Genomic DNA, 576,716 nt, shown 5'->3' with positions numbered 1-576,716 from the left:
GACTGGAATGATCGGAGAATTACATACATTGGAGTCAGTTTCTACAACTACTCCTTGAGCCATAAGCTCGTCAATAATTTTGGATAAGGCTGCTACAGCCTCAGGTGGCAATCTGTACTGTTTGATTCGTGGTAACACTACACCTGATTTGAGAGTCACACGATGGGGTGTGATTTGCATAAAACCAACATCAGTTGGACCTTGTGCCCATAGATGCTGGGGGACATTCAATAATCTGGGATCAAAATCTCGTAAAACATAGTGACCCTTGAAGTCACGTAAAAACAAACGTATTCCCTCTGGGGAACAACAAATAACTGCACCTAATTCTTTCAGTGTCTTAATGCCTAACAAATTTTCTGGACATGACTTAGTAAGTAACAGATCAGTAGTTCGGGACAATGGACCTACTTCTAGAGTGACTGGTTTTGATATCTCGTTTACAATAGGCTTTCCTGAAAATCCAAGGGAAACATTTCTTGAGCCTGAGAGCGGAGCCCCTGGAACCTCGTCGTGACTAATAGTCGTCCTACTTGCCCCTGTATCAATCAGAAACTTTCTGTCTTTCCCTAATACTTGACTGTGAACATAGGGACCTTCTTGATCTACAGGTATCTCGATGAGAGGCAAGCCTACCTCCCTCTCTAGGCTGTTTCATGAATACTGCTGGTACTCTGGATACTCGGACTGTGCATACTGGTACATTTGTTGTGTAACATGCTGTGTTGCAGCAATAGGCTGCGGTGCTGGAACTGTCTGTTGTGCATTCTGTGGTGACTGAGATGTCTGTGAAACTTGTTCTTGTCTAGGCGGGCGTGGTCTTTCTTTAGTTTTACCAGTGGCTATATTGTGTTTCAGAACTGCACACTCGTTTATAAAATGACCTGGCTGTTTACAATAATTGCAGGTCCCTTTAACGGGAGCTGCAGGATGACTGGCTTGATTCGGACCCCTCTTCTGACTGTCTTGGGGAACAGATTGTGCAACTAGTACTTTCATTTTCGTGTCTTTCATACGTTTCCTTTCATGATCTTGCTCTTCTCTGATTCTATTCTGGTGATACTGGAGCATCTGTAACATTTGGGACGGAGTATTAGCTTGCCAGGTACTTTCGACTTTCAAAACTCTATTCTTAACTTGTGGACTCGAATTCTCGACTAGTTTAGTAACAAAAAGATGAGGGTATGACTCGCTACTCGCCTTGAGACCACTGTTAATGCTAAAGCATTTCTCGAATCTAGAATAAAAATCACTAGTATCTTCGTCTGGTTTCTGTTTACAGGCTGAGATTGCATCCCAGTCTTCCTTTTTAGTGGCTAATAATCTTGGCAAGACTTGTATTAATAATTCTGGTAATTCTTTACATTTACCTCCTAGACCGGTACCTGGTACACGTGTATTTTCTTCAGCTTCTAGAGCTGTCCAATCTATCTTTTTCTCTCCCACCTCCCAATCTTTTTCCTTGAGTTTTTCGTATATGCCCGCAGGCAACAGGACTTTTAGCATTTTAATAATATCTGGATACGTGTATTCTCCCATACGGAGCATGTCTTTTAATTCTCGGTGGAACCCTGCTGGATCTTTGTCGTGACAGGGAATTAACTTCTTCATTTCTAAGAGTGCCATCTTGGTAACTGGGGTGTAAACAAATACTCGTTGCATTGCACCACCCGCTGTCCTAACTGGATGTACTTCTCATAGCGGATGCTGTCTGTCTATATAAAATGGTTTACTTTCTGGAGGTGAGACATGAACAAAATGCGGGTTCAGAAACGTTCTATATTTATGGCGTTGTTCTAGAATGACACTAATTAAATCGGTACCTAAACCTTTCCATCTATACTGGAGTAACTCGTTCAGGATATCATGTAACGGACCTGGATCGGAATGCTGACCCTCATACAGAGTAATGAGGTGCTGGATCATATACATACCCACCAGTCGCTGCTCGGCTGGGGGCAGTTTCAGAAACATTTGTGCCACTATTTCGTCTGGAAAAGTGGTAGAATCAGTAATCCATCGGACTGCTGATCGGGCTAGTTCTTGTTCATGCATAGTACTTAACTCACTATAACCGATTCGTGATTTCAGAATTTGATCGGTAGCTTGGAATACTTGTTCTAGAGAACCTTGTTCTGGTGCTGGATGATGAAAGACTCTCTTGTGTTCTAGGCGTAAATGTCGGTCTGGAAATCTAGATTTACCTACATACGCTATTCTGGCGGTATTTTCGTCCTCTACCTCTTCAGTAGAAGAGTCATTTTCTTTCTCGCTTACTTGTGCTTCTCTGCGTTGTTCGTGTAACCTTATTATTTCTTTACGAATTTTCTTGTACATACTCTCTATACTATTGAGTGTCTTGTGTTTACCCTCGGCTATATTATCACTCCACCTTGTCAGAACTTTCATTTCGACCGGATCTTTAGTCGGGGAATCTTGTTTCCGTATTAAACAATTGATCAGAAACTTTAATAACATCAACTGGATCTCAGCTTTTCTGAGAGACATGACTTCACCAATACTTTCTGGATCTTGTCCTGTACGAATGAAACGATACATTCTGTCTAAATCTTCTTTCATATTCGGTAGGGTGACCAAATACTCGGACACCTGTCTTATACGCACGGAGTATAGAACCATACTATCCTCGCCTGGGACTGGATTATAACAGCATTCAGTAAGAACTCGTCTGATTTCTGCAATGGACTTATATTTGGGCGTACGCTATAACGCACGTTCATGTAACTCGACTGTTCCTAGACGCCTACTTGGCGGCGGGGTACCAGGAGGACCTCCTCCTGCGGCCCCTATACTGGAATCATCGACTGATACTCTTCGTGCTGGCAGAGTGGCTGATGTGGCGGGAATTTGTACTACGGGCTGGACCGGGGGTACCGTAACAGGTACTGCAATAGGTGCCCCGGTGGCTGGAAGACCATGAATTACATTATTTACAGGAGCTGGTGGAACAGGATTTGCATATTCCGGGACTGTGTCGTCCAAATAGGACGAGAGAAAAATATCAGCTGCGGTCGGTTTGTGACGTAGCTTGGTCGGAACTAACGGTGGCGGAAAATTACTGGATGCCTCCGGGGTTGCTTTTGACAAGCCCTCGGCAAGAAGAGGATACATACCCTTAATGAGGGCATTTCTCTGTCTGTCTGACTGTCGTTCACCTATCTCGATTAGTTCCCTTTCCTGGGCTCTTTCTGTGGATTCTCTACTTAATTCTGACTTTCTGACTTCTTTTTCGGTTCTTTTATGAGATTCTTTGCGCCATAACTCGATGGCATCTTTCTGTGACTGTCTGGCTTTCTTTTTCCATAATACTTCTTCTACTCGCATGATGCACTCGGCATCCCACGTACCTGATACGGGCCATCTATACTTTTCCTCTAATTCCTTGGTGTACTCCACCCATAAATCTAGATATAATATGGCGCTTATGCCATGCTTTTGATACATAAAGTGACCTGGACTGTCCCTAGGCGGGACAGGAACTGCTTCTTCTAACAGACCTTTTCTAGTTCTTAACTGACGTAATTTGGAAAACAAAGGCATGACTGGGCTGGAGCCTAGACACAATACAATACACAATGAACACAATAATTACACCACTTTCATACCACGACATTGAAATACATGAATGACATTTAAAATAACAGTTCGGACAAAATACCACCTGGAATACTGAAAACAGAATACATGAATTTCTCGAGAACAGAACGGACTAGAACAGAAACTAGATGTACTGCTAAAACAGTACGAAACTTACCGGTCTCATAAAGAGACACGTCAGGACCCGCATCCACCTAAGTGGACACTTCGTGTTGGATCTGTGTACCCCAAACCCACGGACCAGAGACAATGCAATTGACCCTGTCTAGATACTACCCCAGCAACGGTACTCAGCGGGCAGCAAGAACGGAAGGCCTCGGACTGGGCTGGACTGCTACGACGACGGACGGACGAACTTCGGACTTCAGTTACAGGTGGGCCTCCGGATACCTCGGACCTTGGACTCTCGGCTTGGGCTCTGGTCGGGACTCGCCGCGTTCCTCCACCGCCTCGTCTGGATGCTGGACCGCAACCTCTGTCTCCTCCGTGGGCCTGAGGGATACTTGAAGCAGAAATATCTGCCACTGCGCAGGATGGTTCCGTCACGACTGCAGAGGATCAGGGGGCTTGCGTGGCTTCTCCGGCGCGTGGGGAAAGGGCAAGTCCCTATTCGGGCGCCATTATGTGGTAAATAAATAAATAATACCTCTATTTTTGACTAGATATATAATAACAGATAGCTCAATAAATAAGAGTCAAGATTCGAGGTAGTAGGAGTTTGCAGGTTTAATACAGCATAAAGGACAGGAACAGGACAACCTGCACGGGCAAGATCTGGGATGGCTAGCAACTTTTAATAACAGTACACAAGTATATATACTAAAACAATTGCATTACAGTTCATACAGTAGGCGTGGCAGTGGGTGGGGTTCGTAGCAGTCGCGAAAGATAAGGGTGAAAGTAGGTGTAACAGGAGGCGTGAATAGGGCGTATACATAGACATGTGATGTAAACGTAACAGAATATGTCATAAATGGGGCGGAAACGTGGAGGGGGCTACCTAAGGAGCCGGGACCTCTAACCTAGTGGTGCGCGCAAGCTGGCAATGACGTGTGACTAGGGAGAAACTGGGGGCTATGACTTCTGCGCTAGGAGCAGAGACTGAAGTCTGAAGAGTCAGAGCGACATGTACCTAACCACTATCTAGTATCTGATGTTTAGAGAACATGTTGATAGAATCCAAAAGTTATCAGGGTAAAGGCTAACAGATTCTAAGACTGGTGCATGCATTATTCTGCATGTAGTGCGTGTTGAGGAATATTAAATGACCATTAATACAGTATTTCTCTTACATGGAGACGTAAAGGCTAGACCATGACGGAAACTATTGATGCGATTCAGTAGCTTAGGAATGCAGGGAAGGAGGGCTGGACTGATAACTAGAATCATAACATACTCTTGGCAGACTGGAGGCAGAGCCAGGCCGAGCCGGGCACTGTGAGGCAGGAAGTAAGTGAAGGGTCAGGGATACAGGTGGGGGCTGTATCGCTCCTCAGCGAGGGTTCAGGAGACAGGAGCTGAATCTGGTGTCCGGGCCCTTTTGAGGCCTAGAAACGGGGACTTTACAATGAAATAACGTGCACACTGTGAAACGTGGCAACGTGACTTTACATAGGCCTGATATTCGTTGTATTCACGAAAACTGGGAACTGGCATACTGGAGTTGGACACAACTGTAATTGCGTCTTTAATCGATCATGGGAATACATATGCATATTAATCATGCACATATAACATAAGATGGGGAACACGTAGGGACACAGAACATGGCAAAATTTACTTTTCCACAGAATGATAGGCAAGTTCAAGCTTTCTAATGTTAGCAAGTAAAGAAGAGGACTTGGCTTCGTTGGCCCATTTCTTACGGGAGACAAAATTAATAATAAAACCTCTAGAGGCCGCCTTATGAGAATCCCAAACCATAACGTAAGAGGAGGTAGGAGTGTGGTTAAGCGAAAAGAACTCAGTGGTAAAGTCAGAAAACTCTTTACAGAAAGTAGAGTCAAGAAGAAGAGAATTATTAAACCTCCATCTACCAGAATGGGGAGAAAAAGGGAGGAGATTGATGTCAACGAGTACCGGGGCGTGGTCAGAGATTAGAATAGAACCGATGTCAGAGTGAATAGCATGTTGTGTGAGAGGTTTACTGAGAAAGAGATAGTCAATGCGTGATTGAGAGTTATGAACAGGAGAGTAAAAACGGTATTCTCGAAGATCTGGATTGCGCAATCTCCAAATGTCTACTAAAGCATTGTTGTGTATAGTATTGGTAAACTGGGAGTGCATTTTAGAGGGTGAAAACCTAGCTTTAGAGTGGCGGTCTAGGATAGGGTCAAAAATTAAATTACAATCTCCACCAAAAACAATATAATCCTCAGTTAGAGTGGAGAGTTTGGCAGAAATAGAGGGCCAGAATAATTTATCAACACCAGTAGGGGCGTAAACATTAAATAACACAATCGGTATCTTATCTATAAGTAAACTAACTAATACCCAACGACCCTGATCATCACATTCTTGAGCAACAACAGAAACTTTTAACTTTTTATGAAGCAAAATCAAGGTCCCACCCTTCTTAACGTCAGTGGGAGAAAAGAAAACATGTCCCACCCAACAACGTTTAACTTTTAAGGCCTCGGCCTCAGAAATATGAGATTCTTGAATAAAAGCCACATCAGCTTTTAGTCTAGCTAAATGCGACAGTACTCGTTGTCTCTTGATAGGGTTGTTTAAACCCTTAACATTCCAAGTAATGACACGGAATGAAGAACATTGAGAAATATATAAAGCAATACAAAATTCTGCTTACTAAATCAATAAAAAGAGAAAAGTTAGAAAAAGGAAAACGTGATACCTGAGAAAGAAGATAAAGAAATCGGAGAGAAAGAGGAGGAGGGAGGAAACATAGCAAGAGAGATAGAAAAGGAGGGAGAAGGAGGAGGAGGAAAGGATAGGGAGAAGAAGACAGTACAAGTCCAAACAGACGACTGAAAAACATACTTACAAGACAAACGCAAAACAGGGGATGACGGCGCCAGAGATAGCGAAGACACACGGCGAAACAAACCGCAGCTGGACCTCCGCCTGCAACGTGACATAAGCGAGAAAACACAGCATGAGAAGCTAACAAAAGGAAACGGGAGGATGATGTGCTCGGGAATGAACCTATAGGAAAGGGATAAAAACAAAGGTTAATATAAAAGGATAAAAAACAATAGGAAATAGATGGAGCACAAATTTGAAACAAGGATCACAGGACTAAGACCAATCAAGGATATTTAAGACCAATCAGGTTACTCTGGACGTGTCCATAGCAGTTGCTCCCTGGCGGCGGAGAAAGTCTTGCAATGCAGCAGGATCTTCAAAAGTAGTCGTCTTCTCCTTATAAGTGACCTTGAAGAGGCAGGGATGTAGGAGGCCATATCTAGCATTGAGAGCTCTCAGTTGAGGACGCATATCCAGGAAACGTTTCCGACGATCAGCTGTGACCTTAGCAACATCTTGTGATAGGTAGAGACGATGGCCCTCCCATATAATTTGTTTTTTGACCTTGGCAGCAGAAAGCACTTGCAGAAGATCCGTATACTGTAGGAATAACATGATGACACCGCGAGGTTTAGAAGACACTCTAGGACCCAAGTGATGAGCTCGTTGTATATTATTGGAAGATAGTGCAGGAGTGTCCAGAATTTTCGGAAGGAAGGATTGGAAGAACGCTGTAGGATTAGACCCCTCTGAAAGTTCAGGAAGACCGTAAAGGCGGAGGTTGTTCCTACGGTTCCTATTTTCTAAATCCTCTGTCTGTCTTTTAAGCTGAATGATCTCAGCCTCCATGGAAGGAATCCGTGAACAAGAGCTTTGTACAGATTCAGATGATTGTTCAAGAAGCAAGACTCGAGAGACCAAGGTTACCCATTTATCCTGCATGCTTTGCAATGTTTGGGACGTTGTTTCCATAAAGGGTTGTAAAGCTCGCAACTCTTCCAGGATGAGATCCAGGGAAGAAGGAGAAGAATTGGAGTCTAGGGACGGAGGATCCTTTTTGAGGCGTTTTGAAGAGGATAGCGTGGTCGGAAGTTTACTGCCATTGTGAGATTTGGAGATGGCCCCCAGATTAGAACCAGGTTTAGACATTGCTCCTTCCTCCATATCTTGCGGGGGGGAATCAGAGTCAGAGTTGGCAGATCCCTTGGTCGTGGCAGCCAATTTCAAGTTACGAAGCCTCCCCATGTATGGACAGCAGAAAGATGGAAACTAAAAATCGTTGGCCGCACAAGGACAAAGGTGCTGAAGAGTCAGTGAAGCATAAGGCCCAGAGGTCAAGACCCGAGAATAAAGTTCATTTAATTGACCAGGACGCAACAGAGAAGACACAGTAGGCGAGATCCCTATAAGATGCGAAGAAGGCGTATCCAAATCATAACCACACCACAGATGGCATTGAGGGCGTGAAACTCAAAGGATCAAATGCCAATTGAAGGATCCTTAAACTGCGCCTAAAAAGAACAGCCAGATAAGTCCTGCAAGGCTATAGCTACAGCTACAATGGGGACGATATATTTCCCCTCCAAGGTGAGGAAGCACTTAATAGCCTCATAGTATCGAAAGCATGCAGTTAATGAAAAAGCCAGGGGCATGAGGTGCTGAATGAAGCCAAATATCAGACCATAAAGGATGCCACCACGAAGGCTGCAAAGTCACATCCAGTCTAGGAACAGAAAAACAGCAAAACGAGCTGTAGCCCAAAGAAAAACGGGATTGGAAACTCCTCCATGAAGGTAGGCAGCAAAAAACGTTATGAGGCACAAAATGGCGGTCGGAGCACAAGATCGGCGTCTCGACCCGTGAGTAATCAATGAAAATGCCCACCGAGCGGCAAATGCCGAGAAATGGCCTCACCTGGTGTTTATAATGTGGAAGGACATTTCAAATATTGCAGGGAATAGTCCGCAAAGGCTGGGGCACAGTCCATGAAAAAGCGAGGTCCGCCGCCTCAGGAACAGGAAATGGCGGCCGGAGCCGCCGGAGCCGCGTCAGATGGTGCAGCGCTCAGAGAAGGCAGAAAACGCGTCGGAGGTGAGAGCGCAAGGGCTCACCAGGATCACCTCATGCTGTGCCAGGGAAAGGGAGCATTTCTTGACCGAAATGTCTCCCAAAGATACAGGAAAGTGGCGCAGAGCGGAGGTCGCTATGGGAGCTCTGCAGTCAGCCCGCCATCTCGGCTGACGCCCCCTCATGGGCTAGTTTAATCGGGCTTACAACAAATCTGTCCCGCTTCTTATTACTTCAAGTTCACAGACACTTCTAATCAAGCTGGCTTAAAGCTGTCATTAGAAAACCTCTGCCAATTTTCAGATAATCCTGCCCCACCCCTCTCAAGACTATCTCGGCTACACTCATCCTTACATTCCTTCTCCACAATTGCTTTTAAGACTATATCTTCTACACTCATCCTTCTCCAAAATTGCTCCTTCGAATGTCTGATTTATATTTGCTCCTAACCAGACATCATCTTCCTCCCAACTCTGGTCTTGCATCGGTAATGTGAACAAACAATTCACATTTACAATGCGTGGAACATACTTTAACTTGTGTATTGTCAGGACCAGGTCCTACAAATCAAAACTCTGAAGATGCCCTCCTTCTGGCAGCACCAATTTTAAGTTTTATATTTTAGGAGTTCATTCCCAATGTGTCTCTGGTGCTATGGTTGGTTGATCTCCCTTCAACAACAACTAGTGCAGACCAAAATGTGCCCCAAAACTCGCCACATTACTTGAGTGCTGCTTTTCCCCTCAATTCGCAGGAATAATTTCTGTTTGATCGTCAAAAAGCTCTACCTCATCCAAACGGCTGAAGATGGTGAGCGGGCACTGAAAGCACAAAGTTAGCTCAATGTCAGGAAACATGTGCCGCCTTCATCTATAGGAAGACCAAAACAGCTCTCTGAAGTCAAGAAAACCTCTTGGTTGTTTGACTTCTCATTGTGGCAGCTCCGTTCAAAACCAAAAATGAATAGCAAGCGCAGCTGAAAAGATACAACCTCTTTAAATAGAGGTGCCATCTCAGATGGCGGTGTCCTCAAGTATGTTCCAGAACTAGCGCCTGCTGCCAAAGAGAAATGACAATGGAGTCAGCACAAGCACATGAGACATCTGGGGCAGCAGGTCATTTGAGCATGTTCCAAAACTCACACCTGCTGCCAAAGGGCAGCAACACATGAGTCAGAGTCAGCACAAACAAATGAGTCGCACAGTGAAGTCCCTTAGCCCGTTGATCGCGGTGGGAATTCCGCAGCGGTGCGTGTGATTTATGACTGGGCGTGGTTCCTCCGCACACGCCCACCGTGACGTCGGACAGCCGGGGGAAGTCTGACGCACGCAAAGGGATAATGGCATGCGTGTGAAAGCACACAAAACAATAACAATAAAGACATTACAGTAATACAACATATCCTGTTTACGCATTGAAACATTATTGGTATAAACATGCTGATAAGATGGGCTTTTAATACTTGTTTTAATCCTTGTGGCAAGGAGTTTGTGACATCACTCTCCTCTCTCCTAAAAGTCCATCAATAAAAGGTAAACAGAGACTCTCACTGGCGGTGGCGAGCATGGAAGTGACGTAACAGGAGGGGAGCATGAATGCCAGTTGTGAGCTCAAAAGAGTCATCCTCTGGACCATACACCTAACAGCCAACAAGATACCATGAGTGACCTTGGTGCATTTGTATGTCCTTGATAGCACTAACTACATACTTCCAGTGTTTATTTACTAACACTGGGGGGTGGTTCAGAGCAAGATTTGGACACAGCTGGCAGGGCTGAACTGGGAACCAAAACCGGCCTTGGCAAAGTGCTCACTACCCCACCCCCCCACCCCCCCCCCGGGGTTTGGGGGTGCCGCCGAGCTCTTTGCCCGTGCCGGTTTTCGGCCGATTTTGTTACAGGGCCGCATGCTGCAAAAAAGGCCCTGTAACAAAATCGGCCATCAGGGGCCCAAAACCGGCCTCCACCCGTGCGGCGCACCAGGGGATTGCCCGTGCCCGCTACGACCAGTCCAGCCCTGACAACTGGTTTTAACAAGGACATTTGAAAAATAGGATGAATCTTCATAGAGCGGGCAGTTTAAGCTTAAAGGTAACTGGATTATTCTGAGAGTTTGCTTCAGATGGCCCAATGAAACATGGAAAGAAAACGATGAAGGTGTTTGAAGGTTACATTTTTTGCAGAGAGTCGCACTTTGTCTCCTGGCGAATAAATAGGACCAGGCTGTTGACGACGGCCAGGAACCTGTTTGCACTGAGTCTTGGCCTTCATGGCATTGCGGCACATTGTTCTACATGTGCCGTGTGTTTGAGGTGCAAAGCAAGACTAGGAATGGAACTGTGATGTAACGGCTATCAGAAAGGCGCCTAAGATGATAGCGATAGTTTGCATAGAATGGTGACGTGCGAAGGGCTGTATAGTACAAGTTTTTGTACGCAAACTCAGATTTTAACAATAACTCCTACCCTTGAGGAATTAGACCTGAGGGTGAAGCATCAAAAGTATTTCTTCAATTCTTGGTTAACCACTCAGTTTGTCCATCTGTTTCTGGATTGAAACACATGGAAAAATTATGTTAAACAAGGAATATATGGAAGTAAAAGAGGTGTGCACATTAAACTTTGCTTTGATATTTGATATAACTGTCCCACCTGCGCGTAGCACCCATTGAAAAGACTAAACGGAGTATTTAGTATGAAGGACACCAGCACACACGTGAAATGCACATCTAAGGACTAAAAGAAACTTGGGAGTGGATATCTGGTTTTAAATATTTCATGGACATTTTTGAACTGCTTAGAATATTCCTTTTACTGTTACATTTCTTTAAATGACATACATGTAATGCAGTAGCTGCACTGAAATTTGACATGGTGAACTTTATCAACGTAGTTTAAGCGCAATAGGTGACATCGTCAGGGAGGGCGGGGCGTAGAATTGTAGGACCTGAGGAACGGTACAAATGAAACTGTAGCACAGTAAAGATCAACAAGAAGCACGGGGGACACTAGGTCTCAGTCGAAGGGAATTATGGGAAGTGTAGGCACGAGTGTTAACAAGCAGGGTAATTGAAAGGTTGGGATAGGTTAAGTTTTAGAGGCGGGGCAGTTTCGCAGGTGTTTTACTAGTAGTAACACGAGGCGTATTGTGAGAGGGACTTGTTAGTGAAAGCAACAACGAGAGAAACACTTGATCAGGTACAAGAGAAATTTTGATGTAACCTGAGTAGCGGATAATTGTTAGACCGAAGACAGAGGGCATTGTATAATAGTGTCAAAGACTGGGGATGATACAGATTGTAAAGGAAGGTTAAAAACATATTGAATAGGTTGATAAAGGTTCCGGTAGGCTTAATAACGGGGCACTTAGTTCCATGTTTAGAGGGAAAGCGCTGTTTAGAAGTTGAGCCTAAAACAAAGCACGGATTTGTTGAAATGTAAATGTAAAGAGCAAATGTTAGTGATTTGAAATCAGATGGTAATAGCAATGTCTTTTATTTTTGTAGTGGACCCCTGACGAAGGATTTTGAATAATCCGAAATGCATTGGGCAATATAAGATCTTACAACCAAGGATGTTTAATGTTGTTAAACTTGCACGGACAAAGGCCTGGATGGGCATATCCTCGGCATGAGAAGTTATTAACACAGGAGCAAATCAGGTGTGAAAAGAGTTTGGAAAAATAAAACTTAAAGATTAATAATTTGGGAGTATGAGTAGTAATTACCGAATAAGGTGCAAAGTTACTAAATACGACTAACGCTGTGCGCCTGGGTTGGAGTGCAGTTCCACTCCATTACTAATGCCATATACGTCAACGTGAAAAGGGACGGATCACGTATCCCACGGCGCACGCATTCAACGGAAAAATGATGTTAAACAAGGAATATATGGAATTAAAAGAGGTGTGCAGGGCAAACTTCTGCTTTGCCATTTAATGGCCAGGCACTCTTTCTCAGTGGTGGGGTACCGGGTTTCCCTTGGGAGCAGTTTCCGACTGAGGTATACTAACGGGTGCAAGGCCTCCTCACGTCCAGGCTGGGAGAGATCAGCTCCAAGACCACTGTCCGAGGCGTCTGTCTGGAGAACGAACTGTTAGGAAAAGTCAGGACAGGCCAATACTGGTTCTTCACACAGGGCTTTCTTCAAGCTATCAAAGCTCTCTTGGTGTACAGGCAGCCACTCCTGCATATGCTTTGGATGTTTTCTTGCTAGGAGTTCGGTTAAGGGGGTCACCGATTCCGAGAAGTGGGGTATGAAATGCCAATAGTATTCAATTAGTCCCAGGAAGGACCTGACCGCTTTCTTGGTCACGGGAGGTGGCAGTTCTTTGATCGTCTTTACCTTGTCCACCTGAGGCCAAAGGCGGCTTTCTTGTATGTGATACCCCAGGAATCAGATTGAGTTGGTGGCCAACAGACATTTCTCGGGATTTACCGCCAGGCCGGTCTGTCAGAGGATAAGCAACACCGCCTCCAGGTGTTGTAAGTGGAGCTCCCAGGATGAACTGAAGACCACTATGTCATCCAGGCAAGCTGCTGCATATGCCTGATGTTTTCTGGGTATCAGATCCATCAAGCGTTGAAAGGTGGCAGGTGCTCCATGTAACCCAACCGGGAGTACTCAGAACTGATACAGTCCGGTTGGGGTTGAAAAGGCGGTTTTCTCTTTTGCGGAGGGTGCAAGAGGGATGTGCCAATAGCCCTTAGTGAGGTCCCATGTGGTCGTATAGGAAGTAGAACCCAGGTTCTTGATCATCTTTTCGATTCTGGGCATTGGATACGTGTCGAATTGTGACACTTCGTGTAATCTGCGGAAATCAATACAGAAGTGAATAGACCCATTGGGTTTGAGAACGAGCACCACCGGAAAGGACCAAGGACTGCAGGACAGTTCTATGATACACCCCTCCAACATGGCCCCTACCTCTTGTCTTACAACTTGTCTCCGTGCTTCTGGTATGTGATATGGATGGAGACCTATGGGGTTTTCTCCCTCTGTTCTGATGTCTTGGTGTATGATGTAGGTTTTCCCTGGTTGTGCGCAGAGAATACATCGCTATACTTGTGTGTCAAGGTATATAGTGATCGACGTTGTGTCTCTGACAGATCAGAACCCGTTGGGATATTCCCCGCCCCATTTTTGGAGTGTTTGTTCGGGACAGAAATGTCTAGGGGTTAAGAATCAGTTATGTACAGCATTAGGGTTTCCCCGTCCACCCACTTCTTCAGGAGATTAATGTGGGATATCTGTCCATGACCCCGTCTCTGTGGTGTGGTGTGTCTAGTCTGTATGGGACAGGCGTGACCTTATCCGTGACTTTATAGGGGCCCTGCCACTTGGCTAATAGCTTATTGTATGATGGGGAAGAAGCACTAACACCTTATCTCCCATCGCTAACTCTCTCAACCGGGTATTGACGTAAAACGTGTTTTTCTGTATCTGTTGTGCCGTTTCAAAGTTCGCGTGGGCATCTTCCCATAGGGTTTCCACCTTTTGTTTCAGTTTGGAGGCATAATCAAGGAGGTCAACCCCTTCATCTTCCTGGTCCTCCCACCTCTCAGCAGCCATGTCCAAAGGGGCAAAACCCTGGGTTCGTGCAACCGGAGGACGAGGTGACTACGGAGGGCAGCGTACGCCGGAAACCTTACAAATGGACCTTACCATGGTCATAAACGAATATTAATACAATTGAATCAGGAGGAACATTCCCTGGGTCTCTTAATATTGGAATCTTTATCCTACGGTTGCGACATTCTATTAATAATATACAGCTCCATCAGTGCAGATATTATCTTAAAACTGACGAGAACATTTGTCATAACATTACAATCAAGCCCTGAAGAAGTCCCAAGAGGGATGAAACGCTTTGGTGGCAAGCAATTCTGTAATGTTTTAAAGAATTTTGAACAATAACGAATTAAGTAATCTTCAATCAAGTTTCTGAAATTGCTTATTTTTGGGAAGCTATTCACTGCTACATCGTGTTGTCCGTTGAGATCTACTAAACAAGTATATTGATATATATCATATGTATGTACTCTGGTGCTGGGTCATTTGTTGGTTTCTAAAACCCTGTGGAGGATTGGACATGGGTACGTATGACAAACAGGACCAAGGGTAACTGTCTGTCCCAGTCCTTACCAATTGCAGTGACCACTTTCTTCAGGTGGGACTTGATGGTGCGGTTATACCGCTCGACCAGCCCATCTGTCTGTGGGGGTACACTGAAGTACGTACTTGCTTTATCCCCAGTATGTTATAGACCTGGGACATCAGCCTGGACTTGAAGGGGGTTTCCTGATCCATCAGGACCTCATTGGGGAAACTCACCCTACCTAAGAACCAGACTATAGCCTGGGCCACAGCAGAGGTGGTCATGCTTGTCAGAGGACTGGCCTCGGGGTATCTTGTGGCATAATCATCAAGAACAAAGATATATTAATAACCTCTTGTGGAGGCCACCATGCGCCCCACCAAATCCATACCCACACGGGAAAAGGGAGTTTCGGTTATAGGGAGGAGCTGTAATGGTGCCCTTGGGATATGGGGAGGATTCACCCTCTGACCTCTTTCACAGGCAGCACAAAAAATGCGTATGTCTGAGTATACCCCTGGCCAGTAGAATCTTCGTAACAGATATTGCTCGGTCTTATCCCTCCCGAAGTGGCCTCCCCCTGTCTGCCCCTGGGCTAGGTGTACCACTTGGTTCCTGAAAGTTAGTGGGGTGCTGTGAAACCGGTTTATCTGGGTGTCGTACTCTCCTATACAACAAGCCCTTGTGAGACACAAAAATAGGGTCCTACCTGTCATCCTTTATTGTCGACGGCTCGAACCCAAGCCGTTCCAGTATGGGGTCTTCTCTCTGCGTGCCCTAAAGCTGCGGGTCGTTACCAGTGCCTCGTCTGTGGAAGAGGAAGAAGAAGTGGAGGGTATATCAGAATCACCAGCAAGGACATATCGTCGGTTATGTGCTCGTTTTTCTCAGTGGGCCATTTGAGCCTTATACCTACCACCTGTTAATTCCTCCCGGGAAAAGGCGCCTCTTCCCACCATATAGCTTCCTGCTTCTCTTTTACGGCCTTTGTTAGCAACATCGGGAACTCATCATAGTCTGTCCCTAGAATCATGTCTTCCACCAGATCAGGGATACCCGCCACCCGCAGTGAGATATGTTGCCCGTCATGGTTCAAGCTTATCCTGGCTAGGGAATATTGCTTACTGTCCCCATGAACACATGTGATCCAGGCAGTCTCCCCTCGTAACCACTGTCCTGGACCCACCAGTTCCGCCTTTGTCACAGAATGAGGACATCCGGAGTCAAGTAAGACCTTTCTGGGTTTATCATTGATGCCCATCACGTAGTGATATTTTGCTTCCCCTTGACCTGTCCATAACACATGCCCTTGTAGGTACCCCACCTCCATGGGCTCCGTGGTTGTTATCTTCTGCGGACAATTCCTGACTATGTGTCCCCATTCCCCACAATAGAATCACTGGGGTCCCGTTACAGTGTCTCGAAAGGGTTGTCTGGGTACCGGCCTGATGTCTGAAACATGTCTTGGTGTACCCATGGGTGGTGTGAATCTCCATTTGAGGGCCACAGGAGTGGGTATTCTGGGCATGGAGGATCTTGGTCCCAGGGGTCGGGTTGGGAAGGACGGGAGTCAGTTGCCCTGTGATAGGCACATGCTAGTTCTATGGCTGTGTGGATGGTAACGTAAGGGTACTGCTTCACCCAGGCTCTTGTGGGATTAGGCAGGGCACCCAGGTATTGTTCCAGGAAGACTTTATCAAGCCCCTCCTCTAAGCTGGATGTGGTTGGTTATAGCCAACGGTTGCCCAGATCCTGTATCCAATAGTAAAGGCCACAAGGGTTATTGGGTTATTATGGGTATTCCACTTCCATCTGCGGAATTTGGAACGGTAATACTCATCGTAATATCCAAGAGGCCCCAGGATGGTTCTTTTGATCTCTGGGTACGGGGTTATGCCAGCAGGATTTACGGCCTGATAGGCGGCCTGTAATTCGCCGGCCAAAGGAAGAGCTATGTACTGTCCTTATCTTTCCGGCAGCCAGGAGGCTGTTGTGGCTATGCGCTCAAAATTGGTGAAGAAATAGTCCAGGCCTTCACCGGGTTGGAACTTCTGGAGCTAAGGACATTGAGGTGTACCCTGGTGTTAGCGATAGTGTCTGTCAACCTCTGTATGGCGGTGTTCTGGATAACTTGGGTATTTGAGATGACCCCAGCCTGGGCCTGTAAAGCTTCCTGTAGGAATTCATGGTCTTTTTGTGCAGCGGTTGCTTGGCCTTCAACGACCAGCTGCAGGTGTCTCTGGCCCTCTGCCAGTTGTTTGACCGTGCCGGTCATGGTTAGAGGTTGGGTCATCTCCTTGTCCTATCAGAAAGGGGGAATCCCACTTCTGACACCACTGTGATAGAACAAGAAGGACGCTTGGTCACTTAGTTGAGTATGAAGGGGTTCTTCTTCACTCGTCTGGTTGTTCCAGTATCTTTCCTCCTCTTCTCCCCATCTTTCTTCTTTCTCCTTGGTGGTCTTGCCCTCAGGAGAAATAGACAGGCCCGTGGATGATAGATATCACACCCCCGGTAATGAGGAGCCCTGCACCAAGCACCACTGTGACAAAACAATTCAACCAGGTCGGTGGGGTTATGCTTCTTGTGGCAACGCCAGGATATACTTTTCAGTTCTCTACTTCACCTTTCCCCTGTGTTGCCTCTAGTACCCTACCTAGCACCCACAAGCAAAAACCCAACCTATTCAGGGTTTCTCCCTGTGTTAACACTTGCCTTGAGCCGTGACTTCGGACTGGAGTCATGGTCACGGCCGCCCCGTCCGTCTCGCCTCACTCTTTAGGCTCCTCCCGGCATCTTCTCCGTCCTCCTTTCGGCTCCTGTACTCATCTCCCGCACTGCTTACTATGCTCGTCTTTTCCGCTGTTCCCGCATCCACGTCTCATCCTTCTCCGGCTTTCTCTCGTCTCTCTCCTTCCCGCGATGGTCCGTCCTCTTCACTCGTCCCTATGGTAACTACTTCCGGGTTGAAACGGTGCGGACTGCTAGAGCGCGTCCCTCCGGTGCCCCCGGGGCGCCTCTCACCCTTATCCGCGTCGCTCCTGCCACAGGTAGTTTGTTGCAAATTTCGCAAGATGAATCTTGAAATTTCCAGATTATTAATTTTTTTATAGTCATGTATTTTTTGATTTGGTCAAGAAAATTCTCTGTTAGTTACTCCTAATATTCTGATCTTTAGTAATCATGGGTGGTGGTTGATGGATAGTTTCTGTCTCCTCAAAGTAGTAATTGGATAAGCCGTCCACATTTTGGTTATCACTTCCAGGGTGAAAGATGATCTAACTCTGCAAAGAACAAGGTCTACCTTAATAGTCTGGGCGACAGTCCTCGGGCACACCTGAGGATCTGGATGTTAGGGTGGTCGATAAAAACTGTAGCAGGAAATTTGGTCCCAAGCAAATGTCTCCATTTCTTGGAAGTCTCAAATAGCCAGCAATTCTTTTTCAGCTATGGTGTAGTTTGTTTCAGCTGGTAACAACTTTTTGGATAGATAAGTAACAGGATGTAATTTACCATTCTCAGACTCCCACTAAGGATAAATTGCTCCAATTACTCCATCAGAGGCATCAGCGTCGACTGTAAATGGTTTAGACAAGTCTGGATGATACAGAATTGGGGTGCTGGGGAAGACCTTTTTTCCTTGGTCATACTCTTGAGTCCAAGCGAATGGTAATCTCTTTTTTAAGCAGTTTAGTAATGGAGGTGACTTTCGAAGAAAAATGATTACTGAACCTCCTATGAAAATTCACAAACCCTTAAAACCGTTGGCCATCTGTTGTGTGGGTTCAGAAAAGGAGTGTAGACTGGGTCTGGGTATATATGGTTTTATTTTCGTCAATGTTTTTTTATATCGGGTTGCAAGTCTCTCTCTTTGAAAGTCCCTGTGATCCGTGATGGCGTTGGGGTGTGATCTTGCTCTGTTCGAGACAGGTTCCCCACAGGTAGCCATTCTTGGCCAGCTTTCCTCTTCTGGTGGAGGACTTCTTCTCGGTCTCCGCCGGTAGGGAGAAAAGAAACCATGGCAACCGGTCAGTACTGGGGCCTCGTGGTCTATGTTTCCCTATGGGAACCCGGGGGAAGTGAAGGGCACCAGTGCTCAAGTGACACAATCCGGTATTTGCAGTGACTCGAGGTGCGGGACGTGAGAAGGGCTATTTACACTGGGGGGGGCAGAGGCTAGGGGTTTAATGGACAGGCACTAGATAGCGGAAGAACCCTGTCTTCCAATCCAACCCGCCAAACGCCTCCGTACCTGATGCAGACACACTCCTCCCTTGGGAGTGTGGCACGGCGACTCGTGAAACCGTTGGCCTCCTGGCTTACTTCTTCCGTACTCTTCTTCTCTGGCTCTCGCTCCCGGTCCCGCGTCTCCTCGGCTCTCCAACCTCCTCCGGTGACATCACACGCCAATACCTCTTCTTCCTGGTATTTACCCAATGGCGGTCCGCCTTCGTCATCGGTGGGCGGAGTCGCGTTCTCTCGGCTTTGCCAGTTAAAGCTGTAGTCATCTGCCTTTTCGTCCGCTTCCTTACACGGTCTATCCTCTTCGGAGTTCCAATCAGGATGGGAATGGAGACGAGAGGGAGGGGACATCAATTCCACATGCCACCAGTCGGACTTTAGTGATTCTTTGCCTCCCGTCCCTGGCCACGTCTTACATTCCTCCCCCGCTGGTTTCTGCCGTTCGGGAAGAAGAGAGTGTCTGGATAGATAATCTGCATTGCTATTCTCATGGCCTTTTCGGTGCTTGATGGAAAAGGAGAAGGGCTGTAGAGAAAGGAACCATCTGAGCATCCGAGGATTGTGAGCTTTGGTCCTATTCATCCACTGAAGTGGGGCATGATCTGTGTAAAGCACAAAGGGTCTGCCTTCAAGGTAATATTGCAATTTGTCCACGGCCCACTTTATTGCGAGGCATTCTCTTTCTATCGTGGGATATTTGCACTCTCGTGGATGTAACTTCCTACTCACATAAAGGATGGGATGTTCTAGTCCGTCAGAGCCTATTTGGGAGAGTACCGCCCCTAATTCGGTGTTGGATGCATCAGTGGCTAACGTAAATGGTTTGGTAAAATCTGGTGGACTCAGCACTGGACTCGTGGTAATGGCAACTTTAAGGTCATGAAAGGCCTATTTTGCCTTCTCAGAAGGAGTCAATATGGCAGATGGTTTAACTTCCTTTTTTAGAAGATCTGTGAGGGGTCCTGCCCTGACTGCGAAGTTGTCTATGAATCTCCTGGATGTATGACGTTACAACGCATACTTTTACAACGACTACCTTTACCACGCATTTTTACAACGCAGGATCCATTACAACGAAGTACCATTACAACGCATGTATTTACAACGCAGATACCTTTACAACGCATACCATTACAACGTAAGTATTAGTAAGTATATAATATTTTTTGAAATATAAATTAATTAAAATTAATTTAATTTAATTTAATTAATTTAATTTAATTGTTTTTAATTAATTTAATTTAATGTGATTTATTTAATTTAATTAATTTAATGTAATGTAATTTAATATAATTAATTTATTTTAATTTAATTTAATTAATTTAATGTAATTTAATGTAATTTAATGTAATTTATTTAATTTATTTAATTTAATTAATTTAATTTAATTTAATGTAATTTAATTAAATTAATTTAATTTAATTTAATTTATTCTAATTAATTTAATTTAATTAATTTAATTTATTCTAATTTAATTTAATTATTTATTTTAATTTAATCTAATTAATTTTAATGTAATTGAATGTAATTTAATTAAATTATTAATTTAATTTATTTTATTCTAATTTAATTTATTTAATTTAATTTACTTTAATTAATTTTAATTTAATTATTTAATTTAATTTAATTTAATCATTTTTTTATTTAATTTAATTTAATTATTTAATTTAATTTAATTTATCCTGTACACCTTTACCCCAAAAACCCAAAACTGACCCTGAACCCTAAAAATACCCCTTTACCCAAAAACCCAAAACTGACCCTGAACCCTAAAAATACCCCTTTACCCAAAAACCCCAAACTGACCCTGAACCCTAAAAATACCCCTTTACCCAAAAACCTAAAACTAACCCTGAACCCTAAAAATACCCCTTTACCCAAAAACTGAAAACTGACCCTGAACCCTAAAAATACCCTTTTACCCAAAAACTGAAAACTGACCCTCAACCCTAGAAATACCCCTTTACCCAAAAACTGAAAACTGACCCTGAACCCTAAAAATACCCTTTTACCCAAAAACTGAAAACTGGTCTGAACCCTAAAAATACCCCTTTACCCAAAAACTGAAAACTGACCCTGAACCCTAAAAATACCCCTTTACCTAAAAACTGAAAACTGACCCTGAACCCTAAAAATACCCCTTAACAAAACCCAAACATATAACATTTTAAATATAATTATATACTTACCAATACTTACGTTGTAATGGTATGCGTTGTAAAGGTCCCTGCGTTGTAAAAACATGCGTTGTAAATACATGCGTTGTAATAGTTTTTGCGTTGTAAAAGTTTAGTTGTAATGGTACTGCGTTGTAAAAGTTGCGTTGTAAAGGTTGTTTCCCGAATCTCCTATAGTATCCTATAAGCCCTAGGAAGGCTCTTATGTCTTTCTTTGTTTTGGGAAATGGAGTGTTCATAATGGCCTTTATCTTGTCCTCTTGAGGGGCTATGACACCTTCCCCCAACATGTACCCTAGGTATTTTACTTTGGTACATCCCGCTCTGGACTTTTTGGCATTTACAAGCAATCCTGCTTCCCTTAAAGCTCTCAGAATCGTAGTAAGATGGTTTAGGTGGTCAGCCCAGGTTTTACTAAAAATAACAATGTCGTCAAGATAGACGGAACAGAAGGACGAGAAGGGATGGAGGATGTTATTCATTAGTCTTTGGAACGTGGCAGGTGCCCCAGGAAGGCCAAAGGGAAGGACATTGAATACAAATAAACCATCTTCGGTAGAGAAGGCGGTTTTACATTTGTCCTCTTCCCTAAGGGGTACCTGCCAGTACCCTTTTGTGAGGTCTAGCGTGGTTATGAACTTGGCTTCCCCTATCCTCTCTATCAAATCATCCACTCGGGGAATAGGGTAGGCATCAAAGGTGGAAATATTGTTTAAGGCTCTGAAGTCCATACAGAATCTGGTTGTCCCGCCTGGTTTAGGAATCATAACTATGGGGGAGGACCAGTTACTTCTAGATGGTCGTATAACCCCCAAGTTTAACATGTCTTGCACCTCCCTTTTTACATCTTGTTTTTTTTAGGCTGGTATTCTGTATGGTCTCTGTTTGATGCATTTCCCGGGTTCCGTCTCAATTTTATGTTCTATCAGATGAGTTCGGCCCGGAAGGTCCGAAAACATTTGAGAGAAGGTCTTTAGGCTTTCCTGCAACTCCGTTTTCTGGGAGGGTGTTAGTTCCTCGTTAACCTGTAGCTGATCTAGGGTGCTCTGACCTGACCCTGTAGGAAGGCTGAAATGAGCGGCCTTGGGCACAGGGCCTATCCATTTTTTTAACAGATTAATATGAAATGTCTGTCTCCTTGTAGGGGACATCTGCACTTTGTAGGTAGATCGCCCAACTGTATCGACGATGGGATATGGGCCCATCCATTCACTACGGAATTTATTAGTGGAGGAAGGCAACAGGACTAAGACCCATTCGCCTTTGTACAGAGTTCTCCATTTCTTCCCTTTGTCGTAGTATCTCTTTTGCCGGATCTGACTGTTTTCTAGGTTAGAATAGGCCAGGTCTCTCAGTTTATTGAGCTTGGCTTTCAATTGTTGGGTATACTCTAGCAAAGATCTCTGCTCTAGGTGTTTCTCCTGTTCCCAAGCATCTTTGGTGATTTCTAAGAGGGACCGCGGCTGTCGGCCATATAACAATTCAAAGGGTGAAAGGCCCAGGCTACTTTGTACTTGGGCTCTTAGTACATAAAGGGCCAAGGGAAGTACCTGATCCCAGTCTTTATGTTCCACGGAGAGCATTTTTTTTAGGGTGGTTTTTAGAGTGCAGTTATACCTTTCTACCAGCCCATCCATATGCGGATGGTATGCTGAGGTTTTGATGTGTCTCAAATCTACTAGCTTACACACTTCCCTCATCAATCTGGCTACAAACGGGGTCCACTGGTCCGTCAAAATTTCCTTGGAAAACCCCACCCTGGTAAATAATTCAAGCACTTTTTCTGCTATGTTTTTAGCATTAGGGACCCGCAATGGAAATGCCTCGTGAAATCGGGTTGCATAGTCTACTATGACTAGTGCATAGGTATGACCTTTAGCAGTACGAGGAAGAGGCCCTATTATGTCCATGCCGACCCTTTCAAACGGAAGCCCTATTATGGGGAGGGGTTGTAGGGGGACCGCAGGTGGCTTATACATGTTCCTTTTTTGGCATATCTCACATTGTTTACAATACTCTTCTGCTTCTTTGTATATGCCGGGCCAATAAAACAGTCTTAACAAGTTTTGTGTTGTTTTCTCGGCTCCGGAGTGTCCAGCCGTTAGGTGAGGGTGGGCATAAAAAATGATCTGCTCTCTGAATTCCCGGGATCCAATAATTGCGGGGCTTCTGTGGCCTTACCCACCCTATAGAGTAATTCATTTTGGATTATAAACTTAGGAAAGGTGGTGCTAGGGATGGACTGTTCCACATGCGCCATTTCCCAGGCATTGAAAAGGGAGGCATTGTTGGCCTGAGCGAAGGGAAAACTGCGGTCTAGAAGCCACGGCTCCATAGTCAAGAGGGCCTGGTAGGGCATAGGCTTCTTTACGTTATGCTCTCTAATTTCTCTCCTAAATAAGGCAAGGAAATCTGGGTTATCCACCACTATAATGAGGTCCTCAGGAAGCGAATCCACTGTTCCTACTCTTACTGTACAGGGGGCTCTCCCCTTGGGGTTGATGGTAATGTGAGCTAAGGGATACGGTTTTACGTCCCCATGTACACACCTAATGTGGACTACGGAGTTGGGGAGTATCTGTTGGGGAAGCACTAGTTTCTTTTGAATGACCGACTGTCTACACCCTGAGTCCAACAGAGCCCTTATTTGACGATGGTTAACGGTTACCCTTACATAGAACGAAGGTCCCATCTCCGCGGTGTACATCACGCTTTAGGAATATACCCCACCTCCATAGATTCTTCTGGGGGTTTCTTTCTAGGACAAAGCCGGGCTATGTGGCCCCATTCGCCACACTCGAAACATTGTGGGCCCTTGAAGGGAGGTTCCATTCTAACCGGTTTCACTTTTGGAGGTTCAGGCCCGCTCTTGAACTTCTTTTCTGGTTTTGAGGCTCCCGATGCCTTATTAGATTTTTCTTGGTCCCAGAGCATAGTCCTAGGCTGAGCCCTGGTATAATTGGTCGCTATCTCTACTGCTTGTTGGGCGGTTTGTCCAGAATGTTGTTTTAACCAGCGTTGAGTTCCATATGGTAAAGCCTCGAGAAATTGTTCTAAGTAGATACTGGTCATTATTTCTTCTTTGGACCTGCTTTCCGGCTTCATCCACTTATCGGCGGCCATTTTGAGCCTGAGAAATAAGGTTTTTGGGTTTTTTCCTTGTATCCCTTTTTCTCTCCGGAACCGTACGCGGTATGCCTCGGCATCCAACCCGAGATGGTCCAAAATGATTTCCTTTATTTCCGTGTAGGGTGTATTCCCTGTGGCATTGGCCACCTGGTAGGTGGCCTGGGCCTCGCCTGTTAGCAAGGGAGCTAGAAAGAAGAGCCATTTGTCCTCCGGCCAATCGCAGGCTCTAGCAGCCCGTTCAAAATTTGTCATAAAGGCATCAGGGTCTTCCCCTGGGGTATATTTCTGCAGGGATACTCCCGATGGATGTGTCGGGAGACCTCTTCTTTCCCCACTATGTAGGGGGCTGGGGGTTTGTACAGCTTTGGTTAGACCTTCCAATTGAGCCGTGATGGAATTTTTGAATACCTCTCTGTCCGCTTGAGCTAAGGTCAACTGGCTCTCCACTGCCCACTCTAGCTTTTCTTGCCCCTTTATGAGGTGCTCTATTACTTGATCCATCTTCTTTTGCGGGATGGTTGTCTTGGATCCCACTTCTGACACCAGTTGTTGCGTGGGTTCAGAAAAGGAGCGTAGACTGGGTCTGGGTATATATGGTTTTATTTTCGTCAATGTTTTTTTATATCGGGTTGTAAGTCTCTCTCTTTGAAAGTCCCTGTGATCCGTGATGGCGTTGGGGTGTGATCTTGCTCTGTTCGAGACAGGTTCCCCACAGATAGCTGTTCTTGGCCAGTTTTCCTCTTCTGGTGGAGGACTTCTTCTCGGTCTCCGCCGGTAGGGAGAAAAGAAACAATGGCAACCGGTCAGTACTGGGGCCTCGTGGTCTATGTTTCCCTTTGGGAACCCGGAGGAAGTGAAGGGCACCAGTGCACAAGTGACACAATCCGGTATTTGCGTTGACTCGAGGTGCAGGACGTGAGAAGGGCTATTTACACGGGGGGCAGAGGCTAGGGGTTTAACAGACAGGCACTAGATAGCCGAAGAACCCCGTCTTCCAATCCAACCCGCCAAACGCCTCCGTACCTGATGCAGCCACACTCCTCCCTCGGGAGTGTGGCACGGCGACTCGTGAAACCGTTGGCCTCCTGGCTTACTTCTTCCGTACTCTTCTTCTCCGGCTCTCGCTCCTGGTCCCGAATCTCCGCGCGTCTCCTCGGTTCTCCAACCTCCTTCGGTGGCATCACACGCCAATACCTCTTCTTCCTGGTATGTACCCAATGGCGGTCCGCCTTAGTCATCGGTGGGCGGAGTCGCGTTCTCTCAGCTTTGCCAGTTAAAGCTGTAGTCATCTGCCTTTTCGTCCGCTTCCTTACACGGTCTATCCTCTTCGGAGTTCCAATCAGGATGGGAATGGAGACGAGAGGGAGGGGACATCAATTCCACATGCCACCAGTCGGACTTTAGTGATTCTTTGCCTCCCGTCCCTGGCCGTCTTACACCATTTTTAATATTTTGAGGTGGTGGTCAATCAGTAATGGCCTCAATATTATGTTAAGACATGGAGATGCCTTGAGGAGTTAGAACGAATCTTAAGAATTCTACCTTGGTGGTGTGAAACTCACATTTGGCGAGTTTACAATAAAGGCCATGTTTTATTAAAGTTGTTAGGATAGATTTCACATGACTGATGTGCTCATTTTTGGACTGTGAATAGATAAGAATGTAGTTGATCTATATGATAACATGTTTATCTAGAAATTTGAATAGTACATCATTGACAAAAACACTGAAACGCCGTAGGAGCATTACATAGTCCAAACAGCATCACACAAACAGCACGCAACTGGTCCAAAAAGCTGTCTTCCATTCGTCTCTGGGCCTGATCTGGACAAAATGGTATACCCTCCTTTGATCTAGTTTAGTATAGAAGTGAGTATCGTTAACTTTATCCAAAAGGACTGGAACGAGTGGAAGGGAGTACCGTCTTTATACAGTGATTTTATTGAGATTCCTGCAATCAGTGCATGGTTGATGCTCCCCACTGCTTTTAGAGACAAAGAATCGGGGTGAGCTGGGCGAGACTGGCAGGGACTTTTATAGTCATTTAAATCCATTCTAGAGATACTTATTGAAGTGATGCTCTGTGAGGGCATAGTCCGACTGCACTGTATTTTAGTGGCGGGAACAAGATCATTTTGGCAATCATATACCTAATGAGGAGGTAAAGTTTCTGCTCGACTTTCCCTGAAGAGGTAATGAAAGTATTCATATCCCGTGGGCAAATATCTTGCTCAGCAGCTTATGAGATGAAATGTGTGATAACTGGAACCCTGATTGTCAAAGGTACAATTTTTTACAGGGTTTTAGACAATATTGGCAACACTAATTTGATGGAAAAGTCATGCTCCTTTTAACCCAGTCTATGCTGGGATTATGAACTGTTAACCATGGCATTCCTAAAAAATTATTCCAAATTGTGGTGTGTCAACTAATGTAAAACTTAGTTCTTCCTCATGATTTTGAGAGTCGTAGCTACAGGTCATGTGAACCAGTTTCTTCTGACGGGTGATTGGACCGGAAGTGAACAAAGAACCATCAATGGCCCGGACTGATTCGGGGGTCTTTTTCTTTATGGTAGGGAACCCTCATTTTGAGCAGTAGGTAGTAGATTTGGCACTGAGCTCCGTATAGTGCTAGCTGCTGATTGATACGGACGTTTTTCAGTCAAGCTCGAATGGACTTCCTGCTTATCCTTCAAGCTGATTAGTTTTTCCGCCTCTTTAGGCATAGTGGTGCTGAAATTCTGATTCTAGTTTGGCAGAACACCCCAGAACAAAGTGACTTTTCTTTCCAGTATACAGACAATAGCTGGTCTTAATTTGTAAATCTTTTCCTTCCACAGTAAGAGGACCACGGACACCCCCTATTTTCATAGGTTCCGTATTTTAGTTATTAGAAACATCAGTTACCCTGTTCCTTGAGCGAAGAAAGACTTGAGTTTCAGGCTGCCTCCTCTGACCTTCCCAAATGGTTAGCGGGCATCAGGCGTTTTCCCGCTGGTCTGGAAGGATGGAGAACGTTTTTTGACCCATGAGGGCCGATTTCGTTACAAAAGGTCGCTTTTGCAGCACTGCTTCAATATCGGCCCCCTGTAACAAATGCGGCAGCAGTGCTTGACACTAGCATCCTCCTTGTCGCCCTTTCCCCGGGCCGGTGCTTCTCAGTAACCCCTGCACCAGGGGAAAGAGAGGCCTGCAACCCCCCCGGACCGGTTGAGCAGAATTGTGAGGGCTGGTTTCTATTCCCAGTCTTCACATTATGGATAGCCTATGGTCTATGCGTAGGGCAAAGCCAACCAAATCACTACAATTATGATGTAGAGGAGCAGTTTGATGTCTTTTAGCTCATCTCTAAGTCCGTGATGGAACACAGCGGCTCTTTTATCTACCAGACAGTTGATTTCACCAATCAGTTAAACTGTACAATATATGCCATCCGTTCCTTACCTCCTTGTCTTACATCTAACAACTCTCTATCTGCTGATCCTGTGGCAATACATCAAGCAAACATTTTCTTGAATGACCTTTATAAAATCTCCCCAGTTGTAAAGAAGAGGGGCTTCAGAATTTACCAGGGTACAGCCCAAGCAGCTGCATCCCCGCTCAGGTACGAGATCATACAGGCTATATGTGACTATGCATCTGGAAAGGTGTTGGTCGAACCATAAATTGAGTTGTATCTGGGTAAGGAAGGTCGGGGTTTGAATCGGGTCCCCTGAAAACCTGTCTGGTGGAGCCAAAGGTACCACAGCAGGAACGGTAATTGAGACTGTCTGGGGAGTTGATGCAGCAGTTACTGAAATGGGAGCTACTGGGGAGGCTCTAGCTGGACTCAAATGACCATGGATTTGAGCCACTTGAGTTGCAGGAGCTGAAGCTTATGCATGGGCCACCACCAGTTCTTTGTGCATGTGTGCAAGTATTCTACACAAGTCCTTCATGTATGACATCTTGAAACACCTGCTCAGGAGGAACACATATTGTTGGGCTTGCTATTTTGTCAGGCCCGGTTCCTTGGAACTGATGCTTTCAAGATGTCCTTCATCTGGCAGCTCTGACTGAGTTTTATATTTAATCAGAGTATCGATGTGGCCAAATGGGGGGGTGGGGGAGCACGAGAGGGGTGAAGGGTACAGCAGGGAAGGAGACCTGAAAGGAAAAAGTTAAGTCAACAATTCTTAGTTCTGCTTTCCCAAAGAATTGTTTTTACATTTCACACAAGTAAACACTGGTTGTTTCCAGTAAGAGAGCAAAGTCCAAAATTACAGTTCCCTATGTTAAATAACACAAAGTTCCTGATATTCCTAAATCAAAAGCTGTAACAGTTCTTTTCAAGGTTCATTGCAAGTTATGAAAATGCTGCCAAAGGGAAACATCGAATGATTCATCAGTCAGCACAAATGAGTCACAAATTGAAGCCCATAACTGGCATGAGTGTTGAAGCACACAAAACAATAACCAAGAAATTCCTGTAATACAACATATCTCGTTGTTTAAGCATTAGAACCGCTTGTTGCAGGGTTTGGTAAATACCAAATTATTTGAAAACGGAGTGAACAGACCACGGTTTAAATATATAAAACTACAGCATATTCATTTGCCATCCAGAGAAGTGGGTAAATGCTGTGATCCTGTTTCACAATGCATTGGTAAAGCCATACATATCAGATTATTTCCTAATTGTAGGGGGAGATCCAATAGCGTGGGCAGTGGCGTAATGGAATTTGAGGCCCCCTCCCTCCTGAACCCAGTCAGGAGCTCTCAAGCCAGGGCCCTACCGCCTGTGCATAGTGCTGGAAGGGTCCTCCTGAAGCTTGGGACCCAACATACCTTGCCACACACGTCCCTTATCCGAATAACCAATGCCAATCACATGGCCCATCCTCATCCCAGAAAAAAACGCTGTCACAATGAAGTTCTTCAATTCAGGGCCCAATCGGACCCTGCCCATCATGTCTACTCCAGAAGACTGCAACCCATTAGTGCCACACTCATTGTGAATGCTTCCACATCTTCCGCAACCTTCCCAGAAGCTTGTCCTCCCATTGTTGCAGAAACTCTCTGCTGACCCTTCAACGCTTGCCAACTACAGACACATTTTTTTGCTACCATCTCGGCCAAGGTCTTAGAGAAAATCAACAATAGAGACCTTGATGAATACCTCAGCAACCATCAACTCTTCAACACCACTTAGTCTGCTTTCAGACCCAACCACACCATAGAATCTGCCCTCATCCCCACTACGGATGACATCCTCAGGACTCTGGACAGAGGAGACTTGGTGTCCTTCATCCTCCTCGACCTCTCTGCAGCATTTGATACAGCCTCCCACCCTCATCTAACGTGTACACGACGTCTGAACCTAAGAATATACCCTTGTATGTATCTGCTCCTTCCCGACTTTAAGGACCCAGTAAGTCAGCCAGACACGAACACCTCAGATGCCTATGACCGTATCTGCGGAGATCCACAAGGATCCTCACTGAGCCCCCCCTTCAACGCATACATGATCCCTCTAGCCAGCAGCAGCCGCTCTCATGATAGCAACGTCCTCTTCCACACTGATGACATGCAACTCATTCTCTCCCTAATGGGCAAGACACCCAGTCCCTGGATCAAGCTCAATGTCTCCATGACTGAAATCACCCACTGAATCAAGGCCAACTGTCTAAAGCTGAAGATGATCTTCAAATGGCTCCCAATCAGCACCTGGAAAACGGTCATGCACGCCCTGGTCACAAGCAAGCTATACTATGGGAACACTCTCTGTGCCGGGATCAACAACAAACTTACCAAAAGGCTGCAGACCATTTAGACCTCAACAGCCAGAATCACCCTCAACCTCCCCCGCCGCTCTTGCATACCACCACACCGGAAGGTGCTCTACTGCTTCCCCATTGACCAACAAACACAATTCAAACGCCTTACACACACTTTCAAGGCACTACATAACACTGGCCTAGTATACCTCAACAATTGCACCTGCTTTCACAAGTCTTCCAGACACCCCCGCTGACCCTGACTCCTACTTGCACAAATACCACACATACGTAAAACCAGACCCGGCAGTCGAGCTTTCTCCTACATCACTCAAAGCATGGAACAACCTGATGCATGACATAGGAGCCTCCTCCTCACTTTTATTCCACAAGAAGCTGAAGACCTGGCTATTCAAGTAGTCCCTCTAGGCCCTAGTTGTGCCTGGACTCATACCTGCTCAGCTGCAGGATACCCTTCCAGGTGACAGAGCGGGCTGCAAATCTGCATAACATAACAGAGGGACCCAGAAGAGTGACAAAAAGATACACCATGACCTCCTTAATGGCCTCCAACTTCTGCAACCTCGCATATGGCCAGAGAAATCTGGGTCATAGCAGGACTAGTTGTAGAATCGGCTCCTTGATCAGAGATTACGAGTGAGATCACCTGGCACCTTAACTTCCTCCTGACTTTTCTTTGGACAGAGTCGTGGGATGGCTTAGAGCCCTACTTTGGCTTCTTATGCTGCTTCTTAGTTTTTCATTTTGATCTAGACTTTCCAGACAACCTCAACCAAGAGGAAGACCTGTTGTGGGAACAGCCTGGAGATCAGGAATGGGTTCCACCCTCAACTTGGAGCAAGACTTGTGCGAGGTCCGTGACTTCTTTTGTTGGTTGGCAATCTACAGCTTTGCTTCACGGTCCTGGATCCCCTCCGGGTGCATAAGAGCAAATTATTTTTCACACCTCAGAATCATGCCCCATCCCCAAACACTGGAGGCTAACCTCACGCGTATCGTTCACGAACATCTGTTTGTGACAGTCACAGCAGAGTATGAACCCTGTAGTCTTCGGTGTGGACATTGTTCTGTTGTACACTGGCAAAAGAGAATATTAAAGAATTTGCAAACCGATGAAAAAATGGAGCGCAGCTTTGGATTTGCGCCTGAAGGTGTGGAAAAAAAAGAATGGACGTCAGCGCACAGGGGTGGCATCTATATACGTTGCTGCTACATCACTTCCTGGGAGGAACATGGCCAAGGTGGAGCTCCACGACACCACCGGGCAGCATGCAGAAATACTGCCTGAAAATCTCCAGATCCAATCTGGTACCTGCAAAATATTCTAAAGGTGAGGAATCTGTGGTTAGAAGAATCCATCAGAAAAAAAATTACTTAGTATTACCTGTGCTTTCTGCCCTGGTCGTCTTTGGCCTACACCTTTTTGCAGTCCCCTGAGGCAATCACAGCTGGATTGGACTCACTAGGTTCCAAATCAGCTGTTTACTGTTCCTGGCCTCTTTCACCCTCAATAAAATAAAGCGGTTGGAGGCTGGTACAGTTGTCACAGCACACTATCTGCAACAGCAAACACAGCTGTGGAGAACAAAGTTTGGCTCACAGACTATTGGGCTGAACAGTCACTTTTACCTGACACCAATAACTTGCCACAAGTTATTTTGAGTACAAAAAAATCCATACTTCACTCTTCATGAACAACAAGCAAAACACATCAATAGGCTTGGTGTGAGTGTATACCACTTCCAGGAAGTCTTAATTGTAATGGTGTATCACATAAAACATACAAGTCACAAATAAGTTTGGGTTTAAAATAAAAATTCCAATAAATTTTGCAAAAATTAAATAAAGCACACAGATAAAATAAAGTGTGGGCAAAGCCTATGCTAATCATATTTCCCTATGCAGCATTCTATGATAGTGGCCTTATCTTACTGCAGAAATTATGTATTAGAGAACATTATGTGTTATAGAACATATCTGCTTCTTAGTTTTCGATTACTTCGACATTTCTTTTTGCTATACTTTATTTTTGCTGGCAGATGTGGATGTAGTGAACGAATAAGTGAATAAATAAAGATAAAAAAGAAACATCATTGCAGTATGCATTTGCTTCCAAAAGATACTCCAAAACACAAGGCAGTAAATGAGGACAAAAAAAACTTCAGCATGCTACCTAACGAGACGTCCGCCAACAACTGTTTGAACCAGTCTCAATGTCAAGGGCTAGCGTGAATAGCACCACCCCTTGACATTGGTTTCCATTTGTAAAACAGAGATATTATTGCCACTGGTACATGGAGGTAGACATCAGGAACTTTGGCTGAGCACAACCAGAAGTTGTGGAGAGCTCATGAGCCTAAATTAGCATACTGACCTCCTCATGCCAGGGGGAGAAATTGGCTTAAGATAGACCAAGCCAGTCTGTTTCCTCTGAGAAGATGCATTTCACCTTTTTCCTAAGCAGAATCCTTTCAGCTCCATTGAGATGAGGATCAAGGCAGTCCAAGGTTGTCCATCCAAAATAAGAGGGATCCTGATTCCATTTGATAACTTTATTTCGGCCAAAAGACCATAAAAGTGCAATAAAATATATACAGGCACAACAGTAAAATCACAAATACAGTTGAATTAAAAAAAGTATTAAACAATGAGTTATCAAAGGATAAATGTATGGGTAAATATGAGACATTGTTTTCATGCTAAAAAATAACTTCTTCTCCGCCACATGCAATATAAAAAACGGGAAACAGCAAAAACAATGGGAGGGGCAGTATCATAGGTTAGAACTCTTAAAGCTTGAGCACATTGTCTAAAACCCAGATTTTTACACAGTGGAAGGATCCAGCATTTCCGAGTTCCGCTGTATGCGGGGCAGAAGAAAAATATATGTACAATGTCTTCCCTCCAATGATTGCAAGCAGGGCAATTGGCCTCCATCGAGTGTGACCATCTGGATGTTAGTGCCCCTATCGGTAGGGAACCATGCCTCAGTTTAACATACAGTTTTCTTGCGAATGGGGGCTGTACCATGTCCAAAAACACCTCCGTCCTAGGGCTAACTGTCGTCAATAAAAACTCTGTAGACAGCCTTCCCAAGGAGGTCGAGCAGTGTAGGGTTTTTAGGTTGTATGACCTTACAGCCGCCACTATTTGGGACCTTTGCGTCCTCACGCAGCTGTCTTCAGGTGCGTCCCAAAGTTGTGACATGCCAATTTGATGTAAAAAAGCCTTAACATGGGCCAGCCAAGGTATGTTCTTAAGCTGTAGCTGACCCCAGATTGCGATGAACTCTGCCCTAAAGGATACAAGCTCCGGCGCAGACCAAAGCCTTCTCCAATAGAGCAGAGGCTGTGCAGCTACCAGCTCATCGATGGGTTCCAAGCCCAGGTCTAGGCGTAGTGGTATGAGGGGAGTACTTTGTGGAAGAGCAACCAGGTGGCGCATGAAGGAATGTTCAACCTTCGATAGCTCATGTACTTTCATGTGTCCCCAAAATTCTGCGGCATACAAAGCTGCTGGCCTGACCTGTATTTTGTAAATCTCAAGGGCAGGAGTGACGGGTTTAAAAGTCGTAGCACTATGGAATCTACCTATGCCTCCCATAATCTGGGCCAGTCTCAGGGAAGATTTAGAAAGTTGGTGATCTCAAGTGAAATGTTCAGTCAATGTGACCCCCAGGTATACAAAAGTCTTTACACGCTCCAGGGAGGTTCCATTCAGCGTAGGATTTGGGCGGGTGTGTCTCGGGGGATTGAAGATCATAAACTTAGTCTTCTCCAAGTTGATCTCCAGCCCCCGTGAGGCACAGAAAGACACAAACCCGTCCAGAACCCGCTGGATGCCCATTGATGTCCGTGATAACAATAGGGTGTCATCCGTGAACATCAAAGCGGGCACCCTACCAGTGGCCAGGCGAGGAGCATCGTTGTCCCTGACTCCAGAAAGTATATCTATCAGACCATTGACATATAGGCTAAAGAGGGTGGGGACCAGTACGCAGCCCTGGCGTACACCCCGGGTGACGGGGAAGCGAGCTGATAGTTCCCCGTTCCTTCCACATCTCACCTGTGCATAATTCCCTGTATGGAATCTGATGAGGGCTTTCAACAAATAGGGAGGGAGACCAAGCTCCTCCAAGACCGTCCAGAGCCTCTCCTTGGGAACCAGATCAAATGCGGCCCGCAGGTCCACAAAAACAAGGGAGAGGCTGCCACCCTCTATTCTTGCAGTTTTCCAGTATAGGACCTGGAGTCGGAAGATCTGGTCCATGGTCGAGACCCCTGATCTAAATCCGGCCTGGAGGGTGGTTAGGACTTTATTCTCCTCCATCCAACCCAATAATCTATCGAGTAGGATTCGCCCCATCAGCTTCTGGGTAGTGTCAATTAAGCCAATTGGCCTATAGTTAGATGGAGCAAGTGGACATCCCTTTTTAAAAATTGGAACAATCTCAGCTCCAAGCCAGGTCTCAGGCAATGCCAAACCTTGTAGGACCGCATTGAACAAGACTATCGGGTATGGGGCCCAGATTTTAGGTTGGGAACGAAAAAGATCTCCTGGGAGCCTATCGAGACCGGGAGCTTTGTTTGGGGGTAACCTCACAATTGCCGACTCCACTTCTTTGAGGGAAATAGAATCAAAATTAGGTATGGTAATCCTCTCTAGGACACCCACTTGTCCCATCCTATCGCCAGGGCCCGAGACCCCCGGCAGTCTATACTCATGCGGGGAGTCTGCGGCCACGGAAGCCACAAGGTCTGGCTGGTTGTCCTTTCTCTTACAAATTGGATCCCTGGGACCCAAGATCCCCGGCAGTCGATGCTCGTGCGGGGGGTCTGGGGTCGTAGAAGTCCCAAAAACCAGGGTAGTGTCTAAATTTTTACAGGGGGGAGCCCCGAAAGCCCAGACCCCCGGCAGTCTACGCTCGTGCGGGCGGTCTGGGGCCGTAGGTGCCACAGGGACCAACATATTGTCCTGGTTATTACAGAGGGAAATCCCGTGCACCCAGGCCCCCGACATTCCATGCTCATGCAGGGGGACCATGGCCATACAAATCTGGGGGGGTAAAATCGCTCTAGACAAGTTTTCCCGCCCTTGGCAATCAGGTATCCCTGATTCAGGACTAGTATAAAGTGACCTGAAATGCGACTCCCAGACTATGGGAGCGATGTTCGAGACCCCACTATCTCGCTCACCACCCGCCGAGGAGGTAGCAATGGCCCAAAAGTTCTTAGAATCTTTTAAGAGAAGTGACTGTCTCATTTCAGCCCATCTAGCTTCCTCCCACTCACTCTTGGCCCTGTTAAGTTCCTTCTTATAAAGTAATCTTGTGGCTTTAATATTAGTGGTATCCTTGGATTTAATCGCCATGAGGAGGTCTTTCTTAGATTTCTTACAGGCGTGGTCATGCCAAGGGTGTGTTTTAGTCCTGCGCGATTTCATCTTGCTGACAGGATAAAATACATCCCCTAGGCTCACAACCAGCTTCCTGTGAGACTCAATAATTTGCCCATGGGAAGTAGCACTCCCCATATCGCTTATAAGTGGGGTGGCGATCTGATAGATTTCGGCAAGTCGGCTTGGTGAGTCCACACACGAAGGCCATTTAACCCTTCTCCTATTGTTGGATATAATATAGGGAGGCACTACCATATTATTGCTAGGAACGGGATTGGTTAGGCCAAAAGATCCAGGCTTAAGCGTCAGGACCAACGCATTGTGGTCACTGTCGTGCCTTCGGATGACCTTAAAATCTTTAAGCCTGTCCCAATGTTTGGCTTCTAGCAAAAGATAATCAATGGTGGAAGTACGGTTGGTCCGGTTGTATGTGAACAAATCCGAACTATCGTTATTGGTCCTTCCATTGCATGCCCGCAAAGACGTTGCAAGGGTCAAAGATTTAATTTGCAATACTAGCGGGGTCCAAGCCCTTACCGGAGCGATCATTGGGGCAGGAATATGGCAAACCAAATCAACCTCATCCTCATCGCATAGCTCGGGTCCACCCAGAGGCTCGAACTGGCAATTAAAATCGTCACCAAGGATTATCGAAGTTACCGGGTCAAGTGTTTGGAGGAAATGGGCGAGAGCTTTAATAGTGCTCGATTCCTTCCCATTCGCGGTGGGCCTTGAGTAAATATTTATAATAGCCACGCGAGATTTATCAATGGTCTTTAGTACGACACATTGTATATCAGGTGATTTGGTATCCACACGGGTGACCTGCACACCGAGGTGTGCGCCCACCCATATGGATAGGCCGCCAGAAGGACGGCCTTTCCCCCCAGATACTGCATGGATGTCATAGGTGGCAAAACCGGGACTAGCACCACTCTCCTCTAAGGACCAGGTTTCTTGCATCATGCAAATATCGCAAGTGGCCATGAAAGAAAGCCACCCTGGGTCAGGTAGCTTGCTCTTTATACCGGCCACGTTCCATGAAAGGATTCTTATACTTCCTTCCGTGGCCTCTTTTGTACATTGCGCACCCCCTTGTTCCAATAAGAACTCCAGGCCCGATCTCTGCTCTGCACTTGGCCCCTCCCTTATCGCTACATTGGGAGAAGAATTCTCACCAATAATCATTGGTAAGGTCTTCTCCTTGGTTCCTATCTCCTCCTCTAGATTGGTGCTGTTAAATTGCATTGAAGTGGTGCCTGTTGAGGTCAGTCAATCAACTTCCTCAAGGACACTAAACCTATTCCAGTGAGCTAGCAGTGGGTAGGTGGGAGTTGTTAGAGGAATATCCTCCCCGAATGACTGCCAGTGGTTAATCCTATTAGGAGGCGGGTGGCAGTTTCTAATCAGTTGGGGTCTCCTGTGAGAGGTCAATTTGCGGTTAGGGGTAGGGTAAAAATAGGATAAGTGTAGAGGAAAAATTTGGGTTTCTCTATAGGAAGGGGTTTTACAGATATAGTCCACAGCAGTAGAGTCCCTAAAGTTGATAGTAACGACATCCCCTGCCACTGTTTTAGGGCCCCTTCCAATCCAGTCAATTCTTCTCACTGCTAATATTTCCCCCGAGACGTTTGGAGGCAGAGGTCTATTTAAATCCAACCACTGTACACACTTGTTATATAAATCTGCCTCGTATTCTCTTTTCCTCCCACTAAGGACTGGGACACCCACTAGGGCAACTACATATGGTTGTGCTTCCGGGGGTAGATTTATTGATGGCAATTGCCTAGGTGCTGCCTTTAACACGGGAGGTCTTGGTAGTTTTGCTGTATTATTGTTTCCTACATTTTTGCCCTCTTTATTGTGGCATCTAGATTTCCCATCAGGGTCCCCTACAGGAGGAATAGTTTGTCCTAGTGTATTTGTCGTCGGCGGGGGGGGGGGTGCAGGGTTTACGGATTTTACGATGGTTAGTGCAGGCCCTGAGTTTTGATTCAATGCAACTGGGGCAGTGGGTTTGACTACTACAGGGCAGGGTGACTTTATAGAAGCTACAGTGGGTGCTGGAGGTGTCAGTTTACCTTCGGAATTTACTAGCTTCGTTGCCCCTAGCATTTTATTATTTAGAATGGAAGTTAATCTGTCCAGTTTGGAAGCTAGAGATCCTGATTCATGTCTTTGAAGTGTGAAACCAATTTTGTGGTGAGCCTGCCAGCCTTGATAGTGCTAATGTATTCCTTTTTTTTTTTAAATAAATATTTTTATTAAACAAAAGGAAATAACAATAAAACATCATGTGGCTTTAGCTTTCATTACAGTTACATTATTCCACCTCCACACATTCAAGATAATAGATACACGATACATGCAGTGGGTCAAGGGGACACATGCGTTTCCACCTCATCTGGGCACGCCGGGGGGGCACATATATCTCCTCGGTAATGATTCATAGCCTCCCAGACCTTCCCCCATTTGCGGGGACACCCCCTTGCCTTATACACCGACCTTTCCCTGAACATGAACCAACCTAGGTCCTCTGCCCATTTATCAATCTAGTGCGGTTGGCTGGCGCCCCACAGCTGGGCAATATTACGGTTGGCTATCATACACGCTAATGTAGCCCATTGTTTCATGTAACTGTTCAGGTCTGTAGGTTCTCAAATATTCAGGATACACCTACGTGCCTCCGGCTGCATCTCCACTCCCAAGACCTCTCGTAGAGCCTCATGGACCCTTCCCCAATATGACTGTACCCAGGTGCAGTGCCAAAGTATATGCATAAACGTACCAATCTCCCCACATCCCCTCCTACATTTTCCGCTCTTTGAATGACCATGCGAACCAGACAAGGCCCAGTGACATATGATCTGTGAAGAATCTTTAATTGCAAAAGCCTGAGTCTCATCTGTATGGCTGCAACTCGTGGTGAGGAAACCGCCTCGTGCCAGTCTTCATCGTCAATTTCCAACCCATCCTCCACCCATTGTGTTCTAAGAGGGACAAGTGGATCCTCCGTATGATTAATAAGCTTCTTGTAGATCAAGGAGATGATCCTCTCAGGGAGATGGCCGTCCAATACCCGATCCTCAAGAGGGGAGGTGTCAGGAAGTAACGCGTCCTTGGGGATGTTCGAGAGTAGGGCATGCCTAATCTGTAGATACCGGAAGTGTTCAAGGCCGTGAAGGTGATATTGTTCCTTAAGGGAACTGAACGGAAGTACCGTGCCATGATCACAAATATCCTTGACTAATGTATTCCTTAATGTGTTTCTCCACCTTTCTTGTCGCATGTCAAATGTAAAATAAATCACAAGGGCATTAGAGTCTGTAAATTACAGATATGGGATTGCAATTTGTAGTGTTTTCTGGAACCAAGTATGGCCATCCTTTAGAGGGGCACGTTTTGTTGTTCTGGTCCCTGAGCCAGCTCTCCTTGTTGCTCTCCTCACCAGTAGCACCTCGCAAGCCTGCTACTTCTCCAGCCTCGTTCCCATTTTTCCTTCCTCCTAACGTGCTCCTATTACTTTGTTTTCCAGGCTCCCCCTTAATTGGCTTTGTTTTTCAGGCTCCCTCTTAACTTACTTTGTTTTCAGGCTTCTCTAGAGTCCTTTACCTTCCTTTTTCCTTCCTCTTAACCTGCTTGTTTTTAAGGTTTTACCCCCTCCTCTTAACTCGGTTGCTTTTCAGCTCCCTCTAACCTGTTTTTCCTTCCTTCCAACTTCTGCCTGTCTGCACCCATCTGCGTCTAGACCACACCCAGAGCTAGGACCCCTGACCCCCTTCCCACACATAGTTACACCAGCGCAGAATGTCTAGCCCTCCACTCCGGACGACCCAACAATGACTGCAACCATGCCTCTCCTTGATCAACAGCAGGACCTTTTTGCTTCTGCCTTCTCTACTACACAGAACCCTCCACTCTGAAACTACCGCCTACTGCCACAGGTGCATTAGGTCAACTCCAAAGCATGCTCATCAACTCCAGATCTCCCTCAAGCACCTGGCGAGATCTGGGGCACCACCTCCCCTCTCGCGGGATATTATCTTTCTCACCGAATTATGGCTCAACCCAGCATCAGCTCGCGACCACGCCACATCAAATGGATACAAGATAATTCACTGCCCCAACAAACACCGTGGCGGAATAGCCATCATACACAAAGAATCCCCAAACTGCATAGCCACCACAGACTGTAAAACAACAATCAAAAGCACCCTCGCCTACAGACCGCCTGGATCACGCCCGCCTTCTGAGAGGCCATCTCGGATTTCATCACCCCACTGGCCACAAACTGTAAAGACTTCCTCTTCCTGGGTGATCTCAACTTTTACCTAGAAGACCTCGATGACAAGAACACTACCAACCTACTCGAAAGCATGAAAGTCCTTTGCCTCCTTCAACTGGTCAAGGACCCCACACACATCACTGGACACACCCTGTACCCCATATTTACAGCCAGCAAGAGAATAAGATACAGCCACATAATCGAGATCACTTGGTCAGATCACTCAATTGTCCACCTCTACATCACAACCTCCCAACCAGCTGCAACACCTCTTACAGAAGCTGGAGCAAGGAAACAGAAGACCTCTGGACCCACTCCCTTCCCACCTCACCCCCACAGACCTCGAGGGGGAAGTTGGAAAATTCAACACTTGGATCAACAAATGCGCCAATAAATTTGCACCTCTTAAGACCTCCAAATCAAGCAGTTCCTTCTAACATTACAGCTGGTACACCCCTGGAGCTCAAATCCCTCAGGCACACCTACAAGCAACTTGAGAGGATCTGTCACTCCAAAAAAACTATCAGTGACCGCTCCAACTTTAAATCATCTCTCACGAGAACCAAAAACAACTCAAAGTAGCCAGGAAGAACTCCCTGACCTCCTACATCGATGCTAGCTTCAACCACCGTAAGGAACTATTTTGCATCATCAAAGAATTCTCCAGCCCCGGAGTGGTGGCCGCGCCTTCCCCTATCTGGCAGTCAAATTCTGGAACAGCCTCCCCCTCCTCCTCTGCACAGCCCCCCTTCCTTGCAGGAATTGAGGAGAAGCCTTAAAACCTGGCATTTCAACCAGACCATCTCAGCAGCAAAAAAAAAAACCTCCTCCCAGTGCCTGGATACCTTCACAGGTGATAAGTCACACTCTAAAGATCCTATTTGATTGACTGGTTCATTTATGTAAATTAACTGTAGATTGACAGATGTGGTTATTAGCCCCCTCTAGTCCATGAACTGAATGTGCAAGCTGATCTTTTAGGTTCACTATGGCACTGTGTAATATTAATGCTATGTACTTGTGGCTCCTACAACCTAGCGTGGAAAAATATTTTTTGCCACTTGACAACACCAACAGGGGCCTTTCTTTCAATGGTTTCTATTTTGTGGCTACAATTATGGGTTGCTTAATTATATCACCTGTACTTTTTGACATTATGTGGTGGTAAAAGAAGTGGAGAGCTCTTAAAGGTTTTTACGCAGTAAGCGGGTTGTTGGAAAGGTAGTATAGCTCCCAGTCATCCGCACATGTTCATATATGCAGTATGGATATGAATTAATGATAATTGAGATTCTATGTTAACAGGTGGCCATTTACCAATGAGTACCTTGTCTGCAGGTAGGCTTTCATTACTGTGGTCAGATGGTAACTATAAAACGTTTATTTGCTGCCAAGGGGCTCTCGGCTGAGATGTGTTTTGACACCATCTCTGCTATTTTGATTTTATGCAGATTTGCCGTTTATCGTGGATTACTGAATGGTCCTCTTGCTGTGAAAAAATGACAACAGGGAATAAGGCAATGAAACATGTTGGCAAGGCGTAACTAACAGGTGGTGACTTGCATCTTACGTTAGTTTGTGTATTTGTAATGCACAGCATCTCCCGCGAGGGGATCCTGGCGCCAAGCAGGTGTGTGACCCTAGCCTTGCCTGTGGAAGGCTGGTCAATCGAAATGCTGTCTCTTCAGCTTCTTGCAGAATTCAAGAACAGAGAAGGGAGCTCTGATAAGGAATGGGAGCTTGTTCCAGGTTTTAAGAGCAATGCAAGACAATGCCCGCCCTCCTGAGCTGATGCTATATATGCTGGGATTTGAGTGAGTAAGAGTCCTGAGGAGTGGAGGGGTCTGGGTGGTTGGCGGCGGAGATGCAGCTGTTCAGTTAGTTGGGGCTTGAGCTGCATTGTGCCCTGAGTGTGTGTGAGGAGTCTGAAATAAGTGTATTTGTGTTTTAGGAGCCAGTGCAGTTCTTGAAGGTGTGGTATCATGTGATATGGGTTCTTTGTGGGAGGTTGAGTCCTGCTTCTATTATAAATCAGTTTTGTTATCAGTCGCAGTGTACTGTATTATGTGATATGTCTTGTGTAGTTTTATCTCTTATACTGTTTTTTATTATTAGAATCTTCAAGTGGTTCTCCAGAAGAAGGCGTGTGATACGCTGAAACGCGCGTAGAGATCACCATCTAACCCACTTGGTCTTAAAAACCTAATTTTGTATTGAATTTTATTGTATGTGTATTCAAATGTTATTATTACATGCCCTATATCATTGGGCATATATTGTTATTCACTATATATGTGATAATTAATTTGTTTTTTTACTTGTATTTTGTATGTATGTTTTTTATAATAAATGAACAATATATTTTTTAACTCATTTTGTCATTATTAGTTCAGTACACTGTAGCACTTGTCACCTTCTGTGTTGTTGCACCTCCCATCCTATAGGACCCTTAAGTTGCCTAGGAATTTGTTATTCTTGAAATATTGTTGCCCTGTATTAGGAACTTTTCACTAGTTACAGGGGGTCTCCTTCTTTTATATTAAAAAAGGTTGAGTCCTGCTGCCATGCTCTGGATGGTTTGTACTCTTCGAATGAGGTATTTGGTGATCCCAGCATAGAGGATGTTCCCATAGTCCAACTTACTGGTGACTAGGGCATGGGTGACAGTTTTTCTAGTGTTGCTTGGGGGGTTTTGACGATCTTCCTCAGCATCTTTAGGGTAAGGAAGCATGATGCAGTGGCGGTATGGACTGTGCGGTCATGTCCAGTTTGCTGTCCTTTATTCGGAGGTTCATAGATTTGGTTTTGGGTGGAAGTCCAAGTTCGTCCTGCCACCAGTTTGAGTCCCATGGTGAGGTGTTCTTGCAGAAGATCACCTCTTTTGTCTTGTTTTCTTATTCTGAGTTTTATATAACGCGAACTTGACCCGAATCGGGTATCAGAGCGCTTTATATAGCACCAGTTGCATTACATGAAGACACACATTCATTTATTTGTTAGGCACGGGGAGATTAAGTGATTTGCCCAGAATCACAGGATGTTCAGCATCATTGCAGAGACTCAAACCCAGTTCCCCAGATTCGAGGTCGACCGCCCCAGCCGTTAGGCCAGTTGTTGGTGTTGAACTTGAGGCTATCTAGAACCACGATCTCGGTTCGTTACATGAGGTCTCCTACTTTTACAGCATAGTATCCACCACTGTTTGCTGTTAAAGAATGCACCCGGACTACAATCTACTGAACCAGACAGTGGCTGGTCTGATACCCTTGTGATTTGGGATAACAGATACAGGGTTTGCAACTACAGCATGCTTAGGAACAGGGGTACAAGATTTGGATGCACATCGTCCTCCTCTCATAAAGAAAAGGCAAAATACTATCCATGCCTCTTTTCTGAGGACAGAGCTAACTTGATTGCTCTGAAAAGGCTGAGACTACCTCTTGCAGACATTCTTGAGATGCCAGCTAGGGTAGAGGTGGACTGGAAGGAAGTGGTCCTGGAAGCTTTAGGATATATCCATTCTTTACCACTGAAAGGATCTATGTGGACCTCTGTATTGATTGGTTGCCCAATGGTGATAGCAGACTGAAAACCTTTCAATGAAGAGGAGTGGGTTCCCTTGAGATGGTGCAAAGGAGGATGGCAACACTGGGACGTCTTGGCCTCTGTTTCAGCTGGGTGGGCCTGCTTTTTTCCTCTGTAATGCACCTCCTTTGTGACTCCTGCTTTTCCAATTCACAAGAAGACTCCAGGCATGGGCCTAGAGCCAAAGGGACTTTCAGCTTGTAAGACCGGAAGGCTTTCCCAGACTTGAGAGGGAAGATAGACGTGGTAGTCCTGCTATGATGACACTCAGCCGAAACGCGACCGCTGACAAGGTACCAAACAGATTTATCTTGTGTCCTTGTTCATGGCGGAGAACATTGCTTTACTCTTCTAGTACGCCTCCATCACCAGTGCAGATTTAGTTTAGATATTCCCAAACACAAAACACTTGACACTTCTTTAAGGCTTGATAATTGTAATCTATTTTATTTAATGGCAGGCTTGGAGAAAACTCCAATGTTGAAGGGCTTGCAGCTTTACGGCAATGCCTGCTTTGATATGGAGCATAGTGGGTACACAGATGACCTCTTTTTCTGGCAAAGAAAGCACCTTGAAAATCCTAGCCATGCCTGCATGGTAGCACCAGGCTAGATACAGGGTCCAGCTGTCTTCAGAACAGTGTCCAGATGGGTGACTGGCTCTCAACTGATCTCTCTGGCAAGAAGGTGGTATGGGAGACAAATGCATGGATGGAATTGTATATCCAGAATCACCTAGTTAAAACATCTGGAAAAGAGGTTAGTTGATCAGAAGTGGCAATGCCTTTTGGGAAAGGGGACTGTGGCTCTGAGTTGATCCGTTGCGTTATGAGATTCACATGCGTCTCCATAAATCGCACCAGGATGTGACGCGGGGGTGCCAGGGTGGCATCTCAATTTTGTGATCCGATCATCCAGGAAGGAGTCTGGTCTGAGTAGCAGGGAAAGCATGGAGGCAAAGCATGGAGGCAAACCTTGTAGTTGCAGCAACAGAGAGAGGAGGACTTTGACAACCTGTGGTTTGGATGAATCTGATCTGTCTGCCTTGAAGTCTACAAATGCTAAACCTCTGGTTAATGAGCCCTACACAGACTTATAACCAGTACAAATAGATGCTCTTCTCTCCAGATATCACTATTCTTGCAGTCTATGGATTTTACTTCTGGAGGGAATGACTTCAGCCTCAGAAAGTTATTAGTCACAATTACAGAAGCACCCATGTGTCTTTTCATAGCTGTTGACAGCCCTGCAGGCACCTCCTGCTCGTAGAGAGTAACAGTCGCAGACAGTGTGGTATCAAGTCCTTTGTGGGGCTGTTGCAGTGAGGAATTCAGTCAGTACATCCGATCACCGGGTGATCCTAATGCTGCTCAGCAGACCTGTAACAAGGGCATGAATTAAAAGAGCCAATCTCTGATGAACAGATAACACTGGTAATCCTAAAATGTAATTTACATTTAGTACAAACTCTTTGATGAAAATTCATCTTTTCCTCCTCCACCCCCTGATATACTTAGTTGGTGTTGTGCTAGATGGGTCACTTATCTTAACATTTAGCCGTATTAGTTAAGAGGGTGCTTAGGTACTGAAGAAATACAGGCGATAATGGATAAATAAGATGCAACTATAAATAAATCTATTGAGCAACTCCTGCTTCGGATATAGGTGCCCTCTGGTAAGATTTATTAAAAGCAACAAAAAGCGGATGTGTTTTTGGAAAAGGACGTTCTATGATCGTCCTTTTAACATCTAATGTCTGTAGGTCTCTCCGCTACTGTGTCTGGGTTAGGAAAGAACACTGGTAGCTCTATGGACTGACTTGTATGAAAGGCTGAGACGACTCTATGTAGAAAGTTTGGATTAGTCCGTAGAACTAATTTGTTTGGGAACATTTTAAAGACTAGTTCTTGCCGAGTAAAGGCCTGTAATTCACCTATCTTTCTGAGAGAAGCGATTGCCACTAGAAAGGGAACCTTTTAATGTTAGAAATTCAAGTTGACATGAATAAAGCGTTTCGAATGGTGACCCCATAAGCCTGGTAAGGACAATCCTTAGGTTCCAGGCTGGGGCTGGTGGAGTGGAAGGAAGGATAACTCTTTTGAGTCCTTCCATGAATGCTTTGATTACTGATATTTTTAACAGGGTCATATATTGCCTGTTATGCATGTATGCAACTAGTGCTGCCAAGTGTAATCTGATAGATGTGTAAGCAAGCATTGTTTGCTGCAGATCGAAAAGATAGCCTATAACGACTTGTACTGTAGGTGCTAAAGGTTGAATCTGTTTACTTGTACAGTAATGTACAAACCATTTCCATTTTGCAGCATAACATGCTCTAGTTGTAGGCCTACGAGCTTGTTTAACGACGTCCATACATTCTTGCGGTAATTTTAGATGCCTAAACTCTAGGATTTCAGGAATCAAATCACTAGATTTAGCTGCTTGAGATTGGGATGCATTACTCTTCCCTTGATCATGAGTTAGTAGATGTGGTCAAAGAGGTAGTGTCTCATGTGACACTAAACATAGTTAATATGTTATATGGCTTTTTAAAGCACAAGCAAATACCCATAGGTGTCTAGGCGCTGCGGCATAGGGAGCATGTAATAGGTCCAGGAATTAAGGCTAAGAGGGTATCTAAAATAGATAGTAGGTCAGTAGGTCGGGCTGACGGTAATTAAGGGAGGATGGAGAAAAGCGCTATAAAGGATAAAGCCATGTCTTTAGGCTTTTTCTGAACACAAATTGATTTGGGATTGATCTAATAGAGTAAGGAAGGGCATTCCAAACTGAGATTTTGTATATGACCATGGGGTTCCTCCCAGTCTTCCCCCCCCGCCGCCTCCAGACCTATTTCTCCTGTTGACAAGCTCCCCCCCTTCTTCCTCATCATAGGGTGGGAGATACTCTTTTGCCATTTGCCTGTTATAATTGTCTCCTCTCGGTCTTCCCCCCCCCCCACCCCCTTCTGCTACGAAAGCCCCAGCCCTCCTCCTCATCACACACTGGCAAATTGTTAGCGATCATATGGCCATTGTGGTGGTTGTCCCACCGACCTCTCCTATTTGACCCCCACTCCCCCCTCCTCTCTTGATGGAACCCCCATCTCTGGTTGTCTGCTACATAGGCACTCGATGGGTAGAAAAATGAAAGAGGTAAGGGCTGAATGAGGCTATCCTGGTCGTGGGAAGACCAGCTGCATATATAAGCAGCTGTCTTTGTATCTCTAAACGTAACTAGGATACAATCCCCTGCAATTGTTTTCCTATGATTACCTACCCAAGTAGCTCTCCGCACCATAAGAATATCGGCTGGTATGCTAGGTAGGAGAGGTCTATATTTGGACAACCAATCGATGGCCTTATTTTTAAGGGAGGAGGCTGCCTCTGAGGTATTGGGTTTTAACTCAGGTACCCCAGCTAGTATTATTGTATAAGGGGATGCCTCAGGTGGAAGATTCACAGTTTTAGTTGGGAGGATATTTTTTTGTGTATTAGCTGGTGGTGGCTGGTCTTTCTGTGGTTGACTAGGGGTGGTATTATTAGCTTTAGAGTGTGTATTTGGAACGGGGAGGGTGGCTGGCAATGATTGGTGATTATTAGGCGCAACAGTGGTTTTCCCGTTCGGTTGTTGGGGAGTTTTATTTTGGTTTGTTTTATGTTGGGCATTTTGTGTGAAACCTATAACTTTCTCCTTTAGTGTCGTTACTAGCTGAGGGGTCTTATCAGCTGGTGGTTCCAAACCCCCTTTATTGCCCTTCCTTTCTGATTTTATAGAATCAGCCAGCTGGACTGTGGATTTTTCTATGTTGATCAGCCTAGCTTCTATTTTTATTAGGCGAGCTTCTAAGGGACTTAGGAGGGACCTAATAAGTGCGCCTATGTCCGCCAATGTGATATCCTCACTAGAAGGATCCAGTATAGAATTATTAGACAAGGGTACTGGATCCGGTACTACCCTTTCGGCGGGTGGAGCCGCGTCTCCTTTCACCGGCAAGACACTCATGGTGTTTTCCCCCCTCAGAGGAGTTTTTTTTACAGTGTTGGACTTAGGAGTTTTTGGTTTCTTCCCCCCCTTGGTCGCCCCACCTCTCCCTCTTTTTGGGATGGCACCTTCCTTTGCCCCCCTTGTACGACGGAGATGTTCTCACTTGGGATATCTGATGTTGTGTCTTGAGGGGGGTTAGAGATGACTATATGTGGTGTCTGTGTATTAGGAAGGGTCAGTAGGCTCATGTCGTCAAGATCGGAGTTAGTGAGAGACTGGTTTGCCCCTGTCACCCCCGCAGTGTGGTCGGTAAAGGTTCCCCCCCTCTCCGGTGTTTTAGCTAGGGCAAGCGGACCCATTGAGGACCTCCGCACCCAGTCGATTTCCTGGGAGATCCGTCGTTCAAGTACTTCGATGTCTTCTATCAAGAGTGCGCCGGCCTTTACAAAATAATTGTCAATTGTACCTTGGGCTGCTCCTGCCGCAGCCATAGATGATTTGCTTCTAGTTTCCCGCGTAGACATTCCCAGTTTCAGGAAACCCAATGGTCTGCTCTAGCAAATCGGGTGTGGTTGTCCGGGCAGGGGGGGTGGCCCGTCCTCCCTCGTCCTCGAACGGCCTCAAACGGCCCGCTCTTTGCCCGGTCTTCGTCTGCGCTTCCGTCCGCGCGCGTCCCGCGATCGCGTCAGGGGGCTGGGTTAAGTAGGAGGAGGGGGGCGGGAAGAGGCACCAGGTGCGCGCGATGTCCTGGCGCAAGCACCTCTGGTCCTCGCAGTCCCGCTCCCGGTGTCAGAGGCGTAGGCTCTCCCCACAGCAGCACCCAGCAAAGTTGGTAACCGAGCACACGGGCTCCCAGTTTACAGGTCAAAGTTCCACCGGACAATGGCAGGTCAGAGCAGGGAAGTCTCTGGAACGCGTATTTAGTCCACGACTACGAGCGGCACCCCATTCCATTCTTTAGCAGTGGAATTCACAAAACTTCTTCCTCCCCAATTTAATTGTTTGAATCTGTTCACAACTACTTTACGAGTACCCATGGATCTTAAGTCCCTTCCAGGAGTATACCATTTAAAGGCCTGTTTGAGAAACTCTGGGATGTGTCCATGGAGGGCCTTATGGGCGAGGCAAAGAACCTTAAATCTGATGCGCTGTATAACAGGTAACCAGTGAAGACGTTTGATGGCCTGTGTGACTGACTGATGTTTGGGGGGGTCCTGCAGCCTATTCAAAAGTTGCTGCTCCTTGTGTAGATGTAGTCCATTTCAGTAGTTAACTTTGGTAAGTATGAGAGCCGTATTACTGTTTTTTGGGCGTGGTTTGGGATAACAGGGAAAACCTTTTTTTAACATCCTTAGGACATGAAATGTTGATGACGTGACATACCTATTATCATTATCTACTATTACTCCAAGATTTTTGGCTTTACACAGTGGTTCGGGGGTGACCCTAGTTCTCTTGGCCAGCAGGCTGATGTTCATTTGGAGGGGGAGTTTCTAAACATGATAACCTCCGTTTTTTCGGCATTTAATTTCAAGCAGTTCATAGCCATCCAGTCTCCAACTGCAGACATGCAGTCATGGAAAGTGGATGCTCCCTGGTGATTTGATTCATAAAGGGGGTGGTGATGGACAGAGTATCTGAATTAAGCAGAACACTCCTACCCAGTCAAAAGATCAGGGCTTGATCCATCACCGTTTTTTAGCTCACTGCACCATCCCAGCTCAGAACCTGGCTACATGCAAATTAGTCTGACCCTGGCCCAGTGCATCATGGGAACAGGGCAGACCAAACTACCAAGCCAATTCTTTACTGGAAAGGAAACAAGCTTCCGGAGACCGGTTTCTGGCATTACAGCCGTCTTCGGCCCGGCTTGCTTGAATCCTGATGCTGCAGTGAGCAAGGGACTCACATCTGAGCATACCCTTCCACACTTGTGGTGGCCAAAACGATTCATAAAGGGGGTGGTGATGGACAGAGTATCTGAATTAAGCAGAACACTCCTACCCAGTCAAAAGATCAGGGCTTGATCCATCACCGTTTTTTAGCTCACTGCACCATCCCAGCTCAGAACCTGGCTACATGCAAATTAGTCTGACCCTGGCCCAGTGCATCATGGGAACAGGGCAGACCAAACTACCAAGCCAATTCTTTACTGGAAAGGAAACAAGCTTCCGGGGACCGGTTTCTGGCATTACAGCCGTCTTCGGCCCGGCTTGCTTGAATCCTGATGGTGCAGTGAGCAAGGGACTCACATCTGAGCATACCCTTCCACACTTGTGGTGGCCAAAACGATTCATAAAGGGGGTGGTGATGGACAGAGTATCTGAATTAAGCAGAACACTCCTACCCAGTCAATAGATCAGGGCTTGATCCATCACCGTTTTTTAGCTCACTGCACCATCCCAGCTCAGAACCTGGCTACATGCAAATTAGTCTGACCCTGGCCCAGTGCATCATGGGAACAGGGCAGACCAAACTACCAAGCCAATTCTTTACTGGAAAGGAAAAAAGCTTCCGGGGACCGGTTTCTGGCATTACAGCCGTCTTCGGCCCGGCTTGCTTGAATCCTGATGGTGCAGTGAGCAAGGGACTCACATCTGAGCATACCCTTCCACACTTGTGGTGGCCAAAACGATTCATAAAGGGGGTGGTGATGGACAGAGTATCTGAATTAAGCAGAACACTCCTACCCAGTCAAAAGATCAGGGCTTGATCCATCACCGTTTTTTAGCTCACTGCACCATCCCAGCTCAGAACCTGGCTACATGCAAATTAGTCTGACCCTGGCCCAGTGCATCATGGGAACAGGGCAGACCAAACTACCAAGCCAATTCTTTACTGGAAAGGAAACAAGCTTCCGGGGACCGGTTTCTGGCATTACAGCCGTCTTCGGCCCGGCTTGCTTGAATCCTGATGGTGCAGTGAGCAAGGGACTCACATCTGAGCATACCCTTCCACACTTGTGGTGGCCAAAACGATTAATAAAGGGGGTGGTGATGGACAGAGTATCTGAATTAAGCAGAACACTCCTACCCAGTCAAAAGATCAGGGCTTGATCCATCACCGTTTTTTAGCTCACTGCACCATCCCAGCTCAGAACCTGGCTACATGCAAATTAGTCTGACCCTGGCCCAGTGCATCATGGGAACAGGGCAGACCAAACTACCAAGCCAATTCTTTACTGGAAAGGAAACAAGCTTCCGGGGACCGGTTTCTGGCATTACAGCCGTCTTCGGCCCGGCTTGCTTGAATCCTGATGGTGCAGTGAGCAAGGGACTCACATCTGAGCATACCCTTCCACACTTGTGGTGGCCAAAACGATTCATAAAGGGGGTGGTGATGGACAGAGTATCTGAATTAAGCAGAACACTCCTACCCAGTCAAAAGATCAGGGCTTGATCCATCACCGTTTTTTAGCTCACTGCACCATCCCAGCTCAGAACCTGGCTACATGCAAATTAGTCTGACCCTGGCCCAGTGCATCATGGGAACAGGGCAGACCAAACTACCAAGCCAATTCTTTACTGGAAAGGAAACAAGCTTCCGGGGACCGGTTTCTGGCATTACAGCCGTCTTCGGCCCGGCTTGCTTGAATCCTGATGGTGCAGTGAGCAAGGGACTCACATCTGAGCATACCCTTCCACACTTGTGGTGGCCAAAACGATTCATAAAGGGGGTGGTGATGGACAGAGTATCTGAATTAAGCAGAACACTCCTACCCAGTCAAAAGATCAGGGCTTGATCCATCACCGTTTTTTAGCTCACTGCACCATCCCAGCTCAGAACCTGGCTACATGCAAATTAGTCTGACCCTGGCCCAGTGCATCATGGGAACAGGGCAGACCAAACTACCAAGCCAATTCTTTACTGGAAAGGAAACAAGCTTCCGGGGACCGGTTTCTGGCATTACAGCCGTCTTCGGCCCGGCTTGCTTGAATCCTGATGGTGCAGTGAGCAAGGGACTCACATCTGAGCATACCCTTCCACACTTGTGGTGGCCAAAACGATTCATAAAGGGGGTGGTGATGGACAGAGTATCTGAATTAAGCAGAACACTCCTACCCAGTCAATAGATCAGGGCTTGATCCATCACCGTTTTTTAGCTCACTGCACCATCCCAGCTCAGAACCTGGCTACATGCAAATTAGTCTGACCCTGGCCCAGTGCATCATGGGAACAGGGCAGACCAAACTACCAAGCCAATTCTTTACTGGAAAGGAAACAAGCTTCCGGGGACCGGTTTCTGGCATTACAGCCGTCTTCGGCCCGGCTTGCTTGAATCCTGATGGTGCAGTGAGCAAGGGACTCACATCTGAGCATACCCTTCCACACTTGTGGTGGCCAAAACGATTCATAAAGGGGGTGGTGATGGACAGAGTATCTGAATTAAGCAGAACACTCCTACCCAGTCAAAAGATCAGGGCTTGATCCATCACCGTTTTTTAGCTCACTGCACCATCCCAGCTCAGAACCTGGCTACATGCAAATTAGTCTGACCCTGGCCCAGTGCATCATGGGAACAGGGCAGACCAAACTACCAAGCCAATTCTTTACTGGAAAGGAAACAAGCTTCCGGGGACCGGTTTCTGGCATTACAGCCGTCTTCGGCCCGGCTTGCTTGAATCCTGATGGTGCAGTGAGCAAGGGACTCACATCTGAGCATACCCTTCCACACTTGTGGTGGCCAAAACGATTCATAAAGGGGGTGGGGATGGACAGAGTATCTGAATTAAGCAGAACACTCCTACCCAGTCAAAAGATCAGGGCTTGATCCATCACCGTTTTTTAGCTCACTGCACCATCCCAGCTCAGAACCTGGCTACATGCAAATTAGTCTGACCCTGGCCCAGTGCATCATGGGAACAGGGCAGACCAAACTACCAAGCCAATTCTTTACTGGAAAGGAAACAAGCTTCCGGGGACCGGTTTCTGGCATTACAGCCGTCTTCGGCCCGGCTTGCTTGAATCCTGATGGTGCAGTGAGCAAGGGACTCACATCTGAGCATACCCTTCCACACTTGTGGTGGCCAAAACGATTCATAAAGGGGGTGGTGATGGACAGAGTATCTGAATTAAGCAGAACACTCCTACCCAGTCAAAAGATCAGGGCTTGATCCATCACCGTTTTTTAGCTCACTGCACCATCCCAGCTCAGAACCTGGCTACATACAAATTAGTCTGACCCTGGCCCAGTGCATCATGGGAACAGGGCAGACCAAACTACCAAGCCAATTCTTTACTGGAGAGGAAACAAGCTTCCGGGGACCGGTTTCTGGCATTACAGCCGTCTTCGGCCCGGCTTGCTTGAATCCTGATGGTGCAGTGAGCAAGGGACTCACATCTGAGCATACCCTTCCACACTTGTGGTGGCCAAAACGATTCATAAAGGGGGTGGTGATGGACAGAGTATCTGAATTAAGCAGAACACTCCTACCCAGTCAAAAGATCAGGGTTTGATCCATCACCGTTTTTTAGCTCACTGCACCATCCCAGCTCAGAACCTGGCTACATGCAAATTAGTCTGACCCTGGCCCAGTGCATCATGGGAACAGGGCAGACCAAACTACCAAGCCAATTCTTTACTGGAAAGGAAACAAGCTTCCGGGGACCGGTTTCTGGCATTACAGCCGTCTTCGGCCCGGCTTGCTTGAATCCTGATGGTGCAGTGAGCAAGGGACTCACATCTGAGCATACCCTTCCACACTTGTGGTGGCCAAAACGATTCATAAAGGGGGTGGTGATGGACAGAGTATCTGAATTAAGCAGAACACTCCTACCCAGTCAAAAGATCAGGGCTTGATCCATCACCGTTTTTTAGCTCACTGCACCATCCCAGCTCAGAACCTGGCTACATGCAAATTAGTCTGACCCTGGCCCAGTGCATCATGGGAACAGGGCAGACCAAACTACCAAGCCAATTCTTTACTGGAAAGGAAACAAGCTTCCGGGGACAGGTTTCTGGCATTACAGCCGTCTTCGGCCCCGCTTGCTTGAATCCTGATGGTGCAGTGAGCAAGGGACTCACATCTGAGCATACCCTTCCACACTTGTGGTGGCCAAAACGATTCATAAAAGGGGTGGTGATGGACAGAGTATCTGAATTAAGCAGAACACTCCTACCCAGTCAAAAGATCAGGGCTTGATCCATCACCGTTTTTTAACTCACTGCACCATCCCAGCTCAGAACCTGGCTACATGCAAATTAGTCTGACCCTGGCCCAGTGCATCATGGGAACAGGGCAGACCAAACTACCAAGCCAATTCTTTACTGGAAAGGAAACAAGCTTCCGGGGACCGGTTTCTGGCATTACAGCCGTCTTCGGCCCGGCTTGCTTGAATCCTGATGGTGCAGTGAGCAAGGGACTCACATCTGAGCATACCCTTCCACACTTGTGGTGGCCAAAACGATTCATAAAGGGGGTGGTGATGGACAGAGTATCTGATTTGAAGCAGATAAGGCTACCACGGTTTGTGTATCGTCCACATACGGCACACTCCAGCCCAAATGACTTGATAAGAGAGGCCAAAGGTTTAACGTAGATGTCAAGTAACGTGGGGCTGAGTGCAGACCACTGAGGTATCCCATACAGGAGTGAAAAAGGTTTGGACACAAAGAGGTAAAGTGCTACTACTTGAGATCTCCTGGACAGAAAAGATGTTAGCAATTTAAATGCTGACGCTTCGATCCAGACAGCACTGAGATGCACGACCAACACCTTGTGGTCAACCGTATCAAAGGCTGCAGACAGGTCGAGGAGCATTAGTGCAGGATTCACACCTCCACCTACTATGGATCTCATCTCCTCAGTTGTTTTGATTAAGGCTGTTTCGGGAGGGCTGTCAACCATGCCTGCCTTGCCCATGTTGGGGCTATTAAGATTGGTGTTAGAGACGTTTGTGTTAACTTCTGAACTACATATGGAATCAATTTGAGAGGAGGACGAGCGTAGGCAAATACTACTGACCAATTCATCCATATGGCATTGCCCCTGGATTGAGGGTGGAGGAACCTGGAGGCAAAGCTTTGCCATTTGGTGGAGAAGTGAGTGGCAAAAAAGTGCATGTCCAGTGTTCCCTATCTTTCGAAATAAGAGTGAACTAGTGGTAAGTTGATCTCCCACTCATGTATCTGCTGATGTGTCCTGCTGAGCAGATCTGCGGAGTCGTTGTCCACCACAGCTAGGTATTCTGCTAGGAGGTGGATTTTGTGATAGATTGCCCAGTGCCAGATGCACTCTGTAGGAGTGTCCCCCCCCTGTTTTTTAATATAATGCATTGCAGTCATATTGTCTGTTTGTATTTGTACTAGTTTCTGGTGTAGGTGATTGAGAAAAGCTTTGACAGCTAGCTGAATTGCCAGCAGCTCTAGATGATGGATATGCAGGTGTGTGCAAGTTATTGTCCCTGGACTGTGAACTGTGAGATCCTGCATATGTGTTACCCAACCCTGAAGGGATGCATCTGTGGTAATGGTGACTTGCATAATTGGGGCTTTGAAGGGCTGGCCATGCAACAAGTTGTTGCTTTTCCACCACTGCAGAGAGCGATGAGTTGCTGGCCCCACAAACACTAGATCATGTAGACGCCCCTCCACTTGAGACCATTGAGATTGCAGAGTGAGTTGAAGGGGACGCATATGTAGACGAGCGTGTGGTACTATGGAAATGAAGGAAGACATTGTGCTTAAAAGCCCCATCACTATGTTTACTGTGAATTGAACTTGTGATTGAAAAAGAGGTCATGTTTCTGTGAACTGTTGCACTCTTTTTGGACTAGGATATGCTTCGGCTGTAACTAAATTTAGAGTTGCATCTAAGTAAGGCTGTATTTGCAATGGTTCTAGATGAGACCTTTGTATGTTGAGGGTAAACCCTAATTTGTGCAGAAGATTGATAACCTGCTGTGTCTTGAAGACATTGTTGGTAGCTTGGGCTTTTGAAGAGCCAATCGTCTAGATAGGGGAAACATGTATTCCTTCCTTTCTGAGACGAGCCGCCATTATTGGCAGGCATTTGGTGCAAACCCTTGAAGCCGTAGTGACCCCGAAGGGTAGCACCTTAAACTGGTAGTGTTGCCCGTTGAGTGGAAAAAGTAGATAACAGCGGTGTGCTGGATGAATGGGAATATGGAAGCATGCATCCTTGAGGACTAATGCGGTCATGAAATCTCCTTGCTGTAGCAGTGGTATGATCTCTTACAGTGTGAAAGTGGTCTGAAGAGATGTAACATTTGAGTGTGCTGAGATCTAGGATCAGCCTTAAGGATTAACCCTTTTTCGGAATTAAAAAATAAAGGGAGTATACTCCGTGTCCCTGATGTTGTGCGGGTACAATTTCTGTTGCCCCTTTTTGGAGGCGCGAACCACATCCTGTAAAAGGATAAGATGTTGTGGCATATTTTGTGTTCTTTGTGGAATTATGGGTGGTGTTTATTGGAGTTCTAGACAACACCCATTTTCAATTATGGATAGTACTGATTGGTCTTTGGTGACGTCCTAACAGTGTGGATAGAAATTTTGTAACCTTCCCCCGACTGGTCTTTTATGTGGTTGGGGGAGGTGTAGGTGGTCACTGTTTTGTAGGCGTGGGAGTTTTGGTAGTGGTTGCACGTCCCCTACCTCTATAATTTGTTTTGTAGCAAGATCCCTTGGTAAATTGACTCTGATAGGAGCCCTGTTTATGGCCAGTGCTGCAGTCAGTGAAGGCATTCCCCTCTGTATGCACCTCTGTATTGACCCCTATGAAAGAAACCATGGTGTTGATATGTTTGTATCCCCATTGCTTTAGTGGGTTCAGTGTCTTTTTTTGTTTGTTTATAAACACATTTTATTGAAATTTTGAGTGCATCCAGGCCTGAAAGGCCTACACATTGCAATATCATTAACAGAGCAGACCTCAATGGACCCGAAGAACTATGCCCGCTCAACATGTATGACATGGACACCACTCCCCCAGACCCTAGACCCTAGACTACAACACCCATGTTGTGACCCCTGCCACGATGTTAGACAATTACCCTCATCCCGAACCATATGTCTGTATCTCTATGCATAAGGTTGCATCTGCGGATTGAGCCGGGAGCAGCGGGAGACCTCGAAAGTCTGCCCATCGCTTCCAAATTTTCCCTGGGCTTCTGTGGGCACCCCCTTACCTGTTAAACCGTTACCCTCATCCCCATGCACCTATCCATGGCTGCACTCAATTTGTTTACAGATGGTGAGGATTCTGCTTTCCAATGTCAGGCGATGTCCTGCTTGACCAATACTAGTCCCAAAAACAAGAGATGCTGCTTATATTAGTTCCCCCAGATCTACTCTGTACTGTGGAGAAAAACCAGTTTGGGTTCCAAAGGGATTTCCCAGGACTTGGGCCAAGTTCGAGGTCACCCCATGACAAAACTGCCGCAGTGCTGTGCAGCTCCACACGGTATGTATAAAGGTACCCTACTCAGCCTTGCAACGAAGGCACACAGGGGATGATAACACTCTCATCTGCCACAGACGGTGTCTAGTGCAGTATGCTCTGTGTAAGTATTTGAATTGGCTGAGGAGACAGCGTAATGAAATTGCAGCACCCTGGGTGATGTAAATTGGCAGCAATCGGGGTTAGCATTTAGCTGAGGCCATCTTGTTTTCGGCAGCCATCTTGTCTGCCATGTGCTACCATGTGCTCACCATGTGCTCTGTCCTTCCTTACTGTTGTTTGCACTTGTATTCTGCCTGGGAACAAACTATATTTAGCTTCTTCTACTCTGCACATGCTCAGTTGAGCTTGCAGCTGTCCATGTGGCTGTCTTTAGTCTGTAACTGTCAGGATGTGTTTGCTAGAATTAGCAACTGTTAGCTCCTCCCTCTTGTTGACTGTGCATTTCCTGTATGACCTTATATGTACAAAAAACCTTCTTTTTGTACTTGTACCGCCTTCTTTTGAGCCCGTGAGGGTATAAAAGGACCATGCTCCTTCTGTTCAGTGTGCTACTTCATACACTACCGAAGGGTGTTGTGTGAATGTAGTTCCATCTCATGAGATTAATAAAAGATTGTTTTTATATTCCAGTTTCCGTGCCAACTTCTATCCTATTGGTCAGAGGACTTTGTGCAGAGAAGGGCGAACCCCTAGCACTGGTAGGCCTAGCTGAGGCCCAACCTGACAAATTGGCGCCCAACCAGTGGGGCTCATCGGCGACTCGGATGCCCGAAGGAGTGGTTGAAACGAAGGATTGGAATCTCGCTGCAGACGATCGCTGCCCAAGGAGACCCGCGTCTTGGCAACCACGGCGTTATTCCTCTCTTTCTGATCTGACCCTCCAGATGGTACCATTCCTCGACTGAGATCTCTTCTGTTGATTCGCCGTGCAGTGACCGTCTGGTCGATTCAAGAACTTGGCAGTTGGAATCTGGACACCAAGGGATTGGTAAGGGTCGTTTTGATGCAACACTTGCTGTTGGTTTGATACCAGGGATTGGTAAGATCGGTTATGCGGCTTACTGTTGGTTTTGGAATTTGTATTGGCCAATTTTGGGAATCTGTGATTGTTAATATATAAATTGCAATTTATATAGGCAGGTAATGAGGAGAACTTTCTCTACTTTGAATAGGATTTGAACGGCACACCGTACAAGTGCTACTTTGTGTATAATACTGCATATTTTGCACTATTTTCGGCATGCCTCTTTCTAGCACACTTCGTAGAATGTGTTGCTTTTGTATTGGTACCAGTTTGAGACTCGATGAAGCACAGCCGGCCCCCCCGAAGAGGACACCTAATAGGGACATGTATATTAAGTATGGTATTACTTCTATAATGTACAGCACGTTATTGAATAAATATACTAGTAAGGATACGGAGTTGTGTTGGCCTATGCATGGGTCATTTACAAAAGATTCAGTATGTGGAACAATGTATGTTTAAGCAAAAAAATATGTTTGACTGTGTACGAATGTGGGAGAAAGAAGTGCGTGAACGAATGAAGCATGAGCAAGCCTTGGTCAAAAAGGAACAACGAAAGAATATTTATGCTAAAGCATTAGAGTTGAAAAATAAAGAAATAAAAGAACTAAAAGAGAGAGAGGATAGGGAGCGTCATTTGCAGATAACTGGCCAATACGCTGTTCGGCGACCCCTCTATCCTATCCTTAATAAACCGCAGGATGATTTCTTATTGTTAGATCCGTCTCCACCTCCGTATACTCTTCCTTCTGCTCCTCATGAGTCAGATGAAATATCTTCTATAGAGCAGGAGAAAGCACGGGAAACTCTTTCTATGTTGTCTGCTGAGCGTGCGTCTGAGCTTAGATCTGCTGCTCGTAAAGCCGTTCGTAGTACTGCCCCTGCTTCTGAACTAATAGATAACATGAAAAGTTGGCACGAAAGGGAGCAAATATATTTTACCGAGGTATTTGCCGCAGAAGTCCTTGAGCGGTTTAGGAAACATTCTGAGGAGTTGGAGCCCAATGATGTATCAAATGACTGTAAGCAAATGAGTGATGGTCTTTTTGTCTTTTCTCAGGTGGGTGACTCAATCAAGCGTTTGGTTAAACTATGCACTGAAGCAGTCCGTTTGCGAGAAGAGAAAAAGGCAGCTGGCGCAGCTGCACAAACATCCTTGACCAGCGTGACACAGGCTTCTGCTTCTGGAACAGATAAGACTATGATAGCTCATACGAAACCTATGAGGAGGCAGCACCTTTGTATGTTCCTCCTAGAGGTGAGGGAACAAGTGATTGTAGGAGAGTAGGGTCCGCTTTCTATGGTCACCCCCACTTTTTGCAGTGATTTTCTGGTTTTTCAACTTTAGACTGGCTGTGCCCTGCTAATCAGGAACAGAGCTGTTCTCTCTCTAAATTGATACCATGTACTTTAGGTACATACCAGATTGGGTATTGGGTCACCTTTGTGAGTCCCTGTATAGTGTACCATAGGTACCCAGGGCATAGGTACATCCAAGGCCTACCAGGGGCTGCAGCACGAATTATATTTATACACACGGATACCTCTGAATACCATAAATCCCAAATATTCTTCTTTGGCCTCAAATAGTCCTTTTTATTGACTTTGGGCAGACATTTTTCTTATTGATTACTCCAAAACCTTTTTTTGTTGTTTGACGTTTCATACAACCAAAAATCTTTCTTTTTTTTTCAGTACATATGAACAGTTATATACAAATACACTTATATGTACAACATATACATCCTTATTACATTTAAACATGCACCACAGGTGATTAAAAAAAAGTGTATCTTTACACCAATTACCAAAACTTCCTCAACATTTACAATTAGCAACCAGTCTTTTGACGCAGATTAGGTTTAAATTTTAGAGTCGTATACTTTTCAATGATCTTTGCTGGGACCAAAGCTCTCTGGGTCCTCAAAGTATCCTAGTTTGGAGGTCCTGTATAGGGTCGGAGTTTTAATTATGCAGTATGTTATAGAGGAACATAAACGTTTCCACTCCGCTACCCTGATAGGGTCAGTTTTTATTTTTCTTAGCTTGTTCCAAGCCTCTTTCTATTAGCTGCCGACGCGTTTAGGCCTACTTTCTATTCCAGACGTGGTTCTTATACCACTATTTTAGTACATGGTTTGTGAGGCCCCTAGGGCAAAACGTATACTGTGCAACTTATCGTATGCTAATTGAGTAACTTGTAATGTACTTTTACCTGTGACCTCATAAAGAGTGCAGAGGGGTTGTGTTTAGAATAAATACATATATATTTGATATATACATTGTGTGGTGTCCTTTCATTTGGTATTCAAGGGATTATAATTGGTAAAACAACTAGCTTCACATGCTCTCTCTATTGACTGCTGGTCCATGCTACCACTAGGATAGCTTTCTATAAGGTTAACTTTACAACCACCATCAATAAGGGTCGATTAGACTGGTGCAAGGTGCCCACTTGAACTAGTGGACATCATATGCCAGGCTAACTTCTCACATTGGTGTGCAGCGGATGGACTAAGAGCTTGCTTATGTTTTACCAAATAATCTTGAGATATGATTTGAAAAATCACATTAAGATACCTGTAGGTACATATAAATCACGTTCTTATAATACATAGATTCTACTGAATTTAGCAGTTGTAGGTGGTAAGGGCTTAGCACACCCGGACTACAACTCCTAAAGAGGTTCTAGACGGACACAAGTAGTGTAGGTAGGTGCACACACCACACCTCACTAGCAATGTCTTTGGGAGCAGGGACCAGTGTGCCCCAGGAGGTGGACAGCCCTAGGCTGCCTACTAAGTAGGACTCATTCACTTTTCAGAACTGAGAAGCTTGTGTGTAGCCAGAAAGCTCAGACAAGGACAGAGTCCAACCTTTCAGCACCTGGTAGATATCTTAGTGATAGTGTTGAGAAAGCATCAACCCAGATAACCAGGAAGGTGGAGGGGGGGGGCAACCTTCTACTGAAGAGGATCCTAATGGGCCAGACCCCTTGAACCCTGAAGAAGAGGAGTTGAACCAAGTAGAGGTTAATGAACTGAACCTGGGAAACATGGGACTACCTGGGACTGGAGGAAGGAAGGATCCACTCCAGGCCCTCAAGTAGGCCTAATGGTGAGCCCCGAAGACCAATATCCCTTTCCAGTGGGTCTGACTATTCTGACTCATCAGTAGGGTCCAATGCCTCTGCTCTAAGGAGAATGCCTTCACCTCAGGGAAGGGAGCATAGCGATAGGATGAGAGAAGCCAAGCTTAGGATCAAGAGGCAAGAAGTTGCCCTTGCAAAAGAGACCCTATCTCTTGAAAGAGAGAAGAACTTGAGTGGACTAGAGCCCACTGGTGGCAGCAACAACCCTAGTGGTAGGGAAATGTCTCATGGCCATAGAAATCTGAACAAAATTGTGTCCCCCTATCAGATAGGGGATGACATCCACAAGTAGATCACTGCTTTGGAGAGGGCCTGCAAAGTACAGCAGGTACCCCAGAGTCAGTGGGCAGCAATGCTATGGCTCTCCATTGCAGACAAAGGCAGAGATAAGCTCCTAACAGTTAATGAACAGGATGCTGACAACTGCACTGTCCTGAAGAGTACTCTGATAGATGGGTTTGGCTTAACCACTGAGCAGTATAGGTTGCTGTTCTGAGACACCCAGAAGAGACAGACTCAGGACTGGACTGACTTTGTAGATTGTGCTACTAAGGCTCTGGACGGCTTTAACTCACTCCGGGAATCCTGGATATTAGACTCTGGAGAGGTGTTAACGGAGGGAGCTTGGAAGGGTGTCCTAGAACACCCTAGAAAGGTGTCTCGGAACGTTACGTTTAAGTTCATACAAGCTATGGTGTTGCACAGGGCATATCTTACCCCCCACAGAATACATAAAATGTTTCCAGACTCCCCTCACTGCTGCCCTAGGTGCGGGGCTGACGAGGCTGGCCTTCTCCATATGCTGTGGGTGTGCCCACGTCTGCGGGGATACTGGGAGGGGATATGCCAGGCCCTTAGTACAATCACGGCCCTCCCGGTCCCGGAAGAGGCACTGCCGTGCCTGATAGGGCACCGGAAACGCCCTAAACACCACAAGGCCCAGGTGAAGTTCCTAGACTTATCACTGTTGTTGGCGATCAGGGTACTATCCATGAGGTGGAAATCGGCTAGGACTCCCGACCTAGAGGTGTGGCGAACTGACTTACTCAGATGGGGCAGGGCAGAGGGAATGGCTCTGCGTAGGGAGGAAGAGGGAGGACAACGGAAATACCCGATTGCGCAGGAATGGGAGCAGATGATCCTGGAGGTAGAGGAAATGGAGGGAGAGCAGGAGCTGATTCAGGCAGACGACCCTTAGGAGTGGCGGGGCAGGGAGCAAGGTGGGGTGGCTGTGAACAGACCCAGCTAGGATAGAGTACAGGTTGGGCAGCAGGGCAGGACTACACCACTTGAGAAATGTTGATTGCGGCCATGGACGATAAACCAGGTACTTGAACGGACCAGGAGGCGTACGGAAAGGGGAGGTGGGAGGGGGGAGGGTGAGGAAAGACCAGATCGAAAAGAGCGTGGGAGATTGTTACAAGTTTACGCCGAACGCACAGTGCTATCAGCGGCACTGTAACGGAGAGGCATGATGTATATTGTATTAGGATTTAAGAATGTGCACGAATTTTATTATATGTTGGTAATAAGCACGTACACATGTAAGCTGTAGGTCTGGAATTACTAGTTGCGGGAGTTAACAGAAAAGACTGCTTGCTGATAACATGTAATGTTGTAAACTGTGAGGTTATGCAGTTGCTAATAAAGAGTTTAAATAAAAAAAAAAAAAGGCTCTGGACGGCTGGTTACTGGGCAGTAAAGTAAGTATAACTTTCTAATGAGAGAACAGATTCTTAATAATTGTCAGAACCAGTTATTGAATCAGCACTTGTTTGACTCTGATTTGACCTCTCCCCAAGAATTGGGTAAGAAGGCAGACAAATGGGTCAGAACCAGGGTGAAGCAGAAGGCACAGAACCAAGGTGGTGATCAGAAGAAGCAAGACCAAAAGGGTGGGGAGAAAGCAAAATTCCAGAAGTCTTCTCAAGGTCCCCAAAAAGCTTCTAATGGTAGGGGTTCCCAACAATCCAAAAAGAAAGAAGGTCCTAAGAAAACGTGGTGCAAGATTTGTAAAGTAAATACTCACTGGACAAGTGATTGCGCCAAGGAGGAGGCAGCTCCAGCCACCATTGCCCCTAAGGCAACTGTTCCCCCTAGTTCAGCTAATAGTGGTGGTTCTCAACAGAAGGGTGTAGTAGGGTTAACCCTGGGAACTGAGATGGATTCTGGCCTAGTCAGAATACCAACTCAAACTGTTCTAGTCTGTGATGTGGACATGGCTATGTCCTCTACTGTGAGCCCCAGTAACTTGGGCAAATACGGACAGACTCCTTTGATTAATAATAAAATGGCTCAGGCCTACAGGGACACATGTGCTAGTGTCACAATGGTGACACCCAGCTTTGTGAACTCTGGACAGATCATACTAGGTGAAAATTACCTAGTGACCAATGCTAGCAATGTCACTACCACACACAGTATGGCAGTTGTTAACTTTCTCCTGGGTAGGGGTAACTGGCCTAAAGAAGGTTGTTGTTAGCTCAGACCTCCCTGTAGAATGTTTGCTTGGCAATGACCTGGAATCTTCAGCCTGGTCTGAAGTGGAGTATAGGACACATGCAGAAATGTTAGGCATCTCAGCACATGTGCTAGCTGTGACCAGGTCACTGGTCAAAAATTGCAACACTGAACATGCACTGGATTCTGGAATAATGGACCAGTTGCCTACCAGGAGGAGAAGCTGTTGGGTTTAGGCAGTGCCTTCCCCCTTGCCTCAGGATGAGAATCAGCCTTCTGAGGAAGCTGATTGTGCGACCCAAGAAGGAACTGTCCTAGAAGAGCTTGAGCCTGATCAGGTTGAGTTTCTTGGGACTGGGGGGCCTTCCAGGGCAGATCTGAGGCAGGCGCAGTTGGACTGCCCTTCTCTTGAACCCCTCAGACAGCAAGCTGCTGCTGAGGCTGCAGGGAATGCTAGTGGAACCCATAAAGTCTATTGGGATGAGGGGCTTCTGTATTCAAAGGCTAGAGACCCCAAGCCTGGTGCTTCCAGGAGGTTGGTCATACCTTTGCATTCAGGGGCTTCCTTTTGACACTAGCCATGATATTCCCCTTGCAGGACATCTTGGCCAGAACAAGACTTGGGACATGCTTGTCCCTCACTTTCACTGGCCTCACTTGTCAAAAGACACAAAGGAGTTTTGTCGCTCCTGTGTCACCTGCCAAGCCAGTGACAAATCAGGTGGCACTACAAAGGCCCCCCTTACACCACTAACTGTGGTGGGGGTACCCTTTGAACGAGTAGGGATTGACATTGTTGGACCAATGGATCCCCAAACAGCATCTGGGCACAGGTTTATTCTGGTGGTAGTGGATCATGCCACCAGATACCCAGAAGCCATCCCACTTAGGACCACAACAGCACCTGTTGTGGCAAGAGCCCTTTTGGGAGTTTTCTCGAGTGGGCTTCCCTAAGGAGGTTGTATGAGACAGAGGCGCAAACTTCATGTCTAGTTACTTGACTGCAATGTGGAAGGAGTGTGGAGTGAACTACAAGTTCACCACACCCGATCATCCACAATGCAATGGTCTAGTTGAGAGTTTCAACAAGACCTTAAAGGGCTTGATCAAGGGTCTCTCTGAAAAGCTCAGGCGGAGATGGGATATCCTACTGCCCTGCCTTTTGTTTGCTTATAGAGAGGTCCCACAAAAGGGGGTTGGCTACAGCCCTTTTGAACTTTTGTTTGGGCATCCTGTAAGAGGGCCCCTTTGTCTGGTGAAGGAAGGATGGAAGTTACCTCTCAAACATCCCAAACAAGACATTGTGGACTATGTACTTGGTCTCCACTCCGGGATGGCTGGGTACATGAAAAAGGCATCCAAAAACCTTGAGGCCAGTCAGGAATTACAAAAAGCCTGGAATGACCAAAAGGCTGTGCTGACTGTTTACCAGCCAGGGCAGAAAGTGTGGGTGTTGGAGCCAGTGGCCCCAGCAGCTCCCCAAGACAAGTGGAGTGGAACCCACACTATTGTTGAACAGAAGGGAGAGGTAACCTATTTGGTTGATCTTGGAACTCCCAGGAGCCCCCACAGGGAGCTTCATGTCAATAGACTGAAACCATACGTTACATAGTGTGTCCTCATGTAACGTAACTGGTGCTATGTAACGCGCTCTGATACCTGACTCGTTTCGGGTCTAGTTCGCGCTATATAAAACTCTACAAAAAAATATATATATATGTTGACAGGGCTGACGTGGGCTTGCTCATGGCTACAGATGAGGGACAGGAGGAGGAGAATGACCCTCTCCCAGACCTGCTCTCTCAGAACCCTGATGATGGGTCAGTTGATGGTGTAGCCTTGGCAGGCAACCTCACTGATCAGCAGCAGAGGGATGACAGACAGGTTCTGCATGCCTACAGACATATGTTTTCACTGACTCCAAGTCAGACTACCTGGTGCATTCATGAAGTGGACACTGGGGACAGTCTGCCTGTTAAAAGTAAGATTTACAGGCAACCTGATCATGTCAGGGACTGTATCAGGACAGAAGTCCAAAAGATGTTGGAATTGGTAGTCATTGAGCCCTCAGAGAGCCCTTGAGCCAGTACAGTAGTCCTGGTGCCTAAACCTCACACCTAAGATGGTAAGGGAGAGATGAGGTTTTGCGTGGATTACAGACGTCTCAATGCTGTCACTAGGACAGATTCCCATCCAATACCCAGAGCAGATGAGCTCATAGACAGATTGGCATCGGCCAAGTTTTTGAGCACATTTGACCTGAGAGCTGGCTGCTGGCAGATCAGACTAGCTGATGATGCAAAAGCCAAGACAGCATTTTCAATCCCAGGAGGACATTATCAATTTGTGGTAATGCCCTTTGTTCTGAAAAATGCACCTGCCACATTTCAAAGGTTGGTGAACCAAGTCCTCTCAGGCCTGGATGACTACTGTACAGCTTGTTTTATTGATATTGCTGTCTTTAGCTCCACTTGGGAAGATCATCTGATCCACCTGAAAAATGTTTTGGAGGCCCTGCAAAAGGCAGGCCTAACTATCAAGGCTACCAAGTGCCAGATAGGGCAGAGTCAGGTTGTATACCTGGGCCACCTTGTAGGTAGAGGTCAGGTTCAACCATTGGAGAGCAAGATCCAGACCATACAGGACTGGACTGCTCCCACCACCCAGACACAGGTCAGAGCTTTCTTGGGTCTGACTGGGTATTACAGGAAATTTGGCAAGGGGTATGGTTCCATAGTGATACCCCTTAATGACTTAACTTCCAAGAAAATGCCAAAGAAAGTTCAGTGGACAGTAAGCTGTCAAAAGGCATTTGATGACCTGAGGCAGGCCATGTGCACTGCACCTATTCTGCAAAGTCCAGACTACTCCAAGGAATTCATTGTTCAAACAGATGCTTCTGAGTTGGGAGTGGGGGCTGTGCTTTCACAATTGAATAAAGATGGTCAAGACCAGCCAGTAGCTTTTATTAGCAGAAGGCTGACCCCTAGAGAGAAACGTTGGTCAGCTATTGAGAGGGAGGCCTTTGCTGTGGTTTGGGCCCTGAAGAAGTTGAGACCATACTTGTTTGGCACTCACTTCAAGATGCAGACAGATCATAAGCCCCTCTTGTGGCTAAATCAGATGAAGGGTGAACATCCCAAACTGCTTAGGTGGTCCATTTCCCTACAGGGGATGGTCTTTACAGTGGAACATAGACCTGGGACTGTCCATGCCAATGCAGATGGACTCTCCAGATATTTCCACTTAGAACATGAAGACTCAACTGGTCACAGTTAGTTTAATGTCCCTGCATTGGGGGAGGGGTGTGTGTGTAGGAGAATAGGGTCTGCTACCTATGGTCACCCCCATTTTTTGCTGTGATTTTCTGGTTTTTCGATTTTAGACTGGCTGTGGTACTGCTAATCAGGCCCACAGCCTAGTCGTTCTCTCTCTAAATTGATACCAAGTACTTTAGGTACATACCAGATTGGGTATTAGGTCACCTTTGTCCCTGTATAGTGTACCATAGGTACCCAGGGCATAGGTGCATCCAAGGCCTACCAGGGGCTGCAGCATGTATTATGCCACCCCTGGCCGGCCCTCCAAACTGACACCACAGGTCTGTTCACACAGCCTGGGTAAGGTGGAGTAATCACCCCCTACTTAGATATAGTATATCTATATCTACCATATACATAGACACATAGTAACCTATAAGTCACTCCTATGGCAGGCCTTAACAATCCTGGCGGCAGAGTGCTTGATTTTAAGGGAGAGGGTGCCCTAGCATGAGCTGAGCCCCTCTGCAGCTTTCGGAACCATCTCCTTATAGCTGTTATAGCAATACCATATACTCTTAAGTGCATTATAATCTTTGCGGTTAATGCTAACTTTGGTTTGGCTTAATCAAAACATGTCGTGTAAGGTGTCAAACACTTTGGAATACTACCCCCCCCCCCCTACCAGTCCTGGCGGCAGGGGTAGCATTCCACCCTTCTAGAGGGAGAAGACATGTAGTTACTGGTTTACCCGGTTAAAGTTAAACAGAGCTTCAGCATCACAAAATGGATGCTGCTGCCACAGGCACGATTCTGATGATTCTGATCTCCTGCTGCTGGACAAAACTCCGGCAGGGGAGGCCTGGACAATAGGTTTCCTGTCCAGGGAGGTGCCACCTCCCCAGACAGGGTTTTGTGTATTGGGGCAGGGAGGGCTAGTGAGCCCCCGGAGGACTCCCTCTTGAATCTAACTTGCTTTCCTGGTTGCTCCAGGCTTGCTCCAGCTTCCCTGCAAAGGAGAAGCGCAACAGACCTTGCTGGTTTGCACCATAGCCAATCTTCATCTCCTGCGTGGATTGCGTTTGCCAAGGCTTGTTTGGTCCAATCCGGATACCGACACTGCAGTCAACTAGATCCTTCGTGGGACAGCTCGAATCCAGCTCCTGGTCATCGATACCTCCTGGTCCTCGTGGCTGCAGAGACAAGCTTCACCTCTTCACCTGAGCTCAACGCGACATCGCCTGGCTCCTTCCTGGTCACTGGCTAGTGACCCAGACTCTGTCCCCTCTGCTTTCAGGTTCTTCAGATTTTCGATCCACCTGGACACTTTTTCTCTGGTCGCCTGCAGCACTTCTTTGCAGATCTCTATAGAAAACGACGACGAAACCCGACACCAAAAGGTACCTATGCACCTGGCTTCCCCGGTTGAGGTAACACGAGTACTCCGGTGCTCCCGTGGGTCTTGACTCTCGAAGTGTCCTAGTCTAAAGGGGTTTTGTCGTAGTCCATCCGGAAGTGCCCTAAAACAGTAACTTTGTAACTTCTTTGTTTCCCATAGAAAGTCAACAGTAACTCGCGGCTGTGTTTAGACACTGCACGCATCTCCCCTGGGTCTCCTACTTCCTAACCTTTGGTTGTTTAGTGTAGCCCCAGCAATTCCCTAGGCCCTAGGCCTACTTTCTATTCCAGACATGGTTCTTATAACACTATTTTAGTATATGGTTTGTGAGGCCCCTAGGGCAAAACGTATACTGTGCAACTTATCGTATGCTAATTGAGTAACTTGGAATGAACTTTTACCTCTGACCTCATAAAGAGTGCAGAGGGGTTGTGTTTAGAATAAATACATATATATTTGATATATACCTTGTGTGGTGTCCTTTCATTTGGTATTAAAGGGAATATATTTGGTAAAACACCTAGCTTCACATGCTCTCTGAAGTCTTAGCCTATTGACTGCTGGTCCATGCTACCACTAGGATAGCTTTCTATAAGGTTGACTTTACAACCACCATCAATAAGGGTCGATTAGACTGGTGCAAGGTGCCCACTAGAACTAGTGGACATCATATGTCAGGCTAACTTCTCACAGTGATGATAAGGATTCCACTGATGCAAAGGATTATTTTATTTATAATTGGGTTTATACTCCTTGGAATAGAGCGGATGTTATGGCTCTTAAAGCTGCATTGCCTGATCCACGAAAAAATCCAGCCGCTTTTTATGAAGAAGTTGAGGGAGCCGTTAGCTCTTGTACCATGACTCTGCCTGATATTGATATGTTTTTCGGATTGATATTACCCCCTGACATGTGGAGAACTGTTCGTAAAGTTGATGATTGTGTGACTTTTGGGGCATTATGGAAAGACATAGAACAAATGGACGTAGAAAGGAAACCCGCACAGAAACCATGTTGGTTAATTTTAGATCTTCCCACCGCTATATTAGTTAAGTTAAAGACGATTATTCCCCCCTAAAAAGATAGACTGGTTAGCATCCTGTAAGCAGATGAATCGGTTTCTGACTTCTTTACACACTTTGAGGAGGAATTCCACGATTTTAGTGGCCAGTCATTGACGGATGACACGGGCAGGCATCTGTTTGTCGATAAATATGTCGCCAACCTGTTGCCAGGAATAGCTAGTCGCCTAAAGGCCAGTGAGAGTTCATGGACTACCTCTTCTCCGGTTTCTCTTTTGACTATAGCTCAGTATTACGAACACCAGGAGTTAGAAGCACAGAGCAATGAGAATAAGAAGACTAAAGAGTTGAAAACGAAGGTTATGTTAGCTCAGTCTTATGGTACGCCTTCTAGAGGTAATGATAGAGTTGGACGTGGGTCTTATGGTCTGTCTTCTTCTCCTTATACTCGTTCGGCTTTTCTGCTGCCCATTTGTGCTTACTGCAGGAAATTTGGACATTGGGCTGCCGATAGTCCAGCATTGCATGCTCAGCAGTATCCACGTGGACGGGGACAAATGAGAAATCGTTCAGGATATTCAGGGCCTAATAAATGATTATTAGAGGAAGCACGGATGTTCGTGCTAGGTTTGATGCTAATACACGAGGACAGGATGGGTTTAATGCTTTTGATAGATGGAATCAATATCAAATGTCCGATTATCGCCGTCTGATTTGAAAGATTCTGCTTATGCATAGGACTGCCTAGGATGGGGTAAGGAATCAGTTGAAGTTCCAGTAGATCAGAAGGGTCTCTATGTTACAGCGCATGTTTTGGGTTCTACTGATCAGTTTCTGGTTGATACAGGAGCTACTCGTAGCGCCTTGTCTAAACAATTGGTTCCAAGGGCTCCCCTGTCTGGCTTAACCATTACATCGATAGGTTTTGATGGAACACCTTCCCTTAGCCCACTGTCACAACCACTTGCATTTCATGTTGACAAATTTACTGCTCCATGTCCATTTTTGCTTTCTCCGAACACATCGGACAATATTGTGGGTCTTGATATGCTCAAGTATTTCAGGGCTACGATACGATGTTCTCCAGAAGGTGTACGTGTTATTTTGAATGACAACTACCCAGTGTTTGACAGATCTTGTCTTGTTAAAGAGGACATTGCAATAGCTTTACTCCCTATTGCTTTGTGGGCTACTTCAGACACCGATGTGGGGCAAATGGTTATTCCACCAGTACATAATAGTGTCAAGGAGGGCGCTTCATTGCCACGCTTGCCTCAATACAACATTTCTCAAGAAGGTGAAGAAGCACTTCTACGCATTTTCCATGATTTAATTAAAGTGGGGGTTGTGGAAGAAGTTCCTTATAACATTTGCAACAGTCCTATTCTTCCTATTTTGAAAAAAGACACTGACACTAGGATTTACAGATTCATTATTGATTTAAGAGAAGTTAACAAGATTGTAGTACCACAATACCCTGGTTTCCGATATCACAACACTTCTTACCTTAGTTCCTCCAACAGCAACTACATTTACTATGATCAACCTTAAAAACGCTTTCTTTTCGATTCCCATTCATCCCGATAGCCGATATTTGTTCGGCTTCGCTTTGAATAATCGATCGTACAGATTTTGTAGATTTCCTCAAGGGTACACTGAGAGTCCTAGTATTTACAGCCAAGCATTGAAAAGACAACTCGATTCTTTCATTTTGCCTTAAGGAGTGGCTCTCATACAATATGTCGATGACATCTTGTTGGCAGCCGATACGCCTGAACAGTGTAAAAAATTTACTTTGTCTTTCCTTTCCTTTCTTTTCTTGCTTCACATCATCACAAAGTGTCACGGAAGAAATTGCAATATTGTAGACCGAAGGTTACCTATTTAGGTCACCTTCTGTCTAAGGAGGGACGTGCACTTAAATCAGATCGTATTCAAGCAATTTTAGACACATCAGTACCTTCTACTCAGAAAGATGTGCGTGCATTCATTGGTCTTACTTCTTTTTGCAGGCAATGGATATTAGGTTTTTCACACATTGTTAAACCCCTGCTAGTTGCTTTTGACCAAAGACACTCCAATGCCCCTTCCATGGACGACTGAATGCCATAATGCTTTTCGTCAGTTACGTCAAGTTCTTTGCTCTGCTCCAGTATTAGGCACTCCAGATTACACAAAGGCTTTTACACTCTATATAAACAAGAAAGATGGGTGTGCATTGTCAGTTTTAGTGCAGACCCACGGCGACAAGCAGCGTCCCTGTGCATATTTTTCAGCGGTTCTTGATCCTGTTGCTCATGCATTGCCTGGGTGCTTCCGTTCAGTTGCAGCAGCAGCTGTGTCCATACGTCAGAGTGAAGGGATAGTTTTGTCACAAACTGTTGGTGCTAGTACCCCATGCGGTCGATGCCCTTTTGAATCAGACCAAAACGCAACACTTGACTAGTGCTTGTTTGACAGGATATGAATTGTCACTGTTGGCCTCTCACATTACCTTGAAGAGGTGTGCGACTCTGAACCCAGCTACTTTGTAACCATATCCAGCGACTCAGCCTCAGTCACAGGAGTCTCATGATTGAGGAACAGACTCGTAGTCATTACTGAGGAACAGACAAAGGGTCGCGTTGATTTGCAAGATACGCCCCTTTCGGATGTAGATGGAGAACTATGGGTTGATAGGTCTTGTTTGAAGTTACCAGATGGCACGACTTCAGCTGCATATGCAATTACGACACTTCAGACAGTAGTGGAGACAGCTCGTATACCACAGAAGTCGGCTCAAGCAGCTGAGCTAATAGCTTTGACACGAGCGTGTGAACTTAGCACTGACTTGCGTGTGAACATTTATACAGACAGCCGCTATGCTTTTGGAGTGGCCCATGATTTTGGCCTACTTTGGAAGGAAAAAGACTTTCTTACGTCCCACGGGATGCAGATAATGCACGGAGAACTAGTGCATAACCTTCTGACTGCACTGACATATCCAAAGAAAATAGCTATTGTTAAGTGCAGCGCACACAAGAAAGTGACTGATAAGACAGGACAAGGCAATACCTTTGCAGATCGCATAGCTCGTGAGACTGCGATGCAGCGAAGCACTACATCAATGTACGTAGTGAAGTCACAAGCTGAACGGTGGCATGATGCTAGACAAGAAGTACTAGACATACAGAGGTCTGCTTCTGTGGAAGAACTTGAGCAATGGTCTAAAGAGGGAATGTTGGATGATGAGGGCTGTTGGCGAAACAAAGAGATGGATAAGTGGAAACTGCCTATAGCCTATTACCAGCCCATGGTTCAAATGGCACATGGGCCAGCACATGTTGGAGCTTCAGCAATAACAAAATTGCTTACCCAAGTTTGGGAGCATCAAGAAATTGCCAGAACAGCTAAAAGAATAGTACTGTCTTATTTGATCTGTTGGCAGTACAATCCTGGAAAAGGGACACGGACTCCTACAGGAGGGTTTGCTACACCAACTGCACCTTTTGAAGTTTTGCATATGGATTATATCCAACTTGAACGTTGCAATCACTTGAAGTATGTTCTAGTGGTGGTGTGTGCCTTCAGTAAATGGATAGAGGCATACCCTACAAAGGATAATACAGCTCTCACCACAGCGAAGGTGCTTGTAAAGGAATTTTCCCCCAGATTTGGTGTTTGTAAACTTTTGTGGAGTGACAACGGACCTCATTTTATTGGGCAAGTTGTTGAGTATGTCCTGAAAGGATTAGGGATCAAACAAAAGTTTCATGCAGTCTTCCACCCACAATAAGCAGGATTAGTGGAGAGATATTACACTACCTTGAAATTGAAATTAGCAAAAAACTGGCTTCCACGTCTGTGAAATGGCCTGATCCGCTACCCTTGGCATTGTTGTCCATTAGATCGGTGCCACATTCACGATCTGGGCTTACACCATATGAGGTGGTACTTGGGAGACCGATGAACATTTGGGGAGTTTCTAAACCACGCCCCATACGATGTACCTTGTGTTCTGATGAATTACTATTTAGCACATTTAACTGACAGTTTGATCTCTATTCATCAACAGGTTCGAGAAGCTCTTCCTGACAGATCTACTGGTGATTCAGAAAAGGGGGTGGTGATGAACAGAGTGCCTGAATTAAGCAGACCACTCTTACCCAGTCCAAAGATCAGGGCTTGATCCATCACCGTTTTTTAGCTCACTGCACCATCCCAGCTCAGAACTTGGCTATATGCAAATTAGTCTGTTCCTGTCTCAGTGCATGATGGGAACAGGGCAAACCAAACTACCAAGCCAATTCTTGTACTGGGAAGGAAACAAGCTTCCGGGGACCAGTTTCTGCCATTTCAGGCATCGTCGGCCCGGCTTGCTTGAATCCTGATGGTGCAATGAGCAAGGGACTCACATCTGAGTATACCCTTCCACGCTTATGGTGGACAAAATGATTCAGAAAAGGGGGTGGTGATGAACAGAGTGCCTGAATTAAGCAGACCACTCTTACCCAGTCCAAAGATCAGGGCTTGATCCATCACCGTTTTTTAGCTCACTGCACCATCCCAGCTCAGAACTTGGCTATATGCAAATTAGTCTGTTCCTGTCCCAGTGCATGATGGGAACAGGTCAAACCAAACTACCAAGCCAATTCTTGTACTGGGAAGGAAACAAGCTTCCGGGGACCGGTTTCTGCCATTTCAGGCGTCGTCGGCCTGGCTTGCTTGAATCCTGATGGTGCAATGAGCAAGGGACTCACATCTGAGTATACCCTTCCACGCTTATGGTGGACAAAATGATTCAGAAAAGGGGGTGGTGATGAACAGAGTGCCTGAATTAAGCAGACCACTCTTACCCAGTCCAAAGATCAGGGCTTGATCCATCACCGTTTTTTAGCTCACTGCACCATCCCAGCTCAGAACTTGGCTATATGCAAATTAGTCTGTTCCTGTCCCAGTGCATGATGGGAACAGGGCAAACCAAACTACCAAGCCAATTCTTGTACTGGGAAGGAAACAAGCTTCCGGGGACCGGTTTCTGCCATTTCAGGCGTCGTCGGCCCGGCTTGCTTGAATCCTGATGGTGCAATGAGCAAGGGACTCACATCTGAGTATACCCTTCCACGCTTATGGTGGACAAAATGATTCAGAAAAGGGGGTGGTGATGAACAGAGTGCCTGAATTAAGCAGACCACTCTTACCCAGTCCAAAGATCAGGGCTTGATCCATCACCGTTTTTTAGCTCACCAGAAAAGGGGGTGGTGATGAACAGAGTGCCTGAATTAAGCAGACCACTCTTACCCAGTCCAAAGATCAGGGCTTGATCCATCCCCGTTTTTTAGCTCACACTGGGCCAGGGACAGACTAATTTGCATATAGCCAGGTTCTGAGCTGGGATGGGGCAGTGAGCTAAATAACGGTGATGGATCAAGCCCTGATCTTTGGACTGGGTAAGAGTGGTCTGCTTAATTCAGACACTCCCTTTTCTGAATCAGATCTACTGGTGAGGCCCACGAACTCCGACCCGGTGACCATGTGATGGTCAAAGTTTTTGAGAGGTCGAACAGCTTGGAGTCAAGGTGGAGAGGACCGGAGCAAGTGCTCCTAACTACGAGGACAGCGGTTTGAGTGACAAACAGAAAGAATTGGATCCATAGCACTCACTGCAAACGAGTGCTGCCTACCTTGGTGGAACCTGCTGTGCTGACTGACCATCAAGAGATTCTGGAAACGGAGAAAAGCCACGCTATCTCACCTGACGAATCTGAGGAAGTCTTCCCAGACCACACGATCGCTGGAGTATCCCGGTACCAGCTGAGACCGAGGAAAGAACCTGCATTGTTGAAAAAGACTGGTTGAGCTACCGTCCTGGGTTTGTGAAACGGAGTGCTGATTTGGCAAGGGGGGGGATCAGTCCTACATAGTGATACCCGTCTTGACCCTCGGTGAAGAAACCAACGGCTGCCCAGGACATTATTCAACGACGAAGTGATCATGTCTGCAAGGAGATCAACTGTTGCTAAGATCTATAATAAGAAGATCATTTGTGCTGTGGGATTTGTTGTTACTATGGTGTCTGTAGCAGCGACAACCTGGTTTGTTGAGAAAGGCTCCTGCTCGACAGCTTTTGATCGCCACTACTCCAGTACCAGTTGAGCATCATTACTTTACGCTACCATACTATGAGCAAAAGCATGATTGAAGGGCCATGAGCAGGTGCGTCCCTAGTTAGGGCATGCATGTTTTAAAGAACTCACAAGGGAACCCATTGGGTCCTGGTGCACGGCCCGGATGGAGACTCGCCAAAGCCCCGGACAGCTCCGCCACAGTGATCAGCTCCTCTAGTTACTTGCGCGTCGCATCCGATACTGGTATGGGGGGGCATAGCACATATGACGTCTTCTACTTGATAATGGGTGGTAAGCCTCCATGAGTTCCACCAGGCCAAAAGACAATGCCAGTAGGCATAGCTTTGAGTCACCTCTGGGCTGGACCGGGCCATTTGTGCGCCATCTATCCTCCTCTGGTGCCATCTTTCCTCCTCTGGCACCATCACATTGTCTCCCTCACCCATCACAGATGGTCCTGCCGCAAACTCCACCGCCCCCAGAGCTGTGTGATTAGTTCTACAAATGTTGAGCTAAGGGGAGGAGGTGCATATAATCCACCTAATGTAAGACCCCATGCAGTGTCCCCGCTACTATAGTGTATATCCCACCTGGGTCTTTTCACACCTTCGTAGGTCTGAAGGGCACCCTGCGGTGCATGATTACTGCTGTGCCCCGGGAGCCTCAAACGAATCCGGAGTAAAAGGTTTGCTCGAACCCAAAGCGTGCCAAGCATGGCACCTTCGAGCCCATCATGTGGTTTTTTTTGAGCAGCAATATATCCATTTCTAACATTTTAGCCTGCTTTAAGACCGCACCTTGTTTGAATTCATCAAGGAGGACCGCATGTTCCAGGTCATGACCCAGACCCCCGCTACCTCACCATGTGTGTGTGCAGCCATGTGAACTTGGAGTAGAAACTGAGTGGCGGCAGGGTATCTACAGGTTGTGGCGTGTCCGTGTCCAGGGAAACAAACTAAACTACCCAAATGAAAACATGCCCCCTCCCCAAAACCTCGCTAAACAGGAAGGATCTGTCACGACGGGGGGCCCCCCAGTACCCAAACAGGGGCCTGGAGGTGCCCCAAACCTAGACCTCCCCTAAACACAAGTCTCTGGAAGTCTGAGATACCCTCTTCTAGTGGGGGGGGGGGGCAGATAGGGCACAGAAAAGAAACACCCTTGCCTTGTAGCAAAAGCATGCTCAAGTTGAGGCCCATTCGCTGGCCTAACTTCAGACCACAGTGTCAGTCCAATCCGCTGCGGCCTCATCCAGTGTGCACCTTATCCTTGTCGTTGGGACCACCAGCTGGACCGAGAGCGATGCCCCCGTTTCGACATTGATTTCTTTGGACGACTGTTGCGATCTCCTTGGAAAGAGTCTGATTCCAGTGGGGGCATCGTGTGGCTGCGGGCGCACTGTTTCATCCGTCCACTGGAAGACCACTTCGGGAGTGTCAAAGAATGAGGACTTGGATTTGAATATGACCCTCATTCGCACCGGGTACAGTAGCATGTATTGAATGTTCCATTCACACAACCTCTTCTTCGACGCAATGAAGGATTGACGCTGCTAGTATTATACTAGCCAGGTGTAGTCTGGGAAGATCATGATTGTATGTGACTTGTATGTCAATTTCTCTTGGCCCCTGGCATGTCTGAGGATAGCTGTGCAATCCAGGTAGTTCAGTAATTTGGCGATCACCGGCCACGGCCTGGCATGGAGGGGTCTCTTCACCAAAGCTCAATGGGTTTGCTCCACCACGAAGCATAAGGACATCGATTCTTTGGGCATGATGGAGCACAACCATTGTGATAGAAAATCCTCCATTGAGGCACCCTTACAGTCCTCGGGGAACCTCACGAATCACAGGTTATTTTCAGTGTCCTTTTTTTCTTGAAACATTTCTAGCATTTCATCCACCTGTGGCCCAAACAGATTTTGCTCATTAAATGGTAAATTGAGCAGTTGGTGGTGTACATCCGGTTTGAAGCTGGAGACTTACAGCAACGTGTGGCGTTTGAGAAGGACACTGGTGTTAACTTTAAGGGCGCTTGTGTCTGCGGAGTCTAGGGCACATGGTATTGCTCATGGAGGTGTTGCAGTAATTCTTTCATTTCATCCCAAGTGGCACGAATACATTTGGAGAGTAGTCCCACAAAACTTGAAATACACATGTGGTTGGCTGCTTGTGCTGCAATGCGTTTACCTGTGGTAACATATCTCCTATTCTCTTTATTTGTAGGCGGCACATCCCCTGTGCCTTGTGAATTTGCTTTTTTCTTGGCTGTGTGTACCACTAATGAATCTGGTGTGATTGGGCCCTTAACATAGCCAGGGTCAATGGACATGCTTTATATTTTTTCAATGAGGGGGGGACGACCCAAAATTTAACTGGCTGTTTACATATGTTGTGTGTAGAAAACAAAGTACATACGCATAGGGAGCGATTGGGCTGTCTTTTGTGATCTATTAAGTGCTCCAACCAGGAAATACTTCTCTTGTGGGACAGTGTGTAGGGTTACTTTGTGGTATGCAGCAGCCCTACTTATAGGATCATGGTAAGATGTTGTGTTATACGGCGATGAGGGTTTGGATGGGTAGATGTTAGGATCTGTACCATCCAGTGGATAGGGATCATAAATATCCCATGGGTCAGGGGCAGTATTGTGATCTCCCTGTGGGTCTGTGAAATAAGGGATATTGTATTCCTCAGGTTGACCATCACCAGTGGGTGATGTCTCTGGTTTAAAAAGGGATTGCTCGAAAGGTAAGTGTTCTGATGGTTATCTGCACTGGCCTCAGTGGTGGTGAAGATAGAGCAGGTAAAGATGGAATTGAAGGTGAAGAATTAGGAAGAGGAGGAGAAGGAGGGAAACAAATAGGGCTTCTGCTTCGGTCCCCCATCTTTGGTTGATGTGTTGGTTCCGGCCCAGCAATGTGCTTCTCAAATGTGTTCTTCCTTTTGGGAAGCATAAGGGAAACAGGAGCTGGTAGTTTGATGCCTCGTTTCCCAGTGTCCGGTTGTGCAAAAAGTTTTTTGTCCCTGATCTAGTTTGTTTTGCAAGCACTCAAGAAGGGGCAGCAACTGTTTTTGTCATGGCTCTGTGCTACTTTTGGTGTTTCTTGGCTTTGAAGATGTGGAAGACGTTGAAATTCCTTTTGGGCCGGTTTCAGTTTTTGCAGATGTGCTTTTGATGCAGACAACTTAGGTGCCCGTTTTGATGCAGAGAACTTTGAGGATGAACCATCTTTCGGTTCCAAGGATTTTTTTTGGGATCTGATGTGTTCTGCTTCAGCTCAAAAGCCTTGCCTGGCTTCGGTATGCCGATGTGGTCTGTCTTGAGCTGGCGTCGAAACAAACTTTAATGCTTTATATTTTTTTACGCTAGTTGGAGGCTTCCCAGGCAGAGTGGATTTGTGTTTGGGTATCTGTTGATTGAGACCTCCATGGCCCGAAGGCAGTGGGGCTTCCAAAGTCAGTTTGGGTGGTTTAGTAAGGTTTTGGGTGGCTTTCACCAAGGCACTCACGTGCCCATGAGCGGAATCCGGGTCGGGGTCTGAACTGTCCCCCCTGAGTGGAATCTGGGTTGGGGTCTGAGCTGTCCCCGCTAGCTCGCAGTATCTGCACATCTGGTGGCGCCGTCTGTGCCTCTATGTCTTCTGCTTCTTGTTCTGGGTCTGGCGACTGTTCCTCGAAGATGCCCGGTGCATCTTCCTTGCGTTGCTACATGGTGGTGTGGGCCCAACGACGCTCCATTTGCTGCTGAAGGGCTTTCTTCGACCGGAACGCCAAGTACGTCTCACATGAAGTCTCCTCGTGTTCTGGTCACAAATAGATGCACACTTCATATTGATCTTGCCGGGAGTACTTTGCCTGGCAACTGGGGCAAAAGCTGACGGGCATGTTTTCCATCCCTCGTGGATGTTGTCCCACAGAATGGAGGCAAAAAAGTTCTAGAAAGCTGGGCCAATGGCGGGCGCTATAAAATGTGATCAATCAACACCAGCTGATGTTTGGATGGGACATCTGTTGGACTGGAGAGAAAAAACTGTAGGAAAGTAGGATCTGCTTTTATGGTTACTCCCACTTTTTACCTGGAACTATGCTGTTTCTGACTAGTCTGACTGGGGTCCAGCTAATCAGGACCCTAGTCTCTGCTTTCTTCCCTAAATTGGTATGGTAAGTACTTTGGTACATCACAGATTGGACACTGGTGTACCCTTATCAGTCCCTAGTATATGGTACTGAGGTACCCAGGGCATAGGTATACCAGGAGTCCCCCATGGGCTGAAACCTGCATTATGCCACCCATGGGGGAATCACACAAACTGTAACTACAGGCCTACCATTGCAGCCTGTGTAAGCTGGTGCTAGAACCACTTATGACAGCTATAGGTTTCCCTATATCTGCGGTCATTACACAAATCTTTATGTCACCCCTAAAGCAGGACTTTCAATCCTCAAGGTAGGGTGCTTGGTTCTAAGTGTGTGGGTGTCCCTACATGAGCAGGACACCCCTACAACCTTCAGAGTCCATTCTCCCAGATTGTAAGTGCATCAGCCAGTGCAATACATAGAGTGGCCATGCGTCATTACGCAATGACCATCTCTAAACTGGCTGTAACGAACCATATCATGTTTGGTATCAAACATGATGGAATCATAGCCCCCCTCACACCGTAAGTGGTGCGGGAGGTGTGATTCCAAGCACTGTAAAGCCCTCCAGGAGGCCCTCAGTGCTCCTGGTACCAGTCTTCTAGACCCAGACAGCAACAACATGGCTGCTGCCGACCAGAGACATGATTCTGACCTCCTGCAGCTGAGCCAAGCACAAGCAGGGGAAGGCACAACAATAGGTATCCTATCACAGGGAGGTGTGACCACCTCCCAGACAGAGTTTAGTGTAGTAGAGCCAGGTGGGAGCCCTTCCCAGCGCCACTCAGTCTGCTTGAAGGGCACATTTGGTGCCCTCCTTGCATAGTCCACTTCAAACCAGCTCAGGGAGCCGTTGGCTTTCGCTCTGGCACGAAACTGGACAAAGTATATGGAGTATCCTTCCCACTATCAGACCCCTCCCCTGGGAGGGAACCCTGAATCGTACCAACCCTTTCCTTAGGGTACTTAAGAGCTTACCTGTAGATGGGTCCCTAGATTCATCGTGGGACGATATTTATTTCAAGACACCACTCCTATTTTGACCGTCTGGGCACTCTGGAATTTGCTCTGGGTAACAAGACTGCAACTGGGAAGACTCCTGCTCCTCCTGGTCTCGTCGCCCTGCTCGTCTGCTGCAACGCCCGTGACTGTGCTCCATACATGAACCTTCCAAGGCCTGTAGACATCCAAGATACCAGAAAGAACAAGACACCAGGAGGAATCTCCCTTTAAGGGAAGGAGTCACTTCCCTTCATCTGCAGGCACCACAACTAAGCCAACCAGTCTGCTGATCCCAAGTTCCCAGGGACCCTGAAAGGCTCAGCAACACAGGTGGTGGTTCTTTACATCCCTCGAGGCCTGCCCTGTTCTCTCATCAAGAGTGAGGCCAGTATCCCTAGTCAGAGCCGCAGGAAGCAAACCCTTGTGCACTGTCGACTTGCAGTTGCAAAGGCTTGTTGGCTTCCTTCCTCCAAGATCTTCAGGCTCCAGGTGGCCCCAACCTCAATCATCTCCAGTGACAAAAATCTTAGTCCTCACCACAACACTTGCATCGTGGGCCTGCATCTTTGTGAGCTGCTCGAGGTCCTCTTGCGACTCTAGTGCCTCTGGCCTGTGGGTCCTCTTGAGAGTCTTCTTTGATTTCTGCCGGCTCCTCTGATTGCTCGGGGCCTGCCCTGACTCCCCTGCTTGTGGTGAGTCACCTGGACCTTGCTGGTCCAGAAACTGCACCGGATTCGCTTGCCACATTGTTTGCAGCTGCCAAGGCTTGTTGGTGCTTCCTACGGACACTGACCCCTCAACTCGCGACATCCAACGTGGGACAGCTCGTGAACGTATCCAGGTCTTCCACAGCGTCCCTTGGTCCTCACAGCAGCAGCTCCAAGGTCACTGTCACCTCTTCTGCAACACTCAACTTTGGTGTGCACTTGTCTTCCGTGCCACCTGGTCACTCCTGAGCGGCTTAGTCTTTGTCCCCTCTGCCTGCAAATAGTTCTCACCTTGAATCCACCTTTGGGTTCCACCGGACACTTTCACCTTCTCCAGCAGCTGCATCTCCCCGAAGTCTCCCAGTTTCAGATGCCACTTCGCACCTATGCACCCTGCTTCCCTGGTGTAGGTATCCCGATTCCTAGAATATCCATGGGTGGGGTGGCTCCTCAACCTACTGTCTTCCACAGAGCTTCTTCAGGGACCACTAGGAAGGGTCCTTCTTTAAAACTGCAACTGCAACTTACCCAATGACTTGTATTGAGCCCGCAGTGGGTTTCCACTCTGCACATGGCCTTCCTGGTTACTTACCTCGGGTAGTTCCTTGGGTCCCTGGCACTTCATCTGGGTATAGTCCTGACTAGAGTCGTGCTTCGCATACCACTATTTTAGTATATGGTTTGGTCACCCCACGGCGACCAATGTGTATTCGTGCTACTTACCTGTTTCTATTGAAAAGTATTGTGTGTATATCTCCGTTTAGGAGATATATGTGAGTGTCTTATAATAAATACCTATTTTCATAAATACGCTGCATGGTTCTTTTTCAATTAATCTAAACCAATAACATTATTTACAGGTAAAACAAGCTGCTTTTCACTCCTTCTGGACTAAACCTGAAGGCTGCCCTCCACAGCTACCAATTAGAGAGCTTTCTAAGGCTGTCTAAGACCACTAAAATCACCATAAGGGTTATTTCTGGAATGGTGCAGGGTGCCCACTTACATAAGTGTGCATCATATACCAAGCCAGCTTCTCACAAAAACCCAGCGCCGCAAGGGTCTTGTAAGGAATTGAGCTTTGGTTCTGGAGCTGCGATATCACGAAAAAAAAACAACCTAACAAAGGAGTCAAGCAACATGCGCAATGTACACCGGAGGAGAAGTCCCTGTACCTCGTGACTCAAAGACTTCTTTGAAGAAATACACTTTTAATCATCCGAGCCACACAATAGATGGCAGGATAATGCTAATCATATGTATTTACAGCAAACACATGCTACAAAGATAAGAAATATTTGAAGTCAACAAAAAAAGGTTGTATGTGCAGTGTTTCTATCTCATCCACAGTGCCCCAATAAAATGGGCACATTCAAAAGATGTATTTTATAAATTACATGTGTAGCTCTCAAACAGTAAGAAATATTATTCAAGAAACAAGATTTCAGACTTGTGTGGAAATTTTATACGCATATAGTCTTTGAAAATGTTTTTTCCAAAATGAGAATTTTAAATTAATCGGTGCAAATCAACATTACAGGGTACGTTATTTATATCAACAATACATTTTTAAATGCAAGAAGTGCAGTGGTATATGAAAAGTACACTGTGAATAAATAGACGTACACAGAAAAATATCCTATGCTGATTTTTAGCGCCAGAACGCCTGGGACCTTACAGTCAGATAATAATCTTTTGCTATTTAAGGTTGCAATAGCTGTTAGCATACTCTTTGAATTGTTAGCTTTAAAAATAAATTATTAGCATTCAAAATTAAGAAAAGCCATTCTCTTGGACTAGAAAAGATATATTATGTGCAGTCTTTAAGATAAACGTCCTGTAGGTGAAGCAATTCATTTTTCATAGATATCAGCAAAGGTCCAGTGATAGAGAACATGTTCACGGTGGGGGCAGTGAGGCACACAAGTTTAACGAAGGTGAGAGTGATGGACTACATGTAATGGCCTGAAATAATAAGGTACTGGAGGAAAAACAAACTTTACTGGGTAGAATAATGGGGAGTAAGGCTTTGCTGGCAGGGACCAGAGTAGGGATCACCTGTACTGTGATAGGAAAAGGCGGATGGGCCTTCATTTGTGTGGAGGAAGACTCGGTCTTCACAGGGGGTCAGCGGGCGACTGGGTATTAGTAGATTGTTGTAAACCAACGACTAAGCTTACTGTGGGGTGACGCATTGGAATTTACAGGATGAAGTAAAGCAGGACAGAAACTATGGGTGCTCTGTGTTACATGTCACGGACGAGAACAAGTTTTGTAATGAGGATACGGTTCTGCCTGCACACATTGCTAGGTTAGCATAAGTATGTTAGTTGCTCAAACGCTATTTTGCCGCATTTGCACACAACACTAAATGTCTCAGTTTTGTAAAGACAAACTGCTTGCTTTCCTTCACATGAGAACAGTCAGTTTTTCACATCTCCTGACTCACACTGTGACCGCAAGTCTGCACAAAGTGTTCAAGATTAAATAACAATGTACTGTTGATGCAGGGTGATCGGCCCACGCTCTAGACACAACATTCACACAGCTGCTCATTTTCTGAAACTCAGATGCTTTTAATATTGCACTGCATGCATTAGAGAGGCATCTTTTGGAGAACATCTTCCCATCGACGAAGAGCAGTGCTGATCTGGGATGTGATTCACTTCACCTGATGTTGGAGGTATGGGGTTCCCCGTTTTAGCCTAGAGATCCTCTATTATTATAATACATAGCTTCTAGCAAGGGAGGGTGGTACACAAGGCACTATACACCTGATTCCACTATCATTATAATATGATTTCTCCTTTTGTATTTTATGGAATTGTAACAATGCTGATCGTAATGATTTTATGCATCTTTTTACTTATGTAAGCAAAGAGACTGCATCTTAGAGCACATAGTTGAAATGAACATTTTAAACTATGCCCTGTCTCGGATTACTCACTTTGTGGACCTTTTTGAGAATAAAAACGAAAGAGTGTTCTTGATTCCCACTATTCCTGAAAGTTTCCTACGTCGCTTGTTCTGGGTTGTGTAATCATTAGTAGCTTCGGTGTAGTACGGAAAACGAATGAGACACTGATGCTAATCGAATTGGGGTTCTGGGCACTGAGGTGGGTTTTTAGTACACCACAATACACTGAGGTTCTGGTTTCCTGCGCATAGTTCTGTGCATGAGCAGAATCTCTGCAACATGGCGCACCTAACGTTTGGTCTTATATTGGAGGCACTAGATTAGTGCTTATATCTGTCCACAATGCCCTCACTACTGTTTCCGGATAACAGGCGTGACAGATTAACCTACCTATATGAAAGTGTTATAGGTTCATTCAAGCTTGAGATTTCATAAAAAGGTTCACATTTTGAGTTATAACCCTTTTTGTGCTACAATTTATATGAATTGTTTTTCCTCTGTGTCCTTATAGGTGATATTAATATAGCTCATCATACCTGCGCAGCGCTCCGGCATCATCTGACGCAATTTGGAGTGCTCTTGGGTTATGTTTCCTGCGGTTAATGCAGATGATGATACATTCTATACATATACTCCCACTGCGATACCTGCAAACTATACTCCATGTAGGACACAAGAGATTCGGATATCGGCATGGCAGCATCATATTTGGTTTAATGGCGCCCTCCCCCATACTGTAACTCCGATTCGGTTAGGTCCCTTGTATATTCCTGGGGCCACTTGGCCAATCTTGGCCAGGTTCACACCACATGCACGTTATCTTATTGTCCTGGTTGACGATTTGCGTCAACTTTATACCTCCTTGGTTGGGGTACATACAATTTAGTACAATACGTTTCTCGCAACATCCCGGTGGGGGCACCTAGAGTTGCGGCGCAACCAATTGGACCGGCCGGGATGACAATCCTGTCATGGTTAATTCGGTAATGGGCGAGTGCCCCCCAAACTAAGGACGATATGCCTTATTGGATTGCGAAGAAATTTTACCAACTGGAAGCAGTATTTCCTAATACAACACCTGTAGAGAAACACAGCATCCTCACAATTAGTTTGCAGAAAGAGTTAGTGCCAGAGGTAACAGATTGTGAGAATTGGGGTAAGGTATTTGCAGCAGTATATGCCAAGTGCTTCGGCACACCGTCTATGACTGTCCTGCACTCCGTGTTCAAGATAAACACAGTCCGGAGGCGGCTGTCGAGTTGGGAATGAGACTTGTTGGAGTGTTTGACGTAGTTGCTGATCTCATCCTTGCGAATGTAAAGGGAGATGTGGTTAACTTTCAGGTGTCGAACGCTCTGCGCCTTGTCGACGATGCTGAAAACCCCCGAGCGTTACCGAAAATTATTGCGGAGGCTTATAAGACCATTGGCCGCAATAGTTTGGGTGTTAAGCCTTTTGCTAAATCAGCAGCTCAACTGCAAACTCAGACGGCGAAGTCTACTAAAGACGACCGTCCATATTTTCCAAAACAGAATTGGAAGAATAAAAAACAGGGGAAGTTGCAACAGAAACAAGAGTCGCGTCCTGCGTCACCAATACCGATGTCTACTGAGCGCACTTATGATTTGCACGACAGAGCGAGAATTAGATCTCCTGATAATTTCAGGTTCCTGATCAATGTTCTCCTTGTTCTTCACAGGAAACATCGGGCACACAAGCCATTGGCGAAGAATGCGGCAGAGGTCGGGGTGCCCCACAAGCAGCACCGCCCGACTGATGGTAAAGGCAAGCAGGACTACTTTCCACGTCAACGCCCTCAGTTTCAGAAAGGTGCTGCATTAATCACAAGGTATGCCACAGATAGTGGGAACACAACTTTGGAACCTGACATGGGCATTAACACAACAGCGCAGCGGAGTTTACAATAGTGCGGCAAGCAAGGCGTCCATATCTGAAGGGAACAGCACCTGACACTTTCATCACAGTTGAAACTGCTGACACTTGAGTGGCTCCCCCTGACAGACTATATGATATAGTTCTTGTAATAGAAGGTGACATACAACATGTAATAAAAGGGATTTTTTGGGAAAATCTGACCTCTACATATGACATTCTGTTAGCTGAGGCAGACTGGCCACAGCCTTTCGTTTTAGCAGCTCCGAGAGGTGAGGAGGTGATCCTCCCTAGTTTTTCGCACACAGTGCACAAGGAGCAGCAGCAGAACTTTGCAGAAGAGTGGGCTCTGGTGCTTGCACCGGCGGTATACCATACTCAGGTCGGGTGGGATAAACTTTCTCCTAGACACAAGATACCATTGCGGTCTATGCAACAGCCACAACCCCAATATCCCACGCGGCGTGCGGCAAAAGCTCCTGTTGCGGAAATCCTTTAACAATTAGAATATCAAGGTGTGATTGAGACATGTGTGTCACCCATGAATAATCCTATCTTCATTGTAACCAAACCTGATGGGTCGTACCGCCTGCTTTTGGATTATCGACATTTAAACTCTCATTGTCGTACTTGTGCATTACAGAACACCCACAGTTCCACTCTCATAGACAGTCTGGTGCGTAAAAGATTTAAAAGCCACACTAGACATTTTGAATGGCTTTTTTAGTCATAACCTGTCCTCTATTAGTAGTCAATGGACAGCGTTCACTTGTAGCGGCAAACAAAAATAATTTAAAAGATTGGCCATGGGCTATAAAAACAGCCCAGTCGTCTTTGTGTCATCTCTTTGTTAGATGGCATTGACCCTGAGGCGTACTCATACGTTGAGGATATTTATCTCACGGACGATGAATTATGGCCGCATCTCTGTCACGTGGACCGCATCATAGTTGTTTGCGGACTTCGGATACAAATTCAACTTTGCAAATCACACATTGCAGAGTACACAGTGTTGTTTCTGGGGTATGAGCTCAACAATGAAGGTTGAGGTCCTGCATCTCACTTCCTGGAGAAATGCGAACGTTTGCTATCTCCTACGACTGAAAAAACGACAATCTTTGCTGGGATTTTTGAATTACGTACTTACATTTCCGATTATGCCCATATCAAGCCGCTATATGCCTTGATACAACCAAGTCATGCTGGCTGCTTGAACATTCAGCTATTCTGCAACCCTTTCAGCCTGATCTTCTTGAATCTAAGTACTTATTGATTTGTGACAACCACACTAACCTGGTGATAAGAATTGTTCCAGGTACCCTGGGTTTCACGTACTTGACGTTTAATGAAGGAGACACAGTACCTATTGCTTACAAGTCACACTTGTACACTTCGGCTGAAATGTGATTTTCTTCTGTCGAAAAGGTTTTGACAGCTGTACAGATGGCGATTCTAAAAGAGAGAGCGCGGTCTCAGGGAAAACGCACGTTGGTTGTTACACCTTATCCTGCTCTTGAAGCAGCGATGAAAGCCAGTGTACCAAATTCTAAAGCTTGATATCCTTGTTGGATACAATGGGCCACGTCGCTGATGTCTCCGGTTGTCACATTTGTCTTTGAGCCCTCTTTGCAAACACACGAGTTTTTACAGTATGAGTTTGTTCATCCTGCTCCTTTGTCTATGCGCCCGCTTTAGGATTACCATTATATCTGTCGCGTCCCACGGAGGAGGGCAGTCTCGAACACTGCCTTGAGACATGTACTGTGTATTGTACAAACTACATATCCCATGATTCCAGGTACGCGTGCGACGCCTCTGGCTGATGACGTCACACGCGGAAATCAACAAGAATGAGCAGGGACGGAGAATCCTCGCCGTTGATTCTGTTCCTGAGAGAAGACACGGTAGGATTGTAATTCCTCGTATCCAGTGTATCCTTTTTTGTTGTTCTCCTTTGTTTTGGGCTTCCTTGCGTGAGCATGGGTCGAGCCTTCTGAAATTGGTCACGGAGCTCATTTGAGCTCGGGGAGTCCTCGGCTGAGGCTCCAGTTCTTTGTCTTCACTGAGGCTGCAAGCGGAGACTGTTTTCCTTTTTAGCGGTTGTACTACACTCCCGCAGTGAGTGCTGACATTATTGGAGGGGGATACAGCCTGGATTTAAAGCAAGACTTGGTTCATGCACATAGTGATATCTTCTCTGATTCCTTGAGACTGTGTCGCATCTGCCCATTCAGTAAAGGGCCTTGACAGCTGGATTCTGTTGTTGAGAGACACATCTCGTTATAGTTTTGTATTGCGGAACCTTGGAGCAAGGGTTCCTCATTGTTTGGATTAAGGTGTTCTGCGAATTCAGCAGTCCTCACTTATAAGGCTAATGTACTATTCCAGATCCGGTATTCTGGTGAAGATAACCAGAAGTATACTGCTGACAACGGAAGAATAACTACTGTTTTCTATGTTTTCTTTGTGACATTACAACAGGGGGTTTATGAGCTTCGCCTGGCTGGCTAAATACCATTTGCCCTCTGTTGAAGCCTTAACAGCCAGATCATTGGGTACGTGTATATCCTATTATTGTTTATTATGTGAATGTTCTTTGGGTTCAAGGTTGTAACTTCCAGATCCTTGTGTTATAGATCTGAGATACATTCTACACTACTGATGGCCAGGCAAAGCCACATCTTCCCTCTTTCCAGGTAATAGGACATTCATAGGAAACATAATTGTTTGTTCCTTGGTTGCCTTGCTTGTTTGTATTCCGGTTAGTTCTGTGCTTGACTCATAATTGCCTTGTTCTCATTTCAGCTTCCTCTCCCCGCTGCTCCCTTCCTACCCCTCCTTTTATCCCTCGCTTGACCACTTCTGTGAGTCTGTTCTCAATCAGACCCAGGGGCTGTCGAGAGGTGGAACCCTTATTGCATCGCTCGATCCTGAGGACCTTGGGACCGGACAATATCATTTACACAGACGGTTCGGCACAACCGGCGATAGGATCTAAGCATTCTTATTCAGCGGCCTGCGCAATTGTGGCTGGTACCATTGTCAATGGAGAATTCAAGTCCGATGTTGTGCACACACAAACTTTGGGGGACTGTGATGCCCAACTGGCAGAGCTACGTGCTCTAGTGCTTGCACTAGTTTGCTGACTCTCGTGTGACTACTTTGATTGTGAGTGACTCTTACTACTGTGTCCAGACTTTTAATGACAATTGATTCTTTTGGACTCAAAATGACTATTGTGATTCCAAAGGTGGCACAATTAAGCACAAAATGCTATGAGTTCGAGTAGCAGAACTTAAGGACCGTCTGCCTCTCATAAATGTAATTCATACTCTTGGTCACCAGCACGTAGGAGTACATGCTGTTGGCAACAGTCTTGCTGACGAAGCAGAGAAGACAGCAGTAGCAGTAGTAGCAACAGTTACACGGGCCAAAAGAAAGATTGATGATGACATCTTGGCAGCTATTACTCCTACAGAGAAGGGTGATAATTATTCTAGAGGGTTCTCTTCTAAATACTCTTATCATTTAAGTCCTGATAAAGTTCCCTATGTGAGAATTAACGACGCTGGTGACAGGCTGATTCCCAACGTGGACCGCAGGCTATCCTTGATAACAGCTGCTCATGAGGGAATGACATCAGCTCATGCCGGCATTTCAGCGACTGTTTCTATCTTACAGCAGCGTTATTGGTGGCGTGGATTGTATAAACCAACTCGTAAATATGTCCTTTCTTGTGATGTATGTCAGCAGATTAAACCTTGGACTGCTGCAAGGCCGCCACAAACTCAGCTGTACATATCTAATAGACCACTTGGTTGTGTGTATTTAGATCACTGCAGTCCTTTTTCTTCAGATACTGCGTGTAAGTATATCTTAGTTGCAGTGGATTTGTGAAACCGTTTTCCATGGGTTTGGCCACAAAGGAGTGCTGATGCTCGAACTGTCGTCAGGGATTTGCATGTCTTTGTGGGAATTTTTGCATGTGGCACCTTCCATTCTGACCAGGGTCCAGCAATCGTCTCGAAGGCGTACATGGAAGCCAATGGGGTCTTTGGGGGTGCAGGTCAAATTTTCGTCTCCATACCTGCCTGAGGGCAATTCTGTTGTGGAGCGAATGAACCGTGACTTAAAGCAATCCTTGACAGCTAGGGTTTTAGGTACTGACAGGAACTGGTTCGCTCATTTGGATAGCATACAACATGCACTTAATAATCTCCCTAGAAGATCTCTGGGTGGGCGGACCCCATACAAAATGCTCTTTGGCATAAAAATGTTTGTCCCAGACCTTGATGGTCTAGACATGGCGGCGACAGCCATACCATCCTGACGTAGATAATCATTCTGCTGTGTTACAGAACCTACAAGAGACTCGAGACAGTCTTGCAAAGGAACACTTGCCCTCCACATCTGGAGCTGAAGATGCTGTACAGATTCCGGTAGTTGGCTGGCTACCCGAGTTGGTGACCTGGTCTGTGAGAAAGTGGAGAACAAGAAGGAGTTTGGCCCCTCTTATCGTGCACCAGTTCCAGTGTTTGGTGTGCAGGGCACAAGAACAGTAATTTTACCACCACTTCCTGGTCGCAAGGAAAACCGGTACATCTCCATTGACAATGTCAAACTACAGCGAGTCGCCGATTCTTCTTAGTATGACTCCTGCGGTCCCTTGTCCAGCAATGCTGAGAAATTCTGTTTTGGCCTCAGCTAACACCAACAGGCCTGGCATTGCCATAGAGATGTTCACAGTTACTAATCCGTTATTAAATCCGCCGTCTGGCAATCCAAATCAAAATACTGAGTATACCTATCCCACAGATGTGTCTTTACCCGGTGTGCTGCCAAGTCCAGTTGATCAGTCAAGTTTTTCATTTGACTAACTCCATAACATCGAGTGTACCATCGAGGTTTTCTGTTTTTGTTACTTGCTTTAAAAGAAATTTTTTAGTTCCACCTTGGACTTATCTCCATTTTTTTGTTCATGTCGATTAGATTTGTGATTGAAATTTTTTCGTCCAGTAAATGGACACTATATAACTGAAAAATCAGGTTAATGACTCCAATCAAGTTGGAGGAATTGACTGGAGCCCTCAACACACTACATCCTGGTCGCGCCCCGGGCCCCAATGGGTTTCTTATGGAAATTCTTCGGCCCCATATGCATCTCTTGGGACCCCATTTAATGGCGACTATCCAGGAGGCCACAGACCTAACCTGTCTGCCGGAAGACTAGCGTCACACTGAAATTGTGCTCTTTTTTTAAACCTGGCCGACCTCCAGATGACCCCTCTTCATATCGCCCCATCTACCGCATTAATTTTGAACTTAAATTGCTAGGGAAAGTCCTGGTAGATTGCCTTCGGGGATGTGTTGCGCTGCCCTACTCTTAGCTGATATCGATAAAGCCTTTGACTCTCTGAGCTGGGTGTATTTTTTCAGCTGCTCGATGCGGTCAATGTTGGACCCCGCTTCCTAAAATATATACGCCTGTTATATACTGACTTGACGGCAACGGTTCGTATAGCGGGACAGCGCTCCTGTTCTTACCCAATCCAGAGGGGGTACCCGACAGGGATGCCCTTTGTCCCCTTTGCTGTTCGCCCTCGAGCCTCTGGCGGCCTGGGTCAGAAGCGACCCAGTGCTATGGGGATTAGAGTGGTCCCGATCAAGGTCGGATCATATAGCGTTATATGCCGATGACGTTCTTTTCTTTATGACAGGCCCTTGGTACTCTGGGCCCTGTATAATGGAAATTCTTAGGGTATTTAGAGGCACCACGGGCCTGAACGCTAATCCTGCCAAATCCATCTTATTCCCAGTGTGTGGACATCAGGGCCGTGAGTCATGGGCCTCACAACTCTCCCGAGCTACATATGGTTTCAAACACCTTGGCATTTACATCTCCCGATGCCCCAAAGTTTCTTGGACACACAATATTACACCATTGTTAACTGGCCTTAAGAATGAAACGGCGATATGGTCCTCTCTTCCTCTCTCCCTATTTGGGTGTTCGACTATCTTCAAGATGGTCTCTTTACCTTGAATCCTGTACCGCCTCCAAAATTTCCCGTATCCTCTTCCGCGCGCATGGTTTGCGCAAGTGAATGCCATACAGAACAAATTCCTCTGGGGCGGCGGAGCGGTTTGTGTGGCACTCCGCACGTGTGCAGAGTCCACATACTGTGGGAGGATTGCGGCGGCTGATATTTACTCTTGTTGCGTCTCACATCCTAGTCATAAACGAATGGTGGTATAACTCCCCCACAGATCCGTCATACGCCATAGAGCACGCCGCAATGGAGGAAGTCCCTCTTCTTCATTTATTGTATAGCTCCACAAGTCTAGAGCATTTACCGCCGGCAGGCAGAGTGGTAATACAGCTGTGGAGGGCCAAGACCAGACAAATGGGGTGGCAGGGGAAACTCTCTCAACAGAACCCACTGTGGCAGGGTACACACGTCCAATCAGCGACCACATTGGAAGTGTTCGGGGATGGGACCTGGTGGGGATTTCGACCCTCGGGATGTAGTACGGGGCAGCACAATAAAATCGTTCTAACAACTACAGACTGATTTTGGCCTCCATAAGTCGCAATTCTACAAATTCTTACAGCTCAGTCACGCACTCACACCTCAGATCCGCAACTTAGAGACCCTCCCAGAGTTCCAGCCCCTGGAGGGCCGCTTGCTGATGGGTGACCTTGGTTTACACAAGATTAGACACATATATCAAACACTGATGATGCACACACCCACCACCCTCGACAAGACCGGACTTGCCTGGCAGGCTGACATTCAAGAATTAACTGATAACGACTAGGCCGAAGCGATCGCCAGCCCGAGAGGTGCGGCGGTCTCCACACGCTACCGGCTTATCCAGTTCAAATATTTGCATAGAGTGTACTACACTAGGGTGCGGCTCTGGCAAATGGGCGTCATCTAGTCCCCTACATGTTTGAGATGTGTTCGGGAGGAGGGGTCGTTCCTGCATACAGTTTGGAGCTGCAGAGCTCTGCAGTCCTTTTGGAACAGGGTTCGGTCATGTCTTAACGAAGTGCTGGAATGGGTACTCCCACTTGACCCACGGCTCTTCCTACTGCATTCCACTGACGATAATGGGGGGAACCGATATAAACAGCACCTGCTATTCCTGTCCCTTACTATCTCCAAAAAGGATATAGCGCAAAGGTGGAAGACTACATCTCCTCCGACCACAGGCAAATGGAAGAATGAGTTAGATAACTGTATGAGGGCCGAGATTGCGGTCTTTGAAGCATCGTAAGATTTGCACACGGTGGGCGACGTACCGAGGAATTGACCTGCCCCACTGCCCGAGATTGATCCATGAGTGGCACCCTCTGATCCCCAATGTGCATCACTTTGTGCTATATCATTGTGTAATGTTGCTGCTCCGATATGGTGTCTACCTTGAATCTGGTGTATCATGTGCTTTACTATGGAGATCGAAAACTGTCTGCATGTTTGTATTGTTCTTATGCCTGCTAGTTCAGCAGGCTCTGTTACTAAGCATGAAAATGGTTACTGATGCAACTATTATCCATATATATATATATATATATATATATATATATATATATATATATATATATATATATATATTGGACACTGTGAGCGGTGGCCCATCTGTGGGCTTGAAAAGGACAGAACATTAGTGCACCATCAGTGGTTGGATTTGCCGGGACCACAAGTTCCATGATGCCGTGGGACATTTGACCCACCCATCCTGGGCGTGAAATAGGCATGTTGGAACAGGAACCAGAGCACACCTGCAACCACGATTGCCTCTGAGGAAGAGGGATACACCCTTGAAACGCGTCAGGCTAGGTCGCGTTTGTGGCTGTCAGATCGAAACTGCTTGCAGCGTTCCACTTGTACTCCGAAATAAAGGCTTGCCACCTTGGTCCTGTGTTCGGGTACTTTTTTGGTGTCAGGCAAAGATATATATATATATATATATATATATATATATATATATATATATATATATATATATATATATATATATATATATATATATATCACAAGCAAACGTCCCTTTGTTTAGGAGGAGCGGCCAGTCAGCTGGTGCAGGCGACGAGTCAAGGACAAGACTCGTGATTTATTCTCAAGCAATTGAATAAAGACACCGCACTCTTCTCGGATGATTAAAGCAGTTTAATCCAGCTCAGAAAAAACTTCCTTCACCTACGCGTTTCGAACAGTAAATGTTCCTGATCACGGTAGTTACAAGTCCGTTTTCGCTTTCTGTTATTTATACCCTCCTTCCCACTGTGTCAATTAGGAGGCATTGTGGGAGTGGTAGTTCATACTAGGCTTAAATTAAGCCATTATCGAATTCCCTTCGTACATTTTAAGCCACATGTTTGTATGTATTTGGCAGTTGTATTAAAAAAAAAATTGTTTCGGCTTTACATGGTTGTCGGCTAAGTGCCCTTTGACTAGAGGAACCATATTGTTCCTCTAGTCAAAGGGCACTTAGCCGACAACCATGTAAAGCCGAAACAGGCTTTGCACCGTGCATGTCTAATCCCGGCCCATACGTTTTTGAATAGTACGATTTCACAAACAAGTCTTGGTCTGGCTACTTCAAAACACATGAACACACCTAAAATTCCTAATTTGTATGCATACCCTAACTGGGACAACCATACCGGTATGTCCCTTGATGAATTACAATCATTAATTTCAAACTCCTCCTTTAACATTTCGTCCCTAGATCCTGAGAACTGGCTAGTGTGGCCAACTAGTTCCGATTCTTGTCAACGTCGCTTTCTGGATTTAGCCCCTGGCGTCACACAGGACAGAACTGACCCCCGTTTCGCCAATTCCCATTAAGTTACCACCTATTCTGTGGGGAAATTATGTCAAAATTGGCAGAAAAATTCCACCCTGCAAAAGCAGCATAATATTTCAAATCAGAAAATAGAGCTTCAATGGCTTGGACATCCCAATCATCATTTATCTTTGTTAAACGACGAAGTTGACTTGACTTCCCAATCATCATTTATCTTTGTTAAACAACGAAGTTGACTTGACTGATTTTGTTAAGGGTCCTGTGGGTGGCAGATCTAAAAGCTATATATATGCAATTTACAATGAAGTTTGGAAGCTGTCACAAGTTGAGGCTGCTTCCCGTTTAAGAGCGATAATCAAGCAAATTTGGAAAAAGTGCTTGCTGTAGTTGATAATAGCATTAACACACTCTCCACCAGGATTTACACCTTACATAATATTGTTCGATCTGTAGTGGATATTGTGCAAGATGATGTTTCTGTTTGTTCCATGGTCAAAATGAATTGAGGTCTATAATGCAGTTTGCATGGACCTTACAGACTTTAAAATCTGAGAAAGTGCCTTGGCACTTCATGAATATTTCTTCAGTGTTTTTGCTGTTTCATTTGACAGAAAAACAATTCATGCCTATGAAGGATGAAACATATTCTTTATTGCATATTGAAAAGTTAGAACCGTTACCATTCTCTGTAGCCGAATCTAATTCAGCTGTGTGGCTCATCCACGGTTTAATAATGTTGCCTTTTCCTCTGTTTAAGTTTAGTTCATGTATGAAACACTATCCCTGGGTAGATATGAACAACTTGGTACTACTTTTCTCCATGAAGTTTAGTCTCTGCCCTTCTCATACAGATGTCTGAGGGATGGCAAGGCGGTTTACTTCAATGGGGAAGAGTGTACTTCAACACTATCATTCACTCGTATGCAAGAATGCTCAATTGCATGGCGCGTGTAACATACAGGCTCCGAATTTGGGTTGCATTTTAAAAGGAATTCCAGTGCCAGCTATCATACCGACATTCATACTATTAGTGAACGGTAGCTATTTCCTTTTAAATAATGAAGCTTGCTACGGGATGCTGACTGGAATTCCGTACATTGTCACTGTTTCACAGCGAGTAGTTTGCTGTAAAAATTTGCTTTTCCCGCCTCCACATGGGAGGCTTGATATCTCTATTTGGCCTTCCAATCCAACCCTGAAAGCAGAGTTCAACAAGTTAAACAGATTAAGGGCTTTATTATCCCAAAAAGAAGTCCCTCTTACTTCTTCTCGTGAAACATTTGTCCTTCACGTTGCTAACACACGTACAGAAGTACACGCTCTTTTAAATACGGATCTCCCGCTTCATTTTGGCGCTTTGATCCATACTATCTTTAATGCCTCGCGCACTATGGGCCTGGCACACCTTTTTAAAATGGTTAGCTCCGGCCTTGTGACCTCATTCCAAACTATATTTGGTGTGATACCAGCATTTTTTCATTCTATTTTTTCCTGCATCTTTGGCGGTTTCCCTCTAATTCTTGCCTTGGCTGCCGGTGTGCTACTGTTGCTTTGCTTGCTGCGAAATGGCTGCACTGTCTGTGTTAAGAGACAACCGACCCTGGCTGATCCAGCTTCGTGATCGAATGCTTGAACACTATTGAGTAACGCCATTGGCCACTTTGAGCGTGGCATACGGATTATCATATTTTACTTGCGTACAGCCCAATTCCTGGATTGCCCTTTTGAATCGGCATTAGAACTCTGTCTCCCAAATACGGTGGCTCCTGCTCCAGATTTCGCTCATCTGATGAGTCCCTTAGTGGCTCATGAGTTGGCCTGTTCTGGCTCCGGGATTATGGCCTGCGCAGGGGCCCACAGAGTTTTGGCAAATTGGGACATATGGGCGGCAGCGCATGACTTCCTGCCACAAAGTTATCTTGAGGAAAACGCAAGTTGTCCTCTGATCGTGCTAGAGGCTCCTGCTATTGAAGAACATGTATGTTGATTTCCGTTACTAACTGAGATGGTGGAACTGTTTGCGGACAATAACAATGACTTCCTTTTGAAGGCTGTTGCGACATACTGTGCATACACGCTTATGGATTGAATTGGCAGCGGTCCAATAGGCGATGCTTGCATCACTCAAGTTATTTTTTTCTTCTCCCCATGGTGAATTTTTTTCGTTTGCATTTTTTGTTTTTTATAGACATTCTATTCTTTTTATCCCTCCCATCTCATGAACCCTAAGGACAAAACTGAACTTATTTCGGTCTCCCACGAACTTGAACTCTGTATTCTTATTATGTTTCCTTTCGTGCGTTGGCCCGATCAAGGGAGGGTGTAGTGAGGATTTGGTTCTGCCTGCACACATTGCTATGTTAGCATAAGTACGTTAGTTCCTCAAACGCCATTTTGCCACTTTTGCACACAACACTAAATGTCTCAGTTTTGTAAAGACAAACTGCTTGCTTTTCCTCACATGAGAATGGTCTGTTTTTCACATCTCTAGACTCACACTGACCTCAAGTCTGCACAAAGTGTTTTAGGTTGAATAACAATGTATGCTGTTGATGCAGGGTGATCAGCCCATGCTCTAGACACAACATTCTCACAGCTGCTCATTTTCTGAAACTCGGATGCTTTTAATATTGCACTGCATGCATTAGAGAAGCATCTTTTGGAGAACATCTTCCCATCGATGAAGAGCTGTGCTGATCTGGGATGTGATTCACTTCACCTGATCTTGGAGGTATGGGGTTCCCCGTTTTAGCCTAGAGATATTCTGTTATTATAATATATAGCTCCTAGAGATATTCTATTATTATAATACATAGCTCCTAGCAAAGGAGGGTGGTACACAAGGCACTATAGACCTGGTTCCACTATCATTAAAATATGATTTCTCCTTTTGTATTTTATGGAACTGTAACAATGCTGATTGTATTGAGTTTATGCATCTTTTTACTTATGTTAGCAAAGTTACTGCAACTTAGAGCACGTAGTTGAAATAAACATTTTAAACTATACTGTGTCTCTGACACGTTGTGGACTTTATGAGAATAAAAAAAGTAAGTGTTCTTGATTCCCACTATTCCTGAGAGGTTCCTAAGTCGCTTCTTTTGGGTTGTCTAATCATTGGTAGCTTCGCTGTAGTACGGAGAACGAATGAGACACTGATGCTAGTCGGATTGGGGTTCTGGGCACTGAGGTGGGTTTTTGGTACACCACAATATACCGATGTCCTGGTTTCCTGCGCATAGTTCTGAGCATGAGCAGAATACCCGCAACAGTTACCCGCAACAGTTTCAGCTTCACTCTGCTTAACTCGGATATTAATTGGTCTGCTTCCTCACCTCCATTTTCAACATCTCTTCGATTTTCGTCCACTTGGTCTACCCCCACATTGCACCTCATGCCTCATTTGCTTTCTACGCTGAAACCTGAATTATTTTACAGGGTATACATTTAAAAGTCTGCAAAGTGATCTTTGGCCCAACACATCATAGGCGGTGAAAAATGTAGAAATCCCATACTTAAAAGAAGTCATATAACTGTATTTAAGTAGTATTTTGTATATGTGCCTCACCAATTGAAAAATAATTTTGCTCATGGGCAGTCGGTTATTTATCAATATTCTTAAGACATAATTGTTGTGGCTCTATTCTATTTAACTAAAGATTTTGATGAGGAATTTGCTATGGCGGCCAATTACTTTTGTGGCTATCATGTTTGGCGACAGCTAGATTTCAGTGTTGTAGCCTAATAGGGTTTTAAGTGACTGGAAGAAAATGAACACACAAGGTTTAGGGATTCTTTTACTCGAGAACCCCAGATCTGTGAAAAATACAATACTTTGTCGAAGGAAAGGAGACAAACTGTACTTAAATAAGGGTGACTGAAGTAGGATGAGCATTTGTCAAAGGACGTCACTATCTTTGGTTTAAGATGTTTCAAATTACAAAGAAAAGCAAATAAAATGCTATTGCTTCCTCTTTGAACCACTCACGCGCACACAGTATTCAATTAATGCAGTGATGTAAAAGATATCACAACTGCTTGATAATCTAAAGAAACTTGGATATAGAGGGAAAAAAGTATTGTAAAGAGATTATCTAGAATGAGACCACAGCATATGAAACAAATCACACCATCATCCAAACCCAAAAATAAAAGCCATGTTTATTTGGTGAAATCTGTTTATTTTGTGATACACGGTTGTGTTCATACAGTAAATATTCATATTAATATTCACATTTACTTGGCTAACAGCTAAAGGGAACAGCAGAATTGGGGTCAGACACTCAATATTTGACACGTCCAAAGAGTATTCAGTGTAAAGTAAGTTTCATTCACTATTTTTTTTACCAATATTTTTGTTATTTTGTTTGAAAGAACCAGTGATTTAATGAACAGTACAACAGATGGTCCTAGGGCACATGTTCCAGTGAGGGGAGAGTGGAGACTGCTTTACTGTATACAAAGACACACTGACGTAACTTGAGGTTCCACTTACTGTGGAGCATGTGCAAGAGACAAAGTAAAAGCTCTTGCAGTAGAAAACAAGTGAGGCCTGCGAATGAGGGCATTGCTTGAACAATTTTTCTAGCCCTACATCCAATGCTTTAGATTTATGAGTGGAACAGGGGGCTAATATGTTGATAATTTAGATAAAATAACGCTAGCGTTAAATGACCACAATGCAATTCCGCTTTCAGCTCACAATTATTTTGGAATATCCATGGAGATATTGGTGGTGCATGCTACCTTTAAAGGCAAACTTTGAGAGGTATAAGACTGAAGAACAAAACAAAATAGTGTGTAGGGAAATACAAAAGGCCTGAATAAACATCCACCTCTAACACCAAGCACATGTACAACAAGCAAACCTCTCCACATTAAAGGGTGGCAGCAAGGAATCGGAATTCACAGGATTGGAAAGATTCAACAAAGATGTGGCTTGTGCATTCACTCTCACAAAGGTCACTGGTGGTTTCCAGACATTGTGTTGTAATGGGCATTGTATTCTCCCCGTTAGGAACAGAACTGCCACATCATGATTTCACGCTATTTCTTTGGGTCTTCTTGCCACATCTGCTTACGCAGCAAATATTGATAATTCAACAACTTACTCACAGCGAAACCTTACCACATGCTGCAGCAAGAAAGGACGTGTACACAAAAATGCAATTTAAGACAGATGTTTGGTTTAAATGTTTGCTTGGCTGTGCTGGACATGTTACGGAGACTACGACTAAGTGGACGTTGCCTTCACAGCACTATAGGGGTGTTAGAAGAGTGTGTGCTCATTTCATAAATAAGGTCCTTAACTTTCGAAACAGAGTCATAGAGGTGGCAATGGTTGCACGCGGTCAGTTGAATCCATGGTTTCCTTTGGTAAACAAGACATAACAAGTCCTATTTTTCAAGGTGGATCAAGGGACAGGATTGATAGGCTTTGCTCTCCCATCACAGTAGCCAAGGGATGGAGGCTCCATTGGCGATGACAGACACTCCTGCGTAACTAACCTTTGACTGAATTAATTAAGCCAAGCATGACATACGATTCATAAATAACCCATCAAGATACTATTCAAACATTTAAGATCTCTCAAAGTCACTGTGTCCAACTTTCACTTGAGCAAATAAACTATTTACTTTTAGCTCTACATGTATCCAGGGTAAAGGATGGCGAAACGGGTAGGAGAAAAGGAAGCTAAGTTGGTAAAGGTAAGTATTTGTGTAATAATTCAGTTTTTGAGTAAAAAATACATAGAACCAAGTGCAAATAACCAGATTTAACAGGAAGATGCAGTTTAAACGTAAAGAGTCAGAAAGATATCTTGTCAACAAAACGCACATGGAAAGGGGGCCATGGTCCAGGATCTGCTGTAGTAAAGCACCCAGTGAAGCCTTAAAATAAAGTGTCAAACTTGTGCAACCCTTTTGTTTCCACCCGGCCACCCCCAGCCCTGCACTTTAAGAGGAATGTCAGTGCTGGGTAGAGATCTAGAAACTTAACGCATTATCTTAGAAATTTCTAAAGGAATGCCATAGATTTATTACCAACACTATAGACAAAAACAATAAAATCAAATCAAACCTAAGACAAACCCCTGGGTTTCAAAGCGTAGGGAACAGAAAATAAAATGCTTTCGGCATCATAGCAGCTTTCTGGTACACTCACAAAAAACCCAAAGTAATGAATGGTACAAGTCTCTGCACATACTTTCAAACTTTGTAACATTGACAGAGTTGTGGCACGGTTGTGTGCCCAAAGTGCAATAAATTAAAACTATACATACAAATCTCACTCTGCAATCTTAAGGACTATACCATGCAGTTGGAATAGATGAAACCAGACATTTTACACCTGGTATTTCTCCCCCACAAGGATACTGCATCCACAGACTTATTTATAAGATATATGTAGAATTTTCAATATTTTCTATTCTTGGAATTGGTTATTCAGCCCACGAAGAGTCGTTTCTCTTTCCTGGCCAGTGATAGTGGTGCTCTCGGTTGGAACTTGGCCATCGGGGAAGGCATCGCAGAGAATGCTTTGCAGATTAACAAGAGCAGCCGCTCTCGGTTACTGGTTCTTCAGGCGGCTTTTCTAGTTTTATATCAATCACTGGAAGATTAAAGTTAAAGAAAAGCACTGCAAAGCCATGGAACATTGCAAATGAAGCATAGGAGTAGGATCTCAAACCACATGCAGGTAATAATGTGAGCAAAGATACATGAGCGCCACCTTAGTGGTGAACCACAGAAAGGATCTCCTGTTACAAGCCAACCTTCGGGTGTGGTAAAGGAAAGAAAAGATGCTTACCCATAATCATGGTTCTCATTCAAGGACATTTTATTTCAATTCTGAAACTGAATATTTCAATAGTATTTTATTGCTTTTGAATGTTACAAGGCACTGGCGGGCATTCTCACCATAAAGGAAAAACAATGACAAGAACATAAAATGTTTAACAGTGGGATGTTTCTACGAGCCATTCTATAAAATACCTCATTTCAATTGCGCTTGTTCGGTACCCCTAGTCCACCCTGTTGGGGTTTATCCTACAAATGTTTATGAAGCCTCGGTTTCTTCCTCTCCAAGATGAAGCCATCAGCCTGCAGCTTGGTTAAGGAATATGCTACTTACCAGTATGCATCTGTTCTTGGCATGTAGGGCTGCTGACATTCATATCTATGCATAGATCGCCGCCTAGTGTTGGGTCCGGATGATTGCACATTGTTGTCCTGGAAGAGTCTTCGAAGTATCACGAGATAGGTGGCTCCTCCCTTGGACTACAGTGCGCATGGGCATCCACTCCATGCTCAGATTGTTTTTCGCCATTGTGGCAGAGATGGAGTGTGATATAGTAAGTGATGACCATGCATGAGAGTAAGTACGTGAAGTGTGAACGCTACAGCTGCGACAGGCACCGGGGAGGAGGGCAGGCGATATGAATGTCAGCAGCCCTACATGCCAAGAACAGATGCATACTGGTAAGTAGCATATTCCGTTCGAGGCATGTGGGCTGCTGAATTCATATCTATGCATAGAATACATAGCAGTACCCTCCCTAGCGGCGGTTGCCCGAGCCAGCTGCAGCAGTCTGAAAAAGTGTTTTGAGAACAGCTTGACCTACAGCAGCTTGCTGTTTTCAGTGTACATCCACGCAGTAGTGTTTGGTGAATGTGTGTATGGTGGTCCATGTGGCTGCTCTACAGATGTCCTCTAGAGGGATGTTGCCTAGGAAAGCCATGGATGCCCCCAATTTGCGAGTGGAATGCGCTTTGGGGGGGAACTGTCAGCGTGCGTTTAGCCTTTTGATAACAGATTTGGATGCATTTAACGATCCATCTGGTTATGCCTGATTTTGAAATTGGGTTGCCCTTGTGCTGCGGAGAGAAGGCAACAAACAGCTGTTTAGTCTTCCTGAAGTCTTTGGTCCTGTCAATGTAATACAAGAGGGCCCTCTTGACATCTAGTGTGTGCAGCGCCCTGTCTGCCACGGAGTCAGGATTTGGGAAGAAAACAGGCAGGCAGTTCAATAGTTTGGTTGATGTTGAACTGTGATACTACCTTGGGCATGAATTTGGGGTTGGTGCGCAGCACAACCCTATTAGCATGTATCTGTATGAAGGGCTCCTGAATAGTGAGCGCTTGCAGCTCGCTAATCCGTCTGAGCGACGTAATAGCCACCAAAAAAGCCACTTTCTATGTGTGAAACTGTATCTTGCAAGAGTGAAGAGGCTCAAATGGCGGGCCCATGAGCCTGGTGAGGACTATGTTGAGGTTCCACACAGGCGAAGGCGGGTGTCTTGGAGGGATGAACCTTTTGAGGCCTTCCATAAAGGCTTTGATGGCTGGCACCCTGAAAAGGGACAGGCGCTGTCTATTTTGAAGGTAGGCCGCCATGGCCGCCAAATGTATCCTGATGGAACTGTACGCCAAATTACTTTTGTACAGGTGCAGCAAGTAAGCTATGATGTTTTGGGTGGAAGCATCCAGCGGAGATATGTTATTGTTGGAACAATAGATAACAAAACGCTTCCATTTGGCTGCGTAGCAGGCACGTGTGGTAGGACGCCTAGCCTCCTTTATGATGTCCATGCAGGCAGGGGGTAGGTTTAGGTAACCGAACTCTATGACTTCAGGAGCCATATTGCAAGGCTCAATTGTTGCGGATCTGGGTGCTGAATGTCACCACGGCTCTGAGTGAGGAGACTAGGCGTGAGTCTGAGGCGTTCGTGGGGCACCACGGAAAGCTCTAGGAACGTGGTGTACCACGCCTGCCTCGCCCACGTTGGAGCAACCAGGATCAGCGTCATGGAGTGTTGCCTCAGTTTGCGTGCCACTAGCGGTATGAGTGGAGCTGGAGGAAAAGCGTACGCAAATTTGTTCGACCAGTCCATCCATATCACATTGCCCTGAGACTGCGGGTGTAGGAACCTGGCGGCGAAGGCGTGGCATTTTGCGTTTTCGTGTGTGTCAAAGAGGTCTATTTGTGGATGACCCCACCGCTGGAAGTATGGTTGGAGCACTGATGGGTGCTATTCCCACTCGTGCATTTGCTGACTGTGTCTGCTGAGCAGGTCCGCCATCTGGTTGTCCCTGTCCGGGAGGTGTTCCGCCATGAGGAAGATGTTCCTCTGAATGGCCCACTTCCACATGCACTGTGCTAGGTGTGACAGTTGTGGAGAGTGTGTGCCCCCCTGTTTCTGAATGTAATACATTGCAGTCATGTTGTCCGTCCGGATCAGCACGACTTTGTTGCAGAGATGCAACCTGAATGCCTTCATTGCTAGAAAGATTGCCATCAGTTCCAGTAGGTTGATGTGCAACCTCTGCTGCTGCGGTGTCCATAGGCCCTGCACTGTGTAATGGAGGACATGCGCTCCCCAACCCTGGAGAGATGCGTCCGCTGTCAGCACCAGCTGTGGCACAGGCTCCTGGAACGGTCGTCCCTTGCAAAGGTTGTGTGGGTTCCACCAATGCAGAGAGCTGAATGCACGACCGGTCACCAACACTAGGTCTTTGAGATGTCCTTGAGCCTGGTTCCACTGGCGGGCCAAGCATTCCTGAAGCGGACGCATGTGCAGCCTTGCGTGAGGGACTATAAAGATGCATGAGGCCATCATGCCGATGAGCTGCATAAACACCTGTGCTGGGAGTGAATGCTGCGGCCTGAATCTTTGAATCAGAGTTTGCATACTGGCGACTCTCGCTAAGCTGGGTTGCGCCGTGGCAGTCAGCGTGTTGATCTCTGCGCATAGGTACTGACGTACGTGGGCAGGCTGCAGATGAGACTTTGGGTAATTCAGAGAAAAACCTAGACTGTGTAGAAGGTGTATTGTACGGACATGCGGTTGGCACACTGCTGGGCCGACCGCGCCTGGACGAGCCAGTCGTCTAGGTACGGATAGACGTGGACGTTTTGCCTCCGAAGATGCGCGGTCACTGTCGCCAAACACTTTGTGAACACTCTGGGGGCAGTAGTGACCCCGAAAGGCAAGACCTTGAACTGGTAATGCTGGTCGTTGATGGTGAACCTTAGATACTTCCTGTGACTTTTGTGAACGGGAATGTGGAAGTATGCATCCTTCAGATCTAAGGTTGCCAAGAAATCTCCTTGCCGGAGCAACGGTAGAACTTGCTGTAATGTGAGCATGTGAAAATGTTCTGAGAGTATATATTGGTTTAGGGGCCTGAGGTCCAAGATGGGCCTGAGGGATCCGTCTTTTTTTGGTATGAGAAAGTACAGAGAGTACACCCCTGTTCCCGGCTGTTCCACAGGCACGAGTTCTATGGCCCCTTTTTGTAGCATGGAGACCACCTCCTGCTGCAAGAAGTGCATGTGCTCTGCGGACAGAGGACGTTGCCTTGGTGGTATGTTGGGTGGAGTGGAAGTGAGCTCCAGACAATAGCCGTGTTGTATAATTTGTCTCACCCACCTGTCTGTAGTTATGCTTTCCCAGACTGGCAGGAACTGCTGGAGCCTTCCCCCGACCGGGGTGGTATGGTCAAGGGGCAGTGACAAGACGTCACTGCTTGGTAGCGGCAGAGGATCTGGCATTATTGTTTCCACGACCTCTGCCCTTTGCGCTGTTTCCACGGTATCCACCTCTATTGTTCTTGGCATAGGTGGATTGTGAGCCCCCTTTGTTGTATTGGGCCTGTTGTGACGCCTGCCCCCTTGAGGCTCCCCTGTTACCGGAGCGACGAAAGGAACCACCCCTGAACTGCTGAGACTGCAGAGCCCCCATGGATTTGGCAGTGTCAGTGTCCTTCTGAAATTTCTCAAGTGTGGTGTCTACTTCTGGACCGAAAAGGAAGTGAGGGTTGACAGGCTGGTTAGTCTGGATTTCTGCCTTAAATCCAGAGATGCGCAGCCAGGCATGTCTCCGGAGCATAACGCTAGTGTTAATAGCCCTAGCTGCCGTGTCGGCCGCATCCAACGCGCACTTAAAGGACGCGTTGGAAATTAACTTTCCCTCTTGTATAAGCATTTCTGCTCCCTCCTTATATGTATCTGGAAGGTGTTGGAGGAGTTGTTCTAAAATGTCATAATGTGCCCTGTCGTATCGTGCCAGCAGGGCTTGTGTATTGGAGATTCTCCAAATATTGGCCGCTTGAGCAGCCACACGTTTTCCAGAGGCTTCAAATATTTTTGATTCCTTGTCCGGAGGAGGAGCATCACCCATTGTTTGGGAGTTAGCTCTCTTGCGAGCATTAGCCACCACTAAGGAGTCCAGTGGGAGTTGGCCCTTGATGTACGTGGGATCCACGGGCGCAGGCCGATACTTGCGCTCAATTCTTGGGTTGACCACCCGTGCCTTGGTGGGCTCCGTAAAAATGTCACTGGCATGCTTGAGCACACCTTTGAGCATAGGCAGAGTTTTAACTGAACGTTCAGATGTGGAGAATGTATCAAAAAGGAAGTCCTCCTCCACTGGGTCAGCGTGCACATCTACGTTGTGGTTATGCGCCGCCCGTTCAATGAGTGCGTTAAACGCAGCAGTGTCCTCAGCAGGGGAAGTCTTGACCGCATATGACTGAGTGTCAGGGGTGGTGTGAGGGTCATCAGGGTCAACAGTGTCAGCCCATGGCTGGGACTCATCCTGATCCTGGTCCACAGGGTAGTTGAACTGCTCCTCATTGTCACCCTCATCGATGTCTTCAGTAGCTGCAGTGGGTGAATCGGGATACCCCTGCCTATAAGAGGGTATAGGCTCAAAGAGAACAGGAGAGGTGGTGGAGTCCCTTTTCTTCTTGAGCGGAATTTTGTATGCCTCCATAGGTGTTTCAGGCCTGATTTTCCGCTTGTAGACGGTGAGCCTGCCTGAATCAGAGTCGATGAACAACTTAGATTGTTCGTCGTAGTTTGGAGGCTGAAAATGAACAACATCGGTCCGAGGGTGTTCAGTTGTGGCTGCGGGCGCCGACTTGGAAGAGGCAGCCGAAGGAAGGGGCACAGCCTTAGGCCTTGCAGTTGGGGGGAGGCCGAACTTGATTGGAGCCGAAGCCATCGGCGACTGACCAATGAGCGTCGAAGACTTTGCTTTGGATCCGACAGACTCCGAGTGGTCCTTGTGCTTCTTCGTCGACTCGAGGAGTGGCATCGGAGCGGGGACGCTGGCGCCGGTGTCGGAGACTTGTCCCTTTGAGGCGGTTGCGGTCTTCGACTCGAAGGATTTGAGCAGATGCGGCTTCTGTACCTTCGGCCTTCTTGGCCTTGAGCGCCTTGGAATGGTCGCCATCTTTGGAAGCGGCCCTTGACGTCGATTCCGACGTGAGCGTGACGTGTTTAACGGCAGACCCCGTTTTTGCCGCTCCGATCTTGGGGTCGACACCCCCTTTCGGCTCCGAGGGGTGGAGCACCTTCAGTGACTTGGACGGCCCCGAAGTCATCGATCCGATGGCTGTCTCCGACAGTTTCGGTTTCGATTTTGGCCCACTGGGCTTAGGTTTCGTTTCTCCACTAATGGCGGTCCGTGGACCAATGGCTCGCTTGAACTGTCCTTAGTCCAGCCTTGAAGCGGGACTATAGAACAGGGTCGTAGATCTTGGCTAAGGCCTTCCGGCGATGCCTCGACCTGAGCCGTGGAAGAGTCTGAATGAGGCCCCGCTACTGCGGTTGGGCCGTGTTCCTCGCTGGAGTCGTCGTCGACGGCCCCGAGGGGTAGTGCGTCGTCTCTTACCTCGATGGAGTCTTCATCTTGGACGTCGACCTGTTCGTCGTCCACGTAGTAGCTGGAGTCATGTTCTGACGCGGGGTCCGAAAGGTCCGGGTCGTCTCCCTGCACATCTGCGCTGTCGTCATCCCCGAAGATGTTCTCGGGTTCCGGCGCCGATTCACGTGACGATTGTCTGGCAGCGCGTCGAAGGCGGAGAGTCTTCTTCGACCTGAACTTCGAACAGGCCATACAACTGGCCTCGTCGTGGTCCGGCGAGAGACACTTGTTGCACACCGGGTGCACGTCGATATGTGGATATTTGGAGTTACAGACGGGGCATAGCTTGAACGGGCTCCGTTCCATCTTCAATCTGCGACGGGCCTGTGGCGTTGAAGACCAGAAGTCTTCTGAATTCGAGATAAAAGTACGGAAAGCTGAGAGCACCGAGCGAAAAGACAATACCGACGCCCCTAAGGCCTTTTGGCCTCGAAGAAAGAGTAACTATAAGAGATTCCGTACAAGAGTCAAGAAGTACATCCGAACCCAATGGCGGAAAAAAACAATCTGAGCATGGAGTGAATGCCCATGCGCACTGTAGTCCAAGGGAGGAGCCACCTATCTCGTGATACTTCGAAGACTCTTCCAGGACAACAATGTGCAATCATCCGGACCCAACACTAGGCAGCGATCTATGCATAGATATGAATTCAGCAGCCCACATGCCTCGAACTTCTTGGTTTCTAAGTGTAAGCAATAGACTTTGAGACACCAAGGATTTTAGGAAGGATACTCCTTTTAAAAGGAGGCAATTCCACTTAAGCTAGAGGGAGCATGTGTGCGCCATGTCATCATTTGAGATTTAATAGTTTTTATAAAGGAATTTTAAGTTACTCCTGGCACGTTCATAAGGGTTAGGTGTGATATGAGTTCCCAGGTAAGCCCCATGGGGTACAAATGGAAATAGGTATCTTTCAGTAGAAGGTCAGTCGGGCGTTTCCCACCTGAATACACAAGGCACACAGATATGGTTAGATTTCATTTTGAGCCCTGCAACCAAGTGGCATTCATCTAGCAATTCCTTAAGTTCTTGTAGGGAGTGCTGAGGTGATGTGAGCAAGAGCAAAATGTCATCGGTGAAGGCCGAAACTTTGCAAGTGGTGCCTCTAAATAGCATATCCTGAATTGCCTGAGATTGTCGGCTCTTTTGAAACAAAGCCTCTATATATAGGGCAAAGAGAAGGGGAGATAAGGTGCAGCCCTGTCGTGTGCTTCTTTGTATTGCTATGCTATGCTTTCTCCAACCCTTAATCTGCACTCTGACACGGTGCTGTAAACAGTCATAAACAATGAATGCATGTTGTTTCTGTTGATCCACCAACTCTACACTGATGTCAATGGAATCTTACAAGGTCAAAAAAGGCATTCCTTATAGGATGCACTGGCTCTCACCTGCCAAATTGGTATGCTTTAATGCTTCGACATCAGGCTGGGTGGGACCTCCTCAGACCATGGCAGAAGGTATGTGAATTTGCGATGGTTCTCCTGGATCTCGTTTATCTGAGAAAACAATTGGTTGATCAACAGAATGGCATATCTTAATTGTTTATGACTAGTCAATGTGGGGAAGATGTGTGCTGAACCGCCCAATTTCCTCTATCCCCTCCTGCATTTGTGGATCTATTTAACGCGTTTTCCTAACTGCAGAAGAGACCTCCTTAACATGTCCAACAAATCGTTTCCCTCAACACGTCCCAGTCCACCATGTTGAATGCTTTCCCAGCATCTCTGTGTAGCGATATTGTTCAGATGGAAAGCACGTTTAGGGTTAACAGTGGTGGAGCGCGCTGGTATAAATCCCACTTGATCTGCTTGTATCAAGCAAAGCAGCACAGTCTCCATACGGTTTGCCAAGATCTTCTCGAAGATCAATGTTCAGTAAGGAGATTGTCAGTACAATGAACACTTAAAGAGGTCTTTAACTGGTTTTAGGATTACTGCAACAGAAGACTCATACATTTCTTGAGATGTTTACCGCAAGGGGGAGAAGGTGTTGTAGGGGCGTATAACACTGGTGCTAGTGTTAGAAGCGTTTGTAGAATTAATCAGTCTAGCATTTGAGGCCCATAGATTTCCTCAGACTAAGATGTTTAATTACAATAAGATCTTTAGCTACCGAAATGGGTATGTCTAGAGTTTGGTTCCCCAAGTGTGTGAAAGTGGGGAGAGAGACCATGTGGTGGTAAGTTGGTGTCAGTTGCTGGGTCCATGTGAGTGCTTATACACTGGGATTCATAGAAGGCAATGAAGGCCTATTTTTTCACTTCTTCAGACGTCTGAATAGTTCCAGAGTAGTCTTTAATTTATGCTGTTACCTGCTCTGTTCCCCCTCATTTTTTCAGCGAGTAGCGTACCTGCTTTATTCCACAATATCCACCCCCAGTTTGTGCAAGAATGTAGTTCACCTTTTCGTACTCCAATGTGCACACCTGGTCTCCTACAGTGTGGTGTGGCTCACATGCATTCTCCAATTTAGATCAGACTCTTTAAGTTGACATCTGTTAACGCTCAAATGTGCTGTATGTGTGATAGGCACAGGCACCCTACAATCGGTACAGTTAGTTTCAGGGTAGCACATGTAGAACACAATGTCACTGCTTTCTTTTCGTGCTCGCATTGAGACACTTTTGCTGGATGAAACCGAACAAGCTGCCCGGCGCCTCGGCTACAGTTGATTAGAACAACATTTTATTATATAAACAGCTTTCGTGCGAAGGCTATTTGAGAGGAGCTTTCCATGCTGGGAATTATCATGTTGCCGCTGCTGGCTGTGACTGAGATGCAGGCTTGCGTACTACGACCTCCATTCTGCTAAGGGAGAGAACCGATGCACTGAGACCGGCTTCCTGAAACCTAAGAACAAGGTATGGGGGTTAGGCTATCCAAATTGATCTGGCAGAATAATGCTATCGCTCTGCTCTCTTAGTATAGCGTAGGTACAGATAGGAGTAAGTAGGCAAACATTAGCAACAATTAACATGGCTGAATTGCTCACCCGGTTTACCACTCTAACAATGCTGATTACAGTAACATGTCTCCTCTTTCTAATAATTGCAGCTCATACTTTTTTGCAAGATTAAGATCTTTTAAATAAATGTTTGAAAATGCATGGTCGTAGATCTCTTGTGTTTACCTTGGGTGTTCAAGACTCACAAACAAAAGGGTTAGATCTGTTTTTGCGGATTACTTGGGAATCAGTGTCATGTTCAAGGTTACCCTGTTTGGTTTGAAGGTTAGATGTGGTACTTTGAGCTGGTTGGAAAACCTACCAACACTCACTGATGGTATATGTGGAATAAGTCTCTATGCTATGAAGTTCATGTCCGTTTAATACACAGCCCTGCTATATTTGTAGAACTGTATAACACAGATGCCAGCTGTCTACCTAGTTGATTGGATGGGTGAGCTTTCTGTTGTCGTTTCAAAGAGAGCAGTTCAAAAGGCAGGCTTAGAAGGGGTACTTCCCTCAGGTATCCCAAACGGCAGGCATCCTGGATAAATCTTCCTCAGAGGGCCATTTTTACAGCATTCTGAATTGTTTGTGGGTCAACCTTTCACTTATTGTTAAGGTGCAGGTATGTGTCGATGGACTACCTAATTTCATGAATTACCACCTGGTCCCTCAGTGAGGAGTCACTCCCTCTTCAGGTCTTAGGTGGGTACCTCCGACTCCGAAAGCCAAGCAAGCTCTAATAAAACTGGCCCAAGATCAGAAATTATCTGGGGAAGTTGTTCTACCTCCTGCACAGGAGGTCAGCTGATGGTCTAACAGGGTGTAGTCAATTTTTGTGTACATCTGGTGGGTGGAAGAAAACAGGAGTATTCTACTAAAAGTGAAGGTTTGTGGCGCCATCTACCAAATCTAGGTCATGGAAAAGAGATTGTGATGTGGGAGCGAGTGCAGGTGTGCCCCGACCGCTGATTTGATTTATCTAATGTGTGGTGCATCACACAGTTCAAGTCTGCCCCTATTATTACAGGAGATTCAGAGAGTCTGACTAGATGTTGTATAGTAGGCGTAATTAATTTATCCTGGGCAACGTTTTGAGTGTAGATAGATGCTATAGTGATCGGGGCTCTGTTGCCAGTGCCTGCCACCATTATCCATCTGCCCGGTTTATTGGCTGTCACCTTAAGCTTGCTGAATCAGAGAACATCTCTTATCTAGACTGCCACACCAGCCATCTTACTAAGGGCTGAAGCAGGATATTGGACCAGGAAGAATGGAGACTGCAGGTAGTTCTGCTCTAACAGGTGTCTTCTGTAGAAGGAAAAGATCAGTCATGGAGCGCTGCAGCTTCTGCTAGCAGACCAAAGCATTTGGTAGGGTTATACAGACCCTGAACATCACACATGAGGAATTTAAGTGTCGAATGAGGTGCCATTTTGTGAGAGAAAGTGTGGAAGGGCCACAAGCAGAGATCACAGTGTGACTCAAGTGCATGTCCTGTAAGACTGTGTGACCTGTTACTCAGTAAAACCTTAAACACCACAACAATAAACAAGGAACATCAAATAACTAGGAACTAAGAGAGTACTATACAGCAGTGACCCCAAAGCCCCATGGGTGAGGGGTATCCATCCCACTGTGGTGGCCCCGTCGTCGCGGTATCAACACAGGCAATAGAGAACAAAAAGGAACAAGAATTTGCAATGCAATAGGTCTCGCATTTGCACGAGTTTGAGATATTGGCATTGTAAATGACAATGCCTGTTATTTATGTTTTGTTTTTGTTTTTAAAACAAATAAAAGGCATTGTCATTTACAATGCTAATAGCTTAAACTCTCACAAAAGCGAGACCTATTGCATTGCAAATGCTTGTTTAAATTGCATTGTATTTATTTTCTTAGTGCCTCTCCTGTGATTCTAGGTGATGAGCGATGTGAATCTGTGCCGCTCGGTTGATGAAAAATTGTTGTCCTTTTATAATGGGGAAATGTCACCATTTTTTGTATTTAAAACCTGGCTACCCTAAGGAAGGGGCTGCAAGTATTGCATTTCGGAAAAAAGACACTTAGTTCTAAGTGTTAAGAGCAAAAGAGTGGTGTAGCAGTTCTACTTTAAGATCTAGAGGTCGAGGAGGTATTAATTCAGCGAAGGTGTGCTGAAATAATGTGTTGCTAGCTTTAAAGTGCTTTGTGATGCTAAGTACCATAAATGCGTTGATCTACGGTCAGCCGAGCTCACGTGCCCAGCGAAACTGGTGGTGTCATGGAAACTTCGGCGAGACGCCAAGCTCTACTGGAGCGGGGCATGACAGAAAAAGTGGTATTTATGCCTGCCTCGAGACACAACGTTATTCAGAATGTAATTAGAGCCTCGCACATGAGGCTGTTCCAAAACAAAGGAACTGCAACTTGGTGGGGGAAAAACTAGAGCCACTGAGTCGTGTCTTTAATAAAAACGCCTTGAACTCTGTATGAGGCGTGGTGCATACATCAAATCTCCATCCACAACACATATGAACTACATTATCGCCGCTTTAATGTAGGACAGTGCTAAAATGGTTATATTAAAATAACGAGTCCACAGCTATACAGTCGCAATAGAATGAAGCCAGTAAGTCATGTTTTTCTAAAGAGAGCCAGGCGCCTGCTGGGACCCAAATGTTCCTTCCCCATTAGATGGCCAAGCAAGACGGGTGGTGTTAACTACAAAAAACAGAACTAGTCTTAAATCCCCAGTTTAACATGTAATAGCTGATAGCTGTGCTGCGCGATGCCCCGCCTCCCCGGCCCGTGGTGCTGACCTCGCTCAGCAGCTGCACCTCTCCGTGCTGGATTTCGTAGATCTGTAGTACGCCGGTGCCCCGCAGGTAGTTCTCCAAACAAACAAAACGGGTGCTGCGCGGCAGCCACTTGCAATCAAAGACTAGTTAAGCGACTTCTGGATGTGGCAGATGATCTGCGGCTTCTCCAGAGGGCTGCACATGGTGGCAGCTATGGCAGTCGGGACTATGCCTCAGCTCTTAACAACAATACACGAGCAACGCTCCGCCCACAGCTTTGGACACAGAGGAACGACTTGCTGAACAAGGTGCGCTATCTCTACCAGCAACAAGAAAACCAGAGTACAAGGAGCAGTTCTATTGCTTTCCACGCCAATTCAAGCCATATTGAAAGCATTCCCATCTCCAATAGTACACGAGACCTAAAAAGCGGCATTGAAACCGATCGCAAGCAAAGAAGCCCGGGGGTGGTGCGCGAGCCACATGGTTTCAATTATCGCGCCCGTGTCTGGGCGCGATAATTGGAAACATATGCTGCTGCTGCGCGTAACAGACACCAATAGGCCATGGGTGGAGCAATGCTCCCGCCTTTGGCCTATTGCATGCTATCTTTTCAAAACACACGCACGCAAAGGCCAATAGTGTGGGGCAAAATGAAAAGCACATGCCCAAGTGTGTGAGATTCCTAGGTCAGTTTCTGAAACCCCTACAAAATGTCTCATGCTGCGCACTGCAACGCTAGGCGTGAGACCTAAAAAGGGGGTGGAGGAGAAAATGAAATTGTCTACGTCCCAACCAGTGAGTGTGGAAGAAGTTGGATGGCTTTTTCACAGGCAAGCCGAGACTGGAAGATTATGTACAACTAACAAAATCATGTATGTATGTTCCGGTGACTGAGCCTCCCTACCCCACTATAGCTTGTCGGAGAGGAGTCTGGGAACCCTCTCTTTTGTGTATATTTCTTCAGTAGTTTCTCTAGTAGGTGACCTAGGTCCAAAATCCTCTGTTCCCGTTTTCTCTTGGCAGGTTGTGACGTCAGTTCAGAGTCAGCAGCTGAGAACCACTATTTTTCGTGCTTCTTCTAATGACACCAGGGAGAGCAGCAGACCCTCGCACTTTAAAAACAGAAGTCTGAACAGGTGGCCCCATCTTCAGTGTAGGTCTTTGGAGCATAGATAGTCAAGGACTGGCTTGAAAAATTTACGTTTAGCCAAAATAACTAGGGATAGAACTTGAAAAAAGTTAGTCAAGACGTTACAGGAGATGGGACCTCCAATACGTGGCCCACGTCATCACAGTTTCTTTGTCCTCAATAAAATGGACACTGGTTAGAACATCCGGAGGGGCATCCTGAGGGGTACGCTGCTGGAAGACTCCGTGCAGTCTGTCGAGGCGCATCAGGGGGTTCGCTGTGGTTTCCAGCACAGCCTCACATACACTTTCCAAAACACATTTAAATATGTAATATTTCGGTTTTTGAAAATATAGTTTAGTAAATAATGTAGGAGGATACAGACTGTCTTTTTACACCAGTATTATTATAAACAAACATAAAACAGCCATCATAAAATGCATTTAATTGAACCACTATACCAAACAAAAGGTTATCTGGGTGTAGGGCCATTAACCCAGGGATTGGCTATGCTATATAGGTGTAGAGGTAAATCCTTGTTCCTGTAATGTCTTCTTTGGGAATGCTATTCATAATTGTATTGGTGGTTTTTAAAACTTTTTTTTTATATTTGTTTTTATCTATTTCTTAAATAACATTTATTGTAACATTTTGATGTCTGCTTTTTAACTGGTGTGCATATGTAATGATTTGTTGCACTTTTATGGTTTTTATTTCTGAAGCCAAATAAAGTTTATATTGATTGATTCATTGGCTATGCAAAGGGTCCCCCTGCTATTCACCGTCTGTCTGTCATCTAGAATTTTCTGCAGGATTTGATTAAAATAAAGAACCCCCCTCACTAACCAACTTAAGTGACTTGCTTTATTGTCATGTTGTCTCAGTCATCCAATTTGTTAGGGGGCCGATGGGCTTCCAGGATTGCTTTTAGCGGAAGAGCATTTGTCTTGATGGGTTTTGAGAGGAGGGATCCCGAAAAAAGGATTACAAGTCTTTTTTGATCAACTGGTGATTGCTTTTTATTGAGGAATACTAAAAGTAGAAAGAAAGTGGGGATATTGGGGCTAAATGATGTTCATATCCCGCTCGTCGACATGCTTCAGCCGAAGGATTTGGCCCCCTGAGGGAAGATCAGGTCCCCTAATTCTAATTACTGAAGCCATTCATGCAAATATGCACATTCATGCATAGTGCATGTAATACTCGCTGTATTAGTTGAGGTTCTCTGGGGAGTTCCTCGCTGGCATTAACTCGTAGGCTTCATGAAGGATGCGGCACCAGTAGTCCTTTGTAGTGATACAGTCAAGGGGAAAGGCCCTCAGTAGACCTACGATATGTGTTATTGAAACACACCATTCCAAAAGCATTACAAAACAGAAAGAACAAAAAAGTGCAGAATGGTGCTCCTCTGCAAAAGCCTCAACACAAGAGAACTTCTGATACTGTAAGGATTCAAGATGATGCACGGGCCCAGAGGATCACTTGAACAAGTTAAGACCCTTCAGTAAGGCCGCAGATTACTCACCGTGTGAATATCCTCAGGCGCCAGACTGGTACGGAACAAAATGTCAGCATAACACATATATGCTAGAAGGTGGAGTCGTGAGGCTTCATATCGACTCCACTCTGCCTCGGAAGTGACGACTGGAGGTAAATAAGGGCACCACCCTTGTGTGCTGATGTCAATTTCTTTCTAAATATTGTCAGCGACCTTGGACGCGGCGCCCAGTAGTAATCAATTAGACCAGTGTGTAGATCTCTAATATCTGGGCCCTTTTCGATGGAAAAGTATTCATTCCACAAAACAGGGAAGTGGGATGGTGATGAGGAATCTGCGGTTAGATAGAGTATCCACCAGAAAGAGTCATTCTCAAGGTAATGAATATGCTACTTACCAGTATGCATCTGTTCTTGGCATGTAGGGCTGCTAACATTCATATCTTAGCATTAGATCGCCGCCTAGTGTTGGGTCCGGATGATCGCACATTGTTGTCCTGGAAGAGTCTTCGAAGTATCCTGAGATAGGTGGCTCCTCCCCTGGACTACAGTGCGCATGGGCATCGGCTCCATCCCCAGATTGTTTTTCGCCATTGTGGCAGAAGATGGAGTGAAAAGTGTAAAGGATGTCCATGCTAATGATTGAATACAATAGTATATCTGCAGCTGCGACAGGCACCGGGGAGGAGGGTGGGCGATATGAATGTTAGCAGCCCTACATGCCAAGAACAGATGCATACTGGTAAGTAGCATATTCAGTTCGAGGCATGTGGGCTGCTAAATTCATATCTTAGCATAGAATACATAGCAGTCCCTCCATCAGCGGCGGTTGCCCGTGCCAGCTGCAGAAACCTGAAAAAGTGTTTTGAGAACAGCCTGTCCTACAGCAGCTTGCTGCTTGGAATGTACATCAACACAGTAGTGTTTTGTAAAGGTATGTGGTGTAACCCACGTGGCTGCTCTGCAAATATCCTCTAAAGGAATGTTCCCTAGGAAAGCCATGGATGCCCCCAATTTGCGTGTGGAGTGCGCCCTTGGGGGTATCGTTAAAGTGCGCTTGGCTTTTTGATAACATATCTGGATGCACTTAACAATCCACCTGGCTATTCCTGCTTTGGAAATAGGGTTGCCTTTGTGTTGTGGTGCGAAGGCAACAAAAAGTTGTTTTGTCTTTCTAAAGGGTTGTGTCCTGTCTATGTAGTACATCAACGCCCTCCGTACATCTAAGGTATGGAGCATTCTTTCCGCCACCGTTTGTGGGTTTAGAAAGAATGCCGGCAAGTCAATCGTTTGGTTGAGATGAAACTGTGACACCACCTTCGGAAGGAATTTGGGGTTAGTGCGTAGCACTACCCTATTTGGATGAATCTGAATGAATGGCTCTTGGATTGTGAGCGCTTGTAGCTCACTAACACGCCTCAGTGACGTAATAGCTATTAGGAAAGCCACTTTCCACGTTAGGAACTGGAGTTCACACGAGTGCAGTGGCTCAAAAGGTGGTCCCATCAGTCTGGTGAGGACCACGTTGAGGTTCCACACCGGAGCTGGTGGTGTTCTCGGGGGAATGACTCGTTTCAGGCCTTCAAGAAAGGCTTTAATGGCAGGCACTCCGAAGACCGAGAGATGCTGCCTGTTCTGAAGATAAGCCGCTATGGCGGATAGATGTATCCGAATGGAAGTGTACGCTAGATTGCACTTGTAAAGATGCAACAGATAGCAAATGATGTCAGGGATAGATGCATCTAGCGGGTTGATGTCATTGGCTGTACAGTAAATGACAAAACGCTTCCATTTCGCAACATAGCATGCTCTGGTAGTTGGCTTCCTTGCCTCCTTGATGATATCCATGCATTCCGGAGGTAGGTTAAGGTATCCAAACTCTAGGACTTCAGGAGCCAGATCGCCAGGTTGAGCTGTTGCGGATCTGGATGCTGAATTTCTCCATGGTCCTGCGTCAAAAGTCTGGGCGTGAGGCGCAGTCTTTGATGCGGTACCACTGAGAGTTCGAGGAACGTGGTGTACCATGCTTGGCGTGCCCACGTTGGAGCAACTAGGATGAGAGTCATCGCGTGCTGCCTTAGCTTTCTTGCCACCAGCGGTATCAGAGGGGCTGGCGGAAAAGCGTACGCAAATTTGCCTGACCAGTTCATCCATATCGCATTCCCCTGCGACTGTGGGTGAGGGAACCTGGCGGCAAAGTGTTGGCATTTTGCGTTTTCTTTTGTGGCAAACAGGTCTATCTCCGGATGACCCCACTGCTGGAAGTACGGGTGGAGGACAGATGGGTGTATCTCCCACTCGTGCATTTGATGGCTGTACCTGCTGAGCAGATCCGCCATCTGATTGTCCTTTCCTGGGAGGTGTTCTGCCATGAGGAAAATGTTCCTCTGAATGGCCCACTTCCACATGCTCTGAGCCAGATGAGACAGCTGTGGCGAGTGGGTGCCTCCCTGCTTTTGAATGTAGTACATCGCGGTCATGTTGTCCGTCCGGACTAACACTACCTTGTTGCACAGATGTACAATGAAGGACTTGATCGCCATGAAGATTGCCATCAGTTCCAGATAGTTGATGTGCATCTTTTGTTGCTGCGTCGTCCATAGTCCCTGCACTGTGTAAGTGAGCAGATGAGCTCCCCATCCCTGGAGAGATGCGTCCGTTGTCAGGATAACCTGTGGCACTGGCTCTTGGAACAGTCGGCCCTTGCAAAGGTTGTGTGGAGTCCACCAATGCAGAGAGTCGTATGCCCGACTGGTAACCAACACTAGGTCTGTCAATTGTCCCTGAGCCTGTGTCCACTGATTCGCTAAGCACTCCTGGAGCGGGCGCATATGTAACCGTGCGTGAGGGACTATGAAGATGCAGGAGGCCATCATGCCTATCAACTGCATGAACACTCTCGCTGGAAGCGAGTGTTGTGGTCTGAACTTCCGGATTAGAGACTGCATGCTGTCTATCCTGACTTGGTTTGGTTGAGCCATGGCCGTCAGGGTATTGATCGTCGCACCTAGAAACTGCCGGACATGTGCCGGCTGAAGATGCGACTTTGGGTAGTTCAACGAGAAACCTAGATTGTGAAGGAGGTGAATGGTGGTCGACATGTCCGCGGCGCACTGTTGTTCCGACTTGGCTTGAACGAGCCAGTCGTCCAGGTAGGGGTAGACATGGATGTTCTGCCTCCTGAGGTGCGCTGCTACTGTCGCCAGACATTTGGTAAACACCCTTGGGGCTGTGGTGACTCCGAAGGGTAGGACCTTGAACTGGTAATGCCTGCCTTGAATAGTTAACCTGAGGTATTTCCTGTGGGACGGGTGTAGTGGAATGTGGAAATAAGCATCCTTGAGATCTAAGGTTGCTAAGAAGTCCCCTTGGTTTAACAAGGGAAGAATCTGTTGCAGTGTGAGCATATGGAAATGTTCTGACAGTATATACAGGTTGAGGGGACGTAGATCTAGAATGGGTCTGAGAGATCCGTCCTTCTTTGGAATAAGGAAGTACAGGGAGTACACCCCTGTGCCTTCCTCCTCCACCGGCACGAGCTCGATTGCGCCTTTTTGCAGCATCACCAGTACCTCCTGCTGCAATAAGTGCAAGTGCTCTGCGGACATAGGCCGTTGCCTTGGTGGAATGTTGGGTGGAGTGGATTTTAACTCCAGACAATAACCGTACTGTACAAGTTGTCGCACCCACCTGTCTGTGGTGATGTTTCTCCAGACGGGCAGGAACTGCTGTAGTCTCCCCCCGACAGGTGTTAAGTGGTCGGGGGGCAGTGACAGAGAGTCACTGTTTGCTTGGGGTAGAGGAGCGGGAGTTGTTGTTTCCTTTGCCGCGACCTCTGTTGCTGTTATTTCTGTAACCTCCCTTGTTCTGTTTTGTGAACGAGGATTGTGCTCCACCTCTTGAGAATTGCGATTGTTGACCCATTTGTCCTCTGGTGACTCCACGTGCACCTGAGCGACGAAAATTATTGCCACGAAACTGTTGTGACTGTAGGGCCCCCATGGACTTAGCAGTTTCTGTGTCCTTTTTTATCTTTTCGAGGGTGGTGTCAACATCTGGACCAAACAGTCGATCAGGATTGACTGGCTGATTAAGGATGGTTGTTTGAATATCAGGTTTAAACCCAGATATGCGGAGCCAAGCTTGTCGTCTCAGCATGACGCTAGTGTTGATCGCCCTAGCTGCTGTGTCTGCGGCGTCAAGTGCACACTTGATGGCTGCGTTGGAGATTAATTTGCCTTCCTCTATAAGCAGTTTTGTGCCCTCTTGAAACTGTGGAGGCAGGTGTTGTACAATCTGCTCTAGGGTGTCATAATGCGCCCTATCGTAACGTGCTAAGAGTGCTTGTGTATTAGAAATACGCCAAAAGTTAGCAGCCTGTGCAGCTACTCTTTTGCCCCCTGCCTCTAGCACTTTGGACTCCTTATCCGGGGGAGGAGCTTCACCCGTTGTTTGGGAGTTGGCCCTTTTGCGGGCATTGGCGACCACCAGGGAGTCTAGCGGCAACTGTCCCCGAATGTATGCAGGGTCTGCAGGTGCTGGTCTGTACTTTTTTTCAATACGTGGATTGACCACTCTCGCCCTGGTAGGTTCTTTAAAGATGTCCGCAGCATGTTTGAGGACTCCCTTGAGCATAGGCAGTGTCTTTACAGTCCTCTCAGAGACTGAAAAGGTGTCAAAGAGAAAGTCTTCTTCAACTGGGTCAGCATGCATGTCCACATCATGATTAGCAGCTGCCCTCTCAATTAGTGCATGAAATCCTGCAGAATCCTCTGTTGGGGATGCACGTGCACTGAAAGGTTGTGGGTCTTGCCCCACACTCTGGGTGCCTTGGTCACCAGTGTCATCATATGCATCTGGATGTGCATCTGGTTCATTGATGGGGAAGGTGTACTGGTCCTCTTCACCATATCCCTCACCCTCAGATTGTTCTGGTGAGGGAGTAGGGCTTCTTCTAGGAGGAGGCTGGATAGGCTCTATGAGGTTAGAAGCGTCCTGAGGAACCCTTTTTTTCTTTAGTGGGATGACATAGGAGTCCAGAGGCTCTGAAGTGATCCTCCTTTTGTATAGGGTTAATTTGCCTGTGTTGGCGTCGATGAAGTGCTCAGAATCGTCCTCTGATTCGAGTTCTCGACCTGAAGGTGCAATTGCCGTAGAAGAATCCGACTTCTTTGGCGTCGATTTAGTGGAAAAGGCCTTCGGAGCCTCTTTCGGCGGCAGAAGGAAGAGAAGCTTACTGTTAGGCTTTGCCGGAGCGTCCTTCGGCGTCTGAGGCGACGGCAACGGAGCCGACATAGCAGCGGCCTTGTCCCTGATTCTCTGTAGCGAAGCGGCGATGGGGGACGCTTCACTCACAGTGGCTTTTGGCGCCGACAAGGATGTCTTGACCTTCCCCTCGGATCCGACGTCATGGTGGCCTTTCTTAGGTTTGGACGCCGATGCTGTTGTCGCTGACCCAGAGTCCTTGGATCGATGCGCAGATGTGCCAGCTGTCGATCCGTGCGCCTGCGTCGGTTCCGTGTCCACTACGCGACCGACTAACGGAGTCCCAGGCGTAGCCGGAGCCGTGCCGCTGGCCATGGCGTGCTTAGACGGTGGCGCTGCGGTTGATCCGTGCCGACCACCTTTTGTAGAGGATCCCTCCTCTTGCGCCGTTTTTGACCCTTTGGAATCGACCGACTTCTTCGACTTCTGCGGACCGGAGGTCGACGGAGCCGATGCGGCGGGTGCAGTAGTTTTCTGTGGGCCGGCCGCCATTTTAGGGACGCTCGAGTCCATAAGTTTCGGTTTCGTTTTCGGGTCGGCCATTTTAGGTGTAGTCGACACCGTAGGTCTCGATTTCGGTTTCGATGTGGCCTGCTCAGCAAGTACGTCCGTGGCCGGGCCTGATGGCGGGGCCGTGGCTTGCGGCACGGGGTCTTGGGTAAGGCCGACTGGCGATCCCGTGACCCGATCGTGATCCTCGAAACCGTCGGGGCATAGCTCGTCCCCTGAGCTATCTGCCGCGGCCCCATAAATCTCTTCGACGTCCCCTACCTCGTCGACGTATTCAAGGCCTTGATCCGCGACTCCGTCGTCGTCCACCGGATCCGCCTCGGCCTCCGTTTCGGGTGGGGATATCTGGAGATGATGACCCTGTTCATCTTCTTCTTGGTCGCCGAAGATGTTTTCTGGATCCGGGGCCGCTTGTCTGGCCTCCAGGCGCACCGCGCGCCGGAGCTTAAGAGTCTTCTTAGACCGGAACTGAGCGCAAGCCTTGCACTTGCCGTCGTCATGGTCCGGTGAAAGGCACTTGTTACAGACCGGGTGCAGGTCTATATGTGGGTACTTAGACCCACAGAGCGGACAGTACTTAAACGGACTCCGCTCCATGCTGGAAAGTTGCGGTCGTGTCGCGATGAGAAGGCCTCGATGTCCGAAGAGTGAAAAAACTCCGCTGAATCCGACTCCAAGAGACGGAAGAACTCGAGACCGTGCGCAAACAATACCGACGCTATGAATACAAGGCCTTTTGGCCTTAAAAAGTTAGTTTTACTCGGTTTCGACAGAGAGAAGTCGAGACCGCATCCGAACCCAATGGCGGAAAAAAACAATCTGGGGATGGAGCCGATGCCCATGCGCACTGTAGTCCAGGGGAGGAGCCACCTATCTCAGGATACTTCGAAGACTCTTCCAGGACAACAATGTGCGATCATCCGGACCCAACTCTAGGCGGCGATCTAATGCTAAGATATGAATTTAGCAGCCCACATGCCTCGAACGTATCATTTTCTTCTGATGGATACTTCTAGAACTAGATGCCTCACCTTGTGAATAGATACCAAAGAAAGTACTTATCAATGTGGTGCGTCTGTGTAATGGCTCAGACCGAAATGTCTTGCACTACCAAACAGCCAAAATCCCCTCTTATACTTGGCTGTCCAGGCAGTGGTGCTTGGTGAACGTGTGCACTGATGCCCACATGGCTGCCGGAGAGATGTCCAGTTCAAGTACTCCTTGTGCCAGCCTGTTGGTAGCAGCCTTGGCACTGGTGGACTGGGCCCTCAACCCCTTCAGAAGCTGCTTCAATGCCATCGCTTAGCAGATTTCAATACAGAGGATAATCCATCTGGATGAGGTCACTCGCATCTGTATTTTTTCCACTGAAGAGGTTGATGGCATTGCACTTTCCTGGAGAGTGATGAATAGGTGCACCAGGAAGTGGGATGATGCAGTGCTTGATCGTCTTGGAAAGCGTCCTGCATGCCTCTTTGCTGCTAAAAGTCGTCACCCCATTTCATGCTGACCATAGCATCTCTCTGCTTTCTTTTTTCACACCGCCTCAGTCTTCCGAGGAAGAGGAAAGACTCCATCACCTGGACCCAAAGAGGATTCTTTCAGGAAATGAGTCACAAGAGGTAACTGGAACAGGGAAGGTTGGTCCAGCAACCGGAGTAAAGCTGAAATGGCTGACCAGTAACCATTTACAGTGCCCATGGCAAGGCTTTTCTGGGCTAAAGATAAAACAAACAACAGCATCCCTGATAGAGGTGCCGGAAGGTGGTCCACATGGTATGAGGAGCCAGACCACAAACTTGTCTCCACAGCAGGTGTATACAGTTTTGTTGGAGGGGTGACTAACTGTCAAGGTGACATCCTAGACCTCAGGAGGGACACTGAAGACTTGGCTGCCACAACTCAATCTCCATGCATGAAAATGGAGCGTGCGCAGGTTCCTGCCTGGTTACTGTCACAGGAGATCCTCCCGAAGGGGCAGCCTTATGACTTAGGACCGTTTAGGAAACCATACTTTTCGTGCCAAATTCGGAGCCACTAGGACGACTTGGACAAGGTTGTCTGATTTTCTTGAAAACTCAGGGCAGGAGAGGTATAGGCGGAAAGGCGTCCTGCATTCCATTCTAAATGAAATATGTATCTGAGCAAGAGCCACTTTGGAAACTCCAAAAATCAGAAGTGTTGACATTGGCATTCTCGTGGTGCCAAGCAGATCAAGCCAAGGTTCTCTCCATTCGTGGAAGAGACCTTGCGCCACCATCGGGTGCAGCTGCCATTCGGATCCACAAGACATCTACAGAAGAGTACGTCAGCCCTAGCATTCAAAGATCCTGCTAGGTGTAGTAGTACCAGGAAAATGTCCTGGTGCTCCAGACAAGTCCTGAAGCACAGTGCCTCCTTGCAGAGGGCCCACAAACTCTTTGATGGATGGAAGGAAGGAAAGCTTTCAAAGGCAAGCAAATCGTACACAGTTACAAAAAAATTGAGAGAACTCTTATCTCCATCTCTACCAGGTGTCCGCCCCAACCCATAAGCGATGAATCAGTCACCACAGTTAGCTCTGGGTGGAGAAGGTGGCCTGCTGCAGATCCAATCATGATTCATCAGCCACGACTACATATCTTTTGTAAATGGTAGACCATTGGGGTAGGTGGTGCCTGATACTGCCAAAAACGGGATGGCTGTGTTGGAGAGAGGGTATAGTAAAGGAGCTTAGAGGCTCAGCTCCCGAAAGGGTCAGGGACTAGACCACTCGCTGGGCCTGGCTCCAGCATCCTTTATGGGAACCCCTGCACTGTCCACAAAAGGACTGGGCAGGTTGTTGTACCAGCAGGTATGGCTGGTAGAGCAGACACCCATAGGTGCCAAGGCAAAATGACTGCTACTGAGACCAGGCATAAGGAAAGTCCAAGACATACTTTCTCTGTAAAGCACCTGAGTGCAGTATCAGCCTAATCACCAAATAGGCGTGAACCGTTGAAGAGCATGTCAATGAGTGAAGCATGGACATCCCTCGAAAACCCGGTGCACCGCAACCAGACATGGCAACGCAGTGCCAATGTGGAGGCCAAGGCTCTGCCCAGGGAGTAAGTAGCGTCCAAGCCGCACCTAGTGGCGAACTCTGTTGCATCCCGCCCATCCCAGAGGGTTTGGTTGAGGATGGCGCGACCCTCCTTGGGAAGCAACTGTGCTACCGAGTCCCAGAAGGTGTGGGAGTAATGGCTTTAAGAGGCATGCAGTGTTCACCAAGTACAAGGCTAGGCTGGTGGAAGAAAAGATGTGCTTACCAAAGGTGTGCAGCCTCTTGTAATCCCTGTCTGGTGAAGTAAATGGGAGCACATTTGGGTTGACCGTGGATGTCAAGGCCTCTACCTCCAGGTTCTCAGTGGAGGGGTGCTGGGAGAGGAGGGCTGGGCCCTTTGGGGTGGGTCGATGAGGTCAGCAAAATAATGTAGTGTACAGGTGAAATTATGCAAGGTTTCACGCAGGCTCCCGGGAGAATGTCAGAGGAGGGCTTCATTTAAAGGGAGTAAGGGCTCCGTCGTTTCGGCTCCTGGGTGAAGCCCTCAGTCGGCAACTGCAGGTTAAGGACTTCAGCTGCCCTGCGCATCACAGTGGTGAAGGATGCCCCATCCTCCAAACCCTGGCCTGCAAGGCAAATCATTCCAAAGTCTGGGGAAGTGCCCAGCTCACTGGCATCACCCAACTCCATACATGTAGCTGGATCAGTGTCATCCTCCATAGGACCAAACCCTTCCTCCTCATCTCCCCAGCCAGGAGTAAAGGGTTATCAAGTGCCAGGAAGTCCAGGTATTTGTTTGGCCTGAAAGGTGCTGACTGACTTGGTCCCAGCCCAACCGACCCATCTGCAGATTTTAGAGATCCTGTGCCAACGACCTCCAGACCCTGGGAGGACTGACTGCTTTCAACAAAGACCGGATTTCCTGTGAACAGCAGCTCTGTTTAAAAGAAACTCTGAACCTGCTGAGGACAAAGGAACCAGACTGGTGAGTGCTTAATTCCTTTTCAAGGTGTTTAACTTCCCTTCCCCCCTCTATTTATTTTACTAGGTGAACTTTCTTCTCACCTTAGTTTATTTTAACCCCACAGCTTTGGGACACAAGCCTATCCCCCAGATTCATCATTGTCCTCTTTTGCAAGTCCTTAATAGCGATTATTAAGGAATCGCTATTAAAGACTCGCAAAACGGGATTCATGTAGAAATCGCAATATTATTTGCGATTTCTACAGCCTCCTTATTTGCGATTAGCAATTTGCTAATCGCAAATAAGGATGCGATTTCAAGGGTGCCAGGGGTGTCCAAAGGACACCCTGTAGCACCCCTGAAATGTAAATGGAGACTGATGTTGCGCACACACGCGTGTAACATACAACTTAGAAAAATGCACTAAAGTGCATTTTTCTACGTTTTCGCTATTTACCACGAAGTCAGACTTCGCGGTAAATAGCGGCCAGAAATAGCGATTTCGCAATTCTAAAATGGTTCATGAATTGCATTTAAGGAATCTTAAATAGAGATTCCTTAAATGCAATTCCTCGCAATTTAGCGATTTCGCAATTTTTGCATTTGGGGTGATGAACCCCAAATGCAAAAATTGCGCTTGCAAAGGGCCAGATTCTCAGAATCTGGCCCTTTGCGAGCCGATTTTCGGTTGATGAATCTGGCTGTATGTCCCTTCTACATCCATGAGGTTGGAATATTACGATCTACATACCTAGGTGAGCCCTACATTTTTGATGACCACTAAATTACATATTACATAGGATTATTACATATGAAACACACTAGCCTGATATTAAAATTGTTTACTCACTAGGCTGTCTACCACACTTGGTCCTGAGGAAGACCCATCGTGGCTCATTTAATCTGCGCAAACCATAGGGTCAAAACATTGACAGTTATCACTGCTCATGCCCCACAACACATTGAGCCTTATGAAATAAAGAATCAGAAAGGACTGAGCGAACTTGTAAAAATTGTTTAAGGGCAGATCCTTCATTGTTAATCCTGTATTCTGTATATTATCTGTATACTTTATGTAATATATCACATGGTCATCGATATCACTTTGTTCACGCACTTCACCTTAATTATAGGTCACCTTTTTGAACATTTTGAACGGTTTCTTTTTGACAGCCAGTAAATGAATCAGTAAATATTTAGCAGTATAATAACTCTTGCTTTTGTGTTCCTTTTTCTAAAAAGTCTTAAAAGCATTTAATAGACTTCTATCTTGCTGGCCATTGCCTTACATAAGTCAAAGGAATTTGGTGTTGTTCCCCGACAACTCCAGTGTTATATCTAGACATATCATACAGAGTAGAAAAAGTAACTTAAGTAATCTGAAAAGGAATTCCAATTGTTTTACAAACAAATGACTTACCTATAACCAATCCAATTGAATTCAACTGCACTCAAACTGGATTTAACTGCATTATTCCTGTACAGTGTTACTATACTTACCTGTATCAGGCCTGGCTTTGTTCTAGAAAATAAAATACAACTAAATATTTTTATACAAACAAATTAGTTTGAGTTCAGTCTTTGATGTGTGACATCATTTCTTGCCTGAGTGTGTACCATAAATGCTTAACACTACCGTCTCATAAAGCCTTACCGCTCGCAAACACTACCACAAATAGAAAGTACGGTATTATCTACTTTTACCTCTGCCTACCTTTGGGGTTCCACTGTGCCCAGTAAACCTTACTTTGGTATGGTATATATAGAGCCAGCTTCCTACAACTGTGATAAGGTAATACAACAGAATGTTTTTAAGGAAGAGTCGACGGAGTATTACTGGCGAGATGAAATATAAAAAAGGCTACTAACCAGATACTGTTTACAATTGTGGAAACAAGGTGTAGTGTCCAAAGGGCTTCAATTTGAGAAAAATGAAATAAAACCTAAAAGGAAATGCTAGAAAAGGAAACAAATACAAACATCTGTATGTTTCAGTACACTCAGTCAAGGCTTGGCTAGCCAGCAGAACAAGTGAATACAGGATGTAAGAGATGCCAACACTTTATATCACACTAATAACAAAGATACAAGAGAGTCTACAGCTAGGACGTTTTTAACACTCTGAAACCTACGGGGACTTGAATACGAGAAAATGAATTGCAGATATGAAATGGAAAGTGTTGTCAGGATGACTCGTATAGAATAATGTAATGAAGGATACTGTCTTCTTTGCTCTTCTCTGGAGTGCTGTCCATCCCAGGTAAGGCAGCAGCCACACGGCGGAATAGCTGGAATGTTAGAAGAAATTCAGTGAAGCACAATTAGCAATAGCAAATTGATGACTCAAATGGAAAACCTTTATTTGCACTGCAGTGCAGTTTATAGAGGGCTTTCTAAAACTGAACGCTTTTAAAGTGAAATAAAATATCTTATTTGCAAGTCCATTTTCGTAGCAGGTTGGTTCATCATATTTCAGAATTGCAGAAACCTAGTCCATCGTGAGCATGCAGTCTGACAGTCATTGTGACATAAGAAATGAGGAGGTGCTGAGGTACAGTTGAAAACGTTACTTACCTTTGGTATGGTATTTCTGGTGGATACTCTACCTGCAGGTGACACTTCATTATTCTTCCAAGGTGCCACATGGGGCCTGCAAACTTGAACTAGCAGTTCCTCAGCAGAAACTGCTCTATCTCAATGCAGGTTTATCTTCTGGAAATGACATCATAAAGCAATACAAGATGTCGCCTGGAATACCAACATCAGTTGCCATTTTATCCAAGACTTGTGGAGAGAGAACAGATGAATAAACACAACAAGGCATACAACAAAATCAGTCATACCCAAATAACTAGATAGCAACCACACCTCAGAGTTGGGAGGGGATAGTAGGAATCTACAGGTAGACAAATTACACACCAGAAAGATTGCAACCAAACATAAGCAGCTTTTTTTTGATGGATACTTCATTCCACAGATTCCTCCCCCAATGAATTAATACTAAAGTAGTACCCCACCGCAGCAGGTCTGAGGGGGAGTGAAGACAAATCGTCCCACAGGACAGGTCAGATACTGCGCAATCTCCATTGAGAGGCGGAGTATGCCTAAAACACAAAGGCCAAGCCAGAGGCTAGCTAAACTAAAACAATGCAAAGGGCCTTACCAGCAAACCATCTAATCCACCTCTAGACAGAAGCACTACACTGGATGCAACAGGACCGAGAGGGTCAGATGCCATCGTAGCTGAAGGCAGGGAGGGTGTGAAACAAGGAAATTAAAAGAGGTGCCACAAAGTGCTGCCACGCGAAAACAGAACAGACACATTGCTGCTTCCAAAAAACAAGGTAAATAGCTACAATCACAGGGTTACAAAAGCAATGCCAAAATCCCCACTGCGGAAGACGAAGCTACAGAGCAAAGCAGGAACTAGCTGTCTAGAACTACATAAGCGAAGCAAAAATAAATCTAAAGGAAGCGTTAAAAGGCGAGCCTAGCAGTCCATCTCATGTGTACCTAACATGAGACATCCCAACAGCCCACAAATAGAATCAGAGAAGAGCCTCTCAACCAACGGATATCCAACTTCGGAAGGAAAACAGACATAAGAAATAACAAAAAAGCCCAGTGGAAGAGAGTACCAGGGTCCAGCAATAATGTAAGACAACTCCCAACAAGGGATATTAATTGTGGAGCCCAACTAGCAACACACAGAAAAAGAGAAACCACACCTCTTCCACACAGCACACCGACTAGGAGAAATCAAGACCCCTGTAGGAAAGGTACCAAAAACCTTGGACATATCGCTGTTCAGGAGAAGATGGAAAGGAGTGGGGACAAGGAGGACTCGCCTCAAATGCAAGACCAGCCAAGCGTCAGTGAGGTACAGGGCTCCAGGAGATCCAACAAGGAAGACCTCGCCCAAACAGCAGTGTTTACCGGATGATCCTGAACTAAACTAAACCTGCCCCACGCATCAGTGCCCTCTGGTGGGCCTGGACCTCAAGGAATCATCCTAAACCTGGTTTGCTCCAGCAGTCATCATGCAGGAGGGATTGCTCCCCCACAATGGCTGACAGCGCCTCCTGAATCAAATGAGAAGGAAGAAACAGCCTTGCACTAAAGTGATGGGAACCAATTAAGCACAAATCCAATAGGGCAGCCTGAAACTCACTGGGTGGTAATAGCGGCACATATGGTAAATGTTTTGCAGGGATACAGAGAAACCCATGGATTCTGTGACACAACCAGGCTGGGGAAGAGGTCTGGCAGCACCACACATCACACACACCGTCTGCAAACAGGCAGCATACATGATCTGTCAGGAGTGGAACCACAATCTTGACCATATCCCTTATTACAAGAACAGAGGGTAAGGTGCCCTCCTCCCTCCACGCCAAGACACATTCCTTTCCCAATGCATTAACATGCTGACACTCCTCAGGCAGAATGCGGAGGAAGCGGTAGAGAAAGTGCTGCCGGCCCTGTCAACCGAAGAGGGAGATCATGCTAAGTCATCAATTAGACTGTCCAATCCGCAGCTAGGTGATACCAGTGTGCGATCCGAGCACTTACAGCCGAGTCCAAGGCGCAAACCAGCCAAGAAGGGAACCCGAGTGCCTCAAGGAAGAGCAACAAGGGTTAACATGAGGAGGAGCAAAGCTGTAGGAATTTGTTCAACAAGTCAGTCTTTATCTACACCATAGACAGGGTAATTGAAAGACTGAAGCCACATTCCTCAAGGTACACTGGAAAGAGAGGATATCCTGTGAAAGGAGGTTTGAAGACCAATCTAGGTTAAACTCGGTCACCAAACTTCTAGCAGAACGGAAAGCCAAATCAAACCCTTTCACAGAGTCAGAAGAAGAACACTGGTGCCAGTATGCTACACCATGAAGGGTAGGTAATGCCTTGAAGCCGGTACTCTCTTCTACAGAACACCTAAAGTCCTGGAATGTGGCAGCAGCTCTAAAGAGCTAAGCTGGGTCTGGTGGGTCAGTGAAGCACAAGTTACTACTTGTGTAACGATATATCTGTAAGAGACATTAGTTAGTGATAGATTCCTTACCTTAGAATATCCCCAGGGGTCAGACTAGATCCAGAAATTTTTTGCGTAGCAGTACCCTTGCGCGTCTGTAGGCATCGTCTGTGGCTCCGTGTCCATCGTCGGCGTCGTGGGCGCCGTGATGACGTCGTCGGAGTACTTAGACGCCGCCTCCGCGTGCTGACGTCAGTTCTTAGACACAGCTTTTCTGCGCCAGAAACGCAAAGCCATGTTAAAAACCAACACTGGTGCCATTGAAACTAGGGCCCTGAAGGGGATGACCTTAACCCTAGATATTGGTTCGCAGAACGGAGAGGATGGGTGGGTCGGTAAGGAATTTATCACTAACTAATGTCTCTTACAGATATATTGTTACACAATTAGTAACTTGTGCATCTGAAAGAGACACGTTACTGATAGATTCCTTACCTTAGAATAGATACCCCAGCAATACCAACCCCGGTGGTGGGTCTGCGAACCAATAATCACACCAGAAAGTCCTGGAGGACAGAACGGCCAAGGAAGCCATCCCTTCGGTCTTGACTGTCCAGGCAATAGTGTCTTGCAAACGTGTGGAGCGAGGCCCACGTAGCCGCCTGGCAAATGTCCTGCAAGGGCACTCCCCGGCCCAGGGCAGTCGTAGTCGCCGTGGCCCAAGTGGAATGAGCCCTCAATCCAACAGGGGGCTCCTTTTTAGCCAAGGAGTAACATGCCTGGATACACAAGATGATCCACCGAGAGATGGTCCGCTTGTGCACCGCCTTTCCCTTCTTAGCGCCCACGTAACCAACAAAGAGTTGCTCATCCACCTGGAACTGGCATGTGCGATCCAGATAGTAAGAGAGCGCACGTTTTGGGTCCAGACGGTGGAGCCTCTCTTCCTCTTTCGAGGGATGCGGAGGCGGAAAGAAGGTGGGCAAGGTAATGGACTGCCCGATGTGGAAGGCCGTGACAACCTTGGGCAGGAAAGAGGGTCTTGTCCGCAACACAACCTTGTCCGGATGGACAGAGAGGAAAGGAGGTGTGTAAGAAAGAGCCTGGAGCTCACTCACCCTCCTGGCAGAGGTGATGGCAACCAGGAAGGCAGTCTTCAAAGTAAGAAGACCGAGAGGACAGTTATGGAGCGGCTCAAAGGGAGCACACATAAGGTAAGTAAGTACAAGGTTTAAGTCCCACTGAGGCATCACGAATGGAACAGGAGAGAACATGCGTGTGATGCCCTTTAAAAACCTGTTTACAATTGGGGACTTGAACAAAGATGGCTGATCAGGTAGCCTCAAGAAGGCGGAAAGGGCAGAAAGGTAGCCCTTAATAGTGCCCAGAGCAGAACCCTGCTGGGCAAGAGAAAGAAGGAAGAGAAGAACCTCAGAAAGAGGGGCAGAAAGTGGAACCACAGCCTTTGCTGTGCACCATGCCACAAACTTATTCCACCTGCAGGCGTATACCGATTTTGTGGAGGGACGCCTGGCTGACAGAATGACATTACAGACTTCAGGAGGCAAGTCAAATGGCCTCAACTGTCGCCGCTCAATCTCCAAGCATGGAGGTGGAGACTGGACAGGTTCGGGTGGAGGACCGTCCCCTGCTGCTGCGACAGAAGGTCCTCCTGAAGAGGCAGACGAACCGGGGGATTGACTCACATACCGAGTAGCTCGGGATACCAGTACCTTCGTGCCCAGTCCGGAGCCACAAGGATGACTTGGGCCCGGTCGCGCCTGATCTTCTTCAGCACTCTGGGCAGAAGTGGTATAGGCGGAAAGGCGTACAACAGAGAGCAACTCTACTCGCGACGAAAAGCGTCTCCGAGCGAGTGCCGCCTTGGAAATTCCAACGCGCAGAACTGATGACATTGCGCGTTCTCTTCGGTGGCGAATAATTCTAACCAAGGCTCTCCCCACTGCTGAAAGAGGCCTTGCGCCACGTCCGAGTTCAGACGCCATTCGTGAGCCATCATGCACCGACGGCTGAGTTTGCCCGCCCTGGCGTTCAGAGAACCTGCCAGGTGTTGAACCACCAGGGTCACGCCCTGATGTTCCAGCCACTGCCAGAGGCGCTGAGCATCCTGGCAAAGGGTCCACGACCCCACCCCGCCCTGTTTGTTGCAGTACCACATGGCGGTGGTGTTGTCCGTAAACACCTGCACTACACTCCCCTGGACAGAGGGGAGGAATGCCTTCAGTGCTAGACGAATCGCCCGCAGCTCCAAAAGGTTGATATGGAGCCGGGACTCCGCCGGAGACCAGATGCCTCTGATCTCCGCCTCTCCCATGTGGCCTTCCCAGCCCTGGAGGGACGCGTCCGTCACAACTACATGCTCCGGTTGGGGAAGGGAGATGGATCTGCCGCTGACCCAATCGCGGTCCGTGAGCCACCACTGCAGCGGTCTCGCAGTGCCCTCCGAGATCAGGACATGGTCGGACAGGTTGCCCTGATGTTGGGCCCACTGAAACTTCAGGTCCCATGCAGAGCCCGCATCCGCCACCGGGCGTGAAGCACCAGAAGGATGCAGGAGGCCATCAGCCCCAGAAGCCCCAACCTGACCGAGACCCGGGATAAAGGCTGAAAGAGTGGAATCGGAGCCTGAATATACCGAACCCGCTGTTCAGGTGGATAAACCCGAAACTGCGCCGAGTCGAGAACCACTCCGATGAAGAGGAGCTTCTGAGAGGGGCACAGGTGTGACTTCGGCACATTGATGGAGAACCCCAACAGGTGCAGGAGGTCTGCCGCCGTCTGGAGGTGGCTGACAACTGTCTGGGGCGAGCCCGCCTTCAACAACCAGTCGTCGAGGTAGGGGAAGACTGAAACCCCTAACCTGCGCAGATGAGCTGCGACCACCGCCATCACCTTTGTGAACACCCGTGGGGCGCTGGTAAGGCCGAAGGGGAGCGCGGTAAACTGAAAGCGCTCGTGGCTAACCGTGAACTGCAGGTAGCGCCGGTGGGCCGGCAGGACGGGGATGTGGAAATAAGCGTCCTGCAAGTCCAACGCTACCATCCAGTCTTCTGGGTCCAGGACAGCTAGGACCTGAGCTAGTGTCAGCATTTTGAACTTCTCCTTCCGGAGGAAGCCGTTGACGTTCCGTTGGTCCAAGATAGGGCGTAGGCCCTCTTTGCCCTTCTTGGGTACCAGAAAGTAGTGGGAGTAGCAACCACACCCTACTTCTGGCCCAGGAACGCGCTCGATGGCCCCCTTGGCCAAGAGGGCCGTAACTTCCTCCTGCAGAAGTCGCAAATGATCCCCCGATATGCGGTGGTATTGCGGTGGCATGGCTCAAGGAGTCGCCTCGAAGGGGAAGGAGTAGCCCCTTCGGACGATTTGCAGCACCTACCTGTCCGATGTGACAGTGCGCCAGTGGAGGAGGTGATGGCGAACCCTGCCCCCCACTGGCGTCACATGGGCCTGAAAGCACAGACTAGGAGGGTTTTGAGGCGGATGCTGCGGGGGAGGGTGTGGACTGGCCTCGCCGTTGTCCCCGACCGCCTCCACGGCGGTTTCCACAGCCGCCACTGCGTTGGACGGTAGTCTGCGGTGCGTGGCTGGCAGCACGTGTAGGGGCGCCCCTTCCTTGGCCACAAAAGGAGCGAAAGGCACCCGTTTGCTGGCGCGGGGCCGAGAGGCCCAAGGACCTGGCCGGAGCCCTTAAGTCCTTAAAGCGCTCAAGCGCATGGTCTGCCTTGTCGCCAAAAAGGCGACGGCCATCAAACGGCATGTCCATGAGTGTATTCTGGACATCGGCCGAGAAGTTGGCTGACCTCAACCAGGCGTGGCGACGAATCGCCACCGTCGTAACCATCGCTCTGCCCAGTGAGCCGGTGGTATCCAGCCCACACCGGATAGAATACCGCGCTGCATCTCGGCCCTCCACAAGGGCTTGGAAGAGTTTAGCCCGTACCTCCAACGGGCATTCTGGCAGCACGTCCGCGACCGTATCCCACAGAGAGTGGGTGTAGCGGCCCAAGAGGCATGCGTTGTTGGAAGACCGCAGTCCCAGACTCAGGGAGGAGAATACCTTTTTGCCGTATTGCTCATACCTCTTGGATTCCCTGTCAGGCGGAGCCGACGAGAATGTGGTCTGGGAATTGGAGGCCTGGATCACCAGGCTCTCAGGGGTGGGGTGGGTGGACAGGAAACAAGGGTCGCCCGGGGCCGGGCGGTGGCGTCTGGCCATGTTCCTAACTATAGGCGACCCTGTAGCGGGCCTGGACCAAGTGCCCAAAAGAACGTCGGTCAAGGCCTCATTAAACGGCAGTAGAGGCTCAGCCGAGCTTGACTGCGGTTTAAGGACTTCAGTGAGGAGGTTAGTCCTCACGGCCCCGACGGGGAGTTCAAGGCCCAAGGCCTTGGCCGCCCGCGTCAGCACCACACTGTAGGTTGCCCCCTCCTCCGTAGCCACGGTAGGAGGTGAGACAAAACCAGTGTCTGGCGAGGTGTCCAGACCACTGGCATCCCCAAGTCCACCTGTCCAGTCCTCCTGGGACTGACACTCCCGTGTCAGAGGGTCCTCAGACCCCTCCCAATACTCCTCATCACCCATCTCCTGGTACTCAGAGGTGTCAAATGATGGGGCCGGCTCATTGAAGTAGAACTCTCCAAACGGTGTCGAGAGCGGCGCCCAGCGGCGTCGCTCCGGCGGCGGAACCGGATCGAGGGAGGCATCGGGTGTGCGCCGCCCGAAGACGGCGCCAGAGGTGACACCTGAGGGACCGGCGCCGGTGAGGTCGTTAGGTCAACCGGCGACGACCCGGATCCAGAAGCGGATCCAGTGGGGCCCTGCGGCACCGGGCCCGAAGGCGCCCGCGGCTTCGGGACCGAAGCCCCCGACCCGCTAGGGCCCCCAGACGGGTCCGCTGGGCCCGAAGGCGCCGCGGAGCCCGCCGGAGTGAGGGACCTCATGGCCTCCGGCGTCGCGTGTGGCCCAGGGACCGGAGGGAGTGGGGCCGGACTCGACGCCCGCGACTCCGATGGAGCTGCGTGGGCGGTGTCACCCGAACCCCCGGCCACGTCGCGAGGAGCTTCAACTTCTTGTGCTTACCTGACTACTTCGACCGTGAGGAGTGATGTCGTCTCCCGGAGCTATGGTGGCTCCGCTCCCGTGACCGGTCCCTCGACCTCCGTCCGGACCGGGACCTCTCACGGCGAGGGGCCGACTGCCGGAGCTCGAGTAGCGTGCGGGAACGACTATGGTATCACTTTTTCCGGATCTGCGCTGCTGGCGCGGAAAAAAGAAGAACTGACGTCAGCACGCAGAGGCGGCGTCTAAGTACTCCGACGACGTCATCACGGCGCCCACGACGGACGCGGAGCCGCAGACGACGCCTACCGACGCGCAAGGGTACTGCTACGCAAACATTTCCGGATCCAGTCTGACGCCTGGGGATATTCTAAGGTAAGGAATCTATCACTAACGTGTCTCTTTCAGATCTAGTGCGTCCAAACCAGGGATCTGTCTGACCTTTCTCATGGACACAGGTTTGGATCCCAGCATGTTCACGCTGCCTTTCATCCTTCCGGAGTTGATAAAATGAGCATCACTGAGTTGGAAATCAATAAACGTCTGTTACCACAATACCTTCCAAGATGGATGTGTGCTTTACAAATACAATTGTTATGTTAGAGGTGGCTCATCATCCACACGGTCTCCTGGCTTGAGAAATGGGGTGAAAATGAAGTGGAGTCAGGGGTGGCGCCATCCCCAGCACCAATGTAGTTGTTGAAGCCAAAGAAACTGATAAGGCTTTCAAAGCAGAACCGGAATAATGGAGATCAAACTGTTGGTTACAAGAAGCGAGGCTACTCAAGGGTGGGGTATGAGCTGTGGGTTGAAGCTCAGAACTTCACAAAAGGGGGCCTGAAGGAGGGTGAAATATAGTCAGCAAAGCCTTTGGATAATGCCAAGTCTGAACTCAACGAACGTAGGTAGGGTGGGAAGTTTGTGGAGCTATCTCCTCAGAGTCACTCTGGGAGTGATACCTGATATGAGGTCTAACTGAATGACAGCCCCACTGACCAGCACAGTCCCTCAGATGTACAACTGCTCAATAGGGGACGATGAGGACAAGAAGAGGTGAAGTAGGCAATTCACATCAAGAAAAGGTGCAAACAGATGTGAAGACGTCAGAATGTGGCTATATAGGATGTCGTTCTGCAATCACATTTATTTTGGGACAAGATAATGGATTTTATGGGCAAGTGTTTACCTATTCTGATCACGCTGGATCATTACTATGTTATGTTAAGGAATCTTTTAGGCGTGAGAATACCCAGAGGTGTCATGGCGCTAGCTCTGTTCAGCAGGCTGAAGTTGGTCAGTGTCTAGCCACGTCCTTTAAATCCTTTCTGAAGGACATCAGGTTAGACATAGCTCTGATGTGACAGGGTAACTCGTTCCAAACTTTTGCTGTGCTTATCACAAAACTGCTACTCCCCCAGTTGGTCCGACTGAACCGTTTGGACAAGTTGCTTAGCACCAGAGGAAATCAGATTTCTGTCAGGGTCATACCACTAGAAACAATGTTTCAAGTATTCTGGACCCATGTCATGAAGGGCTGTGCGAGCTAAACAAAAGGCTTTGCATCAAATTCGCTGCCTGATGGGAAGCCAGTGTAACTTAACAATAGCGTGTACAGCAGATTTATACTCGGGAATACCAGCCAGCAGTCTGGCAGCTGCATTCTGCAGAACCTGTAACCTATTCAGATGTTGCTGTTGCATATTGAAATACAAGCTGTTGCAATAGTCTATCTTTGATGGAACCAAAGCGGTTATCACTGTTTTTTGTGCTCCAGGAGAATTTGTTTTTTTTCTAGAATCATCCTCAAGGTGTAGAAGGATGAAGAAATAAATTCATTCACCTGCTGGTCAACAGGAAGTTTATTGCCCATTGCAACCCCAAGATTACAAGCCGTGGTCACTGGGGATGGCAGAGTTCTTAATTCCTCAGGCCACCAGGATGGCGACCAGAGGAAAGGATTATTCCAGATAAGGATAACCTTTCTTACTGAGCTGTTGGAGCTACTGCTGTCTCTGCTGTTGTCGATGTGGTGGCAGTCCACTGTCCTCTCAGTAGCAGTATCAGTTCCAATGCAATGACCTGTAATGCATGAAGAGTAGGAGGGCACCCAACTTAAAAGGACCAGGGCAGGAGTGCAAATAGAAAATCTTTGGCATCTTCTGATAGCTTATTCCCAGGACTCGCATTCTCCTTTCCTCAACTGACCAAGCCTCACCGCAGCTGTGCCGCATGAACCTTTCTCCGGGGTTCCCCATAGCTAGTCAAGGAATGCCCTGTGGAGGGGTGTCTCTGGAAAGTTGTGGAGGACGGCAGTGTGTCTGAAGTCCCTGGTTGGTTCGGTGGTGTAAGCAGCTGACTGCAGTAATCACACAAAAGGAAGAGAGCCTCCCCCGACTACTGACCCATTGTAAACATTGTTTTTTTTTAAAACCATGACATCTAAGAAACTCCGCTTTGGTAGGTTGGTCTATGTAAGACCTTGTAAGAAACCAAAATATAACCCCTTGAGAAATAAATCTTTTCATGTGATTTCACTGAAGGGCTTTAATACAATTTCAACGTATTTACATAAATTGGAAGTTGGAGATTGAGGAGTGGTTTCTGAGGTTTACGGCCCAGAAACTTCAGTCTCACAAATTCTACAGAAGGTGGGTGTGCAGATATGTATGCTGAGACTCATGAGATCAAGGTTAAAGCTCCTTTTAATGAAGACTTTACCCTCCTAGATATTGATATTGACAATAAGTTACCCCATCAAGTGCCAACTGTCCTCTGCCTTTCTGGGTGGCCACTCCCGTAGGTGGGTAACACCCAGAAATCCAGGATGCAGCGTTCCAACAGTACCCGAGTGAGAAACTCTTAATTTCCAAAATGTCTGCTACGCCACAGCTGGAGTTAAATGTAAATCTAAATTCATCATGTAATCTCCCAGGGAGTTATGCTCTGTATTCATAATCATTGCAGTGTTTGGAGACAATTCTGTCCTTTATTTTGTCTCGCTTGGAAACATCAATTAATAATTCGGACCATATCCTGGACACTTTTGACTGGGCTCAGAAAATGGGGAAAATATCTGATAGGTCTGCATCATCTCAATTATCCTCAGAAGGGGTGGGGGCGAGACAGTGTGCTGCTTCCCGTCCCACATTGGGCAGCTCAGCAAGGTGATTCAACAGGGAGGTCCATGTTTAAAGTGAGATACACAGATTTTGGTACACAAGCAAGCCACCAGCATTGTTGGAAAACTATGGAAGAAGCTGCCAATTCGAACGAGACTGAGCAGATCTTGTCTCTAGCAAATGTATTCGATTCTTTGCTAACTGATTCATTAATCACAGTTGCTTCTTTTCCAGGAAAATAATCTCTTTGCAATTTTCCTGAATAATGTTGCATCTCCAAAGGCGAAGGGCAAGAAAGATCCGAAAGACAAAGGGATTCATAAAAAAAGTATTCATAGAAAGAAAAAACATAGAATTAGTTAAAAAAACGCACAAAAAATGTGTTTTGTTATAATGGAAGATCCTGCAGGGGAAAGGAGGAAGAGGAGATTGTTCCATTCTCAAAGCAGGCTGGAGATGCCAGCACACAACAGTGAGTCTGAGATCCTTCGCCTCCACGGGCTAGGAAGATTATGGATTATCCAGGAGGGGCTCTCCATTAGTCAATTTCTCCACCCCCTCAATCATTCAGGATTTATAAAGCGAGGTTATCACCTGGTGGGGTATCCAGGCGCTTACAGGTCCCAGAGGATTTTTTTGAACAGCCAGGTCTTGAAGGCCATTCAGAAATCTGAAAGTGAGGTGATGGTTCGGAGTTGCGTGGGAGGCTGTTCCAGGTCTCTGCCGTGATGTGGGAGAAGGAGCGTCCTCCACTTCTGCAGATGCGGGGAGTATGGGCAAGTGAGAGGGAGGCAGAGCGTAGTCTTCTCAATGGTTGGTGTAAGATAAGGCGGTGGTTAATATAGGCAGGTCCTCGGTTGTGTAGTGCCATGTGGGAGTGGGTCAGCAGCTTGAATTGGAATCGCTTCTGTAAGGAGAGCTAGTGGAGTTGCCTTAGGTGGTGTGATGTGTTTCGTCGGGGAAGGCCACATAGGAGTCTGGCCGTCGCATTCTGTATGGTCTGTAATCTCTGTAGGAGGTGTGCGACATTTCTTATGTAGAGGGCGTTGCCGTAGTACAGTTGGTTGGTGATGAGTGCCTGTGTCATAGCGCCTCTCATAAGGGTAGCCCCTTGAAGATCTTACACAGCATGCACAGAGTGAGGAAGCAGGCAGAGGCGACTGCATTGATCTGTGGTTTCATATTGATCTTGTTGTCTATGATGATTTCCGATGTTTCTGACATGGTCGGAGGGAGTGGATGTGGGTCCTAGGTCGGGTGGCCACCAGGAGTCCTGACCATGAGTTGCTGCTGTTGCCAAAGACCGGCAGTGCTAAATTGATCGCCTTTCAGATAAGTGAATGCAATGTGGCCCAGTTGTTCCATGTCATGTGCAACATGTCTGCTCTTTTTTACCTATATCATACTTTCTTTCAGAACTTGTAGTTTTATTTTTTCCCTGTTTGTAAATGTGGAATCCACACATCACCATGCAAAGTGCTATTTGCTTGCAAGCCAGAACCGGATACACGTCAAGCACATGACATTGGGCCAACAAAGCGGACTGCTGAGTACCTTACTGCCCATCAGATATACCATCCATTCAAAGGCAGGTTAGGGGAAGGTAGAACTAAAGGTCATGAAATAGACATTATGACCCAGACAAGTCAAACAAATACTGTCTAAATTAACACAAGGATTACTAAAATTAAGATTGACTGTATCTACATTTTCAAGGTTCCGCCAATTGTGATTCCATAGACCTGCTTGGGTCTCTGGGGACACGGGCAAGACAGAGGAACAAAGGGGAAGGTAGCACATCCTTTATATACCTCACAACAGTGGTTAATCAATCTGGAGATCCACTGCTGTAACGTCACTGCAGTGATTAATTAAACATTGATGAAGTTATTCACAATAAAGACTTCATGGAAGCTATATACAGCAATAGGAAAGACCTGGTCCTAGTCAGAATACCACCCACTTTGTTAAATAGAAAGATGTACAAGTGGTCTAAATTCACCTGTGCCTACTCCAGCACTACAATTCTAGGACATACTTTATGAGGACTAACCTGTGAGAAGCATTAAGATATGCACACTTCTGTAGTACTACATTACTACTAGTACTACCATGGTAGTACTACTACTACTACTACTACTACTAGTATTACCAAGGCACTAACTGAAAAAAGGAGGGGAAACTAGTTTTAGTGTCCCAGTAGAAGGATAAAACCAAAGAAAAAAACTGCAAACATCAGTTTTCTTAGCGTCAAGGAGACATTCAGAACTATGGCAAGGAAGTGCTTACACCAATATGAATTCTTCACCAAGCCTCTATTCTAGTTAACTTAACATAACCAGAGGTGTAACAGGGTGGGGAGCTATAAGGTACACTTGCTTGAATCTACTTCAAGAATCTAATTGTCCTGGGGACTTACAATTCCAGGGAATCTTAAATTGATGCCAGCTTTGGAAATGAAGGGCGAGAGGTTATTATAGAGACTAAAAGCTCTGTAGTGATATTATGGAGACAATTCAAGCTGTGAAAACACTGAGCCTTGAGAGAAACCTTTGTAAAGAGGACATTAGCAGAATGATGAAAACAAACATGCATATAAAAAGTAAGTCTACACAAATCTGATAACAAATAGATAAGGAGCAACATATAATGTTGGGTCTACCTGTTTGACATTGTATCCCGTCTTGGCACTGGTCTCAATAAACATCACACTCAGCTCTTTGGCTCTCTGTTCACCTTCCTCCGTGGTGATTTGTCTGGATAGAGAGGGGCAATCAGGCACACAAAAACACCACAACAGAGAGAAAGACAGAGATAGAAAAGGCAGGAGTTAAATTTTCATGACAGCCAAGAACAAGGGATTTTAGGCTAAGGGAAGGAGAGACTGGCCAGGTTAAAAACAGTTGATGTACAACAGGCCTGCTCCTTTAGGCCTCAAAGAGAGAGAGCGAGAGAGCGAGAGAGCGCGAGAGAGCGCGAGCGAGCGCGAGAGAGAGAGACAGATAGAGAGACAGAGAGAGAGACAGAGAGGCAGACAGAGAGACAGAGAGAGACAGAGAGAAAGCTTTCAACACTTTAGTGGAGTTCCATAGGCCACATTCACACTGTTAACTGTGATATTAAAACTTGAATGAATTGTGATTCAAAAAGATAACATAATACACTGCTCACAGCTTGAGAAAGTAGGTTTAATGTATTCAGCAGGTATGGATTTACAGGTTAAGGGCCTTCCTTCCGACCAGGATGCATTAAAGTATCCCCTTTGTGCCATTTACATAATTATTTTACTCAACTGGTGTAGTCATATTTTCTTTTTACACATGGTGTTGGACATGGAGAGAAATTACAGTTATATATCATTTTAGAAACTTTTGGTATAATTAAAACCAATAAGACACCCGTTGTACAGTGGTAGTCTCGTGCTGTCCTTGTACGTGCCGAGCGACTGAAGGCAAAACCTCTGAGTAAGAGGTGGTCTATGGCTGGCATTTGAATATCCAGCAGCCCTCACAGCACGTTATCGGAGCTCCAGAGCCAAGACACTGTGGCCAGCAGAGTGGTGTCCGGGCCAGAGCAGAAGAACAGGCCAAAAGAAGCCTCGCACGAAGCCTCGCCTTTAACAATCACTACTTAGAGGTCCTGGAGCCTGTGGGGCACACCACACGTTTCATATGGGTGGCAGAGGATTACTGTCCATACCCTAGGTGTAGCAAACAAACAGGAGGCAGCTTCCCATGTTTCAGAGGTCAACAGTGAGGACAGATTTATTTTATCTGTGACAAAGGGTTTGTGGCCTACTGGTTCACTTGGGTATCACTATTATTGGTATGCCCCTAAACTTGCGCTACACAAACAACATGGGGTGACCCAGTATTGCTGGGAACCTGGGTGTCTAAACTGGTATACATATTCAATGGTCCCCTCGGATTAACAAAGCAAGAAACACTTTGCTTGTACAAAAAACTAAGCAGAGATTAACATTGTATTTCATCCTTGAGCTAATCCAGAACATTTCAAGGAGATGATATATCGCAATCAATTATTAAGTTTTGTTTTTTTCAATAAACCGTGAAGGAAAATGTTTGAGTGGGTGCTCCATGTGACGGCGCAGTGCTGGTGATTAGCGACAGGCCTGGAAAGGTGCACAGCTGAAGTGTGACAAAGAAAACTGTGGGTTGTGAATACAACGACACACCAACTACTATATTCAGTTTGGGTATGAAATATAGTACATTAAAAGCCCAACAAATACGTTTTGATAGACTGTCGACGTTTCAACCCTTACAGATTAAAAACAAATAAATGACAGCATCCTCAAAGAAGATAAGCATTGAGTCAGAGCAACTGTGCAGTAAATAATCAAACGCATGAGTCCATGATACATTAGAATCGTCCAGTTTCATAAGGGATCGACACTGCCTCACAACTTGAACAGATGCAACTCTGCCACAGTTTATTGATGAAAAACAAATCTAATAACTGATTGCAGTATAACATCTCCTTGAAATGCATTACATGGGCTCAGGAGTGGAATACTTGATTAAATCTTTACGCCTCCTTAGCTTTTCACACACAGTACACCTTGCATTGATAATCCAAGGGAACCATTGTATATGTATACCAAAACCATGCGCGGGCATCCTGTGTATGTTGAGTGTATATGTGTGTGTTATGCATGTAACACAATTGTGGCAAGACCCTCCCGTGTGGATCAGTGGATCCTCCTCGGATTTGATATCAAACAAAAAATAATTAAAATAAAATAAATTTATTTATTTATTTCAAAGTTTTATATAGCGCGAACAAGATCTTCACAGATATCAGAGCGCTTTACATAGAGGGGTACATGAGGGAACATATTCAAACAATAAATCACTAGATCATACAGTACAAATAGGTGGCTACAGAGCCCATCACGAGAGTAATAAGACAGCTCATACAAATCAGTGAATGGGTCAAACATGTAGTACAGATCGGTGCAGGGTGTTAACAGAGTTCGAGATAGTAGATCAAGTGTATTTAGCCATGAGGATAGCTTTTACTTCCTTTTTAAATAGTGTAGTGGAGGAGATAAGCCTGGTTTCGGGAGGGAGTGAGTTCCAAATCCTAGGCGCCAATCCTGAGAAGGAGCGCTTGTATGTTTTTTCCTTCCTGAATCTTCGAGGTTTCAGCAGAAGATTCTTTGTGCCTCTAGTGTTTCTGATACCCCCAGAGATTGTCAGTTTCTGAGCGAGGTAGCCGGGTGAGTTTAGGTGTACCGCCTTGTGTGTCATGCAGGCGATTTTCAGATGTATTCTGGCTTCAAAAGGCAGCCAGTTCAGGGATTTCAAGTCGGGGGTGATATGGGAGTGCTTTTTTGACCCAGTGATGAGTCTCGCTGCAGCATTCAGAGAAGCTCTTAGTGGTGCGGTAGTAGTTAGGGGGAGTCCGCAGAGGGCGGTGCTGCCGTATTCAATACGTGGGATGACTAGCGCTTGTACTGCTGTTTGGAAGTCTTTGGCTGGGAGGTAGGGTTTAAGTTTCCTCAGAGTATTGATCTGGAAGTTCGCTCCCTTTGTTGCCTTGCTGATATGTTGCTGCATGTTGAGGTTGGTGTCAAGTGTTATGCCTAAGGATTTTGCTGAATCCACTATGGTCGGTTGGACATTGAGTGCTGTTAGGTGCTTAAGCCATGTTTGTGTGGTAGATATTTTCGTGGGAGGTGAGATCAGAAGGAACTCAGTCTTCATAGCGTTGAGTTTGAGGTGGTTATCAGCCAACCAAGATTGGGTGCTTCTGATCGTTGAGTTCAGACGCAAGATGTCTTTGGGGGATTGTAGCTTGAGATAAAGCTGAGTGTCATCGGCGTACATGTGAAAGTTTACGTTGGATGCATGTAGCAGGGAGGTGAGAGGTTCCATGACTAGGTTGAACAAAGTTGGGGATAGAGAGGATCCTTGGGGGACGCCTAGCGTTACAGGTATTGGCGAGGACATCAGGTTATTGCTCTTGAATTTCTGCGACCTGTTGTGAAGAAAGGAAGTGAACCACTTGAGGACAGTTCCAGATAAACCCATTCTTGTGTTTAGTAGTTCTAGTAGATTCTCATGTTTAACGGTGTCGAATGCTGAAGAGAGATCTAGTAGGATGAGGAGGCAGGTGTCGTTTTGGTCTAGCATTTGAAGTGCGTCGTCAATTATGTGAGTCATGGCAGTTTCTGTGCTGTGTCCTGCTCGGAAGCCTGACTGGTGGGTGTTGAGGAGATCAAATTGCTCAATGTGTTTAGTCAATTGTAGTTGTGCGCATTTTTCCAACAGTTTGGCGAGAGTAGGAATATTGGTGATGGGACGGTAATTGTTGAGATCAGAGGGGTCAGCTGTGTTTTTTTTTAGTAGAGGTGTGACCTGACCAACTTTGAGGGAGTCAGGTATGCTTCCTTGTTGGAGAGAGCTGTTGATAATTTTAGTCCAGAGAGGGAGAAGCAAAGGGGTAAAGTCTTTTACTGCGGAGGCAGGGAGGGGGTCCGTGAGGTGATTGGAAGGTTTCAAGGTGCTGAGCAGTTTGCCAATTTCTTCTTCCGAGTATGTGCCGAAGGTTGACCATGTAGCATTGTTTTTTGGTTCAGTGGGTGCTAGGCATTGGGGTTTGGAGTAGAGGCTTGCGTCCATGAGGAGATCGTTTTTTATTTTGTCAGTTTTTTGGATGAAGAAAGCAGCGAAGTCTTCACAGGAGGGTGCCTCATGCCCAGTGTTGAGCGGTTGGGGTTGTTCCTTGGATTGTGTTCAGATTAGCTCAAACAGTTTTCTTGGGCGGTTTTTTGCTTGGTCGAGTTGGAGGCTGAAGAAGTCTGATTTTGAGCGTTTTATTTTCCTGAAGTAGGCGTTTCTCTTTTTCTTCAGCTCTTTTAGGTGCATTGCAGAGGGAGCTGATCTCCAGGTACGCTCTGCCATTCGCATGTCTCGTCTATCCTCATTGAGACTCCCGTCGTACCATGGTTTGGAGATTTTAGTAGAGACTCTTTTCAGCTCCATAGGAGCAGCCTAATTGATTATAGAGGTCATAGCGTTGAGGTAGTGGTCCGTCAGAGTTTGTACGTCTGTAACGCCTGTCGGAGGCAGTAGGAGGTTGCAACTGTTGGGGGGCAAAGAGCCTGGGTTGAGCTTTTTCAAGTCTCTTTTCCAGACTTTGGGCTTGGAGAGTTGAGCCGGGTTAACTTTGACTTTTTCATTGATAAAAAATGTGACAATATGATGATCTGACCAGTCACAGGGTTGGATGGACTCGAGTTGGATAGAGTCCTCTTTGGAGATGATCAGGTCGAGGGTAGAACCTTTCTCGTGGGTCGGGCTGTTGCATATTTGGGTGAGGTTAAGGGCATCGAGGAAATTTTTTAGACTATTTACCACTGCGTCGTTGCGATCGTTCCAGTGGAGGTTGAAGTGACCAAGGTATATTTGGGTGAGTTGCCGTCCGGAATTAGTCGAGATCAACTCCATTATTTCTTGGGAGAAGGTTAAGTTGTCCCTGGGTGGGTGGTAAATGCTGTGGAGCGAGCATATCGGCTTGCCCTCACTAATAATGTCAAGGCATATGTATTCCCAGGATGTTGGGGATGTTAGGGCGGAGGAATTGACTTTTTGAACAGAGAGGTTGTTCCTGTAGATGCATGCGATTCCACCACCTATTTTGCCTGTTCTGTCGAGCCTGATAATGTGGTAGTCGGGAGGAACCAAGATGTCCATTATAGGTGTCGAACATTCAGTTAGCCAGGTTTCAGTCAAGATGATTAGGTCAAGGTCCCGCGATAAGAAGAGGTCAGCAATGGCGGAGGAATGTTTCTTGGCTGATCTGCAGTTGAGAAGAGTGCATTTGAGACGGGGTGTGTTGGGGGTGGTAGATGGTTCCAGAGAGAGAGGGATTTTTCTCAGGTTATTGGGGATGGAGAATCTGCTGTTTAGTGTGGGTGGTCTAAGGGGATTTGATTGTATCGAGGGAATGTTGAGGTGTGGGGTGGTTGTGTTATTTTGGGGGGTTGGGTCATAGGAGCGGAGAAGGGTGAGTGTGTCGAGGTCAGAAGAAGAGTTATTTTGGGGGGTTGGGTCATAGGAGCGGAGAAGGGTGAGTGTGTCGAGGTCAGAAGAAGAGTTGTGGGTGCGGCGAGGGCGGTTGTTGCGATTACGACCAGGGATTGAGGTCGGATTGGGGGATAGCTGAGTGAGAGAGTTAGTCGGAAGGGTGGGGGATAAGTTGGGCGGGGAGGTGTAGTTGCGTGAGACGTTGCGGGGGTGATGCGGGGGCCGAAGGCAGTTGCTGCGCCTATGAGCCCGGTGTGGGGCGTGTTGAGTGCGGGAGTCAGCCGGCGGAGTAGGGGACAGTTTGGGAGGGAATGTTGAGGTGGGTGAGAGGTGTATAGGGTGTGTAGAGAGTAGTTCTTTGATGATGTGTATGTCTTCTTTGATCTGAGTGAGGGTGGCCATGATGTATTCCATCGTGGGGGAGGTGGTGGGGGTGGATGTGGCAGTCAGGAGTGATTGGTTGACAATGGCACTGGAGGTAGGCGGGGGGGTCAGTGTGTAGTCTGTGAGACTGATAGCCGTGATGGGGGTGTAGGGAGGATAGTGGGGGCTGAGAGTAGGAGGGGAAGCGGCATTGGAGATGGTCCTGTTGAGGGGAGGGGGAGTTAAATTATGGGGGGAGGTATGTTCTGCGAAGTTGGTTAGTGGGTAATGGGGACTGAGAGTGGGGGGGATAAAGGGGGGAATTTGTCGGGGTGCGTGTTCTGGTGCTGGACAAATTTTGGTGTGTTAAGGGTGGGAGCTATGCTGTCAGCGGTGAGCGGGGTGTTAATGCTCGCTGTAGGTGTGATAGGAGTGTTGAAGGTATGTGTGGAGGTCCGCGAGTTGGTAGAAGGGGCGGTGGTGTGAGTGGTGTATGGGGGGGAGCGATCTGTGTCTGTGCTTGAGGGCTGAATTGGGATAGTGGGGTTGTGGTGGGGGGTGGGGGATGGGAGGTCAGGGGTGGTAGGTGTGCCCCTGATTGAGGAGTGTGTGGCTGTGAGGTCATGGTTGGTGGGACTGGAGGAGATATGAGTGTTGGTCCGTGGATTGGAGAGGTGTTCTTTGAACGTGGGGAACAAGTTGTCTAGCAGTTCCAGGTTCCTGTCTGTAGCTTGTGCTAGGACAATCCCGTTATTGTAGATTGTGATGGTGGCTATGCCTGGAAAGACTAGGGATGGTGTGATGGAGAGAGTTAGGCTATGAGGGGATTTTCTGGTGGAGGAGACGGTGAGTAGGATGAGGAACGCTTTTCTCCATTGAGCTCTGCGTGTGGTGTGGAAGATGATATCAGTGTTCAGGGATCCATTGACCGGTGAGAAGTAGGTGTCAACAAAGGGAGTTTCAGGGTGTGACCTAAGGAGGTTGTGTTTAAAGCGTTTGGCTGCTTTTTTGGTGAGTGATGGTGGGTAGTTGATTTTGTATGTGTGTTTGCCGATAGGATCCATGTTGCGGTGATGGATTAGGTGGGTGTGGGGGGAGTGCGCTAATGTCCTATAGTGGTACACATGTGCAGAGAGACAAATGCATACAGTAGGTTACACAGTAGTAAGTTATAAAATACGAAAGTGGCACTAGTGATCAACCAGCCTCACTAGGATATAAGAGTGTGCAATAGAGCAAATACATACGGTAAATTACAAAGAACACGGTGTAAGTGTAGGTATAATACTGATAGTATATAAGGGCAGGATATAAATGCAAGCAGCAATTTACACGAGTCAAAAATCACAAATCAATGTGTCATTAATTAGCAACCAAAGTACAAGGTGTGAGTGTAGGTATAATACTGATAGTATATAAGGGCAGGATACAAATGCAAACAGCAATATACATGAGTCAAAAATCACAAATCAGAGTGACATTAATTAGCAACCAATAAATATGAGGTAGCAATCTGTGCATATTGTATGTGAGGTAGCAGTCGGTGCGTAGCAGGTGAGAAGAGTAGGAGTGGGTGCATGTAGAGGAAATGTGCAGAATAGTGCAGAATACCGGGGAGAGTATAATACTGATGAGAGCAAGATACACATGCCAACCAAAATTTACATGAGTCAAAATCAAAAATCACCATTAGTTAGCATCCAGAATATATGAGGTAGCAGTCCGCGCATTACACAAGTTCAAAATACATGCAGAAGTGACACTAGAGGGCAACCAGAGATATATGAGGTCTAAGAGGTAGCAGTCGGATTAATAGAGTATATGAACAGAGTACAGATGTACAGGGTACAATAATGTATATGAATCAAAATCAGAATCAAGGAATCGAAGGTGACATTAGTTAGCAACCAACATATATGAGGTAGCAATCTGTGCATTACAAATGTACAGAATATAAGTAGAATTATAATACTGCACTAATAGGCAGAGGTTCTTTGAAATATGAGGTAGCAATCTGCACTACAAATGTACAAAATATAGATAGAATTATATTACTGCAATAATAGGCAGACCTTTTTCATGTATGAGGTAGCCATCGGTGCATTACAGAAGTTTAAAATACAGGTAGAGGTATAGTATTGCCATAATCGACAAATATCCTTTCAAAAGATGATGTGAATACATGACTGAGCCCAGTAATTGGTAGTTGAGATTAGTCTAAAATGCTAGGTTCTTAGTGACTGTTCAGATAAAGATGCCCGCCCGAGAGAGACTAGTCAAAAATGGCTGCCAAATAGCTGGGTTAGAGACAGTAGTCCTCTGTTTGTTGCTGTTGCCTAGCTAGCAGGGAAGAGCAGTTTCCCTTCCCCTTCATGAAAGCAGGGGAGGTGGAGGTGTTAGTCCTCTGTCTGCTGCTGTTGCTTAGATCATAGGGGAAGGAATTTCACTTTCTATCGAAGCCAGCAGTGCTCCAGTTCGCTGGGTGGAATGCTTATCTCTGTGTGTGGGGGAGTTAATCTGAGGAGCCTCGTGGACAGAGGTACCGGAGGGGATTTATTGTTACAGGTTTATGGCTCCAGCCATTTTGAACAAAGGTGGTGTTTTAAAAGTGGGCAGGCGGGTAGGAAAAGTAGGAGAAGTAAATACCTTAAGTCTCTGCGTGCTTTTTGAGTCTGCCAGCAGAGTTTTCAAAAGCAATGATTTAAACCACAAACGTGTCTCAGTCTTTTCCGTTTTGCCGAAATATGTAACTTGTGTGTAATTAAGCTCCAAAGATTAGGTCATGGCTCCATGTCTGTATTACCGTGAGGGCAGCGCAGGTAATTACACGGTATCCAACCGAGCCGAGGGGGGCAGGCTCCGGTCTTCTGTCGCATCTAATGCCCTTGTTGTTGGTCTCAGGGCTCCCTTCAATCGATCCTCTGGGTGGCGGCCACAACCTCTGATCGTAACCCTCTCCTGAGCCCGTGCGGTGCGTCCCTTTGCACCCCCGACGTAGCAGCCGGTGTCCTCCACCGTGGACTGGACCGGCGGGGGGGAGGGGGCTGGGGGGGGGGGGGTGGCACTTGACAATCCTCCGGCGTTGCTGTGGCTCCTTTGTTGTGGCGCGGCCGGCTTTACTCAGCTTTCTTAAAAAACTCCCGAGACTCAGCTGCGGTGGGTCGGGCGGGCGGTGCCGGCTCAGCAGGCTCACGGAGCTTTAGCCGCCTCTGCGCGGGGGGGGGGGTGTGTTCTCCAAAGCTGGCGGGGGTGCCCTCTTATGCTGCCGTGTATGCTGCCTACTCCGCCGTGTGACGGGCGGAGGTGGGGGGTGATCTCTCCCAGTCCTCCGGTGTCTTCGAGCGGTCGGGGCCAGTCTCCCTGAGCTTCAGCCGCTCCTGCGACGCGCCGGGGGTGCCCTCTTATGCCGCCTTGAGTCCGATGCTGGGCTGGTGGGAGGATGAGCCGCAGTGTCAGCTCGGCAGGCTCCAGGAGCGTAAGTCCGATCGTAGGGCTTTTCAGGCTCCAGCCTCCGTTGAACCGTTCAGCAGGCAGTCCAGTAGGCAATCCAGTTACTCTTTCTGCTTTTCTATCCGCCCCGGAGGCTCCCGGAGCGTAGGTCCGATCGTAGGGCTTTACAGGCTTTACAGGCTCCAGCCTCCGTTGGACCGTTCAGCAGGCAATCCAGTTACTCTTTCTGCTTTCTTTCCGCCGTGCTGGTGGGTGCTAACAGGGATATTGCCCGAAATGGGATCCCAAGCACGGGGAGCTCTTCACAGGAGTTCCTACCAGCCGGCCATCTTGTCTTTCTAAATAAAGGTCTTATTGTTGATCCTACAGCAAAACACTTGTTTCTAAGGCTTTGCAGAGCAGTGGCTGGCCAACACCCTCCCCCCCACACATGGTCGAAGGCCATATGCAGCAGTGGTTGCATGCCTGTGGCGGGGTGGCAAGCCAAAGCCAACACCCCCCCCCCCCCCCCCACACGTGGTCGAAGGCCATGTGCAGCAGTGGTTGCATGCCTGCGGCCGGGTGGCCAGCCAAGGCCAACACCCTCCCCCCCACACATGGTAGAAGGCCATATGCAGCAGTGTTTGCATGCCTGAGGCAGGGTGGCCAGCCAAAGCCAACACCCCCCCCGCCCCCCACACACGTGGTCGAAGGCCATGTGCAGCAGTGGTTGCATGCCTGAGGCAGGGTGGCCAGCCAAGGCCAACACCCTCCCCCCCACACATGGTAGAAGGCCATATGCAGCAGTGTTTGCATGCCTGTGGCGGGGTGGCCAGCCAAGGCCAACACCCTCCTCCCCACAAATGGTCGAAGGCCATATGCAGCAGTGTTTGCATGCCTGTGGCGGGGTGGCTAGCCAAGGCCAACACCCTCCTCCCCACAAATGGTCGAAGGCCATATGCAGCAGTGTTTGCATGCCTGTGGCGGGGTGGCTAGCCAAGGCCAACACCCTCCTCCCCACACATGGTCGAAGGCCATGTGCAGCAGTGTTTGCATGCCTGCGGCGGGGTGGCCAGCCAAGGCCAACACCCTCCTCCCCACACATGGTCGAAGGCCATATGCAGCAGTGTTTGCATGCCTGTGGCGGGGTGGCTAGCCAAGGCAAACACCCTCCTCCCCACACATGGTCGAAGGCCATATGCAGCAGTGTTTGCATGCCTGTGGCGGGGTGGCTAGCCAAGGCAAACACCCTCCTCCCCACACATGGTCGAAGGCCATATGCAGCAGTGGTTGCATGCCTGCGAAGGGGTGAAAGCCAAGGCAAACACCCTCCTCCCCACACGTGGTCGAAGGCCATATGCAGCAGTGTTTGCATGCCTGTGGAGGGGTGGCAAGCCAAGGCCAACACCCTCCTCCCCACACGTGGTCGAAGGCCATATGCAGCAGTGTTTGCATGCCTGTGGAGGGGGGCCAGCCAAGGCCAACACCCTCCTCCCCACACGTGGTCGAAGGCCATGTGCAGCAGTGTTTGCATGCCTGTGGTGGGGTGGCTAGCCAAGGCCAACACCTTCCTCCCCCACACATGGTCGAAGGCCATATGCAGCAGTGGTTGCATGTCTGTGGCGGGTTGGCTAGCCAAGGTCAACACCCTCCTCCCCACACGTGGTCGAAGGCCATGTGCAGCAGTGGTTGCATGCCTGTGGCGGGGTGGCCAGCCAAAGTCAACACCCTCCCCCCCACACATGGTCGAAGGCCATATGCAGCAGTGTTTGCATGCCTGTGGCGGGGTGGCTAGCCAAGGTCAACACCCTCCTCCCCACACATGGTCGAAGGCCATGTGCAGCAGTGGTTGCATGCCTGTGGCGGGGTGGCCAGCCAAAGTCAACACCCTCCTCCCCACACATGGTCGAAGGCCATGTGCAGCAGTGGTTGCATGCCTGTGGCGGGGTGGCTAGCCAAGGCCAACACCCTCCCCCCCACACATGGTCGAAGGCCATATGCAGCAGTGCTTGCATGCCTGTGGCAGGGTGGCCAGCCAAGGCCATCATCCTCCTCCCCACACATGGTCGAAGGCCATGTGCAGCAGTGTTTGCATGCCTGTGGCGGGTTGGCCAGGTAAGGCAAACACCCTCCTCCCCACACATGGTCGAAGGCCATGTGCAGCAGTGTTTGCATGCCTGTGGCGGGTTGGCAAACACCCTCCTCCCTCCCCACACATGGTAGAAGGCCATGTGCAGCAGTGTTTGCATGTCTGTCAAGGTGGCCAGGCCAAAGGCCAACTCCATGGCCGAAATCCTGCACCGTGGGGACTGGCAACCTGCAGAGACCACACGGCCAACGCCTGCTGCGCATGGTTGAAGGCCATACACAGCAGGGGCTGCATGCCTCTGGTGGGATAGGAGTAGGGAAGAAGGGCCAGCGAAGGCCTGAGCAGCGAGCGCTGGCTGCCTGTGGAGGTTTGAGCAGAGGGGCCTGATCGGAGGCCAGTCCAGGCCAAGCCCTGCGGACACCTGCCGCTGCGCACAATCAAAGGCTGTCCACAGGACAGATTGCACACTGTAGGGGGGTGGATGCAGGAGGGTCAGGTCCTCTGCCGACCTCTGCTGCGATTGGCGGAAGGCATGCACAGTGGGATTTGGCTGCCTGCAGAGGGTTGGGTAATTTAAGGGTTGACCGTAGACGAACACTCGCTCTGCATGGTGAACGCCAGCGCACAGCAGCAGTTGCACACCTGTGGCACAATGGGTGCAGGGCAGGCCCTCTGCCCAACTCCACTGTGAATTGTGGAAGGGATGAACAGTGATAATTCGTTGTCTGGGGAGGGTTGGACGCAGGGCTTGACCATGCAGGGAACTCTTGGATGTAGAATATAATTATAAAATTTTAAAAAAAGGTTAAAATGAAGTAATAGTTGTCTTTGTTGTAACACCTTAACACATTCATCATGGAAATGAATCTAAAAACAACTGTTCAAACCATAATTTGCACCCTAAATGCACAATATACTAATACATATTTATACTAATATATAACACCTAAAAGTGAAACAATTAAAAATTAAACAATACATAGCTAAGCAAATTAGTAATAGTATATTCAGAGCCCTCTCTGTCACAGTGGTTACAGTAATTTGCAATTGCATCGGTTTAATGAAGGATGATGTGCGAGTTATGGTTTGAGTGGCTGAAATGCAAATTACGAATCCTGATCCTACCCATAATGTTCATATTTTAGTGTTTTTTCGCTTTTAATTTCTCAACTTCACTTTAACTTCTCAACTGGGATTTTGTTTTCTCTAGGCGAGCTCTTTTTGTTTTATTTTTAAATATACTTTTTGATAAACACTACCATAGCTTCACTTAACCTTTGGCTTTTCAGTGAATATATAGTGAGAGTCATGCCCTCTGCATGCCATCATAAGGGCGTGTTCCCTTGCCCGGAGTGCCAAACTGCACGTACATTCTTATTTATTTTGGCCCTGGGGTCACTCAAATCTAAGGCATGTGCCTGGAGTTCTGACCCTGTTTCTGAACATCTGAGATTCTGGATCTGTCCTGTGACTGTGAAGGGTGCATCAAGTGTGCCCGTAATGTGGGCAGTGGACTACTGTGCCTGCCCTGGGTATAGCAGATAAAGCGGTGGCGGCAGGATACCATGTTTTTAGGGAAGGCCAAAGGAGGGAGCAGATATTGATGACCACAGGGAGTGGGTCCTACTGGTTCACTAATGTAAAGTTCTGCTATTATTCGTCTTTCCATAACCCTGTGCACTGGCATCACATATATGTCAAGTGTGCATGCATGTATAGTGCATGTAGAACATTTGTGGTGATAAGCGGTGTGTGTGAGACCGGGTAAGGGAGGCCTGCCGTATCCATGGTCTGGCATGGCATAGCAGTAGATGGAGGCGGAGGATTATTTTCCCAGATAGTGGAAGTGTGTTGCCTACATTCCTGTAGCTTGAAAAGGGAGAACCAGACACTGAAACAAGTAGGATGGAGGTACCATGGTGGTAGGATGGGCTACCTTTAGAAAACCCATGAGACCTTCAGTTAGCGAGGAGCTGCCGATGAGTCTTTCTGAGCACTGCCATTTGGTGTGAAAGGGTCATGGAGTGGGTTTGCAGATGTTCTTGTGGAAGGAGAGAAAGTTTCCAAGTGAGTCCTGCCCTTTTGCCTGCTCCAGATTACTTCTTCAGTTGGGCTGATGACAGCCAGGTGCAGAAACCTCACACCCTACTGCAGATCCAGGTTGAGGGCAGCCCCAGCACTACCTGCTGTGAGAAGCATTACTCTACACACAGGCTGTTTGTGGAGAGTAATCTGAGAAGGACACATGAAATAAGAGAAGGTGGATCCACATCCCCTGTACAGAGGCTGTGTATAAAAGTGGCACCCAAACCAACACACGTCTTTTCCAGTTTAACGTCCTTTATGACCAGGACAATGGAGTGCTGTGCAGAATACTCAAAGGACAGGTGTGAAAACCAGGGCAGTGTCTGTCGGAGGCAGTCTCTCAACAGGGGGGGACACACTTTCTGCTGGAGGAGTTGTGGATCTACCTGAAGCATCTGGCATCCTGCCTGCATACTGAGAGAAGGAAGGAGTCTGCCTGGCCCAATAGAAGGAGAGCCTGTCAAGGAGGAGAGAAAATCAGTGTTTCCCTCGAGGCAGAGGGACCTCCAGAAACAGCTGACGGCACAAGAGCGAGCTATAAGGACCCCATGTGTTGAGTACCCCTGGTCTCTTACTCTGGTTCCAAGCCGGAAACGCAGCTGTCAAATCGATGCAGGCCTGGTAGGGGGCTGCGACTACCGTGATTGTAATAGGACTAACTGAGGTTCCAATCAGCACCGCAACTGCTGTGACCATCGTAGGCCCGGTCCACAATGGCCATCCGCCCAGGTGGGGCTGAATCACCGCAAACGGACTGCAGTGGCTGGGTGGGCACCTGTGCCAGCACCGCACTCAAAATTCGGAGGCTGGGCAGGTGTACAGACAGATGGCGACCAGCACCTGGGTTCGCACAGGGTCTAGCAACCTTGCAGCTCGAAGCGGGACCCACAGGAGACATGTGGTAGGGACACCAGAGCCATAAAGAGACAAACGAGGACTCAACTGTGTCTATCCAATACACCAAAGAGGTGAGAATTGAGCGCAGAGTGCATAAATGGCTGTATCTATGCTTCATTTAAGATATGACCTCTTTCCCAGAAAAGGGGAGGAGGGGGGGGGGTGATTAGAGGGACATCTGGGAGGGTAGAGGGGAGGTATGAGGATTTGAGGAATTAGAGAAGGGTTCAGAGAGGGTGTAGTGCCTCAACAAGAATTACACCCAGGCCAACTCAAACTAGATTGTAAAGGTTAGTTCAACAGTTGGATTAAAAGCACTTTCTTTTTTGGACTGGACACTGGAGTTATTCTGTCTGTTAGTTGATTGTTGAGTGCAGAGTAACAGCACCACACTACTTCCCTGAGAAGCCTGGGACTCCTTGCCCTACCTCCCTACGTATGGGGTTGTACTTGACACACTTTGCAGACCCACATTAGGATGGACGGACGGGCATCAATGGCAAGCCATCTCAACCCGCATAATAAAGGCCCAGTATCTGAAAATAGGTGGAAAGCAGTATTAGTTCCAGTTCCAACTTTCTGGAACAGAACAATACATTCGTGCTGGCACAGTATGATAGAAGCAAAGGTGGTGGGAGTAGATTTTGACACTGCGTCCTTAGATCAGTTAAGGCATCGGAGTATAGAGACGGTGGAGGGGTCCCAGCAACAAGGACAGGGTGGGTCCTTGTTATTTTTTTGATAAAAGACCAGTTAGAGAAACTGGGCGTTAGGAAAGAAACTGATGAACTTTGGGGAGGGTACCATCTTCGCAACCCAGGGAGGGAGAAAGTAGTGTGAGGCACTCTCAGCTTCGTAGCACACGTTTTCCCTAGACATACAGCTCCAAATTCGCTCTCCAGTACTTTCCCAAGACATTCCTCCTCCTCCACAATTTCAAGCGCAGTATTGTCTCCAATTCTAGGACTTACCTCCTTGGGTGGGTTAAATCTAGCTGAGACCTTGAACAACAGTTGGTTCTCAAGAAAGCAAAAGCTGAGGAAGAGGCGAAGACATGGGAGTTCAAGAGAGAGAAGTTCAGATTCGGTTGTGATGAACTAGAGTAAAGAAGGCTGAAGAGACAGGAGTACTGGTCCTTTAAGGAAGGAAAAGGGGGGCAAGAGCAAATGGAAAGACAAAAGAGAAAAAAACAAATCGGAGAAAAGAAAAGATAGGCTTGGAGAGGAAACGCCACAATGGCAGTAGAGACAGTTACATCAGGGAAAGGCAATTTCACTGCCAACTATGCAGGTGAGCTTGTGCACCTGCATGTGGGGGCCAGGATACTGTGGAATGGTTTGTGAGTTATGAAATTTCTTATAGGGTGCAGGTTTTAAATGGCATGTCCAAGGCAGCCACTTTAAAGTGTTGCTCGCCCATAGAAGTTACTATTTTGGGAGAACGTCTGCAGCTGATCAAACAAACTACGAGCAAGTGAAAGAAGACCTGATCAAACGGTTTGGGCTGAAACTAGCTCAATACCTTCAGAGAGTAACAAAAAATAAATAAAAAGAGCAGATGGTGTATTTCGAAATTGGAATGAACATGGGTGGGGGAAGTAGGCCAGTGATTTTCATGCCCTTAACCAATTGATTCAAGGAAGAGTGAATTACCCACTTACCCAACATCGGTCAGAAAAGGATCCAACTAGCAGCGTTCGCTAGCATGTGGTGAGCTAACAATTAATAAAGGGCTGGAGCACCATGGCTTGAAGCCAAAGGAACAGACTAACGCTCAACAGACTGATTTCAAACTCGAGGGTAATGGTCAGCGTAACTCCCATGAGGCCAAGAGAAGACACAAGCAGGAAGAGAATTGGGTTCCAAGTCATCGATAAGGGAGGTTATTTTAAGCCCAGGGTGATAACTTTTGTCAAGTGTAACGTGAAGGTTCATGTTACACTTAAGTGAAAGATCCTGTACCAGCTGCACCCATGGCAGCAAGTGTGTTGATTGTGGGCAAAGGGACCTGAGAAGACCCTTGTGTACTCAACCTAGTAGCAATGGACTTTCGGGAGAGGGATCCAGAAGCCCTCAAGGACATCCATCTAAACAACATTGAACTTGAGGTGGAAGCTAGAATCAGTGGAAGGTTTCTGTTCAGAAGGATACAGGATCTTACAGTTGAGGAGATTTTTGATGGTGCTAATGGCATCGAGTCTGTTGGCCAGTGGGGATGACCTGGAGTATCCAATTGCCCGAGTTGGAGAGGAAATCAATGGCATGTGTACCTTGGTTAACACAATGGTAAGAGCGAAGCAAGATGCTGTATGCCTCTTGGGGAACAACATAATTGCCTCTGATTTAGTACTAAGACCAGAAGCCTACATGGCTTGGCCCACCTCAGCTGTTTTGACCAGAGCACAGACTGCACATCAGTCTCGTTAAAAGACTAGGACCATCCAAGATTTGCCTAGACCAAAAGAAGGAAGTGAATGGATCAGGGCAGATTCTAAGAAAGGCACTGGTTGTGGTAATAGTTGAACCGGCTCCAGAGAGGAAGATGAGACAGCCAAAGTGGCCCAGGTGTTGGAATCTGGGTGACTGCCAGAGTAGCAAGGTTGATAGCTACAGAGAGATCTACCCAACTAATTCTGCCACAGGCAAGTTGAGCGCCCTATGCATGCTGGGCTTCGGAACGAAACAAATAACAGGTCAGTAAGGAAGTGGTTGGAAGGCATTATATTGGCTGGGCGGCTTAACTGCTTTACATTGAGAATGGGAATCTTGAGCCAGGAGCCAGCAAAAGGTTAGTTGTTTCCCCAGAGCACAGGGATATTCTGTCACTGTCCCTCCAAGTGCCCTTAGCCGGATAATTGAGCCCCAGAAAGACCCAGAGTAGGTTGGCCTCTTTGTTTTACCGGCCACAAATTCACAAAGAGTCAGAGAGATTCAGTAGGAATCTGCCAACCGAGTGACAAGTCAAGAGGTAATACCTACGCACCATTAGAGCCACTACCAGTTGTGGGCATACTGCAGGTGGGAGTTGATATTGTTGGTCCATTCTACCCTCCACTGCCCCAAGCTTCAGGCAACAATTATATCTTGGATGTGATGGATCACTTCATTAGAAGAGGTAGCTCGGAGGAGCAGTACTTCGGAAATTTAGCTAGGGCACTCCTAGGAATTTTTTCTAGGTTTGATTTCTTAAGACTGTGATTTGTGACTGGGTAACACATTTTGTCTCCTCATACATAAGAGAGGTGGGAGCGAGGCTGGGATGACCTACCACTTCTCCATGGCCTACCACCCACAAAACAATTGGTCAATAGAATGATGTAACAAGACTCGGAACGTGATGGGAACTTTACTGAAGAATTTCAGGAGGAAGTGGGATCTTCTCTTGCCATGCCTATTTTTTCACCTACAGATAAACTCCACAGAAGGGGGTATGGGTTAGTTCCGCTGACCCTGATTGGGAACCCTTTGTGTGACCCATTCACTTTAGAGAAAAGCAGAAACGAACTTTCCGGCCACTTAAAAAAAAAAAATGTAGAGGGCTATGTGATTGGCCTCAGGAAGTAAATGGCACAATACACATGTCAGCTGAAGAAAAATCATCAGGTAAGCCAAGTGCTGATGGAATGGTATGACCAAAGAGCAGTGCTAACTGTGTACTCAGTGGGTCAGGAATGTTGGTGCTGAAGCCCATATGTCCAGAGCTTTGGAGTACAAGTGTAATTGTTCACACAAGGTAGGGCAGAAGATATCCAAGGTCAACTACTTCGTAGAAAAAGTTGCCACAAGGGAGCCAAGGAGGGCATGATGCATGTGAATGGGGTCAAGCCATACCTCTGAAGGGACTAAACAATGAACATTATTGCTATGGTGGAAGAGATTAAGGAAGACAGTGAGCTTCTTCCTGATATACTGAATTATCCATCAGAAGGCAGCCTGTTGTATTTTTAGAGAAGATCAGTAATGTGACCAGACATATTTTTATGTCACAGGGAGTGAGGACTACTGGCTCAATTAAAAAAAGATCTAATATTAGGTGTATGCCCAGGACCTTGCAGTAGCTTACTGTATATTTGGCAAGTATGGGTGCATGTGAAGGCGTGTCACACATATGGTGATAAGCATATACATTGACCCTGAAGTAATCAACCCTCATGACTGCAGTTTTTCAGGGCTGCTTGTGACTGAAAATTAATCGCATTGCAGAAAGTGGTCCTCAGATGAGTATCTACTATTTCTACCTGTGACTCACAACTCCTTTATGCGTTTCCGCCCATACCCTCGGTTCCTCGGGATCTGAGGAAGATTCGCCAAGACCGGACCCAAGTCATATTGATCGCCCCGGATTGGCCAAGTAGGGTGTGATATACAGATATTCTCCACCTCTCCTCGTGCCCGCCGCTCCGTCTCCCTCACAGGGCAGATCTCCTCTTCCAGATGGAGGGGCAGGTTCTACACCCCCACCTCCAGACCGTACACCTTTATGCCTGGAGATTGAGCGGGGCAACCCGATTTCCTTTTCTCTTCCACACGATGTGGTGGATGTCATCTTATCGGCCAGGCGTGACTCCACCAAGTCCATTTATTCTTATAGATGGTCTAAATTTGTTTCTTGGTGTGGGGAGATGTCCGTTGACCCTTTAAGGGCTCGTTTGTCCAATATTCTTTCATTTGCACTTTCATTGGCCCAGCAGGGTTTTGCAGTGGCAACTATCAAAGGTTATTTGTCAGCCTTATCTGCTTTCCTTTGTTTGCCGGACCAGCCCTCTTTGTTTAAATCTCCAATTGTGTTACGTTTCATTAAGGGCCTTACTAATAAATTTCCTCATACACCTTTTATTTTACCTCAATGGGACTTGAACCTTGTTCTTCCGTTCTTGATGGGTTCTCCTTTTGAACCTTTACACACATGTCCCTTGAGACTTTTGTCTTTTAAAACAGTCTTCCTGGTCGCAATTACCTCGGCAAGGAGGGTAAGTGAGCTTCAAGCTCTTAGTTTAAAGCCCCCATTCTTGACCATTCATGCTGAAAGAATGGTTCTCAGGACCAGGGCTGCTTTTCTGCATAACGTGGTTACTCCTTTCCATTTAGGACAGTCTGATACCCTCCCTACCTTTTATCCTCCCCCTCACCCTTCCAAGGAGGAGGAGGCTTCATCGCTTGAAACCTAAGAGGGAGGTGAGCTTCTACCTGGACAGGACAAGGTCGTTCAGGTTGGATGACCAGCTGTTCGTTGGATTTAAGGTCGTTCAGGTTGGATGACCAGCTGTTCGTTGGATTTGCTGGCAGCAGGAAAGGAAGATCTGTGCACAAGCGCACTCTTTCAAGATGGATAATATTATGCATCAAGATCTGCTACTCCCTGGCGGGTAAGGACCCTCATGAGGGTATAAGAGCTCACTCTACTAGAGCAAAGTCTGCTACTTCTGCTTTATCTAGAGGTGTACCTGTTGAGGATATTTGCAGAGCCGCGACTTGGGCTTCCCTCCACACTTTCGCAAAGCATTACTGCTTGGATGCCGAGGTGAAGAGGGACGGCCACTTTACGCGCTCTGTCCTCCAGGATTTTCTGGTATAGGAGAGTGGACACCCTCATCCGGGAGTGGGGACTGCTGTGTGACTATTCACAAGGTGAGGAATCCACTAGCAGATTTATCTATCAGAAGAACAAGTTACTTACCTTCGGTAATGCTTTTTCTGCTAGATACAGTATCTGCCTTTGGATTCCTCACTGACTCACCCGCCTCCCCGTTGTCCACTCTGCTATACCTGAGTTTATATATTTTTATGTATATTTATATTTGTATATATATTGGTGTTTTTCATACCTTTGCTATGCACTGGGTGTGCAGTTTTGATTTGTATGTACTATGTACTCTGTATATTTGTACATCTACTGTCATTGGTCCTGTCACACCCTCTACACCAAAGACCAGGCAGGTTAGCAAGTCTTCCGCGGTCTTGTCTATTCATGTGAAAGTATCTAAACCTGGCAGTAAAGGACATTTCTGAGGCAGTGCTCTTGCTATTGCCAACATGCTTTCCCAGGGTTCTTTAAAAATGTACGGACCCTAGAGTCTTGCAGGCTATAGTCCCAATCAACCAATCGTCATTCCTGGACACCCCGGCCACAATGGATGGTAACGACTCGATGATGCACATCTGATCTAACAGCGACCTTGCATTCTTTCCCTGCTGTTTTGCAATCCTTCACATCATACCAGAGGAACAACACCTAATCCAACTAGAAAAATTACACAGGTGGTAACCCATCTTCATAACCAAAGGCGTTCACAAAGACTCCATCCTCTTACTAATGACCTTGAATCAATATTTGGCGCTGCACCTCTGATAACTTCTGATCGACTAAGACATCAATATCTATGAGCACACGCCCACACCCAGCTCTCCTTGAAGATGTCAAAGTTCACCAGCAAAGTTATGTCGATTTGTGTAGCGCATTAATGACCCTTGAGGGTATCCAGGCACTTGGGCAGTTGTATAGGTATGTGGTCCACTCAGGGTTTAGTTGAAAAACCAAGTCCTCAGCTTCTTGCGGAACTCAAGAATGTGAGGAGATGTCTCGGAGGTGTTGAGGGAGGTTGTTTCATGTTTTGGGTGCGATTTAGGAGGACGAGCGACCTGCTGCTCTGCTTTTCTGGATGCAAGAGTGTGTGCGACTGAGTCTTGAAGTTTGTAGACTTGTTTGCAGGATTCGTATATGTGTTTGAAAAGTTTGAATTGGCTGCACTTGTGAATGGGGAGCCAGTGAAGCTTCCGGAGGTGCAGTGTGATGTGGATGTAGCACGGGAGGTGGAGTTTGAGTTGTGCGGTGGCATTCTAGATGGTTTGGAGATGCCTGAGTAGACTCTGGCGGACAAGTGATCTCCCCCTAAAAACCACTATAAACGACCACCGGCCATTTGCACTAGTTGCTCCCCATCTGATTACAACGAATCTCACTCCGCTATCTCCCATCCACTCCCAGGCTTTTCTACAGCCTGTGTATGTGGGCACAATCCTCAACTAGAGCCCTCTACTCCTCTACGTGCTGTGTTGCTGTGCACTTCGATTCCCGCTATGCAAGTCACAGTTCATGCCAAGAAAACAAAAACAGAATTATGGAGAGTTGAAACCCATTTTCTTCAGACTCTAATGTGGATCGGTAAAGGCAACATTAATGATTTATTGATGCAATGTGATTTAAAAAAGATGATTTACGACATAAAACGGAACCCAAACTGCATCATTCTAAAAAAGAAAAGAAAAACATGAACAGCTGCTGAAAAGCAACAACAAAGCTGGCTGCTTCTAACTAGCAGGACATAAGTAGCTGTACTTACCAATAGCTTGCCCCGCGGGGACTCTTGTCTACAACATCTGTGCATCTGGACTGTACCCTAACTGCCACAAACCAACACACGGACTCTGATAAGCGATGCTTACGACCAAAGCGCTATAGCTCTTAAGGAGAACACCGTGACCACAGCAGACCCGCCCAGAGTACGTACCTGTTTCACATTATATCCTGCTTTAGCACTGCTTTCAATGTACATCACATTGACTTCTTTGGCGTTTCTCTCGCCCTCCTCTATAGAAACTGGTCTACAGCGATGAGAACAAATCAAACAGAACAAACTCATAAAAAAAGTCAAAAGTAAAGTTACAAAGCAAATTAAAATAAACACAAGATGGCAAATGAAAATAAACTATGAACAATGAACTCCAGAGCTCTTTCCTCTCTACATGTTCCCATTTGACAGATAAATGGCAAACTCGATGGTTAGTAATATTATGAGGCAAACAACAATTCCAGACAACAGCTTCACAGGCATCAGGTGGTAGAAACAAAGCAAGGGAGTCCTGAAACTGTAGAGCACATTCAAAGTTCAAGGCAAGGAGTGCGATCTGACCTCTCACCACCAGGGGACTATTCTGAGATTCGGTCATTAGAATTTACACAGACTAATAAAACCCAAGTTTTCACACGACCTTCAAATACATCCCCTCCTTCACCGTCTATCGCCTATAAATGAAATAAATACAAACACAGAAAGATATAACCCGTGCAAAAATCAAACAAAAGTAAATAACTTGCGGAGTAAAGCAAAGCATACCTAATGAATTGAGTATATAAATACAGTTTGTAAGATTTATATGAGCCATGTTCAAAAGCAAAGCTCAACGATAACAAGGGGTTTCTCAAGTAACTTCTGAACTTCGGTCTATGTTCTCTTTTAGCATCTTCCTGCTCTACATCTAAGCGAACGGACAAGTCATTTCTTTCATCGAAGGTAGGAATTCTCTCGATAACTCCCCCTTCGCAGGGTGTCCTGGATGTTATATGTAAGGCACAAGCTTGCAGTGGTAAGATACAATGGTGGCATGCACATGGAAGATTTCACCTGTGCTCGCCCAGTTCGTCTGCACAGGGTCAGTTGACAGCGTTAGGCCACAAAACATACACATACCTAGCTGTTAATGCAGTACTACCTGATACTGAACTGTGAGCATCTTATGAGAATGAATAACGAGAAAGCAAAGTTACTCACCTGCAACCTGACCTTTAGGGCATTTCTGCCACAAAATCATACACTTGTAGTTACTCTACTCCGACATTCCACTGCCAACTCCCCAAACCCTCCTGCGGTGTCATGCATATGGAGGCAGTTTAGTTCAGTTAAAAACATGGGGCTTTTGTGGAAGGATGTGTATAGTGTACCCTTTTCACCAAAGAGAAGACAATCCCCTTTTTAGGTCTCGCCTACGCAGCGCACATGCGCTGCATAGGAAAGAGACCTTTAGCCATCTTTGGGGGCAAAAAAGTGCACGCATTGCATTGCTTCCAATGGCAATGCGTGCACGTCTGGCGATTCCCTTGCGGGGATATATGGTGGTGCCATATGTTCGCAATCATTGCGCCATGTTGCTCGCTCCCGCAGGGGAATCGAGCAGGCCCCTTCCCCCTGCTGCCGTGCGAGGTGCGCGCTTGTGCTGGTTTTTCTTCCACCCGCTAGAGCTTGGTCAACCCACTTTATTCATTGGCTATTTTCAGTGAATGGCTGCATTTGAGGCTGGTGTCTCGGATCTACTGTTCTCTCGGCGAAGGGTAGTGCGCCTAAGCTGTACAAGTCATGCCAACCGGCTTGTTGACTCGCATTGAAGTGAGACCGCGTGCTGCCTGCCCTTTATATCCGCGCCCCACACTCTGGTCTGGATCGTGTGCTGACGAGCCCAGGCTAGGCCTCTATATGATCGAATAATGACAGCATGTTGCATGTCTAATATTAACTCGACCTGCGACTCGGCGCTGGTGCAGAGTGCTTGCCTTTTCAGTCCCATTTCCTGAAGTAAAGGCTTGTCTTTTCGTATTAAGGCAGCCCCTTGGACTGATGCGGGCGCTGTTTGCCTTGCACACTATTGGCTCACGTGGCACGGCACGACTGCTTCAGGGAGGTGTGTCCAGCTCTGCAGAAGGGAGGGAGCTCCACAGACAGCAAAACAAGCCTCCTTGCTTCTTAGAGCCGAGAGCGTGCCAGAATTTATTCTCGGCTCTGAACGTATTTACCAGATATGCAGGCCAGCCTCGTTCTGCCCTGCTGTGGGCGCAGAACTTCATTGCCCTTCTTGTAAACAACACAGAGTGCTGCCTTAAAGCACACGGTATGAATGCAGTTCAGGGTGCTGCACGTCTCCACCACTGCACCCCTTTGCTGACCGTGGTTCCCCTCCAACTCTTGTGCTACTATATAAAGCGCTGGATTGCACAGCACTGTTATACTCTGTACTGCTGCTTGCCTGGCTTTGTTAGTGCTAGTTATCGATTTCATTATTCGCATACCAGTTAAACGCTATACTATCACCGACTGCTTCTGTTTACATAAAAGAATCCTGCTATACTTATAATTTGGTTTTCATATAGAACTGTGCTGACTGGATTAAGGCATTGTCTTAGGCTAGGTTTGTGCTATGTAAATACTATATACGTGCATATATACAAATGGGTGGGGAGGGGGGAGATGCGGTGGTTGAATAGGCAATATTATTAATGACTGAAAACGCCATTATCACACAAGTCATGCCTCTCTGTTTCTGGTACTGTGGTCTCTGGGACGCTACCACCAAAGGAAAGAGAATCCTGGCCTACACAAATTACTATTGGACGTAGGGTAGTGATGTGGAGTTGACTAGGCACTGCCCCCCCTGCAGTTCTGATCTATCTTTACAGTTTAGGTAGAAGTCAATGTGCTACTTAGTATGCCCTACTACAGTGACACATGCATTGTTGGGACCGGTAAAGAACTCCGTGAAGAGCAGGCTTCCATTTTACTGGAGTAAATCTACTTTCATAATATTTTATTGTTGATTCACACTTGTATATCGTACAATCGTGCATTTGTTTGGGCAGCACAGCACCTATTGGTAGGCCAGCAAGAATGACTAAACACTTACAGCATGCTGCATTGTAACCTTTTACTGAAGGGAATATCTGAGTCAGCAGTGAGTCTGTTATTGTGGCCTAATTAGTATATATTCTAGGGTGTTTCAACAGCAACTCCTCATGTGTTATTGCATCCAGTCCTGACCTACGGCCCTCTGCTTGCAAGTAAGACTAAAGCAACCCCGCAAATCCATTTTAAAGGCAATCTTCACTCCTCACAGTGCCTTGTTTATCTGCCATTTTACGAAAACCCTCCTTTTAGCACCTTCTGCTCTTTCGAGGTGTGACCCTACCCTACATATGCTTCCAATAAAGCATCTCTACACTTAGAGCAATGCAATATAGAATTTCATCCCTGGAACCTGCAAAACGTATTACCTACTGGCTGGCTGCCTGCCTCCGTGCTGGGGCACTTTCTTAGTATCTGTTGCACTTTACGAAACAAATCATTCATTCATTTATTACCAGTGCACCCTGGTCCCAAATATAAGGGTCCACTTTCTGTAGTGCAGGGACCTTCACGTCTGGCTTGTACCTCAGTAGTGCCTTCCAGTGCTCTGTCCTGTTTGTCGTATGCACTGCTGATGCCATTAACCCCCCCCCCAGTCCTACCACTTTGATCACGATGACGTTGCCCTGAAGAACTTTGCCAGGTTCTTCTATCACCAGTCTCACGAGGAGCGGGAGCATGCAGAGAAACTGATAAAGTTGCAGAACCAGCGGGGTGGCCGTATCTTCCTTCAGGATGTCAGGGTGAGGTGCTCACTTTAGAATCTGTCTTTATGGGCCCTCAGTGTTTTGGTCTTCTGAGACCATTAACTCCTGAGCTTTAATGCCGCTTATGGCTTATTGAGAACATAAACCACAAAAACAGACTTGATAAAATGCTGACAGAAAGCTTCCATACAGCAATAGTTTCCTCAGATAAGGTTTATTTTTTTTGTGTGCTAAATTTAGCCATTCTCTTCAACTTGCTGTAGCACTGGGTTGTCTTACTATTGACTCTATTCCTGCTACATTTTGGGGTTAAATGCTGGAGAACATTTTTGCGGCGTTCTGGTTGTTTGTACAGATGTTTCTGCATGGTAGCACAGCCAATAGGTCTCGCCTTTGGGACCTTATAAGTGGGTAACCATGCAACAGTTAATGTTGTTGCACCAAGGATATTGTGCTGCATACCTAAATACTTAGAAGGTCCCAAAAGCGAGACCTATTGGCTATGCCAATGCTTGTTATTACAGGAAGGGGAAGAAAAGATAAACAGACCTACAGGTAACTAGAGCACACGCTAGTGTCATGGTTACAAACTTCATTCATGAGCTCAAGACCTTTCCCCGTAACATGCTTGCAGAACTAAATACCAAAAATTTCCATAAGAAAAAGTTACTTACCTTTGATGCTAATGTATCTAGGGGATATCACGCCTACTCACAATTTTCCTACCTAATGAATATCCTCCTGGAGCCAAACAGGATCTAGCCAAAGACTTCCACAGTAGCAGGTCTCCACTGCCATGAGGTGCTGTCACTCTACTCTAACTGCGGCACCAGCCATCACGGATATGACAACATCGGATAATATTATATAAGGCATCCTCGCATCAGTTTCTATTATATTTTCCACCACTAATCAAGGTGTGCAGAGATGACTCAAGAAAGCATGAACAACAGTGACAATAGTAGCAGAAGTAGATCTGCATGCCTTGGGATCTTTTAATAAACTGCTCTTATTCATCAAGGCGGTGAGGAACCCGTGGAAAATCAAAGTATCTATCTTGAATTTCATTAGCAATCAGAAGGACCCTTTACTATTGATAAATAGTCCGTCCTGCAAATTCTTTAAAAATGGGTTCCTTATAATAACATTTTAAAAAACTGAGGGTGGGGTGTGATGAGATTCAGTAATGGCCATAGATCAAGCAAGTCATGCAAAAGAGCCGTGGTCATCACGGTGTGCCTGGGCTGTAAGACAGCAATGTTTTTCAAAGGTGTTCAACAAAAAGTATGTCTAATTGCTGTTCAGCAGATATCAGCCATTGGGATGCCATGACCCTCATTTTTGCCAGCCGGAGGGTTTTTCTTGGATAAAGTGCATCTTCTCGTTACACACGGTGGCCCAAAGTGAAACAGGACATTTGCGGATTATCCACCTTGGTCTTATCCGGTGCCGTCTACGTAACACGATACAGCATGGCTGGGATCCTTCCTCTTCCTTGGTCAGGTGAGGAGGTATGAAGGATGAAAGAGTGAAGGACTGACCCACTGTGAAGGTAGCTACAACTTCTGGCATGAAAGATGGGCAAACAACCTCAAATGGGCTCGCCCAACACAAGGCAATGCTGTGCACTTTGTTTGGGCTGGATGATATGAATGTGTGGATCACCTTTTCTAGTGAAGAAGGGTTTAGACCAATTACTGACATATACAGGTTATTTCCTGTACAGTAAACCGTAGTATAGCTGCAGCAATTTGTCATTTCTACTGTAGCAAACTAATATATGTTTGGGTTTTCCAAAGACTGCCCATGCAATTGAGTACCTATGATTTTATGTCAATTTTGGTGATGAAGACGGAATTCTGACCCCTCGTGAGCAGGGACCAAAGCACAGCACTCGAAAAAATAGCCCCTTGTATAGAACAGCAATATAACCAACCTCAAATATTGCAAAATGTAAAAACTATCTATAAAACCATAACCGCCGAAGGATAACTGACTGGGGAGGGCAGATTTCTATACACTTTGCATGGCAAGGAAAAGCACTGGGGTACAGTCAATATCAACATGGAATCCCAAGAGGGCGTTAAGATTCTTTTCTTCCTTTGGTTAGCCTGCTCTCTCCCAAGTCAGGCAATCCGTGGAAGAGGCAGGGCGATGCCTTTTAAACAATTTGTCAAAACACGGGCTTGAATGTTTCAATATCAGAGGAAAATCAGAGGGTCTTTGCCTCTGATGAGTATAAAATATGGCTTGTTGAGAGATATCCCAAACAGGGACACTGAACTGGAATGAGCAATGATTTGAGCTGGCTTATGAATGGCATACAATGTTCTAATATATTCTTCATTATATTATTGCTGTAGTACCTGTAGTCCAGTCCTTCCTTCAAACTGCTAGATGTGCATCGTACAGAGACTGACTTCCTGGAGAGCTGGTGTGTGCCAGCCGAGTGTCCTTACTATTGCCTCTTCTGCAACAGGCTCTGGAACTACTGCCCTCTTCAACCCACGTGGACCCTGTGCTAAAGGAAGGGGGAATCTGGTAACACATTCTCTTAAACATATTGGGGCAGTTCCTACAGGGGGAACCTTCTCTGCTCAGCTCATCAGATTACATCACTTATCGGAGGAAAAAAACGATCCAGATGCGAGGATGCGACAGATTTCATAAAATCCAATAAACATTACTCTTAGATTTGGACAACTTCGTACACCTTCAAAGAAAAGGTTATTCACTATCATTTAAAAGTAGCTAAAGGAAAAACTTTTTTATCAGAAGGCGAAAATGACATGTCAAAAAAATCTGAGGCCTGCAAGGAATTTCCTTTCAATGACTAATTTCTTTAATCACTAGTAGGAAATCTCTCACTAAAGCCCCAAACCACAGATTTTTAAATAAGGAGTATTCCCAGTACGATAGGCTAATCTACAAACAAAATACATTTAAAGGGAAAGCACCTGCACGTCTCAGCACTGCTGCAAGACATTTAAAGGTAAAGTACCTGCACGTCTCAGCACCCCGCTCAATCAGCATACATTAATAGGCCAGACCGCAGAAGTGCTGGGACGTGCTGGTACTTTCCCTTTAAATCCATTGCAGCAGTGCAGAGACGTGCAGGTGCTTTCCCTTTAAATATATCGCAGCAGTGCTGAGACGCGCATGCACTCTTCCATTAAATGTATCGCAGTAGTGCTGAGACGTGCCGGTACTCCCCCATTAAATGTATCGCAGAAGTGCTGAGACGTGCCGGTACTCTCCCATTAAATGTATCGCAGAAGTGCTGAGACGTGCCGGAACTCTCCCATTAAATGTATCGCAGAAGTGCTGAGACGTGCCGGTACTCTTCCATTAAATATATCGCAGAAGTGCTGAGACATGCCGGTACTCTCCCATTAAATGTATCGCACAAGTGCTAAGACGTGCCGGTACTCTCCCATTAAATGTATCGCAGAAGTGCTGAGACGTGCCGGTACTCTCCCATTAAATGTATCGCAGAAGTGCTGAGACGTGCCGGTACTCTTCCATTAAATATATCGCAGAAGTGCTGAGACATGCCGGTACTCTCCCATTAAATGTATCGCACAAGTGCTAAGACGTGCAGGTACTCCCCCATTAAATGTATCGCAGAAGTGCTGAGACGTGCCGGTACTCTCCCATTAAATGTATCGCAGAAGTGCTGAGACGTGCCGGTACTCTCCCATTAAATGTATCGCAGAAGTGCTGAGACGTGCCGGTACTCTTCCATTAAATATATCGCAGAAGTGCTGAGACATGCCGGTACTCTCCCATTAAATGTATTGCACAAGTGCTAAGACGTGCCGGTACTCTCCCATTAAATGTATCGCAGAAGTGCTGAGACGTGCCGGTACTCTCCCATTAAATGTATCGCAGAAGTGCTGAGACGTGCCGGTACTCTTCCATTAAATATATCGCAGAAGTGCTGAGACATGCCGGTACTCTCCCATTAAATGTATCGCACAAGTGCTAAGACGTGCCGGTACTCTCCCATTAAATGTATCACAGAAGGGCTGAGACGTGCAGGTACTCTCCCATAAATGTATCGCAGAAGTGCTGAGACGTGCCGGTACTCTCCCATTAAATGTATCGCAGAAGTGCTGAGACGAGCAGGTACTCTCCCATTAAATGTATCACTGAAGGGCTGAGACGTGCAGGTACTCTCCCATTAAATGCATCGCAGAAGTGCTGAGACGTGTGTCACCTTACATGCCAACATTAGCAATGTATACACAGAAGGCAGAATATAAAGGGGGGCATTTAAGAGAGATGGCTTTCTTCTCTATGCCCCAGTCACAAAAACACGACCTCTAGTGTGCTGCCGGATTGGACCCAGCGGCAAGGATGCACATCCTCCTCTGCAGACGAGTGAGGGTCAAGCAGATCACCAATTCTAGAGCCAACTCCTCCAGCTCATGGTGGGGAGCGGGGACCGGTCTTAGATCTAACTGTTGGAAAAGCAGCTCATCCCAGAGCCCAAGAGACTCTCCCTGCCCACACTCTGTAGTTCTGCAGCAGTGCTACGGCCAGTGCTCAATCTGGGCGGCAAGTAATAGTCATTTTTAATGTATATTGAATTAATAATTACCTGTTGTTGTGGTCATCTCTAAATTAACCAGACAGCGCCACATTGTGGCAGACTGTCACAAAAGCAGGTGTTGACAATCTAGTGCAGGTGCCGAGCACTAGAAAGCACCGGCTCAAATTAGGCATTGGCTAGGACTTCCCCGGTCCTACGTTTACTTCAAAAGCTGACTGCACACCGGACAGACTACTTTAAAGACAGAAACTGAAAGACCCATATTTGTATGTTTCATTCAACTACTACACATCAGAACAGGAAGTGCACAGTAGAGGCCCTCAACCCGTCCGAGAGCTCCCTAGTCAACTCATTTCTGAAATGGTACTTCAAAATTCATTACAATTTCCAGAGCCTGGTACTGAATTCCAACTACAAAAGCAATTCAGGGTCAGTGAAACACAGGTGATAAAAAGTATTGATAATTTACACAATTGAGCTTGTTTCATTTCGTCACCCATGTCACTAATAGCTGCAGTTTTTGCTTGCGGCTGTGAGATCATATGGCTGAGACTTCATTACCTCTTGTCTGCTAGATCAGTTTTATTTCCCACCAGCATGATGATGACGTCACTTCCTCGCTCTGTTCTTACATCGTCAATCCATTTCGATGTTTGCTGGAATGAGTTCAAGTCTGTTCAAAAAGATGAAAAGGTTGGTTAAATCAAATTTCAGAACAATGATGGTTGTTAGAGCATGTACATCGATAACGCCTCGAAAACAAGCAATATGCATTGTGACGACATGAACACATCAACCAGCACCTGCGCAACCTCCCCTGGCTCCCCGTCGAGAAGAGAGTCACGTTCAAGATACTCACCCACCAGGGTCGGATTGGGATTTCAATTCGGCCCTGGCAGTCCCAAAAAAGTGGCCCTCATTCGCAGGTCGTGCTTTTTCAGAAAACATCATTTGATTAGTCTCATTGGACTATTTTTAGAGAAATGTTTGGTAACCGAAGCACTCTAAAGCCTACAGAATTAGTAAGATTGGTGAAAACTAGAAGCACTGCATTTTGGCCAGGCGGGCGAGGTGAAATAAAATGGCACAAGGGACACAATACCTGATCTGGCTAGGGTTGCCACCTTGCAGATTTTTTACTGGCATGATCTGTATTTTAATATCCTGGCCGGTGTGGAAAAGAAAATGTGAAAGTCGATTTTTACTTCTGATCAGTATGTAAACAGTCAACCTAAGCTGAAAGCACTTTAAAATATGTTCTAAAGAACAAGTTACTTACCTTAGGTAACGCTTTTTCTGGTAGATACAGTATCTGCCTGTGGATTCCTCACCTTGTGAATATCCCCCTTGCGTCAGCAACATTCGGAAAATTTTTCGTAGCACGCCGGCGTGGACGACGTCATAGGAACGCGGCATCGCGCGCGACTCCGTCTGACGTCACCGACTCCTTATTAGGCCTACGTCGGCGTGATGACATCAGTTCCGCCCTTTTTTCCGTGCCTTCGAGGCACCCGGACGGACCAATGACAACAAATATACATATATACAGTGTACATAGTACATACAAATCAGAACTGCACACATAGTGCGAAGCAAAGGTATCAAAAACCCAATATAAATACAAATATAAATATACATAAGAATGCATAAACTCAGGTATAGCAGAGTGGCAACAGGGAGGCGGGTGGGTCAGTGAAGAATCCACAGGCAGATACTGTATCTACCAGAAAACGCGTTACCGAAGGTAAGTAACTTGTTCTTCTGATAGATACATCTGCCAGTGGATTCCTCACCTTGTGAATAGAGTCCCACAGCAGTCCCCACTCCAGGAGGAGGGTGTCCACTCTGCTACACCAATAAATCTTGGAGGACAGAGCGCGCAAAGTGGCCGTCCCTACTCACTTCCGTATCTAAGCAGTAATGCTTCGCATAAGTGTGGAGGGAGGCCCAAGTCGCGGCTCTGCAAATGTCCTCAACAGGTACACCTCTAGACAATGCAGAAGTAGCAGACCTTGCCCTGGTAGAATGAGCTCTTATACCCCCAGAAGGGTCCTTACCGTCCTGAGGGTATAAGAGCTCATTCTACCAGGGAGTAGCAAATCTTGATGCACAGGATTATCCACCTGGAAAGTGTGCGCTTGTGCACCGCTCTACCCTTCCGGGAGCCAGCAAAACCAACAAACAGCTGGTCGTCCATCCGAAAGTCCTTTGTTCTGTCCAGATAAAAAGACACCGCCCTCTTAGGGTCCAGACGGTGCAGTCTCTCTTTCTCCTTGGAAGGGTGAGGGGGAGGATAGAAGGAAGGAAGGGTAATGGACTGTCCTAGATGGAAGGGAGTTACCACCTTAGGCAGAAAAGCAGCCCTGGTCCTAAGAACCATTCGATCAGCATGAATGGTCAGGAATAGGGGCTTAGAACTAAGAGCTTGAAGCTCACTCATCCTCCTTGCCGAGGTAATCGCAACTAAGAAGACCGTCTTGAAAGACAAAAGCCTCACGGGACACTTGTGTAAGGGTTCAAAGGGAGAACCCATTAAGAATGTCAAGACAAGATTCAAGTCCCATTGAGGCACGATAAATGGAGAAGGAGGGAACTTATTAGTGAGGCCCTTCAGAAACCTCAAAACCACTGGAGATTTAAAAAGAGACGTCTGATCCGGCAAACAGAGAAATGCCGATAACGCCGAAAGGTAACCTTTGACTGTGGCAACAGCAAATCCTTGCTGCGCCAAAGAAAGAGCAAACTGCAAAATATCGGACAGATGAGCCCTCAAAGGGTCAATAGCCTTCTCCCTACACCAAACAACAAATTTAGATCATCTATACGAATAGATGGATTTGGTGGAGTCACGCCTGGCCGAAAGAATGACATCCACCACATCGTGAGGGAGAGAAAAGGAAATCAGGTTGACCCGTTCAATCTCCAGGCATGAAGGTGTAATGTCTGGAGGTGGGGGTGTAGAACCTGCCCCTCCATCTGAGAGAGGAGATCTACCGAGAGGGAGACGGAGCGGCGGTTGAGAGGAGAGGTGGAGTAGGTCCGTGTACCACACCCTTCTTGGCCAATCCGGGGCGACCAATATGACTTGGGCCCGGTCCTGGCGAATCTTCCTCAGAACCCGAGGAATCAATGGTATGGGAGGAAACGCGTAAAGGAGTTCACTTTCCCAACTCAACTGAAACGTGTCCCCCAAAGCTCCTTGCATCGGATACTGGAGTCTGCAGAATGACAGGCAGTGAGCATTCTCGCGAGTGGCGAACAGGTTCACCCGAGGAGTCCCCCACATTTGAAAGATGTCGTGAACAACCTCCGGATGGAGCCTCCACTCGAGGTCGGCAGAGAACTGCCGACTGAGACGTACGTTCAGAACTCCGGCCAGATGATTTGCCATCAGACAAATCTGATGGTCCTGAACCCAGGACCAGAGACGCAGAGCCTCTCTGCAGAGACACTGCGACCCTACTCCTCCCTGCTTGTTGATATACCACATTGCGGTCGTGTTGTCCGTCAGGACTTGAACCGACGGACCGCGAAGGGAAGGGAGGAAGGCCTTGAGCACCAGACGTATCACCCGCAACTCTAGAAGGTTGATGTGAAGCAACCTTTCCTCTGGAGACCAAAGACCTCCAGATCCCCCAGATGAGCACCCCACCCGAGAGTGGATGCATCCGTTATCACTGTGGCAACCGATGGAGGCAGTTGGAAAGGCTTTCCTTGAGACAGATTGCTTTCCACGCCCCACCAAGACAGATCTGCTGCAGTTTCTCTGGAGATCCTCACTGACTCCCTGAGATCTCCGTTGTGCTGATACCACTGCCTGCGGAGGCACCACTGGAGTGCCCTCATGTGCCAGCATGCATGATTGACCAACAGAATGCAAGAAGCCATCAGACCGAGCAGACGAAGGACCTTCAGGACTGGAACAACCGCTCCATTGTAGGATAAAGGAATCATTTCTTGTATGTCGCGAATCCTTTGAGGTGGAGGGAATGCACGACATACAGTAGTGTCCAGTACCGCACCTATGAACAGGTTGCGCTGGGAGGGCACCAGGTGAGACTTGGGTACATTTATCAAAAAACCCAACCTGTGCAACAACTGAGTTGTCTCTTGCAGATGAAGGAGCACCTTCTCTGGCGACTCTGCTTTGATCAGCCAGTCGTCCAGATACGGGAATACAGGAATTCCCGACCTTCTGAGATGAGCTGCCACCACTGCCATCACCTTGGTGAAAACTCGAGGCGCAGTAGTAAGTCCAAACGGAAGGACCGCAAACTGGTAGTGTTGCGACCCTACCGTAAAACGGAGATACTCTTGTGCGACTTCAGGATGGGGATGTGGAAATAAGCATCCTGCAAGTCGATCGACACCATCCAGTCTTCTTCCAACAGCGCTTTAAGAACCTGCGCAAGAGTGAGCATCTTGAACTTTTCCTGTTTCAGATACAAGTCCAAGATCCTGAGATCCAGGATTGGTCGAAGTCTGCCATCCTTTTTGGGGATCAGGAAATACCGGGAGTAGCACCCCTGACCCCTCTCCTGCTCCGGAACCACCTCTATCGCACCCTTTCTGAACAGTGCCAGGACTTCTTCCTGCAGGAGAAGCAGGTGGTCCTCCGAACAAGAACCTTGGCAAGGAGGGTCATTGGGTGGGAACTCCTGAAAAGGAAGTGCATACCCATTTTCTACGAGATTGAGAACCCAAAGATCTGATGTAACCGATTCCCAATCCCGTAGAAAATGAGTAAGCCGACCCCCTACTGGACCCGCATGATCCAGAATGGCGGATCTAGGTCTGCTTAGCTGTTGTAGGTGGGGGGTGGGTATTAGAGGAGGAAGTAGAGGAGGAAGAGGACTGACGTCCACGTCCACAACCCCTTTGTCTACCTCTCTATGACTTGTACAGAGGATTCCGTTGTTGCTGCTGTTATTGGCTTTGTTTGAAGGGACGAAAGGAGGACCTGCCAAAGCCCCTGAACTTCCTGGTGGTAGAGCCTTTCGCTTGCAGGCCCAAAGATCTAGCCGTCGCCCAGCTATCTTTGAACCTCTCCAAAGCCGTATCCGCTTTCTTACTAAAGAGGCCAACGCCGTCAAAAGGCAAATCCATAAGAGTAGCCTGAACGTCAGCGGAAAACTCTGAAGACTTTAGCCAAGCGGCTCTTCTGGTGGCCACTGAAGAACCCATCATTCTAGCCACAGAGTCCGCCGTGTCCATGCCACTCTGAATAACCTGGCGGGCTGCCGCCTGAGTGTCCAAGACAACCTCGTTGAAATTTTTCCTGTCTTCCTCCGGCAGCTTAGTTGACAACTGCTTAACCGAATCCATTAAGGCATGCACATACCTTCCTAGTAGACATGCAGCATTTGTGGATTTCAAAGCCATGCTACCCGAGGAGAAAACCTTTTTAGCAGCTTTATCCAATTTTTTGGAGTCTTTATCTCCAGGAACCTGGGGAAAAGAGCCTGCTGACCTGTTCGAACAAGCGGCCTGCACCACCAGACTTTCCGGCGAAGGGTGAGAAGACCAGAACTCAGGGTCTCCAGGAGCCACCCTATAACGCCGCGCCACTGATCTGGACACCGCAGGTGCAGACAAAGGCTTTTTCCAGACCTCTAAAATCGGTTCAGTCAGAGCCTCAGTGAATGGCAGAGTCGGCTCAACAACTGAAGAAGGCGAATGCAAGACCTCCGTGAGGATATTAGATTTGAACTCCACTGTAGGCAAAGTCAAATTCAGCAATACAGCAGCTTTTTTGATTACAACACGGTATGGCACCACATCCCTAGAGGGTGCATCCGAAACCACAGGCAACCCCCATTCTGGAGAAGGTTCAATGCTACTTGCACTATGCAGATCTTCAAAGCAATCCTCGTGCTCCTGAAGCTCGCCTTCCTCCACTTCAGGTTCCCCATATTCCTTCTCCTCCAAGAGACGCTGGGCTCTACGCCTCGACCACTCCAGACGAATCGAAGTCGTCGGATCCGGTAACGACTCCGACGGAGTCGGAGCCGGCGTCGAACGAGGAACTGGAACAACAGGAGGTTGAGAAGCCGGAACCGGCGTCGAGCCCCGATCCAAATCCCGAGGTCGCTCCGGAGCCGGCGAACTCGTGAAAGGAGTCGATGACCTCCGCGGCGCCGAACCGAGCCAAGGAGGATATGGCGCCGGCATAAATGGTAGAAAAGGCGCCGGTGCATAAGCTTGGAGGACACCCAGGTTAAATGACAAAGGACCCATGGGACCCGCAGGTGCTCCAGTGGGGTACATTGCCCTCGCATAAACACCAAACATGGCATTTAGGAAATGCGAAGGGTCCTGACCAGGACCAGGAAAGGGAGGGTACGAACCCATTGGCTGCTCCGTAGGAGGCTGCTCTGGATTCGGCTCCTCTTGACCCTTTTGACCTTCCAGGTCATCCTCCGGAGTCGGTGTCTGAGGAACTTCCACAACCTCTTCATGCTCCGAAGACTGACCCGAAGCTGGATTCGGCTCCAACTTCGGATCCGGAGAATGCTCTTGAGACCGTACCGGCGAGGCTCCACCTTCAGGCTCACCAGCAGGAGAAGGAGACACAAAGTCCTTATGATGTCTTCGAGAAGACTTCCTCTTCGAGTCCGACGACCCCAAATGATGACGAGAACTATGCTTCTTCCTCTTGTGTTTTCTCTTTGAGGATTCCCGAAGAATGCAAAACAACAATAGGAGAGGCAGGGAGATTAAGGAACTCTCTCTTAGTCCCCGGTTTAGTACGTATAAACAAGAAAAGAGAGGTTATATGAGTCTCAAAGAGCCACAGAGAAGGAGCGATGTAACTGGGGCATCACACACCCACTTTGGGTGGTTAAGAAAGCCCTCACACACCGACCTGGTCAGTGTCATGCTTCATCATCGGGCCCCACCAAAGAGGCCGAGTGCCTCTTTGGTGTGCTACGACGCCAGAAGACTGCGGAGCTGGTTGTGTGGAAAGGGCGTGCAGTGAGGTATAAAGTTAAAAGTGCCTAAAAGGGTATCTACAAAAATTATTTTAATGAGTGATCCCTAAGACACGGATAGACTGACTGAAACTCTAACTCTGAATTAACCAATCCATTACCTTTGGCAACATATTCAGACACATAATTCCTTTTATCCGTGTCTTAGGGATCACTCATTAAAATAATTTTCGTAGATACCCTTTTAGGCACTTACCTCACTGCACGCCCTTTCCACACAACCAGCTCCGCAGTCTTCTGGCGTCGTAGCACACCAAAGAGGCACTCGGCCTCTTTGGTGGGGCCCGATGATGAAGCATGACACTGACCAGGTCGGTGTGTGAGGGCTTTCTTAAGCACCCAAAGTGGGTGTGTGATTCCCCAGTTACATCGCTCCTTCTCTGTGGCTCTTTGAGACTCATATAACCTCTCTTTTCTTGTTTATACGATCCCGAAGAATGCCCAGAAGCCGACTTCGACGCCGACTCCGATCTGGCCCGCAACCTCGATCGCGACTTTGATCTTGACTTCGGCCTCGATCTGGAGCGTCTAGATCTTGATCTCGAAGATCTCTTGGCTTCTTTACCTTTAATCTTGGCTAGTAGAAGTTTAGCCTCCCGTTCTCGCAGAGCCTTAGGATTCATCTTAGAGCAGGATCGACAGCCCTTGACGTCATGATCTGAACCCAGACACCACAAGCAATCTCCGTGTGGATCGGTAATCGACATCATCCGGGCACACGAGCCGCACTGCTTGAATCCCGTCTTCTTCGACGACATCCTCGACGAAGAACAGAAACAGTAATACACAAATAGCTACAAAGTCTCTATCTGTAACCACAGAAGATCCCAGAAACCGTTAGCTTCGACGACGCGGAAAAAAGGGAACTGATGTCATCACGCCGACGTAGGCCTAATAAGGAGTCGGTGACGTCAGACGGAGTCTCGCGCGGTGCCGCGTTCCTATGACGTCGTCCACGCCGGCGTGCTACGAAGAATTTTCCGAACGTTGCTGACACAAGGGGGATATGCACAAAGTGAGGAATCCACTGGCAGATGTATCTATCAGAATCTGCTTTACATAAATGTGGCTAATGGTTAGTCTAAACAAATACAGATAAGACATGTTAAAAATAATATGGATATTTATATATAAATAGTGCTCTCTAATGATCATGCTCTGGCCGTTGCAGAATCCTTAAATCATAAATAGGTTACAGTTTTATTTTCTAATTGCCTTGAACGCTTTGCAGCATTCTCTTCATAGAAAGTTTCTGTTCCCGCGCTGTCTCATGCAAAAACCGCAGTTGTTCGCGTTGTATTTTTGTTAACCTCATGGGTGCTGCTGACGAGCTCAGCTCGTCACGGCCGTTGGAACGTTCACACGCGGGGCTAATTTCCCCGCTGTGCTGAACGTTCCAAAAACAGGTGTACTCCATGACGAGCTCAGCTCGTCACCAGCACGACGGCGGCGCCGCGCGCGGCCCCCTCCCCCCCGCAGCGAAGGGGTTAAAATGCATAGTTGGGGAATAGCAATGGCCAGTAGGGATAATGCATCGAGTGATATGTAGGGTGACCAACTTGCATGGGTGCAAATTCAGGACGGCGAGTGTAAAAATTCAGGACTAAGGGTCAACGTTCAGGACAAAAATTCAGGAAGGAAGGTCAAAATTTCAGAACAAAACTTTGGGACAAAAGGACACATCATAGGAGGTTGCGCAATAGTATATAATTAAACCCATCCATATCCAAATATTTTCATCCATTTGCAAACCTATCCATCATGTATCCTTCCATCCAGCATTTCACTCATCCATCCATCCTATCCATTGGTACACTCATTCATCCACTCTTACACCCACCCACCCATCCATCCATCCATCCATTCATCAATCCAGCCATTTAGCCTTTCACCCATCCAGCCATCCTTTCACTCACTCATCCTTCCACCCATTCACCCTTTCAGTCATCCATCCTGCCTTTCTTTCTCCATCGACTTTCACTTAGCCATCCTTCCTTCCACCCATCTACTCATCCACTCATGAATCTATCCATTGACCCTATCAGTAATCCATCCATCCTTTCACTCCTTTATTCATCTAACCATCCTTTTGTCTATCTACCCTACCTTTCACTCACCCATCCTTACATACACCCTTTCACTCATCTATCCATCCATTCACCCTTTCACTTATCAATTCATCAATCCATCCATCATTTCACTCATCCATTTACCCATTCACTCACCCATCATCCACCCTTTTACTCATCCATCCACCCTTTTACCCATCCATCTACCCTTCCACCCATACATCCATCTTTGTACCTTTTCTCTCATCCATCCATCCCTTCTCTCATTATCCATCCATACACCCTCTCATTCATCCATTCACCCCTTCACTAATCTATCCAGTCATCCACCCATCCCTTCACTTACTCACTCACCCACCTTTTCATATTAAATTATGAGCTGAGCTTTTGTCTTCAGAGTTTCAGACATAAGAGACCCATCAAGAAGGTCACCCTTGCTCAGTATTTTCTGAGTTATCCACTTTTTCAGCTGAGGCCTCTATGGCTGAATTGCAGACATGCAAATCAGGGTCACCTAGTGATCCCTGGCCAGCTAGACAATATAGCGGGCTGTCAGCATGGCTCAATCCCTACCTTAATTCCATTTGGAATTCATCTTTCAGGCTAGGGGTCTTTCCTTCGGCTTGGAAACATGCGTTTCTCATCCCCATACTGAATAAACCAAAAGCCGAGCCGGAGATTGCCAGTAACTTCAAGCCCCTCTCTCTCCTCCCGGCCCCGGCTAAAATATTGGAAAAATTAGCACATCAGCAGCTGGTGGCCTTTGTTGAATCTAACTGGCTTCTGCATGACTCCCAGTCCGGCTTTCGCTCCAACTACAGTACAGATTCGGCTTTGATTGAGATGGCTGATGCCATACGATGGGCAGTGGATGAGGGTGCAGCGTCCATGCTGGTGCTGCTTGATCTATTGGCAGCGTTTGACACGGTGTCCCATTCCATCCAGCTTGATCGGCTTAAGCAATTTGGCATCAGTGGGACGGGGCTGGACTGGGTCACTTCTTATCTTCATGGCCATGACCAGCAGGTCTTTCTCCACCCTTTTTCCTCTGAGCCCAAGCCTTTAAGATGGGTGTTGCCCTTAGCTCCCCCTCCTATTTAGTATCAATCTGGCTCCTCTGGCTAAACTGATCACCAACACTGGGGTCAAGGTGATATCCTTCGCGGACGACACCCAACCGGGGTTTTCCTTTGGGAAGTGTCGGCATTGGCCTTTGACTCCTTCAGAGAGTTCCTTAAAGTGATCCCCGTCTGGATGAATATTAATTTCTTAAAGCTCAATCCCGATAAGACGGAGGTTCTGTACTTTTACAAAGCGGTCCCTTCCCCAGCGGCCTTGTGGTGGCTGGCCGAATTGGGAACTGCCCCCACCCCAAAGGATTCAGTCGAGAATCTCGGTGTCCGCTGGGATAACATCCTATCCCTTTCCACACAGATCCAGCATGTATCTGCGGTCTGCTTTAGTAAGATGAAGATAATTTGGAAATTCATCGACTTCTTGCCAGAGTCAGTGCATAAAACTGTAGTGCATGCGTTAGTCACCTCCCATCTTGACTACGCCAATGGACTATCTGGGTCTGCCCAGTGGTTTGATCTGCAGGCTGAAGATAGTAAAAAATGCGGCGGCTAGGCTGGTCCGAAAGGTCTCTCTTTGTCATCATATTTCCCCTCAGCTCTGACAAATTCATTGGCTCCCAGTGTCCAAGAGAGTTGAATTTAAGGCCCTCACATTTGCCTTCTGAGCCTACCAGGGAAGAGGCCCTAAGTATCGGAGGTCGAGCCTTTGCCCTTACCTTCAGGACAGATCGCTGCGGTCCAACTTGAAGCGCTACCTATGCATCCCCCCGTTTTGCCAAAACGAGAATGGGAGGCAGAACTTTCGAGGTGGAACCTCTAAATGCTGGAATGACCTGCCCCTCCAACTTTGTGTGATGCACTCTGAGCAGGAGTTCAGAAAGGCCATGAAAACCTGGCTGTTTACCTGAAGAATCTAGTGGTCAGTTGGGCTTGGCTACGATGTTATCCGCATTAGCGCAGGGACACCTCAGTTGAGTTGGCTGCGCGCTCTATAAATGTCCCTTATTATTATTATTAGTTCCTAAAGCAAGGGGTGGGGCGGGGAAGGGTTCACTATGCCCTTGCACATAGGCAATCTGAGTCATGAGTAATGCATGATTCACAGTGCCAGGCTATGAGGTGACTGTGACATGGTGTTGTTTCCAGAGCTTTAAGTGGGATGAAAATACTGGGGGAGTCTCTCCAAAGTGGGCGTTTGATGTAAATAAGGGCGTAGCTTAAAACACCCAAGCTAAAAATCTGTGCTGAGTATAGTGTACTGCCTGACTGGAATTTTGCCTCTTGTCATTGTATCCAGATACATAACACAGCAAGTAACGTTACACCTGCAACAAGCCAGAACTATTGGCTTGATCAATGGTTGTTAGATGCAAAAAGCAGCAATTATGACTTCCTTGAATATAATGTTGAAAATGCATCAGTTCTAAAACGACGTGACTGTGAAAGAACTCTAGGCCCTTCTTTTTAACCTGCTTCACCAGCTTCTTTTCTTAAACTGGGTTCTCATGTAGCAGCATTGGCGTTTTTGCACATTTCTCATGTCTTACAGAATGCCCTGCCCTAAACCACAGGAGGAGGAGGCCGCCACATGCTTTGCAGCCCAGACTGGCCCATTGTCATTCTGTATGTGACAATCAGCTGCATACCAAATGACAAAGGGCGGGGTGGGGTTACTCTTGTGCTCAGAGGAGGAGTGCAAGGCGGCCCCATCAGGGAGTTGAGGCTTCCTGCAAGGAACAGTGCTGTGCCCTGTAATGCCCAAAATTACGGACAAAAGACATCCGTAAAAAAGGATCCTCATGGACAGCAGACGTGAGGTCCATATTACAGATGGTCCATGAAATTTACGGACGATTGGTCACATAGTGCTATGTGCCAGGTGCATATGCAAATCTACATACGGTGCTACACACATACATCGAGACATTAATCACAAAGCAAACTCAAAGTGAGTGGAAACTATGGCTTGGGGAATAGACTCCTCGTCGTTGCAGTGTGAGCCGATCAGGCAGTTAGTGTGCATGAAAATAGCAGAAATTGGGTCAAATGGCTTTTTGTGATCGGTCTGTGAGTTTTATAGTTTTCATAAGGTGAACTCGGTGCTAGGGCATTGGGGTGATTTACATGAGTAAAAGTTACACTGCGCAAGATCAAATTTATTTTTTACTTTAGACATTGGTGAGATTAAGTGATTTGCCCAGAATTACAGGATGTTGAGCTTTCGCTGGGACTGGAATCTGGTCTCCGACTGCCAAAGTAGGCAGCTTTGGCCACAACGCCACATCCTCTCTAGTTTAATAAAAGCCTAACAAACTTTATCTCACAGTGATACCTATGTAAATACACACACCTTCCAGGAAGGTTTCTCTTAATTCACTCCCTTCACAGCCATCCATATCCTCAAGGGGGTGGCCTTGCAATGGAGAGGGTCACGAAAAAGACACTGCTACTGCTTCTCCAGTAGAGGCTAAGGTGTTGATAGCCCCTAGCCAAAGATCCTGCTCCCTCAGTGAGGCCCCTGCATACTCCCACCCGCCCCCACCCACCATTGCCTGGCAGGGATCAGGGGAAAGACGCTGCTTTCCGACCCCACTGGGGGGCCGAGGTAAAAATGACCCAACAAATAGAGCAACACCTGACCACAATTAAGGCAGATTGTCACACTTCACACCTTCACCCTGCACACCATAGCCTGAAGTGGGATGGCCTGGGAGGCAGGAATGAAGCCGAGGCCCTTCAAAAACTGGCCCAAATGTCACCCTTAAGCACCAGCCGATCGGCCAATGCCCGACTGCCCGCCTTCCCAATCCGACTCGGTCACACACGCCTTCAAATGCCTCCACAACGGACCCCAATACCTCAACGAGAGAATCTCCTTGTACGATTCGCCAATCGTGCCCTCGCCGAAACCCAGCGTATCTGCAGAGCCAGAACAGGTGGTAGAGCCTTCTCCTACATTGCGGCCACAACCTGTGTACGTGGATGTCCTGAGGCGGAAGCCGGGACTTGTGTGTGAGCGTGTGCCTAGTGATTACTATCATTTTTAAATTGCACTTTACGACCGTATTTTGGGACTCACATTGTTTTTAAAAAATTGTGTTATTGCGCTCATTGTGCTGGCACTGACCTGCTTAATTTCCTAACTGGCCACCTTGTTTGCTTGCTCATCCCCATCGCAGCCGATCAGGCTCTGCCTGGGGTCCAGCACTCTAGCCGCCATCTTGGGTGAGGAGCTGGCAAGCGGACCAGTGCTCGGCCCCTCCCGCCCTCGCCGGCATAAAATGGCTCCCCCGTCTTGGAAGCGCAGCGGACTAGCGCAGCGGGCGCGCCGAAGGCTCACCAAAGGCGAGCCCGTCTGCGCCCAGACGGGACCTAGGGCCAGCCATGCTGCCTGCTTGTTCTCATACTCCCGGAATGACCTTCTGAAATATAACAGAGGCCATAGTCATCTGTCAAGGGATGCGTACAACCGGGCCAGGAGACAAGGGATCCTAGTCGACTGCTCTCCCTCCATAGATTCCTCTAATATGCTGAGCCTCGACCCCAACAGTCAGGCGGAGCCTGGCTCCCACTCTCACTCCTTGGCCATTCTCTATTTAAACACCCGTTCCCTGGTGAAACATCAGATGGACATTTTCCTTCTGTTAGACACTGACAAACCTGACATTCTCCGACATTCTCCTACTTACCGAGACCTGGCTGACCCCGGACTCTGCCCCTGATATAATAGCAGCACTCCCATTGAACTACTATATTATACATGCTGTCAGGCAAATCCGGTGGGGGTCGCTGCAATTATTCGCTCCACTCTGAAAGTTACCACCCTGACCTGCCTCAATTTACCGGACACGGAACATCTGGTGCTAAAGTTTGAAACCCCTCATACCACTATTGCATGTGTCCTCTTGTATAGACCCCAGAACCCTATGCCACCCTTCCCTCTCATGTTAAGCGAGCACATTGCTAATTTGGCTATGGATCATGCCAGGAATTTTCTGGTAGGGGATCTTAATTACTGGTTTAACGACCCCCTGGAAGGCCCTCACTCAAGCGAACTCACTGAGCTTCTCACGAACTTGAATTTTTCACAACTAGTGCCCACGCCAACCCATTGCAAATGTCACATTCTGGACCAGATCTGGTCCAACTCCTCGTTAGTCACAACTCCGGCAACTATTCCTTGCCTATGGTCTGACCACCTCCTCCTTAAATTTAACCTTGACTGCCCCCTCACCAAGACAACCGCCACAGCAGCTGGAGGGAGAGCGAGGAAATGGAATACCCTAGATCGAACAGCCTTTTTACAAACACTGGCTAACACCATTCCATCCCCCCATCCTGATATCAACCTATTTGAATCCAACCTTTCTGGTTGGCTACAAGCAGCAAGTGGCATTCACGCACCCTACAAGAAAGTCAAATTGGCCCGGCGCGCAGACGCCCAAAGATGGTTTTCGTTATATCTAAAAACAAAGAAACTGGCCTTGTGCCAACTAGAGCGACAATGGCGCCGTAGCTATTCCCCGACCTAAAGTTTAGATTTACCACGGCCAGGAAAGAATATATGAAGGCCATCCTTTCCACTAAAGCTGCCTATTTCTCCTCCCACATTCTTAACTCGACAAATAGACCAAAGGACATTTTTTCCATATTTAATGAGCTAACAGATCTAGACAGTGTCCGCCCCAGTGTGACCCCGACCCAGACCCTCTGTGACTCACTTAATGTCTATTTTATCGAGAAAATTGCGGACATCAAAGCTAGTATCGCACAATCCCTGAATTCTTCCATTTCTGTAACGCCCACCACTAACAACATCGCCACACTCAGCAGCTTCCCTCCTATCACCCCAGAGCAATTTCAGGAGCTGCTAGTAAGAGTCAAATCTGGCGCCCCGTCGGACAGATGTCCCCCTTATATTTTAAAAGAGTGCCTCTCTGCTCTTCCTGTCCTGGCCTGCACTCTCCTGAACGACTCCTTGATCTCAGGCACTCTCCTGAACGACTCCTTGATCTCAGGACTAGTGCCCCTTGCATTTGAGGAAGCGACGGTTATACCGCTCCTAAAGAAATCTGGGGCTGATCCAACCTGCAAGGCAAATTACCGCCCTATTTCCTTACTCCCCTTCCTAGCAAAGGTAATGGAGGCCCACGTAGCGAGATGCCTGTCCAACTTCTTAGAGGAATCAAACTGCCTTGAGCCTCATCAGGCGGGGATTTGCCCCGCCCATTCAACGGAGGCGGTGGTAATTACGGTACTAGATACCCTCCGGGATTGTGCAGACAAACGCTCCCCACAGGCTTTAGTGCTTCTGGATTTGTCGGCCGCGTTTGACACGGTCGACCATAACATCTTGATCGACCGTGTCACCCAGGCCGGCATCCGGGGCACAGCAGCCAGCTGGTTGAAGTCCTTCCTGGAGAACCGATCTCAGGCAGTCCACCTTGGAGATCTGGTTGGCACCAAACAGACCATCACATGCGGAGTTCCACAGGGCTCCTCCCAATCACCTCACTTGCTTAACCTCTATATTCTCCCCTTAATCCAGGCCCTTAGAGACAAACAGGTGACGGTGTTCAATTATATAGACGACCTGCAAATGCTCTTCACAATAGACAACTCTGAAACTTCCATCTCCAACTTTCAGTCCACTATGAGGTTCATCCAAGCTTGGATGGACCAAAATCATTTCAAATTAAACCCGGGAGAAACTGAGCTGGTTCTTACAGGAGACAGTGTCAAATATTGGGGCTCGCACTACTGGCCACCAGACATGGGCCAAGCTCCGACTCCTTCCTCCTCTGCAAAGACACTTGGAGTCACCTTGAATAGTGATCTCTCACTGAAAACACAAGTGGGCCAGGTGGTCTCCAAGTGTTTTTTTCAACTTAGGAAAATTCGGAAGGTTCGGCGCCTTCTCACCCCGGAGGCCATTATCCAGGTGGTGCGCCAAGAAACCAATCGGTGTCAGTGCGCTTAATAAATCATTTTTAACATAACATAACATTAACCTTGAACGAGCTCCGATCGACATCAGACGCGGCCCCTCCCCGAACATCTTCAGGAAGACGCTCCAGACCTGCCTCTTAGACAGAATGGAGCTGCTTACCCCCGCCCCCCTCCCCACCGCCTTGGGACCCTCACGAGTGAGTAGCGCGCTTGCAATTCCCCTTGACTGATTGGTTGTATCTAGGCTGAGTGTCTAGTGCTTCAAAGCCAAATGAGCCCACGCTGCACTAACAGGCAGCAACAATGTAGCAGAAATGGACACTCTGGCTTACTACTCAGTTCAACCGATTTGTCTATTATGGGATGAATACAACAATTAGACAACCGATCTCAGGAACGGGTGTGGAGGCTGTGAACCGAAAGATGGCACCGACAGCTCATCTGCATATCTATTATTACTTGAGCGCCCTGGCATTTCTAACAGAACAGCCCCACACAGGAACAACAGTGGTACCACAAACATGTTACTATATGACGCAGAGACCGCCAAAGTGCAGAAGCATATCTTACATCAGAGGAATCCACTAGGCCCGTTCAGATGAAAGGAGTGGCAGTGTTCCATGCAGCTTTGTGCAGATTCCTGCTCTTTGCCCAGACTCAATGCACAGTCACTGTTAGTAACAACTGTCTTTCCGATGGCAGCGCTGGGTTAGGATGCCAGGTGTGTCTGCAGTAGAAGACCTGGACACCGCGAGCAGCTGCCCTGGGGCCTAGTAATAAAGAGGTGAGTCAAGCTATTTAAAAGCAACGGGGGAAACGCTGGGTTCTGTCATAAAGCCATCTAGTAAGGACACCTGCCAACCATGGCATTTTAGTGATTTGCTTCAACGGCTTTCAAAATAATCACAATCTCATAAAAAATTCCACAAACACTTTATAAAAAATCTTTACTGATCATGTATGGTCAACATGTAGAACTCAAAACTAACTGAGCAAGGCAGGCATGTAAGGATAACGTAAAAATGTGTACATCCGATGAAAAGGCTGTACAGATTGAATTCAAATAAAAAATGCACTTATTACTCCGTACTGATTTCTAAACATTTTAAACATAACTTGACGGAATCTACATTTATCTTCAATTAACTGTTTAGTACCTGGAAATAAGAACAAGGTCCGTAAACTAACATTCAGATTTAACAACACAATTGCCTTAAATTAAGAAAGGAGACGGGACCAGGGCTTTAGGTGGGCTGGGTCTCGTCGGTGCTGAGCACCGGCAGGTTTGTAAAAGGTGGCCTCGAAACGGGTGTCTATCGAGCTCTGTTTTGTGCCCTGATACAGGTGGCCTCATTTTGAGGTCTCGCCTGGGCAGCGTGCATGCGCTGCTCTAGGAGGACCTTTAGCCATCGGTCTGCTCCTTTTCCCCACACTCGTGCTCATGCTGGCATCCATCTTGCGGGAGCGAGCAGCGGGGCGCTTGGTGATTGAAAAATATGCCTCTCGCGCCGCCGCTGCTCACTCCCGCAAGGTGGATGCCAGCACAAGCACGAGTGCATTTGCCTGCTCTTGCGTGGCCGCGCCACGCTCCCTCACGCTTGTTAACATGTTCTTTAGCTCTGAAGCGAGGCATCCTTCAAACTTGCAAAATAATCTGAGGCAGGGCTCTCACTGTCGTCGCAAGTACGAAACCTATAAAGTGCAACTTCACATGTAATCATTAATGTGCAAGTTATTTTTTTTTCAGTCACTCATTATTTTTACTTCAGTAATTATGAATATCTAATATATACCAGCATTTGTCAACCAATTGTGCTCGCTCCATTTACGTGCATGGAGTAGGCTTTGGTGATTTTATAATACAAGGCTGCCACCTTGTGGCTATGTTAGGAATAAAAACACGGCGGTAAACAGATTGCACAATAGAGTGCGGGTTATCTCTTTCTGGAATGAGATCGCTCTGTTATTTACCACTCAAATCCTGAGGCAAACCAGGTTGATTTGAAAGAAGCCTTCATGAGGTAATGTAGCAGTACTTGCATTGTTTCCGTTCTAGTTAGAGCACATATATAATGCAAAACAAAGCATTACAAGCAGCAGTTTAAACAACTACCAGGTATCAGTGACAACACAGGGTCATATCAGTGGAATTGGCAGCAGTGTTCCTGGGGTCTTTATTTCCAGATATCTCCCTTTGTTCCATGAGAGTGTCAAAAACAGTTATTATTTGTCCCCTGGTTCATTAGCAGGGTCAGTTCAATTACAAACAGTTACTTACAGATTTCAACAGTGAGGGAATAACATAGTTAAACATTCTAGGATTTTGTCTACGTAAATATGTTTTTGGTTTTGGGGGGGGGAGGGTGGACGGACATGCAGTCGTGAAAACAGCCACCCCTCCCTAAAGCGATGTCAAGCTGTAAGGCCCCGTCAACAGGTGGCACCAAATGGACGAAAGTGCCCGAAATTGTAGATTAGGAGTACTACCACACCCAAATGATACTTTGCCTCAAGCACAGATTTCACTTATATTATACCTTACCTGCATACAGCCAATGTGTATATTCAGCCGAACTCCCCTGGCACCCCACCCCCCCACCCCCTTTTATATACTACGTCACCCTAGTGTACATTTGCTGCCCATAAAACAAAGCTTGGGGATGTCTGACATCTACTGCACTTGGGCTATTTTTGCCTCGTCAGGCTTCCTTGCTCGTCTGAACAAACCTACAGTACATGCCCTTTGTAAAAACGGCAGTTTCCTGGCAAAAAGAACTACATGCGAACCCAGGCAGGGTTTGAAGTGTCACAATTAAGAGTACGTGACATCCTGGACTCCGGAAGCTCTGGGACACCTGCCTATCACGCGAGTGGTGGGGCGCTACGTTACTTAATTTGGGATCACATGCTTTTCTTCTATCGGGAACTTGAATTTTTCCTAGAGCAGGTGTGTCCATCATAGGTTGTAGAAGGATGATGATGTTCACCTAAAATTAATTTGCATACCCTAAATCTTAATGTAGCTCATTTACATATTCACGTGTTATGAATATGTCTGCGATGGATCCAACTCTTCTGGAATTAGAGTGGACACCTGTGATATAGCAGTCGAATGCTTTAGCTGCCCGTTTATCTATAAAAAAACATGCACCTGCACATTTTCTCCCAGAAAGGCACAGCCCCGCCAAGTAATATGATGTCTTTTCGGAGGATGATGAAAGTCCCAGCTTGAGCTTAACATGCATATATTAGATACCTAAGAGCAATCAGAGCAATCCCTGGGCATGTGTACATAAAGCAATTGTTTGATGCTCATTTTTAATGTGTCCTTATTTAATCTGCCTTTCTTATTTATTACTACAATTTGTGTTTCTATTTTGTAACTGGTATAAAACCCTTGTACCTAATTTACTTTCATACCGAACCCTCTGACGAAACCAAAATAGATGTTGATTTAACACACACTTGCTTCCCATTGCTATTATTGCTGGCAAAAAAAAAAGAGTTTGTTTTGTAAATTTCCTGAAGTGATGTGTGATGGCGAGCGTAATGCACATATCCCTACCTTTAGGTTGAGAGTTGTGAAAGGCGGCACCCAACCTGTATAAAGTCTTACAAAAGATGTCATGTGTGGGAACATTGTGTCTGCAGACCTTGAGAGTCCAGAAAGAGTGGTGATAGAAGCCCTAGTGTGCAACCCGGAGACCAATAGGTCTGGCCTTTGGACCTTTTAAGTGTTTAACCATGCAACAGTTGATGTTGTTGCACCAAGGATATTGTGCTGCATAACTAAATACTTATAAGGTCCCAAAAGCGAGACCTATTGGCTATGCCAAAGCTTGTTTTCCGGGCTGCAGTGACAGCAGGCACATCATGTGCGCTGCTCACTTCTCACTAGTGGAGAAGTTACAGCATGACGTCATGACAGGGTGTGGTACTGAAATTCTGGACCCGTGTCATAAACATCGTCGTATCATGACGATTTTGGTATCAGCAGACCGAGAATGACGAGTATACTATATACAAGTATTTTCGTCGTATTCGAGTGACGAGAGCACCCTGAAATCAGGGATTCCGTTCTGAACCCTCGGGTTCCATTTTGTGTACGGCAGCCATTTTTGGTTGCCCTCACATAGGCCGATGACTAAGGCCGACCGGGTCCATGGACACGTACACCTTTTGCTGACTCCTGTGTGACCTGGGCAAGCTGTCTCCGTTGCCTAAGGCCAAACCTGCTCAGCCTGTTTCTTTCCCAGTGGCCAATCGAGATTAGGGATCAAGCCACAACATGCCATAAACTCTTTATTATACACAACTATGTCTAATCTTACTCGCACCTGTCTCTGTTCCTTTCTTTATGACCTGCTTTACGATGAGGAGGTGCCAGTTTTTATTAGGGGTCCGTCCGATATCTGAGGAAAAGTGTTGGGCCCTGCCGGGTAATTGATTGTGGGCTGGACAAACTGAAATATAGGCTTGTCATCATGATTCTGCTTTTTCTTTGTCGTGAAAATATGTGAATGGTCAACTGTAAATAAGGAATGTTTGCCTGAAGCATAATATTTGGTATAAAAGGGATGACTAGCTTTGTAAAGTTGAGCAGTCTCCTGAGAACATACACCGTGTTGTACTTCTAGGATGCCTGTTACTGGTTGCAGCCAATAAATTCGATCTTTGACATCACCAAGAAGACTCTGTGTTTCTGTAGTCTGAGACAGGAGAACTCGAAGTCTTTGTTTATTTATTTATTTTATATTCTTATATAGCGCAAGAATCGACCCCTTACGGGGTATCTCCGCGCTTTGCTTGCAGGGTGGCATGGCAGGTGTTACCAGAGGTTGTGATTATCAACTGAAGGTTGATTATTTATTCTTCCAGGAATAAGCAGGTTTTTAATTTTTTCCTGAAGGAGGAATGGTTGGAAGTTTGTCTTAAGCCGGGAGGTAGGTTATTCCAGAGATTAGGCCCTACCAGAGAGAAGGCTCTGCCACCTTGTCTGGTTTTTTTTACCAGAGGAGGTTTTATTAGCAATTGATTGCTTGAACGTAGTGCTCTGTCAGGTTTGTAAAGGGGTAACTTTTGAGTCAGATAATTGGGGGCTTTCCCGAACAGGCATTTGTGAACAATGCAGCAGATTTTAAATTTGATGCGTAGTCGTATTGGCAACCAATGAAGTTCTCGCAGCAGAGGCTTGGAAGGGGTTCTGGGGGGGACATTCAAAACCAGTCTTGCCGCTGTGTTTTGGACTACCTGGAGGCGATTTATGGCGCTCTCGTTGGCTTGTATCAGGAGTCCATTGCAGTAATCAATTTTACTTATCACCATAGTCTGCACTAGGGTCTTTCTGTAATTGTCTGATAGGTATGGGAAGACTCGTTTTAACAAACCAATTGTGTGGAAACATGCCCCAGCAACTGCACTCACATGTTCCTTCAAGGTTAGATTTTGATCTAACTTCACCCCCAGATTTTTTACTGTTAGTTTTGGGGTGGGTACTGGTCCCAGGTCTAAGGGCCACCAGTCGGGGGACCATAGTATGGACGCTTTTCCAAAGAGCATTAGCTCCGTTTTTCCAACGTTACATTGGAGGCGGTTGGCAGCCATCCAGTTGGATATGGCCCTCATGCCTTCCGCGAAATTATCCCTGACATTGGAGTTTAGGGAATGGAAAGGGTAGAGAAGTTGGGTGTCGTCAGCGTAGGACACCGGGGTGAATCCATATTTTCTCACGATCTCAGCAAGGGGGGCCACGTACACATTAAACAATGTGGGGCTTAGGCATGAGCCCTGTGGCACCCCCTTCGTGAGCATCCTTGAGGAGGAGCGATATGGTCCCAAGCTGACAGATTGTGAGCGCCCGGACAGAAAGCTCTCCAGCCAGGAAAGGGCCTGTCCTCCTATGCCTACTCCCTGTAAACGGCTCACGAGGATCTTGTGGGACACAGTATCAAAGGCGGCCGACAGGTCTAACAGCACCAGAATCATTGATCCTCCTCTATCCTGTGACATCTTGATGTTATTGGTCACGGAGAGGAGAGCTGATTCGGTGCTGTAGTTGGGTGTGTCCCCTGGCACCGCTGGGTTCTAAATAACCCAGTACTTCATCTGGTGCCCAACGTAGGGCGATTTCAGCGGTACCGGTCCAAGCCTGAGGTTCGTGAGGAGCTTCGTGTGAAATTCTGGAGGAAGGCCAACCACTTCATCGACCCCTGTATGTCGTCGTGGTCCGAAAGTCTTTGCTGCGAGGTTCCCTGCTTCCCAACGGCTACGAAGGACTGCTGCCCTGACTATCGCCCTGTCTTGGACCCTTTGATGATTTGTAGAGCGAGACGATAGACGAGTCTTCTGGTGACGTCATCGATACCTCAGTTAAGTATGAGTGGAGCGTCTCCCAGTCCTTAGTTTTGGTTCTTAGTTTTTGGGTATCCCCTTGGGATCTTTGAATTGGAACTTGCAAGTGCCAAAGCCGAGGGACTCGTGTATTCACGAGACTATCGTATTCGATAATCCTTTGAAGTTTGAAGCTAGACTAGAGAGCGAAGATGCCTGGTCTTAGCAGACTTGGAAATTTGTTTTGTTGTGGTCGGAATAGGGATTCCCGATTGGAGGACTCATGTCCGATTCCTCCGATTGGAACTCCAACCTACGAACTTTATGTGAAGCATGGCGTGGGCCCCATCCCATATAATGAAGTATGGATCCGATACACCAGGAAGGATGGTGTCTTAAAATGGCCCCCATATGGTAGCTACGACACCGAGATTTTTAGATAATCTAGAGGTTAGACATTTTAAGAAGAAAGCCCGGCCGGCGATGTTTGACGCTTTCCGCCTATGGCGAAAGGAAGCCAAACAGAAAGAAATTAAATTAGCAAAGAAAAATAAAAGAGAAAGGGGTATCTCGATAATGCAAGCTGCTATACAGTTTAAAGACAACGAAGAAGAACAAGCGAGTGAGCAGTTGCACAGGCAACGTAAAATGGCGATTGATAAATGCTACCCAGTTTTGTCGCCTCTCCAGCAAGATGTAGCAAAAGAACTTGAGAAAGACCCTTTAATGTCGCATTTGTTGAGTTCGCCACCCCCTAATGCGCAGAGTGCTGCAGCACCTCCGCAACCTTTAGTTGTGCAGCCTCCGGTTGTTTTGCCTCAGGTTCTTCCACAGCCGCCAGCTCCTCTTCAGTTGGCTCCTACTGCTACGGCGCAGCCTCAAGGGTCGCCGACTTTGCTACCTGCTCCGCCTTTACTTCCTACGACTTTGCCTACTGTATCGACTACCTCTTCTGATATTCCTTCTTATACTGCCTCTGCGTCTGCCTTGCTTCACTCTGTTTTTCCTCCTGTTCTTTTATCAACTTCTTCTGTTCGACAGAGAATGACTGATACTCTTGCTAGTCTTCTATCTCCTCTCTTTGGGGCAGCAATTATGACCCCTGTTTCAACGCGCAAACAGTTGCGTAGTCAACTGCCCAACTCTAGAGAGCGGGAAACATTGGATTATTTGGCACATAAATGGGTTACTGACCCCACAAGATATGAGCTAGAATCTGTTATGGATGTCTTCCGTCAATGGGAAGCACCGAAGCAGAGATATGTTTTTGAGAAAATGTGTGCTTTTCTTTGTGAGGATTTGGAGGATAATGATTTGGAGCCCAATCCACCTGAGCTGTGCCGTGTACGGTCGAGTTTGCGAAAGGCACAATCGTGGGTTCCGATGTTGAGAGAGCAGTTGCGACATTGTTGTCATTTAGGAGTGAGGGTATTTCTCAGTCGTTGTTTGAGCCTGATCACTCTGTTAGGAGGAAAGCAAGACAGTATCCAATGAGAGAAGTTCCTCCGGTTTGGAAAGAAGCAGTTCAGGCTGATGCTGGTCTTAACATTGATGCCGTACCGGCTCACTTTCAGCGTGTTTGGGTACATGTTCCATGGAAGCGAGCTGAAGTTTTGGCCCTTAAGCAGACTTTACCTGACCCCCGTAAAAACCCTGCAGGGTACTATAAGGAATTATCACAGACTGCAGACTCATGCATTATGAATTTAGCTGATATAGACATGTTGTTTGGGAATGTTGTTCCACAGCCTTTATGGGGATTGATTCGTCATACGGATCATGCGCAAGAGTTAGGTGACACATGGGCTAATATTAGTGCTGCAAATGACAGACAAGTAGGCGGCGCTAAACCTGAGCCTTTAGTAGCAGAACTCCCTGGTAAGATCGTTACTTGCATGAAGACTTTAATGCCTGCGATGCGTGTAAATTGGGATAAATTGTCTGTGTGTAAACAGAAGAAAGATGAAACTGTCTGATTTCTTCACCAGGTTTGAAGAGCCGTTTATCGACCACAGTGGTCAAGACATGAGTACAGAAGGTGGTCAACGGTTGTTCGTTGACAAGTTTGTGCACAATTTGCTCCCCGAGTTGTGTAAGAAATTGAAAGATTCAGAGAGTTCTTGGGCCGTTTCCTTTTCAGCACAGATATTGGCTACTGCACAGTATTATGAAAATAGAGATAAGGACGAGAAGGATAGAGCAGACAAGAAAACTAAAGAATTGAAGACAAAGGTTCTTTTACAGCAGGCGTATCCGCCTCGTAATGGTCAGCGTGATTATCAGCAACCTCAGCAGTTTCAGAGGAACTCGCAAAGGTTCGAGTTTTCTCAACCACATTTTCCCGTAGGTCATAATCAGTGTGCATATTGCAAAGGAGAGGGTCATTTTAAAAGTAGCTGCCCTGTTTTGTTACAGCGTATGAATGGTGTGTCTGGTACAAGAGGTCGAGGTGTTCAACAAGCTCCTAGAGGTAGAGGACGTGGAGGTTTCCCCCAGAACGCACGTTCCTTTCCCCCACAAAATTCAATTAATAGTTTTGATCAGCAGAATAACGCGTCTGGTAGGACGACTCAGTACTATGCTGATGACTACTATGCAGAAGGTGAGAATATAGAAGGTGATGATTGCTAGGACAGCCATAGACAAAGAGAGGGAGTTGTTTCAGTTCCAGTAGATCAGAGTGGACCTTATGTTGAGGTGATTACATCAGGTGTGTCAGAGCCTTTTCTGTTGGATACTGGTGCTCCAAAGAGTTCTATTAGGCACTCTAAACTCCCTGGCGCACCTTTGTCTGGCGAGACGAATGTTTCAGTAGGTTTTTCTGGCGCCCCGGTTAGGAACCCGATTTCTAGTCCTATGCCTCTGTCTGTTGGACCTTGTGAATTCGAAGCACCCCTTATTCTGACAACGGGTTGTGGTGAGAACCTGTTAGGAGTGGATCTGTTGAAAAGATTGTATGCGACATTGTATTGTTCTCCTTCGGGAGGACAACTTACACTAGGTAGAAAAGTGGTCTCCTCAACGTATTTGTCGAAGGATAAACTTCCGACAGAATTGTCATCTCTTCCTGACTCTATTTGGGCTACTGGTCCTAATGACGTGGGTCTTCTGGAAATACCGCCATATGTCGTGACATTGAAAGCAAATGTTAAAATGCCGCGCATTCCCCAATACAAGATCTCTAATGAAGGTGAAAAGGCGTTGTTAGCGATCATTTATGATTTGATTGAAAAGGATGTGATTGAAGAAACAATAGGTAATGTTTGCAATAGCCCTGTTTTGCCGGTTTTGCCTGTTTTGCCGGTCCTAAAACGAACTGACTCTTCTCAGCCACCCGTTTACAGGTTTGTGATCGATCTTAGAGAGGTGAATAAAATCGTTGTGCCACAATTTCCTGTTCCTGATATCACTGCCTTATTAACTATGATTCCAGCTTCAGCCACTTGGTTCTCGGTGATTGATTTGAAGAATGCTTTCTTCACCATCCCGATTGCCAAGGAGAGTAGGGATATTTTCGGCTTCTGTTTAGGAGGCCGAAGCTTCCGGTTCAAACGCGCTCCTCAAGGCTATTGTGAGAGTCCGTCAATCTATAGTCAGGCTTTAAAAACACAGCTTGATACGATTGTTTTACCTGATGGTGCTACACTTATTCAGTATGTCGACGATTTGTTAATCGCTGCAGATACTGAAGAGATTTCTAAAGAAGCCACCTTGTCATTGTTGCGCCATTTGTCTGATTTGCATCACAAAGTGTGTCTTTCAAAATTACAGTATTGTCGACAAGAAGTGACCTACTTAGGTCATCTCTTATCGAAGGAGGGAAGAAGATTGACCCCAGAAAGAATTCAGGCAATTGCAAAAATGAGTGTGCCAATTACACAGAGAGAAGTGCGTGCTTTCTTGGGTATCACGTCATATTGCAGACAATGGATACCAAATTTTTCCCTGCTGGCCAAACCTTTAGTGGCATTGACCTGTAAAGATACGCCAAATCCCCTTCCGTGGTCTGAAGATTGTCAGAATTTTTTTTCCGAATTGTGTAATGCATTGTGTTCGGCTCCTGTGTTGGGTACCCCCGACTACAGTAAGCCCTTTACACTATATGTCCATGAGAAAGAAGGTTGTGCGTTGTCAGTGTTGACACAGTCTTTTTGGTGACAAGCAGCGTCCATATGCGTATATCTCGTCGACTTTGGATCCGGTAGCTAGAGCGTTGCCGAGTTGTTTAAGAGCTACAGCGGCAGCAGCTGTTTCTATTCGGCAGTCTGCTGGTTTGGTGATGAACAACACATTGATCGTAATGGTTCCACATGCAGTGGACACTTTGCTAAACAGGACCAAGACACAGCACTTAACTAGTGCTCGATTGTCAGGTTATGAGTTGACACTTTTAGCGGGTCATGTGCACATAAAAAGATGCAACACTTTGAATCCAGCTACGTTGTTGCCGATTGTAGCAGAAACAGATGTTTCTGAACAGCAGGATTGCTTTCTTAAGACAGAGGAAGAAACGAAAGGGAGAGTAGATCTTAGGGACACTCCTCTCGTGAAGTGTGGTGGTACCTTATGGGTGGATGGTTCGTGCTTCAAGCTTCCGAATGGTGATACAACTGCGGCATATGCTGTCACGACTTTGCATACGATTGTTGATGCTGCACGCATCCCACATAATTCAGCCCAAGCAGCAGAGTTGATTGCACTTACGAGAGCGTGTGTGTTATCAAAAGGAATGAAAGTGACCATATATACCGACAGCCAGTATGCGTTTGGTGTGGCCCATAGTTTTGGACGATTCCTGATTTCGCATGGAGCCAAGATACAGCATGGTCAGTTGGTGAATGAGCTTCTAGAGTCACTTACTTTGCAGTTGAAAGTCGCGATTGTGAAATGCAGTGCACATAAGAAGGTTACCGATGATGTTGGTCGTGGCAATGCATTTGCTGATGAAGTCGCAAAAGAAACAGCAAGGGATGTGATGAGTCGAATGTATGTTGCGGGTCCTGCAAGATGGATTGGTGACGTTGGAATGTGTGAAGATACGATAGAGAGTGTGAAGTCTATTCAAGCTGAAGCTACAGAGTAAGAGTTGAGTGTGTGGAGAGAGAGTACGGGTAAATTAGACTCGAATGGTTGTTGGGTTGAATTGTCAGAGCATCAGCGATGGTTGCTACCCGATGCATACGTGCTTGCAGCGGTTACAATGGCGCATGTGTGAAAGGGATCTGTAAGTTGTTGGCTCCAGTATGGCAAAATGCTGGAATTCCCAAGTGTGCAGAGAATGTGGTCAAGAATTGTATAGTTTGTCTGAAATACAATCCTGGTAAGGGAACCCCAACTCCAGCTGGTCATTTTGCACCTCCAACGTATCCGTTCGAGGGTTTGCAGCTAGATTTCATTCACATGGAGAGGTGCAACAACTTAAAATACGTACTCGTTGTGGTTTGTGCCTTTTCGAGATGGGTAAAAGCATATCCCCTGAAAGACAATACTGCCTTATCCACAGCTAAAGCCCTTGTCAAAGAATTTTTCCCTAGGGTTGGCTTGCCAAGAATGGTCTGGAGTGATAATGGGAGTGAATTTGTGGGTCGAGTGATGAAGAGAGTATGTGAAGGGCTAGGTATACGCCAAAAGTTTCACGCTGCAAATCACCCCCAATCAGCTGGACTAGTAGAGTGCTATAATGGCACGTTAAAACAAACTGGCCAAGATACAAGCGAGCTCTGGTCTTAAATGGCCTGATTCTTTGCCTCTAGCACGTCTGTCATCAAGGATGACTGTGCATTCAAGAGCGGGACTTAGTCCTTTTTAAATAATTTTTGGTCGCCCGGCGAACATTTGGGGAGTGCCGAGGCCGACAAAATTTAGTGAGATTGAACACCCTGTACTGCTCGATTACTTGTATGATTTGACGGCTAAATTGCGTGTTTTACACCAACAGGTTCACAATACTTGGCCTCAGGTTTCTGAAGACCCAGGACACATCATCGATCCTGGATCCTAATTAAAAACTTCCAGCGGACAAAGAATGATCAGCCCCGTTGGATCGGCACCTACCTAGTCCTTTTGTCAACTAGATCGGCAGTGCGAGTGCAAGGAAAGAAGAACTGGATCCACGGCGTACAATGCAAGAGGGTCCCTTTGCCTCTGCCGTACGACCGGTGGGTCCAGGAGGGTATTGCTGACTCTGAGACTGAGACTGTGCCTCGTTTTCTGCCTTTCAGCGATGCACATTTAATTGGGACAAATTCTGAGCGTGAAAGCGACAATCTTTTGCAAGACGCCGTGCCACCATCAGTTCGATTGGACACTACCGAGCCTGAACTCTTATTCCAAGACCAGACATTACCTGGAAAAAGCCGTTATAATCTGAGTCCAAGAACTATGGACAAATAAACAAATTCCTTTTCTTTGCTATTTTTGAAAGTGCAGCTCCCTCATCCGAGAAACTTTTTTTGATTTTTGTTTTTCGAACCACCATCCGGGTTCAGCTGTAGGGTCGCGGGCGACAAGTCTTTGGAGTGCAAGCCGAAGACACAAGGTCGACGGTTCTGGTTGGTCCTTGGGCGTTTCCTTTGGACTGACAGGCGCATTCCTTAGCACGGAACACCCTACCTCCGCGAGCAGCAAGGTTAGAGGATGTAATTTTTCGAGATGGAGAGACCTGCCAAAGAGATGAACTTTAAAGCCAAAACGTGTATAATGAGGACCAGAAAACGTTTTTTAATATTATGCATTTTCATGTTGCTCAGTGTAATGATGTTTTTAATAGGATATGTTTTATTTTATTTTCGAGTGACATTTGCACCCACTACTCAGCCCATACCTCCTCCTCCCGTTTCCTCACATTCTTTTCACCCTTTGCCTGAACATGAATCGGTTAGAAGACTAGAGTTTATCAATAACTCCTTCGTTCAGCTTTTGCACCAACACCAATTAGTAGTGAACACGACTAACTGTTGGGTGTGTGGTCTTATGCCTCATACTACTGATAAAGGTATCCCTTATCTGGTCCTGCCATTCAGCTACAATGGTTCTGTATGGGCATACAGAACGATGTTCATCTATGCTCGTGAAGTCCACCCCCTACGTTCTGTAAGGGATAATCCAAAGAATAGTGCTCTAGTTAAGGGTATAGTAGATATGATTAGAGGAACTACTTCCTATGAGACTATCCCGAGAGATGAGACACTAGCGTATATTGGATGGAACGTAACCGGTTATGGAGTTAGTCTGAGTGAGAATCAGCGAGCTAAAAGATCCTCCCCGATTTGGGTTGTACCCGATCAGGGTCACTACTGTCTGCAGGGTAATGGCAAGAATCCGAAAGCTCAGCCAGGGGAGAGTATCTGCAATGAGACGTATGTCTTTGCGTCTCAGACTTCCCCTTCGTTCCTAGCAGCTAAGGGTACCTATTTCATCTGTTATGATTGAGCATACACATGGTTGCCCCCTGACTTCTCGGGCACAATTTTTGTTTTGTTCCTGTTGCCTCCCACCTACACAGCTGCGGCAGATTACCACAAGACAAGGGTAGTTAGAGGTGTCTTCAGTAAGGAAGGCACTGCAGGACAAGAATTGGGAGATGCATAAGATCTCCGAATCTATACATGTGGATAAAGGAGATTGGTCGCTGATGAGATGGTTCTGGGAACTAATATCCGCCTGGGGATGGAAGATTCTGATGGTCATTGGAATGATCCTAGCCATTCTTTTCCTGTTCTGTCTGTGCGTACAGTGTGCTCCTGCTATATGTGGCACCTGTGCTACATCGTGTGTAAGGAAACCTGTATCGAGAGACGAGCTAAGTAATAGGATGATGCTACAGCAACAGCTCAATGATTTTATGAATATAGACCTGGACTCAGATTAGCGTGAGTATAGGTTGATTGCCTATGTAAGGGCAAAAGGAGGGTCTGTGGTACTGAAATTCTGGACCCGTGTCATAAACATGGCCGTATCATGACGATTTTGGTATCAGCAGACCGAGAATGACGAGTATACTATATACAAGTATTTTCGTCGTATTAGAGTGACGAGAGCACCCTGAAATCAGGAATTCCGTTCTGAACCCTCAGGTTCCATTTTGTGTACGGCAGCCATTTTTGGTTGCCCTCACATAGGCCGATGACTAAGGCCGACCGGGTCCATGGACACGTACACCTTTTGATGACTCCTGTGTGACCTGGGCAAGCTGACTCCGTTGCCTAAAGCCAAACCTGCTCAGCCTGTTTCTTTCCCAGTGGCCGATCGAGATTAGGGATCAAGCCACAACATGCCATAAACTCTTTATTATACACAACTATGTCTAATCTTACTCGCACATGTCTCTGTTCCTTTCTTTATGACCTGCTTTACGATGAGAAGGTGCCCGTTTTTATTAGGGGTCCGTCCGATATCTGATGAAACGTGTTGGGCCCTGCCGGGTAATTGATTGTGGGCTGGACAAACTGAAATATGGGCTTGTCATCATGATTCTGCTTTTTCTTTGTCGTGAAAATATGTGAATGGTCAACTGTAAATAAGGAATGTTTGCCTGAAGCATAATATTTGGTATAAAAGGGATGACTAGCTTTGTAAAGTTGAGCAGTCTCCTGAGAACATACACCGTGTTGTACTTCTAGGATGCCTGTTACTGGTTGCAGCCAATAAATTCGATCTTTGACATCACCAAGAAGACTCTGTGTTTCTGTAGTCTGAGACAGGAGAACTCGAAGTCTTTGGGTGTGTCCCCTGGCACCGCTGGGTTCTAAATAACCCAGTACTTCAAGGGGGGCGTGGTGGGGAAAGAGAAATCCTTTGAAGAGTAATTTTCTCTCTGGATTTCCCTGCTCTTTTTGAAACTCAGGAGCATTAACATTGTCGTGGTGTCACCAGCGCTTTAAGCTTTTTCAATATTGCATAGGTGCTGCTTATTCATCTTAGGCAACTAACAACCATTGACAAAGCCAATAGCCCTGAATTGTTGTAGTTATGATGTTACTTGTTGTATTGTATCTGGATGCAATGAAAGAAACAGCAAAATACAAGTCGGGCGCCCAGTATGCTAAGCACAGATTTTTAGGCTACGTGTTTTTAAATCTTGCCTTTAAATACATTGGCCACGCCCCTTTGAGACCCCCCCCGCCCCTGTTTTTGCATCCCACTTAAAGCCCTGGACGGGTCATTTTTAGGTCTCGGGCAGGGCCGGACTGGGAACCGAAATATGCCCTGGCATACTGCTCAGTTCGCCCCCCTGTGGGGCAGGGAGAGGTGCGCCGAGCTGTTTGCTTGGGCCGGTTTTGGCTGATTTTGTTACAGGGGGCCAATATTGCCGGCCCCGGCAACAAAAACGGCCCACTCGAGGCCCAAAGCCGCCCACCACCCTTGCTGCCCACCGGGGAAATGCCCGGTGCCCGCTACAGTCAGTCCGGCCCTGGTCTCGGATGGGGGGGGCTGGCGTGACACAGAGGATCCCAAGGACAAGTGATTTGGTATGGGGACCATCACAAAAGGAAACCGGTGCATGTTTGGTTAATCATAAAAAATGTAGAAGAACCCTCACACACCAACCCAGATATCCTCCCGGCTGCCCACATGGTCTGTAAACTTCCACCTCGCACTCCTGAGCCCACTCTGAGATCTTAGCACTGGCCACTGGCAAAAAAGCGCCCCCTTTTCAAACTCCTCTGCTTTCTCCCCCACATCCTCTTCCAAACCTCACAATTCACTATTTGGGGTTCCCCAGGGCTCCATACTCAGCCCCATACTATTTAACTTATACGTCAGTCCCCTTGCCACCTTAGCCGAAAAATCTGGGTTGACGATCTACTCATACGCTGACGATACCCAGATTGTCTATTCACTTTCGGCAAATGCATACTCCAACCCGTCCTCCCTCCATTCTGGCCTTAATAATATTGCCAATTGGATGTTTGAGAACAAACTAAAACTCAATGGAGGAAAGACTGAACTACTTCTGTTTGGAAAACATCCTACCCTATGGGGCCCACAACATTGGCCTCCTCAGATGGGACCTATACCCACCCCCTCCAAAACCGCTCGCAACTTGGGCATCATCTTTGATGAACACCTGTCCATGAAACAACAAGCGGTCAGAGTGGCAGCCACTTGTTTTACCATACTCAAGTGGCTCAAGAAAATCAGGTGGATGCTCCCCCAGAATACATTAAAAACCGTAGTCCAAGCTCTAATTACATCTAGACTGGACTACGGCAACATCTTATATCTGGGGGCATGTAAAGAGGTCACTAAGAAACTGCAAACCGTGCAAAACGAAGCAGTGAGGCTGATATGCATGCTACCAAAAAAATCCCCAACTTCATCGGGTCTTCGGAGTCTCCATTGGCTCCGTATCGAACAACGAGCAAAATTTAAAGCTCTATGTTTTATGCATAGAATCAAGGCTGGCAAGGCCCCTACCTATCTGCGCTCTCTTGTTCATCAATATGCTCCTCCAAGAATCCTACGTTCCTCGACCCAACACAAGTTCCAGATACCTAGGATCAATCGATTCAGACAGGGTGGTCGCTCTTTTTCCTACCTGGCCCCCTCCCTATGGAACTCCCTCCCAATTCAGCTTCGCACGAACAACTGTTAAGTTCAATTTCGTAAAAACTTGAAAACATGGTTGTTCAACCAATAACTTTGTTCTCAATAGCCCACTAATCCCCTCTTTGTCATCTCGCTCATTTTCGTCCTCAGCGCCGGGAAACCTTAGGGTAGCTGTGCGCTCTAAAAAAATATATATAATAATAATAATAATAATAATAATAATAATAGATCAAAAGGAAACGGACCCTCCATCTACAAAAGAAACTGCTGCCCTACTGTCCACTCGTAACCTTCGGTCCAGTGGGCAGTTCCTACTACGCCCACGCCCATGCCGCATGATGGATACAGTGGGGGGTCTTTTCTGATCTCCCTCCCCACCACTGGAACAGACTACGCTTATTCAATCGGTCCGGGCCATTTTTAAAAAGTTCTGAAAACTTGTCTCTTCTGACTCTTCCTGTAATTCTTTCCACCTGGTTAGTCGCCACAGCGCTGACAGACCCTCTTGGGGTGATTCACACTCCGCCATCTATAGATATGGCACTAACATAACATATCCTGCTTCATCATGCAGTTGTCCACAGTTTGTAGGGGGGTGGATTTGCTCGACGGACCTAAATGGGGGCACGGCAGTGAAGGTTTTGTGTTGGGGGATCCGCGTGTAAACAAAAGTCACTGTAGTGATACAAGTTAGTTTATGTTGGATTCTTGGGGCAAACGCTGTAGGATATTAAAAACAATAATGGTACGGGATAGTGTTTGTTCCCAAATACCCTAAGTCAACATGTTTTGGGAGTCTTTAAAATTGGCTGCCTGGTGTTCAAATCCCTGAATGACCAGTGCCCTGTATTCATAAACAACCTAATTTCCCACTACACTCCCTCATGCAACCTCCGCTCGTCCCAGTTCCAACTGCTGAATGTCCCTACCTTCAAGCTAAAGCGCCAAGGGGGGTGCAGGTTCAAACTCTAGCCCCCCCGTCCATGGAACTCCACCCCCTTGGAAATCAGGTCTAGCAATAACCTACTGAATTTCAGAAAGTCTCTCAAAACCTGGCAATTTATCCAAGCTTACCAATGAACTGTTTCCGGGTCGGCAACCCCGTAGTACTTAGCGGCAAGAAACCAACTGGTGTACGAGCGCTCTACAAATCCTTGATAACATAACAAACCAAATTCCTAAATACTTTATATACTTTCACTGCCAGGTAAGCCCACATCATCTTAGTACTTTCAGAAGTGCAGGTGACCTTAATGGAACGCTGGACTTACTTCAGTCTTGTCTATATTTAAGGTGTATCCTGAAACTGCTCATTTCTGTTTGTGTTATCCAGTAGGGCCAGAATACCTGTATCAGTTTTAGTGATAAAGATTAGAATGTCTTCTGCATAGGCAGCAAATGTATACGTAGTATAATGGAATGTCTTCTGCATATGCAGCAAATTTATATTTAGTATTTTCTAAGTCAACACCAACTTGTTTGCCATCTTTCCTAATATTTGCTAGCAAATGAGCAACAGCCAAAAGAAAAAAAAAACAGGGAGACAATGAGCATCCTTGCCTCGTATCCTGTCCTAAATTTGAGGTTCTAAACAGTACACAATTCATTCTGTCATTAGCGGTTGGTGCAGCATAAATGCTCATCATCATGCAGAAAAACTGTTCTCTAAAACCAAATGTATGTAAACAAGCTTGCAGAAAAGGACAAACGACTTTTTACAATGCCTTTTGTGTGTCTAAGGCTATCACTGTTGTAGCTGAACGTTTTAGTTCATTTCTTCAATACCATAGCAGAAAAGTTAGATGTTAGCGGTAGAAAATCTTCCTTTCATTAAGCTTGTCTGAGTTAGGTGAATGAGATGCTGGAATAAAGGTTCAAATATAGACAAAAGGATTTTGTCACATATTTTACCATCTATGTTAATACTATGAATGTGTATATTGTTTTCTTGAGTGTTGAATCTTTCCCATCTTAAGGGATCAAAACAGTAACCTTCATGGTTGTGCGTTGAAATTTCTCCGACTTGACAATATATCTGAATAAGCAAATGAGGGAGTTTACTGTCTCCTCTTTGCATATAGTGTAAACCAGGGGCTGATGATATGCTCACCCATTAGGATTTAATAGCTGTAAGTATTTCCTATAGGTGTTTGAAGTATTTGTATGTATTTCAGAGAGCACTGGGAGATCCAACTTTTACATTGTGCATTTTTTCCATATCAACTGTTCACGATGGGGAGTAAGATGAAGCATAAAGATACACATAAGAAAGTTCACACCAAAACTAATGATATTGCAGAAGAAATTATCTATATATTTTATAGCTGACACATTCAGTTTGTTTTTTGCTTTAATCCAAGGACTATATTTCATGACTGGTGGATGGGATACTCGGTTAAAAACTGGTAGATATCCCATCCAACATATTACAACTTTAATAGGCTACAATGCACTGGCAATATGGTGGACGGTCTATCCACCCTGTTTGTGACAAAGCACCTCATCCACCAAACTTGAAATAAGGCCCTAGGGCCCAACTCTATTATGACTACCTATTGCTTTTATTAGGTGGTCTTTAGAGCATTCTAGAAGATCTTTTTCCTAAAAAGTGACGTTTCATATTTTTCTCCAAGATTTAGTAGCATTATCTGATCTTGTAATTATGTATGGCGGATGATCAGAGACTGATATAGATTTTACAAATGTTATGTTTACAAAAGAAATGTGGGATTTATCAATGAGGATGTAAACCTAGATTAACTTTGGTGTGGGTACAATAAAAGGATGAACTCCACTATCAGAAGGGTGTTGTATGTGCCACACGTCCTTAAGTTGGTATGTTTTACACAGTTGTGTCATGAGTGTTGGTCAGACAAAACCTACAGTACAACTGTTTAACCAAATTCCCCACAGAGAGACTAAAGTTCCCACCCGTTATGACATTTGCATCACAGAACCTCAGATCTACAGTCTTCGTGAGTCTCTTCCATAAGTTAGGGTCTTCAGGTGTAGGCGCATAAATGTTGATGGTCATAAATTGCTGATCCATATATTTTTTTTTAGAGTACTGTGAGCCTTTTGCCCTAGTCAGCCATCTCTTTTGTTATAACTGCAACCTTGGCTTTCTTAGGTATGTGTGTTAGTACCCCATTTCCTTATGGACAGAGGACACGTGATTTCATCTACCTATTAATAGCTTTCCTCACCCCAACCTTGCCCTCCTGTAGAAAGATCACACCACCCTAAGGTCCAGCGCAGTCTTCTAATAATTTTCACCTTTTGTTTGAGTGTTCTAAATTTTTGGTGTTTAACAAGAACAACAATAAGTTTAAGAACTCCAACAGGTAACTAACAAATACTTTAAGTTGCAAAATACATCAATGAGCTGGGGACCTCTAAAACTGGTGTCTTGGGCTATATTTGTGCCAGGCTGTGCTTTTATAGAAATCATCTCAACATCACCTTGTCATAAGGAGATAAATAGATGTAGAAAACTACTAGGATCAGGAAATAGATGGAAATTAAGTGACATCCTATTTTCAGAAACTGTTATAGATCACTTTGCCTCAAATGTCTAAAAACATGAACAAGAGTATATAGAAACATAGATTGTTTGATAAACTTTTGAGTTAGGCAATGATGAGTGAAAATATCACACCTGACATATACCATTACCATTTCCAAGCTTTATTTCGATCATTGTAGACCATAAAAGCAAAAGATAAAATACATACATCACGAAATTTTTAAACATTACAGACTATAACTATTAGTAATTAATTAATTGTACAAATTTCATGACAAGTTAAAAAAATATTAAGATTTAAAATACATTTAAAACAGAAAGTTCATGATTTAATAAGATCAAGCAATGGAAGATGGAAGGGGTAAATTTGGCATGTGCCAGGAAAATTTAAAAACTTGCGACGCCTGAGCCACATGGAGTTTAGGAAACGGGGCACAGCGAAGACAATAGAGGGGAACGTTGCAGTTCTCATAACTCTAAAGGCCTCCCGTATCTGTCTAAACCCCATGTTCCTGCATACTGGTAGGAGCTAATGCCTCCTGGGTACATTGTAACCTCGGCAGAAGAAAAAAAACATGTGTGATGGTTTCTTCCTGACTCTCGCATGCAGGACAGCCCGTTCGGAAGCCATTTGTTTGTAAATGCATGCAATGGCAGACAAACCCACCTAAACTGGAAAAAAATCTGAAGTTAAACCGCCAGATTTTATGTTCCCTTAGAGTTCAACCAGTCTAAAAGACCTGTAGGATTTAACTAACTCTAGGCGTGAAATTGTCGGGGACACTTCCTCAGGGTGGGTCCATAGGTTAGGCTGGCCTAGTCTAAAGCACAGGTCTTTTATATGTGCAAACCAGGGTAATTTTCCCACCCCTGGGAGCCCCAGGATCGCCTTTAATTCCGACTGATAAGCGGCTAATTCGGAGGTCGCCCATAATCTGCATCCAAAGGTCGTAATCCAATCTCCTCATTTATGGGTCTAAGCCCAAAGTCCATTCGTAGGGGGATGGGAGGGGTACTTGGCGGTAGACCCAAGAGCGGCCTCAAAGTTGTTCTCGCATTTGACCAGTGCACCTACGGGGCGGTGTCCCCAAAGTTCTGCCCCATACATTATAGTGCTCCTGATTTGGACTTTATAGATCTCTGTCAATGAGCCCGGTTGTCTGGATGTTAAGCTCCTATTTCATTTTGCTAGGCCCCTGGTCGTCTGTGCCAGCCTCAAGCCTGCCTTTTCTTGATGCGGGCCCCACCCAAAGGTTTTTGTCAGGGTAACACCCAAATATCCAAAGCCTGCCACCCTCTCCAACTTGGTGCCATTTAGGGTGGGGTTAGGGCGAGAAGTTTTGCTAGGGTTAAATACCATATAATTGGTTTTTGATGTATTAATCTCAAACCCCTATCTTTGCAGAGTAAAGAAAAGGATCTTTGGATACCCATGGGCGATTTAGAAAGTAACAAGGTGTCGTCCGCAAACATCATTGCTGGCACCTTGTCACAGGCAAGCTTTGGGGCATCAATATTGGCGACTTTATTGAGTTATTTTTCACAGAGCATTGATATAAAGACAGAACAGTGTGGGGGCTCGAACACACCCCTGCCTTACACCCTTGTTCACTGTGAAGCAAGAGGTCAGTTCCCCGTATCTAACCTGGGCAAAATTTCCAGCATGCAGTCGCCTGATCAGGGAGAGCAAGTAAGGTGGAATGCCCAGTTCTTCCAAAACTACCCACAGTTCATGACGAGGGACCAAATTGAAGGCTGATTTACATATACATTATTAAAAAACAAACCTTGAAGTGTCCCTATCTGAGTCAAAGATCTTTTTCAGGAATGTACGCAGGCCGTACGTGTTATAAAAGCAATATTCTTCACAATGTGCATAAAAGGCATACATGATGGACAAGCAAAAGAGAATTGAATATGCATGTATTTTAGTATTTTACTCGTGGACAGGGAGCCCTTTAGAATAGCAACAGCAATAAGACGACCTCTTTTCGCAGGGCCCGGCATTTGGAATCTGTTGCAGTCTGCATTTTTCTGAGCTGAAGATTTGAGTCTTCTGTTACTCCTACAGTAAGGTCTTTCAAGTATCACCACATTCCAGTTAGTCATGCATGACATTTAGTTTATTCATCAATAGGTCCATATATACTGCTAGTTCACCTTTCTCCTTGATTTGAGATTCTGGTACGCTGGCTCCCAATTGAGCGAATGATATAACTTAATATAGCACAGTAGTGACATTGCAGAGGTATCGCAGCGCTTATCCAATTACACATTGTACATATGACACAACGTGATTGAAGAGGAGAAAAGCCACGTTTTAAGAGCTTTCTTGAATGCAAGAGAATCAATTCAAAGCAGTAGATAATTCCAAATTTTGGGAGCAACAAAAATGAGGGATGTTTCACTACACTATATCTTTTAATGTGAGGAATGATCCAAAAGAACAAGTTACTTACCTTCGGTAACGCTTTTGCTGGTGGATACAGTATCGGCCTGTGGATTCCTCACCTTTTGAATTAACCCTGCGCCGGCATTTCACGGAAACTCTTTTTCTAGTTTGCCCACGTCAGCGAGGACGTCACAATGCAAGAGCTCCGCACGCAACTCTGTGTGAGTCATAAGAAGCCTTCGTCGGCGTGCTGATGTCAGTTCCACCTATTTTTCCCATGCCCTCGAGGTGAACGGGTAGACCAACAACATAATGCAAGTATACACAGTATACAAAATATTTATATATATTCTTGTGTATATTTGAACAGCCTTGCCTCAGAAAGGGTCATTATGGCATTGGCCGTCATCTTGTATTGTAAATACATTGTTCCCTTTTGTAAATTATTCCTGTGTATATAATATAAATACCTGCTACATTTTAGTATGTTTAAACATCGTGTAATTATTTGTGACCGTGAGCTTTTCAGTATTCTACTGGATATGCTTTTAGTTATTTTGTTTCCACATCACGTTTTCTTTTGTAGTCCATTCTTTATGCCTATTACTCTGAGAAGGCGTGTAGCATTGGTGTTTCTCACTTGAGTCCTTTGTTTTTGCCTACTATATAAACACTTTTTTTGTTTCTGGCGCGCTGTGTGAACAAGCTCTCTTGTAGAGTGAAACGCGTCACCCTAAATAAAACTACGTCTTCCCTGTTTCCACTGGTGGATTGATTTGCCTTGAGGCTGTGTTTGCTGCTGGTTGCGAGGCATTTTGAGGTCCCGACCGTTGATTCCGACATCTATTCGGAATCTGGACTGCTTTCTTCATTCAATTCTCCCGGGATTGGCTGCTCCCGGTTTCTGGACCCTCCCCGTTCTATGAGGCACAGTGTCGGCGCTGCTTCCGAGGTGTTGCATCGCCTCTCCGTTTGCTGTGCCCCCTGTCTACGCGTTGAAATTTTGCATCAGCTGCCACGCGTTGCGAGTGAGGAAGTTGTTAACCTTTCAGGCGTGGTGGAAGGCTCGTTCCGCCTGTCGGCCGACTGGAGGACAACCCGACACCGATTCCGGTAAGGTTTCTTCTTTTCTCCTCTGCTACACGCGGGCTGTGGTATTATTCACGCAGTAGTGGGTGTGGGGATTACCTCTTACTTTTACCAGCAGTCTGCCTCTTCATTAAAACACAGGGTCCCGGATTGTTATTCTTCATTCCGAGTTAGACGTATGTGTATTTTAAACACAAGACTATCATTTCAAGTGACGCGCTAAGAAACAGAGAAGCTACAGCTGAGGCACGCTTTGACAGTCTCCCTGTTCTTGCCCCTAAACAAACAAACGAGGCACCAAGCTCGGCTGATAACAATGTGAAAAGTCTGCTAAAAACATTGGAAAAACTCCTCCGTGGTGAAATTTCCAAATGGTGGGAGAAGAAATCCCTTGAGAAATATAGGGATGCCAACAGAATACCGCGGGGCTTAAGAGTACTTATTGTCCCCACATATGAGAATCCGGACCCCCAGATGCTTCAAGAATGGGCGGAAAACAACTTGAAATACTCAATGAATAGTGTGCATATTTTGATCAAGTATGCTGAATCTGACCGAAACAAACTGTTACTTGAAATCGACCGAGTGAATGGTCTATTGGAAGCATCAGGAGAGACCGATCTGATCACCAAAACCAAGGCAGAGATTGATATAAGGATAAAAAAATTGGAAGAAACCATCATTGAGCGGAAAATCACAAAATTCGCCAGAGATAAAAACGATTATGCCACAGGGAGAATCTTTACATTCTCAAGAAAATATGACAATTTAAAACGTAAAGCAGTGGCTAATGCAGGCATCGCTCAAGCCAATCAACCATCAACCTCTGCCAGTACGATACCATCTGATGGTAGTGACAATCTCTCGTTGAACTCGCTCACATCCGGCAGTGAAGACGACTTTACACAAGTAAGATCAGCAGAAGGTCTTACCAACTGTGAAAACTTCACATTAATAGATGAACTTAATTTTGTGAGCGAGGACCGGCGTTATTCCCTGCGCTCCCGGCAACCTCAGAGCAAACCAGGCTATCAAACAGCCAGCGCAGGCACGCAAGGAGGGTCCTCTTCAAACGTAAATACCACACGCGGAAAAGCAAAAAAGAACTGGAGAAGTTAACGACCACGGTAGAGAATACTGTCATCAATCTTACTGACTTTCCTTTGACTACAAAAGAACAGCAACTGCTCTCTCTGGGGTTGTCATATTGTCCACAGAACAGGTTTTCATATAACCAGACCAGGATTGATATTTATAAGTTTATCCGTAAGATTAAACTTATTAAATACTTTAGACTCGAAGCCAAAAGGAATCAAACTGAGTCTATATCCGAAGTTAATATGATGACACCGGGATTGAAAGTCCAAGATGTAGCGGGGCTACAAAACTTGCTGGATCTAGCTTTTGAGAATGATTCACAACCCACTCCTTCTGTGAGTCAAAGTATTGTGACAAGCCGCTCAGCAAACACTCCTTTCCGTCCAAAATCTACTTTTCTACCAATCATGCCCCGTGATTCGGTGGATGTTTTCAGTGAAAGAGTGATTGTTGAATTAAAAGCATTAAACAGGAATATTCTGAGTCAGAAGAATCAATCTAAATATAATGACAAGCAATACCATAGATTGGTGAGTAAACTTCAAAAGAACAAAGACATTATAATCAAAAATGCTGATAAGGGAGGAAATACTGTGCTATGGTCGACTAAGGACTACATCACTGAAGCCCAGAGACACCTTAATGATTCCTCTTGTTATCATTTAACTTCCCAGTTTGCGATGAACAAATGAAATGAGTCTACACGCAAACAAATCCACACATGGAAGCGAAAAGGTTTACTCACTAAAGACGAATGTAATTTTTTGGTAAAGGAGCATCCCATCACACCGGTTTTGTATTTTCTACCGAAAATTCACAAACAAGTTATACCTACTCCAGGTCGTCCTATTATAGCTGCGATTGGAAGCAATAATGAAAACATCTCCAAATATATAGACTTTTTTCTGCAGACACATATGCAGAATCTTCCATCTTTTGTTAAGGACACTACGGATTTTCTTGTCAAACTTATGGAAGTGGAATGGAATGCGAATCTACTGTTTTTGGTAATGGATATCGAATCGTTGTACACGTTGATACACCATCAACATGGCATACAAGCATGTAAATATTTTTTGGACAGAAGAGACATTTGTTTTCGTGAGCATAACATTATGTTGATGGAAATGTTAAATATCTGCTTAACTACTAACTTTTTTAAGTTTCAGGGTCAGATATATCAACAACTTCGCGGTGTGGCGATGGGCTCGTGTTTCTCCCCCAGCTACTCATGCTTGCATGTGGGCTGGTGGGAGGAGCACGAGCTCAAATCCACACACCGCCGATGGTTACCTCACATCAAACACTATTGGCGTTTTATAGATGACGTCTGTATCATCTGGCAGGGATCAGTGAACGAAGCTGAAATGTTTGTTAGAGAGGTCAATATGAATTCTCTTAATCTCAAGTTCACCTCTACCATCACGACCGACTCAGCTGAATTCCTTGATGTAAACATCTTCATCAAAAACAACCAAATTGTAACTTGCCTGCACAGAAAGGCTACTGCAGGCAACTCAATTTTACATGCTCACAGTTCTCACCCTGGCCACACAATTCAGAGCATCCCCTATGGGGAGTTCATTCGTATCTGCAGAATATGCAGTGAAAATGACTCCCTGGAAAAATGTCTCAATGAATCTAGACAACGGTTCATTCATAGGGGTTACTCTGATTCCATTCTTGATAAGGCTCTCCACAAGGCGTGCAGTTTTGAACGTAAAACATTGTTGATGCCCCAGGCTCCAAAGGTCTCCACTACTGATAGCACTGTGCGCCTTATTACCAACTATAGCACTCAGGAGCACAAAATTAGGGGCATTATTACCTCAGAATGGCCTATAATCCTCACGGATGTCATTCTTGGACCTATATTGCCCACTAGACCTAACATTACATTTAGAAGAGCTCCCAGCATGCGAGATGCTCTTGACAGAGCCAGTCCGGAGGTTCAGCCTAAAAAAAGTTTGACCATGAAAACTGGGTTCTTCCGATGCTCTTCGTGCCGAGCCTGCACTTTTGCCAAAAATAGTACCTACTATTGCACCGTATTTTGCTCCACACCAGTCCCTATTCATGAACACCTTACATGCAGATCGGAATATGTTGTGTACAAACTCAGATGCACATGTAACTTGGAGTACATCGGAAGTACTAAACTTCCGGTACACCAACGGATCCTACAACACATCCGTGCTATTGTCAATAGCGACAACAACTATCCTGTCGCGAGACATTTTCGAGCTGTTCACGACAAAAAATTAAGGGATCTCGAATATACAGTTTTGTGCTCTGTACCTCAACCCGGACGGGGAGGGGACAGGATGAAACTTCTTCGGCAGAAAGAATCTCATTTAATTCTTGCCTTAGATACCAAGGCCCCAAATGGTTTAAATTTGACCGAAGATTTGAGCAATTTCTTGTAAACTGTATGGTGACAGGTTTTGATTTATGAAATCATTCTTACCTTGAGTCATGTTTTCTGATGTGACGTAGATTATCACAAAGTGGTTGGCCGGCTGGTTAACCTTCATTTGTATATACTTGATTTAGGTGGTCTTTTTTGATATTGAAATGATTTTTCTTGTTATATTTGACATCTAATGGTAAAATTTTGTTTGCAATGTAATTATGTGGGGTCCTGTCAAGCATTTTCCTCTAAGCTGTAGCTCATTATATATATCTTGTATATTTTGTCTTTTTTACTATCACCCATTTATTATTTCATTTTTGTTTTTCTGCTTTCTCTTATTTCATTGCTTATTCGACTTTGGTTTATTATTTATTTTTCTTATTTTTGCTGAGGTCCCATTTACACTTTTGTAGTATGTTCGTAATTCTTTGCACAGGATCTTTTTCTTAGCTGCTCATTTAAGTTCAGTTTGGCAAGGTTATTTTGGCACTATGTCATCATTTTCTTGTTCTTGTATATTTGAACAGCCTTGCCTCAGAAAGGGTCATTATGGCATTGGCCGTCATCTTGTATTGTAAATACATTGTTCCCTTTTGTAAATTATTCCTGTGTATATAATATAAATACCTGCTACATTTTAGTATGTTTAAACATCGTGTAAATATTTGTGACCGTGAGCTTTTCAGTATTCTACTGGATATGCTTTTAGTTATTTTGTTTCCACATCACGTTTTCTTTTGTAGTCCATTCTTTATGCCTATTACTCTGAGAAGGCGTGTAGCATTGGTGTTTCTCACTTGAGTCCTTTGTTTTTGCCTACTATATAAACACTTTTTTTGTTTCTGGCGCGCTGTGTGAACAAGCTCTCTTGTAGAGTGAAACGCGTCACCCTAAATAAAACTACGTCTTCCCTGTTTCCACTGGTGGATTGATTTTCCTTGAGGCTGTGTTTGCTGCTGGTTGCGAGGCATTTTGAGGTCCCGACCGTTGATTCCGACATCTATTCGGAATCTGGACAGCTTTCTTCATATATATATATATATATATATATATATATATATATATATATATATGTACATATATATATATATATATATATATATATATATACATATATGCACACACACATACATACAGAAATACATACAGTATATAGGTAAAGAGGAAAAGAGGAAAAGCTCAAAATCAGAGCATTTCCCAACAACAAACTGTATGGCAAGCAAATTACATAACAACCAACAATGTCAAACAATAAGAACTTTTTTCCGGTATATGCAGCTGGACTTCGGGGAGGCGGGTGGGACAGTGAGGAATACACAGGCAGATACTGTATCCACCGGAAAAAGTGTTACCGAAGGTAAGTAACTTGTCCTTCTGATGGATACATCTGCCTGTGGATTCCTCACCTTTTGAATTGAATCTGTCTAGATAGAAGTTGACTGCCCTTCTAGGGTGCAGGCGGTGAAGCCTCTCCTCCTCCTTGGAAGGGGGAAGGATAGAAGGTAGGTAAGGTAATAGACTGTCCAAGATGGAAAGGAGTAACCAACTTAAGCATCAAAGGGCAACTATGAAGAGGCTCAAAAGGAGTCCCCATCAGAAATATAAGTACTAAATTCAAATCCCACTGAGACATAATAAAGGGAGTGGGAGGGAACATATTGGTGAGGCCCTTAATGAACCTCATAACAATGGGGGACTTAAATATAGACAGCTGGTCCGGTAAAAAAGGAAAGCTGACAAGTAAACATTAACCGTAGCCACAGCACAACCTTGCTGGGCCAAGTAAAGTGGAAAACAAAGTACATCAGATAAATTGGCCTTCAAAGGATCAATGGATCTCTCTCCGCACCACTTCACAAACTTGGGCCATCTAGAGGAATAAATAGATTTGGTGGAGTGTCTCCTGGATGATAAAATAACATCCAGCGCATCTGGTGGGAGAGAGAAAGAACTCAGATTGCCTTGTTCAATATCCAGGCATGAAGGTGTAAGCTCTGGAGGTGGTGTAAGACCTGACCCTGAGAGTGGAGGTCTGCCCTGAGAGGGAGACGGAGCGGAGGGTGCGATGAGAGGTGAAGAAGGTCTGTGTACGACACCCTTCTTGGCCAATCCAGGGCGATCAATATGGCTTGTGCCTAGTCTTGGCGAATCTTCCTCAGAACTCGAGGCTCAAGAACTCAAGTGTATGGGCGGGGGGAGAAACGCGTATAGGAGTTGTGAGCCCCAATCCAATTGAAACGTGTCCCCCAATGCCCCCAGCATTGAATACTGAAGACTGCAGAACGACGGGCAGTGTGCATTCTCTTGAGTGGCAAAAAGGTCCAACCAAGGAAACCCCCACATCCCAAAGATGTGATGGACCACCTCCAGATGAAGCCGCCACTCGTGATCGGCCGAATATCACCGACTGAGACTGTCTGCATGCACATTTAGCACCCCAGCCAGGTGATTTGCAATTACACAAATCTGATAGCCCTGAGCCCAGGACTGTAGTCGCAGAGACGATACGACTCTACACCTCCCCGTTTGTTGATGTACCACATTGCGGTAGTGTTGTCCGTCAGGACTTGAACCGACTGACCGCGAAGAGAGGGAAGGAAGGCCTTGAGAGCCAAAGGTACTGCCCTCAATTCCAAAAGGTTGAAGTGGAGCAACCTTTCCTCCGTAGACCAAAGACTCTTGATCTCCAGATCCCCCAGATGAGCACCCCACCTTAGAGTAGAGGCATCCGTGATCACCGTGGCCACCGGTGGAGGAAGTTGAAAAGGCTTCCCTTGAGACCGGTTGCCCTGCATACTCCACCAAGACAGCTCTGCTGCAGTGTCTCTGGAGATTCTGACATCTCCCTGAGATCTCCATTGTGCTGATACCACTGCCTTCGGAGGCACCATTGTGGAGTGCCCTCATGTGCCAGCGTGCAAGGTTGACCAACAGTATGCAGGAAGCAAACAGACTGAGCAGGCGTGGGACCTTCAGGACTGGAACAACTGCTCCATTGTGAAACAAAGGAATCATCTCCTGAATGTCGAGAATCCTCTGTGGAGGCGTGAAAGCTCAACACACAGTAGTGTCCAGTACTGCCCCTCTAAATAGGCTGGGCTGAGAGGGCACCAGGTAAAATTTGGGTACATTCATCAAAAAGCCCAAGTCAAACAACAGCCATGTTGTTACCTGCAGATGATGCAACACTATCTCTGGCGACTTTGCTTCGAGCAGCCAGTCGTCCAGATAGGGGAAAACGGGAATCCCCCACATCCTGAGATGAGCTGCTACCACCGCCATCACCTTTTTGAAGACCGAGGTGCGGAAGTAAGGCCGAACGGGAGGACCGCAAACTGGTAGTGCAGAGACCCTACCATAAGACGGAGATACTTTCAATGCGACTTCAGGATGGGAATGTGAAAATACGCATCCTGTAAATCGATCCACACCATCTAGTCTTCTTGCTGCAGCACCAGAAGAACCTGAGCTAGAATCATCTTGAATTTCTCCTGCTTCAGGTAAAAATTCAATACCCTGAGGTCTAAGATCGGTCTCAACCTGCTGTCCTTCTTGAGGATCAGGAAATAACGGGAGCAACATCCCGGACCCCTTTCCTGCTCCGGAACCACCTCTATCGCACCTTTCTGTAGTAAGGCAAGAACCTCCTGCTGCAGGCACAGCAAATGGTCTCTGAACACCAGACCTGGCAAGGAGGTGGAATTTTTTTAAAGAGTAGGGCCTACCTCTGTTCTACAAGATTCAAAACCCAAAGGTCTGATGTAATAGATTTCCAATCCTGTAGAAAATGGGACACCGACCCCCTACAGTACCAACATGCTCCAAGATGGGGGGATTCTAGAGCTGATTTCCCGTGGTACCAGTGGTGGGGACAGAGGAGGAAGAAGAAGATAAGGAGGACTGTTGCCGTGGGGGGGCCCTGGCATACGGCCTCTACCCTTTCACCTGTACGATTTGCACAGAGGGTTCTGCTGCTGCTAACAGCCTCGAAAGGAAGCCGTCTTCCCAAAACCTCAGTACCTCCTATATCCATAACCTATAGTTTGGGACTGCAGTCCTAAAGATTATGCAGTAGTTCTACTGTCCTTCAAACGTGTAAAGCTAAATCCGCATTACCACCGAAGAGGTAGATCAAGAAGAGTAGCCTGTACATCCGGCGAGAACCCCGAAGATCTGAGTCAGGCATGCCTCCTGGTAGCCACCGAAGAACCCATCACCCTGGCTACAAAATATGTAGTATCCAGCCCCAACTGGATTACCTGATGGGCTGCAGCCTCAGTGTCTGCCAAAACTTCCAAAAATTAACCACAGCCATTCTCTGGTAACTTAGGTGCCAACTGTTTAGCCAAGTCTATTAAGGCATGGATATACCTCCCCAACAAGCATGTGGCATTAGTTGACTTTAACGCCATACTTGCAGAGCAGAAAACCTTGGCAGACTGCTCCAATTACTTTGAGTTCCTGTCCCTTGGAGTGGTGGGTAAAGACCCAGGCAACTGCTAAGAACAAGAAGCCTGTACTACCAGGATTTCTGGCGAAGGATGGGCAGTAAGGAAAACTGGATCACCAGGAGCAGGCTTATATGATCTGGCCACAGTCCTTGAAACAACAGGGGCAGATAAGGGTTTTTGCCACAACTCCAGAATTGGCTCAGTCAAAGCCTCATTGAAAAGCAACAGAAGATGGAGAATGCAACACCTCAGTAAGTATATTTGACCTGATCTCAGCCGTGGGCGGTAGAAGGTCCATAAAGGTCAGCAGCCTTTCTGATGACAGTATGGTATGGTGCAACATCCTGTGAAGTTAAGGCTTTTGGGGATGAAAGCTCCGACCCTGGGTAAGTGTCTAAGCCACTGGACTCCCGAAGGCCCTTGAATTAATCAACGGAGTCGAGGATTTCTCCTTCTTCCGCCTGATACTGCTGGTACTTCTCTTCCTCCAGAAGCCTTTGGGCTTCTCTGCTGGAGCGCATTTGAGGGATAGGCGTTGGCGCCACCAGGCGCAGTGCTGGAGACAACTGCGCCGCTCGAAGCCGAGAAGGTGTCGGGCAAACACCAGATGGAACAGGAGACTGTGGTATCGACGTCGAAAATCATGGAGCCGGAAACTGCCATGACAGCGCCATCTGCAAAAATAGTGCCTGGGCATATTATTTAGAGATGCTAAAATTATAGACAAGAGGATCCATGGGGCAAGACGGCACACCAGTAGGGTAGGATGCCTTGGCAAACATGCCAAACATCGCATTGAGAAAATGCGAACGATCCGACCCTGGACCTGGAAAGGGTGGATAAGGATCTAGAACCACCTGGTCTGGATCTAAACGAGGCCGCGTGGAGGGCTGTGGCTGCGCCGGGAACATAGGATCCGATGCAGGTGAAGTCTCAGGAACAGGAGAAGACTCCTTGGGCACCCGAGAAACCCTGGGCGCCGGTGAATCCCTGGGTGTCTGAGAATGGGTCGGAGTCACCTGTGGTGAAGGAGAAGGCAAGACGACATCCTTAGGATGACTTCGCAGAAGTCGGCCTCGAAGCCCTATCCTTTGGAGATCGACTTCGAGATCCATGCCTTCGCTTTTTCTTGTGTTTCCTCGATTTTGATGTATGCGAGGTTGATGACTTTGATTTAGATCTCTTGCGACCCCTCTTCTCAAATTTTCCTGTGCTATGAAAAGCTTGGCCTCATGCTCTTTTAGCGCCTTTGGATTAATCTACCCGGGAGCTGGAACATCCTTCAATGTCATGGTCCAACGAAAGGCACCAGAAACAGTCATCATGGGGATCCGTGATGCACACATGTCCCCAACACTCCCTGCAAGGTTTGAATCCAGACTCCGTCAAAGTAGCCATTGCACTGATCCACCAAGAGTGAAGTAGAAACAAAGTAATACAAAACCAATTAGAGAGTCCCAGAAAACACGTCAATGGCTCGGGAAAAAGGGAACTGATGTTAGCATGCCGACAAGGTCTTCTTATGGCTCCGATGACATCACGCAGAGTTGGGTGCGGAGGCGTTCCATTGTGATGCCCTCGTGGATGTGGGAGAGCCAGAAAAAGAGTTTCAGTGCAATGCTGGCGCAGGGGTAATTGAAAAGGTGAGGAATCCACAGGCAGATGTATACATCAGAAATTGGTATCAGAAACGCAATGGGTGCAAGTTGGGCTATACCTTACCAGGCACTAACAAATCAAGGGATGTTGTGGTGAAATGCCTTATTGTCTGCATTTGGAAAGACAGCAAGGAAGTTAAAGATGGTAAGAAATATGTTCAGAGCGAAGGATATCAAGGAGGAGGCGAGCTGCAGTGTTTTATAGTCCCTGTAACTGATTTGTCAGATTATTTGCTTAAAGTTTCTTTTGGATCTTCTTCTTTGCAATCCAAATAGAACAGTTTCACTTTAGTAGATTGTATAATTTAGAATAGATTATCAGTACTGTACTTATTGTCAGAATAAATGCAGCTTGAATATCGGTCAGATTAAGTAGGTCACACATTGGAAAGGAGTGCAGCCATTTATGTGGTGTACTCTCCTGACGTTTAATGAGGATGCCAAGGGAGCATGCTTCAGAGAAGCATTACACAACATATAACAGACGCGACTTGCAGCGGTGCACTTCAAACATGTGCATTTTTCATAAAGGCTTGGCGGCTACTCATATCTGAGCCACGTGAGTCTTTTCATTCGTCTAAAAGATCTTGCATTTTGCAATTTCAAGTTTGTACAACTTTAAGCAAGCATTTTCTTTGCATTAAAAAGGAGAATTGTTTGAGCAGAAAATGCTGCCCGGTGTTATCTAGTGAGACTAAGTGCACATTTGCTTAAAAAACTTCATGCAAAATGATGGTACGAGAAAGGGAGTAATTTCAGAAATGTCACCAGCGTAATTAATATTTCACCCTTGCTTTTTTAAGACCCTGTGTCGGCATATCAAGAAGCTCGCGTCCGAGATGGCCGCGTTTTAGCTCGGCTCCGTTCGCTTTCCTGTCTGGAACGTCTATCCTGTGTCTTATCCTGCCCCGGGAAGTATTCTTTGATGGACTATGGAACTACGACATTTCACAGGCACTTACCGTTTGATCCGTTTGTTCCTGGGTGCCGCGGATCCTGAGCTGCGCCCTTGTCTGCTTCGGGGCCTCCGGAGCGAGCGGGCCTGACACTCCTTGGCGGCGCCCAGGAGGGACGATGCGCTGTGGCCGGCCCTTGATGGCGGTGTGGGTTCGGTCGGTGAGGCCGATGTGCAATTAGACCGGTGACGGCTATCCGGGCCTGGTTCGACGGTCCTGCGACCTGGTGTTGGGGCGCTGCCTTCCATGGACGGGGTTGACCGTGTATGTGGCTCGTCTCCCCTTTGTTCTCCGGTCCGGCCATTTTGAGTCCCTCCGCCCGGACTCGGAGAACGGAGCCGGTAGCGTGTGGGGAGCCGGTGATCCGCCTTCTTCTGGTGGCCCCCCTTCCTGCTCTGGTGGTGCCTCTGCTGGTGGTCGGCTGTATCCTGTTTGCCCCGCTGGTGTCCGGACGGGGGTCGGAGTTTGCCGCGGCCCCGCCGGGCTTCTAAAATGGCGGCCGGCCCCATGTCACCCGACCTGGCCGAGACTGGTGACGCTGGTCCGCCGCATGGCACGTTTGCTGAATACCGTAAAGGTGAGCCTACGCTTGGCGACATCCTCGCCGCCTTGCGCTCCTGGGGTGCTCCCATGGCCGCACCTATCATTGACCTGGAGGAGGATCATTTTGCCGGGCCTGCCGGGCCCCCCTTGATGGGTGCGGCTTCATCTCTGTTGTGTGCTGCTGGAACTTTCCTGGAGGTCGTGGGCCCGGCGGCTGTCGTCGGTGTGGGTGTGCGGATGTCTGCTGCCCTCCTTCATCCTGTGCTCCCCCCTGTGCAGGGTCCCGTCCGGCCTCGATGGATCTCCCCTTCCTTTTTTGCCTCGAATGGCCGAACGAAGATCCTGTGATTGCTCCGCCGGATCGGCCTTCCTCATATTGTCGCCGGAACTGTGCCTGCATTGCCTGATGTGGTTGCCGTTCTATCCTGTTCATCCGGGTCGCAATCGATATGACTTGTGTGGACTGCCGATCGGACTCCCTGTTGTTCGCCTCCTGTTCCACATGATCTGGTTCCTTGTGCGTTGGACGACTACAGCTTGGGATAAACAAGGACAGGGTTGAGATGAACTTGCCTCGGTGGACTATTATCTTGCGGTATGGTCGGATGATCCGTTCGTAACTGTATGACTATGTTTGATTCTCCTTCATGTTCCTGGACTTTATCCTTATCTTCCCGTGGGCTCTGAATATTTTCGGACGGGGAGGTGGGAGCTGCTGGGGTTTTGATTGTATGGCTCCTCTCCCGTTGTTACTTCCCTGTTTTCCCCTCTTCTTTTTGTCTTTGTGGTTCTTTCTTACTTTATCTCTCTATATTTCGGGTTCTGATTAGGGCGACAGGCACGCTGGCCATAGCCTTCTGCAGGGGTGCAGGGTGGGATGTGCGGGGTGGGGGGGGGTCTGTCGTATTGTGTTTTCCCCTTATTTTTTGGTTCTATGGCTCTTCTGTATCCCCTTTTTCGAGACGCGGTGTCGGCATGTGCCCCCTGGGGTGTTTTTTGCTAGCATGGGCCTTCTGGTATTTCTGCCGTCACGGTTTACTACGCATTTATTCCTCCTGTTACCGCTAGTTCCATGTGCCGGTCTATTCTTGAGTGCTTCGTTAGCCGTGGGGCGCGTGCAGTGATGCTGCGTTCTTCTTCTCCCCCCCTTTTTTCCTATGTTCTTTCCCCCCCTTTTTTCCCCTTCCCCCCCCCCTTTTTCTTTCCTTCCCTGGGTTGTTGTGACAGAGGGCTCTTTGTTTTGTAAGCTTAATTTTAGTTTCGTGTATTATTGTGTGTTCTCGTAGTGGTGGGAGGGCGCTGGGCAGCGGTTGCAATTGATTATTGTGGTGGGACTCACGTTCTGCCTTTACCAAAATGTGACTGTTCTTTTTGATTTTTCCTGTGTTCGATATTTCTGCTTGCTCGCGGCCCACCACGGCCCTCTGGACTTTACGGCTTGCCATTATTCTGCGACACCCTTTCTTCTATTATAAAATTAACCTTCTCTCATCCTGTTTGTGGTGGTTGCTCGGTGGCTTTGCACCTTTGCTTCTTGTATGGATCTTTGTGATATCCGCCTGGAGCTTCTGTACTGCCTGATATGTTTCCTTCATTGTGGTGGCCGGCCCGACGGGTTGTAGGCCCGTATTTGTGAGCGCTTTCTGTACAATAAAGGTTTAAAAAAAAAAAAAAAAAAAAAAAAAGAAAAGACCGTGTCCTATTCCAGACGTCAATTTATAGCCTTGCGCATTGCTGCAAAAAAGATATTTGGGAAAAGTTTCCGTACACACATTGCTCATCTCCCCAGAACACCTTTCTTGCACACGTGAGACTTGAAGACTTGCTAAACAAGCATTTGCAATGCAATAGGTCTCGCAGCATTAAAGTTTGAGTTATTGGCATTGTATATGACAATGTATATGACAATGTGTTGCATTAAATTTTTAACAAAGTCTGTATTGGTGTATAAAGATGATTTGCAAGATGATAGCGATGGAGTGGGGGATGGATGGATGGATGGAGTGGGGGATGGATGGATGGATGGAGTGGAGGGGATGGATGGATGGAGTGGGGGGATGGATGGAGTGGGGGGATGGATGGAGTGGGGGATGGATGGAGTGGGGGATGGATGGAGTGGGGGGATGGATGGATGGGGGGATGGATGGATGGGGGGATGGATGGATGGAGTGGGGGGATGGATGGAGTGGGGGGATGGATGGAGTGGGGGATGGATGGAGTGGGGGGATGGATGGAGTGGGGGGATGGATGGAGTGGGGGGATGGATGGAGTGGGGGGATGGATGGAGTGGGGGGATGGATGGAGTGGGGGGATCGATGGAGTGAGGGGATCGATGGAGTGAGGGGATCGATGGAGTGAGGGGAATGAAGTGGGGGGATGGAATTCATGTGTGCATTAAAAAGAGGAATCTAAGGATAGAAATAAACGGGGCACCATCCACTCGCATGGATACCTAAAGCAGGCAAGAGGTGGTTACGTCCATGATGTACAAAGTAAAGTGTGCATGGAGACCACTATCTTGTGATCTCATGCTCCAGCTTCTGAACGGACACCTTTGATTCAAGGTGAAGCGTACACAATTAAACATGAGTAATGTATTCCATTTAATACTGGTATGGATGGGGGCAGGCTTCATGTACAAACAAGGACAACAATTCAAGTGAAAGTTACAATGGAAGGGGAATGCTTAAAAATTAGACAGATAACCAGGAAGACAGCACCAGAAAAAGTATGTTTTTAGAAATGTTCTGAACAACTGATCCATGATCAGTGCAGTGTGTTAATTTTGCAAAAATAAAAATTTACGAAATGCACACTATCATGGCTCACTTACCAGCAAACAAAGTTCCTTATTCCACCTGGTGGAAACGGAGGCCCAAATGTCTTTGCCTGGCTTGCCACACGTTAGAGGAAGCGTAGCCTGGCATTTCCATAGAATGTTCTGCTGGGAACACTGGTCTCAGAGTAGGGACACTGCATGCAGTTCTCATCCACAAACTAAATACAGGCGAACGCCCGGCCACCCCTCCTCACCCTCCGCCAGAACCAACCACCAGCCGAAAATGAAGCTCTCACACCAGAGAGATCCCCCAATGCCTTAATTCGCTAATCATGCAACTCAGCAGGTGCCTGAACACCTCAGTCAGCGGCAGTGCATCTGACAAAGCTGCTGCTGCACAGAGGCAAATAAAGTGGTAATCATAAAGGCAGGGGAAAAAATGCTGTCGGCCCCCTAGAAACACCCAATCTACTGTCCTGCGGTCTGCCATGGTTTGTGTGCGCGCAGAGGCATGCGAAAAGAGGTACGTAGCCCATCAAAGGTGCAGGTGGGAAATGTAGTTTACTGGCCACACGAAGGCCAAGTCCTATGCAGCCTCTGGTGTGAGCAGGCAGGGAGTAGCTTCAAAATAAGAATTTAGGGTTTAGTCTGCAAATACCCTGTAGATGCAGAATTCGGGGCCATCACCTGTTAGCATCTTTAAAGATACCCTGCAGAGACAATGTGGAGAAATGCCTACCTGGTGGCCAGCACTACCAACGTGTTCGACAACCCTTCCCTCCCAGCGGGGCTGAAATACTAGCAGTGATTAAGCACCATCAGGAGAGTGTCACTGCAGATGGTAGCCTGATGTCCCCCCACCCCGCACCTCCAGCACCAGGTTTAATTTTACAACAAACCTGTGCACACCGGGAGACTGACGGAGCGACAAGGCGGCACTGATCATGCAGAGACTAAACATTTACTAACTTGTTGCGAAGGAGCAAACAAAAAAACCACAAGTTTAATAATGTCAGAATAGGGGCAAAAGAAATAACATCACGGACAACGGGAGGGCGGGCGGAGAAGGCATGGACAATGGGAGGGAGGATGATAGTGGTGGGCAGAGAGACAGCACAGACGACGGAAGGGAGGGCGCGTGGGTGGGGAAGGCACGGACAATGGAAGGGAGAATGAGGGGGTATTTTGAAGGCACAGACAAGAGGAGAGAGGGTGGGGGGAGGTGGCCGGAGAGACGACACGGATAACAGGAGGGTGGGTGGGCGGAGAAGGCACGGACAACGGGTGGGGGTAGGGAGGAAGGTAGGCAGGTAGGCAGGTAGAGAGACGGCACGCACAGGCAATGGTCGGATAGCGTAAACATGGCCCTGGCCATTAAAACGTTTTACACGAGAAGCAGAAGTTTTACTTTAAAGTATTTTTTTTTGTTTTTGGCATGGGTAGATTTTAGTGATTTGGGGCAGGGGCACTCGCTCACAGCATCCGTCCCGCCTGCCTGCCTCCCTCGGCTGTTTCTGCCTCGCGCACACGGAAAGAGATAAATGAAACCGAAACCTAAGAGGCGCGCGACGTGAGCTGTCTCGGTAGAAGCCCCCTCCCGCGGCTCCGTGATGGGTCCAGTAGAGTGCACATAAACCTTGGCTGAAAAAATGCCGGCCGCGGCCAGGAGTGCGCCCTGTGGGTTGCAAGCATCCGGCGGGGACCCTACAGATGCCCCGCTGTTCTTTCTGTCCGGTGGAGGAGGATTTCAGCCTGTGATCCCGCAAGACGGACGTCGAGCTCAGGAACTCAACACCGAGGACTGCGCCGAGGGTCAGGCTCTCACGGGAAGGTAAGAAGCAGTGGCGCAAGCGAGTCTGCTGTGCCCGGGGAAGCGTGTGGCTAGGGGGAGCACTGAATCGTGGTTGATGGTTGAAGAGCGATGGGTGCGACAGGGTAGAGCAGACAGTGGGGACTGGGTCTCTGTGTATGCGCATGCGCTGGAGCTTTCCAGGAGACAGCCACAGCAAGCGCGCGCGCGTGGCCTGCGCCGATCGCCTTTTTGGAGATGCGCGCGGCCAGGTGCTGTCTCCTGGGAAGCAGGCTCAGCAACAATAGATCTCTGGCGAGACAGCGCTTACGCGCTGTTCAACGCCACGAGACCTAAAAACCAGAGGGTATTCAAGACTCGCCGTTTCCAAAAGGACTACAATCTGACCACTTTTTAAGTTTCAGATTCTTCGATATGTATACCCTGGGGTCCAATGCGCTTGCCTTACCCATGTTCCATAGGTATGCAATTTCCTATAAGGCTTTACCTGTAAGCCTTCTGACAGGGGAACAACAGAGAATTAAGAAGAGGTACAACTGCCTTAACACGGTCAAGCAAGAGATCAAGCTCTTAAGGGCCATGGCTGAAATGGTCACCTAGTCTAGATTTTTTCTTTGCATTTTGCATCTGGTCATTATTTTAGAACGTAACAAGCAGGATTACAAATCGCAAAATACAATAGCAATTGATGTATTCATTCCTGCAAGTGGAAATCTTGAAAGCTCTGTAGCAGCACTCCTGACGCTCGTTCCAGCCACTCTCATGGTAGAGTCACAAAGATAACTGTGTTTCTATATTCTCCTGTACACCATCCAAACACGCTCTCCTGCCAGGACATTGTACCAGATAACACTACTCACATTGAACAGTGCTTAACACCACATATAATTTAATAAGAAGGAGATTAGAGTAAACTATGAGCAAACAAAAGCAGTTAACAAAAACTAAAAAGCATCTATAATAAATAGCAGAGTGCCTTCAAAATTTGTACCAAAGAGAAGTAAGCATTAGCCAATGCAAAAAACAAAAAAAGTGATTCAGCATGCAGAGAATTACCAAAGTATATTATGTTCAAGAAAAGAAAAAGAACAATGGCCCTATGTACCAACACAGATACAGTATTTCACACGTACGTACGCCTGTGAATATTAACACCCGCATATAATTTATCTCAGAAGAATATGAGGTGTTTCTTTAGCGCGTGACCCAGTTTATAGCTACAGAAGAACAGATTTCCAAATCACCAATCAGGGCAGCATGATAGCTGTAACTGCAAATATTGTGTTGATATTGTAAAACAGGAGTCTTTAGGGTAAGCCATGGAGTGCCGGATCCATGCCAGGTTTACTAGATAACAACCAATTATGTAAATTAGTTTAAACTGAGTGTGTGCAAATGTATCTTAATGGGATAACCTACAAATCTGACAGACGCATCCTTCCAGGACCAATATTGGCCACCATGTCTCTGGCCAGGCTAGGCCATGACCACTGCATGTCAGTTTGTTTCCACGTGACTGGTTTATGAAAATGAAGAAAGCAGCACTCACTTGTGATGTCATAGACTACCACTGCGATGGTGGAGTCACGGATGTAGCTGGGAATAAGGCTGCGGAAGCGTTCTTGACCTGCTGTGTCCCAAAGCTGCAGTCGAACCTGCTGGTACCAGGCCCGGGTGGAAGCAGAGAAACAGAAAGGAGACAGGATGGGAAAGAGAAAAAAAGGGAAGAAAGTGACCTTTAGAGAAATTTATAAATGGCTGACCTCTAAAGTTCATACTGCTGCTGCATACATTACCAAGTCATTCCACTAATGCATTTCTACCACCTGCCATACTTGAGCACACTCAGACATGAAAGGTTCTAGACACACATATCAGGTCTTCAATCTTCCTTTTGCTGCTCAAACAAGTGTTAATTCAAGTGAAAGAACATCGAGTGCCATTGTCAAGCTGTGGTGGACGTGGTGTAGGATAGGTTTTGGTAACCAGAACCTGAGGCTTTCTTGGGTGCGATGCTTGTGCTTCTCAGACCTACTTTCAATGCATGAGTTTTCAGTTACCTCTTTTTAGGTTTGACATATATATATAGTGCTCAAGCCATTTAAAGTGAGCAAGTTGTATTCTATACTTACATTAAGGGGCTTTGCATTACTCCCTCAGCCATTGGCTACTTTTGCTTCGAAACCTTCAGCCATTGCCTTGAGAAAAAGCGAATCACATCTCGGACCAGCAAACAGATGCATTTTAGTCCCACTATTCTTCTATAGTCTGCTTTCTGGTCTGGTAGCACAGGCTTTTGCCTGGGCTCACTCCACTTTGCATCCCGACAAACAAGCACTAGCTTGTTTACCAGTAGACTTGGCGTTTGTGCACCACGCATACCCCTGATCCACACGGCGTACAAACGTCCAACCTACCGGTCTTGACAAACCTTGTTATTAACTTCAGTATTCTGTGCACATACAGCCCTCGCTTGGAGGCAGCCATCACACTGGAAATGGATTCTTTGACACATGGTTTACATAGATCTAATTGTTGAAGATGAACTAACCCACTGTCAGGTCCCATTTGGGTGGTGATAAGGGGCAAGCAAAGACTACCGTGCCCCAACCACGGCGGTTGTGGTTGTTTACCTCGGATGCCTTCGAGTTGGTCCTACTATGGCTCTGCAAACTTGGCCAAGTACAACCCCTTCAGCACACGACTCTCATTGGTAGCAATGGAAAGCAGTAACAGGCCTCCTAAGGCGGTAAAGCCAAAGGCTTAAGCTCGGCACTTAAACACACATTGGTACAATAAACGACAGTCCAACCTAGTGCTTCTCTTTCAAGAACAAAAGGACTTTAATGCATAAGAGAACTAAATACTACACATAGGAAAATGTGCACAATGTAATCTAGTGTCCTGGAGCTAGTGTGAGTAGGCACAGGTGCAGGTTACCCCTATACGTTTGTGTCACTGCAATTTCTTTTTTCTTGGTTCACAGGCACCCACCCAATGAGTCTCACTCAGTTCTGTGAATGGGCTAACACTTGGAACGTTGCCCAGCTCCTCTAATACTCATTCAATGACCCTCTTCTGGGCTGAGAGTGAGTCTGCAGTTCCTCTTGGCCTCCTAACCGGTTGTACCTGGGTAATGCTGCTGTTTTAAGGGACAGTTGCTCAGGTGAGTACTGATCTTCTCATGGCTGGTCCGGTGAGTGTTCAACGCAGCCCCACTTGGGCTGTTCAAGTCAGATCAATGCAATCAAGCACAGCCGACCACAAGCAGATGGCAAGGCTCTGCACAGGTCTTGTTGGTTGGATATGGCTGCATAGTCTCAGGTTAGACAGCAGCACTGGGCCATGCTACGACTAGGTGCAGCCTAGCCATAGCATGGTTCAAAAGGTCAGGCTCATACCGAGGTCAAGACACAACTTCACAGCTTGGGCTTTGCAGCTCAAGTCATGCTGCAGCTTCACAATGCATTCCAGATATCATATCTGAGTGTCTGGCACCAACCTAAATCAGGGAGCACAGATAGCCCTCCACATTCCTCCACGTCTGCAGGACCACTGCACCAGGGTCACTCTAAGCCACACTCCTCCTGCAGGGTAGGCAGACTCCTTCCCCCTCTTAGCAGGCAAGCTGGCTTTAAGGTTCTCCAGGACAGATAATTCCCTATTGCAGCATTTGTGGACACGAGTGGTGTCCCCTCTCATCTAGGAAGCTGCCTGTCAGGCAGACACCAGCTCCGGTTGCACAGTATATCTCGGAGTACTCTGCAGAGCACTCCCTTTGTCACAGAGAGGTTGAAGCTGAAGAACAAGTTACTTACCTTCGGTAACACATTATCTGGTAGAGACTATCTGGCTTCAGATTCCTTAACTTTGAATTTCCCGGGCATCAGGCTGGATTTGGAAACTTTTGCTTAGCAATACCCCTTGCGGGCAGCTCTATTCTGTCTGCCTGACGTCTATGGCGTCAGTTATTAGGTTGCGGGGCCTATGTAGGCGCCATCCACACTAGTGGACGTCAGTACTTTTTGTTTTTTCCATGCCAGAAACACAGAGCTATGAAGTAACTGACGTAGTCGTGCAAAACTAGGGCCCTGAAAGGGGAGTAACCCTAGCTCTACAATATTAGTCCGCAACACGGGGAGGAATGGGTGGGGCTGTAAGGAATCTGCAGCTAGATAAGAGTCTCTACCAGATAATGCATTACTGAAGGTAAGCAACTTGTTCATCTGAAAGAGACTTCTAGCTGCAGATTCCGTACCTTCGAATTAGATACCCAAGCCATACCAATCCGGCCATGGGTGCGGACCAATACCGTAAACTAGGAAGTCCTGTAGGACCGAGAGGGCAAAGTGCTGGTCTCTGCAGACCTGACCATCCAGGCAGTAGTGTTTCGCAAACGTGTGCAATGAGGCCCATGTTGCCGTCTGACAGATGTCTTGGATTGGGACACCCGAGCCAAGGCCGCAGTCGCTGCCTTTCCCCTGGTGGAATGGGCCCCTAATCCCTCCGGGGGCTGCTTCTTTGCCAGTGCATAACAGATCTTGATATAGAGAACGACCCAGCGAGATATAGTCCTTTTTTGCACTGCCCTTCTCTTCTTCGCTCCCACGTACCTGAAAAAGAGTTGATCGTCCACCCGGAACTCTTTCGTGCGATCAAGGTAGAACGTCAACGCTCTTTTTGCGTCCAGACGGTGGAGACACTCCTCTTCCTTAGAAGGATGAGGGGGAGCAAAGAAGGAGGGCAAGTGATGGACTGACCCAGATGGAAAGGGGTCACATCCTTTGGTAAAAATGATGCTCGGGTGCGAAGCATCACCTTGTTCGCAAAGGACATAAGATAAGGAGACAAGCAAGATAATGCCTGCAGTTAACTTACCCTCCGGGCCGATGTAATTGCCACCAAGAAGGCTGTTTTGATGGACAACATTTGGAGGGGATAATTATGTAAAGGCTGAAAGGGAGCGCACATCAGATAGGTGTGGACCAAATTAAGGTCCCACTACCACATAACAAAGGGCGTAGGTGGTGACAGGTGAGCCAGCCCTTTCAGAAATCTATGTATAATGGGAGATTTGAAGAGAGAGGGTTGGTCTGGAAGCCGCAAAAAAGCAGACAGAGCAGAAAGGTAACCCTTGAAAGTTTACAAGGCAGAGCCCCTGCTGGGCAAGGATAAGAAATGTCTTTCAGAAATAGGTTAAACAGGTGACTCCTGACCCCGCACAAGTTCAGCAGCCTTTCAGAGTATCTTCACTAGCCGACAAGTCACATGCTGAAGATCAGCAAAAGAATAACTTATATTCTGCTGTACAGGACTCAGCAATTTAGATTTTTTTTTTAACCTGCCCCGGACGGTCCCAAACTATTTAGCCACCTGTTGAAAGTATAACAAAATTAAAATACACTGGGTTCAGCAGTAATAAAGCCACCTTCTCTGGTTAGAATCTGGCATCTTCCACCTTCCACCAGTGCATTGACAAGTTTCTATTGATAATTTATTTTATGTAATTCAGACATTTTCAGGTTGTATTACCACCCCTTGGGTCTGAGTATCTTGTTGAGCCCTCCGTGACCAACTTCCAGACTACTTTGTTGTCTTTGTCTTTCAAAGTCTGATTATATTCCATCATATTTTTTGCTGAGTGTTTCTTTCTTTTTGTGTCTTACTACTTCTCGTCTAATGGATGTGACCTGAAGGTCTCGGCCTTGCATGCTGTTCTCCTTTAGGTATCTTTCAAATTTTCATTCTGTATTGACCCAGATAGAGTTGTTGTGGGCTGCTGATCCTCTGCTTTGTTCGCAACAGCTGAACGCATTTGGTCTTACTGGGGTGGTTGGTCCTAGTCCTTCCCTAGTCGTTCCTGCTGGAGTAGTGTCTCCCATTGTTGGTCTGTCGACACTCCTTAGATGGCTAATACCAGGCCTTTTCTGGGTTAGAAGGTGGTAAGGCTCTTTGTCTTCTTATCCTTCTAGTCACTGTTGACTAGACCTACTCCCAGTCAGTGTTTGCCAGCTCTGATCAAATGTACAGCTTCGAAAAGAAAAACTCAACTAGTAGTGCTCTTGCCTATGAACTTTCTGTCTGCATTTAGCAGCAGAGGGATGCTCCACGCGCGATCGCGCATGGAACATTGGTAGAACTGTGGACTATCACTGCCATCAGCTGTCTGATTCTGCTTAGTATGTAGGTTTGCTGCAATCTTAAATAAACCCAGCTACGTGTGAATTTGGTCAATACTGCTATGTATTATACAAACCAAAGGACATAAACCTAGTTTGACTTTTGTCGCTCGTGTATTTTAGACATTTTCCCCCAGAATTGTTACAGTCACAGCCCAGAATATGCCTCTTTGCGACCGTAGATAGCAACAAAAGAAACAGGTTGTCATTGGCAAATACTACTCATTCGGGCAATGTAATATAGAGACAAACAAGGGAACAGCTAGTAAACAATGTGGTGGAGAGAATGGAGTAAGACAAGCACATAGGCAGGTATTGGTGAGTAACGACTGCAGCGGAGGACGTTTTGCCCCAGGGGGTCAACAGGCAGTCTCTATCGTGGTCTCTCTGGCTTTGCTGGGTGGCGCAACTCCGAGTTACAGAGCTGCACTGCATTTTGACGAGACTTGGAGGCTCCTAGCTTGGGCTTCAGTTGGCGTATACAGAGAAGCCTTCAGTTTTAATAACGGAAGCTCTCACCTGTTGTTTCAAAGAAGAGTGGTATTGATTATTCATGAGAACGTACCCTCAGCTAAGTGCAGTTGATCATGGTTACACTTATCCAATAGAGGGTGATGCGGAAATGGTTTGCATCAGAGCCTTCATTAAGTACATTCCAAGCATCACTGACTATTCAGAGAGGGAATTGAATCCCATTCTAATCAGGCAGGATGGACGTGATCTTGTGTAACCTTGGAAACCTTGTAACCTTGAAAGCGACTGTTAATGCACTAGTTAAGAGCGATTCAGAGAATAGAGGAAGAAAAAACCAACATACAAGAGTCAGACAAGAATGGACCAACCAGGGGATTCAGAGGAGCTGAGAGAACCACATGCACGACTACTGCATTGGTGTTCGTCGAGGAGGGCCTGGATCGGCTGAGCACACCAGGATCCAAGGGTGCTGCATAGAGCTGCGTTTGAGAAGAGGAGTTTGGCAAAGGGAAGGAGACATGAGCTCAGATACAAAGGGTGTTGGAGGCTGCAGAGCACAGTTTATCACAACAGCAACTTTGTAAGAAACAAACAGGTAACCAACCTACCTGCAAACGTTACAGTGGATTTCCGACAGAAAACGATGCAGCATTTACCTCCCTTCAGTAACATTCTTTCTGGTGGATGCTCCATCTAATGGCAGATTACTCACCTTTAGAATATCCCAAAGCGTCAGACTGGAAGGAGAACGTCAACAGTAGAGCTCCCACGCGCCAGCAGTTGATGTTGTGCAATGCTGCACTGCAGCCTAACGCCATGGAAATGATGTCGCGGATTCACATATAAACGCCACTCCTACATGCAGACATCAGTTTCTCATGGCTGCCTTTCCACGCCTTCGGATGCAGAGTGAAGAACAATTATTGTTAACAGTGTGTTTATGTGTACTTAAGGACCTTTTTAGAAGCTGAAGAGATGCCTTCACAGAACAGGGAGGTGGGAGGGGAGTGAGGATCCTTCGGTCAGAGTATTCCCCAGAAAGAGCACTTACTGTTATTCTGATGGATATTTTTAATCACAGATTCCTCACCTTTGGAATAGATATCAAAGCAGCACCTTCCAAAGGGGGAGGATCTCAGATGTGGACTCTGACCAAGCGAGCGGTCTGCAGCAGTGCAAGATTCACACACTCCTGACTCATGCACCACAAGAGAGCACTGCAGGCTTGTCTCACACAATGGCGCATGACATGGGCAGCAGTAGTGGAAGCTCCTCACAGGACATCTACCGGGCCCCAAAGACGAAGCAGTGTAATCGACCCGCAAACCCCTCTGGATGCCTTCCACATAATTTCAACGACTATGAAGAGCAGACTGACTAACCCTCTGGAACCTCGGCTCAAATGTGGGTGATATAAGGGTTCCCCAAGGGTTGACTGATGCCAAGTAGTAATAATTATACTTCACAATAGTGCATGTGTCATTTTTGGGGCACCATAATAGCCAAACGTATGCTATGCTCCAAGTTCTATATTTTGCATGTGGTTTGTTGTAAAGTGCATTATACTAATTTGTTTGAAACACATGAACCAAAGCGAAGACAGTTTTGAAAGTGCAGGCAGTGATAAACAATCCCTATATGCACTGGTTGGGTGTAGGCATTTGTATTAAGTTTCCATTAATGCACCCTGAGGTAGTTCATGGAAAATGCTTACAAAATCCTATTTAAAGGCATTGTCTTTGGGATGGAAAATCAAGCCTAACGTTTTTGACTTTATTTCCAGTGCGAATTGCTGAGAAGAAAAGGAATCGACACCTCCTGGCCTATCCAGTTTATCACCACATGCACTCTTGTCTCCGTTTCTGAATTTAGGTTTATAACAAATTCGAATAATTGTATTGCTGTAAAGATTATTGCAAAAGCAATGTGTTTCAATTCACCAAAAATGCACAATTGTGAGGCGGAAATCCCACATGGCCTTGTTAATTTCATAGAAAACATTTATTTGACAATTCCCCATTTTACGGCAAGGACACCAGCAGTGCGAACAGGATCCACCCCCTTCTCTCTCTCTCATGGTGCAACAGTGCAAGTTTGCTTTAAACACTGAAATTGTACAATTATGATGGAGTAAGCAGTGCAAGCGTCCATCTAAACCACAATCAGGGCTGGGGAAATAAGAGCAGGCAAAGGGTCAAAGGCAGGCATATTGAGAAAAGAGGTTGGAGGTAGACCAGCATAGAAGAGGACCATATGCATGGGGGGTTGAGGCACGAGGGACCAGAGAGAAAAGGGATCCACAGGCAGACTGGCTAGTCTTCCGAGCTCAGCGAGATTAGGAAGGAGAATGGATGGATTGGGTCGGAGTACCAAAGCCGGAGTGCAGCGCATAGAAGCTGGAGACAGGTAAGCCATCAGAGTACTGGCTTCCTTATTTACATCAGTGCAAATGGAGAGCAAACGTGATTAGAGCTGGAGACTGGGGTTAGAAATGGCTACGCTTCCCCATAATCCAAATCGGGTACACTGCTTAAAGTTAAAAACACACCACACACACCACACACACACACCACACACACGCACAGTTTTGTGCACACACCGACACTGTAGTCCATGACACCTAAGGGTACTTACTACCTTGTGTGGGTGTGCTTGTTGTGAAAGGACGCTCGCCATCACTCACAGTGGAGGGGTCCAATTGCTGAACTTCGCTGACCCAATACCCAAGGCTCTTTGCTGTACTGGGCTGATGAAAAATGGGAATGCCAATAACAGACCAATGGAGGAAGAGGTGCTTCTAGTATATTATAAATGCAATTTTTGGAAAACTCAAAATGACTTGGCTAATGCAAGACCTAAATAAAATGTAGTGAAACGTGAGTATCACTAAATGTTTCTCAGCTCCCTCACATTTAAGATAACATTTGTATTTGAAAATGAGACACAGCAAAGCAAATTGATTGAGTAGGCCAGCAGCATACTTGTATTTTTCAGTTGGCTTTGAGTGACCAAGTAGTTTTTTAAAAGCCAAAGAAATGTGTCAACAATCAATCAATCAATCATTTGTAAAGCGAATTACATACCCTCAAGGGTCTCAAGGCGCTCCGGGGGGGGGGGGGGGGGGGGGGAACCCTACTGATCAAACAGCCAGGTCTTGAGTATCCTCCTGAAGGTCAGCAGGTCTTGGGTCTGTCGTAGGCTCAGTGGGAGGGTGTTCCATGTCTTGGTGGCGAGGTGAGAAGAATCTCCCACCGGTGGTTGTTCTTCGGATGCGCGGGACGGTGGCGAGTGAGAGGTCGGCGGAGCAAACCCAACACGGTGACCCAGACAGAAGGTCAGACATTTTATCATTCCAAATTAGATGTTAGCCATCTGGAGACTAATTACTGTACAATGTACAGAAAAAGAGTCAAAACCTAGAAAGAAAATGCACGAACGACCAGGAACGAGCTTGAAATAAAGGAGCATCTCACTAAGGGCCCCAGGAACAGCTCCTGTGAAGAAAGTGTGATGAAGAAGCACCATCACAGTAAAGGATCAAGACCCGGATCCACTTGGCTGCAACCCGCTACTCCTGAAACACAATCTACTGTCTTCAGAAACAAACTTTTTTTGTGACTGGAAATAGGCCTTTGAGCATGCAAAAAGGAGCAATACATAGACTGCTCCGTGGTCACCTGTTCATCTTCAAAATGAAATCTTTGCCAAGACTTCGCATTTCAATAGGAAGTACACTCCGAGGCCTAATGCACGTTCGAGTCAACCAAAGCACGCCAAAAACACAAAAAGACTCATGATTTAACACCAAAAAACAGACTTTAAAAAAACAAAACATTAAATGCGTTGGATAAAAGTACGCACTCAAAAAGTTGCAACATCGAACACATGGTCTCCCACCAATTGCCTCAAATCTTTTCATACTTCCTAATCTTGCTTGTAGAATTTGGGAGATAAGAGATTCAGGACTAATTGGGCAGTGCAGGGACCAGTTTCCACTGGCAAAAATATCTTGTGTTTGAAAAGCTGAGCTTTAAGTGTTTGTGTTACATCACCAAAGGCAGGAGAATAGGATGCACAAGTGTAGGTCAAAAGGATCTTCTGGTTTGAGGATTACTTGGTAGCAGGAGCTTGAATTATTTAATGATGTCTGGAAAAAGGATAATGTTACTTACCCAGTAAGGATCTGTTCTTGGCATATAGAGTTGTAGATTCACATGCTTTGCATACTCCTGCCATCTAGTGTTGAGTCCGGATGTTTGCAAGTTGTTTTTCTTCGAAGAAGTCTTTCCAGTCACGAGGTAGGTGACTCCTCCTTTCGGTGATTGTGCCCATGGGCATCGACTCCATTGTTAGATTGTTTCCCCGCAGCAGGAGAATGGAGTTAGTGAGTGTAGAATAGAACTGTCCATGTGTATGAATGTAAATGGAGAAATGCAACAACCACAGGAGACCGGGGAGGCGGTGGGGCATGTGAATCTACAGCTCTACATGCCAAGAACAGATGCTTACTGGGTAAGTAACATTTTCTATTCGAGGCATGTGAGCTGTAGATCACATGCTTTGCATAGACTATATAGCAGTATACTCCCAAATCAGTGGCTAACCTGCAGTGGTTGTAGTTGTTTGAAATAGTGTTTTACGTACTGCTTGACCTAAGTACTGCTTGTTGTCTCGCAAACACATCTACATAATAGTGTTTGGTGAATGTGTGCGGTGTAGACCATGTTGCTGCCTTACACGTCAGCCAGGGGAATATTTCCTAAGAAAGCCATAGTAGCCCCTATTTTGCGAGTGGAATGTGCTCTAGGGGGTATTATTAGAGTTTGTTTTTCTTTAGCATAATGTATTTGGATACATTTTACAATCCATCTTGCAATACTGGACTTAGATATGGGATTACCTATGTGTGATGGAGAAAAAGCAACAGAGTTGCTCTGGTTTTCGAAATTAGTTCGTTCTTTCAACATAATATAGTATAGCTCGTCTAACATCAAGTGTGTGTGTAAAGCTCGCTCTGCTACAGAATCAGGTTGAGGAAAGAACACAGGTAACTCAACTAATTGATATGAAAGGCTGAAACTACTTTAGGCGAAAAATTTGGATTGGTCCAAGAACCATCCTATCCTTATGAAGTTGAAAGAAAGAGGCTTTTGTATAGTTAATGCCTGAAGTTGACCAACTCTCCTTGCTATGAGGAAAGCAAACTTCCATGAGAGGAATTGTAATGACATTTGTACATTGGTTCAAAAGGTGGACCCATTAGCCATCGAAGGGCTAGGTTTAGTTTCCACTCTGACGCAGAGGAAACTCTTGGTGGTATCACCCTTTTCAACACTTCCATGTAGGCTTTGATCACTCGTACTCTGAATAGAGAAGTGTTGCCTATTTTGCACGTATGCAGCTACTGCTGCTAGTTGTAACTGACTGGATGTGTAAGCCAATCCAGATTGCTGTAAATGCAACAGGTAACAAATATTGTTTTGTAAAGAGGGATCAAGTGGATTGATGATGCTATTGTTACAATAGATAACAAACCGTTTCCATTTTGCTGCATAACATGCTCTAGTGGTAGGCTTTCTAGTCTCCTTGAGAATATTCATACAGTCTGGTGGTAGTTGTAAATAACCAAACTCTATGACTTTAGGAGCCATATTGCTAGGTTGTGTTCTCTGGTATTTGGATGTCTGATTTCTCCATGGCTCTAAGTGAGGAGACTGGGTGTGAGATGTAGCTTTTGATGTGGCACCACTGACCGTTCTAACAGGGTGGTGTACCACGGTTGACGAGCCCATGTGGAGGATACTAAGATCAATGTGAGGGATGTTTGTTTGAGTTTCCTAACTAGTAATGGAATTAGTGAGGGAGGCAGAAAAGCGTAGGCAAATATCCTTGACCAATTCATCCATAGACCATTGCCTTGGGATAGACGGTGTGGGAACATGGATGCAAAGTTTGGGCATTTTGCGTTGTGTACTGTAGCAAACAGATCCATCCGCGGAAATCCCCATTGTTGAAAGTACGGAAGAAGAACTTGGGAATTAAGTTCCCACTCGTGAACTTGTTGCCCGAGTCTGCTGAGCAGGCCGTCGATTTGATTGTCTACTCCTGGACGGTGTTCTGCTAGGAGATACATGTTGTGATACAGGCGCGACAGCTGGAGGGAGTGTGTGCCTCCCTGTTTCTGCAGATAATACATCGCTGTCATGTTGTATGTGTGGACTAAGACAGTTTTACCTAGAAGGTGAGTGTAGGAAGCTTTGATTGCTAGGAACACGGCTTGAACTAAATCTTGTGATTTGGCCTTATGTACATCTGGGAGAAACTGTAGAAGTTGTTATATTTCGTCCCAGTGGGCTCTATCATATCTTGCAGGAAGACCTTGGGTGTTAGCAATACGCCAATGATTAGCTGCTTGCCAGTAGCATCAGTCGGTTTTGATTCCTTATCTGTGGGAGGAGCTTCCCCAGACGCTTGAGAATTAGATCACTTTCGAGCATTGGATACCACTACAGATTCCAGTGGAAACTGACCATTAATAAAAGTAGGGTCTGTTGGGGAATGTTTGTATTTTCTATCCACTAGAAGGACCCTTGCACTTACAGGATCTTTAAAGATGTTGTCTGTGTGCCATAACAAACCTTTGAGCATAGGCAGTGTCTGACTGGATTCATGTGTTGCTAGAGTTTCAAATAGAAAATCCTCCTCAAAGGACTCTTTATGGAGCTCTACCCCATGGTAGTGTGCTGCTCTAGCAAAGGGCACCAGATATGACAGATTGTCATCAGGTGGAGATGGTCTGGTAGGGTAAGGATTTGCGTCTTTATCCTGGGAAGGATCAATGGTATAATCCTTCCAAGGATCTATTGATGACTGTGTGTTATCATCAGTGTTACCTACATCAGGGTGAGGGAGAGGAGACTGACTAGGTGTAATGTGTAATTGTGGTGGAGAGGGAGGAGATGGTAGTGTGTGGAATGGACTAGTTCCCACATGTTTCTACTTCAATGGAATTGTAGAGCTGTTGTCACCCGGAAGCTTGTGTTTGGATGGCGGTTTAGCGTGAATATGCCCAGTATCCAGACTACTATAGAGTTTTTTATGTTTCGGATCCAAATTAGGTGGTACAATGTCCATGCTTGGATATGGTTGCGGTACTGGCAGCTGTTTAATTTTCAGTGCCGAGCTGGAATTTCCTTTCGGCACTGAGGAATGCTTCTTTGGTTTCGGTGTCTAACGTTTTGGCTCCAAGACCATTTTATGCTTACAGCCCAAAGGTTTCGGCTCGGAAGTGGGTTTTGCCGACTCAGTCCAGAGCCGGAAGGCTTGCAAGAGTGTTTGGTGCCGAGCCAGGAGGTGGAGCGTTAGAAACCTCTTCTGGGTGCGGACCTTCGCATGAAGGCAGAGGTGGTACCGAAGCCTTAGATTTTGTAGGGACGGTGGAAGGGGACTTCTGTACTAATGTCCCCTTGTCCCTGCGGCACATCGTCGTCTTCAAGGACGATCTGCAACTCTGCCTCTGAGTCTGATGCCACTGAAGCCTGTTCTTCTTCGGCTGCTGAGACTTCCTCTTGTTCGAAGTCTTCGCCGAAGAGATCCGGTGTCTCGTCTAACTGCTGCTGCTGCACCTCTCGATGTTGAGCCTGACGATCATCGAGAGTTTTCTTCGAACTGAAGGATCGACATGTGTCACAGTCTTGTTCTTTGTGCTCAGGGGATGTAGCTCCGTAGGCAGATACTTCGTGTGGCACAGGGGGCAGAATTCGAACTGAGGCAGTTTCATCCACAAGGTGCCGGACCAACGCGGATAGGTCAGAAGGCCGCCCGAGAAAACAGCAATCTGAATGGATATTTCATGATGGTCGAAGCAAACCTCGGGGAAAAGGAAACGCGTTCGAAAACAATACCATCGAGGGTAGAGTGGATTGCGCACCGAGGGGAACCCGAGGACGGACTCCGAAACAGAGCGTAGCAATACACATCCGAACATGATGGCGGAAAAAAACAATCTAACAATGGAGTTGATGCCCATGCGCACTGTCACCTAAAGGAGGAGTCACCTTACCTCGTGACTAGAAAGACTTCTTTGAAGAAAAACAACTTGCAAACATCCGGACCCAACACTAGATGGTAGGAATATGCAAAGCATGTGATCTACAGCTCACATGCCTCGAGCAGTTAGTTACTTTCAGTAATATCTGGGGGAAGGTTTATCTTCCCCCATATACCTAAAACAGTATGGACAACCCAAGGAGCCGGACTGGATCTGTAAAGCTTTTACATTAGCATCAGCTTTCCAACTACGTTAAATCAGATTGCATGGGGGGCGTGGCCAAGATGGCGGAGAGCTAGGACGCGTCTTTCTGAGCTCCTGCTCTCCGTCTGCCAACTTAGCTTCAACCAGCACTTCCCGGAGCCCCAGAGTGTCCCTGAAGCTTGTTGAGCGTGTCTGGATCCCTCCGGTGCCACATTGCGGTGACAGGCTGGTCCGGGAGGTGAGTGCTGGCACCGGATGGTAAGAGGCCTGACACCCCGGTGACACGCCGCAGCCGCGGCCTCAATTCAGGGGCAGCCCCACCGGAGGCTGTCGAGGCACGCATCATCAGCGGAGGCCTGCGGGGCGTGCTCCGTGGCGCAAGCTGCCGGCAGCAGAGGAAGGTGCCAGGCTTAGACCCTTGATCGGCGGTGGCCCGGATCCTGGGCAGCGAGAGGCGGTGGGAAGCAACGCAGCGAGGTGGGACGAGACCCGCAAAATCGCAGCGCGGGGGACGCTCTTGCCCCCAGCCGCAGACATGGACCTCAGGGAGGAGTTGGCTGCAGCGCGCCACTCTTGAGCCAGGTTGCTGGGTCGGGAGTGACTAACTACCGAAGGGGAGGTGGCGGCCCCAAAGAGGTAACGAGAACCAGCAGCGCGAGACACGGCGGCCCTTGAGCGGTTGATCCCGGAGACACAGGTAGCTCTGCGGGGGGAGCTGGAGTGTGGTGCCGCAATGGTGGAGAATGGCCCCCCTGCGATCCCCACCCCGCTGGCTATCGCATGGCTGGTGCGGCAGGCGGCCACCATCTTGAGGCGCACAGACCAGCACCATAGGCCCGCAGAGGAGGCGTGCAAAGATAGAAGTGCTGTGGAGCAGCCGGGACTAGCGGCAGATTGAACTGTGACACAGCGGGGTCCAGATTAGCAGGCGGAGCCCCTCCCCTTCTGCGGACTGGTTGGAGTGGTGCCCTACAATTTGTAGCAGAGTGCGACGACCGAGCTGTGTCCAGGTAGCAGTCAGACACGTTGGTCTGCTTGGAACGGGGGGCCTAGGAGCTGTACCTGATCCTATTCGCTATTGGGAGTCCCCTCGTGACCTGGGACTGAGATGGGAAGAGGCAGACATTGGTGATTGGCGGCAATTAGGCGCTGGGCATGGAAGGTGGTGTACCTCATCAGACGGCCTCCTGCTAACAGCCCGGAGCGGTGACAAAGCCTTTTGGAGAGTGAGACGAGACATATTGGCGGGCCCCAGCTGCCGGGACAACCGTGCCCTGCAAGTGCGGGGGGCAGGCTTTGCCACATCGGCGCGGCACGGAGCGCTGGTCGGAGATCCCCGCACGCTGCTGCACTGCTGAGCATGTCATCATCTAGATCACGGAAAACGAAGGCTCAAACAGACATCTTTGGCAGAGCGCTCCCTGGTACGACGGCGATCGCGCCTAAGATTGGGTCCCCGCAAACAGTCCCAGATGCGAGCAGTGAGCCCATCACTAAAGCTTTTATGGAGTCCCTCTTGAACACCCTCCGGGCAGACATCCAGACTGTCAAAACGGAATTAACGACCGAGCTCAAGGAGATGCGCAGAGATGTTGACAGCGTGGGGAAAAGAGTAGCCACGCTGGAGGAACGGTGCGATGCGACCACGACCAACGTCAACATGTTGCAACAAGAGATCCTCTGTCTCCAGGATCAGAATCTGGACACTCAGGTACACCTTGAGGACCTTGAGAACAGGTTTCGGAGACACATTAGAATTCGAGTAGTTAAACCTACGGAGGACAATGCAGACCTCTTTGCGTTCACGGAGGGCCTCTTTCGCCAAATCCTGGCGGCCCCAGAGGACATGGTTATTGTGCTGGACAGGGCGCACGCATTGCCCCCCCACGTGTTCCTAACGCCCCTCCGGTGGACATTTTGGTGTGCCTGCAGGATTTCAAGCTCAAAGAGACTATCCTCTCCAAAGCGAGGTCCCTCCATCCTGTCGCATACAAGGGGCACAACCCGGTTCTCTATCAAGACCTGGCTCTGATTACTTTACAGCGCCGGCGACAATTCCGCCCTGTGACGGAACATCTAAGACAGCAGGGCATCCAATACTCCTGGGGACACCCATTTAGACTCATATTTCGCCTCAATGACAAGCTGCACCAGATGCACTCCCATGTTGACTCCTGTCGCCTAATGGGACTGACACTTCCAGGTGAGGACGACGACACCCAGAGCAGCTTCTCGGGGCCCGAGGTCACACCCTCAGGGTGGTCAACGCCAGAGACGTCGCAGACGGTTTCGGAAGCCAGACAAAGCGGACATTGCCAAGAATCAGCGAGATTCCCTGGCTTTGGCTACGGAGGCCCTGGCGGGGGAGGAACAGACGGCTGGTGGTTGAAGGGTCACTCAGTGGACTCGGCTCTGGCCTTTCGAACAGGGGCGGATGGCGGGAGGAGCCATAATCCCCTCTGTCGGTCGCAACTCGAGCCTACAATGACGACCTTCTGGCCTATCTGGGATGGCGGACAATTTTCCTGGACATACCCTTTTCTCCTGTTTCCCCCTCACTTGTTGTTGTTTGTACTCTCATTGGGTCTATCCCTCCTTTGGGGCTTTGGTCAGGGGTATGGGTTCCCTCGTCCACATTTTTCTTTAGTTTCTGGTTCTGTCTTTTCTTGGCACCGAGGTACTCCAGGCACACAGCTGACATTCATCCACCCTATTAGGTTCCACTCTACTCAGCGCTCCCTTCACCACACCACTTTGGGATGACACAAGCCCCACTTACTATCCTTACGCTCAATGTTCGGGGCCTAAACAACCCAATTAAGCGACGGTCGGTCCTTAACTACCTCGAGCGTTCCAAAGCGGACATATGCCTGTTACAAGAGACGCATCTCCTTTCTAAAGACCATCACAGGCTGAAATCCCGAGCTTTCCCGATACAATTTTTCTCCTCCTCTAATACCTCCAAAACAGCAGGTGTGGCCATACTGGTCTCCCCTCTTCCAGGGCAGGGTCCTTCAGAAGGAAGCCGAGATAAGGGGCCGTCTACTTACATATCAATTCTCCCTGGGCGGGATGACATTCGTTGGGGGGTCTATCTATGCAAACAATGATGGGCAGCTCAAGTTCCTCCTTCAGGCTCTCAGTGAGGCAGATGCCACGACAGACCGCCACTTGTTATTGGGGGGGGAGGGAACCTCAATATTGTCTTTGATAATGCCCTAGACCGATCCGGTCAAAGAACCCACAAGGCAGGGGTACTCACCATCTAGGGGCAGACCCGCCTTCGAGAGCTGGGGTTAACCGATCTTTGGCGCCACCTACATCCCCACACTCGTAGCTATACATTCTACTCCGGGGCACCCAAAACGTATGCCCGACTAGACTATTTCCTTTGCTCTTCCTCACTTAGGGCTCATGTCTCAGACACTGATATCCTCACAGCTTCTCTCTCGGATCACTCCCCAGTTCTGGCTTCCTTCCTGCTGCCAGCTTCGACCCGTCCTCAGCGACACAGGCGCCTGCGAGATACACTGCTACATCACACCCCTGTGGTGGAACAAGTCAGAAGGCCATCTCAGACTTTTTAGAGCGCAGCGCCAACACTGACCCTACACCAGCCACACAGTGGGGAGCACTGAAAGCAGTTTTGCGAGGGGTATTTTTAGCTATATCGGCTGCTGATAATGCGGAGAGGGAGCACAAATGCGCTGAACTCATGAAAAGAGTTTCTGAATTGGAACAGATGCACCAGCGCACTGGGGCTTCTCGAGCCTGGCGTCAATTATGCACGGAACGTAAACACTTGGCTGCTCTAGACCAGGACAAGGCCGAATACGCTGCCCTCAGACTTCGCCATTCCTACTATGTGGGAAGGGACAGATGTGGTCGCCAATTAGCAAATAAAGTGAGAGTGGTTAGGCAGCGACAAGGGATCCAAGCGATCCGGTCATCGGGGGGAGAGTTAACAACCAAGGATGCAACCATAGCAGAGACGTTTCGGGGTTACTACGCAGGTCTCTATGCTGGGGATACTTTAGATAATCAGGATAGCGCCGAATACATAGCTCAGGCTCACATGCCCTTTCTGACGCAGTCCCAAGCTGAGCACCTGGAAAGGGGGATTCAGAAGGAAGACGTTATCTCTGCAATCTCCAGGCTTAAAACTAGGCAAATCACAAGGTCCTGCCTTTTTATAAGACCTTTTGTGTTCAATTAGCGCCGATCCTGGCGACCCTGTACAACACCTTTGACCGGGAGGGAGTCATTCCCAGGGACATGCTTGAGGCGGCAATAGTGGTCATCCCCAAACCAAGGAAGGATGTAACGACATGTGGGGCATACCGGCCCATTTCTTTTTTAAATATAGATCTTAAGTTATACACTAGAATTATAGCGTCCCGCCTCGCTCCGTACATGACCCAGCTGGTCGACCGTGACCAAGCAGGTTTTATCCCGCAAAGGCAGACCAGTGACAACACCAAACGCATCCTTCACCTGATTGAGCAGGTGTCTCGCACTCAGAGGGAATGTATGCTTCTGACAATTGATGCCAAAAAGGCTTTGGATAGGGTGCACTGGCCTTATCTGGAAATGGTCTTGTTGGCAGCCGGCTTGTGGAAGAAACTGCAGACTAGGATCTTGAACTGCTACCGCTCCCCCTGGGCAACGGTTCGTGTGAATGGCCACACATCCTCTTGGTTCACCATAAGGAGGGGCACTAGGCAGGGGTGTCACCCCTCCTCTTCGCACTATATATGGAGCCACTGGCACTTAGAATTCGGAAACATCCCCTAGTCACAGGTATGAAGTTTGGGGGTGATACCCATACTAATAGCCTGTATGCAGACGATATACTCCTCTCCCTTTCCAACCCGATGCGGCTATGTGCGCCCTCTGTTGAATTATCCCTGTTGCTGACTACTCTCACTCATTTACAGGAGGAACACCAGGTGGTATGGACTTTGACAGCGGTCTTGTATCTGGGGATTCAATTGGGCCCTACCATCCCCGTCACGGCTGAAATGAATTACTCTAACCTATGCAAACGAATTTGCACGGTTCTCAATAGCTGGCAGCACTGCACTCTGTCCTGGCTGGGCCGAATCGCAGCTGTAAAGATGACTGTCCTTCCCCAAATTTTGTACCTTTTTCAGACTCTCCCTATCCGGCCCCCACAGGGTTGGATCCAGAGAACGCAGGCAGACCTATCGCGCTGTATATGGCACGGTCGTAAGCCACGTTTCCACCATCAAGTGGCGGTACAGCCGCCAGAGAGGGGAGGGGTGGGAATTCCTGACATTCAGCTTCATTTCCATGCGTCCCAACTTAGATACCTAGTGGAGTGGCAGCGCCTTGAATCCGCCAAACATTGGCTGTTCCAGGATCAGGCGATAGCAGGTAGGCCTCTCCAAGGGGTGCCCTTTTTAAATAGACAACACAGACCTCCGAACCTATACGCTTCTTATATCACGAGCACTATTTTGGACTCCTGGGACCGCACAAACTTTTCCAAACAACTCACCACCTTCCCGTCACCCCTTACCCCGTTGTTTGACAACCCTGAGTTCCACCCTGGCATGGCGGCCTCTGCCTTTAGCACGTGACGCTCCTCCCCTTGTAGATCGTTGGGTCATCTTTTTTACCTGGAGGGCATCATCCCCTTTCCACAGTTGAGAGCATTATGGCCTCTCAGAGCAGGAGTGTCTGCCTTATCTACAGGTTGGACATTGGGCGTTTCAACCCACAATCCGACCAAACGCGCAGCGTCTGTTGACCGCATATGAGAAGTGGTTAATAACACGCACCTCAGACAAGAAGCTAATTTCTGATATTTACAAGATGCTGCTGACTACCACCACGCACACATACATCGCAAGCCGTGTCAGATGGGAAAGGGATCTGGGAAGAACCTTGAGCCACAAAGAATGGGAGGGAGTTTATCATAGGGCTAGACACTCAGCGTACCATATGGGTCTCACTGAGACGCTTACTAAGGTCGCCACATACTGGTACTACACCCCTGAGCGCATTCACCAATTCGACAAACGCAGAAGCGACCACTGTTGGAGGGGGTGCGGGGAGGTGGGCACACTAGAACACATTCTCTGGAGCTGCCAGGTCATACAAGCCTATTGGAATCAAATCCTAGATGAGGTGGATGCACACCTCGACACGCAGATTCCACATTTTCCATCATATGTCCTACTGGGCCTCCCCAATCCACTGGCATACCCCCTTAAATCACGTAGAGGCCGCCTGATCGCTATTGCTCTGGGAGCAGCGACCTAGAATATCCTGGCCCACTGGCACTCCACTCAACCCCCAGATACATACCGGATGGCTCCACAGACTATGGTTGGTGCTGGGCATCGAGAAGCTTACACTGACAACGGTGGGTAGGGGGTCTGAATTTCCAGAGCTCTGGCAACCTTTTCTCACACTGTTAACGGCAGAACCCCGGGAGTTGACATGTCCCAGGTATCTACTTCTCCTTCGTCTCCCGGACACGCCAATTCCAGATGCTACACCCCGAAAGCCACGCCAAACAAGGCGTTGAGAGCAGTACTCTGGCATCTGAGTTTTCCCCTTTTAATTTATGGTGGACGAGGGGGAGGTGGGTCGGTGGGAGGTGAGTCGGGGGAAGAGCGGGGGGGGGTTTCTTACCTTCGGCGGTTCTGGACCGTCTACTATTTGAAGGCTCGCTCCTAGCTATTTGCCTTTGGTAATACAATTCATTGCGCCCTGTTGGGCTTATATGTACTATTAACGGAGCAGAGTGCCTAGGTTGCCTTTTTCTGCTTGTTGAAACTAATAAAAAGATTCAAACCATAAATCAGATTGCACAATTTCAAATTGGCTTTAATTGTCCAAGATGCTATCACATTGGCTGTATGTGGCGCACTAGGGTATGTTCCTTACATTTTTCTGAATACAACTGAGGCACGTAGAGAAGATCTGATTAGAGATTAACAGCAGAACAACAGAGAAAAACCTTGGAATTTAATTATCATCAGCACTATATCAAAATGGGTGGAGAAAGATGGGAGAGGAATCTGCAGGACCATGCTGTATCTGTGATAAATTGCACCCCTGTTGGCATGGTCCCCTGCCTGCTTCTTTTGAAAGGCTGTTGGAATTCTGAAACATTGAGAAAATAATATTCAAGTACTTACTGCATGTGTTTCCAAAGAGAGACTGAAAGTCATACGAGTGCAAGTATATTCCCTGTATTTGGTTGATCTTAAGTGAGAGTTGGGGAGGCAGAGTTGTGTCTGATGTTTGAGATTCAGAGACAAGCTAGGAATGAGCACGTGGGTGGAGGCTTGAACAGCCTGGCATCTGCTTGTAGCTTAGAATGGTTAATCATACTTGACTGAAAAGAAAAAATGTATAGTGTAGAGCTGGATTTCTAAAGAGCTCCGGTACATAGAAGATGAAACCAAGCGTCACTGGTTAGCCACTGGAGGGAATACATTCAAGTGGCATCTCCTAGGGGTATACATTTTGATAAGCTTTGAACTAACCATTTACTTAGTACAGTAGTAGCTGAAAGAAAGTAAGGAGTGGAAGATCCAAGTAGGGGCATATCCCCATCTCTGCTAGGTTTTACTATATCTGATTGTGTTGAAATCGAAGTTTTGAATAACACTGCCAAATTCATGTTATGAAGGCAGCTGTTCTGTTGACTGCAGGGCAAAGACTGGGCACAGATCTCAACCAGAAGGAAGCAGTTGAAGTTTGTGTGATAAATATGGCCTACTGAGCCATGACCTGTGTGGACTCTCAAAAGACTGACACAGTTGGCAGTCTGAAAACATCAGGAAGACAGCTATATCATGAATGCCTGTGACGCTAATCCTTAAAGCAGAGGAGAGACTGCTGAACAGTAGCAAAGGGTTGCGACCACCCCCATCAAGAATTGCATGTTTAGAAAGATAAGCGTGTGCAGATCTACTGGTACTTCCCAGGGATGTGACAGATCACTGAAAAAACTTTCTTTGTGAAGTGGAACAGTTTACCAACTGTAACTGGTTTGCCACTTGTATGTCTACAGAGTATTTGATCTAACTTAGAAAAGAGGAACAAAACCCTTTGCCCATTTACTGTTTGTTGGTATCCGGAAGGAATACTCTTCAGTGGAAGAGAAGGACTCAGATATCGGAACCTGCAACTGGGAAGGTAAGACCAAGACACGGAAGGACCAGAAAAGACTGGCTGCAGTTAGGTCTCAAGCCTGAAACATAGATGGAACTCTGTAAAGTTTGGAAACTATGAACTGTGCCTGCCTGAACAAGGCAACATAATCCCACACTTTACCTTTAGTCTGACTGAAGGCAAGAGGCAGTCTGGAGCTGCTGTGCTACTGGAGAAGCAGAAAGCCTGTGATCACTCGTGAATAACTTGCAAGAACTTTTATTGACTGTTCATGTAGATTATAGAAGAAGAGTGGAATGGAACTATTACTCTGAAACTCTGTCTCCTAGGATGCTGATTCAGCTTTTGCCTCCGAAGTCCTATTTTAATAATAAAATATTTTTAGTTTTGATTAAATTGGTCTGGGGACTTTACAAAGTGTTTTTTTGGTTCAAGTGTTGTGTTGTATTTAAACTACTAATCTTTAAACCCTCAGCGCCGGAGATATTTTATAATGCTTGGGGCAATCCATCCATCCATCCATCCATCCATCACTCCCTCCCTCCCTCCCGAACTCTTTCCCTCCTTCCCTCCCTCTATATATCGATCTCTTGCATACACACAAAAGATATCCAGCAAAGGATGTGAAACCCTGCAGATCACTCATGGTTTTCCCAAAGAAACTAACTGCTGAAACAAAAAGAACATTTTAAATAGGTAGGAAAAATTATAAATAGGAGACAACATTTTCATCTGTAATTTATTTTTCAAAAGTAATACACTGTGCGTCCAACAAACCCTTATAGTCACCTGGAAACACCTAATACCCTGAGCCAAAATCTGAATGAATGAGAAGTTCACATCCTCTGCATTCCAGGATTAATGTGTAGGACGTGAACAGCTAGTCCTCTGCATTTAAGTTGTTAATATGCATTTTCTTAATTAGAGTTCCATCGCCTCTTAATCAGATTGTGCCCAGGATGGCTCCATAAAACTCAACCCCTGATTTGGCATATTTTTGCTGCTTGATGGAAAATCCCAGGGAACAAATTAGGGGGACCCACTCCTACCAGCCATTCAACAAAGTACTGAAAAACCTGGAATCTTGACCTCTTGAGTGAGACCGTCAGCACAGCTAGCTTTCTGGTGAAGAGTTGCGGAGCAGTCGTAAGACTAAGGAGCAGAAATGGGAATGGTAGTGCTGGAACTCTACTGTGACATGGAGGCAATGCCAATGAGCTAGGGGAATTTGCGGATGGAAATAGGCATCCTGGAAATCAAGGGACTTCTGCAAAGTCTAGGCTAGCTGACTTTGTTCTCTCAAACAACGAAATTCAACAGTCCAGAATAGGAATGAGGCATTTCTCTTGTTTGAGGTCCAGAGTTAAAGGGAATAAAATATTGTGGCCCTTTCCTTCACTGGTAGCAGTTCTTTGAACCCTACCCCAGTGCAACAGGGCGAGAACATCTGCCTCCAGAATTCAGGCATGTGCTGAAGCACTCTTCATTGTAGAAGGGGGAGTTCTGGGGCAATGGACAGAAATACAAGCGGCAACGTTTGCAGACCGGCTGGAGCAACCAGCGATCTCTCATAATGGAATCTCAATTGGACAGAAAATGAGACCCTTCCCCCTTTCCCAAAAGCTGAGGGTGGTGGAAGGATGAATCAAAGAAGTTTTGAAATGGCAGTGCCAGCTGAAGATTTGGGAGTGGCGATGAGTGAAATGGGCATACTGGTGTTGGCACCCCTTAAGTCACCTCTACTGTGAAACAAGTAGCAGATCGATTGCAAAATTTAAACCAGCCAGAAGGTTTGACACTGTTGGGACGGTTATATCCGGGACACACCTATAAAGGGACAATAATTTGGTGGAACTGCTTGGCTAGGAGGCTAATCCCAGTGAAAGTCTAATGAAACGATTTCTGAACCACTCAAGGGAATTGTCAGCTTTCTCACCAATGAAGGCCATGTCTGGATATCTCCAGATTAGACTATGGAGCACATCCAAGTAAGTCTGAAAAGATGAATCATCATAGCCATAGAATGGGCCTTCTCTATCAGACAGCTGAGCCTAGGTCACAAATGAGGATCTCAATTAGAGCTGTCAAGACAATCCCCCACTAGGTCCAATAATAGTTTCTTTATGTGATCTGAATGGCTTAAACCCATATTTACCATTCCCTACAAGACAGGGATATATTCTCCAAAGAAGCATGTGGCGCTCCCATTGCACAGGGCCAAACTGCCAGAGGCAAAGACTGTGCCCTACGGAATCACACTGTTTGCACTCACAGTCCAGTGGTGCACTAGGAATAGCATTGGTGTTAAATTTCGCATTAGATGTATGTACCCCCAAACTCTTTGGAGAAGGATGTGTCAATAAGAACTTCGGATCAGATTACATAGGCCTAGCGATATGTCTGTGGACTGTCAGGCCTCAAAAGAGTTTAATCTAAGCGCCAACATGGTTCCAAAGTAGAATTGGTTCAAGGGTCACCAAGTAGGATTGTTTGCTTTCTGCCAAAATTCTGAATTTAGGCACCTCAGATGGTAAGGGTAACAGAAGCACTTGTGCTGCGTTATGCAGTGGATGTGAATTAAAAGACCTCTTCCGAAGGAGGGACCAAAAGATATGGGAAACCACCTTTTGGAGATGTATCAAGACCATTTGAATTTTTAGATCTAAGAATAACCAAGAATCTGTGTCAATAAAATATTGTCAGCCTCTGAATAGCTTCCTGCATGCACCCAAAATTCAGCTTAAGAATGTCCAGGGTGTTTAAATCAGAGTTCAAGAGTTCCTCCATTCAAGCGTATCTCGGAATCCTTTTTAGGGCCTGGAAGGCACTAAAAAGAGCTGAGAGAGCTACTCTAGGAAAGGCATGGGAATTGGCATGGAGGACAGTGCCTTTGTAGGCAGTGGCTTCTCAGTGCAGAAACCGGAGACTGTGACGGCGCATAGTTGTGTGGTGTCTGAGTCAGAGCAACTGGCTTCTCTAGGCCTGCAGGATCTGGTCCACCTTTGGGGTCTTAACCAGGGGGATGAGGGACAGTACTGATTATGTCCAACACAGCCTGATGAAAGGCATCGGCTGCGAAGGACCAGCAGATAAAGGAAACCCCAGTTTAGGTTTCTACGACCTGGGATTTGTTCTGAAGAGTCTGGCTTTGTGGAATGGTGCCACCAAGTCTCAGAATGGACCCAGGAGCTGGACCACTTCCACAAGAAGAGGAAGAGAACTTTTTCTTTATTTGGAGTGTATGATTTTTGTGGTAGGAACATTTGGCAGAATGCTTCCTGTCAGAAGACTTACTTGAAGGATACGAGATGGACTGTTTTGGGGTCTCCTAAAGAGTTTGAGACAGAAACAGACTGGCTTCTGATGGCCATCAGGTTTTACATACCAAAGGATTGTGGTCATTCAAAAAGCAATCTTTCTACAGCAACTTGATTTGAACTCTAGGAACTAAGGGGACATCTGGCCTAACATGCTGTTGTAACAGATGTGAGGACATTTTTTTTAAACACAGAAGAGCTCTGGAACTGTATAAGTACAACAGGGAAAAAACAAAACTGATGCCAGTGTGACAGATGGTGCCAAATTTAGCCAATATCATCACTTCCTGTAAGGTCTGAGCCTCTGTGGAATCACATGGTACAATACAAAAGCACTGGAAAGCAATTTTGAGGCTGCCTGGCTCCAGTAAGGTACCTTGAGCTATTAATGAAGTGAGGAATCTGCGAGAAGAAGTATCCATCAAAGAAGTGATGTAATTGTGCTGTCTTGTAGGGTGCCTAAGTAAGCAAAGGGGGACAAGCAGAAAAACGGAGATCATTTGAGCCGCTTTTGACCCATGGCTGCTCAGTCTTTTTAGTAATAATAATAATCCACATTTGTAAAGCGCACAATCACCCGTAAGGGTCTCTAGGCGCTGGGGGCCGTCGGGAAGATTAAGCAAGCTATTGCCCAGAGTCACATGGTGCTGGGCTAACCTGCCGCCGGAGCCGGGGATCGAACCCTGATCCCAAGATTCCAGCGTCAGTCGCCCTGGCCGCGGCGCCACACCTCTCCCAAGGTGGAGTGATGTGCTGTAAAACGGCACTGGGCCTGTCCAGTGGCAGAATGACAACTTCATTCTGAGCAATAGATGATTTGACGACTTTCCCAGATGCCAATTACAGAAAAGTGCATGCTGCCATCAGGGTCCAATCCAATTTGGTAGTAGCAAAGAATGTTATTTTGTCTGGTGACCTGTAAGTGAAGGGCATGCACCTAATGAGAGGAACTAAGAAAGGTCTCTTTATGATCGGTCTGAAGTTTGTGGAGTCCGATGAATCAAACCTTGCATCCGGAGTGCATTTGGTATAGAAAGGCTTCAAATTGCTGGGAAACAAGCAGGAAAAGAGAGTCATGTATGATATCTTTGACCTGGAGTGCTGGTGTACCAGGGAGCACAATGTACATTAAGTGTGGGGAAGAAAAAGGACAGAGGTGATAGCAGGAGCAGGCAGAACACAAATCTGGCTTGGAGACAACAGTGTCACTAGCTTTGGGAAGCAATGCAAGTTCTTCGCAGGATTTAGGGATGACGGAGCGAACTCTACAAGGCAATCTTAAGTGAAGAGTCTTTGAAAGAGACGGAGGCATTGGGATATTTCAAAGGACTTGATCTTGATGTTGTTTTCTAGGGCTTTGGCTTTAGAGATGTGGCTTGTTTTCAGAATCCTAGGGCTTGGCTTGGCAATGGACAATAGCAAGAGGCGTGCTTTCAGAGTTCTGGAATTTGTTGATTCTGTGGAGGTCTCTGGATAGATATGTTTGCGTCAGTGACTCATGTCATAAAGTCTCTTTATTTAGGGTGGCTTTGTATAATCTACCACAAAGTGTAAAGATGATGAAGCCAAGATATACCCCAATCAACCTGGTCGAGATGCATTGGGACACAAAATATGGCAAGGTGCTGCTAAGCATTCAATGAAGTGAATGCTTTTAATGATCAAGTAAAACATAACAAACAGTACAAAAATGATTGATGATTCTAGTCTACAAAAATAAGCACAAATCACAGGTTGGTTTGACAGAAATGGTAAAGAGCAGAAGAATCCCTGGTGCAACTACTTTTAACCTCAAATGTTCTCTACCTTAGTCTCAACTAAAAGCAACTTCATAGCCTCATAAATGGCATACCTACTTGTAATGTCAAAGAGAACGATAGCGGAGGCTGAGTCCCGGATGTAACGGAGCCAGGCTGTGGAAGCGCTCCTGGCTAGCTGTATCCCACAGCTGCAGCCGGATCTGGGAAAATGGAAGATTTGTGGATAAAATAGAGGGAAGATAAAGGATGAAGTGGGGGAGAAAGGAAATGTATAATAAATAAAAACCTAAGCAACAAAAAACAAATCTACTGCAACATAATCATCAAAGAAAAGGCTGTGAGGCAAACAAAGTACACATTGGAATACAATTCCAAATTAGTATAAGCTCTATAGATCCCTCACTGCAAAGTATAGGGTGCATGAAATTACAAGCCGATCTCCTGTAACACGCGGCACTTTCTAGAGCCAAAGTAATCTTTCAATAGGTACAAGGCAGTTAATACTGCAGTGTGTTAAAAGGTACCCATGGCACAAAGTGCTTCCTTAGACAGTGCATAGTCAGCATAGTGCCCTGGGTGCTAAACGTGTTTCACAAAGAAAATCCGAAGCCTATTATATTTCTCTAAATCAAGGAGCTGTGGTGATGCAGCTGCATCATGGTCTGTGGAAACAGAGCATCTGGGTTCGGCGTCCACGCTTCTGCACTTTATGCAATTCTGAACAAATCACTCTCTCATTTTCACTGCCAAAACAGGGAGTGCTCCTGAACAGGCTTCACTCCAGTATTCAGCACTATATGAACAGTATGTAGATTTCTTCCAGAAGTATACTGCCTGAATTACTGTGTTCTCAGCAGTACACCTCCGGCACAAAGTGTTCCCTCAAAGGGCCCATTATACTCACTCCCAGCTTTTTTAGGCTGCTTAAGAGGGCAATGTAATCTCGAATACATCCAAGGTTTTCTACATACTGTGAGGAAGTATACTTCCAACACACTGATTTCAAGGAGGCAGATCACTCAAGGCTGTATTTTCTCACACAACACATAAGGAGCTAAATGTCGTCACCCTTGTGACTTCATTGGGTACACCCCAGACATGCTATGGCTTCTCCGCCAGCACGTCACCGACACGGACCCTTCCATGTGGGTTACCCAGACACTGTTCTTAGTGAAATGGTAATACACTGCTCCTTTAAAGTAGCAGAAGACTACATACAGCTAGAAAATCCAATACAGAACAGATTTCAAACAATCACTGACAAAGCCAATGTCTGACCCTATGCGAATATGATTTTAAAAATTATTTTCTTTTACCAAACAATATCGTGCGGTTTCCAGATAATGTAGTGCCAATTATCTAAGAAAGTCATGTGACACTGTAAACTATCACTCACAGCATGCAAAGTCTATGAGACAGTAATGGCAAAAGTATGCAGAGTTGACCACATAGCCACGTGGCGGACATCAGCTTCTGAAAGGCATCTGGTAAGAGCTTTGGAACCAGCCATAGCCAAAGTGCAGGGGTCAAGAAATGACCCCTGAAGGATCATTCTTGGCAAAGGCGTAGCAAACGTTGATGCAAAAGAAGACCCCAACATGAAGTGGTGCATAGGTCATTGCCATACCCTTCTTGGCTTCGGAGAAGTCCAAAAAAAGAAAGCGGATTATCCAGTCTGTCATGTTGAGTCCAATCCATGAAGGAGAAACAAAACACCTGGGATCCAATTTACGCAACTGCTCTTAATCATTGATTGGATGAAAAGAAGGTAAGAAAAAATGGCCCATACGACAATCTAATTTATCTGGGTAAAAAACTGTGAATGGTAGATGAACAGAGAGGGCTTCAAGTTCTCTGACCTGAGGGCTGTAGTTCCTGTCATCAATAATACCATCTTCAGATTATGGAGTCTAACTGGAAAAAGGTCCATCTGCCCTAAAGGAGTTTCCACTAGGAAAGTCTTCATAAGATTCAAATCATAATTAACATTGTGTGCGGGTCGGGGGGGCGGGGGTAAGTAAAGTAAAGTAAATCTTTTTGAAAATTCACCACTAGGGGTCGATCTAAACAAGGATGGTTGGTCAGGAACAAACATGAAGATGGCCAGGGCAGGGCTATCACATAACCTCTAATTGTAGTCTGCGCCATACCCCAGAGATCCTCCCTCAGCCCGACACTGTTCAACATTTACATGGCCCCGCTTGCACACGTCGCCCTACAGCACTACCTCAACCTAATCTCCTACGCGACAACACTCGACTGATCCTCTCCCTCACCAAGGACCCCATCACCGCCAAAGCCAACCTCCACGAAGGCATGAAGGCTGTCGCCGACTCCAAGGAACCATACAAATGGAAGCATAAGGCATAAATTCAAGATATTTCCTGTTCTTAGCTGTTGCAAACAGATCAAAGCATAGACACCTCAACTGGGGGAATATCACTTTAATCACTTAGGGACATTAGAAGGAAAGAAAGAGCAGGACCTAGACCGTAAGGATCAGATGGATGACCCAGTCCTCCATCACAATATTCTCCCAACTAGTGGAAAAGCGTGACTTCCACCCACCCATTCACCAGAAGATGGTTGTGAAAACTGGGGGAGAAAGGATGAAGCCAGAGAGGTTTTGAAGCAGCAGAGGCCAGCCAGGATTCGATTTGTTGCTGCTGCAGACGATATCCTCTAGACCCATTTGTGTCCAGAAAGGAGCAATATATCTGTAGGAGTGTTTGGAGTCGGTGCGAAGATTAACACTCCGGGGGGCTGTATGCTGGAGTAACCTTGAAACCTCCTACATTGCTGGTGAAATTGCCTCGCTGTAGAGGCTAGGCCGAGACAAAGAGCTGTAGCTCTGCTGTTTCTGAAACATTTCAGGGAGGAGCCCGCCTTCTATCTAAGGTAGCTACTCGCCATTGAAGGACACGTCATTAGGATTGTCTGGACAACTTCAAAGAAGTCAGAGGAACATAGTTAAGCATGGTGGAGAAGCAGGACTGCTGTGCTCATGGACAGAATCACGCTGTCCGCACATTCGAGACCATACTTCAGGATCTGCTTGGATGCGCCTAACGGTTATTGACTTAGTTGGGAAAAGGATGGTCTTATGGGCTGATGACTATGTTTTGACAGTCTACGCAGGCTTCGGACGTAGCATGGCAGAAGACAAGTAGCTTCAACATACAAGGGGCAAGGTTGCCAGAGGCAAATACTTTTCAGCCCATAACTGGGAGGTACAGTGGAAGAAGCATTTGGAATGAATTGTGAGGAGGAAGCTATAACCAAACTTTCCTGCAAAAGATGCAAGAACAAAATACAAATTTCAGTTCAGTTGTTGGGGCAGTAGTTGTGCTCAAAATCCCTATGGGAAACACGTTTTGGGACCCCTGCACCTTTTCTCGGCCCTGCTTAACGAATCACTGCAAAAATTTCCAGACAGCAGCAGAAGTGAGTGGCGCTAAAGTGAGTGGCACAATAGTTTGAAACATTTGGTGAAGATTCGTCAGTTTGTTTTATATAGTACCTCATAGGATAGCACTCTTCTAGATTGGAATTCTTTGGAGTATGCATCTACTAATGCGGCCTATAAGAGAATTATTTTGCTTTAGTGCGTGTTCTGACACTGCGCCTAGGTGTAAATTGAAGTGAAAAGGTGTAAGAGATGGGGAGCTCAAGCATTGGATGCTACTTTATGGCACCATGAAGAGGCAGTGTAAAGTGTGAGTGCAGGTCGTTTGACTTGGGTAGTGTTCTGGGGTCATGCTAGTGTGGCGGACTCTGCTCAAACTGCATTTCATTAGGTGTGTAGCTGCACATATACATGGGTGTAAGAGAAAAGTCTACTATGGAATAGTTAACAACTTACAGTTTAAACCACTCTGCATATGAAACCTGGGAAGTGCATGAGTTGAGGGATGCTCCCCATAGGAGGTGCAATCTTCTATCAGCTTTAGTACATGCTCAGAAATCCATATGGGAGCAGAAGAAAAGCAACCAATACAAATAAACATTATGCAGTCAGCCACATTACATATTAGGATGGGCAGTGTGAAGTAACAGAGGAGCAATCATTATACAACCGGTACTAGTATATTCCATTGAGCCCATCCATGGGAGGCAGGGGCAACCCATACAAATGGGTTTTTATGCAGCTAATCGTGGAATATGCTCAGGGAAGTTCAAAGAGGTGTAACCCAGAAGAACGGATAGTTAATTATACAAGCCACTATTGTAAATGCTTAGCGGCATCTACTCAGGAGTGGCAAAGAGCACCCCTATGACAATACGATAGGCATTATACACCCAGCCTAGGATCCACTCTGAAGAATCCACTCAAGAGTGTCAGAGGAACAACTCATAAGAATGGGTATTATACAACCAGCCATAGTATATGCTTGATAGCTCCAACGTCGAACAACAGAAAAACATTATAAAACCAGTATAGTATGAGTTCTGGTGGGTCTTCACAAAGTAACAGAAAAGCAACCATTATGCTATCAGTCATGGTATATCATTTAAGGAGTTCACCTGGGTGTTATACAAACAGCCACAGTCTATGCTCTTAAGGGTGCACTCAAGAGACGGTTGGTGGTACCAACTTGACTGGGTGATACTAGGGCAGAGTTGGGGGCTGGATGACAACTAACCCAGTGGAAACAGGGAAGGAGGATGGAGGACCTTGAAAGTCTTTAGACCGTCAACGCCTCAAAAAACTGCTTGTACGATATCCAGTCTTGACAGTCCAGAACCTACCTGAAGCTCAATCCAACCGAGACAGAATTTATCTCATTTAGCAAGAACAACAAAGAAGAAACAGTACAAACTTGAGTCAGTGAAATTAACCTTGGTGGCGTCTAGCCCTCTGAAAGCCCAGTCACCTGGATTCACATAGGAGACCAACCTCACCCTCAAGGAACACATTGCCAAAATAAACAGAGGCCTGGTACCAGCTCTCTCTTCTAAAGACAGAGCAACCATTTCTTCCAGAGAGCAACTTCAGAACTGCTATTCAGGCCCTCATACTCTTGCAACTGAATAGTGGTAAAACCCTGCTCCATGTCCTCCTGGCACCTCTTATGAGCATCCTACATGCTGCAGTGCGTCTCATCCACGGCCTGAAGAAATATTATGACATCCGCCCAGTCCTGATAGAACTCCACTGTCTCCCTTTGCCAACCCGCCCAGCTCCAAACCATCATTTACAAAGCCATCATGTCAAGCTCACAATCTCTGGTGTTTCTGGTCACACCTGCAACCAGGACACTATCAGACTGCAGACTATGAAGCGTAAAAAAGAAAAAACAAGACAACAGGCCTTTCCCAGGATCTGGAACAACATCTCCATTCCCATCAGAACCATCCAAAACGCTGCTCCATTTAGGAAAGAGTTGAAGATGCACTTCTTTTAAGAACACTACATCGCAAAGCGTTAACCGCACACAACTCTGCTACCTCTCCTATGCTGGTCTTTGACCATTTAGAGTGTCCTGCTGCTTTATGGCTAGTTTCATGCTACAGAATACCATATATACATACAGGCCTACCTACATACAGGGCATGGTCTGGGACCTAGACACTTTCCAGGCAATAACAGACCCTAATAGGTACAAACAGGGTCACTCTTAAATTGGCCACCTGGTCTGGACGTTCTGAGAGGAGGGCTTCACAGATGCAGGAAAGAATCGATGCTTGACAGGTCATGTGACTGAGTGGATCTACCACCTACAAACTGCTTGTGTGGTTCCTAAACCCAGGACAAAGTAAAAAGCCTCCCGGGACAGCAGAATGGCACGGGTCACAACAATGGAGCTTAAACAAACGGTAATCAAAATAAACAGAAACATTTAACCCTTTAAGTGCTGCCGTCGGCCAACGGTCGTCACGGGCACTACCTCCCCAGTGCTGCGTGCGACCGTTGGACGTCCAATTCAGCACTGGATAATGGACAGCGCAGCACTGGGGAGGTATATTTACGAAGCTCCTAAGGTGTTAAGCGCCCAAAAGTACAATAGGTCTACAGCATAAATAATAGCCCACCCGTGCAATCTTTTCCCACAACAGTCTTATGCAGCAGGCAGTGTCCATTACACACCGACCTTCCCCGGTGAAGTGATTCAGGCTCTCAAAGTCCCTCCCTGTATTCACTGCGGTCTCTGTAGCATCCTACGACCTGGACGAACCAGCCGATCAAAGATGGCTGGGAGGAGCAGTTTTAGGGTAAGTGTCAATCAGATAAGTAATTAAGTATCAACAGAGAATAGGTAAAATCTTTCGATAAATCAAGTGCCTAATTCTCAAACCTTGGTCAAAGCACAGGCTTCCGGTATAACAAACACAGGCTACATGACATACAGAGTAGGAAATGGAGGGTAACCAAAATAACAAGCATTGGCACAGCTAATATGTCTAAAACGTATTGGCTTTGCCAATGATGTGCATCGGCCCAAAAAAAAAAAAACACTGCAATGATGCAAATGCTAGGCGTATGTGTCATGACAATATTGGTGGGCGCTTCAGTTCATTTGCGCATTTATGAGTCACCACGCATATGCAAGCAAACGGAATGACCAGAACAGCAATGTAGTCATTAAAAAAAAAAACAGTTCCAAGATGGCAGTCAGCACTTAGAGCAGTAAAAACACAAATATACAACAATGGGAAGGAAAGCGGTCAAATAAGCAAGCAAGCAAGCAAATGAGTGACAAGAAAGTCGAGCAATGGGCTGGCTGTAAGCACATTGTAAGTTTCCGGTATGGTACACAGGAGGTCCTTTTCAAACAGACAGCTAAAAGCGGCTTGGGGCGTCACTAACCACACATACCTGGCGATCTTGCTGGGGGCAGGACTCCAAGCCCCAGGGAGCCCCAGAACAACAGACGCATCATTACTGCACCCAGAGGCGCTTATAAGGCGCGTAGGCTTGCCGCAGCACGAGACGTGCCCAGGATGCACCAGGGCGCGTGCCAAGACCGGGCCAGTCTTCGCCCATCATTGACCGGAGGAGGCTAGGCTGGGCTTACTCTCTTCGACTCACCTCCTGGGAACTGTAAGTTTTCCTTATCTTGTTTTTTGGCCTTTGTCAAGTACTGTGTGTTCGCCTTAAACATGGGGACACGGACACTCTGAACAATAAAGTGATCTATTGGCTCATGATGAAGCGAGATTGCCGCTCTGTTATCAGATCCGATATTATGCATACTAGAAGGTACTAACCTGGCACATCCTCCTGTTACCATATTTCTATTACATTGTGTTCAAAGTGTGTGGCTGAAAGTTTCATACATTTCTAATTGTGAACTCATGTGGAATAAGGCTAAAAGCACTTCCTCCTACCAATGGAAGTCACGGCATGCGGTCTTTAAATCTGAACAAACAGGCCAACACTATGTTATTGTTGTCGCTAACTTAAAAGCAACAGATTGACCTAGCGTGCTCCTTTGGGTTTGTGTTCTTTTGTGACAATGCTTTCTATAGAACCAACAGAGATGTCACTAATGCTGTGCCTCGCAGTAATCTAAATGTTACCGAGTTGGCTACAACTGTTTGTACTGATGTAACATTGCCAGAGAATGATTTGCCTTTGACCACTGCAACAGAACCCAAGAGTACTGGGACAGATTGTGCAGACACAGAGGCTGAAATCATAACTGCTTTCAGGTCAAAAGTAAATGCAGAAATAATTTCCAGTAGTGGGGACGATGGGTTATCATTCCATGGTATGGAGGTCATTCATACACATTTAGATGATCCGCTAAGTCTGTCAAACTCCCTGGAATCTAGGAAGGCCAGGAAATGTCATTCATCTATTACCCTTCTATCTTGGAATGTGGCTGGTATAATGTCTAAGCTGGCCGATCCTGACTGGACATCATATATTGAGGATTATCGTGTATGTATATTCCAAGACACTTGGGATACTGAGAAAGTGTCTATAAATGGGTTTATGACATTTAGTGTGGAAGTGAAACCACCAGTTAAATGTGGGAGGGATATAGGTGGTCTATTAATCTTGATTAAAAATGACCTTCCATGTTCCTATATCCCAGGGTGTTAGAATTGGGGGTCTCTGGTTGGCGCACGTATGCACTTGTGACAAGCAGGGACCCTCTCCTCTAAGTCAGGGCGAAGGATGACCCCTTAGAATTACCCTTGCTCACCCTCTAGGTGCATGGCGTGAGAAGCCAAGGCTATTCTTCAGGCGCTATTCAGTTAAGCATTTGTAATCACACACATAGTAAAATGTACCAATCCCCCCACAAATGGACACCAGGCTGTGAATATATAAAAAATACGCTTCTTTATGTAAAAATATATATATGTATCTCAGCAGACTTATCACAAGACCAAATAACGTTTTTGTAGCACCACAGATTGTAAATAGGCAAACTTCTCTTCTTGGTTCTAATTCACAAAAGGTTCCTTGTCAATTTATTTCCAACACAGTTCTCTCAGTTCCAGTTACTTTAAAAAGAAAGGATAATGCCCCAGTTCTTTGTTGGCAAGGTTGGCAGTCCGTTAAAAATACTTCTTGGGCAGTTTCTAGGACTTCAGGCCAGTCTTAGGCCTTCTGGGTGCTTCGTAGCGCTTCTGTGCGCTCAAAAAGGGAGAAATCGCGGCACCCTACCAAATCTCACGCATCTCGCGTGAGTCGCGTACCTACGTCCCTACCAACTCTCACGCATCACGCGTGAGTACGGGTACACGACGTACAGTGTTGAAATGAAGGAACGAAGCGTACAGTTCAGGTGAGTACGCAGCGGACCTTACAATGAATCTGCAGGCGGGAGAAGAACAGAACGCCCAGTACGTGGCTTACAATTCTAAAAGCGCACAGTTGATTTAACACGTTATGGGCAATGCGAGGCGTACTCTGGGCACAAGCACTACGGAGCGCCCTCGGCTACCCCAGCAACGCGATGCGCACAGCGGTGCGAGGCACCCAACGTACAGTTCACTTACGGCCACACGGAGCGGGTGGTGCGAACGGGGGAAATCAAACGTTGCTGGCCCCCAGCCCGGTGAATTCGGCGAGGGTCAGCACAGGCTTGTGCGACTCCGACGGTGGAGGCACTCTTGGATCTTGACGCCAGCGGGCGTGTACAGTCAGGCAGGCGCGGCCCGCGACCCTTGGCACGACGGTGCGGGGGTCTCCTCAGCGGGGGCGGCGCGGCCTGACGAACCTCGGGAATTGCAAAGCGGGGTCAAAGGGCACGGACTGTGCAGCTGTAGACCCGGTGGATCACAATCCACAGAGGGAATTCCGGCGGGAGGAGGGAGAGCGTCTCAGCGCGCTCCAGTAGCAGGCAAGGGGCAGAGGAGCAGGAAGCCAAGCCTGGGGGCAGAGAGCGACTCCGGTCGGAGCGAGGCTCTCACAGGACAAAGGCTGGCAAGCTCCAGAGTGCCACAGCCCTAGGAGGGGGCGAAGAGGGGCGCAGTCTGGCTCCAGCGGGATGCACACACGGCTCGAATGTCAAGACGAGCAAAAGCACCAAGGACCCACTAGTCCTGGGGTCCAGGTCAGGGGGCAAGCTCAATCAAGCCCTTGGAGAATGTTTAAAGCACAAAGCAGCAAAGTCTTTCCTCAGTAAGTCTTCTCCTCTCCTTCCTCAGCAAGGCAAGCAGCAGGCCAGTCCTTCCAGCGTCTCTTCTCCTTCTAGTCAGGTAGAGGTTCTTTGTGGTAAAACAGGATTCTAATTTACAAGGAGCAGGGCTCCTACTTTTATACACAGTTTCTTTTGTTCTCACAGGCCAGGGGGGCCTTTGCATAACTGCTCTCAGCCTCTGAGCACTTGTTGGGGGTACTTCTGGCTTCTGCTTTCAGTGTGAGGGCAGCCACATCAGCCGCTCCCCAGGGGGGCGGAGCCAGCATTGTGTGGACAGGGGCAGCCAGGAGTACTTTGTTGACAGGCTTCGCCCTTCCTGGGCCAGGTGCAGGCTGAGTCATCAGTCGCTCCCCAGGGGGGCGGAGCCAGCATTGTGGTGGCAGAGCACAGCCTGATGCATAGTCCAGGGAAACTCCCACCTCCCACTAAGGTGTAATCCTCCCATTCACCACCTGTCATCCCCCAGCCCTGTCACTCACACCACCCAGACAGTCAGATACACATCCAAGCAGAGGCGGGCTGAAATGGTTAGGCAAGCAAAGGCTAACTTTCTAAAAGTAGCATTTGCAAACACAGGATATTAAAATAAACTTTACTAAAAGAAGTATTTTATTATTCTGAGTTCAGGCATACTAAACATTAATTTCTACCATGTTCCCTGAGCCTGCTGGGATTATAGAGTGTAATAATTCCAGCAGCCCATCTGGCCTAAAGGGAACAGGTAGCCTTACAATAGTGAAAAACGAATTTGGCAGTAATTCACTATTAGGACATGCCACACTCACCAGAGCATGTCCTACCTTACACTTACAATGCACCCGGCCCTTGGGCCTACCATAGGGGTGACTAATATGAAGTTAAGGGAAGGTTTAGGGGCTGGCAAGTGTGTGCACTTGCCCAGCCAGCATGACAGTTCCAGACTGCACGCAGGTTCTGCAATGGCAGACCCTAGACACATTTTAAGGCTGCTTCTGTGGGTGGCGCAACCAGCGCTGCAGGCCCACTAGCAGTATTGGCATTTACAAGCCCTGGCACTCCTGGTGCACTTTACTGGGGACTAACAGTAAATCCAATGAACCAATCATGGACATCAATCACAGATACACTTTACAGTAGGGAGCACTTGCACTACGGCACGGGTTGGCCGTGGCGCAGTGCCCTGAGCAGCGGACACCAGCAAAAACATCTGAGGCACAACAGCAAAAAGTGGAAGGGAAACTCACGCCAAGGTGCCAGGTCTAACACAGGGCAAATAAATTGCCCAGATTCACTTGTTATTATTGTCACCTTCCCAACTGGTCTCTGTTATGTTATGTTAAAAAGTATTTGTTGAGCGCGCTGCCACCGGTTGGTTTCCTGGCGCTAGAGTAGACAGAGAACAGATCCTGAGGAAAGCGGGAGGGAGGAGACGATCAGTGATACGCTTGCTTAAAAAGCCATGTTTTTAAGGCTTTCCTAAAAGACAAGATGTCTGGGCATGATCTGATCTCAAAGGGGAAGGTATTCCAAAGGCGAGATGCAAGAACCGCAAATCTGCAGCCACCAGTGCGTTTGCGTTTGAAGGCAGGTGTCTGGAGGAGAGCTTGGTGCGCAGAGCGCAGATTGCGGGAGGGGGTGTGCCTGGTGAGGAGATGGTCTATAAATTTAGGGCTTTTGCAATGGAGCGATTTATAGATCATGCAACCAGTTTTAAAAGAGCAACGTTGGGCCAGGGGGAGCCAGTGGAGGTCCCTAAGCAGCGGAGAGGCTGAGTGCCATCGCGGTTGCGCAGTGATTAACCTGGCTGCATAATTCTGGACCATCTGGAGGCGCTTTAAAAGATAGAGGGGTAGGCCTAGGTATATGGAGTTTGCATAATCCAGGTGGGACAAAACTGAGGTAATTGTGGTAAATAAATAATTAATTACCGGTTCTATTTTTCAGGATACTCATATAAACAGATAGCTCAATAAATAAGAGTCAGGATTCGAGGTATCTTGAGTCTTCAGGCTTTAATCAGGCATAAGGGAAAGGACAGAACAGCCTGGAAGCACGGGACGGCAGCTGCACCCCGAAAAGTAACATGCATAAGTATATATACTAAAATAATTACATTACATTCAATACAGTAGGCGTAGCAGTAGGCGTTACTCGTAGCAGTCGCGAAAGATAAGGGCAAAATGATGTAACAAGAAGGCGTGTACAGGGCGTATACATAGACATGTGATGTAAACGTAACAGAAGTGTCATAAATGGGGCGGAAACATGGAGGGGGCTACCTGAGCAGCTGGGACCTTTAACCTAGTGGTGCGCGCAAACGGGCAATGACGTGTTACCAGGGAGAACTGGGGGCTATGACTTCTGTGCTAGAAGAGGAGACTAAAGTCTGGAGTGTCAGAGCGACATGTACCTAAGGCATATCTGGTATCTGGTGTTTGGAGAACATGTTGATAGAATCCAAAAGTTATCAGGGCAAAGGCTACTAGACGTTAAGACTGGTGCGTGCATAATTCTACAGGTGTTGCGTGTGCTAGGAATATTCTATGAATATTAATACAGTATTTCTCTTACATGGAGACAGAAAGGCTAGACCATGACGGAAACTATTGATGCGATTCAGTAGCTTAGGAATGCAGAGAAGGAGGGCTGGACTGATAACTAGAAGCATAACATACTCTTGGCAGACTGGCAGGCAGAGCCAGGCCGGGCCGGGCACTGTGAGGCAGGAAGTAAGCGAAGGGTCAGGGATGCAGGTGGGGGCTGTATCGCTCCTCGGAGAGGGTTCAGGAGACAGGAGCTGAATCTGGTGTCCGGGCCCTTTTGAGGCCTAGAAACGGGGACAATTCAATGAATTAACGTGCACACTGTAAAATGTGGCAACATAGGTTTACATAGGCCTAATATTCGTTGTTTTCACAAAGACTGGAAACTGGCATACTAGAGTTGGACACAACTATAATTGCGTCTTTAATCGATCATAGGGGGATACATGCATATCGATCATGCACATATAGTATAAGATGGGGAACACGTAGGCACATATAACATGGCAAAATTTACTTTTCCACATTCCCTCCTTGTGCCCTACGTTTCCATCAGGAAACATCAATATTCATGATACTATCTATCATTTCATATAGCATCATTTGCTCGTCTCGAATTGTCTTGGAACGGGATTTAGGACTAGGAATACAAGAGGTAGCACACATGCCGCAAATCGCAGGGCCACATTGTAAACAGAGGCAGCAACTGAATATGATCATTACTGCAATACCTAGGAATGACAATACTTTCCATCCCCAGGCAGATATGATACTCCAGAGCCAACCGGACCATGTCCAGGTGCCTGGATTCTGGTGTAACTGATGGGCAATTTTATGAAGTCTGGTTATAGCTGAATAAACAGACGGCGCGTTATTAGGAATGAAAATGCAGCAACTAGATCCGATGACTCTACATGCTCCTCCTCTATCGGCCAGTATGACGTCAAGAACGAGACGATTTTGGAGCACGACAAATCTCATAGCAGATTGCTCTTCGGTTAAGTTACCTAGAGCAGAAGTAGTCTCATTCACTACTGCTTCAAAGGTTCTGGTTAACCTACGTATTAACTTACTATTCTGGATAGGGCCTATAAAGAAGAAGAAACCTCTATTGAAGTCTGTATACTGTTCTAAAGCAGTTTCAGTTTGATCGACAATTGGGGACTCGATCTCCCTTTTATGTCTGACGTGTACTAGATGTGTGTTTCTGTGATAATCAGATGGGGCTAGAAAAACTGGTGGCAGTAGGAAAGCAATATAACATGTTCCATCCCAATCGAGGGGCAGACGAACATATGCGGTCTGACCACAAACAAAATAAGAATGACGTGAGGCTTTGAAAATAGATTTCCCACTGTCACTATACTCGACCATAGTAGTACAATCACTATGTCCTACATGTGCGGAACCATTCTTTCTGACACATAATTCGCCTTTGACTGGTAGTACTGAAATAGCAGGCAAATCTGGAGTAGTATCGGACTGAACATTCAGCACCATAAAATTCGAGGAATAATTACCTAAATCATATACTTCATTTTCTAGATCTAACCCTGTTCTATGGGTAAGACCTAGCTTGTCTGGGAAACATGTTCTATTCAGAAGGGACATATCATTTGAGGATGACGTTAACGTGGACCACGCTCCACATGAACCATTATGTGAGAATGGATAAGGAAAGAGTGGCAGAACTCCTTTCGGTGTCTGGAAAGGGGGGAGTCGACCACACACCCAACAATTAGTGGCATTGCTGGTCTGGTGTGAATAGTGTAACATTCGGATGAATGTATTATTTCGCATGGCAAGACGATAGGATAACTAGTGAGGAGGCAGATCACTAAATGTGTGCTCTTTTGTAGCATTAGAAAACATATGTACATGTGAAATTGGAAAACATAAATGTAAAGCATAACTTGTGCAGGTAACCATAAGACTCAAAAATAATAGAAAACATAGAACAACAATACATCTTTTAGAGTTTTGACTAACTCTCTCACTGTGGGGGTCTATCTCATACATGTCAGGAACCTGTCTAACCGTTTCACCCGAGAGGGACTTAGACAATTAAACTGGCTGACTTATTTTACTAGACCGGAGTTTTTGTTTATACTCCTGCTGCGGAGTTTTCTCTAACAGTGGAGGCTTGAGTTCAGAGTCTGTTTTTAGGCAGTCTTTAGGAATAAGGCAGTCCTTAACAAATGTCCTTTCTCGTAATCCATGGAACTTCTTTATATGGCTCAGGTGGACCCACCCCTTCCTGCCTTCAAGTTTTACGGCGGTCCTTGTGGTTAGCAAGATCATGCGGGGGCTCGCTCCAGCGGACTTGAACGATCAAAATTACGCACCAACACCAGGTCGCCTGGAATGACCTCATGCGGTTTCACCTCGGTGTTGTCTGGAAATGCGGCGGCAACCTGTAAACGACAAGAGTGTAGGGCAGACATCAAGGAAGCTAGGTAATCTGTCAGCACATTACTGGAAACGTCTGTAATACTGCGGGGTCTAGGTGTACCCCACATGTTTGGGGGGCGGCCGAATACGACCTCATACGGGGACAGACCTGATCTGGAATGTGCGACCATTCTCATATAAAATAGAGCAACTGGCAAAGCTACTAGCCAGTCTACACCTTTTTCTTTACAAACTTTTGCAATTCGGATTTTCAGAGTCTGATTATATCTCTCTACGAGACCGGCTGCTTCAGGATGTCGTACACAATGGAACTTCCACTTGTACCCTAACAGAAGGGACACATGTTTCATGAGCTCGGATGAGAATGGCTGGCCGTTATCTGAATACACAACCCTAGGTAATCCGTAGCGGGGAAAGAACTCACGAACCAACTGCCTGGCAGTGGTCGCAGCTGTGTAATCTGGAACTGGATATGCTTCTGTCCACCTGGACAAAGCACATACAACTACGAGGACATACTTGAAACCTCGACATCGCTCCATCTGAATATAATCCATCTGGAGGACTTCAAAAGGGTGGTCAGGAGGTTGGAATCCACCTTGTTCCACCGGGACACTTTTACCTGGATTGAACTGACAATATATCATACAGGTACGGACTTTCTGTTTGGCTGCAGCTCGTAAGTGCTTGTTGAACCAGAGGTTCTGAATACTGTCTAACATAGCTTTTTCTCCTAGATGTGCTGGACTATGTGCGGTGTTAATAATTACTTGAACCATAGAGTCGGGGAGGAACCATGTGGCTTTTCCCTTCGTCAACCATCCTTGATCTGTCTGGACCCCTCCTTGTTCGGACCATTTCTTGATTTCATCGGGAGTAGCATGTGACTGGATATCTATGACATCTTGTGTAGGGTCCTTAACTGTCATACAAGTAGTCTGTTCTGGAGTATGTGTCAGTATTGTGTTAACTGGAATGTCTGGAGTCTGAGCTGTAAGCTTGGCTGTTCGATCTGCTAGATCGTTACCTTGGGAAATGATGTCAGTGACTTTCGTATGTGCTTTGCACTTCATGATAGCGATAGCTGTCGGTAAATGTATTGCATCTAACAGGGCTTGAATAAGGAGACCATGTTGAATCTTGGTTCCATGAGAAGTCATAAAACCTCTTTCTTGCCAGAGCACTCCAAAGTCGTGTACGACTCCGAATGCATAACGTGAATCTGTGTATATGTTAACTTTCAGGTTCTTGGCACGTATGCAGGCTTGGGTCAGAGCGACTAGCTCTGCTGCTTGAGCAGACAGGGTGTCAATACGATGTGTTTCTATAACTTCAGTGTCAGTAGTCACTGCATACGCGGCTACTAGTTCTCCTGTACTTGTTCTCATACATGAACCGTCCACATAAAGTGTCAGGTCCGGATTAGGTAATGCAATATCTGTCAAGTCTTGTCTTGGCTTTGTCATGGTGTTAACAACTTCCACACAGTCATGTGTGGCAGGATTTGAAGTAACTGACGGTAACAGTGTAGCTGGATTTAAAATATTGCAGCGTCTGATTTCTATGTGTGGCTGGAACAGTGTCAGTTCATAACCTGTTAAACGTGCAATTGTCAAGTGTTGAGTCTGGGTTCGGTTTAAAAGAACTTCCACGGAGTGTGGAACTTGTACTGTCAGGGAGTGTCCTAACACTATGGAATCACTTTGTCTGATAGCTAGTGCTGTGGCTGCAACTGACTTGAGGCACGCAGGTAGAGCCTGGGCCACTGGATCTAATGTGCTCGAAAAATAAGCACAGGGCTTGTATTGTCCTGCTTGGTCTTGTGTGAGAACGGATAATGCAGTACCATCACGTTCTGTGACAAAAAGTGTAAAAGGCTTACTGTAGTTCGGTGTTGCTAGAACAGGTGCTTGACATAAGGCTTTCTTTAACTCATTAAAGACAAGTGTATGTTCCTGGGTCCAAGGGAGGACAGTCGATACGGCTGCCTCCTGTGTCGTTAGCTGTATCAGTGGCTTGGCTAGAAATGCATACTGAGGAATCCATTGTCTGCAGTAAGAAGTGAGGCCAATAAAAGCTCGTACCTCCTTCTGTGTCTTGGGCTGTGGAAGACTCGCTATTAACTGGATACGGTCAGGTGTCAACTGCCTACCCCACTTGGACAGTAAGTGTCCTAAGTAGACCACTTGCTGGACACAGAATTGTAATTTGGAAGGGGACACCTTGTGCCCCTGGTCGGCCAGAAAATACAGAACCGTAAGTGACGCTCGCTCGCAGTCACGTTCCGAACGGGCTGTGATTAGTAGATCATCGACATACTGGAGCAGGGCAGTGTCAGTTGGCATGTGAATATTGTCTAGTTGTCTTTTAAGTGCTTGACTGTAAATGCTAGGACTTTCTGTGAAACCTTGAGGAGCTCGTGCAAATTTATAGCTCCTTCCATTTAAACAGAATCCGAAAAGGAACTGGCTGTCTGGATGAATGGGGACACTGAAGAATGCGTTCTTGAGATCGATGACTGTAAAGAACGTAGCTTCAGAATCAATGGCTGTCAAGAGGGATGAAATATCTGGGACTACTGGGTACTGAGGTATGATACATTTATTAAGTTCTCGAAGATCAATCACTAATCGATATACTGGAGGTGCTTTTGGATCAGTACGTTTCAGGACTGGAATGATAGGAGAATTACATACATTGGAGTCAGTTTCTACAACCACTCCTTGAGCAATCAGCTCGTCAATAATTTTGGATAAGGCTGCTACAGCCTCAGGTGGCAATCTATACTGTCTGATTCGTGGCAAAACTATACCTTGCTTCAGAGTCACACGATGGGGTGTGATCTGCATACAACCTACATCAGTTGGACCTTGCGCCCATAAATGCTGTGGTACATTCAATAATCTTGGATCAAAATCGCGTAATACATAATGACCTTTAAAGTCTCTAAGGAACAATCGTACTCCTTCTGGGGAGCAGCATGTAACTGCTCCTAACTCTTTTAATGTTTTGATACCTAACAAATTTTCTGGACAAAATTTCGTAAGTAACAAATCAGTAGTTCGGGACAATGGACACACTTCTAGGGTAACTGGTTTCGATATTTCATTAACAATTGGCTTTCCTGAAAATCCAAGGGAAACATTTCTTGAGCCTGAGAGCGGAGCCCCTGGAACCTCGTCATGACTGATGGTAGTCCTACTTGCCCCTGTATCAATCAAAAACTTTCTGTCTTTCCCTAATACTTCACTATGTACATAGGGACCCTCTTGATCTACAGGTATCTCGATGAGAGGCAAGCCTACCTCCCTCTCTAGGCTGTTTCATGAATATGGCTGATAATCTGGATACTCGGACTGTGCATACTGGTACATCTGCTGTGTAACATGCTGTGTTGCAGCTATAGGCTGCGGTACTGTAACTGTCTGTTGTGCATTCTGTGGTGGCTGAGAAGTCTGTGAAACTTGTTCTTGTCTAGGCGGACGTGGTCTTTCTTTAGTTTTACCAGTAGCTATGTTGTGTTTCAGAACTGCACATTCATTTATAAAATGACCTGGCTGTTTACAATAATTGCAGGTCCCTTTAACGGGAGCTGCAGAATGACTGGCTTGATTCGGACCCCTCTTCTGACTGTCTTGTGGAATAGATTGTGCAACTAATACTTTCATTTTCGTGTCTTTCATACGTCTCCTTTCGTGTTCTTGCTCTTCCCTGATTCTGTTCTGGTGGTACTGGAGCATTTGTAACATCTGTGACGGAGTATTAGCTTGCCAGGTACTTTCGACTTTCAGTACTCTATTTTTAACTTGTGGACTTGAATTCTCGACTAGTTTGGTAACAAAAAGATGAGGGTACGATTCACTACTTGTTTTCAGACCACTGTTAATAATAAAACATTTTTCAAATCTAGAATAAAAATCACTAGTGTCTTCGTCTTGTTTCGGTTTACAGGCTGAGATTGCATCCCAATCTTCCTTTTTCGTGGCTAGTAATCTTGGCAAAACTTGTATTAATAACTCGGGCAATTCTTCAACTTTATCCCCAAGACCGGTACCTGGTACTCGGGAAGTATCTTCAGCTTCTAAAGCTGTCCAATCTATCTTTTTCTCTCCCACCTCCCATTCTTTTTCTTTGAGTTTTCATATACCCCTGCGGGCAACAGGACCTTTAACATTTTAATGATATCAGGATACGTGTATTCTCCCATACGGAGCATGTCTTTTAATTCTCGATGGAACCCTGCTGGATCTTTGTCGTGACAGGGAATTAACTTTTTCATCTCTAAGAGTTCCATCTTTGTGATAGGGGTGTAAACATATACTCGTTCTAGATCACCACCCGCTGTCCTAACTGGGTGTACTTCTCGTAACGGATGCTGTCTATCTATGTAAAATGGTTTACTTTCTGGAGGTGAGACATGAACAAAATGCGGATTCAAAAACGTTCGGTATTTGTGGCGCTGTTCTAGAATGATACTAATTAAATCGGTACCTAGACCTTTCCATCTGTACTGGAGTAACTCGTTTAATACATCATGTAGTGGACCTGGATCGGAATGCTGTTCCTCATACAGTGTGATGAGGTGCTGGATCATATACATACCCACCAGTCGCTGCTCGACTGGGGGCAGTTTCAGAAACATTTGTGCCACTATTTCGTCTGGAAAAGTGGTAGAATCAGTAGTCCATCGGACTGCTGATCGGGCTAGTTCTTGTTCATACATTGTACTAAGTTCACTATAGCCTATTCGTGATTTCAGAATGTGATCGGTAGCTTGAAATACTTGTTCAAGAGAACCTTGTTCTGGTACTGAAGGAGGGAAAACTTTCTTGTGTTCTAGGCGTGAATGTTGGTCGGGAAGTCTAGTTCTACCTACATACGCTATTCTGGAGGGATTCTCGTCGTCTACCTCTTCAGTAGAAGAGTTGTCTTCTTTCTCGGTAACCTGTGCTGCTTCTCGTTTCTCGTGTATCTTTATTATTTCCCTACGAATTTTCTTGTACATACTCTCTATACAGTTCTGTGTCTTGTGTCTTCCCTCGGCTATATGATCACTCCACCTGGTCAGGACTTTCATTTCTTCCGGATCTTTATCTGGATAGTCTTGTTCCCTTATTAAACAATTAATTAGAAACTTTAAAAGCATGAGCTGAATCTCGACTTTTCTTTGGACCATGGCGTCGCCAATACTTTCTGGATCTACTCCTGTACGGATAAAACGATATATTCTGTCTAGATAACCTTTCATATTCGGTAGGGTGTCCAAATATTCGGTCACCCGTCTTACACGCAATGAATATATGACCATATTATCATCGCCTGAAACTGGATCATAACGGCATTCGGTAAGAGCTCGCTTGATATCTGCAAATGTCTGAATTTTTGGCGAACGCTGTAACGCTCGTTCATGTAACTCAAGTATCGTCATACGTCTGTGTTGAGGCGGGGTTCCAGGAGGACTTCCCCCCCGTGGCCCCTAGACTAGAATCGTTGACGGGTATTGTACGTGCTGGCAGAGTGACTGATGTAGCGGGTACATGTACTGTAGGCTGGACCGGGGGTACTGTGACAGGTACTGCAACGGGTGCCCCGGTGGCTGGAGGAACAGGAATTACATTATTTACAGGAGCTGGCGGAACAGGATTTGCATATTCTGGGACTGTATCGTCCAAATAGGACGAGAGAAAAATATCAGCTGCGGTCGGTTTATGACGTAGCTTAATCGGAACTAATGGTGGCGGTAAATTACATGGTGCTTCCGGGGTTGCTTTTGGCAAGCCCTCGGCAAGAAGAGGATACATACCCTTAATAAGGGCATTTCTCTGTCTGTCTGACTGTTCTGCTTTAACTCGTTCACCTACTTCGATTAATTCCCTTTCTTGGGCTTTTTCTGAGGATTCCCTACTTAATTCTGTTTTTCTGATTTCTTTTTCTGTTCTTCTATGGGATTCTTTGCGCCATAACTCGATGGCATCTTTCTGAGACTGTCTGGCTTTCTTTTTCCATAATGCTTCTTCTACTCGCATGATGCACTCGGCATCCCATGTGCCTGATACAGGCCATCTATATTTCTCTTCAAGATCTTTCGTGTAATCTGACCATAAGTCTAGATATAATATGGCGTCTAAGCCATGCTTGTGATACATAAAATGTCCTGGACTGTCCCTAGGAGGGACAGGGACTGCTTCCTCGAGCAGCCCTTTTCTGGTCTTTAACTGACGTAACTTGGAGAATAGAGGCATTCTTTAGGCTGGAATCTAGACACAATACAATACACGATAAACACAATAATAACTGAAAAAAACAAATCACTCATACCACGACACTGAAAACACATTAAATAACATTTAAAATAACAGTTCGGACAGAATATTACCTGGTATACTGAGAACAGAACACATGAATTTCTCGAGAACAAGACTTACTAGAATGACTAGATGTACTGCTAAAACAGCACGAAACTTACCGGTCCCATAAAGAGACACGTCTGGACCCGCATCCACCTAGGTGGACACTTCGTGTTGGATCTGTGTACCCAAACCCACGGACCAGAGACAAATTAATTGACTCTGTCTAGATACTACCCCAGCAACGGTACTCACCGGGCAGCACGAACGGAAGGCCTCGGACTGGACTGGACTGCTACGACGACGGACTACGAACTTCGGACTTCAGTTACAGGTGGGCCTCCGGATACCTCGGACCCTGGACTCTCGGCTTGGGCTCTGGTCGGGACTCGCCGCGTTCCACACCGCCTCGTCTGGATGCTGGACCGCAACCTCCGTCTCCTCCGTGGGCCTGAGGGATACTTGAAGCAGAAATATCTGCCGGTGCGCAGTAGAGTTCCGTCACGGCTGCAGAGGGTCAGGGGGCCTGCGTGGCTTCGCCGGCGCGTGGGGAAAGGGCAAGTCCCTATTCGGGCGCCATTATGTGGTAAATAAATAATTAATTGCCGGTTCTATTTTTCAGGATACTCATATAAACAGATAGCTCAATAAATAAGAGTCAGGATTCGAGGTATCTTGAGTCTTCAGGCTTTAATCAGGCATAAGGGAAAGGACAGAACAGCCTGGAAGCACGGGACGGCAGCTGCACCCCGAAAAGTAACATGCATAAGTATATATACTAAAATAATTACATTACATTCAATACAGTAGGCGTAGCAGTAGGCGTTACTCGTAGCAGTCGCGAAAGATAAGGGCAAAATGATGTAACAAGAAGGCGTGTACAGGGCGTATACATAGACATGTGATGTAAACGTAACAGAAGTGTCATAAATGGGGCGGAAACATGGAGGGGGCTACCTGAGCAGCTGGGACCTTTAACCTAGTGGTGCGCGCAAACGGGCAATGACGTGTTACCAGTGAGAACTGGGGGCTATGACTTCTGTGCTAGAAGAGGAGACTAAAGTCTGGAGTGTCAGAGCGACATGTACCTAAGGCATATCTGGTATCTGGTGTTTGGAGAACATGTTGATAGAATCCAAAAGTTATCAGGGCAAAGGCTACTAGACGTTAAGACTGGTGCGTGCATAATTCTACAGGTGTTGCGTGTGCTAGGAATATTCTATGAATATTAATACAGTATTTCTCTTACATGGAGACAGAAAGGCTAGACCATGACGGAAACTATTGATGCGATTCAGTAGCTTAGGAATGCAGAGAAGGAGGGCTGGACTGATAACTAGAAGCATAACATACTCTTGGCAGACTGGCAGGCAGAGCCAGGCCGGGCCGGGCACTGTGAGGCAGGAAGTAAGCGAAGGGTCAGGGATGCAGGTGGGGGCTGTATCGCTCCTCGGAGAGGGTTCAGGAGACAGGAGCTGAATCTGGTGTCCGGGCCCTTTTGAGGCCTAGAAACGGGGACAATTCAATGAATTAACGTGCACACTGTAAAATGTGGCAACATAGGTTTACATAGGCCTAATATTCGTTGTTTTCACAAAGACTGGAAACTGGCATACTAGAGTTGGACACAACTATAATTGCGTCTTTAATCGATCATAGGGGGATACATGCATATCGATCATGCACATATAGTATAAGATGGGGAACACGTAGGCACATATAACATGGCAAAATTTACTTTTCCACATAATCACCACCTGGGTCATGGCTGCAGGAGTGAAGAAACGACGAACCGTCCGTATTTTCCTGAGCTGGAAGAAACACTTGGAGACCACTTGGCCCACTTGAGTTTTTAAGGAGAGGTCACTGTTCAGGGTCACTCCAAGTGTCTTTGCGGCAGGGGTAGGGGGTATGCCCATATTGGATGGCCAGTAGTGAAGGCCCCAGAATTTGGCACTGTCCCCTGTAAGCACCAGCTCGGTTTTTCCAGGGTTTAATTTTAAGTGATTTTGGTTCATCCAAGTTTGGATGAACCGCAAGGTGGACTGGAAGTGAGAAATGGAGATTGTGGAGTTGTCGATCGTAAAGAGCAGTTGCAGGTCGTCTGCGTAGTTAAATACAGACACCTGCATGTCTCTTAAGGCCTGGATTAGCGGAAGAATGTAGATGTTAAACAGGTGGGGTGACAGTGAAGAGCCCTGAGGAACTCCACAGGTGATGGACCGTTTGGGGCCAATCAGGGTACCAAGGCGGACCGACTGGGAACGATTCTCCAGAAAGGACTTCAGCCAGTCTGCCGCTAGGCCCCTGATGCCAGCCTGGTTGACACAGTCAATCAGTATGTCATGGTCGACCGTGTCAAAAGCGGCCGATAGATCGAGGAGCACCAGGGCCTGAGGAGAATGTCTATCAGCGCAGTCATGGAGCGAGTCAAGGACCGCGACTACCACTGCCTCTGTTGAGTGGGCAGGGCGAAAACCTGCCTGATGGGAATCTAGACAATTAGAGCTCTCCAAAAAGTTGGACAGATGTTTCGGAAAATGGGCTTCTAAAACTTTAGCCAAAAAAGGAAGCAAAGAAATTGGCCGGTAGTTAGCCATGCAGGAAGGGTCCGCCCCAGATTTCTTCAAAAGTGGGATGACTGTTTCCTCCTTAAATGCACGGGGTACTAGGCCGGAAGTGAGAGAGGTGTTCAGTAAGGTAAGGGCCGGCGTAGGGACGGAGGACAGACAGTCTTTGAGAATGTAGGGGGGGCATTTATCCGAGGGTGCCCCGGACTTGACTCTTGTCAATAACGCTAGGAATTGTTCAGAGGTCATGGTAGGAAACCTGTCTAGTGTAACCTTGAAGGTGGGGGAATGGTAAACAGAGGGGGTAACACTAGAGGAACTGGGGATGCTCGCTTTGATGTCTACAATTTTATCAATGAAGTATGTATTGAGGGCATCACAGAAGGTCTGGGTTGGAGCCACCTTAGGGCGTACGCTGTCTAAATCAGTCAGCTCGTTTAAGATTGAAAAGGTATCTTTGGGTTTGTCGGTAGAGTTTAGGATACGGAGGAAAAATAGGCAGATTTGGCTACCAAAATGGCCTTCATGTATACCTTCCTGGCCGTGATGAACTCAGATTTTAGATCAGGGGAATAGCATCGGCACCACTTTCGCTCAAGTTGGCGCAAAGATAGTTTTTTTTCTTTTAGGTCTTGGGAGAACCAACGTTGGGCGTCGGCGCGTCGGGCCAGTTTGATATCTTTGAAGGGTGCGTGGATGTCGCTGGCATTTTGGAGCCAGCCCGCTAGGTTGGACTCGGCAGAATTAATATCGGGGTGTGGGAGAGGAATCGTATTGTTTAGTGTATGAATAAATGCTGGTTTGTCAAGAGTTTTCCATTTCCTTGCCCTGCAGCAAGTTAGCGCGGAGGGTGATTTGAACGTAGACCAAGTAAGTTTAAATTTGAGGAGAAAATGGTCTGACCAGAGGCAGGGAATGGTGAGTGGGGAAGTATTGAGTGGAAAATTGGACCAGATATGATCTAGAATGTGACCTTTACAGTGGGTAGGCAGAAGAACTTGTTGGGAGAGGTTCAAGTTAGTGAGGAGCTCAGTGAGCTCGCAGGAATGAGGACCTTCCGAAGGGTCATTGAACCAGTAATTAAAATCACCTGCCAAAAGGATCTGAGAGTGTTCCATGGCTAAGTTGGCGATTTGTTCGCTAAACAGGAAAGGGAAGGATGGCATTGATTTGGGAGGTCTGTACAGAAGTACGCACAACATTGTAGTGTTAGGGGTTTCAAACTTTAAGACAAGATTGTCAATGTCTGGTAAGTTGATGGGGGTAAGGGTGGTAGTTTTTAAGGAAGAGTGGATGATTGCTGCCACCCCTCCACCAGGCCTGCCATCGGCACGATCTGCATGGATGATGTAATAGTTTGGGGGAAGTGCAGCTAAGATGTCTGGAGCAGAGTCTGGGGTCAGCCAGGTTTCCGTTAATAAAAGGACATCAGGGTGCTCTGTGATCAAAAAGAGAAAGATATCCTGTTGATGTTTGACAAGAGAGCGGGTGTTTAAGTAGAAGAATGTCAGGGAGTGAGGTTGGGGGTAGGCTTGGGCCGAAAGAGACGTGTATTGTACGGTGTGGAAAGCAAATCACCAGGACATGTGCAGTCCACCAGGAACCCTAGATTGTTCGCTTTAGTGTGGGTGACTCTCGATATGTGACCCTGACCGTTGTTGTAGGATAACAGGGCAGAGCGAGAGAATGGGCAGAACCGGGCAGCATGCCTCGCCCCGGTTGGGCCCGGACGGGCGCTGACGGGCTCGCCCTAGGCGCGCAAACGGCGCGCCCGCTGCGCGACCGGAAGATACACATTTATATACCGGGAGGGAAATACCGGCGGGGGGCGTGGCCTCTCGGAAAAGGGGCGTGGTCTGTGTCCGCGGCGGGAATGGCGTCCCTGGGTTTTGCGGTTTCAACTGCAACCAGTGCTTAGATCCGCTGTGCGGTTTAGATCCAGAGCGTGTGAGCCCAGAGCAGGGTACAGGAAATGGGTGCAGGAGGATTAAAACAGGTAATGATAAGTGACACTCAGATTATTAAAATCGTGCTAACCTACTCCCGGCTTGCGCCTCAGGAGAATTTCTGTCTATGGTGATATTAAACATCTACGTAAGATCTTCTAAGGCAAGTGCTAAACCACCCCTTCCCCCCCATCCCCCCATCCCCCCCTCCACTTTATTACTTCTGGAAGAGGTCTTGGTCTCTGTGTACTCTTTTACTAGAATAGTAGTAGCAAGTGACTTCACTACCACTTTTGAATCATCACTACATATTAAAGAGATAACAGACGCAGAGGATGAATTTTGCCGGAATTTCCCCTGCTGACAGGAAATTCTAGGAAAAGCCCCTCTGCCACTGTTCATAAATTAATCTCCAACAGTAGGCAGAGATTTAAGGCCTTGTAATGGTCGTACTATCTCAGAATCTGAAATGGCTCCAACATTCAAAAGAGGCTCCCACGCTAGCATTATAGATTATGTTAACCTAAATGTGAGGCTATGGTCACTCTTAGTAGATATGACGGTGTAGCAGCGAACTTATAGTGACCATAACTCACTAAATGTATTGCTAACACGGCAATCCCTGAAAAGGATAAATAGCACAAGTTATACATTTGTGCTAGAACCAATTTCAGCTGATAATCGCTGTTATGTGACGTGGCCGAATGTTTAATCAAACAAAAAATTATATTCGCAAATATACAAGCTGTTCTTAATGTTTCTATTAACGTATGTAGGTACAAAGGATGTGGATATCCCCATGTTAAATACACATATTTCATTATTCGGTGAGATGTATAAGATTTTTTTCTTTTTAAGAGATCGCCCATACAAAATTAACTTCGGCCGAAGATAAGTGGTTCAACCACGCCTGTAAACAGGCCAAGACCCGCTTGAGAACAGCTGTTAAAGGAGGAGATAGGACAACAATTGTTGAAGCCGAGCGCAACTATAAAACAACTATGAATATCGCTAGGAAAAACGGTGTGGATAAAATTTGGCTTCACATGTTAGCCGCTTCCATAATGAACGACTCGTTCTTTCTGGCGGGCTGCAGCCCAGGCTAACTCAGGAAGAGCGACAACCTATCAGCATCACATTCAGCCAGACAGATGGGTGTCGCACTGTTAAAACGTAATCGACAATCATGAACATCACCGGCGCCATCTTGCCTAACAAGAGCCACTGTCCGCACGTAAACGGCATCCATTTTAGGTGCCACGGCCATCTCGCGCTTTGCGAGTCACCTATGATTCACCCTGACCCTCCAAACATCACCGGTGCCCTGATTCAGCATGACCAAATGCACTAAGGTCATAAAACCTTGTAAGCCTGACAAAGCCCCGGAGCCACTTCCCACCCTAAAACACATGTGTCCTTTCATCCCCTGCACATGAGCAAGGCCTTCTGATAACCCCCAACTGCACCTGGCCACTTGATCCGGTCCCAGGCTGTAAACCAAGCCTTGCGGACGTACTTTATTGCCCCCACACAGCAAGACTTGTTGCACGAACAGAAATGCTTGATCTTATCACTTGCATAACCTTTAGATCTGACTGATCCCACTCACTTTTACGTCCTGTCAATGTCCAGCTGCAAGATGGCAATCATCTGTTAGATTTGGGAGGGGGAACGACAGCTGGTGGGTCTGTGTGGGAACCGGCTGGAGGCAGGAATTCCTAGGATGTTTGACCACCTATAAAGTCACTGTAAATTGTATAAAAAGGAGAGCAGCAGAGAAATTGTTAGAGCACCTCCCAAAGACATTCTGCGTGTCCGAGTTGACGTGTTCTTCTCTGGAGTAATAAACCTGTTCTTGCCTTCCAGTTCCCAGCGCCAGCCTCTTTATTTTGGTAACTATTATTGAAGTAAATTAGAGGCGTCTTGCGCCGGGCAGCTTTGGTATTTACAAGAGAAACGCTGCTTTTCTACAGCACTTCGAAGATCTGTATGCTGCAAAGGATCTTGATGACCCACCAATGTTATGTTAATTTAGTCTTTTATAGCGCGCGGCTACTCCATTGGAGTGTCCCGGCGCTTTTATTTGGCAGCTCATAAAAGAAAAACACAACACAATAAAATAAACAGAACTCAACAAGCAGAGAGAGAGGGCACACTAGAGGACACTAGAGGGCAAAAAGCCAAGTTTTAAGGCCCTTCCTGAAAAACAAGAGTTGATCAGGCCACAGTTACAGATCCACAATCCTTAGCTTGCTCAGAACTAGTAATTCCGGTTTCTAATACCACTGAGGCTGTGTCAGCCACAGCTATCAAACTTTAAAAACCAGCCAAGGCACTAGGACCTGATAAAATTCCAGGGGATTTATACAAGACAGAGCCACTTGTCTGGACTTCACATATAAGCTTATTGTCACATGCAATAGAGACAGGGGATGAGATACCGGAATCCTGGAGAGGAGCCAAAATCATTTGCATTCACAAAAAAAGGTGATGCATGCACCCCTTCTAACTACAGGCCAATCCGTTTGATCGACAACCTGAAGAAGGTCTTTGCACAACATGTGCTGGATTAATTGCCTGACTGGGCTGAATGTAATAACATCATGACTCCACTCCAGGCTGGCGTCTGCACAAAGTTTGGTACCTGCGACCACATTTTTAGATTTGCTATGCTACATTGGAAATATGTCACAATATTCAAACAAAAGCTATTTGTGGCCTTTGTAGATCTCAGGGCCACCTTTGATCTCATTCCACGAAGGAAACTGTGGCAGGTTTGGTCATCCATGGGGTTACCCACTAACCTTATCCAGCTTATGACCAGACTCCATGCTAAGAACTTTCCTCAAGTTCGATATAGCAGTAAGGGTGAACTAACCGAACGCATCCCTGTCGAGCGATGTGTTCGCCAGCGGTGCTTTCTCACTCCTACATTATTCATTTTATACATGAATGATGCAGTGGCTGTATTGTTAAATTGTAAAAACGATTCCCCTGATCGGAGTAAGAGAAAGATTCCTAAACTTTTATTCAAGGCTTACTCGTTACTTATTTCTAAAACTCCGATGGGGCCTCAAATCTTAATTGGCAGGTTCCAAGGGTTTTGCAGGTCAAATGGGCCTAGAGGTCAATGCAACTAAAATAAAGTATATGGTGTTATGAACGGGCCAGGTCAAAAACTCGCACGGTTGGGGGAAGCACTAGACAGGATGCATAGTTTTGATTATATTGGGGTTAAGCTATTGGAGAGCTTTAAATGGTCAGGACAAATCACCAGGAGCGCCATGTTAATAGAAAAGATATCACATGTTACAAACAGGTTACATAAGCAAACAAGTTCACGCCTTGTTTCACCATTCCCTAGAGGTCTATCGTGCAAAAGCACAGCGCACTTAACTTTATGGTGCTGAGATCTGGGGCTATACAGTTGTTCATCCGCCATCTATTGCTGAAAACAAATTTGCAAGAAAGACACATCTTTAATTCCACTATATTTTGAATTGGGATTAAAGAGATTTAATGATCAGGCAGCTCTTAAATCCCTAATGTATTGGGTTTGTCTCTTGTCTACACCGCAGTTAAGTGATTACAGAGATGCGCTTAAAGATCTACAAAATGTAATGGGCGCAAAGGCAGTTGCCTGGATTTAATTTGTTTCACATTGGTTCAAGAGGCTGGGTCTTCATAGGTTATGGGATGCGCCTAATGCTAGATCTCGAGCCGACTTCGTCAACTAGAACATTTGCTACTGGGTACACATACATGAATTTTACATAAGAAGTTCATCCAAATGGATTGTTGACTAACATGTACCTTGATTTTAAAATTGGTTCCGTGTTTTGAAACTTTTTTAGATTTAATATCTCTTTCCCTAGCAAAAAGCCTGTATGACGGTTCTTGTTTAAATAGTCTTCTATTGAGATTCTTTATTAATAAATGAAATATGGATTCTTTGTCCTGCTTGTGCCTTGGACAAGGAGACGGAGACGCACATGTTTTTTTGTCCAGCATACCTTGGGTCTCGCAGTAAATTGATTCGCCCAATATGTTGGTCCCTGGGCTTGTCAAGATATTCATTGACACATTGAATTTCAAAAAGTGATCCGATCCCAGCTATTGTTTTTGCGGTTAGCAAATTTTTAAAGGAAATAGTACGTTGAAACATGCTGTGCTCTTTTTATAAATACAACCTCTGGACTATATATCAATGCACAATTGAACAAGTTACTTAACTTCAGTAACAATATATCTGTAAGAGACATATATTAGTTATAGATTCCTTACCTTAGAATTAACCCAGGCGTCAGACTGGATCCGGAGAAATCTTTTCTTAGCAGTACCCCTGCGCGTCGGTTGACTCTGTCTGTCATCGGTGTCGTGGTATCCAGTATGACATCGTGGTATCTACTTAGATGCTACATCTGCGCGCTGACATCAGTTTTTAGTACATGACTTTCCACACCAGAAGCGCAGAGCCATGCAAGACACTGACAACTGGTGCATAAACCTAGGGCCCTGAAGTGGCGTCCCTTACTCTAGAAGTCAGTTCGCAGAACGGGGAGGTCGAGTGGGGCGGTAAGGAATATATAACTAATGTATGTCTCTTACAGATATATCGTTACCAAAGGTAAGTAACTTGTTCATCTGAAAGAGACAATTAGTTATAGATTCCTTACATCAGAATAGATACCCCAGCAATACCAACCTGGGGGTGAGTCTGCAAACCAAGTTCGCACCAGAAAGTCCTGGAGAACCGAACGGCCAAAGAAGTTGTCTCTCCTGACTTGGCTAAAAAGGCAGTAATGCTTGGTGAAAGTGTGCAGTGATGCCCACGTGGCTGCCTTTGTAGATGTCACTGAAGGGGAATCCACGTCTGAAAGCGGTAGTGGCTGCCGTCCCCCTGGTGGAGTGGGTGCGCAGGCCTACCGGAGGTTCATTTTTGGCCAAGTATTAACACATTATGATGGAAACAATGACCCATCGGGAGATGTTTCGTTTTTGCACGGCCCGACTTTTCTTCGCACCCACATAGCCCACGAAGAGTTGATTGTCCACCCCGAATTGGCGTGTGCGATCAAGATAAAACGATAACGCACGTTTTGGATCCAGACGGTGGAGTCTCTTGTCCTTCTTGTGCGGGGCGGGAAGAAGGTAGGCAAAGTGATGGTGTGACCTATGTGGAAAGAGGTAACCACTTTGGGAAGGAATGAAGGCCTTGTGCGGGGTACAACCTTGTCCAGATGAACTGCAAGGAAAGGAGGCTTAGAGGAAAGAGATGGGAGCTCTCTCAGCCTGCGAGCAGTGGCGAGGGCAACCAGAATGCAGTTTTAAGAGTTAAGAGCCTGAGAGGGCAATTATGGAGCGGCTCGAATGGAGCGCACATAAGGTAGGTTAAGACCAGATTCAAGCCCCACTGGGGCATCACGAAAGGAACAGGAGGAAAGAGGCGAGTGATGCCCATAAGAAATTTATTTACAATAGGGGACTTGAAAAGAGAAGGCTGATCAGGTAGCCTAAGAAAGGCCGACGTGGCCGAAAGATAGCCTTTAATAGTGCCCAGAGCAGAACTCTTCTGGGCCAAAGAAAGAAGGAAGAGGAGAACCTCACAAAGGGGGGCAGAAAGGGGATCTACAACCTTTGCTGCACACCATGCCACAAATTTGCTCCACCTACAGGTGTATACCGTTTTAGTGGAGGGACGTCTGGCTGCCAAGATTACATTACAGACTTCGGGAGGAAGGTTGAATGCTGTCAACTGTTGCCGCTCAATCTCCAAGCAAGGAGGTGGAGGCTTGATGGGTTTTCGTGGAGGACCCTCCCCTGCTTCTGCAACAGAAGATCCTCCCTAAGAGCCAGTCTGATAAGAGGATCGATGACCATGTGTAAGAGCTCGAGATACCCGACTCTCCATGCCCAGTCCGGCCCACAAGAATGACTTGGGCCTGTTCGCGCTTGTTCTTCTTCAGCACTCTGGGTAGAAGTGGTATAGGCGGAAAACATACCGAAGACTGCAGCTCTCCTCTTGACGAAAAGCGACGCCGAGCGAGTGTCGCCTTTGAAATTCCAACACGCAGAACTGCTGACATTGAGCATTCTCTTCGGGGGCGAATAGATCTAATCAAGGCTCTCCCCACTGACAAAAAAAACCTTGCACCACCTCCGAGTTTTTACGCCATTCGTGATCCAACACGCATCTGATTTAGTCTCCCCTGGCATTCAGAGACCCTGCCGCCAGGTGTTGAACCACCGGGGACAGGCCCTGATGTTCCAGCCATGTCCAGAGGCAGAGAGCCTCTTGACATAGGGTCCACGACCCCACCCCGCCCTGTTTGTTGCAGTACCACATGGCGGTGGTGTTACCCGTGAACACCTGCACTACTCTTCCTCGGACAGATGGAAGGAATGCCTTCAGTGAGAGATGGATCGCACGTAGCTCCAGAAGGTTGATATGGAGCTGGGACTCCGCTCGAGGACAGAGGCCTCTGATCTCCACCTCTCCCATGTGGCTGCCCCATCCAGAAGTGACGCATCTGTCACTACTGTGAACACTGGTTGGGGAAGGGAGAGTGATCCTGGTTCGAAAGCCACCACTGCAGTTGGCGTGCAGTGCCCTCTGAGATCTGGACGCAATTGGAAAGATTGCCTCGATGCTGCGCCCACTGTAATTTCAGGTCCTACTGCAGAACCCGCATATGCCATCTGACATTCTCCTCTAGCAGGATGCAGGAGGCCATCAGACCCAGTAGCCGGAGGTCATCCGGACCGAAACCCGGGATAGAGGCTGAAAGATCGAAATCATAGCCTGAATATCCCGGACTCGCTGCTCGGGAGGATAAACCCAAAACTGCGCCGAGTCCAGAACCGCTCCGATGAAGAGGAGCTTCTCAGAGGGAATCAGGTGTGACTTCAGCACGTTGATGGAAAACCTCAGTGAATGTAGGAGGTCGGCCGTAGTCTGGAGGTGACTACTGACTGGGGCGAGCCTGCCTTCAACAACCAGTCGTCGAGATAGGGGGAAGACTGGAACCCCTGATCTGCGTAGATGAGCTGCGACCACCACCATCACTTTCGTGAACACCCAAGGGGAACTGGTAAGGCCGATGGGGAGCACGGTAAACTGAAAGTGCTCATGGCCCACCGTGAACCGCAGGTAATGCCGGTGGGCCGGCAGGATGGGGGGGTTTGGGGGGTAATATGCGTCCTGAAAGTCCAATGCTAACAACCAGTCTCCAGGGTTTAGGGCAGACAAGACCTAAACTAGCGTCAACATCTTGAACTTCTTCTTCCAGAGGAAGCGGTTCATGTTCCCGAGGTCCTAGATAGGAAGCAGGCCCTAGTCCTTCTTGGGGACCAGAAAGTAGTGGGAATAACAACCACAACCTCCTTCTGGCCCAGGAATGCGCTCAATGGCCCCCTTGGCCAAGAGGGCAGTGACTTCCTGCTGAAGAAGCGCAAGATGGTCCCCCGACTTGCAGTGGTACTGAGGTGGCATGGCTTGTGGAGAAGTCTCGAAGGGGAGCCCCTTCTGCCAATTTTCAGCACCCACTTGTCCGATGTGATGTTGCACCAGTGGGGGAGATGATGGCGAATTCTGCCGCCCACAGGCGTTTGATGGGCCTGAAAGTTCGAACTAGGAAAGTTTTGCTGTGGATGCTGCGGAGTTGGAGGTAGACTGACTGCCTGCTGGCCCCCAGAACCGCCTTGTCGGTTCACATGTCCACGCTGAGGATGCTTCTGCACAGACTGTGGCTCTAGAATGAACGTGTTGGGGCACCCCTTCCTTGGCCACAAAAGGAGTGGAAGGCGTAGGGGGGCGAGTGGCCAACAGGTCCAAAGACTTGGCCGTAGCCCATGAGTCCTGAAAGCGCTCCAACGCACTATCTTCCTTATTGCAAAAAAGGCGAATGCCATCAAAGGGCATGTCCATCAGAGTGTTCTGGACATCCTCTGAGAAGCCAGTTGTACTCAGCCAGGCATGGTGCTGAAGTGCCACTGTCGTGGAAATCGCCCTGTCCAGCGAGTGTGCGGTATGAAACCCACAACGAATGGTGAATTTTGCGGAGTCTGGACCAGCTGTTATAGCTTGGGAGAGTACGGTCTGTGCATCCTACAGACAGTTGGGAAGCACCTGCGCAACCGTATCCAACACAGAATGGGAATACGGCCCAAAAGGTATGCGGAGTTCACCGACTGCAGCCCTAAGCTCGCTGATTAAAACAGCTTCTTGCCCAGCTGCTACAGCTTCTTGGACTCCCTATCCGGAGGTGCGGAAGGGAACGTGCTCTGAGAAGCAGAGGCTTGGATAACCAAGCTCTCTGGAGTGGGGTGTTGGGAGAGAAGGAGGGGGTTGCCCAGAGCCAGGCGATGGCATCGTGCCATGTTCTTGTCCACAGGAGCCCCTGTGTTGAGGCCTGGACCAAGTGCCCAAAAGAACGTCAGAAAGTGTGTCATTAAAAGGCAGCAAGGGCTCCGAAGAGGTTGCCGCCGGCTGAAGCACTTCTGTCAGGAGGTTAGTACTGACGGTCACTGTAGGGAGTTCGAGGTGGAGGGCCTCGGCTGCCCTACGCAACACCACTGCGTAACTGGCTCCCTTCTCCGTAGCCACGGTTGGAGGAGACAGCATGCCAAGGTCAGGTGAGGTGTCAAGACCACTTGCATCCCCCAAATCCTCTGCCCATTCCGTATCATAATCACACTGAAGTCTGTGAAACAGGCTGAAAATAAGGAGGACGGACAAAGGGGTAAAAAGGCCCCATCGGCGTCGGAATCAACGTGGCGCTGTGTCGGGTTCAGGGCTGAAACTGGGGCCGACGTTGGCGGTGGTACTGGACGATGTCGGAGGTGGTACCAGAGTAGGAGTCGATGCCGGTGGAGGTGTTATGAGGTCAACCGGTGTCACCCGGGATTCGAGCCCGGATCCAGGGGGGTCCTACGGCGCCAGGGCCGAAGCTGACGGTGGTGCCGGAGCCGCCGGCAATGAAAGGGCAGGACCCCCAGGCGGGCCCAGGCGGCCCAAAGAGTCGGGCCATGGCAACAAGAAACTCTTGCACCTGAGCAGGCGTCGCCAACTGACCCGGAAAGGGCGGGTAGGCCGGCGGCGACGTCGCAGGTTCTGCCGGAGCCCAATGGGTGGCACCACCTGCACCCTCAGCCGAGTCGCGTGAAGGGAAGTCGAAGAGCGACGACGCTTCTTCAACTTACCTGACCCGGAGTGCGAAGACTTCGAGCCAGAGGAACAATGGTGACGGCTCTGCAATCGGTCCCTCGACCTCCCACGGGACAGGGACCTTGAGCGGCTTGGAGCCGACTGCCTGATGTCCAGCAACTTTCGGGACTGCTTCCGCAAAGTCTTCGGCGCCACGGCCCGGCAGACCGGGCACGACTTGGAGTTGTGGTCGCGCCTGAGGCAGTAGAGACACACGCGGTGTGGGTCCGTCACCAACATCATGCGGTGAGAGTCCCCACAGTTCTTGAAGCCAGGCATTCCTATGACACCAGGAGTCGATCGACTCAAAAGAATTGAGGCAAAAGGCCTTGAAAAAACTCATTCAAATAGTGACTGGGGGTCCTTGCTCTTTCCGGATCTGCGCTTCCTGGCACGGAAAAATAAAGAACTTAAGTCAGCGCACAAGGGCGCGTCTAAGTAGCTCCAGCGACATCATCTCGGCGGCGACCACGCCAACGACGCACGAAGACGCCTACCGACGCGCAGGGGTACTGCTGACGAAAACTTTCCGGATCCAGTCTGACGCCTGGGGGTAATTCTAAGGTAAGGAATCGATCACTACGTGCTTCTTTCAGATATCCCGGACTCGCTGCTTGGAAGGATAGGCCCGAAACTGCACTATGTCCAGAAACACCCCAATGAAAAGGAGCTTTTGAGAGGAAATCAGGTGTGACTTTGGCATGCTGATAGTGAACCCCAGCGAATGCAGGAGGTCTGTCGTAGTCTGAAGGTGGGACACAACTGCCTGGGGCGAGCCTGCCTTCAAAAGCAAATCATTGAGATAGGGAAAGACTGGAACCCCTGATCTGACCAGATGAGCTGCGACCACCGCCATCACTATCGTGGGGCACTGGTAAGGCCAAAGGGGAGCACTGTGAATTGAAACTGCTCGTGGCCTACAGTGAACCGCAGGTAGCGCCTGTGGGCTGGCAGGATGGAAAAGCAATCTGTCAAGTTCAGCACCAACATCCAGTCTCCAGGGTCGAGTACAAACAGAACCCTGGCCAATGTTAGCATTTTAAGCGATTAAAGGCCCTGAGGTCTAGAATAGGACGCAAGCCTTTGTCCTTCTTAGGCACCAGAAAGTAGCGGGAACAACAATCACAACCTACTTCTGGCGCAGGAACCCTCGTGACAGCTCCCTTTGCCAAGAGAGCTGATACTTCCTGGCGGAGAAGCGCCAAATGATCCTCCAACATGCGATCGAAGGACAGTGGCATGGAGGGAGGGGTAGTCTTGAAGGGGAGGGAGTAGTCCCTCTGGACTATTTGCAAAACCCACCTGTTCGAAGTGATGGGTTGCCAGTGGGTGAGGTGATGGCCAATCCTGCCGCCCACTGGCCGTTGGTGGCCCTGAAAGGTCAGACTAGGAAGGCTTGGAGGCTGCTGCAGGAGGGGGAAAGGGTGGACTGTTTCACCCGCTGGCTCCCAGACCCGCGAGAGCGCAGAGTCTCACGTTTGCGGCCATGCAGAGGCTGGGCAGCTTGCCTAAACCGGTGACTGGACTGGGTCGAACTTGTCTGGGCACTCCTTCTGCAAGCCACAAAGAGGTGAAAATCAGACTGAGGTGGACGGGAAGACGCAGCGAGGCCCAAGGATCTGGCTGTAGCCCGAGAATCCTTAAAGCTCTCAAGCGCCTAGTCTGCTTTGTCGTCGAATTGAAGAGCAAGTCCAACAAGGTTGACTGGACATCCCAAGGAAAAGCCAGACGTCTTCAATCAGGCGTGGCGCCTAAGGGTTACCAACGTGGCAATCTTTCTGCTCAGTGAGTCAGTGGTATCCAGTCCACAGCGAATCTTGAATTTAGCTGCGTCCCTCTATCTTCCACTGCTTGGGAGAGAATGGCCTGGGCCTCCTCCAGGCACTGAGGTAGCACTTACGCAAACGTATCCCAGATAGTATGGGAGTATCGACCCAAGAGGCACACGGTATTCACGGACCGCAGTGCCAAGCTGGGGTAAGAGAAAATACGCTTCCCAAGATGATCCAGCGCATTAAATTACTTGTCTGGGGGAGTAGAAGGGAATGCGCCCTTGGAAGAAGAGGCTTGGACCACCAAGCTCTCGGGTGTTGGGTGAGGAAAACTGGGTCGGCCGGAGTCAGTCGATGGCGGCGTGCAATCGTCTTTTCCACAGGAGCCCCTGTGCTGGGCTTGGACCAGGTGCCCAGAAGGATGTCAGTGAGGGCTTAATTGAAGAACAGAAGTGGTTCAGAGGAAGTTGCCGCAGGCTGAAGCTCCTCTGTCAGGAGATTAGTCCTGACTGCTACTGAAGGGAGCTCCAGGCTCAAAGCCTCGACTGCCCTTCTAACCATGTGAACTGGTTGGATGAGAGGCAATATATAGGCACAAATAATTAGTACAGAAAAGCACATCAAAAAGGCGTCAGCAAGTAGTCGTTTCTGGTCTTTTTATTATCGGATGTGCTTCATATGAAAGAACCAGCCAACGCGTTTCACCCAAACTTGGGCTTCTTCAGGACAATAGGTTTACGGAGTGAGCTATATCCTCAAGAGTTGGGTCAAGGATGGTTTATGTAAAATCCTAGGATGTGATAATGAACCTCCTAGTAGAGTAAAATCCTGTAAGTATAGGTAATGCGGTGTACTTTAAAGCGGCATTAGCTGTATCGTAGCGTGGACCCGTGTCCACTAAGTGCGTCGTGTAGCCAGCACGTCCGTTGGAAACTTCCCGGACACGGCGCCCTTGGCCCAACTCTTGAGGATATAGCTCACTCCGTAAACCTATTGCCCTGAAGAAGCCCATGTTTGGGTGAAAGGTGTTGGCTGGTTCTTTCTTATGAAGCACATCCGAGAATAAAAAGACCAGAAATTACTACTTGCTGACGTCTTTCATTGATGGGCTTTTCTGTACTAATTGTTTGTGCCTATATATTGCCTCTCATCCAACCAGTTCACATGTTTATGATCTACAAGCGGCAGATCATTTGAGGTGGGCAAGATCATCTACAACTAGTGACTAGTCCTGGTGGTGCAGTCATCTATGACCCAGCTGCTTCTTTCCCTTTCATTCTGCCCTTCTAACCACCGCAGGGTAAGAGGTTCCCTTCTTCATAGCCACGGTAGGGGGAGAAAGCATACTAGGGTCTAGATAGTGTCCAGACTACTGGCATCGCCCAGATCCTCTCTTCAGTCCCGCTCTTCATTTTGGTCTGTCAAATGGTCAAGCGACCCCAGTAAATCCTCATCAATACCTTCTGGGCGATAAAGAAAACAAGGGACGAACAGGGAAACAAAGATACCCTCCAGTGTCGGTTAAGGTCAAACGTCTCCATGGGGGCCCGCCGGAGATGCCAGCATCGAAGGCCATGGAACCTGGACCAGCTCTGCGTGGCCAGAAGTCTCGGTGGTGGAGTCGGGCTGCACAAAGATACTGTGGAGAGCTTCATAAAACGCACCAAAGTTAGGCAGGGGATGCCCCAGTTCCCAGAAACGAGGGGAGGCGCGGAGTCGTCTTTAAAGGAGGTACTGAAGACAGAGCCTGAGAGCGACAGCGCTCTTGGTCCCACTGCGCTTCAGCTGACAGACTAGGAGAAGGCGAAGAGCGTTGGTGCTTCTTTGCTTTCTTCTTGTGCTTCAACTTACACGAGGATTTGGAAGATTTGGAGTGGGGCGAGGTGTGGGGGCTCCGTGAGAGGTTTCGAGACCTCCCCCTCAAGCGAGACCGGGAGCGACGCAGAGCTGACTACCGGGCCTCCAAGAGCTTTCGGGACCGCTCCTTCAAAGGCTTGGGATTCATGCTGGTGCACTACTTCGGGTCGTGGTCGCGCTCATGATACCAGAGGCACAGACATCAGTTTGTGACAGGCCTCGCAGGGCTTGAAGCTGGTCCGACGGTGTGACATCACTTGCGCACCAGGAGTCGAAGACTCAAAACGAAGTAGACAAAATGTTGAAAAAAGCTTAGTCAAAAAATGACCAAATGGGTAGCTCTCTCCAGATATACACTCGGCTGACGCAGAAAAAGAAGGAACAGATGTTGGTGCAAAGGGGTGGCATCTAAATTGGCACAGTGACGTCATAATGGCGACCACCACACCGAGGACAGAAGTTGAGTCGACCGAAGCCACCGACAGACTCGCAAGGGATACTGCTGAGAAAAAATTCTCCGGATCCAGTCTGACGTCTGGGGAAAATTCTAAGGTAAGGAATCTCTAACTAACTGTCGCTTTCAGTTTCCCAAGTATTCGATTGCCTCTCTGCTAGTACTATTAACCTAGGTTCAGTGGATAAAACAGCCCCCTCATATGAGATCTTGGATCGCTCAACTGCTTATGGATTTTGGACAGACTGAGCGAAGCAGTTTTACTAAGATCACAAGCTTTATTTCCTTTGGAGCACCATAGACCCCTTTCATCCCAGAATATTACAATCAATTGCAGCCTTTCTAACTCAGCTGTTACTGTCCATCTGCAACCATTTCCTGTCCTCTGGAACCGTTCCTTTAGACAAGAAGAAAGCTATGGTAGTTCCGATGTTAAAGACAAACTACTACAGCTGACTCCTCTACCCTCCGAAAATTTGACAAATATCCGCAGTGTCTTTTTCAATGAAATTTCGGAATATGGGTGTGAAAAGGACCCAATCAGTTCACCCGAAAACAAAAAGCTGCTTTGTCCTGCGCAATCAGGGTTCCGGCCACTGCACGGCACAGAGTATGCCCTCATCACTGTTCTGGATGATATTCAAGTGGAGATCTAGAAGGGGAACTCTGTTGCCCTGGTTTTTTATATCTCTTATACCACTCATGAGATCTTGATCACCAGATAAATGCACATATGCATTAGGGCAGTGTTTCCAAAATGGTTGGGTGTCACAAGGTGATTTATGGTAGGTCGCGAAAATCAAAAGCAATAAATTTAGATGCCTTTAAATTTTGTGTTCAACATCAAATTTGGTGATGATTTAAAGAGGTCAAATGCCAGGCTGCTTCATTCTTTTAACATGGGGACTGGTGTGTACTTTTCTTTCTCTGACTGCAAAGTGAGAAGAATTTTAAAGTGAATTATGCGACAATGTAGGCAGTTGTTTTCTGCAATATACAAGAAAATGTAAATACTTTAAAATAAACTGCGTGCATCCTGCAGTTAGTAAAGCACAAATGAAGCAATTCTTTAAAATTCTGAAATGTGCTAAAAACAAGAAATTTTTATAGGATCAACACAAACCAAAAAACCTACTTGGTGATGCACAAATGATAAATATTCACAGAAACCCGATTTCCAAACAATCATTTGTGGGCTATATAGTTTTATCAGTAATACTTCATGTCTGCTCAAATTTAGTAGCCATTTCAATCGAAAAGATGTTGTCTGTAAATGACAATGCACTAAAATACAATGGTTTAGTTACATTCAAAAATCGCCCGTCTCATGTCCATTAAAGGTAGGTGGGTTGTATAAGTTTGTTGTTCTGGAAAAGTGGGCTGTGGTTCCAACAGGTTTGGGAACCACTGCATTTGAGTACGTCCACTGAGCTGGTATAGCTCTTATCTCAAAGACAAGATGTCAAGAAGTGTATCTAACCCTGCTCCCTTCTGAATTCAGGGCTATCGGTCAAGGAGTTCCTGAGGGTTCACTGTAGAGTCCCACGTAATTAACACTTCTCTCCGACCAGTGACCAGGCTTATACACAATCAGGGAGTCCCCTTTATGAATTACGCAGTTGACACTCAGCATATTATCTGTGTCGATCAATCCATTCCATCTCGGTGTCAAACGTTTCATACTTGTATGCGTAATGTTGTTGTATGGTATGGAGAAAAATAAGACAGAGGTTCTCTACTGTTCCAGGAGTAAGATTCCACTGAAACTCCCCTGAGACTTCTGGGCTTCGCATGGGGAGGCTCTGTCCTCCACCTTATAAGATGTGAGAACGTTAGTTTTAATTCGATACGGATCCCTCTCTGTCTACGCAAGTTAATACACTTCTTTCTACTTGCTTTGCCCCATTGAAATCACTACGGAATATCTTACCTCTATTTCTGTTACACCATCAATCACTTGTTGTCCAGGCTGCAATTCGGAGCACATTGGATTACAGTAATTCCCTATTCCTAGGCTCACCAGACAATCTGGTCGAACACATGTATGTACAGGATCCAAACTACAGCAGCCCAATTGCCTCTAGCTCTTCTGGTCCTATCTCTGCCTCTGCTGCTTTGGATACACCGCAATGGCTCCCTGTACCCCAAAAGATTACTTTCAAATCCATCTGTACAGTGCACAGGACAATTTATCAGGTTGGACTATCTTACCTTTTGTCGTTATCTTCACCCTTGTCTTCTATGGTCTAATCTACTTATTTTTAGCAAAGTTTGAATGCTTACATTTTGGAGGAAGAGGTTTCTCAGGTTAAGCCTCCTGTCTTTGGAGCATTCTTCAGTGCTCTCTTTGATCCATTCCTGATCTTGTGCGATTTAAGAACTCTCTGAAGACTTGTTTTAGCGCCAGGACACCTCTCAAGGTAGCATGTGCACTTAACAGCTGTGAAATAAATCTGACGTTCTCATTGCTTAAACCAATAACGAGTACTGCAAGAACTCTTTGCTTTATGAGAATAGGCGAAGCACCCCTGCTGCTTCTGAACAGACATTTCCGTGAAGTGCAGGCCAATGCTATTTATATTTGTTTTTTATACTCTGCATGTATTTAAAGTTACACTACATTTCTGAACACATTTAAAGATTGTTTATTTCAACAGCGTGTGAGTGGGACTGCAAGTTAACCCCTTAAAGATGCAATGCATTAAAAATGCAGAAAAATATGAGATGTTCAGTGACAACAGCTTGCATTGAGTTATAGGTTTCAGTGAGTTTATTAGCACACCTGAACGTCTATTCCAGATGCATTAAGTGATGTTCAAATAGCTGGGCAGCTGATTACAAGACATATCTTCTGTTGTGTAGGTGCCCGTTCGTGACCTTCGGTCAATTGAAATGCCAGTAAGTATTGTATATTTAACATCGAGCCTAAAGCGTGACTCTATAGGCGGGACTGTGCTCAACAGACTAAGGCCCATTGTCTCCAGATGTTCTAGGATGGAAGCCCACTCCTTCACCAATACCGTCAATTTAAAAGATATGATGCTGAAAACACAGAGCAGCTCCAAGAACTCTTCCAACAATGGACAAGTCAGAGGGGGGGCATAATGCTTTATAACCTAAGAAAGCCAGGAAAGGATAATCTGTTTCACCAGCTTCCGAAAACGCTTCCTATCTGGAACATAAATAATATAGACTAAAATCTGCTCCTCTCCTGCATTAATAAAGATTGAACTTCATGTTCTATTAAGTTATGTGCTGTGTTTCTGCAGTGCTCAGTATTTCCAGCCCCCACAGAATGCACCATAATTCAAACTGAACATCTGGCGTTTAGTTTGCCATCTTAATCAGAAAAATGTCAGCCAAACACGTCTTTATCAAGAGAATTAATAATAGAATCTGGGTAGGATGTTGCAGTTTGTGCAGCTTTACTTACAAGACAACTTCTCTCAGGGTAGAAATGGAGTGTTGAGGTCGCCAGCCTTAGACCTTATCTTCCTCATATCATCCTATCCTCAAAGAACTCCCCAGCCAGGCTATACATTTCTCACGTGTCATTGCACCCATCAGGCAGCTTGAGGAACTCTTCCAACAACTAGAACGTCTCAGAAGCTCGTCGAAAGAATTACAGGGGCGGCGTTTAAGTAGATATTGCAACGTCATTCCGATTCCGGCGATCAAGACGAACGTGGAGTTGACTGATGCCACCTACCGACGTGCAGGGGTGCTGTGGAAGAAAAGTTCTTCGGATCCAGTCTGACGCCTGGGGGTAATTTTAAGGTAAGGAATCCATAACTAATAGTCTCTTTCAGATATGTTCCTTCTCTTCAGACAAGGCATGTGGGATACTTATGTATAGCACTTCAAACCGGTTTTGCCATTACTTGGAGCTATAGATAATATGTTATGGGTCTTAAATTAAGATTGCTTTGTCCTTACAGGGATTACAGCGTATGCCCCGCAGTTGACAAAGGATTTTAGTAGTAAATGTGTTAGTAATGTTAACTCATGGATTGGACTGCTTCAAATATTATGCTACTTTTGTGATCTGCCAAAACTCAGAAAGCCGTACCTGGTATGGCACTTTTGTGTTTGTACACAATAAGCCTCCAGAGCAGCTGGAAAAATAATTACCAACAAAGTAGCATCCCAAGGACCATTTGCTTCCTTTGATGGAGCGGCTGATGTTCAGGAAATTCAGCAGACATTGTCCTGGAGCACACCCTCTCTTTTCATGCTCATGATTCCTTTTGACTTTTTATCCGGTTTAGCGTGCATACACTCGTGTGTGTTCCGTTCCGTTTCACACAAGTACTATAAATTCATGAGACAAGATGGCCCGCGCCTTGCAGGTCACCGTGAGTTGCACAGCTGTATGAACTTTAGTATTCAAAATAATTCACTTTCACCAAAGTTATCCCAAATTGTGTCCATTTTATTTTCCAAGTTTTGTCCAAATCTTATTGACACGTCAAAGTCACGAAATTCATTTAAATTTATGCTTTTAGTTACTTCATGATTGCCTATCCAGGCCTAAACATGAGCAATATTTGAATCTCGAGTTCTCCAAATTATGCAAGAATTCCCTCACACCCAATGTATTTCGGTAACAACCTTTGTCAGGGGTATCTGTGATATGAAAATATACATGTGTCAGTCACTTTTAATTAACATCCAGCGTGATTCAAAAATACTTAAAAAAATACTTTAAAAAATGTGTGCTCACTTCGAATTCGTGTTACAACTAATCAATAGTCCCCCACAAACTTCGTGCTTATGCTAATTCTATCCCAGCAACAAAACAGAAAAAAATTATTAAATAAAACCACCCTGCAATCATTTGTCATCAAGCTAATCCTTTTTAGGTCTCGCAGAGAGACCTATTGCGGTAAAACCAGAAAATTACCTAACCAGGCGGATTTCAACAGTTCACGTGAATCACGTGACCACAAGCACGCGCATTTCCCCACATGAAAGGCATCAGCCTCCCTCCCACAGGCTTTCCCAGCATGCGCTCGGCCGGCCTCTGCCAGTTCTCCTCCCCTAATTATTCACTTAACTTACATGTGACTCGCATCTCTATTCCCCCCTGGTCTCACATCAAAGGCATCAGCCTCCCACAGGCTTCCCTCCCCCCCTACCCCCCTGAACGTCCTCTTTGGCTCCCTAACTTCTGCCCTCTTCCCCCCCCCTTCCTTTCCTTTTCGTGTTCTTCGATGGTTTCTCTTGTTTTCTTGCTTCCTGCACTCTTCTCTTATCTTTCCTCTTCCTGCTCTCTTTGAAATTTTCATTTCCCCCCTTTTCCTTCCTCCTCTAATTCTCCCTTATGGTGCTTTCCTCCATAGCTAATATTTTCTCCTTGTTTTCCACCCACATTCTCTATTTCTGCTCACACTTTCTCTCTCTACGTACAATCTTCCCTTCCACCTTCATATCACCTTTCTCCACATTTTTGTTCTTCCTGCCGTTTCTCATTTCCTCTTCGATCTCTTCTCCGTCAATAAAAATGTTAAATCCTAGCTTTTTTTTACAACTTATTTCCTGGCTTGCTTCGTTACACTTCCCACCCCAGAGAGCACCTTCACCCCCAACCACCTCCCTCCCCAATATCCACCCATTTCCGGGGAAGAGTTAACACTGATGCAGGCACAGTAAAATACCAGTGAAGAAGAAATTGTGGTGGTCCGTTAAATGAACGTCAGCAAGGCACGCTGGCCCCACCCGCACCTCTGGGTCCCGGTTCCGCTGCACCGGTTGAACCGCCGATAGCTACGTACAATTAAAACAGAATGAGCGCTTCAAGCACTTGGCTAAATTGCAAATGTAATTTTGTTCATTTTGAATCCAGGCAGGAGTTTCTTTGAACCATAATACATTACAGTTAAACATTCATTTCTGTCTTCATGCAGTAGCTGTGTTCCGTTTTCAGCCCTCATTGTCATTGTTGCCTGCTTGCAAGTGCTTCTCAGTTCACCAGTGCCTCTCGAAGTGGAGCTGCATTACACGTTTCAATTTGTATTTTGTTTCCATTATAAACATTGCTCTTAGGATGCTTCTACAAGGTGTAACCCATTTCCAGTTCTCCTTTAGAATCAATATGATACATTTTAGTAGTTAGTAAGTGTAAACTGGATAACATGTAACATGTAAGTTGGAGAGAAACAATGCGCTGTTTCTAGCACCATATTGCTTTTCTGAATGTAAGGTCTCTTTAAAATGCATTTCACCCATCTGCATCAGTTGCTACCTGCTTTCCCTCCCACCTCCCACGGCCGCTTTTCCCATTCACACGCTCTGCAGGTCACCATTTGCCAGCATGTGCCCGCTAGCACTTTCATCCCTATCACTCCCCCCTCATTAACAGCCTTGTTTATCTGGTTTTCGTGCTGGAACCCAATCTGTGCCTCATGCATCTGTATCCCACTGTGGCAAGGGTGCGTGTCACTCTGTGCTGGATGTCTCTGTATCCATGCATGCGATTTGTCACACTTTACTGAATATGTTTATGCCACACTAAACTGCATGTGGGTATGTCACAATGTGAAGAATCTGTCTGTTACACTGAAATTACGGTGTATTTCACACAAAATGTGTTTGCTTCATTCTGTCTGACTCACTTCTGAATGTGCTGAATGTGCCCTCACTCTGTAGATTGCATCTTGATTTGTGTCTATTTTTTTTGCTGAATGGCGGCATGTGTGTCTGTGTGCGCTCTGAATATTTGTAATTCCCTCTCTCCCCATTGTGTTGAAAGATGCTACGAAATATTCTTATTCACTTACTAGTGACTTTGATACAATATTTTCAGTGCCCCATAAAATTAAATAGCTCTAGTCATCTTTATGCCACACTGTGCTGCCATTGGTTGGTCATATGTAGTCTCGTGCCCATTTTGTCCAATCAGTGGCTCAGCCTTCCTTGTAAACTACTGCTTCCTGGGGCAAAGGTACGCTCATTACACCCCCTATGCCCACAATTCTACCTTAGGGCCCCAAGGGGTCCCTTAGGATTACCCACACAATAAACCTGTTCCTCTCTTTTTAATTTCTGACTCAGAAATATATTGTAACGCCATCAGTTTTTTTAGACCAAGCGCTAGACCAAGCGCGTGCCTCTGGACCACATACAATGTAAGACCCGAAATGCGCGTTTCCCACGCAGCAGGCTTCCTCGTTTCTGAGGCCTGACTGCACGCCGGAGTGGCCCGGGGACATCTTTAAGCAGCAAACAAGCAGAGAGCACTGATGAAAGGGAGAGCCGAGCCTTTCAAAGAGGGTGGTGCTAAGCCAAAAATGCTCTCCTGAATAGGGTGCCTTGAATCAGCAAGGACGACAAACCACACACTTAAGACAACAAAGAGGGCCTGGCATTGCACAAAAAAACATGTGTTGCCAAAAATGTCAATTTCCGGAGGCATGAGAGAGTGATCTTTTTGTGAAGGCCTTGGGGTTTTTGTTGGCCACTCTGGTCCGTTTTTTCTTTATTTTTTCTTTTTTTTAAAACCTTTATTGAAGCATTCAAAAGACTACATACGCAGGCCTACAACCACAGGGGCCGGCCGCAAACTCAGGAAATAGTTCAGGAGACATGCAAATATATACGACCAAGTAAAATCGACGATACAAGTACAGCATGTGATTGTATGTGCCACAAAGCGAAAGGATATCAAAGGTTTCATTTTAAGTAATGAAGAAGCAGTAGTGGCTGCACTATCAATGGCGTCACACCATATAATAAAAGTGAGAAGAGATGGGGGGGGGGCGTGCCCCGCAGTGCAATCCGGACCAGGTGATGAACAATACAGCTTTAGACACACTACGCCCGCCGAGGCAGACTAGGAGTAAAAGTCAATATAATAGCAAGCGATTTAGCAAGAGCATCATCCCGAAAACCCACCCTCCAGAGACAGTGAGGTAGAGGCAAGTATAGACGCCAGACAGAGAAAGAAGTGAGATAAGGAAATACAGCCAACCCTACCGAAGAAGAAGGAAAGCCCACCGAAAGAGGAAAGAAGGAAAGGGACCATAGAACAAAACAAACTAAAATAACAAACCCCCCCAGCACCCACCACCCTGCACCCCTGTAATGGCTACGGCCTACCCCACTAACAGCATGCCTGTCGCCCCGGAACAGCCCCAAAGAAGGGAAGAAAGAAAGAAAGCGGAGGAGGAGAACAACAGACACATCCCCGGCCCCTGTACCCCCCGCCATTAGCGACCTCCCCAAAACATATTGTCCACCAATAAAAGCAAGTATTGAGAACCTACATGGGGAGGACATCAACAAAAACCGCCCGACACCCAGTGAGATACACGCTACAATCCCGGCATAGATCACATAGCATAGGTAACTCCAAAAGTTAAAGTCCACCTGATCAGTTCGGTTCTTCACGAAAACCCCACGTCACCCAAGCCACAGCAATCACGAAGAAAGCGAAGCGTCCCAGACAGTTCAAAGCGATGGTATCGGGCCGAGGACAGGATACTAGTTGAAGTCAGCCCTGACCAGTGCGATTCTTTATGAAAACCCATGTCGCCCAAGCCACAGTAAGCATGAGGTAAACGAAGCGTCCGTAGCAGTTCGAGTCAGCGGAATCGGATCGAAGACAGGATACAAAATAGTTCCCTGTGTCCACACAAATTGCCGAGTTTTAACATCAAAGTCGTCCGATTAGTGGTATCATTATTAGCCAACTTGCCTGCCGTACCCCAGTAACACAAGTGACAATCCCGCACAGGCACCAGACGGAACAATCATGCAAGTATCAACCAAGACCCGCCCGATCCAGTGCATGGATGCGACCCGTTTCGTTCACTGCAGCTGTAAGCAAGCACCGAACTGGATCGAGGTAGCAATCCTGGAGTCCGGCAGCACACAACAAAGCACTGTGAAGCCCCACATCACCGACATATCCAAGAGCCATCAGGAAACCCCGTTGTTGTCGCACGGTCGATAGCACAGGATCCGGGAGAAACAAGAGAGACGTGTCCTGGCGCCACCACAGCTCCTCGACAGAGGTCGGAGGGGGGACAACACTGATTAGTATTCCCGAAAACAATGCCTCCATCCGACCCTCTGCTTCCGCCATGAACACCGGGCGCCGCTCGTTAATGCCGTGTGTCTGGCTATCTTGGTCAAACAAGCCGCTTCTCACACACTCCCGCACCGTGAACTCCAGGGGATATTCGGCAGCCGTCTGCCAGTCCGCATCATGTCTCACAGCTGCCGAGGACCCATCTACGGCAGTGAGGTCTGTCTTGCATAGACCTATCCCCGATACAACCACATCAAAGCCGCACTCCAGGGCTTTCATCTTCCAACACAAAAAGGAGTGTAGTTCCACAATAGCCGCCATGATATCGCTCAACTGTATTTCCGTTTTCTCTCCCCCATTAGTGGCCCCCTTCGCGACTGCCGGAGCTCCATCGTAAGAGGCAAATCTGTCCGGAGCGGTGAATCGGACCATGGTGTTGTCTTCGGCGGTTCGAGTCATGATCGCAGCCGGGCCCCTTTCAAACGCCATCGCATGCATTGCCGCTCGTATTGTGGACCACACTCCGATAGGCAGAAAAACACCCCATAGTTGCTATCGGCCAGCCGGTGAATAATCCCGCAAAAGTTGGGACACAGCCGGCCGGCGTCGGGCGTTCTCCTTTCATTCAGGATATTTGCGATCGGCGTGTGGGGTATCCACTCTGCGGGGCAACCGACGGGGGGGGGGGGTACGTCAGTCACAAGCAGAGCAGCATATTCTGATAGAATGCGTGGTCTCCCGTCCAATCCGGGAGGGTCCCAACTTCGTCCGCAGGAACCGGCACTTTCTCGTACCTCACTGCCGTTGTTATTCAACTCGAGGCCGGCCACTCCAGTACCATAGATCCCGGTTTCAAAGCAGGGGCCGGCCGCAATCCTCGTGACGCCTTATCTCTGTCCACCCAGCAGGTAGGACAATCGGGGGTACACCGATCGGCAGCATTTCCTCTCAGCCGTGCTGGGACATGGCAAGGGCGCAGGATAAATGACAGGATATAGTGGCAGGAGAAGGAGGTCAGCGGAGCCGGGAGCCTAAGCGGCCATCTTGGTCGCCAGCTTGGCTCCTTCCCCCGTTTTTTCTTTATTGATTAATTTAATGCTTAGTTTGTCGTTCCTGTCAGTTCTGTACACTGCATCAGTGGAAGTGCTTTTCGGAGTTAATTACAGGTGGGTGGGTTACGTAACTTTACATAGAGCGGGTTTTAGGTGGCCGGTTGAAATGGAGGCCAGATATGGAGGCCGACACACGGCAGGTTTACATCAGGTACGAACCGAAGTTAGATAGCAGTAAATAACGATCTGGCAGTGGGCAGTGGGCGAGGAGCCAGAGGGGCTGTGTAAACATTGATTGCAGCGAATTTGAGGTTAACATTGGGAGTTAGTAAAGTTAAAAGACCGGGTAGGTTACGGTTTGGGGAGGATTGGATTTACGTTGTAGATGGTACATTGCAGGCTTATTTGTAAGTCACAAAAAGGATTAGCTTGATTGCAGGGTGGTTTTATTTAATACATTTTTCTGTTTTGTTGCTGGGGTAGAATTAGCATAAGCACGAAGTTTGTGGGGGACTATTGATTAGTTGTAACACGAATTCGAAGTGAGCCCACATTTTTTAAAGAATTTTTTAAGTATTTGTGAATCACGCTGGATGTTAATTAAAAGTGACTGACACATGTATATTTTCATATCACAGATACCCCTGACGAAGGTTGTTACCGAAATGCATTGGGTGTGATGGAAGTCTTGTATAATTTGGAGAACTCGAGATTCAAATATTGCTCATGTTTAGGCCTGAATAGGCAATCATGAAGTAACTAAAAGCATACATTTAAATGAATTTCATGACTTTGGCATGTCAATAAGATTTGGACAAAACTTGGAAATAAAATAGACACAATTTGGAATAACTCTGGTGAAAGTGAATTATTTTGAATACTAAAGTTCATACAGCTGTGCAACTCGCGGTGACCTGCAAGGCGCGGGCCATCATGTCTCATGATGGTCAGGAAAAGCATTTCCTATCACTGATCGCCTGCAGGATATCAAATGTACCAGCGTTCTAGTAAACACTGAAAGTAGACTTCAGAATGGGGGAATCTGTCAAATATGAAAAGGGTGGATTACGTTATATGACGTTTGACGCAGAGCTTAAGCAAGCCAGCAGCACCTGGACAGGCTTCAATACATTTGTGCCATGCACCAGTACAGCTCCACCTCTTTTTCAGGGAATCAAGGGCTGTAAAAAGGTAAGCCCTGCGGAATGTGCGTACACGCGTGCAGAATTGGCCTGCAAGTGCCTGGCCCTCATCGGACTTCAAACCAGGCAGTTCGCACAGAGTTAATGGGTCTTTTAGACCAGTGGAGCGTGGCCGCAGTGGTCTTTAACAACAGCTGCTACTGATTCTAACTAAAAGTGTAAAGCCATTAAAGTGGCAGCAGCCAAAGGGGGTGTGAAATTCATATCGCCCGACGCCCAGGGCACGTTGTTTGGGATCTAGGACTGCAAGTTTTTGTGTTTAATTGGTCTCCTAAACAAGTATACCAACCCACTGCCACATTTAAATACTTGGCTGCCAGTTAACAGTACAACAATATGGAACCGTTGCCTGCTACCAAGGCAAGATGTGTATCCATATATATAAGTAGTTCAAGCTTGTATGCATTATTCATTATTACAAACGCCTTTACTATTAGGATGAGTGCTATAAGAAAACGCATTGAGCTCAGCGTGTATTACTGAGCGTGGTTCCTATATGAACACGTGTCTACATGTTCGCAAAATGTAACCATTTGAAGTAACTTCTAATGCTCCAGATTGCTCCATATCCAGAACCATGAAATCAAAATAAAAGGTACACTAAACAAATGCAACTTAAAAAATGTTTTGTGCTAAACGATTGCGCAACTTTACATACCATGTAATTGAGGAATCATTTAAAAACGTGCTATATACGAGCCATTGGAAAAAAGAAGAAAAAGCCACCAAAGTGCAACTGCAGTTATATGCATTAATGGAGGTGTACGACTTTCAGAAAATTACAAGAACTTCTAGAAGTAGGCCTGGGAAGCATACCCCTAGCAAACTTCTGTGATACACGATTTAAGAGCAATTATGTTTGCTTATACGAAAATCGTTGAGCAAAGGCAAATTCACTTTCCCACCTCCCCATTTTTCCAACCATGAAAAAGGTTTTACAATGTAACAATGTGGAAAGGGAATGAAGAGTGGAAGGAGACTGATGAATACCCATAATCATAGAAGTCCATGTGTGAGCACACTCTCGCAGGGCAACCCAGCCCTGGAACTACTACTTCCTACCTACTTACAAGCCCCTGTATAACCCTAATTCCAAATTGCATGGTTCTGGCACAGTGGAAAATCCCCACCCATAAAAACTGGTACCAAGCAGCCCAGCAGTACCATGCTAGCGCAAGTTTAACCCCATGGAATGCGGAATAAAAACACAGACCTGGTTTCACCAGGTGCAATTGCGAACAGGTTTCCACTTTTTGTGGGTAATATGGGTAATATCGCTCACATTTACCAACTGCTCTGGGCAAGTTGTACATGTGGGCAGGAGCTGCTGTGTGGAGAAGAGGATGGAAGTGAGAGAATGGCGGGAGAGGTCAGAGGAGACTAATCTGGCAGGGGGTGCATCACATGCTCACCATGGAACATGGCCAAGGGTTGTGGGTGGTGGGTGAGGAGGCGGAGAAAATCGTTCCAAGTAATTTTGCCAGTCGGTAAAATTGGGTCAGTTCTCTCTCTCGAGCTGAATCTGGTTTCGGGAACACCAGCCCACTCAAAACTGAGCAGAATGCCAAACAGAAAATCCGCTTTGCTCAACTTCTATTCAGAGCCTATATAGAGTTACAGAATTGAGGCAAAATCAAATCCTTTCTGGAATCCAAACCCTGATACAACATAAGCCTTGGAATAATCAAAGAAATTATCAGAGCTTTTAAATAATGAGCAGGGTGCCATAATCTGTCCCCTCTATGCATGGCACTATATGGGACAAGTGGATTTTTTGATAGGACAAGTCATTTTTTAGAAGCATCCTGTTCCCTGGAAAAGTATATATTTTATACAATTTCACACCCAAGATAAAGAAGTTACTAAAATAACAAGTTACTTACCTTCGGTAAGACCTTTTTTGGTAGAAACTTCCTCTAACCACAGATTGTCCATCTTGTGAATTTCCCACAGACGCCAGACTGGATCTGTAAACTTTTTGAACCAGTTCAATAGGTTTGATCGTGAGGCTCTGCGTCTGGCCCGTCCTGCCCTGGATGCGATGTTGGGACCCTCCTGTATGAGCCACCTCCTCCCACGATGTCAGTTTCATTACGATATCTGTCCGGGCCAACAGACACAGATCTATTGAAATCAGGAGTGACGGTGTGCAAGACTTCCAGATTAGGATCTTACTAATGGGCTGCATGAGTTCTTTCCACAGAGTGGGAAGCAGGGTGCGTTGGTGAGGAATCTAGTTAGATCGAGTCCGTAACAGAGAAGGCATTACTGAAAGTAAGTAACTTGTTCTTCTGATAGAGACTACTAACTGCAAATTGTTCACCTTGTGAAAAGATACTATGACTTTACCTTCCCAAGTGGTAGGTCTGTGTAGTTGTTCACACCAGGAAACCCTTAAAGAGCAATCAGGCCAAGTGCACGCCCCGCCGGATCTTGTTGTCCAGACAGTAGTGCTTCATGTTCATGTGGAGGGACGCCCACACAGCTGTCTGGTTTATGTCTAGAATGGTGCACCTGGCACCAGCGCCATAGTACCAGGCTTCAGTCTGGTGGAATGAGAGCATGAACCTTCTGGCGGCTGCTTCTTGGCTAATCAGTAGCAGTTCTTGATACATACCACAATCCATCGGGAAATGGTTCTCTTTTGCCCCACTTTTTTGCCCCAGAGAAACTGATGAAAAGTTGGTCATTCTCTTGGTACTTCTTGGTCCGATCAACGTAAAAGCAGCTCGCTCTCTTACGGTCAAGTAAGTAGGACCGTTCTTCCTCTTTGGAGGGGTGAGGCAGTGTATAAAAAGCCAACAAGGTAATAGAGTGCCCTATGTGGAAGGGCATGACTACCTCGGGCTAGAATGCAGCTTTCGTCTAGGACTAGTTTGTCTGGGTGGTACTGTGGACAATGTCTCACTCACTTGCCTGACTGATGTTATGGTGATGAGGAATGAAGTTTTGATAGTTAGCAGGCGAAGAGGATAGCAGTGCATCAGCTCGAAGGGTGTGCAAATCAGTTAGGGAAGACCAAATATGGTTCCCACTACAGCATCACAAAAGGTGTTGGCAGGAACATGTGAGTCAGTCCTTTCAAAAACATACATCACAGCAGGTGACTTGAATAGGGATGACTGGGATGACTGATCCAGTAAGTGTAAGAAGGCGGAAATCATTGAAAGTTAACTTTTAACAGTGGTCACATTGAGACCTAACTGAGCCAAAGACCAACAAAACAGAAGAACATCTGATAGCTGTGCATGCAGGGGTTAAATGTCACAGGCAGAACACTAGATAAGAAACTTCTCTCAGCGTCCTGTATAAACTGATTTGGTAGATTCACTATTTTGGGAAGGGGCTAGAGAGCTCCACGCATGAAGGTGTAGGTTGCAAAGGCTCAGGGGCGTGGGGGGGGCTTGGCCCTGCAGCTGTAACAGAAAGTCCTTCTGAAGAGACAGCCGAATTGGGGGCAGGAGCTCATGGCCAGAAGTTCCAGATACCGCAATCTACTCACTGAGTCCGGAGCCACTAGAATAACTTCGGCCAGGTCTTTCTTGATCTTTTTCAGCACTCTTGGTAGGAGAAGGAGCAGAAAGGCATACAGGAATCAAGAACCTCAATAGTGACGGAAGGCATCTCAAAGGAGGACTGCTTTGAGAAATCTAATGTACAATGGCTTGGACACTTCGCGTTCTCTGCAGTGGTTCTCCATATTGGTGGAAGATGCCCTGGGCCTCCTTTGAATTTAACGGCAACTCATGTTTCACTTGGCACCTATGGTTTAGCGCGTCTGTCCTGGCATTTAAAGGTCCTGCCGGGAATTTGGCAACCAGGAAGATGTCCTAGGACTTCAGCCACTTCCAAAGACATAGAGCCTTCTTAGCACAAGACCAACAACTGTGATTGTTGCAGTGCCACATGACAGTCATGTTTTCCATGGGATTCAGGACTCGTTCTCGTTTGATGTTTGGAAGGAACTAACCGAATCGCTTGCAACTCCTGCAGTTGAGAAGCCACCACTGCAGATCTTTTGCGGTGTCCTTCACCACCACTCTTATGGACTCTACCCAGTCCCTTTAGTGCAAAATCCACTGAGACTTTGTAACCCGCTACACCGCCGTCCGCATATGCCACTGGCGTGGTCCACAAGCAAGATACAGGATTCCAACATGCCCAAAAGCCTCAGAGCCGCTCTCACCGTAAGCCAGATCAATCACTGAACAATCGAGATCATAACCCGAATGGCCTGAACTCGTTAAAGCAGAGAAATGCCTCTGAAGAGCACATATCCAGGATGGCTCTAATGTAGTGGAGCCATTGTAAAGGATTCAGGTGTGACTTTGGCACGTTGATGGAGAAGTCAAAAGGTATCAGCGGGTTGGCCGTTGTCTGGAGGGGGTAAGACAATGATGACGAGCCTGCCTTAAGTAGCCATTCATCAAGTAATGGGAAGACTGGTATTCACACCACCTGCAGAATGGCTGCGACTACCACCATTACTTTGGTGAACACCCAAAGTGCACTGTTAGGGCCAAATTGGAGCACAGGGAATGAAAGTGATGCTGACCTACCTGAAACCGCAGGTAATGTCTATAGGACTACATGATGGGAATGTAAAAAAATGTATCCTACAGTTACTTTGCTACTATCCAGACTCCTGTATCCAGGCAGACAGATCATCGGCCAGGGCGAACCTCTTCAACTTTTACTTTCAGATGAAATTTAGAGGGCACAGATCGTGAATGGGATGAAGGCTTCAGACCTTTACGGCATCAGGAAATAACAGGAGGAGCAACAAGTCCTGATCTCTGATACCAGCTCCCTCTCTATTTCTACCTTGGCCAAGAGAGCTTGAATTTCTCCACAGGTTATGGACAAGTAATCCTCCATGAGTAGTTGTGGTGCGGGTGATACGTTTGGGAACACTAGACAGAAAAGGCAGGGAGTATCAATGTTGTACGCTCAGGAGCACCCCTTGATCAGACGTGATGGTCCTTCAGCAGGTGAGATGACCGGTGATACAACCTCCTAGAGCAGTTGTGAGCCACCAAGGACAAGTCAAAATGGTTTTACGGCAGATGCCGAGGGTTTGGGTAGCTCTTTGCCCCTGGACACTGCTTTGAACTAAAAAGGACTTAGAGGCATGTTGTTGCTTACGTTCATATTCTCTTTGCCTTTGCTGGCAACCCCCTCTGAGACATCAAAAGAGGAAAATACAGGCATGGCGCCCAAGTACTACGATGGTATCGACTGCCCTACCCAGACAATTGGTGGTGTCCAGTGAGGGTCTTATTGAGTATTTTGCAGCATCCTGCCAATCCATAATGAGCCCTTGTAAGGTTAGACTGAGTTCCTCTTGGACAGCTGGCAAGATTGACGCCACTCTGTCCCATAACACATGCAAATATCTGCCCAGGAGGTATACTGCATTTATGGAACATAGTGCGAGGCTGGCAGAGGAGAACATTTGTTTCGCAAATGTTTTTCTTCCTTTTTGATTTCCTGTCAGGTGGAGTGGTAGGTAAAGGATGGGGGTTCAGCTGGCGTATAGATGCTTGCACCACTACACTCTCTAGAGTTGGGTGCTGCAGCAGAAAGTATGGGTCTCCAGGAGCAGGCCTGTGCCGCCTCACTGCTGAATAAATGAGGGACAAGATTCTGGTTTTGCCCATGTGCTCACCAAAACATTGGTCAGGGCCTTGTTAAAGGGAAGCAGAGGTTCCTGGTTAGATTGTGCTGGGTTGAGGACCTCCATGAACACATTAGTTTTGACCTCTTTTGCATGTAGAGTAGAGTCAAGTACCTCAACCACTCTCCGGATTACAGTTTCAAAGGAAGTGAACTTCTCAGTAGCCATAGTGTGATTAGGAAAAGAAAATGCAATGTCTGATGAGTTATCCAGACCAATGGCATCCTGGAGGTTGTCAAAAACCTTGCCATCTTCATATTGGTTGTTATCATCAAGGTCATTGTTTCCAATATCATACTGTGGGGAATAGGCTGTTTCAGAGCAGACATCATTTCTAGGTCTGGTCAGTGTGGCATGGGTCTCAGAGTCTGCTAAAACTCTTGGCTCTGTTTCAGACTTCGGTATTAGTGTTGACACTTAAACCAGTGGTGCAGGTCAGTGAGCCGAAGGTGGTACTGTGATTGGGGCCAATGTTGGAATCTTGGGTGGTGCTGGAGTTACAGGGCCAATGCCAGGGAAGGGGACAGCCTCCGAACGAGGTCAAGGGGCACAGTCAGAATTGAGGATGGATTGGCTAACAGTAAAAGGGCTGGAGGCTCTGGTGGATCCATGGGGCCCGAAGGCAATCCAAAGAGATCCAGTGTGACACCAAAAATCTGGCACCTGGCTACCCTGGGCTGTTGCAGCGGTTGCGGTGTTGATGAGCATTTGGGATAGGGCAGAAACAAGACTAGCGTTGGAATCGGTTCCGCAGTGGTGGAACGACTCCGTGGCCTAAATGTGCCTGGGGCGTTGTATGACTCTAAATGGTGGGAGTGGTGGGACGAGAGAGGCCCATCCTTGGGTTTCTATATTTTTTGTGGGACTTCTTTGACTTACCTGATCTCAGTGTACTTGATGAGGAAAGGTCACAGGAGCTGCCTCGTGAGCGAAAAAGAGTGTCTGCACTCGGTATACTAGGACACTGCACCTTTGACTTCGAACCGGAGAGCTTTTTCAACCTAAGGCGTTTGGCAATGGAGAGTTTTGCCTCGCGGTGCAGGATGGCCTTCTTGTTGATATTTGCACAGTACAATCACAATGAAGTCGCAATTGGAGCCAAGGCACCATTTACAAACGTAATGGGTGTCCCTGACCAACATCTTACGATTACAGTCACAACACAGTTTCAATCCTGACGTTTTAGGGGGTAACAGTCTGCACACTGTTGAGACTAGTTGAGAATTTTGAGAGAAACTGACAATATTCAAGAAGCTTGGGATAAGCATTGGTAGGCGCAGAAAGAAAGAAACTAATGTCAGGGCACAAAAGTGGCACACATATAAGGGCCTTGACGTTGTATCCGGGGCAGGACAGACTTGATGCTGACCCATACAACGCCACTTATTGATTCATGAGGGAATGGCTACAAAATGTTTGTCTGGGGGAAATTACCAAGAAGAGAAATCTGCCATTGGAAGTCTCTAACAGGAATTGCAAATGTACTGTGATATGGTAAAATGGAGGCTAAGAAGGGAGATTTAGTTCAAACAAGGTCTTAGGAAGAAACATTGGACATAAGCAAAAGAGCTGTACACGTCTGGCTTGCCTCATCTTGAAGGACCTATGGGAAGGTCATGTCATACATTAAAGATGCAAGGTCTAGATCTACCACAATGCTAGTGGACCCTACTGAGTGTAATCACCTGTGAAAACTTCTGTACTGCAACAAGTGCTACCACAATTTCGGTGTACGATGTGATTAAGTCCAGAGGTGAAATTGAAATGGACCCCATCAGTATACTTTTTGAATTGAAACCCAATACAGAATTGAGGATCACCTGTTGGGGCTTTCAGCATTGACTAAAAGAAAAAAAAATGGTGTGAGTCTGCCAGATCTCGTATGTTCATAGCCAGGGTCTGTCATAAAAACACAAGCACATCTGTGGTCTAAAAAGAGCGTTCAGAATGCTTTTCATACAACATTTTGTAAAATACTTAACAGCATGTAAAACACAGTGGAAATATCTACTACCCATCTGATACTAAACTACCTTTAAAGACAAGCAAAAACATACTTAAGCGGCCACTGCTGTGTAGGGCGAGTATACAAAGAAAGGGGGTGGGGAAATCTGAAGCAAACAAGACCAGATATGCTGAACGTCACATTGGTTTTCCATTTTAATTCTCGGAATAAAGTGATATTCACACATTTGCGCTTGTATGTTGAAAACCAAAGAAATATGTAAACCCTTTAGAAAGCCAATCACGGAATACACCTCTAGCACAATGGCCAGTCTTCCATATGCCACCAAAACACAGGGTTCAACTTGGCCTTGAATAAAGTCAATGCCACATATTTTAGCATGGTTCAATCTCCAACTGATCTCATATCTCAGCCAAAAGAACATTCTTCAAGAACGCAGTCATGAAATAAGTGAGTCTTTAGCTATGAAGAGAGTGAGCGGACTTCAAATTGATGCACTGGAAGTATTGGTGGGTGTCATCCTGTGGTGTGGGGATTTCAACCTGGTCTTGGACAGATGCCTGGATTGCTCTAGCCCTAGGAGCATCCTCAACCCCCATTCCCTGGGGATACAGCTGGGCGTATTGGTCAGATATGGTTTATTGGATATTTGGAGTGGCCGTCGTTGCAAAAACGGAAATGCATCTATTACTCAGCCCCACATGGACATTATTCTGTACAGACTATTGGCTCATCTCGATTAGTGCAGCTCCATGGTTCTCTGATATAACTCACCTGCCGCTCACACTTTCAGACCACGCCCCGGTCATGCTAGCCCTCAGTCCTCCGTCCTCCCTATGGTTCTGGCCCTTCCCTAGTGATGCATTGCAGGACACAGTTTTCCACTCCGAGATCAGGGAGGAGATACTGGAGTACTAGCGATTTAATGAGGGTTTAGTCCCCTCACAGGCAATCCTGTGGGAAGCCTTTAAAGCAATATCCGGGGAGTTACCATAGCTTAACGGGCGGGGTGCTGAAGGACAACCAGGGCCAGATAGAGAAGAGAGAACAGGTCCTAAAGAATTTAGAGGATACTACCCTGCAGTTAGATCCGGCCTTTTAACTTCTGGATGGGTATTGTCTGCTTAACACTTACGGTAACCTAGCAGATAGGTAAATAAAATATCTGGGCAAATATGTCCTAGCTCGACGGTATGGCAAGGTTGAGCCCCCGGGAGCACATTGGAACCACTGCTTAGAAGAGATAGAAATAAAAATCTTGTACCCGAGCTACCATTGGTGGCTGGTAGAAAACAAGAAGGGGTAGAAGAAGAAAAAAAATAAGCAAAACTTACCTTCTGCTCGCGCTGCCAGACGCCTCCTCTCTGCAGCCTCTCCTCATCAGAGGGGAAGCACTCAGGCTCCCTAAGCCAATGACATTGCTGCAATTCAGCGTTGTGATCGGTTCCCCTAAGTTTTCTCCAAGACAATCACAATGTTGCCTTGCAGCGTTGTGATTGGTCTGAGCGCTGTGGTTCAGATGGGGAGAGGGAGCCTGTGGGGGTACATGCATAGTGCGCATGAATGTGCGGTCAAACATTCATGCACACTTTGAGTGGGCAAACCACTCCTCCCCTGGCCCCTGCTCTGGCCAGCCCTGCCCCACACCTAGGAATGGAAAAAGAAAATGATAATGGCGCGTTTAGTTATGATCATTTGCTTTTTCCTCTGCACAGCCTTAGCAGTGGGTCGACGCTCCTCCACCTTAGAGTAGAAGCCAACCCTGCTAGCTACACTTACCAGCCGGTGAGATACTGATTACTAATGAGGACATCCCCTTCAATGTGTTCGAAATTATTGACAGCTATACACTTCGCGTTTGACAATGGCTGCACCTGCTAATCGCGCACATCTCAATGATAATGCAACGTTGCGGCTCGAGTACGCCCCGGTCAATTTTTAGTCTAAAGAAGAGATTCTGGTCGCCATTGAAAGCCTGCCAGGCCGTAAAGCCCTGGGTGGTAATGGGCTCACTGGGGAATTTCATAAAATCTACAGACATGTGTGGTGCCCACAATTACGAGGTCTAGGCAGGGGATTTTGACAAAGGGATCATACCTCAGTCCCTTTGGGAAGCAGTAATCATGCTGCTGCCTAAACCTGGCAAGGAGCCCACTGCCAGCTCCTTGTACAGACAGTTGTTGCTCATGAATGTTGATAATAAAATACTTGCAAAAGTAATAGCCACCAAATGATCTGTCTTAATGAAACAGCTGAATTCCCTGGCCCAGTCTGGTTTTGTGTCCCATCGATAGACTGCCACTAATTTTTGCACATTTATTGTGGTTCTGAACCAGCTAACCCCACACTTGAAGCCCCAGCTGTGCTACTCGATGCCGAAAAAGCATTTAATTTGCTGGAATGACTGCTTCTCATGGAGGTACCGCCTAAAATTAGGCTGCCACATGGATTTATTAAATTCGTCCAGCTCTTATACACTCAGCCAGTGAATAGGGTGCAGGTCAATAGGCTTAAATCGGACCCATTCCCTACATATTGTGGCACCAGGCAGGGATGCCCCTCTGACCCACTTACTATTCGTTCCAGCAACTGACCCATTAGCAAAGGTTTTGTTGAAGGGAAACCTCCATCAAAGGCTAAACTTCCCCACTGTCTGGCTTTCGTTATCCATGTATGCCGAAGACATTCTACCATTTGTCAAAAACCCAGCAGAGAACATATATCACCCATAGTCCGTCAAAATAGTTTGATTTGGAGGATACTCGGGATTATCTATCAACTGATCCAAATCCGAGCGATTTCCTCTCATGGAGTCCAGCTACCCTGTGGATCTGCAATTCCCCATCAGTTGGATGATGAGCTTGGTTCAATATCTGGGGGTGGAACTCCATAGAGCTGGAGAAACTATTATTTGTTTCAACTATGGCCCATTCATGGAGCGGTTGGAGACGCAGATAGATTTCTGGATCAGACTACCCGTGTCACTTATCGAAAGGATTGATGTCCTGAAAATGGTGGTGCTCCACCACATTCTATATAGCTTTTTGAATATGCCAATCCACACTTTTCTACACACACTTTGGAGTGCATTGCTCAACGAGGTTTGGGCTGACAAACAGCCTAGGACTCAGTGGGATATTCTCATGCTCCCATATGGGAAGGGGTGACTGGAAGTACCAGAATTTAAATTATTCAGTATAGTCGCACAGTTTTAATACGAGTGGGGCCCTCCTCCCCAAGGGTATACCCCTCAACCACAGGGAAATAAAGTCTGTTGCCACGACCTACTGGGCAGTTAGGTGAATAGGTGTGCTTGGGAGAGGGACATTGGTGCTATGATCACACAGACACAGTGGCACTACTGCTACATGCACACCTAGATTGTTTCATTAAATCATTGTCACACACGTTTATACTTCAAATATTTACAATGTGACTATTCATATTCTGCTGAACGGACCAAGAGTGACAACCCACAACTGCACAATTGACCTATGTGGAGCCATGACCATGCAGATTTTATACAACGAGCCTAGATAAGCCAGGCAATACAGGCCTTCTAGAAGTAGGTGGTAGACTCACTGTCAGATAAACTAGATTATATTTCATCACCTCAACCCCTTAAGGCCCTTCTGAGCTATGTTTAAGACATACCATGGGGGATATGCAGGTTGAGCGCTCTTGCACTACTGCTGGTTCGCAGGAGAATTGCCATATGTTGGGAAAGCACTCGGGTTTTGGCGCCGACCGGGATGGCTGTGTGAGCGTGTAGCTCCGCGCCGAGTCCCGTAATTAATCCTGTTGTTGCTGCCTGCGGGACCTCTGGAAGCCGGAATTTGCAGTGTGAGGTGTCTGCTGCCCGGCGCAGAGAGTCGGGATGCTGGCGGTACCTCGGGGCTGAGCGGAGACGGAGATCCATGACGCGGTGGAGCCCGGCCGTGAACAAAGGCAAGATGGCGGCGTGAGGGTCCGGAGCGGACTGTGGACTGTGGGCGCCTGTGGCTGGTGTCCTGAAGGCCGCCGAGTGGAGTGTGGGGTGCGGAGAAGCGCTTGAGGACACCCACGGGTTCGAGCGAGGAGCCGGAGGCGTTCTCCCCCTACATTGCGGTCAGTGTGATTCCTCGCGCCCTCCCCCCTCCCCCTCCCGCTTGCTGTCCTGGAGGCTGGCGCGGGACAGGCGGAACTGGTGCGGCGGCGCCTGTGGCGGGCGGAGGGCACTCATTTCGAGCGCTGGCCTGAGACGTCTGAGGGGGCCGCGCTGCCGGGCAGACCCGACCGCATGAGGACATTCTGGTGCGGGTGGAAGGTGGACGTTACAGCCGCGAGAGCAGAAGAGCCGGGGCTCACGCAGTTGGGGACCCAGAAACTCGGGAGGTGGTCCCACGCCTATGGGCTCCTAAAACCCGGACGCACCCTGCCTTCACCGTCAGACCACAGGGGCCTCTTGTGTTAGCGGGATTCCCCCGCCTGGATTGCGGTGTTTCCGAGGTGGGACGCATCTGGGGCGAGGGCTGTGGTTGTTCTATTGGCCTGTTCAGAGGCCCTGATCGGGCGGCCGGCGTGAGTGGCCCCGGGGGGCTCCCGCCTCCTTGCCGGGAGAACCGTTGCTGCCCTGGAGGCTGGATTTGGAGGGTGGCCCTGGGTCCCACTGATGGCACTGAACTGTGTTTGGCTGGTAATGGCCGCAGCCTGAAGGCGCTTTTTGGGGTCACAGCTGGCACGGGACGGACACAGGAACTGACATTGCTGAGGAGTGGGGAGCCCCGTTGTGTGTCGCCGCAGTCTTCCCCGGGAAGGAGCGACTGGTGGTGTAACTGGAGGGAGAATTGCGGTTAGCGGGGCCTTCCCTGGTGGACTGGGGGGGAGCATCCTCCGGGCGCAAGATGGCCGCTGCGGGCAAGGTTCTGGGCCCACCGCCAGGACAAGATGACGCGTCCACCTCGATCCAAACTGGAGGTGCCCGGACCCCGCAGGATGACGCTACGCCGGAACAGAGGCTGAACTTGCGTCTCGACGCTATCCTGGCCGCGATTACTACAACAAAGGACACGCTGCACGAGGATATTGCGCAGGTTGCCACGGGGCTAGGCCTCCTGAGGGCGGACCACACCAAGCTCTCGGACAAGGTGAAGGAACATGGGCAATTACTCCTGGACTTGAAGCCGGCTGTGGTGTCGGCGGAACACAAAATAACGGATATTCTTGGTCGTTTGGCGACTCTGGAACGACGGGCGGAGGATGCGGAAAGTCGTAACAGAAGGAACAACGTGAGGGTAGTGGGCCTTCCGGAAAAGATCGAGAAAGACGACGCAGTGGCGTACATGGAGGACTGGTTTAAGACTGTAGTGGCGCCGGAGGGGCTTTCTCCTTTCTTCTCCTTGGAGATAGCGCATAGGGTCCCGGCTAAGCCACCCCTGGAGGGCCGACCACCCCGACCGATGGTGGTAAAACTGCTGCACTATAAGGACCGGGACCTCTTGATACAGAGAGCACGTTCCCAGGGTCCCTTCCAAGTGGATAATAGCAAGGTCACGATCTTTCCGGACTATACACAAGAGGTGCAGAGACACAGGGCGTCCTTTCTGTCAGTTAAAAAAGAGCTGAGGGAAGAGGGGATTCAGTATTCCTTGCTCTTCCCTGCCAAACTACGGATTATTCCCGATGGCAGGACACACTTCTTCCAAACTCCGGACGAGGCTTGGTCGTGGTTAGAACTGTACCGGGCTGGAACGGACCGCACGGATAAGAGCGGAAGGGACAGACCAAAACCGATCCGGATCAGGAAATCGCAGCGCATTCGCTCAAGGAACAAACTCCAGCGGGCCATACGAGATGCCCAGATGGCGGAGGACAGGAAGGGGGCTGTGGCAGCAACGGCGAGCATTACGGGATCACAGCAAGGAAGAACGTCGGAAGGATCGGCCTCGGAGGTGGAGGGTGAGAAATCTGGAGGCGATGAGTCGGACACAGGGAGTGCCAGGGGTCCGGAGGTCACCCCACAGACTTCGGATGGGCTGTTTAATGAGTGATGTCTCGATGACTCTGACACCCCGGGGTGCCGGCTGGGATTGACTCTCCAGACTTTTGGTTTGCAGTCAGGTATGGGGCTGTGTAAGCAGCATGGGACTGGGGCGCGGGGTGGGAGCTCTGCCTGTTCTGGTTCGGTGCTCTATCACCCTCTTGTGGCCCTTAAGGCCTTCTGTGGTGGCGACCACAGACTAATGTATGTGTGTGATTTTGATGGTTTGGAACGGGACTGAAGCTGGGCTATTAGGTCCTGTCCTGGGGAGTGGGGTTTGGGGTGTTTTGGGGGGGGGGGAGTTGGGAAGGGGGGGCAACTGCTGCAATGCGGGGAACAACTGGTTAACGGTGACAATGTGTAGAACTGCCTATTATGGGGTCGTTACCTAATGTGAAATGTATCACATGGAATGTCCGCGGACTTCAGACAATGGTGAAACGTCATAAGGTGCATGCATACCTGGTGAGGCGGGGAGAGCAGATAGCAATGCCTCAGGAGACTCACTTAACTAAGAAAGAATGTGGAGCCTTGCAAAGGTGTTTGGCACGACTTATTCTGCATTTGCCAGAGGGGTACTAATATGGGTGAGAGTGGGAACTCCGTTCCAAGTCGCGACACAGCGGGTGGACCCCGAGGGTAGGTATGTGGCGGTGGAGGGGCGGCTTTATGGTAGAGAGGTGGTCCTGTGCAGTGTGTATGCCCCCAATTCCGATCAGGCCCGTTTTTTTGACGGCTTAACGAGTTCGCTGGCTCACTTTTTGGCTGGCCCGGTCTTACTAGGGGGCGACTTTAACTCGATCACTGATGTGGAACTAGATAGGTCACATCCGCCGTTGGTCGACTCTCCAGTTCGCAGGCTGGCGGCTCATAGGAAGGATTGGCAGGAGAGGTGGGGATTGCTTGATGTGTGGAGGGAGCAGCATCCGGAGGTGAGGGACTACTCCTACTTCTCCACAGTGCACGAACTGCATGTTAGATTGGACGCAGTCCTGTGTGGTGGCACTTTGGCGACGCTGGTGTCCAATACTGAGTACCTGGCTAGGACCATATCAGATCATAACCCCTTATTGGTGTCAGTGCAGTGGCAAAGGGCTAGGTCGGCGGTCCCGTCTTGGAGGCTGAGGCCTGAGACACTGGAAGATCAGGTGTTCAGTGCCATGGTTCAGCAGGGCATTGACCGCTACTTTGCGGAGAATGAGGGCTCTGCCACGTCCCGATCGGTGGAGTGGGATGCGATGAAAGTGGTGGTGAGAGGCGAGTGCGTGGGTAGATTCTCGAATGCACGGACGGCGGTCTTGAATGACTTGGCGAAAGCGGAAGTGGAGTTGCGAGGCCTGGAGCGACAGAGGCCTGACCGGCCGGACCTACAGGAGAGACTGGCGGAACTGAGGGAGGTGGTGGCGACTGAGACTGAACGGCTGCGGTGCTATGACTATAAGTTATACAGCGTTAAGGTGCATGAGGAACGTGATAAAGTGGGTGCGCTCCTAGCCAAACTTGCAGATCCAGAACCTAGAGGGTGCCCGATCTTGAGTATCAGAACAGAGAGAGGGGAGGTGGTCTACTCACAATCAGCTGTGCTGGCGCGTTTTCAGTCGTACTACACGGGATTGTATGAATGCCACCTGGAGGTGGGGAGGGACGAGATAGGTGACCACTTGGCCTCACTCACACTGCCAGTGCTGGATAGTGAGGTTGCCAAAGAACTGGGGAGTCCGATAGCCACTCTCACCTCCGCCAGTGTTATCGCGCAGATGGCTCGAAATAAAACCCCAGGGGTAGATGGTTTGCCGATTGAATTTTATACCAAATTTGTTGACACACTAGCGCCAAAACTAGTGGTGGTGTATTCGGAGGCCAGGCAGCGTGGTTGCCTGCCTGAGTCAATGAGGGAGGCACTTGTGGTGCCTCTGTTGAAGCCAGGCAGGGATGCGTTGAGTGTCACGTCCTACAGGCCGTTATCAATGCTGACGGTGGACTATAAGATCCTGAGTCGCATATTGGCCTCCAGGTTACTGCCGCACATGACAACACTGGTGCATAGGGACCAGGCGGGGTTTATCCCGACTAGGAATACCTCCATGAATATTCGAAGGCTGGTCCGAATTTTGGATAGTGCCGGGTCTTCAGCTCTTGATTCCGTGGTATTGGCAGTAGATATCGAGAAAGCTTTCGATAGCCTTGAATGGAGGTATTTGGATGGGGTACTAGTGAAGTTCGGAGTTGGGGAGGGTTTCCGGAGTTGGACGAGGGTGCTTTACAAATCGGCTAGGGCGAGGGTGCGCCTGGGCCCGCTGATATCTCCGGCCTACCCTGTTTGCAGAGGGACGAGACAGGGCTGCTCGTTGTCACCCCTGCTGTTCGCATTGGCGATGGAGCCGCTTGCGGCGCAGGCGAGGACAGGCGCCATGTATGAAGGGATCGCGCAAGGGCCGGAATCGCATTATATATTGCTGTATGCTGATGATTTGCTTCTGTACTTGGCGGATGCTGAACGGTCTTTAGAGAGAGCGGTGGATATGCTGGATGGATTCGGTCGGCTGTCAGGCCTTAAGGTGAATTGGACTAAGACCTGTATATTCCCGCTGCGGGCGGGTACACCCTGTCCCCTATTGACGAGGGAGGTGGTGTGGGGAGCCCTTTGGCTTCACCTACCTTGGGGTGCGCATTTACCACGAGGCGGCGGACCTACTAGAGGGGAATGTAGGGCGATGCATTCGTGCACTGAGGGGCAGCATGACATTCTGGGCCTCGCTCCCCCTGTTGGTACTGGGCCGAGTAGCGCTGCTAAAGATGGTGGCGCTTCCGCGGCTGCTTTATTATTTTCGAACACTGCCGGTGTGGATTCCGCAGCGGGTTTTTAAAGAACTGAAGACGCTGGTGACTGGCTTCCTTTGGGGCCAGGGCCGGCGGAGGGTTGCACTGGACACTCTGATTAGGCCTAAGACTGAAGGGGGGATGGCAGTCCCCGATTTTGAACTGTATTACTTAGCAGCACAACTGCAGATCCTAACACAGAATGTTGCCCGGGAATTCAGGGGTCCTGAGAGTGACCGCGGAGCTGGTATTCCAAAGTGCGTCCTTTCTTATATAGTTATGCAACAGAAACTGGATCTGAAGGGGCTTACGGTGGAAGAAAGGACGCTTAGGTCGTGCTGGCAGAGGAGCGTGAAAAGAGCGAAGAAAGTCCGGCCGTATGCACCGGAGATACCTCTGGGGATGTTAACAGCGCTGCCGCACGGGGGTGACTGGTCTAGGCTTCTGGAATGGGAAGAGTTGGGACTACTGATGGTGGGGGATCTGTCTGTTGATGGAGTATTAGTTCCCTATCAGGTGCTCCAGGAGCAGTTTGGGTTGCCGGACGGTACCTTTCTATTACACACGGCAGTGCTGGCGGCGCTGCAAAAGCATTGGGGGGTGGGGCTCGCTGAACCGGAGGTGACCATGGCGTGTCAATATGTGGTAATGGCCGCAGGCACTGTGAAGGCAGTGACGTGTATCCACATGAGAATGTTGTACGAGGGGTTGTCACCGCTGCTGGCTTTGAAATCGCGATGGGAAGATAGCATAGGCAAGCCCATCCCGGACACGGTCTGGAGTCAGATCCTGAGACGGACGTGGAGGGGCACGAGGAACGCACGGTTTCAACAGGTACATTTTTTTATCTTACACAGGGCGTACCTGACCCCGGAGAGGTTACAGCGGTACTTCCAGGTGCTTGACGCAGTGTGCCCGAGGTGCTTGGCTCCCGAGGTTGACTTGGATCACCTGCTTTGGGGGTGTCCGAAACTGGGGACATATTGGCCGGAAGTAGGGGCACTCTTGAATGCGGTGACGGATAGGGAGGTGGACTTTGATATGGCGGCTTGTCTCCTGCTCTGGTTCGCGCATACTAAGAAAACGAGAATCACGAGTGCATTCATTGATTTAGGACTTATGTTGGCGCAGAGGGAGATAACCTGGCACTGGAAATCTAGAGAAGGCCCTTCAGTGAGGAGATGGATGAATGAGCTGTTGAAGTGGGCGGGCAGTGAAAGCATTATTAGAATGAGGCAAGCTACTAGACTTGGCAAGGAGAGCTGTCTGGACATGGCGAGAGCCTGGGAATTGGTGGTGCAAGCGTTGCGTGATTACATGGTGGGAGAGGATGAGGAGGAGTGATAGTCCTGGTGGATTCCATGCACTCTTAGCGATTGCGAACGACTCCTGATATGTGGCGAGCCCCTGAGATGGTACGGTTTTGGACGACCCGCATTGGCAGCAGCAGCAGTGGTAGTTGGGGGAGGTGGGGGGGGGAGGGAAGGGGATCCGGAGGGAGGTTACTCGACATAGCGGCCTGGATCACTCTCGGCAGATAGTGTGTGGATCAGATCAGGGTAACGGGGGGTTCCTGAGGTAGTAGGTAGGCATTCTGGCTGTTACACTGGGGGGACCTGGGAATGGGACTCTGGAGAGGTATGGCTTGAACTATGTCGGACCGGGTTTGAGCCACTGGCGGTCCTTCCTGGGGCATTTGGAGTGCGCTTGTTGATACATGGGGGGGGGGGGGGGGGGGGGGGGGGGGGTTAAAGGGGGATAAAAGCAGATACTAAAATGTGATGCTGGTCGAATCCTGGGACAGGGGTACACAGAGCTATCTTCCTGGGAAGGAGGGTTCTGCAGCGCCGCCCAACCTCCGGGATGTGGGCTAAATGGCTGTGTATGGTGCCTCTGTTGTCTTGGGAAAGCACTCACTCACCTGGTACACAGGAGTGGATTACAGACACGACCCTTTGCAACACGTAAAGTGAAGTCTATGCAAAACTACAACCCCCCCATCCCACACCAAGAAACAGAGGGCCCCATGATCAGCTACCTAGCTCAGACTGCTGTGGACAACTCTGATGAGGGTTTGGATGCTCCTGACCCCGTGGAGCCGACACACAATCTGGCAGCCAGAGGATACCAGTGAGCAATATTGATTGGACTAGGCGTGAAAGGGCACGGATACTGTTTTGAGGATGACATACAATGTCGTTTCTTCGCTGCTGTCTTTTTTTTTTTTTTTGAAGACCTTTATTTGCATCATTAGGATAAACATGCGTGGGCCTACAACCAATCCGGCCGGCCACAAGTCAAAAACGATCAAGAATCAATATAAGCGACACAAGGCCAGTTGGCAGGCAAGCAAACACAATCGAACAATGCCAAAGATGGGACAAACGGCAATAACGGCCCAATATCAGGATCAGTGAGGTCCATTTTATAATAAGGGGACAAGGCTCATGGCTGACTCACAAATACAGAAAAACCCCAAAACAGGATTACACCCATGCCAAAACGAAAGGAGGGGAAAGGGGGGGGGGGGGGGTGGGGGGGAGGAGGATGTAAGGCACGATACGACCGTAGCACTAAACAAACGCAAAATATAGTGGAGAAGCATACAAGTGCTACCAAGATCTCATAACCCCCACCCAATAACACGCTAACGGAGGCAATGGGAGCAGAAAACTGTACGAATCGAGCCCACTTCTCTCAATACGAGCCTGGGAAAAAGGGGGAGGGGGGGGGGGGAAGGGAGGGGGGGGTTAAAGGGGGATAAAAGCAGATACTAAAATGTGATGCTGGTCGAATCCTGGGACAGGGGTACACAGAGCTATCTTCCTGGGAAGGAGGGTTCTGCAGCGCCGCCCAACCTCCGGGATGTGGGCTAAATGGCTGTGTATGGTGCCTCTGTTGTCTTGGGAAAGCACTCACTCACCTGGTACACAGGAGTGGATTACAGACACGACCCTTTGCAACACGTAAAGTGAAGTCTATGCAAAACTACAACCCCCCCATCCCACACCAAGAAACAGAGGGCCCCATGATCAGCTACCTAGCTCAGACTGCTGTGGACAACTCTGATGAGGGTTTGGATGCTCCTGACCCCGTGGAGCCGACACACAATCTGGCAGCCAGAGGATACCAGTGAGCAATATTGATTGGACTAGGCGTGAAAGGGCACGGATACTGTTTTGAGGATGACATACAATGTCGTTTCTTCGCTGCTGTCTTTTTTTTTTTTTTTGAAGACCTTTATTTGCATCATTAGGATAAACATGCGTGGGCCTACAACCAATCCGGCCGGCCACAAGTCAAAAACGATCAAGAATCAATATAAGCGACACAAGGCCAGTTGGCAGGCAAGCAAACACAATCGAACAATGCCAAAGATGGGACAAACGGCAATAACGGCCCAATATCAGGATCAGTGAGGTCCATTTTATAATAAGGGGACAAGGCTCATGGCTGACTCACAAATACAGAAAAACCCCAAAACAGGATTACACCCATGCCAAAACGAAAGGAGGGGAAAGGGGGGGGGGGGGGTGGGGGGGAGGAGGATGTAAGGCACGATACGACCGTAGCACTAAACAAACGCAAAATATAGTGGAGAAGCATACAAGTGCTACCAAGATCTCATAACCCCCACCCAATAACACGCTAACGGAGGCAATGGGAGCAGAAAACTGTACGAATCGAGCCCACTTCTCTCAATACGAGCCTGGGAAAAAGGGGGAGGGGGGGGGGGAAGGGAGGGGGGGGAGGGAAAAAGGGAAGGGGGAAAAAATAGGAAGGAAACAAGGGGGAGGAAACCAAAAAGGGACAGAAAGGGGGGGAAAGGAAGGGAGAAGGACAAAATAAAGGAAAATAAAAGGAGAAACACAATCGTGCAAGATGGGCGCCACCCCGGGCCAGGCAACCCGCGGCTGATAGTACAGAAGAAAGTGGAAGCTGGCGAAAAGAAGGGAGTGGCAGTCGCGACAAAGCATCGAAACCGAGAAAAGTGGCATAGCGACAGACCCCAACCCACCCATGCCTGAGAAGCGAGGACAGAAGCGGCACCGCTATAAAGGGATAGAAAAGGGCCATAGAACCAAAAGAAAACATCTGAAAGACCCCACCCACCCGTCCCACCCTGCACCCCTGCAGAAGGCTACGGCCTACCCTCCAAACAGCGTGCCTGTCGCCCTAATCCGAAACCCGAAATATAGTGAAAAAAGGAAGAGTAGAGGAAGAAGACAAAAAGAGGAGGAGAGGAAATACAAAGCAAAAAGAAAACGTGAGGGAGGAGCCAGAGGATATGAGCAAACACATTCGGCCACGACCCCCCCGACCAACAAATGAATAAGTATCAAATCAGTACTACACCTTCACATACAGCAAGAACCATAGGGAGGGGGAGGAGGGAGAGATTATAACGTGTCACCGTGTCGGGAGTACAAACATCAATGCAACGGGCAGTTAGACCAACAAACTATCATGTCGTGCAACTCATCCCCAACCCTTCCTAACCACGAAACCAACCCAAGAAAGGATAATGTGAAGCGGACCACCTCGCACAAAATAATTGTAACGCAGTCCAGAGTCACGGCAGTGATATGAATCAGGTAGAGCCTTCGTACGGAGGGAATACAAATAGTCAATTAAGCAAGTCAATTGTAGCAGGAACGACAGGGCAAGCAAAGGCAGGCCGGAGTCCAAGTGCGCAGTTCGGCAACACAAAGGTACCCCTCCAGAACCAAAGTTCGGATCCAACGAAGCGGGAGCAAACAGCGGCCCACCATGAGTCCCAGGTACCCGGGAAGGAGCAGATCTCCGCGTCGTGTGGAAGTCCTCGAAATCTAGGCGGCGAGGAAGCAGAGGGTCAGAAGTCACCGGTCCATCAAGCGGCCGAAGAACAACAACAGCAACTCCTGGCGCAGCCGAAGGGGGCGAAGCAATGGCGGCAGCAGGACGACAGGGGTGCATGAAAGAGCGGCGGCCCAAAATGGCGGCGAGCCGCATAGGGTCGGTAGAGGCACCGGGGGCCAAGACAGCGTACAATGACATCAAGGCGTCCAGGACATCTCCAGGCGTGGGCGCTCGAGTACACACCCAGGCCTCTGCACCATCCGGCCGGTAAGGAGCGTCGGTGCAAAGCGGAGCACCCCCCACGTCGTCAGTAGCCATCTTGTGAGTTCCGCCGCCCCACACTCCACCTTGGGCCCCCAAACAGTTCCCAAATGTAGGACTTTACAGACCTCCGGAGGCTCCCAACAACAATCTCACCGGCACAGGATGTGCGAGCGCCCGATGGGGGGGGGGCCCCCTCCGAACAGTGGCAGGCCCCACAGGCGAGAGCCAGGCGCGGGGTTCAGGACCGCCGGACAGGACAAAGGCGAAGGGACCCCTTCACACGGTCAGCCCCCAACACATCTCGTCCCCCTCCAGCCGCACGGCCCAGTCATCGGGGCCGGTTCCGGATCTCCGGGGCACACGCACAACGGTTCCCACCAGTGGCTCACTTTCGCGGCCGGGGCCGACAATCTCTTCTCCGCCGGTCGGGTCCCGCAGGAATCTCTTCTCTGCCGGTCGGGTCCCGCAGGCGAGGTCCCGGTCTCAAGTGCCCGGAGGCCCCAATCTCACCGAGGGCACAGCTGCGGATCCACAGCACACAGGAACCTCCGGACCAGACGGTGAGTAAGAGTGGGTCTTTAAAGTTCAAATTCTGTATGGAAGTAGCGTCGCAGTGCAGGATATAAGGCAGGATAGTCGCAGTTAGCCGGAGGGCCGACGGAGCCGAGCTAAAAGGCGGCCATTCCGTCCTCGAGCTAGACTCCTCCCCGCTGCTGTCTTTTAAATCTATAGGTTCTCTTTTTCTGCTGTTTTTGGTACTATCTGATCTTACTAGTCATATTCGAATGTCATCTTTGGTGTTCCACACTTTACTGTGCGTTATTGAAGATTAAAACATAATAAAAACTTTTTTTTTTATGCATGGGAACAAATAATTATTTGGTGAACAGAAAACTGTTTGTTCTATCAACACAATAACTAATAGTGATTTTCACACGATCAATGTGAAAATCAAATTACTTTGAATCAAAAAGGCTACTTTATTTTCAGACCCGTACTAAAATAGAAGATTACAAGTCTAGTTCAACCTGCTCCCATCAGTATGCTATAAAAAGCTACTATATACAAGAGAACCTTAATATCACAAACATGCAGTTTTCAACACTGTAATCTTTCCCTTTCAACCCGTTTGGAAAAAAAGGAAAAAGAACTAATGCACAGAAGTTAGAATAAACATTCTATGAAAGGGTTAAGCTCCAAGTAAGTATGAATGTACTGACATTGTAAAAATAAAGAAACAGAAGATAGCCGTTGAGTGAGCTGAGCTTCAGAAAGGTAATTACATCAATGGTTGCACCCAGCAGTAAGTAGACTCCCCTCCCACCCTTCCAGTCATCCAAAAAAAGGCAGTGTTGATGGGGATAACAACATGGCACAATGCTGAAGTTGACTGTAGAGAGACATTGTTTAAGATAGCACAACATCAGCAATATAGACTATGCTGCTCTACTTGGAGGCATTGAGGCCACACACCGTACTGCTAGAGTTACCTCCATTTTGAGAGCTACAGTTATTGGGATCCTAAGGCAGGAACAGCCATTGTTAGCTGGTATCTAGAAACACAGTCAATAGCCCAAAAGCAATTGCACATTTTTAGAAAGAGTTACAGGTGAAGAAAGATTTACATTGAAAAAATTGGTATTTACTTCCAGTGTTCTTTCCGCAGAAGTAGGACGGTCTGCCTAAAAGAGGTGTTTCCAACCAGTTGACCGCAACCTACCAGTAGCTCCCAGACTCCTTCAGAGTAGCTCGAAGCCTTGAATTAACTTTTAAATAAGCTCAGGGTCACATTTTTCTTTTTAAATTAAACGAAGGCTGTGTCTATTTTACATTATCATCATCAGGCTGTAGATATGAGGGCCTGATTATGAACAGTGCTCAGTCAGATTAATGACCCAGACTGGGGCTGGGTCACACAGGTGAAGAACTGAAGCGCTGAGGCATTTAACGCTTACATAAAAGTGTTTGTCAACTCAATATAGAAACATGAGAACAAATTTAAAAAATGTTAATTGAAAAGGTATCTTAATGATTAAGTTAACTCTTCATTTTAATTTTCTCCCATTTCTAAGTGTCACATTTACAAACAGTACCCAGTGGCCAGTAGACACTGTGCCATAACAACCGTACATTTTTTAAATGGGAGAAATTTTAATTGCGGAAAAATGCCCCATATTTTGAAATTGTTTGCAGAACATTTATGGGCACTTTAAATTTCTCCCATTTATAAAAATAGTGGTTGTAGATTTTTGTTATACAGGTAACGGTGCCACACATGATGAAAGGTATATCCTGTGCTACAAGTACATAAAACACAGGCTCTCAGTCACACATACACATATATCCCAGTCACACATGTTCATACATCCCCCAAGACCACGCTCTCACTGACACATAGGAGCCCCGTCATAGTGCCCCTCGTCTAAGTATTTTGTTCTAACCATAGTATCCGACTCTATGGACATTAGGCTTTAAGTCAATGAAGCGGGCATGGGGCTGTCTGGAAACAATGCACACGTTGTTAAGCCTTAAGTAGAACACAATGATTTTCACTGATCAAAAGTAGCTCTCAATACGCAAAACGGATGGAGACCACTGGATTAGAACGACTGGTATATTTTCATTTTTCTTTATAGGAAAACGGCCGGCAAAGATGTCAAGTAAAGCATTCTGGCCCGACTGGCGCACTCTTTCAGCTTCCACTGCAGTCAGAGGCTGCGCATTGTTCACTCACCGTACGATCTTCCAGGTACATTGTTTTCGACAGAAAATCTATTCCAATCGTAGCCTGAAAAGAGACCAGAAAAACTGGTGTTAGAAAACTACTAATTTTTTAAAGAGAAAAAAACAGAACAATTCATTCGATGGATGACATGTGTAGCTCTATTAATGAAATCTGATTTAGAAGTCATTTACATGTATTTATTTTTCGATAATTAAATCGTTTTCTTGACATCTTTCATTTTTTGGAAACATTTTGGAAGTTATTTTTAGAATTGAAATACCATCAAGACATTCACAGAACAAAATTGAAAGCAGTTATAATAAACTAAGTCGACACTGCCCACAAGAACTATGAACCATTATAGGCAAGATATGAGGACAATCAGGAGGTCGACTAAAGGCTATAAGTTTCTGTAATTTTCAAATAGGCTGGTGTTAAATTATGTTTTCTGGCTCCCCCCTCCCATTCTACCGCCATTAAGACAGTGACATGTTGGCTGTGTCATCACCCTGGTCCCCTTACTTTAGAGATTATGGATGTAACTTTGCAGATTCCAGCATTCGCCTGTCCGACTGAACACCAGAGGACCCCCAACTCGGTCAGAGACCCAGTAAGAACCTGGGAAAAGGAGCCATAAATCTTTCTTTGCAGGATGCAATTTAAGGCATGTAAGCGCTTCACTGGTGTGGCGCCTCTGAGGTTTGCCAGCTGGATGTGGGCTGGACAGGGATAACCATGCTTGGTTTGTAGCTTGGAAAAAAAAGTATCTTCCTTCATCTTTGTAACTCTGGTGGTTAAGATTAGCTCCACATGACAATGTGGTGTGAAACCCACTTGGAGTGCTTCTGGGACTGAATAGATCAAGTGGTGCCAAAAGCCATGTGGGAGCCCATTTGTCCTGCATTTCAGTGTGTGCAGGGCTACTCCACCATAGCGCTGGCAGTACACTTTACTGAGGAGGTGGTAGGACTGCATGAGGCCTGCTCAAATAAGAATTAGCACATGAGGGATCAGGCTTTAAGCATAAAATGCCCTAACAAGGGGAAGCACATAAGGCTACAACAGCAAGCAGCACATGCGGTGAAACATTTGTTTAGCCTCAGCGTGGTTCGCCAAGGGAAAGCAAAGCCTCTTCTACTTGCCCAGGACCCAAGAGTGGATGCGTCTATCAGCTCACCCGTTTTCAGTACATGAACCCTGAAGAAGGAACCTGGGAAGACAAGGAGGTGGCCGAAACATAAGAACTGGCGAGCCTGGTGATCTGTAGAGACTGAACAAGAGACTCAAGGTAGAGCAAAAAATAAAAGGAGAACTGGCAAGTGCAGTGATCTATAGAGACTGAGCAAAGACTCAAGAATGAGAAAGATTCGAGGCGGAGGGACAAAATAAAAGGAGGACCGGTGAAGCGGTGATCTATAGAGACTGAGCTAAAGACTCTAGGCAGAGAAAAAACATAAAAGGAGGACCTTGAACCTGGCATGGCACCTGGTGAAAGCGGTGATCTATAGAGACTGACCAAATACTCAAGATGGAGCTAAAAATAAAAGGACTGGGGTGATGTATACAAACTGAGTAAGAGACTCACGGCGGAGTGGAAAATAAAAGGAGTAGGGAGTGCGGAGATCTATAGAGACTGAGCTAAAGACTCAAGGCAGAGAGAAAAAAAAAGTGAAAGGAAAGACATGTCTGCTGCCATTTAGAATCTGCATGGTATGCACAGGATTGACCAAATGCTTGAATAGACATCCTCACAGAAACTTACTGTCCTAGCACAGAGAAAGCCCTCAGAGTATTGTATAAATACAAGTGTGCATAAGGACAAATTGTTGTGTTATTTTAGGTGGTTTTGTAGCGGGTACACTCACCTGGCAAGGTATCCTAGAGCAAAATATAGAAAGTAAGACAGCATGCAGGCCAGACAACAGAATAAAATAGGTAAGTTTTTAGACTGTTCCTGAGGAGAGGGAGGCAGCTGGTCAGGAGGCTGTGAAGGGCACGCTCAGGGAGATGGGACTTCAGTATGGCATGCTCTACCCAGCGCACATGCGTGTGCATGTACAGGAAAAAACCTGCGAGTTCGACATCCCTACGAAGGCACAGTAGGTCTGTATGAGGCATGTCAAGGATCGCCAGAACACTCCTGGGGGCTCCCGGGCACGGTCCCCCTGACCTGCAGGCCATGATCAGTTCTGATCTCTTTTCAGCGGACTAACCAATGCTGCATCCTGCGCCCTGGCCGCCATGGCGTTGGGCCCTAGTTTTCTGCAATGACATTAGTCTGTGCCTCTCCTTGGTTTCACTATCATGATAGGCGAGTTGAACTGCGCTGCCCTTACAGAAACAGCACCAGGTAATGGGCTTTTTTGACCCACAGAGACGTCTGGTGGGACAGGCTCACCGCAGCATTCACCATGCACTCTGTTGTGCCTTCTCACACACGCCTTTACCCCGCTTTACCATTGGCTACTTGTGTTTTTGCAATGGGAACCAGATGTTGGTGTGCTGGCCACCCCTTATAGTGTACACCAAAATGTTATTTGTAGTGGGATGGGTGGGAGGTGGCGGTAGGGGAGGGATTTTTTTCTGCTTTTAAATTTGCACTATTTTCCAGGTTTGTGATATCGTAACCAATAGGTCCTATCTAAACACCTTTGAACATGCTGGGTCTGTCTCGACAGCAGCCCAGGATCTCAAGATACCCTTTATGTCCTGAAACATTAGAGGAATTAGTAACTCCCGCAAACAGCGATGACCTGGAAAACTGCAGATTGAGGATACGGGATTGCGCCTCTGGCTTCAGAGCTGTTAGGCGAAGCCATGATGATCTTCTGGCACAAATTCTGTGTGCGCAAGAGTGTGCTGAGAGCGTAGCTCCATCCGCTGCCGAACTAATAACTTGGTTCGCCACCAAGCTGCCCTCTAGTAAGACCTCTACAAAGTCTTTGCGGTTTTCCTTAGGTAACTACTCTGAGAACCGCTGCATGGAATCCCAGAACGCTCTATTGTACCGTCCCAATAGAGCCGACGCACTGGAGACCTTTAGTATGGAGGAGGAGGAGGTGCCACATACTTTTCTACCCCACGAGTCCTGCGTTTTGCTCTCCTTGTCCGGTGGGACCGTAGACGAGGAGACCACTGAATGTATCTTTCTGGCAGCCGCCACAATTACCAAATCCGTTTTTGGATCTGAATTTAAGAAATCAGGATCTTCTTCTTACGGGCAATATTTCTTAAGAATTCTTGCCGGTGAAGTCTGGAGGGTGGCTGTCGTGAGAAAAATTTCAATAACTAGTTTCAGCAGCCCCGGTACCAGAGGTAGTAATGGACGAGAGGACGTCTTCTGATTCAGCGTTTTGAAAATGACTGAAGAGGTACTCTGGTGAACTGGCATGGGGATGTTAAGCTTGGAAGCCCCCCTGGCAAGCACGTCCTGGAAAGTGCTCACATCATCCACCGGAGAGATCCTTGACGGCGGACTATCCGTAAGGGTGGGCGAATAGTTTCGCTTTGAAGAGTACGTTGAGGAGGTGGAAGGAGTTGGTGATCTGTCTTTTCTCCTTCTGCTGCGAGATCTTGACCTCCTCTTAGGTGCTGGTGCAGGGGAACGAGTACGAGCTCTTCCTCTTGGAGGCAACAAATCTGCATCTTTGGCTAGGCGAGCTAGCGGAGACCTGTGAGCCAGGCTGGGTTCTCTACTAGACTCCATAGGACGAGTACGATCAGCCCAATGATGCAGTGGTTGCAACCATCTGGGGGAAAGATGGACAGATGTAGGCCTCAGTGCTCTACCAAGGGAACAATATGGAAACTGTGCAACTTCCTGGCGAGCTTCTGCAGCATGGTGAGAACCAGAGTGCGAAACCTGGCTATTCGAAGATGAGATAACCACCTCCAGAGTACAAGACCTGGAGATGGAACGGCGTGAACCTACTCTTGATGTCGAAGAAGGAAACGGAGAGAGGTTTGCTGGGACTGACACTGACGGAGACCTCGGTCTCGACGTCGCTTGCGATGCAGATCTTTGCCTTGACGCTGATCTTGAATGCGCGTGTCCCCGCGTTGATTGTCTGGACGGAGATCTGTGCCTCGACATCGACCCCGATCTTCTATCCTTCGACGGAGTGCTGCGCCTCAACATCTACAGCGGCACTAACAAAACTGTGCCTCGACCTCGATCTTCTCAATGAAGGAGACTCCTGCCTCGATGTCGACTGCGCTCTCTACGACGGTGAATTGTGCCTCGACGTCGAATGATGCCTCGACGGAGACCTCTGCCTCGAAGTCAACATGCTTGTTTCAGCAGAGGGCTGTGTCTCGACGTCGAACTTCTACGCTTCGACGGAGGACTGTGCCTCGATGTCGAGCTCCTTTCCTTCAACGGAGGGCTGTGCCTCGACGTCGGCAATGGTACTAACGGAGGGCTGTGCCTCGACGTCTGCAATGGTACTAACGGAGATTGGTGCCTCGACGCGGAGTGTCTTGCTGGCGTCGACGGAGGGGCCTGCCTCGACGTCGACGATGGAACATCAGACGATCTCTGGCTCGACGGCGATCTACGCTGAGACCGCAACGTGGATTTCGTTCTCGACGTCGAAGATGACTTGCGTCTCAGCATCGATGACCTGTGTCTCGATGTCGATAGTCGCTGAAGAGTCGACAGCGGAGAATGTGCTCTTGACGCCAGACGCTGATCCAACGCAGACAGAGACTTGCCTTTGGAAGTTGTAGAGCGGCGCTCCTGCGCCCAGTCCCTAAACGACTATCCCGCCGCCGGAGCCTTCGACATCGAGCCAAACGCCGAAGGAGAACATATAGGGACCTTGCTCCTCGACGTCGAATGCGCCCTTTTCTTGGTCTTCACAGGCGACCTACCTCTTTCTGAGAGGACATAATGCCTGATTCTCTCCCTGTCTTTTAGAGTTCTTTTAGACAGCTTCCTGCAGTGAAGACAGGAGGTAGGGGAGTGAGAATCCGGAAGACCGAAAATACACACCTCATGTGTGTCTGTCTTGGCCTTCTTCTTGCCACAGGCAGGGCAAGGGTCGAATAAAGAAGGCATTTCTGACAGAAAAAGAGAACTTCTGCCACAAAAAATGGGTTAACCTGTACTCAGATGTCCAAAGACGTCGAGTGAAGTCAGGAAAACCTAAAACAAAAAAAAAAATCAGATTATTTTTGACAGAAAAGCCAAACATGTAGAGAGCTGTGAATCCAGGGTCCTGACAGAAGGAGCCGGAAAGAACAACTGACCTAACTGTCACCCCTGAGGCATGATGGGAAGCTGGGGGTCGTAGCTGCCTTAAAGGCACAGTGCCAGTTTTTGTGGTTGAAAATGCTTTCATTTTCCATGCTATTGTTTGCAAAGCAGCCTGTAGGCTGACAATGTCTAAGTATTTGCAAGTCTTTTTCTTTGCTATTTATGAGTGGTTTACTCATTAAAAACAGAGTTCAAGTGCTACTTGCCCTCTTGTGTTTTTATGTATTGGCAAAGACAGTCTTTTTGTATGCAATTACATGGTTTATCTATCCTCCATTTGGGGGCTGCATTAGTATGGGAAAAAATGATATATATATATATATATATATATATATATATATATATATACACAAGATCTGAGAGGTGGTGATTACAAGCGGAAGCTAAGACGATTGGAGTCGAGGTACATCATTGAACTCCAAACAAAGTCACCCGGAGGTCTTAATGCGGGGGAAGAATTAATATCACATCTGTAACTAATGATTTAAAAGAGTCTGTATGAGCTGTGTCGATGCCAGAGTATTTTCAACAATGAATTGAAGAAACCAGGGTGCTAAGGAGTCAGGGGATTATCTTATAGACTTCATAACGCATACTTCTATTTAGAAGGTACAGTGAATTTGGAATGAATTATGAACAACTTAATTCTCACTGTCTGCCCATCCAGGGCTCTATTGCTGTTGCGGGTTCTAATATATCTAGATTCTCCCCAGACTTAGAACTACAGGGTATAATGAATTCCGGTGCACTTTGGAGAATGTTGGATTTTGATTTAATACTAATTCGAATGATCTTGAATTAATTGTCTTGCTATGATTGCCCATTCAGGGCTGAAGATAAGGATATAAGCATTTATTTTGTGTATTGTAATATCTAACATCATATGCATTCTTTCCAACAATAATCCGAATTGCTTTAATTGAATCGATGTAATTGTGATCTGGTTTTACCATTACAAGATGGCGTTTATGATTTGGACAGCAGTCCGTTTTTTATTTCGAGTATATTTGCCTTTATTAACTTCCGCCTCGCCGTCGCCAGCTGACACTGACGAAGGCAAGTGCTGAAACGCGTTTGTTTTATTCTTTGCTTGTGCAATAAACCCAACCAGGTTTAACCTACTGCGAGTGCTGGTTTGTCAAGTTATTTTGACTGTGGAGCGAGAATATATATATATTATATATATATATATATATATATATATATATATATATATATATATATATATATATATATATATATCAAAAAATGCCCAGCATTTGAGGCCGCACAACACTGCGATGAAGGAAACATCCTTAATTAGAAGAAACAGGCAGCTTCCGATTCCGTAATACATCCTGTGGCCTGACGCGTTTCGATGGACTTTCACCATCTCTTCAGAGGCCTCGTGAGCAGGAAAAAATGACGTGCATGACTCGCCGCCCATTGTATTAATTGGCTTCCGAATGCCGAATTTGTTGCATTTTGGGCAGCGTAGTCCATTTAAGCACTATTTATCCCCTCCAGTGGGTAACATGCCCACGATTGATTGCAGGATAAATGTTTTTCAAGCCCTCCATTAGGCTTCCCGAATCGGACTTTGCCTGTTAAATTACAAATCACAGTACCATTTACAGGGGGAGGGGGTTCCCCCTGTCCGCATCCATGAAGTTCTTCGGATGGTGCGATCCCTCTACGGCGTGAAGCAGCCGTATAAATATGTACCAAAAAATGCCCAGCATTTGAGGCCGCACAACACTGCGATGAAGGAAACATCCTTAATTAGAAGAAACAGGCAGCTTCCGATTCCGTAATACATCCTGTGGCCTGACGCGTTTCGATGGACTTTCACCATCTCTTCAGAGGCCTCGTGAGCAGGAAAAAATGACGTGCATGACTCGCCGCCCATTGTATTAATTGGCTTCCGAATGCCGAATTTGTTGCATTTTGGGCAGCGTAGTCCATTTAAGCACTATTTATCCCCTCCAGTGGGTAACATGCCCACGATTGATTGCAGGATAAATGTTTTTTAAGCCCTCCATTAGGCTTCCCGAATCGGACTTTGCCTGTTAAATTACAAATCACAGTACCATTTACAGGGGGAGGGGGTTCCCCCTGTCCGCATCCATGAAGTTCTTCGGATGGTGCGATCCCTCTACGGCGTGAAGCAGCCGTATAAATATGTACCAAAAAATGCCCAGCATTTGAGGCCGCACAACACTGCGATGAAGGAAACATCCTTAATTAGAAGAAACAGGCAGCTTCCGATTCCGTAATACATCCTGTGGCCTGACGCGTTTCGATGGACTTTCACCATCTCTTCAGAGGCCTCGTGAGCAGGAAAAAATGACGTGCATGACTCGCCGCCCATTGTATTAATTGGCTTTCGAATGCCGAATTTGTTGCATTTTGGGCAGCGTAGTCCATTTAAGCACTATTTATCCCCTCCAGTGGGTAACATGCCCACGATTGATTGCAGGATAAATGTTTTTCAAGCCCTCCATTAGGCTTCCCGAATCGGACTTTGCCTGTTAAATTACAAATCACAGTACCATTTACAGGGGGAGGGGAAGCCTAATATAATATGTACATAACTGTCTAAGACCAATAAAACATGCTTAATAATTTACAAATCCCCTAGTCGAATTTGTACATATTTACATAGGAACGAAAAGGCCATCATAATCCCATGTTAAAGACACGTGTACAGATCCTCCGTGGTGTTAAGGCCTGAGGGATGCTTTGTGTTCAGTTCAATGATATACCTTGTTTCGAGGCGGCGTAGTTTGTCCTCTCTACTGCCGCCTCTTCTGCTAGCCTGTACACAGTCTATAACAAAATATTTCAAATCACTGCTCCTGGAGTTGTGTTTTGCTTTAAAATGTCTAGCTACAGGGTATGTATTATCCTGGTTTCCTAATGCCTGTAAATGTTGCAAAATTCGTTTGTGTACTTGGAGCTTCGTGCTCCCCACGTACAACAGATTGCAGGGACAAGTTAACACGTAGACGGCATATTCCGTCTTACATGTCAATACTTTAGTGAAATTGTGTTCCCTACAATCGAACGGAGAATAGTAGCTTTTTTTGTTGGTTGCTTGTTGACAGGCTTTACATACCTTGCAGTAAAAAAATCCTGCATGTGTTTGATACCAAACAGAGGCTTCAAGGACCTCAGGACTGGTTTGAACCAATTCATCCTTCATGGACTGCCCTCTACTGTATGTTATACTAGGCCTCTTAGGGAGATCCTTCCCTATCACTGGATCACTGAGAATTAATGGCCAATTTTTGTTGATAATTTTCTCAATTTCCTTGTGTTGGGCACTGTATTGTACAATAAATCTGAATTCAGGGTTTCTTTTGGCAAGATCCTCATTCTTTGATGGAAGTTGTGTCACATTAGCCAGCAAAAGGGACCTATCTTTTGAGTTGGATTTAGATATAGCCGCATCTATTATTTTGGGGGAATAGCCCCTTACTAGAAATCTTGCTTTGCTATCCAACTGTGCGTCCTTTAAGTCAATCGGTCTACTATGTATTCTTTTTAGACGCAGCATCTCACCATACGGGATGCTGTTAATTAGGTGTTTTGTGTGTGAGCTGCTAGCGTGCAGGGTAGAGTTTCCCGCTGTGATCTTGCGGTGTAATCTGGTTTCTATTCTACCCTGTTCAATGAAAACCTCAGTGTCCCAAAAATTTCATCGATGTCTTTCTCAGGGTGGCTGTGAATTGAAGGTTTAAAGTGTTTCTGTTGAGATCTGACACAAAGGTTTCTGCTGATGTCATATCCCCCCTCCATATCACAAACAGGTCATCGATAAATCGTAACCTAGTTACCACCTGTGATTGCATAGTTTCTGAGTGTTGAACCAGGAGGACCAGTTCCTCCCACCAGCCCATGTGTAGACACGCGTAGCTGGGGGAGAAACTGGCCCCCATGGCAACACCCTGCAACTGCCTGTACATCAAGTTATTGAACATAAAAATATTGTTCTCCAGGCATATTTTTACCATCTCCAGCAAAATTTCCCTATGGTCTGGCATATCTCGCAATGCTCTTTCAAGGTAGAAATTAAGAGCAGAGACCATCCGAGTGTACAATGCTGGTATACAGCGAGCAAACATCCAATGCAATCAATATGTAATCATTTTCCCATTCAATATCTTTGATTTTATCAAGAAAATCACTAGTATCACTGACATACGATGGAAGACCTTTGACCTCTCCCTGTAGGAAGAAATCAACGTATGGGACATATGTTCCAAACAGCTCTTCCTCGCTGAAATAATGGGACGCCCAGGGGGGTTGGTGGGGTTTTTATGCAGCTTGGGTAAAAAGTATATTGTCGGTACAACAGGATAGTCATTTCTGAGGAATTTGTACTCCTGATTGGTTATGAGGCCCTTGGATTTCCATTTTGATAGTTTTTTGTAACAGTTTGTGTACATAGTCTTGAGTTCTGTACTTGAAAATCTCGTATAGCAAGTTCTATCATTGAGCTGTAAAAGGGCTTCTTTCATATACATGTCTCTATGAATTAGCACAATATTACCTCCCTTTTCCGATGCTCGAATTATTACATTGCGATTTTTCTGTAATTTGGAGATAAAGAGCTTTGTACTCGGCTATTTCCTTGTTGTATTTGTGTCTGCCTCTGTGGATTTTCATATTTAGATCCTTTAGCTGGTTGGTGACTTGTTCATGAAATAAATCTATTGAATCTTTAAGCATGACCGGAGTGTAAGTGGACTTAGCTCTGAAATTCGTTAAGGGTTTTTTCCGTTGGTTGGCTGGTGCATGCCTGAAATCATCATTCGTTTCTGGTTGAGTAACAGTCATACCGCTGTCATGCGATGTATTAGATCCCCACATTTCGGCTAGTTCTTCCATTAATGTTTCTGTCGCCTGGGAATTTTGACTGGCATTGATGTTTCTATTATCTGGCTGCTCCACTTGCTCATCACCAAATTTATTCATTGTAAAATATTTTTTGAGTTTCAATTTTCTTGTGCTTTTATAGACATCCAACCGTGTATTAACATAATTGAACTCCCTTTTTGGACAATAAGTTAGACCTAAGCTGAGTATTTGTTTCTCTTTTTCATTCAGTTCTATTCCTGCGAGATTTACGATCGTTTTATCAAGATCCATGGGGGTTATTAATTCTTGTTCCATCCCTGTTAGACCTGGCATCTTTGGCGTGGTTTCCCCTATCTTTTTGCCTCTATCTCCTGTATTTTTGATGCTGTGCTGGATTTCGTTTTTGCTGGTTTAGATGCTTTGGACACTCTGTCACTGCTGATCAGTGCCAGAGTGTAAGTGCTCCCTGTGTAAATTGTTATTCTGATTGAATATACATGTTTGGCATATTTGTATCACCATGAAGTCCCTAGTAAAGTGCACTGGGTGTGCCAGGGCTGGTGATGACAAATGCTACTAGTGGGCCTGCAGCACTGATTGTGCCACCCACAGGAGTAGCTCTAAAATGGTGTCTCAGGCCTGCCACTGCAGTGCCTATGGGCAGATTAGAACTGCCATGTCCTCCTGGTCAGTGTCCACACTGACCAGGCCTAACCCTTCCCTTTTCGTGCACATCAGCCACCCCTATGGAAGGCCCAAGGTACCCCCCTGGGCAGGGTGCAGTGTATGTGAAAGGTAGAGCATGTACTGGTGCAGGTAACATGTTCTGGTAGTGAATTACAGCCATTTTCGTTTTTCACTATTGTAAGGCTATCTTGCTCCATAGATTAACATGGGGGATGCTGGCTACAGTGGTTAACAGCATTTCTTCCCATAGGAACAAGATAGGACATAAGTATCTAGTATCCCTGAACTCAGAATTTAATAACACACCTTTTAGGAAAGGTTGTTTTTAAATCCTGTGTTTGAGAACAGCACTTTTAGAAAGTTGCTGTTCTCTTGTCTGACCCTTCTGTGTGCCTGGGCCTGTTTGTGTATTGACTGTCTGGTTTGTGAGTGACAGGGGCTAGGGAATTCCCCAGCAGGATGGATGAGTCAGCACTAGGCTGAATGACTGCAGTTGCAACTGGAGTGGTGGGAGGAGTTAGCACCTGGGCTGAATAGGGCTGTGCCTGCCTTCCACAATGGTGGTTCCACCCCCCTGCTGGGCGGCTGAGGACCCTGCCCCTCACTCTGAAAGGAAAGATGCAGCCAGCAAAACAAAGTGCTCAGGATCCACCCAGAACTGGTTCAGACCGGGCTCAGTGCCCACATGCACCAAGAGAACAAAGACTTTAGGGGTATAAGTACAGGACCCCTGACAACAGAAAATTAGATCATCCTGGAAATCAAGAAGGAACCTCTGCCAAGGAGAAAGCTGAAACTGAAGAAGGAAGATTGTCCTGCTGTTGCTCTGCTGGACTGTCCTGTTGCTTTGCTGCCAAGGAGAGGGGAAGGACTTTGCTGTGAGCGGTGTCCCCTGTCTTGAAGGAATCTCCAAGGGCCTGAGAAGAGCTGGCTCCCTGTTTTGAAGTCCCAGGAACAAAAGGACTTCACCCCCAGCTTCCCTGAACTCTGCTGAGAGAGTTCTGTCCCTCCTAGAGTGCTTGATCCAGTTGTGGGGCCTCTGGAGGTTGGGCCTGTGCTGGGAAACTTGAAACTAAGCTTGAGTGACTTTTGAAACTGAAAAGTGTCGCATCGCTCGCTTGCGGAGCGCATCCCTGACAGTGCGAGAAGTTTCCCGCCGCTACGGAGGTCGAGATCGTCGCAGCGACGTCGCATCCTTCGTTTGCGGGACGCACCAGACCGGTGAGGGAGAATCGAACATCGCTGCGAGTATCGTCGCAGAGCCTGTCGTCGCTGGGTGAGAACGCCGCACCGCTTGCTTGCGGACCGCATCACGTCGCTGCGAGTGTCGTCGCAGAATCATCGCATCGAGGAGCTGCGAGAGAAAGGATCGCCGCTGGACCGCGCATCGTCGCCCCGGAGATAGTCGCAGCACCTACGAGATCGTCGCATCGTGCCTTTGCGAGAACAGACTTCCTACGGAACCTACGCACCGGAATCCATACAAGTGGCCTTCCTCCCCATACAGACCGGATTCATCGCAACACGCCCGCTGCTGCAGCGGGCTGTCGCATCGCCTCCCCAGGGTCTCAGGAGCAACGCATCGCTTGTTTTCCACCGCACCAGCTTCTGCTTTTGGAACTTTGTTGCAACTAAAGGTACTGTGAGTACACGTGACGCAACTGTGAACTTTTCACGCATCTGTGGTTTATTTTACCGCAACTTGAAGAATTTTAACGCAACCTTAAGAACTCTTTTTGAAACCATATTCTTGAACTGTGTATGTTGGATTTTTGTCGTTTTGGTCTTGTGTAGTTTAGATTAAAATACCTTTATTTTTCTAAACTGTTGTGGAGTCAGTTTGTGGTGTTTTCACTGTGTTACTGTGAGTGTTGGTACAAATACTTTACGCATTGCCTCTGGTTAGCCTAGACTGCTCGTGCCAAGCTACCTAGAGGGTGAGCAGGGGTTATCTCAGAGGGTTATCTCCTTGCCCTGACTAGAAGCAAGGGTCCGTATTTGGACAGTGGTACCTACCTCTGCCAACTAGAGACCCCCAGATCTAACATTGGTGGTCAGGCGGTGGGATTTGAACTTGTATTTGTACTTGACCCACAGTAATTGGTGTACATCACTAGTGAGTGCAGACCACTACGCCACCGCATACTACTGATTTTTGGTTTAGATTTTTCTATTTTTGAGTAACTCTTCAATATATCATGTCTGTGCATGGGAAGGCACCCAGTAAGGAGGCAGAAGTAGAGATGGAGTTTGCCATTGGAGATTTGTATTCATACAAAGTTGAGCAACTTAGGAAATTCTGCCTTGAGTTTGAGTGCCCCATAAAGAGCGCCTACAGAAAGGAAGAGCTGCAGAAAATCTTGAAGGCCCATTGGGAGACACAAGAGGGAGAGGATGATGTGGATGTAGAAAATGGTTTTCAAGTCAAAGATCTGCCAGTGGGCAGAGTAGGCTCAGGAGCTGGCAGCAACCACTCCGGTAGGGGCCTCACCCCAGAAGAGTTACAAGAAAATCAGAGAGTAAGAGAGTATGAGTTGGAAGTCATGAAAATGAGAATGCAAATGAAGCAATTTGAAATGGATAAAGAGAGAGAAAAGGCGGCGGAGGAGAGCAAAAGTGCCCGCGCCTTGGAGGAAAAGAAATTGCTTTTGGCTCATGAATTGAGCATGAGGGAACTGGATCTTAAAGCCAAGGAGGTGGAAGCCAGTTCAAATGGTGGCAGCGCGCAGCCAGTGCATGGGGGTAAAGTATATATTCCCAAGGACCTGGTGCAGAATTACCATAGGAGTGAGAATATTTATGCCTGGTTCACTTCGTATGAAATTGCATTGAAGATGAATGGTGTGCCTGATCAGCATTGGGGGGCGGGCCTGTGGAAACATTTTGAGGCTTCTGGGAGGAGTGCTCTAGAGCCCTTAGAATTAGCAGGTGCCATGACCTACCCCAATATGAAGGAGGCCTTATGTCTCAGGTATGGCCTTACCCCAGAGCAGTACAGACTGCAGTTTAGGAACTCCAAGAAGAAAGAGTCTGAGACTTGGATGGAGTGTGTGAATTTGTACTCGCGTGCACTGGAAGGTTGGATGAAGGGCAGTAAAGTAACTGATTTTAAGGGGTTGTTGCATTTAATCAGTTGGGAGCACTTGAGTAGTCTTTGTGTTCCAGAGCTGCGCCAGCATCTTTTAGACAGCAAGCTGACAGACCCCATTGAGCTTGCTAAGGAGGCGGACCGCTGGACCAGTACCAGGGTCCACAGAGGAATTGTGGGTACCACAGCCAAAGGTGGGCAGGGTCCCCAGCAGAAGAGTGGGGGGGACAAGGGTAACCAAAAGGAGTTCTCAGAAGGGCCCCAAAATAGTTCCCAGGGAAAGGAATCCCAACTCTCCAAACCTAAGCAGCCATGGCCCTCTAAGGGCAGGCGGGACAATAAAGACAACAGGGGTCCACCTACCTGCTATCACTGCAATGAGGTGGGCCACATTGCTCCAAAATGTTCCAAGAAGAAGCAAGCACCCACTGGTGCCCCCGCCCCAGCGTTAGCTAGTGTAGCTTTGGGAGGGGATTTGGTTTCTAGTGACTGGGGGGAGTTAGCAGTCATGACCCTTGTCTCTCTAGGAGACCAAGAGATGGTCCAGGAAACCTTGCTGCCCTCTAACACTAAGAAATATGGGCAGAAGGTGACCATCAATGGGAGGGAGATTGAGGCTCTGAGAGACACAGGAGCCAGCGTGACGTCTGTGAGGTGTCAGTGGGTGTCTGACGAGCAAATCATCCCTGGTGTACTCCGCCCTGTAGTGGCAGCTGACAGCTCAGTGCGCCTCTGCAAGCTGGCGAAGGTTCCCTTTGCATGGGGAGGAGTCTTTGGTCTTTTGGAGGTAGTTGTCAGTGATGCCTTGCCTGTAGACTGTCTGTTAGGCAACGACCTGGAGAGTTCTCCATGGAAGGAGGTAGAACACAGAACTCACTTGGAGATGTTGGGTCTGCCTGCATGGATCTGCGTGACCACGCGTGCTATGGCAGCCAGTAAGGGTGATTCAGCAGAACTGGAGCCTGAAACAGTGGCCCAGAGACCTGCCAGGAGAGGAAGAGGCAGAGGGCGCGGGAAACCAGCCCCAGCCGTTCCCACGGTCCAGGAAGGAGCAGAACCCGAGGGGGATGCCCTGGAACCTACAGGGGAACAGGTAGCCGAACTGGGAGAATTGCCTGAGCTGACCCATTGGCAGCAAGAAGGTGGTCCCTCCAGGGAGGAATTCTGCCAGGCACAGAAAGAATGCCCTTCCCTCGAGGGTCTGCGGCAACAGGCTGTAGACCAGGCAGCAGGTGGAGCAGCCAGAGATCACTTTATCTACTGGGAAGATGACTTGTTGTATAGTGAGCCTAAGTTTGCTGAGCCCGGTGCAGCCCGTGTGCTGGTGGTACCCGAGCGCTTCAGAAACTTCCTAATGGGTCTGGCTCATGACGTGCCTCTTGCAGGACATCTGGGGCAAGACAAGACCCTAAACCGGCTTGTCACCCACTTTCACTGGCCCCAGATGAGAAAGCACGTTGGTTCCTTTTGCAGATCTTGCCAAACCTGTCAAGCCAGTGGCAAGACTGGAATGAAGCTGAAGGCCCCCCTTCAGCCCTTCCCAGTGGTGAGCACCCCTTTCGAGCGGGTGGGCATAGACATTGTAGGGCCCCTGGACCCCAAGACAGCCTTAGGCAACAGGTTCATCCTGGTCTTGGTGGACCATGCCACCCGGTACCCGGAAGCAGTCCCTCTCAGGACAATCACAGCACCCGTGGTGGGCCGTGCATTGATGGGGATCTTTTCCCGTGTGGGGTTCCCCAGAGAGGTGGTCTCCGACCGGGGTACCAACTTCATCTCTAAGTACATGAAGTCTCTGTGGGAGGAGTGTGGGGTAACTTATAAGTTCACCACTCCTTACCACCCTCAAGGAAATGGGTTGGTTGAAAGGTTCAACCGGACCCTGAAGGGTATGATTATGGGCCTAGCGGAGCCCATGAGACGCAAGTGGGACGTCTTGTTACCATGCCTGTTGTTTGCCTACAGGGAGGTGCCTCAGAAGTCCTTAGGGTTCAGTCCCTTTGAACTCCTGTATGGCCACCCTGTTAGAGGAATCTCTCACTGGTGAAGGAGGGGTGGGAAAAGTCCTGTGGGAAAACCCCCCAGGATGTGTTTAGCTATGTGCTGGCCATCCGCAACCAGACACAACGCTTCAGGAAGCTCGCTCAGGCGAACCTGGAAGCAAGCCAGGAAGAAATGAAAAGATGGTATGACCAGAATACCACTCTGGTCGAATTTCAACCTGGGCAGGAAGTGTGGGTGATGGCGCCAGTGGAGCCTTGTGCGCTCCAAGACAAGTGGACTGGGCCATATGAGGTGGTGGAAAGGAAGAGTGAGGTAACCTACCTGGTTAACCTGAAGACTCCCAGGCAGCCCCTGAGAGTCTTACATGTGAACCGCCTCAAACCATACTTTAAGAGGTCTGAAGTAACCATGCTCCTGGCTACAGATGCAGGAATGGAAGAGGATAGTGATCCTCTCCCTGACCTCCTGGCAGTTAAGGAGCAAGATGGGTCAGTGGATGGTGTGGTCCTCTTGCCCACCCTGACCCCATAACAGCAGAGTGACTGTCGCCAAGTGTTGGGTCAGTTCTCCTCCCTGTTCTCCCTGACCCCAGGAGTCACCAACTGATGCGTCCATGATGTGGACACTGGAGACAGTCTGCCTGTGAAACAGAAATTTTACAGGGTAGCTGACAAGGTCAGGGCCAGCATCAAGGAAGAGGTTTCCAAGATGTTGGCGCTAGGGGTGATTGAGCCCTCCAGCAGCCCCTGGGCTAGCCCAGTGGTCTTGGTGCCCAAGAAAGCTGCTACCCCCGGTGGCCCTCCAGAACTCCGGTTTTGCGTGGACTACCGTGGGCTCAATGCGGTCACGAAGACTGACGCACACCCCATCCCCAGAGCTGATGAGCTCGTGGATCGGTTGGGAGCTGCCCAGTACCTCAGTACATTTGATTTGACTTCGGGGTACTGGCAGATTGCCTTAACTGATGGGGCCAAAGAGAGGTCTGCATTTTCAACGCCAGAGGGGCACTTCCAGTTCCGTGTCATGCCCTTTGGGTTGAAGAATGCCCCTGCCACATTCCAGAGACTGGTTAACCAGGTACTGACCGGGCTGGAGGAATTCAGCGCCTCATACCTGGATGACATTGCTGTGTTGAGCTCCACGTGGGAGGAACACCTGCAACACCTCTGCGAAGTGTTGAAAGCTCTGCAAAGGGCAGGCCTCACTATCAAGGCCAGCAAGTGCCAGATAGGGCAGGGATCTGTGGTGTATTTGGGACACCAGGTGGGGAGCGGCCAGGTGGCGCCCCTACAGGCCAAGATTGATACCATTCTGGCTTGGGAGCCCCCCAAGACCCAGACAGAGGTGAGAGCCTTTTTAGGACTCACCGGGTATTACCGGCGTTTTGTCAAAGGATATGGCACCATTGTCGCCCCTTTGACAGAACTCACTTCCAAGAAGTTGCCCAAAAGAGTTGACTGGACTGACGCCTGCCAAACTGCTTTTGAAACCCTGAAAACTGCTATGTGCACAGCACCGGTGCTCAAGGCACCTGACTTTTCCAGTGAGTTCTTAGTTCAGACAGACGCTTCAGAGCATGGTGTGGGAGCAGTACTCTCACAAATCACTGAGGAGGGAGGAGATCAGCCAGTAGCCTTCATTAGCAGGAGACTACTCCCCAGGGAACAGAGGTGGAGTGCGATTGAGAGAGAAGCATTTGCTGTGGTCTGGGCTCTGAAGAAGTTGAGGCCCTACCTGTTTGGGACTCACTTCCGCGTTCAGACCGACCACAGGCCCCTCAGATAGTTAATGCAGATGAGGGGTGAGAATCCAAAGCTGTTGAGGTGGTCCATCTCCCTACAGGGTATGGACTTTACGATGGAACACCGCCCTGGTACAGAACACGCCAACGCTGATGGTCTGTCCAGGTTTTTCCGCCTTAGTGAAGAGAACTCCCAAGAGGGTGGGTAGTTCTCCCCACTTTCAGCTGGAGGGGACACGTGTTAGACCTGGCATCTTTGGCGTGGTTTCCCCTATCTTTTTGCCTCTACCTCCTGTATTTTTGATGCTGTGCTGGATTTCGTTGTTGCTGGTTTAGATGCTTTGGACACTCTGTCACTGCTGCTCAGTGCCAGAGTGTAAGTGCTCCCTGTGTAAATTGTTATTCTGATTGAATATACATGTTTGGCATATTTGTATCACCATGAAGTCCCTAGTAAAGTGCACTGGGTGTGCCAGGGCTGGTGATGACAAATGCTACTAGTGGGCCTGCAGCACTGATTGTGCCACCCACAGGAGTAGCTCTAAAATGGTGTCTCAGTCCTGCCACTGCAGTGCCTATGGGCAGTTTAGAACTGCCATGTCCTCCTGGTCAGTGTCCACACTGACCAGGCCTAACCCTTCCCTTTTCGTGCACATCAGCCACCCCTATGGAAGGCCCAAGGTACCCCTCTGGGCAGGGTGCAGTGTATGTGAAAGGTAGAGCATGTACTGGTGCAGGTAACATGTTCTGGTAGTGAATTACAGCCATTTCCGTTTTTCACTATTGTAAGGCTATCTTGCTCCATAGATTAACATGGGGGATGCTGGCTACAGTGGTTAAAAAGCATTTCTTCCCATAGGAACAAGATAGGACATAAGTATCTAGTATCCCTGAACTCAGAATTTAATAACACACCTTTTAGGAAAGGTTGTTTTTAAATCCTGTGTTTGAGAACAGCACTTTTAGAAAGTTGCTGTTCTCTTGTCTGACCCTTCTGTACACATAGGCGGCTCCCCTGACACTCACAGGGAGCTTAGCCGGGCACTACACGGCATCACAGAGCCGAAATTGCTTTTAAAAAAAGTTATTTTTCGAAGTTGCTCAGAAAATTTGTTTTACTTTTTAATTGACTCCTTGTCATAGCGCCTGCTCATTTTAGCTGTTGGGGGCATTTTCGAGCCGTTTCTGGGCTCTGAATGACCTCTGGTAACCAAGTTGAAACCGGAAGGTCCCGCCATCTTGGATTGGGAAGAGGGCATTTTGCGCTCTAGTGCGAGGGCGAACACAGGCCCTCGTGCTATAAATCAAGGCAGGAGCCTCGCGCGCAGCCTGTACACATAGGCGGCTCCCCTGACACTCACAGGGAGCTTAGCCGGGCACTACACGGCATCACAGAGCCGAAATTGCTTTTAAAAAAAGTTATTTTTCGAAGTTGCTCAGAAAATTTGTTTTACTTTTTAATTGACTCCTTGTCATAGCGCCTGCTCATTTTAGCTGTTGGGGGCATTTTCGAGCCGTTTCTGGGCTCTGAATGACCTCTGGTAACCAAGTTGAAACCGGAAGGTCCCGCCATCTTGGATTGGGAAGAGGGCATTTTGCGCTCTAGTGCGAGGGCGAACACAGGCCCTCGTGCTATAAATCAAGGCAGGAGCCTCGCGCGCAGCCTGTACACATAGGCGGCTCCCCTGACACTCACAGGGAGCTTAGCCGGGCACTACACGGCATCACAGAGCCGAAATTGCTTTTAAAAAAAGTTATTTTTCGAAGTTGCTCAGAAAATTTGTTTTACTTTTTAATTGACTCCTTGTCATAGCGCCTGCTCATTTTAGCTGTTGGGGGCATTTTCGAGCCGTTTCTGGGCTCTGAATGACCTCTGGTAACCAAGTTGAAACCGGAAGGTCCCGCCATCTTGGATTGGGAAGAGGGCATTTTGCGCTCTAGTGCGAGGGCGAACACAGGCCCTCGTGCTTCATAAATGGCCGCACTCACTCGTCCGCGCAGCGGGCGCAGCGGGCGCGCCGATGGCGCGCCGGAGGCGCGCCAGAGGCAAGCCCGTCTGGGCCCGTCCGGACCCGTACGGACCTAGGGCCAGACATGCTGCCCAAAGCAAAGCGAGGGCCTTTCACATACTCGCAAGAACAACTTTTGTCTCTCTGCCCCAAAGCCTCCTGCCTTTGTCCGAGGGGTTTGAGGATGGATGTGCTTTTCAAAGGCTGCGATCTATGTACTACGGAAAGTAAAGAGGCCCAGAATGCCCCCCCCCCCTAGGGAGCCACTTCGTTTAGCCCTCCTGAACTGTAGATCTTTACCTAGGCACTCCTTACACATCCACCATCTGATTCTGGATCATAAGCTTGATGTGCTATTCTTGTCGGAAACGTGGACATCTGACAGTTCAGATTTCGACATGGCGAACGCTCTTCCCCCCGGATTTTGTATCTTCTGCCAGCACAGACCGCGAGACAGAGGGGGCGGGCTGGCCATTATATATAGAGATACTCTGACATGTAGGGCCACTGAAGGGTCTATCCTGGATGCGGAAAGTTGTAGCTTTAACATTCAACTGTCCCCCAATGACTCACTGTCGGGGTTGCTGATTTATCGGCCTCCGGGCAACATCAAGCAGTTCGTGAACTCTCTGCTTGAAGAGGCCCCAATGCTAATAGCGTCGGCACCCAATTTTCTCCTGCTTGGAGATTTAAACCTACATTTTGACTCAGCGGAGGAGAAAGCTGCAAACGACCTAAGATCTGAACTTGGGTTGGGGAACATCACCCTCCATAATCAGGAGCCCACCCACGTCAAGGGCCATTTATTGGATACGGTGTTTTCTAATCTTCCCCTTCTTTCCATGTCACCGTCCCTGCCTCTCCCTTGGACCGATCATTTTCTGATCCCCTTTCAACTGGGTTTTGTTACAGCTCCCCCATCTCCCCCGGCAGCCACAGCACAAGTACCAGTAAGGGCATGGTCGAAACTCTCGGTCAGCGATCTTACACGCAAGCTGACACATACCATCCCAGTGCTTAATAGGGATCCTATAGAGGCAGACGAGGCATTCTGCGAATGGCTCAGCACAGCCTTAGATGCGGTACTCCCCCTGAAAATAGCCAACAGGAAGATGGGGGGCCCCAAATCCTTATGGTTTACCCCAGAGCTGGGTCTTCTGAGAAAAATCTGTAAAAAGAAAGAACGTGACTGGCGGAAAAACTGGGCAGGAAACTCTAAAGAAGAGTACAGGGCAGCCATGAGAACTTATAAAGTGGCACGCAATGCCACCAAAGCGGCCTACCTTGAAAATAGGATAAAATCATCAGCCAATTCTTCAAGGGAAACCTATAAAATTCTCAAAGAGCTGCTCAAAGTTCCAGTATCTCCAGAACCCTTAGAGGGGAGTACGGACCGCTGTAACCTCTTGTCCCAGTACTTTAACCAGAAAATTCAAAACATCATAGCCGGCCTCCCCTTGCCCCGTCAGAGCCCACCCTCAGGGGAGAGCTGTCTGGCCACTGACAGAGCCGTGCTGGACAAGTTTGCCCCGATTACCAGGGAAGCTTTCTGTAAAGAGCTGGCCGCGCAAAAAAGTGGCTCTCCGACGGATCCCATGCCTATGTACATCCTAAAGCAGTTTAAGGATATCATAGCGGGACCGGCAGTAGATCTACTCAACGCTTCCTTTGCTGCCGCAAAGGTCCCCCCCAGTTGGAAGCAGGCTATAGTAAAAGCCCTGCAAAAAAAAGCGGGGCTTGACCCCGCTGAGTTGTCCAACTTTCGGCCAATCTCCCTACTGCCAGGGATGGGAAAGATTGCTGAGAAATGGGTTAACCAGCAACTCTCGTCCTTTTTGGAATCCAACGAGTTGTTACGGCACACCCAGACTGGCTTTCGGCCCGGTCAGGGTACTGACTCGGCGCTGATCACCATGGTAGAAGAGGGTAGGTGCATCTTAGATTCAGGAGGATCAGCAGCCCTGGTCCTCCTGGATCTGAGCGCGGCATTTGACACGGTGGATCACAAGATCTTGATCCACCGGTTGGAGGAGCTGGGAGTAGGAGGCTTGGCGCTCACCTGGCTAACGTCATTCTTGAGTGATCGAACATATCAAGTGTGCGAGGGCAACAATAGATCAGTGCCCACCCCCCTTCAGTGTGGTGTCCCGCAGGGCTCATCACTGAGCCCTACGCTTTTTAACGTCTACATGGCCCCACTGGAGGGGGAGGTCTCACCCTTTGGTGTGAAACTCGCAACGTACGCGGACGACACCCAATTGATTGTTTCGCTCTCGCTCGCAGAAAGCCATGGTGAGAAGTTTGCCGCCTGCCTTACCAACATCATGGCATGGATGGCCGACTCAAGACTCAAGCTTAATGCCTCCAAAACCGAGGGGATGTTGCTGGGAAATCTCTGCACTTCCCTCCCCAAATGTATGTGGCCGGCTTGTTTAGGAGATCCTCCGACCCCGAAGGGATCCATAAAAAGTCTCGGCGTCTGGCTTTAACCGGAGCTGTCAATGCACACTCAGGCGAAAAAAACTGCAGGGTGCTGCTATGGGCTGCTCCGCTCAATACGGAAAGTTATGCCCTTACTCCCACTAGACTCCAGGAAATTGCTGGTACAGGGCCTTATTTTGTCAAGACTTGATTATAACAACGCCCTTTTCTTGGCTGCACCAGAATACACCCTGAACGTGCTCCAGAGGGCACAGAATGCAGCTGCAAGACTGCTGACGAATACATCTAGAAGAACGTCAGCGAAACCAGCCTTGAAATCGCTCCATTGGCTGCCCATAAGAGCGAGAGTGAAATTCAAAGCGCTCTGTACAGTGTTCAGAGTCCTCCAAGGCACAGGCCCTCCGATCCTCAGAGATCTGATCCGCCCTTACAAATCAGCACGAACGCTCCGCTCTGGCGAGGAAAACCTGGTAGCTATCCCGAGAGCAAAAAGAGCAAGGACCGGAGGTCGCCGCTTTTCAATAAATGCGGGTCAGCTATGGAACTCCCTCCCAACATCAATGAGGAAAGAACCTAGCTTGACCAGATTCCGAAAATCCCTGAAAACGTTCCTTTTCCCCCAGAATGACTAACATCTCTGCATGCGGTTCAGAGGTGGTCTGTCTGTGTGTACACGTAGCGCTGGGACGCTCAAGGGCAGCCATGCGCTTTAGAAATTCTTTTTCATTTCATTTCATTTCATTCATTTCTGTGTGCCTGGGCCTGTTTGTGTATTGACTGTCTGGTTTGTGAGTGACAGGGGCTGGGGAATTCCCCAGCAGGATGGATGAGTCAGCACTAGGCTGAATGACTGCAGTTGCAACTGGAGTGGTGGGAGGAGTTAGCACCTGGGCTGAATAGGGCTGTGCCTGCCTTCCACAATGCTGGCTCCACCCCCCTGCTGGGCGGCTGAGGACCCTGCCCCTCACTCTGAAAGGAAAGATGCAGCCAGCAAAACATAGTGCTCAGGATCCACCCAGAACTGGTTCAGACCGGGCTCAGGGCCCACATGCACCAAGAGAACAAAGACTTTAGGGGTATAAGTACAGGACCCCTGACAACAGAAAATTAGATCATCCTGGAAATCAAGAAGGAACCTCTGCCAAGGAGAAAGCTGAAACTGAAGAAGGAAGATTGTCCTGCTGTTGCTCTGCTGGACTGTCCTGTTGCTTTGCTGCCAAGGAGAGGGGAAGGACTTTGCTGTGAGCGGTGTCCCCTGTCTTGAAGGAATCTCCAAGGGCCTGAGAAGAGCTGGCTCCCTGTTTTGAAGTCCCAGGAACAAAAGGACTTCACCCCCAGCTTCCCTGAACTCTGCTGAGAGAGTTCTGTCCCTCCTAGAGTGCTTGATCCAGTTGTGGGGCCTCTGGAGGTTGGGCCTGTGCTGGGAAACTTGAAACTAAGCTTGAGTGACTTTTGAAACTGAAAAGTGTCGCATCGCTCGCTTGCGGAGCGCATCCCTGACAGTGCGAGAAGTTTCCCGCCGCTACGGAGGTCGAGATCGTCGCAGCGACGTCGCATCCTTCGTTTGCGGGACGCACCAGACCGGTGCGGGAGAATCGAACATCGCTGCGAGTATCGTCGCAGAGCCTGTCGTCGCTGGGTGAGAACGCCGCACCGCTTGCTTGCGGACCGCATCACGTCGCTGCGAGTGTCGTCGCAGAATCATCGCATCGAGGAGCTGCGAGAGAAAGGATCGCCGCTGGACCGCGCATCGCCGCCCCGGAGATCGTCGCAGCACCTACGAGATCGTCGCATCGTGCCTTTGCGAGAACAGACTTCCTACGGAACCTACGCACCGGAATCCATACAAGTGGCCTTCCTCCCCATACAGACCGGATTCGTCGCAACACGCCCGCTGCTGCAGCGGGGCTGTCGCATCGCCTCCCCAGGGTCTCAGGAGCAACGCATCGCTTGTTTTCCACCGCACCAGCTTCTGCTTTTGGAACTTTGTTGCAACTAAAGGTACTGTGAGTAAACGTGACGCAACTGTGAACTTTTCACGCATCTGTGGTTTATTTTACTGCAACTTGAAGAATTTTAACGCAACCTTAAGAACTCTTTTTGAAACCAAATTCTTGAACTGTATATGTTGGATTTTTGTCGTTTTGGTCTTGTGTAGTTTAGATTAAAAATACCTTTATTTTTCTAAACTGTTGTGGAGTCAGTTTGTGGTGTTTTCACTGTGTTACTGTGAGTGTTGGTACAAATACTTTACGCATTGCCTCTGGTTAGCCTAGACTGCTCGTGCCAAGCTACCTAGAGGGTGAGCAGGGGTGATCTCAGAGGGTTATCTCCTTGCCCTGACTAGAAGCAAGGGTCCCTATTTGGACAGTGGTACCTACCTCTGCCAACTAGAGACCCCCAGATCTAACAATCCCCCTTTCTTTTTGTTCTTGTTTGTCCAGCTTGCTCCTACGTTTGTTTGCTTTCCTCCGCTCTCTTCGTTTGACGTTTTTTGGGCGGCGTGGTGCTGTTGCCTTGTCCGAGGGCGCATGGTCTGTCTTCTGTCCTCGCAAAAAAGGGCTAGCTCCTCATCTAGTGTATTTTTGGGACCTGCTGCCCTTGCCTGTTCATTTTTTTCCTGGTCACTGTCGGGATTAGAACTGTCCTCCGATACAGAAGATCCAGTTGCAGCATTTTCCATTCTCAAGGTTACCGGTTTAGTGCTTCCTTGTTTATCTGCTTTCCGGTTTTTCCTTAGAGCCTCATACTCTGAAGATAAGGATATAAGCATTTATTTTGTGTATTGTAATATCTAACATCATATGCATTCTTTCCAACAATAATACGAATTGCTTTAATTGAATCGATGTAATTGTGATCTGGTTTTACCATTACAAGATGGCGTTTATGATTTGGACAGCAGTCCGTTTTTTATTTCGAGTATATTTGCCTTTATTAACTTCCGCCTCGCCATCGCCAGCTGACACTGACGAAGGCAAGTGCTGAAACGCGTTTGTTTCATTCTTTTCTTGTGCAATAAACCCAACCAGGTTTAACCTACTGCGAGTGCTGGTTTGTCAAGTTATTTTGACTGTGGAGCGAGAATATATATATATATATATATATATATATATATATATATATATATATATAGTACATATATGGTTTCCATATATAATTTTTTTATTATTTCCGGGGTCCACGCACATGGGTGGGAATATTCAGTGCTTATGACTATTGATGCCCTGGAAGAGAACAGCAATGTTTCGAAAATTAGATGATCAATCAATCAGGAGTTATAAAGCACAGCTTATTATTCGAAAGGGTATCCACGCACTTGCAGGCCCCAGAGTCTTACTCGAACAGCCATATCTTGAAGGACATTTAGAATTTCGGAAGTGAGGTGATGGTCCGTAGGTGCATGAGTAAGTTGTTCCAGGTCTTTGCTGCGATGTGGGAGAAGGAACGTCCATCACTAATACTTCAGTAGATACGGGGAGTAAGGGCAAGTGAATGGGAGGTGGAGTGTAGTGTTTTCGATGGTTGGGGAAGGTTCAGGCAGAGGTTAATGAAGGCATGTCCTTGCTTGTGTAGAGCCTTTTGTAGGTGGGTCAGTAACTTGAATTGGCATCTCTTCTGTATAGGGAGCCAGTGGAGTTTCCTGAGGTGGGGTGTGATGTGGGTTTGCAGGGAAGGCAGAGGAGGAGTCTAGCAGCGGCGTTCTGTATATTCTGAAGTGTCTGTAGAAGGGGTGCGATCATTCCTCCGTAGAGGGCATTGCTGTCGTCCAGTTGGCTGGTGATGAGGCGAAAATAAAGAAAAGTACACAAAGAAGTTATGACCGATAAATAATTACTGGGCTACACATGTGCCAGCACTTAAGACAGAAGGACAGCTGCGCTAGTCTACATCAATGCATCTGACGATCTGGATTCCTACTACGAGCTCGCTTATTGTCTATACGGCTCCACGCGGGTCCGAGAATGAAAGAAATACTGACAAGGGTGCCAGCCGGAGCTGCTAAAGGGGGAGAAGAAAGACTGGACCACACCAGTGATACCATTAATAGGCAAACAATTGGTGGAATAGCGAGAATTATTTGAAATTATTAATTAAATAAAGGTTTTGAAAAAAGGGTAAGTAAGCTGAGGAAATGAAGTGCAGCACACTTAGACAACCTGTCAGCTTAGGAAACAAGATACCAGTTACAGAGTATGAATACTTACAAATATAAAGTAACACCTGAAGGAGTCTAAAGGTACCAAAAACAAACCGATGCAAAAATTAATTAATGAATAGCAATTTAGCGCATAACAAATATTTAATGAATGTAGAACCACAGTTACATACAAGGCAATAAAAGGATAGTACATCAACAGAGGCCACTGTCAGTCTACAATTAACTACACAGATTTAATACTGTTACTGAAACCAAGGAATTTGGGGAGAATCAATTACAAGACAAAAGGTTTAGCTCCCAATTTTAATATCTCCAATAAGGCCCTCTCTGCCATGGCTATCTAGCTTCTCAGCTGTGGTTTGTCCTGTGAACCCAGAGAAAGGAGTGATATCTTTCAGCAACAAACTAGAAATCTTTCCGTTATCTCGGACACAATTCGCCTAAAATCTTTTTTTCCCTAGACAATACATACGTGGAATGTTTTAACCCAACCAATTGAGATCACCATCTACCTTTAATCCCCCCCAGTTCCAAATTGCCTACCCAATCCTTGGCCTTTGAAAAAATGGTTCCTTAAGAAACAAATGCATTGAAAACACTACATGAATTATTACCTTTGAGGAAAGACAGGCCCTCAAAAACAATTACTATTTTCTATTTCTATTTCTATTTAGGGGGTTTTATAAAGCGCATGGTGACGCAACAACGGCGTGTCCCCGCGCTGAGGAGATACTTTATTACTGGAACATACAGAAGCGGCACACCTACTGAGCGAATAGAGCAGTTTTGAGCTTAGCTCTAAAAATTGATTCAGATGGCTCTAATCGCAACGCCATGGGCAGCTTGTTCCATCTAGCGGCTGCAAGGCATCTGAAAGATCTTCCCCCCATCCGTGCTTTGGACACCTTAGGGACAACCAGGAGTCCAGAGCCGGAAGATCTCAGGGAACGGGGAGGCTCATAAGGTGTCAAAAGTCCTTGCAGAGGGAGAGGGGATCTTCCATTAATGATCCGATGGCACGTACAGAGTGCTTTAAATTCTACCCTGCTTCTGACCGGGAGCCAGTGCAAGGACCGGAGAGCCGCTGCCGAAGCAGCTCTTCTGGGTAGTCTAAGCACCAAAGCTCTTCTGGGTAGTCTAAGCACCAATCGGGCAGCGGCATTCTGTAGGACCTGTAAGCGGCTGAGATTCTTCTCCAGGGTGCCTAAATAGAGAAGGTTGCCATAGTCCATCCTTGATGTGACTAGTGCATGTACCAAGGTTTGTCGGGCTCTCACAGGCAAGAACTTCAGAGTCTTCCTGAGGCTTTTAAGGGTCCCAAAGCATAGTCCGACCACCTGGTTGATCTGAGGGCCAAAGGTGAGGGCGGCATCAAACCAAATGCCCAAATTCCTCGCTTTTTGGCACGGGATGGGTGTTGGGCCCAGGGAAGATGGCCACCATGCCGACGTCCACGCAGACTGGCAACCCCCCACGACCAGCACCTCGGTCTTGCCCCCGTTGAGCTTGAGGCAATTGACGGACATCCAGGCAGCAAGGTCTTGCATGCATGCTCTGAAGATGTCCGCCGAGAGACCGGGTGCGCGCGATAGGGAGATGACCAACTGCGTGTCGTCGGCATACGACACCAAGCTGAGGCCGTGACTCTCTACTAAGGTGGCAATCGGAGCGACATAAAGATTGAAAAGTGTTGGACTCAGGGACGAGCCCTGCGGCACCCCCTGGTCCAAAGGAATTCGCTCCGAGTAGTAGTCACCCTGCCTCACTTGGAAACCCCGGCCAGTGAGAAATGAATAAATCCATTTCAACGCTGCCCCTCTCACCCCAACTTTGTTCAGACACTGTAGCAAGATGGAATGTGCTACAGTGTCGAACGCGGCGCTAAGATCTAATAAAATTAGCGCCATTGTTTGTCCCTCGTCGGCACCCTGCCTGAGGGCTTCGGCGGCCCTCAGAAGGGCGGACTCCGTCGAATGACGGGGCCGAAACCCGAATTGGGTAGAATGAAGATGGTTGCCTTCCTCCACATATGTCATTAGCTGTTTATTTGCCACCTTCTCCGCTACCTTAGAGAGATAAGGCAGCAAGGAGATGGGGCGTAGATTGTCCAAGTTCTCGAAGCTAATGTTGGGCTTCTTGCGGAGGGGAAGCACCACAGCCTGTTTCCAATCCTCAGGTATTAAGCTGGATCGGAAGGAGACATCTAGCACATGCCTGATGTAGGGTTCAAGGGTCTCCAAACTGTCACTCAATCTTTTAGGGGGTGCGGGATCTCGGGGAGAGCCAGATTTAACAGACCTACAAATTTTAATTAGCTCTTCCGGTGAGGGGGTGATAAAGTTAAGTAACTGATTACAATCATCTTCCTCTACTGCTAGGTCTATTGGCTCTTCCGCTGCCTGAGGTATTTCGGGGAAAGCAGCGTAGATTTTAGACACTTTGTCTCCGAAATAAGTAGCGATGCGGTTGCATGCTGCTACTGAGTGATCGTTGTCTAGACTTGCAGTTTTAGGGGTAGCTAGAGACTTATATATGCTAAACAGTTCCTTGGCGGAATTCTCTGCCCTCTGGATTCTGTCTGCATAATATGTGGCTTTCTCAATACGGATTCTATTATGATAGATACGTCTCTTGATATGATAAACTTCTTTCATCGAATCATCATATGCCACTCTCCATTGTCTCTCTGCCCGCTTACAGTCCCTTTTGGCGAGACGCAATGCCTCGCCAAACCAGGGAGCAGTTGTCTGTCTATGGGCACCTTTTTTTGGCCGACCCAATGGGGCTGTGCAGTCCAGAGCGGCTATGATGCGATCATTAAGCAATTTGTTTGCTGTTGTCACATCCTTGCCTCCTGGAGGCCCTTCCGCAATGAGAGCCTTATTGAACTCTGGCAGGGAAAATGTTGCCCACCTTCGACGAGGGTAATTGAGAGGGGCGGAAGCGCAAGCTTTGTGCTTAGGCAGGTGAATGACAAACGGGACAAGGAAGTGATCTGTCCAGGGCAAGGGCTCTGGGGGTGCAGCCAGGACATCCACCCAGTTGGCAAATATGGGATCTAACAGATGCCCACGGTTATGTGTGGGAAGCTGTCCCTTGAGCTCTAGCTGTAGGGTATTCAGTTCCTCACAGAGCTCCATCGCTCCTTTGTCTAGTGGATCTTCTAGATGTGTATTTAAGTCACCTAGCAGCAAAAACTTGTCACTTCTTAACGCTGTTTCAGTGATACACTCCAGAAGATTACCTTTGAATCTGGACATAGGTCCTGGTTGGAGGTAAACTAGCAAGCCTTTTAGAGTTATGTTACCGTCAATTGTTATGGTGAAAAAGCCCGCCTCACAACTTGCCAAACTGACTGGTTCAAGTTTACAAGCCCAATGTTGTTTAAAGAAGATCGCAATTCCACCTCCTCTGCCTTTCGGTCTGTCCAGGCGGACCATCTGATAATTTTCTGGTAAGGCCTGTATAATATCAGGGTCACAGCTGGAATCAAGCCATGTTTCTGTAATGAACAGTAGGTCAGGGTTTTTATCGATGAGAAGCTCATATACATCATATTTGTGACAACTCAACGATCTCACATTAATGAGGCCACAGGTCAAGGAAAAATTACTAGTCTTGTTATCTGCTTTCCCTGTGTGGAAACGAAATTGGCAGTGACGACACCCTTCATTCAGCCCAGCTCTCATACTGTGGAGTCCTGGAGTACACACATTGAACGAGTAACTTACAAGTTCATTCCTGCTCCAAGTGATTCTGCTGGCCGGGGCAGGGGTTCGGGCCCTGGGCCGTGTCCGGTCGCGGACGGGCGCAGACGGGCTTGGCTTAGGCGCGGCTTTGGCGCGCATCCTGCGCGCCCGCTGCGCCAGCCCGCTGCGCCGTCTGGCCAGAACACACATTTTATAGAGTGTAAGGAGGGTGGGAGGGCGGCGCGCCTAGAGCGCACCCCCAGCCCTACCTAAGATGGCGCCCGCCGGCGCTAACAAACAATTCCAAGAAGACGACTGGGCGAGGCAGGGAGGGTACAGTACAGCGTGTGAACAGATGTCAGTGTGCCTAACGAATTCCCCAATTAAAACTTAGTATTTAGAGCCCCCAGGTACAAATGGTAAAAAACGCTATAATCACATTTTAAAATGCTATTTTCGCCCGTTAAATATGCCAGCAAGAGAGTCCAGCTAAAAGTGCTCGCAGCCCTAGTGTCTCTCGCTAGGGAGAGCTCTCTATTGTCATTAAGCTGCAGGACAAAGGTGGAAGAATTATATGGACCAGGATACCACAGCCTATGTTGATGAAATCAACAGACAATTAATTAAGCAATTGTGACCATTACATAACCCTCAGCGGTAACCTTTCGATACAAATACAGACTACCATTAGGGAGTTAACTCAATGCATCTGCTTTAAATAAACAGGAATTTGATTTCCTAAACATTAAATCTCCCTGTACACCAGCCGAATACACGTTACTCAAGATGCATGAATATGCTCTTACACCACCTGGATAACCAATAATCTTTGGTTACGGCTCAGTACTGGAACGACTGGGCAAGTGCACTAACCATTTTATTAAGAAATGTGTACCCCCTTATACTTAGTTATGTATGAGACAGTGGGGATTTGATCAATCAAATTGAAGGCACACCCTCCAACAGTGAAAAACATTTGGTGTGTCTTGACATTGAGTCTCTTTATATCAATATACCCTCAACAAGATGACGCAAGGGTCATTACTGAAATCTTGCACAAACGGCCAGTACCCACTGTACACTTGCTCTACAGAGTCCTCACTAATTACTTTCAATTTGACTGCACCTATTACCTACAGGTAAAAGGTACATCGATGTGAGCTTGCTTTGCTCAGAAATTTGCAATACTTTACATCAATGACTTTGAATGTAAATTAATCTAGAATTCAGACAAACTTGTTTTTCTCCAACATACATCTATGGAAAAGATACATAGATATTTCTTCATCAGGAAAGGCAATGTTGATTACCTTACCGAATTCCTTACGTGGCTCAATTAATTATTAATGGGCTTCCACTTAACTTCTCAGTTTTTGGATCTGGTTAAGTCAGTTCATTATGGCCTACTTAGTACTAGCTTGTATTGGAAACCAATCAATTGCCATGCCTTACTACAATATGCCCGTTTGGACATCTTTTGTGTATTCACAAAAATGACAAATGGAAGAAAGACTACTTTAGGGAAGCTGAGATATTGGCACAAGGCCTACTGGTTAGAGGTGACCTGTGCAAGCTCATTAAAAGTTCTCTCAAAATGGTTTTGTATGTTCCATGTGAACATCTACTCCTCCCTAAGAATGAGAAACATATAACTGCATGTTTTTTGTCACCACACTTTGCACACATAGTAATATGAGATTACTAAAATCATCAATAAGCATTGGCCATTAATTCAAGCGATTGCCTCACTAAAAAATTCCTGATCTTCTCCTTCAACAGAGGATGCAATCTTAGGTAGCACAATGCCCATGCTGTCATGGAAAAATCTAACAAGAATCCAAATGACATGCCGACCAACACGCGGTCTCTGTAAAAGTGTTGGCCACTACACATGCGATAACTGCATCATGGAAGGTTCTACGATAAATACCAAATAATTGAAACATGGGGATGTCAAATACAACCTTAAAACCTATACCAACGAACTGGTTGTGTGCAGTGACTAAATAACCAACTGTGTACGGGTATACCTCTATATTGAGTGATGACAACTGTTGAAGTTTTGTTATGTTTCTTTTTTGTTAGTTGAATTTACTAGGAACTAATGAATGTGCTGTAATTGGGCGGATCACAAAGGGCAAAGTCGCTCTGGTATGCAGGTTAGACAGAATCTGTGCGGAATAATTGCTGGAATTTTTTACATGCCTGCAGCAGGACAAACAGATGTCCCGTACTACTACGCAATGTATGCTATCTGTCTCTCTTGATAGTGACCAACGCTTATGTGACACTGACATCAAACTGTTTTATTGTACTTATATTTTCTGCCTTCCTATCAATAAAGATTTTTTTTTTTAAAACCTATACCAACGGCAACTCAAGTACAGTAGTTTATGCACTTTAGTGCCCCTGTAACCTCATACGTTGGGTAGACCACACAGATCAAGACACACCTGTCATAATAGCAGAAGGATTAGATGTGGAGTTTTGACAGCACCATAGGTAGTCTATTTTATTGCAAAAACAATACACAATTAAAATGACATACAATGGCAAGTTATTGAACCTGTAGGTATACCACAATGTGGTGGTGACTTGCAAAGCACTTTAAACAAAGCTGAATGCCGTTAAATTCTTAACTGTAATAGCACTGAAAATGGCCTGAATTCAATGGAGGAGTTCAATTCTCTAATCTATGCATGAAGTGTTTTTTGCCCATCACTCTGCTGAACCTTTTTTCCTGTAATTTTAGTTTATTCTCCCAACAAATACTTTGTTTGCTTCATTAAGAGTAATTCATCTGTGTAGTTAATTGCTGACACAAGACACTGAACTCTATAACTGTATTATTCTCTTATTGCTTTGTGTGTAACTATGGTTTTACATTTTTTCAAAGTTTGTTACGGGCGGACTGCTTTTAAATAATTGCACATCCGTTTCTTTTTGGTACCTTACTTTATATTTGTAATCATTCATACTCTGTAAGTGGGCACTGGTTTACTAAGCTGACCAGGACCTCTGTGTCTTTCTATGCTGCGCTTCATTGCCTCTTGCTTATTCAACTTTTTTCCAAGGAAAAAAAACTTTTACAAATAATTTTGATTACTTATCGCTATTCCACTCATTTTATGCCTATTGCTGGCATCAGTTTGATCACATCTTTTTCCCCTTTCTGCAGCCCCCGCTGGCTCAATTGTCAGTATTTCTTTCATCTTCTCGCCCACGTAATGCAATGCGCCATACTGACAGTCAGCAAGCTCCTAGCACGCATCCAGATCGTCCCCGTCGGATGCATGGACTACGACTAAAGCGGCTGTCCTTCTGCCTCAAGTGCCTAGGCATGTGCTGCCTAGTGAGTGCTGATTGGTTATACCAGTAACTGGTTTGGGAATTTTCCTTTGTTCATGCCATCCAGCTTTAACGGTTCCCCCTTCTTTTTTTTGTTCAATCTGTTTATTGAGTTTTCAAATACTCGAGATCGAAACAGAAGAAACACATTCAAGTATAACATATATATACTTACAATGCTAATGTAAGGGTGTTACAGAGTCCATGGGTAAACACCAAGATCAAATACAAGGGGAAGACACTCAACATAGAGTCATGGAGGAAAACTGCGGTTTGGAAAGTGGAGACCTAGCGCACCTAATCTTTCACTGCACTAAGGTCAAAAACTTCTGGAATAAGGTGCTCGACTTCATAAACAAAACCCTAGAATGCAGCTTAAAACAAACATTTGCCACAACAATCACAGCGCACATTACACCGGACTTAGCCACAAATGATGACAGAAACCTGCTGGATTTCCTCCTCACCACAGCAGTCAAAATACTACTAACCAAATGGAAGGACACCTTCAAAGAGTGGCTAAACTGGATGACCTTTCTCAGAGGGGCAGATAGCACTGCACTTAGACAGACACCGTGGAGGTACCCCAACAGAGGGATGTGGTCGAGGCTGGACAAATTTCTAGACACCTAGAAACCCCCATAGACAACGATTACAGGCCTAATAACCGGCCAAGACCAAGGGATTCTGCACTCTGCAGCCAAGTAACCACCATTGCCTTCTATGTTTTATGTACCAACGAGACATGTGTCCCATCGCAACACAATCTGTGTTCTTTGTGTTAGATGTGAACTAGGCCAGGTGGAGCTGACAAGCAAAAGACAGATAAATCAACCACCATGGCCACACTCGAACAACGGCAAAAACGGATAAATGTTAATTGTTGAATATGTTCGCTGGCACTATGTAATGTGTAAATACCAATAAAAATATTATTTAAAGAAACAAAAAACAATATATGCACACCTGCAATTTTCGTCGATAACTTATATAGACACCTATGTACAACATAGGTGTCAACATCATTTAGTACAGCACCTCAGTTCCCAGATCAGGTGTCATACATAATTTACGTTTCCATTAACAGATTGTTGCAGTAGCCCCATGCTATCCATGTGAATAGAAGTGGGGTTGTTGGAAGTATAGTATACATGGGTCAGTGATGCCCTAGTGAGCGGCTGCATCAGTGTCCGTTTCACACTACTTTATAATATAGTAAATCATGCAATATCGCCTGTGAGGTGTAGAAATGCCATTAAACACATAATCGACTAACTCCCGGTTTATTGAGACCCATAACAATTTCCCCGGATTGCTTATACTGACGTGTCATTTTGTATGATTGGCATTTCTGTATTCATCACCATACCAACTCGTGTTATATTGGATAAGGCACACTTCGCATAGGATTCCGTTCTTATGAGTTTTAATTCTCCATTCCCTGTAGTATGCCAGGTCCACCTCTAAAGGCCTATCTGATTATGAATCCGGCCAAGCAGCTTCCTGGAAGGAACTGAGAATCGTATTCCAGCTGTCCGATACAAGGAACTTGCGCAACCTAAATGTAGCCTCTATGCGGAGGGAAACACCCTCAGCTTTGGGCCAGTTGAAGAGGGCACGGAATCAGAGCTGGCGGATCTTAGGATTTCCAGCACCTCATTAGTTGGTTGGCTACAATAAGGCCTAAATCTGGGAATCTATTTGTGGCTATGTGCTTCCGGTCTCTCACATATAACCCCAATATACAGGTTTCCCATGTGTTTGGTATGGATCTGTCCGTGCATTCAGAGAGCTTTTGAGTCACACCCTCCCAGTAGTGTCCCAGCCTTGGTCAAGACTACAGGATATGTATAATGGCCACATCCTGCAGAGAGCACCGGGGGCAACTTATGTCACTCCTGTGAAAGTAGCAATTAAGTTTTTTCTGGGCTAACGTATGCCCTGTGTACAATATATAATTGGATCAATCTGAACCTGACATTGGGGGAACATGCGTGGGGCCTGCTAATCTGGTGTTCCATTCTTTAGTTGTGCGTGGATGTCCGAGATCCGTCTCCCACTTCCAGCGCAGAGGTGTCAGATCCACTGCTGTGTGCAGGCAGAGTGTGTCTGCAAACCAGCAAATAAGATGAGGACCATCTCCCATAACATGAATATATTGAAGCACTAGGTGTGTCTGCAGTTCTTGTGACATGTCCCCCAAATATGCCACGTAGTATGCCAGTCCATAAAGCATATCCTGAGAAACTGTCCTGCAGGTATGCCCTCTTCTTGTGATAGTTCGTTATAGGGATAAACGTGCCATCTTGATAGAGGTCGCCTAAAGTGTGAATGCCATGGATGTTGTCCCTTTTCCTCTATGCATTCCCAGAAGCGGGATTGCTTGCGCATACGATAGTGGTTTTGCCTAGAGATAGGGATCTACGGAAGCAGCGAGTAGCTAGCAATAGCAATAGTGGTAAGGGGCCAGTCCTGCTGCTGCAAGGGAGGAACATTGAGAGTTACATTAGTATTTTATATGGAGTGTCTGTCCCAGCTGTGTCTAACAAGTTCAGACCTGCCATCCATCAGGCCACCCATTGTAATTGCGTTGCCAAATAGTACTGTTTTAGATTGGGTACTGTCAGGCCACCCTGGTAATTGGGCAAGTACGGTTTTGTGAGTGCCACTCAATGCCTTGACATATTCCAGATTAATTTGCGTAGCATGGGTTCAGATGGTCGAAAGAAGGTTGGCGGTAGGTATAGCTGTAGGTTATTAAAATAATAAAGGAGCCTCGGGAGGACCACTATCTTGAGGAGTGACACCCTACCAGCTACAGAATGGCAAGCGTCTTCCAGAACGTTATTTGTGGTGATAGTGTGGCAGGGATTCTGCACAAAAACAGAACTATGCCCAGGATTATAAGACCTTAGTGTATAGGGACCGAGTCATCCTACCACCTTAGTACCCACGAGCCCAGGACCGACTACCTACAGCGTCTCACTTGCTCTCCTACTCACTCACAGATAAACAAATGATTAGGCACCCCAGAACACAACACTCCCAGATCTTTCAGGAATCGCGGTAACAAGATACATCCTTTCGCCCTCACTCTTGTAATTGTCCACAATAAGGTCTGACAGACACGAAATAGTTTAAAACATTTATTTCAACTAACGTGCCCTACATGCAGCAAAAGTGCCCCAACAAGCAGGAAAATGCATAGTACAAATTCAGCCAGCATAGCAGCTAGTCCGTATATCATGTCGGGGGATGTCATCATAAAAAGACTATAGAGCTTAACCTCCCTCCCCTTGCTAAGAAGCATTATTATATATTAGATCTCTGGGTTTTGTGAACAGACCCCATACCTTAGTCTATAGATGGTAGATCTACATCATAAGTGCTGTCTTACTCTTCTCCCCGGAAAGGTTCCTCTCCAATTGTGTGCTACCTATTCGTGTATTCTAATAAGACCAAAAGTACATTAGTCCAAACAATAGCTGCATGTTTTGTCTAAGGGGTAAGGCCTGACCAGAACAAAATAATAAGGGGCATTGTTGTTCGACCTTGCACATAATGTTCAGTCAAAATCCCAGGAACATGCAGCGAGTGAACACAGCGATGAGTTCTCATATGAAAACGGCCATAAAAATGATTGCAAAAAATAAAGACGTGGCGTAACGTGCACAAAGCAGCAGTCAGGCTGCAGCGTCCTCATGCTAACTTAATGAAGACAACAATGCCCCTGTGGACCACATGACAATAGCCCTAGTAAGGTTACTGTCCAGTAAGTCCTTGTCCTCAGGATATATCCTAATGCCTAGGTAGCGGAACCTGGTTGGCTGCCATTCAAACGGAGTGCCATTGACTAAGTGCCAGATTAGGAGTATGAGCGGTGAATGGGACACTACATGATTTCCCCCAATTGACCCATAATCCTGACAGGCGTGCAAACAGGTTGAGTGTATAGGATATGATGTCTGGTATGCTCCCAACATCTCATATATAGAGGAGTAGGTCATCCGCGTATAGAAAGGTAGCGTGCATATCCCTCCCACTGGGATGCCCCATGCCACAGCGGATGACCTCATGACCATAGCCAGTGGCTCGATGGCTCGATGGGTGAGTTACGAGAAGAGGAAGGGGGCAGAGGGGGGCATCCCTGCCTAGTGCCCCTTGCTGCCGTTAATGACTGTGAAATCATTTGGCCAGTTCTAATTCTTACAGTTGGGTTATTACACAATAGTTCTATCAGTGAGATGAAGCTAAGACTCAAGCCGTATCAAGGCAGTGTATTTAAAAGAAAGGACCACTATCGTCTCAAAAGCTTTCTCAAAATCGAGCACCATGTAGCAGAGTCAGGCCAGATATGGGGGGCATATCGCATGACCCGGAACAGCCTGTGCAAATTAAAGAAAGTTGACCGATTCAGAAGAAAGCCATTTTGATAGGTATGCATCAGGTTGGGCACCAGAGGAGTCAGCGCCCGCAAGTATAGCGCTAGTGGACGGTAGACTCCGAGCTGGGTTGGGGGTCTTTCTGGTTTTGGTAATGTGACCAGCGTGATTTCGTTCATGGAGTTCGGCAGATGTGCCAGCTGTACTGCCTTATCAAATACCTTCTGTAGTGCCGAAGCTAAGATATCCTGATAAGCCTTATAGATCTCAGGTGGAATACCATCCGGACCCGGTATTTATTTCATTTATTTACAAGGTTTTATATAGCACTGGCTAGACCCGGAGGAATCAGAGCTCTTTACATGAGTATCAGACCATATTTGCAGGTTACATCGTTACAAAGGGTTACAGTTATTAGAGCTTGGCAACATAGTTACAAGTAAGGTCGAGACAAACAAAATGGAACATATACATAAGGGAAAAAGCAGGCAAGGGGAGAGATTCTGGGCGGGGGGGAGGGGGTTAGAGCAGGGGAAGTAGACAGAGAATGGAGGAGGTAAAGAGGAGGGGAGGGTGAGAGAGACACAGCATGGAAAGAGGAGGGGGGAGGGTGACGGGGACACAAACAGTTAGACGAGTCAGAGCTGCGTCCAAAGTCCAGTAAGCTGTGATCCCGGGGAAGTGGTATCATTTCCCCATCTCTGTTGCGAGAGGCTCCCTAAGCGCAGTGGACTCTCTCAGAGGGGTCTCAGACTCCAAGGCCTACATGCTGGATCCTTCCCCAAAAAGATGAGAGGGAGTGCTTTGGCAAGGGGTGCCATACCATCCCTCAACTGTGAGTGGCTCCCTTGGCGCTGTGGACTCTCAGCGGGAACGCTGAGACTCCAGAGTATATATATTGGATTTTTCCCCAACAAGGGGAGAAGGAGTGCTTAGTCAAAGGGAACAAAAGAACAGGGGGCTAGGCGGTGTAGCGAGCAAGGGGAAAGATTCAGGTGAGAGGGGATAGGAGTAAAGGAAGTAGACAAAGAGCGAAAGAGTGCTAAATGGGAACAGATAGATAGATAGAAGATAAGGAAAAAGCAGAGTTACAGAAATACGATGGGGGGACGAGTCGGGGAGACTGGGAGAAAAACTGTGCCCAAAGTCCGGCTGGGTAGGTGACGGTCAGGGGGTGAACCAAGGCTGATCTCCTCAATAGCTGAACAGAGCAGCTCCACCGGATGTCGGACATAGTGCTCGGACTCTGCTGTCAGGATGGAGATCAGGAGTATACTCAGATTGTCATTGTGCGTTGATTAGGTGGTGGTCGCTTCCACCCCTCGTTCCCCTCTGCTCCATCGCTGCCTTTTTGCTCTGTTTACTCTGCCCCAGGGTCCCAACAGGCGCCCCGGTCCCAGGCACATTCTCTACCGAGTGACGCTAGCAGCGAAGAATTGCAAGACATTGTTATTTGTGGCTCTTTTGGGTGGCGTAAGGTGAGCACCATCCAGTCAGCCACCGGCCGCCCTTCATTCTTCGTGTATCGAAGGTGCTTTCTTCAAAGGGGTGTGGGGCCCTCTGTTGGTGTCGCCCCGTTTCCTGGGGCCCCCTCGACTCAGGACTCCTCCTTCAAGATGTTCGCTAAGTGTTAAGCGTCGATCCCCGCCTCTTTGAGCACACAGGGCAGATAGCTTAATGGTGTGGTCTAGGAGCTCTTTCTTGATATCTCTTGCCCATAGCCAGAGTTGTCTGTTAGTTGTTATATCTTGGTGTTGCTGGCTTTGTCATTGTTGGGATGTCCTGAGCAGCAGCCATCATAGGGACAGGCATTGATCTACCCGCTCTATCCCACGATCCTGGCGACTCCTGACACTAAAGTGGCACAAAGATGGCAAATGTCATAAGGGTCACCGCAGCTCGCCCCCCCAGCAAGGTCTGCTGCTCACGCTCACCTCGTGGCCTCCAGTTATTTTGGGGGAGTTCCACTCGCCTATTGTCTTTACCGGTTACTGGCGCAGTCACTGGACTCTCATCCCCTCTCATTGGAAGTGCGGGCCTCCTTTGTGGGTCACAGCTCCTCCCAGACTTCAGGTAACAGAGCTCAGCACGACCACTCAGGCTCAGTTCAGTATCTGTCTGCAGTGGGGCCTATTCCCTCACTGCTGAGTACACTGCACTGCCTCCACTCCCTCGCAGCTTTCCCACACAAGAATGTATACGCAACTCCAGTGGCGCTGTTCATACTGGCTCCTAAAAAACCGCATGCAGTCACCCCTACCTTACTTGGCAGTTCTTTACAATACGTGATGCACTACAACGCTGCATCTCGCGGTTTCCCGTGCCACTGGACAGCTGCCATTGCGCACAATCCACGCAGCCCTTGCATATAGCGTCGAGAGAGTCCCCTGCAGCGTTAAAAAATGCTTCCCATTCCCTCGAACCCACCGTACCGCAGGGAAGGAGGGAGCTCCGGCCGCCGTTAGGCCGTTTGATGTCATGGATGTCCACCCGCAGTTACGGTTCCCGCTGTGTCTCACCTACTCTGCGGCTGCGAACTCACTCTGCTGCCGGAAACGAACCTTCCAATCGGGCAACGCAGTCCGCCTGATTGCGCCATCTTGTCTTGGCAGTACACGCTCCAGTCTCGATACCTTTCCCGAGGCCAGAGATCGAATTGCTCTTTGTATCTCGCTGGGTGCGATGGGTGCTCCTAGTTCCAGGCACTGTTCTCGGGTCCGCATCTGAAATGGGAGGTCATCTAAAAAATTATTTTGTTCCGAGGCTCCCATAGTTGTTTGGTACAGTGAGGTGAAATGGGTTACCAACTCTTTATGTATTTCATGCGGAGTACATTTCATCACCTCATCTGACGACCGTAGTGCCGTTATGAGCATGCAGGAGAGATCCTGCTGGATCATCCATGCAAGTAAGGTGTCAGAGTGGTCTGCTTTCGCATGCATCTTGACTGTGCGCTGCATAATTCAAGCGCCACAGCCTCTCAATCAATTCTGTGCGCTTCGCCCTCGCCGTTTCCAACCCCAGGGAGCTTGCTGATTCAGTGGATTCTCGCGTCTACAATAACAGCAGCTCGCACTCCAACTCCTGAAGCTCTGTCTCCATCTGACTCCTCATCCTACAGCCCAGACCCTGACAGCTCCTCCGCACCGTCACTTTAAAAGCATCCCATTTGACCAGTGGTGATGATGCAGTGCCTGTGTTGTGAGCAAAGCAGTCCTCAGTTACCACGCGGATAGATTCTAGAAATGGTGGGTCCTCAAGCAAAGCAGGTTGAAGTTGCCACTTTGGAATTCGAGAACAAATTGGATCCCACGCCAGCGTCATTAAATGTGGGTTGTGATCAGAGTGTGTACGTCCTAGTTATTCAGTTTGTTTTACATATGGTAATAAGTGAATTGTACTTAGGAACCTATCCAGTCGAACATCTACAGTAGGTAGAGTAGTGAGTATATACCCTAGTATTGGGGTTACGATGTCTTCACCCGTCAGTCAGTCTCCAGCTACTTGCCCAAGCCTCTAACATCTGAACCCATGTGGATGCGGTCGTACTACGCAGTGGTGGGAATGAACGGTCTAGGGTCTTTGTGCAGTGCGCTATTGAAGTCACCCCTATTACCCAGGATATATTGCACTTTCTGGAGAGAACTGATGACAGCAAAGTCCAGAAGGGTCCCTGCTCTGTGCATATATATTGCCTAGCACAAGGTATCTCCCCTCTAGTTTACCTTTAAGAAACATATAGCTACCACCGGGAACCGTGACCACTTCTTCCACTAGGTGGGGGGATCTTGGGTGGACCCAGATCAATACTCCGCGGGCAAATGCTGAGTAGTTTGTTGCAAAGACTTGCCCCCGCAATCTATACTGTGGCCTGCTTGTTTCTGTGTGAAGTGGATTCTCGGAAGAGCGCTATCTGTATATTGTGCCTTTTAAGATACGCATATACTGCATAACTGCGATAAGGGGTGCGCAAGCCCAGGACAATCCAAGTCATATGTTGTGCTGCCATTCAACAGGTAAGGTCAAACTGTTCGTTTGAGCATGCTGGGGTGAGTACCAATTAGATTGCCTGGAAATAGCATCCAGGGTTTGTATGCTCAAGATGTAATAGGGCCCGGGAGGGCCATATATAAAACTCAACGCCAACATGGCAATCTTGTAATACCTAAAGAGCGGGACTCACAACCGCGCGGGGCTGCCCAAACTGTGAGCGGAACTCAAAAGAAACAATAAATCCCCCTTAGAGTTTGTGGGAGCGGGAGTATGAGGCTTACAAAGTGTACCAATGCAACACAGTCACCTGTTTCTTAGAGTTAGCCCTCCAGGGTGTCCCATTTGTCTACAAGCATGAACAACCCAAGAGCCTTTCAACATCTGAAGAGGTGATCTTCCCCTTTCCCTCCAATGCCCCCTTCCTCCCTCCCATCCAGCACCCCAGACTAGCAAAGGTATTTCATGGCTGTACAGACATGTACAAAACATTTCAAATGAGAGCATACAGCCATTCAAACGATACGGTTCCCATTATATGAGTCCCTCTGTTGTTTGCGGGGTGACATCTGGCAAAGTTAATGAGTTAGCTTCAGACGGGCAAGCGATTGAGTAGCCTTCTTCATTGGACGACCAAACTGATACCCCCTCTCTGTAAGAATCTTCGGTCATGTCTGATACCCATTTTTCTTCCAGTACAACCTGCTGGCGCTCCTTGATCTGCTCCAAATTCGGCACTGCAATCAACTTTAATGTGCGGGCTCTTTTCAGTTGCCACCGCCGTTCCGGGGGTTTTGCCAGATTTCTATGCATGCCGCCTCTGCCTGTCGGCCTGGGGCCTGAGAATTTCCCTGTTGCCTCCAGCCAGTCCCAAGTGTCCTGTGGTTTATTGAAAAAAACAGGTTTACCATTGGTTACTTTGCACAGCCTCGCAGGAAAAACCAGGGAATACTGAATGCCCAGCTTCCGTAATTGTTGCTTATTGCTAAAAAGGAACTGCGCTGCCTTTGCTCTCCAACTCGGGGAAAAACATCCCTTTGGCGTTCTCTACACTGACCTAATGCAGCTTTCGTGTCTCTCGCAGAATGGAGTCCCTGTTGTGGTAATGGAGTACCTTGAAAAGAAACGGGCGGAGGTTTGGACCCAGGGGCTGGCTTCCTGAGTGGTACTCGATGTGCCCTTTCAACCGAGAAGAAGGGCATCAGGGATGTTGCTGGCAGGATTTCCCCTATCCATTTTTCAATGAACCCCACTATGTCCTGACCTTCCACTCCCTTTGGTAGTCCAATGAGGCGAACATTGTTTCACCTAAACCATCCTTCTGCATCTTCCACCTCATCCTCCAGGTGGCAGCGCCTATTTTCGCACTCCCTCATCTGCTTTTCCAGTAGGTCTGTAATTGGTTGTACTTCCGTTAAGGTTTGTTCAACAGAGGTGAAACGTTCGGATTGCTTCTTGTGGTCGGCATGAAGGAGCTCGCAGTATCGTATCAAACCTGTCTCCCTGCTGTGAGGTCTGTGGGTTCTGAGAGTCCTGTTGGTCAGTCTCCATGACTGAGGAGAAGCTGGAAGAGGGTCTGGAGAATGTTCCCTTTGTGCGCCCCATTTAAGAGTGCTGGTGGTGATGGTCGTTGATTCTATTATGCTCGCCCAGAGCTATATGGTCCACCCCTGCCGTCTGTCCTGATTATTTCTGGTTTCCTGTGATTGAGTACGAGAGATGAGAGGTTTCGCTGGAGAAAAGTCAAGGAACTGTGTGGCACAACACACCTGCCCCATATGTTTCTGTAATAAGGTCCCACTTCAATCCTATATCTTCGTAAACAGTGCACCAGTTATGTGAGGCAATGTCTAGGATTTATAATGGTGCAGTCTTGGCACCCTATCTCCTTCCAGCTGCTTAGTTGTGGGGATAGCGCCGAAAGTGCTAGGGGCCAAGGGGCCATTGGGTAGACTTCTTCTTGTATGCTATTTTCAATTGTTTGCTCTTAATCCCTAATCTGCAGCTGACTTTAGTGTCTCTTGCCCAGCAGAGCCCCAGTCACCTGCCCCATGCAGTTCCCTCTGATAATGGGTGTGATAAATTCAGTGCCAACGCACGCCTGGGCACGTTTAAGCTGATCGTTCCACTTCAACAACGGAAGCCATTTCAAATATTTAATACTCCAGAGGGAAACCCACCTCAGTATCCCTGCGATGCAAAGCATCCAACAGGAGGCGGCCTCCATCCGGGCTGGCGGTTTGTGCAGACCTAATATACTTGGCCCCCTCACAGGTTCAACAGTGTAAATTGGAGCCGGGATCTCCGTCACAACCTTCACTGGCCGTGCGGCCCCACGGACCAATCCCCACTCCGGCCTTCCCCAGGGGCCTGGGTAAACGCCTGCTACTCTAGTCTCATAAAAGCGTGGCCCAGGTGGGGAGGGTGAAGCACCTCAGTGCCTCCGCAATATAGGGTCTCCAGCAGCTTGCGGCCTCCGTCCAGGCTAATGGCTGGCCGGAACCTTATTAGCTCAGCCACCCCCACCATTCTGACTATGTACGCCGATGTTGAGGTCTCCTACACACCTGCTACTGGCAGTGCGGCCTCACGTATTCGTCCCCGCTCCATGCACCCCTCCGCTCTCCTTCGGGGGCCCAGATAAGCACCCATGGGCCTGAGCACATATACGAGTGGTCCAGGGGGATGGGGTTAGAGGTGCCCCAGTACCTCTGTTACACAGGTCTTCTGCTATTTAGGCGGCCGCCATCAGGGCTGGCTGTCTGGATAGGCCGGATGTGCTCGGCCTTCACTCAAGTTCAATGGCGTAGGTTGGAGCCATGGCCTCCGGCACCACTTCCACCCGGTCCGGTGCCTGCTGTGAGACATCTGGCACAACTCCGGTCATTGGATGATTGACCCCAGGCTGCAGAAATGTCAGATATTTCAGGTTTGGTGCAGAGTGGCGCTACGGCACGTTCACCATCTTTCAAGTCACGCCCCTTAATGATGCCCCCTTCTTATAGTTGTTCCTGATTTGCTTGGGCATTCCTATTTTACATTTTGTATTAGTTTTCGAAGCCTGGCAGCAACTTTAGAGTTACTTCTTTAGCTCGGGCTTTGGGATACCATGGCCTCACTTTTGACTGGCACTCGGGCTGCAGGTCCCTCATTTCTCATGCACAATTTTTAGCCCACTGTTAATTTATTCTCATTCAGCCCTCCTATTTATTATTGTCTAGATTATTCTCCAGGGCATATGTTCTGTGAATAATTCACACTACCCGATGTGATTCAAAAGCATTTCATTTCTTATACTGAATTTCAATTCCTGGTCATCATCCTTCCAGATTTTCCGTTTTCATTGCTTTTTAATCCTTTTCTGTTCTCAAGTAGACCTGCCAGCCCCACCCTGGGTCAAAAAGTAAAACCTTTAGGCTATGAGGACACTGCTTATGAGCTGCATTGGAGTCAGACTGTTTAAGACCCATTTTCTGTACAAACCTATAATCTCTATTTAGTATATTTTGCCACTGCTGCCATGTATTCTACACATCAAACACAGGCTTAAGTCCCCTCACATTGTGTAGCACAGAGCATTGAGCATTCACCCATGAAAATTGTGATACTGTATGAATTTAATAAAAAAGCTATTTTTGTCAACTGGGCAGATTTTGCTGACATTGTGTTCTTTGTGTCACTTCTATAATTTTTATATTTGGCAACCTTAACTGGTTAACCTCAGTTCAATGGTAGCTTTGGAACCATTGTTTGGTATACTGTTAAGAATGCAAAGAAACAGAAGACAGGTTCAAGGCAGGAGAAGGTTGGAATTAACAGATTTGTGCCCAGAGGGGCCATGGCAGAGCGTGTTTGATTTTAACAGACCTTTTGTTGGTACACAAGATAGAGAGAGAATCACCATGGATGTGGTAGATGTTCATTCCAAGTGGTTGGTGGGGAATGTACGGAAGATTACCTCTGGTGAGCTGAAAGTATTGCTCCAGGAGGAAGGAGGTCCACATAAATTAATCACGGACATTAGTACACAATTAACCTCAGCAGAGATAAATTAATTTTTGGATAAGAGTGGTGCTAAACAAACATCACTGCAAAATTCTATACAATCCAGAGCCACAGGTTTAGTGAAAAGGGTGAATAGGGCCACCTGGTTAGCTTTGATCAGTGTGCAATGTGTGATGTAGTTGGTGTCCAAGTTGGTCTGGGCTTCTCATACCACAGTCAATGGTATTACAGAGAAGATTCGGTTTGTTATCATCAAAGGGTGAAAACCCACGACTAAATCATTGCCGTCAAGAAGGAGAGGGATTGTTCAGTGTGTGGGAAACAAAGATGTGCGAGTAGGAAAGCTAAAAAACTGGGTGTCAGTTGAAGGCTGGATGAAGGTGAAGTTGGGGCATGTAGGAGGAGGTTTCACAAATACTGGGGCTCATATATAGTCAAAGAGGCATATTACAACTATGTAGCTTTGAACAATGGCCAGAAGTAGATTTGGAAGAGAATGGCGGTATACTAAAGAGACAATGTGTTTAGTAAGTTGGTAAATGATAAGTGGAAGGAAGGATGCTGCAGGTTCATATTGATGAAGGTTAACAAGACGACAAGGAATAGTGTGGGTGATAGTGAAGCACACACTGAAGATGGTGGCATTTTACTGGAAAGAGGGGTGGTCCTGGGCAGGAGGCTGCAAGGAGGGAGAAGGATGGTAGATCAAGAATGATGGTCAGGATCTGCAGATATATTTCATGGAATAAGTTTGGTAACTGATCACACAGGTTTTCCCTTTAATTGGAACTTAGGACTCTATACTTTTGTTACTGTATCTTTGTTGCATCTGGAACATTGCACTGGCTGCTTTATAGTTTGCATTCTTCATTGTCTTTCTACAAATGTGTTCTTTATTTCTGTCAATATATTTTAGCCTTTGTATCCAGTTTTCGTGTTGTAATATTTTTGGTATGCCTTGTATTTTGGGTGCACAGAATGTGTATTGGGTAAGGAAGTAGCTATGTTAGGCTTTTAAATCATGTTAAAATTGAATGGGAAAGTTTTTTTTTTGATAAACACATTTTTATTGATTTTAATAGATCGATAAAAGACACCAGCCAGTCACCACGACACCATGAAAATCCAGGAGTAAATGCAAAACAACATGGATTTGGACAATCCCCTTGAGACTAAACCATACCCTCCAACCATTTCCCCCAGACCCTAGGATATTTCTTGGGACACCCGCGTGCCTCATACATGATTTTTTCTTGCGTGGCACACCAGTCCACCCCAGTCCGCCAGCATCCAACACTCGAGGCTTCAGGGCATTTCCAGGCGGCCGCAATGTCCCTTTTGGCTACCACCATTGCTGTAGGTAAAAATAACTTCTCATTCCGGGACCCATCTAACCAGTCAGTGATGCCCAGGATCGTGTGTTTTGGATTATGGGGTACCTCCCACCCCAAGACCTTGGTGAGTTCTTCCTCGATGTCCCCCCAAAACCGTGTCAAGTAGGGACATGCCCATACCATGTGGAGGAAATCAGCTGGGTCGTGACCACACCTAGTATAGGCAGAGGTCGGGCTAAATCCCGCTTGGTGAAGGCGCACTGGGGTAAGATAAGCTGCATGTAAGTAGTAAAGCTGTACCAAACATAGCCTGGTGGAGGCGGTGACATTCCTAGGGTTTTAAGGGCGTTGCGCCAATCCTCTTCCTCCAGGGTGCCCACCCAATCCTCCCACTGAGCTCGCAGTCGGTCTAGGGAAGTAGGGGTATTATTAATCAGTGTGCGGTAAATGCGGGAGATGCCACCCTTCCCCAAACATAATCTGAGCCTCAGGTGGGCTATGATCAGGAAGCCGTGTACCTGTTGTGAGGTGCGTGTGGAGGGCATGTCGCAGTTGCAGGTACCTATAGAACTGCGATTGATGCGAGAGTGTCTATTTTGGAGGTCTCTGAAGGAACGAATGTGATCCCCCACCCATACATCGCCTAATTGATAGATACCTATAAGGTCCCAAGCCCGGAAACCCTGCAGCCCGTTAACCTCTTTGATCCAGGTCACCTGCGACAAGGGTGTACATTGGGTCAGTGTATGTGTCCACTTGGTGCGCCGCAGTGCGGCCCGCCAGGCCAGTAATGCAGAGCATGTCACCTCTGGTAGGTGGGATGGGATAGGGGCCCAGTATAACATGGACTGAACCTTGGTTAGGCCCAATTCCCCCTATTCGAGCCTGTAAGCCAGGTTAGACCAATCCCCGTTGAACCAGTCATATATAGTAATCGCATGGCAAGGTAATACAGATATAGGAGAGTCATCCCCAGATGCCCATCAAACAAGGGGATCCTACAGACATTCAGCGCCAGTTGGGTCCTACCTTTCTGCAAAAGGAACTTATTGGCCATGCTATCCAATTCGCGGAACCAGGACCTGGAGAAGCACAGAGGGGTGTTTTGAAGAACGTAGAAGAATCGTGGGAGTAACATCATTTTAAAGAGGGCGACCCTCCCCATGGGGTTCAGGGGCAATGTTTGCCACTTCTGGAGGTCCACCTTGGTCCGTCTCACCAGGGGAGTGAGGGCCCAGCTAAGCTAAGGGAGTAGGGCCATCCATATCCCCAGGTATTTGAAAGATTGACGACGAAGTGGTATCGTGGATTGCCAATCGAATCATTCATGGGACAGGTGGAGGGGAACTAGAACCGATTTGTCAGGGTTCAACCAGAGGCTGGGCGAGGACCGTGACGAATAGATTAACTTCGGTATTGATGAGGGAGATAGGACGGTCGTCCGCACATCATGATGAGGGCGGCTGAGACTTAGGAAGTACCACAATGGTGGCCAAATCCGTCTCCTGGTGGAAGGAGCCTACTTCAACAGCTTCCCAGAACAGTTCTGCAATATGGGGGGTGAGAATATCCCGGTAGTGAGCATAGTATTCTTGAGTGAGCTCGTCTGGGCCTGGTGTCTTGCCAGAAGTGATAAGGGTGATCGCTTCCCAAATTTCTTCGCAGGTGATGGGGTGGTCTAGATCATCTTGAGTGACGGGGTCCAGGCGAGTAAGGTGGCCGTTCCCAATCTCCAGTAGACCTGCAAGAGAGTTGGAGTTCTAGGCTCATATAGCTGGCGGTAGTAGGAGGCAAAGGCATGAGTCATCCCTGCTGGGGAGCGGCACTCCAAACCATCTTGCACCAGGATTTCAGGGATTATGTGGTTTGCCCTAGGGTATGTGGCTAAGCTGTGAAGGAGTGGGTCATTTCTGTCACCCCAACCATATACCCTGGCCAAGGATGAGCACCATAGGAGTTTGGCTGCTTCCAGCGACAACTGCTTGATCTTCGAGCGGAGATGGGTAAGAAGTCTCGGTTCGGAAGCATCCGGGGATCGAGCGGAGGCACGCTCAAGGCACAGGGCCTGGGCCTCCCGTCAGGTAATTTGTTACAGTTGAGCCTGCTGCTGGAGCTTGAGCTGGCCCTTGGCGATCCCTTTAATCGTGTCCTTTCTAGCCTCCAACAGGGTGCCTGAGGAGGAGACGGATCAGTCATTGGACAGAGAGTATTGTCCGAGTTCCCGTCCCACCACCTTCCGTGCCATATACGCCATATGCATCACATAGACCCAACGATTCAGACCAAGTCATCAGCTGTTTTGCCTGCGTAAGTCTACTAGGGGAAGAGGGACTGGTCGCATCTAGGGCAGGAGAGGAGACCGCGTTGAAGTAGGTAGGGACGCCAAGAGGTCAGCGGATTTGGTTAGAATTGTTGTTAACATTGAAAGGGGAGAATAGAGCGACACAATATTGAGGAGGCTACTGTTTAGAGTGACGTTGAGGGCCACGAAGGTGCCCTTGGCATCATGAATTACCTGCACAGTCACAAGGGGAAGAGAACTTTTTACTAGGATTGCCCCCCCTCGGGAACCCCAAGTGAACCCTGAGTGACAAATCCTATCGTAGCCATAGAGTGTTAAAAAGGGGCAGCGATTACCCAACAAATGCATCTCCTGTAACAGTAGGATGTCTACCCCAAGGCGTTGTGCATAACGTAATACAGCCATGCGCTTAAAACGGTCCAGGAGGCCATTAACATTCTATGATGCACAGGGATGTGCCTAGCAGAGATGTATCAGGCATAATGGCAGGGTGTGTCAGTAAGGTCCCAAAGGGAGGCCCGGCACCAAATTTGGACGCCAGAAGGCCTGGTTAGGTGTCCAGAGGGAAGTCCATGCATCCCACCGGGTATTGGTCGGGGTGCCATGTGAGTGCTGGTGTGACAAAACTGAAAAACAAATTAAGCAAATTAAAAGGAGAACTCTGGACATCGCCCCCCACCACCCCAAACTCAACACTGAATGGGAAAGTTTTAAGTGTGTCATTGGTGTTGAGGTTCTGAGGTTTGTTAGTTGGAACTAGTTGGCTAGGAATAACCACACTCTAATTGTGTATTGGAACAAAGAATATTTTTCTTCATCAATATTGCTTTTGACCCCTGCGCTACACCATTATGGGCCCAGAAGTAAAAACAACACCACCTCACTAAGAATTGCTGTTTACAAAACAACCCATAAAGTACAGGTTTTTTTTTTAAAGTGCATCAAGAGAAAGACTATGAGGAACATTTTATATATAGAAATAGAGAAAAGGCAAGGAGGAAACCTTGAAATAAGCCTGACATACTGAAGACAGTCAAAAGACAATTAAGACAGCTCAGTTTGCTTTAAAGAATAAACTAAGAAAGTTGACAGCCCCATTTCTAAAACTGCCATTAACAAAGTAATGATCAAACACGTGATTTGTCAGCTACATTAACGCTACAGTCCAAGATGCAGCGAAATTGGTAAAGAAACACTTGGATTCTGTATCCTGTGGAGTTGAAGAGAATGCACCAGGATTAATTCTGGAAGTGGAGGTCTGGACTACCAAGTTATGTGGAGTTGGGTACCTGGTGCGGGATGGTGGCGACGGGCAATCATCCTGTGCACAGGAGGCTGTGTATAGGGCTTGGACCATGCCCCAAGGAGGATGTCTGTGAGGGCTTCATTAAAGGGAAGCAAGGGTTTGGAGTGGGCAGTCACTGGCTGAAGCCCCTCCATCAACATGTTAGGTCCTGAAAGCCACTGAGGGCAGCTGCAAGCCCAAGACCCCAGTCGCCCTATGCACAACCATAGCATAAGCGGGCCCCCTTCTCCGTAGCCACACTATGAGGGGAGACCAAACCATTGTCAGGAGAGGTGTCTAACCCACTGGTATTGCCAGATCTTCAGACCAGGTGTCCAGAGTATCATCCAATGGTTTGCAGTATTCATCACGATCGACATACCCCTTCCATTCATCCCCTGTACCAGGTCTATCAAACAAAAGACCTGGTTCAGACATGGAAGGCATGGCGCCAGAACCAACGTCCAGTGACGCTGCTCCTACTCCATGTCGGAGTCCAGGACAATGGGGGGGCGTCGTCAATGGGTGTCAACAGCATCAGCACAGGGGAGGGCACAGGAAAAGGATGGTCTTACTGGCAGTACCAATCCAGATCCAGCATCGGATCCATGGGGCCCAACTGCCACTGTGGGTGTACCGGTCAGTGGAAAATCAGTAGGGGCCCCTCCCAAACCCATGGGCCCAAAGGTGCTCCAGAGGGGTCAGTCCACCCAAAATTGAGGTGCTTGGACTTCTAGAACTCATATAGTTGGACGGAGATCGCTCCGGAAAAAAAGGGGAAGCGCAGAGCAGGTCCTGGTTGGGGCTCCATGTAGGCAAGGGCCTGACACTCCCTTATTTTGTTTTAAGCGACTTACCTGACAACGACTCTGACCGTTGGGTGAGGCTCTGCGAGCGGTCCAGGGACATACCAGGCGACTGGGATCTTGTTCTTTGAGGGGTCTTCCTATGTTGGGCGATGAGAAGTTTGAGGGAGCGCTCGCTACCTCTGCACCTAGGGTGCATGATTCAGCAATTTTCTAAGGCCTTCTAGTCAAGGTCTTTCTTGAAGCACCACAGACAGACCAAGTGTGGGTCCATCACATACATAGGTCTGTGACAGGAGCCACAAGGTTTGAAACTATCCGGTTTTGTGGGAAACTATTGTAGTAGTCTTTCGCCTGGGGAAATTGACAAGGTGAGGAGTCTGAATAAAAATCTCCATCAGAAATACTGAAGCCAGCTAAATGAGGCGGCCTGGCAGGGGGTCACTCCGCTACCATTGCATGCTGGGAGTTGTCCCCTTGACATTTGGGTGCAGTTAACTGTAGGCAGATGTGCTTCACATCATGCTTTTGTGGAATCTGTTACTACAGCTCCTACTCACTCTCCCCTTTTGTCTCCCAGTGTTTGCCTACATCGCACAGCGTGCGTTGTGGAAAGCTCGGTTCAAGGGCGATGAACTCCTGGTGCAGTCATTGGCAGCAGAGCTCCCCCAACCACTTAAAGGGGAATCCAAGTTATTGGACCCAACTTAGGCCTCTGCGCAGCTTGTTGAACGGGAACATTTTAGGCATGCTGGTGTGACATGCTTGTGGACTGTGGCAGCTAGCTTTTGTTGCTTTGTTCCTGTAAAAGCATGCAGGAGTGATTCCTAATAACTTACATCCAGTACTCCTCCAGCCCTGCTCCCTGTCCCTAGACAGCCCTCTTTGCCAGGAGCCATATACAAATATTGTTCAGAGTACTAAGCACTGCCAATGCCAGCCTTTCCTTTGGGCTGGAACCACCCCTGAATACACCAATCTTTATCGCACTACACTGAAATGTTTCTCATGGATGAGCCCTCTAGTTCCATTTTCTCAATGACGAAAATTTAACGCGCTCTCATTAACTGGTCTTCTCACTCCCTGATGTCCCCTGGTTCGGACCTGGCTTACAAAAATGTCAAAATACCTTGCATGTGTTTTTTTACATACCTACCAGTTTTCTTATATACTTGTGTGGTACACTTTTTAATAAAAGCTTGGAACAAACTGCTGAAATGCGCACACATCCTGCGCCATGAGACAAAAAATTATATTTCTACACTTTGCATTAAGAAAAGTTATTAAACATACCGGAGTTAAGATGCAAGAGGGGGAAAACGTGCACCGTTTGAAAATGAGAAATTCACTTTTCAAATGATTGCATCCCAACTGTGTTATGAAGGCCATATATTGCATCCATTGTAGGGCTTTCAAAGAAATGAGTTACTTATGCACAGGTCAGCCCCTTAACACTACACAAGCTTTTTGTGGGGCCCAGAAAATTGTTCAGAAACTTACAAAGTTGACAGTCAATTTACACATAAACTGTACTAGTTCAAGATCGCTGGTTTTCCCAGTTGACCATTTTCTCTGCTACATACACATTACAGCATAACAAACACTTTTTTTGTTTCATTTACGTACCTTGTAAAAAAAAAAAAAAAAAAAAAGATGTTTTACTGTAGTACACACACTCTGCAGCCTTGGGATGTTGCCTGAACTTCAACAACAAGACCTTTGGTCTAGCTACTAAAAGACACTAGAAATATTTTTGGGTACTTTGGGTGCTGTTACAGAGCTGCAAACCTTTCACTCAGTGTAGATACATACTGTATTTCAAAACAAAGATCTTGCAATCCTCCAATCCACTTGCTAATGATGTTTGGTATGGCATAAAGACCTTTTCTCATTAATATTTCTAACAGGAAAATCTCTTGGCCCACACAAAACATTGTAATGCATCTACTGGCCATAAGGCTGCTAAAGCTTCTCTTTCCACCACGGAATAATGGATTCCAGATCCTCTTAGAGATATGGACACATATGCTATGGTTTTACCACTTCCACCATCTTGCTGTAAAGGTAAAGTTCCAAAACCTTCACACTGGCATTGAATTGTGTATATATATATATATATATATATATATATATATATATATATATATATATATATATATATATATATGTGTGAACAAGACACAGGATTGTGTTGAAACGTGTAGCGTAATTTGGGAATAAATACTTTTTTCATCAGAATCTGTCTCCGAGTGCGTACTTGCTGATATAAGCAATTTTGGACAATTACAAGTAAAGGCTTGGGTTCGCCGCTTTTTACGCCACCTGACGACGGGAGGAATGATCTCGGAAGGACCCCATATGTTTGGATATATATATATATATATATATATATATATATATATATATATATATATATATATATATATATATATATATATATATATATATATATATATATATATATATATATATATATATATATATATATATCTGCTCCCAGAGCACCAGGTATCGAGTCACTCATTAGACGGGTGCCGCCACGCGTTGGTGCGTACGCGTAATATTACTGCTCCAAATTTTCCCCATTACAGGGAGAAAAACGACAGCACTCGCGGGATACTTTCAGCAAGCAGTGTTCTTTATTCCACTGAAAAAGACAGACGCGTTTCGGTAATTCCTTTCTTCTGTGTCTACCCGTGCAATGCAACGGAGCGCCATTTGTAACTCAAGTTCATGGAAACAAACAAAGGACTATTAGCGACCCTCAAAATTGTGGGCGCCATCTTTGAACGTTGCTTAGTTCATTATATATACAGTTTAAACACAATTTCAATATCATATTTCATAAATATCGTTATACTTAATGAAATTATTTAAACAGCTCCATGGGCACATCAAATCTCGCCGTGGATCGACAAATCCTTGCTGAAAGTATCCCGCGAGTGCTGTCGTTTTTCTCCCTGTAATGGGGAAAATTTGGAGCAGTAATATTATATATATATATATATATATATATATATATATATATATATATATACATACATATATACATACATACATATATATATATATATATATATATATATATATATATATATATATATATATATATATATATATATGGACCGGCGAAGCAAGCAATGTAGGAGACAGACCACTGGAGTTCACAGGCACTTTATTGCAGTGTCAGCTGGTAAAACAGGAGGGCAATACGCGTTTCGGGCTCCACGAGCCCTTGTTCACATATGCAAAGATCTAGTAAAACTTTTTTGGTTTTTTATAATGCTTAGTGACTTGCTTAGTCCCTGCCTTCAATTTAGTCACATGACAGTAGACATAGAAAACATACCAAGTCTTCATTGAAATATTATATGTGCAAATACGCTAATTAAGTTATAAATAAACAGAACTCATTCCAATAAGTTAGCAAGATAGTAATAATTTCATGATTTGAAATTTAAAAACATATCTTAGTACTAATTTATTAAAAGATCACAGGATAAATCCTAGAGCCACTATGTCACAAGGTATTTTTAATATAGGCGACCAGATGTTGGGAGGTAAGCAAGATATAAAGTGCAAATAATAGTGCTACTGGATCAGTGTCTAACTATGCGTAAAGCGAAATCACACGTGCTAAAGGGAGAGAGATATATAAATGTGCAAAGTGCATAATAAGGTGACCTGTGAAAAAATGCATAAATGCTTGATCTGACAATTAGGATAAAATCACAATTTTGTCAATCTAAAAAGCAATATTAAAACATTTCATACAGGTTTAAAAAAATATTATTATCATGTTAAAAATGATATAAAACACCCTTTGTTAAAAAGTGCTAAAATTGTAAAAATCAGTGAATGTGAATGTACATGAGGAAGTGAAGCAAAAATTAGTGGCATTACCGTGGCTAACAAGGAACTTGACTAGCCACGGCAACTACCAAATCAGGAGAACAGAATGGGTCAAGATGAATAATCCGGGCAGTCTATATATTTAAGATCTTCTCTAGGCAACAGGGAACCTGACTGCCTAGAGGCAAGTATAGGTATGTGCTATGCAGTTAAGTACCGGGGCTGAGTGTATAATCAGAGAAAGTTTCGCAAGTCCTCAGTGTTGTTAAGCCCGTTGGGCCATTTACTGTCAAATTCGAGGATCATGCTGGACTCTAACTGCCTGAGTTTGAGCTCTCGATCACCTCCCCGTCTAAGTTTGGGGACTGAGGTACAACATAGTAGGTTAGGCAGTTAACATCTTTGTTATGTGTTCTCTGAAAGTGGCGAGCCACCGGGTACAATTGGTCGCAGTGCAAAATAGCCCTGATATGCTGCAAGATCCTGACGGGCACCTGTTGTTTAGTACTGCCGATGTAATTAAGGCCACAGGTGCACGTCAGGACAAACCGCATATTCAGTTTTGCATGTGTGGTTACCTATGATGGAAATTTCCACCGGCTTGAATGGGGTGCTGTTATGGGTTTTATTAATGCCAAACTGGCATGCTCTACAATTCGAGCACTTGCGGAACCCAGATGCCGGCTTTAGCCAGATATCTTTTTGTTTAACTTCTGGGCTACTTTGGTCCAACACTGTTCCCATACTTTGCGCTCTGCGAAAAGTTACTAATGGTTTTTTCGGCAACATGCACCCCAAAACAGTGTCTGTGAGGACAGATGGCCAGTTATGATTAACAATTTGTCTGATCTTTTTATCTTGACTACTAAAGGCTGTAATAAATCTAGGGCAGTCATTTAAAGTGGTATCTTCTGGAGTCACTGCTGCCTAATTATTACCTGTATGTTCTGGGAATAAGCTTGCTTTAGGTTGTTTGTCTGCCTTAGCTAGAGCACGATCAAACACCCGATCTGAATACCCTCGGGCTTTTAGTCGGGTCCTTAATTCCCTGACACACTTTACAAAGTCTTCATGGGAGCTACAGATTCTTTTCATTCGTAGGATTTCTCCTAATGGTATACTCTCAATGGTGTGCATAGGGTGGAGACTTGAGGCATGCAAGGTCGTGTTTCCTGCAGTGGCTTTTCTATGCAGGGTCGTCTGCAATCTTTTGTTGTCATCTACATAGACCTTAACATCTAAAAATTCAACTTGTTTGGCACTAATATGAGAGGTGAATTTTAAATTGAGGGCATTGTTGTTACTTTCGTCAATAAATTGACAGGCTTCCTTTTCCTCTCCTTGCCATACAATAAAGATGTTGTCTATATAGCGCAAAAATGTAACACTTTTTTCTCTGACCCATACCTGGTGTGTAACGTTGAGGACCTGCTCCTCCCACCAGCCCACGTGTAAACACGCGTAGCTGGGGGAGAAGCAGGCTCCCATCGCCACACCTCTGAGCGGTCTCCATACTTCCTTTCCAAATGAAAAGTAGTTATTTTGTAAGCACCAATCCATTAAACTTAAAACCATTTTGTTGTGTTCATGAAATTCCAATGGCCTTTGCCCTAGAAAATGAGCTGCTGCATTTAGACCACAGCTATGGGCTATACTGGTGTACAATTGCTCAACATCCAAAGTTATAAGTAACATATCGTTTTGCCATTCTACGTCCTCTATTTTTTTCAAAAAGTCACTAGTATCCCGGACGTAGCTGGGCAATGCGCTTACCAGGTTCTGCAAAAAGAAATCAATGAAACGTCCCACATTTTCTCCACTGCTGTGAATGGCGGAGATGATTGGCCTGCCAGGTATTGGCAGGATCCCTTTGTGAACCTTTGGTATCAAGTAGAAAACCGGCAAGACGGGGAATTCATTGAGCATGAATTTAAATTCATCACCTGAAATGAGTCCTTCCCTAAGCCGTTTCAGTAACAATTTGTTTAAATTTTCATTGGCCTTCTTATATTCCTTAATGTTGGATTTTACATAACACTTGTTGTCTTGTAGCTGTCTTAGTGCCTCTTGAATGTAGTCTGCCTTTGGCCATATAACAAGATTACCTCCTTTATCGGCGGTTTTTACCACAATATCGGGGTTGTTGTTGAGTTTTTTGATCAGTTCATGATATTTGGCTCGTTTTTGGTTAAAGGTCTGTCTCTTCCGGTTATTAGTTGTTCTATATAGATCTTTGATGTCAGTGATGATACAGTCTTGAAACACGTCTACTGCATCTCTGGTCATTAGCGGTACAAAGTCGGATTTGCCTTTGAAAGGAGTTATGCCCGCTCCTTTCTGCGTCATATGGATTTTTTCTAATATTTTCTGAGTATTAAGATCTTGGTCAGGACCCATAGGTTGTGAGCTGGTTGCTGATTGAGATCGCAAATCTAACAGCGCTGGAATATCTGCCGCTACTAGTAGGGGGTCGTTGCAATGTGTCTTAGTCTTAGCTGGATTGGCGATGTCTGTACTGGATTTGAGGCGTTGCAATGCAAATAATTTTTTTTTTTTTTTTTAATCTTTTTATTGAATTCAAGTTACAAAAAACATAAAAGAAACAAAAACAAGGCAGTCAATTACATATGTGTCACTTCGGTGCGGGGGGGATACATATTCAAATAAGATATCAAAGGTATACAGTGAGAGTGGGGGGGGAGGAGACCAGGAGTAAGCAAAATGTCTAAGTTCCCGTGAAGAATTTTTTGAGTTTAAGTTTGCGTATATAGCAGTAGACATCCACTCTTGTAGATGCATATTTGAAGCTGTGCTCCGGACAAAAATTGAGTCCAAGAGCGAGGAGTTGCTGTTCAGCTTTAGACAAAATGACGTCAGAGAGGTTCATAACAGATCTTTCATTGGTTACTTCCTCTTCTGCCATTGTTGGTTTGTCTTCTTTTTTTTGTGCATCGTTGTTTTTGCTTTCTCCTCCTTTCGCGTCTTTTTTTGTTCCTGCGTTTGTTGCCCCATTTCTTTGTCGTGGCCTCAATGTTAGTAGTCTTTCCGCCACTAAAAAATCAAGTTTCTCTTCTAGATTGAGGATAGGTGCTGCTAGGACATTCGTAGATAATTCATTGCTCGACCCACTGGAACCGCTGGATAAGGAAACTGAATCTGAGCCAGAGCTTTCATCCACCTGATTAGTTGCCATCCCTGTGATTGGTGGAGGTGGTAGAGCCTTATTTCCTTTATTGCAGTATTGTTGGTGTTTAGTGGCATTGTACTTCCGTGCGAAAGTTAAGATTTGACCATTTGCATTGTCTGCAGCATCGCGTGCAAATTTGCTTACTTTTCTTATTTTAATTTTGTTTTCATGTTTCTTTAGTCTGTCAGTCGCTTCATCTTTTAGTTTTTTTGTAGCGTCCGTTTCATCTATTTTGTCAATCTGTTCTTGGATCTGGTCAATAGTTTTTAAGATTTCCTCTCTGTCAATGGCTGCATATTTGATTAATAAGTGGACTAAATCCATCGAGGCTTCCAGGTTGTTTTGGCCCCACTCCTTCAGCATTTGGGGGTTCGGGTTTTCAAAGCTCGGAGCGAGCATTATTCTCAAGCCACGATGTACACGATTAACATCGGCATATTTAGTGAGCGAATAGTGTTCCCACCATTTAGTTACTTCTAGGCGTCTTTGTTTCTCAAGCGCCTTGTACAGAGTCTTAATGTTAACTTCTTCCCGTACCTCCACGTTTGGTAGAGTTTTATTAATCATGCTGCCTGAAGTGGAAACTTGATTGAACAGTTCTTCAGCTTCCTCCTCCCTCGCACGGAACGCTTCCGCAGACATTCCTCCGCCCCAGCTGACAATCTCTATTGCACTTGTGTAAACAACACGCCACGGATTGCTGTTTTGGCGTTTGTAGTTTTTTCAGTGATAATCCCACGTAGTGGGAACCTCCCCACCTCCGCACTGCCTACTATTCCAAGACTCACCGCGTTGAGAGGACAGCAAGCGTTGGTGAAATCAGCCGACCCCACCGCTGAGTGCTGTCTTCGTATCACGGTCCGAGTCTTTTCTTCTTTGACTGCAGGAGGGGGCATCCGCTGAAAAGTTCCGATCAAGGATTCCAGAAAGCGAGAGGCTTGAGGGCGGATGCCGCTTTTGGGAGAGGGGGTCCGTTGACGAGAGCAAGCCGGCTCTCGTAATTAAATGCGTTTAAAGCTCCAAAGCGCCACTTCCAAATCCACCCAGGACCGGCGAAGCAAACAAGGTAGGAGACGGACCACTGGAGTTCACAGGTACTTTATTGCAGTGTCAGCTGGTAAAACAGGAGGGCAATACGCGTTTCGGGCTCCACGAGCCCTTGTTCACATGCAAAGATCTAGTAAAACTTTTTTTGTTTTTATAATGCTTAGTGACTTGCTTAGTCCCCGCCTTCAATTTAGTCACATGACAGTAGACATAGAAAACATACCAAGTCTTGATTGAAATATTGTATGTGCAAATACGCTAATTAAGTTATAAATAAACAAAACTCATTCCAATAAGTTAGCAAGATAGTAATAATTTCATGATTTGAAATTTAAAAACATATCTTAGTACTAATTTATTAAAAGATCTATACTCTGAGAAGATACCAGAGGGACCCTGCATATGACTGAGGAAGCTTCTATTCTGAATGGCAGGAAGTGAATAGATCATGTCCGGCCCACTAAGCAGGATTGTAACCATTTGGATCCATTCCACTCCAGGACGTTTTCCCCTGGTCAAAGGAGTTCCCCAGGGCTCATCCCTGAGCCCAACACTCTTTAATGTTTACGTAGCCCCACTGATTTAATCCTTTGGGTTCGAGACCTTATCATATGCAGACGACGCCAAGTTGGCTGTCTCATTTGGGTAGGACATTGAGAATGTGAAACAGAGATTCTCTACCAGCATGGTGGAGATTGCCTCCTGGATGTTCACTAACTGTCTTCAAATCAATGGGAGCAAAACTGATATTCTTTGGTTTGGCAAGGCCCAGAGCCTCTGGACAGAGGACTGGTGGCCGGCAGAACTGGGCCCCACCCCTCTGCCCAGCAGAATTCAAAGAAACCTAGGCATTTTCATAGATTATCAACTTTCAATGCAAGACCATATATCCTGCACATAGGGCACCTGTTTTGGCACCATGCGCCTGCTTAAAAAGATCTTTAAATGGCTTCCGTTAAACTCATGCAAAACTGTCACCCAGACGGTAGTCATTAGCCATCTCGACTATGGCAATGCCTTGTTCTTTGCCGCCAACGAATCGCTGCTCTCTCAAATACAAGTCGTTCAAAACACTGCTGCGCATATGGTAAACAATCTGCCGCCAAGGAATCCATCTTCCCCCACACTCAGAGCCTTACATTGGCTCCTGATTCGCAAGAAATCGCTGTTTAAACTGCTTAGCATAACATACAAATCTTTGTCAGGCTCAGGTCTAAAATACCTACAAAACAGGCTCATTCCTAATGTTTTAAGCAGGAACCTGTGATCAAGCAGCTATTCTTTTCTGTGCCTCAGACGGATCCACATGGCTAAATATGGAGGCCATGCCTTTTAGCCGCTCCATTGGAACAAACTTCCTCCGACTATCTGCATGTGCCCAAGCATAGCTGAATTCAAAAAGCATCTTAAGACCTGGTTGTTCTAAATACTGCTTCTACTACAGCGACCTGCTGCTGCGCACCGAGATGTCCCTAGAGGGAGGAGTCATGCACTATATCAAGTTCCAAATAACATAACATATGAGAGCTTACCATATAAATGGATTTCCTACAGACGTTCTAGCAGTATACAGTTAGAAACTGCCGGCCGCTGCCTTCAGGTGAAGCTCATTGTGAAGCCTTCTAACATGAATCTCAGTGAATTTCCGAACAACTCTTCATGTAACTCAATTTCATGGTACGATGAAGCAGAGTTTAGTGTGATCAATTCATTAGCTCCAGCAAGCACAGAAACAATTAGGTAAAGGGAATGATCAACAGTTATTGAAGGCTCTTAAATCTAAGAACAAACTGATGTCACCACTGGCTTTTTTTGTATGATTACCACCAAAGCAACCCATTAAGTTCTTCCTTCTGGCCAACTACCGACTTTTTGCATGGTTTGGTCAGTTCAATACTGGCAAGCCCTCTTAATGCTATTGGAATGTTTCTCATTTTACTCTCTATAGGTATGTGAACAGATTTCAGTTGTATCTAACATACAATTTTAAACGACCTAACTTATCAAAAACTTGTGCCAATTCTTTAACTAATGTATCTCCATAGCGCTGTGTACCTTCTACTGCCTCTCAAACTGTAATTTAATTTTATGTTACTGTAATCTTTCTCACTTGAGCATCAGCAATAGGATCTAAAATGATCCTCAAAACCCTTTAATGAGGCCATCCTAATACATGGTTACCCTTTAATGGTTTATCTGCTTTACCATCCGCTGTGAGGTCTAAATACTATTCAAGAATCAAAGTATCCTCTTAACTAATTAGTCTTGCCACCACATGCGCCAGTAGCAATGCCAGGCTCTTCCAACCGAACAGTACTTTTGATCTTTTCCTCACGAACCTCATCTAATATCAGTGCTCATCATGTTCCAGAATTACCCAGACTACTTTCCCACCATGTATTATGAATATATTTTTGAAAGGAGTTTAACCCCCCAATTGCCATTACTTGTAAAATAACAAGATCCTGATGTTCATTACTGATATTAGAGACTTCGCTATTTTTCACCTGACATTTCTGAACTCTATAAAATTTCTTATTGAAATTCATGCAAATTAGTTTCAGAGCTGGACAATTTTTACACCTGGAAATGGGACCTCCCAAACCACACCTGGAGAAACTATCCTTTCAATTTTGCAACGCTCATTCTTTTGTTCTAGCTTCATCATTTTGTAATGATGAACATTTCGTAAAATGAATCTTTCTTCAGTTCAATTACACAAGCAACGGTTTGTTACAAACACTTAGCTGTAGTTAAACCTTACTTCAAGTAAGATCATCTTTTAACTGAACTTCAACCAAATATGCAATTGAGTGTGAATTGATCTCTGAACCTTTATCGTGTGTAGCAGTATATCTGCAGGTATCTAACTTTCTTAAGGCTGTAATATATTCTTCAACGCCTGCACCCTGTTAGTGCACTTATTTCAAAATGATAACGTTTTAGAGCAGGGCTGACTCGGTAAGTAATGCACAGCCCTCTTCCTTATACGAATTTCATATTCACTAAGAATTTCTGCCTTCTGAGTTTTTCAGATTCAGGTAAACTCTCAAAAACAGCTTGACCTCCAGTACCAAGACAGAGAATGAGAAGTGATGATCTCCTTTACACAATAAGATGTGTTCAACATACTTTAGCATAGTTGCCATTTTACCCATCTCATAGGAGGATCTCCTGGTGAAGCTGTGAAACATGTAAGAGGTGATTCATTCTGCATTTAAAAACCCAAATCTCCTTTACAGTGCAAATCACTCAAAACTACAATTAAGCTTACACAAAACACTACAGCACAAAATGACACATGGCACCCTCAGGTATCCTTGTTGATATCTGATCAAAGTGAACCACTATTCTGAATGTAAGTTGAGAAATGTGGATTTGATAAGGACAAATGATAACATGAACATACAAAATTCTAACGTAAATAATCACCGAACACTGTAAGAACATCTAGCCATGTAAACAGAGGTGAACTGAAGACGTCTAAGTTTAACTGAAGTTTGATGTGGATAAGTATACACACAACAAAGTAATGGAAATCCCAGAAGCTGAAAGAAATACCCCACTTTATGGAGATTAATATGTTCCTTAACTAAAATAAAGCAAGACACAAACCACACCTTCATAAGAGAAAAACTTCTGTGTGTTCTACTACGCATGTCTGTTGACATTTTTCAGTTGGCGGCAGTAGCGTCACATCGACTAGTATCTATGTCAGAACCTCAATCTTGAAACCCTACTCCAGCATTATGTAATATTCACAATGGGAAAGCTTACAAACAGATGTCTGTGAAAGTTGCTAAGTAACTGCTACACAGTCTTGATCTAGTCAGCATGCAGAGTCAGTGGAATGGACAAGAGCTCAAGCCGAAGAGCTTTCTGGGTTACAGCATGAAAATATCACCAGGTGGGGAGCACATAACATGGGCAGGACGGTGGAATGTCAACATAAATAGGCATGTTGCGTATGTAAGTTTATCCGACTTTGTCGGATGAGGTAAGGGAAGGCCTCGAGTAGATCGTGCAAGCAAAGATCATTTAATGATGCGCACCAGTCAGAGTCAGGAGAAAATGCTAGAAATAATTAAAACAAGCATTGGCTTAGCCAATATGTTTCGCCTATGGCTTTGCCAGTATATTTTAGCCATGTTGTGCTCTAGTGTGGCTGCTATTCAGTATGGCTAAAAGTTATTAGTGTAAAGAGGCGAGGAGTGAAGTGTTCTAAAGTTGAGTAGAGTGTAGTGTTATGGATTAGGGTGGTGTGCAGTTGAGTGGTATGGTATGGTGTGTAGTGTTGTGCAGTATACAGTGTCATATAGTCAAAGGGTGTAGAGTTGAGTGGAGTAGATTGTATGAGTGGAGTAGAGTGTTGCGGAGTGCTATAGTGTTGTGTAGTTGTGTAGAGAAGAGTTGAGCGACGTAAAGGTAGTTGTGTAGATTGGAGTAGAGTGTTGTAGAGCAGAGTTGCCTATAGTGGAGTCGATTACAAGAGTGGAGTGGTGTTGCGCAGAGTGGAGTGGAGTGGCGTGGCGTTCCGTGGTGTGCTACTGCATAGAGTGGCATTGCGCTTCGTGGAGGGATGTTGTGTAGCGTGGTGTTGTGCAGAGTGGCGTTGCATAGGGCGCCAATAAATAGAGTGGTGCTGAACATAATGGTGCTGAATGGAGTGGCATGTGTAGAGTGTACTGGCTTTGCATAGAGTGTAGTGGCATTGAGTGTAGTGTAGCCTAGTTATGTAGAGTGCAGCTGGGTGGAGTGGCGTTGAGTGGAGTGGGGTGGCAGTCTAGTAGCCATGCGCTCTATAGTCATTCATTAATTCATGGCAATTCGTCAACCCCGTGAACTACTGGTGGAGGCATGAGCTGGAGACAGGCCTACTGCTACAAATAGATAACTTCTTACTGCATTTTCATTTTATTGAGACGCTCATACATCTTTGCACCCATTTCTAAGCACTTTAGATAACAAGTGTCACTGTTACAGCAACTGATGGTAGCCATGTTGCCGTCCCCAGAGGGTGATAAGCTGAGTAGGCCTTTTTTGGTTCTGAACTTGAAACCTGCAGATTGCACATAGACAATAGCCATCGCTGCCCTGTAACCTTCTAATAAATTGAGAGATGGGGCCACTGAACCAACCACGTTCGAGCAAAGAACCAGAAATGCTGGTAGTGCAGCGTCAAAGTGGAGGCGACACAAAAGACCTCAGAGTCGGGGTGAACCTCACTAGTGGTGAAAGTGTGTGTGGGGGGGGGAATACCTTTCCAGAAATTCCCGTTGCACAGAAATTCAAAGGCTACAGTCTAAAGCAGGGGCCTCATATAGGGCGAAGATCTAAAGCACTAGAGCCTGTGCTACGCCCCTGTTATGCACAAACTAAAGCTCAACTTTTTCTGTATGAAGCAAATTTTGAACAAATGTGCACCACTTCAAAAAGTGTGGTATCCTGCTAGGTTTCCAAGGCTGCCCTAAACTGTCAAAAGCAAGTTCTTTTGAAAATGCTCTGTTTCTTAGGCAATGAGGGTGCAAGATCCTCCTTGACATGGCCATGCTACTTGGCGGGGCTAAGGACAACTGGAAGACCCGCTCTTCTAGCATGCATCACCAGTACGTCTGGATGTTCCGTTTTTTACCAGACAACAATGCCTTCCCAATTTTCTGGCTGTCGGGTTTAGCTCCAGTGTTTCCTAAATGTTACCCAATTCAGTTAGACTGCAGTTTATATTATACTAAAAGAGATAAAATTACCTCAATTGCTATCATTGGGATCACCATTCATAACACATTGACGGACTCTTTACGAACTTAAAAGGCTAAGAGTAAAGTCACTTCAAACTATTAGAGTGCCATGCTCCAGCCAGACCTGTACCAGAGACCACCCGCTTTCACCTAAAAGAGCTACACAGTTAAGTGACACCCCGCAGACCACTTACACCAACCTTTTACCTAAGGCTACCAGATGACAGTTACCAAGAACACACTGCTTCTGGCCCGGACTCCTTTACAACAGTGCATTCTGGAATCAGCAGTCCTACTCCCATTCTACTGAAACAAATGAACGAACACTCACGGTTTAAACACTGCATCGTTGGTGACATGGGGTCATCCGATAACAACAACGCTTCATCAGCGGTAGTAGGCGCTAATTAAATACCATTACCCCCCGGCTGCACATGATGTGGAACCTGCCACCTTTGTCCTCCCTCTCCAGCACCCAAAAGCTACCTGCCCACTCCTCATCCCAACCTGGACGTTACATGCTGACAGTCGCGGTCAGTATTGTGATGTCCAGGCATTAGATCTTATAGAACTCGAGCAGCACTGGCAGACTGTGGAACTCCTAGTTTCCGATCCAAAAGCGCATTAAAGGCAGCAGCCAGTTGATAATGTAGTGTGAGACGCGCAAGTCAAAATAAGGCAGAGCATCCACAACGGCATCACTAGCCACCAAACTCGCGCCCGCTATCTCCCTAGACTTAGATTGTAAGAACTGCTGCTTTACCGACATTGAAATACGAGATGCTGTCTTTTTCAAGCCTGGACATTCATTAGATAAAGGGCTGCTGCACAACCACAGGGCTGCATGAGAGAAATAAAAACAAAGAAAGGACTTGAAGACTGAAGGCTTTAGTTCGCAAATGTAGTGGCCATCTACGTTTCATTACCTTTCAAATTAACGGATTTGGGGGAAGAGTGGGCTAAAAAATAAAACACTTGTTAAACACTTGTTAAACGCCCATGTGTATCAAAGCAGTCAATGCTAGTTCTGTAATAGGAAGTAACACAAGTAACACCATGACATGCACACTCGTCGCAATCTACTCCAACCTTTTAGAAATATATTTTCCCACAGTTTGGTGCAAAATACAGTAATATAAAGTGAATTCTTGAGTAATAAAAAGTGAATTATCGATTTTATGTGACGACTTTTGTCAGAGAATCAGATTTATTCCCCATACCATTAGTCAATTCTAAAGTCGAAAAACATAGCTGCATTTTGTATTGAAAGGCGTACAGTGTAGCTTTGTCAGGCACCAAACACCATTATCCAAGCGCTCATTTACCGCACACAGAAAGGGAAGTGGTAGAGGGAATGGCTGAAGCGGGGAAGCAGGAGGGGGTTTGTGGAATGGGGGAAATCCTGTCACTTTGAAGTCATAAAAAGTCAATTAAAGCGGTCCCTGGAAAACATTGTCTGAAATTCTGTTTGAGGATCAAGTACAAAACTTATAGCCCTGTTTACAGAACTGGGAGGCACTTAAAAAATTGAGCGCTCATATGAAATGCTCTTAGAGAAAGGTAAAAGTATCCCCTAAACAGATGCTAAAATGGAACAAGTGGAAGGCTACAAGTAATGGGCGCTGCTCTCTGGGAGTGAACAACCGATGAAAAGGAGGGACAAATAGGAATGATTAACCACTTGGAAGCAATGATTTTTAAAGGACAATGAGAGAAACAAATAAAAAACAATGTGCTGGCTGTAAGCCCACAAAGTATATACAACAGGTCTCGAAGAGACAGCGCAAGCGCAGTCTACGCTCGACCTAAGTGAAGCAGCCAATTATTTTGATATGTGTTGAAATATGGACCGATAGTTGGTACAGTAAAGTATGCAATAACACAAAGGGTGTTTTCTTAACAGGTTAATGTTTTTAGCAAAATACTTTAGCCACTGCCAGCACTGACCCAGGTCTGTCTTAACTGACAATTCAACATTCTACTAAGTGAACATGAACACTGAAGTATGTGGAACCCACTGCATGGCAGTCCAGGAGCCGTATCAGGAGAAGAGCTACTTTTATACAAGACATCACAATTACATTTCAGCATAGTGTTTTGGTATGATTTTTAGTGAGCATCTTACCTGGTAAGTGTTGTCAAAACTGTCATACATAAACCTCGTAATAAGCGATGTCTTTCCAACTGTGGGATTACAAAAAAGAAAAAATATTAGGATGATGACAGCTGGATAAAAGCAGGAGTTGAAAGATCTGAACACCAAATGGTCAGAGATGCTCAACAGTGTGTTACATTTAATAAATGCCTTTTAAAATAGCAAAACTATTTAACAAACAACACCCCTATAAATGGCTTGAATAAAGACTTTTTGCACAAGACTTATTTTTTTTTTAAAAACTCAAATCTTTATACAAACAATTTAACTACACCATAAAACAAGGTGAATATGAAACAATCAACAGAAAAGTCAAGAAGTTTGTCGTTTGTATGGCGTGCATGGGAAACGGCCATTACAACGAAGCCTTTACAACGAAATCGTTAACCACGCATGCAGTACAACGCATGCGTGGTTAACACGAAAGCCTTTACCACGCATACCTTTACTACGAGGTTTGTAGTAAAGGTATATGTGGTAAAGGTAAAAAGTTTTAAAAAAAGGGGGGTTTGGGGGGGTCTCCCCCCCCAAAAAGAAACTCACCTGAAGTCACGTCGGGTATCAGCGCCGTTTAAGAGAAAACAGAAAATAAACTTCTGCTTTCTCTTAACGACGTATGACGTCACCACGCTAGTAATTGTGGTAAATGTTATGCGTGGTAAACGAATTCCGTTGTAACGCATGCGTGGTAACGGCATGCGTTGCAACGGAATTCGTTGTAACGTCATATATTCGGCGTGCATATTGGGGACGAACATGCCATATTAACGTCAACCCTAATGTACTAAAAAAAACAAGAACTGAAAACAATCGGATGCCACTGAAAAAAATTGTTGCTTTTCTGTAGCATCCATTTTTCACATGATTTCTTTAGTGTTCATTCCCCAGTGCTTTCTAAAAGAAGCAGAACGATACATCAAGGTAGGAAATACTAAAGCATTCTTATGAGTTTACCAAAGAGGAGACTGACAAGGTGTCAAGCCAATGGTTGAATGCTTCGGAGAAAAATAAGTTAATGGATGACTGAGGAGGAGTCTAAGGTCTTAAAATAACTTTAGACCATATGTTCATCATCAATGGTGCAAACACTGTACATGACCAATCTAAACAAGCATTTGCAAATCGGTCTCGCCTTTGGAACCTTATAAACTATTTAGCCATGCATCACATTCTCCTGGGTGCTGCCACATCTACTGTTCTTTAACATAGCAATGCATGAGGAATATCTGCAGTTTTATGGCAGGCGGCCATTTCTGCCAGAACGGGGTATGAAGGCCATAGACGCAGGCAGGAGTGTGGGTGGAGCTCCTGTAATCACAGGAAGCGCGTGTCTGATTGCTGAAATGTTGTATCCTGTTTAAAGCACTGGATGGGACAGAAATCTGTACATGTGCTGGGCAGCAAACACTGGTGTGCACGGATGTACAGCTGGGCCTATACTGAGAAGGCATCCCTGTGTGATGAGGAAAGTGTGCCAGGATGGCGGATATTATCACCTGTGCTCACGGGGTGCATCATTTGCAAAACTGTACATCAGTATGTACCATTGTTGCCAACACAGTGAGGCTGGCAACACCCCGCCATGTGCAAGAGAACACCCAGCAAAACTGCGGGAAGGCAGTCTGAGCCTGCAGTGCAGAGGGCAACAAGAGGCACTTGGGGACTCAGACGAGGCTCGCAGGAACTCATGTAGCAGCTGCAGTGCACGTTGAGATGGCTAGAACAACTACTTTTTATTCATCTATATTTTATTCTTCCTATCAGCGCACAGTGTCCGGTTGTTTCTTGCACGAGAGTCAACCTGTATTGTCCTGAAAATAACATGCAAACAAGCATCACATAATGCGAAACAAGCATTTACAATGCAACGGTTTCGCATTTGGAAAAGTTAGAGCTATTGGCAATGTAAATGACAATGCCATTTATTTATCTGTTTTCAAAACCAACACATAAATACAAATTTTGTCATTTACAATGCCAATAGCTCAAACTTTTCCAAAGGCGAAACCGTTGCATTGTAAACATCTCGAGATCTGAGTGTCACCGACCTCCCTCTCTAGAGATGTGAGTGTCACCGGATCAGCATGCTCTAAAATTTTTACTTTTAAAAACTATTTTTAAACATGTTTTAGAGTGGATTACCATTCAGTTTTTCGCTTTGGGCATACTGAATATGGTTTATTAGGGAAAAATAGCACACAATATGTAGATTCCAAGGGTAATAAGATCCGCATTTTCGATGTTGTTATAGTCTGAATTACGCCTGAAGCTGAGTACACTGATGTATTGTACGCACTGTATTAGAACTGCACACTTGTCCCCACTGTATGTGGCATGTTGGTCAGGATTCGTCTCCGTCTCAAACATCCCTCCGCGCTCCTGCAGTTTCCAAGGGAAGAATTGCGATTATTGTGGCGGGGGTTTGAATCTAGACTATTCCTGCTATCTGCGTTTCTTGTATCTAATCCCCCGTGAGACTCCTGTCACTGTGAGCCGTGGGGATGTGTTTCCTCCTTTCTATTAATTATTGGAGGCTTTGTTTGTATTTTTTGTATTTTGTATTTTTTTGTGACACTCTCTGGAGTTCCCACTCATAGTAAACAGTGGCTTGTGTTAAAGGGTCCACGCTCCAGGGCACTGTGGGGTGAGTGGGGCTTTCTTCAGATTTGAGGGAAGGGGGCGCTAAAGATTGCTTTTGAGGCAACATTTTAACAGCCGAACTGACAAAGAATGTGAGGCATTTAACGTCCAAATATCGGCTTTCTGTAACTAACACATCATGTAAATGCCCGTATCAAGGGCATGTTACATTTGTTTCATCAAAATGATATCAGGGCTTGAAACTTAAAGTCAGAGCTACGGCGAGAGGCTGGCAGGGCTGCGAGAGGTTGGCAGGGCTGCGAGAGGCTGGCAGGGCTGTGAGAGGCTGGCAGGGCTGGGGCAGAGTCATTATGAGTCATTATGGTCACACAGAGCAGGGTTTGTAATACACGACTCGGACAGAAGACCCGTTTAAAGGCACCGCCTAGCATGAAAGCCCCACATGTCCCCTGGCCTCTCCGGGTCTGTAGTGCTGAATTTGCAAATAAATAGATGAATAAGTTCCAAGGGTCAGAGTAAGGGCCCACTGCAGCTTGCGCCACACATGGCCCCTGCAGCGCTGCCAGTGACAGCACCAGTACAACACCCAACCGTGATGGCCGCTGCGAGGGGGAAAGGACGTCTTTCTAAACTGTTATCGGGATTAAACTGCGGGGTGCATCATGAACATATAGACATGCGTTTTACAAGGAAACCTCATCCTTAATCAGCCCAGTGATCGTGTTCGAATTAGGCGAAGTTGAAGCGAAAAAGCATGTGCCATCGGATTGATCGTGGTCTGTCCGTGATGGAGCAGAGTTAAATCGTCGACTGTGTAGTGCTCAAACAGAATCTCGCCGGGTACTATAGAGCGGGTTCGGGCTAGTGAAAAACCCGTTGTTGGTGTCCTGGGAATCGCAGAAGTAACGGCGGACGCGACGCATGCGTGTTAAATCAAAGGGTAATAGAAACAAACAATGGGCAAATGTCCGTGGCAACCATCTTGGGCGTGTGTTGGGTGAAATGAGTTCACAAAAATGATGTGAACAAAAGGAATGGAAACCCGTGAATTAAAGCCAAATGTAACTACAAAAATCGCATGTGCATAAAATAGTAACCTAAGTGTTTTGCAGAGTAATGTGATATACATGAAATGTTGTTAAGGCAATTCAACACATTCATTAACTATGTACGATACAGTAAATGATAATATAAACCAACAAGCCTGGCCAACTACAAATCCTCCTGTTGTTGTTTTTTCCCCTCTCGGAACGCAGACAAGCTCCAGACGGCAACAAGTCAGGTCCCGGGCCGGCCAGCCAATCACAGCGCGGCCCGGGGAATGACATCACGGGGGTGTCCCGGGCCGGCAGCCAATGACAGCGCGGCCCGGGACAAAGGGGCGGGACTTAAAAAAAGTCCCAGAAACGCCCCCGAATCGCGTTTTCACCAGAAAGCGTGATTGACAGCCTCTGTCTCCCAATGGCTAGCCTCCATTTATGGAGCTAGCCAATGAGAGACAGAGGCGGAACTAAAGTCGATAGTTGCAACGCCCAGGGCGAAACCTAAAAAGGGTAGCACATGTGCAGTGGAACTCACTACACGTCCTCCGCTCCACCCTGCCATCCAGATACCCGAACCATAACTAAAAGAACCAAAAACGAGAATTTCCCCTAAAAACAACGACATTAATAAAATAATAAAAAGTAAACGCGTTGTTTTGCCTCTGCTCTACATTGTGTTGTACAGCACTGCAACTTCAACTGGAGTTATATAGTGTTTACAACCCATAGCGCGGCGTTGTAGCGCTTCACATATTGATCCCTGGTACCTGCAGGGCTCTAACTCATGTATCGCTGTGTGAGAATGGCACAGTGTGCTTCAGTGTACAGTGCTCTCAAGTTTTCAAAATTCGCAAGAGTGAAAGCAAGTTAGTTAGCATGCTTGATGACATCATGGGAAGAAATGTCACAGAGATGTTGACATCAATAACAGCAGTGGACATTAGTTAAATGATAAAACAATCACAATGAAAGCAACATTAAGGAAAACCACCACAGCACACTAAGGTAGGTAGAAGAATAGCTGACAGGAGCTGTGGAGCACAACTCAGATTGTAGGGTCATACACCAATCCATTTGTTAACCATTTAATGTGTCTTATTTCCCACATATTGTACCAGCCTTGTCCTACTTCCCTGTTCGTATACCTCCTGTGTCTGTGGAAGTGACACCAGGGCGATGCCAAGGGATTCGAAAAACGATGTACTGTCGACAGCTGGGCTTCAACATCCTCGGTGTAAACCTCAGTTACTCAAACCATGCTTCGCCCTTACTCCCACACAACACCAACGCTCACTCACCCAGACACTGAAAACACATTCTGAAAAGCATCCAATAACAGCCCTTATCAACAAGCATCATACTTGTTAGTACGAGGGCTTACTTAGAACTGCTGCTAATTAGTCCTACTTTGGACCACCTGAAAAAGAGTCTTTCGCGGTTTTCAGTTGAACCTCTCTAAAAACCGAGACATGAGCCAATTATGCCGAAATCTTCCGGGATAGCTGTTGAAAACCGGGACTGCCCCGGCAAATCCGGGATACCTGGTCACCCTATGATATTACAACGGGGTTAGGATTGTGCCGGGGCAGCAGTCCTGCCCCTCTCGTGCACCGTGCCGCCGCACATGAGTCCGGTTATTGGTGTCTGTTTGCAGGAGGTGAACACCCCTTGTTTATAATGGGGGTGGGGCAGTTATAATGCGGGTTAGGATAGTGTCGGGGCAGCAGTCCTGCCCCTCTCCTGCACCGTGCCCCCGCACAGGACTCCTGTCGCAGGAGGTGAACACCCCTTGTTTATACTGGGGTTGGAGGGTGGCGCTGTTATAATGCGGGTGAGAATAGTGCCGATTCAGCAGTTCTGCCAGCCTCCTTGCACTGGTTGCCTCCGCACAGGACACATACCGGCACGCCCTGGTAAGTAAAGTGCCACATCCAACTTGTCCCAGTGCATCGCTCGAGTCTAGCACATAGAAGCCTGGACGCTCCTTTAAAATACATAGGGTGATTAAAATAATGATCTTCCAGGCCAGTATGCCAGTGGAGGCAACATGTAGCTGCTACTATGTGAATAAAATAGGTGAAATTTCACCTCCCCCTCAATACATCTGTCCGGGGCAAGTGCGGAGTCCTGGTGGCATAAAGGCTGCCAAATAAACAGTACTGGATTATTTGAAATAATTAATGACCGCATAATTTGGGGTATTAATATTGATGGTTCACCCGGGCATCATCATCTGGTCCTGGTCATTATTACCGTTTCTGGGGCATTATTGGCTGGGCCTCAGCTGGAATGACAGACAACCTCCCTCAATGTAACCCGTCCTGCGGTGGGGCAATGATCCTTGTAAGGGAGTGAGGGGTTACAGCATGCAGGGGCATACACGGGGATAAACCAGGACAATACACTCTTTGGTTGGTAACTTGGACCGGAAGTCCCGAGCGACCTCCGTCCTTTTATTTGTAGCCTTCTGGCCACGCCTGGCCAGAAGGTGCAACAATGTGTGTGTGTGTTTCCGGGTCTCCCCCAAGACCCGTGAAACACTAGAACGTTACATCCCTTCCCAACTTGGTATTTTGTCCCGAACCTTTGACGTGGTGTGGCTCACTGGTTAGAGGCGGCAGACCCGGAAGCAGAGAACGGCCCGCGACCAGGGTTCAATTCCCGACGCGGCAGGGTCGTGGACCAGGGTCAGCGGACTCGATAATTCTCGCCTCTGTGCCTACTCTAACCAAGGATCACACTCGGCAACTTTGGGCATTAGCTTGCCTCATCTCTACAACGGCCCCCCACATTCGCCGGGGATGCCTGGTTTCACCATGGAGATACCCAGTAGGGACCATCTCACAGGGATAGCCACGACGGGTTCCCCAGCGGTCTACAGCGCCACGACGCCTGAGGGCAGCAGTGCGCTTTACAAGACACATACATTCACATACATTTACGCAGTCAACACGCAAAATCAGCCAGTCTCTGGTTTGGCCTGGTATTCGGCAGGAGGTTGTGATGACCTTGACCCCGGGTTGTTTGGGGGGCCTGTGGTCTCAATCCTGGAGATTGTGGGATGGTGACAGCGCCTCCAGTTGTATTGTGATCATCAGCATCCTCCGGCTGGCTAACTACTCCAGGGTTTAACCTGTCATCAGACACCACGGTTTCAAGCGTAGATGGGATGCGTTTGAACCACGACACATTTCTGGTCACCTCTTCCCCGTCTCTTTGTGCCGTCACTGCAGTGCCTTTCGTTGTTTTGATGGTCCACGGCTCTGCTTCATATGGGGTACGGAATTTTCCACAAGGCCTCCGTGTTCGTATTAACACAGCGTCTCCCGGAACTAGTTCTCTTGCTCGCCTCTTTCGGCTGGCCCGTTCATTAGTCTTCCTCCGTCACTCTTGAGTGGCCGCCGGCTCATAAGATTCGGGCACCCAGTCGTCAGCCATAGGCAGTAGGTCTCGCCTTGGTCCCGCGAACATTAGCGACCACGGGGATCTTTGCATGGTGCTATGTGGGGTGCTCCGGTATTCCCACAGGAAGTGCTGTAGTGCTGTCTCCGGGTCTGTCCCTTCGACAACGGCTATTCTCAATGTCTTGTTCACAGTTCTCATAAATCTTTCCGCTTCGCCATTAGCCTGGGGCCATTGAGACGTGACTCGATGGTGTCTTACCCCAAGGTTCTGCAGAAATTCTTTACATTCACTACCTTGAAAAGGCAGCCCATTATCTGTTTTGATCACTTGGGGAATTCCAAACAATGCAAAGATCTTGCTGAGTATCGGCTGTACATTGGCGAAACTGGTAGACTGTGCCACCTCGACCACTGGGTATTTTGTGTAACTGTCTATCACCACTACTGTCACTCTGCCGTCTGGAAAACTGCCAAAATCTAGACTAAGCCAGGCCCATGGTGCCGGGGCTGGTTTCTCCGTGATGACGGGCGCAGGTGCATCCAGTGAACTGGTGAGCTGGCATGCCCGGCAATTTCGTACAACACTTTCGACTTTCTCCTCCATGTTGGGAAACCACACTTTCTCCCTCATTCGGGCCTTCATCCTTCGTGTTCCTTGATGACCTTCATGAGCTAGCAAAGTCGCTTGGTCTTGTAGGGTGGTGGGGATCACTACTCGCGATCCTCGAAGTATGAGTCCATTATTTGCTCGGCTGAGCTCGTTGTGCACTTTCCAGAATTGTGATAAACGTGTGCGATCTGTCTCATTCCAACCACTAACATTGCGCAAAAAGTTCTTCCATGAGCTAGCTTCTATGGCTTCCTTGACTCTTGTCATTACTGCATCACTGTCATACTGGGCCACGACGACATCGGCCTCTAGCACCTGAGGGCACGACAGTTGAGACACCATATCCACAAATTCTTCAGTCAGTATTTCTTGGTCTATTGCCACATTGGTATCCACGGGAGAGGGGGGGGGGTCTCGACAGGAAGTCTGCAGGGTCTTCGCCCCCGGTCTGTAGACTAAATCCATTTAATAGTGTTGGACCTGGATGTCCCATCTCTCAATCCGAGGCGGGGGATGTGGGGCTGTCCCTTTGAACAACGGTATCAGCGGCTGATGATCGGTGATCATCCGAAAGGGATGTCCTGTTATGTACAAGTGAAAATGATTGCAGGCCCATTTCACTGCCAGCGCCTCTCTCTCGATTTGTGAATACCTGGCCTCCGTTGCCGTCAGAGCCTTGCTTGCAAACACTAGCGGAACCCACACTCCTAGTTCTGCTTCCTGTGTCAAGAGCCGCCCAGACCCACCGGGCTGGCATCCACTAGTATCTCTGTCTGTCTAGCTGTATCAAAATACGCCATAGTTGTACTATCCAGTAGCGCTGCTTTTACCTTGTCAAAGGAATCTGCTTCCATCTTCGACCATCGCCAGGCACTTTCTTTTTTTGTCAGATTCCTCAACGGTTCCGCTATGGTGGCTAACTGAGGGATGAAACGGGCGCAATATTGTGCCATGCCCATGAAACTTCTCACCTCCGACGCTGTCGTTGGGGCTGGAGGACACTTGATAGCAGACGACTTTCGTGGATCTACCCTGACTCCCTCCGAGTCAAATACGTATCCAAAGAACTCTATTGATTGCTTAAAGAATTGACACTTCTCTTTGTGTAGCGTGACTCCAAACTCCGCCAATCTCCGTAGCGTGGCCTTCAACCTCTGATGGTGTTCTTCGCTAGTCTTGGCATGTATGAGTATGTCATCACTGACGTTTAAAACTCCCGGTAGCCCCGACAGGATCTCCTTGATTGTGTTCTGAAAGATTTCTGCGGCCGACGTTATACCAAAATTGAGTCTCTTATACCTTCTTAGGCCTAGATGCGTTGAAAACGTCATAATGTATCGACTTTCCTCCGCCAGCTTCAACTGATGGTAGCCCGCATTTAGGGCGAGCTTGGAGAACCACTGGGCTCCATTCAGATCTGTTAATATATTATCCACCGTGGGCGTGAGGTGTCTCTCCCTTTTTATTGCCTTGTTGGGCATCATCATATCAATGCATATCCGTATTTGGCCTGGCTGTCGGGGTTTCTCTGCAATCACCATCGGCGATACCCATGGCGTCGGCCCCGTTACCTTCTCTATTACGCCTTGTTCCTCCAACTTACTACGCTCCTGCTCAACTGCCGAGCGAAGATGGAACGGCATTCATTGATGTCTCAACGCTATGGGTTGTATTGCTTTGTCGATGTGTAATTTGACTGGTGGCCTTTTGACAGTTCCTAGCCCTTGAAACAACGATGGAAACATCTGAAGGATTTCTTCTGTGTGTAGTGCTTTGACTGCATTAGCGAACGCATTCAACTTGAGATCTTCCGCTGTGTGACTTCCTACGATCAAGTCCGCCTCTTTGTCAATCACGTGAAACGTGGTGGTCAGCTCTTGTTCCTCAGCTCTTACACGTACAGTAATTTTTCCTCGCACCGGTAGCGGTGTTTTACTGCCATATGTTAGAATCCTAGCCTTCGACGGTACCAGCTGTGGTCTCGGTCTCAGCGCCTTATAGTGCTGAATACCCATCACATTAATCGTGGCTCCCGTGTCTATGACTCCAGTGACTGTCGATCCGTTGATTTGAATCTGGCACTTCGGCTGTTGTCTTCTCCTTCTCTTAAGCTCATTCACAAACGAGACGTAGTAGCACTCCTCTACATCCTCGGTTGATGAGTCATCCAGCCGCTGCAGGTAGCGGGGTTGTGTTCTGGTTCCTTTCGAGTGGTGTGCCTCCTCCAGGGCAAGCTGTCTGACAGCTTTGGTTGGTGCCTTTTTTCCTGTGTTTCCGTGTCCCCGGAAACCCCCTCTAGCACCACCTCTGCAGACACTGGCGAAGTGATTTAGTCCTCCGCACTTGGCGCACGCCTTGCCACGTGCTGGGCAGCCATCTTGGTTGTGTGCCTCATACCCGCAGGAACCACACGGAGTGCGACGCGGCGTCCTGGTCGGCCATCTTCCTCGTCCTCCTCGGCCGCTGTTTCGCACTGCATCTATCCTCGCTGTTTTTACAGTGACCTCAGTGTTTGCTGTGGGGTTTATGGCAGCCTCCATCGCTGTGGCTCGTGCGTCGGATAATTTGTGTGACCTGGCCAACATTAATATTTCGTCTAGTGTTATTCGGGGCTGTCTCAGTATCAGCGTCCTGAGATGTTTATTCTTGCATCCTTGAATTAGTTGTGCTGTCACCTCTTTCGTTTGGTCATCATCTGGGCATGTGCTTATTAGTTCTCTCAATCGCGCATGGAAAGCGTCCATTGTTTCTCCTTCGCGCTGCCTTGACTGTCTGAACTTGAAACGCACAAAATGGGGATTCAATTGTGGGTCAAAGTGTGCGTTAAGTGCTTGTACTGCGGCATCATAATCGGTCGCTACTCCAGTGTTTGGCAGATGTGTGAACAACTTATACAACTCATCCCCTCCAAAATGCAGAAGCAGGGATCTTTTTACCTCATTGTCCTTCTCCCTAGTTGCCGTGAAATAGTTGTTCAATCGACTCAGCCACACTGTCCATCTTGGTGCCACAGTTCCTGCGTCAGTCAGCGCAGTAAACGGCGGTATGGGGTTAATTTGTGAGTGTGGCGACTGCTGGACTACTGGTCCCGCTGCCTGCTGTCCTGCCGGCCCTGCGCTGGGGCCACTGCCGCTGGGGCTACTGCCTGCTGCGCCCCTCCTTGTGCTGCGTTGTCTACCATTGTCGCTGCCGCTATTTAACGCCTTTCCTCCACACCTCACTTGTCAACACTACCTCTGGTTGAGCTCTGCACTTTGCGTTCCGGTACACTGTTTCTGCCCCAATGTCTTTCTCACTGTGTCTCCATGTTGGTGCTTCTCATTGATCACACGTGCCACTGCTTTACTTTTCTTTTATATTTTGGCTTCTGGTGGAGTCAGATACCAATTATTCGTTTGCTGGTGCCAATGCTTGTTTCCTACTCAGCCGTTTTGTCTCCCCTGGCTTGCTGCCTGCTCTCTGTCCTGGGGGCGCCTCCCTGCTCCTCCGTAGGAGCTGCCGATGCACGGTGAGGCCTCTTCACGCGTCTCCGACGCTGGGGCTGGCCTACTGCTCACTGCGCATGCGCGCACCACGTGGCTTTCCAGCCGGGCTTCTGCTACACTCGGCCCGCTCTTCGCCGCGTCTCCCTCCGTCCTGGGGCTCCGCTCAGCGGTCCCACACGCAGCCCTTCACGCGCTGCTTACCGGGATTACTGGCCCCACGACGTCCCCGGGTGACGGTCTCCTTCCGTTCTTGGCCCACGTGCAGACCGGCGACCACGCTTCACAGCGGCACCGGTAAGACTCCTTCCCTCTCACTCTTCGGGCTCGTACGACAAACGAATCCCACCCTCGTCGCCAGTGTAAGGGAGTGAGGGGGTTACAGCATGCAGGGGCATACACGGGGATAAAACAGGACAATACACTCTTTGGTTGGTAACTTGGACCGGTAATCCAGAGCGACCTCCGTCCTTTTATTTATAGCCTTCTGGCCACGCCACTGTTGATCCTACGCAACCACTCTCATAGGCAACAAATTAAGTAATGCAAATTCAATGTGTGACGTGCTGCAACAGCTTCCGGTAATGTCAACGCTGTACAGCATAAATGCATAAATTAATAAATGAAACACGCTAAAAAGTCGGAAGTCTTGAGTAGACGGGAGAGACTTGGAAATAACACAAAAAAGACGTTGCACAGCCCCTGTGCAGAAAATAATTTTTCACTGGGGATCAAACAATTGTAAACTAAAAATTAGTTGTCACATACATAGAAACTGAATTAACAAAAAACATCAGAAACTAATAATGTAAAAGGCAGCGGGGAAGCGCATTTTAATAAGTTTCATGTCAGATTTAAAATGCAGACTTTCAGGTTAGCGTCTCTCTTCCTGTTGATCTGCGTGGGGTAATTCAGGCGGGGAGTCCGGCTATGCCCGCCGGTGAGAGGCCCTTTTCTGGGACGGAGTACTTTAACACAGCGCTTGTATTCGATTTAGTCCTGTCGAGGTTTTAATAGTGTGCAGATTTACGACAGAGATTTTAGATAAATCTGTAAGGGTAGAAAACCCCACAAGTTCCATTTGCATGTTGAAGGAAGAGTCGTGCACAATGTAAAATCAACGCTACACAGGAATGGTTCTCGAAAAGCCGTGTGTGGGATGCAGACATGTACATAAACACCGGGAGTGAAAAAAGGGGCTGCGTGGGCATCGGTGTTTGCCCATATCACGACTGGATTGACCTAAAGAGCCAGATAGCCACACCCTAAAAAGCGTGGAGAGAGCGCGCCCGAATCTCTCAAATTGTTTCCTCTCAAAAACCCTGTTTACGTTACCACAGCGTGACTAGGCATTTGTCTGCATACCTGAAATACAGATACATATAACTCGTGCTGAATTTAAAATGAATAAAAGGGACAGGAGTCCAGGGGCTTCCTCAGGAGCCTTAGAGCAAGGTGGGCCCACATGTCCAACTCAAGTGGACATGTGGGCCCTAGAGCATCGCAGAGCCACATAGGAAAGCCTCCGGAAGAGCCCCGCAGGGCCCCAGCCTGCCCAGTGAGAGGAGGGAGCGGCCTGAGGAGTGGGCACACGAGGTCAGGGAGCAACCAGTAATGACAACAGCAATCCCAGGCCACTTGGAAGGTAATTGTAATTGTAAGTGGATTTATAGAGCGCGATTGATGCCCGGGGGCGTCCAAGCGCTAAGGGACCAACAGATGATTAGGCAGAGGCGGGGATAGTACCAGGAATTACTGTGGGGAGTTGAAAAGAAGAGTCTTGAGCTGTTTCCGGAATGAGGTAAGATTGAAGTTAGCTCTCAGATGAAGGGGAAGGGCGTTCCACAGCTTGGAGGCGTTATGGGCGAAGGTCCTACCACCTGATCTGGCTCTTTTTATTCTGGGTGTGGTGGCAATGAAGGTCTGGGTTGACCGTAGGTTTCTACTTGGATGGTAGTGAGAGATTAGGTTGCGGGTGATAATGGGGCCTGTGTCCCAGAAGGCCTGGTGGGCGATACACAAGGCTTTGAAGTGGATTCTTTGGCGGACTAGCAACCAGTGTAGACTGGTCAGACCAGCTCTGATGGATTGTCGGCGTGGGAGCTGGAGCAGTGTCCGGGCTGCACAGTTCTGCACTGTTTGAAGTCTCCGCAGTGTGTAGTCTGGTGCCGCGAGATACAGGACGTTATTGAAGTCCAGGCGGGACTGGATCAGACCCTGGATGGCCACCTGTTTAGCCTCCATGGGTAAAAGATGAATAATTTTTTTGAGCATTTTAAGCAGGCCAGAGCAGGTGGGCGAAAGTTTGGTAGCTTGTGTGCTGATGGACAAGCGTTTGACCCGAGGTCAACAAGTAGTTTAACCGCAACTTGATCAGCAGCACATGATTCAGTTTGTGGCGGTGGCTTTAAGGTCAGAGCCGTATTCCCGAGTGCCAAGCCCTACGTCTGGGTGTCGGAGAAGGGGCAGGACGGGCATGTCTGTCATGCGCTAGTGTTTCCTCTTGTGGCGTCGGACGAGTTGGAAAAAGAAAATAGTGCTTTCAGACGAATAAACTTATACTGTGTAACAACAGAAGTAAAGAGGCCAGTAGCTATGGGAGGAAACAATTGAAGAAAAGGCAGTACTAAGTAAGGACTAAGAAACCCATTACTGAATCAGAAGGCAGAATTTACAAAGGACAAAGACAGAAGCCAATTACAAATATCGGGGGAGAGCGGGCGGGGCTTATCTTTCATTCTCCACTACAGCAGATCGCCAAGGCAGCGCATGCGCGCTAACTCAGGCGCGACCTAACAAAGAAATCGAATTTGGTTATGTGTAGACTATGCAAGAGCAAGTTACCATCACTCCCAGTACGGTGAGTCAATGGCAGAAGTGAGCTGGCCACGTCCCCATGATATAAGCTTTAGTGCTTGAAAGATAAATGTGAAGGACACAACAAACCAATGGATATTCACGGACTAAACAAAGATTAAAGTGATGTTATAGTAAGGTTTAGTGAATTAATACTTAAAAATCCACTGAAAAAACAAAAGGTTTAAAGTCAGGCTAGAATTAGGTGAAAAATGTCAGTTAAAAAATAATTCAAAAATAGGAATCAAAACGCACACCGAAGTTCACTAGTTCTAGTTTACTGAGCTAACTATAACTAGTGCCCACGCCATGCACTGCGCAGGACCTCAAATATTACATCAATCATGACGTCTTCAAAAGTATCATTCATGACATCTCAAATAACATCATTCATGACATCACTGATGACATCTAATTGGTGTGAAAGTTTGCTATAAGCTTCGGACACTGAAGGAATTTTGTGAGCTACATCTTGAGGACATTTTCTATAGATTCTGTACAGTTAATGGGAGTAAGCTTTTGCACAATGCTTGGCCTCCTAAGAAGGCTTGCGGGTGTGGAGGGTAAGCATTCTCTGTGAAGAGTTGTCCACAGGACAAAGACTGTGTGTAACAGAGCCTTCCCCACCTAACAGTGTTTGAGAGTGTGTAGATAGTGGGTTCTCCAAGAAACGTTGGGCACACGCTAAGGCTGTGTGTAGTAGAGCCTTCCTCACCTAACAGTGTTTGAGAGTGTGTAGATAGTGGGTTCTCCAAGAAACGTTGGGCACACGCTAAGGCTGTGTGTAGTAGAGCCTTCCTCACCTAACAGCTTTTGAGAGTGTGCAGGTAGTGGGCTCTCCAAGAAACTTTGTGCACAGGGCAAAGGCTGTGTGTAGTAGAGGTTTAGAGACCTAATGGGGGAGGGATGTGTGGTGGGAGTGAGCTCTCCATGAAGAGCTGTACACAGAGCGAAGGCCAGGCATAATAGTAGCTTAGCCCCATAAAGGTACATGGGTGCCTGGAGGAAGTGCACTCGATGAAGGCTATGCGCGGGAGGGACTTGACAACAAATGGGGCTTGGGTGTCTGCAGTAAGTGAACTCTTAGTGAAAAGTTTTGCACATTAAAAGGATGGAAGGTTGTAGGGGCGTGGTCCCTTAATGAGGCTTGAGTGCATAGATAAAGTGGACTACACTCTTATTATTTCAAATAAATATAAAGTGTAGTATTACTCAGGGTGAGGAAAAAAGATTTAGCAGGAAACTTCTGGGGGCCCCGATTTCTTCCTCACAGTATATCTGTCATAAGGAATTGAAATTGCCATACATCGAAGATTACATTAGGGCTCGCCCAGCCATATTCTGGCTTAAAATTTGGCAAAACCCGGTGGCGACTCACCAGAGATATAATAACTGACTGCCTTAAATGTGAAAAGGGCAGGGATATACCCTGGCTTGCTACTGTAAGGGCGAGCTTAAACAGCGTGAATATTGAACATATATTTTTTAAAAATCCAAGTGACATGGGGGGGGATTTAACAAAAAACTCCTTCAGGGGGCCCTATACGATAAATATAGTAGTGCAAGATGTGAAAAAGAGCTCTTGAAATCTTCAGTCGGAAGGTATTTGTCTTTAGAAGATGCACGCTGTTCGTTATCATACCTGCCATCTAATTATCTCCTAAAGAATATTGGTCGCTGGGAAAGAGGCCTGCTTTTTCGCCTAAGGGTGGGTACCTTGAAATTTCTGCACTGTTTTCCCTTGGGGTTTAATGTTAACCGTGACCAAATGCCATGCCCTTGTGACAAACACAGTAATCGATCGATGTTAATTTTTTTATTCTTTTGTAATTTTTATCTAACATATACAAAATGGTTTTTTATTCCTTTTTTCAAGAAAACTGCTATTATGGATTATAACGTAGCTTGCACAGAAATTCTTAAATTGGAGTAGGATGATTTAGTCTTCCGAGTGGGGTCTTTTTGAAAGCTGCAGTGCGTTCACGTGCCTCAATGAGCATTCATTGACGGCTGATTTTTACTGTGCTTTAATTTACTATCCTGATAAGTAGTAAAACATTTGGATACTCGTGTTCATTTATTCATCCACCTCCGTACTTACTTTGGTAGTCTTTGTGCATATTCTATATGTTATCTCTGTTAGAATTATGTCAAACTGATGGATTGTTATTCATTCAATTGCACTTTATAGTTAATGCTGCTATTGATTTGTGCTCATATGTCATTAACTGGATATTGTTTTTATGATGCTGCAGTTTTATATTTGTGCATTTTATAGTCTTACGTATTTTAATGCTGGTATTTGATCTGTGCTTTTATGGATATATTTGTATCTGAATAAAGGTTAATTGAATTGAATGTAAATAAGCACATACGATTATGCAATTTATGCCTAACACAATCTGTGCCATTTAGCTCTTATTTACATATGTCTAAGGCTGTTTGTAGAGTACATTGAACATCAATATGGTGGATGATTTCATCAGTGTTGTCCTCAATTAGGTCATTTGAAATGTCATCAATGATATGTGAGGTCATAAACAGTTCATGGCAGGGTTGCAAGTTCTAGTAAGCTCAGTAAAATATATCTGGTAAATGTCCTTTTTTTTTAGTTTAAAATGTTTTTTTCTTAACTGGATTTCCCCCATCTATTACCTCACTTTTAACTTTATTTTTTTCCTGTGACTTTCTACTCTTTTTAACTTAAAGTAACAAATTATTAGCACTCCTAACTGTTTCACTTTAACCGTTATTTATCAGTTAATTTCTAGAGTTTTTTTTAACGCAAAGTAAAATATTACTAACATATAAATAACTGTATGTAGTAGGCCCTTCACTATGTAAGGAGGCTTGAGTATTTGGAGGGTGTGATCTCTCTGAAGAGCTGCACAGAGACCGCAGCCTCTCTGTAGTAGTGGCTCACTCACCGAATTAGACTTGGGTGTCAGGAGGGAGAGGGCTAGCCACGAAGAGCAGCCCAGAGACCGAAGGCCGTGCGGAGTAGGAGCGTGCCCATCTAAAGTAGGTTATGTGTCTGGAGGGAGAGGGCTCTATGCACAGTCTGAGCACTGAGCATAGGCTGTGCGAAATAGAGGCTTGAGTCTCTGCAGGGAGTGGGCTCTATGCATAATCTGCACGCCGAGCACAGACTGTGCGTTGTAGAGGGCTTTCCCACTTAATAGTGCTGGCATGTCTGGAGGGAGTGGGCTCTACACACATTATGCACACCAAGCCCTGACTGTGCATAGTAGGGCCTTCCCACCTGATGGGGCTTAAGTCTCTGGAGGGAGTGGGCTGTACGAACCGTTAATGCACCAGGCGCTGACTGTGTGCATAGTAGGGGCTTGTCCACATAATAGCGATTCTGTCTCCAGAGGGAGTTGGCTCTACGCACAGAGTGCGCACACACTATACACACACATATATCATATTAATACCAATATATTAACAACATTAACATCAAATCTTCAAATATATAGTCGAGACCTGCCAACCATGACAAACTACGATTCTACCTGTTGCAATGTAGTACAATGCCCCTGAAATTTGATCACTGAGGAAGTTAAAATACCAGAAACAGAAGTTAACATAGGTAACCTACTGATATTTAACAGAGCACCGCTGGACCTTCAATCTGGACATTGTAAGCATTGGACTGAATCTAATCTTCAACTGGCAGTCTCTAATTATCATAACTGCTATCAACCATTTGCAATGCAATAGGTCTCGCATTTATGAGAGTTTGAACTATTGGCATTTATGTGTTGTTTTTAAAACCGATAAATAAAAGGCATTGTCGTTTACAATGCCAATAGCTTAAACTCTCCTAAATGCGAGATCCATTGCATTGCAGATGCGTGCTATAAAAATAAAAAAAGGATTAGGAGAGAGCGTGTCCTGCCTGCAACAGCAGGCAGGGCAATGCTATTTGAGAAAATCGTGCTCGGAGACTGTAAATAAAGCCTACAGAGCATCAACACATTTAACAGGGGGTGTCGCCATGGGAGGTTACAAAATGAGACAAGGCGGTACTAAGGAGGGACTTCTAAGCCTTATGACCAATGAACAGCCACAGTTTACAGTGGACAATGACACAAGCCAATGAAAAATGTGGGCGGAGCTTCAAGTCCCAACCACAATACAGCATGACTTGCAGTCATTTCATTGCAGAGCAGATTCAGGAGGTCCTAGAGAGGCACAAGCATCATAAAGGAGCCTCCAGACACGGCCATAGCCCGCCCCTATATACCAGGCCACCTCAGAGGGGCTGTGTGAGGTGCAGGTGGGAAGGTTGTAAATTTTACCATCACCGCTGCAGCTTCAGGATGGGTGTTTGTGGTGTGATTCCCAACCTCCCCACCCCGCACCCACCAAATTAATGCATTCTTGGCTTGGTAGTTGGGTCTGTCTGTGTTTTTTTTCCTTTCCCCCCCCCCCCCCCCCCCACCCAAGTGCACTGTACATGGAAAGTTTGTGGGGGCTGAGAAAAAGAGGGGGGGTTAAAAAAAAGTGTTTCCCCCATGTTAGTTCCCATACAGGTTTTGAATAGGACTACATCCCTAACTGCTGGACGGAATTACAATAGATTTGGCAAAAAGCTAGCTCATGGTCCAGAAAGAGTGCTTTTTTGTGATTTGGTGTAAATATGATCTGTAGTTTTAGAGTTATTAAAAGAAAACCTCCCGATACTGTACAGAGATCTAATTGGGGGCCAACTCCAACCAAGAAGTGTTTGCAGCCATCTTGGGATTCGGACAAGTCCCAAAATAAAGGTAAATAACATAAAAAGGTGACAGGATAGTAATAGCCTTAGTACTGGGGTCATAGAGGGACCCCACCAGAGCTTAAAAAAAATCAAATTTCTTTTGTGGCAAAAATTGCAACATACGCAGATTCACTAGAAAAAAAGAAAAACAAGTGTGTGTTTTTGAGCAGGTTGCACACTCCCCGGCAGGTTTCAAGAGGCTGCACACACAGTCCTTCTGGCTGCACTGAGACACAAGGAGCTCACCCATCCTAGGATGTAGCACACAGACCGAAGCAGGTCACACACTGACAGGAGCATGTGGCCTGGAGACTCCAGAATTATTTATCAAGCTTCACACAAAAGCCAGCAATGTTCTATACACCCAGCTCGGCAGTTTGAGCACACCTCTGCAGATCGCACACACAAATTTGCAGCTCACACACAGCAGTTTACACATGCACCTGCAGCTTGCACATGCCACGACAACTCACAAGGCAGCTTGAAGACGGCTCAGTAGCGCGCACGCACACCTGCAGCTTGCAGACATGCAGTTTGTACACATACACACACAAAGACGTAGCTTGCACAGAGGTAGCTTGCACACACACACACACACACACACACACAACGCAAACACATCTCAGCTGCTTGGCTCATACATGCTGCATGCACACACTTTTGCAGCTTGCACACACATCGACACTGCATGCACGAGTGCGCACACACACACACACACACACACCTCTGCAGGTCGCTCACAGCTCGCTCACACATACATACATACATACACATGTGCACATACACAAGCATGCAGACGCAGACACACACACACGCAGACACGTCTCAGGATGGTCTGGTCTTCCCGTCCATTGAGGGTCTGGTTTGGCAGTTCAGGCTGGACTGTACACATGCGGTGCAGGGTCAAGATTGATTTGCATATGGCTTGGTCCAAACTGGAATGGCGTGAGGAGCAAAAAAACTATGGATGTAACCCAGATCTGTGACTGGGGGTGAATGTTTGTGTTTTGCTATTGTCACCGTAAGTGGGAAGGGTATGCCCAGATGGTGGTCCCGTGCTCACTATGCCACTGGATTCAAGCTAACCTGGCTGATGACGGGTGATATTCCGAAAACTTCGATGCTTGTTTTACATTCCAGCGAGGATTTGGCCTAGCAGTTCAGGCTGGACTGTTCCCATTGGGAGCAGGGTCAAGACTGATTTGCTTATGGCTGGGTTTAAACTGGGGAACCATGGTGAGCAAAAAAACTATGGATTTAATCCTAATCTGTGTCTGGGAGTGAATGTTTGATAATTTTCAGCATTCCGTCTACCATCTTTCTAGATATTGATAGACATATAATCAGTTTGTCATAAAAGTAGGAAATCTGCGCCCATAAAAGTACTCCTTGAATGGGCGCAAATGTAGTACTTTTGTAATTTACAAACAGTGCTATTAGTAGGCTTGAAACGCTGCGCCAGTCTCGGGTATCCAGGCATACTACTGACAACCAAACACTATGTATGGGTAAAATTTGAGGTTATGCCAGCATAAATTACCATAATTTCAGAAATGTTGCGTAACTTGTTAAGCGAAATACTTGAAATTATGCCACTTACGCAATTACATGCCATTTGCAGCAATTTTTTTTACCAAGAACGTGCAATTCGCTGTAAAAATGTGTCACGAATAACAATGTGAGTGGCTATTGTACTTTGGTGTGCTTGTACTATTTTTCCAACATGAAGAACTGTGTCAAAAATAGACGCAAGGACGCATTTTACACTAAAATGTAGTGCACAATGACGAATGTGCATTTCACATAATTATGCGCAAGTTTGTACAATTTATCCAAAATATCACAATTATTCAAAAGTAAGATATGTACATTTTGCACACCTTAATTAATGGGAGGAATACTAAGAAATAGTCCAACCAAAGACATTGGCCTGGGGTAGCATTTCAACCCTTCTGCTTTAACCCACTGTGCCACTCTAGACAAAGTCCCAGCTATTGCAGGTCAGTCCTGCCCCTGCTCCTCAAGAGAACAGTCCATCGTAAACCATGGTCACCTCAACACCTCACCCTGCGCCCCACTGCTTTTTAGTTGGAAATTTGATATTCACAACCGCCCAATCTCAAGGACGAATGATGCTTTAAACAGCAAAGTAGAAAGAAGGCCAGGCGATGCACGTGAGACAGGAAGGTGGGGATTGGCTGTAGCTCATTGAAGCTTGGCAGGGCCGGATGATCAGCACTGAGCAAGCAGCATGACCGAACTATGTTGGGAATCATGCACATAACATGCCCCGGTGCCTACCCAGCCCAATGGATGATGGCCACGGCTGCAATGGGGCTGGATTTTGGAACTGGATGGGTTTGAGGACTATGTGCTGCGTTTCTTTTTTTTGCTGAATGACATTTCGCCGTGTGCACTAGAGTGCCCAGTTTCACAATTGTGCAGTCAGAGGTGGCAAAATGCCTGTGGGCAGGGTGTGGAGGGGACGGGAGCACACCCCACTTAAGTCAATCACCACAGGGTAAACACCGGTGTTTGTCCCTTGATGAAATGTCCGGAAATCAACTGACTGCACCCACGAGAATTACCAGAAGCTCAAACTAGCTGGTAAAGTGTGATCGCAGAATGCAGGACACAGCAAATCAAATATTTAACAGGACTCTGACCATTGCTACATTCACTCCAGCTGGGGGTTTTCCGGCGTCAAGAACTACATTCTAACAGTATTGTATCTTTATCCAAGGCGATACGTTTGGTCTCTACAGCTCGCCTAATAACTTTGCACCCACTGTCCCAGATCACATCTTGGCTAGATGGACTGATTCAGGTTTGGAAGTAGTTATCCCTGAATAGACTCCCTGATGTAGTGTTTTGCAAGAAAAAGAACGCTGGATCACTTTTGGTTCCCTCTGTATACCGTAGGCCTGTGACGCAAGCGTTAGAGAGAGGAGTTGAAGGCAGGCTTAGAAAATCAAGTTCTGACTTACAGGCAGCAGAATAAAGACGTGTAAAAATATTCTCCATGTCTCTGCGTACTTATTGGTGAGGGCCTAGGCTAGCAGGACGCCCCTTCCTTGTTTAACTTCATTTTCATATCCTGCCCGATTAGAATATCCCCAGACTACAGAGCAGACCTAACAAGTGGAGTTCGTCCATCCAACCATCCATGCATTCAAACATCAAGGCTCCAATAAATTCATCCATGCATTCAAACATCAAGGCTCCAATAAATTCATCCATGCATTCAAACATCAAGGCTCCAATAAATTCATCCATGCATTCAAACATCAAGGCTCCAATAAATTCATCCATGCATTCAAACATCAAGGCTCCAATAAATTCATCCATGCATTCAAACATCAAGGCTCCAATAAATTCATCCATGCATTGCCGCACTCAGGCATCTATCTACCTATTACCCCATTCATGCATTGTCACCTCCGCGTCCTCCCAGCCCTGTATCTCATTCAACCGCATACTCTCTCAAATATTCATGCATATGTAGACTCCCTGAACAATTTAAGTGATACAAGCATTGGCAGATTGGTACAATCCAAAGGCACTTTCATGTGCACCACCGACAACGCCAGTGGCTCTGCTGCACTTCTTTTTCATCTGAAAACTCCAAGCATGAACCACTGGTTAGTAAATGGTCCACTCTAAAGCTTAGCTAGGACACGGGGTGTACAGGGTGTCCAAACAGGAACAGAAACTATGTAACATTACCACACACTTATCAAGGCGGTCATATAGTAAGGCGCCAGTGGATGTTCAAAGCTCCAGAGACTATAAACACGATGTCGGAAATCAACGTGCCGCAGCGGACTTTGAAATGTCCATGGCCTGCTGATAATGCTCTAAAAGAACGCGTGGAGATTGATGGATCAAAGCCTTCTGTTTGCTGTGCACGTGCTGCACTGCACTTCAGGGAGGAAGATAATGAACATCCATGAAGCCAAAAGCCTGACACCAGCTGGCCATCCACCGACTGCACAAAGGAAGCAGCACTGACTGCGGCTGGACACGCGGCGACCATCGCGCACTTATGGATCACACACAATGACGAGGCTCCTCAAGCCATACAAAGCAAGAAGAAACAGACATGTACGAGTTGACGTCAGCGCCTGCGCTGTCTCTGTACGAGGCATACCCACCTTGAATGCCAACCAAATCAAGGGAGGAGCCGCTGGAATGTTCCACTCTAGAGTTCAGCTCATGCTGACGATATCACATTAACATTCTACTCCTGTTCAGCCATTTCAGTCCCTCACATCGGTTCCACCAGCCTACTGTACGTTCTATTTCTATTGAAATGAAATCGGGTATTTTTTAGGGTGCACAGCTACTCAAGCTAGAGTATCCTGGCGCCTAGCCAGCGGAAGTAAGACGTGAGAAAGCCCCAGCCTAGTGATTAAACCGTCAAGTTTTCAAATATTTCCTGAAGGAGAATAGGTCAGAATTAAGCCTTAATGGCGCCGGGAGGCTGTTCCACAATTTTGCACCAAGGAAACCAAAGGATCTGCCGCCGGTACGGGCCAGAAGTATCTTAGGCACACTGGCCAAGTTGGTATTGGAGGACCTTAGCAGCGTCATAGTAGTGTGATGATTAACCAGTTTCATTAAGTAGCTGGCTCCAACATTGTGGAATGCTTTAAAGAAGATGGTCAGGACTTTAAAGCCTATCCGGTCTTTGATGCAGACTCAGTGTAATGATGTAAGAGTCGGATTTATGTTAGATCTGAGTTTAGGTTTACAAATGGCTCTGGCTGCCGAGTTTTGAACCTCTTGTAGGAGCTGGTTCAAAGATTTGGGCAGACCGAGGTACAGGTTGTTGACGTAGTCCAGCTTTGACGTCACCATGGCCTGCACTTCGATCTTCCTACTTTCAAGCCGAAGAAGTGGCAGGAGTTTTTATTAGCATTCGCAAGATGCAAAAACATGTGTCAGTAAGATTTTGATCTGGGGCCGCAGGGAGAGAGTTCTGTCTATCATGATTCCTAGGTCTTTGTTCTTCTCATTTTTCTGCGGGAGGAGGTGGCAAATCTGCGGTCCACCAGGAGCGCCAATCAAAAGTTACCGGATTTCCAAAGAAAACCACTTCAGTTTTGTCTGGATTGCACTTTAGCTGATTAATCTTAAACCAGTTGAACACCTTTGTGAGACAGGGCCCGATCCTAACCCCATCAAGGTCGGAGCCTTTACCTCAGGAAAAGATCAACTGAGTGTCATCAGCATAAGAAATCATTTTTGCGCCCTCAAAGGGTAGGGTTGAGAACTTAGCCCTGGGGGACACCCACATCAGAGGCAAGCCCCGGAGATGCGAATGAAGGGAACCAGATATCCTGAGATCTGTTTCCCAAAAAAGAGGACATCCAAGTTAGGGGGTCCCACATAGGCTGATGTCTTTGAGCCTTGTTAAGAGCTTTTCATTAACCCTGGGCGTAATATGCATAGTGGGGCTACGCGAAGCTATGCAAAGTGGGCGAGAAACTACGCCCACCTACGCACTTCGCATAGCCCCACTTCGCGCCGCCTGCCCCCCTCCCCTACATACCTAATTTTTGTAAATTTTTGTAAATTCAGAAATAAAAGTAAATAAAGGGGGGCGTGGCCAAGATGGCGACCGGGACGGAGGTCTAACTGCAGAGCTCCTCGCCCTAACCCCCTGTAGCCCCCCACAGTAGCCCCAAATTTGCCGCTTTGGCCCCCCTGGCACAGCACTCGGAGCAGCGCGGGTCTGCGGCCCCCGAAAGCCGCAGGAATTGACGATTGCTCGCTGACGTCGCCGACCGCAGCCGGAAGGCGCCGAGATCGGGGCCGGACGGGGCTCGGATCCACTTCTGGGCCGACCCACCTAACGGAGCCAATAATGGGATCCGGTCCCTCCTTCACCACCGGAGGCCCCCGGGACCCTGGGTGGCCGCCTGCGAAGTAACACCCCCTCCGCGGCAGGAGTGACCCGCGGCCCGGGCGCATCCTAAATCTAGCCCCTGGTCTGGGCCTACAACCGGCGAAGAGCCGACGAGGAACGCTGAGGCGGCCGCCCGCTGCACTACTCACGTGAGTGGACTCTTCCGGCTCTGTGATCAGCGCTGAGCCACCGCTGCTCCGAGCCCACGGGGAGCACGGAGATCCTGTATCTGCGCCCAGGGCGGACTGCGGCCCGGGCGCGCGCTAACTTGGGCCCCGGCTTGGGCCTGCGCTGCTTCCCGCGTCTACTGACGAGCACAGCCTCCTGTGTGGGCGCCAAAGGAGGGAACCTGCACACGCTGCGGGCGCTTGGTGGGCGCCTGCTGCACAGTGGTGCCCCACGTCGGAACATTGACCTGTGGCCCCGGCTTGGGCCTGTGTGGCACGAGACGGTCTCCAGGGATACAGCGGAGGCAGACCCAATCTGCAGGAGCCCTGACCCGGCCGAGCGAGGCCTGCTGCGGGAGACCTACAGGACAGCCTAATCGCCCACTGGGGACTGCTAGAGCGGAATAGGCTACCGACGGTGAGGCCTGGAGGGTGTCATGAAGACGCCTCACGATTACCAGCGGTTGGCCCCCGCTGTGGCGCCATGCTTTGACCCACGCCGGTGCTCCCCTGGTGGCCTACCGGAGCGTCGTCAGCCATACTTGCCGTGCGGGACAGAGAGGATAGCGAGGGAGACGGCTGCTGGCTCTTCTTGGTGGAGGGCGAGAGGGCGAACTGGCCCGCGCTGTCTGGACGACCGCAGCACAATGTCCAACGCTACCCGCAGGGGGGTTCGACCGATCAATGAGCTCCTCATGAAGACATCTACAAAAGGCGAGAAGTCTCAAACACCTGCGTCGCCGTCGACATCTGCAGCTACCCCTAACAAACCCTCTGAGGAAGCCCCCATCACAAAGTAGTTTTTAGAAAGCCTGTTCAACACGCTACGTGATGATTTCCAAACTTTAAAACAGGAGCTGGTGAGTGACCAGAGAGAACTGCGCCGTGACTTAGACGGACTGGGGGAAAGAGTGGCAGCGGTAGAAGACTCCAACCACGCACGCGGCGACGAGCTGGAGCACCTTCAACAAGAGGTCCTTCGCCTTCGGGAGCAACAGGTAGACCTCCAGGCGCACACGGAGGACCTCGAAAACCGCTCCCGACGGAACAACATACGGGTTCGGGGAGTACCATCGAAAGCCGAAGGGAACAGCGTCACGATGTACCTCCAGGACCTTTTCCGTGAGATCCTCGGGGAACCTGCTGACTTCCCCATCCGCATAGATCGGGCGCACCGGGTGGGACTGCCCCGCCGAGCCCCTGCGCCCCCTCCGAACATCCTGGCGTTCCTCCCAGATTTTCCCCTGAAGGAAAGGATACTTCGGGAAGCACGTAGAGCGCAACCCCTTCGCTTCCGAGATTGCCCTGTTGAACTTTACCAGGACTTATCAGCCATAACCCTGCAGAAGCGCAAAGACTTTAGAGTGGTCACCACATTCCTGAGAGACAAAGGGGTGCCATACTCCTGGGGCCACCTGTTTCGCTTAATCTTCAAATGGGAGGGAACTTTGCACCAGCTCCGTTCGCATCAGGATACCTGCACCTTACTGGGCCTCGAACTGCCTGACGACGCATCGGAGGAGCCCCATTCCCCGGGATCCTCCCAATATACCGGGACGCAACCTTCTAGAGACGGATGGCAACAGGTGCGCAGACGTCGCACGCCTAAGACCCGCCTTCGCCCGGACCCGGGCACGATCGCCAAAGAACACACTGTAGCCATCGAAGCTGTGGTCAAAGACACCGCTATGAATCCCTGAATTTGCTCCTGCTGGGGGTCCACTCTCACCGCATGTTCTCATAGTGGGGGAGTGGGGGGGGGGGGGGGGAGGGGCGGGGGGCCATATGGGTCGCCACTGCCACAGTCTCCTTTAACTTCTAACCCTACAGGCCTGAACTGACTCTGGATAGGCCTGGGACTATGACTTCTGTTTGGGGTCCTCAAGTTGGGGTTAGGGTGGGAAGGGGAGGGGGGTTTGGGGTGTTGATCTCACTATCACTGACACGGGCTATTTTTTACATATAAGCCTACAGTTTGCCTTTTGGATATTTGGGGAGGTTTTTGGGGCTTGGGGGAGGCCCGAAGGTGGGAACCAGTGGACAGGGACCAGGAAAGGGGGTACTGTTGCCGGTGGGGCGGGAAGAGGCACGAGGGCGGGGACCAGTATGCCGAGGGACACCGACGACCTTTGGGTGTTAACTATTGCTTACTATGTGACACTGTGGGATACGCTGCTCAGCTTTGCCGCCTTCGTGCTATGCCATGTTAACTGATACACTTAAGGTATTGTCTCTTAACATAAAGGGCCTCAATAACCCGATAAAAAGGAGAGCTGTCATCTCATATCTAGAACACTCAGAGGCTGCCATCTGCCTATTGCAGGAAACCCACCTCCTACCTAAAGACTGGCACAGGATGCGCTCACGGACCTTTCCTCAACAATTCTTTTCTTCACTTCCATCTAAAAAGGCTGGGGTGGCCATTCTCGTCTCCCGGCGTTTCCGGGGTAGGGTAGGGACCAAAACGGGAGAAATTAAGGGACGCCTTCTGGCTTACTCCTTCCATATAGGGAATAAGGCGCTAACAATCTATGCTCCAAACACAGGCCAGGAACCATTCCTGAAAAATGCCCTCTCTGAAACACTACAATCACCCAACTCTCAGCTGCTCATCGGGGGGACCTCAATTTAGTCATGGACACGAATAAGGATAGATCCGGGCACCGCTATGGGGACACGGGAGCGCTGTCTGCGGCGGGCGGGTCATGGCTACAGGAGAGGGATCTGGTGCACCCCAACACCATGTACACCACACATACGCGCGCTTAGACCACTTCCTAGGCACCGGTCCCTCACATCACAGACGTTTCTATTGTCCCTGCGGCCCTCTCTGACCATAATGCGGTAAAGCTGACGCTCAGTATGCCCAGGACACCGCGCGCCCGTGGTTCATGGCAGCTCAACGAACCCCTTTTGCAGCGACCGGCCGTTATTAAACAAGTCCATCAATGCATCTTGGACTATCTCGCTATTAATGATAACCGCACCACCTCGGTGTCGGCTCTCTGGGGAGCCCTGAAGGTCGTGGTTAGAGGGGAACTGATCGCTATTGCAGCTGCTGACGCTAAGATCCGCAAAGAAAAAAGGGAAGACCTCACAGCACAAGTGGCTGAGCTAGAGAGGGTTTACAGCCACACCTGCGCTCCGAGAATTTGGCGTCAACTGAAAGCCGCTAGGGCTCAACTTGCCAGCCTTGATACTGACACGGCAGAATTTGCCGCCCTTCGACTCCGCCATACCTACTATGTAGGAGGCAACCGCACCGGGCGCCTTCTGGTTAGTACCCTAAAGGCCCAGACTCAACGCTCGAAAATCACCACTCTCCTGGATGACTCCGGTGAGACCCTTACCGATGAGTCACGGGTTGCTGATGCCTTTCGCTCCTTCTACGCCTCCCTGTACAGCGTGGATAAGGTATCACCTGCTGCCATCGACGTGTACTTGAGTTCGGCGAACATCACGCCACTGTCCCGGACGAGCGCAGAGGCCTTAGAGGCTCCTATTCGCCTGGACGAGGTCCTGGCCGCCATCTCACGCTTACGCCCGCTCAAATCACCTGGACCCGATGGATTTTCATCAGGCTTCTATAAACTCTTCGGCCAAGTACTGGCTCCGGTGCTCACGAGGTTATTCAATTCATTCGAAGGCCAGAGCTCCATACCCCCGGATATGCTGGCAGCAGAAACAGTGGTGCTGCCCAAACCGGGCAAACCTCCGACACACTGCTCCGCATTCCGCCCCATCTCCTTACTCAATTTAGACTTGAAACTGTTCACGGGGGTATTGGCGGCCCGCCTGGGCCCTTGCCTACCGGGGATCCTCGTACCGGATCAGTCGGGCTTTGTCCCGACCCACCAATGCAGTGATAATACCAAGCGGCTACTGCACCTCGTGGACAAGACTCACTTCCAGAACTCTGACTCAGCGCTACTGGCCATGGACGCGGAGAAAGCGTTCGACCGAGTCGACTGGAACTATTTGCAGAAAGTCCTACAGCATTATCAGATGGGCCACCGGTTCCAAGCCTGGATCGCAAGCTGCTACCACCACCCTATGGCCGGTTAGGCAGCCTCAAATCCGACCCCTTCGAGATACAACGAGGCACGCGCCAGGGGTGCCCTCTTTCGCCCCTCTTGTTCGCCCTGTACGTGGAACCCCTGGCGCAAAAAATCCGTGACAACCCTTGCATCAGAGGCGTTACCTTCGGTCGTGAACCTCACGTGGTGGGGCTTTACGCCGATGATATAATTGCCGCACTTGACCGCCCATCCCACTCTATTCCAGCCTTCCTGGAGGAGCTGGAGCACTTTGGAGCGGTATCGGGCTTCAAGATCAACCGGGGGAAATCCTTGATTTTGCCCTTGGGTAGTGTGGAAAAGTGAATTTTGCCATGTTATATGTGCCTACGTGTTCCCCATCTTATGTTATATGTGCATGATCGATATGCATGTATCCCCCTACGATCGATTAAAGACGCAATGATAAGTTGTGTCCAGCTCTAGTATGCCAGTTCCCAGTTCTCGTGAAAGCAACGAGTATTAGGCCTATGTTGCCACGTTTTACAGTGTACACGTTAATTCAGTAAAATGTCCCCGTTTCTAGGCCTCAAAAGGGCCCGGACACCAGATTCAAGCTCTTGTCTCCTGAACTTGCTCCGAGGAGCGATACAGCCCCCACCTGCATCCCTGACCCTTCACTTACTTCCTGCCGCGCAGCGCGGTGCCAGGCCCGGCTCTGCCTGCCAGTCTGCCAAGAGTATGTTATGCTTCTAGTTATCAGTTCAGCTCCTCGTCTTTGCATTCCTAAGCTACTGAGCCGCATCAACAGTTTCAGCCAGGGTCTAGTCTTTCTGTCTCCATGCAAGAGAAATACTATATTAATATTCATAGAATATTCCTAACACACGCAATACATGTAGAATAAATGCATGCACCAGCCTTAGTGTCAAGTAGCCTTTGCCCTGATAACTTTTAGATTCTATTAACATGTACTCCAAACACCAGATACCAGATATGCCATAGGTACATGTCGTCCTGACACCGCAGACTTTAGTCTCCTCTTCTAGTGCAGAAGTCCTAGCCCCCAGTTCTCCCTAGTAACACGCCATTGCCCTTTTGCGCACACCACTAGGTTAAAGGTCCCAGCTGCTCGAGTAGCCCCCTCCATGTTTCCGCCCCATTCATGACATTTTCTGTGACGTTCATACCACATGTCTCAGTGCACGCCCTGTACACGCCTTCTTTCTCCACCCATTCACTCTTATCTTACGTTTGTCATAAGTTACGCCTACTGTATGCAATGTAATGTAATGTATTACTATATATATGCTGCACTGTCGATGAAACATTGCAGCTGCCTTCCTTCCTTCTTTCCTTCCTGTTTTATTTCAGGCTGTCCCGTTCCAGTCCCTTCCTTTTTGCCTGAATAAATCCTTGTGACTCGGACACATCGGATCCTGCCTCTTATTTATTGAGCTATCTGTTATTGTTAATCTAGTCAAAAATAGTACCGGTAATTAATTATTTATTTACCACATAATGGCGCCCGAATAGGGACTTGCCCTTTCCCCACGCGCCGGCGAAGCCACGCAGGCCCCCTGACCCTCTGCAGCCGTGACGGAACCATACCGTGCACGTGCAGATATTTCTGCTTCAAGTATCCCTCAGGCCCACGGAGGAGACGGAGGTTGCGGTCCAGCATCCAGACGAGGCGGTGAGGAACGCGGCGAGTCCCGACCAGAGCCCAAGCCGAGAGAGCAAGGTCCGAAGTATCCAGAGGCCCACCTGTAACCGAAGTTTCCGAAGTTTCGTAGTCCGACGTCGTAGCAGTCCAGTCCAGTCCAGTCCGAAGCCTTCCAGTTTCTGCTTTCCCGGTGAGTACCGTCACAGGGGGGTATCTAGACAGGAGCATTAGTTTGTTCCTGGTCCGATGGGTTTGGGTACGCAGATCCAGCACGAAGTATCCACCTAGGTGGGTACGGGTCCTGACGTGTCTCTTTATGGGACCGGTATGTTCTGTACTGTTTTTAGCAGTGCATCCAGTAATTCTAGTAAGTTCAGTTCTCGAGAAATTCATGTGTTCTGTTTTCAGTGTATCAGGTAGTATTTCTGTTCGAACTATTATTCATGTATTTTTATGTCGTGGTATGAAAGATTTGTTTGCTATAGTATTTCTGTGATTATTGTGTATTGTGTATTCCAAAAATGCCTCTGTTTTCAAGATTACGTCAGTTAAAGACCAGAAAAGGGTTACTCGAAGAAGCAGTTCCTGTCCCCCCTAGGGACAGTCCAGGACATTTTATGTATCACAAGCATGGCTTAGATGCCATAATATATCTAGACTTATGGTCAGACTACACTAAAGATCTCGAAGAGAAATATAGATGGCCCGTATCAGGTACATGGGATGCCGAGTGCATCATGCGAGTAGAAGAAGCATTATGGAAAAAGAAAGCCAGACAGTCCCAGAAAGATGCCATCGAGTTATGGCGCAAAGAATCTCATAAAAGAACCGAAAAAGAATTCAGAAAAACAGAATTAAGTAGGGAATCCTCAGAAAGAGCCCAGGAAAGGGAATTAATCGAAGAAGGTGAACGAGTTAGAGCAGAACAGTCAGACAGACAGAGAAATGCCCTTATTAAAGGTATGTATCCTCTTCTTGCCGAGGGCTTGCCAAAGGCAACCCCGGAAGCATCCTGTAATTTTCCGCCGCCATTGGTCCCGATTAAGCTACGTCATAAACCGACCGCAGCTGATATTTTTCTTTCGTCCTATTTGGACGACAGTACCAGCATATGCAAATCCTGTCCCGCCTGCTCCCGTTAATAATGTAATTCCTGTTCCTCCAGTCACTGGCTCCGGGGACCAAGTTAATGTGCCAGTACCCCCGGACCAGTCCGCACCCCGTGTGATGCCGGTTACTTTACCAGCACGTCCAGCATTAGTAGACGATTCTAGTTCAGGAGGAGCGATAGGAGGTGCTCCTATCACCCCGCCTCAAACAAAACGAATGACGCTGAGAGAAGCAGCGTTACAGCGTACGCCAAAAGTGACTATATACGCAGATCTTAAGCGAAACATTACTGATTGCGCATATGATCCAGTACCAGGTGAGGATCACATGCTCCTGTATTCGATCCGTTTAAGACGAGTTGCCAACTTTTTGGTCACCCTGCCCGACATGAAAGGTCATCTAGACAGAATATATCATTTTATCCGTACAGGGGAGAATCCAGGAAGTATTAACGAAGCTATGGCACACAGAAAGGTCGAGATCCAAAGTATGATTCTGCAATTTATGATTAACTGTTTAATAAGAGAACAAGATTATCCTGATAGAGACAAAGAAGAAATGAAAGTCCTGACTAGGTGAAGTGACAATATAGCCGAGGGAAAACACAAGACACAAGGTTGTATAGAAAGTATGTACAGGAAAATACGAAAAGAAATTGTAAGTATACACGAGAAAGAGAGAGTAAGTAGAGCAACCGAGAAAGAGAATGACTCTTCCAGTGAAGAGGTAGACAGCGAGAATCCTTCCAGAATAGCGTATGTAGGTAGAACTAGGCTTTCCGACAGACATTCATATCTAGACTACAAGAAAATTTCTCCTCCTCCAGCACCAGAACAGTGTTCTCTAGAACAAGTATTCCAGGCTACAGATAAAATCCTGAAATCACGAATAGGTTATAGCGAGCTTAGTACCATGCATGAACAAGAACTAGCCCGATCAGCAGTCCGGTGGACTACTGATTCCGCCACGTTTCCAGACGAAATAGTGGCTCAAACGTTTCTGAAACTGCCCCCAGCCGAACAGCGACTGGTGGGTATGTATATGATCCAGCACCTCATTACACTATATGAGGATCAGCATTCCGATCCAGGTCCACTACATGATGTATTAAACGAGTTACTCCAGTACAGATGGAAAGGTCTAGGTACCGATTTAATTAGTGTCATTCTAGAACAGCGCCACAAATACCGAACGTTTCTGAATCCACATTTTGTTCACGTCTCACCCCCAGAAAGTAAATCATTCTACATAGACAGACAGAATCCGTTACGAGAAGTACATCCAGTCAAGAAAGAGGGTGGTGGATTAGAACGAGTATTTGTTTACACCCCTGTCACAAAGATGGAACTCTTAGAAATGAAGAAGTTAATTCCCTGCCATGACAAAGATCCAGCAGGGTTCCACCGTGAATTAAAAGACATGCTCCGCATGGGAGAATACACGTATCCAGATATCATTAAAATGTTAAAGGTCCTGTTGCCTGCGGGCATATATGAAAAACTCAAAGAAAAAGAATGGGAGGTGGGAGAGAAAAAGATAGATTGGACAGCTCTAGAAGCTGAAGATAATACACGAGTACCAGGTACCGGTCTTGGGGATAAAGCTAAAGAATTGCCCGAGTTATTGATACAAGTTTTGCCAAGATTACTAGCCACGAAAAAGGAAGACTGGGATGCCATCTCAGCCTGTAAACAGAAACAAGACGAAGATACTAGTGATTTCTATTCTAGATTTGAAAAATGTTTTATTATTAATAGTGGTCTGAAAACAAGTAGTGAATCGTACCCTCATCTTTTTGTTACCAAACTAGTCGAGAATTCAAGTCCGCAAGTTAAAAATCGAGTTCTGAAAGTCGAAAGTACCTGGCAAGCTAATACTCCGTCACAGATGCTCCAGATGCTCCAGTACCACCAGAACAGAATCAGGGAAGAGCAAGAACACGAAAGGAGACGTATGAAAGACACGAAAATGAAAGTATTAGTTGCACAATCTGTTCCCCAAGACAGTCAGAAGAGGGGTACGAATCAAGCCAGTCATCCTGCAGTTCCCGTAAAAGGGACATGCAATTATTGTAAACAGCCCGGTCATTTTATAAGTGAATGTGCAGTTCTGAAACACAACATAGCTACTGGTAAAACTAAAGAAAGACCACGTCCGCCTAGGCAAGAACAAGTTTCACAGACTTCTCAGCCACCACAGAATGCACAACAGACAGTTACAGTACCGCAGCCTATAGCTGCAACACAGCACGTTACACAGCAGATGTACCAGTATGCACAGTCCGAGTATCCAGATTATCAGCCGTATTCATGAAACAGCCTAGAGAGGGAGGTAGGCTTGCCTCTCATCGAGATTCCTGTAGATCAAGAGGGTCCCTATGTACACAGTCAAGTATTAGGGAAAGACAGAAAGTTTCTGGAAAGCCTATTGTTAATGAAATTTCGAAACCAGTTACCCTAGAAGTTGGTCCATTGTCCCGAACTACAGATTTGTTACTCACGAAATCTTGTCCAGAGAATTTATTAGGCATCAAGACACTGAAAGAATTAGGAGCAGTTATATGCTGCTCTCCAGAAGGGGTACGTCTGGTCCTCCGTGATTTTAAAGGTCATTATGTATTACGTGATTTTGATCCAAGATTATTGAATGTACCACAGCATTTATGGGCGCAAGGTCCAACTGATGTAGGTTGTATGCATATCACACCCCATCGTGTGACTCTGAAGCAAGGTGTTGTTTTACCACGAATCCGACAGTACAAATTGCCACCTGAGGCTGTAGCAGCCTTATCCAAAATTATTGACGAGCTCATTGCTCAAGGAGTGGTTGTAGAAACTGACTCCAATGTATGTAATTCTCCTATCATTCCAATTCTGAAACGTACTGATCCAAATGCACCTCCAGTTTATCGATTAGTGATTGACCTTCGAGAACTTAATAAATGTATCATTCCCCAGTACCCAGTAGTCCCAGATATTTCTTCTCTATTGACAGCCATTGATTCTGAAGCTACGTTCTTTACAGTTATCGATCTCAAGAACGCATTTTTCAGTGTCCCCATTCATCCAGACAGCCAGTTCCTTTTCGGATTCTGTTTAAATGGAAGGAGCTATAAATTTACACGAGCTCCTCAAGGTTTCACAGAAAGTCCTAGCATTTACAGTCAAGCACTTAAGAGACAACTAGACAATATTCACATGCCAGCTGACACTGCCCTGCTCCAGTATGTCGATGATCTATTGATCACAGCCCGTTCTGAACGTGACTGCGAGCGTGCGTCACTTACAGTTCTGTATTTCCTGGCCGAGATGGGGCACAAGGTGTCCCCTTCCAAATTACAATACTGTGTCCAGCAAGTGGTCTACTTAGGACACTTACTGTCCAAGAGGGGTAGGCAGTTGACACCTGACCGTATCCAGTTAATAGCACATCTTCCACAGCCCAAGACTCAGAAGGAGGTACGAGCTTTTATCGGCCTCACTTCTTACTGCAGACAATGGATTCCTCAGTACGCATATCTAGCCAAGCCACTGATACAGTTAACGACACAGGAGGCAGCCGTTTCGACTGTCCTCCCTTGGACCCAGGAACATACACTTGTTTTTAATGAGTTAAAGAAAGCTTTATGTAATGCACCCGTTCTAGCAACACCGAACTACAGTAAGCCTTTTACACTTTTTGTCACTGAACGCGAAGGTACTGCATTATCTGTTCTCACACAAGATCAAGCAGGACAATACAAGCCCTGTGCTTATTTTTCTAGCACATTAGATCCAGTAGCCCAGGCTGTGCCTGCGTGCCTCAAGTCAGTTGCAGCCACAGCACTAGCTATCAGACAAAGTGATTCCATAGTGTTAGAACACTCTCTGACAGTACAAGTTCCACACTCTGTGGAAGTTCTTTTAAACCGAACACAGACTCAGCACTTAACAATTGCACGTTTAACAGGGTATGAACTGACACTGTTCCAGCCACACATAGAAATCAGACGCTGCAACATTTTAAATCCAGCTACACTGTTACCGTCAGTTACTTCAAATCCTGCCACACATGACTGTGTGGAAATTGTTAACACCATGACAAAACCAAGACAAGACTTGACAGACATTGCATTACCTGACCCCGACCTGACACTTTATGTGGATGGTTCATGTATGAGAACAAGTACAGGAGAACTAGTAGCCGCGTATGCAGTGACTACTGAAACCGAAGTTATAGAAACACATCGTATTGACACCCTGTCTGCTCAAGCAGCAGAGCTCGTCGCTCTGACCCAAGCCTGCATACGAGCCAAGAACCTGAAAGTAAACATATATACAGATTCACGTTATGCATTCGGAGTCGTACACGACTTTGGAGTGCTCTGGAAAGAGAGAGGTTTCATGACTTCTCATGGAACCAAGATTCAGCATGGTCTCCTCATTCAAGCTCTGTTAGATGCAATACATTTTCCGACAGCTATCGCTATCATGAAGTGCAAGGCACATACGAAAATTTCTGACATCATTTCCCAAGGTAACGATCTAGCAGATCGAACGGCCAAGCCTCCTGGGGAAATCAAGAAATGGTCCGAACAAGGAGGGGTCCAGACAGATCAGGGATGGTTGACGAAGGGAAAAGCCACATGGTTTCTCCCCGACTCTATGGTTCAAGTCATTATTAACACCGCACATAGTCCTGCACATTTAGGAGAAAAAGCCATGTTAGACAGTATCCAGAACCTCTGGTTCAACAAGCATTTACGAGCAGCTGCCAAGCAGAAAGTACGTACCTGCATGATATGTTCTCAGTTCAATCCAGGTAAAGGTGTCCCGGTGGAACGAGGTGGTTTCCATCCTCCTGACCACCCTTTTGAAGTCCTCCAGATGGATTATATTCAGATGGAGCGATGTCGAGGTTTCAAGTATGTCCTCGTAGTTGTATGCGCTTTGTCCAGGTGGACAGAAGCATATCCAGTTCCAGATTATACAGCTGCAACCACTGCCAGGCAGTTGGTCCGTGAGTTCTTTCCCCGCTATGGATTAGCTAGGGTCGTGTAATCAGATAACGGCCAGCCATTCTCATCCGAGCTCATGAAACAAGTATCCCTTCTGTTAGGGTACCAGTGGAAGTTCCATTGTGTACGCCATCCTGAAGCAGCCGGTCTCGTAGAGAGACATAATCAGACTTTGAAAATCCGCATTGCCAAAGTGTGTGCAGAGAAAGGTGTAGATTGGATAGTAGCCCTGCCAGTTGCCCTTTTTTACATGAGAATGGTCGCTCATTCCCGTTCAGGTCTATCTCCCTACGAGATAATATTTGGTCGTCCCCCTAACATGTGGGGTACACCTAGACCCCGTACGATTACCGATATTGACAGTAATATGCTGACAGATTACCTTGCTTCCTTGATGTCTGCACTACAATCTTGTCGTTCACAGGTTGCCGCTACATTTCCAGACAACACCGACGTGAAACCGCATGAAGTCGTTCCGGGGGATTTCGTCCTGGTGCGCAATTTTGATCGTTCAAGTCCGTTGGAGCCCCGTTGGAAGGAGCCCCAGCTGGTGTTATTAACAACAAGGACTGCCGTCAAGCTCGAGGGACGTAAAGGCTGGGTGCATACCTGCCACATCAGGAAATTCCATGGATTACGACAAAAGACATTTATCAAAGACTGCCCTAATCTCAAGGACTGCCAAGACTATGAAACTAAAATTCCCCTGTTAGAGAAAACTCCGCAACAGGAGTATAAAGCAAAACTCCGGTCTAGTAAAGTAAGTCAGCCAGTTTAATTGTCTAAGTCCCTCTCGGGTGAAGCGGTTAGACAGGTTCCTGACATGTATGAGATAGACCCACACAGTGAGAGAGTTAGTCAAAACTCTAAGAGATGTATTATCATTTTGTTCTTTTTATTGTTCCTGAGTCTTATGGTTACATGCATAAGTTATGCCTTACATTTATGTTTTCCTATTTCACATGTACATATGTTTTCTAATGTTACAGTAGAGCACACATTTAGTGACCTGCCTCCTCACGAGTTATCTTATCGTCTTGCTATGCGAAATAACACTTATCTGAATGCTGCATTATTCACACCAGACCAGCAATGCCACTAATTGTTGGGTATGTGGTCGACTTCCCCCTTTCCAGACACCGAAGGGAGTTCTGCCACTCTTTCCTTATCCATTCTCACACAATGGTTCGTGTGGAGCATGGTCCACGTTAACGTCATCCTCAACTGATATGTCCCTTCAGAATCGATCATGTTTCCCAGACAAGCAAGGTCTTTCCCATAGAACAGGGTTAGATCTAGAAAATGAAGTATATGATTTAGGTAATTATTCCTCGAATTTCATGGTTCTGAATGTTCAGTCTGATACTACTCCAGATTTGCCTGCTATTTCAGTTCTACCAGTCAAAGGCGAATTATGTGTCAGAAAGAATGGTTCCGCACATGTAGGACATAGTGATTGTACTACTGTGGTCAAGTATAGTGACAGTGGGAAATCCATTTTCAAAGCCTCACGTCATTCTTATTTTGTTTGTGGTCAGACCGCATATGTTCGTCTGCCCCTCGATTGGGATGGAACATGTTACATTGCCTTCCTACTGCCACCAGTTTTTCTAGCCCCATCTGATTATCACAGAAACACACATCTAGTACACATTAGACATAAAAGGGAGATCGAGTCCCCAATTGTCGATCAAACTGAAACTACTCTAGAACAGTATCAAGATTTCAATAAAGGTTTCTTCTTCTTTATAGGCCCTGTCCAGAATAGTAAGCTAATACGTAGGTTAACCAGAACCCTTGAAGCAGTAGTGAATGAAACTACTTCCGCTCTAGGTAACTTAACTGAAGAACAATCTGCTATGAGATTTGTCGTGCTCCAAAATCGTCTCGTTCTTGACGTCATACTGGCCGATAGAGGAGGAGCTTGTAGAGTCATCGGATCTAGTTGCTGCATTTTTATTCCTAATAACGCACCGTCTGTTTATTCAGCTATAACCAGACTTCATAAAATTGCCCATCAGTTACACCAGAATCCAGGCACCTGGACATGGTCCGGTTGGCTCTGGAGTATCATATCTGCCTGGGGATGGAAAGTATTGTCATTCCTAGGTATAGCAGTAATGATCATATTCAGTTGCTGCCTCTGTTTACAATGTGGCCCTGCGATTTGCGGCATGTGTGCTACCTCTTGTATTCCTAGTCCTAAGTCCCGTTTCAAGACAATTCGAGATGAGCAAATGATGCTATATGAAATGATAGATGGTATCATGAATGTAGATGTTTCCTGATGGAAACGTAGGGCACAAGGAGGGAATGTGGAAAAGTGAATTTTGCCATGTTATATGTGCCTACGTGTTCCCCATCTTATGTTATATGTGCATGATCGATATGCATGTATCCCCCTACGATCGATTAAAGACGCAATGATAAGTTGTGTCCAGCTCTAGTATGCCAGTTCCCAGTTCTCGTGAAAGCAACGAGTATTAGGCCTATGTTGCCACGTTTTACAGTGTACACGTTAATTCAGTAAAATGTCCCCGTTTCTAGGCCTCAAAAGGGCCCGGACACCAGATTCAAGCTCTTGTCTCCTGAACTTGCTCCGAGGAGCGATACAGCCCCCACCTGCATCCCTGACCCTTCACTTACTTCCTGCCGCGCAGCGCGGTGCCAGGCCCGGCTCTGCCTGCCAGTCTGCCAAGAGTATGTTATGCTTCTAGTTATCAGTTCAGCTCCTCGTCTTTGCATTCCTAAGCTACTGAGCCGCATCAACAGTTTCAGCCAGGGTCTAGTCTTTCTGTCTCCATGCAAGAGAAATACTATATTAATATTCATAGAATATTCCTAACACACGCAATACATGTAGAATAAATGCATGCACCAGCCTTAGTGTCAAGTAGCCTTTGCCCTGATAACTTTTAGATTCTATCAACATGTACTCCAAACACCAGATACCAGATATGCCATAGGTACATGTCGTCCTGACACCGCAGACTTTAGTCTCCTCTTCTAGTGCAGAAGTCATAGCCCCCAGTTCTCCCTAGTAACACGCCATTGCCCTTTTGCGCACACCACTAGGTTAAAGGTCCCAGCTGCTCGAGTAGCCCCCTCCATGTTTCCGCCCCATTCATGACATTTTCTGTGACGTTCATACCACATGTCTCAGTGCACGCCCTGTACACGCCTTCTTTCTCCACCCATTCACTCTTATCTTACGTTTGTCATAAGTTACGCCTACTGTATGCAATGTAATGTAATGTATTACTATATATATGCTGCACTGTCGATGAAACATTGCAGCTGCCTTCCTTCCTTCCTTCCTTCCTTCCTGTTTTATTTCAGGCTGTCCCGTTCCAGTCCCTTCCTTTTTGCCTGAATAAATCCTTCTGACTCGGACACATCGGATCCTGCCTCTTATTTATTGAGCTATCTGTTATTGTTAATCTAGTCAAAAATAGTACGGGTAATTAATTATTTATTTACCACAGTAGCAACGCCCATCTCCACACCCCGTCGCCGGACTTCGACTTCTTCTCCGCAGATCCCGTATTTGGGAATCACCCTCACCTCCTCCACAGACTCGACGGTCACCCTTAACTGTAGAACGCTCGCTTCCCAGATTCGAACCGACTTTGCGCGATGGTCGAAACAACCCCTCTCCCTGTTAGGCCGCATAGCGGGGGTTAAAATGTCAGCATTACCTAAAATCCTGTACGTCTTCCAGACTCTCCCAGTATCGCCGCCCCCTGGCGCGCTTGCTAACCTGCAGAACGCTTTCCACCAGTTCATTTGGGAAAAGAAGCGCGCGCGGCTGCATAAACAGTTGGCGTACAGAGGTGTTGACGAGGGGGGTCTCGGGATCCCCAACCTCCTGGAATACTTTCAGGCCTCACAACTCCGCTACCTGGTGGAGTGGTACAGACCCGAGTCCGAAAAGGAGGTGGCTCTTTCAGGATAGAGCAATGGCCCAGACATCACTGTGGAAGATCCCATTCCTGGCCCGCCAGCATAGGCCGCGATATCTCCTTCGATCCCCCATCACGCGCACTACTATGAAAATTTGGGACGTGGTGGCAATCAAGAGAGGCCTAACGACTTTCCCCTTCCTGCTCACTCCTCTCTTCGACAACCCGGAATTCCCGCCGGGCACTGATCCTCTAGCCTTCCTACAGTGGCGCGATACAGACTCCCGCTCGGCCGGCCACCTCTTTGACTTACGCGGTTTTCTCCCTCTTGCCGATGTCGCGCAGGGATACGGCGTCGCCAGGCCCCACATGTTCCAATATTTTCAGCTCTGCCACTGGCTTATGGGTCCGGACTACGCCCCCCTACTTAGTCGGCAAATGACACCATTCGAAAAATGGCTGGTTACAAAAGACTCAGATAAACACCTTATTTTGGACCTGTATAAAATGCTATCCCCCACGGCCGGCTCCGGTAAAACAGCGGGACAGAAACGCTGGGAGGCAGAATTTGGCAGGACACTATCACCTAAGGAATGGGGGTTTATATACTACAGGGCTGCACACAAGACTCGCAATACTAGCGCCAGGGAGGCGGCGGTGAAATTGGTCATTTACTGGCACCTTACCCCGGCTAGGCTCCATCAAGGCAATCCACTCCGAACCGCGCTGTGCTGGAGGGGCTGCGGTGAAAGGGGCACTCTGACCCATCTCCTGTAGGGCTGCCCTGCGCTACGGACGTATTGGAAGGCAGTGCTGGACGACATCGACTCCACCTTCGACACTGAAATCCCGCGCTTCCCGGCATACACAATCCTGGGGTTGCCCAACGCACTTACATTCCCTTTGAGATCTCCTCGTGGCAAACAGATGGGCATTGCCATGCAGGCTGCATCACAACATATCCTATCACTCTGGGGATCCACCACCGCACCCACCCACACCGGCTGGCTACATAAATTATGGTTCACTTTAGGCATGGAACGTATCCAGGCCACGCTCACACACACAGCTGATTCCTTTCAGAAGGTCTGGCAGCCGCTTCTGTCCCTCTTGTCCAGAGAATTTCACGAAATAACGTGCCCAAAATATCTCCTCATTCTACTGCTCACGGGCCCGCCACGAGAGCCCCCATGAGTTTGAACACCCTGAAGCACACCGCTCTGAGCATACCATTCCAGAAGTTACAAACGGTATACTGGTCGGGGAGGTGGGAGGGGGGGAGTTGCTGGGTAGGGGATGGGGGGCTTGGTTCTTCTTCTTCTTGTTTTGTTCAGTTGACTTTCATACATGGCATTCCTATCACAACTTTGGCAGTACACCTCAGTGTTGGCATGTTTTACCTGCTTCCTCGACGACTCATAGAGAAGACGTGCCTGTCTCGCTCGCTGTCTATGCCTGCTACATATCTACTGTCTTGATTTGCCTACTTTCTTTGCCTTTCAAACCAATAAAAACAAATTTGAAATTAAAAGTAAATAAAAGGCACTTAACTTGTCCGCTGCGTCCCGGGGCTCCCTCTGCTCGTTCGTGCCGCCGCCATCTTGGATACCAATGCGCATGCGCGGCCGGCCGCGCATGCGCATTTCTCGCGAGAAATGTGCATGCGCAGGCGGCCGCGCATGCGCATTGGTATTCAAGATGGCGGCGACTGAGGCACGAACGAGCAGAGGGAGGCCCGGGACGCAGCGGACAAGGTAAGTGCCTTTTATTTACTTTTATTTCTGAATTTACAACAATTAGGTATGTAGGGGAGGGCAGGAGGGAGGCGGGTGGCGGGCAACTTCGCTACGCCCACCGAGTGGGCGTAGTGTTGCCTGCTACGCCTACTTTGCAATGGGCGAAGTAGGCAACACTACGCCCACTCCGTGGGCGTAGCGAAGTCCTTCGCCCAGGGTTACTTTTCATGTGGGACCATATCAAAGGCCGCCAACAGATCAAGCAGTATCAGAACAGCCTTTCCTCCCTGGTCCAGTATGGCCCTGAAGAAGTCTGTCACTTCCAGCAGGGCGGACTCCGTGCTGAAATTTGCCCTAAATCCGGATTGGGATTCATGGAGAAGCCCCCCCTCCTCAATATGTTTTTGCAAGGCTTTATTTACATGCTTCTTCAATGCTGTTGAGAGAGCCGGAAGCAGAGAGATTGGCCTATAATTGTTTTTTTAATCAGAGGAAGAATCTTTGCGTGCTTCCATAATTTTGGAATAATGCCTGTGAAAAGGGAGGCATTAATAAGCTGATTAACTGAAGAGTGAATAGTGGGAGCCAGTAAGGTCAAGATGTTAGCTGGGCAAGGATCGGATGGAGAGCCCGACTTGATGCTATGGAGAAGGGCCATAGACTCGTCGGGCTGCTCAGGGAAGGCATGTAAGGATGGAGGATCCAAATTAAGGAATTTACTGTTGACATTGACAGAAAGACAAGAATTGAGACCCATTGTCACTTACAATACATTGAGGTATAAACTCTCTGGCAAACGCAGTCTCATGTAACGCAACTGGTGCTATGTAAAGCGATCCAATACCCGATACCTTCGGGTCAAGTTTGCACTATATAAAACTCTGTAAAAACAAAAAAACAAAAAAAACTTCGTAACATTGCTTTTAGCAGGATTGTCCATATATTCTACATCAATCCATTTACTGTAGTAGACTATACCTATAAATACAATAGCACATTTCCTTTCATTAGGCACTTTTTTGGTCCAATAAAATCGATAGCAAGTTTGTTCCATGGTCCATCAGGTAAAGGTATAGGGTTTAAAGGACATGACATCATTTTATCAGCATCTTGGCAAATATAACAATTCTGTACCAACATCTTAACATCATGGTCGATAAGGGGTTCCCATTACTCATATGGTAATCGTTTATTTTTGTTTCAGTCATACCCATATGACCTTTATGAGCCAATCTGAGAGAACTTTGTCTTTGATATGTAAAGGAGGTACCAATTTATAATTTCTCAGAATGATAGTTCCTATCAGTGTCAATTCATCGTTAACTTTTCCAATAGGGTCTCAAGGAATCTTCCAACATCTTTTATTTAGGCAATCCTTTAATTTTATAGTCAGACACAAGCTGACATTAAGCATCATCATAGATAGCTTCAAGCCACTGCGGTTTAATGACTGCACACATCATCCAACCCATTAGACAAATAAGCAACAGACAAGTCATAACACATCTCAGTCATGTCACCTTCATCATTGTTATTACAAGGCAAACGAGACAAAAACTCAGCAGTAATGAATGAAAAGGATCTTCTCTTGCGCAGACTTAGCCCCAAGGGCGTCAAGGCGCCTAAATCAAATATATCAGCTAAGCCCCCTACAGTAACACTCAGCAGCATGCTCTCATGAATGAATGAAAAGGATCTTCTCTTGCGCAGACTTAGCCCCAAGGGACTTTCCTAGCATATATTTAACATCGAATGCATATTCATGCAATTTACAGGCCAACTTGGTAATTTGTGGAGACACTCAGTACTGCATTTACTCAATATGCTTACTAATGGCTTATGATCATTACGAATTAAAAAACGTTTGCCCCACAAAAACCTTTGGAATTTTGCCACAGCCCACAAACAAGTCAGTAACTCTCTCTCAATTAAAGAATATCTTGTCTTGAACTCCTTACGTTTATGTGACGCAAAGGCAATCAATGGACTTCCCTGTGGTTTTTGTGGCCACAAATCTGCTCCAAGTCCAAATTTCATTTGCATCTATAGTTACTATTGTGCCAAGAGATTTATCAAATGACTTCAACAAGTGTGCCTTCTGAATTTCTTCCTTCAATTTGTGCATACACTTTTCACACTCATCATTCCATTCTAAGTCAATATCTTATTTAGTTAACTTTCGCATTGGTTCACTTTTGCTTGAGTAGTTCTGAATGAACTGTGCATAAAATTTGCATCGACCTAAGAATGATCTTAACTCATCCTTATTCGTAGGTTTTGGAGTACTGACAATTGACACAACAAGACTAGGTTTTGGCTTGATATACTCTGCTTATATGATGTGGCCCAAACTACGCCCACCTACGCACTTCGCGTAGCCCCACTTCGCGCCGCCTGCCCCCCTCCCCTACATACCTAATTTTTGTAAATTCAGAAATAAAAGTAAATAAAGGGGGGCGTGGCCAAGATGGCGACCGGGACGGAGGTCTAACTGCGGAGCTCCTCGCCCTAACCCCCTGTAGCCCCCCACAGTAGCCCCAAATTTGCCGCTTTGGCCCCCCTGGCACAGCACTCGGAGCAGCGCGGGTCTGCGGCCCCCGAAAGCCGCAGGAATTGACGATTGCTCGCTGATGTCGCCGACCGCAGCCGGAAGGCGCCGAGATCGGGGCCGGACGGGGCTCGGATCCACTTCTGGGCCGGAGCCGGCCGACCCACCTAACGGAGCCAATAATGGGATCCGGTCCCTCCTTCACCACCGGAGGCCCCCGGGACCCTGGGTGGCCGCCTGCGAAGTAACACCCCCTCCGCGGCAGGAGTGCCCGCGGCCCGGGCGCATCCTAAATCTAGCCCCTGGTCTGGGCCTACAACCGGCGAAGAGCCGACGAGGAACACTGAGGCGGCCGCCCGCTGCACTACTCACGTGAGTGGACTCTTCCGGCTCTGTGATCGGCGCTGAGCCACCGCTGCTCCGAGCCCACGGGGAGCACGGAGATCCTGTATCTGCGCCCAGGGCGGACTGCGGCCCGGGCGCGCGCTAACTTGGGCCCCGGCTTGGGCCTGCGCTGCTTCCCGCGTCTACTGACGAGCACAGCCTCCTGTGTGGGCGCCAAAGGAGGGAACCTGCACACGCTGCGGGCGCTTGGTGGGCGCCTGCTGCACAGTGGTGCCCCACGTCGGAACATTGACCTGTGGCTCCGGCTTGGGCCTGTGTGGCACTGCCGCGAACGAGACGGTCTCCAGGGATACAGCGGAGGCAGACCCAATCTGCAGGAGCCCTGACCCGGCCGAGCGAGGCCTGCTGCGGGAGACCTACAGGACAGCCTAATCGCCCACTGGGGACTGCTAGAGCGGAATAGGCTACCGACGGTGAGGCCTGGAGGGTGTCACGAAGACGCCTCACGATTACCAGCGGTTGGCCCCCGCGGTGGCGCCATGCTTTGACCCACGCCGGTGCTCCCCTGGTGGCCTACCGGAGCGTCGTCAGCCATACTTGCCGTGCGGGACAGAGAGGATAGCGAGGGAGCCGGCTGCTGGCTCTTCTTGGTGGAGGGCGAGAGGGCGAACTGGCCCGCGCTGTCTGGACGACCGCAGCACAATGTCCAACGCTACCCGCAGGGGGGTTCGACCGATCAATGAGCTCCTCATGAAGACATCTACAAAAGGCGAGAAGTCTCAAACACCTGCGTCGCCGTCGACATCTGCAGCTACCCCTAACAAACCCTCTGAGGAAGCCCCCATCACAAAGTAGTTTTTAGAAAGCCTGTTCAACACGCTACGTGATGATTTCCAAACTTTAAAACAGGAGCTGGTGAGTGACCAGAGAGAACTGCGCCGTGACTTAGACGGACTGGGGGAAAGAGTGGCAGCGGTAGAAGACTCCAACCACGCACGCGGCGACGAGCTGGAGCACCTTCAACAAGAGGTCCTTCGCCTTCGGGAGCAACAGGTAGACCTCCAGGCGCACACGGAGGACCTCGAAAACCGCTCCCGACGGAACAACATACGGGTTCGGGGAGTACCATCGAAAGCCGAAGGGAACAGCGTCACGATGTACCTCCAGGACCTTTTCTGTGAGATCCTCGGGGAACCTGCTGACTTCCCCATCCGCATAGATCGGGCGCACCGGGTGGGACTGCCCCGCCGAGCCCCTGCGCCCCCTCCGAACATCCTGGCGTTCCTCCCAGATTTTCCCCTGAAGGAAAGGATCCTTCGGGAAGCACGTAGAGCGCAACCCCTTCGCTTCCGAGATTGCCCTGTTGAACTTTACCAGGACTTATCAGCCATAACCCTGCAGAAGCGCAAAGACTTTAGAGTGGTCACCACATTCCTGAGAGACAAAGGGGTGCCATACTCCTGGGGCCACCCGTTTCGCTTAATCTTCAAATGGGAGGGAACTTTGCACCAGCTCCGTTCGCATCAGGATACCTGCACCTTACTGGGCCTCGAACTGCCTGACGACGCATCGGAGGAGCCCCATTCCCCGGGATCCTCCCAATATACCGGGACGCAACCTTCTAGAGACGGATGGCAACAGGTGCGCAGACGTCGCACGCCTAAGACCCGCCTTCGCCCGGACCCGGGCACGATCGCCAAAGAACACACCGTAGCCATCGAAGCTGTGGTCAAAGACACCGCTATGAATCCCTGAATTTGCTCCTGCTGGGGGTCCACTCTCACCGCATGTTCTCATAGTGGGGGAGGGGGGGGGAGGGGCGGGGGGCCACATGGGTCGCCACTGCCACAGTCTCCTTTAACTTCTAACCCTACAGGCCTGAACTGACTCTGGATAGGCCTGGGACTATGACTTCTGTTTGGGGTCCTCAAGTTGGGGTTAGGGTGGGAAGGGGAGGGGGGTTTGGGGTGTTGATCTCACTATCACTGACACGGGCTATTTTTTACATATAAGCCTACAGTTTGCCTTTTGGATGTTTGGGGAGGTTTTTGGGGTTTGGGGGAGGCCCCGAAGGTGGGAACCAGTGGACAGGGACCAGGAAAGGGGGTACTGTTGCCGGTGGGGCGGGGAGAGGCACGAGGGCGGGGACCAGTATGCCGAGGGACACCGACGACCTTTGGGTGTTAACTATTGCTTACTATGTGACACTGTGGGATACGCTGCCAAGCTTTGCCGCCTTCGTGCTATGCCATGTTAACTGATACACTTAAGGTATTGTCTCTTAACATAAAGGGCCTCAATAACCCGATAAAAAGGAGAGCTGTCATCTCATATCTAGAACACTCAGAGGCTGACATCTGCCTATTGCAGGAAACCCACCTCCTACCTAAAGACTGGCACAGGATGCGCTCACGGACCTTTCCTCAACAATTCTTTTCTTCACTTCCATCTAAAAAGGCTGGGGTGGCCATTCTCGTCTCCCGGCGTTTCCGGGGTAGGGTAGGGACCAAAACGGGAGAAATTAAGGGACGCCTTCTGGCTTACTCCTTCCATATAGGGAATAAGGCGCTAACAATCTATGCTCCAAACACAGGCCAGGAACCATTCCTGAAAAATGCCCTCTCTGAAACACTACAGTCACCCAACTCTCAGCTGCTCATCGGGGGGACCTCAATTTAGTCATGGACACGAATAAGGATAGATCCGGGCACCGCTATGGGGACACGGGAGCGCTGTCTGCGGCGGGTGGGTCATGGCTACAGGAGAGGGATCTGGTGCACCCCAACACCATGTACACCACACATACGCGCGCTTAGACCACTTCCTAGGCACCTCGGCACTGGTCCCTCACATCACAGACGTTTCTATTGTCCCTGCGGCCCTCTCTGACCATGATGCGGTAGAGCTGACGCTCAGTATGCCCAGGACACCGCGCGCCCGTGGTTCATGGCGGCTCAACGAACCCCTTTTGCAGCGACCGGCCGTTATTAAACAAGTCCATCAATGCATCTTGGACCATCTCGCTATTAATGATAACCGCACCACCTCGGTGTCGGCTCTCTGGGGAGCCCTGAAGGCCGTGGTTAGAGGGGAACTGATCGCTATTGCAGCTGCTGACGCTAAGATCCGCAAAGAAAAAAGGGAAGACCTCACAGCAGAAGTGGCTGAGCTAGAGAGGGTTTACAGCCACACCTGCGCTCCGAGAATTTGGCGTCAACTGAAAGCCGCTAGGGCTCAACTTGCCAGCCTTGATACTGACACGGCAGAATTTGCCGCCCTTCGACTCCGCCATACCTACTATGTAGGAGGCAACCGCACCGGGCGCCTTCTGGTTAGTACCCTAAAGGCCCAGACTCAACGCTCGAAAATCACCACTCTCCTGGATGACTCCGGTGAGACCCTTACCGATGAGTCACGGGTTGCTGATGCCTTTCGCTCCTTCTACGCCTCCCTGTACAGCGTGGATAAGGTATCACCTGCTGCCATCGACGTGTACTTGAGTTCGGCGAACATCACGCCACTGTCCCGGACGAGCGCAGAGGCCTTAGAGGCTCCTATTCGCCTGGACGAGGTCCTGGCCGCCATCTCACGCTTACGCCCGCTCAAATCACCTGGACCCGATGGATTTTCATCAGGCTTCTATAAACTCTTCGGCCAAGTACTGGCTCCGGTGCTCACGAGGTTATTCAATTCATTCGAAGGCCAGAGCTCCATACCCCCGGATATGCTGGCAGCAGAAACAGTGGTGCTGCCCAAACCGGGCAAACCTCCGACACACTGCTCCGCATTCCGCCCCATCTCCTTACTCAATTTAGACTTGAAACTGTTCACGGGGGTATTGGCGGCCCGCCTGGGCCCTTGCCTACCGGGGATCCTCGTACCGGATCAGTCGGGCTTTGTCCCGACCCACCAATGCAGTGATAATACCAAGCGGCTACTGCACCTCGTGGACAAGACTCACTTCCAGAACTCTGACTCAGCGCTACTGGCCATGGACGCGGAGAAAGCGTTCGACCGAGTCGACTGGAACTATTTGCAGAAAGTCCTACAGCATTATCAGATGGGCCACCGGTTCCAAGCCTGGATCGCAAGCTGCTACCACCACCCTATGGCCGGTTAGGCAGCCTCAAATCCGACCCCTTCGAGATACAACGAGGCACGCGCCAGGGGTGCCCTCTTTCGCCCCTCTTGTTCGCCCTGTACGTGGAACCCCTGGCGCAAAAAATCCGTGACAACCCTCGCATCAGAGGCGTTACCTTCGGTCGCGAACCTCACGTGGTGGGGCTTTATGCCGATGATATAATTGCCGCACTTGACCGCCCATCCCACTCTATTCCAGCCTTCCTGGAGGAGCTGGAGCACTTTGGAGCGGTATCGGGCTTCAAGATCAACCGGGGGAAATCCTTGATTTTGCCCTTGGGTAGCAACGCCCATCTCCACACCCCGTCGCCGGACTTCGACTTCTTCTCCGCAGATCCCGTATTTGGGAATCACCCTCACCTCCTCCACAGACTCGACGGTCACCCTTAACTGTAGAACGCTCGCTTCCCAGATTCGAACCGACTTTGCGCGATGGTCGAAACAACCCCTCTCCCTGTTAGGCCGCACAGCGGCGGTTAAAATGTCAGCATTACCTAAAATCCTGTACGTCTTCCAGACTCTCCCAGTATCGCCGCCCCCTGGCGCGCTTGCTAACCTGCAGAACGCTTTCCACCAGTTCATTTGGGAAAAGAAGCACGCGCGGCTGCATAAACAGTTGGCGTACAGAGGTGTTGACGAGGGGGGGTCTCGGGATCCCCAACCTCCTGGAATACTTTCAGGCCTCACAACTCCGCTACCTGGTGGAGTGGTACAGACCCGAGTCCGAAAAGGAGGTGGCTCTTTCAGGATAGAGCAATGGCCCAGACATCACTGTGGAAGATCCCATTCCTGGCCCGCCAGCATAGGCCGCGATATCTCCTTCGATCCCCCATCACGCGCACTACTATGAAAATTTGGGACGTGGTGGCAATCAAGAGAGGCCTAACGACTTTCCCCTTCCCGCTCACTCCTCTCTTCGACAACCCGGAATTCCCGCCGGGCACTAATCCTCTAGCCTTCCTACAGTGGCGCGATACAGACTCTCGCTCGGCCGGCCTCCTCTTTGACTTACGCGGTTTTCTCCCTCTTGCTGATGTCGCGCAGGGATACGGCGTCGCCAGGCCCCACATGTTCCAATATTTTCAGCTCCGCCACTGGCTTATGGGTCCGGACTACGCCCCCCTAGTTAGTCGGCAAATGACACCATTCGAAAAATGGCTGGTTACAAAAGACTCAGATAAACACCTTATTTCGGACCTTTATAAAATGCTATCCCCCGCGGCCGGCTCCGGTAAAACAGCGGGACAGAAACGCTGGGAGGCAGAATTTGGCAGGACACTATCACCTAAGGAATGGGGGTTTATATACTACAGGGCTGCACACAAGACTCGCAATACTAGCGCCAGGGAGGCGGCGGTGAAATTGGTCATTTACTGGCACCTTACCCCGGCTAGGCTCCATCAAGGCAATCCACTCCGAAGCGCGCTGTGCTGGAGGGGCTGCGGTGAAAGGGGCACTCTGACCCATCTCCTGTAGGGCTGCCCTGCGCTACGGACGTATTGGAAGGCAGTGCCGGACGACATCGACTCCACCTTCGACACTGAAATCCCGCGCTTCCCGGCATACACAATCCTGGGGTTGCCCAACGCACTTACATTCCCTTTGAGATCTCCTCGTGGCAAACAGATGGGCATTGCCATGCAGGCTGCATCACAACATATCCTATCACTCTGGGGATCCACCACCGCACCCACCCACACCGGCTGGCTACATAAATTATGGTTCACTTTAGGCATGGAACGTATCCAGGCCACGCTCACACACACAGCTGATTCCTTTCAGAAGGTCTGGCAGCCGCTTCTGTCCCTCTTGTCCAGAGAATTTCACGAAATAACGTGCCCAAAATATCTCCTCATTCTACTGCTCACGGGTCCGCCACGAGAGCCCCCATGAGTTTGAACACCCTGAAGCACACCGCTCTGAGCATACCATTCCAGAAGTTACAAACGGTATACTGGTCGGGGAGGTGGGAGGGGGGGAGTTGCTGGGTAGGGGATGGGGGGCTTGGTTCTTCTTCTTCTTGTTTTGTTCAGTTGACTTTCATACATGGCATTCCTATCACAACTTTGGCAGTACACCTCAGTGTTGGCATGTTTTACCTGCTTCCTCGACGACTCAGAGAAGACGTGCCTGTCTGTCTCGCTCGCTGTCTATGCCTGCTACATATCTACTGTCTTGATTTGCCTACTTTCTTTGCCTTTCAAACCAATAAAAACAAATTTGAAATTAAAAGTAAATAAAAGGCACTTAACTTGTCCGCTGCGTCCCGGGGCTCCCTCTGCTCGTTCGTGCCGCCGCCATCTTGGATACCAATGCGCATGCGCGGCCGGCCGCGCATGCGCATTTCTCGCGAGAAATGTGCATGCGCAGGCGGCCGCGCATGCGCATTGGTATTCAAGATGGCGGCGACTGAGGCACGAACGAGCAGAGGGAGGCCCGGGACGCAGCGGACAAGGTAAGTGCCTTTTATTTACTTTTATTTCTGAATTTACAACAATTAAGTATGTAGGGGAGGGCAGGAGGGAGGCGGGTGGCGGGCAACTTCGCTACGCCCACCGAGTGGGCGTAGTGTTGCCTGCTACGCCTACTTTGCAATGGGCGAAGTAGGCAACACTACGCCCACTCCGTGGGCGTAGCGAAGTCCTTCGCCCAGGGTTACTTTTCATGTGGGACCATATCAAAGGCCGCCAACAGATCAAGCAGTATCAGAACAGCCTTTCCTCCCTGGTCCAGTATGGCCCTGAAGAAGTCTGTCACTTCCAGCAGGGCGGACTCCGTGCTGAAATTTGCCCTAAATCCAGATTGGGATTCATGGAGAAGCCCCCCCTCCTCAATATGTTTTTGCAAGGCTTTATTTACATGCTTCTTCAATGCTGTTGAGAGAGCCGGATGCAGAGAGATTGGCCTATAATTGTTTTTTTAATCAGAGGAAGAATCTTTGCGTGCTTCCATAATTTTGGAATAATGCCTGTGAAAAGGGAGGCATTAATAAGCTGATTAACTGAAGAGTGAATAGTGGGAGCCAGTAAGGTCAAGATGTTAGCTGGGCAAGGATCGGATGGAGAGCCCGACTTGATGCTATGGAGAAGGGCCATAGACTCGTCGGGCTGCTCAGGGAAGGCATGTAAGGATGGAGGATCCAAATTAAGGAATTTACTGTTGACATTGACAGAAAGACAAGAATTGAGACCCATTGTCACTTACAATACATTGAGGTATAAACTCTCTGGCAAACGCAGTCTCATGTAACGCAAATGGTGCTATGTAAAGCGATCCAATACCCGATACCTTCGGGTCAAGTTTGCACTATATAAAACTCTGTAAAAACAAAAAAACAAAAAAAACTTCGTAACATTGCTTTTAGCAGGATTGTCCATATATTCTTATATTCTACATCAATCCATTTACTGTAGTAGACTATACCTATAAATACAATAGCACATTTCCTTTCATTAGGCACTTTTTTGGTCCAATAAAATCGATAGCAAGTTTGTTCCATGGTCCATCAGGTAAAGGTATAGGGTTTAAAGGACATGACATCATTTTATCAGCATCTTGGCAAATATAACAATTCTGTACCAACATCTTAACATCATGGTCCATAAGAGGTTCCCATTACTCATATGGTAATCATTTATTTTTGTTTCAGTCATACCCATATGACCTTTATGAGCCAATCTGAGAGAACTTTGTCTTTGATATGTAAAGGAGGTACCAATTTATAATTTCTCAGAATGATAGTTCCTATCAGTGTCAATTCATCGTTAACTTTTCCAATAGGGTCTCAAGGAATCTTCCAACATCTTTTATTTAGGCAATCCTTTAATTTCATAGTCAGACACAAGCTGACATTAAGCATCATCATAGATAGCTTCAAGCCACTGCGGTTTAATGACTGCACACATCATCCAACCCATTAGACAAATAAGCAACAGACAAGTCATAACACATCTCAGTCATGTCACCTTCATCATTGTTATTACAAGGCAAACGAGACAAAAACTCAGCAGTAATGAATGAAAAGGATCTTCTCTTGCGCAGACTTAGCCCCAAGGGCGTCAAGGCGCCTAAATCAAATATATCAGCTAAGCCCCCTACAGTAACACTCAGCAGCATGCTCTCATGAATGAATGAAAAGGATCTTCTCTTGCGCAGACTTAGCCCCAAGGGACTTTCCTAGCATATATTTAACATCGAATGCATATTCATGCAATTTACAGGCCAACTTGGTAATTTGTGGAGACACTCAGTACTGCATTTACTCAATATGCTTACTAATGGCTTATGATCATTACGAATTAAAAAACGTTTGCCCCACAAAAACCTTTGGAATTTTGCCACAGCCCACAAACAAGTCAGTAACTCTCTCTCAATTAAAGAATATCTTGTCTTGAACTCCTTACGTTTATGTGACGCAAAGGCAATCAATGGACTTCCCTGTGGTTTTTGTGGCCACAAATCTGCTCCAAGTCCAAATTTCATTTGCATCTATAGTTACTATTGTGCCAAGAGATTTATCAAATGACTTCAACAAGTGTGCCTTCTGAATTTCTTCCTTCAATTTGTGCATACACTTTTCACACTCATCATTCCATTCTAAGTCAATATCTTATTTAGTTAACTTTCGCATTGGTTCACTTTTGCTTGAGTAGTTCTGAATGAACTGTGCATAAAATTTGCATCGACCTAAGAATGATCTTAACTCATCCTTATTCGTAGGTTTTGGAGTACTGACAATTGACACAACAAGACTAGGTTTTGGCTTGACATACTCTGCTTATATGATGTGGCCCAAATAAGTTCTCATTATTCAAAAACTCACACTTGTCCTTACAAAGAGTTAGACCACTTATTTGAACACGTTTAAGCACATCCTTTAGAATTTCCAAATGATGCACATCGTCCTTTGAGAAGATCAAAATGTCATCTTGGAATGCCCTTACTCCTGACATTCCATCAAAAATGTATTCACTATTTTCTGGAACATAGCGGATGCAGAATATAGTCCAAAAGGCAGTTAGCAGAATATAAATGATCTTATTGGTGTTATGAATGAAGGGATATTACAAGAATCTGGATGTAACCACACCGGTGATATGCCGTTGTGAAGTCTACTATGGAGAATACTTAAGCAATGCCAAGGGTTGCCAGTAATGTTTGGTAAAGGATGAGTCTCCACCACTATTTGCCGATTTAGTTGTCTTAAATTGATGCACAACCTAATTTCACCAGACTTCTTGGCAACAACAATTGGAAACAACCAAGATGATGATGCATCCACAGGCTCAATAATCCATTTTGTCTGCCATTTATCTACAATGTCTTTCACTTCTTCCTTGACAGACAGGGGATACGTTGCATACTTTTTGCTTTGCAGGAATAGAATTATCCTTAAGTTTAATCATGTGCTGGAAACCCTTCAAAAATCCTAACTCCTCAATGAAGACTGACTCAAATACCTGTAACACTTATTCAGGATGTACGTCTGTTAATGCAAACACATACGGTGCCTTACAAGGATTTATCAATATGCGCAACTGTTTTTGTTCATATCAACCAAGAATATTCACTTCTTGATTCACCACATATATTGTTGCTTTGTTGACTCTGCCTTGGAAGTCGATGCTAGCTTCAAATAATCCTTTTAATTTTATTTTATTTTGATTGTTTTAGTAACAAAGGATACAGGGCATCAACAGCGCATTGCAGTAATTTAATGTATATTACAAGATGAGATCAGCGATCCTTTTCAGCACGTTTTTCAATCTACCACGCTTCTGTACAGCTGTATTGCTCAAATAGTATGCACCAAAATCCCGATCCCTGAGGTCCCTGCCGAATGGCAGGGGAGAAGAATAACAAAAGAGAGAAGAAAAGCAAGAGCGTTAAGGGGACGGAAGGAAGGGGAGGGGGCTGGGGGGATGCCAGCCTCCAGGAGGGCATGATGTAATATGCCTGTTTAGCTTAGTTTGATTTGTGTATAAGCTGGATGGTTCCTGCATAGTGCATTCATTCACTGCGATGGAGAAGACTCGTCGGAGTCCTGTGGCTGGGAACTTAGATACCTCTGCAAGGGATCCCAGATATCACTGGGGCAGGTCTGTATGGACATCAGCTCCCAGTAGTCAGTCAGTTGTCCCTGACAAAACGTTGCATCAACCAGCCAATCAGTAGTGTGGGGGAGCATCTTCTACCCCAACACACGGCTATCCACCTTTCGGCGAGAAGCAGGTGTGGAGCTGCCAGCTTCCTAAGGGGTGCCAGCGCAGTTCGCACATTTCCCAAGAGCGCTGTCAAAGGGGATTGCTCTAACTCATACTCAAGCATTTCATCCAGCACATCAAAGATGTTTACCCAGTAACATGCAATCTCTGAGCAGGACCAGGCTAGATGCAGTAAATCCGCCTCCGGAGCCCGGCATCGCTCACACCTTGCATCCTCACTCAGACGAGCTCTGTGTAGCCATGCTGGAGTCGTGTAGATTCGGTGGAAGAACTTGAAGTAGATTAGCCTCAGTCTATAATTAGGGGACACGTCTCTGGCCTGCGCACAGCAGTAAACCCATTGCTGATCCATCATAGGGGTCCCTATTTGCTCCTGGCACACAGCAGGTACACATATTGGCACCTTTAGTGGCATGCCCACGTACAAGCAGGTGATTAGTTTACGAGATGATGGGCTATTGAGGAAATCCACAAGGACTTGGAACGTGGGCGTTGACGTATGGAATGAGACATATCTTGCCCTCAGCGCCGTGTGGATTAGAAAAAATGTCAGTCTATCGAGCAGTCCACTGTCCTCCTCTACTAGAGCGTCATCAAGTGAAATAAAGGTCCATCAAGGGAAGGCGTCTCCCATTGTGCGGATACAAAGGTTATCCAGTCTCCTGCAAGCTCCTGCGTCCTCTAGGAACGGTAAATCCAGGTGGAAAAGAGGAAAGAAAGAAAGGAGGGAAGAAAGAAAGAAAGAGAAAAGGAAAAGAAAGGGCAGAAAGAAAAAGGGGAGTAAAAAAGGAAGAAAGAAAGAGGAAGAAAGAAAAAGAAAGGGGAGGAAAAAAGGGAAGGAAAAAAGGGAAGGAAAAAGAGAAAAAAGAAAGAGGAAAGAAAAAAAGGGGACAACAAACAGAAAAAGAAACAAAGAAAAAGAAAGGGAGGGAGGAAAGAAAGAAAGGAAGAAAAAAGAAAGGCAGGGGGAGGGAGGAAAGAGAGGAAGAAAGAAAGGGAAGACAAAAGGAAGGAAGAAAGGGAAATAAAGAGAGGAACGAACAAAAGGGAGGAAAGAAAAAAGAAAGAAGGTAATGAAGAAAGAAAAAGGGGAGGAAAAAGGGAAGAAAGGGGAGAAAAGAAAGAAAGGGGAGAAAAGAAATAAGGGGGAGAAAAAACAGAAAAGGAGGGGTAAAAACAAAAAGCGAACAAAAAAGGGAGGAAAGAAAGCAAGAGGGAAAGAAAGGGAAGAATAGAAGGGGAGGGAGGGAGGAAAGAAAGAAAGAGGAGAAAAGAAAGGAAGGGAGAAAAATCAAAGAAAGGGGAAACAAAGCAAACAAGTAAAGGGAGGAAAGAAAGCAAAGAAAGAAAGCGGGAAAGAAAGGGAGGATAGAAAGGGAAAGAGGGAGGAAAGAAAGAAAGGGTTGGAAAGAGAAAGAAAGGGGAGGAGAAAAAGGGAGGAGAAAAAGAAGGGGGAGAAAATAAAGAAAGAAAGAAAGAAAGAAAGGGGAGCAGAGAAAGGGTTGGAAATAGAAAGAAAGGGTTGGAAAGAGAAAGAAAGGGTTGGAAAGAGAAAGAAAGGGGAGGAAAGAGAAAGAAAGGGGAGGATAGAAATGGGGAAGAAAAGAAAAAAGGGGAGGAAAGAAAGAAAGAAAGAAAGAAAGAAAGAAAGAAAGGGGAGGAAAGAAAGAAAGGGGAGGAAAAAAAGAAAGAAAGAAAGGGGAGAAAAGAAAGAAAGAAAGAAAAAGAAAGAAAGAAAGAAAGAAAGAAAGAGAAAAGAAAGAAAGGGGAATAAAGAAAGAAAGGGGAATAAAGAAAGAAAGGGGAATAAGGAAAGAAAGGGGAATAAAGAAAGAGAAGGACTGGAGGATGGCCTTCGTTACAGTGAGCATGTGAATCCTGAGGTAGGGGCTAGCAAGAAAACAGTGGTCCCCTATTGCCAATTAATTTATTTTTGTCCCTGTTGCTTCTTAACATGACACCTTGGCATAACAATGACCTAGGATCGGTTGGCGTCTGTTCTACTGGCTAGAGATAAGCAGACTGACAGAAAGGATCTGTAGATTCTTCCCTACTTGCCAACAGAGTGATAGGTCTGGAGGTAAAACCAAGGCACCATTAGTACCACTGCCTTTTGAAATGTTTCCATTCGAGCGGGTGGGCATTCAGATTGTTGTTTCATTTGAGCCTTCCAAACTCCTCCAACCCCGCAAACCCAGCAAACCCAGCATCAGGCAAGAAGTATATCAAGAATCTCTTTACACAACTGGTTAGAGCACTCTGACCTTTGTCCACATGACATAAGCTAACTTTAAATGTCCATCACAGATCCTAACTTATATATTCTGCAATAATTTTCTTGCACTCCACTGATCATGTGAATTGGTGGGATAAGATAGACATGAATGTGACAATGGTAATGGACAAAACATTGGAGAAAACAAATTTATGATAAGATTCTGCCACAAGACCGGAAGGTTGATGTATCAAAGATCCAGGACAGATGGGTGGCAGACTTGCCATTGTCACTTACGGAGGGGGAGTGGCGACGAGCACTTGCACAGGTCAGGAGATAGCCAGTAACACGCGTTAAGATCGCACAATTTTATTATTTGCATTGTACAAATCTGATACCTCAACGATTGTCGCGATTTAAAGAAGAGCACTTCCCGACATGCCCCCAATGTGGTACGGGCCCACAGGTTCCTACACATGACTTGGGATTCTGCCTGGCTGGGTGGCCATGGGGTCCCCGTTGAGGCATTGATTAAGCATGGTCTTCTAGGTGTTCTCCAGGTCCCCAAGCCTGGGACCCGTACGCAATATATATTTGCCCAATTGGGACTCTTGTGCTAGGTAAACTACACATTGTCATACACTAGGGAGTGGCTGAGGAGTTTTGCCTGCACTCAGTTTGCACGGATGAGAACGCTAATTAGAGGCTTGAGAGGAAATGTAGGAGAGTCTGCTGTCAGATGAGCGGCCGAAAGTCTCAGCAACAGCTTCATCCCATGCAGCAAACTCCACCTTGTCTACGATGAAACCAGAGACCGGTCCCTTGACTGACTGAGTTTTTTTGAATGTGGGGAGGGTGCACGAGGGATAAGGCCCGCAACACCACTGAATGTGGTAGAGTTGGAGACCTAAGGGGACTTGCATAGGACGGGGACATGGGCACCTGCGGGTTACTGAGGATTTGATAGCTTATACATCTATGTCGGCAGACAGAACCGTTCCAGACTGGCTCCACATCTACATTCCGGTTGACCCTATACCCGGGTGAGACAGTGGTCTGCCCTAGAGGTCAGGGGAGATAGACTCAATGAAACAGTTAGATCCAGCTCTCTGAAAAAAGATACTATAACGAATAACACACGACTGCCCAGGGCCGCACTGGTGATTCCGGCCACCGTGCAATCCCCCGGTAGGCCGGATGGGGTGGAGCCAGTTTTTCACAGGGGGCCGATTTTGGTGGCCTGACTATGTTGACGGGTGAATACATTAATTTACTATTGCATGGGTGTGAGTAGGGTGAGTGACACATTCGTGCACTAGTAAATTAAAATTCATCCTGGCACTGGGCAGCCCGCATGCACTTTCGGTGCCACAAACAACAACTGGTGACCCGACCAGGCCCGTCACACAGGAGTGATCAATGATGACAGTCACGTCACTCACATGCGTCTCCACCGGACCAGAGAGACCTCCCCTGCCCTGATCATTCCCTCCCTATCCAGGGAGCGGTCAGCGCACAAGCCAGGCAGGCGAACTTGGAGAGGGCGCGCAGATCATTGGTCTTACGCAGTGCGATGTGCAAGTCTGACCAATGATCTGCGCCTCTTCCCCAAGTTCGCCCACCTGCTTTAAGCGTAAGTGGCAAGTGCGCACGTTCTGCTTGCTAGATACTTGCATGCGTAGGAGACTCACAGGGCACCGCAGACAGTCACCGCGAAGGCAGCTGCCTGCCACTGAGTGCCCGTCAGGCAGCAAGCAGTAGTTGAGTATGATCTCCACTGTATAAATACAAGGTGAGTGACGGTGACCTCACCTGGCTTTAAATTGTAGGTTCAATCATCATGCAACCCGCGACTGGAGTGGCTTGATGTGGATGGTGCTACAGCAGGGGGGCTACTTGCTCTGAGTCTTATGTGAGGTGAATGATCTCCATGGCAGAGAGGGATTGATTGAACTGCCATTGATGATTTCTGGGGTGCAGGTGATCATCAGCCAAGCTTTGTGTTACTGTGAACAGGTGAGTGAATTCATTTACTAGTGCGTATGCATTGTGCAGTGCACACATGCACTAGTAGTAAATTAATTCTCGCAGGCCTGAATTCAACCGGTAGCCGTCAGCCCACGTACACTTCCATCAGCACCACAACAACTCTAGACCAGGAGGCCCCTCACATATGGAGCGATAGTCACAATGCAGCAAGAAACGCGACCCCCAGGAATTTCCTTGCGGCGTGCATATGTGGGTTTTTGAAGTGTGAAGAGGATCACTTTGATTGTTGGAAAGCTACATTTGATAACATATGGCCACAGTAGGGTGCTTAGGAATCATTTTATAATGATTGTGGTGTGGATACTCTACCACGACAGGTGCACAGGTTCACCTATATAGCTGTAAATATTTGAACTATCGGGTGGACAAAGAGGTAAAGAGCAAATGGGTGAACATCTGTGCCATTGAAGCCTTGTCAAGATCTAAACACAAGTTTTAGCACAACACTGCTAGATTGAATTACCATATGATATAACAGGCAATATTAAATCAGCCCAATAAGGTGTGGAGCCTACACACCTTATTGGGCTGATTTAATATTGCGAGCAATGGGGCCAGTGTCAACGGGGCTAGTACTCTTAATCCCAGTGGAAATAGCTATGCTCAGAAAAGTGTGGCAATACACTTACAAAAATAGTTGCACTCGCAGCGCTTTAAACTCTGTCTCCTGTGTTAAGGATTCAAAATGATACTGGGACTTCATGGGGAGATGCTCTCCGAGGATGATGACCAGTAGTGCTACAGCTCTTCAACAGGCTGCCCTTGTGAAGTGTTTCTTGGATACATTGTTCATTCTGACTGCTGAGACATAGATCAGTCCTTGTCGGCCTCAGATTCCTCCAAATTAAATTCAAGTTTGATCTGCTTTATACATCAAAAGGCCATTTTTGTTGGCTCAGTGCACTTTACTACCGCTAACCAGTGCTAAAGTGCTTGTGCACTTTCCTTTAAACATGATAAAATTGGCTCACACCCAATTGGAAAATTGTATTTACTTGTAAGTCCCTAGAAATGTGGTTCTACATGTACACAGGGACTGAAAATTAAATGCTGCTACTGGGCCTCCAACACTTATTGTGCCACCCATTTAAGTAGCTTATTTTAAAATGTGTCACGGCCAGGGCCAGCCATTGCAGAATGCCTGTGCAGTTGTAAAACTGCCATTGTGACCATGGCAAAAAGAACCTAAAAATATTCCCTCTTAATACATATGTCACCAGGATGTCACCACTAGCGCAAGCCCTGTCCATAAGAAAGTTGATACAATTAAACCTGTAATGAAAAATGTGCTGTAAAATGCACCATTTTGGTCTGTCTTTTTCCAAACTTTTCTTGGGGGGGGGGGGGAGAACCCCCCCCAAACCCTCCTAGTAGTGGTCGGGCTCGCTCGCTACGTGCCCGGATGGGGGCTGCTTTCAGTTCCCAGTCCGGCCCTGCGACTGCCTGTCACGGCCATGATTTGCTTTTGTTTTTTAGCTTATTTTTGTAAATTTATTACAGAATTCATTTTCGTGTGAACTGTACCATGTTAAGCATGAAGACAAGTGATTTATAATGCTATTCCAGGCCCGAAAACATAGGCAAGACCTGGGGCTGTTGCAATTGGCTGCAATAGTAGTCCGATGTGCATGATACTCCTTTATCAATTTACTCATGGCTTCATGTGAGACACCAAGTTTAAAAAAAAAAAGATTCTGTAACAAATAAGTAGCAGTATGTATCAATACTATATAGAAGCTAACTGAGGGGTTGATGAGATTTATTGAAATGAACTGAATAGAGTAAACATGAAGACATTTTAGGGTGAAGTGTTCTTTACAGGCAGTAATGAATTTTGGAAATTTCGATTTGTTAAGAAGAAATTAATGGTCAAACGTGCTTTTCTGGTGTAAAGTAGAACCGAACGGAAATTATATTGTTTATTTAAAGTGATGTAAGATGATTTGGTGCTTTGTCACATAATCAAGGAGTACCAATGCATTGGTTAATGTGAAATTATTGAGTCATCGATAATAAATCAGTGGCATGTAAGGAAATGATTGCAAAACATGTAAATTACAATTTATGTAACTAAGAACTACAAAGGTCCATTTGTATTGTGTTTGTTTTTAGCGAAGTTGTTTATTGGCTCAATTATTTATTGGCTCAATTATGCAGGTTTTCAAAAAAATTCCTTAGCCATGATTTTTCTGCCTTGAGAAAGTTCTTTGGAATGAAACGCATTGGCTGGCTGGTTTTATCCATGGAGAATTAGGTAAAATAAATCTTTCAGAAAACCAAAACTTCATGTGTGGCAAATCATTCAATCCTTTGGAAATTTGGACTTCACCCCAAGGATATCGATTTTGGGATGCACATTTAAAGCTAGCTTATAAAATTTGGACAAAAGTCAGAGTGCTTTTGGGAACGGTTTATAGATTTGGTTGTATTTTTCGTTAATGAGAAAATGAGGGTCCGTGGCGGCCCGATCCTGGGGTGGTAGCACCTGCAGATTAATTATTAATTGGCATCAGAAGAGGTAGAGCAGTGAAAGTTTCCACCAGCTGTCAGTAGTAAATCAGTATCCAACAAGAATATCTTGGTTGTGGTGAATCATGCTATCAGTTATCCAGATGCATCACGCAGTAAAGTCATTTGGTAGGCGTGTGCATGCGTGATGACATGTGCAGGCATGAGTCACATGCATGTGGCACCTGCTGAATTACGCAGTGGTCTTTTTTTTCATTTAATGTTCAAAGATAGCAGATGCCACTTGAAGTGGTAAATATATATTTTTTCAAACATACAAATGAGTGACCCGATAGCAAATGAAAGATATATTTAAAAATAATAATAATAATAAATAATTAAAAAGGACTGAGAGGGGTGGGGCGAAATGAAAGAGCGAGTGGGCGAGAATCAGGAGAAGCAAAGGGGTCTGGACCAGGGTAGCACCAAGAAACCTTTAAAAGGAGGTGAGGCAGAATTGGGATAGAGTAAAACTGAGTGAGGAGAAGGGCACAACACAATGTTTGGGAGTGGCGCAGGCATCTAAAGCAGCACACAATGGAGAGAGGAAGTGGAGGGTGCTCAGGGTATTTATTTGGGGGCGAAGCATAAAAAGAGGGAGCTAGATACCAAATATTAGGAAAAAAATAAATCAGTTCCCTAAATGAGGGCAGCACAGTCATGCCCATCAGTCAAAATGATGGTATAAAGGCTGTACTAAAGGGGGTTGGGGGGAGAACACAAGAAAAGGAAGGAAAGCCATTGACTAGGAAACAAACAAATAAGAGTGAAAAGAAATCTAACCAACAGTAAGCAATGGGCGGGCTCTATGCCCACTGTATGTTTTTATTTACAACAAGGGGTGGTGAGGGACAGAGTCTCTGAATTAAGCAGAATACTCTCACCCAGTCAAGAGATCAGGGCTAGATCCAACACCGTTTTTTAGCTCATTGCACCATCCCAGTTTCAGAACCTGGCTGTATGCAAATTAGTCTGCTCCTGTCCCAGTGCATGATGGGAACAGGGCAAACCAAACTACAAAAGCCAATTCTTACACTGGGAAGGAAACATGCTTCCGGGGACCGGTTTCTGGCATTACAGCCGTCTTCCGCCCGGCTTGCTTAAATCCTGATGGTGCAATGAGCAAGGGACTCATGTCTGAGTATACCCTTCCACGCTTAGGGTGGACAAAATTATTTACAACAAGGGGTGATGAGGGACAGAGTCTCTGAATTAAGCAGAATACTCTCACCCAGTCAAGAGATCAGGGCTAGATCCAACACCGTTTTTTAGCTCATTGCACCATCCCAGTTTCAGAACCTGGCTGTATGCAAATTAGTCTGTTCCTGTCCCAGTGCATGATGGGAACAGGGCAAACCAAACTACAAAAGCCAATTCTTACACTGGGAAGGAAACAAGCTTCCGGGGACCAGTTTCTGGCATTACAGCCGTCTTCGGCCCGGCTTGCTTGAATCCTGATGGTGCAATGAGCAAGGGACTCATGTCTGAGTATACCCTTCCACGCTTAGGGTGGACAAAATTATTTACAACAAGGGGTGGTGAGGGACAGAGTCTCTGAATTAAGCAGAATACTCTCACCCAGTCAAGAGATCAGGGCTAGATCCAACACCGTTTTTTAGCTCATTGCACCATCCCAGTTTCAGAACCTGGCTGTATGCAAATTAGTCTGTTCCTGTCCCAGTGCATGATGGGAACAGGGCAAACCAAACTACAAAAGCCAATTCTTACACTGGGAAGGAAACAAGCTTCCGGGGACCGGTTTCTGGCATTACAGCCGTCTTCGGCCCGGCTTGCTTGAATCCTGATGGTGCAATGAGCAAGGGACTCATGTCTGAGTATACCCTTCCACGCTTAGGGTGGACAAAATTATTTACAACAAGGGGTGGTGAGGGACAGAGTCTCTGAATTAAGCAGAATACTCTCACCCAGTCAAGAGATCAGGGCTAGATCCAACACCGTTTAGCTCATTGCACCATCCCAGTTTCAGAACCTGGCTGTATGCAAATTAGTCTGTTCCTGTCCCAGTGCATGATGGGAACAGGGCAAACCAAACTACAAAAGCCAATTCTTACACTGGGAAGGAAACAAGCTTCCGGGGACCGGTTTCTGGCATAACCGCCGTCTTCCGCCCGGCTTGCTTGAATCCTGATGGTGCAATGAGCAATGTGAGTCCCTTGCTCATTGCACCATCAGGATTCAAGCAAGCCGGGCCGAAGACGGCTGAAATGCCAGAAACCGGTCCCCGGAAGCTTGTTTCCTTCCCAGTGTAAGAATTGGCTTTTGTAGTCTGGTCTGCCCTGTTCCCATGATGCACTGGGCCAGGGACAGACTAATTTGCATACAGCCAGGTCCTGAAACTGGGATGGTGCAATGAGCTAAAAAAACGGTGTTGGATCTAGCCCTGATCTCTTGACTGGGTGAGAGTATTCTGCTTAATTCAGAGACTCTGTCCATCACCACCCCTTGTTGTAAATATTTTTGTCCACCCTAAGCGTGGAAGGGTATACTCAGATGTGAGTCCCTTGCTCATTGCACCATCAGGATTCAAGCAAGCCGGGCCGAAGACGGCTGAAATGCCAGAAACCGGTCCCCGGAAGCTTGTTTCCTTCCCAGTGTAAGAATTGGCTTTTGTAGTCTGGTCTGCCCTGTTCCCATGATGCACTGGGCCAGGGACAGACTAATTTGCATACAGCCAGGTTCTGAAACTGGGATGGTGCAATGAGCTAAAAAAACGGTGTTGGATCTAGCCCTGATCTCTTGACTGGGTGAGAGTATTCTGCTTAATTCAGAGACTCTGTCCATCACCACCCCTCACTGTATGTTTTTGGCATAGTCCACAAAAGGTCTTTCAAACCAAACACTGACTAATAATCGGGACCTAAAAATTGCTTTCTACCTGCGCTACAAAACACTTTGGAAAATGGAGCAACCCAGTAGAAAATGCCACCTGGTAATGTACAGAAAAATGTAAAAAAAAATAACTAATAAGGAATTAAATAAAAGCAATTGAATCGGGATAGTAGGAAATGGGGAGCAATTAAGAAGCAGGTGGGGGATAAATAAACATGGGTAGCGGGTGGTAGCAAAGGAAAAAGGGTGGGGAAGAAACAGAAGAGCTTGACGTGGGGGCCGGGAAGAGGAAAATTGCAAACAAAGCCTGGGAAAGTGATACTAGGGACATGCTGCGTAGGGATCAATGCTGAGAACGAGAGGGGTTGCATATTTGGAAGAGGAGCAGCATCAGAGGGAGAGCGCAAGAAAACATATGCATTCTCCTGGAGTTCTTCCAGAAAAAAAGTAATTCCCTTCATGTGATTAGTGGAAGGATAAAAGTCTCCAATCAAAAGGATGGTATGGAAACTATAGTTCAAATGAGCAGCAAACATAAAAAGAGGAAGGAACGTCACTAAATAGGAATCAAGCAAAGGAGTGACAAAAAAGGCAACTAACGGTAAGTAATATGCGGAATTTAAGCCCGGTGCCAAGTTTTGGGTCCATGAGACTTATTTAGTGGTCTGTAGGCGAGAACTACAAAGAGCTATGCCTGACCACTGTTTACATGAATGAAGGCCACCAAAGAGACATACAAGCCTCCCATTAGCAAGACAGACATGAAATGACACAGTGCAAAATATTAGCAAATATACTTCTTAGGCACTCCAAATAAGCGACTGTAGTTATGTTACACAGATTTGAAGCGAGGGACAGGCCCAGAGTTCAGCGAGGGCGGGGCTTAATTAAACAAGTCAGGTGCCCTGACCAGCTCTTTCTCAGGATTATGGGAGATGTAGTTTCATGCCTAAACAATCATAGAGTGTTGTGTGTTCCTACTCTGTGTGCCTACCTCGTCTAGCCAGGACAGTACCCCCCCCCTCTCTTTGTCTGTCGTCTCGGCAGACCACCGGGTTTGGAGGGGTAACGAGTATGGAAACGCATCAGAAGACCAGAACAGTGGAAATTGGCCACGGGTTAACATGAATGGTCCTCTGGGCCGTAACCCTTCCAGTCAACAAGATAGTGCACTCGACCTCTAACGTATTTGGAATCCAGGATACCCTGTACCTCATACTCCTCATCCCCATCAACGTCTACAGCTTGTGGTCTGACTGGCAAACGTGTGCCCTGAAGACAGGGTTTAAGGAGAGATACATGAACACTGGGTGGATACGCCAAGCAGATGGTAGTGTAAGTTTCATGGCAATAGGATTTGCAACCTTTTCTATGGGATATGGACCTACGAATTTAGGCTGCAACCTATTGTTTCCTCTGAACTTTAGGTGTTTAATGTTAAGCCACACCTGATCTCCTACTTTATAGGAGGGTTCAGGTTTTCTCTTCTTATCTGCCTGTAGTTTGTCCCGTGTTCGTGCCTCTTCTAGGTGCGTCTTGGCAGTGTTGAAGACTAATTTGAGGTGTACATGTTGTTCTTGAATAGAAGGGAGTTTGGAGGACAGAGGACGTTCAAAGGGTAGCATATTGGGATAAAAGCCATGGAGACAGTAGAAGGGGGAACATCCCAATGAAGTATGATTGGCGTTGTTGTAGGCGAACTCCGCTGTCTACAAGAGCTTGCTCCATTCGTCTTCCTGTAACAACGTGAAGCATCTAAGATATTGTTCCAACGTCTGGTTTTATCTTTCGGTTTTGCCATCTGTTTGTGGATGCTAGTTTGTGGACAGACGAGCGTCAATCTTCATGATCTCACATAGTGCTTTCCAGAATTTGGAGGTGAACTGGCTCCCTCTGTCTGTAATGATGACTGAAGGGATTCCGTGTAGCATGATTATGTGTTGCAAGAAGACAGCAGCCAATTCTGCTGAAGTGGGCAAGTTGTTAAGAGCAACGAAATTACCTATTTTGGTCCAATTATCAACAACCACCAGGATGGTGTCACAACCGAAGCTAGGAGGCATTTCTACTATGACGTCCATAGATACTGTGTGCCAGGACACTGGTGGTGTGCGTATTGGTCTGAGTAGACCACTGTGTCGTTGATGTTGTGCTTTGGCTTGTGTGCAAACGGAACATTCTGATGTGTATTTTGCTGTGTCTTTTCGGAGCGACACCCACCAGAAGTATCGAGTCAGGGTTTGCAATGTTTTTTGGATTCCCATGTGACCACCCAAGGTTGTATCGTGGATCCAGTGTAGAACTTGTTGCTGGAGAGGACCTGCAGGAACATATAGTCTATCATGAAACATCAACTCCTCTTTCACGGATCGCTGTAGGGCTTCCTCCATTACCCATGCATTCTTATCGAGGTCTGTGGTTTGTTTCTTTACTTCATTCAAAAAGTCATGAGTGGCGATTAAAGCCACAGTCTCTGTAGGAAAGGAAGCCTTCTGTAGAATGATGGGAGGCTTTTCTACCTTATAGATGCCTTCTGTAGGGGTAGGCAGAGGTCTGGAAAGTGCATCAGCCTTTCCGTTTTGCGCCCTGGTCTGTACTGGATCAAGAAGTCGAAATCCGCAAAAAACAACGACCATCGTAATTGTTGAGACATTAAAGCTCGAGCACTCTTTAAAAACAGGGGGTTCCGATGATCTGTGTATATTTCTATTGAGTGTGTCTGGCCCCCAGTAGATGGTGTCTCCATTCCTCACATGCGCGTTTGATGGCCAATAGTTCTTTATCGGTAATGCTGTAATACACCTCCCAACTGGATAACTTTTTTGAAAAGAAGGCGACAGGATGTAATTGGCCAGTGTCAGGGTGCCGCTGGGAAAGGATCCCTCCTAAGGCGTAGTATGAGGCATCTGTCTCAAGTATGAACGGTTGAGATGCATCAGGATGTCCCAGTATGGGAGCACTGGTAAAAGGAAGCTTTAACCCCTTCCACGCTGACGAGCTGGGCTCGTCATGAGGTAGCCTCCTGCTACGCGGATGACGAGCCCAGCTCGTCACGTAATATGCGCTTTCGCAAAACTGCGCGTACGAGCGGAATTCCGCCCGCACGCATGCGGTTAATGTTTGGAAGGCTTCCTCGGCTGATGCAGTCCACTTGAAGATAGCTCCCTTACGAAGAAGGAGTGTCAAAGGCTGAATTATGCTAGAGAAGTTCTTTATAAATCTTCTATAAAAGTTTGCAAACCCCAAGAAGCTCTGTAGGGCCTTCACACAGGAAGGGGATTCCCATTTCATGATATCCTGTGTCTTCTTTTTATCCATGCACAATCCATTGGGGCCGATGACATACCCCAAGAACTCTACTTCTTGGGTGTGAAAAAAGCATTTCTCAAGTTTAGCGTACAGGGAAGGGAATACTGCTGTAGGATGTGTTCTTCCATGGAAGTTGAGTACACGAGAATATTGCCTATATAAACGATACATGACACGTCCAGCAATCCTCTCAAAACTTCATCCATGAAGTATTGGAATGCGGCAGGGGCATTACATAGCCCGAAAGGCATCACCTGATATTCGTAGAGTCCGAATTTGGTTCTAAAGGCCGTCTTCCACTCATTCCCCCACCGCACTCTCACCAGATGAAACGCCCCACGGAGGTCTAGCTTGGTAAAAACAGTAGCTCCCTTCAGTTGATCCAACTGAACAGTAATTAAGGGCAGGGGGTATCTGTTCTTTGAATGAAGCCATTAGCCAATAGTTTTTTCCAAGTATTGCTGTAAATAAGAGGTTTCTGCTTCTGTGTGGTCGTGGATGCGGATACACGGGATGCTGGCTCCTGGTTCTAGCTCAATAACGCAATAATACGCTCTATGTGGAGGCAGTTTGCTTGCTTCTTGCTCACTGAACACAGTATGGTATATCTGGTATTCTTTGAGTAGTGTGGTAATACATCCCACGCTTTGTGTAAGACAACTGCTGGTGAGTAACTCCGCAGGATTCTCTCTTTTAGGATGTTCATGTATTCTGTCAGGAGTACAATATTCCTTACAATATGAAGAATTCAACGTGACTGTTTGTGCCGACCATTGCACATAGGGATCCTGTAGAGTAAGCCATGGCATGGCCAATATAAGAGTGAAATAGGGGGCGTCTATCAAGTCGAATTGAATTAACTCACAATGGTTCAGGCCCACCTGCATTTGAATCTGCTGGGTATGTTATCGTACCGGACCTGACATCAGTTCCGTGCCATCTACGGCTTTTAACAGTTCCGGGATCATCTTCTTTACACAAGGCATGCCTATTTCCTGTGCAAAGCTTTGGTCAATAAAGTTGCCTGTAGCCCCCGAGTCTAAGAAAGCATGTACTAACACCAATTCAGACCCAGGTATATCCAAGGCAATGCATACATTCATATGTGCCACTGCGTTTTCAACTGTATTAACCACCGCAGGACAGACCTCTTCCTCCTGTGGCCTCAAACAAGGGGTCTGGGACTTGTTTGGGCATTCTAGTTTTCCAAATTCTCAAGCAGGTAATCCACCACTGGCACTTTCTGAACCCCTTTGAACTCTCTGTAAGTTGTTCTGGTTTTCGCCTTACAAGCCTTAATACAGTGCCCAGGTTTCCCACAATACATGTATATCTGTTGTTTCCTCCTTCGCTCTCTTTCCTCTCGGTTTTAGTGGTCCTTTTATGCCACTAATCTGCAGGGGCTCTGTCCCATCTGAAGCTGGAGAGGGTCCATCAGCTTCTGCTCTTGGACGGAGGGTTATGTATCTGGTTTCGATGCGATGTTTGTCTCCTCTCCTTTCTTGTAATCTATGGTCTAATTGCACTGTGAGATCAATGAGTTCATCACAGGTGGTTGGCATGTGCACTACCTGTGCCAGGACGTCCTTTAACTCACTTCACAATCCCTGGTAATACAGCGAGGTTCTTTTCTCCATAAGCCAATCGGTTTCATCTATGAGTCTATTGAAGGTGGTGATGTAGGACAATAAGTCCTGATTACCTTGTTTGAGTGTAATTAGTTCCCTGGAGAGGGAGTGTGCCTTTCCTATCAAATAGCTTGTGCATTTCTTCACAGAAGGAGTCGAAATTGCGCAAGGCCGGGTCGTCTCTTTCTAAGAGGGGAAAAGACCAGCTAGCTGCATTACCCCCAAGATAAGATATTACGAAGGCTGTTTTGGTCTGGACATTGAGGAACACTGCCGGTTTACACATGAAGTGCAACTTACACTGCCCTAGAAATATAACGAATTTCTTCGGGTCCCCAAAGAATCTTTCTGGGTGAGCTAAAGGTAACTTTGCGGGCTGTATGACCTGTATGGTGGAAGGACCTGCACCCCCTCCCACGGTATGTGTCGATTGCCCTGCACCTGTATCATGAGATGCTGGTGGAGGTAGTGTCTGATTCCGGATATATTGAGCCCCCCGTGTATCTGTGGGACTAGAGCCACAGCAACTTCACGTCTCATGGTGCTCATTTCGTTACTTAATTCTAGGTTCTCACCCCTGAATGCATCTACTTCCATTCTTAGGGCGGTCAATGTTTCCAACACGGATGTAACCGTAGGCTTGTCACTCTGTCGTGCAGAGGTAGGTCATCAATAACCTTACAGCCGGATACAGCGGGAATGATGAGATGATAATTAATCCCTACCCCTACGCGGAGATACCCATGAGTATATAGATATAACTCTACACGGATAAGACCACCACAGGGAAAAGGGAAAAAAGGGACATAAGAAACAATAAAGTTGCAGCTGCTAGGCGCTTGGTGGAAAAGAGCTTGCCGGTGGCAGTGGCAGGCTCTATCCGCTTGTGCTGGCAGCTTCCTCAATCCTGCGTTGACTGAGAGCGCTAAGATACTCAAGTGCGTTGTGTTTTTTACTGGTGCGAAGGCTTCACTTTTTAAAACATTGTGTCGATTTACAGACATTTTATATTGTTTATATTGTGCGCACTGTACTTGGGGCTGGGTTTTAGCCCGGGGGTCACCTACCTTCTGCTCTCCCGCCCCGTTCCGCCGCGTTCATCGTGGGCGTTTGCTTGCGGAGGGTGAGGAGGAGCCCACCACTTCCGGGCTCACCGCAGACAGGCAGGTCAGCGCTCTAGCTGCCACTACCCCCTGTATAAATGTGTTTTGATTGGAGGAAGTGCAGTGGATGAGCGCAGCGGGAGCGCCGACTTCGCGCCGAAGTTGCGCCAAAGTTAAGCCCGTCTGCGCCCGTCCGCGGGCGTCTAGGGCACAGGGCCATACTCCCTGGCCAAATTCCTCTGGCCCCTAAAAGCTATGATAGACATGAACTATGGGCACTACGTTCCGTGGTAGCGGATTGCTGTAGGAATACTTTAGAGGTTACCTCATTCAGCAAATGTCCCCATTGTTCTTTTAAAGCTAGGAGAGAACTGGTGTGTAAATCAGGAGTAAGAAGCTATCAGGGGGGCCTACTGAACTGCAGATCACTGCCTGAACACGGCTTGCAGATTTGGGATCTTCTCTTGGAAGAGAAGATGGACATACTCTTCCTGACAGAAACCTGGCTGGGTGCGGACTCGGACCCAGAGGTTATTGAAGCATTACCTCCTGGCTATAGTATGACTAGAGTGGATAGACCAACAGGGTAAGGTGGGGGAATTGCAATAATTACGAAAGCCCCCCTTGTGTGCTCCCTTGAACCTCTGGCGATTGACAATTGTGAGGCCGGTAGTTTTGGGCTACAAACCGGCCCCCAGGGTCATATATCGGGCATTCTTCTTTATAGACCTCCAGGGAGTGTTGGTAACTTAAGGCAGAGTCTGCAAGATTGTGTGGCACACATGGCGCTTAGGCGTAGTAAGATTATGTTATTAGGAGACCTGAACATTCATGTTGAGGATGTCCAACTTAAAGAGGCTGTGGAGATTAAGCAAGACCTACAGGACATCCAATTAGAATTGAAAAATCTTACCCCCACCCACACGCACGGTAATTTACTAGATCCGGTGTTTGCCAGTTGGGAGGGTGTAACAACGAAAGCCACACGCCCGGTTCCCTGGACGGACCATTTTTTGGTTTCGTTTGAAATCGGTGTAGCTGGGGCAGAAGACTTGCTGGGGGGGGGGGGGGGGGGGGGTGAAACCGGCTATCCCTACCGGAAGTGGAAGAATTTTTCCCGGTCCACATTTAATGAGATGTTACGTGAAGGGGGGATGCCGGGAGGAACAGATAGTGAAAGCTCTAATAAAAATCTAGAAGATCGTATCCTTATAGCCCTGAATACGGTGGCACCGCTGTACACCGGTAAGCAAGGGAATAGAGTTAAAAAGTCGGCCCCTTGGTATACGACAGACTTGCAGGCCCTTAGGTCTGAATGTAAAAAGCTTGAAAGGAGCTGGCGCAGGGACTTTTCTACCCAGAAGAAAAATGAGTATAGGGTTGCCCAGAGGGGATATCAGATGAAGGTGAGGGAAGCAAAGGCCTCACACTATAAAACTAGAATTAAGGAGGCGGAATGCTCCGCAAGAGAACTTTTTAAGATCTATAAAGAGATCTCTGTGGTTTCCAGCTCCAATGCCCCGGAGTCTGATTCTATCATGCAATGTAAAAGAGTGGCAAAAGTCTTTGCTAGCAAGGTTAGAAACATATACAGATCCTTCTCCAGCTGCCCAGCAAGGGGAGAGACTTTTGTTGAAATGAGGGAGGCTAGGCACTCTGATCGGAGATTAGAGTGATTTACAGTACCCACATCGAAGGAGCTTTGTAGGATATGTCACAGTGTTAAGTCGGGATCCCCACAAGACCCAGCCCCCCCTAGGGTGGTGGGTGAAAGTCTAGAGGTTTTAGAGCCCTATATGAGACATGTCCTGGAAGTCTCCTTTAGCTCCCAGACTCTTCCGCTTAGCTGGAAGAAGGCGATAGTTCTGCCGATCAGGAAGAAGGCCAATATCAGTCATTCAATGCTTGATAACCTGAGACCGATTTCCTTGCTGCCATACACCGCTAAAATAGCAGAAAAGATAGCTAACATACAACTGATGGCTTACCTGGAGGAGGCTAAACTCCTACACCCTTCCCAATCAGGGTTTCGGGCAGGGTATTCGACCAAAACTGCCTTACTGCGTGCTACAGAGACACTGAGGCAGGGCACACCATGGCACTTGTCATGCTTGACCTTAGTGCAGCATTCGGCACTGTAGCACACATCACCTTGCTACAGTGTCTGAACAAGGGTGGTGTGGCTGGTCGGGCGCTGGGTTGGCTGAAATCCTTCCTGACCGGCAGAAGCTTCAAGGTTCAGAGAGGCTCTTTTCAATCGGCTGAAATAGCACTGGATCAGGGGGTGCCTCAAGGCTCGGCGCTGAGTCCCACCCTATTTAATTTGTACATGGCCCCCTTAGCAGAAGTAGTGCAATCGTTTGGCGTAGAGATAGTATCCTATGCCAACGATACTCAACTGCTGATCACCCTTTCCCAAGTACCGTCAGGTGGAGCAGACAACTTGAGAGCTTATATGCAGGCATTAGCTGTATGGATGGACAATCATTGCCTGAAGCTGAATGGTTCAAAAACGGAGGTACTGGTGGTAGGTGGTGATAAACGGAAATGGGCTGGCGACTGGTGGCAGCACCTATTCCGTGCGTCGAAGCCAAGAATCTAGGGATCTGGGTAGACCCTACACTTTCCTATGAGTCGCATATTAGGCGGGTGGTCGGAAAGTGTTTTGGGGTACTCAAGATCTTAAATAAAATCCTGGATCTGCTCCCCTTGGAGGCAAGACGCAGGATGACCCAGGCCTTGATCACATCCCGGATTGATTACGGGAATGTCATCTTTCTGGGAGCATCCTGTAAAAGCACAGGGCGGCTTCAGGTACTACAAAATGCGGCAGCGCGGCTTGTGCTCAGACTCCCCAGAAGAGCGGCATCCAGTGCAGCTCTGGCGGCCCTCCACTGGCTGCCTGTTAAAAAAAGAATACTGTTTAAAGCCCTCTTGACTTGTCATCGGATCTTGTGGCAGAAGGCTCCCCCATATCTGGCTGACCTGATCACCAGATATGAGCCAGTGCGAGCACTTCGGTCCTGTGGAATGGGCACTTTGGTGACCCATCGATTTAAGAGGGCAAAAATGGGAGGTCGCTCTTTTAGAGTGATTGCTGCCATAAGTTGGAATAAACTTCCACTTAACTTGCGTCTTGAGCAAACAGAAAGGAAGTTTCGTTGTCTGTTAAAAACTCACTTGTTTACATGCTAGATGGGTTCTGGTATCTGCTGCTGGTTAGCTCTTATGCCTTTTTTTTGGCTCCACAGTTCTACAGCGCGGGGACACGCCGGGATGGCGCAGCCATAGCGCTCTACAAATTTCTTTATTATTATTAGGCTCAGATAAAGGATGTCGTTGGATGTGGTGAACCTCACTCTCCTACAATCCACCCCGTGTGCCCTGTAAATGAAACAATACACACAAGATCACTTTTCCCTTATTAACAGCACCCCCATGTACCCCTATGTGTCTTGTACTTACATATTATGCAACTGTACATCTCCCATCGTAAAATAGCACAAAAGAGAATAATAAAGAAAAATAGAAAACAGTCTTGATTCACACAAGAATGAGGCACTTATCTGACTGTAGATAATCGTCTGGTATACTTAGTATATAATCCTTCTAGCAACTCTGTGTCTCAAGGAATCTCTGAGATATACTCCAGTAACGTGTATATATATATATATATATATATATATATATATATATATATATATATATATATACACACACACACACACACACACATATATATATATTCACTGAAAAAAACCATAGGTTATAGACCATATATAGTTAGGGCTTAGCATTTAAAAAACCTTATTTTACTCACACAAAACCATTGAAATTCCATATATAGTTAGTTGCACTAACTATATATCGCGCACCCGCAATCCACTGCTGATGATGTCACATATTACATCATTCATGACATGGTCAGTGACATCACTGATGACATCACTGATGACAACATCCAGTGTCTGTATGTTTCTGTAAACTTTAAATATGTCTTACATATTGAAGAATGAGTGGATGAATAAGTGTCTGGATGAAGGATTTAGTAGGTGCATGACTGACTGTATGAGTGAGCGATTAAATGTGTCTCACTGAGTGCATGGGTTAGTGACTAAACTGTCTTAATTTGTGCATCATTATTTCTATTGTTCTGTAAACTGCTGCATGTGTTGATCAGTAGCTATATGAGTAACTATATGGGTTATTGATTGGTTGCCCAATTATTTGTATGGGAGACTGAGTGTGTGTGTGGCTGGCTGGGAGGTGTGTGACTCTGTGCAGATCAATGTGTACTTGTATCAGTGATTGTATAAGAGAGTAAGTATGTGTTAGTATATGTTTGAAAATGTTATGTGCTCTATGTTTAACTGTATAGATTAGAAAATGGAAGTGTGATTGATTCTTTACAGGACTGACTAGGTGTGTAAGTAACTCCATGGGTGAGTGGCAGAGTGTGATTGTCTGTATAGGTGTATGAGTGCATATGATAGTGTTGTAAAGATGAGTCATTGTATGTATGAATGATTGTATGGGTGAATGAGTGAATGTGTGTGTAGAAGTAGGAATCAGTGAGTGCGTATGTAGTAACTAGTATTGGTGTGTCAATGGTTTCAAAAATTATACTCTGTATTTAACACTGGGTGTAACAGAGGTTATATTAAAGTGTGAGGAGATGCATTTTATTGTCACATGAATGATATCATAAGTGATGTGATCATTGATGTCAAATGAGATGTCATCAGTGATGTCATCAGTGATGTCATTTGAGATGTCATCAGTGATGTCATCAGTGATGTCACTGACTGGCCGGGATGCCCCTTCGCTGGGGTCGCTGAGCGCATTATAAATTGTTATAACATAACATAACATAACAATTCGATCAGTTCCGGTAGCGCCCCAACGTGCCCCGGTAGAGAAGAACTAGCCCTCCCCTCTTTCACTGATGGTTCTTGTTGCCGGTCCCTTCTGTTGTCATTTAACAGAACTATTTAGCCTGCTGAAAGGGGTTGTGTTCCGACCGCTGGTTGGTGGAGACATTTTGACTATATTCTAGACCTGCGTTGTCGCGTAATGCGTCATATGACGCGCCGCGTTAGCGCATCCGGAAGTGATCCGGGGCGCGACGCGCAGCGCATAACGTAAGCATAACAGGTCATGTGACTTGTTAATAAAACTTTTCATTGGTTCATTTTACTTTTCTTATTCTAATGATGCTTTCGAACATTATTTTTTCTTAAATATATGTTATAATGTTCCAGGCTAATGTACTTTCCCGGAAAATTTACAACTGTCCTGCAAGTAAAATATATTCCTTTTTCGAGAAAAAGGGCGTTTCTTCGTCCCATGACGGAGCCGTTGAGCAAAAGAGGGTCGGCCTGCTGTCTTAGTCGCCGATACGCCTGAATATCAGATTCTTATCGATCACTTTATGTTGCAGGAGTAGAAAACACAACAGCCCTTGACCATTTATCTTTACTGTGTTCCTGCGTATTATACCTTTTACCCTTCATGTAATTGGACTGCTTTATTTCACTTGCCTTTTACTGATTCGAAAACAGTGACTATTATTAAAAACTTTACCAATGTATATACTACTACCATGTTTTCTTTTAAAAACCTTTATTGTGAAAATGTCATTATACAAATACGGGCCTATAACCACGTGGGCCGGCCACGGAGCAAACTGTAATCGTATATGATGAGTAGACATTTACACTGTAGAGGAACGTAACGGGCGGGCCATTAGGTTGCAAGAACTAAAGTGTCTAACAGTTGCGGAATCGGTGGACGTACATTTTATAATTAAAATACAACAGGGCCACTTACAATAAAATTATCTAGATATACATTTGCGGGCAAGTACCATGGGTGACATTAATTCGAACTTTCAATAGTACAGTAACCAATAACACATCAGAACTTAATATCAATAGGGATATCGAAATATTCAATCTATTCTCGTCCCCGCCCGCCATGTGCTTCAAAACTGCATACGTATCTCGTGATATCAAGGTTGTGCAACCAGTACACAACAAGGAGTTACGAGTCCCATTTATTCCGGCGCCATTTTGGGCGAGGGCGGGCAGGTCCAGGATATAGTCAAAATGTCTCTACCAACCATCGACTATGATGATGTTCATATGCTGTATTTATTAGAGTAACACTCATCTGTCCACATGAAATTAATTTGCCACAATCTAAACATGTCATTTTAATCTTTCCAAAGTTCTTCTAAATATTTGGGACCGTTTCCCTTGCCTCTGATGCGGTCAGTGCCACTTCTTTGATGAATGCACTGGCAGGTCGGGGGTTCTCCTCCAAATCTCTCTTTTATGCAGCACTATAATTAATCGGTGCCACCTCTCCATATGACGATGCATGGTGTAGTTACCATAACTATATTTTTTTTCGGTTCCTCTGGAGAGTACATCGTGGCAGATGAAGCGTGTAACGTACCGGGCATTTACCTTTTTTTGCATGTAGAGGAAAGGAAAAAAAATTCGAGCGTCCGAGTTCTAAGGTGTCCCAGGGCCATTTTAGTGGACCAGGCCCAAATCCAAAGAACAGGCCGCCATTTTGAGAGTCCTCTTGCAGCCGCCTGTCGCTGTAGCATCAAGAGCGGCCGAAACTCAGCTGAATGGCAACTGAAACGGTAAAGGGGCGCCCCACTACAGCAGACGAGCCTCCACCTAGGAAGGCCCGTTCACGCCGCCTCCCCCCCCCCCCCCCCTTCGGGCACCCCACGCCGTTATTCGGAGCAGGATTGTAGGATGGCCACACCAGTACGGCAACTTGCTAGACACCACCTCGGTGCCTACCGAATCTCAGCGCCTTGTGGTGTCTTCTATTCAGAAAACATTGTTGTGCAGCCTTCGACCTATTCGCCGCAAGTGCGCACGCAACTCAGCTGCATAGCTTGCTAGACACCACCTCGGTGCTAACCGAATCTCAGCGCCTTGTGGTGTCTTCTATTCCGAAAATATTGTTGCGCTGCCTTTGGCCCCATTCGCACATCGGTCCGCTACTGACGCCATCTCACAGGCCAACGGGGTGCCCCACGCCGACTTTCAGCATTGTAGGATGGCCACACCAGTGCGACAACTTACTAGACACCACCTCGGTGCCATCCGGATCTTGGCATCTCAGCGCCTTGTGGTGTCTTCTATTCAGAAAATATTGTTGCGCTGCCTTTGGCCCCATTCGCACATCGGTCCGCTACTGACGCCATCTCACAGGCCAACGGGGAGCCCCACGCCGACTTTCAGCATTGTAGGATGGCCACACCAGTGCAACTTACTAGACACCACCTCGGTGCCATCCGGATCTTGGCATCTCAGCGCCTTGTGGTGTCTTCTATTCAGAAAATATTGTTGCGCTGCCTTTGGCCCCATTCGCACATCGGTCCGCTACTGACGCCATCTCACAGGCCAACGGGGCGCCCCACGCCGACTTTCAGCATTGTAGGATGGCCACACCAGTGCGACAACTTACTAGACACCACCTCGGTGCCATCCGGATCTTGGCATCTCAGCGCCTTGTGGTGTCTTCTATTCAGAAAATATTGTTGCGCTGCCTTTGGCCCCATTCGCACATCGGTCCGCTACTGACGCCATCTCACAGGCCAACGGGGCGCCTCACGCCGACTTTCAGCATTGTAGGATGGCCACACCAGTGCAACTTACTAGACACCACCTCAGTGCCATCCGGATCTTGGCATCTCAGCGCCTTGTGGTGTCTTCTATTCAGAAAATATTGTTGCGCTGCCTTTGGCCCCATTCGCACATCGGTCCGCTACTGCCGCCATCTCACAGGCCAACGGGGCGCCCCACGCCGACTTTCAGCATTGTAGGATGGCCACACCAGTGCGACAACTTGCTGGACACCACCTCGGTGCCATCCGGATCTTGGCATCTCAGCGCCTTGTGGTGTCTTCTATTCAGAAAATATTGTTGCGCTGCCTTTGGCCCCATTCGCACATCGGTCCGCTACTGCCGCCATCTCACAGGCCAACGGGACGCCCCACGCCGACTTTCAGCATTGTAGGATGGCCACACCAGTGCGACAACTTGCTGGACACCACCTCGGTGCCATCCGGATCTTGGCATCTCAGCGCCTTGTGGTGTCTTCTATTCAGAAAATATTGTTGCGCTGCCTTTGGCCCCATTCGCACATCGGTCCGCTACTGCCGCCATCTCACAGGCCAACGGGGCGCCCCACGCCGACTTTCAGCATTGTAGGATGGCCACACCAGTGCGACAACTTGCTGGACACCACCTCGGTGCCATCCGGATCTTGGCGCGTTGTGCTGCCTTCGGCCTATTCGCACATCGGTCCGCTACTGACGCCGCCTCACGTGCCAACGGATTTTCTACGCTTTTTATAACCTATGCCGCATAACAGGTCATGTGACTTGTTTATAAAACTTTTCATTGGTTCATTTTACTTTTGGTTTCCTAATGATGGAAGGCTTGATCATATGACCTAAAAATAACACTTTTCATTGGATGAAAACTATTTTTTTTTCCCAAACGATGAAAGCCCCACCTTGTTTCTGGATGTTTCAGACTGAAGCTGGCGTCAGCATGAAAGCACCACCATCTCGTGGCTCCGTCGTGGTCATTCCGCGAGCAATCATGGCAGCCGCTCCCCACCGGAAGCCTACAGGAGTCGGGGGCCCCCAAGACTTTTGTAGAATCCTCGAGGCGGAGGGGACGCTTTCGAGAATGGGGTCCAAGACCTAGCAGACAAGCGTCCGATTTCCAAGGTGTCCCAGGGCCATTTCAGTGGACCAGGCCCAAAAAGGAAAGAGCCTGCCGCCATTTTGAGAGTCCTGTGACAGCCGCCTATCGCTGCACCGCAAGAGTGGGCGCAACTCAGCTGAATTGCGGATTTTGACACAGTAGACCAAAAGCGGGCGGAATGGCAACTGAAACGGTAAAGGGGCGCCCCACTACAGCAGACGAGGCTCCTCCTGGGGAGGCCCGTTCACGCCGCCTCCCCCCCCCCCCGGGGCGCCCCACGCCGTTATTCGGAGGGCGGCAACTCAGCTGCATTGCGGATTTTGACACAGTGGACCAAAAGCGGACGGAATGGCAACTGAAACGGTAAAGGGGCGCCCCACTACAGCAGACGAGGCTCCACCTAGGAAGGCCGTTATTCGGAGGGCGGCAACTTACTGGACATCACCTTGGTGCCATCGTTCTGCTGCCTTGGAACTATTCGCACAACAGACCGCTACTGATGACCCACCCCCCGCGACGCCCCACGCCGGATACTGAAATCAGTGCGGCACCCAGGCAACATCACCTGGGTGCCGTCCAGAAATCTGGACGTTGTGCTGCCTTGGGACTATTCGCACAACCGACCGCAACTTCCTTCTTTTTCCCTAAAAATGTTTTTACTGTTTTTGTTTTGTTGTATATATTTATAAGTTATTAAAGTTTTATAATCCTACTACTTTGTTGGAGTGCTATATATTTTTAATGCGACACATAATTGTAAAAACTTTGATGTACAAAGAGTCATCCCTGGAATCTTCCGCTTCAGGCTCGGTCCCCTCCCCAATCACAATACAGGATGGTTTTCAGATAGTAGGAACGCGTGTGGTGTGACGGATCTCATCGGGTGTGGGCCTTGATCTACTATAACTCCTTTGAAGAGGGGTAATTCTTTACAGCTGGGGCCATAAACTACATCTGCAGGGCTAGCTGATAGCCTGGGACCGGCCTGGACAATCGGACACAGAGGAAGAGGAGTGTCAGAGGGTGCGGTAGTGAATAGGGCGAAAGGGAGGTGTCGGGCGGGCACAGGGTGTGATTCTCAGGGAAGAGCAGCGCAGATGGGGGGAGGTTTATTGCCCATGCATAAGACAGAGAGCGGGGGTGACCAGTGCCTGGGGGAGATGCTTGCGAGGGTGGGGAGCCATGCTAAGGATCGACAGCGTGCAGAGAGTGGGTCTGGTCAAGTCATCTAAAATGGCTGCCGTGCACGACAAAAGTGTGGCATTTGAAAAAAGGCAAGATGGCGCAGACAATGTTTTTCAACACTTCCTGATTTCCTTCGAATCGAACGTTAACAGACGTTGGGGCATATTACCAAAGTTAAGCGATATTTATCCCTAACGATGCTTAGCAACGAATTTTTTACCGCTAAGCATCGTCAGAAATTATCGCAGATAAACCTTGCTATTATCAAGGTTTATCGCAAATGGGATAAAAAAACGGCCGCAATGCATTAATATCGCTGAAAAGTCAGCGATATTCATGCATTACCGAGCTAATGCTCTTAGCCATGTTATCCACCTCCCATTGGATAACATGGCTAAGAACTGCTCAGGGCAGGTGTTACTTTTTGGAGATATTCGCGCTTAGCGCGAATATCTCCAAAAGTTGGTAATAGGAGATAGCGATGTTAGTGACTGTTTCCAGTCGCTAACATCTTGGCATGCCCACTTTGCATGTCATTAGTGATAAATATCACTGACATGCAAAGTGGGGCCCAAGATGGTCGCTATCTCCTACTAGCGGTCGCTAACTGGTGTTAGCGACAGCTAGGTAATACGGAGATAATTTTATCTCCGCTTTCTTGGCTTTTAAAGCCAAAAAAGCGGAGATAAACCCCCTTGATAATATGCCCCGTTATCTCTCCCACACTACCGGTCCCCCTGGGCTTAAACGCCGAGATGGTAGGGACTGCATCCCGTGAAGATAGGCAGAGACGTCACTCAGCAGAAAAAAAAGTTAAAAAAAAGTCTATAAACATACAATAGGTTAAAAGTCAATCATTCTTCATTCCTTGTAGTACGCTCCCCAGTCCGCTTCCCGTTACGCTAACCGGGCGCACCCCACCAAAAAAACGATTATTTTTTTGCCCCGCGGAGCCCTTTTAAAGCCTCCACATCAAACCTATGGGGTCAGGGAGGATCTACTATGCCCCCTTATGGTCATTTGCCCCTTCGCTTTGGCCTCCTCTTGTCTCTCGATCCTACCGAGAGACAAGATGGCGGCCGCTACGGACTGTTTGGAATGTTTACAGACGCCGGAGAACCAATCAGCTTCGCTTCACAAAGCTCCGTAACGCGAAAAGTACGCGAACTGGAGCGCTGCCCGTTCCGCTGTTACAGATATATATCTTTTTTTGAACGTTAATTTCTCAAAATCCACTGGGGCACATATATTGAGACCTAGCAAAGGCACATCGGGCTACCAGTCCCTACAATTTTGCCAAGTTTCGTGCAAATCCATTCAGCCGTTCGATTATTATTATTTATTTATTTATTTTTTTGCCCCGCGGGGCCCTTTTAAAACCTCCACATCAAACCTAGGGGGTCAGGGAGGATCTACTATGCCCCCTTATGGTCATTTTCCCCTTCGCTTTGGCCTCCTCTTCTCTCTCGATCCTACCGAGAGACAAGATGGCGGCCGCTACGGACTGTTTGGAATGTTTACAGACGCCGGAGAACCAATCAGCTTCGCTTCACAAAGCTCCATAACGCGAAAAGTACGCGAACTGGAGCGCTGCCCGGTCCGCTGTTACAGATATATATCTTTTTTTGAACGTTAATTTCTCAAAATCCACTGGAGCACATATATTGAGACCTAGCAAAGGCACATCGGGCTACCAGTCCCTACAATTTTGCCAAGTTACGTGCAAATCCATTCAGCCGTTCGGGCTAAAAGTGAGGCCAACCGCCCTATGGAAAACTCAATGTTAAAAACACGTTTTGGGACCCCCCTTTTTTCTCGGCCCCCCCTTGACGAAACCCCCCCAAATTTTCAGGGGCTACTCAGAAACAAAATGTTCCATTTTCCTGAAAATTTCAGCCAATTCCGTCCACAAACGCCAAAGTTATTAGACATAGAATTTTCAAAAATCCCATAGAGAAAAAATCCTAACTATATATACCTACTGGCGACCGCCAGTAGGTAATACATATATATATATATATATATATATATATATATACATATATACATATATATATACATATATATATATATATATATATATATATATATATATATATATACACACATATATATATGTATATATATATATATATATATACCTGATCAGCACTCCTACTCGTCGGCAATAGAATCCAACTACCCGAACGTAGGTACAGACCACAAAACAGCGCTGATTTACTTCAAAAGAGGTTTAATGTTCGTCTGTCCCCAGCATTTTTTTCGGCTGCGCCACGGCAGCCTTGATCACATGACCTCAAGAACCAATAAGTGCATATTTATACTGTGTGTGTCCCACTTTAAGAAACGTCAGCAGAGCATAGATACAAAGAAAATACTGAATGAAAGGAAATATTGTTTGAAAACCCCATAATTAACAGTCTAAATACAGAAGGAACAGGTAAAATGAAAATATTCATAAATGTTACACAATGTAGCATTCAAGCTGTTTACCTCATGGCTTTTAGTAAAAAACTAAAAAATATATATATCTACAGCCATTAATCCTTCTTTCTCCTATTAGTCAGCGGTGAACATAAATTGACCCCTCATGATCTGACTGCTCTGACAATTACATACCTTGTAAACGTTTCAAGAAAATTAGGGAAAGTGTTCATGTTTTAACTGCATAAAGTGCTGAAAAAGTGCTTTTTAGTGAGTTTAAAATCAAGAATATGAATTCATATGAACATGGGAGTACATTAGAGATGGCACGCTTAATTAAACCACTATTTATGAAGTGTTACATGCCAGCACTACGACAGAAGCAATTGTACTATGATTAAATCACAGCTGAAACCTGATCAGATCACGATTGTGCTAAGTCAAAAGCACTAAAGAGCAATAAACCTTCATGAAAGTAACTTGGAACTTTGTTGTGCCGCATCTTTGTGTCAAAATTGAATGTCGGGCCAGGATCCGGCCCCCATGCAGAGCACCCACAACAGAGCGCCCGGAGTCGTGCGGATCACTTTGGAAAGGAAATTGATTCAAGACTAACCAAGTTGGGGCAAACAATTCAAGAACGAAAAATCAACAAGTTTGCCAGGGATAAAGAGGATTATGAGACAGGGCGCATATTTACGTTTTCACGTAAATATGATTCATACAAACGCAAGGCCATGTCCACCGGGCAACAAACAACCATCAATGCCGATGCTGGGTCAAACATCGATCCTACCTCAACCAATCAGGACAACCTTTCAGTGGCATCTTTCAGTGGATCTGAAGAAAGCTTATCACGTGTAGCGTTAAGCTCAATTGATTTAACAAAATTCTCTATGGCTGATGAATTGAATTGACTTTTGTCAGCGAGGACCGGAGGTACTCTCTGCGCTCACGGAACATTCCTCCTCAAGCAGACAAAGCGGCAGCCAACAGCGACGCTGCAGGAAACGCAGCGCCAAAAAGAGGTGGCAAACGAGGCAAAACTCGCAAGAATTGGAACAATTAACGAGTGAGCATGATAATACTGTAATTAACTTGACTGATTTGACTTTATCCAAGGCAGAGGAACAACTTCTCTCGCTAGGTTTGTCGTACTGTCCTCCTAACGATTTTTCCTATGTCCAAGCACGGATTGATGTTTTTAAATTTATCAGAAAGATTAAATTGCAAAAATACTTTTTATTACATCCTGATAATGCATCAATACATGCTGTGTCTGATGAGATAACATCTAATGTCAAATCGTTGCAGGTTAAAGATCTACAGGGCTTACAGTCATTATTGTCTCTAGACCATGAAAGTAACACGCAAACTGATTTGTCAGTAAGTCAGGCCATGAGTGTTAATTGTTCTCCACCTACTACCTTCCGTGGAAAATCAACTTTTTTACCTTTGATGCCTAAGGACGCTGTTGACGTCTTTAGTGACAGGATTATAACAGAATTCAAATCTTTGAATAAAAAGGTGCTGAAAAAGAAAGGACAAGTCGACTTTAATAACATGCAATACATGAGACTTGTAAAGAAAATCCAGGGCAATGACCAGGTCATCGTCAAAAATTCTGATAAGGGAGGGAATACAGTGTTATGGGCAAAATCTGACTACACTATTGAAGCAAACAGGCAACTCGGTGATGTCTCATGTTACACAAAGTGTACTAAATTTACGATGTTGAAAAGCCATGAAAACACGAGAAAAAACATCAATCGTTGGTTTCGAAATGGCTTACTCACCAAAGAGGAAACCAAATTTCTCAATGTTGCACACCCCATCACTCCTTTGTTTTATCTTTTGCCCAAAATCCATAAATGCACCATTCCTGTCCCAGGCCGTCCGATCATCTCAGCTCTAGGCAGCATGAATGAGAACATCTCGAAATATGTTGATTTTTTTCTGCAACCCCATATGTTTTCCCTTCCCTCATTTTTGAAAGACACCACAGATTTTTTGGTCAAAGTTAGTCACGTCACTTGGTGTCCTGATTATTGTTTTCTGGTGATGGACATAGAGGCACTTTACACTAGCATCAACCATGAGCAGGGACTCCATGCAGTTGAATATTTCTTGAACAGCAGAGAGGCAGATTTTAGAAATCACAACCTAATGCTCATGGACATGATAAAGTTGTGCCTTGTTAACAACTATTTCCAATTTGGGAAGGAGTTCTTTCACCAGGAACGAGGGGTGGCCATGGGTTCATGCTTCTCCCCCAGCTATTCCTGCCTCCATGTTGGCTGGTGGGAGAAGCATGTTCTCCAGGTCACTCACACACATTGGCTTCCTCATCTTGTGCATTATTGGCGCTTTATCGATGATATTTTTATCATCTGGCGAGGCACCCAAGATCAGGCAGCGGCATTTGTGAGAGATGTCAACGTCAATGATAGGAATCTGAGGTTTACGGCCAGCATCACTTCTGACGCGGCTGAATTCCTGGATGTCCAGCTTTACATTGATCAGAACACCATTCAGACTAAGCTTCATAGAAAAAGCACTGCGGGCAATTCCATCTTACATGCCCGCAGTGCTCACCCGACCCATACTATCAATAGTATACCCTTGGGTGAATTCATCAGAATAAAAAGAATTTGCAGTAGCCCTGATAGCTTGGAACATTGTTTAAGGGAATCTAGGACTAGATTTCTGAGGCGAGGTTATAGTGGAACCATTCTGGATCAGGCCTTGGCAAAGGTTGGTGTTCGGTCTCGAGTGGATCTCCTCACTCCCAGGAACAAGGAGAAGAGGGACACCACTGAACAGGGCTCTGTTCGGTTTATCACCACTTTTTGTTCCCAGATCTCTAAGATCAGCCAAATCATTCGATCTGAGTGGCCAATTGTATTAACCGACGTCATCTTAGCACCATTTTTGCCCAAATCACCGGCCATTACTTTTAGGAGGGCGCCGTCTATGAAAGACGCATTAGACAGAACACAGCCAGAACTGCCACCTAAAACTAATTGGTTAAACAAACTAGGTTTTTTTAGATGTACGTCGTGTCGTGCCTGTACATTTGCTGAGAATGGAACCCACTATACCTCGGCTTTCAATGATAAATTGATCCCCATAAAAGAACATCTGACATGTCGCAGTGAATATGTAGTGTACCAACTTACCTGCACATGTTCTTTATCCTATATAGGGAGCACTAAACTCCCTGCTTATCAACGTATCCTGCAACATATCCGAGCCATTGTCAACTCGGATATGACTTATCCGGTGGCTCGCCACTTCAAAGCTGTACATGATAAAAAATTAAAAGATCTAAAGTACACTTTGTTATGTTCGGTGGCCAACCCAGGCAGAGGGGGGGATCGTGAAAAACTGCTTCGTCAAAAAGAGGCGTTTTTTATTCTATTACTTGACACCCGGGCCCCCAATGGGCTTAATGCCTTTGATGAATTACACCACTTTCTATGAGGTCAAGTGCCGTATTATCTATCTGACCTGAAGTTAAATACCTTTAAAAATGACTAAAGATAATGAATCTGTTTGATGTATATTTTTTGCACAGTACTAAGGGTAATGTTTCATATTGGTTCTTCCGCTGCTATTATTAAAGTTTTTTATTGTATTATGCAATGAATTTTAGGCATTGGCACTTTAGCATGAAGGCACTTTTTGTATTCACTCCTCTGAGAGGGCATGCATGATAAGAAAAATTAAAAATTATGTATTAATTTGAGCAATAATATTATTAAGACCTTTGGACGTAGATTAAATAGACCATCATGATTGCACTGGCAATGAACTGTTTTCACATTTTGATCTGTTATTGGATTTGCTGATATTTTATCATGTTTGATACTGATCTTGTGATATATATGTTTTGTTTGGCATTTTTTAATCGTCTAGGTCCTCAAGGTTTAAGCATTGAGATCTAATTTGGTTTTGAGGTCTCAGTACTATTGCTACATAGATAAAAGACCAATTCGATTTATAATTCTTAATGCACTATGCAGTGATGTTGTGCCCCCCAGCTCTCAGTGATGTAAACAGATAATTTTGAGTGTGTTGAATGTTATTTCAACGTTCATTTGCTTTCATGCCACCCTTGCGTCCTGTTTCTTTAGGCGCTTGGGCTTTTATTGTCAATTTAATGCTCGTCCTACTCCTGACGCGTCATGTGATCAAGCTCCGCTTGCGGAGCGAAACGCGTCAGGGAGGGCACAGGCTCTTACATTTTTTCTGCAATAAAATGGATTGGTGAAAACACCTTTTGTCTGCTGTGGCTTTGGTTCGCGTTTTGAACTGCTGTTTGTTGAAGAGGTCCACGCCTGCTGCTCCGCCACGTTTGGCGGTCAGGATTCAGTTTCATATATATATATATATATATATATATATATATATTCACTGAAAAAACCAGAGGTTTCAGGAGTTATATAGTTAGGAATTAGCTTTTAAAAAACCTTTGAAATTCACTCCAAAAACTATAAGTTTTAGTGGTGTTATAGTTAGCTGGACATTTTACTCATACAAAACCATTGAAATTGCTCCTATATAGTTAGTTGTACTAACTATATTTCGTGCACCCGCAATCCACTGCTGATGATATCACATATTAGATCATTCATGACATGGTCAGTGACATCACTGATGACATCTCAAATGACATCACTGATGACATCATCCAGTGAATGTGGTTTGCTTCGTTGTTTAAATATGCATTATATATATAGCAATTTGCATTGAAGAATAAGTGGATATATATAAATAAATATTTGGATGGAGGATTTAGTAGCAGTGTAATTGACTGTTTACTTGACCAATTTATAATGTCTCACTAAATATAGTGGATAGTGACTAAACTGTGAATATCTGTATTACTTTGTCAGTTGTTGTGTAAACTGATTCTACAGTTGGTTACTAGCTATGTGAAAGTCTATATTAGTTATTGATTAGTTAACTGAGTATTTGTATGGGAGTGTGAAAGTGTGTGTGGTTAGGTGGGGGGTGTGTGACTGTCCAAAGATGTGTGAATAGTTGATTCAGTAGATATATGAAGTTAAAACTACATGTTCTAACAGTTGTTTGGGTGAGTGAATCTCTTTATGGGTGTGGTGATGAGCAAATATATTTTTCAATGGTACATGTCCAACAAACTAGAAAAATAAAAGGCAGTGTATGTGTCAGTTGTTGTATATAAATAAGTATACATAAGACACAATGATTGTGTGAGTGACTGTATGGATAACTATACTTGTAATAATGATTTTATAATTCACTAAGTATGACTTACTATCTAAATGAATAGAAGAAGTGGTGTTTGTATAAGTGTTTTGCTAAGTAAATATGTAAGTATGATCCATTGTTTGCATAAGTGAGTAGGATGACTTCATATGTGAATAGGATGCGTGCTGTTGTTTAATGTCGATATAGATGTATAAGTATTTTTGATAGTGTTCTATTGTTCATTGACAGCATGTATGAGTGAATCCATAGGTAAGTGATTAGATGTGTGTATACATCTATGAATCACTGAGTGGATTTTTAGATACTTGTATTGCTGTGACAATGGATTTAAACATGATAATCTGTATTTTACAAAGAGTGATGAAAAATTGTAATAGTGTATGAAAAGGTGTATGTGATTGTCACGTGGATGATGTCATCAGTGATGTCACTGACCATGTCATGAATGATCTAATATGTGACATCATCGGCAGTGGATTGCGGGTGCGCGAAATATAGTTAGTACAACTAACTATATAGGAGCAAATTCAATGGTTTTGTATGAGTTAAATGTCCAGCTAACTATAACACCACTAAAACTTATAGTTTTTTGAGTGAATTTCAAAGGTTTTTCAAAAGCTAATTCCTAACTATATAACTCCTGAAACCTATGGTTTTTTCAGTGAATTTCAAAGGTTTTTTAAATGCCAATTCCTAACTATATAAGGCCTGAAACCTATGGTTTTTTCAGTGAATTTCAAAGGTTTTTTAAATGCTAATTCCTAACTATATAAGGCCTGAAACCTATGGTTTTTTCAGTGATTTTCAAAGGTTTTTTAAATGCTAATTCCTAACTATATAAGGTCTGAAACCTATGGTTTTTTCAGTGAATTCGCAAGGTTTTTTAAATGCTAATTCCTAACTATATAAGGCCTGAAACCTATGGTTTTTTCAGTGAATTGCAAAGGTTTTTTAAATGCTAAATGCTAATTCCTAACTATATAAGGCCTGAAACCTATGGTTTTTTCAGTGAATTTCAAAGGTTTTTTAAATGCTAATTCTATTAGCGGATAACGTTTCAATACTGTGTACTAGGGTGGTGTTCTTCACTTCTTTCAGGCGGCGGTGGTATGGTCTTGCAAGCAGTGCTGTCTTCTAACTGTTGCACCACTTCCTTTCTAGTTTCCAGCTGATGCATTTGATGGATTTCAATTCCTTAGTGAACCAGCTGGCTCTCTTGTTTGATCCTTTGATATTGGCTGTCGTTGTGGGGGCGACTGTGTTGGCGCATTCTGGGATCCACTGGGAGATTTTTTTGCTGCTTGTTCTGGGCCGGTGTTAAGTTTGGGAGGTGGGAGCAGAGAGCACTGGTCTTCTGATATCCTTTTCCTTTCTCTGCAAATGGAGCTGGGAGGCACAGTGCCAGCGTTGGTGGGTCTTGAGATGGTGAAGTGGATGATGATGTGGTCGTCTAGGTAAGCTGTGTGGTGTGACCGTACTTGACTGTCACTGGAAGTGAAGAAGGAGTTGAGTGTATGCCCTGCGATATGGGTAGGGGCACTGACCAGTTTTTTAAGACCGATTTTGTTCATTCTCTCCAGGAGGTTAGCTGTGCTGGGTGTCACTAGGTTCACTGAGGTGGAAGTGGAGATCCACTAGAAAGATTTAGTGATCGGACTCTATGGCGTTTGGGGTGATGAGGTCTAGGATGGCAATGCAGAAGCTGGGGCGTGGTCCTGGTGGACTGTAGGCTAGAGTGCCTTTGATGGTTCTTTTTCTGTCTGTGTGTAGTTGAAAGTTGAGATATTCCATAAATCGGGGTTTGGTCTTCTACGGAGGTAGTTCATTGGATGGTGTCCTTGTAGATGTGGCAATTCCACCTCCGTGTTTGTTGGTTCTGTACCGGTGTATTACTTTTATCCTTTAGGGGTAGCAACGGTGATATCTGGTGCAGAAGGGGGTTCAGCCAGGTCTCTGTGAGAAAGATGACGACAGGTGTGAGGGATAAGACTGTGCCCTAAATCTCCATGGCATGTTTGCTGAGTGATCGTGCATTGAATACGATGCATTGGAGGTTGACTGAAGTGGTCTCGCCATAGTAGACGCGGTTGTGTTTGCGGAGTCTCTGGTGTTGCGGTCTGCTTTGGTCCTGCAGGTGAAATGTCAGTGTTGGCAGGAGAACGGACCTCTGGTAGTGCGTGAGGATGTGCAGCAGCAGTGGTTGTTGAGGTGGGATTCAGGGCTTAGAGGTCAGCAGCAGTGTAGTTGCCAAGGGGGTGGGGAGGGGAGCCACGGTTCCTGATGCTGGGCGTAGTCCAGGTTAAGAGAGGCGTGCCTTTGGCACATCACCGTCGCATGGCCACACAGCAGCCTCCATAAGTAGTCGTGAGTGGGGCTGGGCAGGAGGGCAGGGAGAGGGATTGGAGAATTCCTTCACAACAGTGTGGGAAACGGTGAAAACACGGAGAGCAGATATGGGCAAAATAATCAACAAAATGACAAGCGGGGAAAAGTAAAATACAGTAAATCATAGTACTTACAATGTTGGCACAATAAATGGACAACAATGTGACAAAACAACAAACAGGAAAAGCGCTCACCCGACCAGCGGATTCAAGGTGAGCTTGAGGACTGGGTCAGCGTCAGAGTGCCTCTACGTTATCGTGAGCAACAGTGGGGGAATGGAGTGCATGACCTAGAAGGTCAAGGGCTACTGGTTGGAGGCGTGCATCAGCCTCCATAAGTAGTCTTGGGAGCAGGAAGCAGCGAGGGAAACGGCAAAAAACACAGACAGCAGAGATGGGTAGCATAAACAACAAAATAATAACGTGGGGCAAAGTAAACTACAGTACTTAGAATGTGGGCACAATAAATGGGCAATGAGGCCTGAAAAACAACAATGCAGGAAAACAGTCACCAGAAAAGTGGGTTCAAGGCGTGCTCGAGGACTGTGTCAGCTGCATAGGGCCTATGCGCTATCAGGAGCAGCAGTGGGGTTCAGCGTGCTTGACATATGAGGTCAAGGGCTACCTTTCAGAACACGGCAGAATTCTGGTCACCCAAATGTGCCTTCTTTTTTATTATCCACCCGTGCATCAGTGCAGAATGGATCTCTATGCAGGGCACATTCTGAAACATTATGCAGCACAGGCACAATGGTTTAAAGTAGAATTCTGACGCCTGCATTAAAAGATCGGGCACAACAGCAATGACCTCAAAAAGAAAAATAATGAAGAGTACTGTGGAGAAGGTATTTTACACATGGACAAATGAACTACAGTATATCCCATTTCAGCCCTTGTGTATCCGCAGTGTAAGGAACTGACTGCATTGTGTAGCTAAATGTACATATGCAATGGTGGTATGTGGCGCTCCTGCACCATAATGCATTAGAGTGCTTTGCAGAGGACATAAATCATATTAGCAGTCCGAGTGGAACGTTGGGTGCAGGCCAGCCAATCGAAGGCTTCCTTTGCTGGCTATATTTAACGCTCCAGAGCCATAAAGGAAGCATTCTGTGTTGCCAGATCCCAACATCTCTCCAGGGTACTGTGGGCCCAGGGAGCGGAGCAGGAGGTGTCTAACACTGAAGAGGCTCAGGGAATGCCATGAGAAAATGGGAGCCCTTTTATGCTGGTTTTAAGGCAAGAGACTGCTCCTACTCACACAGCACTCCCTATACTGTGTTGTGGTGGCAGGAGAGACTGTGTTAATAGACACACTGTCCTTACCTGCAGGATAATAACGACTTTTAACTGCATCCACCCCACAAACCCCCCTGACCCCTCCCCTCGTTACGTGATCTGCAGCACCATCAATGGTCATGATTAGCTCTTATTTAGCACCCTGAATGGTAGCCAATCAGAAGGTGTCCTTTGGAGGTAATAACTACCAGTATAAGCCCCCTCGGGTCCTGTGTGCCTGTCGTGCACCATTCAGGTCTAGCACCAGTCTGTGGACCAGTTTCTCTCGCTTTCATTGTTTTTTCCTTCAGACGATGGACCTCATTTCCCCATGTGAATGGTGGAGCTGGACCCCAGGATCACAATGCCGCTCCGAAGGACGTGCTAGCACTGGGATGCTTTTTAGGTTTCGCCTGGCTGTAGCACTGCGCAGCAGTGCTTGCGCAGGCGAAATCTTTTGATCTACAGTATGGGTCTTTAACTCGCCTCTCTCTTCCATTGGCTAGCTCCACAAATGGAGGCTAGCCATTGTCTAGCTCCATAAATGGAGGCTAGCCATTGGAAAAGATGGTTGTCAATCACTCTTTCCCCCGTCACGACGCGATTCGTGGGCGTTCCTGGGTCTTTTTTTAAGTCCCGCCCCTTTTCTCTCCATCATTCGGAGGTAGGCGTTTACTTATTTTCCCCGACCGCCGCCCGCCGGAAGAAATCGTCCAAAAATCTTCCTCGGGTGAGTGCTTGTTTCAACTTCTTAACTCCTCTGTACGACTGCATCGACAATGGTCACTTAATATTTGAAGTGGTTTTGTGCGGTTTCAAATTAGGGGATGTCTCTAAAATGTATTTAAAAATTAACCCTTTTGTGGCATCCGGAGTATTCAAAACTAACACGCAGATTATTAGTAGGCACACACTGGTGTATAAACATAAAATACAAAAGCTCGCAGGAGACTTCGTTAATGAAACAGACGTGCCTCTATAGTTACAGTCTCCTCCCATACCACTGAGAAGCACCAGCATAGCGGCCAGCGACGAGAAAGCCCCGCCCACTCGCGGAAGTCTAGCCCTAAGGAGTATGCAAAACCTGTTACTCTAGCAACCGAGGCCGCGCGCACTTAGGCAAAAACTTTCTCGCCCCCCCCCCCTAAAAATGTCACACAGGACCTTGCACACCCCTGCACACAGCGGCAAGATCCAGGCCTGGGAAATAAGCCCAGAAGAAGCTACTGAGGCGCATGAGAAGAAGACGAGTTGTGGATGGAATGCTTCTTCGTCAGTGGTCCGGAGCGCACCCCGGGATACAGCCGACAAGGAGGACAGTGGCGGGGGTCAGCAGGTTCTGCTTTGTGGGATATTTTCTGTGGGCAAGCAAAGCTGCGACGTACAACTGACGGACAGCAGGCTGGTCTGAAACCCCATCTTGCCCGAAATACCCCCAGGTAAGTACATGAAACCTGGTGGGAATCTCCGGGATACGTTCAACAACCTCCATTACTACATGTTTGTTTCTTCGGGTGACAGCAGTAGAGCCATGATATGGTATTATGAAACAGACGTGGGAGTGGCCTACTGCGGGTCACACTCCTCGGCCACACCCACCAAGCGCACATCTAATACTCCCCTCTGAAATGTCTCAGTCCTCACATCCTGCCCCTCCCCTCCCCTACAGAAGTCTGGCACATTAGTCATGCCCACGCTGCCCGGAGTGTAGCTGGACACACTTCTCTTCATCCCAGCATTGCACAGAGTAGCCCAGAACTCTCAAGTTGGCTAAATTCTTAGTCGTGAGAAATAATTTGCATGTTGATGACACAACCTTAGACATTGAGGACTTCACATGAAGGCATAACTGTAAAATGGTAGAACTGCAGTAAATAGATGTAAAACGAATAAAGTAACAGGGAGCCCTCCCTAAAGTAACCATACAAAGAAAACAGCACCGACTAAAGAATATGCAACAAAGTGTTCAGTTGAAAAATGTATTGTCCTTAAAGAAATAAATTAACTCATGAGCCTAATAAAGCTGCAGTAAAAACAAAAAATATAATCTTGGAAAAATGTTTAAGTTACAAAAGGGAATGAACACTAGAAACAGAAAGAAAATGGTAGCTTCTGTGAACTATATGGAGTGAAAAAATTTTGAGTTGACGGTGCCGGGACATACTTTAAAAACCCTGCCCAGTGGTGCGTCCGCAGCCTCGCCCCTTCTTTTTTTGCCTGGCACACTCCCGCAGGGACCATTGCTGCAAAACACTGCTACTGACCGCTGCCAGCTCCTAATGTGCGTCATTTTCATTTACATTTATTTAATCTAACAGCTCCCACCAGAGCCCTCAATGACTCACCCATCAAATGGCTTCATTTGAACGTTTCTCGGCTGTATCGGTCAGTTGCCTTATACATCAACGTGTCCGTATAAGTTGCAGAAGGCACAGCTATTTAATAGCCCCACCTGCACGGGTGAGTGAGTATGTGTACTCAGAGTAGAGAACAGCTATGGTAAGAGTCAAGATTTCTGCTCTGGATGACAGGAAAGGTGGCTGTCTGTCAGTGTGTGTGTGTGTGTGGGGGGGGGGTTCTGTGTGTGTGTGTGGGGGGGTTCTGTCTGTGTGTGTGTGCGGGGGGGTTCTGTCTGTGTGTGTGGGGGGGGGTTCTGTGTGTGTGTGTCTGTGGTTCTGTCTGTGTGTGTGTGTCTGTGGTTCTGTCTGTGTGTGTGTGTGTGTGTCTGTGGTTCTGTCTGTCTGTGTGGGGTTCTGTCTGTCTGTGTGGGGTTCTGTCTGTCAGTCTGTGTGGGGTTCTGTCTGTCAGTCTGTGTGGGGTTCTGTCTGTCAGTCTGTGTGGGTGTGTGTGTGTGGGGGGTTTCTGTCTGTGTGTGTGGGGGGGTTCTGTCTGTGTGTCTGTGGGGTTCTGTCTGTGTGGGTGGGGGGGGGGTTCTGTCTGCGTCTATCTGTGTGGGGTTCTGTCAGTCTGTGTGGGGTTCTGTCAGTCTGTGTGGGGTTCTGTCTGTCAGTCTGTGTGGGGTTCTGTCTGTCAGTCTGTGTGGGGTTCTGTCTGTCAGTCTGTGTGGGGTTCTGTCTGTCAGTCTGTGTGGGGTTCTGTCTGTCAGTCTGTGTGGGGTTCTGTCTGTCAGTCTGTGTGGGGTTCTGTCTGTCTGTGTGTGTGAGTCTGTGTGGGGTTCTGTCTGTCTGTGTGTGTGTGTCTGTGGTTCTGTCTGTGTGTGTGTGTCTGTGGTTCTGTCTGTGTGTGTGTGTGGGGGGGGTTCTGTCTGTGTCTGTGGGGGTCTGTCTGTGTGTGGGGTTCTGTCTGTGTGTGTGGGGTTCGGTCTGTCAGTCTGTGTGGGGTTCTGTCAGTCTGTGTGGGGTTCTGTCTGTCAGTCTGTGTGGGGTTCTGTCTGTCAGTCTGTGTGGGGTTCTGTCTGTCAGTCTGTGTGGGGTTCTGTCTGTCAGTCTGTGTGGGGTTCTGTCTGTCAGTCTGTGTGGGGTTCTGTCTGTCAGTCTGTGTGGGGTTCTGTCTGTCAGTCTGTGTGGGGTTCTGTCTGTCAGTCTGTGTGGGGTTCTGTCTGTCAGTCTGTGTGGGGTTCTGTCTGTCAGTCTGTGTGGGGTTCTGTCTGTCTGTGTGTGTGAGTCTGTGTGGGGTTCTGTCTGTCTGTGTGTGTGTGTCTGTGGTTCTGTCTGTGTGTGTGTGTCTGTGGTTCTGTCTGTGTGTGTGTGTGGGGGGGGTTCTGTCTGTGTCTGTGGGGGTCTGTCTGTGTGTGGGGTTCTGTCTGTGTGTGTGGGGAGGGTCTGTCAGTCTGTGTGGGGTTCGGTCTGTCAGTCTGTGTGGGGTTCGGTCTGTCAGTCTGTGTGGGGTTCTGTCAGTCTGTGTGGGGTTCTGTCTGTCAGTCTGTGTGGGGTTCTGTCTGTCAGTCTGTGTGGGGTTCTGTCTGTCAGTCTGTGTGGGGTTCTGTCTGTCAGTCTGTGTGGGGTTCTGTCTGTCAGTCTGTGTGGGGTTCTGTCTGTCAGTCTGTGTGGGGTTCTGTCTGTCAGTCTGTGTGTGTGTCTGTGGTTCTGTCTGTGTGTGTGTGTGGGGGGGGTTCTGTCTGTGTGTGGGGTTCTGTCTGTGTGGGGTTCTGTCTGTGTGGGGTTCTGTCTGTGTGTGTGTGTGGGGGGTCGGTCTGTCTGTGTGGGGTTCTGTATGTCTGTCTGTGTGGGGTTCTGTCTGTCAGTCTGTGTGGGGTTCTGTCTGTCAGTCTGTGTGGGGTTCTGTCTGTCAGTCTGTGTGGGGTTCTGTCTGTCAGTCTGTGTGGGGTTCTGTCTGTCAGTCTGTGTGGGGTTCTGTCTGTCAGTCTGTGTGGGGTTCTGTCTGTCAGTCTGTGTGGGGTTCTGTCTGTCAGTCTGTGTGGGGTTCTGTCTGTCAGTCTGTGTGGGGTTCTGTCTGTCAGTCTGTGTGGGGTTCTGTCTGTCAGTCTGTGTGGGGTTCTGTCTGTCAGTCTGTGTGGGGTTCTGTCTGTGAGTCTGTGTGTGTGTGTGTGTGGGGGGGGGTTCTGTCTGTGTGTGTGGGGGGGGGTTCTGTCTGTGTGTGTGTGGTGGGGGTTCTGTCTGTGTGGGTGGGTCTGTGGTTCTGTCTGTGTGTGTGGGTCTGTGGTTCTGTCTGTGTGTGTGGGTCTGTGGTTCTGTCTGTGTGTGTGGGTCTGTGGTTCTGTCTGTGTGTGTGGGTGTCTGTGGTTCTGTCTGTGTGTGTGTGTCTGTGGTTCTGTCTGTGTGTGTGTCTGTGGTTCTGTGTGTGTGTGTGTGTGTGTGTGTGTGTGTCTGTGGTTCTGCCTGTGTGTGTGTGTGTCTGTGGTTCTGTGTGTGTGTGTGTCTGTGGTTCTGTGTGTGTGTGTGTGTGTGTCTGTGGTTCTGTGTGTGTGTGTGTGTCTGTGGTTCTGTCTGTGTGTGGGTTTCTGTCTGTGTGGGGTTCTGTCTGTGTGTGTGGGTGGGTTCTGTCTGTCTGTGTGGGGTTCTGTCTGTCAGTCTGTGTGGGGTTCTGTCTGTCAGTCTGTGTGGGGTTCTGTCTGTCAGTCTGTGTGGGGTTCTGTCTGTCAGTCTGTGTGGGGTTCTGTCTGTCAGTCTGTGTGGGGTTCTGTCTGTCAGTCTGTGTGTGTGTGGGGGGGGGTTCTGTCTGTGTGTGTGGGGGGGGTTTCTGTCTGTGTGTGTGGGGGGGGGTTCTGTCTGTGTGTGTGTGGTGGGGGTTCTGTCTGTGTGGGTGGGTCTGTGGTTCTGTCTGTGTGTGTGGGTGTCTGTGGTTCTGTCTGTGTGTGTGTGTCTGTGGTTCTGTCTGTGTGTGTGTGTCTGTGGTTCTGTCTGTGTGTGTGTCTGTGGTTCTGTGTGTGTGTGTGTCTGTGGTTCTGTGTGTGTGTGTGTCTGTGGTTCTGTGTGTGTGTGTGTGTGTGTGTGTCTGTGGTTCTGTGTGTGTGTGTGTCTGTGGTTCTGTGTGTGTGTGTGTGTCTGTGGTTCTGTGTGTGTGTGTGTCTGTGGTTCTGTGTGTGTGTGTCTGTGGTTCTGTGTGTGTGTGTGTGTGTCTGTGGGTGTGGGTGTGTGTGTGTGTCTGTCTGTGGTTCTGTGTGTGTGTGTGTGTCTGTGGTTCTGTGTGTGTGTGTGTGTCTGTGGTTCTGTGTGTGTGTGTGTGTGTCTGTGGTTCTGTGTGTGTGTGTGTGTCTGTGGTTCTGTGTGTGTGTGTGTGGGGTTCTGTCTGTGTGTGTGGGTGGGTTCTGTCTGTCTGTGTGGGGTTCTGTCAGTCTGTGTGTGGGGTTCTGTCAGTCTGTGTGTGGGGTTCTGTCAGTCTGTGTGTGGGGTTCTGTCAGTCTGTGTGTGGGGTTCTGTCAGTCTGTGTGTGGGGTTCTGTCAGTCTGTGTGTGGGGTTCTGTCAGTCTGTGTGTGGGGTTCTGTCAGTCTGTGTGTGGGGTTCTGTCAGTCTGTGTGTGGGGTTCTGCCAGTCTGTGTGTGGGGTTCTGCCAGTCTGTGTGTGGGGTTCTGCCAGTCTGTGTGTGGGGTTCTGCCAGTCTGTGTGTGGGGTTCTGCCAGTCTGTGTGTGGGGTTCTGTCAGTCTGTGTGTGGGGTTCTGTCTGTGTGTGTGGGGGGGTTCTGTCTGTGTGTGTGTGGGGGGTTCTGTCTGTGTGTGTGTGGCTCTGTCTGTGTGTGTGTGGCTCTGTGTGTGGCTCTGTGTGTGTGTGGGTGCATGTGGCTCTGTGTGTTGCTCTGTCTGTGTGTGTGTGTGTGTGTGTGTGCAATAATAAGCTATTGGCATTGTAAATGACAATGCCATTTATTTATCTGTTTCAAAACCAACACAAATAAAAATGTTGTCATTTACAATGCCAATAGCTCTAACTTTTGCAAAGGCGAGACCGTTGCATTGTAAATGCTTGTTCTACTTCTGACATGACTAGTTGCCTGCTTTTTCTGGAAGGAAGGTGACTGACGTAGCAATAGCGGGTTACCGATCTCGTAACTCACTGTTATGTTACAGGGTATTTGTAGAGCGCGCAGCTACTCCTGGTCTGCTGCTACGTCTCAAAGGACTTCTAGTTCAGGATTACAGGGCTCTCTGAGAGCCTGTCAGCGCAGCTCTGCTTGTCTTGCAGTGCTCGGTAAGGTATTTATTTTTCTCATTTGGGTGAGCGAGTCATGTTATGTGGGGGGAGGGGGACTGGCACCACATCAGATAGAAAAGTCTTGACACTTGGCCTTTATGCCACTCGCGCCTAAGACGGAGCGCAGCCCCACAGCTGACTGGACCTGTTCCAAGCCCTGCAGCCACACGCCAGTATGGGGCACAGGGAGTTTGCACCCTGAGGGTCACACTGAGGAGACAGGCGCGCGCACTGCGCCAAGACCCGACTAATGCGGGCAGCATTATAGTACAACATAAACACTTTGAGTCACCGGTTAGCAACATTGGTGTGGGGTATTGACGACCCCCCTGCCCCCGATCTGTTCCGTGTGCCACATCTTGGGACACACCACCAGCAGAATCAGTGGGGGCCCATAAGCACTGTTTGCTTCGTAGACAATCCGGTCGCCATTTTTTGTCACGCGCTTGCCGATCTACACATGAACAAACTGTGCAGATGAAGTCCTAGAGCTCAACAACACGCATTGTGCACTGCGACTGGCTTACATCTCCAAGTCATCACCTTGGACGCAATCCTTATGCTACCTCAGTCCCTGGAGCCTCCACGGCGGCATGGGCTGCAAAGACCCCAAATAGTGAACCCTCCCCTTCGACAAAGTAGCCGATAAAACGCCACTAGAACCTACTGAAATGGCCGACAACACACTAGTCCCAGAACATTCCACGTCCACTGAGATGGCCTCCATTGCTATGCTGCAAGAAATGAGGGCAGGATTCAAGGCCCTAGACTCTTGCTTTGACCTACAAGACAAAAACATTGCTGGACTGGGGGCTAAAATCCAGGTCCATGATATGCGCTAGATGTGGCGGAGGCTCGCATCTCCGACATTGAGGACGGGACTGCGCAGTCCCTCAAAAGGCTGGAGCAAGAGGAACGCATACTCAAGGTAGTCACCATTTAAAATGAAGATTTGGTGGCCCGCAGCCGCCACAAAAACGTTCACATTCTGGGAGTTCCCGAAGACGGCAGCCAGCGGCCGCATGGACCTTTCCGTTAAAAATCTACTTACCAACCTCTTTGGCAAGGAGCCATTCACTGCGGGATTCGTAGCAGAAAGGGCTCATAGGTCGCTGGGCCCCAGACTTAATCCTTGTCTTCCTCCCAGGCCCATAATAGCTCGCCTCATGAATTTCAGAGACCGTGACACGACGCTGAGGCTGGCTAGAGAACGTGGATACTTAGACTGGCGGGGGTCAAAATTTTCCTTCTACCCAGACTTTACATTAATGGTGCAGGAAGCCAGTAGTAAATTAAATGGAGTGAAGGCCACATTGCGCAACCTAGGCCTTAAATATGGCATGCTATACCCAGCAAGACCTAGAATAGATGTAGGGGGCAGGGCCCGCATATTTGACAATCCATCTGAAGCTCAAGAAGAACAAAACAACCCTTTGTCCTCGGGAGCGAGCCTATCCTCCCCACCACACAGCGGCTCGGATGCTAGCGCAGAACTCTATTCCAACTCCGGCACTGGTTGACACATTTGCTTAGTTTACTCATACTAGTGTATTCAATTGGGAAATATTATTCATGTTACATTATTATGTCATTTGGCCAGTGCACACCCCGGCGTTGGCCCCCCCCGCACTCCCCCCACCCCATATTGTACCCGTTGAGTTTGTTCTTCTTCACACTGGGGTACTATGTTTGGGCCACATCAGTCATATCTGAAGTAGATTTGTACTTCTTTTTCACATATTTGCCGAGGGTTTGCCACCTTTGGGTTGAAAGGTGACTAGGTGGGGCAAAGCAGGGGGGGGGTGTTTAGAATGTACGATCCAATTTTAGTAGTTTGCACCACTGTCCACTATCGCTAGCAATATTAGACATGCATCGCAGGTCTGTCCAGTTAGATGGTATGCCCATTTTTGATGACACGCCTGGGCAATGTTGACAGCCCCTCGGCCCTCTCCTTGGTCTTGAGGAATGTCAGAAGTCTTAACGATAACCGCAAGAGACGACAGGTGATTCACTATCTGCTTCGACACAAGGCAGACATAGCCTATTTGCAGGAAACACACCACCCCCCCACTGATACAGCGCAATTCAGTGCCAGCTGGGGCGCACAACAGGTTTTCTGCCAACTACAGCAGTTATGCTAGGGGCACCACCATTTTAATACACAAAAGAGTCCCCTTTCGTCTCAGTGATGTGATTCGCGACCCGGAGGGAAGATACATTATTGTCGCTGGCTCCCTCGACGGCCACAGGGTCTCATTGGTAAACATCTATGCCCCACACACAGACTCCACTGAGTTCTTCCAAACGCATTGAATACCCAACTGTCAAAACTAGAGCCACACAAGATCTTATTGGGGGGAACCTTAACTTACTATTTGACCCCGGACTTGACAGCACTTTACAGGCACCTGACACAAAGCCAAGGGCGCGACAAGCTCTGAAGGAACTCTGCGAGCATTACACACTTATAGACATATGGCAGAAGCGAAACCCTACCCAGACTGAATACACTCACTACTCAGGCCAACATAATACTTGGACAAGGATAGATTATTGGTTGCTCACCCCTAAATTCACAGACTAGTTTGCCTCACTGACGACGCTCCCTAGGACATACTCAGACCTGTCTCCGATAGTATTACACTTGAAACTCCCACGAACTGAGGGATACGAACGTCAGTGGCTGTTACCTAGGAGAGCCCTGCAAGACGAACTCTCTTTAAAGACGAAGTACGAGAAGCCATCGAAGACTATTTCGAGAACAACACAGATTCCGTAAACTCCTGGGTGACGCTATGGGAGGGTTTCAAGGCGGTTATTAGGGGTGTTTGTATCTCTAAACATGCAAGGGTACTCTGAGACCTTCGCAACACGATGACACGCATTGAACACGACATCACTACACTTGACACCAATTCCGCGGGGGCCCCGGAACCTGTAGATCAGGCTAAGCATTTGGCAGAGATACCACGGACCGGGAGATACTGTACCTGGGGAAATACCATACGCCGAGGCGCTATGGGGAGGAGGAGAAACCGGGGAGAGTGTTAGCACAAATGCGGAGACCGCCATACATAAAATCATACATCACTGAACTTCACGCCGCTACTGGGCACACACTTAACAATACCTCCGTTATTCTAGAAGAGTTTCTAGATTATTACACGACACTGTGCACTTCAAGGGTGGGTTCTGACAGCACAGCCCAAAACGACTATTTGTCAGAGATCGCACTGGTCTACCTGGAAAGGTACATGCAGGACTTCTTAGTGGAGCCCATCTTGGTGGCTGACGTCTCCCTTGCCATCGACACGATCAGAGGCTCCACAGCCCCGGGGTTGGATGGATTCACGGGAGATTTTTATAAAGAATACAAGGACTTTCTTGCCCAACAGCTAATTGAGGTATATGCAGAAGCATTGGAGAAGCAAGAACTCCCTCCCACCCTATGCAAGGCCGTCATCATACTCCTCTCCAACCCGGGCACAGATCCCATGCTCTGTGGATCATATTGCCCACTCTCCCTATGACATTTAGATTGCAAAATATTAGCCAAAATCCTCGCGAACCGGTTGTCTCAATTAATAGAATATATTATTTCCCCGGTGCAATCTGGCTTTGTACCTCACTGGTCCAACTCCTTGAACCTTCGAACACTGTTCGCAGTCCTCCACAGAATTAACCCCGACACCCCAGCGGCCGCGATATTATTAGATACGGAGAAAGCCTTCGATTCTCTGGAATGGTCATTTATACTTGCAGTAATGAGACGTATGGGTATGCCGATGGGATTTATTGCCATTACGGCACTACTCTACAGCAAACGCAAGGCTACGGCAGAACGACACGCTTTCCAGACCATTTGCTCTTTCCCGAGGGACGAGGAAAGGCTGTCCCTTATCACCACTTCTGTTCATGTTAGCAAAATGGACCTGTTGATTAGGAATTTCCAAGCACGTCACCTGCACCGGGGATTACAGTTTAAAACCATCCCCCTTCTTGCCTCCCTGTACGCAGACATACCATCCTATATATCCGGGAACCTCAAAACAACTAAGCGCCCCTCATTTGAGAAATCCTACAATTCAGCAGATTCTCCGGGCTGGGCGTAAGTCCATTATTTTTCCATTGACCACGAGCACTACCCCGTGGGAATCAGAGTATCCTCTTGAGTGGTGTTCCAATTCAGTAAAATATCTCGGGATACACACCCACTTGGACACCACATAAATTGTACGCTTAAACTACGGCCAGGCAGTGCACACTCTGGAAACACAGGTGGAAAGCTGGCTGAGTTTACCATTATCACTGGGGGGACGGGTAGCAATCCTAAAGATGGTCGTACTTCTCAAATTTTTATATCTTTTCAACAACATCCCCATACCTCTCACCGATGGCTTCTTTTGAACATTAGGATCACACCTAACACGCCTGGTTTTGGGGGTGGTGGGGGGGGGGGGGAGCAGCAACGTATTCGCTGGTCGATCCTCACACTACCATACGTACGGGGGAGGGTTTGGTGTACCAGACTTACAATTATATTACTTAGTGGCAGAATGTCGCTATGAACACACATGGTTTCACCCAGATGCAAGAATACGGTTTCTGCGGCTGGAGGCGGATCTCGTCCTCCCTGACAGGCTGTCCACAGACCTTCTTAAGGGCTTCCCCCGTGACCCACACGGCATACAAACGGTGTCCAGCACCAGCTGGGCATGGGGAAAATTAGGGAAGATTATCGGCACTGCAACTCTTTACTCATCCGCCCTTCCTAAATGGTCCCCAATTACTAAGGAAGGCCTGGTGCAGTGCATACTGGTTCCTTAGACGTAGCCAAAATAGGGGATTTATATCCGGAGGAGCATGTATTTTCACTGGACGACGAAGAATGTAAATTGGTAGCGGTTTCATGACTCGATATTTTTGACCCGAATGAGGTCAGCCTTGCGGGCGACACTCCCCACTTTCCCAATTGAGCCAGACTCGTTTCCCCCACTCACACAAATCATAGAGCTCCTCGATGGTGCGCGTCTCTTTACTAAAATGTACAAAGCTAGTGGTGATATGAGACCGGTGAGTGATGACAAGCTCCGGCTCGACTGGGAGGCAGATTTGGGCAGTCCAATAACAGACAAACAATGGTCCAAATGCTGTGCGGCAACCAAGGAAATCTCTTAACAGCAGACACAAGATGCTTCATTTTAAATTTCCTCCAGGCCACATACATGTTTGAAATGCGAGGCACCGTACGCCGACTTCCTACACATGGCATAGGCTTGCCCCCGTCTGCAGAGGTACTGGGTGGACATTCGCACTACACTTGGGAAGATGTTCGACTTGCCTCTCGAGCCCATTCCAGAGATTGCACTACTAGGGTACACAGTGAACATCCCCAAGCGGATTAGACGTCTTACATCACTGGGGTTCTTGTTGGTAAAAAGGGAGATTGCTATACACTGGGGCAGGAAAACAGGACCCAAAGTAAAGGACTGGCTGCGCAGTCTAGCCTATTGTAATGTTAACAGGGAGAACTATGCTAGTATCACACCCCCAAGGTCCCGCCTCAACGATATATGGGGCCCATTTCGAATATATGTGGAAGCAACCAAACAGGCCTCAAATTCTCAATCAGAAAGTGGTATTGTGCCTGAGGGAGTGGGGTGACTATATCTGAACTAGCAATGGCTGCGTGGAGGGCGACAATGGGAGGCGTTGTGCTGCTGCGGGCCTCCACTGGTGGTAAATGGAAAGATGGGAATCCCGAAAACTGGGGACACGGACTGGGGGGAGGGCTAGAGGTGGGGCCATTTGGGCAGATATCTATTGTCATGATATGTCATTGCACTGCCTGTGCCAATTTACACCTGCCTGGAACTGTACTGTCGTGATGGACATGTACAGATTGCACAGAGATGGTTTATGAGATGTTGGACTTGGTGACTTATTTGCAACATTTGCATGAACGACATGTTGGAAAATAAAGTAAAAAAAAAAAAAGCATTTACAATAGGAAACTAAAAAATTGGTGTCCTTAGATTAATTTACGGGAGGAGCACAAGAACAGCAAAAAGAATCTAATATGGATGGGTGGTAGCCCCAACTAAAGCACTAGTAGGGAAAAACAGAATCTAATTTGGATGGGTGGTAGCCCCAACTAAAGCACTAGCAGGGAAAAACAGAATCTAATATGGATGGGTGGTAGCCCCAACTAAAGCACTAGTAGGGAAAATACATTTAGAGGTGCACCAACCATCAATAATGAGAAAAAGTCCAAATTAAAATTTAGAATGTCCCATAGTGCTTGTACAGTAGACATATGGATCCAAGTGTTACAGCAAAACAACACAGCAAATGCGTTTCATTCACCATTGTGAACTTCTTCAAGGCGTTCTTATTTTGTATAGCCAAAATACCATGCTACGTGTCTTGTGAAACAGTAGTTCATCATATGGAAATATACCATAATGTGCAGGGTCCCATTAGATTACACACCATTGATCCTTTTAATATCAGGCTAGGGCGCCCCGTACTTGACACCTTAGTCAGTGTTTACAGGCCTCGAAAAATCATAAAATTGTTTCCAGACTTGCAAGTCTAGTGACTTAAATAATTTACTCAATCTAAGTATAATGCAAGTGACCCATAAACTGGGTTCAAATTATGGGATTGTGGGCCAATATTTTAAGTCACTGAGCCGCCGTTGTCTTCTTGATGACATGAGAGGACCTTCAAATACATGAGTTCAGCACGTTTGTTGTACAAAAAACACCTTTGTTTGATTTATTAGACTAAACATTTGCTCCATATAAAATACAAATCCAGCAACACACAGGATACACATGAGAGCTGACTTGCCTCTCAGTACATCAACTACACGGTCATCAGGGCGGTTTCTAAAATAATGTTTAAGTCGGCCGTTGGACGTTGCGAGCACTACCTCCGTACTGCTGCGCACGTCCAACGACCGACGCGGCCACACCCGTTTCTAAGAACGTTCAGCACTGGCACTGAACGTTCGAAACAAGAAACTGGTTAAAAATCACTTAATAAATGCATACTTCTGTGGCCTCAGGTCGCACCCTTAAGCAGTAGATGCTTATAGCGAGCATAAAATGTTTCTTTGGAAATTACTTAATATGGGACAAAGGGGGGTGGGGGTCTGTTCATTGGGCTCTCTGCCCATTTGGTATTTTTGTAAAGCACTGGTAGGAACTGACAAAAAGAGTGCAAACATTAGAAGCAAAAAGACAAAATGAGCCACTAGACTGAAGTATATCATTTTGTCTTTTAAAAATAAAACCAATTTTTGTGAAACTCAAACCTTCCCATTTAGGGGAACTTTTTGATTTTTTATATTTTGTTTGTGAATAAATAATGTATTTCAGAATCTGTCAATGTGTTTGATATGCCCTTGTCTCGGATTTGTGAGTATTGTTGTGGCTCAAACTGTACAGATTATTTAGGGTGGGTTCACAGGATTCCACTTATGATTCAGTGGGAGTTCAGAGAAGTCAGAAGTTAAGAACCTCCAACACAGTGACTCCCCAAACCGAAGATAATAGGCAGATGTCTATGTGCAAGAACAAAGGACAGGCACCAAGCCACATGATCCTCACTGCATCAATGCTAAGGACTTGTCTAAGCAAACGCTTGGAACTGGGAGCACCAATAAACCATCAGTTTGCCTGCAGCTTCTATGGTTCTGCAGTAAATCTTAGCAGCAGCAAGGATACATTAGGATGCATCCACTAGCGAGAATTCTCAGAAGGATAGAACAGAAGGGCTGACCTGGTCTGAATGGATTGATACCCTCATAAAACCCTTCTATAGAAGTCACGATAAAAACAATGACCTGCCAAATGGTAGTAGCCACCATGACCATAGTTCAAACCAGATGCCAAGCTTAATAGCACCACAGGCTGAAGATTCACTCACCAGCAACTTAAATCCCTTTGAGAGTGGCAGGAAAAAAAGGAGTAATATCGATCAAGGAATCTGGAGTTTTAATGAGGGGCTCAAAATGAGATAAAGGGGTGAAAATGTATGCAATCCAGTCATCCATAATAGGTCCAAGACAGCAGAGATCCACACTAGATTTTCAGAATACCCACTCCGACTCAATTAAATGGAATTCATACACAGTCAGTTGCAATCCTGTTTCAGTTTTGGCATAGCTTTAATTTCAATTTCAATTAACTTTATATCGGTCTTTTTAGACCATAAAAGTACATTAAATATAACACATTTCCATCCAAATCATTGCGATAGCGTTCTTTGTCACAGTGGATTGGGCGGACAACGTCACAAAGTTACCCAGATCCGTCCTATATTTACATTTAAAAACAATGAATTCATAATACAATAAATATTATAAAATGTTTAAACAGTTCTGTAATAAAAAATGTATATAAAAGGAGGAGGAGCTACGCGCGGATCCAAGATGGCCGCGTGAGCAGAGGGTTCCCGAGACCCCTTCCGCCACCCTTCTTTATCCAGACACAAATCCTGATTTGGACGACGGGTACTTCTTGTTGATGCCCTGCTGATCTCGAAAGCTTCTTCCAGAATTCGATTTGGCCACCGGGAACTGGACTTGCTGCACTCCATAATCTGAGGCATTCGGCGGAGGCCATCCAGGGGCTTGAGTTCCCGAGGTGCCCAGGTGGCAATTGAACAACAACGGCTTGAGTGACGCCACCGCTGCCCCTGTGGTACTTTCGGTTTCGGTCTTTGTTGGTGCCGACTCATTGCTGGTAGACATTGCTGCCCTGCTCTAGTCGCAGACTCTCCTTCGGCTGTCGTTCCTCGACCTCTTGCTTCCTTCAGCTTGCCATAGGGGGGAATCATTCTGACTAGATCTCGGAAGACCCTTTGGTGCTCGTCGACCATTATGACGGGCAGGACGGACACTGAGAGGCGCAACACCAGAGGCCCGAATTGAGGGGGAGCCGCTCAGACCCAGACTATAGAACGCTTTACTCGCCCGAAGGGATCCCCGGGTGGATCGAGCAAGTCCCCCGGAGAGGCTGGTGACGGTACCCCTTCGACTGAGGAGCCGTCTTTGGCAGATGTTATGGGCGCCATTGCCAATATCCAGACTGCGATGGGGCAGCAATATGAAACTCTCGCTACTAAGTTGGATACGGTTGCGATTGAAGTCAACCTTATCAGGACAGACCTGGGGAAAACCAACGAGCGGGTCAAATCTTTGGATGTGAAGACGGCGAGCCTAATTACAGATGTCTCAGATCTTCAGACCGAGGTCCGCGATCTTCGTATGGCCAGGGACTCGTTTGCTCGTCGGCTGGATGATTTCGAGAGCCGGGCCAGACGGAATAATGTCCGCATCGTGGGCGTTCCGGAGACTTCCAGGGAAGTACAGACGGACCTTCTGGTTGAAGACCTTATTCAGAACTATTTGTCACCAAAGGGCCTTAGTGGTCTTTTTGCAGTGGAGCGCGCTCATCGGATTCCTGGCGGGAAGCCTAAGCTTGGGGCCGCTCCGAGGCCTATCATAGCCAGGATCTTCAATTACCGGGACAGAGACGCTATCCTGCAGGCCTCCCGTGTCAATGGTCCCACTAAGTTTGAAAATGTTTCGATCAGCTTCTATCCGGACTTCACCCAGGCAGTGCAGAAGCAACGTATGGCCTTTACGGGGGTGAAACGAAGCCTTAGAGACATGGAAATGAAATATGCCATGCTTTTCCCGGCTCGCCTGCGGATTGAGCACAATGAACGTACATTTTTCTTTGATCGCTCTGAAGCGGCCAGTGACTGGCTGGACACTTTGCCGACACAGCATACCAGCTCGGAGAGTACGAGGGGTGCCGAGGGCGGCCTGGAGGACCTGGAGTAGTGAGTCGGTGCCGATGAGCCATTATTGGACGCTTTGCAGTGGCTCTGTAATAGCGATGTTCGTACGTCGCGGATAGCTGGGGGTGGTGGGACTCGGGACCTTTTTCTCTCTTCTTGTAGGTTAGTTTAATGGGGTGACAGGCACACTGCAAGTTGGGGTGGCTTTCTGGTCTACCGCAGGGGTGCAGGGAGGGGGGTTGTGTGTTGAGGGTTCTTCGGGGGTGGTGGGGGGTCTCTTCTTGTTTGTTTACTTCGAGGCTCTGATTCGGTTGCTCTTTTATCCTTGGTGCTTGCTCTGTGGCGGGGGGGACGGTTGCTTTTTGTCTGGGATGGGGGGTAGGGGGCTGAGGGTGCTGAGCTGGAACGTTAATGGTCTCGGGGATCGAATTAAACGGGGGATAGTTCTGCAGTACTTGAAGCGGCACGCCCCAGATATTGTTCTGCTACAAGAAACGCATTTGGTGGGAAATACGTGCCGCGCACTGAATAGAAGAGGCTACCATTTGGTGGCCCACTCTGGATTCACCACTGGGTCTAGGGGGGCAGGTATCTTGGTTAGGAACTCCCTCCCCCTCGAGGTGGATGACAAGGTGCTGGATGATAGGGGTCGTTATGCTGCTGTCGTGGGTCGATGGGAGGGGAAGACGATCTCCATTTTGTCTGTGTATGTTCCCCCTGGTTTGCAGTCTACCACATTTTCTGATTTGGGTGGGGTAGTCCTGGGGCTCCCCGATGGTTTGCTCGTAGTGGGTGGAGATTTTAATTTGGTGGTCAGTGGAGAGGAGGATCGACACCCTTGTAGAACCCTCCCCACGTCGCAGTTATGGTTGGGCCGTTTCATGGATACACTGGGATTAGCGGATTGTTGGAGACAACTTCATCCTGGCCAGCTCCAGTATACCTTTTTCTCGGGGGCCCATGGTAGTCTCTCGAGACTCGACTACATTCTTATTCCAGCGGCACAGATGGTCTCCGTGAGGGAAATTAGACATCTGGCGAGGGGGATTTCAGATCATTCCCCACTATGGCTCACCATTGATGTGCGGCTGGAGTCCGGGGGTCGTGTTGCTCCTATTAATCCGCGGCATCTTCGTAACCCCAACATTAGTAAGGACGTGGTTAAATGCATGGATTATTACTTTGCTGAGAATGAAGGGTAAGTATCCTCCCCTGCTACTTTGTGGGAGGCGTGTAAAACTGTGATCCGGGGTCAGACACTCTCTTTGATTGCCAGCGAAAGGGGGCGCAAAACTAAAGAAGTGGTACGGCTTGAAAACGATATCTCTGAATTGGAAGAACGGATGGAATCTGTGATTATGCCTGATAGCCTACATTCATTGGCGCTTAAACAGTTTGAATACAGAGCTCTGGTGACTGATGCGGCTAAAGCGATGAATCGTGAACAGCAGGGACGCTTGTATGATTTGGGTGATAAGGCGGGGAAATTGCTTGCTTGGCTTGATAAGCGGGATAGAGTGAATCGCGTTGTGCCTGTTATTGAGCGAGTGGATGGTGTGCGAGTTGTGGACCCGGTCGAGATCGTTGAGGTCTTTGCCCAGCCTTTTCGGAAGGTGTATTCGCCGGTCTCGGACAGACCTGAGGAGGACTCGCACCTGTTGCTCCGCGATATCGCGTTGCCTAGTCTCTCGGATTCGGATAGAGAGCTTATGGAGGCGGATTTTTCTACAGATGAAGTAGCGCTTGCTATCCGTGCACTTCGCTCTGGTAAGGCATCGGGCCCGAATGGTTTGCCAGTCGAGTTGTATAAGTTGTGTCCTGATAAAATGGCGCCGTACCTTCGTCGGACATTTTTGGCGTCGCGAGATCTCGGGCTTCTTCCCCGAGATCAGAGATTGGCGTCCATTGTGGTCATCCACAAGGACGGAAAGCCCCGGGAACATTGTTCGTCATATCGGCCGATCTCACTTCTTAACGTTGAACCTAAGGTGCTTGCTAAAATTTTGGCGAACCGCATGATCAGGGTGATCGGCGAGTTGGTGCACCCTGATCAGTCTGGGTTTATCCCCCACCGTAACACTGCACTCAATCTTCGCCGTCTGCACGGTGTTTTGGCGAGGGCGGGGTCTCTTGCGGAACCGGCCATTTTGGTTTCCCTTGACGCCTCGATGGCCTTCGACACAGTGGAATGGCCTTATTTGTGGGCTGCCCTCGCTAAATTTGGCTTTGGGCCTAAGTTTATTGGATGGGTTAAATTGTTATATGAACAACCGTTTGCACAGGTGGTGGTTAACGGAAGGGCCTCGGATCCCTTTGTCCTCGGTCGTGGCACAAGACAGGGCTGCCATTTGTCGCCTCTCCTTTTTGCGCTTGCTCTTGAACCCCTTGCCGCGTGGCTCCGCTGGGAGCCCTCGCTCAAGGGCATACGGTGGTCTCCTACCTTTGAGGATCGGGTGTCACTTTATGCTGATGATATTCTGTTATACCTCACTTCTCCCCGTAAGTCATTGGGAGTCCTGTTTGAGGTCCTGAGCTCCTTCGGGAGGAACTCTGGTTTGGTTATTAACTGGACTAAATCCTGTATTTACCCGCTCGCGGGTGGACAACCTTCTCTGCCTCGCTTCTGCCCTATACCTGTCTCCAGTGGTGGTTTCAAATACTTGGGGATCTACATCTCTATGGACCCTAAGGTCCGATTTGAGCGGAATCTACTGCCTCCGCTTGCCCGACTTCGGTCGGATGTGGCGGCATGGTGTGGCTTGCCTCTTTCCCCCCTGGGGAGGGCGGCCCTGTTTAAAATGATGTCTCTTCCCCGATTCTTATACGCAATTCAGAACACGCTGGACTTGGTTCCAGCTGGTTATTTTAGTGAAATCGAAGGTCTCCAGAGGAAATTGGTTTGGGACGGGAGACCGCGTATAGCGCTGGCGAAATTGACTTTGCCCTGGTATGATGGTGGGATAGCTTTACCGGATGTCAAACGTTATTATTGGGCGTCCCAGTTGAGTGCTATTAATCACGCTATGTATGGCCCTGTTCCTAATCCCGCTTATGATATGGATAAGTGGCAACTCCCGGGGGGCGATTATAATAGAGCGCTTTATTCCAAGAGTGACAGGAGGTCTTTGACAGGCCCCACTGCGGTGGCACTGCGTGTATGGGCTAGTGCAACGTCGGCCACGGGTTGGACTGATAAACTTACTAGGGCGACTCCTCTCTATACAGCTGAGAGATTGGGTGGTCTGTGGTCCTCGAAGGGATTCGATAGATGGGACCTCATTGGTATCAGTAAAGTGGGTGATCTTTAGGCCACCAATAGAGTCAAAACTTTTGACGAGTTACAACGGGAATATAAGCTGAGTGATAGGGAATATTTTCGTTACCTTCAGATCCGCCATGCGCTTGATTCGGTCTTCCCTGCTGGCGCCTCGATCCCGGAGTCTTCTCCCTTGGAGGATAGAGTGCTGGACGGACATGTCCCCGACAGCACTATCTCCCTCATATACAAAAAACGTATTAATGCTCGTTCGGACCTTCTTATACAGTTGCGTGAGGCATGGACTGGTGACAGACTGGAGTTAGACGACGAAGACTGGCAGGCTGCAGTCTCCTCCCTAAAGGAAGTTGCTATTCCGGCGCGTCTCCGACTAGTGCAGCTAAAGATTCTTCATCGCACCTATGTCACGGGTCCACGATTGATACATATGGGTTATTCGATGGATGGGTTATGTCGGCGTGGATGTGGTTTGCTTGCCACTTTCCTCCATATTATATGGGAATGCCCGGAGGTAGTGGTTTTTTGGACTCGAGTGAATGAGGTGATGAGAGGTGACGGGCGTCGGGCTACTTCCTGAGGCCCGGCGCTGTTTGCTGAATATTTGGGAACCGAATGACTGCACCGTTGCCCAGACTCAGTGGGTCACATTGGGAAACATTTAGCAAAAAGAGATATCGCTCAACTCTGGGGGTCTCATAGGGCACCACTGGTCTCGACCTGGGAGGAGAACATGGACTGGTGCATGTTTAGGAAAAAAATTGTATGCGTCTCCCGGGGTAGGCCTAAGAAGTGGGGTAGGATTTGGGGTCAGTGGAATTCGTATCGTGGTGAGATTTGTGACCCTCCTTTTACGGAACCCCATGATGATACAGGATTTCCCTGATTATATGTTCCAGCATTTTTGATTTTTTGTTCACTGTAAAGCATTGCTCGCTCTTGGTCCCCGCTCCCCACCTCCATGATTTCCTGATGCTTGCTTTTCATTGTCCCCCTCACGACACACGTAGCAGCCCTTATATTGGTAATTTGCCTCGTTTCTTTTTCTTCTGGATTTTCCTTTTTGTTATTTGTGTGTTATAAAATGGAAACCTTTTCTTCATCCTCATTTACCAGACGCTCCTAGCCACATCATGCTTTTCCGCTGCCGGACCCTCGGGTTGTCGGCTGATGAGCTGTGTACTGCTTTATTTTTGCTGTTTTGTATTACTGACCGGCCTTGGTGGTTGTAGGTCTGTATATGTCCTTATTTTGCAAATAAAGGTTTAAAAAAAAAAAAATATGTATATAAAAATGTTTGGGAATCACGCACCTCAAAAAATCACTAATTAGGCAATAACAAGTACTATCCGATTGGCCCACAAGGTTAATATTTAGAAGATTCATCACTGGGTTCATTTTTTTAACAATTAAAATAATTTTAAAAAAAACAAATTATGTCTAATAGTACAAAAGAATAACAAGATATCAGAGTTTCAAACCCTTTTTAGCTCTAAAGACCATCACACCGGCGTGGAATCTAGATACACAAAAACTCACCAGATATGAGGTATCAGACTTCAACAGACGTTCTGCCTCTCTGCAGTGCCTTACTTTCAAGGAAATGCAGAGTGGTTTAATCCATCTTTGTCTAGGAGTATCGTATAAGGGGCAGAAGAAAAAAATATGTGCATCATCCTCCTTTGACATCAATCAGATGTTTACAAAAAGTGCATTTATCATAATCTTGATCATTACGATTACTAACCCATTTTGATTTCTTATCGTTTGTTTGTAAAACCCCGTATCTAAATTTCAGGTACAATGAATTGGCAATTTGTGGACATATCTCGTCCATCAGTGGTTCAAATTGGGGTACATCTTTGAGCAAGAGAAATGGTGTAGTTAAGGAACCTAAACTGGAGTCATGCTGAAAAGTACTGCTCATATAATTCCAGAAGGATAGCTTAACAACCTTACTACATGCCATAGTCAAATCTGAGGGTACATCCCAATACTGTGGTAGACCTATTTTTTTTAAACCAAGTCGAAACGTGGTGCAGCCACGGAATGGCTTTTAAAAGACCAAATCTCATTATCTCTTGCAGACCCCTTTTATAATGTACGAGCTCCACCGTTGACCAAATTCTTACCCAAAATAGAAGGGGGCGTAATACAGCAAGATTATCAGTACGTTTTAGATTGAGGTCAAGTATTACCGGAAGCATCGGGGTTCTATTGGGTGTAGAGAGTAACGTGAATAAATCTGTTTTCGCCAATTTCAAAGTTACATTTACAATGTGGGCCCCAAAGTTCTGCCCCATACAAAACCGCTGACTGAGCCTTAAATTTAAAAACCTCAATGGCTGGAGAAATAGCCTTGGATGTACTCCCTCCATGCTTCTTAGAAATTGGAGTACAGTTTTGAATCAAAAGTAATCTATTTTATTCCAGTTGCGGTTTCCAGGTCATGTTTTAATCAAGTGTGATACCTAAATAGTTAAAACTATGTACATATTCTAGTACTTGGCCATTTAGCTCTAGATTCTTTTTAAAAGACTTACGTGAATTGATAGACATAACTTTAGCTTTACTGGGATTGATTTCAAGTCCCTTATTAGAGCAATATGAATGGAAAGAGTTCAGCAGGCTTTGAAGGCCACTGGGGGTTTGTGAGATTAAGATGGTATCATCTGCAAATAATAATGCAGGTATCACTTTCCCTCCCAGCTTGGGCGAATCATTTTTACAGCTTTCCAGGAAGTTTGGGATGTCATTTACATACAGTGTAAACAAGGTGGGCGCCAACACACAACCTTGTCGTACCCCCCGTTTCACTGGTATCTCCCTGGTAAGTTCTCCTCTTGGCCCCCAACGCACTTTTAGCGTAATTCCCTTCGTGTAGCCTAATTATCTGCACAAGCAGTTCGATTGGTACCCCTAAGTCTCTCAGGTAACCCCAAAGGCTGTTCCTTGGTACCAAATCGAACGCAGCCCTAAGGTCTACGAATGCAATATATAGGCTACCTTGCCTTAGGGTTATATATTTCCAGTACAAACATAAAAACCTGAAGACTTGGTCAATAGTGCTAGTCTTCTTTCTAAACCCAGCTTGGAATTCCACATCTTCTATCCAGGTCAATAAACGAAAAAGTAAATGCCTGGCAAATAATTTCTGGGGGATATCAATCAGACTAATGGGGCGATAATTTGCCGGATCATGTCTGTTTCCCTTTTTAAAAATTGTGACTATTTCTGCCCCCTTCCACGTGTTTGGAATTGGTTCAAAATTTGCTATCGCATTACAAAGTTGGTTAATATAAAAAACCCAAATATTCAAGTCATATTTTAGAAGATCCAGAGGTATTTTATCTAGCCCTGGGGCTTTACCCGATTTAACTGACTCCAACATTAAAATCGTTTCATTTAGCGAAAAATTCACATTGGCTGCCTTTGCTCTATTAGTCATATCCTCTGATAGTTCAAAGCAATCTCCGTTGGATTCAGAATAGAGTGCAGAAAAATGGTCCACCCATGCATTTTCATCGAGAAATAGGTCTCTTTGTGTTCTCCCTGCCCTATTACCTTTGGCCATCAAATTCCAAAATCCGGCCTGGTCCTTAGCTTTAGCCGCACAAATTAAGTCTGCCCAGATCTCCTCATCCCATGACCTCTTAGCAACTTCTAAAATCTGTTTGTACATGCACCTTTTTTCCCTTATCTTGTCTATTTCTTCGCTCTGAATAGCCATAATTAACTCTTGCTTGGCTATTCTGCAGTCCCTGTTATACCATGATCAATCCTCTCTGATTCGCGTGACTTCCTTTATTTTGGCGTTTTGCTTAGTACTCGTCCTAAGGCACTTACTAGCATACCATGCAGATCAGTCATCTTTAGCTTTAATTGTCAATTGTATAATCCTTTCACAAAGGGTATACATGGCAGCATTTGTGTGCCGGGTATTATGGGAACTTGACCCAAAATGTATTACTACAGATTTAAACAGTTCCGAAGCCTGTTTATCAGTGCCCCCCCCCCCCCTGGGTTACAGATCTGTGAGCTTAAGCTATACTGCTGCTTTTTAACTCATTTGACAGGCAGAGGAGAATTTTGCTCTTCTTACAATTACATTAACAATTACATCCCCGGCAATTCACTTCAGTAAGATAATGAGAGGCCTGTCATCATGTCATCAATAAGGTTATCTGTACAATCAGACCTCAACATAAAACCTGGCTCGCGTGTATTAAAATGAAACCCGTAGCCAAACTCAAACTTATGGGAATCAATGTACTAACCAAAACCAGAACTGAAGAAGCCATGGCCCTTTATATGCCTAGAAGCAGCTAAGGTCTCTTTATTTCAACATCTCATTGAGAAAAAAACATCGGAGCACAATTTCAAACTTCACATACTCGATCAACAGGCCTTCAAGTTCTCCATAAAATTGCTATGCACAATGACAACATCTGGGCTTTACAATGAAGACTGCAAAGTGGAAGGGTGAGCAAGAAACACAATGCCCTGGGATGCCGCCAAAAGTAAATACCAGTGGTTGGCATTAATTCAAGCATTTCATTCACCTCTTTTTGTATTTTTCATTGCGACACACTTTGGGGCTTATTATGATGGGAGACGATCAGACCGGTGACCGATATCGTGGCGTTCAGGAGACCGCCCAACAAGCAGTCGGCGGTCCGACCACTGCATTTCATTGCGACAGGCAGGCTGGCAGCCAGAAAGTGCTCATTTACATGCTAGCTTGAACTGCAGACCAGGAAAGGGGCCACAGCACACGCTGCGGTGTAAATAAACACTTTATGCACAACCATGAACTGTGTGTCTTGCACCGTGTGGTGCATGACGCAGGGTGCATTGAGGGACACTACATGTGTCCCCTGGTCTACTTTAAAGTGTTGGGGCTCCGAAAGACCCTTTCAGACAGCCCTTTCATGGGGGTCTATCCAACATGAAAGAGCTATCATAATCCCGACTGCAGTGCCTGCTCAGCACCATAGCCATTCAAGGGATATGATTCCGACCAACGCCCTGATGGGATCTCAGATCACGCCAGAGGTGGCTGTCTTTCCCCCAGAGAGGGCCCGACCACCTGCATCATAATGCGGCGGTCGGACCGAAGGGCTTTCAGTCAGTCGGACAGACCGACTAACATCATAATCAGGCCCTAAGTGTAAAGGGTATGCTCAGACGTAGGTTCTGTGCTCAGATTACCAGTGGAACCAAGCTGCATCCACCTGAAGAGGCTCAAATAAGCTGAATTCGGTCTTGAGTTGCTTGTGTTTCAGTTCTGAGAGGATCTGGCTTGGCTGTTCGGGCTGGAGCAGGATAAACGTTGATTTGCATATGGCTGGGTCTAATCTGAGGTAGCATTGTGGGCAAAAACATGATGGACTGGGATGCAGCCCATGTAATTACCAGTGGCTGAGATTAATTCAAGTATTTTATCCATCACTTTTTTTCATCAATCTAAAAACAGTAAGATGGCCATGCAGACGTGATCCGCATCGGCTCCGCCGCCACATTGCCGTATCGTTGAGATTCGGAGGCTCAATAAAGATGGTCTTAAACCTATCATCATTAAGTGTCGTTTGGACTGGTGCAAGGGGCCCACTAGAATAGTGGACAGCATATGCCAGGCCAACTTCTCACACCAACCTTCAAATAGTATGGGAGTCACCAGTGCTTCAGAAATATTGGCCCAGAATTCATAATCTCATTCAAATGACTAGTGGTCACCTTCTGAGGGAACTCAAGATGGCACTGCTTGGGATGTCTTGCTGGGATGGGAGATGGGCAAAACAGAAATTGGTAGCAGCGAACTTAATAACTGCTAAAAGGGAAATTGCCTGTGCATGATTGACACTGGCTGTCCCTGCCGTGGAAGACTGGTTCAGGGTCCTGGAGTTCTTTGCAGTAGTGGAAGAAAGAATCTATAAGGCATGGGGCTGGCGGAGAAGGCATTTCAAAATATGGGGCCAGTGGTGGGACAAGCGACACCAGGATTAGCCCTAGTTCTAGTCGCAAGGAGCGCTCACCAATCATGAATGTCGTTGGAAGGTTTTACTGCATGTAACCATGAAGATGTATATAAATATGAAGTCTCGGGTTGGGCTGCATGGTTTAAGATGTTTTAAGTCATGCTTTTTGTATTGTTGGACAATAATAAAGATGAAAGGTGGAGGAATCCACCAAGCTCCAAAAGGGTCCTGGGAAGCAAGGGTTCAGTAAAACCTTTTGTGCCTCAAAATTCTATGCAGAGAATATTTGAGAGAACGTACTGCTGAATACAATGGGTGAGCTCCAGTAAATTACACACACGAAAAAATACAAAAGGTGCCACCACGAGGTCAGGGACAGAGTCATGCCTGCCTAGAGTGAAGTGGAGCTGTAGCAGAGGCCTCTGCGGCCGGGAGAGCTATGGCCAGATTTGTACTTTCATTTGTGCCCAAATGAGCAACAACAACTTGAATTGTACTGGGCCGCAAGAACCAGCTATGGTATTTGATCGCCATTTACATTATTTGAAGAATATTCAAATGTCATTAAAATACTCTAGAACTGGAGTTAAAAATGTAAACAGAATAGAACCTAGCACATGACTTGTATCTTTTTTAAACGTCAAAGGCACACAAATCAAACTGTAAAGCAGGAATCCGTTTCGCTCTGATCCCGGTACCACTGTGTTGGTGGCACTAGGCAAAGAAGCAGAATCTCACAAACGGAGGACACACTTAGTAAAAGACCAACACCCAGAAAGGAAACACGCCAGTCTGGAAAGAAGGATGTGATAGGTATGGTATACAGAGTATCATGCTACTAACGTCTGCACGAATTCAAACTCCTTGCTTCTCCTCCCTCGTACACACTGCTAGTAAGAGTGTCGCATCTTAATACTGTTCAATCAATAACAGATGAGATAAAACCCATCATACCAGGCTGAGCTTTCCACATGAAAGTCTGGCACTAGACAAGAATCCATGTAAGCGGAAGACAGACCCTGCATAGCAGATCTTTTAGAGTCCATGGAAACAATCACAAACTCTCCGTTTACCCTGCACCTTAACACGCCTCCAACAACGGCTTTTACTTTAAAATGCCAATAGATGTGACTAGGCGCTCAACGTCTTGAATAAAATGTAGCTGTCTTACCACGCCCCATTCAATGACACAAAAGGTGTCTAGTCACCCCCACTGCTACACAAAGGGAGGATAAATCAAATGATAGGAACACATTACAGTTACAATTTCTAAACTTATAGGAGAGAAATCATTCCTTCTAGAGCCCTTTAGAATGTTTAACAAAAACGTAAATTGCAGGTCATTTACATGGAAAAATTGTATGCTAAAATTGCACGTCAGGCATGCGCACAACTTCAGAATGTGGCTAACATTTATTACTCTGAAATCGCAGGCCAAAATCAAAATCCACTTCTGGTTGAAGAATTTTTACTTCTTGTACAACCTAAAAAAAACGTATTGATCTGACAAAATACTACAGACCTTCCTTCGGTTAACCTTTACATTTCAAACCCACCCTGCATTACTTCGCACGCTTCTTGTAGCGCCTCAGCCCCACCCTGGCCTTGAACTACCGGGTTTGCCTCAATCGTTTCCGGAATAATGATTTATTTGTTTTTTCTCCTCACTGCTTAGTCAAAAGGGCAGCTTCACATGTGCAGTCGCCGAGGGCCCGCTTCACGCCCTCAGGCACGCAGTGTGAGCAGTAGGCCTTCGCCTTAATACTGGTTCAGCACTGGACAGCGCATCCACAGACTACGCCCAGACACGAAGCGGGAGACAGTGAAGGAGGGGAAGGATCCGACGACCAGAATGGGCCAAGCAGAAGGACTTCGTCTGCTTGATCCATCCTGGGAAATTCTAGTTTATTAAGGAAGACCACGAGCGTCAGTGGTGTACAGAGGCAGCAGTGCCAGGCCTGGGAGATGGCAAAAAGGGTAGAGCAACGCTAAAATTGCAGAGGGCAGGGCAGTAAGTGCGGATTTGGGCAGTGACAGCCAGAGGGAAAAGGGCCCAGTGTCAAAAAGAGGAAAGTGCCATACTGTGAGACTAGGAGAAAAATGGTATTGGGGCAGCCACACAGAGGGAGCAAGAAATTGTACTGGGGCGGCAGTAGGAGGGTGCAGGCAGCCAGGGATAAGGATGAAGTATACAGTGTCAGCCACGGGGAGAGGATGCAGGGACTACTGAGCGAGAGGGTGCGATGGCAGCCAGAGGCAGGGGGTGCACTGGCAGCCAGAGGCAGGGGGTGCACTGGCACCCAGAGGGACATAGGATACACTGACAGCCAGAGGCAGAGAGGATGCACTGGCAGCCAGAGGGACATAGGATACACTGACAGCCAGAGAGGATGCACTGACAGCCAGAGAGGATGCATGCACTGACAGCTAGAGGGAGAGAGGATGCACTGACAGCCAGGGGAGGGAGGATGGAGTGACAGCCAGGATGGAAGGGGGGAAGGTGAGGATGGAGTGACAGAGGGAGGGAGGATGCACTGACAGCCACATATGCGATGGCAGTTGACCCGAGAGCCGCAGCTAGCGGGGAAGAGGCAGCAGTAACACCAGGATGAAGGGAGGGGCGCTTCAAGGTGGGGCTCGCCTGGACTCATCTCCATCCCACGACAGCTCCCCCCACCCCCCGAGGAATGGCCCCGCCAGGCCGGCCACGGACACTCACCGCTCTGCTCCCCCAGGAACACCAGCTTGAACTTCCTGAGCGGGTTGCCGAACTCCCCTCCGCCGGAGGAGGACATGGCGCCGGCTGGGCAGGTGGAGGCGCGGGGGCGAGGCCGGACAGGGGCGCGCGCACAGGAGACCCCGCGAGCCGTGCGGATGGGGGCGCCCTGCTGGCTCTCGTGAGGCCTGCACGGAGGGGACAGCCCGGGGGCGCGGGGGGGCACCGAGGGATCCGCAGCACACGCACCGGCCGCTGCCCCAACCGTCTGCAGCTGACAGGAGGCGGCGGAGCTGGCGACGTCACTTCCGCTGCCGCCTGGGCGGGGCCTGCCCTCCGCCCTCACTGGCAGCTCGCTGACGCAACGCCCCGCGCGATGCGACGTGACGTCACTCTTCCTCCTGCCTGGGCGACGCCTCGCTCCTCGCTCACTGTTAGTCCATTGACGCAACGCCCCACGTTTTGCGCGGTGACGTCACAGGGGTGGTGACATCACAGGAGGCGCCGTCTTGCACGTTTGCTCTAAGCAGGGGGGGTTCCTCCTCTAGGCCAGAGCGCCATGCCAAGGGCGTGGTGCAGGACCCTGCTTTAAATGAGCACCTGCCCTTCTTCAGTTTGAAAGGGAGAGTACCTGTGCTTCTCAGCACTTGTGCGATTCATTTAATAGAAGAGAACCCGATCAAGGATGGCAAGAATGTCCTGCTCTGTATATATGTACTATATCATTGTGTAAGCCTAATCGCTGTTAAAATGTAATCCTGAGTGAATTTGCTATTTGTATATTTATATAATTCTAACCACTAATATATGTAGTAGACCTTTGTACTTACTACCTCTCCTATGGGATTTTAAGGTTTAAAGTATTTTATTCAGCACCACACACAAAGACCAATCCTATGGGATTTTAGAGTGTATCTGTTTGTATCTCTTCCTTGAGTGACTTTTACAACTTGTACATTTGCAATTTTCCCTCCTTTCACTCCACTTGTATATTTTCAATTTTTTTCTGTTTGTAACTCTTATGTAACTCATGTAAACCAAAGTCCTTATGTAACGCAACTGGTTCTTTTGTAAAGCGCTCTAACACCTTCGGGTAATGTTCGCGCTATATGAAACCGCATTAAATAAAATACCCTCACTTCTTTGTATTGGACAGGTACTCTGGGGTAGTGAGTACTCAACGCTTCTATATACCCATTTCAAGCGCTAGTGCTGAGCCTTCCTGTGCACAAATCTTTTACGGCGTTCAAATGCGATGTTCAGCACTCAAGTGTAGGGAGCCCAGGAGCATGCAGGTGGGGCCCTCTGAAGTGTCAAAGAGCAGGTCGAGGGCCTAAGCCCTGAGTATGAGAATGCCTGAACGAGTAGTGAGAGTCAAAGTATTACCTGGCAGCACAATTTTTTTCTAATTTATATAGTGCATACTTGGCTCAACCGCATTTGAGCTCTTTACCTGAAAACCAGATGGCACCTTTAAAAAAAATATATATAGGCACAGGGAGGTTAAGTGGTTTGCCCCGAATCACAGACGTTGAGCCAAGGCCTGCGCTCCAACGGGTTCACCAGTTCCATAGTCATTAGTTCTGGCTGCTACGAAAAGGTTTATACAGTAGTGCCACTGAATGCTGTTAAAGACTCATCCTCTCTGAGATGTGGAGAGGGATAAAAAGAAAGGATTAATAGGGAAGACAAATTTAACAAAAAGTAGAATATGGCATTGTAAGATCCATGCTGAGCTGAAGAATTAGGCAGGACACATGATAAGGTTGATGAGTTGTTAGGTTTAATCCAAGGAAAGAGAGGCACATCCAAGCCACAGCCCAGTCATGTAACAGCTTCATGTACATTTGAAAGGATAAATTCCAAATCTCCAGGCTATCTTAGACCACTAGTGTGATGTCACCCATCACATCATGAGCATGTTCAAGATATCAAGAATACTACACACCTTTCCTCTTTAACACAAAAATATCAAAGGTAGAAAGAAAAGATAACAACTAAATAAAGATAAATAAAAAAAAATGCAAAATACCACAATAAAATGTGATGAAAATATGCATGTGAATCAAGATACATAGTCCTTCAAGCAATACGGCTTCTTGATAGCTTTCGAAGAGCAATAAAATGTGATAAAATATGCATGTGAATCAAGCTACATAGTCCTTCAAGTAATACAGCTTCTTGATAGTTCTGGAAGAGCAACATGGAGATAAAGACTGACTCTTATTGTTTGTGCTAGACATAGGTTTTTGAGATGGAATAGAACCAGAGAAAACACAAACTATTTAAATTCCAGATTCTGTTATCTAGAGTTCTCTCTGCATTTTTGGAAACCTTAATAACCTTAATAGGTTTAGAAAATTTTATTTTAGAACCAGGAAGCTTGATGACAAGAGTTTCTTTAGTAGAATGTTTTGAGTCAAAATGTATTTTACTATTTAAAAATTTCTTTTCTTCTTTTACACGCCACCCCATATCTTTATCACACGATGGACTGACCCCATTATCTTGTGAAGAAACTTTGATACTATCTTCAAAATCCCTCACCCAAGATGGTTCCAGCAGCGTACAGGGGGATCTTCCCTAAAAAAGAACAAATGGAGATTTACCCGTAGAACAATGTGGAGTTAGCCTATAGATCTCCACTTTTTTAAGCACTTGTTCTTTCCAATTAAGACCAGAACTCTTAGCCCAAGAAATGGTTTCTTTAAGAACTTTGTTAAACCTTTCCACCATCCTGTTTGTTTCTGGGTGATAAAGGGAGCATTTCTTGTGCTTGATATCACGGTTTTTCAAGAATGTCTCCATCTCTCTTGAAACTAATTGTACTCCATTATCTGTAAGAATGGACTCAGGGTATCCTTCTCTAGCAAAAAGAGATTCAAGAAATTTCACAACACAGTTGGTCTCTCTACTAGACGTAAAGTGGACTTCTGGCCATCTTGAAAACAAGTCTAGTAAGACAAAGATGAAAACGTGTTGGCCATTGGAGTGAATGGGTCCCAGAATATCAAAGGAAATTTCCTTCCAGGGTCCACTTGGAAGATCTCTAATGACCATGGGTTGGACTCTCACTATCTTAGATTTATCACACATGCTGCAGATCATCACACATGCTGCAGATCACACATTCTCTGATTACTCTCTCAATCTGCAGATCCATACCCGGCCACCAGTAGGATGAACAAAGTCTCTCCTTCGTTTTTGACATCCCTGAATGAGACTCATGAGCCAAATCAATTAGAGTCCTACGAAGTTCTGAAGGAGGTATTAGCCTTGTTCCACGAACCAGAAAATCATTACATAGTGCTAGCTCATCCTTGACTCCCCAGAGCTTTGAACCCTCATCCGTAGCCTGTTTCTTTGAATGTCACCCTTTCTGCATTAACAACATGACTTCCAATAGAACAGGGTCTGAGGATAGTTTGAGACACAGTTGACATTCATCAATAACCTCCACAGCAACTGGGAAAACCTGAAAGTTATCCTCTTCACTGTCAAACTCTTGAATATCATCATAAGACACATCAACCAATCTCGAAAGCGTGTCAGCTACACAATTCTCAACACCAGGGATGTATCTAATTTCAAAATCATAATCTTGTAGAGCAATTACCCACTTTGTTATTCTACTAGAAATAAAATCAATTCCCTTTTTAGAGAAAATTTCACACAGTGGTTTGTGGTCAGTTTTGATTACAAATTTCGTTCCCCACAAAAAAATGTTAAACTTTCTTACAGCCCAAAACACAGCAAGGGCATCACGCTCAATAACTGAATACCGAGACTCAGGATCTTTGTGACCATGTGAGGCAAACATTATAGTCTCCAACCCACCATCAATTTCTTGTTGAAGAACCGCACCAAGTCCTAGCATCAGTGGTAAGGATGGAAATCCTCCCAGGATCAAAACTCCTAAGATTAGGTGCATTTTCAAGTTTCTCTTTTAGAGTATTAAACTCTTTGTCACACTCAGCATTCCAATTAAAGTCAGAACCTTTCTTGAGAAGACCTCTTAGACTCCCACAGTGATCAGCAAAACCTTGTACAAATCTATTATAATACTCAATCATTCCGAAGAAGTTCATGAGCTCTTTCCTGGAAGAAGGGGGAGGCATACAAGATATAGTATCAACTAGATTTATCTTTGGTGCAATCCCATCACCTGAGATCGTGTGACTCAAATAATGAATGGACGAAACACCAAAATGACACTTGTCTAGCTTAACTGTAAGATTTGCTTCCTCAAGTTTGCCCAAAACATCATTAAGAAAACACTCCTGTTCCTTATAATTTTTTGCAAAAACCAATATATCGTCTTGATAGATGCACACACCCTTGCAACCATCAAGTTCTCTCTCCATAACACGTTGAAAGACAGAAGCCGCCGATACAAGCCCAAACGGCATTCTAATAAACCTATAAGTTCCAAATGGTGTTATGAACGAGGTATAATTCCTGGACGATTCTTCAAGTTCAATTTGATGGTAGGTGGATGCCAAATCCAAGGTCCTGAAGACTTTGGCTCCACCCAACATCGTTAACAGATCTGAGATGTTAGGTAGGGGGTACCGATCAACTATTACACACTTATTAAGTTGCCTCAGATCAATGCACAAACGGCCAAGACCCATTGGGTTTATGAGCAGCATTTACCGCAGCCACCCAATCAGTACCAGTGACTTCTTCAATGATTCCTCCTTTCTTTAGTTTTTCTAATTCTCTCATCATCTAATCTCACAGCTAATGGAACACTCCTAGCTTTACAAGTAAAAGGTTGTGAATTGGAACGTGCAGACATATCTAGTTTGAAACCTTTAAGACAACCAAGATCTTCCCTAAATACCTTTGGAAAGTTCTGTTTGATATGATTTACTAGATTGATATTAGAATCTAAGTTGATGGTGTTGATTTGATCTTTAAGTTTTATCGGAGTGGATGAGTTAGGATCGAGCATGACATTCAAATCCCCCTGGTGGAACCAGCTGATAATGCTGTCTCCTTTCTGTGAAACATAAATTTTCCCAGGAGCAAAACGTCCTTTGTACTCAATAAGTCCTGTGAAAAACCCACGCAAAGGAATTGGCTCTCCACCATATGCCAAAGGATGAATGTCAGCTTTAGACAGGTGAATTTTGTTGGCTAATTTGTTTTGATAGAAACTTTTTGAGACTATGGTTATTTTAGCCCCTGAATCAAAGAGAACATTTGTGGATTCCCCCTCTATTAGAATCATGTCTACAGGGCAAGACCTATTATCAGAAGTAGAAGAAACGTGGACTACTACTTGTCCACAGACACAATCCTCATCCAATGTCTTTTCATTTACAGATTTTACTTGAGAGGAAGGAATCTTGCTCTTGCAAAGAGTTGAAAAATGCCCCTTTTTTGCACTTTGAACATGTAACATTTAAAGCAGGATATTTCTTAGCATTGGCATAATGTCCTACTTTATCACATCTAAAACATTTAGGTACAAAAGGCTTCTTTTTGATTTTATTAGGGTTGGTACTTTTTGCAGAATCCTTTTTGTTTTCTTTAACTACCTGTACAGAAACCTGTTTGTATTTTTTTAAAGTATCAGCACATTTTAATGAGTGTTCAACCCTATTTGCTATTTGAATAACCTCATCCAAGGATGGTTCATCCTTTAACCATAGTTCTTCCCAAACTTTTTCTATGTTGCACCCAACCATAAACTGATGTCTGATCCTTTCATCCAAGGAATCAGAGAATTTGCAAGACGGAGCTAATTTTCTTAGTTGAGTAATATAACCTTCAACAGATTCTTCATTGCTTTGCACCCTTTTTGCAAATTGGTACCTCTCCAAGATGTTACTTACTTTGGGTAAGTAATGCTTATCCAGCTTCTCTATACAAATTTCATACTCATTGAGATCTCTCCCTTCTGCATCACTGAGTTCCGGTAGATGATCAAAAACATCCTGGACTTCAGATCCAAGGCAGTGAAGAAGAAGGGAGGTTCTGTGTTCTGCACTTAAACTTACACCACAAACCTCAGCATACCGCTCAAAAACTTTCTTCCATTTTTGACATTATGGGCCAGATGTAGGTCGCCAAATACCGGTCGGTAACGACCGATTTCGGCCGTTACCGACCGGTATTTGGCTTTTGAGATGTAGGTGGGTCTGAATTTACAGAATCGGTATATTTACCGATTCGGCAAATTTACCACTTTGGTATTTTACTGAATCGGTAAATATACCGATTCTGTAAATCCATATGTAGGTGACACTCCTAAGAGTGCCACAGGCCCTTAGGAGTCGGTATTTTACCACCCAATCCTATTGGGTGGTAAAATACCGAATTCAGGTGTGCATGCACATCTGTGTATGCACACCTGTGCCATGTGACACACAGACATGCCCTTAGGGCATGTATGTGTGCCACATGGCACACATGCCTGTACTTGGGGTGCTAGAGGGTGTCAAAGTGACACCCCCTGCACCCTTGCAGGATTCGGTATTTACAGAATCTGTAAATACCGAATCGGTATTTCACATTGATTCCTATGGGCTTCAAGGCCCATAGGAATCAATGTGAAATACCGAATCTGTATTTACAGATTCGGTAAGTACAGACTCTTACAGAATCTGTAATTTTTTACCTACATCTGCCTCCTTCCTATTTACCGACTCTTAAATACCGATTCGGTATGAGTCGGTATTTAAGAGTCGGTAAATAGGAATTACCTACATCTGGCCCTTAATGACAGGTTCACCGGGTGAAGAGAGAAAAAATGGAGCTGCTGTTACATTCTGCATAATTTCAAAGGTAAAATATGAATGTGAAACAAAGCTTCCTAAATATGGAAAAATGCAAGCAAACTAGCAATAGTATTGTAGAAAGGTTACATGAGATCAAAAACCAAAAATAATATGTGAGTCACTGTTGCGGCACCCTTGTACAACACAGGGTATCTTGAAAGCACACTTGTTTTACATAAAGTAAATACTGGAAAAAAAAGAAGGAAAAAGTGTGCGTGTCACTGTAAAGAGGACACGCTCATTAATTGTGCGGAGCTCCTTTAACGCGGAACATGAGAAATACTAAAGTTGATGATTAAATGCTCAAAACAAAGTCGGGGGGTACAAAGAGAAAATAATGGACTACCAAAATGGCATCCACGTTGCGTAACGTGTGAGCAACGTAACTTAATGACGAAGACGTTAATCCCCCGTCGAACTGCAGAGAGTAAGCAACAGCAGAATCGAGTGAGCGCGAAAGGAATCTCACGCTCGACAGCACTCCGAAAGAGACGTTTAGAGAGGTATGAATTATTTTAAAAGATGCCAAGCAGTTGAAAAGTACATCAAATGAAATCTATAAGCCACATATTTTTAAAGTCAAGAAGTACAATGTTGAAAACCTCGATCACTCAGTGACACACTCGAAGTAGCTGCAATACACTGCCCCAAACATTATAATGTCGACAATCACCACTAGTAAGAGGCACACTTGGAAATATCAGCGGTAGGTTGCTCCGTGACTATTCAACCTGAAATGACATCGGTGCACTGTTCAAGACCTTCATAGCGCCACACGCTGCTCACAGTTGCATCAGAGGTAAACTTAAACTGGCACACAGTTGATGACAGTTGATTTCAGCCACTGGTACTATCACTGCACTAATACTGACAACTGTGTGTTCAGTAAAAACTGTGTTTTCCAGCCGCTGGTGCAATCACATACATTTACAATATCTCCATGAGAGCCCTTCTTAAATCAGCACACAACTGATAATACAGTCACTCTTAAATTGGCAACCAGAGTTAATCTTGAGCCAGCAGACCACTGCTCATAGTTAATTCCAGCCGCTGGTGCTATCACTGCACTAATAATGACAACAGTGTGTCCTGTATTACAGCCGCTGGTGCAATCATGACACATACATATATGAAGAAACTGTACAGTACCTAGAGGTTGATTAACTATGAAGTAAAGAAAGATAGTTGAGGTTGTTGAGTCTCTCTTCCCTTCAGCTGCCGACTACGCCAATGTAAGATCCATGCTCAGCTGAAGAATTAGGCGGGACACATGATAAGGTTGATGAGTTGTTAGGTTTAATCCAAGGAAAGAGAGACACATCCAAGCCAAAGCCCAGTCATGTAACAGCTTCATGTACATTTGAAAGGATACATTCCAAAGCTCCAGGCTAGCTTAGAACCACTAGTGTGATGTCACCCATAACATCATGAGCATGTTCAAGATATCAAGAATGGTATACAGCCTTTACAACAAAACTTTTACAACGACATACCATTACAACGCAACTTTTACAACGCAAACTATTACAATGCATTGCTCTGGGGGGCGCTCTAGGATAGGGAATAGGTTAATTTACTATCCAATAACCTTCCCTACTATCCACGGGGACTGGAGTTGGAATAGTAAATTAAACTATTCACTATCCAGCGCCTAAAAGCATTATGCGTTGTAAAAGTATGCGTCGTAAAAACTGCGTTGTAAAGGCATGCGTTGTAAAAGCATGCGTTGTAACGTCATATATCCATCAAGAATACTACAGGCATCAATTTCACCCCCCCCCCCTGCACCCTCCCATGAAGTTGTTTAACTAGAACATGGGGCGTGATGTATGAAATACTGATTGGAAAAAACTAGCCGCAATTTCAGACCAGTGAAGAAGTTTACAAACCCACCTGTATACTCATAGACCGCTTAGTAAATGAGGTAAGTTGCAAATTGTAACGTAATATGATTGTCCGCAGCTCGCTTTAAAGGAAACAATACTGTGTTTAAAAATGTATATATTTTTTTAAATTTTGTTTTAAAATTGGTGGTGGGCACCTGGACCACTGTGCCTAGTTCCCTAAAAACCTTTTTTTATAACCTGAAATTCACAAAGAGTTGGTATCCCTTCCCTTTTATGAACGGCTCACCACGCCAATTTGATAATTTTTGCCACTGGATTTCAGTCGCAAAATATTGATACATCTTATACATATTTCCTAATTAGAAGGGATACCTGCAACATGCCCTTTCCAAATAGTGAATGGGTATTGGGTCATAATCTCACTTTATGACTCATTAAAATGTTGCAAATTCTAAAATATGATAGGTATGTATATATATATATATATATATATATATATATATGTATATATATATATATATATATATATATATATATATACATATATATATATATAAAAATGAAAAAAATATTTTTGCTGTTATGAACTCAGAAATGAACTGTATGCGACTGTAAAATAGAATCACACAGCCTGCACATCGTCCTAAAACCTAGAAAGTAATTACATCTGCCATAGTTAACTCCGCATTCAGTTCTGTCATTTAAATCCTCACCCTAGTTACCAGATGTAAACAAGTGGGTTAGAGGGCATCCCACTTACGCTTTGTGGGCCAGGTAGGTCCATTATCTTGCCTTCCAAGGTCTCCACAATACCATTGGTTTGGGGGTGATATGGTGTGGAGAACTTATTAGTTACTCCACACTCATCCCACATGGACCTCATGCACATTGACATGAAGTTAGTGTTTCTGTCAGACATGACCTCTTTGGGGAAGCAATTGACATGGTCTACAGAGACCAGGACAAACCTGTTGCCTAAAGCTATCTTGGGGTGTAAGGGTCCAGCAATGTTGATGCCTCCTCTCTCAAAGGGAGTGCCAGCAACGAGTAATGGGGTCAGGGAAACCTTGAGCCTTTTCCACGACTTCCCACTGGCCTGGCAGGTGAGACAGGACTTACAGAATGCATCTGAGGCTGTCTTCATCTGGGGCCAATGGAAGTGGGCAACAACCCTTGCAAATGTCTAGCCTTGCCCCAGATGTCCCGCCATGGGTATGCAATGAGCCAAACCCAGTAAGAAGGTCCTGTAACACTGGGGGACCACCAGCATATAGGCTGCCCAAGATCCAGGAGCTATGGGATCACTCTATAGGAGATCTGGGAAAGTGGCTCGCTAGCAGAACCTCTAGCTGAGACTTAGGTGTGCACTACTTGAAGTAGCAATTTATTCATATTCAATGATAACATGTTGTAAATGTACTTTTCTTAAAAAATGCAATGTAGTTTATTGAATATAATTTCAATTAACAAGATAGTATAAAAATAAATTGCTTATGTGAAACAGCAAAAAAAAGGTGTTTGAATTTGGAAAAACGTTGTTATAATTCATTAAGTAGTGCGCACCTAAGCCTCAGCTAGAGGTTCTGCTAGCGAGCCACTTTTCCAGATTATCTATATGAGTAAGTTGGGTATACTCAATTAGGTGCAGCACACAGATTGACAGAGAATAGCAAAAAAACAGATCTATTATTAAGTAATCAGGTGTGCTCAGAACACACTAATTTTTTCACTCTATAGGAGGCCATTCTTGCAATAGATCAGGTGATCTCCAAAGGTGTCATCTGCTGCCTGGGCCTCAGTTTGTAACCTCAAGCCCTTTATAGTGGGACACTGCACCTTGCAGGATTCTTCCCTCTGGGGTTTCAGTGCCCTTTGCCCCATCCCTGGCAGCTGCCTGGGCCATTGTTTTAGGCTCCAGATGCCTGTGACACCCTTCCCAGGCATCCATGGACCTTTTGTTCACACAGGCCAATTCACGCAATCCCAACATCTCTAAGTGAAACCTGACCTCTACCTCCATCCAGTTAGTCAATCAATCAATCATTTATGGTTTGTATAGCACGGCTACTCACTTGTGAGGGTCTCAAGGTGCTAGGGGGAGGGGGGCTGCTGATCTGTCTGGGTGTGGAGGTTCAGTTGAAGAGCCAGGTCTTGAGATCCTTCCTGAACTGGGTTAGTGGCAGGGATTGCCTAAGGTGGAGGGACAGGGTGTTCCAGGTCTTGGCGGAGATGTAGCAGAAGGAGCTTCCTCCGGTTCTGGTCTTGTGGATCCATGTGACGGTGGCCAGGGCAAGTTGGGCAGAGCGAAGTGTGCTCCAGGTCTTCACCCAACAGTCAGTCTACAAGCATGGCAGGGCTCACACCTACTTTTAGAGGACCTTAGACCCGTACTCTCAAAGGGAACCAAAACCACCAGTAGATGGCTCTCACAATTGTCAACAACTATGACTTGGTGGAGTGTGTTAGGGAGGACCTGCTCTGAGGACATCAGCTGACACTTTACAGTAGTCATGCTGGCTCCTGTGTCTCTCAGAGCCTCCACCTGTTGCCCATTGATGGTGACTCACAGCTTGTACGTAGAGGTATTGGCAGGCATATGGACATATGACACCATCTCCTTATCTCCCACGGAAACTAGGGCCACCTTTATCTGCTCCCAAACGCTAACTGGGTCTACCTTCTCCCTAAGCGCTAAACTCACCAACACAGGTGTTTGCCCACCAGTGTGGGGGGCTGTGCCCTCTTTGGATATTTAGGGCCGCCCTTGGAATGCCCATACTTGTAGAACCCCTTCTTATTAGGCTGAGACCGAGAATATTTACCACTACTCATTTGGGAATTATTTTGATAGCTTTTAGAGAACTCCTTACTTTTAAGATTTTCTTTCCCCCTCTTTCTTCTGGTGGGACCTCTGATGCTAGCCCAGAGGTTGTTGAAAATGGTAATGTATATGTACATAAGCGGCGTTCATTTGTGTTCACTGTATCCCTTGTTGTAAGCAGAACGGATATCGCTAAACCCTGACTGTATTATCCCGCCAGCATAGACCCATGCACACACGTACACGACAGCCATTTTAGGCACCATGGCCTCTCTGCCCATTTGTTCCCGACACCCCTCCCCGCGTGCACTGCTCATGCATCGGCCACAAGACCCTCTCCCTCTGCGTGACCCTGCTCTAGAAGTAGCCCTCCTGCTTGACCCACACCCCCCATTTCCTCCCGAGAAACACCCTTCCCCTCAGCTGACGACCCCCGCCCCCCTGGCTGCACTTGGCCTCTCGACCCGGTCCCAAGTCCTAAGACCAAGCCTCGTGAATGTACACCCCCCCCTTTTCCTGCCCAGCATAACAAAACCATGGTACACCAGCCGAAGTGCCCGATCTTATCGCCTGCCCAACCTTTGATCTGATCATCCCCTCCTGCCCTCGTGTCCTGTAGGAATGTTGATCACAATCTCTTGTTACATTCAGGAGGGGAGGATGACATCTGACCGACTGATATGGGAATAGGCCTGAAGCGGGTATTCCAAGCATGTTTTTTCCTACTTCAAAGTGTCTTTATTGTAATAAGGAATGTTTGTGCATCATAAACATGTGTATAAAAGACGAGGCCTCAGAGAAAAGGATATATGGAGTGGTGTGGGGTGGGAGGAGAGAGCACCTCCTGAAGGCACTATGCGAGTGTCCGAAATGACAGGCTCCCCTCATGAGAAATAAAACTCTGTTCTTGTTTTCCTGCCTCCAGCGCCCGTCTCTTTATTTGGTAATTGTTCAAGATGGGAACTAAGAGGCGTCCTGCGCCAGCAGCCTGGGCATCAGGTGCGTTATGGGCTGACTTTTCCACAATTGGCGTCCCAACGCGGGGTCCATCAGCGATATAAGGTCCGGTAAGAGAGGTCCAGACGATGGGGTGAACATCTAAACGATTGGAGTATACCTGCCTTGAGAGGGCCCTCGTCCGGCTGCCGATTGAATGAACTTCACCGATTCCGAACGGACCTCTCTCAAGTGACCTACTGTCCTGACTGGAATCCCACAGGAATGCTGCGGTAAAAACATGGAGAAAGAGAACGATTGGGCGCTGGAAAAGGGAAGGCGAAGAATTGCCCACACGGTCCGGTCCGGGTAAGATTAAGTAGGACGTCTTTACGTCCGATTGGTAGGATGGCTTTATCCATCTGATTGATTGATTGATTGTACTTGAAGTATTGGTTCTCTTTGAGACATTTTCTATTTGCAAACAGCGATGAATAGGAACGTTCCCCTCTCTTTGCAAATAGTTAAGGATAGGTAATGCAGACGTTTGTCCCCCATTGTAATCCGTCATGCCTATTTTTCTCCCCACTGATTGTTTGTTATCGATTTTTTATCGATTATTGCTCTTTGAGATATTCTCTGTCTACAAACAGGGAAGAATAGAAATATTCTGCCCCCTTTGCAGATAGTGAAGGATAGGTAATGCAGATTTTTGTCCCCGTTGTAATCCGTCATGCCTGTTTTTCTCCCCATTGATTGATTGATTGTCTGGACATTTATTGTTCAAGGAATAGTTCTTTTAAGGTATCCTCTGTTTGCAAATAACGTAGAAAAGAAATATTCTGTCTAATCTTTACAAGTAGTGAAGGGTAGGTAATGCGGACCTTTGTCCCCCGTTGTAATCTCCCGGGCCTATCTACTCCCCACTGATTGGTAAACTAGTTCCACCCGGACCATTTATTAGAGGTAGGTCATCTGGCTCGACCAGAGGGCACCCCTAATAAAAAGGACATATGCAACAATAACGAAGTAATAACCATATCCTGTTAACAGAAACTTTAGCATGAAACACGCTAGGAAAAAAAAGGGAAGAAAGAAATAAGAAAGCAAAATCAGTAGGCCACTGATGAGTTTTTGATTTCGCTACAAATAAGAAAACGTTAAAAATAGCTCACGATAAAACACATGATTTCGCTAGAAATAAGAAACGTTAAGAAATAAGTCCGTAATAAGAAACATGAAAATGGTGAGAGAAGCCAAGCTTGACATCACGGCAGCCACGAGGCAACCAGGCTTCGCCACCCCTCACTGCTCCAAACATGTCTGTCCCACCGCCTGCCACGCCCCAATAACGGTAACATGAGACAGATACAAGTCAACAGATACCTACCCCCATTCTGGAAACTCCCGAAGTGCAACAGGTTCGCGGCTACGCCCATCCGGAAGACGAGATCTTCGGCACGTGTAGGGCGGGTCCTGCTGCCGGCCGTCAGCCGGAGGTCGTCGAGTAAGGTGGGCCAAAAGAGGAGCCGAGGCCGACGGGATCCGGGCGTCCCCTCTTCTTTCTTCAATAATGGCTGCGACAACACGGGGGGGATGTCTTGCTCATGCCACCGACCCCCCCCCCTCGCATCTCCTGGTCCAGCCACGGCCTGGTAGAAGCTCCCCGTCCGGCCCAGAAGCGGCGCCTTGCAGGCCACCGGGGGGGGATGTCTTGCCTATGCCTCCGACCCCCCCCCTCTCATCGTCTGGTCCGGCCATCATGAATATTAGCGCCGAGAAAAACGGCGTGGGGTGCGCTGGGAGGGAGAGGCGGCGCGAACGAGCCTCTCCCACCTCCCCAGGTGGAGGCCCCCAGCGGCACCCCCAACGCTCCACTCACCCGACAAGGGTTTGCCCACTCGTAAAATGGCGGTCGACCCTGCTGGAGCGGGCCCGGCGTGAAGAGATGGCCCGGTTGCTTGTTGATTAAGAAATGAGTCCCACCATCATAAGTGTTCTCCTCGACTTTGAAGATTCTATAAGAGCCACGGGGGCCCCCGACCTCTGCGGACACCCCCGGTGGGGAATGACTGCCATGATTGTCCGCGGAACAATGAAGATATGACCGCGAGACGTCGGCGCTACCATGCTGACGCCAGCCTCAGTTTGAATGACTAAAATCCTGCAGACTACAGTTCGGATCAGTTCCGGTGAAAACCCAGTATGACCCGGTAGGAAACAATTGTTGCCTCCCTCCCCCTTTGACTGATGGTTCATACGGCCGATCCTTTCTGTTGCCCTTTAACAGAACTTTTGGACTGCCGAAAGAGGCTCTGGGCCAACCACGAGTTGGTGGAGATTTTGACTATGCCTCGATCTGCCTGGCTGCTCCCAAAATGGCGCTGGTACAAATGAAACTTTCAACTCCTTGTTGTACCCCGATTGCTCAGCCTTGGTGTCATGAAATATGTATGCAGTTTTTAACCACAATGAATTGATATGGGATGGGAACTGATTATGTGTTCGGACAATGAATTGAAGTGAGATGGGTGCTGATTGAACATTCGGACAATGAATTGTTGTTGAGTTTTGGAGCACCATGATTATTGAAAGTTCGAATTTCAACACTTATGATACTCGCTCACACTGAAATTCCGATACGATTTTATTGCACTTGTCGCACTTTTTATTATGAAATCAACGACCACCGACTCCATTAGGTTTTCTACTAATAAGTATCCCCACATGTACAATTCTGGCCGGCCCACTGGGTTGTAGGCCCGTATTTATGCACCAACATTTTTTATTAAAGATTTTTGGAAAAAGCAAACGTAGTTGTCACGCGTAAATTGGTAAGTTTCGAATAAATGACCACTATTTCCGATATAACTAGATTACAAGTGAAATGGCTCAGCTCGACTAGTTAAGGGTTAAAAAGTATAGTACGCAGAAATATTGCAAATATGAACGGTCCAGGTTTTTGTTGTATGTGTTTTTCATTTTTGTGCAAGCCTAAAGCAACTGCTAAAGATCCTGGTATTTAGCCAATACTTTATATGCTACCTGTGTCAGGAAAGTTGCTTTAAGAATGCCCCTAAGTCGCCCCGAAGGAGTGCCACCTGACCCCCCTAGTACGAACGACAACGACACCGTACCACTGTAGGTTATCCCTTTTTCTCCAAAGGAGAGCACGAGCTCGCCCCCCACGTTGCACCGACTGCCCTTTGTTCTGACCCACCCCCCTGCACACGATCCGTAATATCACACTTGGGCGACCTATGCTATCCACAGGCTTCCGATAATCATCTCTCCCACACTAAACGGTCCACCTGGGCTCTAATGCCAAGTTGGCAGGGACTGCGTCCAGTGGAGATAGCCCGAGTATGTAGTAAGTAAAAGCCTTTTCGAGTTTATGCGTGCTGATGTGTTTTTAAAATGCTACCCCCGCCCCCCCCTTCTTTTTCCCTCTTTCTGCAGGTCACATCGGAACGTCGACTAAAGTACGAAAAGGAAAATGGTGATCTAGCGGACAAAGATGGGAAAAAGGGGTTCGATTATGATACATACACACGACAAGCGAACAATGGCTATTTCTCTCCCTGAACTTAGCGCTTGGGAGGACAGCCTGAAGCGGAAACTACAAAATATGACTTCGCTTGGCACCCCGAATAATACAACCAAGAATGACATGCACTAATGAATAAATTCCTACGTTTAACTAAATAGGGAAAATTCAAGGAATAGCCGAGGTGAGGTTTACCCGAGTACCCTCCTCTTGGAGGACTAGGAATGTTGCCAGTGTTTAAAAATCTACTACCTCCTTTTCGCACCCTCATAGACATGAAACTCAAAGCTGCCCCATTGTTCTCACAACTGACACCCACTGTTGCCTCAGCCTGGAAACGCATTAGCCCGACCAGGGTAATTCTTGACCAATAGCCAAAAGCGTACGTTTGCGCAACAAAAGCCACCAGTGAAGGCAGCCGACGATAAAAAGAGAAGAAAAAGGTAAAAAGAGCTTAGGATGCTAAGGATGCACAGCATACAGGAAGAGATCATTTTGGCCAATAACTGTTCTATGTTTTGTCTTGGATTTTTGTAAATAATACATGTACTGTCTCCCCCGCCTGAGTTTGTGTGTACGTAATGTATGGATCTACGTCGTCCCTCTGCCTGTGTTTCCGTATTACTTGACCCCTGCTGTTCTGTGTTGTGTGCGCACTGAATGGCCCATTATTGTACACGTTTCTCTTTCTCTTTCTCTCTCTCCCTCTCTCTCTCTCTCTCTCTCTCTCTCTCTCTCTGTCTCTCTCTCTCTCTCTCTCTCTCTCTCTCTCTCCATGGCATACGTGTACCGAATGGTTCGTTTAGAGTGCGGACGACTCTCTCTCTCTCTCTCTCTCTCTCTCTCTCTCTCTCTCTCTCTCTCTCTCTCTCACTCTCTCTCTCTGAGGGTCCCCCTGTTCCCTCCTCCCTTGTATGGTAACGTTGTGCCCCACCGGCACACACCTAATTGGGTCGCTTCGAACACAAAGGTGTTCGGCAAAATTGACAGAAACTAAAACGATTGTAACTTACCATATTACTACCTCTCCTTTCTGCAAAACGATAGAACCCGAGTTGGTAATGAAAGAAAGGACAGGTAAGACGACTGATGTCCCCTAATCTGGCCTCTTTATAGGGGGACTATAACGTCAATGGTCTTCTGTTTTTCAGTTCGTTAGAAATGCAATCCCCAATGCCCAGATTGCCTCACCCCTCTGCACTTAAGTGCGGATGTCCAAAGCTTCCTCGCTTCTCCCGATTGACCCCAGCCCCATATCAGCTATCCCCGAAGCGTAATTGATGACCTTGATTAACCGTCGCTCCCCAAGAAAAGCATGTTTAACCTCTGCCCCCCTCTCATGATGATGACCCCCTGCTTGCAAGAGTTAGTCGACCCCGAAGGGAAATGTAAGATTGTCAGTACTTGGGTTAAAAAAAAAAGGGGGTCGAGTCTCTACCTAAGGGCTCGATTCCGAGTTTGATATAATGCACTGTCGATAGGAGTCCGATTTCTCTCCACGTACGTCACGAATGAACGCCAAATAGGCTTACGAATACAGTGGAAATGCCCTCCTACATACTCCATAAGTGATGACTTCTGACTGTGACCGTTGAACCTATCCCCCGCCTACTTAGGATTGGGGACGGAATTGAGATGTATAAATGTCTTCTCCTGCCAGTTTTTCTAAAACTTGTTTTGTACCCATTCAAAGATACAATCACCGGAGGAGAGGAGCTGGACGTGACGCACAGGCTGGCCACAGATCATGAAGCACGTGTGACCGCGACCAAAGGTGGAGTCGCAGAGCAACGAGACGCGGGACGAGGCACCACTCTCAAACTCGGCAGATGAAGGAATGAAGGGCCGCCTTGAAGCCCTCGATTTGCTGACCCACCCGTGCCTGAAGTCCCCGTCCCTTTTGAGCCCGACTGATGGGCCTGCCTGCTCGTCGTCCTTTGCTCCTTTGGTCCCTTGGTGTGTTCAAAGATCTGATCCCACTCCGCCCTCTCTTCCCTTGATTATTCAACAACATCACCCTTTTCGCATAACTTTTGACTATAGAATAAGGTTTTGCCACGGAAGAAGAAAGACACACAGGTGCCCAGCATGAGGCACCCCTAAGAAGATCAGTTAGGAAACAGGACTGTGATCTAACAGCAGAGGACTGATCGCACCCTGCAACGCGTAAGGATGAATTCGAGCTGGACCTATAGCTCCACCGCCAGTGCTCAACAGCGCCAACGAAAGAAGACGGACTCTGTTAAAAAGACATTGTGACGAAGACCCCCCCCTTCCTGAACTTTCTACTCACCCCCTTGACTAATTGCTTGTATCGAACTGAATTCCTCCCTCAACCATTTTGTATTGCTTTCTAAAATGTTTCATCGGTCACTCATGTATTTAGTTTTCCAAAAGTTTCTTATAGCACTGACAAGACCCGAAGGTATCAGAGTACTTTTACTGTATGTTGATGTCACCGGAGAGAAAGTCTGAACTTGATTCTATAATGTTTCGGAACATTTTTCTTGATTGACCCCGACTAAGTATTATGCCGATCTCTAGACTTGTATGAATAACCCAACAAATGTAAAATCATATGTGCCGCATTCCGCCTATTGTATCGACTGTATAGAACTGAACTAGCTTATGTAAAAAAGCGGCGACTGTTGAAAATGGCAATGTATATGTACATAAGCGGCGTTCATTTGTGTTCACTGTACCCCTTGTTGTAAGCAGAACGGATATCGCTAAACCCTGACTGTATTATCCCGCCAGCATAGACCCATGCACACACGTACACGACAGCCATTTTAGGCCCCATGGCCTCTCTGCCCATTTGTTCCCGACACCCCTCCCCGAGCGCACTGCTCATGCATCGGCCACAAGACCCTCTCCCTCTGCGTGACCCTGCTCTAGAAGTAGCCCTCCTGCTTGACCCACACCCCCCATTTCCTCCCGAGAAACACCCTTCCCCTCAGCTGACGACCCCCCCCCCGGCTGCACTTGGCCTCTCGACCCGGTCCCAAGTCCTAAGACCAAGCCTCGTGAATGTACACCCCCCCCCCTTTTCCTGCCCAGCATAACAAAACCATGGTACACCAGCCGAAGTGCCCGATCTTATCGCCTGCCCAACCTTTGATCTGATCATCTCCTCCTGCCCTCGTGTCCTGTAGGAATGTTCGGCTGAGAGATCACAATCTCTTGTTACATTCAGGAGGGGAGGATGACATCTGACCGACTGGTATGGGAATAGGCCTGAAGCTGGGATTCCAAGCATGTTTTTTCCTACTTCAAAGTGTCTTTATTGTAATAAGGAATGTTTGTGCATCATAAACATGTGTATAAAAGACGAAGCCTCAGAGAAAAGGATAGATGGAGTGGTGTGGGGTGGGAGGAGAGAGCACCTCCTGAAGACACTATGCGAGTGTCCGAAATGACAGGCTCCCCTCATGAGAAATAAAACTCTGTTCTTGTATTCCTGCCTCCAGCGCCCGTCTCTTTATTTGGTAATTGTTCAAGATGGGAACTAAGAGGCGTCCTGCGCCAGCAGCCTGGGCATCAGGTGCGTTATGGGCTGACTTTTCCACAAGGTCTGCATCCTCAGCAAGCTTCCTGGGGTCAGTCAGCTTGCTATCAACTAGGTGCTGGTGCAGTTCTGGAAAACAAATACTGAGCATGTGCTCTCTTATAATCATACAGTACGGCACATTGTAATCATTAACTTTACTGCCCGACACTCAACCATTAAGTGCCTTGCTGAAGTAATCAACAAAATGCCTAGTTGGGGAGCTTCTGACTGTCCCTGAACCTTTGGCAGTACTTTCAGGAGTTAGTCCTAACTTAGCTACCAAGATGGCTTTTATGGGAGTGTACATAGTTTGGTCTGCAACCTCTAGTGTGTACCGCCCCACGGTAGGCATGTGTTTCTACAAACCACCCTCCCAATGATCTTCTGGGATCTTGTGCACCTTCAGGGGTACCTAACAGACTGAAAACCATTTGTGAATGTCCTCTCCTGCCACATAACTGGGTACCAAATCCTTGGGGATGCAACCCTTTCTTTCTCCTTCCGACACTGTAAAATTGCTCCCACCATCACTGATGGACTCTGCCTACCTGACCTTGAGGTCTAGCTTCTTAAGACTCATGAGCCAGTAACAACTTTTTCTTTCCCCAAAACCCTTTCAGCCTTCTTCTATTTCATTTTCAATTTGGCCATCTGCAGCTGATACTTTCTTTCTGCCTTCCTGTCCCCAGTTCCTTTGGGGACAGGCTTTGCGATAAAACACTGCTTTCTGCTCTGGCAGAGGGATCCAATTCAGGAGGCAAGTCTACCTCCTCCCCTGAAGACTGTATTCTAGGACTGCTGTCCTGGTCTTGGTCCTAATCCTTCATATCATCATCATCCTCTTGCTCAAGTGTGGCTGCCATCAACTGGTGGGACTCTGTCCAGGCCCTCAGAGCTTTCTGAAGCTCCAACCTTTTGGTGCCATTCTTCATTTTGAGTCACCTTTCTTGGAAGAACTCTTAAAGCTCAGCCCCTGTATAGCTTTCCATGTTGGCCAGATCAAACCCCATTGCTGCTGGTATGGCCTCAGACTGTCCAGTAGTTGGTACAAGTGTACATTTGGAAAAATCAACAGAAGCCAATCAAGGGAATTGGAAAAATTAATAGGTCTGAAATTCTTTATGTGGGGTGGTAGTGTAACACAAAATTATTGAATGGTACTGCACAAACACATATCCAGTCCTCACCGCTGAATGCCAGTTTAAGAAATTGAGTTGTTGGTTGACTGGGGTGTAAGCCCTGCTCAAGAAGCAACCAATCCTTGTCAGGGTATGGCAAAAAGCAAACCCCAAATTAACCTGTGCTCACCCCCTTGGTAGCTTGGCACACAGCAGTCAGGCATAATTCAGAGGCAATGTATAAAATATTAGTGCAACACTTTAAACAATAGCCCAGTGAAAACATACCACTGAAATCCTTTTTTTGCATAATGAATACATGCCAACCACTGGACTTAGAAACAAATCAACTTTCGGTCCTCCACCTCATAAAATACCCAAAGAGATGTCATTCTTTGAACATATGGTGTTATCAGCCATCCAACATATGGAGAATAAAAATCATTTTGTTCATCAAAATATTTCTAAAACACAAATAGAGGCAATAACCGCACTTAAAGAAGACCAGGCACATGTCATCAAGCAAGCCGATAAGGGCGGGGCAATTGTCATTTGGGCTATTGAAGGTTACAAAAAAGAAGTGGAGAGACAAATTTACAACACAGTATTTTATAAAAAGCTTCCAGAAGATCCAACACTAGAAATTCAGAGTGCATTGTCAAATATACAAAAATAAGGATATTATCAAGGATTCATTTGATTAAAGGAATATGATTTTCTCCTAAAAAACCATCCTCAAATACCAGTAATATATATGTTGCCAAAAGTGCACAAAAGTGAAACATCCCCACCTGGACGCCCAATTGTGTACGGTTGCGACTCGGTTTTAGAACCGATATCAAAGTAGGTTTATTTTTTCTTAAAACCATTCTTGGAAGAAGTTCCTTTGTATATAAGAGCTACTACGGACTTTATAAACAAAATTGAAGACGTTGAATTCTGTGAGACAAATCAGAGACTAGTCACTTTTGACGTAGTCTCATTATACACACAGATACCACAAGAAGATGGCATAGAGGTCATAGAATTTTTTCTAGACACCAGACCCAGGCCACATCAAGTTCAAACTGACTTTATCATTGAACTAGCTAGTTTTGTGTCAGATTTGCTCCACAGGTTCCAGTTGTCGAATAGTGGTTCCACCTCCAAATGTCACCAACACCCTGATATTACAACACAAGGTGTTCGAGCCATTAGGTGAGGGAAATATAAGTTAAAAAAAAAGAAACGGGAAGGGAAAGGAAGGGGTCAGCAGGGAAGGGAAACCTGAAACGACAAAAGGACATCTGCATGAAAACCTCACATACAAGTAAGGCTACACTCATATATTCTCGCTAATAGGAGCCATGTATACCTGCTTAAAGAAAAAGAACCAGGCCATTCAATAGTATAACAATCTTCATTCTCCACAACTGTCTCAGTTATTCCTAAGGGAACATAAATGAGAACTTTCAGTCACAAACATTTGTGTAGAACGAAGAACACATGAATGAGACTATCTCTGTCTAAGGACCTACCACTGGGCAGCATGGACAAATGTGAAATAAGGGATTCTGTAGAAATAAATAAATGAACGAACTCAGAATGAAACAAGCCCTTAGTCCGACTTGCAAGAACTGGACACGGTATTGTGTAGGAAGCAATAACCACAACACTCCGCTCCTTACTGGTCCATAGATAGTCAATTAATGACATAAGCTGAATCAGCCTGTAATTAGGTAAGGGACACTACAGCAACGCGTAGTTGCGTCCACTACCGTGTTCTGCTCCCTTCTTTCAATAGCACAACTGTTCTGTACAAACACGGCAGCGCGTAGTACCAGCGTTCCGCTTTTACCACATAGATCCATAGTAGATTAATTGCCCCAAACAACACGGCAGCTTGTGGTTCTTCTCACCACTGCGCTCCGCTTTGAATAACAAGCACCTTCTCGATTCCAAAAGCAATGTACATCTGAGGAGAACAAAGTACCAAGAAACAAAGAAAGGAGTCACTCCGCCTCTTGAACTCAGAAGCGGAAATAGGTTTCACCACAGCACGGACTTCGTTGCAGGTTGCGAACGAGACCGTGATCGTGCAGAATTGATTCTTACTGAAGAATATCCAAGAACAGCAATCCAGAGGTGAGAACACTCGGCGATGGTCCTGGAAGCCTACCTCGCGATCGGGAGCAGCCGGCAGCCCAGGACGGACTTGCCAAACAGAGATCGACGTGCAGAGCAACCGCTCCCACGTCAGGATACCGGAACAGAAACCAGAATAACACGCACCAGGATGCGTGCGTCGATTGCTATTGTAACTTCCTGGCAGCACCGCTGAGGGTCATGGGCAATGTAGTCATTTCCGCATATCTGGCAATGCAGGCGCTGTTGAGGCGATCCTGTCATTTTGCACTTAAAAAAACTATTTCAGATTTAATGAATAATTATTTTTTCAGTTCAAGGGAACAGCCATGGGTTGTCCCTTTGAGCCGGAATTAGCGGTTTTGTACATGGCAAAGTTTGAAGAAAAATGTATCTTTAACAACAACCCTTTTCAAGTTCAGGTTTCAAAATGGGTACAATACATCGATGATGTATTCTTTGTATGGACAGGTCATAAAGATTCACCTGACCAATTTCACAGTTGGTCAAATGACAGGACACCAGACATTAAATTCAGTTTACAATATGATCCATCAAAAATCACATTCCTTGATGTCGAACTAGTAGCATCAGCTGGTTTTCTAAAAACAACATTACACACTAAGCGAACTGATAGAAATAAAGCTTTACATTACACAAGTCACCACCCTCACAGCCTCAGAGAAAATGAACCCTTTGTCCAGTTTTTATGGATACGAAGAAACTGCTCGGACAAAAATTATTATCATTTCCATGGAACAAAATTAATCGAAAAAGTCACAGAAAGAGGCTACCCTAAAAAAAATAGTTAAAACACTCTATGAAAAGAGCATGGTGGACACCACGTGAATAATTTCTTCAAAAGAGAACTCTGCCTAAGCTGGAACGCCCAGTGTATGTATCAATATTTTGAACCACGACGAATAAGTTGAAAAAAATCATCAACCAAAATTGCCACTTATTGTATATTTGGATCCATCATTCAAGACACCTTTGTTTGCGCTGAAAAAAGAAAAAGAGTTTAGGGGACCAGTTAGTCAGAGCATCGACTCCAAGAGAATCTGCAAAATACACAATGCAACAGTTTTTAAACCTTTCACCAATACAGGGACATCACAAATGTGCCACATGCATTAACTATGGCATCGTACCATTGCGAGAGGCACTACTACAGAGGCCCTGATCAGAAGACATCGCTGATTTCCAGTAACTACACCGTCTGGAAAGAGCCATACCTGCTCACGGAGAAAACCATAACCAGTGCATATTCAAACATCCCCTTTTTGAAGAAAGGGCGCCATCGTACGTCTTTTGTCCTCTACCTCTCCAGCCACACCACTATCTTGGCCACTACGGGGCATTATGACCGAACCAGCACACGTGTCTGGCTGCCTACCCCTTCACAAAGCTCCCGGCCGGGAACCCTGTGAGTCCTTTTTTATTCACTTATATCACATGGTGCCACGTCCACCTCCTACCTGTCAACCAGCAGTGCTAACCTACCTCAGGTGTCCCCATATTTACAAGTCCTGAAGAGACCCGATACCCAAGAGGGGTTGAAATGCCGTCGACAGTTAAAAAGAAACAGACCAGGCACAATAGTTGCACATATTTCCAACTATTGCAAATTTATTGTAGATACTTCATTTTGGTCGTTTCTTTCTGATGAAAATCGTATACCTAATAGAAACCTTTGTTCATTTTTTTGTTTGAATATGTTTATTGCATATTTTATGTTTTTGTATACATCACAACCATACACATATATAAGAATTGAAGAAGTATGCCGTAGTACAATAGACAAGGCCCTGGCCACCGTGATTGCCCATAGACAGAAAGAAATATATCCTTGAAGAGCAACTGTAAAGTAAGCGAGGCAATACTGTATGGCAACATCATAAGCTACTGGCATAACAAAATAAGAAAAAAAAGTAGTAAATAACAATTTGTGTGGATGGTGGAAAAAACAAGTGTCTGTCTCCAATAACACATCAGAAAATTGTTCAGTTCGAAGCAGAAACAATGCCCCAGTAGCATCACAAAATGGGCAGTATATATTGGCAATACAATACGTATCCAAAGTTTCGGGACAGAAACTAACAATTAACAAGAACGATCTGAAAGGGTGTAGGAATTAGAGACTGGTCAACGTGCAATGACAAGAGCGTGTGTGCGTATGGCGCTTTCAGGTCAGGCGGGTGGGGACAGGCGTGTGCAGTGTGGTGTCAACAGTGAGGGCCTAGGTACAAGGCCCACCAAAGGCGCTGCAGGGGGGGGAGAGAGGAGGCCCAGGGGACGGAGAAAGAATGCAGGGGGGGAAGGCACCAGCACCTATACAATGCCGCTCTGCGGGCACACCTGATGGTAGGTCGTTAGGGTACCGATAGAAACCTTTGTTCATGCTATTTATTTCCTCACTTTAGAATTGTAGGTTCTTCATTATATTCACTTGGGACTCACTGTCACTTGATAAACTGTGTATGTAAATGTCTTATATATTTTGTTTATAAAACTATGGAAATACCATAACAAACTGACCAAGTGTGTATGAAGTTCCTTTATTTGACATCCTCTAAACCACCCACATTGCCATTGCGCACAGATACTTATTACAAGTGGTCTTTATATTTACCCACGGAGCCACTGTTGTTTTGTTTACACTTTATACCCAGGCTCCTAATGAGTAGGATTCCCTTGTTTCCCCTCCCACAATATGCCAATTTGGGATGAACCAATATTATCATGTTTATATGAGCGAGCACATGCACTTTAGCACTGGTTAGCAGTGGTAAAATGCTCAGAGTTCTAAGGCCAGCAAAAACAAGGTCAGAAAAATGGAGAAGGAAGGAAAAAATTGGGAGGAAGACCTCCATGAGGCTGACAGGTCTAACACTCAATATCATACGAGACATTTTGTTAGAATAACTATTATCTCCAGTAACATCACTCTCCCACTAGAACAACCACTAAACGGTCCATCCTGTCTTATAGGATAATGCATTCACTTTACATTTCTCAATGCTCTGTCAAGTTGTCTTACATGTGGAACTATGTAGGGTAGTACAATAGACCCATAACCTTGTCTTCAGGACTGCTTTGACAGAAGCCTGACTTTTCTATACTAACTGAATGGTTTCTTGGATTAAACCGTTGGCTCGTTTTACATTCCTTTTACTCATATAGTATAGTGAACCTAGTTTGTGTATAATGCTATACGCTTCCTGACTTTTGTGATGTCTGCAGATACAAATTGTACTTCAATATCATTGGCCATTTGACTAAGAACCTCTCTTAGAAAAAAATAAACAAATCTTTAAGAAGCGAATAACTCCTTTTGGGGTAGACAAAAACTTCAACTTAATTCCTTTGCCGTAGTAATCAATAATTGAATAGCAAAGTGCATATTGGATGCTAAGTTATTCATGGGCCCTTAGTATGCAATACCTACTTGAAGGAAATTACCATATTGTGTGTGATATCCCCACAAATCTTTGTCATATGTGCAGTGTTGGCTTACAAACAATGTGCAATTTACCACACTAACCAGTAGTATAGTGCCTGTTCCCCCTTAAACATCATGGTTAAATTGACTTATCCCTCATGGTACCTTTAACTTACATATGAGCCACTAGTCTGTGGTGTAGAAAACTGCACACATGGCCTGGAAGTTAAATGTCACTTGTTGACTTCAGCACCCTGTTGTGTCATCCACCATAGTGGCAGTGACTTCAGGTGGCTTACACTGTGTAGCCTGACTATGGCAGTGTAATGCCTGCAATGCAACCTGTCAAAATAACCCTTTTCAACAGGAGAAAACCTTAGTTTTAAATATTGATAAGTCACCACTCTGTAGGCCTTGTAGGCCACAAGACGGGATACATGGAATTTAAAAGTGAGACATGTAGAAAAGTAATCCTACCATGTCCCAACAGTGAAACGAGCCTAGCAGCTATTTTCACTTTAAGAAAGCTCTGGCTAGTCCATAGAAAAATACTGAGTAACAATATTAAATATTCTGCTATCTCTAGCTAGAGCCAGTTAGAAACATGATTAAACAAATATTTAAAACATTTATTGAAAGGCCAACTCAATAGTGAAGTTGAATTTTTCATAAATGTTATGGAAAATTAACTTTTTAAAAATTAACTTTTTGCCTGCCTGAAGCACCTGGAGTCTAATTTCATTTAGCTTTCCAGCAGTGGCCCAGTGAGTGATTAGCCCTTATGAGGTATTAAAACTGTTCCTAAAGCAGACAGTGGCTTGGGTGTGGGGAGGTGTTCTTACTTTGCTCCCATGGCAGGAAGCCCAGCTGGGGTGTAACAGGGAACGTATTTTACTTAAAAGGGGTCTCCCCCGTCACATGCAAATGTTAGACCTGTAAAGGCCCAGATTTTGTACTCCCAGTTAGGGTGGCACCAAACCCACTGGGAGAAGCTGCTCCCAGAACTAGTTTGGAATGTTCACAAAGGAGGGGACTGCTCGTTATCCTGGCCACACATCTGGGTGGGCGCACAAGGGGAGCAGGGTTTCCCTATCTTGGATTTTAGGAGTGTGGGACACTGTAGAAATGCTTACAGTAGGGCAAATAGGAACTGCTGCAAAAGTGGGAACTTTTATCCCATTGTTTAGGAATCTCCCCATACCCTAGCAGATGGCAAGCATAAATGTGGCACCTCAGTGCACCCTCTTCAGAATATTTTATGGACCTGTGGCAGAGGAGAGTCGGGCCTGTTGTCTGTGACCTGCAAGGCGCCCTGAAGGAATGGACGTCCACCGTCTTGTAGCCAGGACAGAGGGTCAGTTGGCTGACCTCCTGTGTAGCTAGAGGGCCTTAACAAGCTGCTTTTCTCTGAAGTGCCTAGCCAACCAGTACCACCCCTGAAAACTAGGCTAAGAAAACAGCTTTCTCTCGCCCTGAGCTTCTCCGCAGCAGCAAGTCTGATTTAGCGGACCCTCAGGAAGAAGGTAGCCATCCTCTTGGAACTCATTATTGGATGCAGCTGCAGCCTTCTCCTGCTGAAGGAATCCTAGCTCCAAAAATGAGACTAAGGGCCTGATTTAAATTATAGCAGAGCTGAAGTTCCCTCCCCGTAAACATTATGGTTCTCATGCCCGAATTTGATTTGGGGAGTATGCAAAAGGGGGTATACCCATATAAAGTCACTGGGACCTGGGTTGAATATGTACTAGAAGGAAGGGGTCCCAGTGTATCAAGGGAACTAGTTAAATCATTGAAACGTAATCATTCAAAAGACAAATGTATTCAGATCCACACGGTTTAATTCACAGTGGGATGGAGTATCATATACACATAATAGAATACAATAAACTGTATTAACGTCATACAGTGCCGAATTTGATTTGGGGCGGACCATAGTATGATGACGTCGGATACTACTGCGTCTCCACCGTGGTCAAACTTCTGTGGTGGACCAATGAAATAAGGGCCATCAGGGAATTAGCTATGTGTCCTCCCACCTAATTTAGATGGGTAGACATATAGCCATTTATTTTCAATTCCTGGCACCTCAGGAAAAACCTGCCAGTAAGGGGCACTGAAAAATTGTCAATGCCTCCCTCACCATGGGAGGAATCTTGAGGGGGGCTTTTCTTTATTTTCAAAAATAAAATCCCGCTTTTGGAATTTCTTTTTGAAAAGAAAAAGAAATGTGACTTTGCTCTATAGCTCTGTCATTTTTGATAGTACCGTCTGTCAAAGTTACAATGCACTGGCAGAAACGGCCTTGATGGCAGTTTTTGTTAATGCTTGAAATGTCAGCCATTTCAAAATGTGTCCGTCATCACCACCGCTAGGGCAACTGAATGAGTTACTCCATCGCCTTAGCTGTGGACGGTATGGCCACCAAATTTTAAATCAGGCCCTAAGCCTCAAGGCAAAAGTTTGTCCAGATGAAGGCGCCAAGCATCTAAATGACTAGAGGCCTTCCCTGGATGGAAAATTTGAATTTCTCCTACTCGGAGCTTCTCCTGCTAAAACCAATGACTTCAGCTTGATCTCGTTTAACGCCTATCCAACTTCATGAGGACTTCCTCGTGCACAGCATGCTGTGGGCAAATCACTCATGAGTATCTCAAGGTGCTGGAGTTGCTGGCTGCTTCATGGTGCTCTGATCATTCGAGCAGCCAGGTCCTGACTCTTTCCCTGAATTCCCGGAGCGAAATGGCGTTCGTAAGGTGCAGCGGAAGGTCATTCCAGGCTTTGGCTGCCAGGTGAGAGAAGGCGCATCCTCGGCTGTTGGCTCAGCGGATCTGAGAGTGACTGCAAGGGTGTCTTCCTCCCAGTTTTGCTGTATTGATATAATTCTTGTTGATCTTTTTATTGCTTCATGTTTTGATTTTCTTTACTGTTTTGATACTTTAAAAATACTTTTACACATTGCCCTAAGTTAAGCCAATCTGAAGTATGCCAAAGCTATCAGTGGGCTGAGCTCAGGTCAATTTAGTAACTTTTAGGTTACACTCTGACAAAAGTTTTAATTATTCCTTGAGGTGGACAATACTTCATCCCAAATAATAATAATCCTGTTTCTCACAGTACGTTTTGGTAAAAAGCTTGGGAAACACTGTTGGTTTGAGTGGACACGTCCTGACCTTTAGAGACTTGTCAGCAGACTGACACATTGGATGCTGTTGTACAAACATCTTGACATCACAGTCCATAGCAGCCATCAACGTACCATTCTCAATTGTCTCTTGGTACCAGTCATACCTACATGTCCTTCTTGTGCCAAGTTAATCAACCTTATTCTTATACTGATATGACCCATAGTTGCATTACCGCTCATAATCCTGTTATCGACTAGTAGAATTTAAGTCACTCTGTCTAGTTCACAAGGCTCTGTTTGGAGAGGGTGCTAAAGATGTGCAGCTCTCTTTTCACATTAAGGGGTAGATTAGGATAGCATTTTTTCCGCATCCTCTGGGCCGGCGGAAGCCACCGCCGGCCCGGAGGATACGGAAAAACCGCAGCGGACCCACCATAGATCCACCGCCACATTAGGATGGCTGGTGGGTCCTGGTTTCCGTCCGCAGCTTTTCCGCCGCGGTTGGCTTACAACCGCGGCGGAAAAGCACTAATATGGTGAAGGTGTCTCTCAGACACCGTCAGCCATATTAGGATGCCCCAAAAAAAAATGCTTTTCCATGGCGGGTTTTCCGCCGTGGAAAAGCATACGGAGCTTCACTGCGGGGGCCCGTTGCGGGCCCCCTGGGTGAAGGGGGAGCGGGGGGTGCACATGGGGGGTACCTATGGTACCCCCCTGCATTTGTATGCAGTAATCGGCAGGCACCGCGCGGTGCCTGCCGCTTTCTGCATACAAATGCAATGTATGCATTTTTAACATTGCGGCGGGTGCAGCTTGAAGCTGCACCCGCCGCAATGTTAAAGATTGAGGATGTGACCGCCACCCTGGCGGTCACATCCTAATCTGCACGGAGGGACCGCCGCAGCCCCCTGCGGACGGTCCCTCCTACTCTATGGTGGCGGACGGACTCAGGTCCGTCCGCCATCATAATCGGCCCCTTAGTCCCTACCCGGACTTTAAGATCTTCTTCGTTTGGGCTTGCACAAATCCCAAAGATAAAAAGAGCACGTTGTGGAGGAAAGCGATTTTCATTCCTGGCGTCCAAACTCTGGAACACACTTCCACTACATATAAGAAGTTTATCCAACAGATTTGCATTTAGGAAAGAAATTAAAACCTGGCTCTTTCCCCAACATCAGTAGGATGCACACATGTCCGAGTTTTCTACTCTAACACAGTGCCAAGACTCCTCGGCATTAGTGCGCTTTATAAGTACAATCAGTCAGTCAGTCAGTCATCTTCTGTATTTAATTCCTCGTTCATTTTCAAAAAGGTCCTAGATTCACAATTAATACTCTCTCCTTTGTCCATCTCTTAACAATGTAATAATAAAAATATAATTTTGTGGGTCATTCTCAATGGCATCTGGCCATTCAGCGGTCATCACAGCACATCTTGTTCTTCAGGCCAGAAACATCGGACACATCCTATTTGTTTCTGCTGACTTACAAGGTGCACTTGCCAAATACTCAGCCAGTATGTTTAAGTGTCCTGGAATGTGCTCCAGTGAAGAAGCTTATTTATGCAATATACAGGTCAACATAGCAACCTTTGTAGAAACCTCTTGTAAGAACCTCTTCTAAGAAATGGGTTATTAGTTGGGCAGGATGTGAGCCCTGCGAAAGTAAAACACACAGTCGCAATAACTTAAACCTGGGCTCAGCCCTTGGTAGCTATGGCACAGAGCAACCAGGCTTAGCTTAGGAGCATGTATCAAGTATTTAGGAATACTAAAACAGTCGAAATTCAAAATACAACGCAATAAAAAATCCAACAAATCATTTCTGAAAATAGAGAACAAAATTATACCAAAACAAACTAAAATCCAATGGGGTCAGAGATATGAATTTTTCAAGTTTTAAGACAAAACGCACCAAGAAAAAGTAAAGTACCAATCAAATATCACTGTTAGCGTTTGTCCAGGACCTTTGTTCAATTTCAGACCGACTGTGAAGGAATGCAGGCCAGATACATGAAGCAGGCCACCCCAGTCAATGTATTTACTTTCTGACTTAGTCTTTTTTATAGAAGTCAAAATCCTCCAGCAGGTCAAGGTTGAAGGCTGTATCCAACAAAGTCACTTTGAATCCAGATACTTGCTCTGAGTGGGAAAATTCACCTTTTGGATCATCAAAGTCCTCAGGGTGGCAGCTACTTTCTCTGCATTTGGCGAGTCAAGATTTCTACCTTTGGACTTAGTCTGTGTTCTGGAGCTCAGAATTTTCCAGCAGAGCAAGCCTGATACTGCATCTGACGAAGTCCTTCCAAAACTAGGCACTTTGCATGAGGTCCCACAAAAGCTCTGGAGGTGTTGAGATTTTTTCAAAATCCCAACTTAAAATTCTTTCTGGGGTAGTACCTTTTATCCACTTGTAAGGCTCCCAGGACCAAAAGGACACCACTTAATGGCCAAGGAAACACTCAAGCAGATGCCATCAGCAAGGTCCAGTGCGGTTCCAGTTGTAACTTTTTGCCCCAGGAAAATGGCCTATTGTAGCTTAATTGTGTGTTGGGACCAAAATACCCATTTCTTCTATGCTTCCCTTAACACTAAACCATAGAAGTACAGATCTCCCCAGTCCTTTATAAGATAGTGAAGTTTCTAGACACTTCTAACTTCTGTGCTTGGGTTAAGCTTGGTCACATTTTCCCCCAAGCCATCCTGCAAGGCTCAAGTCATTATCTCTGCTCTGAGAATAGTTTTGTACACTTCTGCAAAGCAGCACTGTCAGACAAGCTGCAGCCAGTCAAATTGTATTTATTTATTTATTGCAATTTTATATAGCGTGAACATTACCCGAAGGAACAAAAGAACCAGTTGCGTTAAATATGGACTTTGGATTACATGAGTTACATAAGAGATACAAACAGAAAAAATTGCAAATGTACAAGTTGTAAAGTCACTCAAGGAAGAGATACAAACAGATAAACTCTAAAATCACATTGGAATGGTAGTAAGTACAAAGGTCTACTACATATACTAGTGGTTAGAGTTATATGTATACAAATTGCAAATTCACTCAGGATTACATTTTAACAGCGACTAGGCTTGGACAAATATATATTACTTATTTACAGAGCAAGAAATTCTTGCCATCCTTCAGCCGGGTATTCAAGTGGTGTTGCACTCAAGGGTGGTGGTCTTGGGTCTGGAGGGATCCCCGAGTTGGAGAGGTCCATAGGGGTAGAAGGCCGGATGGTGGTGGGGGAACCAGTATGCTGGATCGCCGGGCTGATCTTGAGGTCAAGCTGAGCTCCATCTTGTGGATAGTGGAGGGCGCTCAAGGGCAGGCGGAACTGTGCCACGAAGTCAGGTCTCCCGTCTGGCTCAAGCACCCGCAGTGAGGCCCCAGCAGGCCCAGCGCGCCATAACCGCTTGTAGGCATTGTAAACGGCGGGCGCAATGTTTAAGTCCCGGGTCCTGCACAGGTCTTCAGGCGCAGTGAGGGCTTATGCACATCCCCTACTCTGGGCGGTGTCTTTCTGTGTGTCACGGCCCTTGCTTCATTCCCTCCTGTTCATCTCTAGCAGGGCGACGAGTCTCTTGAGTCCCGTTGTGCTCCCTTCATCCATGCTTATTTCCCATACACTGCCTGGTCGTGACGGCCGCCATCTTAAGGTCAGGCAGTTAGGATCTAGTCAGCCCATGCTGCTTCTCCCATAATCAGGGTATCTCGAGGGGCACACACTGTCAGTATCAAGGGGGGGCTCAGCGTCAATGAGGATCCCCAATCGCCAACCTCAGCCGTCTCCTACCGGTGCACCCCTCTAGGCAGATGACAGAAGCTGCCCTCGGTCTTGGAGCTGGGTGCCTCATCTCGTCCTCAGGTTACCCTCCGGCCTCCGCTCCTCACATATTGCCGCCGCAGCCTCGAGGTCCCATTAGCGTATGCTGCTGCCCTCCTCCGTCACCTGATATGGCCCCGTTAGTGCGCGATTCGTATCCGCGCTCAGATTTCGCGGGCCTCCGCCATCTTATGTCCGGGCCGCTCCTCCTTCGAATTCGAATTCGCGTTACCAATCTGACCAAATGCTAATTAGCCTCATGGGGCTTCAGGCAGGAATAGTATACTTTTTTAAAAGTTACTGTTCCTGTATATTTATCAAAAATTCAACTTCACCATTGAATTGGATATTTAATAAATATTAAGAATTTTGGTTAAATAATTTCTTTAGTGAATTACAAACCAAATATACAAAATTAACATTTACTGTATAGGCATTTTCTTCATAGAGTAAGCTACAGGCCTAACAGTAAACATAGCTTTTGGGGGCTAGTCACTGTGGGAACAGGCAAACATTAGTCTCTTACATGTTCCATGTTTAAAATAGCAGGCACCCTGCTTGTGGGCTACAAGGCCTACTTAGTGGTGAAAGCAGGGCTTCTCCTTCTGTCAAAAGGGATAGTTTGACAGGTTTGCCTGCTGCATGTTTAAAAGCTGCAAGAGTCAGGCTACACATTTGGGCATCACGCCATGCTTTCCTTGTCAGCCGAAGGAATGGCACAATAGGTGCTACAGTTCACAGGAGACATTTAACTATGCAATTGGTATTTTTGCTTACACCATAAACTATGGCCTCACTGGCAAATTGAATATTCTAATTAGGAATTAGCTCATTTTCCAAGCTGCACAAGCACAAGGGACTGAATAGCAGTACTGCAGTGCGCAGAGTTCAAAACCAACAGCATCAGCCAAAAAAGGGGGTGAACATGCATAAGAAGCCCTTTCTCACACCTCTCATTAAACATACTAATTGCAGCTGGCGTATCATCATCTTTGTGTTTGGTGCACTTTCATTCAAATGTACATAGGCCACACTGCACTGAAAATTAAATTCTGAATATTGCAACATATGGACAGAAGCAGAGAGACTATTCCAAACACTCCTTTAGTACAACACTTTGTAGAAAATTACATGTGGCAAGTGAGATTCGATGGCAGCTGGTAGAACAAATCATGCCCAACCTGCATGGACATAGTTTTAATACTGTCCCTTCATGAATATGGATGGATAGAGCACTTTGGTGCAGTACACCATCAGTTGAATGAGTATGAAGAATGACCACAACTTGGTGGTCCCACAGAGGACGGTGCAATGCGCCGTCCGCTATGGGACCTCAAACCCCATGGTGAGACCGCCCCAAGATTTACCAATTCTAAAATACAGAATTTTACCGACTCGGTATTTTAGAACCGGTAAATCTGATGTGGGTAATAATTCGGTATTTTTTACCGAATCGGTAACATTCGGTATTTACCGATTCGGTAAATACCGAATCGGTATTTGCTATTGAATCCTACGGGCCTTGAAGCCCATAGGATTCAATAGCAAATACCGATTCGGTATTTACCGAATCGGTAAAAATACTGAATTGCAAAGAGGGACAGGGTGTCACTTTGACACCCTGTTGCACCCCTGTAACTGGCTTGTGCGCCATGTGGCACACATACATTCCCTTAGGGCATGTCTGTGTGCCACATGGCACAGGTGTACATGCACAGATGTGCATGTACACAAGAATTCGTAATTTACCATGCAATTGTATTGCATGGTAAATAATGAATTCTAAAGGCCCTGTAGCACTGTTAGAAGTGCTACCTACATAGGAAAATACAGATTCGGTAATTTTACCGATCGGTAAATTTACCGAATCGGTAAAATTTACCGATTCTGTAATTTTACAGAATCGGTAATTTTACCGATTTGGTAAAATTACCGATTCTGTAAAATTACCGAATCTGTATGTTTTCAGTGCCCCTACATATCAATGTCAAAATACCAGTCGAAAATCTGTATTTTCGGCCGATTCCGACCGGTATTTTGACACCTACATCTGGCTCCAGGAGTTTTATTCTGGTCTGGTAGGCGGTTTGAAAAGAGCTCATAAAAGAGCCGAACAGGCAGACTGCCGCTCTCAGAGAGCCGACTGAACCTTCCTGCCCGGGATGGCATAACATGCCACATAGTGCCGAAACTTGGGGTGCATATTTAGAGGGGGGCCCAACATGTAACCCCCCTGCGTCCACCCAGAGGCACAAGGGGGCCTTTTGCCTCACAGCCACCCTTTTCATGGTGGTCTCACCGACATGAAAAGGGTGACATTGAGCCAGCTCATAATATGCTCCGCAGTACCACTGCGACACCGCCAGCATATTCCTGCCTCTGACTGCTGCGAGACCGCTGCGGGATCCTGGATCCATGGCGGTTGCAGTGGTCCTGTGGCAGTCCGACTGCCACACTCAAAATACTGCGGGTGGGGTCGCAGTGTGGCTGTGGTCGGACCGCCACCACGGGTTCGCCAGTTTTATGGATGGCCTAACTCGTAATCTGGTCAAGTCAACAAATATGTATCTCCAATTGGCACCTTATGTGTAATCTGTGAACTTGTATCATTTTATAAACTAAATGGAATTGAAATTGTTTATGAAAATGTTTTGATATATGCAGTTATATGTGATTTATTCTCCCTGGATGTCTTTTCAAAACTGTTGTTAGTCTAAATTCACATTACCTTGTATGTACCCATGCTAAACGGGTTAATGGTGTACAAATCGGACTTTTTCTCTATCATCACTTCCTATCAGGACTAATCTATTGCCAATCTTTTCTTTTGGCCTCCCCTTCTCCACATCAGATCCTGATGACACCTGGAGTTTAAGAGTGAAAACAGACTCAACTCTTTTTTCAGTTAGCTTCTGCAAAGACAGACTACGGCTCCTAACTTTGTAGCCAGCCCTCCTCATGCATTTTCACTCCTCTAATTATTTTTCTTATCAATATTTACCCCATTCCTTGTTGATAAATAGTACTATTGTTTTTCTGGTTTAACTAGTCTTAGCACACATCACTGGATGCTGACATCTAGCTCCCTTTACATATTAAACGCAACAGCTATAATGTTCTGCACAGGTGCAAGATGTGATTGTAAGTGTAACCTCTGGCCTTACTTTCCCCCCAATTTTCTCTTACCTTCCTTTAGTGCTTCTGATTTGAAACAATAGGACACACCTTAACCCCTCAATCCCGAGAGGAGGCAAGTGTACTGCTGCACCTTTAAATAGCACACGTAAATCAGCACTCCCAAAAGACGGCACGCGTAAATCAGCACTCCCAAAAGACGGCACGCGTAAATCAGCACTCCCAAAAGACGAGGCAATAAAACAAGACACAGCATTCTCTTAAGGCGAGGCAAGAAAACAAATTCAGGTACATTTAAAGTGACACACATTTACTAATCCAATACTTTGAAAGGGAAGGCAAAATATATCAGTTAATGCAGACTCTCAAATATCAAGTAACTTAGGCACAAAACCAGAATAACATGTAGCATATATACATGGAGCAGAGAAAAGTAGAAATTATATATGCAAAGTAAGTAAAAGGAAAATATCACCAATCGTTCACTCGACATTCTTCCAAACTCGGCTGGAGGAGCCCTTGTGAGCCCAGACAGAATTCTCAATTGGGACTCTCAAAGGTTCCCTGCAGCGACACGGCTGCCCCGCAAGCGGGCACCTGCCTGGGGGCCAAGAGTTCCGCCTTTAATACATTTTACTCAACCTGAGGCGAAGGCTCTAGAAACCTCGCCCCCTTTCTTCTGTTACGAAAAACCGAGCTGACCATACTGGTCTGTGTCAAGGTCAAGACAGAAGCTGGCCAGGCCCCTGTATTTTGAGTCAGAGCTGTTCATTCCACACATTTCTCTGGCAACACCAATCTCTGCCCTGAGGGTACCAAGCATGCATCCCACACAACATGTTCCAGTTTACTCTGCTCAGTGAGGAGCGAAAACAAGTGAAGAGTGAAAACATCCCTCCCCACCCTTCAACTGCGTGTGAGCACTGAAAATGGAGTCTGTTACACAAGATGGGGTCAGCACGGAAAATGGAGTCAGTTATACAAAATGGAGTCAATGGTCAATATATCATTCTTAATAGCATTACACTTCTAGTCACTTGAGTCTTTCAAATGACAGTGTGGGTGAATGGCTGTTCTCTGTAAATAGAAAATACAAATCAACTAACACTTGGTGACTTTGAAGGGTAAGTCCACCCCATTCAACCTGCCTATTTGTTATTCTTCACTTGCTTTAGTTGCCTGAGATTTATTCTTCTGTTTCACTGTAACTAAGCCTATCCACAATTGCAAGATTCTTTCTTTATTTTGACCAATTGTTGCTACAACACATAATGTGTGTTAAAAAATCTGGGGTACATGCCAAATCTTTTCCCCATTACCTCTCAGCCAGGAATTTCTAGCCCACCACATAGCTCCAGGTCGCACACCAAACCCTTGAGCTGCAAAAACAAAGGCATATTGTTTTAGGAGTTGAAGGTTGAATACTGGCTTTAGCTGGAGAGGGAGATTGGACCAGTATGGGAATATGGAGCACATTGCACATATTCTTGTGCTCCAGTTTGATTTACACTTCCCAGTGGTTATCTGCAGTAGTCGGATGGTGTGGCGAGAGAGGCACCAGGAAGGGAGAAGGCGGCAGTGGTGGCACAGATTGCTGCTCCAGTATTGGTGAGTCGAATTTAGCCTGCAACACAATAGTTCTATTTTCTTCCTTCTATCTACTGGAATTTCCTGGCTTTCTACTAGCTGCTAATACAACTTTATTTTTCTGTTGCTACAAAGAGCTAAATTACGCATAAGATACTGAAGTAGGCTCTGCTATAGGAGTGATATCATGATAAATGGAAGCTACTACCTTGAAGTTGGGTGCTTTTTCATTGGGCTTACTCTTTGGTTGATTACAATTGGTATACTATTGTGTTTTTTCTCAAACACAATAAGATAAAAGAGCAGATAGCTTGTTTAGAAAAACTTACAATTAGAAATAAATGACAAAGGACACCAGTTACAGAGAGAAGACCTTTACCACATTGATTAAATACCTCCATCTAAAATTCTCTGTTCCTTGGTTCCTCATGATTCCTTCATTGTTTCCAAATTTAAGGTCCTACTATGTCTCGCAGTTAAGTACAATGATAGATAAGGAAAATAACGTAGGTCTAAAAAATGTACAGATGGAAATAAATTCTCACGGCTTGAGTCCTGGATTTATGTTAGAAGATAGTACTTTACCAACTGTGCCACGTTGGCCGAAAACATAAATTTTTCTAAACCCAGGGATTATAATCTCCTGGATATTAAAACTATTCAAGTACTATCTCCAACTACCGGCTAAACAGGGCAAGTAAAGGCGTTGATGGATCTTTTTAGTAGTACCACAAGTTTAGCTTTGAGAGTTCATCAGATATTTTAGAACTTTTCTGACTTGCTGAACTGGTTTCCATTTACCACGTAATTATTATTTAATAATTTCACAGATTCATATTTTTTTCACAACTTCTCGAGTCCTGGCATGATGGTTGTAAACAGTTATCCACCCCACTCCATCTCATCAACTATACTTTAATTACATTTTTGCATTTTCACAGATTCATTATTTTGTACAGCTTCTCGAGTGTGGGCACAGGCATGTTTTATCCCGTTTGTAAGAGATTTTGTTTTGCAATTTCTAGAGAGGAATATTGTAGGAATCTATGTGTTTTTTGTTGACCTACACTTTGAGATATCAAGCTACAAGAAGCATAATAGTCTAAATGGTTATCTATCCCATCTCATCAACTATACCATATAAACACATTTTATTGGCATACGACTTACCACTATTTCAAAATATCAAATTCAACATTACGAAATGTGTTAGACTTCTGTGGAACACCTGCGAAACTACAAAGTTTGAGACACAAGCACGGTGATCAATTTCAGTGTCCCAGATGCGGCACACATGTTTACATCTTGCCTGAAGATAACTCAATATTGGTTATACACTCTTCACTATCTTTTGAGGTTTTTGAATGGAATTTGGTAATTATTTTGTGTAGTTTGAAGTTAGTAGAGGACCATGGATTGGTTTGTCATGTTATGATCCTCACAGAATTAATTATTGACCATTGGTGGAAGGATGGACTCTCTTAAATTTGCTGCTTTGCATCAAGAAATGTTGGAGGTGAATTTCTCTGAAACATTTCTGCTTCCAAGGGAAGATCTTGCTACTATGATTAGGTGTGGGCTCTTTCTCACTCACTCCGACTATGGGATCAGAGATTTATTGTTGTGACAGTGTAAATCATGAGGGATTTGAATCTTTTGACAATTTAATCATAGTAATAGCTAGATACTTGCAATGACTTGCTTAATCTTTCGTGTATTGTGTATTATATGCATTTACTCCATTAGACAAAAAATAACAGCTGCTAATATTCACAATCCCTTATGACTCCTCTTTTTGTTAATCAAACTTCTAATTTAATTGATTTTTTGTCTTTATTTAGTCTTAGTCTAAGAGTCTTCAAACCATTTACATATCTTCCTTCTCTACTGTTGATCCATTCAAGTATAGATGCTTTTAAAAATTTACTTATTGAATTTCTTCAACAGTTGTTTCTCTATATCTTCATTTTCATCCAAGACCTTATCACTGTTATCATGTGTCCTTTTTTTTAATATACATGCCCACAATTTAGTAATTTAGTTATAATTCGTTATTTTTGTTTCTGGTGCATTTCTTTATTAAAACAAGCTCTAAAACATTTAATCAAATGTTACTTCATTGATGTTTTATCATCCTAGTGTTTGTAACATTACAATTTCACTTACAATTTGATTTGCATGCTTCCCTAATCTTCTGCATAGCTATGTTTCCTATTTCTACTACCTCTTCCAGCACAACTTGTAAACTCTGTTTTTTAACTTAGTTATTTTTTTAGCAATTTGCCCTATTTCCTGTTCCCTTACCATCTCCATTCCTGTCTTTCCAGGCCCAGTTCTCTCTTGTCCCATATCTACCTCTCATTCTCCTTCAGCCTCCCACTTCCTTGAAGGAACCTTCTCCTGCCTGCGATGGTAAACTGGAAGTCCACTCTGGGCTTCTCGGTCCCTGACATGCTCTTTTCTAAACTCAGGTCTTAAGTCTGGCAAGTCCTTTTCCAGGTTCTTCCATTTCCGTTACTTTTTCTGCGGTACCCTGGTTATTATATAAGAGACAAATTCTCTGTAGTTATATAGAACACTCCTTGGTGGTTCCATTGCACATATCATCGTCCGTCCAGACACTGGAATTATCTCCCCTCAGAATGCAGTAATCTTTCTCCTAGAATGCAGAGACCCCCACCCTTTTCCACTGCATATGGTGCAGCAAGTCACCCTGATACACTAGTAACTTTTGGGCAGAAATCCAGAATCCTTAGTCCCCTTATAAAGGTTATTAAGTCACCGTTGGTGCCTCCAGTGTGAATGTGTGCCCCCAAATGTGCTTTTATGAAGCCCAAACACCAGTGAGGTGAGTATAGTAACCCCCAAGCAGAGGTTGAGTTCTGATGGATTCCATTGGATAAGTGATCTGTCTCCTAAACTGTTCTTGTCACTATGGCTAGAGCACCACTAACACAAACATTCCATAGTGCATGAAGCACAGATCTTCCCAGCACAGATTCTGGCTTTGTGGGGCACAACATATCATCATTCTATTATAGGAACAGTCATTGCAGACAAAAATACTAAAGATTCAACACCAGCCGTGGAGAGCTCATAAGCTTATACATTCCTTGTTTTCTGACAGGAGACTTTCCAACCTCCATGCCCCTTGCACCCTCTAACCCATCAGTGTCCCTTGCCTGTACTTGTACTGAATTAATTGTACCAACTGTGGAGTTCACAGGATATGGCCTCACTGGAATTATCATGGGTACATGAGGGTACAGACTGTTCTAGTCTGGTCTGTTTTTTAGAATGTACTGAACATAAAATGTTTCTCAGACTTTGGTGATTTTGCAAGAAGTTTCTATCCAATCATTAGTCTTCCTAATCCCATTGACGAGAAAGGTTGTGGATTTTATGTAAAGACCAGATGCTAAAGGAAGCCTTTGCCGCTCTCCTTGCAATGATGCCCCCTGGCGTTCAGTGTTGAAACTGATTGCGCCAGTGTTGCTGTAGATGTATTCAGCAGTCATGGTGCCAGGTGGACTTTATGAACGAACTACACGTGTCTGATGTGGAATAACCAGAGCCCTGAAGGTTCTACGTGATGACCTAGCTGCAAAGTTCACTGCTCGCACACTCTCCAGTGGCTTCCCTGCTGTGGATTTCTGCTTATATTTTGTGTACATGGATACCTCCTGGCCCCCCCACATGGTCCATTTGGACAGTTTGACAATTCAGTGTGGGCCGTGAGCTAGGGGCTGCTTTGAGCACTGCACAGGCTGCTCTTATCCAAGCCCTGACAGTGCCTAGTGCCTCATTCTAGCTACAGATTACTACCTGTGCCCACTGCCTTGGCAAGGGCATGCTTCTTCCCCCACCCAGCAGCATACATGTTAATAAGTAGTGTATATATATGTTTGCTGGGACAGCAGGAAATCTGTAAGGTAGTGCTTCTGAATATGTGCATCCACATGTGGGTAGATTTCATCCATGGGTAACATGCAGAAAACACACTGCCATCCCCAGAATGAAAATGCAACACATCAGAGGACTAAGGAAGCAAAGTGCTGCTGTATCAAGTGTGCAGAGTGCATATGGTGCTCAGTACAGTTGTTTCCAAAACTTCCCTTCAGCTCCAGCCCTGGGTAGCTGTAGTAAGTCAGACCCCTGTGAGTAGGAGGACAAGGAGAAGGAAGAAAGGCGGTGGGTGTTAAGCCTGGTTGCATGCTAGCCATGGAGTGACTAAGTTTTTAATATTAGAGCAGCTTGGTTTCTGGCATGGCACTTGTACATGACATACCTGAGTGATGTGAATTCCAGTATGATGACAATGTTGTACAAACCAGGGCAGAATGCATGCTTGCGCTGAGGTGGTGCTGTAAATACCAGTTACTTCACTCCATGCACATGACCGTATTAGGGGCACAATTTTTCCCCAGAGTTACCTGCAATTGCACCAAGATGCCCCATGCCTCCGCAATGCCAACTACAGTCTTGGCTTTCAACCAAATTCAGTTTCCAAGTTAAGACTTTTGAGCCCATACTTTCGAACATAAATGACAATTACAAGTTCAGAATGCAACAAGCAGTTAATTATGTATTCAAGGCTGCATGAAGGTCTTCCACATGGCATGTCAGCAGCATTCACAAAAGTGTTAGACTATTTTGCAGTAACACACTTTACACTTTTGTATTCTTCCTTATGCTTTAAGATTGGACGAACAGCAATGTAAATGTGGGTTTGTCTGTCTCCCTTGGGTTTAGACGAGGATAGTGAGGAAAGTATGTGACTCCTGATGAAGGCTCTTGTGCCGAAACGTATTGAAACAACCAATGATGAAACATGGCGCTTCTAAAAAACGAAACGTTTGTGCACTTTATTATGAAATGTATAAAATAATTTATACCAAGATAGAAATTACGATCATGTTAGGATATATTTCATCACGAGTCATAAAGGACAAGGATGACAGCATGTCATCTTAGTAGAGCACCAGCGAGTCTCCGTCTCCTTTCTTGTGAGTGGATGATCACATGTGCCAGGGATCCTAAGCTGGGGACCAACCCCAGTAGCACACACTTAATGGCTTTACGTGGTTTATTTTGAAAACTTACATCAGGGCTAGCAATAGAGCCGTACAAAATATATCACATGACATATGACCAATCTGTAACTTTTTGTTTCACAAAACACTGATTGTGAGCCAGCACATCTGATATTGGTTCTTCCTTTGCATTCTGGTACTTGTAGACATGGATTGAAAATTGGAAAAACAAAACCTTGTGTTTACTTTTTTTTGCTTTTACAATACAAATTGCATTAGACTTCACTTCTAGTCACTCAGACCAGAGAGATGACTATAGAGCCAGTGGGTTACAGTGGTCTGTTAAGATAAATGTCACCAGATGACCTAGGTTACAATAGCCCCATCTTTCCAAGCACAAGCCTGCAGAAACAGGCCAAGTCATCCTGTTGGCATGCATCACCGCCATGCAGCGAAGGCGTGCTGGGTTGCAATGACCATCCCTTTCAAGCAGGAACAGTCAGCCATGGTCAGCATCACGATGCAAAGACAGCTTCGAACTTTGTCCTTGGTGCACTCAGAATACTTAAGTTTCTAGTCTTTCTTGAGCCTTTGTGAATGTTCAGTGGAAGCTAAAACAAGGAGATGATGGACGGACCGCTGAATCTTTTCAGATCTCACCATCAGTCACAGATATGGGTTGAATCCATCATCGTTCTTTAGCTCACTCCACCACCCCAGTTCAGACATGGCCATATGCAAATCAGTCTGACCCTGTGCCTCATGGGAACAGTCCAGCCCAAACTGCCAAGCCAGGTCTTCCCTGAAACCGAAGCAAGCATCCTGGGACCGGTGTCGGGGTAACAGCCTCACCAGCTAGGCTAGCTTGAATCCAGTGGCAATGTGAGCAAGTGACCCTCATCTGGGCATACCCTGCCAACTTAGGGCGAACAAAGCAAACACAAGGAGATGATGGACGGAGCGCCAAAACTTTTCACACACTCACCCCCAGTTCTTTTTGCAGTAGAAAGCTATTCAGAATGGGCGTTTGATCAGTGTTTAATTAGTAAGAAAGGGTGGCGGTGAGGACAAATGTCAGCGTGCTGAATACCACTGTTTCCTAGCTTTCAATCCACCTTAGGCCTCTATATTCCACTGCCAGACAGTCCCGGCTCGCTTGCATGCCTCTTGCAGGTCCTTGCGTTTTTCCCTTCATGATGCTTTTCCCTTCTTTCTGTCTTTCTCTTCCTCTGTCTTTATGCGTCTTCCCTCCCATGTTTTCGGAAAATGTCTGACCAGGAAAAATAAGTGCTGGTCTCCAAAAAAGACTGCTGGTGGCCCCCACCAGAAAACACCGGCTCAAATTAAGCACTGACTTCAAATTTAGAAAATCTGGTTTCCTCCTCTGCTCCTGCACATGTGTGTCAGTCCCACTGGGAGGGTCACTTGGTCAGAGCGCAGTGGGTGGGGGAGCCGGTAGCATCGGGTCTCAGCCTTTTAATTCTGGTTAAATTAAAGATAATCATTAACAGGGTTGCTGCTTTTATGGTATATATTTTAGTTTTTTATTTTTCCCTTTGTATTTAACTATATTTATTTTTTGCTAATATTATCTGTATTTATTCATATTTATTTTTTGCTAATATCATCTGTGTTAATCCATAATCATTGTGTGCTTAGTGTGAAAAATGAAGCCGCAGTTTGTGTATTTGTATGATAATTTAACCGAGAAATGCTTACTCATGCTTGAATGTCCAATAAGTTTTAGCCATTTGAAATCCTTTGTCTTGTAGAACAGCTTAAGCAGCTGTACTCCTGCAGGTATTTAAGCTTCATTAGGAAATATTTTTTCTTTTTAACTCCTCTGCCTGTCTGCACAGCTACTGACCTAGCATGCATGATTGACAGTAGTGAGAAACGTCCAGAAGAAAACCTATTTTGTGTGTTTTTACATATTCAAAAATAAATACAGACAGGAAAATAGATTATTTCTATCTCTGTGGTAATTTAGCAATGATTAGGTTAAGCATTAGCAGAAGGCATTTGTATTTAGAGACTATCTTGTCCGTTTACGGAATCCATTTTGTATTTCTGTCGGCCATTTTGTTTGCCATGTGCTCTGTCCTACCTTCCTGTCAACTGCTCTTGAAATCTGCCTCGAGACAAGATATATTTAGTCTCCTCTGCTTTGCACATGCTCAGTTGAGCATACAACTGTCTCCAACTTGTAACTGTCAAGATGTGCCCACCAGAATTAGCTGACTGTCAGCCCTTCCCACTTGTTGCTAGCACACTCTCTGTATGACCTTATATGTATTTGAAACCAACACTCTGTGCCTTGTACCGCCTTCATTTCAGCCCCTGTGTGGGTATAAAAGAACCAAGCTCCTTCTAGTCAGTGTGCTACCTCATACTATTCCGAAGGGTGTTGTGTGAATGTAGTTCCACCTCATGAGGTTTAATAAACTCTGTTTTTTCTATTCCAGTTTCTGTGCCAACTTCTTGCTATTGGTCTAAGGACACTAAGCAGAGAAGGGCGAATCCCTTGCACTAGTAGGCCTGGCTGAGGCTTGCTACCACAAATTGGCGCTTCCAACGTGGGGCTCATCGGCGACTCGGATGCCCGAAGGACTGGTCGAGACGAAGGATTGGAATCCCGCTTTGGACGTGATCACTCCCGGCGGACACCCGAGTCTTGGCATCCACGGCGTTTTTCCTTTCTTTCTGATCTGACCATCCAGGTAGCGCCGGTCCTCGACTGAGATCTCTTCTGTTGATTCGCCGTGCAATGACCGTTTGGTCGATTTGAGAACTTGGCAGTAGGAACCTGGACCCCATTTGATTGGTAAGAGCCGTTTTGCGGCACTTGCTGTAAGTTTGACGCCTTGGATTGGTAAGGTAGTTTAGAAACGCTTACTGTGGCATTTGTATATGGAATTGCCCAAATATTGAACTCGTCCTATGAATATGTATATATATGTGTTGCAATACATATAGGCAGGTAATGAGGAGATTTTTCTCTACTTCTAAGAATATTTGAATGGCGCAACGAACGAAGAGTACTTTAAGCGCTACTTTTGATTATAATACTGCATATTTTGCACTATTTTTGGCATGCCTGTTTCCAGCACACTTCGTAAGATGTGTTGCTTTTGAAGTGGTACCAATTCGAGAATCGATAAAGCACAACCGGCCCACCCGGAGGGGACGCCTAACAGGGACATGTACATTAAATATGGTATTTCGTCCATAATGTACAGCACATTGTGGAATAAATACACCCGTAAGGATCCTGAGTTGTGTTGGCCTATACATGGGTCATTTGATTTGCGAAAGATTCAGTATGTGGAGCAACGGATGTTGAAGCGAAAGGCTAGGCAAGACATGTTTGACTGTGTGGGAAAGTGGGAGAAAGAAGTGCGTGAGCAAATGAAGCATGAACAGGCCTTGATTGAAAAAGAACAGCGTAAAATTGTGCATGCGAAAGCATTAGAAATGAAAAATAAAGAGATTAAAGAAATTAAAGAAAGGGAAGATAGGGAGCGTCAGTTACAGGTAAATGGCCAATATGTAATTCGTAGGCCTCTTTATCCTATTCTTAATAAACCCCAAGATGATTCTCTCTTATTAGATCGTTGTCCACCTCCATATACTCTTCCCTCTGCTCCTGATGAGTCAGATGAGGACTCTCCTACGGAGCAGGATAAAGCCTGAGACACTCACTCAATGTTAAATACTGAACGTTCCTCTCAGATTGGATCTGCGGCGCGTAAAGCCGATCATAGTACTAATATTGCTTCTGAAATCTGGTCAGAAAGGGAACAAAAATATTTCACCGAGATATTTGCTGGAGAGGTTCTTGAGCAATTTAGGGAATATTCGGTGGAAGTAGAGCCAGATGATAAAGCAGCTGATTGTAAGCAATTACGTGAAGGTTCTTTTGTCTTCTCCCAGGTGGCTGACATGATCAGACGCTTGGTTAGACTACGTGATGAAGCTGTCCATTTGTGGGAGGAGAAAAAGGCAGCAGACGCAGCTGCACAAACATCTCAAATCAACATGGCACGAGCTCCGACGCTCGAAACAGATAAGAATGTTGTAAATGTGAAACCTATGCAGGAAGCCGCACCTTTATATGTTCCTCCTAAAGGAACAGGCACAAGTGATGATAAGACTTCTATTGACGCGAAAGGGTATTTTATTTATATTTGCGTTTACACTCCTTGGAATAGAGCAGATGTCATGCCTCTTAAAAATGCATTGCCTGATCCGCAAAAGAATCCGACAGCTTTTTATGAAGAAATGGAGGGTGCCATTAGCTCTTGTACTATGACTTTGTCTGACATTGATTTGTTTTTTGGATTAATATTACCGCCTGATATGTGGAGAACTGTGCGTAAAGTTGATAATCGTGTGGTATTTGGGGCATTATGGCCAGATATAGAACAATTAGATAAAGATAGAGAACCTGCACAAAAACAGTGTTAGCTAATTTTAGATTTTCCAGCAGCTATATTGGTTAAATTAAAGATGATTATTCCCACAAAAAAAAAAAAAATTGGACTATGTTAGCGTCTTGCAAGCAAAAGGTAGATGAATCCGTTTCAGGTTTCTTCACATGCTTTGAAGAAGCATTCCACGATTTTAGTGGCCAGTCATTGACAGATGACACGGGTAGGCATCTGTTTGTCGATAAATATGTCACAAACCTTTTGCCGGAAATAGCTAGTCGCTTAAAGGCCAGTGAAAGTTCATGGACTACCTCCTCTCCGGTTTCTCTCCTAACTATGGCTCAGTATTATGAACGACAAGAATTAGAAGCGAAAAGGAAGGAGGATAAAAAATCTGAAGAGTTCAAAACAAAGGTTATGATGGCTCAAGCATATGGCCCACCTTCTAGAGGTAATAATAGAGGTGGACGTGGATCTTATGGTTCGTCTTTTCCTCCCTATCCTCGTGTAGATGTGTCTATTGATCAGTGAGCGTATTGCAGACAATTCGGACATTGGATTTCTAATTGTCCAGTGCTACGTGCTCAGCAGGTTTCACGTGGTCGGGGACAAATGAAAAATCGTTCAGGATATTCAGGGCCTAGAGGAAATACAAATGATCGCGCTAGGTTTGATGCTAACACACGTGGACAAGAGGGGGCTAATACTTTTTTTTTTTCAGAACAAATGTTATTAGTTTTGTAGCAGTTGATGGAATACAAAAGAAACACTGCTTCCATAATGGCAGAAAGACAGTGAGCATATAAGAGCGATAGTGGTCGAGAAATTCAATCAACATTGCCCAACACCCCCCTCCCCGCATTCCCACCCGGTTCCCACCCCCCACCCTGCACGGTGTTCACATTGTCCAGAACCAGGAGCCTAAGCATAATAGTAGCCACGTGTGAGCAGTTCATTTGGGGGGAGCACAGACGTGGTCTATATCAGTGGTTCGTGGCGCCGGGGGGTCCAGCAACAGGCCCCTATAGTCTGCCCATTTCTTCCAAATTCGATAATGCTTCCTGGGGCAGCCCCTGGCCTCAAAGATCGGGCGTTCCAGTCCCATGCTAAAGTCCATGCCCTGCTTCCATACCCCCACCAACGGAGCCTTGGGGGCCTTCCAGGCTTGGGCTATATCCCGTTTGGCCAATGTAAGTCCCAGTAGGAGCAAATGCCGTTTATACAGATTACCCCCCACTTGTTCCATAACATGAAGAAGGCCCAGCTGTGGCGTGCGAGGGAGTTCCCATGCCAAAACCTCCTCCAGACAGTCCCACACACCGGTCCAAAACCTCTGCAGCCGCATACATCCCCATACTGTATGCAAGAAGGAGCCTACCGCACTGCCACACCTCAAACAAGTCGGGGAGGCTATCAGCTTCGCCTTCCACAATCGCTCCCTTGTGTAATATGCCCTGTGAAGGTATTTAAATTGGATAAAGCGCAGACGCACTGTTATCGCTGCTCCCCTAGAGGCCTCCAGGGCTTCCCTCCAGTCCTCCTCCTCCAAGTCTCCCAGATCACTCTCCCAGACCGCCCGCAACTTATCAAGGGAAGGGGAACAGTGTGTCACTAATGTTTGATATATGGTGGAGATTTTCTTCGATTCCAACTCCCCCATAAAGACTTTTGCTTCTAGGGGACTAAATTCCGGCAAGGACGGTATGCCTGTTATTGCGGGGGTTAGGGCGTGTCGAAGCTGTGTCGGAGCTGTAGGTACCTGAAGAATTGGGACCTGGGCATGTCATATTCATCCTGCAACGCCTGGAACGATTTGAGGACTGTGCCCTTCAGAACGTGGCCCAGCGTCGAAATGCCGATAGCATCCTAGCCCTCGAAGCCCCGGAGTGAAGCCAAGCCGGGCAGCCTCCCATTATGCCACAATGGAGTCTCGCCCGTAAGCCTGTTCCACCATCCCATGCGGCGGAGCGCGTCGCGCCATACTTTGAAAATTACTTGGGTGACCCTCGGGAGTCTCTTCCGGATAGCCGCCGAGTATAAAATAGTATGGAGCGTGTGCGGGTCCATCATATACCTCTCTAGGGCATAGGTCGGATCACTGCGATCCCCATACCACCATTCATTAAGGACAAGTAAGTGCGATGCCTGGTAGTAGGACTGGGGGCTAATACTTTTGACAGACGGAATCAATATCAAATGTCCGACTATGAGCCGTCTAATTTGCAAGATTCTGCTTATGCATAGGATTGCCTAGGATGGGGTAAGGAATCAGTAGAAGTTCCAGTAGGTCAGAAGGGTCCCTATGTTACAGCACATGTTTTGGGTTCTACTGATCAGTTCCTGGTTGATACAGGAGCTACTCGTAGCGCCTTGTCTAAACACTTGATTCCAAGGGCTCCCCTGTCTGGCTTAACTATTACATCGATAGGTTTCGATGGAACATCCACCCTTAGCCCATTGTCACAACCACTTGCACTCCATGTTGATAAGTTTACTGCTCCATGTCCAATTTGCTTTCTCCAAATACACCAGACAATATTGTGGGTCTTGACATGCTCAAATATTTCAGGGCCACGATATGATGTTCTCCGCAAGGAGTACGGGTTATTTTAAATGACAACCACCCCATGATTAAGAGATCCTATATTGTTAAAGAGGATATTGCACTAGCTTCACTCCCTAGTACTTTGTGGGCTACTTTAGACGCTGACGTAGGACAAATGATTATTCCACCAGTACATATTAGTGTCAAGGAGGGTGCTATACTGCCGAGATTGCCTCAGTATAAAATTTCTCGAGAAGGAGAAGAAGCTCTTACACGTATTATACAAGATTTGATTAAGGTGGGAGTGGTAGAAGAAGTTCCTTATAATGTTTGCAATGGTCCGATTCTTCCCATTTTGAAAAAAGATACTGACACTAAGATTTATAGATTCATCATTGATTTGAGAGAAGTCAACAAGATTGTAGTACCACAGTACCCTGTAGTATAACGACACTGCTTACCTTGGTTCCTCCAACAGCAACTATATTTTCAGTAGTGGATCTGAAGAACGCTTTCTTCTCGATTCTTATTCATCCTGATAGCCGATATTTGTTCGGTTTCACTTTGAATAACAGATCATACAGATTTTGTCGAATTCCTCAAGGGTACATTGAGAGTCCGAGTATCTATAGGCAAGCCTTAAAAAGACAACTCGATTCATTTATTTTGCCTGAAGGAGTGGCTCTCATACAATTTCTTTTCTTGTGACACATCACCATAAAGTATCACGGAAGAAATTGCAATATTGTAGACCGAAGGTAACCTATTTAGGTCATCTTCTGTCCAAGGAGGGCTGTGCACTGACATCAGATCGCATTCAAGCAATTCTAGACACTCCAGTACCTTCCACACAGAAAGATGTCCGTGCATTTATTGGTTTAACTTCATTTTGTAGGCAATGGATATTGGGTTTTTCACACATTGTTAAACCTTTGCTAGCACTTTTGACTAAGAACACTCCGATTCCTCTACCTTGGACAGATGAATGTCAAAATGCTTTTCACCAGTTGAAACAAGCTCTTTGCTCTGCACCAGTGTTAGGTACACCGGGTTACACGAAGGCCTTTACACTCTATGTACACGAGAAAGATGGATGTGCATTGTCAGTTTTAGTGCAGATACACGGTGACAAGCAGCGTCTCTGTGCATATTTTTCTGCAGTTCTTGATCCTGTTGCTCGTGCGTTGCCTGGTTGTTTCCGTTCAGTTGCAGCGACAGCTGTGTCTATATGTCAGAGCGAAGGGATAGTTTTGTCACACAAACTGTTGGTGCTAGTACCCCATGGAGTAGATGCCTTTTTGAATCAGACTAAAACTCAGCATTTAACTAGTGCTCGCTTGACAGGATACAAATTGACACTGTTAGCACCTCATATTACATTGAAGAGGTGTGCAACACTAAACCGAGCCACTTTGTTGCCATATCCTGCGACTCAGTCTCAATCAAAGGAGCCTCATGATTGTATATTCCTTACTAAGGAACAGACAAAGGGTCGCATTGATTTGCAAGATATGCCCCTTCCAGATGTCGATTGGGAGCTGTGGGTTGATGGGTCCTGTTTAAAGTTACCGGATGGCACAACCTCAGCCGCATATGCAATCACGACACTTGAAACAGTAGTGGAAACAGCTCGCATACCACAAAAGTCGGCTCAAGCAGCTGAACTAATAGCCTTGACACGAGCATGTGAGCTTAGTACTGACTTATGTATGAACATTTACACTTTTGGAGTGGTTCATGATTTTGGCCTACTCTGGAAGGAAAGAGGCTTTCTTACATCCCACGGGATGCAGATAATGCACGGAGAATTAGTACATAATCTCTTGACTGCACTTTCATATCCGAAGAAAGTTGCCATTATGAAGTGTAGCGCACACAAGAAGATCACTGACAAAATAGGGCAAGAAAATGCCTTTGCAGATCGTGTAGCTCCTGAAACTGCAATACAGCGAAGCACTACACCTATGTACGTAGTAAAATCACAAGCTGAACGATGGCATGATGCTAGAGAGGAAGTATTAGATATACAGAGATCTGCCTCTGTGGAAGAACTTGAGCAGTGGTCCAAAGAAGGAATGTTAGACGATGACGGTTGTTGGTGTAACAAAGAAATAAATAAATGGAAATTGCCTGCAGCCTATTTACAACCTATGGTTCAAATGTCACATGGGCTGGCACATGTTGGAGCTCTAGCAATAACTAAATTGCTTACACAAGTCTGGGAGCATCCTGAAATTGCCAGCACAGCCAAGAGTAGTACAGTCCTGTTTGATCTGTTGGCAGTACAATCCTGGAAAAGGGACACAAATTCCTACAGGAGGGTTTGCTACACCAACCGCACCCTTTGAAGTTTACATCAAACTTCAACGCTGCAATAATCTAAACTATGTCCTAGTAGTGGTATGTGCCTTCAGTAAATTGATAGAGGCGTACCCTACAAAGGATAATACTGCTCTTACCACAGCAAAGGTGCTTCTGAAGGAATTTTTTTCCTTGGTATGGTGTTTTTAACATTTTGTGGAGTGACAACGGACCTCATTTTATTGGGCAAGTTGTTGATTATGTCCTGAAAGGATTAGGGATCAAACAGAAATTCCATGCAGTCTTCCACCCACAATCAGCAGGATTGGTGGAAAGGTATAATGCTACCATAAAATTGAAGCTGGCGAAAATACTGGCTGCCACGTCCCTAAAGTGGTCGGATGCATTGCCTTTGGCACTGTTATCCATAAGATCAGTACCACACTCACGGTCAGGTCTTACACTGTATGAACATTTTGGGAGTTCCTAAGCCACGCCCCATACATGATGTACCTTGTGTTCTGTTGAATGATTATTTGGCACAGTTAACTGACAGTTTGACCTCTATTCATCAACAGGTTCGAGAAGCTCTTCCTGATAGATCTACAGGTGAGGCCCATGATCTCCATCCCGGTGACCACGTGATGGTCAAGGTCTTCGACAGATCGAACAGCTTGGAGCCGAGGTGGCGAGGTCCGGGGCAGGTGCTGTTGGCTACAAGGACAGCGGTTCGAGTGACAAACAGAAAGAACTGGCTCCATACCACACACTGCAAGCGTGTATCGCCCGTTTTGGTGGAACCTGCTGTGCTGACCAACCATCGAGAAATTCTAGAAACAGAGAAAGGTCAATCTATCTCATCTGACGAGTCTACGGAAGTCTTCCCGGACCACACGATTGCTGGAACATCGCGATACAATTTGAGACCGAGAAAAGAATCTGCAGTTTTGAACGAGACTGGTTGAGCTACCGCCCTGGGTTTGTGAAACGGAGAGCCAATGAGGCAAGGGGGGGGGAAATCAGCCTTGCATTAGTGTAGTGACACCCGTCTTGGCCCGTGGTGAAGAAATCAGCGGCTACCCAAGGGATAAGTGCTCCAACGATTGTTTTCAACAGGTTCTTAAAAAAAAGATCGAGGAGGAACACCTTTTATTCCTCTACCGTTTTCCCATTATGGTTTATGTCATGCTTGGTATGCCCTTTTGTTTGCTTATGGGAAACCTTCAGTAGGTGGAATCATTTTTCGATTGAATAAAGAATGTTACCAAGATGAAAATGGTTATCCTCAAGCTAAAGGGACTAAATGGGAATGGGATGAATACCAACCGGACAATATTTCAACACCATATGTCTTCACAAATGTGAGGAATATGAAGAACATTGGACCCTTTGTGATATCTGTAACAAGAGCAAAAGCAGATTTATGTATTGGCAGTGCTGGGAGAATTCCCGTAGGACGAAGTGAATGTATTTCTGTTCTAAACATTGAGGGCATGAATAATAGTAGTTTTACCTCGTCGCACAACACCTACTTTGTGTGTGGTAATAAAGAATATTACCAATTACCTGTTGGATGGTCAGGGGTATGCTACATATCATTTTTGTTACCACCTGTGTTCTTAGCACCTGCATCATATCATCTTGACCTGAAGCTGTACAATGATATTTCTAAGAATAGATATAAACGGACTCCAAGTACTGACGAGATTGACCAGACAGACACCGCTCTGCAACAATATGTCGATTTCAATTTGGGTTTGTTTTTCTTTGTGGGTGCTGCATTGAATAGCAGAAAGATCAAACGATTGACTTGTGTAGTGGAAGCAGTCACCAATCAGACAGCTATGGCACTTGGGAACATTACAGAAGAACTGCAAATTGCAAGAATTGTAGCACTCCAAAATAGGATGGTGCTCAACGTGATTTTGGCTGATCGAGGTGGTGCATGCCGCATCATCGGTAGCAGTTGCTGCGTCTTTATACCTGACCACTCACCTTCAGTTTATGATGCAATCTCTAAGCTGCATAAGATTGCTGCAGACATTCACCCAGAGACAGGTACATGAACATTTTCAAACTGGATATGGACACTCTTTGTTACTTGGGGCTGGAAACTACTGACTATTCTATGTATACTAATGGTGATACTATTTACATGCTGTACTTGTATACAATGTGGTCCCATGATTTGCTCCATGTGCATCACTGCTTGTACACCTGCCAAAAGAAATATTACAAAAGAACAACAAATGCTAAACAATGAAGTTACTGAGATGATGAACATCAATATACAGGATGCAGATCCAGATTACCCTAGACAGACGGATGTCTTCAGCAAATGCTGAAAGGGTCGTCTGTGGTAATTTAGCAATGATTAGGTTAAGCATTAGCAAAAGACATTTTGTATTTAGAGACTACCTTGTCCGTTTACGGAATCCATTTTGTATTTCTGTCGGCCATTTTGTTTGCCATGTGCTCTGTCCTACCCCCCTGTCAACTGCTCTTGAAATCTGCCTAGAGACAAGAGCATACAGCTGTCTCCAACTTGTAACTGTCAAGATGTGCCCACCAGAATTAACTGACTGTCTGCCCTTCCCACTTGTTGCTAGCACACTCTCTGTATGCCCTAATATGTATTTGAAACCAACACTCTGTGCCTTGTAGCCTTCATTTCAGCCCCTGTGTGGGTATAAAAGGACCAATCTCCTTCTAGTCAGTGTGCTACCTCATATTATACCGAAGGGTGTTGTGTGAATGTAGTTCCACCTCATGAGGTTTAATAAACTCTGTATTTTCTATTCCAGTTTCTGTGCCAACTTCTTGCTAGTGGTCTAAGGACTCTAAGCAGAGAAGGGCGAATCCCTTGCACTAGTAGGCCTGGCTGAGGCTTGCTACCACATCTCTAAAAATCTGAAAAAAAGGAAAACTGGGAGTCTTAATCATGAAGTAGATTCTGGCTTGCAGAGACACCTGCGAATGCAACCCTGGTGGCCGGTTACAGACGGTCATAATCTGTGGCCTGAAATTACCTCTTAGTGCTGGACTGACTTCGAGGCACTATACACTGAACAGCCTGATGAGATCCGCACCTTCAACACAGGAAAAAATAGTGCTGGGGGTGTCACTTAGAGATCGCAACGCAGATGGCGTGCTATGTGAGGCACAGTCAATAAAAACCACATGCCCCGTGTAGCTGCAACATTCTCACGAGACTTGCAAATGGTGGCAGGCATTTTAAACTATGGGGCCCTGATTCACAAACTGCACTTTCGAGTAACTTTACTGTTCTACATTTAGTAGGAGGTTATTAAATATTATATAATTAAATATGTACTATCTATATATGTTTTTATCATTACTTATTGCTTATTTATAGTTTTAACTATTTTAACTATTTTTAATTATTTTAACTAATTTAGTTTAATTTACATTATTTCTTATGGGGTTTTATTTTAAGGCCCTACCGCCATTATTGTCTATGGGACGGTGCTGCAGTACCGATGGTTGGCCATGTGTAGTGCTGGACTTACTACAAATGTGTATGCTACTACAAAAGTGCAGTTTGCGAATACCTAAATGTAGTAAACTTACCCAAAAGTGTAAACTTACTCTAAAGTGTAAGTTACCTGGGTGATTCAGGCCCGCAGAGTTTACGTTCCTTGTGGTCCAGAGTATCTTTGCTGGTAACCGAGATACACAGCGACTGCATCCGAGACCTTTTCGCCAGAGTTTAAAACCTCTCAGCCCACGCTTTAGGAATTAGACTTGCTTTGAAACATTATTATTGGAGTCTTATGAGCTGAGCCATTGCATCTTATTATTTCCTTCGGAGGTGTGAAAACGATCCTCAACTTTGTACAGACTTGATTATCTTGATACACGTATGGTATTAAGATATTGACATAAGATGGAGAAGTGATTGCTTGTTGTCAGGTCAACTCTTTAATGCTGATGTGGATTTGTTGTTATATTGTAGTTTATGAACCAGTCACTTTGAACTTAGTTCGAATCTCAGAGATGATTCATATAGCACTGAAGGTTGTTGTGGTGAGAAAAGCATATTAGCCATGAGTACTCTTGACATATAGTTCATAGATGGTAATTGTGTTTCAGCTCTAGGAAAATGCAAAAACAATGCAAACTTCAGTTCTAACCTGTTTAAAACAATGTTAGTGACCCAGTGTGCATCAAAATATGCCCTTTGCTGAATTGCTTCCTAATAATTGCTTGGATGAGATACGCCAACCCCATTCCCCACCACCCTGTAAAATTGCCTTTAAACCTGATCCAGTTGTGATAAGTGGTACTAATAAGGCATGCTTTAAAAGAGCCCAATAACTTCACCATTTTTAGCAGCACGATTTTTAGGAGAAATAGCTCACCCTGTTTCTGCCATCAGGAGAAGTACTGCTAAGGCAGAGCTAGAAGGAACATTGTTGATACTGGAACTACCTACTGTCCAGGCCAAGACAACGAGGGCCTTATTACGACTTTGGCGGTCATCCTCAGGGACTGCCACTCCCAGGAAGGTCACTAAGCCTAGGGTAAACCCGCCCACCAGATTATGAGTTAAATCCAGGGCGGGCAGGTGGTGTGGCGGCAGTGTCATGGTGGCTGATATGTTAGGCTCATAGGACAGCCTAAGCAGCATATCACCGTCGTGAGAGAGCCTGCAGTATGTCGTGCATACCACACAGTGCATGCACGAAGGTGCAGTTGTAGGGGTGCACAACATTTGCCTCCACCCGCACGCACCCATGGGCAGATTCTTCCGGGGACCCCCTTCTTTGCATTTCTGCCACCCTTTTCATGGCGGGGTCCTCTCCACGAAATGGGAAGTGGAAATGCAGTTCGTAGTATACTCGGCGGTGCCGGCATGAGCACCACCAGCATTTTCAGCCCACCGCCGAAGCAGGATCTTGGATCCTGGTGGAGGTGGCCATCTTATGGCAGTCCCACCACCATCGTAATATGGTGTTCAAAGTGCCTGGGGTGGTGGCGGTCGCACCACCACCCCAAGTACGGAGGTCCCAGGACCGCCGTACTTGTAATAAGGCCCCTAGTCTATAGACGAATATGCACTGTTGGGGAATGTGGTGACATCTGGATGGATGCTCAGTGTAGGAAATCAGGGTATTAGTTGAGGGGAGTGAGTACCCACTTCAAGTAATAACATCAACCCCCTGGTAGCTATGGCATAGAGCAGACAGGCTTACCGTAAATGCAATGAGTAACATATTTTTCCTTCAATTCGGATGTGGTCAGGGTGTGGGAGGACACACTGGTCAATGCTTTGGACAAGGCAGGTTACCTCACTCCAGTGGGCACTCCTTCCTCCTCTGGGTCATGGGGCACCATAGGCGGATGTATGACGGTACAACGCGTGGTATTACCATGCGTACCGTTACAACGTGTCTTTTACAACGCAAGTTGTTACCAAGACTTGCGCTGTAGGGGTGCAGACTTAGGAATAGTTAAATTTACTATTTCAGCACCAGCCTACGTACAGTAGGGAAGGTGTTGGAATAGCAAATCTACTATTCCTTATCCTTGAGCGCCCTCCAGCGCAAGTCGTGGTTACGACTTGCGTTGTCAAAGATGCGTTGTAACGGTACTGCGTTGTAAAGGATGTTCCTCCCATAGGTTCATCCTCCTCTTTCTCTGGGGCTACTGTAGATTCATTCTCTTTCTCGTCCTCCAACTCATCCTCATCCTCTTCTCTATCATCCTTTTGCCCCCGTCCTGCAGACTGCAGCATCTGGACTTCCTCCCAGGCTCTGAGGTACACCGCCTTCTCCACCCTTTTGCCAGCTCCCTCTGATCTGTCATGCTGAGGATCTCAAGGCTGCCAAGATTCACTTCTATTCTTTGAAATATCACAAATGCAAAAGGACTCGGCACTTTAATGTGAAAAAGAATCCTCCCAGCCCTCCCTGCATATGGCACCAGGTTCAGATGGGTCATCTTTGCGCATTCAGGTCAGCCTATTGTTTGCTCCTGGGAGCAAGTTCACGTCTTATTCACACCTATTTAAACGTTAATTACTGGCTGGCTGAAGTGGAAGATCAAGATGTAGATTTAGCTTCCAGGGACTTCAGGCAGGGCAAAGGTAACTTTCTAAAAGTTACTTTTCCATAATATTTAGAACAAATCCGACTTCACCATAGAATTGGATTTTTACTACCCATTAAAAGTAGTTATTTAACTATTTCTCTAGCTAATCCCATCCTGAAGATAGAGTATTAGTATTCAATATTGCATCCCATTACTTACTATGTAATAGCCAACCCTGCCATAGTGGAAATAGCTTTGAGGGGTAGTCACTGTTTAACGTGAAACTTTTACATGCCCGACGTTTAAATACCATGCAGGTAAATCCTTTTTCATTAGCACTGAGGTAGATGGCACAATTGGTGTTGCAGAGTATTTGTCACTTTTAACTTACAGACACTGGGTACACTTTGGTACCATATACTAGAAACATACAGGTAGCTTAAATGAAGAACTTTACCACTCAACCCCCAGAATATTGTAAATATTAATAGTGAAGGTCAAAATATATCTATATTTTTAAAGATTTTTTTTTATTGTTTTTTACCACAAACCTTAGCAATACAATGAGCCATTTGGAAAGCTTACAGCCATCCCCAACCAATTGACATGTAGCATTGACAATTTATCGCAGATCATAGACCATTACAGTAGATATCTCATTGAAATGCATCCCAATACTCTTCCCTCCTGCTGTCGTGTAGGACCTAATTCCATTGCAGCGATTACTCATTCCTCGTCCTCAGACGAGCATCCATCATACCTCCCTCGCGACCCTCAAACTTGCTCAATAACGCTTTATAGATTTGCAGGTTTTCTGCCACTCTGTCCTCCAAGGACAAAATATTAAATGTTAAGTGCATATATGAAAGTATAGATTTACTATGCCATATTCCACATCTACCTACCTTGAG

The 576,716-nt window shown here is 46.7% G+C and overlaps 1 protein-coding gene across 6 annotated transcripts; it reads right to left on the bottom strand.

Annotated features, from left to right (window-relative positions):
* Positions 1-98,822: 98,822 nt before the first annotated feature.
* On the bottom strand, positions 98,823-518,030 carry RAB41 (RAB41, member RAS oncogene family). 6 transcript variants are annotated; one of them, XM_078640170.1, is made up of 8 exons: positions 517,602-518,028; positions 396,717-396,775; positions 329,404-329,457; positions 228,527-228,635; positions 171,857-171,968; positions 163,094-163,187; positions 127,717-127,783; positions 98,823-101,275 (listed from the first exon to the last, which is right to left on the bottom strand). In XM_078640170.1, the coding sequence occupies exons 1-8, from the start codon at positions 517,675-517,677 to the stop codon at positions 101,211-101,213; spliced, it is 636 nt and encodes a 211-aa protein (XP_078496296.1). In that variant the 5' UTR covers positions 517,678-518,028; the 3' UTR covers positions 98,823-101,210. The 6 variants fall into 6 exon arrangements, 5 of the variants coding, with proteins under 5 accessions (XP_078496296.1, XP_078496298.1, XP_078496295.1 ...); XM_078640172.1 differs by having other exon boundaries at positions 228,527-228,632; positions 517,602-518,027; XM_078640169.1 differs by lacking the exon at positions 163,094-163,187 and adding an exon at positions 141,332-141,425 and having other exon boundaries at positions 517,602-518,009.
* Positions 518,031-576,716: the final 58,686 nt, after the last annotated feature.

The sequence above is a fragment of the Lissotriton helveticus genome, chromosome 4_2 (genome assembly GCF_964261635.1).
Source record: "Lissotriton helveticus chromosome 4_2, aLisHel1.1, whole genome shotgun sequence".
NCBI lineage: Eukaryota > Metazoa > Chordata > Amphibia > Caudata > Salamandridae > Lissotriton > Lissotriton helveticus.
Note: the sequence above shows the minus strand (reverse complement) of the source record. Positions and strands in the feature narration are given on the sequence as shown.

Bases quoted from the DNA above. Each gene is read 5' to 3' on its own strand.
- RAB41 (XM_078640170.1), bottom strand. From the start codon at position 517,677: ATGTCCTCCTCCGGCGGAGGGGAGTTCGGCAACCCGCTCAGGAAGTTC. The intron at 163,188-171,856 runs GTAATGAAGTCT...TCATCGCTGTAG, and splicing joins ACTGATCTAGCAGACAAGAG to ACCAGTTTCTATAGAGGAGG. The intron at 127,784-163,093 runs GTACGTACTCTG...CTAACATTCCAG, and splicing joins CAGGATATAATGTGAAACAG to CTATTCCGCCGTGTGGCTGC.